Genomic DNA, 576,716 nt, shown 5'->3' with positions numbered 1-576,716 from the left:
TGACACCGTGGTCGATGGGATAGTCAGAGCTTGCGATTTTCTTTCCTTGTAAAACCAACCCAGTAGGGAACTAATAACGACAGCTCACATATGTAAATAAAGAGCCTTTCACACTGACGATTGGAATTGTCACTATATATCCCATTTCTTTGCATTTTACTTTCATTAGTGTGTTGTTTTCAGCGCCATGCTTGCTACATAGAAAACTGTGCATTTTCTACACTATGTATCTTTTGCGGGTGCACTCTGGAAGCTAAAGACTAAATCAATCCACATCAAAGGGTTCCTCCCTGTCCTGTTTACAGAACTGAAATTAAACTGTTTTCACAAAACATTTCGCACTTGCCTGGCTCAGTGTCGTTAGGGCTTGAGTGTGAAATTTCCCAGGGTCTCAGCTGTGGGAACACTTTGTCTCAAGCTGATGGCACTGTCTAGGAAGGTGGATTAATTTTTCAGGCTGTTCCCTAGCAGAAGTAGGTCACTGGGGCAGGAAGGAGGGAGCTGGCTGGTTGAGACCAAACTCTTGGCTGCCTGATCCACCCAAATATAAGCAGGACTCATGCAGGCTCTCAGTGACACAGATCAATACACTGTGGCCATGTGGTCATTGCCCCGACAGTCTGAACCCAATGACTGTGACTGTGTGCCCTAAACAAACCTCTATTCCTTCATATTGATTGTATCATGAGTTTTAATACGTTGACATAAAAATAATGTAAGTGTGCACCTGCATGTGTGAGTGTGTATGTGTGTTTGCATGTGTGTTTGAGAGAGAGAGACAGAGAGACAAGAGATAGAAAGAGACCGAAAGAGGGAGAGAGTGCATTATATTAAGTACATATAATTTGCTCCTTGAATCATAAGGCAGTCAATTGGTTTGATTTATGTTCAATATTTGAATTCTTTTGACACATACAGCCTTATATTATGTAGCTAAAGCGAATAGTCTAAAATTTCTATTAAATAATAAATTGTCTTTGTCCTTGAGTATTTCATACATGTATACAATGAAACATGGCCATAAACTCTTCCATTTCACCCTCTGCTCTGCCCAATTCCCTGCTAATAACCATCCCTCAAAATTCATATCCTATTTCCCAACCTATAACCACTAAGCCCAATTAGCATTGGTTATGTACTTATGGGTGTGTGACCATCTACAGGCATGTGGGAATTCTACCAGTGACCAAACCCTCAGAGAAGAATGATTCTTTTACCCCAGCAGCCCTCAGCACACGAAAACCTCCTCAGTAAGGGATTCTGTCTTGCTGGTGGTCCTTTATAGACCTCTGCAGGTGACCACAGCTGCTGTGAGCTCACGATTGCAGCAGCCATGTCCTGTCCTGAAGGCAGCAAACCACAGCCCTTCTTCCTACCCCCTGGCTCTTACACTCTTCCCACCTCCTTGTCCAAGATGCTTCCCGAGTCCCAGGAGTTTAAAGAGACTGAGTGCTCATCCATAAATGGGGCATCTTTATTGCTTCCCACGCTAAACTGCTCTCTTAACAAACTTTATTTTAGTGCTGGAGAGATGGCTCAGTAGTTAAGAGCACTGACTGCTCTTCCAAAGAGGCCTGAGTTCAATTCCCGGCAACCACATGGTGACTCACAACCATCTGTAATGGGATCTGATTCCCTCTTTTGCTGTGTCTGAAGACAGTGACAGTGTTCTCACATACATGGAATAAATGAATAAAGTTTTAAAAAAAATCTTTATTTTAAATGTGTACTGGAACCAGCAACTTTTTCTTTTTATTAACCTTTATAACATTTACACACACACACACACACACACAAACACACACACACACACACAAACACACAAACACAAAACACACAAACACACACACACAAACATACACACACAGAGAGAGAAAGAGAGAGAGAGAGAGAGAGAGAGAGAGAGAGAGAGAGAGAGAGAGAGAGAGAAAGAGAGAGATCTCTAAAGGACTAAAATATACTCCTAAGTCAAAGATAAAGCCCAGACACTTGTCAACAGGATGGTGCAGAGTTAAGGGTGGAATGACCGTGGAGCCTCCAGAAGGCAGGAACCAGAGACTGTGGCTCTCCCAGGGAGGGCGTCTACTGTTTTTCGATGCCTTCATGACCAGGATTGGTGAACTGCAGACCAGCCATGTGGGTGTCAGCCTGCAAAGTGCACTTTGTATGGAGACTGACGTGGGCTGCGCAGGCTGCCTTGGTGCCCTCTCACATCTAGGATTCCTAGGAGAGTAGGAAATGTTTCACCAGGTTCAGTGAAGCTTGTGAATCTGGAAGCTTGTGCTAAAACTGGACACTTAAAAGTTACTAGTTATTAGAAATTGTGTTTAAATTTAAAAACCATTTCCTCATTTGTGTGGGCTCACCCGAACCGTGTAGGCAGTGCTTACTGATCGATCATGGCGCCGTCCACTTCCGACCACACACAGACCCTGACGAGGATTACTTCTGGTGCTGTGTGACTTATTTCTTCGGCTTCCAATGAAGGTGCAGAATTGAGCCATTTCCGGTGTCAGCACTGAAATGACGTAGTTCCGGTTTCTCACAGGCTTTCGGCATCTAGGTTGAGTCCTTGACATGGGACATCCGGGACATGGCACAGCGTTCCGTCAGGCTGAGCAAGAGGGATCTCTGTTTTGGATTGTTGTCTCTGCCCAGAGCACATGGATTAAATTCGCAGATGCCATGAGTCTATAGTGGCTTCTGTGAACTCTGTGTGTTATTATCTTTTCAAATCCTCTTAGTTCTTGGCCGAGTCGCTGACAGCTGCCTCGCTCTGTGAATTGGCTGCCGTCGTTCTATTACAGCGATTTGATCGATGTGTCGCCTTCATTTGTCAGCTCTCGTAGCTCCATTTTCTGAGAAAGGCTACTTCCCTCTGTGTGCATGGCCTCAGGTGTTGGATGCTACCTCTTAGGAGGTCTCGGGCCCTTCCTTTGAGGCCCTGCATCCCTGCAGACAAGGAGCTAAAGTCTTTGAAACAAAATCCAGTAACTCCACGGTGGCTTTTTCATGCCTTTTGAGAAATCCGAGGACAAGTCTTTCCACTGGCAGCTGTTCACACACGTTACACTCTTTTTTTTTTTTTTTTTTGGTTCTTTTTTTCAGAGCTGGGCACCGAACCCAGGGCCTAGCGCTTCCTAGGCAAGCGCTCTAACCACTGCGCTAAATATCCAGCCCCACACGTTACACTCTTAAGTCGAGATATCCAACCTGCGTTTTAATCCTAATATCAACAAACACATGAGTTACCAGTAGATTTATTGAAAGAATCAAGTATGAGTTTGGACACTCCTTTGTCTCTCTCTCTCTCTCTCTCTCTCTGAAACACAATTTTTCCCCTTTGAAAGCTAAAATTTCTAATTTTATTCAAGTCCATTAAAAATCCACATCATTCTTAATTTTTTTGATGGGAATGTCTTTAGTTATCTACAGACTGACCGGCTCCACCCCTCTCCTTCCATGACTAAAAGGAAGGCTATTTTAAAAACAGTTCTGCCTAATGAAAACATAGTTTTTTCTCTTGTCATATCTTATATCTTAACCTCTGGAATTTCTTTTTTAATACCAATAAGGCACCAACTGTTCTCTAGATGTCTCCCCGCCACCATATTACTTTATTCTTTGGTAATCATGGGGTGAGCCCCCTCTATGCTCATTATAAAATGCTTCTGATTCGATTTGTCGACAAAAGCAACCCACCGTCTGTCTTTTTCTAGTCGTGTTCCTTTTCAGGGAAAGAGAAATACCAAAGCCTGCCTGAGAATTAGGATTTTTTAAATGTCTCATCTCATTGTGGATTCCAATTTCCAAAGCTGACATTCATTAAGGGGAATGGATATGAACTTCCCATCACGGTTTGGATGTGTATTATTATTTCTTGTTATATTTATTTTCCCTTTGTGACTTGAGATGTAAGCTACCCACAGACAAAAAGAGCTATCGAACCAAGTTCCCATCTTCCCCTCTCTGTAAGCTGAGATTTCTAAGGCTGAAGAGGAGAATAAAGCAAAATGAAGCGAATCTGCAGATGTTGTCCACGTACTTCCTAGAACAAGAAACAGAGAGAGACATGTTCCATGAACACGTGTATCCGATGGACCAACGAAACTGCAGGGGCCCTGGCTAGCTCTTAAATCCCTGTAAATGGTGTGTGTGTGTGTGTGTGTGTGTTTGTGTGTGTGTGTGTGTGTGTAAACCTAGGTGTATATGTATAGTATATATGTATGTATGTCTTAGTGTTTTACTGCTATGATAAGTGTGTGTAAACCTATATATATATATATATATATATATATATATATATATATATATATATATGTGTGTGTGTGTGTGTGTGTGTGTGTGTGTGTGTGTGTGTGTGTATGTATGTATGTATGTATGTATGTATGTATGTCTTAGGGTTTTACTGATATGAAAAGAAATCATGACCAATGCAAGTCTTACAAGGACATTTAGTTGGGGCTGGCTTAAAGGTTCATATGTTCAGTCTATTATCATCAAGGCAGGAGCATGGCAGCATCTAGGCAGGCATGTGCAGGAGGAGCTGAGCGTTCTACATCTTCCTCTGAAGGCTGCTAGAAGACTGGCTTCCAGGCAGCTAGGGTGAGGGTCTTACAGCCCATGCCCACAGTGACACGCCTACCCCAACAAGGCCACACCCACTCCAACAAGGCCAAACCCCCTAGCAGTGCATTCCTATTTGTCACTATTTGTCTTCAAACTTGAAACTTATTCATAAAACTGTTACCTGTTCAATGGACAACAGGTAACTTTAATGAAATAAATACAGTAGTATTAGAAAAATAAACAGGAAGATGTATGCATTAGTTACTGTTCTATTGCTGTGAAGAGACACCGTGACCAAACCAATTTATGAAAGGAAACATTTAATTTCGTTCTTACAGTTTCAGAGGGTGAGTCCATGGACCATCCTGGTAGACACCATGGCAGAAGGCTGGCAGGCAGGCAGGCCTGGCTGTGTAGATCCTGAAAGCTCACATCCTGCTCCACAGATGAGAGAGAGAGAGAGAGAAAGAGAGAGAGAGAGAGAGGCAGAGGGAGAGGGAGAGGGAGAGGGAGAGGGAGAGGGAGAGGGAGAGGGAGAGGGAGAGGGAGAGGGAGGGAATAAAGTATGTTTTGAAAAATCTAAGCCTACAGATAGATTCATGGGTTTTGAGACAGGGCTATGTCTCCTGCTGAGAGGAGATGATATGTAGGTTGTGACTTTTTGGTTCTGTGGTCTACTGTGACCCATGAAATGGCCAGTGACTGACAGTCTCCCAGTAAGTGCAGCACACACTGAAACGCTTTTGCTTGGCGTTGGGATCTGTAGAATGTATTCATTTCTTGTCACATATCCTCGAGTATTCATGTTGGTTACAGTAGTTACTCTTCAGTTCTGCCATACAGGGAAGTGGGTCTGTACATGAGAGAAGAGAGTGGCTGGTGGTGAGTATGTAACATGGAGTAAGAGAAACATTATGGTGCTGGGTCTCTCTCTCTCTCTCTCTCTCTCTCTCTCTCTCTCTCTCTCTCTCTTTTTCCCAATTTGACAATCTGGAGCCAACTAGAAGAGAGAACAATTCAAGAACTGCCTCCATTAGATTAGTCTTTAGGTAAGTCTATGGAACATTTTCTTGATTAATGATTGTTGTGGGAGGGCCCACCATTGTGGGCAAGTTCATCAGTAGTCATGTGTAAAAAGAACAGCCTTTTAGGCTGTAAGAAATAGTAAGGGAGCAGCCATGGGGAGTGTGGCGGTTTGAATAAGAAATGTTCCCACAGACATATATTTGAATATTCAGTTAACAGGGAGTGACAGTATTTTCAAGGATTAGAAAGATTAAGAGGTGTGGCCTCATTGGAGGAAGTGGGTGTGTCGTCAAGGGTGGGGTTTGAGTTTTCAAGAGTCCCATGCTTTCCCAGAGTTTCTCTCTCTCTCCCTCCCTCCCTCCCTCCCTTCCCCCCTCTCTCTCTCTGTCCCTCTCTCTCTCTCTGTCTTTCTCTGTCTCTCTCTCTCTGTCTCTCTATGTATCTCTCTCTGTCTCTCTCTGTTTCTCTCTGTCTCTCTCTGTCTCTCTGTCTCTCTATCTCTCTCTCTCTGTCTCTCTATCTCTGTCTCTCTCTCTGTCTCTCAATCTCCCTCTCTCTCTCTGTCTCTCTGTCTCTCTCTGTCTCTCTCTCTGTCTCTCTCTCTGTCTCTCTCCCTCTCTCTCTCTGTCTCTCTGTCTCTCTCTGTCTCTTTCTCTCTGTCTCTCAATCTCCCTCTCTCTCTCTGTCTCTCTGTCTCTCTCTGTCTCTCTATCTCTCTCTCTATCTCTCTCTTTCTCTCTGTTTCTCTCTCTGTCTCTCTCTCCCTCCCTCTCTCTCTCTCTGTCTCTCTCTGTCTCTCTCTGTCTCTCTCTCTGTCTCTCTGTCTCTGTCTCTCTCTCTCTCTCTCTCACTCTGTCTCGGTCTCTGTCTCTCTCTCTCTCTGCTTACAGAGCAGTAGCTCTCTATTGCTCCCGTGTTATGCTCCCTGCCATGATGATGGACCAGACGTCTGAAACTGTCAGGGATCCTCCAATTACATGCTTTCATTATAGTAGTTGCCTTGACCATGGTGTCTCTTCACAGCAATAGAACAATGACTGAGACAGTGAACAGGCCAACAAGCAGAGCTCCTTGTTACCGCTTCAAGCTCCTGTTCTGGATTCCCTCAGTGATGGTCTGTAACCTGTAAGGCAAGTAACCCTTTCCTCCTCAAGATAGTTTTGATCATGGAATTCATCATGACTAGAAGGAAGCAAACTAGAACGTCACAGGTCAGTACATGAGCAAGTCTTACCTTTAAATTAAAAAAAAGTGTCTATACATTTCTATTTGTGGTTATGATGTAAGTATCTGTGGCTCTACTAGACACACTGTTTCTATAAGACATTGTCTTACTTAGGGTTCCTATTGTTGTAAGGAAACACGGTGACCAAAGAGCAAGTTAGGGAGGAAAAGGTTTATTCAGCTTACACTTCTACATTGCTGCTCATCACCAAAGGAAGTTGGGACAGGAACTCAAACAGGACAGGATCCTGGAGGCAGGAACTGAGGCAGAGGCTATGGAGGGGCACTGCATACCGTCTTGCTCCTCATGTCTTGCTTAGCTTGCTTTCTTATAGAACCCAGGACCACCAGCCTAGGAATGGTGCCGCTCACAGTGGGCCAGGCCCTCCCCACCAATCACTAAGAAAATGCCCTACAGCTGGATCTTATGGACGCATGTTCTCAACTGAGGCGCCCTCTTCTCTGACGACTCTAGCTTGCGTCACGTTGGCATAAAATCAGGGCGGTGGTTAGAATGGGATTGTCCCATGGGAAGTGTGGCACAAGTAGTAGGTGTGGCCTTGTGGGAGTAGGTGTGGCCTTGTTGGAGGAAGCATATCACTGTGGGGGTGATGTGCTTCTTCTCTAACACCATGTCTGCCTAGACGCTTCCATGATTCCTGCCTTGATGAAAATAGACTGAACTTCTGAACCTGAAAGCCTGCACCAATTAAACGTTGTCCCTTGGGTTTGGGGATTTAGCTCAGTGGTAGAGCGGTTGCCTAGGAAGCGCAAGGCCCTGGGTTTGTTCCCCAGCTCCGAAAAAAAAAGAACCCCCCCAAAAATGTTGTCCCTTATAAGTTGCATTGGTCATGGTGTCTTTTCGCAGCAATGAAATCATCAGACAACCAGCCAGTATAAAAACTCACAAATAGCAGAATTAATCAACAATAAAAAATATTTTCAAGTCCTGCAGTGAGAAACTTAATCTTGAGAGAAGAAACAGCAATGAATGAGTCCAAGATAAGGTTGTCTCCAAAGACACTCTTGGAGTGTAGATGTGGCTCAGAGAGACCCCCTGGGGTGCACAGGGGCTTCTCCGGAGGAGAGAGCTACATGGTCAGGAACCGCAAAGCATTTTAAAGTCACGGCAAATGGCATAGAAAGAGCTCAGCACCTCTGCACTGGAGGCACCATCAAGAGTTTCTGAGGATGAGCTCACATGTGAGTAAAAGACGGGAACTTCCTGGGGCTAGATATGGTAACAGGGCCCACAGGTGTGTAGGAAGCCATCCAGTTGAAGGAGAGCCAGGCTGGACAAGCCAGTGCAGGAGCTCTTTGTGGTCATCAAGGGGCATTGAGAAGAGACCTCAAAAAATATTACAGGATGCAACAGAGTCTAACGTACTCAGGGAAGCTAAACACCGGATCCTTGTAACACCTGACAGAAGCTCACGGCATCCTCATCTTCCCTTTTGAATTACTTAAACAAATAGAAGAAAAAGTTGGGAAATTTACTGAACAGAACACCAATGACTTTGCTTCAAGATCGAGAACTGACAAATGGGACTTCATAAAGCTTTTGTAAGGCTTGGTCACTGGAATTTGGAAAAAGGTAAAATCATTAGGTTAAGAAAAGATCTTTACCAATCTTCCATCTGGTAGAGGGCTAAAATCAATGTATACAAAGACTCAAGGAGATAGACTTCAGAAAATCAAATAGTCCTTTCAAAAATGGTGAATAGCACTAAACAAAAGATTTCTCTACTGTGGAATATTAATATCCTTAGCCATCAGGTAAATGCAAATCAACAAATTCTAATGTAATACAGCACGCAACTCAGAATGGCTAAGTCAAGAAATTCACAACAGATTCTGGCAATTAGGTGGAGAAAGAGGAACTCTCCTCCATTGTTGGTCAGATTGCAAGCTGGTGTAACCATCTGGAAATCAGTCTGGAATTTTCTCACAAAGTTGTATATAGTACTACCTGAGGATACCACAATCCCATTTCTTTGATATATACGCAAAAGATGCTCCAACATATAAGAAGGACACATGATGCTACAGGTTGAGAGCAACCTTTCTTTTTTATAATAGCCAGAAGCTGAAAAGAAACCAGATGTCCCTCAACATAGTAATGGATAAATGAAATATAGTACATTTACACACCTGTGTTCTTCTAACCTATCAAAAACAATTTTTTCATTAAATTCTAGGATAGAGTAGAAATTATCATTTTGTTTAAGGTAACCCAGTCACAAAAGACCACAAATTGTATATATTTATTGGAAGTTTGTATCAGCCCAAAAGTATGGAAAACATAAGAAAGAATTCACAGGCCTTTTGAAGCCAGCAGGAAGAAGACCAAAATGCAGATGTTACAATCCTTCTTAGGAGGGATAAAAAATATTCATGGGAGGAAATTCAAGGATAAAGAGTCAAGCAGGGACTGAAGAAAGGGTCAACCAGAGACTGCCCCATGTGGGGATCTGTCCCATATGCAGTCACACAAACCAGTCACTATTGCTGATGCCACCAAGTCCTTGTTGACAGGAGACAGATATGGATGTCTCCTGAGAGACTCTGACAGAACCCTGCTGACACTGGTGGGGATGATTGTAGCTAAACATTGGATTGAACAAGGGGGTTCAATGAAGTTGTTAGAGAGTGTACTTAATGAGCTGAAGGGGTTTGCAAAACCCCAGGAAGAACAACAATATCAACCAACCAGACCTACCAGAAATTCGAGGGATTAAAACACCCACTAGTGAGTACAGATTGAGGGACCCATGACTCCAGCCACATAGGTGACAGAGGATTGCTCTAACATCATTGGAAGGAAAAGCCCTTAATCTTGTGAAGGCTTGTATCCCCGATGTAGGGTAATGCCACAGCATTGAGGTTGAAGTAGATTGGTGGGAATTGGAACATCCTCACAGAAGACGGTCAGGGATGTTATGGAAGAAAAGGGAAGGAAATAACATTTGAAATGTAAATACATAAAATATTCAGGAAAAATGATTAAATAAAAAAGTTATCTTGTCTCATTAAATTAATAATAAAGTAATTATCATTTGCCATTTCTGATATTGACAAAAATATTAGAGTTTGGTACTAATTTCCTTTGGTCTCTTTTGCTGTCTATATAATATTTCCCTTTAGGTTATGACTTATTTAAATAAAAATGTATTTTACAATTTAAGGGAATATAGAATGAAAAAATTATTGACAGAATTGGTGACTTCCCTTTATTAAAAGTTGAACAACTACTTGAAGAAACTTTAATGGTTAATATCAAAATAAGTTTATAGAGTTTGTATATCAAATATTTTTTGTTAATAGCCACAGTCAATAAATGCTTCTTATATTTATGCATTATGGCATTTGATTTTGGTAAAAAACTCAATGGTCTTAGATTTTATAATAATGTACATAAGTAATTTATTCTTAAAATTTGGTTACAGAAGGAAGTTATCAACGAATATATATATACAATGTAGCACACTTTTCTAATATAAATAGAGCATATTAAAGATATACATATATATTTTATGGTCCAAAGATGAACAATCATGTTTAAAAGGAAGATATAACATTGAGTGTACCTACATTTGAAGTTGAGATGATTCATGATTCCATGTATTTCTTTCTAGACACCTGAGAAGATAAAATTAGTGTTGGAAAAATCTAAAACTGCAATTAGAAGGCTTAATCTAGTATACATATCTAAACAGTGCTTTGAAGAAAATATACAGAACATATTTTCATATATATAGGTATACATGCATTATATATTATATAATATATATATATTATATATTATATCAAAAAAATTCTCAGTGCCCATAAATTATCATTATCACTAAAGCAATTTCCTGGTCATATTAGAGTTGAATTATCAAACACACACACACACACACACACACGCGCGCACACACACACACTCACACACACAGTTTCCTAAAATATAAACATATTAGCAAATAATATTCATTCAGATAAAACTAATGAAAACTGATGAATTAAATTTACAAAATAATGTTCTCCGAAAAGTATACTTTCTAGCATTTAAAATATTGCCTTATGATATGTGGCAAATCTTCACAAAGGAATACTACTCAGCTATCAAAAACAATGACTTTATGTAATTCATAGACAAATGGAGGGAACTGTAAAATATCATCCTGAGTGAGGTAACACAACCATAGAAAAACACACATGGTATGCTCTCATTGATAAGTTACTATTAGCCCAAATTACCCTAGATGCATAGAAAACATGAAAATCAAGACCGATGATCAAAATATGAATGACTGACTCATTCTTTAAAAAGGGAACAAGAATACTCTTGGCAGGAAATTGGGAAGCCAAGAATAAAACGGAGGCAGAAGAAAAACCCATTCAGAGCCTGCCCCACATGTTGCCCCATATACAGCGACCCAATTAGAGAAGACGGGTGAAGCAAAGAAATGCAGACTGACAGGAACTGGATGTAGATCTCTTGAGAGACACAGCCAGAATACAGCAAATACAGAGGCAAATGCCAGCAGAAACCACTGAACTGAGAATAGGACGCCCGTTGAAGGAATCAGAGAAAGAACTGGAAGAGCTTGAAGGGACTCGAGACCCCATATGTACAACAATGCCAAGCAACCAGAGCTTCCAGGGACTAAGTCACTACCTAAAGACTATACATGGACTGACCCTGGACTCTGACCTCATAGGTAGCAATGAATATCCTAGTAAGAGCACCAGTGGAAGGGGAAGCCCTGGGTCCTGCTAAAACTGAACCCCTAGTGTACGTGATTGTTAGGGGGAGGGTGGTAATGGGGGAAGGGTGGGGAGGGGAACACCCCCCCCAAAAAAAAAGAAAAAAAAAAGAAATACATTTAAATGAAAATTCTATACTTACAATTAAACAGAAAATCTTCAAGATTTTTATAAAAAACTAATGAACACTAAATATACTTACCAAAAAAAAAAAAAAAAAAAAAAAAAAAAAAGAAAAAAAGAAAAAAAAAAAAAAAAAAGAAAAAAAGAAATATGGGCAATTGCATTCTAAACACGAGTGTGCAATTGTACCTAAAACCAATGTACTTTTTGGATGCAGGAGAAATAAACCTGTTTTCTTAAACAAACTAATAGCCGGTATATTATTGGTGTGGGATACTTAATGCTTAGCGGTTTTTTTTTGTTTGTTTGTTTTGTTTTGTTTTGTTTTTGGAGCTGGGGACCGAACCTTGGGCCCTTGTACTTGCTAGACATACGCTCTACCACTGAGCTTAAGCCCCAACCCCTATGCTTAGCGTTATTAATGAGGAGTATTTATGGGTCTTTTTTATTTTGTTGTTGCCACATACTTTTTCCCTCTTCTGATGAATTACTACAGGGTTTTTTACCATTTCTGTCCTCTTGAGAATATCCCTTATTTTCAGAATGCGTTTTCCCACTTTTAGAGTAAGATTGCTGAAGAGACATGGCTTCCTGTTGATTATGCTGTGTAAAGTTTCTCCTCTTGTGTTGATGTGAAGGATACATTTGCTCGGTAATAAATTCTAGGCTAGTATCTGTATTCTTTGAAAACATGTTGAAAAGTGATCCAAGCCCATTTATATATTAGAATAACCATTGAAAATTCAGGTGTTAGTCTCATGTGATCAGCTTTATGTGTGACTTATTCTTTTTCCTTCACCATTTTTGTATTTCTATTTCTCTGTTCAGTTAGGCTTTGATGATGATGATGACGATTATGATGATTATTATTTTATTTTTAATATTATTTACTATTATAATTATTATATTTATTGTTATTATATCTTTTATTATAATATTATACTATATCAATATTAATATTTATTATTATTATTACTCTTAATATTATGTGCCTACTTCATATTTTCTATGATTCTAGTACTTTAACAGGTATCTCTTTGTGGTTTGGGGAATATTGTTCCCAGAAAATCACATACAAATAGTTATTGTAGTTGCTTTTATTCTCATGCTTCTCATAGTGTCCTGAACTTATGAATCAGGGACCCTGCCTCAGTTGGTTCTGATTGGTAAATAGAGATACTGATAGCCAGTGTCTAGGCAGGACAGACAGAGAAGGAGTTTCAGGACGCTTGGACAAAGGACCAGAGTGTAAGAAGACATGGAGATTCTCCAGGACAGACTTTCAGGACAGAGAAGCAGCTGACATAGAAGAGTATGAAAATAAGCAGACCCAGGAGATCTGCCCAATGGTGTCCAGGTCAAGAAAGATGGGATATAGATTTTAGCAAATAATAACGTGGGAATATCAGTGGGGGATAATTTAGCCACTCGGAGGTGAGGAAGTGGCCTTGCCATTGAGCTGTTAAAGGCATAAAAAAATATAAAGACTCCATGTGTGAGGCCTCCATCCATAAGCCCCCTATCCCTATCCTCTTCCGCTGCCCTGTCTTCTTCAAAGGCGTTTCCCCCTCCACAAAAAACATCGCCTTGCTGCCTCCCCAGCATGACATTCTATTTACTGGAAGGTCCAGCCTTGGCATGACCAAGGGCTCCTCCCATTGGTGCAGAGCATGGTCATGCATTGCTACATATGCACCTGGAGACGCCAGTCTGTCCATGTGCAGTCTTCAGGAAGTGCTTTAGTCCCGCGGAGATCTGGTTTGTGACCCCTGTTGTCCTTCCTGGGTTGCAAGGCACTTCCGCTCCTTTAATACTTTCTCTCTCTTCTCCAAAGGGGACCCTGTTCTCAGTGCAATGGTTGGCTGCAAGCATCAGCCTCGGGGTTTGTCATGATCTGGGAGAGCCTCTCAGGGGACAGCTCTATCAGGCTCCTGTGAGCATGCACTTGTTGGCCTCAGCAATGTTGTTCAGTTTTGGGGGCTGCATGCATGTGGGCTGCATCCCCAGGTGGTTTAGGCTCAGAATGGCTATTCCTTCAGTCTCTGCTCTAAACTTAATCTCCATATCATGTCCTATGAATATTTTTGTTTCCACTTTTAATACAGACAATCCTCATTTGGTTCATCTTTCTTCTTGAACTTAAAGCGGTATGTGAATTGTAAGTTGGGTAATTCAAGTTTGGGGTAGTTGTGTGTGTGCGTGTGTGTGTGTGTGTGTGTTTGTGTGTATTATTTTTGTATTTTGTGTGTGTGTTTGTGTGTTTTATTTTTGTTTTTTTGTGTGTGTGTTATTTGGTTGTGGTGTGTGAATTGTATGATGGGTAATTCAAGATTTTGGGGTATTTAGTGTGTGTGTGTGTTTGTGTGTTTTATTTTTGTATTTTGTGCGTGTGTGTGTGATTTGGTTGCGGTATGTGAATTGTATGTTGGGTAATTCAAGCTTTTGGGGTAGTGTGTGTATGTGTGTGTGTGTGTGTTTGTGTTTGTGTGTTTTATTTCTTTATTTTTGTGAGTGTGTGTGTGTGATTTGGTTGCCTCATTCAGGATGGTATTTTATAGTTTCATTCATTTGCTTATAATTTCACGATGTCATGGTATTTGATTACTGAGGGTCTCTCCATTATGTAGATGAACCACATTTTCTGTACACATTCCTGTGGTCAAATCATCTGGGTTCTTCCTAGCTTCTGACTATCATGAATACAGCTGCTGTAAACAGAGTACAACGTATGTCCTGGTTCTATGTTGGGGCATCATTTGGGAATATGCCCAGGAGTGGGGTAGCTAAGTCCTCAGCATATACTATGTCCAATGTTCTGAGGAAAGCCCAGAGTAATTTCCAGAATATTGTACCTCATTTAAATCCCACCAATCATGGAGGAGTCTTACCCTTTCTCCAAATGGTGACCAGCATCTGCTGTTAACTGAATGTTTGATCTTAGCCGTTCTGCCTGGTGTATCTTTTGATTTGCATTACGCTGATGAATAATGACGTTGAACATTTCTTTATGTATTTCCCAGCCATTCCAAATTCTTCTGCTGAAAATTATTTGTTTAGATCTGTACCCCATTTTTAATAGGGCTATTTGACTTTCTGGAGTATAACTTCTTGAGTTCTTTGTACATATTGAATATTAATTCTCTTTCAGAAATAGGAGGGCAAAGATCGTTTTTCAAGATATTAGTTTCCATTTTGTCATAATGACCGTGTTCCTTGCCTTACAGACACTTTGCATTATGTCAAGGTCCAATCTGTCAACTCTTCATTGTAAAGCATAAGCCAGTGGTTTGGTGTTCTGTTCAAGAAATTTTCCATTGTTATGATGTGTTCAAGCTTTTCCCCACTTTTTCTTCTATTGATTTGTGTTTATCTCTTTTTTCTCGATGCCCTTAATATGCTTGGAATTCAGGTTTGTACAGCGTGATAAGAATGGATGGATTTACATTAATTTACACGCTGACATCTAGATGAACCAACACAGCTGTTTACTTGCCTGTCTCTGTACCAATACCATATAATTTTTATCACTATTGCTGAGTATTCAGCTTGAGGTCAGGGATGTTGATTTCTACAGAATACCTTTTATTTTGAGAATAGTTTCCACTTCCTTGTTTTTACTTTTGTTTTTTCTTATTCTAAATGTATGAAGAATTTTGTTGAAATTTTCTTGGGCATTGCATTGAATCTGTACATTGCTTTTGGCAAAGGGCCATTTTTGCTATTTCAATACTGCCAATCCATGACCATGAAAGGTATTTCCATCTTCTGAGATTTTCTTCTTTTAGAGAAATTAAGTTCTTTTCATACGGCGCTTTTCCTTGCCTGGTTTGAGTTACACGGAAGTATTTTTTGTTATTTGTGATTATTCCTATTTGTGTCATTTTCCTAATTTCTTTCTTGGTCTGTTTATTCATGGAAGGTTACTGATCTGTTTGAGTTAATTCTATATCTAGGATATTGCTGAAGTTGTTTATGACGTGCAGTATTTCTCTGGTAGAAATAATGGAGTCACTTAAGTGTACTATCATATCACCTGCAAATAGTGATATATTGACCTCTTCCTTTCATATTTGTAGCCCTTTGTCCTCCTTTTGTTGTCTAGTTGGTCAGACTAGCACATTGAGTACCATATTGTATAAGTAGGGAGAGAATTAAGAGCATTGTCTAGTTCCTGATTTTAGAGGGAGAGCTTCAAGTTTCTCTTCTTTTAGTTTGATTTTCGGCTACTGGTTTGCTGTACATTACGTTACTGTTGTTGAGTATGGGCCTTGAATTCCTATCATTGCAAGGCTTTGGCAATGAAGGGATGTTTCATTTTGTCAAATGCTTTCACAGCATCTAGTGAGATGAAAATGTATTTTTTCTTTCAGTTTGATTATCTGGTGGATTATGTTGATGGAATTCCATACTGAAATATCCTTGCATTCCTTTTATGAAGTCTCCTTGATAGTGATGGATGACCATTTTGATGTGTTCATGGATTTGGTTTCCAATGATTTGATTGACTATTTTTTGTCAATATTCATAAGGGTAATTGGTCTGAAGTTCACTTTCTTTATTGAGTTTTTGTGTGCTTTAGGTATAAGCATAACTGCAGCTTCATCGATGGAATTGGGTAGTGTTCCTCTGTTTGTATTTTGTGGAATATTTTGTACAATAGTGGTATTTGGTTCTAGGAAGTGCGGATAGAATTTTCCATTAAAATCATCTGGCCCTGGGATCTTTTCCCAATTGGGAGCCTTTTAATAATTGTTTCTAATTTTTTAGGATTCATGGTACAGTTTAGATATTTTATCTGACCCTGACTTAATTTTGGTAACTGCTCTCTGTATAGAAAATTGATCATTTGTTCCAGATTTTCTACTTTTCTTGAATATAAATTTCAGTAATATGGTATGATGATGTTTTGAATTTCTGCAGATTCTGTTGTTTTGTTTCCCTCTCATTTCTGATTTTGTTACTTGGATACTTTCTCTGTGTCCTTTTGTTATTCTAGCTCAGATTTGTATATCATGTTGATTTAGCTTGGATCCAGCTCCTGGTTTTATTGATTATTTGTTGAGTTCTTTGTGTTTCTCCTTAGTTGATTTCAGACCTGAGTTTGATTATTTCCTGCCTTGTGCTCCTCTTTGGTGTATCTGCTTCCTTTTGTTTTTGAGCATTTTATTTGTTGTCAAGCTGCTAATGTATGCTCTCTCCAGTTTCACTTTGGATACTCTCAGAGCTTTGAGATTTCCTCTTAGCTATACGATCATTGTGTCCCATAAGTTTGAGTTTTTTGTGCCTTGCTTTTCCTTAAATTCTAAAACATTTTGAATTTTTTTCTTTAGTTCTTCCTCTACCAAGTTATCACTGAGTAAAATATTGGTCAACCTCTATGTGTATTTGGGCTTCCTGACATTTTTGTTGTTATTGTAGTCCAGCCTTAGGTCATGGTAATGTGAGAAAATGCATGGGATTATTTCACTCTTTTGTAGCTGTTGATGCCTATTTTATGACCAACTGTATGATCAGTTTTGGAGAATGTGCCATGAGTTCCTTAGAATAAGGTATATTCTTTTGTTCAAGGATGAAATATTCTATAGATATTTCTTAAATCCATTTCGTTCAAAAGCTGTTAATTTCTCTGTGTCTCCGGATTCCCATTCCATGATCTGGCCATTGCTGAGTGTGGGTTGTTGAAGTCTCCCACGACTATTTCGTTAGCCTGAGCTTCAGTAAGGGTTCCTTTATAAATTTAGGTGCCCTTGGATGTATCGTATAGATATTCAGGATAGAGATTGACCCTGGTGGAATTTTTTTCTTTGATGAAAATGGCATGTCCTTCCTTATTTTTCTTTTGATAATTTTTGTTTCAATTAGATACTGGAATGTATGTTCCAGGATGTTTCTACAGACCATTTTCTTGGAAAATTGTCTTCCAGGCTTTTATTCTGAGATACTAACTGTCTTTGTCTCTGAGCTGTGTTTCCTTTGTGCAACAAAATTCTAGTTCTTCTTTATGTATGCAGTCTGTTAGTCTATGTCTTTTTTATTGGATAATTGAGCATTGACGCTAAGAGATATTAAGGAATAGTTATTGTGGTTTTCTCTTATTTTGGGGTCAAGGTGGAATTATGTTTGTGTGACTCTCTTCTTTTGGGTTTGTTGAAAGAGGATTACTATCTTGCTTTTGATAGGGCGTAATTTTCCTCCTTGTGTTGGAGTTTCTCATCTATTATCATTTGTAGGGCAGGATTTGTTAAAATATACTGTATAAATTTAGTTTATCATAAAATATCTTGGTTTATCCAGCTGTGTTGATTGAAAGTTTTGCAGGGTATAGTATCCTGGGCTGCATTTCTTGTCTCATAGTGTTTTATACAATCCACTCTGGACCTGACTTTCATAGTCTCTGGTGAGAAGTTTGGTGTAATACTTATAGATATGCCTATATATGTTACCTGACTTTTTTGCTTACTGCCCTTAATATTCTTTCTTTGTTTTGTGCATTTGGTGTTTGACTCTTATGTGAAGGGAGAAAATTCTTTTTTTGTTCAATCTATTTGAAGAAATGTATGATTTTTTTATTATTATAGGCATTTCTCCCTTTATATTAGGGAACTTTTCTCCTATAACTTTTCATGATATTTACTGGCCCTTTTATATGTGAATCTTTGCTCTCTTTTATACTCATTAGCCTTTTGTTTGATCTTCTCATTGTGTCCTGGATTTCCTGGTTGTTTTCCATTAGGAGCTTTTTAGGTTTTACATTTTCTTTGATGGTTGTGTAAATGTTTTCTACAGTATCTTACGGCCGTAAGATACTTTTATAATTTATAATTTATCTCTTGTATTCTCTTTCTGCTGCTTCTCTCTATGACTTCTGATTTCTTCCCCATGTTTCCCACCTCCAGAGTTGTCTCTCTTTGTGCTTTCTTTATTGCTTCTATTTCCACTTATTGATTCTAGTATTTTTAAATTCCTTTATCCGTTTGACTGCATTTTACTGTAATTCTTGAAGGAATTTTGTGTTTCTCCTTTAAGGGCTTCTACTTATTTTCCTGTGTTGTCCTGTATTTCTTGAAGAGTTTTATTTGTTCCCTACTCAATGTCCTCTATCATCATCATGAAAAATGATTTTGAATCCACATCTTGCTTTTTCAGTTTGTTGGGATATCCAATATTTGCTTTCTTGGCATAAGGGAGCTCTGATGATGCCAAGTAGATTTGGTTTCTGTTGCTTAGGTTCCTGTGCTTGACTCTTGTCGTCAGGTTTTCTCTGGTGTTCCATGGTCTTGCTGTCTCTGATGGTGGCTTGACCATCCTGTAAAACTCTTTCTCACTGTTCCTATAGACTTCTTTTCTCTCACCAAGATGTGGGTACAGAGATATGTAGGACCAGATCAGCAATGGGTGCAGGTGGAAACAGGAAATGTCCTGTCCCAGACTGCTCTTGTTTCCTGTGTCCTGAGGCCTCCAGCCTGGTTGCTTGGAGCAGAAGGGTTGGTCTCTCCTGTGTTCTCAGTTGTGTTACTTTTCCTGGCCACTGGCTTTCATCTCTGGACACAGGTAGATACTGCAAGGATCCCCTCCCTTACTCTTCCAAGGTTCCTGTATCCATAGGGCTCTAAGCAGCTTCCTCTCAGCACAGGAATGTGAGCAGAGGTAATGGTTTCCCCTAAGTTCTCAGAATTGTCCATGATTCTGGGAGTCCAGCTTTCTCCCCCAACGAAATTGAGTACAGTGTGCTATTGTCCTATGTCATCTCTGGCAACAGCCAGAAACAGGAAGCTTGTATCTTCTTGATAGTATCTTCCTAATAAATGGAAATATCAGGATAGGCATTTCCTGTATATGAAATGTATATTGAGGGGATTGTCATGGGGAGGTGGATACAAATAGATACAAAATACACTTGAATAAGCGTGGTGTATTAAGATACATCCTGACTGGAATCTGTGGAGAAGAATGACAGAGTCTGTATTATGTAAAATGGATTATGAAATTGAGTGGAAAAATTCTTCTAATAAACATAATATAATTTTAAATTGAATCTTCTTCATCATTTATTTATATAACACTTCTTCAATAGGCATCTAGAATTTCATCGATTATGATACATTATTGATGCAAATAAGAAAAAAATGAATCTTCCATAAACAGGCATTTTAGATTTTTTGTTGCATGTCAACCAGAACCATGGATAATTCAGAGAACATAGGGGAAATCATTACCTCTGCTACCTTAATGTAAAGGGAGAGAAAGAACTTAGAGTGTTGTCAAACATGTGCTCACAGGTACTTACTTATATAATAGGTCCATGGTCTTTATTTTCAGTGAGCTTGGTTTTGGTGGGGGTAATCTGAGATTGAATTTTGTATTTTATTTCTGTGTTTTATAACTTATTTTCCTATATCATTTATCTTTTATAAAGATTTATATTTTATTCGGTTTGTTTATTTTATTTATATTTCATTTCAGCATTTCTGCTGAGATTAGATCTCCCCAAAGTAAATGAACTAAAGAAACCAATTTTGATATTTTACTAACATACCAGATTACCGCAGACGATGCGTCTATTTGATTATAGGAGAGCACTAACTATGCTTCCTTTGGTATAGAATATGAAGATGAAAGCAAAACACAAGTTAAATAATTCAAATAAGGTATTAGCTATAATGGTGAATTTTGTAATTGGATGGATTCAGTATCACTATAATTAGACCTGATATGATGTAGAGAATTACAAAGAGCTAATATGTGACTATTTCCATACAAACACCTATTATACAGTGACTAATTTCAGTTTCATTGACATTTTGGTTGGGTCACAAGCCTTTAACAGCTGAGGTATTTTTGTAGCCTCTTATGTGGAGTTCTCATGCACACTAAATATATTTACTCTCTAGTATGCAGCAGAGTTCGGAAAGCATATATAATATAATAAACACAAGAAAATAAAATTTTATAGCCATAATTATAGAAAGATTATTTGTCCTCAACATTTATGCTTGCATGTCAGAACAGGATTCAATGTACAATTGACTTAACACTCTTCCTGGCAAGCCACACATCCAGGGAGGCGCTGATGTGAGCGAATCCACACTGAGTTGTAGTGACCTAAATCTGAGCTGTTCTCGCCATACTGAACGTGTTACCTTTCATCCTCTGTGGCTGAGACCTTGCATGAACAACCCTAAGAAATCTAGGCTCTCCTGTTCTGTCTGCAACTCATTAAGTCTCTCAGAAACCACGTTCGGAACCCCAGTGTGTTCCGTTACCATAACCTTTCCCTGCCTGAGGCATCTCATCTGTAAAATAAGAATAAAAAGTCTCTTTGTTTAACAAACACTTAATGTGGCTGAGACCCTGGAGCTGTCCCAGGTGTTGAAAACAGAGTACAGCCAGACACAGGTTCAGTGCTCATGAGAGTTAAAAGCTGAGCTGGGAGAGATACATAATCAATACGATCATATATGTATATAATAAAGAACTTGGTAGTGGAAAAAGCTTGAAAGAAAGAAAAATAAAACAAGGAAAGAACAGAGAATCAAAACAGAAGGTAAAGTTGTGGTTAGCCTGGAAATCACGCCCACTGCAAAACAGGCAGGAAGGCATAAGTTCAATTCCGAAATAAATAACTCTAAAGTTCCAATTCTGTGCTCAGAAGAAAAAAAGTGCCTATTAAAGATAAAATTTTAATTTTTTTTTTTCCCAGACAACATCTAATGGAATTGCTTACCAACTGGACTAATTGAAGAAATGTTAAAAGGGTGCCACAGAGACGACATAGTAATTAAGAATGCAAACTGCTTTTACAGAAGATCTGAGTTTGGATTCAGGCTCCCGTGTCCTGTGACCCACAACCACTTGTTATTTCAGGTCCAGGGGATCTACCGCCCCCTGCTGGGTTTCTTGGACATCATGCTCATATGTGTATACACACACACACACACACACACACACACACAGACACACACACACACATATACACGTACACTTACAGAGATATTTAAAAATTAAAAAGTAGACTTTTGAAAAGGAATGTTACAGAAGATTCATTTAAGGAGACGAAATAAAGTGTCAGAAATTCATATCCATACACAGAACTCAGTGCATGAGGGACAGAGTAATTAAAACAGGAATAAAATTCACATTTTCAGTCATGATTGCTCTGTAACATGAAATAATAGCAATATATGTTCACATCTGAAGTAAATATAAAATAGACAGCAAGGTAGAGCAGATGGGAAGGAGTAATTGGGAATATAAGTTTCCACGGGCTGCGTATTAATACAACTAAAGAAGTATTTAACTAGGGATGAGTCTGGATTCTTTGACACATATTGTAAATACCAGGTGTGGTGGGAACACATGAAACAAGTGTTTTAATTTTTTAATACATCTCGATGCTGAGGACCCGGGATACCAGAACATCTGCTTACATCCTGCTACTAGAAAAAGCGTGGCCTCATCTTTAGTGCCGATTCTTTGGAAGGTGAAAAAAAAAAGCAGGGTTATGTCTACTGGGTTTGATGAACATGTGCACTGTGACGAGTTGGGAGCCAGAGGGCTTGCAACAACCACAAAACACAGTACTGGACAGAACAGTGAAAGATTCAAAGAAGATCACACTGTGCCTGGGCCTCCTTCTGCTGACTCTTCTACTGACAAACTTGGACAGGTAATTTCCCAACACATTCCAGGTTCACATAAACCTTCCTCTCTTGCCGTAGAGATCTCGGATCTTCCACTTTCCCAGGAGTTTCTGGAACTATCCAAATGTTTCCAAAGATCTATAGGTCATTCCACATTTGCCCAGGTGTCCAAAGTCTTCCAACAGATCCTGAAAAGAAATCATACATTCTCCTCTTCCAGAAGGAGTGATTTTTTTTCACCTTTATTAAATTGGGTATTTCTTATTTACATTTCAAATGTCATTCCCTTTCCTGGTTTCCAGGCTAACATCTCCTAGCACCTCCCACTCCCCTTCCATAGGGGTGTTCCTCTCCTGATGCACCCCCACATTCTGCCCTTTCCCAACAATCCCATTCACTGGGGAGTTCAGTCTTGGCAGGACCAGAGACTTCCCCTTCCACTGGTGCAGGACTCCCAGCAGCCGAGATGGTTCTTTTCTGCGCATGTGCACACACGTGTGCTGATGAGCCCGCAAACCCTCTATTCCTCTGGGAGAACGTTGCCCTAGAGATATAACAGCCAGAATATAGGCATCGAGGCCCTGACAGCCTGAGAGTCCTGCAGAGGCTGACAGTCTCCAATGCCCCTTCTGTGACAATCGGTGTTGAATGTCTGGGAATCCTGAAGTGGCTTTTGTTGTATCGACTGACTTGTTAGCAGAAATGTGAGAGCATCAGTAACCCAACAGACGTGGCTCATATCTCACAGGTGACAAGCGGGGCACTTGTGCTTGCCCAGATGCCCTTTTATGGTGTGCATGTGTTTCTCTCCCTCTCCAGGCAGGCTTCGGTGCAGGGAAAAACCCCGTCATCTCTCTCTCCATAAAAGGATATTCAGCTCCAGGTTGAAAGTCAAACCAACAGCCATGTGTGCCGTGGAACAGCAATGAGGACAGATTCCTTTACCTATGCAAATGTATTCTGAGTGGTACTTTGGATTTATAATTGTAAGATTATTACCAGCAGGTAATGAAATTAAGATTTAAATATCGTGCTCCATTTAAATGGCTGTTAAGCTTTTGCCTGGATCAGGAATCAGCACATTGTTGGGTAAATACTAATCGGGCTGTGATAACATCCCATAATAAGTTAGGGCTTGGAGGGAAAATAAGATTTCCTTTGGTACCTGCCATTTTAGCTCAAGGCAACTTTGAGGTTTCAGGGAGGAGGCTGTCAGTCTCAGAAGGGTTTCCATTAGAAGGAGGAGATGGTGGAAGCAGTTCTCCCAGCTCCGGGTGAGAGTCTAATTCTAGACCTGGGTAATTAGATCAACAGTTAGATCTTACTGCAGACAAACAATAGGATGCAGTTCAGGCTGATTAGCCACACAAAGACATTAGGTGGATCAATGAAAACTAAGCATTTCTTTTCCTGAGCAGAACAATCCGCACTGCAGCTGCGCGTGGGTGGCTGCAGGCTCGTGTCTCTACAGGTGCTCTCTGAGCCACCTGCAGGTATGGTATGGTGTACAGTCTTTGTCCCAAGCCTACAGTTAAGAGGTCCTCATCCTGTCTCCTGGCTAGAAGGAACTGAAGTTCAGAGATGTCTTTGTTCAGGTCCACACAGCAAAGGGCAGGGCAGAGAGAGATTCACTCTCGGTATGTCTGAGAATAGTGGCTACTGAGAATAGTGCCACAGTAAGCATGGTGTGCAGGTGTCCTCTGATGTGTTGCCTCTGAGTCCTATGGGCTTGGTGTCCAAATGCTCAGGGTGACTGCCATTCACCGAGAGGGTCTGAGCCTAAGCTGTGTGCTCTCTCTTTGGATGGAGGCTTTGCATGAGATGACTGTGTGTGCGTGTGTGTGTGTGTGTGTGTGTGTGTGTGTGTGTGTGTTCAGTGAATGACTGTGCACCCTTACATTGGGACTCTTCATGGAGTTTATGAAAGTGATAGCTGTGTTGTTGAGCATTGGAGATAGATGTTTACAGCACCCCATCCCTCTAACCCTCCTTAACCCTCTGCTTCCTTCTGCTCCTTCTCCCTTCCCCTTCTTCCTCCACTCCCCCTTTCAAGACAGTGTCTCACTATATAGCCTACACTGGCCTCATGCTTGCAACGATTCCCCTGCCTCACCCTTCCAAATACCAAGAAGTCCTTTCCTTGGAGGAAGAGAAAGACTTTCAGAGGTGCAGTTGTGGGCATGGGTTGCCAGGAGAGGAGTAGACACCAGACTGTCTGACTTTGTACAAGGAAACTAGGACCAAAGCAGATAGAATTGGGGACAGTGAGGTTGGCCACTGTGCCCACTCGCTGTTCCCTGCACCTAAAACCAGTGCTCTGGCAAGTCATGTTTTCTAAGGGATCAAGTCATGTCAGTGGTCAGATAGAACATGGTACAGGGATCCTTGGGAACATGTAAAGCAGAAATTATTACCTACAATTTCTAGTCTAGGAGAAGAAAGGGCACCCAGATTTTGTGTGTGTGTGTGTGTGTGTGTGTGTTCATGTGTTGGGTCATAGCAGGAAACAGGATGGATAGCTGGATTTCAAGATTCTCTGAAATTTGAGTATTTTCCTGAGCTTCTGGGTAGAGATATGGCTGTGTGGGTCTGTTTGGTATCTGATCTTTTAAATAGAGAAGGGCTTACATTGGGAGGGCCCATCCCAAGCAAAATGGACAAATACCACATGGTATCCCTCATTTTGGGGGCCGTAAAATTCTTTAAAGATTCATTGTGCTCATAGGAAATGGGAGAAGCAGGTCTGGGGCTGGAAGGGGGTTGAATAGACCTTGCTGGATGCAGAGGAAGAGGTGCTGCTCGTCTGTTAGCCAGAAGACTGGCCAGGACAGCATCAAGTGAACAGGTAAACCATGTTGTCATCATTTGGGGGAACCATGGTGAATTAGGATGAAAAGCATCTCTCCTGTCCCAAGCCAGATTCCCCAGGGCCTCTGGGCCATCTCAGACACTGACTAACAAAGGCATCAATATCAGAGCTGAGAGATCCACATCTGAAACTAGTCACATTCCTCAGTTTCCCCCTCTGGAAGAAACAGATCAATTACAGTCAGGACAAGCTTAGGCACAGCCTAAGTTCCAGCAGCCTTTTCCAGCGCCACCACCACCCTTGTTAATGAAGGTGATCTGGCACTGATGAGTGGGCTGCATTCTTGGGTTATGGTTATTCTAATACAATCAGTGTAGGAAACATTTGTTGCCGGACATAGCACCATAGGCATGGCCATGCCTGATTTGTTTCTCTTAATATCGTTCATGAATCACATGCTTAAGTGGATGGAGGGGTGAAAAGGGTTTGTGGCTGTGGGACCACTTCCCTACTGGGGACTTGGCAGGACTTGGTCTACCCAGGACTTTCTCCAGGATCCTCCCTTTATGCCCTTTCCAATTAAGGTTTTAAATAAGAGAGAGAATGGTTCCAGGTGGTATCCTGGAGACCGTGTCTCTGACAGCACGAAAACTTCGTGTGATCAGGCTGAATTAGCACAAACTGGATGATATCATGCTCTTCATCAAGCCCGTGGACCTGCACTGAACCCCATGATTATTGATTAGTGAGTGAATGTAAGACTGAAAGGGGGTGGGGCTGCAGTATTGACCTGTACAGGGCAGTCAGATGTCTTTCTGTTGGCAGAGCCCACATCGGAATGACTGTGGCTCCAGACAGAGTGCCCAGGCCTGAGAATTTAAATTCTGATCCTTGAATCCCTAAGGTAATGAGCCATCTCCCAACCCCTGTTGTTTTGTCTGATGAATCTGCAAGGTGCATGTTTAATATGTAAGGAATGGGAACCATGAGGAATGGGAAAAAGAGTGTTTGCCTCCAATGCCCACCCTCTCTGTTCCCAGGGAGATTGTGGCAATGGCAGGTTGCCCTCATCTTCTCAGTGAACTGGACTTAGTGGATGTTCCCAGGACCTTGGAGAGGGGCAGAGACGCTGCTTTGTTCTGCAGGATGTTTCTGACTCTTGAAGGTTCTGGATGAATTCCAGGTGAATGGATACCTTTACCTCACAGAGAGGGAAATCAGGAAGCTTGATTATTGCACCAGCATCTGGGGTCTGTGGGACCCGTGGGGAGGGCTCTGTCCTTTGTCAGCAGTGGTGGGGACACTGGATTCTGCAGTCAGAGCCTGAGCATTCCTGTCCCACTCAGGTACCTCCATTCAGGTAAATCTGGATCCCCTACCACACCACAGGGGGAAATCAGTGAGTTTATTACACAGAGAAGGTGACTGTCACTGTTTCTGATTTGAACATGGGCATTTAAAGAGAGCTTTATATACAATTCTGTGGCTTTTCAGGCACCATTGTTCAAAAGATATAATTTACAGCAAGGTTGAAGGACAAAGTGAAGTTTAAAAATTAGGTAAAATATCTCTTGGACATATACCCAAAAGATGCCCCAACATATAAAAAAGACACGTGCTCCACTATGTTCATTGCAGCCTTATTTATAATAGCCAGAAGCTGGAAAGAACCCAGATGCCCTTCAACAGAGGAATGGATACAGAAAATGTGGTACATCTACACAATGGAATATTACTCAGCTATCAAAAAGAACGACTTTATGAAATTCGTAGGCAAATGGTTGGAACTGGAAAACATCATCCTGAGTGAACTAACCCAATCACAGAAAGACATACGTGGTATGCACTCATTGATAAGTGGCTATTAGCCCAAATGCTTGAATTACCCTAGATGCCTAGAGCAAATGAAACTCAAGGCGGATGATCAAAATGTGAATGCTTCACTCCTTCTTTAAAAGGGGAACAAGAATACCCTTGGCAGGGAAGAGAGAGGCAAAGATTAAAACAGAGACTGAAGGACCACCCATTCAGAGTCTGCCCCACATGTGGCCCATACATATATAGCCACCCAATTAGACAAGATGGATGAAGCAAAGAAGTGCAGACCGACAGGAGCCGGATGTAGATCTCTCCTGATTGACACAGCCAGAATACAGCAAATACAGAGGCGAATGCCAGCAGCAAACCACTGAACTGAGAATAGGACCCCCGTTGAAGGAATCAGGGAAAGAACTGGAAGAGCTTGAAGGGGCTCGAGACTCCATATGTACAACAATGCCAAGCAACCAGAGCTTCCAGGGACTAAGCCCCTACCCAAAGACTATACATGGACTGACCCTGGACTCTGACCTCATAGGTAGCAATGCATATCCTAGTAAGAGCACCAGTGGAAGGGGAAGCCCTGGTTCCTGCTAAGACTGAACCCCCAGTGAACTAGACTGGTGGGGGGAGGGTGGCAATGGGGGGAGGGTTGGGAGGGGAACACCCATAAGGAAGGGGAGGGGGGAGGGGGATGTTTGCCCGGATACCGGGAAAGGGAATAACACTTGAAATGTATATAAGAAATACTCAAGTTAATAAAAAAAATATAGAAATAAACAAAAAAATAGGTAAAATATAGTAATTGAATATACTTGTTTTTATTTAAAGTTTTTTTTAGAATTATTTTGTTATTTTATATGTACTTGCACCTATGTGCATGTGCTATGTGCATACGTTACACTTAGGGATCAGAAGAAGATGTCTGATCCATTTGAACTGGACTTATGGATGGTTGTCAGCTGCCACGTGGGTGTTGGGAATGGAACTCGGGTCCTCTGCAAGAGCAGCCATTGCTCTTTAGGACTGACCCATCTCTCTAGCACGTGACTTGTTTCTATTATAGGATTTTCTTTTTGTATATAAAGTTCCAAGATGGTTTTATGAGTTACATCGTTTGGGTCTAGGGATGAGAGTGGATTAGTAACAGCGTGAAACCACAGGCAATACACTTCCTGACCCTCAGTAAGGGCAGTTTCAATTGTGTGTGTGTGTGCACAACCGCGCATGCACGTGCATGCATATTGTTGGCAGATTCCCTTGGAGGCCGGAAGAGGACCTCAGGTTCCCGGGAGCTGATTTACAGGCAGCTGTGAGTTGCTTAAGTGGATCCTAAGAACAGAATTTGGGTTCCCTGCGAGTTTGGAACATGCTCTTAACTGATGGGCTCTCTCTGCAGGCCCATGGGTTTCTCAGCCTCGACTGAGATATCTTTAGGAAAACGTGCACTATCTCTGCAGGCATCCTTGTCTGGGTCGGTTGCGTTGATGTTTCTGATGCTCAGCCATCAGGAGACAAAGGCTAGACCCCAGAAGATAGCTTCTCTCCATTTTAGCGTCAACCTTAACACTCCAGTTCCTCGATCCTTTCTTGTTCGAACCACAGGCACAATGCTGCTTCCTCCAGGACTCTGGAGGTGTGTTCTCGTCGGCTGAGCAAGGACGTGAGGCTAAGAATAAAGGTCAGCATGACTCAGTGCCTTTCCCTGTACTACGTATGAAATGTTTTGGCTGGAATTAGGGCCAGGACTGGTTCAGGTGTGTAAATTAGAGACAGCCTCAAAGTCTCTTGGGTTGAGCCTCTTTTATAACTTAGAGTCTCTCTGGGGAGCACGTCCCCAACCACACCAACTTTACCCCTGATCGGATGGCTGAACACAGGCTTTGGGGCCGAGATACTTCTGTAAGCTGTGAGACTGTGGAGTCAAACTGCTGTCGGGTCCTCAGCTTCCCAGCTTCTTTCACATGCAGCTCTTCAGCTTGACATCACAAACTGGAGGGGAAGAGAGCTGGGAGCTCATTACCATAGGTGTCTTGGAAAGTTTGGGGGCGAGTTCTGCATTAAGTAGTCCTCATTTGAATAATGAGCACATGCTATTCATTTTCTTGGAGAGCTGCTCTGACGGAAGCAGAGTGGCTTCTCCTACAAGAAGCCTGGTGGCCCGTGTGCCCACCGCCCATCACTTGGGAGAGGGAGGGGGAGGCAAGGGTGCTATTTTAAACTCTCTGTTATTGAAGGAAACACCCAAAACTGGAACATTGTGGGGCGATTGTCAGCTGTTTCTGTGAGAAAAGGCCTGGGATCAGCCAACGTCTTCTCCAGTACTTTCAACACTGCTCTCTGCCGTGCATAGGAGATGGTCTAAAATATGCCCATCTCATCTCCCCAAACCATGTGTTCTTCTTCATCTGTTATGGGGCTGAGCAGAATGGTGGTGAACTTGGGATCATGTGGCCACCTTAGTGGTCATGAGGGGGACTCCACAGGAAGAGAGGTGTTCTCACACCAAACACCCATTTATGCCTGATCTTCCACTGGGTGTTTAAAAAGGATGGCATCTCTGCACCAAAAAGCAATGGTTCCTCTGTACATATGGATATTTAAATCTGATCGGGGCTCATGATCTAGTCTAGGTAAAACAAGCATCCTACATGCCTTTTCTCTGTGATTTTTTTTCAATTGGCTGCGCAGAGTGACTTCATCTCTCATGTGGTGCAGGAAGAAACCAGCCAGATTCCTTCAGCTCTGTAATTAAATCACATACCTTCATGCTTTTGGCTGCACCCAGCAATCTTCCTTCCCGGAACTACTTGCCCATTAGTCTAGGCCAGAGTTCAGAGCCATAAACAAAAGTACAGAAGGCTCATGCCTGATTCTGTTGAGTGTGTGGCTCAAGAATTCACACATGCCGGCAACTAAAGGGTGCACACTGGAGCTGCACACACTTAACATTATGATATTGAAGAGGATGAGAGGGTCTGTGCACACATGCCAATTTCATACTTCAGGGAGATAGATGTGATTTTGGAGCCACCCAGACCCAATGTATGTTCTTCACATAAACATCAAGAGTCTTTAAGCAAGACTTTAAAACAATGGTGCAGTTATCATATATGTGAAGAGACCCTGTGGTGGTTTGAATGTGCACTGCCCAAGAAATGGCACTATGAGGAGGTTGGCCTTCTTGGAGGAGGGGTCTCCCTGTGGGGGTGAGTTCTTGAAATCCTTCTCCCAGCCATGTGGGAGACAGTCTGCTCCTGGATTCTTTTAGATGAAGATGTTGAAGTCTCAGCGCCTTCTCCAGCACCATGTCTGTCTGCACACTGCCATGCCCTCTGCCTTGATGATAATGGACTGACCCTCTAAACCTGTTAGCCAGCCACGATTATATGTTGTCCTTGGTCATGGTGTCTCTTCTCAACATTGGAAACCTAACTAAGATCCCAGACTGGATAGTTCATGGGATTGCTCAAATGTCCTTGGCACCATCACTCTTTTATCTTCTGCAATGGCCCAACCCAATCTCTCTCCAGTCCAGGGTGCTCCTCCAGTCTTGGTTCTCACAGGACTCCCCTATACAAGGCACTTTCCCTCAGTATCTCCTAGTGTCTACAATACCACCAGCCATGGCATCCTCTTCATTGATAGGGTGAAGTCTATTCTCAAGGACGGGCACCAAGTCTCCCATGTGGTTTTGTAGAGTAGCAAAGCATCTCCAGGGACAGGGTACAGATTCTGGGGTTTAGAGAGACGGCTCAGCCATGAAGAACACTTGTTACTCTTGCAGAGGACCCAGGTTCTATTCCCAGCATCCATATGATGGCTCACAGTTGAACTGTTAGCCAGTTTCAGGAGATCTAATGCCCTCTCTTAGCCTCTTCAGACATCAGGCAGGCACATGGTGCACACAGTTCCATGTAGCCAGAACATTCACACATTCGATAATGTAAACACATCTGATTTTTAAAAGGTATGAGCTTTGGGTTATGGGTGATGCTGAGCCAGGATCCCAACTGCTCTCTTTTAAGGGGAGGAGGGACACCAGGAGTTTGGAACCCGGTGGCTGTAGGTGAGGGAGCACCGTATGGTCATGTCAGTATAATGCCTCCTGGTTTGGAAGTGCTCATCTCACGGCTCTGATGGTGCCCATGAGGCAGAGGTCTCAGCACTGAGCTTGGGAACAGTCAGCACTGGGGGAAGGCGGCAGGTGAATGACTATGTCTTTCTTCAAATAAAATGAAAGAGGGTCTTTTCCCCGTGTTTTCTGTCATTATAGAGTTCTAAATACCCCTGTGGTTCAGATGAACTTAATTTGAAAGTCATTACAATGAAGATGGAGGGGGTGTGAGCTGACAGTTCATTAAGGATATATTTGATGAGCGAAGAAAAAAGTGCCAGAGTTAACATTATAAAAAGTATTAATGAGCAGGGTGGCTCCAAAAATTCATAAAAGAAAATAACAACACAACACACAGATCGTCCTCTCTGTTGACCGGACAGGCAGCTGACAATGTGTCCTGAATTGTTTGCATTAAATGGTTGAGGCTCTAGGCTTGCCCACATATCCGATATTGTCTCTCATCTAAACTTGACTGGAATAACTTTATGGTTTTTTGTACAAATTTACTGAAACGTCCTACCTGGCTTGTAGATCGTGCGTTAGCCTATATCTTCCTTGGCTGAGAAGGTCCAGCAAGCTCTCTGGGGTTCTTTTTAAACATAAGTGCACCAATAACACAGAGGAGGAGTCCGTCTTTATGACTGAAGTCACACCCTCCAAAGTGCTGCTTCCCAATGATATCATCTTTGGTGACATCTTCCTTGGGGGTGTGGTAGGGGAGACATTTAGATCACAGCAACCTCTACCGATGGAGATGGCTCTCCTCCAGCTTGCACCGGCATCATCAGGCTTCTGTGTGGAGGCAGCACAGGTAATGTAAGTCCCAGTCATGTCCCTGTTATGTCTCCTTGGCCCTAATGTCCCCTGTACCATGACCCTCACCCTGCAACAGCTGCCCTTGTGTGCATCAAAGCTCAGCTTCCCTGATTTCAGGCACCTGGGATCTACCTCTATCTCCTTTTAAACCCATTTGTTAGCTAAAGGATATGGGTCAGTAGGTAAACTGCTTGCTGTACATGCATGGAGACCTGAGCCTGGATCACCAGAGCCAACTTCCAAGTCTAAAGTGGTAGCATGCCCTCTGACCCCAGAATCAGGGAGACAGAGACCTGAGGACCTCTGAAGTTCACTGGCCACCCCATTGTCAATGTTTTACTTAGGGTTATACTGATATGAACGGACACCATAACCAAGGTAACTCTTATAAGGACAACATTTAATTGGAGTTGGCTTACAGGGTCAGAGGTTCAGTTAATTACCATCAAGGTGTGAACATGGCAGCATCCAGGCAGGCATAGTGCAGAGGACCTGAGATTTCTACATCTTCATCTGAAGGCTGCTAGGAGAATACTGGCTTTCAGGTATGAAGGATGAGGGTCTTAAAGCCCACATGCACAATAACACACTCACTCCAACAAGGCCACAGCCACTCCAACATGGCCATACACTCTAAAGCTGCCTGTCCTTGGACTGAACATACACACACACACACACACACACACACACACACACACACACACACGCAGGCACACAGGCATGCACGCACCCAAACCATCACAGGCATCAGTTCTCAGAACCCAGTGAGAAAAGCCTACCTCAAAAACCAAGAGAGGCACTGGCAAGATAGCTCAGCATGCAAGGGCACTTGCCATCAAGCCTGAGGATCTGAGTTCAATCCCCAAGACTCACCAAGACTCACTAGGTGGAAGATGGGACTGAATCCTACAACATGTCCCTTGGTCTCTACATATGTGTTGTAGCATGTATGTGTCTCCCCCAACTGAGTAAAACTATTACAAAGAGGAATGACACCCAAAATTGTCCTCTGACCTCTACATGCATGCACATACACAAGTCATGAGTGTACACACACACACACACACACACACACACACACACACACACCACTTGTCTTGGAGAACAGTCTCATGTAGATGTTTTTTAAGATAACACTGGTCTTAGTGCAATTCTTGTTCTATTGTCCAAAGAGAGAGACATCTCTAATAGGGCCGGTTATGCACAAGGTTTCCCATCTAACCAAACAGGAAATGGGAACGTTATATTTCCCAATTTCAGGATGAAAATCAATGCATTCTGCTCTGTGACCTTGCACATTCCTGCTTATCTTCAGAAGTGATAGCCAGACATTGCTGTCACCTGGTAAATTGGAAGTGCCAATATGACATTGGGGTGGGACAAGGATGAGAGACAATCTGGGCCTGGTCTACAAACAAACGTACAGCTGTAGGGAGCCCTTCCCTCCTTCATTTGACATAGTAGGGACATCATCAGAGGGAAAAGGGATTATGCCTCTTACATAAAAAACAAGCTTATGCAGTTTCATAGGAAATAAGCTGACACAAGCTTGGGTTTCTGTTGATTCTTGTCTTGAGTGAGTGAAGACACAGTTTTCAGCTTTTCCTAGTAGGCTCTGGGTTTCCTTTTAACATTCTAATCTCAATGCTCCGAATTCCCACTCTTTGTGTGTAATGCCCTTATGGTGCTTGAATCACTCTGGTCAGGCCATTGGTCCTAATAGTTATTTAATGTTTCCTTTTCAAACACACGGCTTGGGATGAGGGAGACAGCTTAGGGTGGAGCCTGAGGAACTGGACACAAGGTAAAAAACTAAGCATGGGTATAAGTTCTTGTACCAAGAGTTGGAGAATTCCTGGGATTTACTGCCAGCCCTTCTGATCTATACTGGTGAGATTCAGGCCACAGGTAGACCCTGGGTCTAAAACAAGGTAAATTGGTCCTATGGCCTGGATGTCACACACATGAGCACATACACGCATAGCACATATGCATATATGCATGCACACAAATGGGAAAACATGTTATTAAACATCCATGCATGTAACGATACTTCCTCAGAAAACCCCCAGACTACTTTCTTTAAAGAGGAGATAGTTGCAAAAACAGATGCAGGGGAAAGGAAGTTGTAATGGAAACGAGTCTGACACCCCTTTATTATATGGGGATTCATGTAGACTTAGATTTTTTTCAAACCTACTTTAATAAGGTTCTCAAATGCTTAGAGCCCCCTTCTAGCCCACTGTCCAAAGGTAGGGGAGAAAAGATGATAAATAGGGCAAGTGGATGTGGACCTGTGTAGAAGTAGTTCTTTGGGGCAAATCCCATCTGAGCTGTCAGGACACCAGCAGTCCAGTCCTGTAGTGTCATGATACCAATAGTCCAGTTGAAAAAAAATGTCACCAAACACAAGTCAGCACTGGTAGCACAATCTAGCAGATACAGTCAGGCCTCCACCAAACTGGCACTAGTCAGCAGGAGTGACCAGAACCAGCTGGAACAACAGGAGCTCTTTCCACACCTCAATAAAGTGAAGGTCAGTGAGAATCAAGACCAAGGAGGGATTGCAGGGCAAACAATGCAAGCACCCATTGAGTGTCTACTGAGTCATACTCGTAATCTCTCCCAATATCATGTGACTTTCCTTAACCAAACCCCACATGAGTCTGCATCACAGGACAGGCAGAAATTTCCACTTCACACACCAGAGTGTGAGGAATGAGAGAGAGACTGAGACATATGGAACAAACAGGGATATCCCCTTGAATTGTACCATGTCCCCAAATGACTGGGAAAGGAAGATACCTCTTTGCCGAGCTGCTAAATTCCATTTAAATCACAGTGACCTCCAACTGGCCGGTTTCCTAAAATTGTCTCTGTTGTTACCTGATACACACGCCTTATACTTTGTGGCTGATGATTGACCTTCATTCAATAGCTCTAGCTCTCCTTTTGCTACTTTGTAGGTTCTCCTTTCTTTCACATTCAACCCCCTAACACTAGACAGGAGAGAAAAGAGGAGAGAGGGAAAGGGGTTCTATCACCATTAGACGACCTCGTGTTGATTAGGGGCATCGAGTTCCTTGGGGGGCAAGTTTGATCTTCATTGTCAGGATGTTTAGTTTCTTCCTTGGGTGTGACTATTTATCAAACTGCAACCAACAGCAGCCCACCTGTGGGGCTCTAGCATTTATATGTTCTCTGAAAAGTCTCCAGCATCCAAAATGTTACACACATGCAAAATCTATCTGCTGCTGGCAAAATCACGCCCCTGCCAGAGCATGAGGCAAATCATAGTCAGCCACTGTTGACAATCGGAAGCAACCCCATGCCCCACAGCCTGGATTAAAACAAAACATACTCTTATAATATTTCTATGTTTTTAAATACACCAAAATTCTCACTGCAAATAGCCAGATTCATTTGGATATTAGTATGACTTTCTATCCTTTAATCCACGGAGGGCATCCTGATTAGCTTGAATCTGTCATGCTAGCTCTGTTCTGTGCATGTCACTGGTGTTGAGGTGCATCCGAATACTCACTGAGACACACCAAAAATCTTCTGAGGAAAGATTTTTTTCTGTCTGTCACAAATAAGGAGCTATCCAAGACAGTTTCATCTCTCTTCCTCTTCCTCCATCCAGGGTTGGAGTTCTGCTGTGGAGGAGTGTGATGTGTTCTCTGGGGATGCAGCCGCCATCTTGTGACTACATTATAGCCAATCATTGAGGGCAGTAAGATGAGAAAGATGGATGAGCCAAGAGTCCTGTGGGATGGCTGGGCTTTGAACTGATGCTGTGTGTGCTTTGGTGTTTCTTCCCAAGTCAATCACACCCTTGGGATTAATGGATACTGATTGGTTTTATATTTCTGTGACCAGACACATTCCCAGCAGATATATTTATTGTGTTTGCCCTTCTCAGGCCAGAATAATTGCCAGCCTCATTTGAACTCATCTTCTGTCCTATCGGAACCCCACATTGCCAGCCCCTCCCCAGGACCTCCTTAGAAATTAGCAACCACACACTCAAATAAGGGCCAATGTCCCAGGAGGTGGATGTGATACAACAATTAAAACACACTCAACAGGAAGGACAATGGAATATTATTTAAAATGTTTCTGCCCAAAGAAGAGTGAAGTCAGTATAATTTTAAAGATACATTCTTTTATCTCCCCCTGTCACCGTTATATGTTTGATAATTATCTGCTTAATATCTGACCTTTCTCAGGACCACACAACACAGATGATATCCACCCCTGCCTTCTCATGATTACTGTGGGCGTTAAGTTATACTTCATGGACTAAAGGTATTTCCTTTTTTTGTGGAGCATAAGGCAGATGAGGTTTCTTCCAGAAACTTCACATTTTACAAATGCAAAATGCCGCCCTATTGAGAAACAAAGCAAAATCCTTCATAGCTCACGTGGCTTCCTGTCTTCTGATTAGAAATTTAACCCACATGGCATTGTCATGGAAGGAACGTGTGCCTTAAAGAGAGACTGTGGTCTGACAGAGAAATGGCTTTACAAGGTCCTCAGGTGGGGTTCTCGGGCTAAGGAGCTGGCTTAGCCAGTAAAGTGTTTGCCATGAAAGTATGAGGCTCTGAGTTCGGTCCCTAGAACCCACGTTAAAAAATAAAAGTCAGACATGGTGGCCTGGAATCCTGCTACCAGAGAGGTGGACAGATGCATCCCCGAAGTTCTCTGGTCCACCAGCTCGACTGGTATGTTTGGGGTGTAAGTGTGAGACTTTGTTGCAAGAAAACAAAGCAAGACAGGGTGGAACTGTTACTTCTCTTTGCTCTGATGAAATTCTGTGTGAACTATCTCAGGGAGGAAAGGGTTGACTTCAGCTTGATCAGTGCCCATCAGGAAGAAAGTCAGGGCAGGAACTCAAGGCAGAGACTTGAGGGCAGCAGCTGAAGCAGAGGCCGTGGAGGAACAACCTCATACTGGTTTGTTGCTCATTGCTTGGTCACCGTGCTTTCTTCTGTAACCAGGACCGCCCACCCAGAGGAGGCGCCATCCACAGTGGGCCTCCACACACCAATCATTATCAAAAGGTGCCTCACAGATCTGTCCACAGGCAAATGCAATGGAGGCAAATCCTCAGCTGAGGTCCCTGTAGAAATAAAAAAAAATGTTTAATAAATCCCGATGCAGAATTACTCACCCCAATGGTTTCTGTACCCGAATAAAAGAAACACACCCAGCATCTATATCTAAAGCAGCCCATAGCTGGGCAGCTGCCTACCCTCCATCCTGTTAGAATCCACCTCCCAGCAATAACTCCAAGTTACTATTTACAAATTTCTATGCTTCATCTTGGCTGTTCTTGACCAAGGAGCAGCCCTCTGGGCCATGATTTTTAGCCCTTTTATACGGCAGCTCTGCCCTTCTGCATGTTATTTCCCTTCCATGGCAGCCTCTGTCTCCCCTCCTCCACACTCCACTAAGGCATGGGGACCTCTCTGTCCTGCTTGCTCCAGAACCCAAGCCCAGGAACCCTAAATCCTCTCTCTCTCTCTCTCTCTCTCTCTCTCTCTCTCTCTCTCTCTCTCTCTCTCTCTCTCCTTCCCAGCTATCGGCAGCTAGCATCTTTATTCACCAATCAGAATTAACTGCAGGCAGGTTCCCAAATGCTACGTGCAGACTTTCTCCTACAAACTTATTTGGGGAACCCAATTAGTATTAGAAAACAAGCAGCTACAATCTCCTCTTACCAGGTGTGTCAACTCGACCACTGAAGGGAGTTGAGCCAGAGACTGAGGATGACAGCTAAGGTTGACCTCTGACCTCCCGTGCTTATGCTTATGCAACCACACACACGTATGTATTCATTTATTTAATTCCAGAGCAGGATATTGGCGTAGAAGGCAGGGAGAGTGGATCTGGGGACAAGTAGATAAAAGAGAAACAGGTATTTGTAATCACCACAGAGAGCTCCCTTCTTTCCTCTCAGAACAAAGGAGACGACAGCCAGAGTGTCCACTGCCTGACTCTCTAGGGGATTCTCAAGGGCAAACCCCAAACCTGCAGCGTTTCCCCCCAAGTCTTTGTTCCATGATGCCGCAGTGTGCATTAGGCTGAAAACAAAAACAAAAACAAAACAACAAAACTCCCCCAAATAGGTCTAAAAGTACCAAGAAAGATTAAAACCATCTTGTTTAACAAGAGACAGCTGTTTATTCCTGTTTGATGAACGGGTGTTTCTCCAATAGTTAGGATTTTTTAAAATTATTATTAAACAAAATAGAAATAGAGTAGAAAGGATGTGAATGAGACAAGAAGCGGTTGCTGGTCCTCTGGGGAAACGCTGGGTAGAATCCGGCAAATTTTAATTTTGAGAAAGCTCAGGTTTGACAATACAGGCTGTGTGATATTTCATGGTTTCTCGTGAACTCATCTGAACATTGGTTTGGCATATGTGCACTGAGGCACCCTTCTGTCTTGGACCTGTGTGGTGTTTTGCATGCCCAGGGTGCCCTTCATTCCTCAGACAGATACACTCAGGATTCTGTCAGGTGCTAAGCACGGGTTGGTGATAGTCCCACATGGTCCTCACTTTGGTGAGCCTGAGAGAGAATGGGTCAGGGGTCAGCTAATAATGCAGACCTTTTCATGCAAGCGGCAGCTTTATAATGTTTTATTTATTAAAAAATGGTAATTTACTTTAATTAATTAGTTAGTTAATTAATTAGTTAATTAATTAGTGTTTGTGTGTGTGAGCTTGCCACTGCACGTGTGTGGACCTCAGGTCCTCAGGCCTGGCAGCAAGGGCCTTGACCTGCTGAGCATCTCACCAGCCTGGAGCAACATGCTGACCAAAGGAGGCAGTGGGCCTTGAAAGAAGTGTTTTCTTTTTCTTTTCTTTTTCTTTCAGAGCTGGAGATCGAACCCAGGACCTTGCACTTGCTAGGTAAAAGCTCTACCACTGAGCCCTATCCCCAACCCCAGGTGTTTTCTTTTTAATCTCTATAATTATTGTCTGAGAATTTATATAGATGCATGTAAGGCCTATTTGTTCAAATCCAGCCCTTCATTCCCTCCCTTCCATTCCCTTGTAGCAATGTCTGTGTTACAGGAACTCCTTCCTCTGCCGATGGTCTCTTCGTCTCCGATTTACAGGCTTCTGAATCAGAATCATACAGAATCTGTGTCATTATAGACGAGCCAATCGGTGCCATTCTGTTTGTCCATACAAGCATGAACATGCCTCAGAATTGTGAGCATCCAGGTCATATGGGAAAGCGAAGCTGGCAGAGAGGATTAGGTGTTAGTGCTGACTGAAGACAAGATGGGTTCAGGGTTAGCGTGTGTGCTCTTGGTGAAAGAAGCATCCCATAGGAAGAGTATAGATTGGAAAGGTGCAGCTTGGGAGGCACTCGGACATCTACTGTTGGCCTTGTGGGGATAAGGAGCCATTAGGGAAGGGGAAAGATCGCCAGGGATAGCTTCAGCCACTGCTTTTGTCTAGCAGACCTTTTTAGAATCCTCATCTTCGAGGATGTAAATGAAAACTGCCTGGAGTCAGTTGATCCATCAGTAACCATCAAGAGTGTGTCCACTATTCCAGAGGGACCCAGGAAAAAGCCTGATCGTGGAAGATCCTTTGCCTTCCAGAGATGGAGACTTCTCCCCGGCAACACTGGGCAACCCATCTAAGTTGGTAAGGGCCTCCCACTAAGTCCAGATCAGTGGTTCTTAACCCTTGGGTTGAAACACTTTGGGAGCACAAATGGCCCTTGCACAGGACTCACATATCATATATCCTGTATATCAGACATTACAATTCATAACTATAGCAAAATTAAAGTTATGAAGTAGCAATGAAATAATTTTACTTTTGTTGGAGCTGTATTAAAAGGTTAGGTTAGGAAGGTTGCGAACCACTTTTCCTGACCCCTCTAAGATATGCCTGTTGGTATGGACTGGAGGTATAATCACTTGTATTCAATCAGGCAAATCCAGAAAAACCAAAACACCAACAAAAGTTTATGAAGGATAAACAGCCACTGCACCCACAGTGTCAGGACTGCTGACATCTGAGACAAATGATGTCAAAATGGAAATCACGGCACACCATGACCATCCCCCTAAATGAAAAGCAGAGGAGAAAAACCAGTTCCCTGGTGGTTGCACCAAGAGAAAACCCTTGTCAGAATCATCAGCAAGGATTTTAAAGCCAGGATTCAAGTGTCGTCAATGAGAAACTTCCAAAACAAAAGGATACACATCATCTTGGTGAGGTAATAGAAGAAACAAGAGAAAATCGAATAGGAACTCACTAAATTAAAGCAAACACTAACAGTAGGAATTAAAGGCATGTCTGGGCAAGATGAAAAATGAAGTGGAGTTTAGAGCACGCAGAAGGGCCTGGGAAGACGGCTCACTGGTTATGAACACTGGATGCTCTTGCAGAGGATCAGGGTTCAGAGGTCTGATGGACTCTTTGGTCAAAACAAACACACACACACACAAACACACACACAAACACAAACACACACACACTCACATACTCACACACATACACACACAAACACAAACACACACACATACACACACATAAACACACACATACACATACACACACACAAACACACACAAAAACACACACACTCACATACACACACATACACACACACAAACAGAAACACACACACACTCACATAAACACACACACACACAAACACACACAAACACACACACACACACACACACCATAGAGATAAATTTTAAAAAAAATTGAAAAAAGAACGAGCCAGGTATGCCCTTTAATCCCAGCACTCAGAATCAAGCTGATCTCTGTGAGTTCAAGGCCGACCTGGTTTATACAGTGAGTTTCAGGCCAGCCCTACCTACATAATGAAACCCAGTGTCAAAATAAAACAGAGAAGAGTATTCTATTTATTTCTGATAATGTAGGCAACAGAGAACCTATTTCTACAGAGAAAGAACTTATTGTTGAGAGAATCAGTGGGTGGGAAGGAGACCCCAATTATTTGTGTCACTAACTCCATCATGGCCTCAGCAGGAAGCAAGAATGGGTACAGCTAAAAGGAAGCAGGGCGATCATGAGTAAAGCTGTGGACACGCATCAGCCCATCAGCAAAAGAAGCAGGCGGAAAACCAGCTGGGATGAGAAGGCGTCACCAGCCAATACCTCTGACTGACAGTCCCCAGTAGCACCAGGATGTTCTTTTCCTTCAAGTATCCTAGACTTTTCAGACACTCAGAAACCGCAGAACAAAGTGTGGCAAATGCCTAAGAAAGGATGTCTTGTGGGACATATTTGTTTATACAGGTTTCATGTAGCCCAGGCTGGCCTCAAACACACTATGCACCCGAGGATGATTTTGAACTCCTGGTTCTCCTCCTGGTAATGGGACTATGGGCATGGACCACCACACCAGGCTGATGAGGTGCTGTAGGTGGAGCCCAGAGCTGTGTGAGAGCCAAGTGAGCACTCTGTTCACTGAGCTGCATCTCCGCCCCTCGGGATGTGTTCTGCTAATACAACAAAATTAAAATAGACGTCTTCAATGAGAGACAACAGTAGTCTCCCAGTCCAGAAACATTAAATTACACATTCACAAGTAATACAGATGTCAAGAAATAATGAAACTATGTAACAGTAAGAAAAAAAGAAGAAAAGAAACATTCTATCAATATATGTGAGAAATAACTATGAAGGTGTTAAGAGGAAACTTTATTTACAACACTAATTCTTATATTAGAAACAAATACCAGCAACCTAATTTTTATCTACACAAGAAAATAAGAAAATAATTAATTCAATGAAAAAAATAATTGTTAAAATGAACGCCAAAACACTAAAAATAACAAATTAACAAAAAAAAAGACAATGAAACACAATTAGTTTTCTTTTTTAAAGCAAAGAATGGTATTTCATCATCTCAGTTAGACCTAGATAGAAAAATATAAGGTCCATACTCTTTGGTGATTTAAAAAAAAAAAAAAAGAAAGGAATTGCCGTGCTTAGAGTTTATGCAGAACACTGAACCTGGTACCACAGACAAAAATTGAAAAAAAATTATTCATCGTTTAAACCCTTTTTAATGACAGTGTTTATGCTCAACCTGTCTCTCCTATGATCTGTTTAATATCAGACAAGATTTCCAGGGTTGCCATATGGAGATTATGCAGTGATGAAATAGAAGCACAGCATTGTATTCCCAACACAGACTCTGGTTGAGAACATCATTGTTTTTCTCATGAGGAAACTAGCACAAGATCCAAGCCCAGTCTCCCGAGGCGTTGTCCCATCTTAGAGCCATTTCTTCAGACAGCACTTCCCATGTGTCATATTTTTCTGCAACAATCGAAACAGACTTGTTTGCTGCACTGTTTGGTTTGCCGTGCTACTTGGGAGATCCTGGACCATCAGACATGATGAAACTTCTCGCCCACACCCCCAAACTACAGCACTGGTATCAGTGTAGAGGAAATAGGAGAGACAGAAACCAAAAAGGAAAAAAAAAACCTGTTGTTGTTTGGAGAAGAGTCATGTAAGTAGGCCAAGCTGAACTTGGACTTTCTATGTAGTCCAGGCTGTCTTTGGACATACTTTGTAGCCCAGGCTGGCCTTGATTTACAATATAGCCCAGGCTGTCTTTGTACTTCCTATGTAGTCCAGGCTGGATTTGAACTTGTGATCTTCGTGATTATTGAGAATATAGGTATGTAGTACCACACTCAGCTTTGTATCTGTTATTATAAGTGACTCAGCTGTGGCCCCTCATTTGCCAGCCTCCCTCAACATCAACAACAACATCCACAATCACCCACTAGGATAATCCCATCCTCTAACTCATCTGTTAAGGTAAGACTTTACAGAACAGAGAGTCAGCAGGGTCCTCCTCCTTATTAGAACACATTTGTGTGGAGGGATTTGAGTGATTGTTTGAGTGAGCCAGTCATACCTTAACCTGGTTCTGATATTATGACCAAGACGGGAAAAAAAAGAATAAGAAAAGAAAAGTAAAGGAGATGGGTCCAACACCGGGTCTTGAACCTTAGCAGTTGAGGTGATGGCTCACATGTCTCAGGTAAATGATGGGTAGGCTTTGTGGCCCACACAGAATCCCAGTCCAGGGAGGTAGAGATAGGGCAGATCCCCAGGGCAAGACAGCTGTCAAGACTAGTCATATTGGTGAACTCTGGGTTTGACTGAGAAATGCTGCTTCAATGAATAAGGTAGAAAAGAAAATGGATTATTACCTACATTATAAACAGCACGTGCATGTATGTACACATACACACACACACACAAACACACACACACACACTCGTACACACACACACACACACACACACGAACAAAACAAGAAACGTTGGACTTAAGGCATTGCCTCCACTGTAGTAACACATAGTAGGAGGTGGGGATCTAAACAAGTGTTCCTTTCCACCCGAACAAAGACCAACATACTTATGAACACTCAGCCCTGGATCTGTACAATCTGCTGAGGACTCCCAGATGTTTAGTTTAGTCTCCTCGCTCTCTAACATATTCTGGTGTTCTGTTTCAGGAATCCTGAGCTGGGGCTCGGCTGACTTGAGCATCACTTTCAGTCTTGCATCCAAGACAACTTTCAGCTGCCATGTACTGATCCTTGGAATTCCCTGCCAAGGTACCCTGACTTACATTTCTCACGAGGCCACGCCATTTAGCCAGAGGAAGTGCAACTGTCTTACTCTGCCATTTAATAGCTTAGAGTATTGGGAAAGTGGTTCGAAATTAAAACCTCACTTACCTCATGTATAAATGGGCAGGCGAACAATTCCAGTTCTTCAGTTCTACATTAGGAGTGAGTTAGAAAAACACATCAAAACGATTAGTGCCAATGTGTTTTATATGATAAGCAGTATTATTTATATGATTTGTAACATTGGAAATTATGGTACCTGGAACGTAACGGTTTTCATTATCTTTGCACAGATGATGTAAGGAAAGCATCTAGGATGCAGAAATGCTTCATTTTTTGCTTTATTTCCAAGAAGCATTTCTTTCTGCTCCAATTATTTTTTTAAAACTTACTTTCCACTCCATCTCCCCTTAGCTGATTAGGTTAGAACGGGGTTTGGTGAGAGGGGTTATAAAACGTTGTGTTACAGAATATATCTACAAGATCAACTGTTGAGTTCAAATGGAGGCAGCCTCCATGGATAAGCCATGCTCCCCCTGAAGCTATTGATTTCTTTCCTTTTTTTTTTATTTTCATTGATTTCTTGTGATGACTAGTCTTGGAGGAAAGAACCTCCCTCGAGGAGCCTCCTCCATCAGATTGGCCTTGATTATGTCCAGGTGGCATTTCCTTGACTGTTCACAGATGTTGGAGAACCTGGTCTACTGTGGGCAGAACCGCCCTATGCAGGTGGGTCTGGACTCTGTAAAGGTAGCTGAATGTGAGCTTAGAGGCAAGCCAGTGAGCAGTCTCTGTAGTTTCTGTTTCACAATCCTGTCTTGGTTTTCCTTGATGATGGGCTGGAACAGATAAGATGAAATGAAGATTTCCCTTCCCAAGCTGGCTTTGGTGAGTGTATTCATCAGAGCAACAGAAAACCAAAATTAAGCAAAAATCACAGTGCCAGATGTGGGATGTCTTCCTGAAAGTTGCTGACCAGCGAGATTCCAAAAGCCCTCACAACTTTACAGGTTGTTGCCATTGTTCTTTGTAGCCCTCCAGAACTTGATGGTAAGACCCTATTGTGAGGTCACTGAATCCTTTTGGTCACAGGTCACAGAAGTGTCAATCTGAAGTTGAGGTGGAAGCATCCTCTATAATGTCGAGCCTTCATGGTTCAAGAAAGTGCTATGTAGGCTTCCAGGGGAGAAAATCATCTACAACCTTACTCGGGGAGAACCATTCAAGCTAAAATGTCAGGCAAGATGTGCCCCTAATGTGTTAGTGGCATTGCAGACATGGGAGTAACCTGTGGATTTCCAATTGGATACAAGGCATATTGCACACGAGGGAATACACACCAGGTTCTGCAACCTGGTCAAGAACCTATGGTTAGGGTGATATAGGCCCTATGAAAGAACCTAATTCTAAATACATTGTCGAACTTCCTTCCAAACATCCATATTTGTATCTATAGATCAACGCTGCACTCAGCTCTCATCAGACAAGAAGCCTCTGACTACCATGGGCAGAGACGTACAGCAGGACAAAGTGCTGGGAATCAGTGGTGTTGGACTGTTCAGGTGGAAATAGGACAGCTAAGTCTTCTCCTCCACAGCTCAGAGAACTTCATGAAAGAGTGGGTGGAAGGAATATAAGAACCAGAAGATGGGGAAGGGGACAGCAAAAGGATATCTTTTAGATTGGACCTAGTCCTTGAACTTTTAAACTGATGGCGGCTATGGTCATGGGCACAAGACTGGGCCCCTCAACACTTCATTACAGATGGGAGAGGCCATGAAGACCCTCCCCTCCCTTGGCAATCAACATTTATTGGAGGAGGGTTCTATCCTGCAGGCTTAGATTTTTCAAGACCTACTTTATTAAGAGTTCTTAAACCCTTTAACCTTCCACTAACCCACCACCCACCAGAGGTAGTGGGAAGGAAAGGACAATAAGGCAAAGAAAGGAAGATGTGGACCTGCTTAGAAATAGTTCTCAGGGGCGATTTCAATCTTCATCATCAGGATATCAGTTCAGTTGACATGAATCAGCTTAGGTAGGTCGATCTACTTGCAAACACCATTCACGAATCACCAAGGACAATTCAACCCAGAAGAAATTGCTGAGCTCTTCCAATTGGCCTGGGATCGAGGAGGCAAAAAGAAGCCACCGCAATGTCACCACAAGAAGTTCTCAGGTGCTTTTCTCTCTACAACGTCATGACAAACAATGGTCAGTGAGGAAGGAAAGGTGAACCAATGCCACAGAATGGTCCATGAAGACCAGTGTCATCAAAGTCCATTGAGCATCAGGGAAGAGTGGCAAGGCAAGCCAATGTCATGGTGTTGCCAACTGTTGTCCAGGGTTATAGTCGTACCCTTTCTAAACATCACATGCCCTTTTCCCAGGCAGCGACCAGAAACACCATGTGTTTGTTCTCAGCAAAACATCCTCCCCTAAGACAGTTACCAGAACAACATCCATGACACAGTTGAGTCTCCAAAGAAACCAGAAATTTCTGCTTCACTCCCTTCTTCATTCCTGTACCCATAGATAAGCTGATCTGTCGAATTCCTCTGTACTCATGTAAGTAATTAAACTTAGGGATTACACGCAGAAAGGAGACATGAAATAGGAGGGGGGACTTATTCAGAATATCGGTGTCAGTTGTAGAGGGAATGGCGTGAGAGAAGGGGTTGACCGAGGGGATCACGGAGGAGGATGAGGGAGGAAGCAAGTGAGAACTGAAGGATGGGATGGGAGAATGAGGGAGGGGAATGAAGGAGGGGAATTGGAAAAAGAAATACAGAAAGTAAATGACTAAAACTAATTATGTAAGTATATGACATTGTTAAACAAAAACATCAAAATCGTCTTTTTTTTTTTTTAAAGTTTAATGTTTCTCTTTATAGAGGGTCCATCGTTACAACTTAGGGCTATTTTGTTGGATCAATTTAGTCTTTAAGGTTTTTTAGTTCCTTGGAGCAAATTGTCAGATGTGAAGTTTTAGTTCCAGTCAGTGCCTTCCAGGGTTCTGTGTAACTGAAAAATCAAGTCAATAAACACTTTGTATTAATCGTCAAAATCCCAGTGAGTTCTCTCCAGTAATTTTCCTTTTATCACACTTCACCCACAGCCCTTCTCAAAATGCTCGCTGAATTAAGTACCTGCCACTGAATGGGACACAAGTTCAAACCAGTGGAAGTGGGAAAAAGCAACTAAAAGCAAACAAAGTAACAAACAGCAAAACTTCTTCCCTCTGCATCTGGGATTCCATTTTATGGTTTTGGAGAGTCTACTACACTGAACAAAATGAAAGAGTAGAGTCTGAGGTGGTGTTTAACTTAGTGAAGAAAGGCAGTCATAGCTGCAAATGGGGGGAGGCCGGGGTAGGCTGTCAGGGCGATTCCTCTCTTGATGATGTATGTAAACACCAAAGCTGAGAATGAAGAGAACCTCCAAGTGAAAACGGCGATGCCAAAATTTATGAATACCTTCCTGGTTGCTGCCGCTGCAGAGAGCCCCTGGGCAGCACCCCACGAGCGAACCTGAGCCTCGGGACCACAGGTAAGACCAAATTTTCTGCTGCAAGAAAGCTGCCTGGTGAGCTTGAGACACACGGAAGCAGAATTTCTCTAGGACCAGGCACGTTCTGTGTTTACCGGAAGTCCCACACCCGCGGATCCCGGCCCGCAGCAGCTCTCTGCTCCCAGACCCGGTGAGAGAGAGACCCAACCACCTGGTCAGGTGGGCACTCCTGAGGCTGCAGAGCAGAAGAGACCAACAACACTGCTCACATCTGCCCACATCCCTGGCCCAAGAGGAAACTGTATAAGGCCTCTGGGCTCCCGTGGGGGAGGGCCCAGGAGCAGCAGTACTCCTGCCTGAGACACCACCGGAACCGGAAAGAAACAGACCGGATAAACAGTTCTCTGCACCAATATCCCATGGGAGGGAGAGCTAAACCTTCAGAGAGGCAGACAAGCCTGGGAAACCAGAAGAGACTGCTCCTGCACACACATCTCGGACGCCAGAGGAAAAAGCCAAAGACCATCTGGAACCCTGGTGCACTGAAGCTCCCGGAAGGGGCGGCACAGGTCTTCCTGGTTGCTGCCGCTGCAGAGAGCCCCTGGGCAGCACCCCACGAGCGAACCTGAGCCTCGGGACCATAGGTAAGACCAAATTTTCTGCTGCAAGAAAGCTGCCTGGTGAACTCAAGACACAGGCCCACAGGAACAGCTGAAGACCTGTAGAGAGGAAAAACTACACGCCCGAAAGCAGAACACTCTGTCCCCGTAACTGACTGAAAGAGAGGAAAACAGGTCTACAGCACTCCTGACATACAGGCTTATAGGACAGTCTAGCCACTGTCAGAAATAGCAGAACAAAGTAACACTAGAGATAATCTGATGGCGAGAGGCAAGCGCAGGAACCCAAGCAACAGAAACCAAGACTACATGCCATCATCGGAGCCCAATTCTCCCACCAAAACAAACATGGAATATTCAAACACACCAGAAAAGCAAGATCTAGTTTCAAAATCATATTTGATCATGATGCTGGAGGACTTCATGAAAGACATGAACAAACTTAGGGAAACACAGGAAAACATTAATAAACAAGTAGAAGCCTACAGAGAGGAATCACAAAAATCCCTGAAAGAATTCCAGGAAAACACAATCAAACAGTTGAAGGAATTAAAAATGGAAATAGAAGCAATCAAGAAAGAACACATGGAAACAACCCTGGATATAGAAAACCAAAAGAAGAGACAAGGAGCTGTAGATACAAGCTTCACCAACAGAATACAAGAGATGGAAGAGAGAATCTCAGGAGCCGAAGATTCCATAGAAATCATTGACTCAACTGTCAAAGATAATGTAAAGCGGAAAAAGCTACTGGTCCAAAACATACAGGAAATCCAGGACTCAGTGAGAAGATCAAACCTAAGGATAATAGGTATAGAAGAGAGTGAAGACTCCCAGCTCAAAGGACCAGTAAATATCTTCAACAAAATCATAGAAGAAAACTTCCCTAACCTAAAAAAAGAGATACCCATAGGCATACAAGAAGCCTACAGAACTCCAAATAGATTGGACCAGAAAAGAAACACCTCCCGTCACATAATTGTCAAAACACCAAACGCACAAAATAAAGAAAGAATATTAAAAGCAGTAAGGCAAAAAGGTCAAGTAACATATAAAGGGAGACCTGACCTATCAGAATCACACCAGACTTCTCGCCAGAAACTATGAAGGCCAGAAGATCCTGGACTGATGTCATACAGACCCTAAGAGAACACAAATGCCAGCCCAGGTTACTGTATCCAGCAAAACTCTCAATTAACATTGATGGAGAAACCAAGATATTCCATGACAAAACCAAATTTACACAACATCTTTCTACAAATCCAGCACTACAAAGGATAATAAATGGTAAAGCCCAACATAAGGAGGCAAGCTATACCCTAGAAGAAGCAAGAAACTTATCGTCTTGGCAACAAAACAAAGAGAATGAAAGCACACAAACATAACCTCACATCCAAATATGAATATAAAGGGAAACAATAATCACTATTCCTTAATATCTCTCAATATCAATGGCCTCAACTCCCCAATAAAAAGACATAGATTAACAAACTGGATACGCAATGAGGACCCTGCATTCTGCTGCCTAAAGGAAACACACCTCAGAGACAAAGACAGACACGACCTCAGAGTGAAAGGCTGGAAAACAACTTTCCAAGCAAATGGTCAGAAGAAGCAAGCTGGAGTAGCCATTCTAATATCAAATAAAATCAATTTCCAACTAAAAGTCATCAAAAAAGATAAGGAAGGATACTTCATATTCATCAATGGAAAAATCCACCAAGATGAACTCTCTATCCTAAATATCTATGCCCCAAATACAAGGGCACCTACATACATAAAAGAAACCTTACTAAAGCTCAAAACACACATTGCACCTCACACAATAATAGTGGGAGATTTCAACACCCCACTCTCATCAATGGACAGATCATGGAAACAGAAATTAAACAGTGATATCGACAGACTAAGAGAAGTCATGAGCCAAATGGACCTAACTGATATTTATAGAACATTCTATCCTAAAGCAAAAGGATATACCTTCTTCTCAGCTCCTCATGGTACTTTCTCCAAAATTGACCATATAATTGGTCAAAAAATGGGCCTCAACAGGTACAGAAAGATAGAAATAATCCCATGCGTGCTATCGGACCACCACGGCCTAAAACTGGTCTTCAATAACAATAAGGGAAGAATGCCCACATATACGTGGAAATTGAACAATGCTCTACTCAATGATAACCTGGTCAAGGAAGAAATAAAGAAAGAAATTAAAAACTTTTTAGAATTTAATGAAAATGAAGATACAACATACCCAAACTTATGGGACACAATGAAAGCTGTGCTAAGAGAAAAACTCATAGGGCTGAGTGCCTGCAGAAAGAAACAGGAAAGAGCATATGTCAGCAGCTTGACAGCACACCTAAAAGCTCTAGAACAAAAAGAAGCAAATACACCCAGGAGGAGTAGAAGGCAGGAAATAATCAAACTCAGAGCTGAAATCAACCAAGTAGAAACAAAAAGGACCATAGAAAGAATCAACAGAACCAAAAGTTGGTTCTTTGAGAAAATCAACAAGATAGATAAACCCTTAGCCAGACTAACGAGAGGACACAGAGAGTGCATCCAAATTAACAAAATCAGAAATGAAAAGGGAGACATAACTACAGATTCAGAGGAAATTCAAAAAATCATCAGATCTTACTATAAAAACCTATATTCAACAAAATTTGAAAATCTTCAGGATATGGACAATTTCCTAGACAGATACCAGGTATCGAAGTTAAATCAGGAACAGATAAACCAGTTAAACAACCCCATAACACCTAAGGAAATAGAAGCAGTCATTAAAGGTCTCCCAACCAAAAAGGGCCCAGGTCCAGACGGGTATAGTGCAGAATTCTATCAAACCTTCATAGAAGACCTCATACCAATATTATCCAAACTATTCCACAAAATTGAAACAGATGGAGCCCTACCGAATTCCTTCTACGAAGCCACAATTACTCTTATACCTAAACCACACAAAGACACAACAAAGAAAGAGAACTTCAGACCAATTTCCCTTATGAATATCGACGCAAAAATACTCAATAAAATTCTGGCAAACCGAATTCAAGAGCACATCAAAACAATCATCCACCATGATCAAGTAGGCTTCATCCCAGGCATGCAGGGATGGCTTAATATACGGAAAACCATCAACGTGATCCATTTTATAAACAAACTGAAAGAACAGAACCACATGATCATTTCATTAGATGCTGAGAAAGCATTTGACAAAATTCAACACCCCTTCATGATAAAAGTCCTGGAAAGAATAGGAATTCAAGGCCCATACCTAAACATAGTAAAAGCCATATACAGCAAACCAGTTGCTAACATTAAACTAAATGGAGAGAAACTTGAAGCAATCCCACTAAAATCAGGGACTAGACAAGGCTGCCCACTCTCACCCTACTTATTTAATATAGTTCTTGAAGTTCTAGCCAGAGCAATCAGACAAAAAAAGGAGATCGAAGGGATACAGATCGGAAAAGAAGAGGTCAAAATATCACTATTTGCAGATGACATGATAGTATATTTAAGTGATCCCAAAAGTTCCACCAGAGAACTACTAAAGCTGATAAACAACTTCAGCAAAGTGGATGGGTATAAAATTAACTCAAATAAATCAGTTGCCTTCCTCTATACAAAAGAGAAACAAGCCGAGAAAGAAATTAGGGAAACGACACCCTTCATAATAGACCCAAATAATATAAAGTACCTCGGTGTGACTTTAACCAAGCAAGTAAAAGATCTGTACAATAAGAACTTCAAGACACTGAGGAAAGAAATTGAAGAAGACCTCAGAAGATGGAAAGATCTCCCATGCTCATGGATTGGCAGGATTAATATAGTAAAAATGGCCATTTTACCAAAAGCAATCTACAGATTCAATGCAATCCCCAACAAAATACCAATCCAATTCTTCAAAGAGTTAGACAGAACAATTTGTAAATTCATCTGGAATAACAAAAAACCCAGGATAGATAAAGCTATTCTCAACAATAAAAGGACTTCAGGGGGAATCACTATCCCTGAACTCAAGCAGTATTACAGAGCAATAGTGATAAAAACTGCATGGTATTGGTACAGGGACAGACAGATAGACCAATGGCATAGACTTGAAGACCCAGAAATGAACCCACACACCTATGGTCACTTGATTTTTGACAAAGGAGCCAAAACCATCCAATGGAAAAAAGATAGCATTTTCAGCAAATGGTGCTGGTTCAACTGGAGGGCAACATGTAGAAGAATGCAGATCGATCCATGCTTATCACCCTGTACAAAGCTTAAGTCCAAGTGGATCAAGGACCTCCACATCAAACCAGACACACTCAAACTAATAGAAGAAAAACTAGGGAAACATCTGGAACACATGGGCACTGGAAAAAATTTCCTGAACAAAACACCAATGGCTTATGCTCTAAGATCAAGAATCGACAAATGGGATCTCATAAAACTGCAAAGCTTCTGTAAGGCAAAGGACACTGTGGTTAGGACAAAACGGCAACCAACAGATTGGGAAAAGATCTTTACCAATCCTACAACAGATAGAGGCCTTATATCCAAAATATACAAAGAACTCAAGAAGTTTGACCGCAGGGAAACCAATAATCCTATTAAAAAATTTGGTTCAGAGCTAAACAAAGAATTCACACCTGAGGAGTGCCGAATGGCTGAGAAACACCTAAAGAAATGTTCAACATCTTTAGTCATAAGGGAAATGCAAATCAAAACAACCCTGAGATTTCACCTCACACCAGTGCGATTGGCTAAGATCAAAAACTCAGGTGACAGCAGATGCTGGCGAGGATGTAGAGAAAGAGGAACACTCCTCCATTGTTGGTGGGATTGCAGACTGGTAAAACCATTCTGGAAATCAGTCTGGAGGTTCCTCAGAAAATTGGACATTGAACTGCCTGAGGATCCAGCTATACCTCTCTTGGGCATATACCCAAAAGATGCCTCAACATATAAAAGAGACACGTGCTCCACTATGTTCATCGCAGCCTTATTTATAATAGCCAGAAAATGGAAAGAACCCAGATGCCCTTCAACAGAGGAATGGATACAGAAAATGTGGTACATCTACACAAAGGAATATTACTCAGCTATCAAAAACAACGAGTTTATGAAATTCGTAGGCAAATGGTTGGAACTGGAAAATATCATCCTGAGTGAGCTAACCCAATCACAGAAAGACATACATAGTATGCACTCATTGATAAGTGGCTATTAGCCCAAATGCTTGAATTACCCTAGATCCCTAGAACAAACAAAACTCAAGATGGATGATCAAAATGTGAATGCTTCACTCCTCCTTTAAATGAGGAAAAAGAATACCCTTGGCAGGGAAGGGAGAGGCAAAGATTAAAACAGAGACTGAAGGAACACCCATTCAGAGCCTGCCCCACAGGTGGCCCATACATATACAGCCACCCAATTAGACAAGATGGATGAAGGAAAGAAGTGCAGACCGACAGGAGCCGGATGTAGATTGCTCCTGAGAGACACAGCCAGAATACAGCAAATACAGAGGCGAATGCCAGCAGCAAACCACTGAACTGAGAATAGGTCCCCTATTGAAGGAATCAGAGAAAGAACTGGAAGAGCTAGAAGGGGCTCGAGACCCCAAAAGTACAACAATGCCAAGCAACCATAGCTTCCAGGGACTAAGCCACTACCTAAAGACTATACATGGACTGACCCTGGACTCTGACCTCATAGGTAGCAATGAATATCCTAGTAAGAGCACCAGTGGAAGGGGAAGCCCTGGGTCCTGCTAAGACTGAACCCCCAGTGAACTAGTCTATGGGGGGAGGGCGGCAATGGGGGGAGGGTTGGGAGGGGAACACCCATAAGGAAGGGGAAGGGGGAGGGGGATGTTTGCCCAGAAACCGGGAAAGGGAATAACACTCGAAATGTATATAAGAAATACTCAAGTTAATAAAAAAAAAAGAAAAAAAAATTATGAATACAACAGCGTTTGTATCACACTGACTGAACATTCACACAAATAAATCACACCGCACGTCTAGTATGCGTGTTTACACACATCAAGTGGTGCTGTGTTTGGGGGGCTGTATAAACAATGATTGTGTGTGACTGGAGAGGTGGCTTGGTAGTTGGGAACCGTTACTGCTCTTGCAGAGGACCAGAGTTCAGAGCCTGGCACCAACATGGTGGCTCACAAGCATTGATTACTCTTGTTCAGTTCTGTGCCCTGCTCCTGTCTCCTGTCTTGATGAATACACATGTGGTCGTGAGGGAAACCGACTTGAGCCCTGTGGCCTCCCAAGTCTTATTGACTGCTATACCTGCTTTTCTTCCCTAAGTTTCTTGTGGCTTCTGTATATGTATCTTTTATACAGATTCATAAAAGCAAGGGAAACACCCATATATGAAATTTAAAACAAGGAAAGAAAGAAAGAAAGAAAGAAAGAAAGAAAGAAAGAAAGAAAGAAAGAAAGAAAGAAAGAAAGAAAGAAAGAAAGAAAGAAAGCTGAACACCCTCCAGGTCTGCAATGTGACCATCACACTCGAGTTGCTATGCTTTCCCCATCATGATGGATGGTACCAACTCAAACAATGGGTCAAAATAAACACTTCCTATCTCTTTTTTTATTGGAATTTTATGTATTTAAATTTCAAATGTTATCCCCTTTCCTGGATCCCCTCTCTCCCATCCTCTCCCCCTGCTTCAGTCATGATGCTTTTCTTCCCACCCACTCCCGTCTCAACACCCTGGCATTCCCCCACTTTGGGGAAATGAGCCTTCAGAGGACCAAGGGCTTCTCCTGCTATTGATGATAGACGATGCCATCCTCTGCTATATATGTGGCTGGAGCCCTGGGACCCTCCACGTATACTCTTCGGTTGGTGGTTTAGTCTCTGGGAGCTCTGGGTGGGGGGTTCTGGTTGGTTGATATTGTTGCTCTTCCTATGGGGTTTTAACCCCCTTCAGCTCCTCCAGTCCATTCTTTAACTCCTCCTCCATTGGGGTCCGGGTGCTCAGTGGAATGATTAGCTGTAAGCATCCTCATCTGTATCAGTCAGGCTCTGGCGGAGCCTCTCAGGAGACATCCATATCAGACTCCTGTCGACAAGCACTCCTGTCTTCGCTAAGTTTTTGCTTTGTATTTTGTCATAGCAACAATAAGTAGAATCAATATGCACCCTCTTCATGTCAGGGCCATGTGACTTAGAGTCAGTGCTTCACTGAGCCCTGTAGGGTTCTCTTGGCTCCATCCACAGGGCCTGGAGAGGGCGTGGACCCTCACACGGACCTGGTGTGGCCATGGTCAGCATAGACGCTTGATGATCTATTCTCTTTGTGAGAAACAAAACTTCATGTCATTGATGAATACAATCAGGAGAGTGTCACATGCAGCTATCCTAGAGTCTATTTTTGTATACTTATTCTCAGCAGCCCTCGTTGGGAGTCAGGGACACTGTGAGGTACCGAGAACATCTCAGTTCTATGGACCACCTTCTGCATTCCGTGACATCATAGACCTCGGCCCTGGAATGCAAATTCTTAGCTCAAATATCTAGCTCTTCCTTCCAGGTGTAGCTGTGTCTTGGGTCTATGACTTCTAACACGAGTCAAAACCTATAGGTTTGGGAGAAAAATGGTCTCATGTTATTGGGAAATGTATCTGACATGCATGCCTTCGATATAGTTATCCAAGTGAAAGTTATGGAAGGAAAGGTGTGATCAGACACGCAAAACGAAACCTAAATCCTAAATTCAAATTCTTTGAGTGTTTGTCCTAATGCAGCTCTGTGTGTGTGTGTGTGTGTGTGTGTGTGTCTACACATATTTATGTGTATGTGCATGAAGAGAACAGAGAGAGACCCTGCACATCTCCTCATTCATCTTCCTCTTCTTTAGTTTTTGAGACAAAGTCTCTTACTGAACCCAAAACTCACTGTCCCTGGCTATCATAGGCATCCCACACATGTTATCCCCTTCCCTGGTTCTCCCCTTTCCCATTTCCCTCTCCACCTGCTTCTATGAGGATGCTCTTCCTCCCACCCACTCCCACCTCAAAACCCTGGCATCCCCCACACTGGGGAACTGACCCTTCACAGGACTAAGTGCTTCTCCTCCTATTGATGCAGACAATACCATCATCTGCTATATATGTGGCTGGAGCCCTGGGACCATCCATTGTCCTGTCATTATCACTCCAATCATGGGTTATGGGCTGTCATGCAGGTGCTGTTAATTTCACAGCAGGCACTTCTTCCCACAAAACTATCTCCCCAGCTTGCATTTTATCCCATGTTTCTGGCATGCTGGAGATCCTGTATTTTGTTTATTTGGCCCATAGCTAGATATTCTTTTTTGGACCATAAGTCAGTGATCTACCTTCCTAATGCTGCCCCCTTTAACACAGTTCCTATGTTGTTACGACCCTTGATGACACAATTATTCTTGTTGCTTCTTCATAGTTGTAATTTCACTTCTGTTATGAATCGTAGTCGGGAATCTTTTTGGAGACTGAAGTTTGTCAAAGGGATCGTGACCCACACGCAGGTTGTGAACCGCAGCTATAACCGGTTGGTGGCAAGATATACTTGAAGGACAACCTGGGGAAGACAACCACCAGCCCTGGGTCCTAAGGCCATCGTTTTATGGACCTAGCTCACCTCTTTACCTCCTTAAATATGGAGTCATGGGAGGAGCGTTTGTCACTTTGAATAAAACAAACCTTAACAGAGACACACGATGGATCGTTGTTGCTACTATGTTGTAATTTCCTTTTCCCAACCACCACATTTTAAACATCATCTAAAGCCAAGAAAATAGGCACAAAGATCTGTCTGTGTGAGGCACTGCCCACAATTCATTTTGTTCACCTGGGCCTCAGCTTTAGAAGACTGCAAGCATTAGCCATTTGAGACGTCCACTTCCTGCTCATGTTTTGTTGAAGAAAAAAAAAAAAACCAAGCTAAATAGAACAATAGAGATGGAGTGAACAGGATGGGTTGGGTGTTTAGAGCTCTTAAGGAAAGCTCGAACAAAGTGAGGTATGTCAACACACCTCAGCTGACTCAGAAGCAAACAGGTGAGGACCATAGGAAGCCTTGGGCATGAACAACAGGGATGAAGGTGTCTTTCCAAGGCAGCGAGACAGAGCAGAGCATCCTTCCTTGGTCTAGTTGAAGTGAGGAAGCTAGTGATTCTCCACCTAAGTCATCGCACACTGAGCCGACTCGTGAAGTTCTGGACTCTCCAGTGCCTGAGGTTGAAATGCCGCCGTCCTCCCCAACCCCCATAGGAAAAAGCACTTGTTCCAAGGAGAGGTGCTTGGAGACTCCATTCTTTGAAGCCATCTTCTCTGAAGGGCTGGTCTCCAATTCCTTAGCAAGAAAGGCATCATGTCTTCAACCTTGTCGTCTTTCCACATCTGCCATCTCTGTGAAGACCCATCTCGAAGGTCTTGGCCAGGGCTTCTGGCTTCCTGAACTGATGTCTCCAACAGGTTTCCTAAAGTCTCAGCTTAGCAGTTTTCGACGGATTACCTGTGCCTTATCTAGAGCGGAAACAGGGAATGAATTCTGGCTTATCTGAGTCCCTGGAAGTAGTAGATGCTTATAGAGAGCAGGTGAATGAATTATAGACATGAAAGTGCTAATCCATTCTTCGGGTGTGAACTTCTCTAATTTTTTATACATTTTTTATCATTTAATAAAGTAAGTCAATATCCCAGACAGGGTTAGTGTCTGGTTTATGCACCAGCCTCTATTTACACCCTAATTCCTGGCTTCTCAGGCAGTGATATCCATTGGAAGTAGAGTCATTGCAGATGTAAGTGGTTATAATGAAGGCCACCCTGGAGTGTGCTAGGCCCCTAATCCAATATGATCATCGACCCTATCAGAATAGAAGCGTTAGTGGGATGAATGGCAGGCAGGATGGATGGGACCCGATGACAGGTTGTGGTTGACTGGGAGCTGGATTTATTTCCCAACCAGGAGTTTGGGCTTTAGCCTGAGGTTCTAGGAAGCACTGGAGAAATTTTATCAGGGATTTCCCTTCAGAGATCCGTCAGGATGATCCCCTGGGGATGTACAGAGGAGGACCTAGAGGAAGCTGCAAGGGCTGTCAGCTCAGGCAACACGGAAAGCTGTTGGCTTCGCAGGAGGCACATGCTGCAGAGTGCAGGCCAGCAGAGACAGTCACTGAGCAGTAAGTGCAATGTCCCTCTTTGCATCAGAGCACACCCCCCACGCTATCCTTCTGCCATGCCGCTCGTACATGTTCAACAGACCGTCAAAAACCAGTCTGACTGAAGGGACACCATTCCACTAAGGAACGAACACTGCATAGTACAAGACACAATGGATGGTAAGATGTTTCACAAATGATGGGAAACTGAAATAATCTCAGGTAAGATGGTTTGCATTCCACTCAGAGGACCCGGGTTCAGTTCCCAGCAACTATATCAGATGGTGCCCAACTCTAGGGAGTCTGATGCCCTCCTCTGACCTCCGTGCATGACTGCACATGGGTGTACATACATACATACATACATACTACATATATACACACATATTACACATACATACTATACACATACTACATACATACGACATATATATTATGCCAGTGGGTTACTCAGTGATCTGCTATCCTTGGTCAGTGGATTACTCATGCCCTCAGGAACCCTCAGAGGAAGTCGAACTGTCCATTTCTTCTTCTCTGTCAGTTCATTTCAGGGGTCTAGGGCCCTCTTACTGACTGAAGCCTTTATATGATCTTTGAGTTTCTGAAGCATTTCTGTAACACGAGCATCAGGTTTTTGAATCTCTGGTCTTCATAGGGTTTTGAGCATCTGAACTTGTGCTGAGTCCGTCTAAGTAGTCCCGGAGGTGGAAAGTCGCTCGGGTCTCTGCTGTTCAAGTGCTTCCCCCGTTGGGGTAGGATGTTATAATCCGGTTGGGGGACCCTGAGGGCGGTCTCAGGGGGCGGAGGATGGGAACCCTTCAAGTTCTTCACCATTGGAGTCCGGTGTTATAATCCGCTTGGGGGACACTGAATGGGCTTCCAGGCTGTGGAGGCTGGGAATCCTTTCACTGATTCCCCTGCTGCACTCCGGGGTTATAATCATCTCGGGGGACTCTGAAGGGGTTCCCAGGCAATGGAGGCTGGGAAATCGCTGGTGCATTGTCAGAGGGTAAAGTCCGGGATGAGGCTCTCTGTCCTCTCTAAACACTACCACGTGAAGTGGCAGTGAAAGTGCTCGGCAAGGGTGAGTCATGGTGAGCATCAGTCGAGCTGTATCCTTTTAGTATTTCCCTCTCTCCCGAGAAGTGTGGACAAGTCCGGAAGGCAAAGCAGGGAAATCTCGAGTGACCATTGATCTCAGGGAACAACCAAAGCTCGAGAGGGGCTGTCCTCGAGTTTGCACGAGGCAGTAGCGAGGTCTGCATGGGGCAGTCGCGAGGTCTGCACGGGGCAGTCGCGAGGTCTGCACGGGGCAGTCTCGAGGTCTGCACGGGGCAGTCTCGAGGTCTGCACGGGGCAGTCGCCAGGTCTGCATGGGACAGTCGCCAGATCTGCACGGGGCAGTTGCGAGGTCTGCACGGGGCAGTCTCGAGGTCTGCACGGGGCAGTTGCGAGGTCTGAATGGGGCAGTCTCGAGGTCTGCACGGGGCAGCTGCGAGGTCTGAATGGGGCAGTCACGAGGTCTGCACAGGGCAGTCTCGAGGGCTGCACGGGGAAGTCGCGAGGTCTGCATGGGGCAATCTCGAGGTCTGCACGGGGCAGTCGCGAGGTCTGAATGGGACAGTCACGAGGTCTGCACGGGGCTCTCTCGAGGTCTGCACCGGGCAGTTGCGAGGTCTGCACGGGGCAGTGGCCAGGTCTGCACGGGGCAGTCGCCAGGTCTGAATGGGGCAGTCGTGAGGTCTGCACGGGGCAGTCCTAAGGTCTGCACGGCCCAGCCAGGAGCTGCCTCACTTGTCAGTTCTGCTTGTAGTAGCGGGCGATCATCCAAGCTTTCTGAATGAGGAGGAACCTGTCGACTCTCTTCCTTTGAGTCCAGAGTGCTACCTGTTTTGTGCACACTGTCAGGGGTCGTGACAAGTGACTCCTGAAGGAGCAACATGAATGGAAAGGGCAAAGGGCGCTTCGGAGACTATGCTGTCAAGTGCCTCTTACACCAGCTTTGGTGCAGGGATGTGTCTTGGAACCTCATAACCAAGTGGGAAAGGCTGATCCAGACCCTTGCTCCTCAGAGACTGCAGGGACTAGAAAATCACTGGTGGACTGTGTTAGGGAAAGAACATGTGATAGGATTTGAATAGAGCATAGAATGCATGGGATTGATATTAGAATTCCATGTGAGTTCCAGGTGTTACTGTGACGCTTCTACCTTGATGTCTCACTCATTATTTTTTGTCATAAAGCTTTTAATATTCATTCCGTGATGACATTTTTGAAATATTGAATATGATAAACATTGGAAAGTATTTTCTCTAGTCACATATATTAAAATTCTAAATGTCTCTTGACATCGTATGCAGTTGCCTGGCCAGAGGTCCTGGGATGATTTCAATACTGGTAAGTTGATTGAACACAAACTGTTTGCGTTACAAGCTTTGCTTGTAAATAATTCTTTTCATGACCTCCAATTAGATTGTACAAATGCCTCCTGCCGTTTACAGACATATCTACAATCACCTTTGCTTGGAGAAAGGAGTTAAGTGTTATGCCTTCTTTGAATGAAGAGGAAGATCTACGAGTACACTCCTCAGAGAAACAAGATATCAGGTACTGTAGGAAGAAATATGCATCTAGGCAACAATAAATGTTCCAAGCTAACCTGTGCATTAAAGTAATGTATGGAAAATACCACTCCTTTATTAGTTTTATTATTAAACGTTGTATTTGTATATATTTCAAATATTCCACCCCTTTCCATAAACACCACCTCCACATATTCCTCCACCTTGTCTCTAAGAGGGTGACTCCACAAGCCCCGTTCATTCTTTCCTCACCCTCTATAATCACTCTTCTCTGAATCACTCTTCTCTGGGACATCAAGCATCCAAAGGACCAAGTCCTTCCCCTTCCACTGATGTGAGATGAGGCCGTCCTCTGCTACATACGTAGGGTACCAGACCATGTATAATCTATGGTTGGTGGTTAGGTCCATGGGAGCCCTGAGGTGTCTGGTTAATGGATATTGTTGTTAATTGCAGTCTCCTTCAGCTCCCTCTGCCCTTCCCCTACATCGTCCATTGGGATCTCTAGGCTCAGTTCAATGGTTGGCTGTGAATATCTGCATCTGTGTCAGTCAGGTGCTGGCAGAGCCTCTCAGAGGACAGCCACACCAGACTCCTGTTTGCAAGCACATCTCAGCATCAGCAACAGTGTCCAGTTTGGTGTCTGCAGATCTCCTGATGGCCTTTCCTTCAGCCTCTGCTCCATATTTACCCTGCATTTCAATAGACACGGATAACTCTGATTTAATAAGAGATGGGTGAGTGTCCCATCCTTACACTGTGGTCGTGTCTATCTACTGCAGGGGATGTCTTCAGGTTCAATCTCACTGTTGTTGTGTGTGTTGGCCAATGTCATCAGTGTTGGGTCCAGGGAACCTGTCGCATCCCTAGTATCTGGGACATTCTAGAGGTTACACCGTCCTCCACTGTTCCTTCTTTCTATACTCATTCTCCTGGTCCTCTGTGCTTCTCTCCTGTCTCTTCCCACATCTGATCCTGCTCTCCTGTATTTCCATTTCACTCCCCTCTCCCACACAGGGTCCTTCCTCCATGTGCCTCCCATGATAATTTTCTTCCCCCTTCTAATTGGGATTGAAGCCGTCCCTCTTTGTCCTTTCTTGTTGAGCTGCAGAGTGTATATGAGTTTATTGTGGATATTCTGAGCTCTTGGGCTAATTTCCACTTACAATTGAAAGCATTCTATGTGTGTTTATTTGTGTTTGGGTTACTTCACTCAGGATGATATTTTCTAGTTTCATGCATTTGCCTATGAATTTCATGAAGTCATTCTATTTAATAGCTGAATCCCACACCATCGTGTAAATGGACCCCATTATATGAATCTGTGTCTCTTTTGAGGGACATCTGGGTTCTTTCCAGCTTCTGTCTGTTATAAATAAGGCTGCTGTGAACATAGAGGAGCACGTGTCCTTGTTGTAGGTTGCCGCAAGTTTTGGATATATGCCATCGAATGGTACAGCCGGGTACTCAGGTAGTAAATACTATGTTCAATTCTCTGAGGACCCTCCAGCCTGGTTTGCAGAGTTGTTTTAAGAGCTTGCAATTTCCACAGTGACAGAGTGTTCCTTTCTCTCCACACCCTTGCCAGAGTCTGTTGTCACCTGACTTTTTATCTTAGCCATTCTGACTGGTATGAGTTAGGATCGCAGGATTGTTTTGATTTGCATTTCCCCAATGACTAAGGATGTTGAACATTTCTTTAGGTGCTTCTCAGCCATTCAGTATTCATCAGCTGAGAATGTTTGTGTAGAACTGTAGCCCACTATTAAATAGTGTTATTTGAATCTCTGGAGGAGAGCTTATTGACTTTTTTGTATATATTGTATATTATTGCTCCATCGAATATAGGATTGGTAAAGATCTTTTCCCAATGTGTTAGTTGCTGTATGGAAGGAATGACAGTGTCCCTTGCCTTACAGAAACTTTGAAATTTTGTGAAGTTCCATTTTTCATTTTTTTGATCTTAGAACAAAAGCCTTTGGTGTTCTATTCAGGAAATTTTCCCAAGTACCAATGTGTTCGAGGCTTTTCCCTGGTTTTTCATCAGTTAGTTTCAGTGTATCTGGTTTTATTTGGAGGTATTTTTTTTATTTTTTTTATTTACTTGAGTATTTCTTATTTACATTTCGAGTGTTATTCCCTTTCCCGGTTTCTGGCCAAACATCCCCCTAGTCCCTCCCCCTCCCCTTCTTTATGGTGTGCACATCCCCACCCTCCCCCCATTGCCACCCTCCACCCAACAATCACGTTCACTGGGGGTTCAGTCATAGCAGGACCCAGGGCTTCCCCTTCCACTGGTGATCTTTATGTGGAGGACTTTAATCCACTTTTAGTTGAAATTTGGACAAGGAGATAGGAATGGATTGATTTGCATTCTTCTGCATTCAGCCCTTCAGGTGAAACAGCACAATTTTTTAAAAAATGCTATCTTTTTTTCCACGGGATGGTTTTACATTCTTTTTTTTTTTTGGTTCTTTTTTTCGGAGCTGGGGACCGAACCTGGGGTCCAGGGTCTTGTGCTCCCTAGGCAAGCGCTCTACCACTGAGCTAAATCCCCAACCCCCCGGTTGTAGATTCTTTATCAATTTTCAAGTGGCCATAGCTGTGTGGGTTCATTTGTACGTCTTCAATTCTATTCCATTGATCTACCTGCCTGACTCAATACCAATACAATACAGTTTTTCATCACCACTGCTCTGTAATACAACTTGAGCTCAGGGATGGTGATTTCCCAAAAATGCTTTTATTTTTCAGAATAGTTTTCTCTATCCTGGGATTTATTTTATTACAAATAAATTTGCAAACTGCCATTTCTATGACTGTGAAGAATTGAGTCAGAATATTGATGGGGATTGCATTGAATCTCTAGGTTGCATTTGACAAAATGGTCATTTTTACAATATTAATCCTGCCAATACACGAACATGGGAGATCTTTCTAATTTCTGAGATCTTCAATTTATTTCTTCAGAGATATGTGTCCTTGTCAAATATATATTTCACTTGCTTGGATAAAGTCACACTGAGGTATTTTATATGCTTTCTGACTATGGTCAAGGGTGTCATTTCTGTAATTTCTTTCTCAGCCTGTTTCTCTTTTGATAGAGGAAGGCTACTGATTTGTTTGAATCAATTTTATACTCTGCCACTTTGCTAAAGTTGTTTATCAGGCTTAGAAGTTCACTGGTGGAATTTGTGTGGTCACTTAAATATACTACCACATCATGTGCATATAGTGATATTTTGAATACTTCCTTAGCAATATGTATCCCTTTACCTCCATTTATTTTCTATCTACTCTGGCGATGACTTTGAACACTATATTGAAAAGGTAGGGAGAGAGTGGGTGTCCTTGTCTAGTTCCTGATTTTAGTGGGATTGCATTAAGTTTCTCTCAATTTAGTCTGATGTTGGCTACTGGTTTGCTGTATATTGCATTTACTGTGCTTCCGTATGGTCCTTGAATTTCTGATATTTCCAAGACTTTTAACATGAAGGGGCAGGTTCTGTAAAATGCTTTCTCAGCATCTAATGAGATGATTGCTTGTTTTGTTTTCATTGAATTTGTATTTATAGTGAGATTAGGTTTATTAGTGATCAGGTTCTGTATATTGAACCATCCCTGTATCTCCAGGATGAAGCCTTCTTGTCCATGATGGATTATTGTTTTGATGTGTTCTTGGATTTGGCTTTCAAGAAATTTATTGAGAATTCTTGCAGGGAAATTCATGAAAAAATTGGTCTGAAATTCTCTTTCTTTGTTGGGTCTTTGTTTGCTTTAGTTATCGGAGAAGGAACTGTGTAGTGTTCCTTCTATTTCTAGTTTGTGGAATAGTTTGGAGAATATTGGTATTAGGTATTCTATGAACGTCTGAGAGAATTCTTTACTAAACCTTTCTGGTCCTTGAATATTTTTAATTTGAATTTTTAATTTGATTTACCTATCTTCTGGATTTTTCAAAGAACCAGTCCCTGGTTTTGTTGATTCTTTATATAATTCCTTTTGTTTCTACTTGGTTGTTTTCAGTCCGGAGTTTGATTATTTCCTGCTGTCTAGTCCTCTTGGTGTATTGGGATTTTTATCGGTTCTGAGATTTCAGGTGTTCTGTCAAACTGCTAGTGTATCATAGCTCCTGCTTCTTTGTGGAGGCTCTCAGAGCTATGAGCTTTCCTCTTAGCATTGCTTTTTTGTGTTCCCAAGTTATGCCTTCATTTTCACTAAATTCAAAATGTCTTCAATTTTTTTCTTTATTTCTTCCTTGAACAAGTTCTCATTGAGTAAATCATTCCTCAGCTACCATATATATGTGGGTCTTTGGTTGTTCTTGTTGTTATTGAAGACCATTCTTAGTGTGTAGTGATCTCATAGGATGCATGGGATTAATTCAATCTTCTTGTATCTGTTGAGGCCTGTTTTGTGATGGATCATATTATCAGTTTTGGAGAAGGTACCACGTGGGACTGAGAAGAAAGTGTCAGGAGCCATAGCAGGACATGCTAATAACTAGCAGGTGCGCATCCTGTGATGGACAGCCTCGAATTATTTTATAATCCACAACTAGTTCGCCCTTATTAAGAAAGGCTGTGAGGGATTCATTTTGGGAAACTTTCCTGCTATTGAAATGCTATTCCTGTTGTTATTATTAGACATATATAACAATCATTGATTAATAGCTCACCCCTTTGGAGCAGATCTCTGCAGGCCTATGAAGTTGTACTGTCCCATAGTGATGCTATACAGACAAATAGATGAATTCTTTAGTCTTAATAATGATCCTACAATAATTCCTAAAATTATATCAATGGTTATCAAGCTCTTTTATAGTGGTACTGCTATAAGTCTCTTTCTATTAGTCAAAATTGCAATAACAACCCCGAAAGTCTCCCACGTGTCACCAGTTAATTGTTCTGAGATAGTAAACAGACTTTCTCCTACTCAGAACACATTCCAAGAGGTTGCAAAACAGTCATCAAGAGTCATAAAAAGAGAACAAATGATTTGTTACAGGTGCAAGGATGGATGATAAGATACTGACTGGGTTTATCTGTAAATAACGTCTCTATCAACTATGGTTTTAGGTTCAGTGAACCTGTAGAGCTGACCCTGGTGATGAATGTTTAGCCAGATAATTACTCCTGATGGATATTCATGTAAAAATTCTCAGTTGTAAATTATATTTCAATTTATACTTTGATTTTTCATATGAACTTGTGATGAAGATAGTAACACGGGATCATGTATTCTGAAATGTCTTTAATGCTGAGGAGAAAGAGAAGACACACAGAAGGACTGAGAGGGAAGGACTGAACGGGAAGGACAGAGACAGACGGACTGAGCTGGAGAGGGGCTGAGCTGAAAAGTCTGGTTTGAGCTAAGGAGAACTGAGCTTAGGAGAACTGAGCCAAAAAGATCTGGGCTGAGAAGAAATGTATAGAGGAATAACTTAGAGACTATATAGGTAACATAAGAAAGCAATCTGCAGAGGAGAAGAGGAAAACAGAAGAAGCTGGAAAGAACAGAAGGTGCAGGCGTGTTTCTCCTTACCGTGGACAGAACAGGTCATTTTTTTATTTTCTTTTTTTATTAACTTGAGTATTTCTTATTTACGTTTCGAGTGTTATTCCCTTTCCCGGTTTATGGGCCAACATCCCCCTAAACCCCTCCCACTTCTTTATGGGTGTTCCCCTCCTCATCCTCCCCTCATTGCCGCCCTCCCCCCAAAAATCACATTCACTGTGGGTTCAGTCGTAGCAGGACCCAGAGCATTTGATTACATAATGCAATATTCTGTCATTTGCTTTTTATTTAACAATGTGTCTTGAATAGATGTGCATGGGGAATCTTCATGGAATATCATGCATTTAATAAATGGTAGTATACTCATTTGCTTAAATAATGACATAATTGTGCCTTTCAGATTATTTTCATTTTCATTAGCTAAAGTTCGCTACAGAAAATCAGCATGGACACTGACTCAGGCACAGTACTCAGTGGTCATTATTTACATTATATTTTGTATAAATTACAAAACACATTATTGTAATGATATCAAGGCTGTTAAGTAATGTAATACTTGAATAAATACTGACAAATTTCCATCTCAGAAGACTATAATAAATATATATTGCCATCAATTTTACATGAGAACCCATATTATACCATTCAAAATTAAATGGTACATATATTTTAAAAAGGTATCAGTCTCTGACTTCTGTCAGTTCTTTAATTAGGGGAAGGATTAAAGAAGTTGAAGGGGACGGCACCCTCTATAGGAAGACCAGCAGTCGCAACTAATCCGGATCGCTGAGATCTCCCAGACACTGAGCCACCAACCAGGCAGCATACACAAGCTGGTGTGATGCCCTGACACATGGATAGCAGAGGACGGCCTGGTCTGGACTAATCCTTGAGAGACGTGAGGTCCCAGGGATTATGGTGCCTGGCAGGGTCTGGGGAGCATCCTCCTCGCGTCAGGGGAGGAAGAGGTGGAATGGGATGAGGAACTGTGGGAGGGGACATGGCACAATTGCAGGAATGTAAATAAATAAAATACATTTTAAAATACTTTCACTCATAAATTCAAATGCTAGTTACTATTTAACATCTATATTACAATTCAATCGTGAAGTTTAGCGTTTTTGCTTACTGAACTATGTAAGCATTAATCCTTAATTTACTCTTCATACTATTTGTGATTTTCTCTACTCTTATTACATTGCATCAATTGTGGTTGCATATGGAGAAGACTTAGTCTTCATAATATGTGCAGAAAATACATTCATGAATCTTTTTTATTTTAATGATCTGTTATGTGTGAACGTCTATGTATAGATTTCTGCACATGAACACAGGCACCTGGGGAGACCAGGAGACGTCAGATGCCCTGGAGCTGCTTTTACAGCTGGTTGCAAGTGGCTTCATGGGTGTTGGAAACTGAACGTGTTTGCTCTTAAGAGCAGTAAGTGTTCTTAACCACTAAGCTAATACTACAATACTTATTCCATAATAAACTCAACCTATTTATAATTTTCTCATGTATTTCAGGGTATCTTTGAACTTGAGACATCTTGCCACATTTTAGGTGCTGATACTACATTCAGGCATTATTTTTTTCCAGCTTTCTTTTCTTTATCATCATAAGATGTGTTGGATTAAATATGTTAATATTATGCAGTAAATCCTCCAAATGTTTACTTATAGAACCTTGGGTTAGTGTCTGTTTCTTTCCTCTGCAATGACTATATTAATTTTACAGTTTGCAGTTCTCTCATTCTTTACACAATTCATCTCATGTGTTTATGCTTTCATTTAGAATGAAGTAAAAGCCTTTTAGTTTTTCTCTGAATATTTAATGTACTAAGAAAAGTTGTTGAATTTCCTATTTTAAGGCCGATACAATACATTATTTCTTTAAAATGTTCCTAGAGTTTTGTTTTTACTTTTCTTATTATTATTGTTTTCATTAGTCTCATTATTAATATTCTGTGTAAGCTTTTATGTGTTCTGGTCATGTAGTGAATATAGAAATCTTCCAAACATATGTGTGTAGGTATCAAATTTAGGTTCTTGGTTTTTCATGGCATGAAATTTTATCTGCTAAACCACCTCACTGGAACACACTGTGACATTTTAAGGTGACATTTATCTCCAGGCTGGTTTTATATATAAAATGTTTTCATCATTTGGCTTTTAATAAATATTTTTTGATTAGTGTAATATATTTTTCCATGTCCACTTGGTAACTCTAGTATGCTATTATAAAATTTAATTATATAATATAATATTGAAGTAATAATTTAGTCATAATTATTATTAGCTAATTTGAAATTATATTAGATACAATTGAATACATGCAATTAGTTACCTAAAGCATGAAGTTTGATACAAAATTTTGTTCATTATTCCTATGCATTTGCATAAAACAGAGAATATTTCATCGTCACAATCCTGATGCCTATTTTACACAGTATCACAGCTACCAACTATCTGTTACTTTTAATCACTTAAAAGAAGTTAGAATTACATTGTTAAATGATATTTCCCCACCATCAAGTAAATAGATTTTATTTTGCTTCAATTAATTAAACATGCTGTAGCAGGAAAATTTTAATTTTCCTCTTTTTGGTTAAGACTAAATTTAACTTTTAAATCCTCCTGCCTATCAGAAAGTCAATATTCTTATACAGGAAGATGTGCCAGGCACAGATTGTATTTCTAGTATATCATGTATTTACAATCATCAGTCTTGTCAGTTTCAAGTGTTGTTCACCTCATGCCTGTAAAACACAATGATCAACATGGCAGGGTAACCATAAGGGCAGTGCAGTGGCATAAATAGCTTGGTGATAGCCAACAGCTCTCTAATTTTGCTTAAGTCCTGTTCAATGAACACGGATGGTGCTGGTAATTTAGCCACAAATATAAGGCTATTGAAGCTGTGGTTATGGGGGAGAATGGACAGCCTCTTACTTACTTAAGCCAGTATCTTACCTAACAACAATCAAAGCCATGTGTCCTTATATACAGAATTAATTACAGTCTCTGCTACAAACATCACAGTGAAAATCTGAGCCATTCAAAATGCAGGATAGAAATTTCACATCCAGACTCAATGCCTCTATCTACAAAACTTCACTCGATTCAATGCTGAGGAACATTACAGAAGAGGGGCAAGAAGATTGTAAGAGACTAAAGTTTACTATGAGATGGTGTCTCTCAGTAACACCAGAAATTACACTTATAACGTCTCACTAACACGACTGCCTCAACAACAGCTGAGGACGACAGGGAATGGGGAGAATGAAAGTTTAGTTTTCTTTCTGTTTCAACTCCCTCTTCTTCTTCTTTCTCCTTCTTTCTTCTTCTTCTTCTTCTTTCTTCTTCTTTCTTCTTCTTCTTCTTCTTCTCCTTCTTCTCCTTCTTCTCCTTCTTCTCCTTCTTCTTCTCCTCCTCCTCCTCCTCCTCCTCCTCCTCCTCCTCCTTCTTCTTCTTCTACTTCTCCTTCTTCTCCTTCTCCTTCTTCTCCTTCTTCTCCTTCTCCTTCTCCTTCTCCTTCTCCTTCTCCTTCTCCTTCTCCTTCTCCTTCTCCTTCTCCTTCTCCTTCTCCTTCTCCTTCTCCTTCTCCTTCTCCTTCTCCTTCTCCTTCTTCTTCTTCTTCTTCTTCTTCTTCTTCTTCTTCTTCTTCTTCTTCTTCTTCTTCTCTCTCTCTCTCTCTCTCTCTCTCTCTCTCTCTCTCTCTCATTTTTGGATATTTCCTGTATACATTTCGAATATTATTCCCTTTTCCAGGTTTCGAGTCCATAAGCCCCTTATCCCTTCCCCCTACCCTTCTATAAGGGAGTTCACATCCCCACACGGCCTCCCCAGCCCTCCCCACATTCCCCTACACTGGGGCTCCAACGTTGGTAGAAACAAGAGTTTCTCATTCCATTGTTCCCAGCATGGCCATCCTTTGCTCCATGCAGTAGGAACCATGAGTCAGTCCATGTACAGTCTTTCTGTTGTGGTTTGGTCCCTGGATGCTCTGGGTGGTTGGCATTGATATTATTATGGGGTTGCAAATACCTTCAGCTCTTTCAATCCTTTCTCTAATTCCTCCAACTGGGGTCTCATTCTTGATTCAGTGGTTTGCTGATGGCATTTGCCTCTGTATTTGACATACTCTGGCTGTGTCTCTCCGGATGGATCAATATCAAGTCATTGTCAGCCTGCACTTCTTAGCTTCATCCATCTTATCTAGTTTTGGTGTCTGTATATGTCTGGGATACATGTGGTCCAGGCTCTGGACGGCAGGTCCTTCAGTCTCTGCTATAAAGTTTGCCTCCTTATCCCCTTCTGTGGGTATTTTGTTCCCCTTTAAAGAAGGAGTGAAGCATCTGCATTTTACTCATCCTTCTTGAGTTTCATGTGGTCTGTGTATTGCATGATGGGTAATTCAAGCTTTTTGGATAATATCTGCTTATCCATGAATGGATACCGAGTGTGTTTTTCTGTGATTGAATAACCTCACTCAGGATGATATTTTCTAGTTCATTCTATTTGCCTAGAATTCCATGAAGTCATTGTTTTTACAGCTGAGTAATATTCTACTGTGTAGATGTACCACATTTCTGTATCCATTCCTCTGCTGAAGGGCATCTGGGTTCTTCCCAACTTCTGGCTATTATAAGTAAGGCTGCTATGTACACAGTCGAATATATTTCTCTGTTGTATGTTGGACTGTCTTTTGGGTATATGCCAAGAGAGTTATAGTAGGGTCCTAAGGTCATGGAATGTCCAAATTCAGAGGGACCTTCAGACTGTTTTTCACAAGGCATGTTCAAGTCTGCAATCCCACCAACGATGGAGGAGTGTTCCTCTTTCCCCACATCTTCGACAGCATCTGCTGTCACCCCGAGATGTATATTTTAGTCATTCTGACTGATGTGAGGTGGAATCAAGATTGTTTTGATTAGAATTTCCCTGATGACTAAGTATATTGAATATTTATTTAGGTGCAACTGTTGGTTGCAGTTTTGTCCAAATGACAGTATCATTTGCCTTACAGAAGCTTTTCCAATTCATGAGGTCCTATTTGTCAATTCTTGATCTTAGAGGATAAGTCATTGGTGTTTTGTTCAGGAAATTTTCTCCAGTGCCCATGTGTTCAAGACTCTTCACAACCTTTTCTTCTTTCGTTTGAGTGTATCAGGTTTGATGTGTAGGACCTTGATTAGCTTGGACTCAACCTTTGTACATGGTCATAAGTATGGGATAATTTGTCTTCTTCTACATGCTGGCTTCCAGTTGAACCAGCCATCTATTTGGAAAACGCTATGTTTCTTCCTTTGGATGGTTTTATCTCCTTTTCCAAAGATCAAGTTATAGGTGTGTGGGTTCATTTCTGGGTCTTCAATTCATTTCCACTTGTCAGTCTGTCTGACTCTGTACCAACACCATGCATTTTTTATCACTGTTGCTCTGTAATACTGCTTGAGTTCTGCGGTGATGATTCCCCCAGAGGTCCTTTTATTGTTGAGGATAGTTTTCACTATCCTGGATTTTTCTTAATCCAAATGAAGTTACACATTGCTCTTTCATCATCTATTAAAGAATTGAGCTGGAATTCTGATGGAGATTGCATTGAATGTGTGGATTGTTTTGGGCAAAATGGTCATCTTTACTATATTAATACTGTCAATCCATGAACACGTAAGCTCTATCTGTCTTCTGAGACCTTTTTCAATTTCTTTCTTCAGATTCTTGAACTTCTTGTCATTCAGATCATTCACTTCCTTTGTTAATCTAACACCAAGATAATATCTTTATTTGTGACTATTGTGAAATGTATGAATTCATTATTTTCTTTCTCAGCCTGTTCATTGATACATTGAGGAGAGGAAGGCTCCTGGTATATTTGAGTTAATTTTATACCCTGACATTTTTCTGAAGTTGTTTATCAGGTTAAGAAGTTCTCTGGTGTAACATTTGGGATCACTAAAGTATACTATCATATCATCTGCAAATAGTGATATTTTGATTTCTTCCCTGGCAATTTGTATCCCTTTGTCTTCCATTTGTTCTCTGATTGCTTCAGCTATGACATGGAGAACTGTATTGAATAACTAGGGAGAGAGTGGTCTGCCTAGTCTAGTCCCTGATTTTAGTGAGATTGCTTCAAGTTTCTCTCCATTTAGTTTGATCTTAGCTAGAGGTGTGCTGTATATTTCTGTCACTATGTTGAGATATAGGCCTTCAATTCCTGATCTATCCATGACTTTTTTCCTGAATCGTTGCTGAATTTTGTCAAATGCTTTCTCCGCATCTAATGAAATGATCATGTGTCCTTATCTTTGAGTTTGTTTGCATGTTGGATCACATTAATTGTATGTCTAAGTGGGCAATTATATCTAATCAACTGGATCAAAGATTATTGTGTTGTGTATTATTTATTTGAGGGTTTGTGTATAGGAAAGTGTGGTCGACACGAAACATTGGGTATCCGACGATTGGGTATGTGTTTCTGCCAATATATCTAGCAGAGAAATTCAGACACTTCAGTGCCAGAGTTAGTAGGGTAAAAGACAACTTTACTTTTTTATTTTTATATTTTTACAACGACAATTCACTTCTGTATTTGATATGCTCTAGCTGTGTCTCTCAGGAAATATCTATATCCTTGCTCCTGGCAGAATGCACTTCTTAGCTTCATCAATCTTATATAGTTTTGGTGAGTGATCTGTGTATGTGTGTGTATATATATATATATACATGGGTGGCTCCTACAGTTATGAGGATAGGTGGAATATTCACGTGGTTCCTGTGAAAGAAGTCAACAATGGAGAATCAACAAATGACAATGTCAAAGATTCCCTCCTGTTCTTATGAACATACTGAAGTTGAGGTTTCACTACACCTCAACTTCCTGCACCTCAACCATTCCTCTCCCTGCCCTTCCTCCTGTATCGTATTATTCCCCTAGAAAGAATCATGGTAAAACACCCAAAACCCTCATGTCTGGCCCTGGGAACACAGTGTGGTAGATAATGAAGAACTGATATCAAATGGGACTAGAGAACTGAATTCTATAGTCCATGTTGTCCTTTGGTTTACTGATGACTGGGAATTTTTACCTAAAATAAGTACTTGGGACTGTATCTTTTCAAGTAGGTACAGAATATTTACACTCTTATATTCACTCTATGGCTGGGCCACATTTGTTGCCAAAATCTTTGCAGAAAATGGAATTGGAAAACAGAATTTTTGAGTACTCATTCAGCAAGATTGATCATGTCCTGTACCGAGAAATTTACAATGAGAAAGTGAAATACAATATTCATTCAACTTAAGGTCTGAAGGGAAAATACTGGCCTTTGGGAAACAGAGAAAATCTAGAAAATTGAACTCTATTTCACGAAATGTACCTGAGAGTAAAATTATTATCCAGAAGAATCTCCTCCACTCCATGTTACAATATCTTTTCTACCCATTCCAAACTCTTGACTACATTTTTCAATTCACAGCATGTAACCACTAATGAAGCAAATTAAAGTCTGTAACTTTAGAGAGATGGAGTGTGTATCACAGGAGACACACCTGGAAAGTGCATCCTTGAATCTGGTCAATGTAAGGAAAGCTGTTTAGCTGGTAGGCCATGGCAAGTCTCAGTGACATCATCCTTAAGCCCTCTCTGAAAAATCTCATGTAACCCGGAGATTACTAGCTTCTTCTGTGATGTCACAAGTGTTGTTGTGACTGCAAATGCCTCTCAGATATTCCTTCTGCACCTCTAAGGTTTACTAATTGGCGTCTAATTCAGTGTAAACAGACATTTGGGAGGGAGAACAAAGAGGATTAACAGATCAGAGATGGGGATAAAGAAGCTGTCCTTCTGTATTGGTATAAAAAATGGAAGAAATACGTGGTCCTTGGGAAACCTCAGTGAGTTCTTGGTAGGGTTGAGTGGTATCGCTGAACAGATAGCACAGATCTGAGCCTTCCACATATGGGAATCAGGAGCTGGGAGCCTCTCAGAAGCATCTGGACTTCCCCGTTCTTATACTTCCTGGATATCAGAGAGTTTATATCATTCATTTCTTCATTCCAAAAGCCAAGTGTTGGGAAGGGCACAGTTGTTTTCCTGAGAGCACAAGGCCTTTATTCTTTTTGCAAGAAGAAAATGGACCTAAAGGAGACAGGAAGGACAAGTATTGGATCCCTAGCTCTGTGTAAACACCTCCATGCTTTGGATATCTATAGTGCAGTTTGTGTCTCACACTGATATTATGGAGAGAGAAGTGCTTCTAATTGAGATATCACCATCTCACTCTTTTAACTATTATTTCTCTGACTACCATTCCCTGAGAGTGACTCATTAGAATTCTGAGTCAATAGCTGTGATTAGCTGGTAGTTTTCTTTTCTTTTATTTCTTATATTTTTTAATTTTTTACAAATTGTATTTATTTTTAAAAAATGTATATTTATATATGTACATTTAAAATATTGTTTCCTTTAAGAATTTCCTAACATAATATCCCTAACAGGTCCCTCTCCAATTCTTCTATATCCCCCACCCTTACTTTCCCTTCACATTCCCTTTAAAAGCAACTCAAACCAAGAGAGGACCAAGGACTTCTCCTTCCATTGGTGCCCAACAAGGCCATCTTCTACTACATATGCAGTTGGAGCCATAGGTATTTCCATTTTCCATCTTTGAATATTGGTCGCGTACCAGAAAGCTCTGTTTCATTGGCATTGTTCTTATGGGTTGAAAGCGTTTTCAGCTCTTGTTATCCTTTCTCAGAATCTACCAACAAAAAGTCCATTTCCAGTTTACTTTTTAGTTTGACATGCTCTAGCTGTGTGTCTCAGGAAATATCTATATCCGTTTCCTGGCAGAATACACTTCTTAGATTCATCAATCTTATCCAGTTTTGGTGGTTGAATATATAAACATATATATATTTACAAATATATATATATATATATATATATATATATATATACACACTTTTGATGCTTCCTACACCTATTAGGTTACGTAGAATGTTTACATTGATTCTGTGCAACTAGGTCAAGAATGTAGAATTTACAAATGACAATATCAAATAGATTCCCTTCTCTACTTATGAAGGTATTGAAATTGAGGTTTCACTGTTCCTCAAGCCTTTCTTCTCCCTGCCCATCCTCCTGTTTCTTATATTTGGCCTTAAGAAAGAATCATGGTAAAACATATAAAGCCTATCAAGTCTGGCCATAGGAACACAGGAAGGTAGCCATATCTGGATTTCCCTCCTTCTAGTGGTTCCTGTAAGTCAGACAGTTTATATCATTAATATCTTCATCCTAAAAGCCAGGTGTTGGGAAAGACACTATTCTTTTCCTTAGAGCTGATGGCTCTTATTTTTTTGCCCAGGTCCTAAGGAAGAAGTGAAAGAAAAGTATTGTGTCCTCAGCTCAGAGTAAACTCCTCAATTATTTGGATACCTATAGTGCAGTTTGTGTCTGATACTGGTATTTGGGAAAGAGACGTAATTCTAGTTCATCATATCAGTCTTTCCACTAGTATTACTCTGACTCCCATTGCCTGATAGTTACCCTTTAGATTTCTCATTCGATATATCTGATTAGCTGGCAGTTTTCTTATTTTTAACTTATTATTTTTTTTATTTTTTAGCATTTTTTTTGCTTTTTTAATTTGATTTATCCATATTTACATTTCAAATATTTTGGCTTTTCTCTGTTTCCTGTCCATAAGATCGCTATCTGGTCTCCCTACACTTCTTGCATAATCCCCCTTACTGCCCTTTTACATTCCCTTCAATTGGTAATAAAATCTAGTTTACACCAAGGTCATCTCCTTCTATAGGTGCCCAACAAGGCCATTCTCTGCTACATATGCAGTTGGAGCCATAGGTTTACAATGTAAAATCTTTGAATATTTGTATAGGAAAAAAAACTCTGGTTTGCTTCTTATCGAATTGAAAGCTCTTTCAGCTCTTGTAATCCTTTCACAAAATCTACCAACAAGAGGTCTGTTTTCAGTACACTGCTTTGCCACTACCATTCACTTCTGTATTTGACATGCTCTAGCTGTGTCTCTCAGGAAAGAAATATATACGTTTCTTCTAATCATGCAATTCCAAGGTTCATCAATCTTATCTAGATTTGGTAGCTGATTATCTATCTATCTATCTATCTATCGCTATCTCTCTCTATATATATATATATACATATAGAGAGGTTATTTGGAATTTTAACAAGGATTCTGGGAAACATGGTCAAGAAAGTAGAATCCACAAATGGCAGTGCCACATAGACTCTCTCCTGTTCTTATGAAACTAATGAAGCTGAGGTTTCACTGGACCTCAAGCCATTCCTCATCCTGCACATCCTCCTGAAACCTATGTTTGGCCTGAAGAAAGAATCATGATAAAACATCCAATACCCTCAAGTTTCTTCCTGGGAACACATTAAGGTAGATAATGCAGAATTGATATCAAATGGGGCTGGAGAAATGAATTCTATAGTCCATATTTATTTTTGCTTTATGGATGTCTGGTAATTTTGGGATAAAATAAGGATTTGGGACTTTATCATTTCAAGTATGTTCACAATATGAACACTGTTATACTCATTCTATAGCCTGGCCACTTCTGTTACCAAAATCCTTGCAGAAAATGGAATTGAAAACAGAATTTTTGAGTACACATTCAGCAATATTTATTATTAAGTCCCATATCGAGGAATGTACAATAAGAAAGTGAAGTACAATATTCATTCCATTGAAGGTCTATAGGGAAAATACTGGCCTTTGGGAAACTGAGAAAAACTCCAAAATTGAACTATATTTCATGAAATTTCCCTGGTAATAAAATGAATATCCAGAAGAATCTCTTCCACTCCATGTTACAAGATCTTTTCTCCCCATTCAAGCCCTTGACTAACTTTCTCCATTCACAGCATGTAAAAACTAATAAAGGAAAGAGAAGTCTCTAGCTTTAGAGAGATTGAGTACACAAAGGTTTCACTGTATCACAGGACACATACCAGGAAAGAGCACCCTCAAATCTGGTCAAAATGTAAGGAAAGCTGCTTAGCAGGTAGGCCACGGTAGTTCTCAGTGACGTCCTCATCAGGCCCTTTCTGATCTCTTATAACCTTGATAGCTTTATCTCTGGGATGTCCCAAGTGTTGTTATGACTGCATCTGCCTCTCAGGTATTCCTTCAGTACCTCTAAGGTCTAGTAATTGGCATCTAATTCAGAGTAAACAGCAATTTGGGAGTGAGAACAATGAGGATGAAGAGATCAGAAAAGGGGAGAAGGAAGATGCCCTTCTGCCTTGGTCTAAAAAAACGAAGAAATATGTGTTCTTGGGAAAGCTCACTGACTCCTTGGTAGGGTTGAGTGGTATTACTCAACAGAAAGCCTTGATCTGAGCCTTCCACATATGGGAATCAGGAGCTGGGAGCCTCTCAGAAGCGTCTGGATTTCTCTGTTCTTATGGTTCCTGGAAATCAGAGAGCTTATACCATTCATTTCTTTACTCCAAAAGCTAAGTGGTAGAAGAAGGAGATTCTTGAGCATCTTGGGACAATATGGAATATCCAGCATGCCCTTGTAATGTTTGGCAACTTTCCACAAAGCCTTCGTCATTTTTGAAAGATTCCAAGGCCCTTTGTACAGATGGAGAAGGGGTGGGCCTCACCTGAGGAGTAGTTGCAGCTTTTCGTGTCTCTTTGGCAGCAGAAGATGGCACAAGGTCCCTCTTGGCAGAAGGGGGAATGTTGAAACTGTCTTCCTTAGAGGGGAAAATTCTCAAGACTCCATCAGAAGGATCAAATCTTAACCCTGTGTTTCTAGAAACTGGATGCCTGTGGTCCATTTTGGTAGAGGTACAATGTCAAAATTTCTCCCGAGAGTGGACATGTGAAATAAATCTACTTGGGTAGATGGGGATAGTTTTAAAGCATGCTGTTCAGATGCAGTAGATCCTAAGACATCCTTCAAAGATGAGGAAGGTCTTAATGTACCGTGTATATGTGTAGAAATCCTGACTATGACATCAGAATGGGGGAGTAGGCATTAGAGCTACCTCTGAAGATGTGACCTCTCCTAAAGCATCATGGACATATGTGAAAGGTCTGGGAGCCTCATGAGCAGATAAGGATGTTTCTAGATATCGTTGTATAATTGTGGAAGTTCAAAGAAAAATTTCTTCAGCTAGAGAAGTGGATACAGACTTTCGTATAGAAGTGTCAGGTTCCCTAGCCTGCTTGATAGGCAAAATGGCTTCCAAGGCCCCTTCAGAAGATAAGGTAAAATCCAGAGCTTTGAGGTATTTGGCAGATGTTCTGGGTCTGCTTGTGGGTATAAAGAAGGACTGGAAACCCTTTGTGCATATTTAGAAGAGTGTGTAGCATCTTCTGTATTTGGGGAAGATGGCTGATCTTGAGGAGATTAAGAAGTTGCTATACTCTCCTGTGAAGTTTGAGGAGGTCATATGCATTCTTTTGCACAAATGGAATCCATGGAATCCCTTTCCTCAGATGTCCAGGATGCTACAGACTCTGGTGTTTGCATATCATGTTCCCCTACTCCATGTTCACATATGGTTGGATCCATAACCTTCTCGACAGATGGAATATGTCCTAGAACATCTTTTGTACATGTGTCACATACACAAGCCATTTCTAAAGATGTGGCTTTCTAAAGGTAGAAATCCTTTTGTAGATGTTTCTCATCCAACAGTCTCTTTATGAGATAGAGTACTACTCAGGGAATCCTGCTTAGTTTTTGGAAATTCTAGCATCTCTGATGTACATGTGGAAAATTTTGGAGCCTCTCCTTTTGGACAGAATGACCTAGAGTCCCCTGGGTAGGTAGGGAATGTTTTACCTTCTCTGCACATTGTATATATATGGAGTTTGCATGGCTCATTGACTGTGTGTTGTGATAAACTTGGCTCTTTTGGGCCTGACGACAAGTCAGGAGGGTCCTTTTCAGTGGTAGATGATATTTGAATAATTCTCTGTTGTATCGGGACATTGGAAACACTGGGGGAGATGGTGAGGGTGCTAGATCATATTTTTTATGTGCAGAAGGCACAAGAGTCCCTTGGGAGGACTCAGAATTTTCTACCACATCTTGTGTTGGTGGGGAACTCTCAAGAGTCCCTTCTGAAACTGTTAATGGTCCTTTATCTAATGGTGTACATGAAGAAATGTTTGTCTCTGCTTGGGCTGGTATGTGGGTTATGAGGTTCACTTGGGGATTTGTGACTGTATTTTGTCCCCCTTGGACCATAATTGATGATTTAAGCCCATTTTTAATTGTGGAGGACGTTGAAGGTCCTCTTGGTTTAATAGGGAAGTTCTGAAATCCCCTTTGTCAGCAGAACCAGGTTTCAAACTCATTTTACCCGAAGCAGATTTCATAAGGGACTTTGGTGGAGATGGGGGACATCTTTGACTGACTTTATGAGTGGACATAGATCTCTATCAAGCATTGGCGTCTGGCGAAGGTATTAAAGTCTCATGTGGAGAGAGGGCAGGACTTAATTCATTTGTGGAATATGAGAAACCACTGAGATTACCTTTGAGAGAAGAAGTTTTGCATCCCTATTTGTCTGATGTGGCCTGTTGAACTTCCCCTTGACGAGAGGGGTCTTCTCCAACACACTTTGGAGGAGAAATGGAAAGATTAGAGACATGCAGGGAAGGGAATGGACATTTGAAACTCCTTTGGATACTCTCTGGAACAGAGAGCTGATCACCCAGAAGAGTGGGCAATACTGAGACCTCAGGGAAGGAGAGACTGCCACTTCTGCCCACCTGTGCCCACATCCCTAGACCAAGAGGAAACTGCAAAGTGCCTCTGGACACATGGATATAGGAGCAGTCAAGCTGCAGGAGCCCTAGAGTCCAAACTGCACCTGGATCTGAATTGGTCCAAAATGCATCCTACACCCAAATCTCGTGTGGGGTGGGTAAGTGTTAAACCCTCAGAGGGACGGAAACCCCTGAGAACTCTGCTCACATTCCTGACTCAAGAAAAAAAATCCCAAGGTCCATCTGGGACTACTGTGCATAGGGACCTAGGAGCAGTAGGGGCAGGACATTTCTGCTTGCGGCTCTTTTGGAAAGCGGAAAGTCAACCGGAGGAGTGACTTCAGGCCTGAGACCAGAGGTGAAACCAACTTTTCTGCTCCAAGTGTCCTGCCTGATGGACTCAGGAAAGGCAAAGTCAGAAATGCCATTGGGACAGGGCGCTTCCAGTTTCTAGTTTGCAACTGAATCTCGCTGATCCTGGCCCAGAACTCCCTGCTCCTAGATGCTGTGGGAGAGAGAGCTGATCATCCAGGAGTGTAGGGTAAACTGAGACTACAGGGCAGGAGAGACGGACACTTTTACCTACCATTTCCCACATCTCTGGCCCAAGACAAAACTGCTTAGTTCCTCTCGACACAGGAATATAGGAGGAGTAAAGCTGCAGGACCATCATGTTCCAGACTGTGCCTGGATCTGAACTGAACTGATCAAATAGCTCCCTGCACCCTAATGCTGAGGGTGGGGGAACTATAACTTCAGAGTAACAGGAACTCCTGGGAAACCAAAGGAGACTATTCTCTTCCCAGATTCCTGACTCAACAGGAAAACACCTTGTGCCATCTGTACCGCCCCCCCACAGAGGAACATAGGAGAAGTAGGTGCACGTCCTGCTGGTTCCTACCCACAAGGACAGCTGAAACCCAGTGAACAGGAGCAACTACATGCCTGAGAGCAGAATACTCTGTTCCCATAACTGGCATCTACATACATAAAAGAAACCTTACTAAATCTCAAAGCACACATAGCACCTCACACAATAAGAGTAGGAGATTGCAACACCCCACTCTCATCAATGGACAGGTCATGGAAAGTGAAATTAAACAGAGACATAGATAGAGTAAAAGAAGTCATGAACCAAATGGACTTAACAGATAAATATAGAAGATTCTATCCTAACGCAAAAGGATATACATTCTTCTCACCACCTCATGGCACTTTCTCCAAAATTGGCCAAATAATTGGTCATAAAACAGGCTTCAACAGACACAGAAAGATAGAAATAATCCCATGCATCCTATCAGATCACCACGGGCTAAAGCTGGTCTTCAATGACAATAAGGAAAGAACGCACACATATACGTGGAAGTTAAACAATGCTCTACTCAGTGATAACCTGGTCAAGGAAAAAATAAAGAAAGAAATTATAGACTTCTTAGAATTTAATGAAAATGAAGGTACAACATACCCAAACTTATGGGACACAATGAAATCTGTGCTAAGAGGAAAACTCATAGCGCTGAGTGTCTTCAGAAAGAAACAGGAAAGAGCATATGTCAGCATCTTGACAGCACATAAAAGCTCTACAACAAAAAGGAAGGAAATACATCCAGGAAGAGTAGAAGGCAAGAAATAATCAAACTCAGAGCTGAAATCAACCAAGTAGTACCAAAGAGGACCATAGAAAGAATCAACAGAACCAAAAGGTGGTTCTTTGAAAAATCAACAAGATAGATAAACCCTTAGCCAGACTAACGAGAGGACACAGAGAGTGTGTCCAAATTAACAAAGTCATAAATGAAAAGGGAGAGATAACTACAGAATCAGAGGAAATTAAAAAAAAACCATCAGATCCTACTACAAAAGCCTATATTCAAAAAAACTTAAAAATCTGCAGGAAATGGACAATTTCCTAGACAGATACCAGGTGCCAAAGTTAAATCTGGAACAGATAAACCATTTAAACAACCCCATAACTCCTAAGGAAATAGAAACAGTCATTAAAGGTCTCCCAACTGAAAAGAGTCCGGATCGAGATGTGTTTAGTGCAGAATTCCTTATTTATAATAGCCAGAAGCTGGAAAGAACCCAGATGCCCTTCAACAGAAGAATGGATACAGAAAATGTGGTACATCTACACAATGGAATATTACTCAGCTATCAAACACAATGACTTTATGAAGTTCATAAGCAAATGGATGGAATTGGAAAATATCATCCTGAATGAGGTAACCCAATCACAGAAAAACATACATGGTATGCACTCAGTGTTAAGTGGCTATTAGCAGAAATGCTTGAATTACCCTAGATGCCTAGAACACGTGAAACTCAATACGGATGATCAAAATGTGAATGCTTCACTCCTTCTTTAAAAGGGGAACAAGAATACCCTTGGCAGGGAAGGGAGAGACAAAGATCAAAACAGAGACAGAAGGAACACCCATTCGGAGCTTGCCCCACATGTAGCCCATACATATACAGCCACCCAATTAGACAAGATGGATGAAGCAAAGAAGTGCAGACCGACAGGAACCGGATGTAGATCTCTCCTGAGAGACACAGCCAGAATACAGCAAATACAGAGGTGAATGCCAGCAGCAAACCACTGAACTGACAATAGGACCCCCGTTGAAGGAATCAGAGAAAGAACTGGAAGAGCTTGAAGGGGCTCGAGACCCCATATGAACAACAATGTCAAGCAGCCAGAGCTTCCAGGGACTAAGCCACTACCTAAAGACTATACATGGACTGACCCTGGACTCTGACCTCATAGGTAGCAATGAATATCCTAGTAAGAGCACCAGTGGAAGGGGAAGCCCTTGGTCCTGCCAAGACTGAATCCGCAGTGAACGTGATTGTTGGGGGGAGGGTGGTAATGGGGGAAGGATGGGGAGGGGAACACCCCCCAAAAAAAAGAAAAAAAAGAAAAAGAAAAACAATAAATGAAAATTCTACACTTAGCACTAAAAAGAAAATCTGCTAGATTTTTATAAAAAGCTAATGAACAATAAATATACTTACAAAAAAAAAGAAAAGAAAAAGTAAAAGAATTATGGGCAATTGTATCTTAAACACGAGTATGCAATTGTATCTAAAACAAATGTACTTTTTGGATGTAGGAGAAATAAACCTGTTTTCCTATACTAACTGATAGCCTGTATATTATTGGTGTGGGACAGATAATGCTTAGCATTTTTTTTTCGGAGCTGGGGACCGAACCCAGGGCCTTGCGCTTGCGAGGCAAGCGCTCTAACCACTGAGCTAAATCCCCAACCCCTATGCTTAGCGTTATTAATGAGGAGTATTTATGAGTCTTTTTTATTTTGTTGTTGCAACATACTTTTTCCCACTTCTGATGAATTACTACAGGGTTATTTACCATTTCTGTCCTCCTGAGAATATCCCTTATTTTCAGAATGCAGTTTCCCATTTTTAGACTAAGGTTGCTGAAGAGACATGGCTTCCTGGTGATTATGCTGTGTAAAGTTTCTCCTCTCGGGTTGATGTGAACGATACTTTTGCTCAGTAATAAATTCGTGGCTGGTATCTGTATTCTCTGACAATGTGTTGAAAGGTGATCCAAGCCCATTTATATTATAGATTATCCATTGAAAATTCAGGTGTTAGTCTAATGTGATCAGCTTTATGTGTGACTTGGTCTTTTTCCTTCACAGTTTTTGTATATTTATTTCTCTGTTCACTTAGGCTTTGATGATGATTATGATGATGATTATTTTATTTTTATTATTATAATTATTATATTCATTATTCTTTTTATTATCATTATATTATATTATTATATTTATTATTCCTTTTATTATCATTTTATTATATTATATTATTATATTTATTATTCTTTTTATTATCATTTTATTATATTAATTATATTATTATTATATTTATTATTATTTTTAATATCACTTTTATTATATTATATTATATTATTATTGTTATTATTGTTATTATGTGTCTACTTTGTATTTTCTATGATTCTAGTACTTTAACAGAATATTAAAATTTGGGGAATATTGTTCTCAGAAAATCACATACAAATAGTTATTGTAGTTGATTTTATTCTCATGCTTATCATAGTGTCCTGAACTTATGAATCAGGGACCCTGCCTCAGTTGGTTCTGATTGGAAAATAGAGATAATGATAGCCAGTGTCTAGGCAGGGCAGACAGAGCAGGAGTCTCAGGACTCTTGGACAAAGGTCCAGAGAGGAAGAGGGCATGGAGATTCTCCAGGACAGACTTTCAGGACAGAGAAGCAGCTGACATAGAAGAGCATGAGAATAAGCAGACCCAGGAGAGCAGCCCAATGGTGTCCAGGGCAAGAAAGATGTGATATAGATTTTAGCAAATAATAACGTGGGAATATCAGTGGGGGATAGTTTAGCCAATCGGAGGTTAGGAAGTGGCCTTGCCATTGAGCTGTTAAATGCATAGAAAATATAAAGACTCCATGTGTGAGGCCTCCATCCATAAGCCCCCTATCCCTATCCTTTTCTGCTGCCCTGTCTTCTTCAAAGGTGTTTTCTCCTCCGCAAAAACATCCCCTTGCTGCCTCCCCAGCATGACATTCTATTTCCGGAAGGCCCAGCCTTGGCACGACCAAGGGCTCCTCCCATCGGTGCAGAGCACGTTCATGCTCTGCAACATATACAGCTGGAGACGCCAGTCTGTCCATGTGCAGTCTTCAGGAAGTGCTTTAGTCCCGCGGAGCTCTGGTTCGTGACCCCTGTTGTCCTTCCTGGGTTGTAAGGCACTTCCGCTCCTTTAATACTTTCTCTCTCTTCTCCAAAGGGGACCGTGTTCTCAGTGCAATGGTTGGCTGCAAGCATCAGCCTCTGTATTTGTCATGATCTGGGAGAGCCTCTCAGGGGACAGCTCTATCAGGCTCCTGTGAACATGCACTTGTTGGCCTCAGCAATGTTGTTTAGGTTTGGGGGCTGCATGCATGTGGGCTGCATCCCCAGGTGGTTTAGGCTCAGAATGGCTATTCCTTCAGTCTCTGCTCTAAACTTAATCTCCATATCATGTCCTATGAATATTTTTGTTTCCCCTTAAGACAGACCATCCTCATTTGGTTCATCTTTCTTCTTGAACTTAAAGCGGTATGTGAATTGTAAGTTGGGTAATTCAAGTTTGGGGTAGTGTGTGTGTATGTGTGCTTGTGTGTGTGTGTGTGTGTGTGTGTGTGTGTGTGTGTGTTTATGTGTTTTATTTTTGTATTGTGTGTGTGTGCTTGTGTGTTTTATTTTTGTTTGTGTGTGTATGTGTTATTTGGTTGTGGTGTGTGACTTGTGTGATGGGTAATTCAAATTATTGGGGTATTTTGTGTGTGTGTGTGTGTGTTTTATTTTTGTATTTTTTTTGTGTGTGTGATTTGGTTGCAGTATGTGAACTGTATGTTGGGTAATTCAAGCTTTTGGAGTAATGTGTGTGTGTGTGTGTGTTTGTGTGTTTTATTTTTGTTTTTTTGTGAGTGTGTGTGATTTGATTGCGGTATGTGAACTGTATGTTGGGTAATTCAAGCTTTTGGGGTATTGATTGTGTGTGTGTGTGTTTGTGTGTTTTATTTTTGTTTTTTTGTGAGTGTGTGTGATTTGATTGCGGTATGTGAACTGTATGTTGGGTAATTCAAGCTTTTGGGGTATTGATTGTGTGTGTGTGTGTGTGTGTGTGTGTGTGTGTGTGTGTATGTTTTATTTTTGTTTTTGTTTTTTTTGTGTGTGTGATTTGGTCGCCTCATTCAGGATGGTATTTCATAGTTTCATTCATTTGTTATGAATTTCACGATGTCATGGTATTTGATTACTGAGGGGCTCTCCATTATGTAGATGAACCACATTTTCTGTACCCATTCCTGTGGTCAAATCATCTGGGTTCTTCCTAGCTTCTTTTTTTTTTTTTTTTTTTTTTTTTTTTTTTTTTTTTTCCATTTTTTTTTTTTATTAACTTGAGTATTTCTTATATACATTTCGAGTGTTATTCCCTTTCCCGGTTTCCGGGCAAACATCCCCCTCCCCCCTCCCCTTCCTTATGGGTGTTCCCCTCCCAACCCTCCCCCCATTGCCGCCCTCCCCCCATAGACTAGTTCACTGTGGGTTCAGTCTTAGCAGGACCCAGGGCTTCCCCTTCCACTGGTGCTCTTACTAGGATATTCATTGCTACCTATGGGGTCAGAGTCCAGGGTCAGTCCATGTATAGTCTTTAGGTAGTGGCTTAGTCCCTGGAAGCTCTGGTTACTTGGCATTGTTGTACTTTTGGGGTCTCGAGCCCCTTCAAGCTCTTCCAGTTCTTTCTCTGATTCCTTCAATAGGGGACCTATTCTCAGTTCAGTGGTTTGCTGCTGGCATTCGCCTCTATATTTGCTGTATTCTGGCTGTGTCTCTCAGGAGCGATCTACATCCGGCTCCTGTCGGTCTGCACTTCTTTGCTTCATCCATCTTGTCTAATTGGGTGGCTGTATATGTATGGGCCACATGTGGGGCAGGCTCTGAATGGGTGTTCCTTCAGTCTCTGTTTTAATCTTTGCCTCTCCCTTCCCTGCCAAGGGTATTCTTTTTCCTCATTTAAAGAAGGAGTGAAGCATTCACATTTTGATCATCCGTCTTGAGTTTCGTTTGTTCTAGGGATCTAGGGTAATTCAAGCATTTGGGCTAATAGCCACTTATCAATGAGTGCATACCATGTATGTCTTTCTGTGATTGGGTTAGCTCACTCAGGATGATATTTTCCAGTTCCAACCATTTGCCTACGAATTTCATAAACTCGTTGTTTTTGATAGCTGAGTAATATTCCATTGTGTAGATGTACCACATTTTCTGTATCCATTCCTCTGTTGAAGGGCATCTGGGTTCTTTCCAGCTTCTGGCTATTATAAATAAGGCTGCGATGAACATAGTGGAGCACGTGTCTCTTTTATATGTTGAGGCATCTTTTGGGTATATGCCCAAGAGAGGTATAGCTGGATCCTCAGGCAGTTCAATGTCCAATTTTCTGAGGAACCTCCAGACTGATTTCCAGAATGGTTTTACCAGTCTGCAATCCCACCAACAATGGAGGAGTGTTCCTCTTTCTCCACATCCTCGCCAGCATCTGCTGTCACCTGAGTTTTTGATCTTAGCCAATCGCACTGGTGTGAGGTGAAATCTCAGGGTTGTTTTGATTTGCATTTCCCTTATGACTAAAGATGTTGAACATTTCTTTAGGTGTTTCTCAGCCATTCGGCATTCCTCAGCTGTGAATTCTTTGTTTAGCTCTGAACCCCATTTTTTAATAGGGTTATTTGTTTCCCTGCGGTCTAACTTCTTGAGTTCTTTGTATATTTTGGAAATAAGGCCTCTATCTGTTGTAGGATTGGTAAAGATCTTTTCCCAATCTGTTGGTTGCCGTTTTGTCCTAACCACAGTGTCCTTTGCCTTACAGAAGCTTTGCAGTTTTATGAGATCCCATTTGTCGATTCTTGATCTTAGAGCATAAGCCATTGGTGTTTTGTTCAGGAAATTTTTTCCAGTGCCCATGTGTTCCAGATGCTTCCCTAGTTTTTCTTCTATTAGTTTGAGTGTGTCTGGTTTGATGTGGAGGTCCTTGATCCACTTGGACTTAAGCTTTGTACAGGGTGATAAGGATGGATCGATCTGCATTCTTCTACATGTTGCCCTCCAGTTGAACCAGCACCATTTGCTGAAAATACTATCTTTTTTCCATTGAATGGTTTTGGCTCCTTTGTCAAAAATCAAGTGACCATAGGTGTGTGGGTTCATTTCTGGGTCTTCAATTCTATTCCATTGGTCTATCTGTCTGTCTCTGTACCAATACCATGCAGTTTTTATCACTATTGCTCTGTAATACTGCTTGAGTTCAGGGATAGTGATTCCCCCTGAAGTCCTTTTATTGTTGAGGATAGCTTTAGCTATCCTAGGTTTTTTGTTATTCCAGATGAATTTGCAAATTGTTCTGTCTAACTCTTTGAAGAATTGGATTGGTATTTTGATGGGGATTGCATTGAATCTGTAGATTGCTTTTGGTAAAATGGCCATTTTTACCATATTAATCCTGCCAATCCATGAGCATGGGAGATCTTTCCATCTTCTGAGGTCTTCTTCAATTTCTTTCCTCAGTGTCTTGAAGTTCTTATTGTACAGATCTTTTACTTGCTTGGTTAAAGTCACACCGAGGTACTTTATATTATTTGGGTCTATTATGAAGGGTGTCGTTTCCCTAATTTCTTTCTCGGCTTGTTTCTCTTTTGTATAGAGGAAGGCAACTGATTTATTTGAGTTAATTTTATACCCAGCCACTTTGCTGAAGTTGTTTATCAGCTTTAGTAGTTCTCTGGTGGAACTTTTGGGATCACTTAAATATACTATCATGTCATCTGCAAATAGTGATATTTTGACCTCTTCTTTTCCGATCTGTATCCCTTTGATCTCCTTTTGTTGTCTGATTGCTCTGGCTAGAACTTCAAGAACTATATTGAATAAGTAGGGAGAGAGTGGGCAGCCTTGTCTAGTCCCTGATTTTAGTGGGATTGCTTCAAGTTTCTCTCCATTTAGTTTAATGTTAGCAACTGGTTTGCTGTATATGGCTTTTACTATGTTTAGGTATGGGCCTTGAATTCCTATTCTTTCCAGGACTTTTATCATGAAGGGGTGTTGAATTTTGTCAAATGCTTTCTCAGCATCTAATGAAATGATCATGTGGTTCTGTTCTTTCAGTTTGTTTATATAATGGATCACGTTGATGGTTTTCCGTATATTAAACCATCCCTGCATGCCTGGGATGAAGCCTACTTGATCATGGTGGATGATTGTTTTGATGTGCTCTTGAATTCGGTTTGCCAGAATTTTATTGAGTATTTTTGCGTCGATATTCATAAGGGAAATTGGTCTGAAGTTCTCTTTCTTTGTTGTGTCTTTGTGTGGTTTAGGTATAAGAGTAATTGTGGCTTCATAGAAGGAATTCGGTAGGGCTCCATCTGTTTCAATTTTGTGGAATAGTTTGGATAATATTGGTATGAGGTCTTCTATGAAGGTTTGATAGAATTCTGCACTAAACCCGTCTGGACCTGGGCTCTTTTTGGTTGGGAGACCTTTAATGACTGCTTCTATTTCCTTAGGAGTTATGGGGTTGTTTAACTGGTTTATCTGTTCCTGATTTAACTTCGATACCTGGTATCTGTCTAGGAAATTGTCCATTTCCTGAAGATTTTCAAATTTTGTTGAATATAGGTTTTTATAGTAAGATCTGATGATTTTTTGAATTTCCTCCGAATCTGTAGTTATGTCTCCCTTTTCATTTCTGATTTTGTTAATTTGGACACACTCTCTGTGTCCTCTCGTTAGTCTGGCTAAGGGTTTATCTATCTTGTTGATTTTCTCAAAGAACCAACTTTTGGTTCTGTTGATTCTTTCTATGGTCCTTTTTGTTTCTACTTGGTTGATTTCAGCTCTGAGTTTGATTATTTCCTGCCTTCTACTCCTCCTGGGTGTATTTGCTTCTTTTTGTTCTAGAGCTTTTAGGTGTGCTGTCAAGCTGCTGACATATGCTCTTTCCTGTTTCTTTCTGCAGGCACTCAGCGCTATGAGTTTTCCTCTTAGCACAGCTTTCATTGTGTCCCATAAGTTTGAGTATGTTGTATCTTCATTTTCATTAAATTCTAAAAAGTTTTTAATTTCTTTCTTTATTTCTTCCTTGACCAGGTTATCATTGAGTAGAGCATTGTTCAATTTCCACGTATATGTGGGCATTCTTCCCTTATTGTTATTGAAGACCAGTTTTAGGCCGTGGTGGTCCGATAGCACGCATGGGATTATTTCTATCTTTCTGTACCTGTTGAGGCCCGTTTTTTGACCAATTATATGGTCAATTTTTGAGAAAGTACCATGAGGAGCTGAGAAGAAGGTATATCCTTTTGCTTTAGGATAGAATGTTCTATAAATATCCGTTAAGTCCATTTGGCTCATGACTTCTCTTAGTCTGTCTACATCACTGTTTAATTTCTGTTTCCATGATCTGTCCATTGATGAGAGTGGGGTGTTGAAATCTCCCACTATTATTGTGTGAGGTGCAATGTGTGTTTTGAGCTTTAGTAAGGTTTCTTTTACATATGTAGGTGCCCTTGTATTTGGGGCATAGATATTTAGGATTGAGAGTTCATCTTGGTTGATTTTTCCTTTGATGAATATGAAGTGTCCTTCCTTATCTTTTTTGATGACTTTTAGTTGGAAATTGATTTTATTTGATATTAGAATGGCTACTCCAGCTTGCTTCTTCTGACCATTTGCTTGGAAAGTTGTTTTCCAGCCTTTCACTCTGAGGTAGTGTCTGTCTTTGTCTCTGAGGTGTGTTTCCTGTAGGCAGCAGAATGCAGGGTCCTCGTTGCGTATCCAGTTTGTTAATCTATGTCTTTTTATTGGGGAGTTGAGGCCATTGATATTGAGAGATATTAAGGAATAGTGATTATTGCTTCCCGTTATATTCATATTTGATGTGAGGTTATGTTTGTGTGCTTTCATTCTCTTTGTTTTGTTGCCAAGACGATTAGTTTCTTGCTTCTTCTAGGGTATAGCTTGCCTCCTTATGTTGGGCTTTACCATTTATTATCCTTTGTAGTGCTGGATTTGTAGAAAGATATTGTGTAAATTTGGTTTTGTCATGGAATATCTTGGTTTCTCCATCAATGTTAATTGAGAGTTTTGCTGGATACAGTAATCTGGGCTGGCATTTGTGTTCTCTTAGGGTCTGTATAACATCAGTCCAGGATCTTCTGGCCTTCATAGTTTCTGGCGAGAAGTCTGGTGTGATTCTGATAGGTCTCCCTTTATATGTTACTTGACCTTTTTCCCTTACTGCTTTTAATATTCTTTCTTTATTTTGTGCGTTTGGTGTTTTGACAATTATGTGACGGGAGGTGTTTCTTTTCTGGTCCAATCTATTTGGAGTTCTGTAGGCTTCCTGTATGTCTATGGGTATCTCTTTTTTTAGGTTAGGGAAGTTTTCTTCTATGATTTTGTTGAAGATATTTACTGGTCCTTTGAGCTGGGAGTCTTCACTCTCTTCTATACCTATTATCCTTAGGTTTGATCTTCTCATTGAGTCCTGGATTTCCTGTATGTTTTGGACCAGTAGCTTTTTCCGCTTTACATTATCTTTGACAGTTGAGTCAATGATTTCTATGGAATCTTCTGCTCCTGAGATTCTCTCTTCCATCTCTTGTATTCTGTTGGTGAAGCTTGTATCTACAGCTCCTTGTCTCTTCTTTTGGTTTTCTATATCCAGGGTTGTTTCCATGTGTTCTTTCTTGATTGCTTCTATTTCCATTTTTAATTCCTTCAACTCTTTGATTGTGTTTTCCTGGAATTCTTTCAGGGATTTTTGCGATTCCTCTCTGTAGGCTTTTACTTGTTTATTAATGTTTTCCTGTGCTTCCCTAAGTGTGTTCAGGTCTTTCCTGAAGTCCTCCAGCATCATGATCAAATATGATTTTGAAACTAGATCTTGCTTTTCTGGTGTGTTTGGATATTCCATGTTTGTTTTGGTGGGAGAATTGGGCTCCGATGATGGCATGTAGTCTTGGTTTCTGTTGCTTGGGTTCCTGCGCTTGCCTCTCGCCATCAGATTATCTCTAGTGTTACTTTGTTCTGCTATTTCTGACAGTGGCTAGACTGTCCTATAAGCCTGTGTGTCAGGAGTGCTGTAGACCTGTTTTCCTCTCTTTCAGTCAGTTATGGGGACAGAGTGTTCTGCTTTCGGGCGTGTAGTTTTTCCTCTCTACAGGTCTTCAGCTGTTCCTGTGGGCCTGTGTCTTGAGTTCACCAGGCAGCTTTCTTGCAGCAGAAAATTTGGTCTTACCTGTGGTCTCGAGGCTCAAGTTCGCTCGTGGGGTGCTGTCCAGGGGCTCTCTGCAGCGGCAGCAACCAGGAAGACCTGTGCCGCCGTTTCCGGGAGCTTCAGTGCACCAGGGTTCCAGATGGTCTTTGGCTTTTTCCTCTGGCGTCCGAGATGTGTGTGTAGAGAGCAGTCTCTTCTGGTTTCCCAGGCTTGTCTGCCTCTCTGAAGGTTCAGCTCTCCCTCCCACGGGATTTGGGTGCAGAGAACTGTTTATCCGGTCTGTTTCCTTCTGGTTCTGGTGGTGTCTTAGGCACAGGGGTCCTGCCGCTCCTGGGCCCTCCCCCACGGGAGCCCAGAGGCCTTATACAGTTTCCTCTTGGGCCAGGGATGTGGGCAGGGGTGAGCAGTGTTGGTGGTCTCTTCCGCTCTGCAGCCTCAGGAGTGCCCACCTGACCAGGCGGTTGGGTCTCTCTCTCACCGGGTCTGGGAGCAGAGAGCTGCTGCGGGCCGGGATCCGCGGGTGTGGGACTTCCGGTAAACACAGAATGTGCCCGGTTCTAGAGAAATTCTGCTTCCGTGTGTCCCAAGCTCACCAGGCAGCTTTCTTGCAGCAGAAAATTTGGTCTTACCTGTGGTCTCGAGGCTCAAGTTCGCTCGTGGGGTGCTGCCCAGGGGCTCTCTGCAGCGGCAGCAACCAGGAAGACCTGTGCCGCCCCTTCCGGGAGCTTCAGTGCACCAGGGTTCCAGATGGTCTTTGGCTTTTTCCTCTGGCGTCCGAGATGTGTGTGCAGGGAGCAGTCTCTTCTGGTTTCCCAGGCCTGTCTGCCTCTCTGAAGGTTTAGCTCTCCCTCCCACGGGATTTGGGTGCAGAGAACTGTTTATCCGGTCTGTTTCCTTCAGGGTCCGGCGGTGTCTGTGGCAGGGGTCCTGCCGCTCCTGGGCCCTCCCCCACGGGAGCCCAGAGGCCTTATACAGTTTCCTCTTGGGCCAGGGATGTGGGCAGGGGTGAGCAGTGTTGGTGGTCTCTTCCGCTCTGCAGCCTCAGGAGTGCCCACCTGACCAGGCGGTTGGGTCTCTCTCTCACCGGGTCTGGGAGCAGAGAGCTGCTGCGGGCCGGGATCCGCGGGTGTGTCTTCCTAGCTTCTGACTATCATGACTACAGCTGCTGTAAACAGAGTACAACGTGTGTCCTGGTTCTATGGTGGGGCATCATTTGGAAATATGCCCAGGAGTGGGATAGCTAAGTCCTCAGCATATACCATGTCCAATGTTCTGAGGAAAGCCCAGAGTAATTCCTGGAATATTGTACCTCATTTCGATCCCACCAATAATGGAGGAGTCTTACCCTTTCTCCACATGGTGACCAGCATCTGCTGTTAACTGAATGTTTGATCTTAGCCATTCTGACTGGTGTATCCTTTGATTTGCATTACCCTGATGAATAATGATATTGATCTTTTCTTTATGTATTTCTCAGCCTTTCAAAATTCTTCTGCTGAAAATTATTTGATTAGATCTGTACCCCATTTATAATAGTGTTATTTGACTTTCTGGAGCATAACTTCTTGAGTTCTTTGTACATATTGAATATTAATTCTCTTTCAGATATAGGAGGGCAAAGACTTTTTTCAATGTATTAGTGGCCATTTTGTCATAATGACAGCGTTCTTTGCCTTGAACGCACTTTGCAATTTTACAAGGTCCAATCTCTCAACCCCCTCATCGTAGAGTATAAGCCACTTGTTTGGGGTTCTGTTCAAGAAATTTTCCATAGTCATCACGTGTTCAAGCTTTTCCCCACTTTTTCTTCTTTTATTTTTTTTCTTTTTTTCAGAGCTGGGGACCGAACCCCAGGCCTTGCGCTCGCTAGGTGAGCGCTCTACCACTGAGCCAAATCCCCAACCCCGCCCCCACTTTTTCTTCTATTAGATTGTGTATATCTCTTTTTTCTCCATGCCCTTAGTCCACTTGGACTTCAGCTTCGTACAGCGTGATAAGAATGGATGGATTTACTTTAATTTACATGCTGCCATCTATGTGAACCAACACAGGTGTTTACTTGCCTGTCTCTGTACCAGTACCATATAATTTTTATCACTATTGATGGGTATTCAGCTTGAGCTTAGGGATGTTGATTTCCCCAGAATTTCTTTTATTTTGAGAATAGTTTTCACTTCCTAGTTTTTTTCTTATTCTAAATGAACTTGCATATTTCTCCTTCTAACTGTATGAATAATTTTGTTCAGATTTTCTTGGGGATTGCCTTGAATCTGGAGATTGATTTTGGCAAAGGGCCATTTTTAGTATATCAATACTGCCAATCCATGACCATGAAAGGTCTTTCCATTTTCTCAAATTTTCTTCTATTAGAGACATTAAGTTCTCGTCATAAGGCGCTTTCACTTGCCTGGTTTGAGTTGCACGGAGGTATTTTTTGTTATTTGTGATTATTGTGAAGAGTGTCATTTCCCTAATTTCTTTCTCGGTCTGTTTATTCATGGAAGGTCACTGATCTGTTTGAGTTAATTCTATATCCAGGATTTTACTGAAGCTGTTTTTCACGTGCAGTATTTTTCTGGTGGAAATAATGGAGTCACTTAGGTATACTATCATATCACCTGCAAATAGTGATATATTGGCCTCTTCCTTTCATATTTGTATCCCTTTGTCCTTCTTTTGTTGTTTGATTGGTCAGGCTAGCACATTGAGTACTCTATTGAATAAGTAGGAAGAGAATGTATAGCCTTGTCTAGTCCCTGATTTTAGAGGAAGAGCTTCAAGTTTCTCTTCATTTAGTTTGATTTTTGGCTACTGGTTTGCTGTCCATTACGTTACTGTTGTTGAGTATGGGCCTTGAATTCCTATCATTGCAAGGCTTTGGCTATGAATGTGCGTTTTATTTTGTCAAATGCTTTCGCAGCATCTAATGAGATGAAAATGTCATTTTTTTTTCTTTCAGTTTGATTATCTGGTGGATTATGTTGATGGAATTCCATATTGAACTATTCTTGCATTCCTGTTTTGAAGTCTCCTTGATCGTGATGGATAACCATTTTGATGTGTTCATGGGTTTCGTTTGCAATGATGTGATTGAATATTTTTGTCAATATTCATAAGGGAAATTGGTCTGAAGTTCACTTTCTTTATTGGGTCTTTGTGTGCTTTAGATATAAGCGTAACTGTGGCTTCATCAATGGAGTTGGGTAGTTTCCTCTGTTTGTATTTTGTGGAAAATTTTGGACAATATTTGGTTCTAGGAAGTGCGGATTGAATTTTCCACTAAAATCATCTGGTCCTGGGATCTTTTCCCAATTGGGAGCCTTTTAATAATTGTTTCTAATTTTTTAGGATTCATGGTACAGTTTAGATATTTTTTCTGACCCTGACTTAACTTTGGTAACTGCTCCCTGTATAGAAAATTGATCATTTGGTCCAGATTTTCTACTTTTCTTGAATATAAACTTCAGTAATACAGTATGATGATGTTTTGAATTTGTGCAGATTCTGTTGTTTTGTCTCCCTCTCCTTTCTTATTTTGTTATTTGGATACTTTCTCTGTGCCCTTTTGTCATTCATATCAGGTTTATCTACCATGTTGATTTACCCTTGGATCCAGCTCCTGGTTTTATTGATACTTTGTCGAGTTCTTTGTGTTTCTACTTAGTTGATTTCAGACCTGAGTTTGATTATTTCCTGCCTTCTGCTCCTCTCGGGCGAATCTGCTTCTTTTTGCTTTTGAGCTTTTATATTTGTTGTCAAGCTGCTAATGTACGCTCTCTCCAGTTTCCCTTTGGATGCTCTCAGAGCTTTGAGTTTTCCTCTTAGCTCTCCTTTCATTGTGTCCCAAAAGTTTTAGTTTGTTGTGCATTACATTTCCTAAAATTTTAAAACATTTTTAATTTTTTAATTTTTTTCTTTAGTTCTTCCTCTACCAAGTTATCACTAAGTAAAATATTGGTCAACCTCTATGAGTATTTGGGCTTCCTGACATTTTTGTTTATATTGAAGTCCAGCCTTAGGTCATGGTAGTGTGAGAAAATGCATGGGATTATTTCACTCTTTTGTAGCTGTTGATGCCTCTTTTATGACCAACTGTATGATCAGTTTTGGAGAATGTGCCATGAGTTCCTGAGAATAAGGTGTATTCTTTTGTTCAAGGGTGAAATATTCTATAGATATTCCTTAAATCCATTTGGTTCAAAAGCTGTTAATTTCTCTGTGTCTCCGGTTTCCCATTCCATGATCTGGCCATTGCTGAGTGTGGGTTGTTGAAGTCTCCCACTACTATTTCGTTAGCCTGAGTTTTAGTTCGGTTTCCTTTATAAATTTAGGTGCGGTTGGATGTAGATTATAGATTTTCAGGATAGAGAATTGACCTTGGTGGAATTTTTTTCTCTGTTGAAAATGAAGTGTCCTTCCTTATCATTTTTTTGATAACTTTTGATTGGGTTAGATACTGGAATGTGTGCTCCAGGATGTTTCTACAGACCATTTTCTTGGAAAATTGTTTTCCAGCCTGTTATTCTGAGATACTGTCTGTCTTTGTCACTGAGCTGTTTTTCCTTTATGCAACAAAATTCTAGTTCTTCTTTATGTATGTGGTCTGTTAGTCTATGTCTTTTTATTGGATAATTGAACATTGATGCTAAGAGATATTAAGGAATAGTTATTGAGGTTTTCTGGTATTATTTTTTGGTAGAGGTGGAATTATGTTTGTGAGACTCTCTTCTTTTGGGTTTGTTGCAAGAGGATTACTTTCTTGCTTTTTATAGGGTGTAATTCCCCTCCTTGTGTTGGATTGTCCCATCTATTTTCTTTTGTAGGGCAGGATTTGTGAAAATATAGTGTGTAAATGTAGTTTATCATAAAATATCTTGGAATCTCCAGCTGTGTTGATTGAAAGTTTTGCAGGGGATAGTAGCCTGGGATGTCACTTATTTTCTCTTAGTGTTTTATAAAATCCACTCTGGATCTGACTTTCATAGTCTCTGGTGAGAAGTCTGGTGTAATACTTATAGGTATGCCTATATATGTTACCTGACTTTTTTGCTACTAGCTTTAAGATTCTTTCTTTGTTTTGTGCATTTGGTGTTTGGACGGTTATGTGAAGGGAGAAATTTCTTTTTGGTCCAATCTATTTGGATAAATGTATGGCACTTTTATTATTATAGGCATTTCTCCCTTTATGTTAGGGAAGTTTTCTCCTTAATTTTTGATGATATTTACTGGCCCTTCTTTATGAGAATCTTTGCTCTCTTTTATACCCATTATCCTTTGGTTTGATCATATCATTGTGTCCTGGATTTCCTGATTGTTTTCCATTAGTAGGTTTTTGAGTTTTACATTTTCTTTTATGGTTGTGTAAATGTTTTCTACAGTATCTTCTGCCCCTGAGATTTTTATCTTTTATCTCTTATATTCTCTTTCTGATGCTTCTGTCTATGACTTCTGCTTTCTTTATTGCTTCTATTTCCAGTTACTGATCCTAGATTTTTTAAATTCCTTCATCTATTTGACTGTATTTTCCTGTAATTCTTGAAGGTATTTTGTGTTTCCCCTTTAAGGGCTTCTACTTTTTTACCCGTGTTGTCCTGTATTCCTTGAAGACTTTTATGTGCTCCCTACTCAATGTCCTCTACCATCATCATGAAAAATGATATTGAATCTACATATTGCTTTTTCAGTTTGTTGGGATATCCAACATTTGCTTTCTTGGAATAAGGAAGCTCTGATGATGCCAAGTCGGTTTGCTTTCTGTTGCTTAGGTTCCTGTGCTTGACCCTTGTCATCAGGTTCTCTCTGGTGTTTTGTGGTCTCGCTGTTTCTGACAGTGGCTGGACCATCTTTTAAAATTCTGTCACTGTTCCTATAGACTTCTTTTCTCCCACCAAGATGTGGGTACAGATATATGTAGGACCAGATCAGCAATGGGTGCAGCCAGAAACAGGAAGTGTCCTGTCCCAGACAGCTCTTCTTTTCTGTGTCCTGAGGCCTCCAGCCTGGTTGCTTGGGGCACAAGGTTTGGTCTTGCCTGTTTTCTCAGTTGTGTTCCTTTTCCTGGCCACTGGCTTCCATCTCTGGACACAAGTAGATACTGGAAGGATCCCTTCCCTTACTCTCCCAAGGTTCCTGTATCCATAGGGCTCTAAGCAGCTTCCTCTCAGCACAGGAATGTGAGCAGAGGTAATGGTTTCCCCTAAGTTCTCAGAATTGTCCATGATTCTGGGAGTCCAGCTTTCTCCCCCAATGAATTTGGGTACAGTGAGCTATTGTAGTATGTCATCTCTGGGCGCAGCCACAAATAGGAAGCTTCTATGTTCTTGATAGTATCATCCTAATAAATGGAAATATCAGGATAGGCATTTCCTGTATATGAAATATATATTGAGCTGGTTGTCATGGGGAGGTGGATACAAATAGAAACAAAATACACTTGAATAAGCGAGGTGTATTAAGATACATCCTGACTGGAATCTGTGGAGAAGAATGACATAGTCTGTATTATATAAAATGGATTATGAAATTGAGTGGAAAAATTCTTCTAATAAACATAATATAATTTTAAATTGAATCTTCTTCATCATTTATTTATATAACACATCTTCACTAGGCATCAAGAATTTCATCGATTATGATACATTAAGGATGCTAATAAGAAAAAAAAACTCATCTTCCATAAACAGGCATTTTATATTTTTCGTTGCATCTTAACCAGAACCATGGATAATTCTGAGAACTTAGGGAAAACCGTAACCTCTGCTCCCTTAATGTAAAGGGAGAGAAAGAATAAAGAGTGCTGTCAAGCATGTGCTCACAGGTACTTACTTATATAATGGGTTCATGGTCTTTATTATCAGTGAGCTGGGTGTTTGTTGGGTGTAATCTGAGTTTGAATTCTGTGATTAATTTCTGTGTTTTATAACTTATTTTACTATCATTTATCTTTATAAAGATTTATATTTTATTCAGTGACTTTATTTAATTTATATTTCATTTCAGCATTTATGCTGAGATTAGATCTCTCCAAAGTAAATGAACTAAAGAAACCGATTTTGATATTTTACTAATATACCAGATTACCATAGACGATGTGGCTATTTGATTATAGGAGAGCACTAACTATGCTTCCTTTGGTATAGAATATGAAGATGAACCAAAACACATGTTAAATAACTCAAATAGGTATTGGATATAATGGTGAATTTTGTAATTGGATGGATTCACTATCTTTATAATTAGACCTGATATGATGTAGAGAATTACAAAGAGGTAATATGTGACTATTTCAATACAAACACATACAGTGACTAATTACAGTTTCATTGACGTTTTGTTTGGGTCACAAACCTTTAACACCTGAGGTATTTTTGTAGCCTCTTATGTGGAGTTCTCATTCACACTAAATATGTTTACTCTATAGGATGCATGAGAGTTCAGTAAGCACATGGCTAAAGTATTACATCTTGGTATTATAAGCATAGAAAAACTACTGTACTAAAATAATTTTACTTAATTTGCTAATTAATTCTTTAGGTAAGTAAGAGTAAATACTAGGATGAGAGAGGCTTCTTTGTATCTTACTATGATCATAAGTGATAGATAAAAAGAATATAGGTAGTCAATTTTTTAAACACTGATTGACTTTTACTTCACTAGAGATTACTTTCCGCTTCACCATAAATAGTATAGTCAAATCACCAGACAAAAATATACAGTATTAATGTAAATAAATGAATGTTTGGTGTTTGTGTCCTCAATGAAATAATACCAGGGAAATAACTATCATCCAAAGAGCCAAAACAAAAGGGTCTCCATGATGTGCATCAAAAATATAAATTAAAGAGTAATCAGTATGCCAAAACAGTGAGCATAAAATGATGTAGAGACATAGCCATCAACATAAGGAAGCTTTATAATATTATCAGCAAAGGTTGTGCTTGTTGGCTAAGCAGGGTTTTTTAAAACACATATACAAATGTAATGAGTAGTGCATAAAATAGAAGAGTGGGTAGCATTATATCACTGTGGCTATAATGTACAAAATTACTTCCCACATAATCACTTTCCACTAAAATAATCTAGTTATTAATTCTGAAGTCATAGAAATGCTCTCAGATAGTATTAGGAAATATTAAATTTGGGGATTGCATAAAAGTTCCCTGGCTAAGGGTGGTTGTTTGCCAAACTGAGCATGAACTGCTGAGATAAATCCCTGTGACCAACATGGCAGAAGCTAATAAGTCATTTCTGAAAATTGTCCTCTCAACTAAATAAAATACTGTAGCATTTGAGCACACAACTAATGAATAAACAAATGTAAGGGGAGAAGAAAAGTAAATGAGTGAATACTATCACTGTGGGGAAAGGAGAAGGGAGATGTGGGAGCAGTGACAGAGAGCATGGCAAATCTCGTTATTTCAACTTCATCAATACATGAGACCTTTTGCAGAAATATGTTCACAATATACATTTTTCTTATGCTTGTTATTCTCTATAAATTGTTTATTTTAATCATTCCAGAAAAACTAAAAAATGAAAAGGTAAAGATAACATGTTATTCTAGAAGTTATGATCTCTGCAAATTTCATAAATACCAAAAACTAGAATCTCTACCCTTAGACATTGAAAACTAATAACTCTATAGAAAAGCTCATACACGAGAAACAGTGATGAGCAATACCCAGGCTCAATGCCGGTGGAAGAGCCATGGGTTTACAGAAGACTAAAAGGAGGAAAAGTCAAAATAAGAAGAGAAAAGTTTGCAGGCATAACAATGAAGGAATTGTAGAATGAGTACAATATAATACTCAACCAAACAAAAGTCAGGCATGATAAATAAAAAGAAATCTGAACCCAGGTGATCAAACTGAACCCGGCAAACAGTAGAAACACAGTTCCTAGAAGCATCTAGAAAAGAAACAGAAATTCCCACGAAAGAGGGATAGCAATTGACATAAATGACAGAATAGTCTTCAAAAACATCCTCCAAAAATGAAAGAATGAAGCTATCTAATGAAAACTCCATGAATTATGGAAACTATCTTTCAAGAATGTGTTTAGGGAACATGTATGGCTTCACATTGGAGAAGACTGTCGACACTATTGTAATCCACACTCAGTCTTAGCCACACCTCAGCAACAGCTCACCTGAAAGAGGAATGATAAATTGTGTGAACGAACCAGTGAAGGTCAGACCCAAAGGTTCTAAGTCTGTATCCCCTAATATTACAAGGAGGTAATCTTTAAATCCCAGGAACACTATAATGCTATAAAAAAAACATTTAAAATGAAAATATACGACATATAAGGCCAGATATATTGAAAGTTCCTATGCTTTTTCTGGTTTAGAAAGTCAGAGATAAAGGTTAGAGTTTAGGAGATTTACATTTGAACACAAAACTAATTCTAAAAATTAATCACAAATTGGTTATTTGAAAATCATTCAATAGAGAAGTACCTGAAATTTTAATGAAAAAATTCAGTTGTGAAGATCAAAGCCATAACCTACTGTGTGCCAGGCAGGCCCTGATCTATATTTCAAGCTCTTAGGATTTTGAGAAAAGTTCTCACGTTTTTCATATTAATCTTGTACTAACTCCTATGAAGCTCTTGCCCTCCTCTTGTCAGCCCCTTCTCAGATTTTATGGTATAATTAAAGGCATGAGTCACTATTAGTAAACGAAAGCGATGAAAAGCAAAAAAAAAAAAAAAAAAAAAAAAAAACAAAAAACAAAAAACAAAGAACAAAAACAAAAAAAAAAAACAAAGCCACCTTTGAAAGTATATGTTTTCTGTAGTGTGTGTGCCTTCATGTATGAATGTGTGTGCATCTCTATGTTTATTTGCATATATGTCTGCACATGTATATGTCACACTTCACAGGTGGATAACTAGAGTCCAACTTTCCAGCATCGAGTCATGGACCCAATGATGTCATGAAACTTGCAGAGTAGTTACTCTTATCCTAAATCCATTTTGAACTCCCTTCCAACATTTCTTTAAAAGCAAATTAATTTACCACTAAAGAAATGATGTGAAGTTTAAATGTGTCAGTATATTTTTCCAGGATGTCTTCATAGTTTATATTAAAAAATATATATTAATTTGAGACACTAATTTCACTTTTTTTTCATTTCCCTACATGAAAAATCTAGCAATGGTGTCTATAAATCAGACCTACACATGAGAAAGGATGATGATGCATCTTTGTTCAGAGGAGATACTCAAGCTTAGTTTGCCTTTCACAGTAAGGTAAGTTCTTGTCCCAACTTTATATTTATAACAGACTTAATTTCTAATCAACATACAGACACAATAATTTTACCTATGAGCTATTTTATTCCTCATGAAAATGTAGAATATTCAGGGTTATGTATGAGAAGGTAAGTTATTTTATTTCCTTGGAATTAAAGAATAATGCATTCTATTTCTGATTCCACATAATCAGAAACTAAAACATGGCATAAAATATTGAGAAATAAATAAAAATAAATATTTGATATAAAAATTGTGGTGATCATTTCAGGACATATCAGAGCTAAGTTGAATGGTTAGAAATAGTTCTGTCTCTTTTTCAATATGTATATTTTTAAGTTTGTTGTTTTCTTAGTTACCAAATGCTAACATCCCCTGCCCTTCTGTTTCTTTGCTATAAAGGTTATATTTTAAAATGCTGAAATGTTCAAGATGACTTCAGTAAATATGTGGCCTATAATAAATTTTTATTTGAAAAATAGAACAGAATATTTGATAGTGATAAACTCAGGGAGAGGGGATGGGGATTATTTTGTGCTTGGAAATGCAACAGTGTGAATTTCTATAGGACTGGACTATTGTGAACCCTCTGTCCAGGTGCAATGCAGTATGGGACACTGAGGCAACACAATCACAGTGAAATTCATGTCTATATCAGTTAGATGGAACAGAAATTCTTGTTATGAATGATCAAAATAATAAAAGGCTCATTGGCTTCCTTAACCCAATTCATGTTTTAGGGTAAGATTTGGAAGTTCCTGATGTTATAGTTGACATAAAAGACTTTCTGAGACATAGACAGAAACATACCTTATAAATCTAAAATCTTGTCCCGAGTATAATGGCAGAATAAATAAAGTCCTGAAATGTAGTTACACTGCTGGCCATTTGTATAAAAATTAATTCCACACTCGAAACTGCATTGGAAGTGCCGAGACGACATGCTAGATGAGGAATGGTTTACTGTAGCTTGTCAACCCAAGTCACAGTGACACTCTTTGGAAATGGCTCACTGCACATCACACGTCAGAGGAGGTGCAATATCTAAACATCATAGGGCAACTGCCTTCCTGAAATGCAGAAAAATAAGTGAGAGAGGTTCCAACTGCACAGGACATACTCTGGTAAGAGACAGCAGAACAGTATGTCACAGATCAAAAAATTTCCTCCAATTATCAGTTTCCCTAGTCTATGTCACAGATGAGAAAATGTCCTCAATTATCAGTGTACATAGTCTATGTCACAGATCAGAAAATGTCCTTCAATTATCAGTGTACCTAGTGTATGTCACAGATGAGATAATATCCACAATTACCAAGGTACCTCGTCTATGTCACAGATGAGAAAATGTCCTCAATTCACAGTGCACCTAGTCTAATCAAGCCCACCTTTGTAGAATCATAGAAACACAGTAACTATGTGTGAATGCGTAATGGAACACATGCAATCGAACCTCATCTTAGCCTAGGCCTGCATCTCAGTGAGTCTCCTTTGTTGGGTAATGAAGCTTTCTCAAAACCCATTCCATGAATATTTTCTTTGTAAGAAGAGAGTAAGGATGCAAATCATCATTGTTCTGTTTCGGGAAAGATTCTAGATGATCTCCAACTTTTTGGTTTTAAAATTTCTAGAAGTACATTAAGACTGTTGTAGGTGTGATCTATTTCTCCATCTTCAATATATACTTGAGATGAATTACTTCAAAAACTTTGGTATGTAGATTCATTAAAGTGTCTCTTTCAATACCCCATCTGCATTCCATTGTTCTGCCAATGTAATTTCTAAAACAAGCTGAGAACTGACAAAATCAATTCTCTCCTTTTTTTTTTTTTGAGTACCCACCACTTTCCATTATCCTCTGCCTGTATCCATTGGCTCAGTGCTGAAGTTAGACGCCCTCTATTATTGTCAAGCTCTGTCATAATATCTCTTAATAGACTACTAATTTATTTTAATTTAAATAAGGAGAAGTCCAACCCTTTTGTTTTAACACAGTTGCAGACACATTCATCAGAAAGAAAACACCCCATAACCTGATCCCACTAAAATTCACTAACCCTCGAGTGCAGAATGAATGATATGCATAATTCTGTTAATATTTTTTCCGTTTATTCTTTATTAACTTGAGTATTTCTCATTTACATTTCAATTGTTATACTCTTTCCTGGTTTGCCAGCCTATATAACTCTAGCCCCTACCCCTCCCCTTCTATATGGGTGTTTCCCTCAACATCCTCACCCATTAACGCCCCCCTACCAACAATCACATTCACTGGGGTTCAGTCTTACCAGGATCAAGGGCTTCCCCTTCCACTGGGGATCTTACTATGGTATTCATTGCTACCTATTATGTCAGAGTCCAGGGTCAGTCCACGTATAGTCTTTAGGTAGCGGCTTAGTCCCTGGAAGCTCTGGTTGCTTGGCATTGTTGTTCATACGGGGTCTCGAGCCCATTCAAGCTCTTCCAGTTCTTCTCTGATTCCTTCAACAGGCGTCCTATTATCAGTTCAGTGGTTTGCTGCTGACATTCGCCTCTGTATTCTGGCAGTGTCCCTCAGGAGAGATCTACATCTGGCTCCTCTCAGCTTGCACTTCATTGTTTCATCCATCTTGTCTAATTTGGTTGCTGTATATGTATGGGCCACATGTAGGGCAGACTCTGAATGGGTGTTCATTCTGTCCTGTTTTAATCTTTGCTTCTCTATTCCCTGCCAAGGGTATTCTTGTTCCCCCTTTTAAAAAAGGAGTGAAGCATTCACATTTTGATCATCCGTCTTGAGTTTCATGTGTTCAATGCATCAGGAGTAATTCAAGCATTTGGGCTAATAGCCGCTTATCAATGAGTGCATACCATGTGTGTTTTTCTGTAGTTGTGCTACCTCACTCAGGGTGATATTTTCCAGTAACAAATATTTGTCTATGAATTTCATAGAGGCATTGTTTTTGAAAGCTGAGTAATATTCCATTGTGTAGATGTACCACATTTTCTGTATCCATTCCTCTTTTGAAGGACATCTGGGTTCTTTCCAGCTTCTGGCTATTATAAATAAGGCTACTATGTACATGGTGGAGAACGTGTCTTTTTTATATGTTGGAGCATTTGTGCGTATATGCCCAAGAGAGTTATAGCTGGATCCTCAGTTATTTCAATGTCCAATTTTCTGCGGAAGCTCAGGACTGATTTCCAGAATAGTTTTACCATTCTTCAATCCCACCAACAATGGAGGAGTGTTCCTCTTTCTGCACATCCTCGCCAGCATTTGTTTTCATCTGAGTTTTTGATCTTAGCCATTCTCACTGGTGTGAGGTGAAATCTCAGGGTTGTTTTGATTTGCATTTGTTTTTCTTCTAGTAGTTTGAATGTATCTGGTTTGATGTGGAGGTCCTTGATCCACTTGGACTTCAGCTTTGTACAGTGTGATAACCATGGATCGATCTGCATTCTTCTACATGTTGACCTCCAGTTGAACCAGCACCATTTGCTGAAAATGCTATGTTTTTTTCATTGAATGGTTTTGGATCCTTTGTCAAAAATAAGGTACCCATAGGTGTGTGGTTTCATTTCTGGGTCTTCAATTCTGTTCCAAATGGAACATGGTCTGTCTCTGTATTAATACCATGCAGGTTTTATCACTATTGCTCTGTAATATTGCTTGAGATCAGGGATAGTGATTCCCCCTGAAGTCCTTTTATTGTTGAGAATACTTTTAGCTATCCTGGGTAATTTTTATTTGAGATGAATTTGCAAATTGTTTTGTCTAACTCTTTGAAGAATAGGATTGGTATTTTCATGGGGATTGAATTGAATCTATAGATCACTTTTGTTAAAATTCCCATTTTTACTATATTAATCCTGCCAATCCATGAGCATGAGGGATCTTTCCATCTTCTGAAGTCTTCTTCAATTTCTTTCTTCAGAGTCTTGAAGTTCTTATTGTACAGATCTTTTACTTACTTGGTTAAAGTCATACCGAGGTACATTATATTATTTGGGTCTATTATGAAGGGTGTCCTTTCCGTAATTTCTTTCTCGGCTTGTTTCTCTTTTGTGTTGAAGAAGGCTACTGAGTTATTTGAATTAATTTTATACCCAGCCAATATGCTGATGTAGTTGTCTGGTGGATCTTTTGGGATCACTTAAATATACTATCATATCATCTGCAAATAGTGATATTTTGTCTTCTTCTTTACCAATCTGTATTTCCTTGATTTCCTTTTGTGGTCTGATTGCTCTGGCTAGAATTTCAAGAAGAATATTGAACAAGTAGGGAGAGAGTCAGCAGCCTTTTTTAGCCCCTGATTTTAGTGGGATTGCTTCAAGTATCTCTCCATATAGTTTAATGTTAGCAACTGGTTTGCTGTATATGGCTTTTACTATGGTTAGGTATGGGCCTTGAATTCCGATTCTTTCCAGGACTTTTATCATGAAGGGGTGTTGAATTTTGTCAAATGCTTTCTAACCATCTAAGGAAATGATCATGTGGATTTGTTCTTTCAGTTTGTTTATATAATGGATCATGTTGATGGTTTTCCGTATGTTAAACCATCCCTGCATGCCTGGGATGAAGCCTACTTGATATTGGTGGATGATTGTTTTGATGTGATTTTGGATTCAGTTTACCAGAATTTTATTGAGTATTTTTGCATCGATATTCATAAGGGAAGTTGGTCTGAAGTTCGATTTCTTTGTTGGGTCTTTGTGTGTTTTAGGTATAAGAGTAATTTTGGCTTCATAGAAGGAATTTGGTAGTGCTCCATCTGTTTCAATTTTAGAAGAGTTTGGATAGTATTGGTATGAGGTTCTATGGAGGTCTGATAGAATTCTGCACTAAACCTGTCTGGACCTGGGTACTTTTTGGTTGGGAGACCTTTAATTACTGCTTCCATTGCCTTAGGAGTTATGGGTTTGTTTACCTGGTTTATCTGTTCCTGATTTAATTTCAGCGCCTGGTATCTGTCTAGGAAATTGTTCATTATTAATCTGTAAGTGCGCCAACACATACACAAACACACACACACACACACACAAACACACACACACACACACACACACAGAGGACAAAGGACAACTTGTGAGGGTCAGCTCTCTCCTTACACCATGTGGGTCCTGGGTATCAAATTTAGGTTGTCATGCTTGGGACAAGCCTGGGTCAAGCATATTCAAACCATGATGATGCCTTTATCACTATAGCCTAGTTTTTGCTTCCTGGAATATACAGATTGATTCAGGATACAAGCTCTTGTCCCTACTCTCTTCTTTCAAGATTTCAAGTTTAGTCCTTGCTTACACCTGGCTGTACGGTGGCTATGAGCTCTCTTTTGGCTCCTTCCAGGCAGAGTCATAGAGCAGGATCAATAACAGTTAACCAGTATTTTCCACACATTACTGTACTAACATGGGTCCCCAGGGCAAGGTCCATCAAGGCAGGGCAATAACCAGGCTAACTTTTACTTGTTCCCAAGAATGTTTTTAAAAATTCTCTTCTAATCAGCCTGGTCTACAAAACAATTTCCAGGGCAGCAAAAGCTACCTTGTAAGATCCTGTTTCAAACATAAAGTGCAACAAAATGCAGTAAATACAATAAAATATAATAAACACAAGACAAATAAAATTTTATAGCTATAATCATAGAAAGATTATTTGTCCTTAACATTTATGCTTGCATGCCAGAACAGGATTCAATGTACAATTGTCTTAACACTCTTCCAGGCAAGCCACACATCCAGGGAGGGGCTGATGTGAGCAGATCCACACTGAGTTGCAGTGACCTAAATCTCAGCTGTTCTCGCCATACTGAACGTGTTACCTTTCATCCTTTGTGGCTGTGACCTCGTATGAACATCCCTAAGAAACCTAGACTCTCCTGTTCTGTCTGCAACTCATTAAGTCTCTCAGAAACCACGTTAGGAATTCCAGTGTGTTCCATTACCACAACCTTTCTCTGCCTGAGGCATCTCATCTGTAAAATAAGAATAAAAAGCCCCTTTGTTTAACAAACTCTTAATGTTGCTGACACCCGGGAGCTATCCTACGTGCTGAACACAGAGTACAGCCAGACACAGTATTCAGTGCTCCTGAGAGTTAAATGCTGTGGTGGGAGATATAAATAAATAATATGAATATATATATTTATATAATAAAGAACTTGGTAGTGGAAAAATCTTGAAATAAAAAAAAAGAAAACAAGGAAAAGAACATAGAATCAAAACAGAAGGTACAGTTGTTGTTAGACAGTAATTCATGCCCACTGCAAAACAGGCAGGATGGTACAAGGTCACTTTTGAAATAAATAACTCTAAAGTTCCAATTCTGTGCTCAGAAGAAAAAAAGTGCCTATTAAATATAAAACTTTTAAAAAGTTTTGTTTTTTCCCAGACAACATCTAGTGGAATTGCTAACCCACTGGACTAATTGAAGAAATGTTAAAAGGATGCCACAGACACGACATAGTAATTAAGAATGCAAACTGCTTTTACAGAAGATCTGAGTTTGGATTCAGGCTCCCGAGTCCTGTGACCCACAACCACTTGTTATTTCAGCTCCAGGGGATCTACCGCCCCCTACTGGCTTTCTTGGACATCATGCTCATATGTGCGCACACACACACACACACACACACACACACACACACACACACACACACACGGACACACACAGAGATAATTAAAAATTAAAAAGTAGACTTTGAAAAAGAATGTTACAGAAGAATCATTTAAGGAGACAAATAATGAGTCAGAAATTCATATCCATACACAGAACTCAGTGCATGAGGAACAGGGTAATTAAAACGGGACTAAAATTAACATTTTCAGTCATGATTGCTCTGTAACATAAAACAATAGAAATATATTTTCACATCTGAAGTAAATATATGACAGACAGGAAGCTAGAGCAGATGGGAAGGAGTAATTGGAAATATAAGATTCCACAGGCTGCGTATTAATACAACTAAAGAAGCATTTAACTAGGGGTGAGTCTGGATTCTTTGACACATATTGTAAGTACCAGGTGTGGTGGGAACACATAAAACAAGTGTTTTAAATTTTCTAATACATCTAGATACTGAGGACCAGGGATACCAGAACATCTGCTTACATCCTGCTACTAGAAAAAGAGTGGCCTCATCTTTAGTCCCCATTCTTGGGAAGGTGAATAAAAAAGCCAGATTATGTGTGAGCTTGACACTGCATATGTGTGGACCTCAGGTATTCAGACCTGGCAACAAAGGTCTTGACCTGCTGAGCATCTCACCAGCCTGGAGCAAAATGCTGAGCAAGGAGGCTGTGGGCCTTGAATGCAGTGTTTTCTTTTTCTTTTCCTTTTTTTTTTTCGGAGCTGGGGATCGAACCCAGGACCTTGCACTTGCTAGGCAAGCGCTGTACCACTGAGCCAAATCCCCAATCCCAGGTGTTTTCTTTTTAATCTCTTTTATTATTGTTTGAGAATTTATATAGATGCATGTAAGGCATATTTGTTCAAATCCATCCCTTATTCCCTCCCTTCCAATTCCCTTGTTGCCACATCTGTGTTACAGGAAATGTCTAGAGAAGTGTGGATTTTTGGAAGCCCTGGGTCACGTCTGAGCTGCTCACATGGGCCCTTCAGGGAGACCTGGTGATTAGTGGGACCATTAGCCACAAAGTGCGTGGGAAATGCCCCATTATTTCCATTTTAAATGTCTAACTAGGCCCAGTATGTGGCAGATTCTTATCACTTCAGAAAAGCCTTCAGTCACATTGACAACAGTCCCCAGCCCAGTGTCAAACTTAGAGGGCTCTTGTGTTTGGTGAGGATTGTCCTGGTGTGCTCTGGGATATCTGCATTTGCTCGAGGACTCTGAATGTTGGTGTGACTCAGACAGTACAGGGCTCCTGGCTTCTCTGGATTTCCATGAGAGAACTCCAGTCCTATGCAGACTTGATTGACAGGGTGTCGGTACTGCTATTGGCATTCCCATTAGAGGCTGATTACTACTCTGGTTCATTACCCTCTCACTGGAGTCTGGCCTCCAAGGTTTGCCCTTCAGACTCTTTGTCTTTACTTCAGGGATGGAGCATAGGGCAGGTCTTAACAGAAAAGATGCTGAGCTTCTGAGTCGAGGGAGAGTGTGAACTTGGGACAACTGCAGCTTTGTCTGATGTTTGATGTCTGGATTTGCCTTCCCTGAGATTTTTGCCCACCACCACATCCCTGCTACTTCCTTTCTTTGCCCTCCCTTCCTGTCCTCCATCCTTAACCATTTCTTTTCCATGGTGAAGATCATTGATTCCTAAAATCTTATTATTAGACATAACAGAGGCAAAGACATTGGAATTTATAGTCACATGACTTCACACAGGATACAAAGATACTCAACATTCCTGGCTGAAGAGGTTGGTCCCTCCTTCCTTCTGGTGCACCTCCTTCCTTTCTCGGATAGTTTGAATGTGAAATACTCTTCAGAGACTGTAAATGCAGAAACACAGCTCTCACCTTAAGTAACTAAGGATGACTTATTCTGGAGCCATGTAGAGTGATCTTGTCCAGGAACAAAAATTTAGGTCACCCCTTATCCCAGTGTGGACACAGTTTCTCGAAGTTTCATAGTTTTACAGAAAAAAGAATGATATACTGCAAGGCAAATGCAAAATACGTTTTTGTGGGCACCCAAGCAAGGCAGTTAAAGCAAATTGGGGGAATGTTTTATATGGCCCCACGATGCTATCTGATGACATTCTTAGCTTTTGGATTGATGGTAGCTAGGGGTTTACTAAGTTAATAGATTCCAAAAAGTTTTTTTTTTTAAATCTATGACATAGATTAGTTTTGACAAAGAGGTTGGCAAAGAATTCTGGGGGCTAAAACTATCAGGTAAGTAGCCTCTGGATCAGCAACATTCCAAAATCTCCTCACCACTGCAGTTCTATCCAGCCAGTCAGCTTTCGCAGACAGCTTCTTCATAGAAATTCTCGTTTAAAGGGCACACATGTTTACACAGTCGGACCTAAGATGCTGGCAACATTTTGCGAAGGGATTGTGGAACATCTTAGACAGGGGGACAAGCTGGCAGCCATAGAGCCACAGAGGCAGACTGCGAGGTTCCATGGCCTGACTCTCCCTGACTCCAGCCTGGTTCTCTATATCATGGGATCTCAGTGTACAGTGGCAGCCTCTTTTTTCTTCTGTCAGGTACTTTGTTACAACAGTAAGGGAACTGATTAGCGCAATTAATAGCAGTTCCACTAACTAGAAGCAGTCTTGAGAGCCAAGGGTACCGTTCAGGGTTTGCGCTGGGTGAAGAGTTGGTGAAGATGCTGTTGTCTCCTTTCAGAATGATGAGTTGACATCTTTACATGCAAATGTCTGTGTGTGTCATTGATTGGAAGGCAGGGCCTTACCCATTGTAGCCGAGTAAGGCTGATCACATATGGACTGGAGTTGGTTCCCACTCCATTGCTGTTGACTTCTGAGCCCATGAGAAGAATGGGAAGCAGAGGACGTCACTATCTGAAAATAAGGCAGGGATGGACCATGTGTCCATAAGCCAAAGGGTGGTTGCATCCTGCAGAAACAAGGGTAGGGGCAGGGAGCTCTCTCTCTCTCTCTCTCTCTCTCTCTCTCTCTCTCTCTCTCTCTCTCTCTCTCTCTGTGTGTGTGTGTGTGTGTGTGTGTGTGTCTGTGTGTGTGTGTGTGTGTGTGTGTGTGTGTTTGTGTGCACTTGCCTGTGAACGCCCAGCCCTCCTGACACTTAGGCTCTAGACACTCACCTTCCAGAATGCTGAGAGAATGAGCATCTGTTGTGATATCCCCCACGTATGGACATGTGTTGTAGCCACTTTAGGGCATCACACTGAATCCCTTGCTGCTCTCAATGTGGCCCAAGCCCAGTGGGGATGAAATGGGCACACAGACAGGGAGATGCTTGCCCTGAGATAACCCCTGTAGATCCTGTCATAGTTCTCAGTTCTCTGGGTTGAGTGGTTGTATATCCCAGGGCCCATTTGTAGTCAGGACCCTGTTCCTAAGCAAGTGCTATTCTTGATAGGATGAGCAGCCGACTCTTAGTGGGATGTCCGCTGCTGGAGCCACTGCTGGAGCATCTCTTGGGACAGTGGCACTGAATGTGTGGGACTATTCCTCTCTTAGTGCTAGACACCAGGTAAATCTGCTCAGCTCCAGGACTGCTCAGTGTGCATCTCCTTCCTCCCCTTCTGTTTATCTCCATCTGAGAATTCAGGATGGGTCTTTATGTGCAGAGCTGTGAGGACTGTTCTCTGCCAGGCGAGCCTCTCTTCTCTCCAGTTCCCCCAGCTTCATGTCTCATTCATGTCAGCATAGAGGAGACACGGCTGATGGTGTGGGACGTCCTTCTTAACTCCCCTGGGAGCTTGTCATAGCTGCTTAGAGGGGTAGAACTTGTGGATTTCTGCCTGCAAAGGCAGGTCCACTCTGTGGAGAAGGGAGGGGGCGACAGCCTGAGGGGTAGAACGGAGTCCAGCCTGCTGCGGGCTCCCTTGTGTTTCCTGTGCATCCTCATTGCACAGTTTTGTTTGAAGAACACAGTTTTCAGTATCATCACTCTTGTCCCCTTTACTTGTGGTTTGAAATTCTGAGCTAATGCTAAAGTAACCTCTGGAAAGGGGTGGAGCTGAGATGTAGTTTCTTCTTGTAGAGGGCCGCAATAACATTCGCCACCACAAGAAGGCACTGGCTTCCACTCTGCCCCACATGGAAGGCCGAGATAGTTTCGCCATTACAAGATGGCGCTGACCTCTGCCACGCCACCCGACATACTTTAAGGAAGTTAACTGTTTGAGCATGTGCAAGAGTGCCTTCCTGCCAGGTCTTTGCCCATTCCGGGGCGTTCCTAATGAGACCATGGGTAAGCAACCAATCAGGTGTGGATGCACCGCGCTAGGGTGTATATAAGCCGCGCCATGCTGGCGTCCCAGGTGCCCTCTCTATTATTAATAAAGAATGAACATTTTGGCTCCAGAAGGATTCATGTGTTCCCGCGTATTTTTGCTGGCGAGAAGTCGCGCGGGACATCTTCTGTTCAACTAAATCACAAATTTGTAAGCAGCGGGCGAGGTTGTTGCAAGTTAACTATTTTCCTCTCTGGGTTTCTTGTATCATCTTCTTTGAGGCCAGGGAGTTGGGCAGGGATCCTGGCTGTTTCTCACTGCACACCTTAGGTCTTAGGATGTGCTGCTGGGGAAACAACAGCCACTCTCTACAGCACTCCCCCCCTTAGCACGGGACCTTGTGAGACGTTTGGTATCCAAAGGACAGCACTCAGCAAGAACGTTCTTTGCTCTGGCTTTAGTTACATTGATTGAATGAATGTCGTTTCGGGACCTCTGGTTTATTTACTCATGAGTTGTGTTGGGAATCCATTGGAATTGAAACATTCCCTTCTGGAGGGAAGAAGGAAGCTCAGAAGATTCAGGAAGCTTAAGAAACCTTTAAGGCTTAGGAATCTCGAAGGATATGACGATCAGGTCCTGTTCCAAAGAGCAATCAGATGAGAACAATTGCCCCGGGGGTCGGGGGCAGCCATGATGAAGGGGGCTTCTTGGGTGGAGCTGCCTGGTAGTTGGGCTGATATCTACAGGATGTAGCTATTTTGAGTGTCATCCATGCTGGAGTAGGTTTTCAACTAATAGAGTTTTCTGAGCCACTAGTCTGCTCCTGAATAGCCATGATAAGGTTCACCTGGCTGGAATTTTTTGTAGTTAGAGGCCTACATGAGTTTTACACACATTGTTCAGGTCTACCTAGGATAGGTCACATAACATAAGCTGCTAGACATTCATGTAGGTTAAAAAGTGCAGAATTCACCCTATGTTAACTTAACCAGAACTAGGTAGCTAGGGGTGCAAAGCTAATGCTCGGTATTGGGCACAGGTTCTAGAGGACCAGGGGAGGAAGGATGTTCATCATCCTCGCCCCTCATCCCTGCACCTCTGTGCTGGTCCAGATACCACCAGGCAGGACGCCATCCTACAATCCACATCTACACTGGTTTACTTCCCAGATCCAAAACTTCAGGAACCTACAGCACTACAATGACCTCACGGGCTGCAGGGAGGACACAGCCAGTACAGAAGTTGCTTAAAGTTAAAGGAGAACTATCACTCGTGTAGGGAGAGGACCTTTTCACTCTCCAGGAGCCTTGCGTGAGAGCTCGGGCCTCCTGGGACCCACAGTTCTTACTTCAGGGCTCAGCAAACTCGGGTCAAATGTAGTCATTGGTCGGAGCTGTCTTCCTTGATAACTGAGGTGCCGTTCTTTTTTTTTTTTTGCCACAACGAAATTAGCGCTTACTTACGGTGGCATGTTTTTCATCTTGTGATACACAGTGCTGACCCACGAAGGCACAGGGAAAACATTAACATCTGTTTCCTCCTCTCTGTTGGAATAGGATGCTTGTTTCCTGCGGGGAAGTTGTGAGTTCCCCTGTAACACAGGTTATGTTCTGAAAGGGAAGGAGGGGGGGCTCCAATCTGTTCTGTAGTAGTTGAATTCAAATACAATGCTGTCTATTTATATTATCTGTCTGTCTGCCTGGCTGTCTATCTTATCTATCTAATCTATCATTTGTCTATCATCTATCATGTATTTATCCATCCATCCCTCCATCTACATACTATCTATCTATCTATCTACCTATCTATCTGTCTATTATCTATCATTTGTCTATCTATCTATAATTTGTCTTTTTACCATCTATCTAACATTTGTTTATCTAATATCTATCCTCTATTTATCTAAGGTGTGTGCATGGGTGTGTGTAGATGCATATGTGTGCAGATGTGTGTACATGTCTCCACATTCATGTAGAATTAGAGAACAACCTCAGGCCTCATCCTCAGGCTTGGTCTGTGTTTTTGAGACGGGGTCTCTAATTGGCCAGGAGCTTACCCATCATGCCAGCTGTGGTGGTCAGCAGATCCTGGGGATCCTGTCCTTGTTTCCCCAACTGGCATTAGAAGCTTTCTCCACTCACATTTTGATGTGGGTTCTGGGAATCAAACACAGGTCTTCATGCTTACAAGGTGTCCTGGTTAGTTTTCACTGACATATTGACATAACTTAGAAGAGACTTGACATCGAGTCTCCTGGGAAGAGAGAACCTCAACTGAAGAGCTGCCTCCATCAGATTGGCTTGTGGCCTAATGTGTGAGAGACTGTCTCGACTGACAGGTGATGAAGCTGGGCCCACACACTGTGGGTGTCATCATTCCTAGGCCAGGGTGTCTCGGATTCATGTGAACGTGAACTAAGTAAGCATGGGCTAGTGAGTAAGGCCGTGAACAATATTCCTTTGTAATTCTCTCCTCGAGTTCCTGTCTGACTGCCCACAAAATCTGGTAAGCCAAGGTGCAAGCCAAAGAAATGTTTTCCTTCTTCAAGTTGTTTTTGGCTAGAGTGTATTATCACAGCTGTAGAGAGACAGACTAATATGTGAGGCAGACACTTAACTGACCTAGTGACCTGCTTATTTGCAGTCATGTATTTTAAAAGAAAAAGCTTTAGGAATGGGCAACAAACGGCTGACTCTTTCTATGGTGAATACAGAAATCAGATACCACAAAAGTAGGATATATATATATATATATATATATATATATATATATATATATACATGTGTGTTGTATATATAGTGTGTGTATGTATTGTATATATATAGTATATTGCATATATACAGTATAAAGCTATCACATGTGTGAAACTAAGTGCACAAACACTAATATGTATATGTGTATTTATAAAATTATCAGTGCGTTCCATGTATGTATGCTTATGTGTGCATGCATGCATGTGTGCACATGTTCTTGGCGTGCATATGCATGTGGATATATGTGTCATGCATGTCTGTGTGCATGTAAGTGTATGTCTGTTTTGATTCCACCTTGTCTTGTCCTCCACGCCGTAACCGGCCTGCATCTCAGTGGTCTTTAGATGGAACTGGGTGTCTTCTCCTTCCAGTAGGAAATTGTGGACCGAAAGTGAATATTATCATAGATTGGAGACCCCAGCACAGTTCATACACACATGGTGGGAGTGGCTCTGTAATCAGTTAGAAGCAGGTACTCAGGTCTCTGACCTCTTGTCTATGAGCCAGAGAAGGACACCTTTCATCTCTTCTCTCTTTCCCTGGTTTACATGAAGTGTCCTCGTGCTGCTCCTCAGAGTTGCTGGTAGGACACTCCCTGCCTGTTGCCAAAAAAGACAGACTTGCACCCTGAGAAGCCCAAATGGGCACAGCGGGTATCTGCTGGTCCCGAAATCCAGGTTAACTCCAGCACTCCTGCTGATCATGTAACACAGCTGTGCTGTCAGTTGTGGTGGTATAATTGATCGTTCCCACCTGCCTTGTAAACCTTGGGCCATTATCTTTCTGGTCCAGGCTTCAGATAATGGCCATACAGTGAGTTTTGCTACTACCTTGCCCTGCTAGAGAGCAAAAAAAAATTTAATAGATATTATTAAAAGGGTTATAATATATCATGAACACATAACCAGCTGAAATGGACTGAAAGTTCCATTGTGACTGAATGGAGGATGTGTGAGGCATCTTTATCTAATAGCCACCATTTGCCATAATAAATATTTCAAATCAAAGGCGATGAGTCAAGTTCTTTTCTTTAAATCTGCTTCTGCCAATAGCCATACACATCCGTAACCCATTTTACTGCCATCTCTTCTACTGAGAGCAGAGGCAAAGGCTTTCTATTCTCCCCAATGTCCCCACAGACTCAGTACTGATTCCTTTGGGCTCTCCGTGGAAGGTACTTTTAAGCCTAAACCCGCAGGAACCGTTTGGTGGGGGGGTGTGGGTTTCAATGTCCCCATTTGTGTGTCCAGCTTGCGCTCAGTTCTCACATCACGTTCTCTTATCCGCATGCTCGCCCACCCCGAATCATTTCAGACAAGGTTGTACCCGCTTTCTTTTCCCAGGTGGGGCTTCTGTTCTCTTCTTGTCTCTTGGGCTTCACGGAAAGGGTCTCACCCACAAGCCCCCTGAAATAATTGACAAGTTAAAGCACATCGTTGGGTGACCAGCAGGGGTTTTCAGAGCTAACAGGCACAGCGGAAGAAATATTGGTAAGATTTATTAAGTCATGAAGTAATCCCACGACTAAAAATATATGAAAATAATAGAATGAAACCCAGTTTAAATAACAATGCATGCGCACGCACAAACACACAGACACACAGTCCTTCTACACTAGCATGCACATGCATTCAGGAGTTCACAGTTCACAGACAGGTGTCATCTTCTTCTGTGTTCTGACTGTGTTCACAGCTGTCTGAACTTACTGTGGTAAAGACCGCCACCTATTTGATTATTAACCCTGCCTTTCCTCCTGGGCATCCAGCTCAGTGATATTGCCTGGCATCCGTGGACTGAGTGCCAATGCAATGGTCTGTATATATGACTGGATTACGGGCAGCCTCCTCTCCAGCCCTTCGTGTCCTTTCTCCCCTCCTTTCCTGGCTAGCTCTTTGGGGTCTCAGGCTCAAAGTAGGGCAGAGCTATGGGGAAGGGGAAACCTGGGTCCCAGGAGACAATGTGGAGCCATGTTAAGAAGGTAATTGCAGCCAGAGAGGAGGTCTGGGCCCTGGGTTGGCAGCTGATATCTCAAAGGCTCTTGTCTGAGTCATTTATTGACTTCCTCTTCACAGATAACTATATTTGGAGAAGCAATCCTCTCTATACGCCACCACCTGGGAAGGAGCTTTCTTTATTGAATTTCCACATTTCATTTTTCATTTTTGTAATGTATGCATCACGTGTACTCACGGTCGTGTGCACATGTTTGTGGAGGCTGAAAGACTGGTGTCAGTCTCGGGAACACCACCCACATCATCTGAAACAAGGTCTCCCATTGTCCTGGATCTCACCAGTTAGGCTAGATAGGCTGGCCCCCCAAGCCCCAGGATCCACCTGTCTCTACACATCACCACTGGATTAATAATATACAGTGTGCACATACACTCCCAGCATTTCCTTCAAACTAAGAGCTCGGACTTATGGACTACAAGGTTAAAATAATCAAGGGACTGGATAGATAGCTCAATATTTAAGAGCACTGACTGCTCTTCCTAGATGTCCTGAGTTCAAATCCCAGAAACCACATTGTGGCTCACAACCATCTGTAATGGGATCTGATACCCTCTTCTGTTGTGTCTGAAGGTGTCTACAGTGTATTCATAAATAAAGTAAATAAATAAAAAAAATGAATTCAGTGTTTTTGTGGCTTTCATAGGGCTGCCTCCTTCTCTTCTCTTTCTTCTTCTTTTCCTTTTCCTCCTTGTCTTCTAAGGCTTACATATATATAGTGTAGGGCTGTTTTATTTGCATGCATGTATATGTACCTGGGCATGCCTGGAGCTCAGGGAAGCCAGCAGAAGGTCTTCCCTGAACCCAGATTTACAGATATGTGGGGGCTGCCATGTGGGTGCAGGACATCAAACCTGAGTCCCCTGCAAGAGCAGCCAGTGCTTTTAGCTGCTGAGCCATCTCTCCAGCCCACAGTGGGGTCTGATCCTTAATGGCAGAAGGGATCGTGTTCAGTCTTTCTGATCTGGTAGGAGGTGGATGCCAGAGTGATCATGAGAACTCCTGAATGAGAAAGGAAGGATGGGATAGAAGGCTCGTTTCCTACATCCTGCAAGGAAAAGGCATCTAGGTTTATAGTTACTGGAGAAACAGGGACAGACTCATGCATACATCAGTCACCTATTAGAGTAAAGTTCGACTGGATTGTCCTCTTCTCTGCTTAACAACACTAAAGTAAATGGCTCATAAAGTAGAATTATGTCCCCACACCCCTTTAACAGAAAGAACTTAGACGTGCAAATGTTTTGACAATTAAAGGGTAGGTCATGAGAGACACATGATGCCTGTTTTGACTGAAGGTTGACAAGGCTTCTGTAAGCATTTGAGTTGGGAACTGCAGTGGATGTTTGGGTTTGTTACCTCTGTCCTCTGTCTGGTGGCTTGCACTGCTTGAGTGCCATCAGCCTTATGAAGATCAGAGTGTGTTGTGGTTAAGGTGGGATAACAGGAGCTTAAAAATTTGTTAATGACTAGAAATTGGAGAAGGGGGGAAGGTGGCCGCTATCTGTTTAATGAGATCTGGAATTTTCCTTGAGTTCTGTTACAGCAAGATGCTGAGTTTTGTGCAGCAGGCTCAATGCTGTGCTGTAGGTAATACTGTAGCCCTCTCTGTCAGTTAGAAAACGAAAAAACCGAGAAAACACCATGTGAGCAGCAGACACGCTCCAAGACTGGGTCTTTTTATATAGCTCAGAATCCACCTGTCTAGGGAATGGTTCCGCCCACAATGGGCTTGACCCTCCTAATCAGGGAACAATCAAAGCAGTTCCTTATAGACATGTCCACAGACTCACAAACCTCTGGGCAGTGCCGCTGAGGCAGGGGCATTATTGAGATACTTGTGTTTCTTTCATCTTGTGACTCTCTTCTTTCTTTCTTGACTTAGAACCTTTTGTTTGGTTACTAGGTGGGGGAAGGGAGCACACACAGGAAATGTACTACAGAATCCAGCTTCACCTCTGACTCAGGTCCTCTCGTTGGCCCTGTGGGAAGCGTTAAGTTCCCCCTCTCTTTCTGTTCCCACTGCTAAACGTTATAACCGCTGGGTCATCAGCACTCTTTCTTGTCCATGGAATAAGGACAGAAGTGACTGTGTCATCTCCTCGGTAATGCCGACTGTCCTGCCTTCTCTTGAGCCTGCCCAGGTCACTGTGGCTTACAGTGATAGAAGAGCCAGAAGCTGCAAGCACAGGCTCCTGGGAATCTGTGAGGCCTCAGTCCTCCCTGCTGCCCCATGGAGTCTGTTCCAGTTTCCTTTCTGTGGCTGTGATAAAACGCTTGGATGGAAAGTAGTGTAGGGGAGGAAAATGTTTTGACTTCAACTTTCTGTTCATGGAGGGGAGTCAGAGTAGGAACTACAACAAGGTCTTGAGGATGATGCCACCAAGGGACTCTGCTTGTTGGCTTGCTCCAGCTCAACTAGCTTTCTTATACAACTCAGAACGACCTGCCTAGGGAATGGTGCTGCCCACGGTGGGCTTGGTCCTCCTAAGTCAGTCAACAATCAAGGCAATTCCTCATAGGCCTGCCCATAGACTAACACAATAACACAATAAGACATTTGCTAAGCCCCCCCTCACATGTGTGTGTCTGTCTGTCTGTCTTTCTCTCTCTTCAAGTGATGCTGATTTGATCAGAGGTTATAGTTAACCAGTTCATGCTAGCTGCAGCATGCGTCTTGCTTTCTTGATTCTGTAGACTCATAAACGGTGCAGAGATGTGCCCCATGGTGAATCATACCCGAGTCTCTCCAGGAACTGATTTAGATGAGATTTTTGGTTCAGGAGTGAGTCTGCACTCTGAAGTACTTGGCTATGAAAATGACAAGCGTTTTGGATGCCAGAGGGTAGAATTGGATTGAGTTGTGTTCTCTGTAAAAAGATACGCTGACATCTGTGATGTCAGTGGCATGGTGGGTTCCATGGGGAGGAAGAGGAGACAAATTACTCTTTAGAAAGATCTTTATGAGGAAAAGGTCAGCACCACAGACAGCCATCACAGCCATGATCAGGCCCTGAAGCAGCAGTGAGAAACCTCTGGCCCTGATGGGGAACTTCCTTAGGAGAGATGGTCACCAAAGGGAGCTGTTTTGTCCTCACTCTTTCACTTCAGTGTCTCACCATGGGCAGCAACAGCATTTGTTCTGGGAAAAGTGAGGTCTGACAGAGTCTGTGAAGGGGCCCTCCTGGTTCTTACACCCTCTGGAAGACCAGTCTTGCAGCTGTTCCTAGTTGGGCTCTGCTCCCTGCTGGGGACAGAGTCTACTGAGTGAGGCCCAAGACGTGGGATCTAATCCCCCATCAATTGTTTTAGACGTGTTTACTTTTTCTCCTGCATCTCTTTAGAACAGGCCTGTTTATCAAGGACCACTGGTCCGTGTAATTCATCAGCTAAGGAAAATGCTCAAATGGCTTTCTTTCAGACTAGCAGGATTTTAAAAGGTGGTATTTAATTACAGGCTACTCCTGAGTGGGACACCTAAGCCTAGTAGAGCATTTTATTTAGTGGGGCAATGACACCTGAGCACAGCAGACACGTGTGTGTGTCTCTGTGTGTGTGTGTGTATGTGTGTGTCTCTGTGTGTGTGTGTGTCTGTGTCTGTGTCTGTGTGTGTGTCTCTGTGCATGTGTGTGTGTGTCTCTGTGTGTGTGTGTCTGTGTGTGTGTCTGTGTGTGTGTGTGTCTGTGTGTATGTCTCTGTGTGTCTGTGTGTGTGTCTGTGTGTGTGTGTCTGTATGTGTGTATGTGTGTGTGTGTGTGTGTGTGTGTGTGTGTGTGTGTCTGTTTGGTGACAGCAGTGACACTGTCAATTTCTCCCTGTCTACTCTTCAGGTTTGATGCTAACTTGGAACTTTTAATGTGACTTCAAACTCTCCCCTACACCTTTGCCTCCTTCTCTTTCCTGCATCCTTCTGTCCTTTTCTCCATCCTCCAGGGAGGGACACCAGCTTTCAGTTTACAGGGTAAGAAAGCCCAAGTCTTGAAGATGCAGGCAGTCTTCTCTGTACCTCACAGGCTGCAATCAGAACATGTCCTCCTCTGAATTAGTTCTCCTGATAAAAGAGACACTCTGTTCTGGGTGTAAGCTCAGAGGCATGTGGGGGTGAAACCGTTTATGTGAGAGAATATCCCTTTGGACACTGAGTCACACACACAGCAGAAGGCAGGGCATGATGGTTGTGATAGACCATATCCTGATGGAGACTGGGGAGATAGCTCAGTGGGCAAGAGCCTTTGCTCTGCAAGCCCAAAGAGTTCAAATTCTCTCTGCACCTTTGTAAAACTCCAGGCAGGGCTAATCATGTCTGCAACATTGTAGGGTGGAGGCAGTTGGATTTCCAAGAGGATCCTTGGCAGACACACTAGTCAAAATGGTGGGCTGTGGTTCACTGAGAGACCGAGAGTAGTGAGGAAGAGAATGCACATTCTATTCAATTCTGCACGTATGTACACACGTATGTGCCGTCGCACTTGGGAACAGGCACTCAACTCATACACACACATGAATCAACCAACCACACCCCTGTGGAACCCTGAGTTCAGCCGCTCTCTAACATATGTGACTAAGTATTCTAGCAACACAAAATTTTACATTCTCCTTGTCTTGTAAATCCCATTTTCTGTTCAGTTTACAAACACAAGAAACTAAACTTATGATTTCCCAGGCCCGGGATGGTGTGTCATAGCTTTTGGTCTTTCTGGAACAGCATCAGTCTATCACCAGAGGGACTTCAACAGAGGGGCTTTCCAACTTACCCTCAGTGACATGGAGCCATTTGAGGGTTTTAACCGGTGACTGCCGTGCTCATTTTTCCTTTTGAGAAGTACATTGGACAGAATGTTCAACATCACTCGGTTACGGGATGTACAACACATCAGAGCCTGGGAATAGTGAAATGATTGTCACTGGGGTTTTGTGTATGTGGAGTATGTTAAGACAGTGGATCTGAGAGAGAGAGAGAGAGAGAGAGAGAGAGAGAGAGAGAGAGAGAATGAGCTTGATCTTAAAATATCTGTTCAATGTATAATGTGATCAGAATACTACACCTCATACTTCAAACGTATACAGTCTCCATTTGTCAAGCATACTCAATAAATATAAAAAAAAAGGTAAAGAGGAGTTGGGACAGAAAGTTCTGGAAGGGGCTAGGGAGAGAGTCTAACAGTTAAGCTCTCGCTCCCCAGAAACTTACATAGATGCCCCGTGGATGTGGAGACCATCCTATAAGTCCACCTTGGAAGGCAGAGGCAGGATGCCCAGAGCACACTGTCTGGAAAGGTGTCCGATACCAAAAGGAGCTTTGCCTGTGAGTGAGAGTTGCTGCCACAGTGAACAAGACAGACAAGACATTAAGGATATTTCCTGAATGTACCTTGTTCTTCCACATTGTGTGCATGCACATGTGTTAACTGGGTGACTAATTCTCTCTCTCTCTCTCTCTCTCTCTCTCTCTCTCTCTCTCTCTCTCTGTCATACACACAGAGTCTCTCTTACACACACACACACACACACACACACACACACACACAGACACACACACACACTGAACAAAAAAGTTAAGATCAGGAAGAGGGATAACCAGACTGGATGGATAAAGTCAGAAATAACAAATTGCGTTGGAACTCGCTGTGAAGGAAGAGGGGGACCAGAGGGAGAGTTGTGAGTGTGGCTGTCTGCTTGTGCCAAAGTGTAAGGCCATATAAACCCAGTGTCACCTCCTCCAGGATCTCAAAGTCACAGCTCTAGCTGAGGTATAGTTAGTCAGTGATGCCCGTTATGTGTGTGTGTGTGTGTGTGTGTGTGTGTGTGTGTGTGTGTGTGTGGTCACTTTTGGAGGTGAATGCGACCACAAGCCCATGCTCATCAGTTCGAGATCCCGAAAGTGCTTTGGCCCCATCTTAAGTCATCACAGCTCTCAGTGCCTGAGGTTAACTGACTTCCAGAAAGCATCTTAGTGGGGCTGACAAATGTTTCTTTACGTCACAAGGACATTTTCTACTGTAGAGAAAATAAACACATATATTTTAGAATAGACAGAGACTTGAAAAATGGAAGTGGAAGAAATATCACTACCGACTTTGCATTAAAAAACACATTTATTTAGAATTCTCCAGGATAGTTGCAATTTCCCATATAACCTACACATGATTTCCATATATTAGCGTCTTACATAATCATATGAAAATAATTAGGAGAAATTAACCTTTGGAAAAAAAAGTACTTTTTTCCTTCCCAGCTCCCGCTCCCACAATGACAACTCTGAAACTGATTATTTATTAACAAATTCCTGAGCCACAAACTTTGGCTCATTCCCGGACTAACTTATTTAACCCATTCAAACTATTCTGTGTCTTCTACATGATTATTTACTGTTCTTTCATACCCTTTCTTAGCATCTTCCTCAACATCTCCTTTAGCATCTGCCGCAGCGTCCCTCCCTGGGTCTCCTTTTATAACTATGTCCCAGAAATCTCTCTTCCTGCCAGTTTCCCGCCTTCTATTTCCTGCCTCAGCTCATAGGTCATAGACTTTTTTTTAAATGACAGGTGATGCTTAGAAGAGATTCTCTCTACAAACCTCGGTGCATTAACATCAACTAAATGACTCATTTTAAGTTCTCGTTTCTACTTTTGTTCGTGGGTCTTTTTTGTGTTATGTCATGTAGCTGTAGAACCTGCAAAGGCCAGAAGAGGGAGGCAGATCTCCAGAGCCGGAGTCAGTTGTGAGGATGCTAAGGGTTCTGAGTAGCTGAGCCATCTCTCCAGACCCTAAATGACACAATTTTGTCACAGCAAGGGGAAAGCTGGACACTACTACTCCTATGCCTTTTCACACTGTAGATTACAGTCCACACTGTATTTAGAAGCTAAGTGTCCTGTAAATGTATTAAAGGTTTTTTATTCCCACTTCGGGGGGTACCTATCCCTGCGTTTCCCCTAGACTTTGAAGGTTGTCAGGGTATGAATGGCCCGTTTTCCAGGCTCTTTGCTTATGATCCACCTGTCTGGTCTACTGAGCCTCCGTACCCGATCCTGCAGGTCCTCGATCTCTGATGACCCCCTCATCCTTGTGGATTCCTGCTTTTGAACCCTGATTTCCAATTTTTCTTGTGCAGCCGTAGGGAGGTTTGGCACCAACTGATTTCGTTCAGCATGTGCTATTTAACAGATAAAGATCCGCTGAACTTTAAAATATTCATTTGAATAATTTAATGTTATATAGAGAGTATTATGATCTGGTGTGGATTTCAAATATTTCACCACCAAGGAACTGAATTTAGTACATTGTCTAACCTTTTAAAAACCATTCTCTGGTTTTAAATTTTGGTGTGTGTGTGTGTGTGTCTGTGTCTCTGTGTGTGTGTGTGTGTGTGTGTGTGTGTGTTCATGTGTTTCACAGTGTCCAGTATCCCATCTACAAAATCTTCACAGATAAATCCCAGAATAGACGGGTGGAGACTCTGAAGCTCCTCTACCCCAACTGAGGAACTACTGGGAACTGATGACTACAGGGCAGAGGGCCCGCTTTCTTCATGGATTTGGCCCCTGACGGCTGTCCATGCTCCCCTGGATGTTTGTACTCACCCCCACACATCTAGTCAGCACTAAATGGACTAAGCAGTTTCTATTAAAATGCAGATGGAAATTAGGAGGGAGGAAAGGGGAGGGATCTGAGGGGAGGGGATGGGGATGGATTCACTCAAACACATTATGTGTATGTACCAAGTTCTTAAGGAAAAACATTAAAACAAAGTAAATAAATAAATAAATAAATCTGCTCATGTGTGCACATATGCATGGGTTTATGTATGTGTGTGGGGGGGTTGCAGCACCCTGCTACAAGAGGATACCATGCAGTATCTTTCTCTATGTCTCTCTGCCATTTTCTTTTGATGCACTGTGGTGGTTTGAACACTCTTGGCCCATGGGAAGTGCCACTAGTAGGAGGTGTGGCCTTGTTGGAGAAAGTGTGTCACTGTGTAGGCCGGCTCTGAGGGTTCCTAGTGTTCAAGCTCTGCCCAGTGAGGAAGATGGATGCTCTTCCTGGCTGCCTGTGGCTGCAAGTCTCTTTCTGGGCTGCCTTCAGATTTAGATATAGAACACTCTACAGCACCATGTCTACCTGGACTCTGCCGTGCTTCCCACCATGATAATAATGGACTGAAACTCTTAAACTGTAAGCCAGCCCCAATTAAATGTTTCCTTTATTAAGAGTTGCCTTGGTCGTGGTGTCTCGTCACAGCAGTGGAGCCCTAACTAAGACAGGTGGTGTCTTTGCCTGATCCCAAACTCTCATATTTTCATCCGGGCTGGAAGCCAGCAGACCTTAGTGATTCTGTTCCCCCTTCCTGTCCCTGCGGTTACAGGTTTCCCCTGCCTGTTTCATGATGACTGGGATCTGAGTACAGGTCTGCTTAGGCAGTAAGCGGATTCACCCACCAAATGTCCTCAGACCCATCATGTGGTTTTTATGGCTTACCAGATGATTACGGTCAACATGCAAACACAAATTAGAGATGGCAAGTGCATCTTGACTTTACCTTGTTTCGGTATATTTTAGTTGCTTCAGTGTCTTAATTTTACATTGTTTCGGTATATTTGAGTTGTTTCAGTGTATTTGAATGATAGCTGAATTGGGAGACTTAGCGAGAGATGGGCAGGAGAAAGTGAGGATGCAAAGATCTATCGGATTCCTGCCACTTGCCCTTGCATTCAACATTTCATATTTAAAAGCACAACAACCACCACCAACCACAATAGTCAACAACAAGGCATGCATGTAAAAGACTGGCAGAGAAGACACTAAAGGGCATTACATACTTGTAACCTCACTTTCTCCACTAAAGCCTCATGTATTGAGCCGATGGATTTTGTTGTTAAACCCTGATGATTAATCCCTAGATCGGAGCCCTGTAACACTGTGATGAATGACACCGTGGTTGTTGTGATAGTCAGAGCTTGTGATTTTCTTTCCTTGTAAAATCAACCCAGTAGGGAACTAATAATGACAGCTCACATATATAAATAAAGAGCTTTTCACACTGACGATTGGAATTGTTACTATATATCCCAGTTCTTTGAATGTTATTTTCATTAGTGTGTTGTTTTTAGCACCATTCTTGATACATAGAAAACTGTGCATTTTCTATACTATGTATCTTTTTGGGGTGCCCTCTGTAAGCTAAATACTAAATCAATCCATATCAAAGGGTTCCTCCCTGTCCTGTTTACAGAACTGAAATTAAACTGTTTTCACAAAACATTTCGCACATTTCATTAGGGCTTGAGTGTGAAATTTCCCCATGGTCTCAGCTGTGGGAACACTTTGTCTCAAGCTGATGGCACTGTCTAGGAAGGTTGTGGAACCATTCAGATTGTGCCCTAAGAGAAGTAGGTCACTGGGGCAGGAAGGAGGGAGCTGGCTGGTTCGGACAGAACTCTTGACTGCCTGATCCACGCAAATATGAGCAGGGGTCATGAAGGCTCTCAGTGTCCCAGATCAATACAATGTAGCCATGTGGTTATTGCCACTACAGTCTAAACCCAATGATTGTGACTGTGCACCCTCAACAAACCTCTATTCCTTCATCTTGATTGTGTCATGAATTTTAACAACTTGACATAAAAATGATGTAAGTGTATATCTGTGTGTGTGTGTGTGTGTGTGTGTGTGTGTGTTTGAGAGAGAGGGAGAGACAGTCCTTCAACACATTGACCTGGTAAGATGTCGCTGTCAACGTCTGACTTCACCTCTGCTGGAGTAGATTCTGGAATGATACGGAGGTTACCTTCTGCGTAATCATCCAGGAGCTGATAGATGTATAGGATGGATCTTTCTCGTATGTGATGTAAAACCAGTCCTTCATGAATGGCACCTGGTCTAGGACCACCCCCCTCCAGTTGTCCTTACAGCCATGTTTGACATCAAATTTGTGCTCCACAGCTCGGCCAACCATGGCACTTGTGAGATGGGCATCTTTCACTTGAGGAAACACTACTTTGTGAGGCAAGACCTTAAGCTTTAAAATCCTCTCATCGCTGTGAAGTCCCAGTCCACAGACACAGTCAATTACATCATACTTGACCAGATAGAGAGAGGGATTTGTTGGCAGTTGATCTAGAACAATGGCCTTCCACTGGGTGACGGGCTCATCACCTTCCTTCCATCCGTGAGAAATTCTGCAGCCCACAATGTTCTCCAGGGCCTGGGAAGAAGGCCTCCTCCTCCTCCACTTCTGGAAGGATGGTGTGTTCATCCTCCTCAGAGACATCCTCTTCTTCTTGGCTGTAGACCTAGTGTGGTAGGCCACGGCATCCTGGTCCACTGTCTTGTGGCTATCGTTCTGTGTTCAGGCTTCATACTTGCCCGTGGCCTGGGTTTGAAGAGCTTGCCTGCTTAAACCAGACACAATGCTGTTGCCGCTGTCGTATGAGGGCCTGCAAGGACAATGGGGGTGGGGTGGGGAGGGCGCTGGACCAAGGCTCTTGTCTAAGAGAACTTTGGAGCAGGTGAGGAAGGCGATGGTAAACAGGGTTGAGCATCGGAATCTAATTCTGTCGTAATCAGAAGTTCATAGGAGGGCTGAGCAATGGTGGAGCACACCTTTAATTCCAGCATTCAAGAGGCAGAGGGAGGCAGACCTCTGTGAGATCAAGGCCAGGTTGGTCTACAGAGTTAGTTCCAGGATAGCCAAAGCTACCCACAGAAAAACCATGTCTCAAAAATCAAAATCTAAAGTTCAAAGGATAAAGAACAAATGCTTCTCTACAGCTCAGAATAACATATTCAGACACATTTCTTCAGCCCGTGGCACTTTGCCTCTCCTGAGGAACCTCTCCTTTAATGGCTAGGTAAGTGTGGGTTTAAGTATCCCTGACCCCACTGTAAGCAAGCAGAACAGAGAAAGGATAGCAAAGGAGCCAGAAGATTGGCCACACCCCTCTTCTACCCTCTAACTATGAGCTCTGTGGCAACATCCACAAGTATCTGCCCAGAGACACAGCACACCAGTTCACTGGCTTTCTGTATAGTGCATCCTGAACCAGCCCCAGGTTTATTCCATGAAGCTGTTGCATATTCAAACGCATCAAGGTTCTTTTGTGTAGGCAACAACAGCCATTTAGAAATAATATCTCCTGGAGTTGGGATTTAACTCAGTGGTAGAGCAATTGCCTAGCAAGCACAAGGCCCTGGGTTCGGTCCACAGCTTCGGAAAAAAAAAATAACAACAAAAAAACAACAACAACAACAACATCAAAAAGAAATATTATCTCCTAAAATGCACAGGCACAGAGAGGAGCTTTGGCACTTTAGTAGAATTATGAATTAGATATTGTTAATAAAGTATAATAAACTCTTAGACTGACTAGCCTAGACCAGCCGCCGAGCTCTCAAACGTGGAAGACATCAGAACATACGGTTACTCGCTGTACGAGGGGAAACTTTTAGCTTTCTGGGCTAAATGGGTCCCCATTATCTTCATAAACGTATTTACCGAAAGAAAATGTCCTAGTCGTCCAGATTCTGTCTTCGGAAACCGGTCAGGCACCAAAAGGCTGCTGAACAATTGTGGGGTTCAGGAGCTGAACTGGCTTTCACACCCCGCTGCGAAGATAGTGAACCCACCTTCAGGGGAGTCTAGCGCCCGCAAGTGGAAGAGAAGCGCAACCTCCGCCCAGTGCTCTGTGACATCATCCAGGCTCTGCTTACGTCATAGAAGCCCTCTCAGGCCAGTTCCTTCCCTAGTTACGCTTAGAAACGTCCAGCATCTAGGTTTTAGCTTCACATGTAGCCTCCTGGAGACCCAAAATAAAGTCCCCACCCAAATATTCTGATGACTCGGGTCACAGTCTGCCCAAGTAGCTCTTTTCATGCATTTTTTTTTCTGAAAAAGTCTTTGGTTTCTGAGTCACCAACATCCTTGGTGGTTATTTTCCCAGCTCCTATCTTTCCTTTGGTTATCTTTAAGCCACTCTCCATATCAGAAATATTGGTAGTGTCTGTCTCAGAGGCAGCACACTGGATAGCACACTAAAATTAGCTTTATCAAAACCCACAATTAGAGGAGGGCCATTTTTATTCACACAAAGCTGGAATTTGCCAGGATTAAATACCTTGTATTGAAGTCAATGGCAGTCATGAATTACGGATTCTTTGCAAATAGCGAGGAAAAATTATCTCCTAGGCCTGCTTCCAAAGTCGGGATAAACGTGAAAAACCGGATGTGGACCAGTCATATTTTAAATGTTTTTAAAATTTACCAGCACTTCTGGTTACAAGGAATTTATTAAATCAAGTGCAGCAAAACAGGATGAAATAGATGAGGTAATTTTATTTTTGAAATATGGGTAGACAGAATACTGGATGCAGGTAAGGGTGGAATTTACCTGTAAATTACAGGGCACTTTAATTGTTTGTGTCACATAGTTCTTCATATCTTCAAAAGGATTCTTTTCAGAACCCCCCCCCGTCCCCACCACACTCTGACCCTTCCTTCCCTCTCCCCAGTAATTCCCTTCTACTTTAACATTATAATTTCTTTTAAATGTACTTAGAGATTAACAACTTATGGCAGCTTTTTAAAATCTGTCCACTTTTCTAAGTGCACCGTCTTCTTTTTCTCCATTCTATCTTAGTTTTAACCACATTTTCCTTCACACTTTGAGTTCTACTCTCTCTCTGCTCTTATGACTCCTCTGCCATTATCTGACTGTTGGTCCACTATGTGGCTGACCTCAATGTGGGGTTAACTTAAAGGACATGATTCCTCCCCCTTTTCTCCCCTTCATCTCCCTTCTCTAGGCACCTGCTGAGATTTACAGCCTTGGGGAATTTTTTTAAGCCTGGAAAGCACACACACACACACACACACACACACACACACAAACACACAAACACACACATATATACACACAGAAACACTCATACATAAACAAACAAACACACACATACATACACACACAAACACACATACATGCACACACAAACACACACAAATACACATATACAAACACAAACACACAAATACAGAGAGACAGAGACAGAGAAGAGAGAGACACAGAGAGAGACAGAGAGCCCACGATAAAACATGTAATATCATCTTTCTAAGAACAATAAACAGAGAAAACTTTCAAAAAAGGGAAGAACAAGTAGGCAACAAGAAGAACAATCTCATCATAGTCGTCAACTTGAGGAGGAAAGAGTTTGTCTCACTCTATCTTCTAGGTTCCCGTCTGTTACTGAGCGACGTAGGGGCAGGAACTCAGGCAGGACTCTAGAGGCAGGAAAGGAAGCAGAGACAACATAGAAATGCTGGGTACTGTATTGCTATCCATGACCTACTCAGCTTTCTCTCCTTCTCATACAACCCAGGGCCATCTTCATAGGGGATGACACTCCCCATAGTGGGCTACACCCTTCCACATCAACCATCAAAAAAAAATTCCTTACAGATGTGGACAAAGGCCAATCTGATGGAGGCAATTCCTCAGCTCAGGCTCCTTCTTCACAGGTTTAGTCAAACTGACAATAAAAACTAACCAGGACCCTGCACATCCATTCTGATTGCCACACTGTGTGCAATAGATAAGCCATTGGAATAACCTTAGCTGTTGATCACTGGATGAATGGCTTAAAAAATGTGATATACATTGATGTGATTCTCATCTATGTGTAAGAGCAAAGGGTTTCGTTCTCAGAAAAATGGAAGTGAGTGTAAAATACAATATGTTAAGTGAAACAAGCCAGACTCAAACAGACGATTGCGGAATTTAGATTTTAATAAGGGATATTAAGTGAAAGGGGGCATTTAGGAAGAGGAAGGGGAGCAGCAGGGTGTGTGTGTGTGTGTGAGTGTGTGTGTGTGTGAGTGTGTGTGTGCTTGTGTGTGTGCAGGTGGAAATGGAGGTGAGTTGTGAGGATGAAGATGGCTAATGTACAGTATAAACCTGTACAAGGAGTCAACAGCAAGCCCACTGACTTCTACATTTAAAGAACATCGATATAAGAGAACTGAGTCTAAAACAATGTTTTGATTAAATTGGGGTTTAGAGTTTAGAGATACCGTAAAGTTTATTCATATTTTCCTTCCCACAGGTGGCTCTTGCTGTTTCGAGCTTGATACTGGTGACAGGATATGGCAATGAGCTTTGGTGTCTGTACCTCATTAATCACCCCGAATTCACCTCATTCAGTGAGGCTACCGTGGGGAAGGAGGTAGTTAGAGATCTTACAGGTACACCACGTGGGAAGAATAAAGCCCACCCACACTATAGATTTCCAAATATTCACCGTCATCTCTGGTTTGAATGTGATCGCCCAAAAGTTATTTTCTGAAGATTAATCCCCAGTTGGAATGTAGTTGTGAAGAATTGATTAGGTCAAGAGGGATGCGACCTACAAATAAAGATCCATTAATGATGCTATTGTGGAAAAGGTTAAATTATGAAAGGGAGTTTGGCTCCCTCTCTTGTCTTCCGAGCCCATTGGATCCCTTCTGTGGTGACAACATCCCACAAGAACTCCTTCCTCGGCCGATGGTCTCTTCATCTCCGATTTACAGGCTTCTGAATCAAAATTATACAGAATCTGCCTCATTATAGACTAGCCAATCGGTGCCATTCTGTTTGTCCATAACAGCATGAACATGCCTCCAAATTGTGAGCATCTGGGCCATATGGGAAAGCGAAGCTGGCAGAGTGGACTAGGTGGTTAGTGCTGACAGAGGACAAGGTGGGTTCAGGGTTAGCGTGTGTGCTCTTCGTGAAAGAAACAGCACAGAGGAAGAGTGTAGGTTGGAAAGGTGCAGCTTGGGAGGCATTCAGACATCTACTGTTGGCCTTGTGGGGACAAGGAGCCATTAGGGAAGGGGAAAGATCGCCAGGGATAGCTTCAGCCACTGCTTTTGGCTAGCAGAACCCTGTTTAGAATCCTCATCTTCGAGGATGTAAATGAAAACTGCCTGGAGTCAGTAGATCCATCAGTAGCCATCAAGAGTGTGTCCACTATTACAGAGGGACCTAGGAAAAAGCCTGATCGTGGAAGATCCTTTGCCTTCCAGAGTTGGAGACTTCTCCCCGGCAACACTGGGCATCCCATCTACGTCGGTAAGGGCCTCCCACTAAGTCCAGATCAGTGGTCCTTAACCCTTGGATTGAGACCCCTTTGGGAGCTCAAATGGCCCTTGCACAGGAGTCACATATCATATATCCTGTACATCAGACATTTACATTACAATTCATAACTATAGCAAAATTAAAGTTATGAAGTAGCAATGAAACAATTTTATAATTGGTGGAACTGTATTAAAAGTTTAGGTTAGGAAGGTTGAGAACCACTCTTCTTGACTCCTCTAAAACATGCCTGTTGGTATGTACTGGAGGTATAATCCCTTTTATTCAATCAGGCAAATCCAGAAAAACCAAAACACCTCCAAAAGTTTATGAAGGATAAAGAGCCACTGCACCCACAGTGTCAGGACCGCTGACATCTTAGACAAATGATGTCAAAATGGAAACCCCATCACACCATGACCATCCCCCTAGATGAAAAGCAGAGGAGAAAAACCAGTTACCTGGTGGTGGCACCAAGAGAAAACCCTTTTCAGAATCATCAGCAAGGATTTTAAAGCCAGGATTCAAGCGTCGTCAATGAGAAACTTCCAAAACAAAAGGATACACGTCATCTTGGTGATGTAATAGAAGAAACAATAAAAAATCGAATAGGAACTCACTGAATTAAAGCAAACACTATGAGTAGGAATAAAGACATGTCTGGGCAGGATGAACAATGAAGTGGAGTTTAGAGCAGGCAGAAGGGGCTGGGGAGACGGCTCACTGCTTAGGAACACTGGTTGCTCTTGCAGAGGGGGTGCAGAGGATCGGATGGAGTCTTTGGTCAAAACACACACACACACACACACACACACACATACACACACACAAACACAAACACACACACACCCACTCACACACACACACACACATACACACACAAACACACACAACCCACTCACATACACACACACATACACACACAAACGCACAAACATACACACACATACACTCACATACACACACATACACACACAAACACACAGATACACTCACACACACTCACATACACACATACACACACAAACGCACAAACATACACACACATACACTCACATACACACACATACACACACAAACACACACAAACACACACACTCACATACACACACATACACAAAAACACACACACTCACATAAACACACACACATACACACACAAACACACACACACTCACTCAAACCCCAAAGAGATAAATTTTAAAAAATTTAAAAAAAGAAGGAGCCAGGTATGCCCCTTTAATCCCAGCACTCAGAAGCAAGCTGATCTCTGTGAGTTCAATGCCTACCTGGTTTATACAGTGAGTTTCAGGCCAGCCCTACCTACATAATGAAACCCAGTGTCAAAATAAAACAGAAAAGAGTGTTATATTTATTTCTGATAATGTAGGCAACAGAGAAATTATTTCTACTGAGAAAGAACTTATTGTTGAGAGAATCAGTGGGCTGGAAAGAGACCCCAATTCTTTGTGTCACTAACTCCATCATGGCCTCAGCAGGAAGTAAGAATGGGTACAGCTAAAAGGAAGCAGGCGATCATGAGTAAAGCTGTGGACACGGATCAGCCCATCAGCAACAGAAGCAGGCGGAAAACCAGCTCGGATGAGAAGGCGTCACCAGCCAATACCTCTGACTGACAGTCCCTAGTAGCACCAGGATGTTCTTTTCCTTCAAGTACACTGGACTTTTCAGACACTCAGAAACCACAGAACAAAGTGTGGCAAGTGCCTAAGAAAAGATGTCTTGTGGGACATATTTGTTTATACAGGTTTCATGTAGCCCAGGCTGGCCTCAAACACTCTATGCACCTGAGGATGATTTTGAACTCCTGGTTCTCCTCCTGTTAATGGGCCTATGGGCATGTACCACCACACCAGGCTGATGAGGTACTGTAGGTGGAGCCCAGAGCTGTGTGAGAGCCAAGTGAGCACTCTGTCCACTGAGCTGCATATCCAGCCCCTCGGGATGTGTTCTGCTAATACAACAAAACTAAAATAGACGTCTTCAATGAGAGACAACAGAAGTCTCCCAGTCTAGAAACATTAAATCACACATTCACAAGTAATACAGATGTCAAGAAATAATGAAACTATGTAACAGTAAGAAAAAAAGAAGCTAGGAAATATACTATCAAAATGTGTGAGACAGAACTATGACGTTGCTAAGAGGAAACTTTATTTACAACACTAATTCTTACATTAGAAACAAAGACCAGCAACCTAAATTTTTATCTACACTGGAAAATATGAAAATAATTAATTCAATGAAAAAATAACTGACAAAATGTACCCCAAAACACTAAAAATAAGAAATTAACAAAAAAAAAGCCAATGAAACACAATTAGTTTTCTTTTTTAAACCAAAGAATGGTATTTTGTCATCTCAATTAGACCTAGATAGCAAAATATAAGGTTCATTCTGTATGGCGATTTAAAAAAAAAAGATATTGCCGTTCTTTAGAGTTTATGCAGAACACTGAAGCTGGTATCGCAGACAAAAATTTAAAAAAAAATTCGTTTAAACCCTTTTTAATGACAGTGTTTATACTCAACTTGTCTCTCCTATAATCTGTTTAATATCAGAAAAGATTTCCAGGGTTGCCATATGGAGATTATGCAGTGTTGAAATGGAAGCACAGCATTGTATTCCCAACACAGACTCTGGTTGAGAACATCATTGTTTTTATCACGAGGAAACTAGCACAAGATCCAAGCCCAGTCTCCCAAGGCGTTGTGCCATCTTAGAGCCATTTCTTCAGACAGCACTTCCCATGTGTCATATTTTTCTTCAAAAATCGAAACAGACTTGTTTGCTGCACTGTTTGGTATTCCATGCTGCTCTGGAGATCCTGGACCATCACACATGATGAAACTTCTCGCCCACACCCCCAAACTACAGCACTGGTATCAGTGTAGAGGAAATAGGAGAGACAGAAACCAAAAAGGAAAAAAAAAACCTGTTGTTGTTTGGAGAAGAGTCATGTAAGTAGGCCAAGCTGACCTTGGACTTTCTATGTATCCCAGATTGGCCTTGGACTTACTATGTAGCCCACGCTGGCCATGGACTTACTCTGTAGCCCAGGCTGGCCTTAATTTACGATGTAGCACATTCTGTCTTTGGACTTACTCTATAGCCCAGGCTGGATTTGAACTTGTGATCTCCGCGAGTATTGAGAATATAGGTATGCAATACCACACTTAGATTTGTATGTGTTATTATGAGTGACTCAGCTGTGGCCCCTCACTTGCCAGCCTCCCTCAATATCAACAACAGCATCCACAATCACCCACTAGGATAATCCCATCCATTAACTCATCTGTTAAGGTCAGACTTTACAGGACAGAGAGTCAGCAGGGTCCTACTCCTTATTAGAACACATTTGTGTGGAGGGATTTGAGTGATTGCTTGAGTGAGCCAGTCATACCTTAACCTGGTTCTGATATTATGACCAAGACAGAAAAAAAAAAAAGAAGAAGAAGAAAACAAAAGTAAAGGAGATGGGTCCAACACCGAGACTTGAACCTTAGCAGGTGAGGAGATGGCTCACAGGTCTCAGGTAAATGATGGGTAGGCTTTGTGGCCCACACAGAATCCCAGTCCAGGGAGGTAGAGATAGGGCAGATCAGCAGGGCAAGATAGCTGTCAAGACTAGTCATATTGGTGAACTCTGGGTTTGACTGAGAAATGCTGCTTCAATGAATAAGGTAGAAGAGAAAATGGATTAGTCCCTACATTATACACTGCATGTGCATGTATGTACACACACACACACACACACACACACACACACACACACATACACACAGGAACAAAACAAAAAATCTTGGACTTAAGGCATTGCCTCCACTGTAGTAGCACATAGTAGGAGGTGGGGATCTAAACAAGTGTTCCTTTCCACCCCCACAAAGACCAACAAACTTATGAACCCTCAGCCCTGGATCTGTACAATCTGCTGAGGACTCCCAGATGTTTAGTTTAGTCTCCTCACTCTCTAACATATTCTGGTGTTCTGTTTCAGGAATCCTGAGCTGGGGCTCGGCTGACTTGAGCATCACTTTCAGTCTTGCATCCAAGACAACTTTCAGCTGCCATGTACTGATCCTTGGAATTCCCTGCCAAGGTACCCTGACTTACATTTCTCACAAGGCCACGCCATTTAGCCAGAGGAAGTGCAACTGTCTTACTCTGCCATTTAATAGCTTAGAGTATTGGGAAAGTGGTTCGAAATTAAAACCTCACTTACCTCATGTATAAATGGGCAGGCGAACAATTCCAGTTCTTCAGTTCTACATTAGGAGTGAGTTAGAAAAACACATCAAAACGATTAGTGCCAATGTGTTTTATATGATAAGCAGTATTATTTATATGATTTGTAACATTGGAAATTATGGTACCTGGAACGTAACGGTTTTCATTATCTTTGCACAGATGATGTAAGGAAAGCATCTAGGATGCAGAAATGCTTCATTTTTTGCTTTATTTCCAAGAAGCATTTCTTTCTGCTCCAATTATTTTTTTAAAACTTACTTTCCACTCCATCTCCCCTTAGCTGATTAGGTTAGAACGGGGTTTGGTGAGAGGGGTTATAAAACGTTGTGTTACAGAATATATCTACAAGATCAACTGTTGAGTTCAAATGGAGGCAGCCTCCATGGATAAGCCATGCTCCCCCTGAAGCTATTGATTTCTTTCCTTTTTTTTTATTTTCATTGATTTCTTGTGATGACTAGTCTTGGAGGAAAGAACCTCCCTCGAGGAGCCTCCTCCATCAGATTGGCCTTGATTATGTCCAGGTGGCATTTCCTTGACTGTTCACAGATGTTGGAGAACCTGGTCTACTGTGGGCAGAACCGCCCTATGCAGGTGGGTCTGGACTCTGTAAAGGTAGCTGAATGTGAGCTTAGAGGCAAGCCAGTGAGCAGTCTCTGTAGTTTCTGTTTCACAATCCTGTCTTGGTTTTCCTTGATGATGGGCTGGAACAGATAAGATGAAATGAAGATTTCCCTTCCCAAGCTGGCTTTGGTGAGTGTATTCATCAGAGCAACAGAAAACCAAAATTAAGCAAAAATCACAGTGCCAGATGTGGGATGTCTTCCTGAAAGTTGCTGACCAGCGAGATTCCAAAAGCCCTCACAACTTTACAGGTTGTTGCCATTGTTCTTTGTAGCCCTCCAGAAATTGATGGTAAGACCCTATTGCTGAGGACACTGAATCCTTTTGGTCACAGGTCACAGAAGGGTCAATCTCAAGTTGAGGTGGAAGCATCCTCTATAATGGCTTAGCCTTCCTGGTTCAAGAAAGTGTTATGTAGGCTTCCAGGGGAGAAAATCATCTACAACCGTACTCGGGGGTGCACCATTCAAGCTAAAATGTCAGGCAAGATAAGCCCGTAATGTGTAGTGGCATCGCAGTCATGGGAGTAACCTGTGGATTTCCAATTGGATACAAGGCATATTGCACACTAGGGAATACACACCAGGTTCTTTAACCTGGTCAAGAACCTATGATTAGGGTGATATAGGCCCTATGAAAGAACCTAATGCTAAATACATTGTCGATCTTCCTTTCAAACATCCATATTTGTATCTACAGATCAGCGTTGCACTCAGCTCTCATCAGAGAAGAAGCCTCTGACTACCATGGGCAGAGACGTACAGCTGGACAAAGTGCTGGGAATCAGTGGTGTTGGACTGTTCAGGTGGAAATAGGACAGCTACGTCTTCTCGTCCACAGCTCAGAGAACATCATGAAAGAGTGGGTTGAAGGAATATAAAAACCAGAAGATAGGGAAGGGGACAGCAAAAGGATATCTTTTAGATAGGACCTTGTCATTGTACTCTTAAACTGATGGCGGCTATGGTCACGGGCACAAGACTGGGCCCCTCAACACTTCATTACAGATGGGAGAGGCCATGAAGACCCTCCCCTCCTGGCAATCAACATTTACTGGAGGAGGGTTCTATCCTGCAGGCTTAGATTTTTCAAGACCTACTTTAGTAAGAGTTTTTAAACCCTTTAACCTTCCTCTAGCCCACCACCCACCAGAGGTAGTGGAAAGGAAAGGACAATAGGGCAAACAAAGGACGACGTGGACCTGCTTAGAAATAGTTCTCTGGGGCGATTTCAATCTTCATCATAAGTATATCATTTTAGTTGACATGAATCAGCAGAGGTAGGTCCATCTACTTGCAAACACCATTCACGAATCACCAAGGACATTTCAACACAGAAGAAATTGCTGAGCTCTTCCAATTGGCCTGGGTTCGAGGAGGCAGCGAGAAGCCACCGCATTGTCACCACAAGAAGTTCTCTGGGGCTTTTCTCTCTACAAAGTAATTACAAACAATGGTCAGTGAGGAAGGAAAGGTGAACCAATGCAACAGCATGGTCAATGAAGACCAGTGTCATCAAAGTCCATTGAGCATCAACGAAGAGTGTCAAGGCAAGCCAATGCCGTGGGTTGCCCACTGCTGTCCAGGGTTATACTCGTACCCTTTCTAAACATCACACACCCTTTTCCAAGGAAACTACCAGAAACACCATGTGTTTGTTCTCAGCAAAACATCCTCCCCTAAGACAGTTTCCAGTACAACATCCATGACACAGTTGGGTCTCCAAAGAAACCAGAAATTTCTGCTTCACTACCTTCTTCATTCCTGTACCAATAGATATGTGCTTCTATCGAATTCCTCTGTACTCTAGCAATTAATTAAACTTAGGGATTACACGCAGAAAGGAGACATGAAATATGATGGGAACTTATTCAGAATATCAGTGCCAATTGTAGAGGAAATGGCATGAGAGAAGGGATTGACCAAGGGGATGATGGAGCAGGAAGAGGGAGGAAACAAAGGAGAACTGTAGTAGGGGATGAGAGAATGAGGGAGGGGAATGAGGGAGGGGAATTGGGGAGGGAAATAGAGAAAGGAAATGACTAATACTCCTTATATAAGTATATGAAGTTGTTAAACAAAAACATCAAAATTGTTTTAAAAAAAACTTTAATGCTATCTTTATAGAGGCTCAATCATTACAACTTAGGGCTTATTTTGTTGGATCAATTTTGTCTCAAAGGCTTTTTTTTTCCTTCGTGCAAATTGTCAGATGTGAAGTTTTAGTTACAGTCAGTGCCGTCCAGGGTTTTGTGTAACTGAAAAATCAAGTCAATAAACATTTTGTATTAATTGTCCAAATCCCAGTGAGTTCTCTCCAGTAATTTTCCTTTTATCACACTCCACCCACAGCCCTTCTCAAAATGCTGTCTGAATTAAGTACCTGCCACTGAACGCAAAACAAGTTCAAACCAGTGGAAGTGGGAAAAAGCAACTAAAAGCAAACAAAGTAACAAACAGCAAAACTTCTTCCCTCTGCATCTGGGATTCCATTTTATGGTTTTGGAGAGTCTACTACACTGAACAAAATGAAAGAGGAGAGTCTGAGGTGGTGTTTCACTTAGTGAAGAAAGGCAGGCATAGCTGCAAATGGGGGGGAGGAGGGGTAGGCTGACAGGGCGGTTCCTCTGTTGATGATGTATGTAAACACCAAAGCTGACAATGAAGAGAACCTCCAAGTGAAAACGGCGATGCCAAAATTTATGATCACAAGAGCGTTTGTATCACACTGACTGAACGTTCATACAAATAAATCACACTGCACGTCTAGTATGCGTGTTTACACACATCAAGTTGTGCTGTGTTTGGGGGTTGTATAAACAATGATTGTGTGTGACTGGAGAGGTGTCTTGGTAGTTGGGAACCGTTACTGCTCTTGCAGAGGACCTGAGTTCAGACCCTGGCAATAACATGGTGGTTCACAAGCATTGATTACTCATTTTCAGTTCTGTGCCCTGTACCTGTCTCCTGTATTGATGAATACACATGTGTTCCTGAGGGAAACCGACTTGAGCCCTGTGGCCTTCCATGTCTTATTGACAGCTATACCTGCTTTTCTTCCCTAAGTTTCTTGTGGCTTTTGTATATGTATCCTTTATACAGATACATAAAAGCAAGGGAAAAAACTATATATGGAATTTAAAACAAGAAAACAAAAGAAAGAAAGAAAGAAAGAAAGAAAGAAAGAAAGAAAGAAAAAAGAAACCAAGGAACAAAGAAACAAAGAGACAAAGAAAGAAAGAAAGAAACAAAGAAAGAAAGCTGAACACCCTCCAGGTCTGCAATGTGACCATCACACTCCAGTTGCTCAGCTTTCCCCATCATGATAGATGTTACCAGCTCAAACAATGGGTCAAAATAAACACTTCCTGTCTCTTTTTTATTGGAATTTTATGTATTTAAATTTCAAATGTTACCCCCTTTCCTGGATCCCCTCTCTCCCATTCTCTCTCCCCCTGCTTCAGTGATGATGCTTTTCTTGCCACCCACTCCCATCTCAACACCCTGGCATCCCCCACTTTGGGGAAATGAGCCTTCAGAGGACCAATGGCTTCTCCTCCTACTGATGACAGACATGCCATCCTCTGCTATATATGTGGCTGGAGCCAGGGACCCTCCATGTGTACTCTTCGGTTGGTGGTTTAGTCTCTGGGAGCTCTTGGGGGTATCTGGTTGGTTGATATTGTTGCACTTCCTATGGGGTTGCAACCCCCTTCTGCTCCTCCAGTCCATTCTCTAACTCCTCCTCCATTGGGGTCCAGGTGCTCAGTCTAATGATTAGCTGTAATCATCCTCATCTGTATCAGTCAGGCTCTGGCTGAGCCTCTCAGGAGACATCCATATAAGACTCCTGCCGACAAGCACTCCTGTCTTTGTTAAGTTTTTGCTTTGTATTTTGTCATAACAACAACAAGAAGAATCAATATGCGCCCTCTTCATGTCAGGGCCATGTGAGTTAGAGTCAGTGCTTCACCGAGCCCTGTAGGGTTCTCTTGGCTCCATCCACAGAGCCTGGAGAGGGCGTGGACCCTCACACGGACCTGGTGTGGCCATGGTCAGCATAGACGCTTGGTGATCTATTCTCTTTGTGAGAAACAAAACTTCATGTCATTGATGAATACAGTCAAGGAGAGTATCACATGCAGCTATCCTAGAGTCCATTTTTGTTCTTTTTTTTTTTTTTTTTTTCGGAGCTGGGGAGTGAACCCAGGGCCTTGCGCTTCCTAGGCAAGCGCTCTACCACTGAGCTAAATCCCCAACCCCTAGAGTCTATTTTTGTATACTTACTCTCAGCAGCCCTAGTTGGGAGTCAGGGACACTGCGAGGCAGCGAGAACATCTCAGTTCTATGGACCACCTTCTGCATTCCGTGACATCATAGACCTTGGCCCTGGAATGCAAATTCTTAGCTCAAATATCTAGCTCTTCCTTCCAGGTGTAGCTGTGTCTTGGGTCTATGACTTCTAACACGAATCAAAACCTATAGGTTTGGGAGAAAAATGGTCTCATGATAATGGGAAATGTATCTGACGTGCATGCCTTCGATATAGTTATCCAAGTGAAAGTTATGGAAGGAAAGGTGAGATTAGACACCCAAAAGACAACCTAAATCCTAAAATCAAATTCTTTGAGTGTTTGTCCTAGTGCAGCTGTGTGTGTGTCTACACATATTTCTGTGTATGTGCATGAGCAGAACAGAGGGAGACCCAGCACATCTCTTCATTCATCTTCCTCTTTTTTGTTTTTGAGACAAAGTCGCTTACTGAACCCAAAACTCACTGTTCCTGGCTATCATAGGCATCCCACACATGTTATCCCCTTTACTGGTTCTCCCCGTTCCCATTTCCCTGTCCCCCTGCTTCTATGAGGATGCTCTTCCTCCCACCCACTCCCACCTCAACACCCTGGCATCCCCCACACTGGGGAACTGACCCTTCACAGGACCAAGGTATTCTCCTCCTATTGATGCAGACAATGCCATCATCTACTATATATGTGGCTGGAGCCGTGGGACCCTCCATTTGTCCTGTCATCATCCCTCCAATCATGGGTTATGGGCTGTCATGCAGGTGCTGGTAATTTCACAGCAGGCACTTCTTCCCACAAAACTATCTCCCCAGCTTGCACTTTATCCATGTCCCTGGCATGCAGGAGATCCTGTATTTTGTTTATTTGGCACATAGTTAGACGCTCTTTCTTGGACTATAAGTCAGTGATCTACCTTCCTAATGCTGCCCCTTTAAGACAGTTCCTATGTGGTTACGACCCTTGATGACACAATTATTCTTGTTGCTTCTTCATAGATGTAATTTTCCTTCTGTTATGAATATTAGTCGGTAATCATTTTGGAGACTGAACTTTGTCAAAGGGATGGTGACCCACACACAGGTTGTGAACCGCAGCTATAACATAGTAACACGGGATCATGTATTCTGAAATATGTTTAATGCTGAGGAGAAAGAGAAGACACACAGGAGGACTGAGAGAGAAGGACTGAACTGGACGGACAGAGACAGACGGACTGAGCTGGAGAGGGGCTGAGCTGAAAAGTCCGGTTTGAGCTAAGGAGAACTGAGCTTAGGAGAACTGAGCCAAAAAGATCTGGGCTGAGAAGAAATGTATAGAGGAATAACTTAGAGACTATAGGTAACATGAGAGAGCAATCTGCAGAGGAGAAGAGGAAAAGAGAAGAAGCTGGAAAGAACAGAAGGTACAGGCAGGTTTCTCCTTACCGTGGGACAGAACAGGCCATTTCTTAATAGCAACTCATGCTTACTCTCATTATTAGGAGCAAGCCTTTTCTCTTGCACACTTTGGTTTAATTCACTTAGCATTAAAAGGGTAGAAGCGATTTCTTTCTCTATATAATAAAGGTTGGAGCTCATCTTTCTGCCTTGGTGCTGGGTCTTTTGGTCCATATGCATATGTAAGTAAGGATGTCTGTGTAAGTGTGTAATTACAAGAATGTATGCATGTGTCTGTGTGTGTGTGTGTGTGTGTGTGTGTGTGTGTGTGTAAGAGTGTAATTGTGAGAATCCGTGTAAGCTGGACCCAACTGATTTGAGTGGAAGTGTATCAATGCACGTTTATGGAATCCAGGTGTAAAATTACATGTTTATGCATATTTGGCTATGTAAAATACTGACATGTTTTGTGATTCAAAGATACTAACAATTTGAGGACAACTACCATTATTAATAGTGAAACTAGTCCTTCAAGAAATTTTAATGGATAATATCAAAATATGTTTATAGGAATGGTACATCAAATACTTCTGTTAATAGTTAAAATCAGGAAATGCTTCTGATATTTATGCATTTTGGTATTGGATTATGGAAGAAACTGAATGATCTTAGATTTTGTAATAATGTTTATAAATCATTTATTCTTAATGTTTGTTGACAGAAGGAAGTTATCAATGAATACATATATACAATATGCCACGCATTTCTAATATATATAGAGCAAATTAAATATATTGTTTATTAATTAAAGGTGAGCAATCATGTACAAAAGCAAAATATATCATTGAGTCTACCTACATTTGGGGTTGAGAGATGATTCTTGCTTCCGTGTATTTCTTTCTAGACATTTAATGAGATAAAATTAGTGTGGAAAAGCTAAAACTGCAATTAGTATGCTAAATCTAGTGTACATATTTACACATTGCTTTTGAAAAAATATACAGTACATATTTTCCCGGTTATATATACTGCATATACAAAAATTCACTTTGTCCATAAATTATCAATAACAATCAAGCAACTTTCTCAGGTCATATTAGATTTGAATTATCAAATATACATATGTATGTATGTATGTATTTATGTATGTATGTATGTATGTATGTACGTATACACACACAGGCACACACACACACAACCACATAATACTTCTAAAAATTTAAAACAAATTATTAAATAATAAAATCATTCAGACAAAACTAATGAAAAGGAATGAACTAAATTTCCAGTAAAATGTCCTCCCAAAAGTATACTTTCTAGCATGTAAAACTTTGCCTCATGATTTTTAGAAAAATAAGTATGGGGCCAATATATGTAATCAGATCCCAGTTGGACTTATCTCTCAGAATTAGAGTAGAAATTAAAAAGCAGTGGGAAAAATATTAAATAACAGGCTTTAGCTATACTTTTTCAATTATACAAAAAAAAATCTGAGAAACAGTGAAATAACACAACATGTAAAATTGCTTTCCATTAAGCATTGATATCTAAGTTTAGTCTTCATAGTCTATATAATACACAGAGAGAACTTAATCTCACAAGTTGTTTCCTGATTTAAATACAATTTTCTTGGCTTGTGAATATACCCAAGACCAATCAATACAATGAAAATGAATGAAAGTGGATAGATGCTGTGTTACAAATAGTAAAAGACATTTTGTTTATTTATTAGGCATGAATTTATTTTTGTAGCATTTCTTCCCAGGTTTCTGTTGGATATTTTATAAATCCTCACTTTGGTGTGGTCGGTGCTCAAATTTAACTGAACATGGCTGAATATGTCAATATAATAGAAATGGATTCTTGGGGCAGAGAACACCTTTGGGTTCAACCTGGTTATAATGAAATGGTGGTCACAGTGTGCACAACCAAACACAAGGTAAGAAACTGTGGCTTTGGGTACAGGAGTCATTATAAGATTTCACTTTGTAATGTTGGAAAATTGTGCCATGATATCATGAGATTGTGCAGTGAGAAGGTCTTTTCTTTATTCCTGTAATGAAAGCAAATATTTGTTGTTTTCAGTTCCCTCAGAGAGCTCGCTAGGTGACTAGATCAATCAGGAACTCGGGAAGAGGGACTTATATGTGCAAAACATATTTTTGGTATTGGATTTCTTCTAGGTACTTCTAGGGAAGTGACTTCATAAGATTAAGAATATAATCAAATAAGACCTTGTTAAAGATGTAGGATGCACTGGGTGTCATGGCACAGGCCTTTACCCTTAGCACTGGGGAGGCAGAAGCAGGCAGAAGAACTCTAAGTTCAAGGCCAGCTTGGTCTACAGAGAAAGAAAGAGAGAGGAATCTGGTCCTGCCAGGGATAGAAAAGAAACACTGTCTCGAAAAAAGTTCAATTATAAGTTCTATAGTATACAAAGAAAAAAATCTCATTTTATTTTAGTAAGATGTTAATAGTTTTATCTTGAGTCTAATGCAATATCTTAGCTATAAAATAATGTGAAGGCGCCGAAAATGTATGAAAAGATGTTTTCCATCACTATTCTCCTTAAACTACAAGCTGAATTTTTATTTAATAAACCTATGTTAATATAATTTGAAGGCTTTTCTGTGACTATCTAAAGCCTTTTACATTGTTAATTAAGAATGATGGATTTCAGGCCAATCTTGAAAGGTCATGACTAAGGTATAGATGTATATTAAGCATCAAAATCTAATCTAAAATGTTGCACAGTAAAGAATGAGAACCATTAATTGGTTTTCCTCTAAAGTATACAGCTTCTTTTTGTTGGAGTGAAGATCTGATGATTTGAACAAATTTTGTGAGAAATACAACCTGCTCTGAGAAGATAAGAAACAGAGAAAGATAAGGAAAAAAGACTGCCAAGGGACAACGAACTGGGAGAGAGTATTCTATGGAATATATAGGACAATAATTTTGACCCCTCTGGTATTGGTTAGCTGGGGACTTCATTATGCATATCTATGTACTTAGGAAATTTTCCTTTTTCATCGTAAGATTTTATGGTTGCTCTGAAACCTCTGGCTTTTGTATTAAAGTCTTAGCATGTTTACATGATAGTTTTGAAATATTAGTGTTATTATCAAAAGTCATACTTTGTACATACTTTTTAAGCAACAAATTAGATATGTGTCTGCTTGGGTTTATAAAGAAAGTAAGAATGTTAAATATGAATTTATATTTCTCATACATACATTCTCTTCATGTTCCATGCTTGTTGATGAAACCTTAGCAGATAGGAATGCATAGTAACCATCTTGCTAGAGTTTCAGGATTTTATTGTATCTTGTTGCACACATGCATTTCTCTTAAAATGCTACCTCCTTTCTAAGTCTCTTAATTTAACTAGAGAGGTTTTCAATAACTCCTAGTCTGCTGTTTATTCATATAACAGGTCTTTGGTTTTGTTATTAAATTTTATTCCAGTAACTTCTTAATGTGCTTTATTTTGAAGGGAAATTACATATATATATATATATATATATATATATATATTATAAAAAGATTAAAATTTTAGTGGAAATATCACTTAGTGATGGACACTTTTACAAACATTCTCTAAATTATTGGATATTCTCCATTTTTAATTAGTATGAAATATTATGAATACAACAACCTTTATTAACATACACATCTCTAGTTAATATAGCCACAAATATGTTATTATTTTTATCTTTGAAAATTTTTTTCTTAGTTTGTCAGTAATAAATCTTGACTTCTGTATCTGAGCTTTCTCATCGTTATTCATAAAGTAATCTATTGCTTTTTTATTGAGAATAGTAAGGAATGTTCATTGACAGGTAGATAGGCAAGATTAACACAATATACACAACGGTATTTCATTCACCTCTAGGAAAACTAAACTATGATGGTTTCAGGAAAATAGATGTAACTGGAAAATATACCAAGTAAGTAACAAAGACTCAGAAAGGCAAATACCATGTGTTCTTTCTCATGTAGATAATAGAATCTCATTTTCATATACTTGTATTTATGTGAAGCTGTGAGTGGTTTGAGTTCATTACACTGGAATTGTTCTCATGAGATTAGAAAGAAGGCTTTAAACATTATGGGTTGGACGTTATTGAACATGTGGTATATGAATGTAGAAGTAAGAATAACACAGACATAATAGAGAAAGTGTTAGGGACATAGTGGGGGTGGGGAAAAAGAACTGAGGAAGGAAGGATGAAGTTGAATGTCTGCACACATGACATAAGGCAGCCTGTTACTTTATAGGTTAGGTCAAAATAAATATTAAAATTTAAAACTGATACCTTATTTTTTTTCCCTTCTTATCTTTCGGAGCTGGGATAATACCTTAATGTTTAAAGGAATATACATCATGTTTGAGGACAAATGCCAGCAAGTGATATCAAAATAATATATTTATCTTATTTGATCTTAGTCATATTATCCATAATTATTTGCTAAAAACATCATTTACCTGCCAAATTTGGTATCATTTAAAAAAATCACCTGTGATGTAATAATTACTTATGGTAGTGGAGTATTATTATTATAAGAATATCAACTGGTAAAATCTGTGATTTGATCTGTTTTAAGTCGCTTTTTGCTTAATTTTTGCCCCTCCTGAAATTCACTCATACTGAACTATAAATTTCAATGTTGAATACTACAATAGAAATATAATACTCCAGGGTTGTTGAAGTTGCTCAATTACAAGTTAATATTATCCATAAACTATACGGCACCCTCCACAAAGCTCATAGATACAAAGAAGATAAACAGGAAGGAAGGCCCAAGTGCAGATGCTTGACTCTCATGTGAATGGGGAATAAAATAGTCTTGGAGGCAGATTGAGGGAAGGAACTGGATGGGAGAAGGAAGGGAGAGGAGAATGGATCCTGTGTGGGAAGGGACAGGAGATATGACCCGATAGTCAGGAGAAGGAAAGGAAATCTTGAACTTTTAGAGCTGAGGAGGTGGGAGAAACCTTCAGGAAGAGAACGAGACCTGGATAAGGGAGGTACCCATGAATCAATGGGGTGACCTAAGATGTACTTACGTTGGTGATATGGAACATGAAGAGGCCAACTCCTGTAGCCATGAAGGACACCAGTGGAGGGATAAAGACAAAAATAAAACCACAAAAATTTCTACGCAAAATTTTTGAAGCCTAAAAGAAATTCAGAACCGCATTCTAGGCTCCATGTTATCCTTTGCTTTACTGATGGCTGGTAATTTTTGTATAAAATAAGGATTTGGGAGATTATCATTTGAAGTAGGTATACAATATTTAATACTGTTATATTCACGCTTTAGCTGGGCCCACTTTATTGCCAATATCATTGCAAAAAATAAAATTGGAAAACAGAATGTTGGAGTACACCTTCAGGAATATATATAAAGTCCTTTTTCAAAGAATGTACAATAAGAAAATGTAATACAATATTCATTCAACTAAACGTCTGGAGGGAAAATATTGGACTTTGGGAAACAGAGAAAACCCAGGAACTTGAACTGTCTGTCACAGGAATGGACCTGGGAGTGGAATTATTATCCAGAAGAATCTCCTCCACCCCATGTTCCTAGATCTTTTTTATACATACCGAGCCCCTGACCAACACTGTCTATTCCGATCATGTAAGTGCTAATGAAGCAAAGAGAGGTCTCTAGCTTTAGAGATATATAGTATGTAAAGGTTTCCACTGTGTCACAGGAGAGTCTCCTGGAAAGGGCACCCTCAAATCTGGTCAATGTAAGGAAAGCAGTTTAGAGGGAGGACATGGCAGTTTTCAGTGATATCAACATTAGGCCCTCCATGAAAACTCTCTTGTATCCTGCAGAACCCTAACTCCTTCTGTGATGTCACAGTGTTGTTGTGACTGCAACTGCCTCTGAGATATTCCTTCAGTACCTTTAGGGTTTACTAATAGGCCTCTACTTCAGAGCAAATTTGGGAGTGATAACAAAGAGGATGAAGAGAACAGAAATGGGGAGAAAGAAGCTGGTCTTCTGTCTTTGTATAAAAAACAAGGAAGAAATATGTGGTACTTTGGAAAGCTCAGTGAGTCCTTTGTAGGGGTTGAGTGGTATCACTGAAGACATAGCCTTGATCTGACCCTTCCACCAGAGGGTATTAGGAGCTGGGAGACTCTCTGAAGCATCTGCACTTCTCTGTTCTTATCTGGACTTCTCTGTCCTTATGGTTCCTTGAAGACAGAGAGTTTATATCATTAATTTCTTGATACCAAAAGCCAAGTGTTGTGAAGGGCATAGTTATTTTCCTGGGACGTCATGACCTTTACTCTTTTTGTCAAGTAGAAAAGGTCCTAAAAAAGAAGGGAAAGACAAGTATTGTCTCCTCAGCTCAGTGTAAACTCCTCCATGCTTTGGATTCCTATAGTGCTGTTTGTGTCTGACACTGATATCTGGGTTATAGAAGTGCTTCTACTTGAGACTTCATCATCTCAGTCTTTCCCCTAGTATTACTCTGAATAACACTTCAGATTTCTGTGTCAATATGTGTGTTTACTTGGCAGCTTTTTTTCTCTTACATCATTCTTTTTTTTATTTTTTAGCAAAATTTATTGATTTTTTAACTGGATGTTTCTATATTTACTTTGAAAATATTATTTCCTTTCCAGTTTCCTGCCCATAAGTTTCCTACCCGTTCCTTCTTTTCAAACCAGTGCATTTCCCTGCCGCAATGCATTCACTTGAACTGGGAGACAAAGTAGGGTATACAAGGACTTCTCTTTCCAATGTTGACCAAAAAGGCCATCTTCTGCCACATATACATTTGGAGCCATAGGTTAGTCCATGTACTTTCTTTGTATATAGGTCTATTATGAGAAAGCACTGGTTCACTGGCATTGTTGTTCTTCTCGGGTTGAAAGCACCTTCAGCTCTTCGAGTTGGTAAAATTTTTCAAAATTTACCAACAAGAGGTCTGTTTTCAGTTCACTGGTTTGCTACTTGCATTCTCTTCTGTATTTCACATGCTGTATCTGTGTCTCTCAGGAAGTATCTAAATCCAGGTCCTGGCAGAATGCACTTCTTCCTTCATCAATCTTACCTAGTTTTCTTGGCTAATGTGTACAAATATAGTTCTGGTGGCTCTTACACCTATTTTGTCAAGTGGAATGTTCACATGGATTTTGCCCAACTATGTCAAGAATGTAGAATTAATAAATGACAATTTCTAAAAGACTCCTTCCTGTTTTTATGAACCTATTGAAGTAGACGTATAACTGGTCCTCAAGCCATTCTTCCTCCTGCCCATCATCTGGTATCTTACGTTTGGTTTTAAGAAAGAATCATGGTAAAACATACTAAACCCTCAAGTCTGGTCATGGGAACACTGGAAGATAGATAGTGTAGTCCTGATATCAAGTAGGACTAGATAACCAAATCCAATAGTCCATGTTGTCCTTTGCTTTCCTGATGTCCGGTAATTTTTGGTTAAAATAAGGATTTGGGAGTTTATCATTTGAAGGAGGTACACAGTATTCACACTGTTATACTCACTCTATAGCTGGGCCCCCTCTGTGACCAAAATCATTGCAGAAAATGAAATTGGAAAACAGAATTATTGAGTACACATTGAGGAATATTTACAAAATCCCCTATCAAATAATTAACAATAAGTAATTGAAATACAATATTCATTAAATTAAAGGTCTGTAGGGAAAATACTTTCCTTTGTCAAACAGAGAAAACAGAGAAAATTGAACTGTATATCAATGGAATGAAACTGGGAATAAAAATATTATCTAGAATTATCTCCTACACTCCATGTTCCTAAATCTTTTCTAACCTGTCTAATTTTCTCCATTCAGAACATGTAACCACTAGTGAAGCAGAGAGAAGTCTCTAGCTTTTGAGAGATGGGTTATGTATAGGTTTCTACTGTGTAACAGGAGACATACCAGGAAAGTGCGAACTATAACCTGGTCAATGTAAGGAAAGGTGTTCAGCAGGAAGGCCATGGCAGTTCTCTGTGACATCACCATTAGGCATTCCCTGTAGACTCTCTTGTAACCTGGAGAGCACTAGATTCTTCTGTGATGTCACAACTATTGTCATGAATTCAACTGCCTGTCAGATATTCCTTCAGTACCAATAGGTTTTACTAATATTTTCTAATTCAGAGCAAATTGGGAGTGATAATAAAGAGGATGAAGAGATTGGAAATGGGGAGAAGGAAGCTGACCTTCTGTCTTGGTATAAAAAATAAGGAAGAAATACGTGGTCCTTTGGAAAGTTCAGTGAGTCCTTTGTAGGGCTTGAGTAATATCGCTGAGGAGATAGCCTTGATCTGCGCCTTATACATAAGGGAATCATGAGCTTGGAGACTCTCAGAAGCATCTGGACTTCCCTGTTCTTATGGTTCCTGAGGGATTATATCCTTCATTTCTTTATTCCAAAAGCCAAGTGTTGTGAAAGGCACAGTTGTTTTCCTGAGAGCTCATGACCTTTACTCTTTTTGTCAAGAAGAAAAGGTCCTGAGGAAGAAGGGAAAAACAAGTATTATGTCCCTAACTCAAGGTAATCTCCTCCGTGCTTTGGACACCTATAGTGCAGTTTGTGTGTGACACTGATATTTGGGAGAGAATGTTCTCCTAGTTGAGATTTCATTATCTCAGTCTTTCCACTTGTGTTACTATGACTACGACTTTAAATTTGTGAGTCAATAATTGCGATGACTTTCACATTCATTTTCTTTTATATCATTCATTTTTTTTATTTTAGCATAATTAATTCCTTTTAACTAGACATTGCTATATATAAATTTAAAATACTATTTCCTTTCCAGTTTCCTGACCATAAGTTCCCTACCTATTCCATTTCCTTCTTCTCTAACCAGCCTTTCTGTCTTGTGACATTCCCTTGAACTGGAAGAAAAACTAGGGAGGACAAGTGCCTCTGTTTTCAATGTTGCCCAAAAAGGACATGCTCAGCCACTTATGCATTTGGAGCCATAGATCAGTCCACATACTTTCTTTTCATATTGGTCTAGTACAAAAAATTCTGGTTCATTAGCATAGTTTTTCTTATGGGGTTGAAAGCACCCTGAACTCTTCAAATCCTTTTTCAGAATTTACCAACAAGAGGTCCGTTTACAGTGCACTGGTTTGCTACCAGCATTCACTTCTTGATTTGACATGCTGCATCTGTGTCTCTCAGTAAATATCTATATCTGGTGCCTGGCAGAATGCATTTCTTACCTTCATCAATTTTATCTAGCTTTGTTGGCTGATATATACATATATACATTTGGTGGCTCCTACACCTAAGTGTTTAAGTGGAAAGTTAACATGAATTCTGCCAACTATGTCAAGAATGTAGAATTCACAAATGACAATGCAAATAGACTTTCTCCTGTTTTTATGAACCTATTGAAGTAGATGGTTAACTGGTCCTCAAGCCATTTTTCTCCCTGCCCCTTCTCCAGTATCTTACGTTTGGCCTTAAGAAAGAAGCATGGTAAATCATCCTACCCTCAAGTCTGGGCATGCAAACACTGGAAACTGGATAGAGTGTATAGATATCAAATGGGACTAGAGAACTGAATTCAATAGTCCATGTTGTGTTTTGCTTTCCTGATGTCTTGTAATTTTTCGACAAAATAAGGATTTGGGAGTATCTCTTTGAAGTAGGTATACAGTTTTACGCTGTTATAATCACACTATATCTGGGCCCAGTTTTTAACCAAAATCATTGGAAAAAATGGAATTGGAAAACAGAATATTTGAGTACACAATGAGGAATATTTACACACCCCCTTAACAAGCAAATTATAATAAGCAATTGAAATACAATATTCATTCAATTAAAGGTCAGTAGGGAAAATACTGGCCTTTGGGAAACATAGAAAACCTAGAAAATTTAATTGTATATCAAAGCAATGAAGCTGGGAATAAAAATATTATCTAGAAGAAATTCCTACACTCCATGCTCATAAATATTTTCTAGCCATGCCAAACCCTGACCAACTTTCTCCATTCAGAGCATGTAACTACTAATGAAGCAGAGAGAAGTCTCTAGCTTTAGAGAGATGGAGTATGTAAAGGTTTCCACTGTGTCACAGGAGACTCTCCTGGAAAAGGCACCCTAGAATCTGGTCAATATAAGGAAAGCTGTTTAGCAGGTAGGACATGGCAGTTCTCAGTGACATCATCATTAGGCCCTCCATGAAAAATGTCTTTTAACCTGGAGAGCCCTAGCTTATTCTGTGATGTCAAAATGTTGTGATGACTGAAACTGACTCTCAGAAATCCTTCCGGACTTCTAGTGTTTACTAATTGGCCTCTAATTCAGAGGAAATTGGGGAGTGAGAACAAAGAGGATGAAGAGATTGGAAATGGGGAGAAGGAAGCTGCCCTTCTGTCTTGGTATAAAAAACAAGGAAGAAATATGTGTTTTTTCGGGAAAGCTCAGTGAGTCCTTCTTAGGTGTTGAGTGGTATCTCTGAAGAGATAGCCTTGACTTGAGCCTTCCAAATATGGGAATCAGGAGCCGGGAGCCTCTCAGAAGGATCTGGACTTCCCTGTTCTTTTGCTTCCTGGAAGTCAGAGAGTTTATATCATTCATTTCTTTATTCCAAAAGCCAAGTATTGTGAAGGGCACAGTTGTATCCTTGACAGATCATGGACTTTATACTTTTTGTCAAAAAGAGAAAGTAACTAAGGAAGATGGGATGGACAAGTATTGTGTCCTCAGCTCAGAGTAAACTCTTCAATGTTTTGCATTCCTATATTGCAGTTTCTGTCTGACATTTCTATCAGGGAGAGAGAAGTTGTCTAGTTCAGACTTCATCATCTCATTCTTTCCAATAGTATTACTTTGACTATTATTTTAGATTTCCAAGTCAATAGGTTTGATTAGTTGGCAGTTTTCTTTCTTTTATATATTTCATTTTTTTATCAAATTTTATTTCTTTTCTTAACTGGATGTTTTTATATTTACATTTAAATTGTTATTTCCTTGCCCAGTTTCCTGCCCATAAGATCCCTAACTTGTCCATCTCCCTTTCTTCTATAACCCTCTTTACTACCCCTTGACATTACTTGAACTTGGTGTCAACCCTAGGGAGGACCAAGGTCTTCTTCAATGGGTGATCACCAAGTCCATCCTCTTCCACATATGCAGTAGGAGCCATAGGTCTGTTCAGGTACATTCTTTGAATATTGGCCTACACCAGAAAGCTCTGTTTCATTAGCGTTGTTGTTCCTATGGGGTTGAATGCACCTTCACCTCTTCTAATCCTTTCTCAAAATCGACCAATAAGAAGTCCGTTTTCAGTTCACTGGTTTGCCACTAGGGTTCATGTTGTGGTTTGCCCTGAAGTTATCTGTGTTTGATGCTAATTCCACTGCCCCAAGGTCAGCTGCATTGTCCTGTGCTCAGAACTCAGGTTACTTCAGCAGAACCATCTCCCCATTGAATTTGTAAAGTATATGTGAGTGGCAGGAACAGGATAGAAGGAGGGTTATCATGGGAGGAGAACGAAGAATGGGCGGGAGAGAAGTTCGAAGGAAAAGGAGGAGACTAGAGGAAAAAAAAGAGAGAAAGGAAGATGACAGAGTGAGAAGCCATGGTAGGTGAATTTAAGATTCTGCTCTGTGTATTTACAGGTCGTTATTAATGTCCCTAAGGGATGGATGGTTACCAGCTTTGAATTTTTAAGTGGGCAATTATATCTAATCAACTGGATCAAAGATTATTATGTTGTGTGTTTTTTTATGTGAGGGTTTGAGTATAGGAAAGTGTGTGGATTCATGAAACATTGCGCAGCAGGAGAGAGATTGTGTTTCTGCCAAGATATCTAGAGGAGAATTTCAGACACTTTGGTGCCAGAGTTAGCAGGGTAAAAGAAAATTTTATTTTTTATTTTTATATTTTTACATGAACTCATTCACTTGTATATAATATGCTCTAGCTCTGTCTCTCAGAAAGTATCTATATCTGGCTTCTGGAAGAATGCACTCATTAGCTTCATCAATCTTATCTAGTTTTGGTGATTTATAGATATAGATATAGATATAGATATAGATATAGATATAGATATAGATATATAATCTCCTTTGTGTGGCTCCTAACGCTATGGGAAGAGGTAGAATTTTCACATAGATTCTGTGCAACTAAGTCAAGAATGTAGAATACACAAAGGACAATTCAAAATAGACTCCCTCCGGTTCTAATGAACATATTGAGTTGAGGTTTCACTGGACCTCAAGCCATTTCTCTCCCTGTTTTTCCTCTTGTATCTTATTCTTCCTGAAGAATAATCATGGTAAAATATCCACAACACTTAAGTCTGGCCACGGGAACACAGTAAGGTTGATAATGCAGAATTGATGTCAAATGGGAATAGAGAACCCAAATTCTATAGTCCATGTTGTCCTTTGCTTTACTGATGTCTGGTGATTTGGGGATAAAATAAGGATTTGGGAGTTTATCATTTGAAGTAGATCCACAATATTTACACTGTTATACTCATTTTATAGCCGGGCCACATTTGTTGCCAAAATCATTGCAGAAAATGGAATTGGAAAACAAGTCCTGTACACAATTAAGACAATGAAAAAGGGAAGATCCCAGCAGGCAGTACTCAGTGAACCAATGAATTATAAACAAAATAAAACAGGAAAATATAAAGGACATGAAGCTGGAAAAGGGAATGAATCCAGAGGGAGTAGAACAAAGTTTAGGATCGGTGTGATCAAAGTACATTGTAAACATGTGTTAAGAATAAATAAAAGTTCTAAAATAAGAAAAAAGATCTGAAAATATATTAAGGATTTTTATATCCTATGGAAGTCATTTTTCCCTAAAAGTAGAATAGAGTATCCTAACTTTTGTTAAGTTGCAGAAAAGTCTTTGAAAAAACATAGTTACATTGGTACAGTGCATGCTCTCTGCTTCATAAAAATATCAAACTGAGGCTCCTTAATCTGTACAGTTATCTTATATCACCTGTTCAAATAAAATAAAATGAAACACTGTATGATGATCCTCCAAAACCGAACTTCACACTAGAGATTTAAATGCAAACCGAAAAATGCCCTGTTCTTAAACTGAACCATTTTACTCTTTGAAACTCTGAATACATATGAATATAAAAGTTCTAACCTGATACACAGCATATATTATGGTGTCTTTGTGACTTATATGGTAAGAGTTTTAGGGTAGCACATCACTTATGACATTCATTTTTAAAATCCTAGGACAATAGGATCTAAAATCCATGGGCATTGGACCTGACAGCCAGGGATTGCATTCTGTACATGATCACTTTATATTAATTAGCTAAACTCTGAAAGGCAACTTGCTGCCTCACAAAACTAAATTGATTCATTGCTATGGTTATGATAAGGATTTCTTGTGAGAATATATATATATTTCTCATGACAAATTTTGCTTTCTCTTCTGGTGTTTTGTGGGCTTTTGAGGAGCTTATACCTCTCCTTCCCAACATAGCACTGACAATAGATTATTTCTCACTGTCGATCCTAGACACACTAAGGAAAGGAAAAACACTGAAGATAGTATGTTCTTTGTTCTCTGTCCAAAAGATCGTTTTTTACTTCTTCATCATCTTCACCACTACCAACACCACCTCCACCACCACCATCACTACCATCATCAACATCATCATCACCTTCATCATATAATTTACATGAAATTGAATTTGTAATTTTGATACAACAAAGAATGAAATGAGAAAAATTGTGCTTGAAGAAGAGATATTAATGAATACTAAGTCCTGTACAGTCATTTTAATGTTATAAAGATATTGCAAAACTTGCTTCAGATGATTGATTGAAATGCTAGTGCCCTATACAACAGGGTTTGAGAGTCCCTTAGTGAGAGAATGGTCTTTTACAGCAAGGCCTTCATTATCAGACTTTGATTTAACCCATCTACCAACGAAGTGAAATTGTCCCAGAAATAGAACAGTGCCTCTCCAGAAACAGCTTTTATCCACTGATACACATTTACTTCTGTTTCTTAATTGTCATGTTGATATGGGCTTAGGATACAATATGTTCTGATTTATTAATGATATTTTAGTATTACTTGGTTTAATTTTGAAAATTTCAAAGGAACATACCTATGCCATGATTGTATCCCATACAACATTTAATTTGATCTTGAAGTGTTTCATGAAAACTGAAGTTTCGAAAATGTATATCTTCCCATTGAAAATTTGTAACATACATCATGTGAAGCTCCCACTGAACCTCAGTGGATTGATGTCTCTGAAAGCATTTAAAGACTCTCCTGCTGCATTAGTGCAACTCTACAGAAGCTACACTCTCATAGTGGCAGTTCCAGATTGGCTGTAAACAAATCATTTTCTGTGCCTTCGAAATGGTTTAAAATATTTTCATTAACTTATGATATGAAGCTAGTTTGGACTTTGAGAAAAGGGGTAGACAGGCCCTAGAAAGTATTTTTTTAAAATTCTTTTCTTAGAATTAGACTTTCTTGTGCAATATATTTGAATTATGATTTCCCTTCCCTCTATTACCCCATTCTTCTATGTCTCTCTAGTCATCTGTATCTACATTCTTCTGACTCTCACTAGAAAACAGTCATCTAAGGGATAAAAATCAAATGAAAGTTAATGAACTGGAGTAGAACAAACAAGCAGATAGAAAAGAGCCAATGCAGGCTACAAGAATCAGATACAGACACTGAGACCCAGACTTCCATTCACACACTCAGGAATTCCATGGAAACATAAAACCAGGAAAAAATATATACACAAAACATACCGAGTAAAAATTAATAGATAAATAATCAAATAACAAAAGGAAGTAGAAATTATGAAGAAAAAGTCCTGACACCTCATGAGACAAGGATTCTCCAAAGATGGTGTTCAATTCCCTTAGTGCTTTATACACAGTCTACTCTTAAAATTAGTTTGTGTACCCAGTGAGAGTCCCTTGGAGAAAATTAAGTTTTCATTTTCAAATGATTACCCATTGGAGATAACTTCCAGTTTAGAGATAGGGTGATGTGAAGATCTTGACTTCTTTCAAGGCCTAATGAATAGGAAAGGAGATCTGTGAGGTGCTGTCCTCTGAGCATGATACAGCTGTGGCACTGAGGAACTCACAATAGTTACATCTATCTGACAGACCCTATACAATATTGATCCTGCCTATTCAAAGGAACTAGCGCAGTGCTGGAGAATAGAAAGTGATGTAGCCACGGGTGTCTTATCAGTTGTTACGTGTGTAGCTTCATGCCCATGTTCACAGAAGAGGCTCAGGTTAAATCCAGGGGATCATGAAGCAAAAAGATAAAAGACATCCACATGCTATGGGGATATGGTCCAAAGAGGATATGTTGTTTGGGGCAGATAAGAGATTGGGACTGTAGAGGGCTTCCATACATGTGTTATGCATGTATGGAATTGTCAAAGAATATCTTGCTTTCTTAAAACTTCCAAATGTAACCACTAAGAACGGTTTGGCAGACATTCTTTCAAATCTGCTCTATTTCCTTTTAAAATTGGGTCTCACTGTGGAGCTCAAATTGACCTAGAACTCGCAGTGTTCTGTCTCCTGCCTCCCCTGCTCTTGTAGCAGGTTTACTCAACATTGACAAAATTATAGAATATGTGTAAATCTTCTGTTTATAAAGTTTGATTACATAATGCATTATTCTGTCATTTGTTTTTCAATTAACAATATATCTTGAATACATGTGCTTGGGGAATTTCTTCATGGAATATCATGCAATTAATAAATAGTAGTACACTCATTTTTTAAAATAATAATCTAATTGTGCCTTTCAGATTATTTTCATTTTCATTAACTAAAGTTCGCTACAAGGAATCAGCACTGACTCAGGCACAGTACTCAGTGGTGATTATTAACATTATATTTTGTGTTAATTACAAAACACATTGTTGGAATTATGTCAAGGCTGTTAAGTAATGTAATACTTGTATAAATATTGCAAAATTTCCATCTCAGAAGATTCTAATAAATATAGATTGCCATCAATTTTACATGAGAACCCATACTATACCATTCAAAATTAAATAGTACACATATTTTAAAACGGTATCAGTCTCTGACTTCTGTCAGTTCTTTAATTAGGGGAAGGATTGAAGAAGTTGAAGGGGACGTCAACCTCTATAGGAAGACCAGCAGTCGCAACTAATCCGGATCGCTGAGATCTCCCAGACACTGAGCCACCAACCAGGCAGGACACACAAGCTGGTGTGATGCCCTGACACATGTATAACAGAGGACGGCCTGGTCTGGACTGATCCTTGACAGACGTGAGGTCCCAGGTGTTATGGTGCCTGGCAGGATCTGGGGAGCATCCTCCTCGTGTCAGGGGAGGAAGAGGTGGAATGGGATGAGGAACTGTGGGAGGGGACCAGGAGAGTGTACAATGGAAGGAATGTAAATAAATAAATTAATTTATAAATAGTTTCACTCATTAATTCAAATGCTAGATTCTTTTTAACATCTACATTGCAATTCTATCGTGAAGTTTAGCGTTTTTGCTTACTGAACTGTGTAAGCATTAATCCTTAATTTACTCTTCATACTATTTGCAAATTGTCTCCTTTCTTATTACATTGCATCAATTGTGTTTGCATATGTAGAAGGCTTACTATTCATAATATGTGCAGAAAATACATTCATGATTCTTTTTTATTTTAATGATCTGTTATGTGTTAATGTCTATGTATAGATTTGGGCACATGAACACAGGCACTTGCGAAGACCAGGAGATGTCAGATCCCTTGCAGTTGCTTTACAGCTGGTTGCAAGTGGCTTCATGGGTGTTGGAAAGTGAACGTGTTTGCTCTTAAGAGTAGTTAACTGTTAAACTAATTCTACAATACTTATTCCATAATAAAATCAACCAATTTATCATTTTCTCATGTATTTCAGGGTATCTTTGAATTTGAGACATCTTGGTTCTGAGACTACATTCAGGCTTTATTTTTTCCAGTTTTCTTTCCTTTATCATCGTAAGATGTGTTGGATTAAATATGTTAATATTATGCAGTAAATCCTCTAAATGTTTACTTATAGAACCTTGGGATATTGTCTGTTTCTTTCCTCTGCAAAGACTATATTAATTTTACAGTTTGCAGTTCTCTCTTTCTTTACACAATCCATCTCATGTGTTTTTGCTTTCATATAGAATGAAGGAAAAGCCTTTTAGTTTTTCTTTGAATAGTTAATGTACTAAGAAAATGTGTTGAATTTTCTATTTTAAGGCCAATACATTATTTCTTTAAAATGTTCCGAGAGTTTTGTTTTTTTTCTTTTTCTTATTATTATTGTTCTCATTAATCTCATTATTAATATTCTGCGTAAGCTTTTATGTGTTCTGGTCATGTAGTGAATATGGAAATCTTACAAACATATATGTGTAGGTATCAAATTTAGGTACTTGGTATTTCATGGCATGAAATTTTATCTGCCGTCCACCCTATTGGAGCACACTATATAACTTTAAGGTGACATATAGCTCCAGGCTGCTTTTATATAGATGATATACTCATCAGTTTGCTTTTAATAAATATTTTTGGATATTCTAATATATTTTATTTTTCATGTATACTTGGTAACCCAAGTATGCTTATTTTAATATTTAATTAATAATTTAATCAAAATTATTATGCCCTTGAAACCTAGCTAATATGAAATAATCTTAGATACAATTCAATACATGCACTTATTTACCTAAAGCATGAAGCTTGGTACAAAATTTTGTTCATTATTCCTATGCATTTGCATAAAGCAGAGAATATTTCATTGTTACAATCCTGATGCCAATTTTACACAGTATGACAGCTACCAACTACATGTGACTTTTAATCACATAAAAGGAGTTAGGATTATCTTATTAAATTATATTTCCCCAACCTCAATTAAATAGATTTATTTCACTTCAGTTAAATAAACCTGCTATAGCAGGAAAAAGATTAATTTCCTTTTGTTAGGTTAAGACTAAATTTAACTTTTACATCCTCCTGCCTATCATAAAGTCAATATTCTTATACAGGGAGATGTGCCAGGCACAGGTCGAATTTCTAGTATAACATGTAATTACAATCAACAGTCTTGTCAGGTTCAAGTGATTGTTCACATCATGCCTGTAAAACCCAATTATCAAAATGGCAGGGTAACCATAAGGGCAGTGCAGTGGCATAAATATCTTGGTGATAGCCAACACCTCTCTAACTTTGCTTAAGTCCTGTTCAATGAACATGGATGGTCCTGGTAATTTACCCACGTTTATAAGGCTATTGAAGCTGTGGTTATGGGGGACAATGTACAGCCCCTTACGTACTTAAGCCAGTATCATACCTAACAACAATCAAAGCCATGTGTCCTTATATACAGAATTAATTACAGTCTCTGCAACAAACATCACAGTGAAAATCCCAGCCATTCAAAATGCAAGATAGAAACTTCAAGTCCAGTCTCGATGGCTCTATCTACAAAACGTCACTTGATTCAAGGCTGAGGAACATTACAGAAGAGGGGCAAGAAGATTGTAAGAGACTAAAGTTTACTATGAGATGGTGTCTCAAAGTAACACCAGAAATTACACTCATAACGTCTCACTAACACGACTGCCTAAACAACAGCTGAGGACGACAGGGAATGGGGAGAATGAAAGTTTAGATTTCTTTCTGTTTCAATTCCCTCTTCTTCTTCTTCTTCTTCTTCTTCTTCTTCTTCTTCTTCTTCTTCTTCTTCTTCTTCTTCTTCTTCTTCTTCTTCTTCTTCTTCTTCTTCCTCTTCTTCTTCTTCTTCTTCTTCTTCTTCTTCTTCTTCTTCTTCTTCTTCTTCTTCTTCTTCTTCTTCTTCTTCTTCTTCTTCTTCTTCTCCTTCTTCTCCGTCTTCTCCTTCTTCTCCGTCTTCTCCTTCTTCTCCTTCTTCTTCTTCTTCTTCTTCTTCTTCTTCTTCTTCTTCTTCTTCTTCTTCTTCTTCTTCTTCTTCTTCTTCTTCTTCTTCTTCTTCCTCTCTCTCTCTCTCTCTCTCTCTCTCTCTCTCTCTCTCTCTCTCTCTCTCTCTCTCTCTCCTTGTTGGCTATTTCCTATTTACATTTCGAATGTTATTCCCTTTCCAGGTTTCCAGTCCATAAGCCCCTTAACCCTTCCCCCTACCCTTCTATAAGGGAGTTCACATCCCCACACGGCCACCCCACTCCTCCCCACATTCCCCTACACTGGGGGACAAACCATGTCAGAAAAAATTGTTTCTCATTCCATTGTTTTCAGCAAGGCCATCCTTTGCTCCATGCAGTAGGAACCATGCGTCAGTCCATGTACAGTCTTTCTGTTGTGATTTGGTCCCTGGACGCTCTGGGTGGTGGACATTGTTACTATTATGGGGTTACAAATCCCTTCAGCTCTTTCAATCCTTTCTCTAATTCCTCCAACTGGGATCTGGTTCTTGGTTCAGTGGTTTGCTGATGGCGTTTGCCTCTGTATTTGACTTACTCTGGCTGTGTCTCTCAGGAGGGATCAATATCCAGTCATCGTCAGCCTGCACTTCTTAGCTTCATCCATCTTATCTAGTTTTGGTGTCTGTATATGTCTGGGCTACATGTGGTCCAGGCTCTGGACGGCAGGTCCTTCAGTCTCTGCTATAAAGTTTGCCTCCTTATCCCCTTCTGTGGGTATTTTGTTCCCCTTTAAAGAAGGAGTGAAGCATCTGCATTTTACTCATCCTTCTTGAGTTTCATGTGGTCTGTGTATTGCATGATGGGTAATTCAAGCTTTTTGGATAATATCTGCTTATCAATGAATGGATACCGAGTGTGTTTTTCTGTGATTGAATAACCTCACTCAGGATGATATTTTCTAGTTCATTCTATTTGCCTAGAATTTCAGGAAGTCATTGTTTTTGATTGCTGAGTAATATTCCATTTTGTAGATGTACCACATTTCTGTATCCATTCCTCTGTTGAAGGGCATCTGGGTTCTTTCCAGCTTCTGGCTATTATAAATAAGGCTGCTGTGATCAGAGTAGAATATATTTCTCTGTTGTATGTTGGACCATCTTTTGGGTATATGCTCAAGAGAGGTAGAGCTGGGTCCTCAGGTCATGGAATGTCCAATTTTCTGAGGAAACTCCAGACTGATTTCCAGAATGGTTGTACAGTCTGCAATCCCACCAACAATGGAGGAGTGTTCCTCTTTCTTCACATCCTCGCCAGCATCTGCTGTCACCTGAGATTTTTATCTTAGCCATTCTCACTGGTATGATGCACAAATTCAGATTTGCTTTAATTTTAATTTCCTTGGCGACTAAGGATGTTGAACATTTATTTAGGTTTTTTTTGCCCATTTGATAACCTTCAGCTGAGAATGTTTTGTAATTCACTGTACCCAATTTTATTAGTATATTTTTTGCTTTCTAGAGTCTAACTTCTTAAGTTCTTTGTATATTTTGGATATTACCCACTATCAGATATAGGATTGGTAAAAATGTTTTCCCAATCTGTTGGTTGTAGTTTAGCCCTAATGACAATGTCTTTTACCTTACAGAACGTTGCTGTTTTATGAGGTCCTATTTGTCAATTCTTGATCTTAGAGCATAAGTCATTGGTGTTTTGTTCAGGAAATTTTCTCCGGTACTCATGTGTTCAAGACTCTTCCCCACCTTTTCTTCTATTAGTTTGAGAGTATCTGGCTTGATGTGTAGGTCGTTGATTCACTTGTACTTAAGCTTTGTACATGGTTATAAAAATGATATAATTTGCATTCATCTGCATGCTGACTTCCTGTTGAACCAGCACTATTTTTGGAAAATTCTATGTTTCTTCATTTGGATAGTTTTATGTATTTTGCCAAATATCAAGTGGTAGGTGTGTGGGTTCATTTCAGGGTCTTCAATTCTATTCCACTGGTATATCCATCTGTCTCTGTATGAATACCATGCAGTTTTATCACTATTGCTCTGTAATTCTGCTTGAGTTCAGGGGTGATGATTCCCCCAGAAGTTCTTTTATTGTTGAGGATAGTTTTAGCTATCCTGGCTTTTTCTTATTCCAAATGAATTTGCAAATTGCTCTTTCTATCTCTATTAAAGAAGTGAGTAGGAATTTTGATGGATATTGCAATGAACGTGTACATTGCTTTTGGCAAAATGGTCATCTTGACTATATTAATCCTGTCAATCCATGAGCATGGAAGCTCTTTCTATCTTCTGAGATCGTCCTCAATTTCTTTTTTCAGATACTTGAACTTCTTGTCATACAGATCATTCACCTACTTGGTTAATCTCCCACCAAGATATTTTATATTATTTGGGACTATTTTGAAGTGTGTGATTTCATATTTTTCTTTCTCAGCCTGTTTATCCATTGAGGAGAGGAAGGCTCCTGGTATGTTTGAGTTAATTTCATACACTGACACTTTGCTGAAGTTGTTTATCAGGTTAAGAAGTTCTCTGGTGGAACTTTTGGGGTCACTTAAGTATATACTATCATATCATCTGCAAATGGTGATATTTTGATATCTTCCCTTCCAATTTGTATTCTTTTGACCCTCTTTTCCTGTCTGGTTTCTCTGGCTATGACATGGAGTCCTGTTTTGAATAATTAGTGAGAGAGTTGGGCAGCCTTGTCTAGTGACTGATTTTAGTGGGGTTGCTTCAAGTTTCTTTGCATTTAGTTTGATGTTAGCTACAGATTTGCTGCATATTTCTTACACTATGTTTTGATATGAGCCTTCAATTCATGATTTTTTCCAAGACATTTTATCCACAAGGGTTGTTGAATTTTGTCAAATGCTTTCTCACCATCTAATGAAATGCTTGTGCTCCTTATCTTAGAGTTTGTTTACATGATGGATTTCATTTATGAATTTTCCTGTATTAAACCATCCTTCCACCCTGGGTTCAAGTCTACCTGATCATGATGGATGATGTTTTTGATTTATTCTTAGATTCGGTTTTTCAAGAATTTTATTAATTATTTTTTCGTCAATATTCATAAGGGAAATTGGTCTGAAGTTCTCTTTCTGTGCTGAGTCCTTGTGTGGTTTAGGTATAAGAGTAATTGTGGATTCATATAAGGAATGCGCCAGTGCTCCGTCTCTCCAATTTTGTGGAAGAGTTTGGACAATATTAGTGTGAGTTCTTCTAAGAAGGTCTGATAGAATTCTGCAATGAACCCATCTCGACCTGGACTCTGTTTGGTTGGGAGTCTTTTAATATCTGCTTCTATTTCTTTAGGAGTTATCGGGTTGTTTAAATAGTTTATTTGTTCCTGATTTAACTTTGCTACCTGTTATCTGTCTACAAAATTGTACATTTCCTCCAGATTTTGCAGTTTTCTTGAATATAGTCTTTGATAGAACAAGCTGATGATTTTTTTTTTAATTTCTTCAGATTCTGTTGTTATGTCTCCCTTTCATTCCTGATATTGTTAATTTGAATACAGTCTCTCTGACCTCTCGTTAGTTTGGCAAAGGGTTTATCTATCTTATTGTTTTTCTCGAAGAAACAGCTACTGGTTTTGTTGATTCTTTGTATTGTCCTTTTCGTTTCTACTTCGTTGATTTCAGCTCTGAGTTTGATAATTTCCTGCTTTCTACCCCCCTTGGGTTTTCTTATTTCTATTTGTTCCAGACATTTTACATGTTCTATCAAGCTCCTGACATATGCTCTCTCCTGTTTCTTTTCCCAAGCACTCAGAGCTATAAGTTTTCCTCTTAGCTCTTCTTTCTATCGATCACATATGTTTGGGAATGTTGTATCTTCATTTTCATTAAGTTCTAAGAAGTCTTTAATTTCTTTATTTCTTCCTTCACCAAGTTGTCATGGAGTAAAGCATTTTTCAACTTCCATGTATATGAGGGCTTTCTGTCATTATTGTAATTGTTGAAGACCAGTCTTAGTGTGTGGTGATCTGAGAGAATGCATGGGATTATTTCTATCTCCCTGTATCTATTAAGGTCTGTTGAGGGATCGATTATGTGGTCAATTTTGAAGAAGGTTTCCGATATCATGAGAAGAAGGTATATCCTTATTTTTTAGAATGGAATGTTCTATAAATATCTGCTAAATCCATTTGGTTCATAACTTCTATTACTTTCTCTACATCTCTGTTTAATTTCTGTTTCCAAGATCTCTCCAGTGATGAGGGTGGGGTGTTGAAATCTCCTACTATTATCATGTCAGGTGCAATGTGTGCTTTTAGCTTTAGTAAGGTTTCTTTTATGAAAGCTCAGGATTTCTCGTGGATGATTTTTATTGCACAAATTCAAATGTAAGTATAACATTCTGGTTCTTGAGTTGATATTCTGGAAATTTAACTGGGAGAGGCAAGACCTCACTCTCTAACTAGAGAGCTACATATACAAATGAAGAAACTACTAATGAAAAGGAAGTTGCTTTAAAAATATTTCAAATTTAGAAAAGTATTCATTTTCTGTTTTGTCTGTGGGAAGGTTGTTTACTTGTTTTTTGTTTGTTTCTTTTAATATGAAGAAATACTTACAGTACATCAAAATAAGTGTGAAATGAATCACAATAGAATCCTCTTCATTCCAGCAATTTTTCGACAAGAGCAGAGTCCACTGAATGGTCAAGTATGTACAACAGGACTCCTGCTTCCTAATTGTCAGAGCTTTAAGACTGTCCAATGTTCTCTACACTTAGATTTTTATAAGTTTTTCATGAATGGGTGCAGATCTAATCTAATAGATCTAATAAGCTAGTATACCTGACTATGTCGTCTGCTCCCATGAGAAAAGTTTGTATTGTTTTTCTTTTTTGTTGTTGTTATTTGGGTATCTGTGTTTTTCATTATCCCCAATAGAAAATGAATCTAGTGATCAATTAGTGAATAGAAACAAAAATTATGTGTTGTGATGAGAAACTCCCCAAAATAGAGTGTACACAAAGGTAAATCTGAAATGTTTGTGTGCAGACATGCACTCATGCTCATGACCCATGTAGCTGACAAGCATTCAACACCAGATCAACTTAAGTGATTTGGGAAATTAACTTAATTCACACAGAAGCAAACTCATGGGGAATACATTTTTTTTCTTCGCTGTATTTAAAAGTGACCAAATGGTGAAAAAGTATGTAAAGAAATACTGTTACCCTTCATTGTTGTTTATACTAACATTTTAATTCATGTACAATCTCCATGTCCTCTTTCTCTATTGTGTTTCTCTGTGTCTGTGTTTCTGCATGATTATATAAGCAGACATGTGTATGTGGCATACATGTGAGTATGTGTTCATATGTGTGTGTTATGTGAGTGTGTGTGTCTTATATGGTATTTGTAAACATAGGTAACATGTTTATTTATAATTTGGAAATACTGAAAATCACATTTGATTTGTGGATCAACCATGTGCTGATCTACTCACATACGTCTGACATTTCATTATATCAAGAGAATAGAGACAGAGCCTAACAGGCTGGTGATATCTCCTTCTCTACTCTTGTCAGGAAAAAGTGGTGTATTTTTGGAAAGAAAACCCAAACTTCAGAAAATGCATATAAAACCAACAAAACAGGAGACGACATCTCCTTTGAAGGGAAAAGATATCAGACTGGGAGAAAAATGAGTTTGCCACGTTCCAATATTTAAGGGACATGAGACTGAACTTGAGAAGATATAATGGGAAGGGACAGGCAGAATCCCCAAGTAACCAAAGTAAGCTAAACCCTGGAGCTTCTCATTACACGAGAGCTCATGGATTGGTGAGGATGGTGAACATAATGAGAAGAACTTTGCAGTCCATACTCAGTCTCCATATAAGGCTACAATGTGAGCAAGATGAGAAGGAGTCAGCACCACAGAGCTAACAGCTACTTTAGCAGTAACAGTGTGAAAAACAGAGTGTATCTATAGACAGAAGAGAAGGATGATATCTGAAAACAGACAAGGCTGTGCTGGAACTGAAGAGTTTTCCATTTAAGTAACCAAGCAAGCACACAGCAGGTGCCATATGCAAAAGTGAGCAAAGAGGAATGAACTGTGTAGATACTATGTGTACAGAAATACAGGTTGTTTGCTAAGAATTCTAAGATGTTGAGATGGGAGGATAGGAAGGAATTTCTATCAAGCCAGACACCATGTCTTGCTCTTAGAATACTCACATTTAAGAGACTGAGGGAGAGAAATTAGGAATTCCAGGTTAGCCTGGACTACATATCCAGACAATACATCTTTTATTCTTGTTTTCTTTATTTAAATCAATAGTCCGATTGATAGAATATCATGAACAATATTAAGAAAACAGACATATAATGCCCACGCAGTGATACTCCTACTAAGAAAACATGTTCTGTAAAGAGACAGTAATTATTAAGTTACAAATGCCAGCTGTCATATTGAAGGTTCTGGCATGAAGGGGTCTGGTGTTGTTTGGTTGATCCTTCTTCACTTTCATGGCTCACTGTACACATTTTAAAAATCTTCTCTGACGACCTCGTTACTGTGCAGACATCGAGATGTGCCTTGCTTAATTCTATGTATTAAAACCAGTAATCATTTATTTATCAAATGAATATGTGATTTTACTTTATCTTCAAAAATAGTGAGTCTTGAGGAAATGATACGTTTATTGTGTGGGTTTGAATATTCATAATAGCAATCAGAGGATAATCGGGGCCCAACACACACACAGGGTGGTTGGAGAGACTATACCTCTGTCATCAGGAAAGCATAGAGATGAGTGGAATGATCAGTTTTTCTGTATAACATTGATAACTAGTTAATGATAAGAATGTAAGAAATTTAGATACAGTCAAGGTTTTCTTTTCCTTAATTTGAATGACTGCTTATGCAGCATGTGAAACTGAACACAGACTCATGGTAAACCTTCTGCCTGAGCTTTAATAGTGCCAGGACTACAAGTTTTCACCATCTTTGTAAATATGTGTACACTTAGCTCAATGCTTAGCACACTTTTGAAAATCCCCTGGTGTTAAGAGAGAAAGTATTAGATATGAAATTATGTGAGAATAAGTCAGTTCTAAGTTTTGATTTTTGTGACTGCAGACAAAGACTTTGACTCTGATATAACTGAGCCTCTAAAATACTAAAAAAATTAATATCTCTCATCTGCAGGAATCCTACTAATTGCTTACTGCTCTGTGTTTCTGGAGATGAGTGTCAAGTGTGTCAATTGCTCTTTTTGGCAGGAAAAGGGCTTGTCTGTCAAATGCTTTGCAATTGCCAAGAACTGTGAGGTCCCTGGAGAATGCTTCCTCTGTTCACCCTCATCCTGCTCTCATAGCCTTTGCTGTCTGCACCCGTCCATCTCTACACACCCCCATGTACTTCTTTCTGGGGAACTTATGTATCCTGGAAATTGGTCACACTGGCTCTGTCATACCCAAGATATGGAGAGCCATGTAAGTGAGATCTGAGGAGTCTCTCAGGAGGGATTTGCCCCACAGATGTTGTTCTTCACACTTTTTGGTATAACTGAGTGTTTCCTATTGGCAGTCATGGCCTTTGGCCACCGTATGGCCCAGCTTCACTATGCAACCCAAATGAGTCGTGATGTATGTGCCCATTTGGCAATTGTTTCATGAGGAATAGGTTGCCATGTAGGGTTGGGACAAAACTACTTGAGGCCCAAATCTAACCACCCACAAGGAGTTGATAAATTCTTGGTCATCTTCCATACCACAGTGACATCCATGCTGAACCCCATCATCTATAGCTTAATGAACCAAGAAGTCACTGCAGCACTGAGAACAACTCTGGGTCAGAAGAAAGTTCTGATAATAAATAGGTAATTAAGGATCCCAAAGTGCTCTTTCAAAAAGGTGCAAAGTCTGTGAAAGAACGAAAACAAAACCACTGTGCTCTTTCTTGCTGTCTTGAAACAAACTTTAAAAAACATTACTTTGTTTTACAGTGTTCTCTTTATTCCCCACCATGTTTAATCGCAAATAATTGAAATGTGTGATTGCTACTAAATTATATTAGTAGATTTGTCCAATACTTAAATGTTTTAATTGGGCAGAGTTTAAACCACATGCTAATGTCTCAGGGGCCTTGAAAATTCTCTGTATCCATTCTTAGCTATTTGGAAATCTTCCAGAAATTGTTTGTAAATGATCTCAGCTCGTTATGCTACAATTCCATATTCCTCAGTACGTGTACATTCATTGCGTTGGACTGGAACTGCTAAGTAGTTCTCAGGACAGTGAATTATTAGCCTCTGCTTTGTGTACCATTTGGTCAGTCCATACGTCAGTTCTGGGCACCCAGGGCCTATGATTTTGGAACAGGAGTCGTCTCTCCTCCACTTTATGATTTCTAGTAGTGTGGTGGAAAAGAATTTCAGCCAGATGATTCTCAACATCAATATCATAGTTTTAGATAACAACACACACACACACACACACTCACACACAAGCACACACGCATACATACACACATGCACAAACACACACACACGCACACACACACACACACGTACAAACACACACACACACACTCACACACATGCATGCACACATTATACAGGAATTGATGTGGATTTACAAGTGACAGAATACAAATATAAAAGTCAGCTAGTGTCAGATAATTAGATTCAGGTTGCTATTCAACAAGAAAATAAAATAACTTAAAATTAGAATCTTGAGTCTTTGTGAGTATAATGAAACAAAAATAAAATTCCATTTAAGTGTGCTGAAAATATGGAAGATATTAAAAAAAATTACCATGACACTAAAACTACAGTAATGTTTTAGGCATGAGGAACCCAAAGAGAAAGACAATAATTATATTCTCCTCGGACTCATTGTTGTGACTCTACTGATATGCAGTAAGGACCATTCAGGTCAAAATTTTGATAAAAAAATGACCGAGATGCTGTAAACAAATCCTACAGTTTTGAAGAGACATGCAGTCTTTCCTTAGGCATTATGTAATTCTCCTATAACTTCTGTTACTTTAAAAGGAAATACAAAAGAAAAATATATTAAAATAGTTTAACTATGAAAGGAAAATAATTTAAAATAATTTCCTTACTCCATAATTGTGTGTTGTTAAGATGACAGTCGTCCTCCTAATGTTTAACTGCGATAAGCAAAGCAAGAAACACTTTTAGGTATCTGTGTCAAGTACGTATAATCTCAACCTAAAAGAGAAAACTGAGTAAATCCAAATTCAGAGACATTATAGCAAAGTAATTATTAATCTTCAAAGGTGTTATCACAGAAGATAAAAATACTAATGAATTGTCACAGAATAGAATGATATAAGACATGTAATAACTAAATATCCACTTGATTTCTGGATTGGATACAGGCATAGAAAGTGTACAGTTCTAGAAACATTGTTGTTATGATTTGGTAAACCTACTGTGTTACTTGTAACATATTTTTTTAATTTTTCTGATTTTTGAGAATTAGTCATTAGATTGATTAAAGTATATAAATTTAAGGAATTAGGTTACGATATAAAACCATACTGTTTCCTATCAATTAAATCTGATTTTCCTGTATAGTTTGACTTCTGCTTTATTTTTTGTATTTATTTATTTTATTAATTTATTTATGTTTGTTTTCCCCCACAGAATCCCTTACTCTAAACACCATCCCTTTCTGACTTCTTCTTTAAAAAGACAAACAACAGTAGTTATAAGGCATGTTCAGTCCCTGAATAGCTGTTCATTTGTCCGTGCATTTGCAAATCGACAACACTGATAGTGCAGACATCAGGAAATAGCTTCAAAAATGATCTTCAAAAATTAAATATTCTCCAGTTATCAGCAATCAGCTATCAGCTTGACAAAACTGGAGGAATCCAAGAACAAAATTATCCTTGTAATGTACGTAGAGAAAATTGATCAGACAAGAAGGAAAACAGATGGCAACCTTCCTGGATTCAACACAGGAGGGCCTACGTGCCTGTAGTGTATTCTGCATGAGTTTATTGAGTTTATGGGCTAATACCTGGAATGAAATCCTACAAAAACCAACAGCAAACTAACCACAAACTGCAATTTTTATAAAAGCCAAACAAATATGTGGAAAGTATTATTTTCAGCTCTATATGAGAATATTAATGTTTATTAATTTGTATATTGATAAAATTTTAATTTGATGACTGCAAATTTTTATTGCAAATTTTTATATAAATAGATTTTAAGTGACCCATGTGATCATTAACTTTAGAGGCTTTGATTGAATTATAGATCAATAAAGTCTTTATTTGACTGTGATCATCACTATGAATATTCATGAAAATCAAATCATGTCAACCAGGGACTTCTCTTTTGTTTTTATACTTTTTGTTGTACCTATGTAAGAGTTTCACGTGCTTGTTCACTTTTGCAGCACATCCATGCCTAGTGTCCAGGAGGTTGAAGAGGGTGTGAGATTCTGTGATGCTGAAATTACAGCCACTTGTAAGCTGTCACTCGGGAGCTGGGGAATGGCCCCGGGTCCTCTGGAAGAACAGATAGTGCTATTAATCACCGAATCATTTCTTTATCTTCCACAAATGCCATTTTTTTGTAAATATAGTGCCTAAGCTGTCCTGTCTTCTGCATAGACCATGATTTTCTCAAATGTGATAATTTAATATTAAACACACACCCACCAGCTTCTTACCTTCATATATATATATATATATATATATATATATATATATATATATATATGCATATATATACATAGACACACACACACATACACACACACAGACAAATGCATGACTGCTCTTACCTTCAAGTTTACTTACACACACACACACACCTGCTTCTTACCTTCAAATTCACTTAGTTACACACACACACACACACACACACACACACACACACACACCTGCTTCTTACCTTCAAGTAGACTTAGTTATTTCCATAGTTATTTGTTTATTTATGCACTTTATATGCTGCACACTGCCCCCCTCCAGTTCACCCTCTCACAATCCTTCCCCCAGCCCTTTCTCCTCTGAGCAGGAGGGGAACCCACGGGTATCTCCTCACCCTGAATATCCAGTCTCTGTGATCACACCCTCTGCTACTGAGGCCAGACACAGCAGCCTAGATGGATGGGGTGGGGAGGTAGAGGTCACATCCAGAAAGAGGCAGAGAGCTGGGGTAAGAGATGCCCATGAATCATGGGTGTTTCCTTAGCTGAGACTCACAGCCTCAGTGATATGGACCTGAAGAAGCCGTCTCCTGGAGCCAGAGAGCAACCCAAATGGAATGATAGAGACACCAACTTTAGACCCAAAATTTATTCTGACCACAGGACATGCAGGGGCCGTGCATAGAGCAGCGAGTGAGGAATGATCCACCAATGGTTAGTGCAGATTGAGACCCACCCCATGGATGAGCACCAATCCCTGACACTATTAATGATGCTCTGTTATGCTTGCAGACAGGAGTCTATCATGGCTTCCCTCTGAGAGACTCCACTAAGCTGCTGACTCAGACAGAAGCAGAAACCCACTATCCAAACCACGGGTGGAGCTTGGGGCTGTGATGGAAGAACAGAATGAAAGGGATTATGGCCTCTAAGGGCATAGGCCCTCCACAGGCTTTGTCTTCATGTGGGTACCGAACAACTAGAAATGGGCTTTCCCAAAACATGTTGTCTATAGATGGGGCATCTGTGTCTTTAAAATTCATTTATTTTTTTTTACTCACTTTTCATCCCAATATCGGTCTCCATCTTCAGGATAGGCCAACACCCATTTCGGGGGAACCCGTAAAAAAAAAAAGACAAAGCTACACATTTCCTACCTATGTACTGGGGGCTCAGGTTCAGTCCATGTTCACTCTCTGGTTGGTGGTTCACTCTTTGGCAAAACCCAAGAGTCCCTGTGAGTTGACTCTCTTCGTCTTCCTGTGGAGTCCCTCATACCATCTGGGCCTCGATTCTTCACCTGTTTTTTTTTTTTTTTTTTTTTTTCAAAAGACTCCCCAAGCTCCAGCTAATGTTTGGTGGTGAATCTTTTCACTTGTTTCTCTCAGCTGTTGGGTGGAGTCACTCAGAGGACAGTTATGCTAGGAATCTGTCTGCAAGCACGATAGAGTATCTTTAATAGTGACAGGGATCAGTGATTGCCCACGGGTGTAGAGGGCCGCAATAAGATTTGCCACCACTAGATGGCGCTGGCTTCCACTGCACCCCACGTGGAAGGCCAGGATCGCCTCCGCCATTACAAGATGGCTCCAGCCTTTGCTGCGCCAGCCGGCCCCCTTTCAGGAAGTTAACTGTGTGCGCATGTGTAAGAGTGCCTTCGTGCCAGGTCTTTGCCCACTCCGGGGCATGCCTATTGAGATCATGGGTAAACATTACCAATCAGGTGTGGGTGCGCCGCACTAGGGTGTTTATAAGCGCGCCATGTTGGCGCGGTGGGTGCTTCTCTTTAAGATTAAAATACAGTTTGGTCATAGCAAGGATTTCTAAATGTCCACGTGTTTCTTGCCAGCGGAAAGTCACACGCGGGACACTCGGGGTAGGTCTCAATCTGCGCTAACCATTGGTTGGACGTTCCTTCCATGTCTGCTCTATCTATCTTTGTCTCTGAAGGTCTTGTAGTCTGTGTCCATTTTGAATTGAAGGTTTTGTGGGTGGGTTTTTTCCTTGTGACATCACTGGGAGTCATGCCTGGCTACAGAAGTGGCCAATTAAGGATGTGTATCCCCACTGCTAGAGTCACCCCAATAGACACCCTGGGGAGTCGCCTTTCCCAGGTCTCAGGCACTTCCTAGAAATGCGCACCCCACACTTGTGATTTCCATCCCCTTTTCCCTGCATTCACTATACCTAATTCCTCCAAACCCACTCTACCTAATTCCTCCAAACCCACTCTACCTAATTCCTCCTACCCACTCCCTTCTCTACCTTCCCTCCCATTCAGTTTCCTCCCTCCCTCCATCCTCCTCAATATATATTCTGCTAAATGCATTTTAAAGTCAATATTTAGGAAAAAACACTGAGTAAGTATAGGAAGTATCCCATAAGTAATTGTGATGGATGTTTAGGATGAACATATTAAATTTTATAGAGGCCAGAATTACAACATATATTGTTAGAAGAGACACTGTCTTCATGACATTCAATATGAAGGAAAACCATTTATATATTCTATTAAGTTATACAAGAGAATCTATTAAATGGGTTACACACATCACACAACTTTATCACTTTGAAAGCTCTCTTTATTGCAAATATTTACACAATGAAAAGTACAAAGGTTTAAACTCATGTGAGTGTACTTTGTTGTAAAGTTAAAGTTTATATACAGGTTGATGACAACAGTCATCTCAGATTCACAGGGATAAATACATCAGGGAGTCATCTATTACCTTATCTGTCTTCTTCCCTTTATTCCTGATGAAGACTCATCTCACTTGCAGCCCCTGCTGTGAGGGATGGATCAGAAAATGCCTGAGAGTCTACAACCCAGAATCCATCTATAGGAAAGAAGAAAGACAACATCTCCAAATAGTACACGCAGTCAAAACTTTTTTGTAGATCTTGAAACAAAATGCAAAGGACAAACCCACATCCTAGAATATTACAATATACATGAAATGGTAGCTGTAGGAAGCTTTCTCAGGGGATTTTAAAATTCTGCACCTGAGACCAAAACTGCCTCCGGGAACATGAAGATTTATTCCTTTGGTAAGAAAGTCAGTCTGTCTCTTGACAGTCGTGTCGTCTGTCCATCACTAGAGCGACTGCCATGCTTTAGGAATGTGAACAGATAAACACATACAGGTTTTCACGTCTTCAAAGAATTTCAAGAAGAACCTGAAAGAGAATATATAATGTTCTAGAGATGAAATACGGGAATTTAAATTAGCCAGCACACATATGTTGTTAAAATTTTCTGCCTACTATTATTTAATAATATTGACTTTTCCTGCTATGAATGAAAAGATGGTTATGTAATGTCTATCAATCCCCAAAGCCCGAAACATTGTGAAAAACTGTCTTATTTCTCCCTAACTTGGGTCTTTGGTCACCAACCTTTTCATTGCTCGTCTAAATTCTGTTTCTCAAATAGATCAGAGGACTACGTGAGGGTGTCAATGTCGTGTAGAAGACCAAGGAACTTTCTGTCCTTGCATGTATTTGCTCTTGAGAACATGTAAATAAAAATTTCAGTTTCAAGAACCAAAACATGGCGGTCCAATGGGACCCACATGAACCAAAATCTTCCTGCCATCAGTGAATATTAGCACACTGGTAACAGCGCAAAAATAATATAATGGAATAATCTTGGAATAATAATAATAATATATGATGATGATGATGATAATAGTAATAATAATAATAATAATAATAATAATAATAATAATAATAATAATAATAATGGAATAATCTTCTCAAGGGATCACGGACTAAGGAAAGTAAATGTTGAGATGTGTTTTTCAAGGTTTATTGTATCCATGAAAGCAATTATCACAAGGACAGACTCCTCACACATGAAAATCACTCAACCTGTCATGTCTTCACAGAGAGAGTTGAGAACCAGGGTGGTCTTTTCTTATGCCAAGAGAAAGATTCGCCAACTTTCCAAAAGAAAAGCAATCCAGACACTCTGTGTGTCAGGATGGTTAGCTTATGGATGATTAACACACACACACACACACACACACACACACACATGCACACACACACACACATACACACACACATACACATATGCACACACATATGCACACAGACACACACAGATACACAGAAACACACACAAAGAGACCTAGACAGTTAGACAAACAGACATACACACAGAGAGACACAGACAGAGAGACACAAACACGCAGACACAGACACACATACACAAACACACAGACACACACACGTATACACACACACAGAGACACATAAACACATACAGACACACAGACAGAAACACTCACACACACACATACACACACATATACACAAACACAGACACACAGATGATAACCAATATACAGATACACACAGACAAAGACACAGACACACACACACTCACACATGCACACAAACATACACAGACACACACACATAGAAAAAGACACACAGAGAGACACAGACAGACAGACCCACACACAGAGACACACAGACAGAGACACACACATACACACATACACAAACACACATACACACAGAGAGACACACACAGACACACACACATACAAACATTCACACACATAAAAATACACACACACAGACACACATAGAGACACACACATACACACATACACACACACACATAAACACACAGAGACACACACAGACACACACACATACAAACACTCACACACATAAAAATGCACACAGAGACACACACAGACACACACACACACACACACACATCTCTGATGTCTGCTTCCTAGAGTGTCCAGGTGCAAAAGGATGAAGTGGACTCAGGAACTAGTCGGTCAACAGAATCTTGTTCTGCCTGCAAGTGTGTTGGGGTTTGCTCCAAGGATGTCCGTGTCACAGCTCTGTTAGAAGGTGTTCAGGGACGCGCTGTGTGCATATATTTTACTCAGGGTGAACGAGGGCTACACAAACCTTGGAGAGCGGGAAGGGGTTTTCGGGTGCATTTACATCGATGGAGGCTTAAGTACCAGGAAGGTCTCATTTGCTATATCTTTATAATATTTGTCCCAGCCTCCGTCTGCTGTTCAGGGATCTCCATGTGACCTCCTCAGAAACTGACTCCACTGAATGTTCCCCATCCCCACCCTGAGGTCCCACTTGCTCGATTTCAAAGGATTGAAGGTTCGGACTCTGCGTTCTCTATCAGATTAAATCCTCCGGAGTTTGCCCTCTAGACACCATGAATTAACCAGTGCATCCATCGAGTTTCTGCATTAACCCGTGTGTCCCCTAATTCTGGCCGGTTCTCTCTGCACCGCGCTCTCCCTCCATCGTCCCCACCGACCCTCCGCTCCTGTCCTCAGTCATCCTCACTCACCCACAGAATCTGTTCCAGTTTTCCTTTCAGAGAGGTCGGTGCTTTCCCCCTCACGGGCCTTCTCCTTTCCTGTGTCCTCTCTGCTTGTGTGGATTGTAGATAGAATAAGATTTATCTCACAGCCGATACCATCCATAGGTAAACGCCGCCATGTTTGTGTCTCTAGGTCTCAGCTACCTCTCGGGCTGATTTCTTTCTTTTAGTTTCATCTATTTTCTCTTAAGATTCATGATGTCATGCCCCCATCCCTATGATATCATTCCCCCAGCGATATGATGTCATGTCCCACCCAATGATGTCAAATCCCGCCCTCATGGTGTGATGTCCCCGCCCCCGGGTTGTCATGCCCCACCACCATGATGTCATGCCCCACCCCAATGATGTCACACCCCCGTCCTTGTGATGTCATGCCCCACCACATGATGTCATGACCCACCCCAATGATGTCACACCCCTGTCCTTGTGATGTCATGTCCCGGGCCCCCTCCTTGCCTGAATGTTTGCATCTATTCACCAGGTAACACTGTGAATGCGGCCCTGTCACCACACCCCTCCAGGCTCCCACCATTTACAGTCCCTCCTCCTATCCTCCCCCTTCTTCTCTGAGAGAGTGGAGGACCCCTCTGGGTGCACCCCCTCCCCTGGCAAATCAAGTCTCTGCAGGACGAGATTCATCGTCTCCCACCAGGTCCTGAAAACGCAGCCGGGTAGTAGAACAGGATCCACAGACAGGCGACGGGTGAGTGACCCCACGTGAAGACCATTGTGCTCCTCTGCCTCTCTCAGTCCTTCCCTCACCTCCTCAGTGAGACTCACTGAGCTCCATCCGATATTTGTCCGTGTGTCTGTGCTTGTGTGTCAGTCGGCTGCTCGGTGGAGCCTGCAGAGGACAATAACGCTATCCTCCCGTCTGCAAACACAAGAAGGACCATCAATAATGTCAGGGTTTGGGGCTGGGGATTTAGCTCATTGGTTATAGCGCTTACCTAGGAAGCGCAAGGTCCTGGGTTCGGTCCCCAGCTCTGAAAAAAAAAAAAAACCTTAGCACATAGGAATGCATAGTAACCATCTTAGTAGAGTTTCGGGATTTTATTGTATCTTGTTTGACATGTGCACTTCTACTAAAATGCTATCTCTTTTCTGAGTCTCTTAATTTAACTGGAGAGGTTTTCAATAACTTCTAGTCCGTTGTTAATTCATATATCCGGTCTTTGGTGTTGTTATTGAATTTTATGACAGTAACTTCTTAATGTTCTTATTTTGAATATATATATATATATATATATATATATATATATATCCAAATATTTTATAAAAAGATTAAAATTTTAGTGAAAATGTAACTTAGTGATGGACAATTTTATAAGCATTCTCTAAAGTATTGAATATTCTACAATTTTAATTAGTATTAAAACATTATAAATACCACATCCTTTATTAATGTTAAAATACACTGATCTATTAACATAGACACAAATTTTTATCTTTGAAAATTTTTTCTTAGTTTGTCAGTAATTAATCTTGACTTCTCTATCTGAGCTTTCTCATCATTTTTCACAAAGAAATCTATTGCTGTTTTATTGAGAATAGTAAGGAATGCTCATTGATACGTAGATACATAAGAATGTGACAATATACACAATGGTATTTCATTCAGCCCAGGAAAACTAAACTATGATGGTTTCAGGAAAATAGATGTAACTAGAAAATATACCGAGGAAGTAACAAAGACTCAGAAAGGCAAATACCATGTGTTCTTTCTCATGTATATAATAGAATCTCCTTTTCATATACTTGTATTTATGTGAAGCTGTGGGTGGTTTGAGTTCATTTAACTGGTATAGGTCACAGAGATTAGAGAGTAGGGTTTTAAAGAGTGTGGTATGGAAGATATTGAACATGTGGGATATGAATGTAGAAGTAAGAATAATGAACAGAGACTAGTATAAGTGGGGAGGGTCATAGGGCAGGAGGGAACAAAGAACTGAGGAAGCGAGGATGAGGTTGAATGTCTGCAAAAATAACATAAGGCAGCCTGTTACTTTATAGGTTAGGTTAAAATAAATATTAAAATTTAAAACTAATACCATAATGTTTAATGCTATATTATATATCATGTTTGAGGAAAAATTCCAGCAAGTGATATCAAAATGAAAACAATATATTTATCTTATTTGATCTTAGTCATATTTCCATAATTATTTGGTGAAAACATCACTTGCCTGCCAAATTTTGGTATCATTTAAAAAAATCACCTGTGAGACAATAATTACTCATGGTAGTAGAGTATTATTATTATTATAAGAATGTCAACTGGTAAAATCTGTGTTTTGATTTATGTTTTAAGTTGCTTTTTACTTAAATTTGCTCATCCTGACATTCACTCACACTAAATTATAATTTTCAATGTTGACATGCTACTATAAAAATATGATCCAGCAGGGCTGTTGAAATTGCTCAATTATAAGTAATATTATCCATAAACTACAGGACGTCCTCCACAAAGCTCATAGATACAAAGAAGATAAACAAGAAGGAAGGCCCAAGTGCAGATGATTGACTCTCATGTGAATGGGGAATAAAATAGTCCTGCAGGCAGATTGAGGGAAGGAACTAGGTGGGAGAAGGAAGGAAGAGGAGAATGGATCACGTGTGGGAAGGGACAGGAGATACGACCCGATAGTCAGGAGAAGGAAAGGAAATCTTGAATTTTTAGAGATGAGGAGGTGGGTGAAACCTCCAGGAAGAGAAAGAGACCTGGGATAACAGAGGTACCCACAAATCAATGGGGTGACCTAAGATGTGACTTACATTGGTGATATGGAACATGAGGAGGTCAACTCCTGTAGCCAGGAAGGACCACCAGTGGACTGATAAAGACACAAATACACCCACAAAACTTTCTAAGCAAAATTTTTCAAGACTAAAAGAAATTCAGAACCACATTCTAGGGTCCATGTTATCCTTTGCTTTACTGATGGCTGGTGATTTTTGTATAAAATAAGGATTTGGGAGATTATCATTTGAAGTAGGTATACAATATTTATACTGTTATATTCATGCTTTAGCTGGGCCCACTTTGTAAAAAATAAAATTGGAAAACAGAATTTTTGAGTTCACATTCAGGAATATATATAAAGTCCTCTTTCAAAGAATGTACAATAAGAAAATATAATACAATATTCATTCAACTAAACGTCTGGAGGGAAAATATTGGACTTTGGGAAACAGAGAAAACCTAGAAACTTGAACTGGCTGTCACAGGAATGGACTTGGGAGTGGAATTACTATCCAGAAGAATCTCCTCCACCCCATGTTCCTAGATCTTTTTTACCCATGCCAAGCCCCTGACCAACACTCTCTATTCCAAACATGTAAGTGCTAATGAAGCAAAGAGAGGTCTCTAGCTTTAAAGATATATAGTATGTAAAGGATTCCACTGTGTCACAGGAGACACTCCTGGAAAGGGCACCCTCAAATCTTGTCAATGTAAGGAAAGCTGTTCAGCAGGTAGGCCATGGCGGTTCTCAGTGACATCATCATTAGGCCCTCCATGAAAAATCTCTTATATCCTGGAGAGCCCGAGCTTTTCTGTGATATCACAAGTGTCATGGTGACAGCAACCACCTCTTGGATATTCTTTGAGGACCTCTAGGGTTAACTCATTGACCTCTTACTCCCGCTAAACAGCAATTTGGGAGGGAGATAAAAGAGAAGGAAGCTGGACTTCTGTCTTTGTATAAAAAAAGGAAGAAATAAGTGGTCCATGGGAAAGCTCTGTGTGTCTTGGGTACGGATTGAGTGGGTTCGCTGAAGAAACAGCCTTGATCTGAGCCTTCCACACTTGGGAATGAGGAGCTGCGATCCTCTCAGAATCATCTGGACTTCCCTGCTTGATGTGGTTCCTGGAAGTCATAGAGTTCATATAATCAGTTTCTTCATTCCAAAAGCCAGTTGTTGGGAAGGGCACAGCTGTTCCCCTTAGAGCTCATGGCTTTTACTCTTTTTGCCCTGAAGAAAAAGGTCCAAAGAAACAAAGCAAAGACAAGTATTGTCTCCTCAGCTCAGTGTAAACGCCTCCATGCTTTGGATTCCTATAGTGCAGTTTGTGTCTGACACTGATATCTGGGAGAGAGAAGTGCTTCTAGTTGAGACTTCATCATCTCAGTCTTTCCACTAGTTTACCATGACTACCACTTCAGATTCACGAGTTAATATGTGTGATTACTTGGCAGCTTTTTTCTTTCTTTTATAACATTCATTTTTTTTTATTTTTTTAGCAAATTTTATTGCCTTTTTTTAACTGGATGTTTCTATATTTACATTTCAAATATAATTTCCTTTCCCAGTTTCCTGCCCATAAGATCCTTACCCATTCACATTTTCCTTCTTCTTTAACCAGCCTTTCTCCAGTTTGACATTCCCTTGAACTGAAAGATGTACAAGGAAGGACAAGAGCTTCTCTTTCCAATGTTGCCCAAAAAGGTCATAGTCAGCCACATGTGCATTTGGAGCCATAGCTCAGTCCATGTCCTTTCTCTGTATATTGGTATAGTATGAGAAACTCTGGTTCATTTGCATTGCTGTTCTAATGGGGTTGAAAGTACCTTCAGCTCTTCTAATCCTTTTACAAAATCTACCAACAAGAGTTCCGTTTTCAGTTCACTGGTTTGCTACTAGAATTCACTTCTGTATTTGACATGCTGTATCTGTGTCTCTCAGGAAATAACTTTTTCAGGTTCCTGGCAGAATGCACTTCTTACCTTCATCAATCTTACCTAGTTTGGTTGGCTGATGTATACTGACCCACGTGCCACCTCGCCAGCAAGAAAACACGTGTGGACATAGGAATCCTAGCTGCGACCAAACTTGATATACACCCTAGCGAGGCACATCCACACCTGATTGGTCGCTTACTCATGATCTCATCAGGCACGCCCCGGAGTGGGGAAAGACCTGGCACGAAGGCACTCTTGCACATGCGCACACAGTTAACTTCCTGAAAGGAAGTCGGCTGGTGCCGCGAAGTCCGGCGCCATCTTGTCTAGCTCGGCCTTCCTCGTGGGGCGCAGTGGAAGCCAGCGCCATCTAGTGGTGGCGAATGTTATTGCAGCCCTCTATAGTATACATATGATTTTGGTGGCTCCTACACCTACGTGGTTAAGTGGAATGTTAACATGGATTCTGCCCAACTATGTCAAGAATGTATAATTCACAAATGACAATTTCAAATAAACTCCCTCCTGTTTTTGTGAACCTATTGAAGTAGATATTTAACTTCTCCTCAAGCCACGTTTCTCCCTGCACATCATCCAGCATCTTAGGATTGGCCTGAACAAAGAATCATGGTAAAACATCCTAAACCCCCAACTCTGGCCGTGGGAACACTGGAAGCTACATAGTGTAGTACTGATATCAAATGGGATAAGAAACCTAACTCAATAGTCCATGTTGTCCTTTGCTTTCCTGATGTCTGGTAATTTTTCGATAAAATAAGGATTTGGGAGTTTATCATTTGAAGTAGCTACATAGTATTTACACTGTTATACTCACTCTATAGCTGGACCCACTTGTGACCGAAATCATTGCAGAATATGGAATTGGAAAACAAAATTTTGAGTTCACGTTGAGGAATATTTACAAAGTCCCTTATCAAGGAACTTACAATAAGAAATCGAAATACAATATTCATTCTATTCAAGGTCAGTAGGGAAAATACTGACCTTTGAGAAACAGGGAAACCCTAGAAGGACAGCAAAGAGTGTTTTGGATAATGATTATCTACCCCTCCATGGAATCCACAGCATAATATAGCCCAAGCATCCACAGTGCCACACAAGATCTTCATCTGCTGACCTGTATAAGGCACTATGATGGAGGTTGGGGAAACACCAAAAAATTGTATGCACTGCTTGATCCCATTCAGGGCTAAGCGTGCAACTGCTGTAGGATAATACTCTACTGATCTAGCTGGAGAAGCCTTGGGATAAACACAAAGCAGAGGGCCATCTTGTCACAACAATCCTGTGGGCTGCATGTAGGTGTCTGGAATCCATAGCACAATGTCTGCACCCTCCTTCCATCGATGTAAAATTGCGCCCTGTAATACTTTTTCAACCTTCTTTAAAGCTTCCCTTGCTTCATCAGTCAATTTTCTAGGAAAACCCAAGGCCGAATCCCCAACTAAAGTATTATACAATGGTTTTAATTAATAATTTGGTAATTTTAAATAATATATGACCCAATTAATATCACCTAGTGATTTTTGAAAATCATTAAGAGTCTTAAGATTATCTTTCCTCAATTCAACCTTCTGGGGGATAATGATATAAGGACTTACTTTTGCTCTTAAATAATTTACAAGATTGCCCTTTTGTACCTTTTCCGGGGCAATAATCAATCCCCTACCTTCTAGCAAATTAACTAAATTTCCATATGCTAAATCTAAAATCTCTTCATTCTTTGCACTTAAAAGGATATCAACAGTAAAATGGAGGCATTTCAGCGCAGAAAACCTCTGTCTTCTGGCGCAATGGCGTTGCCCACAAAAAGTTGACACATAGATGGGCTATTGGCCATACCCTGTGGTAAAACTACCCATTCATATCGTTGCTCAGGTTCTTCATGATTGCATGATGGAACAGTAAAAGCAAACCTTTCACTATCCCTTGGACAAAGAGGTATGGAGAAAAAAGCAATATTTTATATCAATCACTACAACAGGTCAACAGTCTGGCAGAGAGGATAAAAGAGGAAGCCCTCATTGCACTGAGCCCATGATTTGCATCTGTTGATTAATAACTCATAAATCATGCAACAGTCTCCATTTCCCTGACTTCTTTTTAATCACACATATTGGGGTATTCCAAGGTAATACTGGTGGTTTTATATGCTTTGTAGCCAGCTTTAGCTATGGCAAGCTTCTCAGAAGAAAGCAGCCACTGAGGAACCCACACCGGCTCCTCTGTTTTCCAGGTAATGGGAACCCTTCCTCAGCAGCCCCAAGGAAAACCCAGGTCCTGATTCCTTTCTCTCTGTTGGGCAGTTATAGGGCTAGTCCTTCCCTGCAGGTGTTTCCCTATTCCTTTACTGGGAAAGTAGCCCACATGTTTCATAATCTTTAGTGAAGTTTCAGAATACTCAGTGGTGAATTTGTAACCCATATCTTTCCGCAAATCTCTCCCCCAAGGGGAAATGGGCAAATCCAACACATAGGGTTGCATAACTCCTGAATGCCCTTCCTGATCTCTCCAACTCAGTTGTCTTGCACTCCGACAGGAGCTCTTGCATAACCGAGACCTTGTAATGTTTGAGATGAGGCCTGTACTGGTCATCCAGAGAGCTAATCTTTCTTATCTATTATACTTCTATCGGCCCCTGTATCCAACAGTCCTAGGATCCTTTTACCATCTACCCTTAGCTTCATTACTGGGCATTGGTTTAAACCCAAGGCCAAAAATGTAAGGTCGGAACCTGTGGGAACAAAGCCATTCTCTCCCCTCTCTCTAGAATGGGCTACAACTCTTTCATGAAGGCTAGGCAAAGTAATAGTTGGGCTATTCTGTCCCCAGGGCAAATGGCAGTAATCCCTTTCGGTGATTCTACCATGATCTTGACTACCCTGGTATAATCTGGCTCAATAACTCTGGATGGATGTGTAGTCCTTTTAAAGCTGTAGATGATCTCCCTGTAAGTAACCCTAATGTGCCAGGTTCAAGGGGTCCTTTAAAATCAGTTTCTATCAACTGGACCCCCATCCAAGGAGTTCGTACGAGTCTGGCGGTGGAGCAGAGGTCCAGTCCTGCGGAGCCCTTAGTGACTCTCCTTGGCCCCTCGGATAGCGAAGGGATGGCCATCTCTTGTGACACTGTTCTACATCCTGATTCTCGACTGGCCCATATATTTGTGGGCCCTGGGGTCGTGGACCCGGCTGTCCATTTTTTTGACCTTGTCCACCAAAACCGGAGCTTAGAGGCTGCCCATTGATGTCTTTTACCAAGTAGCACTCATGAGCCCAATGGTTCCCCTTTTTGCACTTGGGGCACAGCCCTTGTTGCCTTGGGCATTGGCCACTTCCTGTACTGAATAGACTTCTCCTTTCTGGACATTGCCTTTTTAGGTGCCCCTGTTGACCACACTTAACACACACTCCTGAGCTTCCTCCTTTTCTCTGTGTCATCTGCATAAGTGCAACCACAAGTCCAGCATTAGTCAAAGGTCCCCCTATTTCTCTACAGACCTTCATCCAAGCTTCAAGTCCCTTGTTCTTGTAAGGAGTGATAGCGGCTCGACATTCCTTTGTGACTGTTCATAGGCCAACTGTTTAATCAAGGGCATAGCAGTATCGGGGTCGGCAAAGACACTCCCTGCTGCTTCCACTAATCAGGCTACAAGTCAGAGAATGGCTCCATAGGTCTTTGAAGGATCTTGATGAGGTTTCCACTCCCTTCTCCCTTATTAGGTAAGGATTTCCATGCCTTTGTTTCAATTTCATTAATCTGCTGGGAAACCTGTCCTGGATACCCTGTCTGAGCATTGCCAAAGCGTCCCTGACCCAGCAGCATATCTCTATCCCAGGCATCTGGCCGCCCCTCCCCCCTCACTATCAAGTTAGCTGCAGCCTGTTCATTGGCAAACTCAATAAGAAAAGCTCTCCAGTCCAAATACTGTACCAGACTAAGACAGGCCCGAGCAAGTTTAATCCAATCACTAGGAGTCATGCAAAATCTTTGTAAGACCTCAACCTGAGGTATGGTAAATGAGGCCATAATTCCATATGTCCTACTGATTCCATCAGGGACTTGATCACCTTAAAGTCTAAAGGCTCATGATACCTTTGTTGATCAGCATCCACATAAACAGGATAGGCCAGATGCAGTTCTGTGCAGACTGGCTTCCACACTTCTTGGCAGAATGTACTACCCATTTGTCGCACGCCCAATGTCTCGCCAGCAAGAACAACGCGCGGCAACAGGATTCTTTTGCGAACAAGCCTTTCCTGTACAGCTCTCTTGAACAGGGACAGGGGGACCTCAAGCAGCAAGAGGGCTCGCCTTATATAGACAGCAGCTGAGGCTATGCTGATTGTCCTTCAGGGATTGGTGGAGCATGAATTACCTCATTAGCATGGTGCTGCTCCCTCATTAGCATATTATCAGCAAACTGATACCAGGTACAAAGCCTGCGCATGCTCAGCACTGTTGTTCACCACAGGAGGGCGCCCTGCACCCAAAACTCTACTTCTTCCTTTACAACATTGCAGGGAGGAGGAGCTGAGAGGAACCACCCAGGAAGTTCCTCCACCATTTTAGGCTTTTTCCTTTTCTTCTTCTGTCTATTCCTTAGAGAATGTTTCCGCATTTGATCTATCAACTCTTGTAACTCTTCTTCTGAATCTGTTTCGTCTGTTTCTTCCTCTGCATCTGTCTTTTCTGAGTCTGTCTCCTTTGTGCTTCCCTGCTTTTCTGACCTCTCCTCTTGAAGCATTTCTAGGGCAGCTTGCCCCTTCTCTATATTTGCCTGAAAACATTTTTGATCCTCAAGGCAACTACGCACTAAGCACCACACTGGATGGACCCCAGGTCTTAGAGTCCCCTGTTCCCAGGCAAAATCATGGTCTTTCCCTAGTTTTTCCCAACTTGCCACAGTAAGATTATCCGAGACTGTGAACCGGGGGCAATGACTTTGCATTCACTCAAAAAACTCTCTAAGGTGCTCCTTTTTATTTTTAGTTTCTTATGCTCAAACAGCTCTTGAAGAGCCAGAAAAATTGGATGAGATTGTGAGGTCCCCATGACAAAACCTTTCTACGCTTTTATGGCTAAATTCACCAGGCGTCTTCCTAATTTCGGTTCGCTGATACTGAGAACTTTCTTGTTAACTACCCTGAGAATTTATAGCCACTTATTTCCCACGGTTCTTATGGTCCCACATTAACTTGGGAATGTTCTAGAGATGCCCTGACTGCAAGAAGTTCTGATTTCAGGAGGTCCCTATATGGGCCATCACTTGCCAAGCCCAACCACAACCAGCAAGGAAGCCATGAATAGTGAAGATCTTCTTCAAGCAGTTTTACTCAGGAACCTTGATACAATCTTCTGACCCCAGGGAACCCTCACACCACACTTAAAAAGCTAGTGCTGGCCAATTCTATCAAGCCATGTGGGTCATGCAGATACGCTGTCACTATGTGGAAGCCAGCAGGCCAGGCAGGCATAGCCAAATAAGGACTAGTTTACTACAAGGAGAGCTCACCATTGGGAGGGTGGAAGGCAGAAACCAGCACCAACTTTGAGGCCTTGCACGTCGCAGCTTCCTAAAGTCACTTTTCAAGGAATTTACAATAAGAAATGGAAATACAATATTCATTAAATTAAAGGTCTGTAGGGAAAATACTAGACTTTGGGAAACAGAGAAAGCCTAGAAAATTGAACTGTATGTCACAGGAAAAAACCTGTGACATACATAATAATAATATTCTCTAGAAGAATCTCCTAAACTCCATGTTCCTAAATCTTTACTACCCATGCCAAGCGCATGAATAACTTTCTCCATTCACAGCATGTAACCACTAGTGAAGCAGAGAGAAGTCTCTAGCTTTAGAGAGATGGAGTACATAAAGGTTTCCACTGTGTCACAGGAGACAATCCTGGGAATTGTTTACTATTTGGCCTCTAATTCAGAGAAATTTGGGTGTGATAACAAAGAGTATGAAGAGATTGGAAATGGGTAGAAGGATGCTGGCCTTCTCTCTTGGTATAAAAACAAAGAAGAAATATGTGGTCCTTGGGAAAGCTCAGAGAGTCCTTGGTAGGGGTGAGTGGGATCGCTGAAGAGATAGCCTTGATCTGAGCCTTCCACATGAGGGAATAAAGAACTGTGAGGCTCTTAGAAGCATCTGGACTTCCCTGTTCTTATGGTTCATGGAAGTCAAAGGGTTTATATCATTCATTTCTTTATTCCAAAAGCCAAGTGTTGTGAAGGGCACAGTTGTTTTTCTGAGAGGTCGTGACTTTTACTCTTTTTCTCATGAAGAAAAGGCACTAAGGAAGGAGGGAAAAACAAGTATTGTGTCACTAACTAAAGGTAAACACATACATGATTTGGATACCTATAGTGCAGTTTGTGTCTGACACTGATATTTGGGAGAGAGAAGTGCTTCTAGTTGAGACTTCAATAACTCAGTCATTCCACTAGTATTAATCTATCACTTTTGATTTCCAAGTCAATATTTATGATGACTTTGCAGCTTTCTTTTCTTTTATATCATTCATTTTTTATGTTTAAACAAACATAACAAACATAGGGAGGACAAGGGCTTCTCTTTCCAATGTTGCCCAAAAAGGCCACCCTCTGTAACATATTCATTTGTAGCCATAGGTCAGTCCATGTACTTTCTCTGTATATTGGTCTACTTTTAAAAAGCTCTGGTCCATTGGCATCGTTGTTCTTATGGGGTTTAAAGCACCTTCAGCTCTTCTAATTCTTTTTCAAAATTTAACCACATGTCTGTTTTCAGTTCACTGGTGTGCTACTAGCATTCACTTCTGTATTTTACATGCTGTATCTGTGTCTCTCAGTAAATATCTATATCCAGTTCCTTGCAGAATGAACTTCCTAACTTCATCAATCTTATCTAGGGTTTTCTTTCTTTTTTTTTTTTGTCTGATGTATACATATATACTTTTGGTTGCTCTTACACCTATGAAGTTAATTGGAAAGTTAGCATGGATTCTGACCAACTATGTCAAGAATACAGAATTCAAAAATGACAATTTCAAAGAGACTTCCCCTGTTCCTATGAACCTATTGATGTAGACTTTATTTTTTCTCTTTTATTCAGAACTGGGGACCAAACCCAGGGCCTTGCGCTTGCTAGGCAAGCGCTCTCCATTGAGGTAAATCCCCAAACCTGAAGTAAACGTTTAACTGGTCCTCAAGTCATTCTTGTCTCTGCACGTCATCCAGTATCTTACATTTGGCCTGAAGAAAGAATCATTGTAAATCATCCTAAACCCTCAATTCTGGCCATGGGAACACTGGAAGCTAGATAGTGTAGTACTGATACCAAATGGGACAAGGAACAGAATTCAGTAGTGCATGTTGTCCTTTGCTCTCCTGATGTCTGGTAATTTTTCGATAAAATAAGAATTTGGGAGATTACCATTTGAAGTAGGTACACAGAATTTACACTACTATACTTACTCTATATCTGGGCCCCATTTGTGACAATATCATTGCAGTAAATGGTATTTGAAAACAGAATTTTTGAGTACATTGAGAAATATTTACAAAGTCCTCTAACAACGAATTTACAATAAGAAATTGAAAACCTAGAAAATTGAACTGTGTGTCACAGGAATGAACCTAGAATAAAAGTATTATCTAGGAGAATCTCCTACACTCCATGTTCCTAAATCTTTTTCACCCATGCCAAGCCTCACAGCATGTAACCACTAGTGAAGCACAGAGAAGTCTCTAGCTTTAGAGAGAAGGAGTATATAAAGGTTTCCACTGTGTCACAGGAGACATACCTGGAAAGTGCAAACTTGAATCTGGTCAATGTAAGGAAAGCTGTTCAGCAGGTAGGCCATGGCAGTTTTCAGTGATATCATCATTAGGCCCTCCCTGAAAACTCTCTTGTAACCTGGAGAGCACTAGCTTCTTCTGTGATGTCACAGTGTTGTTGTGACTGCAACTGTCTCTCAGATATTCTTTCAGTAATTTTAGGGTTTACTAATAGGCATCTTTTTCAGAGCAAATTTGGGAGTGAAAACAATTAGGATGAAGAGAACAGTAATGGGGAGACAGAAGCTGGTCTTCTTTCTTGGTATAAAAAACAAGGAAGAAATATGTGGTCCTTTGGAAAGCTCAGTGAGTCCTTTGTAGGGGTTGAGTGGTATCGCTGAAGACATAGCCTTGATCTGACCCTTCCACCAGAGGGAATCAGGAGCTGGGAGACTCTCCGAAGCATCTGCACTTCTCTGTTCTTATCTGGACTTCTCTGTTCTTATGGTTACTTGAAATAAGAGAGTTTATATGATTAACTTCTTTATCCCAAAAGCCAAGTCTTGTGAATGGCACAGTTGTTTTCCTGAGAACTCATGACCTTTACTCTTTTTGTAAAGAAGAAAAGGTCCTAAGGAAGAAGGCAAAGACAAGTATTGTGTCCTCTGCTCAGTGTAAACTCCTCCAGGCTTTGGATTCCTATAGTGCAGTTTGTGTCTGATATACTGATATCTGGGATAGAGAAGTGCTTCTAGTTGAGACTTCATCATCTCAGTCTTTCCACTAGTATTACTCTGAATAACACTTCAGATTTCTGCATCAATATGTCTTTTTCCTTGGCAGGTTTCTTTCTTTTATATCATTCTTTTTTATTTTTTACCAAAATTGATTGATTTTATAACTGAATGTTTCTATATTTACTTTTAAAATATTATTTCATTTGCCAGTTTCCTGCCCATAAGATTCCTACTCGTTCCATTTCCTTCTTTTCAAACCAGCCTTTCTGCCATAATGCATTCCTTGAACTGTGAGACAAAGAAGGGAATACAAGGGCTTCTCTTTCCAATGTTGCCCAAAAAGGCCATTTTATGTCACCTATCCATTTGAAGCCATAAGTTAGTCCATGTACTTTCTTTGTATATCGGTCTATTATGAGAAAGCGCTGGTCACTGGCATTGTTGTTCTTCTCGGGTTGAAAGCACCTTCAGCTCTTCGAATCCTTTTTCAAAATTTACCAACAAGAGGTCTGTTTTCAGTTCACTGGTTTGGTCTCAGCATTCACTTCTGTATTTGACAGAATACAGTAAATATTTATATCTGGTGTCTCTCAGTAAATATTTATATCTGGTTCCTGGCAGAATGCACTTCTTACCTTCATCAATCTTATCCGTTTGGTTGCCTGATGAATACAAATAGAGTTTTGGTGGCTCTTACACTTATTTTGTCAAGTGGAATGTTTACATGGATTTTGCCCAACTATGTCAAGAATGTAGAATTAATAAATGACAATGCGAATAGACTCCGTCCTGTTTTTATGAACCTATTGAAGTAGACATATAACTTGTCCTCAAGCCATTCTTCTTCCTGCCCATCATCTGGTATCTTTCTTTTGGTTTTAAGAAAGAATCATGGTAAAACATACTAAACCCTCAAGACTGGTCATGGGAACACTGGAAGATAGATAGTGTAGTCCTGATATCAAACAGGACTAGATAACCAAATCCAATAGTCCATGTTGTCCTTTGCTTTCCTGATGTCTGGTAATTGTTTGTTAAAATAAGGATTTGGGAGTTTATCATTTTATGTAGGTATACAGTATTCACGCTGTTATACTCACTCTATAGCTGGGCCCCCTCTGTGACCAAAATCATTGCAGAAAATGGAATTGGAAAACAGAATTATTGAGTACACATTGAGGAATATTTACAAAATCCCCTAACAAATAATTAACAATAAGGAATTGAAATACAATATTCATTAAATTAAGGGTCTGCAGGGAAAATACTTTCCTTTGTCAAACAGAGAAAACAGAGAAAATTGAACTGTATATCAATGGAATGAAACTGGGAATAAAAATATTATCTAGAATTATCTCCTACACTCCATGTTCCTAAATCTTTTCTACCCTGTCTAATTTTCTCCATTCAGAACATGTAACCACTAGTGAAGCAGAGAGAAGTCTCTAGCTTTTGAGAGATGGGTTATGTATAGGTTTCTACTGTGTAACAGGAGACATACCAGGAAAGTGCGAACTATAATCTGGTCAATGTAAGGAAAGGTGTTCAGCAGGAAGGCCATGGCAGTTCTCTGTGACATCACCATTAGGCATTCCCTGTAAACTCTCTTGTAACCTGGAGAGCACTAGATTCTTCTGTGATGTCACAACTATTGTCATGAATGCAATTGCCTGTCAGATATTCCTTCAGTACCAATAGGTTTTACTAATATTCTCTAATTCAGAGCAAATTGGGAGTGATAATAAAGAGGATGAAGAGATTGGAAATGGGGAGAAGGAAGCTGACCTTCTGTCTTGGTATAAAAAATAAGGAAGAAATACGTGGTCCTTTGGAAAGTTCAGTGAGTCCTTTGTAGGGCTTGAGTAATATCGCTGAAGAGATAACCTTGATCTGCGCCTTATACATAAGGGAATCATGAGCTTGGAGACTCTCAGAAGCATCTGGACTTCCCTGTTCTTATGGTTCCTGAGGGATTATATCCTTCATTTCTTTATTCCAAAAGCCAAGTGTTGTGAAACGCACAGTTGTTTTCCTGAAAGCTCATGACCTTTACTCTTTTTGTCAAGAAGAAAAGGTCCTAAGGAAGGAGGGAAAAACAAGTATTATGTCCCTAACTCAAGGTAATCTCCTCCGTGCTTTGGACACCTATAGTGCAGTTTGTGTCTGACACTGATATTTTGGAGAGAATGTTCTTCTAGTTGAGATTTCATTATCTCAGTCTTTCCACTTGTGTTACTATGACTACGACTTTAAATTTCTGAGTCAATAATTGCGATGACTTTCACATTCATTTTCTTTTATACCATTCATTTTTTTATTTTAGCATAATTAATTCCTTTTAACTAGACATTGCTATATATAAATTTAAAATACTATTTCCTTTCCAGTTTCCTGACCATAAGTTCCCTACCTATTCTATTTCCTTCTTCTCTAACCAGCCTTTCTGTCTTGTGACATTCCCTTGAACTGGAAGAAAAACTAGGGAGGACAAGTGACTCTCTTTTCAATGTTGCCCAAAAAGGACATGCTCAGCCACTTATGCATTTGGAGCCATAGATCAGTCCACATACTTTCTTCTCATATTGGTCTAGTACAAAAAAACTCTGGTTCATTGGCATAGTTTTTCTTATGGGGTTGAAAGCACCCTCAACTCTTCTAATCCTTTTTCAGAATTTACGAACAAGAGGTCCGTTTACAGTACACTGGTTTGCTACCAGCATTTACTTCTTGATTTGACATGCTGCATCTGTGTCTCTCAGTAAATATCTATATCTGGTGCCTGGCAGAATGCATTTCTTACCTTCATCAATTTTATCTAGCTTTGTTGGCTGATATATACATATATACATTTGGTGGCTCCTACACCTAAGTGTTTAAGTGGAAAGTTAACATGAATTCTGGCAACTATGTCAAGAATGTAGAATTCACAAATGACAATGCAAATAGACTTTCTCCTGTTTATGAACCTATTGAAGTAGATGGTTAACTGGTCCTCAAGCCATTTTTCTCCCTGCCCCTCCTCCAGTATCTTACGTTTGGCCTTAAGAAAGAAGCATGGTAAATCATCCTACCCTCAAGTCTGGGCATGCAAACACTGGAAACTGGATAGAGTGTCTAGATATCAAATGGGACTAGAGAACTGAATTCAATAGTCCATGTTGTCTTTTGCTTTCCTGATGTCTTGTAATTTTTCGAGAAAATAAGGATTTGGGAGTATCTCTTTGAAGTAGGTATACAGTTTTACGCTGTTATAATCACACTATATCTGGGCCCACTTTGTGACTAAAATCATTGGAGAAAATGGAATTGGATAACAGAATATTTGAGTACACAATGAGGAATATTTACACACCCCCGTAACAAGCAAATTATAATAAGCAATTGAAATACAATATTCATTCAATTAAAGGTCAGTAGGGAAAATACTGGCCTTTGGGAAACATAGAAAACCTAGAAAATTTAATTGTATATCAAAGCAATGAAGCTGGGAATAAAAATATTATCTAGAAGAACTTCCTACACTCCATGCTCATAAATATTTTCTACCCATGCCAAACCCTGACCAACTTTCTCCATTCAGAGCATGTAACTACTAATATAGCAGAGAGAAGTCTCTAGCTTTAGAGAGATGGAGTACGTAAAGATTTCCACTGTGTCACAGGAGACTCTCCTGGAAAAGGCACCCTAGATTCTGGTCAATGTAAGGAAAGCTGTTTAACAGGTAGGACATGGCGGTTCTCAGTGACATCATCATTAGGCCCTCCATGAAAAATGTCTTTTAACCTGCAGAGCCCGAGCTTATTCTGTGATGTCAAAACTGTTGTGATGACTGAAACTGACTCTCAGAAATCCTTCAGGACTTCTAGTGTTTACTAATTGGCCTCTAATTCAGAGGAAATTGGGGAGTGAGAACAAAGAGGATGAAGAGATTGGAAATGGGGAGAAGGAAGCTGCCCTTCTGTCTTGGTATAAAAAACAAGGAAGAAATATGTGTTTTTTCGGGAAAGCTCAGTGAGTCCTTCTTAGGTGTTGAGTGGTATCTCTGAAGAGATAGCCTTGACTTGAGCCTTCCAAATATGGGAATCAGGAGCCGGGAGCCTCTCAGAAGGATCTGGACTTCCCTGTTCTTTTGCTTCCTGGAAGTCAGAGAGTTTATATCATTCATTTCTTTATTCCAAAAGCCAAGTGTTGTGAAGGGCACAGTTGTATCCTTGACAGATCATGGACTTTATACTTTTTGTCAAAAAGAGAAAGTAACTAAGGAAGATGGGATGGACAAGTATTCTGTCCTCAGCTCAGAGTAAACTCTTCAATGTTTTGCATTCCTATATTGCAGTTTCTGTCTGACACTTCTATCAGGGAGAGAGAAGTGGTCTACTTCAGACTTCATCATCTCATTCTTTCCAATAGTATTACTTTGACTATTATTTTAGATTTCCAAGTCAATAGGTTTGATTAGTTGGCAGTTTCCTTTCTTTTATATATTTCATTTTTTTATCAAATTTTATTTCTTTTCTTAACTGGATGTTTTTATATTTACATTTAAATTGTTATTTCCTTGCCCAGTTTCCTGCCCATAAGATCCCTAACTTGTCCATCTCCCTTTCTTCTATAACCCTCTTTACTACCCCTTGACATTACTTGAACTTGGTGTCAACCCTAGGGAGGACCAACGTCTTCTTCAATTGGTGCTCACCAAGTCCATCCTCTTCCACATATGCAGTAGGAGCCATAGGTCTGTTCATGTACATTCTTTGAATATTGGCCTACACCTGAAAACTCTGTTTCATTGGCGTTGTTGATCCTATGGGGTTGAATGCACCTTCACCTCTTCTAATCCTTTCTCAAAATCGACCAACAAGAAGTCCATTTTCAGTTCACTGGTTTTCCGCTAGGGTTCATGTTGTGGTTTGCCGTGAAGTTATCTGTGTTTGATGCTAATTTCACTGCCCCAAGGTCAGCTGCATAGTCCTGTGCTCAGAACTCAGGTTACTTCAGCAGAACCACCTCCCCATTGAATTTGTAAAGTATATGTGAGTGGCAGGAACAGGATAGAAGGAGGGTTATCATGGGAGGAGAAGAAGAATGGGTGGGAGAGAAGTTTGAAGGAAGAGGAGGAGACTAGAGGAAAAAAGAGAGAAAGGAAGATGACAGAGTGAGAAGCCATGGTAGGTGAATTTAAGATTCTGCTCTGTGTATTTACAGGTCGTTATTAATGTCCCTAAGGGATGGATGGTTCCCAGCTTTGAATTTTTAAGTGGGCAATTATATCTAATCAACTGGATCAAAGATTATTATGTTGTGTGTTTTTTTATGTGAGGGTTTGAGTATAGGAAAGTGTGTGGATTCATGAAACATTGTGCAGCAGGAGAGAGATTGTGTTTCTGCCAAGATATCTAGAGGAGAATTTCAGACACTTTGGTGCCAGAGTTAGCAGGGTAAAAGAAAATTTTATTTTTTATTTTTATATTTTTACATGAACTCATTCACTTGTATATAATATGCTCTAGCTCTGTCTCTCAGAAAGTATCTATATCTGGCTTCTGGAAGAATGCACTCATTAGCTTCATCAATCTTATCTAGTTTTGGTGATTTATAGATATAGATATAGATATAGATATAGATATAGATATATAATCTCCTTTGTGTGGCTCCTAACGCTATGGGAAGAGGTAGAATTTTCACATAGATTCTGTGCAACTAAGTCAAGAATGTAGAATACACAAAGGACAATTCAAAATAGACTCCCTCCTGTTCTAATGAACATATTGAGTTGAGGTTTCACTGGACCTCAAGCCATTTCTCTCCCTGTTTTTCCTCTTGTATCTCATTCTTCCTGAAGAATAATCATGGTAAAATATCCACAACACTCAAGTCTGGCCACGGGAACACAGTAAGGTTGATAATGCTGAATTGATGTCAAATGGGAATAGAGAACCCAAATTCTATAGTCCATGTTGTCCTTTGCTTTACTGATGTCTGGTGATTTGGGGATAAAATAAGGATTTGGGAGTTTATCATTTGAAGTAGATCCACAATATTTACACTGTTATACTCATTCTATAGCCGGGCCACATTTGTTGCCAAAATCATTGCAGAAAATGGAATTGGAAAACAAGTCCTGTACACAATTAAGACAATGAATAAGGGAAGATCCCAGCAGGCAGTACTCAGTGAACCAATGAATTATAAACAAAATAAAACAGGAAAATATAAAGGACATGAAGCTGGAAAAGGGAATGAATCCAGAGGGAGTAGAACAAAGTTTAGGATCGGTGTGATCAAAGTACATTGTAAACATGTGTTAAGAATAAATAAAAGTTCTAAAATAAGAAAAAAAGATCTGAAATATATTAAGGATTTTTATATCCTATGGAAGTCATTTTTCCCTAAAAGTAGAATAGAGTATCCTAACTTTTGTTAAGTTGCAGAAAAGTCATTGAAAAAACATAGTTACATTGGTTCAGTGCATGCTCTCTGCTTCATAAAAATATCAAACTGAGGCTCATTAATCTGTACAGTTATCTTATATCACCTGTTCAAATAAAATAAAATGAAACACTGTATGATGATCCTACAAAACCAAACTTCACACTAGAGATTTAAATGCAAACCGAAAAATGCCCTGTTCTTAAACTGAACCATTTTACTCTTTGAAACTCTGAATACATATGAATATAAAAGTTCTAACCTGATACACAGCATATATTATGGTGTCTTTGTGACTTATATGGTAAGAGTTTTAGGGTAGCACATCACTTATGACATTCATTTTTAAAATCCTAGGACAATAGGATCTAAAATCCATGGGCTTAGGTCCTGACAGCCAGGGATTGCATTCTGTACATGATCACTTTATATTAATTAGCTAAACTCTGAAAGGCAATTTTCTGCCTCACAAAACTAAATTGATTCATTGCTATGGTTATGATAAGGATTTCTTGTGAGAATATATATAAATTTCTCATGACAAATTTTGCTTTCTCTTCTGGTGTTTTGTGGGCTTTTGAGGAGCTTAAACCTCTCCTTCCCAACATAGCACTGACAATCGATTATTTCTCACTGTCGATCCTAGACACACTAAAGAAAGGAAATACACTGAAGATAGTATGGGCTTTGTTCTCTGTCCAAAAGATCGTTTTTGACTTCTTCATCATCTTCACCACTACCACCACCACCACCACCACCACCACCACCATCATCAACATCATCATCACCTTCATCATATAATTTACATGAAATTGAATGTGTAATTTTGATACACCAAAGAATGAAATGAGAAATATTGTGCTTCAAGAAGAGATATTAATGAATACTAAGTCCTGTACAGTCATTTTAATGTTATAAAGATATTGCGAAACTTGCTTCAGATGATTGATTGAAATGCTAGTGCCCTATACAACAGGGTTTGAGAGTCCCTTAGTGAGAGAATGGTCTTTTACAGCAAGGCCTTCATCATCAGACTTTGATTTAACCCATCTACCAACGAAGTGAAATTGTCCCAGAAATAGAACAGTGCCTCTCCAGAAACAGCTTTTATCCACTGATACACATTTACTTCTGTTTCTTAATTGTCATGTTGATATGGGCTTAGGATACAATATGTTCTGATTTATTAATGATATTTTAGTATTACTTGGTTTAATTTTGAAAATTTCAAAGGAACATACCTATGCCATGATTGTATCCCATACAACATTTAATTTGATCTTGAAGTGTTTCATGAAAACTGAAGTATCGAAAATGTATATCTTCCCATTCAAAACTTGTAACATCCATCATGTGAAGCTCCCACTGAACCTCAGTGGATTGATCTCTCTGAAAGCATTTAAAGACTCTCCTGCTGCATTAGTGCAACTCTACAGAAGCTACACTCTCATAGTAGCAGTTCCAGATTGGCTGTAAACAAATCATTTCCTGTGCCTTCGAAATGGTTAAAATATTTTCATTAACTTTTGATATGAAGCTAGTTTGGACTTTGAGAAAAGGGGTAGACAGGCCCTAGAAAGTATATTTTTAAAATTATTTTCTTAGAATTAGACTTTCTTGTGCAATATATTTGAATTATGATTTCCCTTCCCTCTATTACCCCATTCTTCTATGCCTCTCTAGTCATCTGTATCTACATTCTTCTGACTCTCACTAGAAAACAGTCATCTAAGGGATAAAAATCAAATGAAAATTAATGAACTGGAGTAGAACAAACAAGCAGATAGAAAAGAGCCAATGCAGGCTACAAGAATTAGATACAGACACTGAGACCCAGACTTCCATTCACACAATCAGGAATTCCATGGAAACATAAAACCAGGAAAAAATATATACACAAAACATATCGAGTAAAAATTAATAGATAAATAATCAAATAACAAAAGGAAGTAGAAATTATGAAGAGAAAGTCCGGACACCTCATGAGACAAGGATTCTCCAAAGATGATGTTCAATTCCCTTAGTGCTTTATACACAGTCTACTCTTAAAATTAGTTTGTGTACCCAGTGAGATTCCCTTGGAGAAAATTAAGTTTCCATTTTCAAATGATTACCCATTGGAGATAACTTCCAGTTTAGGGATAAGGTGATGTGCAGGTCTTGACTTCGTTCAAGGTCTAATGAATAGGTAAGGAGATCTGTGAGATGCTGTCCTGTGAGCATGATACAGCTGTGGGACTAAGGAACTCACAATAGTTACATCTATCTGAACAGACTCTATATAATATTGATCCTGCCGATTCAAAGGAACTAAGCGCTGTGCTGGAGAATAGAAAGTGATATAGCCACGGGTGTCTTGCCAGTTGTTAAATGTATAGCTGCATGCCCATGTTCACAGAAGAGGCTCAGGTTAAATCCAGGGGATCATGAAGCAAAAAGATAAAAGACATCCACATGCTATGGGGATATGGTCCAAAGAGGATATGTTGTTTGGGGCAGATACGAGATTGGGACTGTAGAGGGCTTCCATACATGTTTTGTGCATGTATGGAATTGTCAAAGAATAACTTGCTTTCTTAAAACTTCCAAATGTAACCACTAAGAACGGTTTGGCAGACAGTCTTTCAAATCTGCTCTATTTGTTTTTAAAATTGGGTCTCATTGTGTAGCTCAAATTGACCTAGAACTTCCAGTGTTCTGTCTACTGCCTCCCCTGCTCTTGTATCAGGTTTACTCTTCATTGACAAAATTATAGAATATGTGTAAGTCTTCTGTTTATGAAGTTTGATTACATAATGCAATATTCTGTCATTTGTTTTTCATTTAACAATATATCTTTAATACATGTGCTTGGGGAAATTCTTCATGTAACATCATGCAATTAAGAAATAGTAATATACTCTTTTGTTTAAATAATAGCCTACCTGTGTAATTCAGATTATTTATATTTTCATTAACTAAAGTTCATTACTGAAAATCAGCATGAACACTGACTCATGCACTGTACTCAATGGTGATTATTTATATTATATTTTGTATAAATTACAAAACACATTGTTGGAAGGATGTCAAGGCTCTTAAATAATGTAATACTTGTATAAATACTGCCAAATTTTCATCTCAGAATACTCTAAAAAATACATATTGCCATCAATTTTACATGAGAACCCATATTATATGATTCAAAATTAAATGGTACACATATTTTAAAAGGATATCAGTCTCTGACTTCTGTCAGTTCTTTAATTAGGGGAAGGAATGAAGAAGTTGAAGGGGACTGCACCCTCTATAGGAAGACCAGCAGTCGCAACTAATCCGGATCACTGAGATCTCCCAGACACTGAGACACCAACCAGGCAGGACACACAAGTTGGTGTGATGCCCTGACACATGTACAGCAGAGGACGGCCTGGTCTGGACTGATCCTTGACAGACTTGAGGTCCCACGGGTTATGGTGCCTGGCAGGGTCTGGGGAGCATCCTCCTCGAGTCAGGTGAGGAAGAGATGGAATGGGATGAGGAACTGTGGAGGGGACCAGGAGAGTGCACAATGGCAGGAATGTAAATAAATATAATAATTTATAAATAGTTTCACTCATAAATTCAAATGCTAGATGCTTTTTAACATCTACATTGCAATTCAGTCGTGAAGTTTAGCGTTTTTGCTTACTGAACGGTGTAAGCATTAATCCTTAATTTACTCTTCATACTATTTGCAAATTGTCTCCTTTCCTATTACTTTGCATCAATTGTGGTTGCATATGTAGAATGCTTACTATTCATATTATGTGCAGAAAATACATTCATGAATCTTTTTATTTTAATGATCTATAATGTGTGAACGTCTATGTATAGATTTGTGCACATGAACACAGGCACCTGGGGAGACCAGGAGATGTCAGATCCCCTGGAGCTGCTTTATAGCTGGTTGCAAGTGGCTTCATGGATGTTGGAAAGTGAACATGTTTGCTCTTAAGAGCAGTAAGTGCTCTTAACCACTAAGCTGATACAACAATACTTATTCCATAATAAACTCAACCTATTTATAATTTTCTCATGTATTTCAGGGTATCTTTGAACTTGAGACATCTTGCCACATTCTAGGTGCTGAGACCACATTCAGGCATTTTTTTTCCAGTTTTCTTTCCTTTATCATAGTAAGATGTGTTGAATTAAATATGTTAGTATTATGCAGTAAATCCTCCAAATGTTTACTTATAGAACCTTGGCTTAGTGTCTGTTTTTTTCCTCTGCAATGACTATATTAATTTTACAGTTTGCAGTTCTCTCTTTCTTTACACAATCCATCTCATGTGTTTTTGCTTTCACATACAATGAAGTAAAAGCCTTTTAGTTTTTCTTTGAATAGTTAATCTACTAAGAAAAGGTGTAGAATTTCCTATTTTAAGGCCGATACAATACACTGTTTCTTTAACATGTTCCAAGAGTTTTGTTTTTTCTTTTTCTTATTATCATTGTTCTCATTAGTCTCATTATTAATATTCTGTGTAAGCTTTTATGTGTTCTGGTCATGTAGTGAATATAGAAGTCTTCCAAACATATATGTGTAGGTATCAAATTTAGGTTCTTGGTTTTTCATGGCATGAAATTTTATCTGCTACACCAGCTCACTGGAGCACACTATGACATTTTAAGGTGACATTTATCTCCAGGCTGGTTTTATATATAAAATGTTTTCATCATTTGGCTTTTAATAAATATTTTTGAATATTCTAATATATTTTATTTTCCATGTCCACTTGGTAACTCTAGTATGCTTATTTTAATATTTAATTAATAATTTAATCAAAATTATTATGCCCTTGAAACCTAGCTAATATGAAATTATACTAGATACAATTGAATACATGCAATTAGTTAACTAAAGCATGAAGTTTGGTACAAAATTTTGTTCATTATTCCTATGCATTTGCATAAAACAGAGAATATTTCATCGTCACAATCCTGATGCCTATTTTACACAGTATCACAGCTACCAACTATCTGTGACTTTTAATCACATAAAAGGAGTTAGGATTATATTGTTAAATGAAATTTCCCCACCATCAAGTAAATAGATTTATTTTACTTCAATTAAATAAACGTGCTATAGAAGGAAAAAGATTAATTTCCTTTTGTTAGGTTAAGACTAAATTTAACTTCTACATCCTCCTGTCTATCATAAAGTCAATATTCTTATACAAGAAGATGTGCCAGGCACAGGTCTAATTTCTAGTATAACCTGTAATTACAATCATCAGTCTTGTCAGTTTCAAGTGATTGTTCACCTCATGCCTGTAAAACACAAAGATCAACATGGCAGGATAACCATAAGGGCAGTGCAGTGGCATAAATAGCTTGGTGATAGCCAACTGCTCTCTAACTTGACTTAAGTCCTGTTCAATGAAGATGGATGGTGCCGGTAATTTACCCACGTATATAAGGCTATTGAAGCTGTGGTTATGGGGGACAATGTACAGCCTCTTACTTACTTAAGCCAGTATCATTCCTAACAACAATCATAGCCATGTGTCCTTATATACAGAATTATTAATTACAGTCTCTGCAACAAACATCACAGTGAAAATCCCAGCCATTCAAAATGCAGGATATAAACTACAAGTCCAGTCTCGATGGCTCTATCTACAAAACGTCACTTGATTCAAGGCTGAGGAACATTACAGAAGAGGAGCAAGAAGATTGTAAGAGACTAAAGTTTACTATGAGATGGTGTCTCAAAGTAACACCAGAAATTACACTCATAACATCTCACTAACATGACTGCCTCAACAACAGCTGAGGACGACAGGGAATGGGGAGAATGAAAGTTTAGTTTCCTTTCTGTTTCAACTTCTTCCTCTTTCTTTTCTTCTTCATCATCTTCTTCTTCTTCTTCTTCTTCTTCTTCTTCTTCTTCTTCTTCTTCTTCTTCTTCTTCTTCCTTCTTCTTCTTCTTCCTTCTTCTTCTTCTTCTTCTTCTTCTTCTTCTTCTTCTTCTTCTTCTTCTTCTTCTTCTTCTACTTCTTCTTCTTCTTCTTCTTCTTCTTCTTCTTCTTCTTCTTCTTCTTCTTCTTCTTCTCTCTCTCTCTCTCTCTCTCTCTCTCTCTCTCTCTCTCTCTCTCTCTCTCTCTCTCTCTGAATCTCTCTGTCTCATTGTTCGGTATTTCCTCTTTACATTTCGAATGTTATTCCCTTTTCCAAGTTTCCAGTCCATAAGCCCATTAACTCTTCCCCCTACCCTTCTATAAGGGAGTTCACATCCCTACATGACCACCCCACCCCTCCACACATTCCCCTACACTTGGGACAAACATGTCAGAAAAAATTGTTTCTCATTGTATTGTTCCCAGCAAGGCCACCCTTTGCTCCATGGAGTAGGAACCATGAGTCAGTCCATGTACAGTCTTTCTGTTGTGGTTTGGTCCCTGGACGCTCTGGGTGGTTGACATTGTTATTATTATGTGGTTGAAAATCCCTTCAGCTCTTTCAATCCTTTCTCTAATTCCTCCAACTGGGGTCTGGTTCTTGGTTCAGTGGTTTGCTGATGGCGTTTGCCTCTGTATTTGATATACTCTGGCTGTGTCTCTCAGGAGGGATCAATTTCCAGTCATCGTCAGCCTGCACTTCTTAGCTTCATCCATCTTATCTAGTTTTGGTGTCTGTATATGTCTGGGCTACATGTGGTCCAGGCTCTGGACGGCAGGTCCTTCAGTCTCTGCTATAAAGTTTGCCTCCTTATCCCCTCCTGTGGGTATTTTGTTCCCCTTTTAAAGAAGGAGTGAAGCATCTGCATTTTGGTCATCCTTCCTGAGTTTCATGTGGTCTGTGTATTGCATGATGGGTAATTCAAGGTTTTTGGCTAATATCTGCTTATCAATGAATGCATATCAAGTGTGCTTTTCTGTGATTTAGTAACCTCACTCAGGATGATATTTTCTAGTTCATTCCATTTGCCTATGAATTTCATAAAGTCATTGTTTTTTACAGCTGAGTAATATTCCATAGTGTAGATGGACCACATTTCTGTATCCATTCCTTTGTTGAAGGGCATCTGGGTTCTTTCCAGCTTCTGGCTATTGTAAATAAGACTGCTATGATCAGGTTTGAATATATTTCTCTGTTGTATGTTGGACCATATTTTGGGTATATGCCCAAGAGAGGTATAGCTGGGTCCTCAGGTCATGGAATGTCCAATTTTCTGAGGAACCTCCAGACTGATTTCCAGAATGGTTGTACAGTCTGCAATCCCACCAACAATGGAGGAGTGTTTGTCTTTCTCCACATCCTCGCCAGTATCTGCCGTCACCTGAGACTTATATCTTAGCCATTATCACTGGTGTGAGGTGGAATCTCAGATTTATTTTGATTTTAATTTCCCTGATGACTAAGGATGTTGAACATTTAGGTGTTTTTTGGCCATTTGATAACCTTCAGCTGACAATGTTTTGTAACTCACTGTACACAATTTTTAATAGGGAATTTTTTGCTTTCTAGGGTCTAACTTCTTAAGTTCTTTGTATATCCTGGATATTACCCTCTATCAGATATAAGATTGGTAAAAATGTTTTCCCAATCAGTTGGTTGCAGTTTTGTCCTAATGACAGTGTGTTTTTCCTTACAGAACGTTGCTGTTTCATGAGGTCCTATTTGTCAATTCTTGATCTTAGAGCATAAGTCATTGGTGTTTTGTTCAGGAAATTTTCTCCAGTGCCCATGTGTTCAAGACTCTTTCCGACCTTTTCTTCTATTAGTTTGAGTGTATCTGGTTTGATGTGTAGGTCTTTGATTCACTTGTACTTAAGCTTTGTTCATTGTCATAAAAATGGTATAATTTGCATTCATCTACATGCTGACTTCCTGTTGAACCAGCGCTATTTTTGGAAAATGGTATGTTTCTTCTTTTGGATGGTTTTATCTCCCTTGCCAAATATCAAATGATAGGTGTGTGGGCTCATTTCTGGGTCTTCAATTCTATTCCACTGGTCTATCCATCTGTCTCTGTATGAATACCATGCAGTTTTATCACTATTGCTCTGTAATTCTGCTTGAGTTCAGGGGTGAGGATTCCCCCAGAAGTTCTTTTATTGTTGAGGATAGTTTTAGCTATCCTGGCTTTTTCTTATTCCAAATGAATTTGCAAATTGCTCTTTCTATCTCTATTAAAGAAGTGAGTCATAATTTTGATGGATATTGAATATGTAGATTGCTTTTGGCAAAATGTTTATCTTGACTATATTAATCCTGTCAATCCATGAGCATGGAAGCTCTTTCTGTCTTCTGAGATCTTCCTCAATTTCTTTCATCAGATACTTGATCTTCTTGTCATACAGACCATTCACCTGCTTGGTTAATCTCACACCAAGATATTTCATATTATTTGGGAGTATTGTGAAGTGTGTGATTTCATTATTTTCTTTCTCAGCCTGTTAATCCATTGAGGAGAGGGAAGCTCCTGGTATGTTTGAGTTAATTTCATACCCTGACACTTTGCTGAAGTGGTTTATCAGGTTAAGAAGTTCTCTGGTGGAACTTTTGGGTCACTTAAGTATATACTATCATATCATCTGCAAATAGTGATATTTTGATATGTTCCCCTCCAATTTGAATCCCTTTGACCCCCTTTTACTGTCTGGTTTCTCTGGCTATCACATGGAGTCCTGTTTTGAATAAGTAGGGAGAGAGGGGGCAGCCTTGTCTAGTGCCTAATTTTAGTGGGATTGCTTTAAGTTTCTTTGCATTTAGTTTGATGTTAGCTACAGGTTTGCTGCATATTTCTTACACTATGTTTTGATATGAGCCTTCAATTCATGATTTTTTCCAGGACATTTTATCCACAAGGGTTGTTGAATTTTGTCAAATGCTTTCTTACCATCTAATGAAATGACCTTGTGCTCCTTATCTTTGAGTTTGTTTACATGATGGATTTCATTTATGAATTTTTCTATATTAAACCATCATTCCATCCCTGGGTTCAAGTATACTTGATCATGATGGATGATTTTTTTATGTGTTCTTAGATTACGTTTGCAAGAATTTTATTGAGTATTTTTCATCAATATTCATAAGGGAAATTGGTCTGAAGTTCTCTTTGTGTGCTGAGTCTTTGTGTGGGTTAGGTATAAGAGTAATTGTGGATTCATATAAGGAATGCGCTAGTGCTCCATCTGTTTAAATTTTGTGGAAGAGTTTTGACAATATTAGTATGAGGTCTTCTAAGAAGGTCTGATAGAATTCTGCACTGAACCCATCTCGACCTGGACTCTGTTTGGTTGGGAGTCTTTTAATATCTGCTTCTATTTATTTAGGAATTATGGGGTTGTTTAGATAGATTATTTGTTCCTGATTTAACTTTGCTACCTGTTATCTGTGTACAAAATTGTCCATTTCCTCCAGATTTTGCGGTTTTGTTGAATATAGGCTTTTATAGTACAAGCTGATGATTTTTTTTAATTTCGTCAGATTCTGTTATTATGTCTCCCTTTTCATTTCTGATTTTGTTAATTTGGATACAGTCTCTTTGACCTCTGGTTAGTTTGGCTAAGGGTTTATCTATCTTATTGCTTTTCTCAAAGAAACAGCTCCTGGTTTTGTTGATTCTTTGTATCGTCCTTTTTATTTCTACTTCATTGATTTCAGCTCTTTGTTTGATAATTTCCTGCGTTCTACCCCCTTGTGTTTACTTAGTTCTTTTTGTTCTAGAGCTTTTACATGGGCTATCAAGCTCCTGACATATGTTCTCTCCTGTTTCTTTTCCCAAGCACTCAGAGCTATAAGTTTTCCTCTTAGCTCTTCTTTCAATCGATCACATATGTTTGGGAATATTGTATCTTCATTTTCATTAAGTTCTAAGAAGTCTTTAATTTCTTTCTTTATTTCTTCCTTGACCAATTTGTCATGGAGTAAAGCATTTTTCAACTTCCATGTATATGAGGGCTTTCTGTCATTATTGTTATTGTTGAAGACCAGTCTTAGTGTGTGGTGATCTGAGAGAATGCATGGGATTATTTCTATCTTCCTGCATCTGTTAAGGTCTGTTGAGGGATCAATTATGTGGTCAATTTTGAAGAAGGTTCCCGAGATCATGAGAAGAAGGTATATCCTTATGTTTTAGAATGGAATGTTCTATAAATATCTGCTAAATCCATTTGGTTCATAACTTCTATTGCTATCTCTACATCTCTGTTTAATTTCTGTTTCCATGATCTCTCCAGTGATGAGGGTGGGGTGTTTAAATCTCCTACTATTATCATGTCAGGTGCAATGTGTGCTTTTAGCTTTAGTAAGGTTTCTTTTATGAAACCTCAGGATTTCTCGTGAATCATTTTTATTGCATAAATTCAAATGTAAGTATAACATTCTGGTTCTTGAGTTGATATTCTGGAAATTTAACTGGGAGAGGCAAGGCCTCACTCTCTAACTAGAGAGCTACATATACAAATACAAAAACTACTAATGAAAACAAAGTTGCTTTAAAAATATTTCAAATTTAGAAAAGTATTCATTTTCTGTTTTGTCTGTGGGAAGGTTGTTTACTTGGTTTTTTTTTGTTTGTTTTAATATGAAGAAATATTTACAGTACATCAAAATAAGTGTGAAGTGCATCACAATAGAATCCTCTTCATTCCAGCAAATTTTCTACAAGAGCAAAGTCTACTGAGTGGTCTGTAAAACAGACCTCCTGCTTCCTAACTGTCAGAGCTTTAAGACTGTCCTGTGTTCTCTACACGTAGATTTTTATAAGATTTTCATGAATGGGTGCAGATCTAATCTAATAGATATAATAAGCTAGTATACCTGACTATGCCGTCTGCTCCTATGAGAAAACTTTGTATTGTTTTGCTTTTGTTGTTGTTGTTGTTGTTGTTGTTGTTTGGGGAGCTGTGTTTTTGATTATCCCCAATAGAAAATTAATCCAGTGATCAATTAGTAAATAGAAACGAAAATTATGTATTGTGGTGAGAAACTCCCCAAAATAGAGTTTACACAAAGGTAAATCTAAAATGTTTGTGTGTAGACATGCACTCATGCTCATGTCCCATGTAGCTGACAAGCATTCAACACCAGATCAACTTAAGTAATTTGGGAAATTAACTTAATTCACACAGAAGCAAACTCATAGGGAATACATTTTTTTTCTTCGCTGAATTTAAAAGTGACCAAATGATGAAAAAGGATGTAAAGAAATACTGTTACCCTGCATTGTTGTTTATACTAACATTTTAATTCATGTACAATCTCCATGTCCTCTTTCTATATTGTGTTTCTCTGTGTCTGTGTTTCTGCATCAATATATAAGCAGACATGTGTATGTGGCATTCGTATGAGTGTGTGTGCATATGTGTGTGTGTATGTGTGTTTGTCTTATAAGGTATTTGTAAACATAGGTAACATGTTTATTTATAATTTGGAAATACTGAAAATCACATTTGATTTGTGAATCAACCATGTGGTGATCTACTCACATACCTCTGACATTTCATTATCTCAAGTGAATAGAGACAGAGCCTAACAGGCTGGTGATATCTCCTATTCTACACTTGTCAGGAAAAAGTGATGTATTTTTGGCAAGAAAACCCAAACTTCAGAAAATGCATATACAACCAACAAAACAGGAGACAAAATCTCCTTTGAAGGGAAAAGTTATCAGACTGGGAGAAAAATGAGTTTGCCTCATTCCAATATTTGAGGGACATGAGACTGAACTTCAGAAGTTATAATGGGAAGGGACAGGCAGAATCCCCAAGGAGCCAAAGTAAGCTAAACCGTGGAGCTTCTCATTACATGAGAGCTCAGAGATTGGTGAGGATGGTGAACATAATGATAAGAACTTTGCAGTCCATACTCAGTCTCCATATAAGGCTACAATGTGAACAAGATGAGAAGGAGTCACCACCACAGAGCTAACAGCTACTTTAGCAGTCACAGTGTGATAAACAGAGTGTAACTATAGACAGAAGAGAAGGATGATATCTGAAAACAGACAAGGCTGTGCTGGAACTGAACAGTTTTCCATGTAAGTAACCAAACATGCACACTGCAGGTGCCATATGCAAAAGTGAGCAAAGAGGAATGAACTGTGTAGATACTATGTGTACAGAAATACAGGTTGTTTGGTGGAATTCTACGATGTTGAGATGAGAGGATAGGAAGAAATTTCTATCAAGCCAGGCGCCATGTCTTGCACTTAGAATACTCACATTCAAGAGACTGAGGGAGATAAATTAGGAATTTCAGGTTAGTCTGGACTACATATCCAGAAAATACATCTTTTATTCTTGTTTTCTTTATTTAAATCAATAGTCCGATTGATAGAATATCATGAACAATATTAAGAAAACAGAAATTTAATGCCTACACAGTGATATGTCTGCTAAGAAAACATGTTCTATAAAGAGACAGGAACTATTAAGTTACAAATGCCAGCTGTCATATTGAAGGTTGTGGCATGAAGGGGTCTGGTGTTTTTGGTTGATCCTTCTTCACTTTCATGGCTCACATTACACATCTTAAAAATCTTATCTGACGACATCGTTACTGTGCAGACATGGAGATGTGTCTTGCCTTAATTCTATGTATTAAAACTAGTAATCATTTATTTATCAAATGACTATTTGATTTTACTTAATCTTCAAAAATAATGAGTCTTGAGGAAATGATACCTTTATTGTGTGGGTTTGAATATTCATAATAGCAATCAGAGGATAATTGGGGCCCAACACACACACAGGGTTGTTGGAGAGACTATACCTGTGTCATCAGGAAAGCATAGAGATGAGTGGATTGATCAGTTTTTCTGTATAACATTGATAACTAGTTAATGATAAGAATGGGTAAAAAATTGAGATACACTCAAGGTTTTCTTTTTCTTCGTTTGAATGATTGCTTATACAGCATGTGAAACTGAACTTAAACCCAAGTTAAACCTTCTGCCTGAGCATCATTAGTGCCAGGACTACATGTTTCCACCTTCTATTGTAAGTATTTGGGCACTTGGCTCAATGCTTAGCACACTTTGAAAAATCCCCTGGAGTTAAGAGAGAAAGTATTAGCTATGAAATTATGAGAGAAAAAATCTTTTCTAAGCTTTGATTTTTGTGACTGCAGACAAAGACTTTGACTCTGATGTAACTGAGCCTCTAAAATACTAAAAAAATTAATATCTCTCATTTGCAAGAATCCTACTAATTGCTTACTGCTCTGTGTTTCTGGAGATGAGTGTCAATTGTGTCAATTGCTCTTTGTGGCAGGAAAAGGGATTGTCTGTCAAATGCATTGCAATTGCCAAGAACTGTGAGGTCCCTGGAGAATGCTCCCTCTGTTCACCCTCATTCTGCTCTCATAGCCTTTGCTATATGCACCCGTCCATCTCTACACACCCCCATGCACTTCTTTCTGGGGAACTTATGTATCCTGGAAATTGGTCACACTGGCTCTGTCATACCCAAGATATGGAGAGCCGTGTAGGTTTGATCTGAGGAGTCTCTCAGGAGGGATGTGCCCCACAGATGTTGTTCTTCACACTTTTTGGTATACCTGAGTGTTTCCTATTGGCAGTCATGGCCTTTGGCCACCGTATGGCCCCGCTTTACTATGCAACCCAAATGAGTCGTGAGGTATGTGCCCATTTGGCAATTGTTTCATGGGGAATAGGTTGCCTTGTAGGGTTGGGACAAAACTACTTGAGGCCCAAATCTAACCACCCACAAGAAGTTGATAAACACTTGGTCATCTTCCATACCGCAGTGACATCCATGCTGAACCCCATCATCTATAGCTTAAGGAACCAAGAAGTCAAGGCAGCACTGAGAAGGACTCCGGGTCAGAAGAAAGTTCTGATAATAATTAGGTAATTAAGGATCGAAAGTGCTCTTTCAAAAAGGTGCAAAGTCTGTGAAAGAAAGAAAACAAAACCAATATGCTCTTTCTTGGTGTCTTGAAACAAACTTTAAGAAACATAACTTTGATTTAGTGTATTCCCTTTATTCCCCACCATGTTTAATTGCAATCAATTGTAAAGTTTGCTTGCTACTAAATTACTTTAGTAGATCAGTCCAGTACTTAAACATTTTCATCTGGACAGAGTTTAAACCACATGCTAATGTCTCAGGGCCCTGAAAATTCTCTGTATCCATTCTTAGCTATTTGGAAATCTACCAGAAATTGTTTGTAAATGATCGCAGCTCGTTATGCTACAATTCCATATTCATCAGTACATGTAAATTCATTGCATTGGACTGGAACTGCTAAGTAGCTCTCAGGACAGTGAATTGCTAACCTCTGCTTTGTGTACCATTTGGTCAGTCCATACTTCAGTTCTGGGCACCCAGGGCCTATGATTTTGGAACAGGAGTCGTCTTTACTCCACTGTTTGATTTCTATAGGGTGTAGGAAAAGAATTTCAGCCAGGTGATTCTCAACATCAATATCATAGTTTCAGATAAACACACACACACACACACACACACACACATGCATGCACACATTATACAGGAATTGAAGTGGATTTACACGTGACAGAATGCAAATATAAAAGTCAGCTGGTGTCAGATAATTACTTTCAGGTTGCTATTCAACAAGAAAATAAAATAACATAAAATTAGAATCTTGACTCTTTATGAGTATAATGAAACAAAAATAAAATTCCATTTATGTGTGCTGAAAATATGGAAGACATTAAAAAAAAATACCATGACACGTTTTTTTTAGGCGTGACTAACCAAAACAGAAAGACAATAATTATATTCTCCTCGGACTCATGGTTCTGAGTCTACTTACATGCAGTAAGGACCATTCAGTTCAAAATGTTGGTATAAAAATGACCGAGATGCTGAAAACAAATACTAAAGTTTTGAAGAGACACACAGTCTTTCCATAGGCTTTAAGTAATTTTCCTATTACTTCTATTACTTTAAAAGAAAATAGAAAAGAAAAATACATTAAAATATTTTTATCTATGAAAGGAAAATAATTTAAAATAATTTCATTGCTCAGTAATTGGTTGTTGTTAAGATGACAGGCATCCTCCTAATGCTTAACTGCGATAAGCAAAGCAAGAAACCCTTTTTGGTATCTGTGTCAAGTACGTATAATCTCAACCTAAAAGAGAAAAATCACTGTGCAAATCCTAATTCAGAGACATTCTAGCAAAGTTATTATTTATCTTCAAAGGTGTGGTCACAGAATATAAAAATAGTAATGAATTATCACAGAATACTATGACTTAAGACATGCAATAACTAAATGTCAACTGGATTTCTGGATTGGATACGGGCATAGAAAGTGTACAGTACTAGAAATATTGTTGTTATTATTTGGTCAACCTACTGTGTTACTTGTAACATATTTTTTTCACTTTTTTGATTTCTGAGAATTAGACATTAGATTGATTAAAGTATATAAAATTCAGGAATTATGATACAATATAAAACCATACTGTTTCCTATCATTTAAATCTGATTTTCCTGTATAGTTTGACTTCTGCTTTATTTTTTGTATTTATTTATTTTGCTAATTTGTTTATGTCTCAAATGCTGTCCTCCTTCCTATTTTCCCCCACAGAGTCCCTTACTCCAAACACCCTCCCTTTCTGACTTCTTCTTTAAAAAAGTCAAAACATCAGTATGTATAAGGCATGTTTAGTCCCTGAATAGCTGTTCATTTGGCCGTGCATTTGAAAATCGACAACATTGATAGTGCAGACATCAGGAAATAGCTTCAAAAATGACATTCAAAAATTAAATATTCTCCAGTTATCAGCTCTCAGCTATCAGCTTGACAAAACTGGAGGAATCCAAGAACAAAATTATCCTTGAAATGTACGTAGAGAAAATTGATCGGACAAGAAGGAAAACAGATAGCAACCTTCCTGGATTCAACACAAGAGAGCATAAGTTCCTGTAGTGTATTCTGCCTGAGTTTATAGAGGTTATGGGTTAATACCTGGAAATGAACTCCTACAAAAACCAACAACAAACTAACCACAAGCTGCAATATTCATGGAAGCCAAACAAATATGTGGAAAGTATTATTTCCAGCTCTATATGAGAATATTAATGTTTATTAATTTGTTTATTAATAAAATTTTAATTTGATGACTGCAAATTTTTATTGCAAATAAATAGATTTTAAGAGACCCATGTGATCATTAACTTTTAGTGGCTTTGATTGCATTATAGATCAATAAAGTGTTTATATGACTGTGATCATCACTATGAATATTCACGAAAAATGAATTATGTCAACCAGGAACTGCTCTTCTGTTTTTATACATTTTGTTGTACATATGTAAGTGTTTTACCTGCTTGTTCACGTGTGCAGCACATTCATGCCTAGTTTCCAGGAGGTTGAAGAGGGTGTGAGATACTGTGATGCTGAAATTACAGCCACTTGTGAGCTGTCACTCGGGAGCTGGGGATCGGCCCCGGGTCCAATGGAAGAACAGATAGTGCTATTAATCTCCGTATCATTTCTTCATATTCAGCAAATGCCATTTTTTGTAAATATATTGCCTAAGCTGTCCTGTCTTCTACATAGACAACTGTTTTCCCAAATGTGATAATTTAATATTCAACACACACCCACCTGCTTCTTACCTTCATATATATATATATATATATATATATATATATATATATTCACACAAACACACATACACACAGAAACACACACATGCACACACAGAGACACATGCACAACTGCTCTTACCTTCAAGTTTACTTACTTACTTACTTACACACACATACACACACACACCTGCTTCTTACCTTCAAGTAGACTTAGTTATTTCCATAGTTATTTGTTTATTTATGCACTTTTCATGCTCAAACTGCCCCCCTCCAGTTCACCCTCTCACAATCCTTCCCCCAGCCCTTTCTCCTCTGAGCAGGAGGGGACCCCACGGGTATCTCCTCACCTTGCATATCCAGTCTCTGTGATCACATCCTCTGCTACTGAGGTCAGACACATCAGCCTAGATGGATGGGGGTGGGAAGGTAGAGGTCATATCCAGAAAGAGGCAGAGAGCTGGGGTAAGAGATGCCCATGAATCATGGGTGTTTCCTTAGCTGAGACTCACAGACTCAGTGATATGGACCTGAAGAAGCCATCTCCTGTAGCCAGAGAGCAACACAAATGGAGAGATAGAGACACCAACTTTAGACCCAAAATTTATTCTGACCACAGGACATGCAGGGGCCGAGCATAGAGCAGAGAGTGAGGAATGGTCAACCAATGGTTAGTGCAGATTGAGACCCACCCCATGGATGAGCACCGATCCCTGACACTATTAATGACGCTCTGTTATGCTTGCAGACAGGAGTCTATCATGGCTTCCCTCTGAGAGACTCCACTAAGCCGCTGACTCAGACAGAAGCAGAAACCCACTATCCAAACCACGGGTGGAGCTTGGGGACTCTGATGGAAGAACAGAATGAAAGGGATTATGGCCTCTAAGGACATAGGCACTCCACAGGCTTTGTCTTCATGTGGGTGTCGAACAACTAGAATTGGACTTTCCCAAAACATGTTGTCTGTAGATGGGACATCTATTTCTTTAAAATTCATTTACTTTTTTACTCACTTTTCATCCCAATATTGGTCTCCATCTTCAAGGTACGCCAACACCCGTTGTCGGGGGAACCCGTAAAAAGACAAAGCTACACATTTCCTACCTATGCACTGGGGGCTCAGGTTCAGTCCATGTTCACTCTCTGGTTGGTGGTTCAGTCTTTGGCAAACCCCAAGAGTCCCCGTGAGTTGACTCTATTGGTCTTCCTGTGGAGTCCCTCATACCATCTGGGCCTCGATTCTTCACCTGTTTTTTTTTTTAAGACACCCCAAACTCCAGCTAATGTTTGAGGGTGAATCTTTTCACTTGTTTCTCTCAGCTGTTGGGTGGAGTCACTCAGAGGACAGTTATGCTACCATTCTGTCTGCAAGCACGATAGAGAATCTTTAATAGTGTCAGAGATTGGTGTTTGCCCTCGGGGTAGGTCTCCATCTGCACTAACCATTGGTTGGACGTTCCTTCCATGTCTGCTCTATCTATCTTTGTCTCTGAAGGTCTTGTAGGCTGTGTACACTTTAATACTGTCAGGGATCAATGATTGCCCTCGGGGTAGGTCTCCATCTGCGCTAACCATTGGTTGGACGTTCCTTCCATGTCTGCTCTATCTATCTTTGTCTCTGAAGATCATGTAGTCTGTGTTCATGTTGGACTAAAGGTGTTGTGGGTGGGTTTTGTCCTTGTCACATCACTGGGAGTCATGCCTGTCTACAGAAGTGGACAATTAAGGATCTATATCCCCACTGGTAGAGTCACCCCAATAGACACCCTGGGGATTCGCCTTTTCCAGGTCTCTGGCACTTCCTAGAGATGCTCACCCCACACTTGTGATTTCCATTCCCTTTTCGCTGCATTCACTATACCTAATTCCTCCAAACCCACTCTACCTAATTCCTCCTACCCACTCCCTTCTCTACCTTCCCTCCCATTCAGTTTCCTCCCTCCCTCCATCCTCCTCAATATCTATTCTGCTAAATGCATTTTAAAGTCAATATTTAGGAAAAAACACTGAGTAAGTATAGGAAGTATCCTATAAGTAATTGTGGTGGATGTTTAGGCAAGATATGCACATATTCAATTTTATAGAGGCCAGAATTACAACATATATTGTTAGAAGAGACACTGTCTTCATTACATTCAACATGAAGGAAAACCATTTATATATTCTTTTAAGTTATACAAGAGAATCTATTAAATGAGTTACACACATCACACAACTTTATCACTTTGAAAGCTCTCTTTATTGCAAATATTTACACAATGAAAAGTACAAAGGTTTAAACTCATGTGAGTGTACTGTGTTGTAAAGGTAAAGTTTGTATATACAGGTTGATGAGAACAGTCATCTCAGATTCTCAGGGATAAATACATCAGGGAGTCATCTATTACCTTATCTGTCTTCTTCCCTTTATTCCTGATGAAGACTCATCTCACTTGCAGCCCTTACTGTGAGGGATGGATCAGAAAATGCCTGAGAGGCTACAACCCAGAATCCATCGATAGAAAAGATAAAAGACAACATCTCCAAATAGTATACACAATAGAAACTTTCTTGTAGATCTTGAAACAAAATGCAAAGAGAAAACCCACATCCTACCATATTACCACATATAGGAAACGGTAGCTGTAGGAAGCTTTCTCAGGGGATTTTAAACTTCTGCACCTAAGAATGAAACTGCCTCCGGGAACATGAAGATTTATTCCTTTGGTAAGAAAGTCAGTCTGTCTCTTGACAGTCGTGTCATCTGTCCATCACTAGAGTGATGCCATGCTTTATGAATGTGAACAGATAAACACATACAGGTTTTCACGTGTTAAAAGAATTTCAAGAAGAACCTGAAAGAGAATATAAAATGTTTTAGAGAATACGGGAATTTAAATTAGCCAGCACACATATGTTGTTAAAATTTTCTGCCTACTATTATTTAATAATTTTGACTATTCCTGGTATGAATGAAAAGATGGTTACGTAATGTCTATCAATCCCCAAAGCCCGAAACATTGTGAAAAACTGTCTTATGTCTCCCTAACTTGGTCTTTGGTCACCAACCTTTTCATTGCTCGTCTAAATTCTGTTTCTTAAGTAGATCAGAGGACTACGTGAGGGTGTCACTCTCATGTAGAAGACCGAGGAACTTTCTGTACTTGCATGTACTTGCTCTTGGGAGCATGTAAATAAATCTTTCAGTTCCAAGAACAAAGACATGGCCGTCCAATGGGACCCACATGAAACAAAATCTTTCTTCCTGCCTTCAGTGAACTTTAGCACACTGGTAACAATGGAGATAACAATATAATGGAATAATCCTGTAATAATAATAATAATAATAATAATAATAATAATAATAATAATAATAATGGAGTAATCCCCTCAAGGGATCACAGACTAAGGAAAGTAAATGTTGAGATGTGTTTTTCAAGGTTTATTGTATCAAGGAAAGAAATTTTCACAAGGACAGACTCCTCACACATGAAAATCACTCAAACTGTCATGACTTCACAGAGTGAGTTGAGAACAAGAGTGGTTTTTTATGACAAGAGAAAGATTCGCCAACCTTCCAAAAAGAAAAGCAATCCACTCTCTGCTCCCAAACCCCGTGGGAGAGAGACCTCACCGCCTGATCAGGTGGGCACTCCTGAGGCTGCAGAGCGGAGGAGACCACCAACACTGCCCACCCCTGCCCACATCCCTGGCCCAAGAGGCAACTGTATAAGGCCTCTGGGTTCCCATAGGGGAGGGCCCGGGAGCGGCAGGACCCCTGCGTCTGAGACACTGCCGGAACCTGAAGGAAACAGACCGGATAAACAGTTCTCTGCAACCAAATCCCGTGGGAGGGAGAGCTGAAACTTCAGACAGGCGGACACGCCTGGGAAACCAGAAGAGACTGCACTCTGTGCACATCCAGGCGCCAGAGGAAAACACCAAACGTCATCTGAAACCATGGTGCACGGAGGCTCCCGGAAGGAGCGGCACAGATTTTCCCGGTTGCTGCCACAGCGGAGAGGACTTAGGCAGTACCCCACGAGCAAACTTGAGCCTTGGAACCACAGGTAGGACCAACTTTTCCCCTGCAAGAAACCTGCCTGGTGAACTCAAGACACAGGCCCACAGGAACAGCTGAAGACCTGTAGAGAGGAAAAACTACACGCCCGAAAGCAGAACACTCTGTCCCCATAACTGGCTGAAAGAAAACAGGAAAACAGGTCTACAGCACTCCTGACACACAGGTTATAGGACAGTCTAGCCACTGTCAGAAATAGCAGAACAAAGTAACACTAGAGATAATCTGATGGCGAGAGGCAAGCGCAGGAACCCAAGCAACAGAAACCAAGACTACATGGCATCATCGGAGCCCAATTCTCCCACCAAAGCAAACACAGAATATCCAAACACACCAGAAAAGCAAGACCTAGTTTCAAAATCATATTTGATCATGATGCTGGAGGACTTCAAGAAAGACATAAAGAACTCCCTTAGAGAACAAGTAGAAGCCTACAGAGAGGAATCGCAAAAATCCCTGAAAGAATTCCAGGAAAACACAATCAAACAGTTGAAGGAATTAAAAATGGAAATAGAAGCAATCAAGAAAGAACACATGGAAACAACCCTGGACATAGAAAATCAAAAGAAAAGACAAGGAGCTGTAGATACAAGCTTCACCAACAGAATTCAAGAGATGGAAGAGAGAATCTCGGGAGCAGAAGATTCCATAGAAATCATTGACTCAACTGTCAAAGATAATGTAAAGCGGAAAAAGCTACTGGTCCAAAACATACAGGAAATCCAGGACTCAATGAGAAGATCAAACCTAAGGATAATAGGTATAGAAGAGAGTGAAGACTCCCAGCTCAAAGGACCAGTAAATATCTTCAACAAAATCATAGAAGAAAACTTCCCTAACCTAAAAAAAGAGATACCCATAGGCATACAAGAAGCCTACAGAACTCCAAATAGATTGGACCAGAAAAGAAACACCTCCCGTCACATAATTGTCAAAACACCAAACGCACAAAATAAAGAAAGAATATTAAAAGCAGTAAGGGAAAAAGGTCAAGTAACATATAAAGGCAGACCTATCAGAATCACACCAGACTTTTCGCCAGAAACTATGAAGGCCAGAAGATCCTGGACAGATGTCATACAGACCCTAAGAGAACACAAATGCCAGCCCAGGTTACTGTATCCTGCAAAACTCTCAATTAACATAGATGGAGAAACCAAGATATTCCATGACAAAACCAAATTTACACAATATCTTTCTACAAGGCCAGCACTACAAAGGATAATAAAGGGTAAAGCCCAACATAAGGAGGCAAGCTATACCCTAGAATCAAGAAACTAATCATCTTGGCAACAAAACAAAGAGAATGAAAGCACACAAACATAACCTCACTTCCAAATATGAATATAACGGGAAGCAATAATCACTATTCCTTAATATCTCTCAATATCAATGGCCTCAACTCCCCAATAAAAAGACATAGATTAACAAACTGGATACGCAACGAGGACCCTGCATTCTGCTGCCTACAGGAAACACACCTCAGAGACAAAGACAGACATTACCTCAGAGTGAAAGGCTGGAAAACAATTTTCCAAGCAAATGGTCAGAAGAAGCAAGCTGGAGTAGCCATTCTAATATCAAATAAAATCAATTTTCAACTAAAAGTCATCAAAAAAGATAAGGAAGGACACTTCATATTCATCAAAGGAAAAATCCACCAAGATGAACTCTCAATCCTAAATATCTATGCCCCAAATACAAGGGCAACTACATATGTAAAAGAAACCTTACTAAAGCTCAAAACACACATTGCACCTCACACAATAATAGTGGGAGATTTCAAGACCCCACTCTCATCAATGGACAGATCATGGAAACAGAAATTAAACAGAGATGTATACAGACTAAGAGAAGTCATGAGCCAAATGGACTTAACGGATATTTATAGAACAATCTATCCTAAAGCAAAAGGATATACCTTCTTCTCAACTCCTCATGGTACTTTCTTCAAAATTGACCATATAATTGGTCAAAAAACGGGCCTCAACAGGTACAGAAAGATAGAAATAATCCCATGCGTGCTATCGGACCACCACGGCCTAAAACTGGTCTTCAATAACAATAAGGGAAGAATGCCCACATATAAGTGGAAATTGAACAATGCTCTACTCAATGATAACCTGGTCAAGGAAGAAATAAAGAAAGTAATTAAAAACTTTTTAGAATTTAATGAAAATGAAGGTACAACATACCCAAACTTATGGGACACAATGAAAGCTGTGCTAAGAGGAAAACTCATATCGCTGAGTGCCTGCAGAAAGAAACAGGAAAGAGCATATGTCAGCAGCTTGACAGCACACCTAAAAGCTCTAGAACAAAAAGAAGCAAATACACCCAGGAGGAGTAGAAGGCAGGAAATAATCAAACTCAGAGCTGAAATCAACCAAGTAGAAACAAAAAGGACCATAGAAAGAATCAACAGAACCAAAAGTTGGTTCTTTGAGAAAATCAACAAGATAGATAAACCCTTAGCCAGACTAACGAGAGGACACAGAGAGTGCGTCCAAATTAACAAAATCAGAAATGAAAAGGGAGACATAACTACAGATTCAGAGGAAATTCAAAAAATCATCAGATCTTACTATAAAAACCTATATTCAACAAAACTTGAAAATCTTCAGGAAATGGACAATTTCCTAGACAGATACCAGGTATCGAAGTTAAATCAGGAACAGATAAACCAGTTAAACAACCCCATAACTCCTAAGGAAATAGAAGCAGTCATTAAAGGTCTCCCAACCAAAAAGAGCCCAGGTCCAGACGGGTTTAGTGCAGAATTTTATCAAACCTTCATAGAAGACCTTATACCAATATTATCCAAACTATTCCACAAAATTGAAACAGATGGAGACCTACCGAATTCCTTCTATGAAGCCACAATTACTCTTATACCTAAACCACACAAAGACCCAACAAAGAAAGAGAACTTCAGACCAATTTCCCTTATGAATATCGACACAAAAATACTCAATAAAATTCTGGCAAACCGAATTCAAGAGCACATCAAAACAATCATCCACCATGATCAAGTAGGCTTCATCCCAGGCATGCAGGGATGGTTTAATATAAGGAAAACCATCAACGTGATCCATCATATAAACAAACTGAAAGAACAGAACCACATGATCATTTCATTAGATGCTGAGAAAGCATTTGACAAAATTCAACACCCCTTCATGATAAAAGTCCTGGAAAGAATAGGTATTCAAGGCCCATACCTAAACATAGTAAAAGCCATATACAGCAAACCAGTTGCTAACATTAAACTAAATGGAGAGAAACTTGAAGCAATCCCACTAAAATCAGGGACTAGATAAGGCTGCCCACTCTCTCCCTACTTATTCAATATAGTTCTTGAAGTTCTAGCCAGAGCAATCAGACAACAAAAGGAGATCAAGGGGATACAGATCGGAAAAGAAGAGGTCAAAATATCACTATTTGCAGACGACATGATAGTATATTTAAGTGATCCCAAAAGTTCCACCAGAGAACTACTAAAGCTGATAAACAACTTCAGCAAAGTGGCTGGGTATAAAATTAACTCAAATAAATCAGTTGCCTTCCTCTATACAAAAGAGAAACAAGCCGAAAAAGAAATTAGGGAAACGACACCCTTCATAATAGACCCAAATAATATAAAGTACCTCGGTGTGACTTTAACCAAGCAAGTAAAAGATCTGTACAATAAGAACTTCAAGACACTGAGGAAAGAAATTGAAGAAGACCTCAGAAGATGGAAAGATCTCCCATGCTCATGGATTGGCAGGATTAATATAGTAAAAATGGCCATTTTACCAAAAGCAATCTAAGATTCAATGCAATCCCCATCAAAATACCAATCCAATTCTTCAAAGAGTTAGACAGAACAATTTGCAAATTCATCTGGAATAACAAAAAACCCAGGATAGCTAAAGCTATCCTCAACAATAAGAGGACTTCAGGGGGAATCACTATCCCTGAACTCAAGCAGTATTACAGAGCAATAGTGATAAAAACTGCATGGTATTGGTACAGAGACAGACAGATAGACAAATGGAATAGAATTGAAGACCCAGAAATGAACCCACACACCTATGGTCACTTGATTTTTGACAAAGGAGTCAAAACCATCCAATGGAAAAAAGATAGCATTTTCAGCAAATGGTGCTGGTTCAACTGGAGGGCAACATGTAGAAGAATGCAGATCGATCCATGCTTATCACCCTGTACAAAGCTTAAGTCCAAGTGGATCAAGGACCTCCACATCAAACCAGACACACTCAAACTAATAGAAGAAAAACTAGGGAGGCATCTGGAACACATGGGCACTGGAAAAAATTTCCTGAACAAAACACCAATGGCTTATGCTCTAAGATCAAGAATCGACAAATGGGATCTCATAAAACTGCAAAGCTTCTGTAAGGCAAAGGACACTGTGGTTAGGACAAAACGACAACCAACAGATTGGGAAAAGATCTTTACCAATCCTACAACAGATAGAGGCCTTATATCCAAAATATACAAAGAACTCAAGAAGTTAGACCGCAGGGAAACAAATAACCCTATTAAAAAATGGGGTTCAGAGCTGAACAAAGAATTCACAGCTGAGGAATGCCGAATGGCTGAGAAACACCTAAAGAAATGTTCAACATCTTTAGTCATAAGGGAAATGCAAATCAAAACAACCCTGAGATTTCACCTCACACCAGTGAGAATGGCTAAGATCAAAAACTCAGGTGACAGCAGATGCTGGCGAGGATGTGGAGAAAGAGGAACACTCCACCATTGTTGGTGGGATTGCAGACTGGTAAAACCATTCTGGAAATCAGTCTGGAGGTTCCTCAGAAAATTGGACATTGAACTGCCTGAGGATCCAGCCATACCTCTCTTGGGCATATACCCAAAAGATGCCTCAACATATAAAAGAGACACGTGCTCCACTATGTTCATCGCAGCCTTATTTATAATAGCCAGAAACTGGAAAGAACCCAGATGCCCTTCAACAGAGGAATGGATACAGAAAATGTGGTACATCTACACAATGGAATATTACTCAGCTATCAAAAACAACGAGTTTATGAAATTCGTAGGCAAGTGGTTGGAACTGGAAAATATCATCCTGAGTGAGCTAACCCACTCACAGAAAGACATACATGGTATGCACTCATTGATAAGTGGCTATTAGCCCAAATGCTTGAATTACCCTAGATCCCTAGAACAAAGGAAACTCAAGACGGATGATCAAAATGTGAATGCTTCACTCCTTCTTTAAATGAGGAAAAAGAATACCCTTGGCAGGGAAGGGAGAGGCAAAGATTAAAACAGAGACTGAAGGAACACCCATTCAGAGCCTGCCCCACAGGTGGCCCATACATATACAGCCACCCAATTAGACAAGATGGATGAAGCAAAGAAGTGCAGACCGACAGGAGCCGGATGTAGATCGCTCCTGAGAGACACAGCCAGAATACAGCAAATACAGGGGCGAATGCCAGCAGCAAACCACTGAACTGAGAATAGGTCCCCCGTTGAAGGAATCAGAGAAAGAACTGGAAGAGCTTGAAGGTGCTCGAGACCCCAAAAGTACAACAATGTCAAGCAACCAGAGCTTCCAGGGACTAAGCCACTACCTAAAGACTATACATGGACTGACCCTGGACTCTGTCCCCATAGGTAGCAATGAATATCCTAGTAAGAGCACCAGTGGAAGGGGAAGCCCTGGGTCCTGCTAAGACTGAACCCCCAGTGAACTAGACTATGCGGGGAGTGTGGCAATGGGGGGAGGTTTGGGAGGGGAACACCCACAAGGAAGGGGAGGGGGGAGGGTGATGTCTGTCCGGAAACCGGGAAAGGGAATAACACTTGAAATGTATATAAGAAATACTCAAGATAATAAAAAAAATAAAATAAAATAAAAAACAAACAAACAAACAAAAAAAAAAAAAAAGAAAAGCAATCCAGACAGTCTGTGTGAGGATAGTTAGCTTGTGCATGATTAACACACACACACACACACACACACACATACATACACACACACATGCACACACCCCCCCACACACACATGCACACAAACACATACAAAAAGACACACACAGAGAGACACAGACAGACAAACAGACAGACACGCAGAGACACACACACAGAGACACACAAATACACACATATACACACACACATACACGGAGAGGTTCACACACAGACACACACATACAAATATTCACTCACTTAAAAATACACACGCAGAGACACACACACAGACACAAACATACACACACATACACACAGAGAGACACACAAAGACACACACACATAAACACTCACACACATAATAATACACACACACACACACACACACACACACACACACACACACACACACACATATCTGTGATGTCTGCTTCCTATAGTGTCCATGTGCAAGGCGATGAAGTGGCCTCAGGAAGTAGTCGGTCAACAGAATCTTGTTCTGCCTGCAAGTGAGTTGGGGTTTGCTCCAAGGATTTCCGTGTCACAGCTCTGTTAGAAGGTGTTCAGGGACGCGCTGTGTGCATATATTTTACTCAGGGTGAACGAGGGCTACACAAACCTTGGAGAGCGGGAAGGGGTTTTCGGGTGCATTTACATCGATGGAGGCTTAAGTACCAAGAAGGTCTCATTTGCTATATCTTTATAATATTTGTCCCAGCCTCGGTCTGCTCTTCAGGGATCTCCATGTGACCTCCTCAGACACCGACTCCACTGAGTGTGACCCATCCCCACCCTGAGGTCCCACTTGCTCGATTTCAAAGGATTGCAGGTTCGGACTCTGCGTTCTCTGTCAGATTAAATCCTCCGGAGTTTGCCCTCTAGACACCATGAATTAACCAGCGCATCCATCGAGTTTCTGCATTAACCCGTGTGTCCCTTAATTCTGGCCGGTTCTCTCTGCACCGCGCTCTCCCTCCATCGTCCCCACCGACCTTCCGCTCCTGTCCTCAGTCGCCCTCACTCACCCACAGAATCTGTTCCAGTTTTCCTTTCAGAGAGGTCGGTGCTTTCCCCCTCACGGGCCTTCTCCTTTCCTGTGTCTTCTCTGCATGTGTGGATCGTAGATAGAATAAGATTTATCTTACAGCCAATACCATCCGTAGGTAAACGCCGCCATGTTTGCGTCTCTAGGGCTCAGCTCCCTCTCGGGCTGGTTTCTTTCTTTTAGTTTATTCTATTTTCTCTTAAGATTCATGATGTCATGCCCCCATCCCTATGATATCATTCCCCCACCGATATGATGTCATGTCCCACCAATGATGTCAAATCCCGCCCTCATGATGTGATGTCCCCGCCCCCGCGATGTCATGCCCCACCACATGATGTCATGCCCCACCCCAATGATGTCACACCCCTGTTCTTGTGATGTCATGTCCACGGCCCCCTCCTTGCCAGAATGGTTGTATGTATTCATCAGGTAACACTCTGAATGCGGCCCTGTCACCACACCCCTCCAAGCTCCCACCATTTACGGTCCCTCCTCCTACCCTCCCCGCTTCTTCTCTGAGAGAGTGGAGGATCCCTCTTGGTGCACCCTCTCCCCTGGCACATCAAGTCTCTGAAGGACGAGATTCATCGTCTCCCACCAGGTCCTGAAAACGCAGCCGGGTAGGAGAGCAGGATCCACAGACAGGCGACTGGTTAGTGACCCCACGTGAGGACCATTGTGCTCCTCTGCATCTCTCTGTCCTTCCCTCATCTCCTCAGTGAGACTCACTGAGCTCCATCCGATATTTGTCCGTGTGTCTGTGCTTCTGTGTCAGTTGGCTGCTCGGTGGAGCCTGCAGAGGACAATAACTAAACCCTCGCTTCTGCAGACACAATAAGGACCATCAATAATGTCAGGGTTTGCCGTCTGCCCATAGGGTAAGTCTCACATCCGGTCACGTATCCTGTCAACATTCCCTCATCCTCTTCCATCTCTGTCCCTGTGTCTCTTATAGAAAAGGCAATATCTGGGTCAAAATTTTAGGGGTGGGTTTGTGTCCTTATACTTCCACCTGGGGTCCTCCGTGGATACAGAAAGTGACCATTTCAGTCTCCGTATCCCCACTGCACCGAGTCTCAGCTAAAGTCACCCTCATGGACGCCAGGGCAGCCTCACCCATCGCAGACTGCAGGATAATCATAGAGATAGCACCCGCCCTGGACAGTCACTGACTCAGTCTATTCTCCTGCCCTCTGTCCCTGTTGCTCGTCTCTCCCAAGAAATGATTCTCACACCCCATTTCCCTTCCCATCCCCTCAGCCACCCAATCCTTTCCTTCCATCTGCCTCCTCTCATTAGTTTATTCCTCCTTCTGGGTGAAATTCAAGCATTTTCTTGGGTCTTTCTTCATGTTTAGCCTCTTTGGTTCTGTAGATCGTAGTGTGTGAATTCTGTACTTTACGGCTAATACCCTCTTTTAAGTGAGTATGTACATGTTATTTTGGGTCTCAGATACCTCATCCAGAACAATACTTTCTCATTCCATCTACTTGACCACAGCTTCTCAATGTCCTTATTTTTCATAGCTGCGTAGTACTCCAAAGTGTAAATGAACCACATTGTCTGTAGCCATTCTTTGGTTGAGGGGCATCTGGGTTATTTCTATTTTCTTCTCATTTTGAAGGAAGCAGTTAGGAACCTTATGGAGCACATGTCCTTTCGGTATGGCAGGTCTTTTCAGATATAAGGCCAGGAGTAGTATAGCTGGGTCTTTAGGAAGAATATTCCCCATTTTCTCAGAATCATTCGATAGATATGAAAAGTCATTATACGGATTTGATCTTACCTCAGGAAATGGTATTTGTATCCTGATATTTATCTGCTCCCTCAAAGGAGGTTGCCCTGACTAGACCTCTATCATGGACTCAGGGGATTGCATATAAATCTTCTCCCCATTTTAAATGTTTAGTAAATGCTAGAGCCTATGACAGGTAGCCAGAGGGGAAAGTTGGTACTGGAGGTTTGAGAGAGGGGTTAGATAGAAGTCAGAAGAGGGTAAGAGAGGTATAGGATTATTACTATATAATAATTTAATATACTAACATAATATATTATTATTTATTATATTTTATCATGATATCAATATATAATAATTTAATATATTAATTATATATTATCAAAATGTTGATATATAACAGTTTAATATGTTAATGTAATATATTAATATTAATTAGATTATTATAATGTTAGTATATGGTAATTTAATATATTAATTTATCATAATAATATTTTATATAAGTATATACACACATATATATATATGTGTATATATATATGTATATATATTACATTATATGCAAATTCAACAAAGTTAACTGCAAGTGGAGCTCACAAGTTAATGTGAAATTCTGAGGGCAGAATATTTTTTTACAGTTCAGTTTGCTTATATGGTGGATCACTTTGATGGATTTGCATAGACTAAACCATTCCTGCAGCCTCAGGCCCTCCTGAGATGAGCCTACTAGATGGCGTTGGATGGCGGATTTATATGTCATTGGATTTTGTTTTCTTGCATTTTATCTACTATTTTTTCCACCAATGTTCTTAAGGGAAATTCATCTGAAATTCTTTCTTTGTTGAGTCATTTTCTGATTTAGGTGTAAGGGCAACTGTGCTGTCATGGAATCAGTTTGGTGTTTTCCTCCTGTTTCTGTGTTTTGGAGAAGGTTGAGAATTCTTTTAAAATCTGGTAGGAGTCTGTGCTCAAACAATCTGGCACTCGGGCTCTTTCAGTGGTGAAGTTTTAATTACGGTTTGTGTCTCTTTAGGTGTTTTAGAGCTATTTACATAGTTTATCTTACCTCAGTTTACCTGTGGTCAGTGTTATTCATCTACACAATCATCCATATCATTCAGAGCTTCTAATTTTGTAGACAGCAGGTTTTTGAAGTGAGTCCTAACGATTCTGTGAATTTCATCAGTGTCCATCGATGCGGCTCCCTGTTCATTTCTGATTTTGTTATTTGGATGCTGTCTCTCCAACTATTACATTATCTGTCTGAGGGTTTGTCTGTCTCCTTGATTTTCCCAAGGAACCAGCTATTGTTTTTGTTGATCTTTGGATTCACTTTGTTTCTGATGGATCACTCTCGCCCCGAGTCTGATCATTTCTCTCTGTCTCCTCCTTTAATATGTATTTGCTTCTTTTTATTCTAAAGCTTTCAGGTGTGCTGGGAAGTTTTAGTGTCGGGTCTCTCTGGTTTCTTTATGAAATCACTCTGTGCTGTTCCTGTGCACGTTCCTCTTAGCACTGCTTTCCTTAAGTCCCTTAAGTTTGGAGAAGCTGGGCCTTCATTTTCATTAAATTCTAGGAACACTTTTTTTTCAAGTCTTCTCTGAACTGGTGGTTCTTCCGTTGCGAGCTATTGAATTTCAATGAGTTTATAGACTTTTTCTTATTGTTGAAGTCCAGTTTTAATACATGGTATTCTGAGAAGATCCAATGGTTAGCACAGTCTTTCTGTATCTGCTGTGGCTTGCTTAGTGATGGAGAACATAGTAGTATAGGATAAGTTTCCATGAGGTACTGAAAAGAGTGTACTTTTGGGTTCCTGTGAAATATTCTGTAGATGTCAGTGAGGTCAATTTATTTGAAACGAGTGTTAGTTACAACATTTTTATTTATTTATTTATTTATTTATTTATTTATTTATTTATTTTTAGTTTCTGTCTCAATGATCTGCCCTTGGTGAGAGTGGGACATTGATGTTCCCCACTATTAATATTTGAGGTTCGATGTAATATTTAAGCTTCAGCAATATTTCTCTCAACATTGTTACTGCTTTTGTCTTTGGCATATAGACATCCAGAATCGAGATGTCATTTTGGTGGATTTTTCCTCTGATCCATATGAAGTGTCCTAGTGTCCTTCTCCATCTCTTTTCATTACTTTTGGTTGAAAGTCTGATTTGCTGGATATAAGAATGGCTACACCATCTTGTTTCTTGTGTCCATTTGCTTGGAAATCCTTTTTCAATCACTTAGTCTGAAGTTGTGTCCATCTTGGTTGCTAGATTGTGTTTTTTTCTTTTTTCTTTTTTCTTTTTTTCGGAGCTGGGGACCGAACCCAGGGCACTCGCTAGACAAGCACTTTACCGCTGAGCTAAATCCCCAACCCCTGTGTTTTTTGAGTGCAACAGAAGGATGGATCCTGTTTTTAAATTCATTGTGTTAACCTGTGTCCTTTAACTGTTGAGTAGAGGCCATTAATGCTTAAAGGTATTAATGAGAAGTGATCTTTAGTTCATGCAATTTTGATGTTGCAGGAGCAGGGTTTTTTTGCTTGCATGTTTTCTGGTTTTTGTTTTTTTGATTGGGATGTTTGAGTGTGTATGTGAGTATTAGGTCTGTTCTGTAGGGTGCATGGTTTTTTGGTTTGCATGTTTTTGTTTTTGTTTTTTTTGGGGGAGCTGTTAGAGTATGCATGTGGATATGAGTTCCCTTCTGTAGGTTATGCTGTGCAATTATTAATATCTTGTGGGAGGGAGGGATGGTTCAATTGCTGAAAATCCATCAATATAATTCACTATATAATGAAACTGAAAGAGAAAAATCACATGATAATCTCATTAGATGCTGAAAAAACCTGCAAAAATATTCCAACCCCCCTTCATGTTAAAAGCATGAGCGCGATCAAGGATACCAGTCCTATGCAGAAACATAATAGAAGCCATGGACAGCAGGCCAGTATTCAACTTCAACCTAAATGGAAAGAAACGTAAAGCAATTCCATTAAAGTCAAGGACATTGTAATCCTGCCCATACTCCTTACTCAGTATAGTATTTGAAATTTTATCCAGGGTAAAAGCATGGTTCAAATTTGGTTCTCACATGGGGTATGGCCAATGCCTGTGAAGGAGGAATAGCACAGAGCTTTAGAACTCCTGGGGTAGGGGCTGGGGATTTAGCTCAGTGGTAGAGCGCTTACCTAGGAAGCGCAAGGCCCTGGGTTCGGTCCCCAGCTCCGAAAAAAGAACAACAACAAAAAAAAAGAACTCCTGGTGTATGGCCCACTCTTCAGCACAGCCTTCTTGGACAGGGAGATTCACAAACCCAACGAGGACTTCTTGCAGAATGTCTCTCAGTTATTGCATTCATATCTCTCTTAATCTAAGAAGTTCATGAAAATCCTCATGGAGCTTCCCACCACTCAGAGGGAAGTGCCATTGGCATTTGCAATAACAGTGGTCCAGGTCTTTTAGCAATTGCCTCTGGGGCAGATCAGTGCTTCTATCGTTGCCCGAGGAAATGTAGATGGTCAGCGCCAACCACCACACTTAAAAAGCATTGGAAAAATAAAATTTTCGTGAAGTTGGCTAAGATGTTTTCCCTACTGACTCTGATGTAAAAAACAATTTATGGAACAATTTTAAATTCAGAATAGCTGGCACCTTTTAAGGTCAGGGATCAAGAACAATGGCGGCACAGGCTAGTGGTGTGACTGCCACATGCAGTTAGAGCCATAGCTCTGTCCGTGTACATTCATTGAATATTGGTCTAGTTTTAGAAAGCTCTGGTTCATTGACATTGTTGATCTTTTGGGATTGAAAGCTCCTTCAGCTCTTGTAATCCTTTCTCAAAATCTGCCAACAAGAGGTCTATTTAACTTCACTGGTTTGCCACTAGCATTCACTTCTGTAGTTGACATGATCTAACTATGTCTCTCAGGAAATATCTATATACGGTTGCTGGCAGAATGCACTTTTTAGCTACATCAATCTTATCTAGTTTTGGTGGCTGATATATATATATATATATATATATATATATATATATATATATATATATATATTTCTTGGCTCATACAGCTATGTGTTTAGGGGGAATTGTAACATGGATTCTGAGCAACTAGGTCAAGAATGTAGAGTTCAGAAATGACAATGTCAAATAGACTCCCTCCTGTTCTTATGAACGTATTGAAGTTGAGGTTTCACTGGTCCTCAAGCCTTTCTTCGCCCTGCCCATCCTCCGGTATCTTATGTTTGGCCTTCAGAGAGAATCATGGTCAAACATCTGACCCTCAAGTCTAGCAATGGGAACACAGGAAGGTAGATAGTGTAGTACTGATAACAAATCGTACTAGAGAACTGAATTCTATAGTTAATTTGTCCTTTGCTTTGCTGAAAATGGAATTGGAAACAGAAATTTTGAGTACACATACAGGAATATTAATAAAGTCTCTTATCAAGGAATGTACAATGAGAAAGTTAAATACAATATTCATTCAATTAAGGTCTGTAGGCAAAATACTGGCCTTTGGGAAATAGAGAAATCCTGGAATATTGAACTGTGTGTCACAGGAATGAATCTGGGAATAAAATTTTATCTAGAAGAATCTCCTCCATTCTATGTTCCTAAATCTTTTCTAGGCATGCTTAGTCGCTGACTAACTTTTTCCATTCAGAGCATGTAACCTCTAATGAAGCAAAGAGAAGTCTCTAGAGAGATGTAGCATGTAAAGGTTTCCACTGTGTCACAGGAGACACTCCTGGAAAGGGCACCCTCAAATCTGGTCAATGTAAGGAAAGCTGTTCAACAATTAGGCCATGGCAGTTCTCAGTGACATCATCATTAGGTCATCCCTGAAAATTTTCTTGTATCCTGGAGAGCCCTAGCTTTTCTGTGATGTCATAGTGTTGTCCTGACTGCAACTGCCTCTCAGATATTCCTTCAGTACTTCTAGGGTTTACTAATTGGCCTCTAATTTGCTGAAAACTGCCTTTTGGGAGGGAAAACACAGAGGATGAAGTGATCAGACATGGGGTTTGGGAAGCTGGCCTTTTTTCTTGGTATAAAAACGAAGAAATATGTGGTCAATGGGAAAGCTCCTTGAGTCTTGGTGAGGGGTTGAGTACATTCTCTGAACACATAGCCTTGATCTGAGCTTTCCACATATGGGAATCAGGTACTGGGAGCCTCTCAGAAACATCTGGACTTACCTGCTTGTCATTTTTCTTGGAAGTCAGATAGTTTATATAATTCATTTCTTTATGCCAAAAGCCAGGTGTTGGGAAGGGGACTATAGTTATTCCTGAGAGCTCATAGCTTTTATCCTTTTGCCAAGAAGGAAAAGATCCTAAGAAAGAAAAGTAAGTCAAGTATTGTGTCCTCAGCACAGAGTAAGCTCCTCAATGCATTGGATTCTAATAATGCAGTTTGTGTCTGGCACTGATATCTGGGAGGGAGAAGTGCTTCTAGATGAGACTTCATTATATCAGTCTTTCCACTAGTATTACTATGACTACTGTTCCCTGACAGTGACCCCTTAAAATTCTGAGTCAATAGGTGTGATTAGCAGGCAGATTTCTTTTCTTTTATTTATTTCATTTTTTTTAATTTTTAAACAAATTTTATTGCTTTTTAAATTGGAAATTTCTAAATTTACATTTAAAATATTATTTCCCTTCCCAGTTTACTGACTATAAGATCCATTATCAGTCCCCTTACCCTTCTCCTATAAACCCCCTTAATGACCCTGGACATTCACACATTCTTAGGCAAAATCTGTTCTGTCAAAGCGGGAAAAGCTTGTAAGAAGTTGACTTTCAAGATAAACACACAGCTAGTGTTTTGCAAAGTGAAATGCTGTTACTTGGCCAATAAGTTTAATTTTAAGTGTTTCTAGACGGTAAGAAGCATAGTCTTCTATATAGACAAAACATGCATTTCCCAGTCTGAATCACACATTCATAGGTAAATTCTGTTTGGTCAAAGCAGGAAAGAACTTGCCTTTGAACATAAACACACAGCTAGTAATTTGCAAATTGAAATGCTGTCACTTGGCCAATAAGTTTTATTTTAAGTGTTTCTAGACAGTAAGAAGCATACTTTTCTATAGAGACAAAACATGCGTTTGCCAGTCAGAATCACACATTCTTAAGTGAATTCTATTCGTTCCAAGCCGGAAAAGTTTATAGGAAGTTGACTTTCAGAATAAACACACAGCTAGTGTTTTGCAAAGTGAATTGCTGTTACTTGTCGAATAAGCTTAGGTGTAAGTGGTTGTAGACCATAAAAAGCATAGTTTTCTATATAGGCAAAACATGGGTTTCCCAGTCTGAATCATACATTCTTAGGTGAATCGTGTTTGTTCCAAGCGGGAAAAGATTGTAGGAAGTTGACTTTGAAGCTAAAAAAAAAAAAAAAAAAAAAAAAAAAAAATCTACTGTTTTGCATACTGAATTGCTGTTTCTTGGCCAATAAGATTAGTTTTAAGTGGTCCCAGAAGGTAAAAAGCTTCCTTTTCTATATAGACAAAACCCTGTTTCCCAGTCTATATCAAACATTCTTAGGCGAATCGTGTTTGTTCCAAGAGAGAAAAGTTTGTAGGAAGCTGACTTTGAGATAAAAAAAAACAGCTAGTGTTTTACAAAGTGAATTGTTCTTACTTGGCGATTAAGCTTAGTTTTAAGTAGTTCCAAACGTTAAAAAGCATACTTTTCTATATAGACTAAAAAAGCTTTTGCCAATCTCAATCTCTCGTTCTTCGGCGAATTCTGTTCCTTCCAAGGGGGAAAAGCGTATAGGAACTTGACTTTGAGATAAACACAAAGCTAGTGATTTGCCAAGTGAATCGTGTTACTTGGCGAATAAATTTAGTTTTAAGTGGTTCTAGAGGGTAAAAAGCAGACTTTTCTATAGAGACAAAACATGCGTTTCCCAGTCTGAATCAAACATTCTTAGGCAAACCGGGTTGGTTCCAAGCAGGTAAAGTGTATAGGATGTTTACCTTGAAGATAAAAACACAGCTAGTGTTTTACAGAGTGAATTGTTCTTACTTGGCAATTAAGCTTAGTTTTAAGTAGTTGTAGATGGTAAAAAGCATGCTTATCTACAAGAAAAAGAAAGCTTTTTCCAGTCTAAATCTCTCACTCTTTGGCGAATTCTGTTCCTTCCAATCGGGAAAAGCTTGTAGAAAGTTGACTTTGAAGATAAACACACAGTGAGTGTTTTGCAAAGTGAATTTCTCTTACTAGGCAAATATTCTTAGATTTAAGTGGTTCTAGTGGGAAGAAAGCAGACTTTTCAATATAGACAAAACATGGTTTGCCCAGTCGGAATTTCATTCTTTCGGGAATTTTGTCCGTTCCAAGCAGGAAAAGTTTGTATGAAGGTGACTTTGAAGATAAACACACAGCTAGTGTTTTACAAAGTTATTGTTCTTACTTGGCAATTAAGCGTAGTTTTAAGTAGTTCTCTATGGAAAAAAGCATACTTATCTATACACACTAAAAAAGGTTTTCCCAGTCTCAATCTCTCACTCTTTGGCGAATTCTGTTCGTTGCAAGCGGGAAAAGCTTCTAGGAAGTTGACTTTCATGATAAACACAGCTAGTGTTTTGCAAAGTGAATTTCTGTTACTAGGCGAATAAGCTTAGTTTTAAGTGGTTCTAGATGTTAAAAAGCATAATATCATGTATAGACAAACCTTGCCTTTCCCAGTCTGAATCACAGAATCTTAAGGGAATTCTGTGCGTTCCAAGGGGGAAAAGCTTCCAGGAAGTTGACTTTGAAGATAAACACACAGCTAATTATTAGTAAAGTGAATTTCTGTTACTAGGTGAATAAGCTTACTTTTAAGTGGTTCAAGAGGCTAAAAAGAAGACTTTTCAATATAGACAAACATGGGTTTCCCAGTCTGAATCTCTCATTCTTTGGCGAATTCTGTTCCTTCCAATTGGGAAAAGCTTGTAGGAATTTGACATTGAAGATAAACACACAGCTAGTGTTTTGTAAAGTGAATTGCTGTTACTTGGCCAATGTGCTTAATTTTAAGTGGTTCTAGATGGTAAAAAGCACACTTTTCTATAGGGACAAAAAATGGGTTTCCGTTCCCAGTCTGAATCGAACATTCTTTGGCAAATTCTGTTCGTTCCAAGCGGGAAAATTTTGTAGGAAGTTGACTTTGAAGATAAACACACAGTTAGTGTTTTGCAAAGTGACTTGCTGTTACTAGGGGAATAAGCTTAGTTTTAAGTGGTTCTAGAGGGTAAAAATCAGAATTTCAATATAGCCAAAACATGGATTTCCCAGTCTGAATCTCTAATTCTTTGGCGAATTCTATTCTCTCCAAGTGGGAAAAGCCTGTAGGAAGATGACTTTCAAGATAAACACACAGCTAGTGTTTTGCAAAGTGAATTGCTGATACTTGGCCAATAAGCTTAGTTTTACATGGTTCTAGACAGTAAAAAGCAGACTTATTTATGTAGACTAAAAAAGCTTTTCCCAGTCTCAATCTCTCATTTCTTATCGAATTCTGTTCGTTCCAAGAGGGAAAAGCTTGTAGGAAATTGAATTTAAGATAAACACAGAGCTAATGATCTGCAAAGTGAATTGCTCTTACTTGGCCTATAAGCTTTGTTTTAAGTGGTCATAGACAGTAAAAAGCAGACTTTTCTATGTAGACAAAACTTGCATTTCCCAGTCTGAATCAGACATTCTTAGGTGAATTCTGTTCTCTCCAAGGGGGAAAAGCTGAGACGAAGTTGACTTTGAAATAAACACACAGCTAGTGTTTTGCAAAGTGAACTGCTGTTACTTGGCCAATAAACTAAGTTTTCAGTGGTTCTAGAGGGTAAAAAGCAGACTTTTCATATAGCCAAAACATGGGTTTCCCAATCTGAATCGAACATTCGTGGTGAATCTGTTCTTTCCAAGCGGGAAAAGATTGTATGGAGGTGACTTTGAAGATAAACACACAGCTAATGTTTTACAAAGTGAATTGTTCTTACTGGGCGATTAAGCTTAGTTTTAAGTAGTTCTAGATGGTAAAAAGCATACTTTTCTATATAGAATAAAAAAGCTTTTCCCACTCTCAATCTCTCATTCTTTGACGAATTCTGTTCGTCCCAAGCGGGAAAAGTTTGTAGGAACTTGCCTTTGATGCTGAACACAAAGCTACTGATTTGCAAAGTGAATGGCTGTTACTTGGCGAATAAGCTTAGTTTTAAGTGGTTCTAGAGGGTAAAAAGCACACTTTTCAATAAGACATAACATGGGTTTCCCAGTCTGAATCGAACCTTCTTTGGCGAATTCTGTTCGTTCCAGCAGGAAAAGCTTGTAGGAAGTTGTCTTTGAAGATAAACACACAGCTAGTGTTTTGCAAAGTGAATTGCTGTTACTTGGCCAATAAGCTTAGTTTTAAGTGGTCCTAGACAGTAAAATGCAGACTTTTCTATGTAGACCAAAAATGCATTTCCCAGTCTGAATCAGACATTCTTAGATGAATTCTGTTTTCTCCAAGGGGGTAAAGCTTAGAGGAAGATGACTTTGAAATAAACACACAGCTAGTGTTTTGCAAAGTGAATTGATGTTACTTGGCCAATAAGCGTAGTTTTAAGTGGTTCTAGATGGTGAAAAGCATACTTTTTTTTTTTGGACAAAACATGGGTTTCCTTTCCCATTCTGAATTGAACATTTTTTCGCGATACGTGTTCGTTCCAAGTGGGAAACTCTTCTAGGAAGTTGACTTTGAAGATAAACACACAGCTAGTGTTTTGCAAAGTGAATTGCTGTTACTTGGCCAATAAACTTAATTTTAAGTGGTTCTAGAGGGTAAAAAGCATACTTTTCTATATAGACAAAACATGCCTTTCGTAGTCTGACTCACACATTCTTAGGCAAATTCTGTTCCATCCAAGTGGGAAAAGCTTGTAGGAATTTGACTTTGAAGATAAACACAGAGCTAATGATCAGCAAAGTGAATTGCTCTTACTTGGCCTATAAGCTTAGTTTTAAGTGGTCATAGACAGTAAAAAGCAGACTTTTCTATGTAGACAAAGTTGACTTTGAAATAAACACACAGCTAGTGTTTTCCAAAATGAATTGCTGTTACATGGCCAATAAGCTTAGTTTTAAGTGGTTCTAGACAGTAAAAAGCAGACTTTTCTATATGGACAAAACATGGGTTTCCTTTCCCTGTCTGAATCGAACATTCTTTGTTGAATTCTGTTCGTTCCAAGCAGGAAAAGCTTGTAGGAATTTGACTTTCAAGATAAAGACACAAAAAGTGATTTGCCAAGTAAATTGCTCTTACTAGGCTAATAAGCTTAGTTTTAAATGGTTCTAGATGGTAAAGAGCAGACTTTTCAATATAGACAAAACGTGGTTTGCCCAGTCTGAATCTCTCATTCTTTGGCGAAATCTGTTCGTTCGAAGCGGGGAAAAGCTTGTAGAAGGTGACTTTGAAGATAAACACACAGCTAGTGTTTCGCAAAGTGAATTGCTGTTACTTGGTCAATAAACTAAGTTTTCAGTGGTTCTAGAGTGTAAAAAGCAGACTTTTCATAAAGCCAAAATATGGGTTTCCCAGTCTGAATCGAACATTCTTGGTGAATCTCCTCGTTCCAAGTGGGAAAAGTTTGTATGGAGGTGACTATGAAGAAAAACACACAGCTAGTGTTTTGCAAAGTGAATTGTTCTTATTTGGCAATTAAGCTTAGTTTTAAGTAGTTCTGGATGGAAAAAGCATACTTTTCAATATAGTGTATAAAAACTTTTCCCAGTCTCATTCTCACATTCTTAGGCGAATTCTGTTCCTTCCAAGCGGGAGAAGCTTCTAGGAAATTGACATTGAAGATAAACACACAGCTAGTGTTTTGCAAAGTGAATTGCTCTTACAAGGCAAATAAGCTTAGTTTTAAGTGGTTCTAGAGGGTAAGAAGCAGAATTTCAGTATAGCCAAAACATGGGTTTCCCAGTCTTAATTTCTCATTCTTTGGCCAATTCTGTACTTTCCAAGGGGGTAAAGGCTGTAGGAAATTGACTTTGAAGATAAAGACACAGCTAGAGTTTTACAATGTGAATTGTTCTTACTTGGAGATTAAGCTTAGTTTTAAGTGGTCCTAGAAGCTAAAAAGCATATTTTTTTTTCTACAGAGACGAAACCTGCCTTTTCCAGTCTGAATCACACATTCTTAGGCGAAATCTTTTCAGTCCAGTGGGAAAAGCTTTTAAGAAGTTGACTTTGAATATAAACACACAGCTAGTGTTATGCAAAGTGAAATACTGTTACTTGGCCAATAAGTTTAATTTTAGTGTTTCTAGATGGTAAGAAACGTACTCTTCTATATGGACAAAACCTGTGTTTCCCAGTCTGAATCACACATTCTTAGGCAAATGGTGTTCCTTCCAACCGGGAAAAGTCTGTAGGAAGTTGACTTGAAGATAAAAACACAGCTAGTGTTTTACAATGTGAATTGTTCTTACTTGGAGATTAAGCTTAGTTTTAAGTGGTTTTAGATGATAAAAAGCATACTTTTCCATATAGACTAAAAAAGCTTTTCCCTGTCTCAATCTCTAATTCTTTGGCGAATTCTGTTCGTTCCATACGAGAAAAGCTTGCAGGAAAATGACGTTGAAGATAAACACACAGCTAGTGGTTTGCAAAGTGAATGGCTGTTATTTGGTGAATAAGATTAGTTTTAAGTGGTTCTAGAGGGTAAAAAGCACACTTTTCAATATCGACAGACATGGTTTTCCCAGTCTGAATCTTTCATTCTTTGGAGAATTCTGACCTTTCCAAGCGGGAAAAGCTTGTAGGAAGTTGACGTTCAATATAAACGTACAGTTAGTGTTTTGCAAAGTGAATTTCTGTTACTTAGCAAGTAAGCTTAGTTTGAAGTGGTTCTAGAGGGGAAAAAGCATACTTTTCTATATGTACAAAACATACGTTTCCCAGTCTGCATCTCTCATTCTTTGGCGTTTTTCGATCGTTCCAAGCGGGAAAAGCTTGTAGGAAGTTGACTTTGAAGTTAAACACACAGCTAGTGTTTTGCAAAGTGAATTGCTATTACTTGTCGAATAAGCTTAGTTTTAAGTGGTTGTAGACCATAAAAAGCATACTTTTCTATATAGGCAGAACATGCGTTTCCCAGTCTGAATCACACATTCTTAGGCAAATTCTGTTCTTTCCAAGGGGGAAAACCTTGTAGGAAGTTGATGTTCAAGATAAACACACAGCTAGTGTTTTGCAAAGTGAATTGCTGTTATTAAGCGAATAAGCTTAGTTTTAACTGGTTCTACCAGGTTGAAAGAAGACTATACAATATAGACAAAACATAGTTTCCCAGTCTGAATCTATCATTCCATGGCGATTTCTGTTCCTTCCAAGCAGGAAAAGCCTTTTGGAAGTTCACTGTGAGGATAAACACACATCTAGTGTTTTTCAAAGTGAATTGCTGTTACTTGGCCAATAATCTTTTTTTAAGTGGTCCTAGAAGCTAAAAAGCATATTTTTTTTTTCTACAGAGACAAAACATGCGTTTCCCAGTCTGAATCACACATTCTTAGGCGAATCGTGTTCGTTCCAAGCAGGTAAAATTTGTAGGACGTTTACTTTGAAGATCAAAACACAGCTTCTTTTTACAGAGTGAATTGTTCTTACGTGGCGATTAAGGTTAGTTTTAAGTAGTCCTGGATGGTATAAAGGAAACCTTTCTGTATAGACTAAAAAAGGTTTTCTGAGACTCAATCTCTCATTTTTTTGCGAATTCTGTTCTTTCAAAGTGGGGAGAGCTTGCAGAACTTGGCTTTGAAGATAAACACACAGCTAGTGATTTGCAAAATGAATGGCTGTTACTTGGCGAATAAGTTTAGTTTTAAGTGGTTCTAGAGGGTAAAAAGCACACTCTTCAATATTGACAAAACCAGGTTTTCCTAGTCGGAATCTCTCATTCTTTGGCGAATTCTGTTTCTTCCAAGGGGGAAAAGCATATAGGAAGTTGACTTTCAAGTTAAACACACAGCTAGTGTTTTGCATAGATAATTCCTGTTACTTGGCCAATAAACTTAATTTTAAGACGTTCTAGTCGGTAAAAAGCAGTCTTTTCTGTATAGACAAAACTTGCCTTTCCCAGTCTGAATCACACATTCTAAGGTTAATTCTGTTCTTTCCAAGTGGGAAAAGCTTGTAAGAAGTTCACTTTGAAAACAAACACACAGCTAGTGATTTGCAAAGTGAATAGCTGTTGCTTGTCCAATTAGCTTAGTTTTAAGAGGTTCTAGACCCTAAAAAGCATACTATTCTATATAGACAAAACATGCCTTTCCCAGTCTGAATCACATATTCTTACATGAATTCTGTTCATTCCATGTGGGAAAAGCTTGTAGGAATTTGACTTTGAAGATAAACACACAGCTAGTGTTTTGCAAAGTGAATTGCTGTTACTTAGCAATAAGCTTAGTTTTAAGTGGTTCTAGAGGGTAAAAAGCATACTTTTCTATATGGACAAAACATGCATTTCCCAGTCTGAATCTATCATTCTGTGGCGATTTCTGATCGTTCCATGCGGGAAAAGCTTGTAGGAAGTTGACCCCGAAGATAAACACACAGCTAGTGATTTGCAAAGTGAATTGCTGCTACTTGTCGAATAAGCTTAGGTTTAAGTGATTGTAGAACATAAAAAGCATACTTTTCTATATAGACAAAACATGCGTTTCCCAGTCTGAATCACACATTCTTAGTCAAATCGTGTTCGTTCCAAGCGGGTAAAATTTGTAGGATGTTGACTTTGAAGATAAAAACACAGCTAGTGTATTACAGAGTGAATTGTTCCTACTTGGCGATTAAGCATAGTTTTAAGTAGTTCTGGATGGTAAAAAGTATACTTTTCTATATAGACTAAAAAAGCTTTTCCCAGGCTCCATCTCTCAATCTTTTGTGAATTCTGTTCATTCAAAGCGGGAAAAGCCTTCAGGAACTTGATTTTGAAGATAAACACACACCTAGTGATTTGTAAAGTGAATTGCTGTTACTTGAGGAATAAGCTTAGTTTTAAGTGGTTCTAGACGGTAAAAAGCAAAATTTTCTACATAGACAAAACATGCCTTTTCCAGTCTGAATCACACATTCTTAGGTGTATTCTGTTTGTTCCAAGCGGGAAAAGCTTGTAGGAAGTTGACTTTGAAGATAAACACACACCTAGTGATTTGCAAAGGAATTGCTGTTACTTGTCGAATAAGCTTAGTTTTAAGTGGTTGTAGACCATAAAATGCATACTTTTCTATATAGACAAAACATGCGTTTCCTAGTCTGAATCACACATTCTTAGGCGAATTCTCTGCTTTCCAAGTGGGAAAAGCTTGTAAGAAGTTGCCTTTGAAGATAAACACACAGCTAGTCTTTTGCAAAGTGAATTCAAGTTACTTGTCCAATAAGCTTAGTTTAAGTTGTCCTAGAATGTAAAAAGAAGACTTTTCATTATAGACAAAACATGCATTTCCCAGTGTGAATTACACATTCTTAGGGGAATTCTGTTCGTACCAAGCGGGAAAAGCTTTTAGGAAGTTGACTCTCAAGATGAAAACACAGGTAGTGTTTTGCAAATGGAATGGCTGTTACTAAGCCAATAAGTTTAATATTAAGTGGTTCTAGACATTAAGAAGCATACTATTCTATATAGACAAAACATGTGTTTCCCAGTCTGAATCACACATTCTTAGGCAAATTCTGTTGGGTCAAAGCAGGAAAAGCTTATAAGAAATTGACTTTGAACATAAACACACAGCTAGTGATTTGCAAATTGAAATGCTTATACTTGGCCTATAAGTTTAATTTTAAGTGTTTCTAGACGGTAAGAAGCATACTTTTCTATATGGAGAAAACATGCGTTTCCCAGTCTGAATCACACATTCTTAGGCCAAATCTTTTCAGTCCAAGTGGGAAAATCTTGCAAGAAGTTGACTTTGAAGACAACAGAGCTAGTGTTATGCAAAGTGAATTGCTGTTACTTGGCCAATAAGCTTAATTTTAAGTGGTTCTAGACCTTAAATAGCAGACTTTTCTATATGGAAAAAACATGGGTATCCCAGTCTGAATCGAACATTCTTTAGTGAATGTGTTCGTTCCAAGTGGGAAAAGCTTGTAGGAAGTTGACTTTCAAGATAAACACACAGCAACTATTTCCAAAGTAAATTGCACTTACTAGGCAAATATGCTTAGTTTTAAATGGTTCTAGATGGCAAAAAGCAGACTTTTCAATATAGACAAAACATGGTTTCCCCATTCTGAATCTCTCATTCTTTGGCCAAATCTCTTCGTTCGAAGCGGAAAAAGCTTGTAGGAAGTTGACTTTGAAGATAAACACACAGCTAGTGTTTTGCAATGTGAATTGCTGTTACTTGGCCAATAAGCTTAGTTTTCAGTGGTTCTAGAGGGTAAAAAGCAGAATTTTCAATGTAGACAAACATGGGTTTCCCAGTCTGAATCGAACATTCTTTCGTAAATCTGTTCGTTCCAACCTGGAAAAGCTTGTAGGAATTTGAATTTGAAGATAACCACACAGCTAGTATTTTGCAAAGTGAATTGCTGTTACTTGGCCAATAAGCTTAGTTTTCAGTGGTTCTAGAGGAGAAAAAGCAGACTTTTTTGTACAGACAAAACATGGGTTTCCCAGTCTCAATCACACATTCTTAGGCAAATTCTGTTCCATCCAAGTGGGAAAAGCTTGTAGGAAGTTGACTTTGAAGATAAACACACAGCTAGTGTTTTGCAAAGTGAATTGCTGTTAATTGGCCAATAAGCTTAATTTTCAGTGGTTCTGGGGGAGAAAAAGCAGACTTTTATGTATAGACATAACATGCATTTCCGAGTCTGAAACACACATTCTTAGGCGAATGGTGTTCGTTCCAAGCGGGAAATGTTTGTATGAAGGTGACTTTGAAGATAAACACACAGCTAGTGTTGTACAAATTGAATTGTTCTTACTTGGCAATTAAGCTTAGTTTTAAGTAGTTCTAGATGGAAAAAGCATACTTTTCTACATAGACTATATAAACTTTTCCCAGTCTCAATCTCCCATCCTTTGGCTAATTCTGTTCCTTCCTAGCTGGAAAAGCTTGTAGGAAATTGACATTGAAGAAAAACACACAGCTAGTGTTTTGCAAAGTGAGTTGCTGTTACTAAGCCAATAAGTTTAAGTTTAAGTGGTTCTGTACTCTTCTATGTAGACAAAACATGCGTTTCCCATTCTGAATCACACATTATTAGGGAAATCCTGTTTGGTCAAAGAGGGAAAAGCTAGTTACAAGTTGACTTTGAACATAAACCCAAGCTAGTAATTTGCAAAGTGAAATGCTATTACTTGGCCAATAAGTTTAATTTTAAGTGTTTCTAGACGGTAAAAAGCATACTCTTCTATATGGACAAAACCTGCATTTCCCAGTCTGAATCACACATTCTTAGGCGAAATCTTTTCAGTCCAGTGGGAAAAGCTTTTAAGAAGTTGACTTTGAATATAAACACACAGCTAGTGTTATGCAAAGTGAAATACTGTTACTTGGCCAATAAGTTTAATTTTAGTGTTTCTAGACGGTAAGAAACGTACTCTTCTATATGGACAAAACCTGTGTTTCCCAGTCTGAATCACACATTCTTAGGCAAATGGTGTTCCTTCCAACCGGGAAAAGTCTGTAGGAAGTTGACTTGAAGATAAAAACACAGCTAGTGTTTTACAATGTGAATTGTTCTTACTTGGAGATTAAGCTTAGTTTTAAGTGGTTTTAGATGATAAAAAGCATACTTTTCAATATAGACTAAAAAAGCTTTTCCCTGTCTCAATCTCTAATTCTTTGGCGAATTCTGTTCGTTCCATACGAGAAAAGCTTGCAGGAAAATGACGTTGAAGATAAACACACAGCTAGTGATTTGCAAAGTGAATGGCTGTTATTTGGTGAATAAGATTAGTTTTAAGTGGTTCTAGAGAGTAAAAAGCACACTTTTCAATATCGACAGACATGGTTTTCCCAGTCTGAATCTTTCATTCTTTGGAGAATTCTGACCTTTCCAAGCGGGAAAAGCTTGTAGGAAGTTGACGTTCAATATAAACGTACAGTTAGTGTTTTGCAAAGTGAATTTCTGTTACTTAGCAAGTAAGCTTAGTTTGAAGTGGTTCTAGAGGGGAAAAAGCATACTTTTTTATATGTACAAAACATACGTTTCCCAGTCTGCATCTCTCATTCTTTGGCGTTTTTCGATCGTTCCAAGCGGGAAAAGCTTGTAGGAAGTTGACTTTGAAGTTAAACACACAGCTAGTGTTTTGCAAAGTGAATTGCTATTACTTGTCGAATAAGCTTAGTTTTAAGTGGTTGTAGACCATAAAAAGCATACTTTTCTATATAGGCAGAACATGCGTTTCCCAGTCTGAATCACACATTCTTAGGTGAATTCTGTTCTTTCCAAGGGGGAAAACCTTGTAGGAAGTTGATGTTCAAGATAAACACACAGCTAGTGTTTTGCAAAGTGAATTGCTGTTATTAAGCGAATAAGCTTAGTTTTAATGGTTCTACCAGTTTGAAAGAAGACTATACAATATAGACAAAACATAGTTTCCCAGTCTGAATCTATCATTCCTTGGCGATTTCTGTTCCTTCCAAGCAGGAAAAGCTTTTTGGAAGTTCACTGTGAGGATAAACACACAGCTAGTGTTTTTCAAAGTGAATTGCTGTTACTTGGCCAATAATCTTTTTTTAAGTGGTCCTAGAAGCTAAAAAGCATATTTTTTTTCTACAGAGACAAAACATGCGTTTCCCAGTCTGAATCACACATTCTTAGGCGAATCGTGTTCGTTCCAAGCAGGTAAAATTTGTAGGACGTTTACTTTGAAGATCAAAACACAGCTACTTTTTACAGAGTGAATTGTTCTTACGTGGCGATTAAGGTTAGTTTTAAGTAGTCCTGGATGGTATAAAGGAAACCTTTCTGTATAGACTAAAAAAGGTTTTCTGAGACTCAATCTCTCATTCTTTTGCGAATTCTGTTCTTTCAAAGTGGGGAGAGCTTGCAGAACTTGGCTTTGAAGATAAACACACAGCTAGTGATTTGCAAAATGAATGGCTGTTACTTGGCGAATAAGTTTAGTTTTAAGTGGTTCTAGAGGGTAAAAAGCACACTCTTCAATATTGACAAAACCAGGTTTTCCTAGTCGGAATCTCTCATTCTTTGGCGAATTCTGTTTCTTCCAAGGGGGAAAAGCATATAGGAAGTTGACTTTCAAGTTAAACACACAGCTAGTGTTTTGCATAGATAATTCCTGTTACTTGGCCAATAAACTTAATTTTAAGACGTTCTAGTCGGTAAAAAGCAGTCTTTTCTGTATAGACAAAACTTGCCTTTCCCAGTCTGAATCACACATTCTAAGGTTAATTCTGTTCTTTCCAAGTGGGAAAAGCTTGTAAGAAGTTCACTTTGAAAACAAACACACAGCTAGTGATTTGCAAAGTGAATAGCTGTTGCTTGTCCAATTAGCTTAGTTTTAAGAGGTTCTAGACCCTAAGAAGCATACTATTCTATATAGACAAAACATGCCTTTCCCAGTCTGAATCACCTATTCTTACGTGAATTCTCTTCATTCCATTAGTGAAAAGCTTGTAGGAACTTGACTTTGAGGATAAACACACAGGTAGTGATTTGCAAAGTGAATTGCTGTTACTTTCCAATAAGCATAGTTTTAAGTGGTTCTAGAAGTTAAAAAGCTTACTTTTCTATAGAGACCAAAAAAGGGTTTCCCAGTCTAAATCACACTTTCTTAACCAAATCGTGTTCGTTCCAAGCGGGTAAAATTTGTAGGATGTTGACTTTGAAGATAAAAACACAGCTAGTGTATTACATAGTGAATTGTTCTTACTTGCGACTAAGCATAATTTTAAGTAGTTCTGGATGGTAAAAAGGATACTTTTCTATATAGACTACAAAAGCTTTTCCCAGGCTCCATCTCTCAATCTTTTGTGAATTCTGTTCATTCAAAGTGGGAAATGCCTTCAGGAACTTGACTTTGAACATAAACACACACGTAGTGATTTGTAAAGTGAATTGCTCTTACTTGAGGAACAAGTTTAGTTTTAAGTGGTTCTAGACGGTAAAAAGCAAAATTTTCTACATAGACAAAACATGCCTTTTCCAGTCTGAATCACACATTCTTAGGTGTATTCTGTTTGTTCCAAGCGGGAAAAGCTTGTAGGAAGTTGACGTTGAAGATAAACACACACCTAGTTATTTGCAAAGGAATTGCTGTTACTTGTCGAATAAGCTTAGTTTTAAGTGGTTGTAGACCATAAAAAGCATACTTTTCTATATAGACAAAACATGCGTTTCCTAGTCTGAATCACACATTCTTAGGCGAATAATCTGCTATCCAAGTGGGAAAAGCTTGTAAGAAGTTGCCTTTGAAGATAAACACACAGCTAGTCTTTTGCAAAGTGAATTCAAGTTACTTGTCCAATAAGCTTAGTTTAAGTTGTCCTAGAATGTAAAAAGAAGACTTTTCATTATAGACAAAACATGCATTTCCCAGTGTGAATTACACATTCTTAGGGGAATTCTGTTCGTACCAAGCAGGAAAAGCTTTTAGGAAGTTGACTTTCAAGATGAAAACACAGGTAGTGTTCTGCAAATGGAATGGCTGTTACTAAGCCAATAAGTTTAATATTAAGTGGTTCTAGACATTAAGAAGCATACTATTCTATATAGACAAAACATGCGTTTCCCAGTCTGAATCACACATTCTTAGGCAAATTCTGTTGGGTCAAAGCAGGAAAAGCTTATTAGAAATTGACTTTGAACATAAACACACAGCTAGTGATTTGCAAATTGAAATGCTTATACTTGGCCTATAAGTTTAATTTTAAGTGTTTCTAGATGGTAAGAAGCATAATTTTCTATATGGAGAAAACATGCGTTTCCCAGTCTGAATCACACATTCTTAGGCCAAATCTGTTCAGTCCAAGTGGGAAAAACTTGCAAGAAGTTGACTTTGAAGACAACAGAGCTAGTGTTTTGCAAAGTGAAATGCTGTTACGTGGCCAATAAGCTTAATTTTAAGTGGTTCTAGACGGTAAAAAGCATACTTTTCTATATAGATAAAAGATGAATTCTCCAGTGTGAATTACACATTCTTAGGCGAATTCTGTTCTTTCCAAAAGGGAAAACCTTGTAGGAAGTTGATGTTCAAGATAAACACACAGCTAGTGTTTTGCAAAGTGAATTGCTGTTATTAAGCGAATAAGCTTAGTTTTAAGTGGTTCTCCAGGTTGAAAGAAGACTATACAATATAGACAAAACATAGTTTCCCAGTCTGAATCTATCATTCCTTGGCGATTTCTGTTCCTTCCAAGCAGGAAAAGCTTTTTGGAAGTTCACTGTGAGGATAAAAACACAGCTAGTGTTTTTCGAAGTGAATTGCTGTTACTTGGCCAATAATCTTTGTTTTAAGTGGTCCTAGAAGATAAAAAGCATATTGTTTTTTCTACAGAGACAAAACATGGGTTTCCCAGTCTGAATCGAACATTCTTTGGTGAATCTGTTCGTTCCAAGCGGGAAAAGCTTGTAGGAATTTGACCTTCAAGGTAAACACACAGCAATTGATTTGCAAAGTAAATTGCTCTTACTAGGCAAATAGGCTTAGTTTTGAATGGTTCTAGATGGTAAAAAGCAGCCTTTTCAATATAGACAAACCATGGTTTTCCCAGTCTGAATCTCTCATTCTTTGGTGAAATCTGTTCGTTCGAAGCGGGAAAAGCTTGTAGGAAGTTGACTTTGAAGATAAACACACAGCTAGTGTTTTGCAAAGTGAATTGCTGTTACTTGGCCAATAAGCTTATTTTCAGTGGTTCTAGAGGGTAAAAAGCAGACTTTTCAATATAGACAAAACATGGGTTTCCCAGTCTGAATCGAACATTCTTTGGTGAATCTGTTTGTTCCAAGTGGGAAAAGCTTGTAGGAAGTTGACTTTTAAGATAAACGCACAGCTAGTGTTTTGCAAAGTGAATTGATGTTACTTGGCCAAAAAGCTTAGTTTTAAGTGTTTCAAGACAGGAAAAAGCATCCTTTTCTATATGGACTAAACATGGGTTTCCTTTCCAGTCTGACTCGAACATTCTTTGGCGAATTCTGTTCCTTCCAAGCGCGAAAAGTTTGTAGGAAGTTGACCTTCAAGATAAACACACAGCAACTGATTTGCAAAGTAAATTGCTATTACTAGGCAAATAGGCTTAGTTTTAAATGGTTCTAGATGGTAAAAAGCAGACTTTTCAATATAGACAAAACATGGTTTTCCCAGTCTAAATCTCTCACTCTTTGGCGAATTCTGATCCTTCCAATCGGGAAAAGCTTGTAGAAAGTTGACTTTGAAGAAAAACACACAGCTAGTGTTTTGCAAAGTGAATGGTGTTACATGGCGAACATGCTTAGTTTTAAGTGGTTCTAGAGGGTAAGAAGCATAATTTTCAATATAGTCTAAAAACTTTTCCCAGTTTCATTCTCTCATTCTTTGGCGAATTCTGTTTCTTCCAAGCGGGAAAAGCTTGTAGGAAATTGACTTTGAAGATAAAGACACAACTAGAGTTTTGCAAAGTGAATTGCTGTTACTTGGCAAATAAGCTTAATTTTCAGTGGTTCTACACCGAAAATAGCATCCTTTTCTATATGGACAAAACATGGCTTTCATTTCCCAGTCTGACTCGAACATTCTTTGGCGAATTCTGTTCCTTCCAAGCGCGAAACGTTTGTAGGAAGTTGACGTTCAAGATAAACACACAGCAACTGATTTGCAAAGTAAATTGCTCTTACTAGGCAAATACGCTTAGTTTTAAATGGTTGTAGATTGTAAAAAGCAGACTTTTCAATATAGACAATACATGGTTTTCCCAGTCTAAATCTCTCACTCTTTGGGATATTCGGTTCCTTCCAATCGGGAAAAGCTTGTAGAAAGTTGACTTTGAAGAAAAACACACAGCTAGTGTTTTGCAAAGTGAATGGTGTTACATGCGAACATATTTAGTTTTAAGTGGTTCCAGAGGGTAAAAAGCAAACATTTCAATATAGTCTAAAAACTTTTCCCAGTTTCATTCTCTCATTCTTTGGCGAATTCTGTTTCTTCCAAGCGGGAAAACCTTGTAGGAAATTGACTTTGAAGATAAAGACACAACTAGAGTTTTGCAAAGTGAATTGCTGTTACTTGGCAAATAAGCTTAATTTTCAGTGGTTCTAGACCGTAAATAGCACATTTTTCTATATGGACAAAACATGGGTTTCCTTTCCCAGACTGAATTGAACATTTTTTCGCGAATCCTGTTCGTTCCACGTGGGAAAAGCTTGTAGGTAGATGACTTTTAAGATAAACTCACAGCTAGTGTTTTGAACAGTGAATTGATGTTACTTGGCCAAAAAGCTTAGATTTAAGTGGTTATAGACATTAAAAAGCAAACTTTTATATATGAAGAAAATATGGGTTTCCTTTCCCAGTCTGACTCGAACATACTTTGGCGGAGTCTGTTCGTTCGTTCCAAGTGGGAAAAGCTTGTGGGATTTTGACCTTCAAGGTAAACACACAGCAACTGATTTGCAAAGTAAATTGCTCTTAGTAGGCAAATACGCTTAGTTTTGAATGGTTCTACATGGTAAAAAGCAGCCTTTTCAATATAGACAAAACATGGTTTTCCCAGTCTGAATCTCTCACTCTTTGGCGAATTCTGTTCCTTCCAATCGGTAAAGCTTGTAGAAAGTTGACTTTGAAGAAAAACACACAGCTAGTGTTTTGCAAAGTGAATGGTGTTACATGGCGAATATGCTTAGTTTTAAGTGGTTCTAGAGGGTAAAAAGAATACTTTTCAATATAGTTTAAAAACTTTTCCCAGTCTCATTCTCTCATTCTTTAGCGAATTTTGATCCTTCCAAGTGGGAAAAGCTTGTAGGAAATTGACTTTGAAGATAAAGACACAGCTAGTATTTTGCAAAGTGAATTGATGTTACTTGGCAAATAAGCTTAATTTTCAGTGGTTCTAGACCGGAAATAGCATACTTTTCTATGTGGACAAAACATGGGTTTTCTTTCCCAGTGTGACTTGAACATTTTTTGGCGAATTCTGTTCATTCCAAGCGGGAAAAGTTTGTAGGAAGTTGACCTTCAAGACAAACACACAGCAACTGATTTGCAAAGTAAATTGCTCTTACTAGACAAATAGGCTTAGTTTTAAATGGTTGTAGATGGTAAAAAGCAGACTTTTCAATATAGACAAAACATGGTTTTCCCAGTCTAAATCTATCACTCTTTGGCGAATTCTGTTCCTTCCAATCGGGAAAAGCTTGTAGAAAATTGACTTTGAAGATAAACACACAGCTAGTGTTTCGCAAAGTGAATTGCTGTTACTTGGCCAATAAGCTTATTTTCAGTGGTTCTAGACCGTATATAGCATACTTTTCTATGTGGACAAAACATGGGTTTTCTTTCCCAGTGTGACTTGAACATTTTTTGGCGAATTCTGTTCGTTCCAAGCGGGAAAAGTTTGTAGGAAGTTGACCTTCAAGATAAACACACAGCAACTGATTTGCAAAGTAAATTGCTCTTACTAGGCAAATACGCTTAGTTTTAAATGGTTGTAGATGGTAAAAAGCAGACTTTTCAATATAGACAAAAGATGGTTTTCCCAGTCTAAATCTCTCACTCTTTGGCGAATTCTGTTCCTTCCAATCGGGAAAAGCTTGGAGAAAGTTGACTTTGAAGAAAAACACACAGCTAGTGTTTTGCAAAGTGAATGGTGTTACATGGCGAACATGCTTAGTTTAAGTGGTTCTAGAGGGTAAGAAGCATACTTTTCAATATAGTCTAAAAACTTTTCCCAGTTTCATTCTCTCATTCTTTGGCGAATTCTGTTTCTTCCAAGCAGGAAAATCTTGAAGGAAGTTGACTTTGAAGATAAACACATAGCTAGTGTTTTGCAAAGTGAATGGTGTTACATGCGAACATGCTTAGTTTTAAGTGGTTCCAGAGGGTAAAAAGCATACTTTTCAATATAGTCTAAAAACTTTTCCCAGTTTCATTCTCTCATTCTTTGGCGAATTCTGTTTCTTCCAAGCGGGAGAAGCTTGTAGGAAATTGACTTTGAAGATAAAGACACAACTAGAGTTTTGCAAAGAGAATTGCTGTTACTTGGCAAATAAGCTTAATTTTCAGTGGTTCTAGATCCTAAATAGCATACTTTTCTATATGGACAAAACATGGGTTTCCTTTCGCAGTCTGACTCGAACATTCTTTGTCGAATTCTGTTCGTTCCAAGCGAGAAACGTTTGTAGGAAGTTGACCTTCAAGATAAACACACAACAACTGACTTGCAAAGTAAATTGCTCTTACTAGGCAAATACGCTTAGTTTTAAATGGTTCTAGATGGTAAAAAGCAGACTTTTCAATATAGACAAAACATGGTTTTCCCAGTCTAAATCTCTCACTCTTTTGGATATTCGGTTCCTTCCAATCGGGAAAAGCTTGTAGAAAGTTGACTTTGAAGAAAAACACACAGCTAGTGTTTTGCAAAGTGAATGGTGTTACATGCGAACATGCTTAGTTTTAAGTGGTTCCAGAGGGTAAAAAGCAGAATTTCAATATAGACAAAACATGGGTTTCCCAGTCTGAATCGAACTATCTTGGTGAATCTGTTTGTTCCAAGTGGGAAAAGCTTGTAGGATGTTGACTTTTAGATAAACGCACAGGTAGTGTTTTGCATAGTGAATTGATGTTACTTGGCCAAAAAGCTTAGTTTTAAGTGTTTCTAGACGGAAAAAAGCATTCTCTTCTATATGGACAAAACATGGGTTTCCTTTCCCAGTTTGACTAGAACATTCTTTGGCGAATTCTGTTCCTTCCAAGCGCGAATAGTTTGTAGGAAGTTGACCTTCAAGATAAACACACAGCAACTGATTTGCAAAGTAAATTGCTCTTACTAGGCAAATACGCTTAGTTTTAAATGGTTCTAGATGGTAAAAAGCAGACTTTTCAATATAGACAAAACATGGTTTTCCCAGTCTAAATCTCTCACTCTTTGGCGAATTCTGATCCTTCCAATCGGGAAAAGCTTGTAGAAAGTTGACTTTGAAGAAAAACACACAGCTACTGTTTTGCAAAGTAAATGGTGTTACATGGCGAACATGCTTAGTTTTAAGGGGTTCTAGAGGGTAAGAAGCATATTTTTCAATATAGTCTAAAAACTTTTCCCAGTTTCATTCTCTCATTCTTTGGCGAATTCTGTTTCTTCCAAGCGGGAAAAGCTTGTAGGAAATTGACTTTGAAGATAAAGACACAACTAGAGTTTTGCAAAGTGAATTGCTGTTACTTGGCAAATAAGCTTAATTTACAGTGGTTCTAGACCGTAATTAGCATACTTTTCTGTATGGACAAAACATGGGTTTCTTTTCCCAGTCTGACTCGAACATTCTTTGGCGAATTCTCTTCGTTCCAAGCGAGAAACGTTTGTAGGAAGTTTACCTTCAAGATAAACACACAACAACTGACTTGCAAAGTAAATTGCTCTTACTAGGCAAATACGCTTAGTTTAAAATGGTTCTAGATGGTAAAAAGCAGACTTTTCAATATAGACAAAACATGGTTTTCCCAGTCTAAATCTCTCACTCTTTTTCGAATTCTGTTCCTTCCAATCAGGAAAACCTTGTAGAAAGTTGACTTTGAAGAAAAACACACAGCTACTGTTTTGCAAAGTGAATGGTGTTACATGGCGAACATGCTTAGTTTTAAGGGGTTCTAGAGGGTAAAAAGCATACTTTTCAATATAGTCTAAAAACTTTTCCCAGTTTCATTCTCTCATTCTTTGGCGAATTCTGTTTCTTCCAAGCGGGAAAAGCTGGTAGGAAATTGACTTTGAAGATAAAGACACAACTAGAGTTTTGCAAAGTGAATTGCTGTTACTTGGCAAATAAGCTGAATTTTCAGTGGTTCTAGACCGTAAATAGCATACTTTTCTATATGGACAAAACATGGGTTTCTTTTCCCAGTCTGAATCGAACATTCTTTGGCGAATTCTGTTCGTTCCAAGCGAGAAACGTTTGTAGGAAGTTGACCTTCAAGATAAACACACAACAACTGACTTGCAAAGTAAATTGCTCTTACTAGGCAAATATGCTTAGTTTTAAATGGTTCTAGATGGCAAAACAGCAGACTTTTCAATATAGACAAAACATGGTTTTCCCAGTCTAAATCTCTCACTCTTTTTCGAATTCTGTTCCTTCCAATCGGGAAAACCTTGTAGAAAGTTGACTTTGAAGAAAAACACACAGCTAGTGTTTTGCAAAGTGAATGGTGTTACATGGCGAACATGCTTAGTTTTAAGTGGTTCTAGAGGGTAAAAAGCATACTTTTCAATATAGTCTAAAAACTTTTCCCAGTTTCATTCTCTCATTCTTTGGCGAATTCTGTTTCTTCCAAGCGGGAAAAGCTTGTAGAATGTTGAATTTGAAGAAAAACACACAGCTAGTGTTTTGCAAAGTGAATGGTGTTACATGGCGAATATGCTTAGTTTTAAGTGGTTCTAGAGGGTAAAAAGCATACTTTTCAATATAGTCTAAAAACTTTTCCCAGTTTCATTCTCTCATTCTTTGGCGAATTCTGTTTCTTCCAAGCGGGAGAAGCTTGTAGGAAATTGACTTTGAAGATAAAGACACAACTAGAGTTTTGCAAAGAGAATTGCTGTTACTTGGCAAATAAGCTTAATTTTCAGTGGTTCTAGATCCTAAATAGCATACTTTTCTATATGGACAAAACATGGGTTTCCTTTCGCAGTCTGACTCGAACATTCTTTGTCGAATTCTGTTCGTTCCAAGCGAGAAACGTTTGTAGGAAGTTGACCTTCAAGATAAACACACAACAACTGACTTGCAAAGTAAATTGCTCTTACTAGGCAAATACGCTTAGTTTTAAATGGTTCTAGATGGTAAAAAGCAGACTTTTCAATATAGACAAAACATGGTTTTCCCAGTCTAAATCTCTCACTCTTTTGGATATTCGGTTCCTTCCAATCGGGAAAAGCTTGTAGAAAGTTGACTTTGAAGAAAAACACACAGCTAGTGTTTTGCAAAGTGAATGGTGTTACATGCGAACATGCTTAGTTTTAAGTGGTTCCAGAGGGTAAAAAGCAGAATTTCAATATAGACAAAACATGGGTTTCCCAGTCTGAATCGAACATTCTTGGTGAATCTGTTTGTTCCAAGTGGGAAAAGCTTGTAGGAAGTTGACTTTTAGATAAACGCACAGCTATTGTTTTGCAAAGTGAATTGATGTTACTTGGCCAAAAAGCTTAGTTTTAAGTGTTTCTAGACGGAAAAAAGCATTCTCTTCTATATGGACAAAACATGGGTTTCCTTTCCCAGTTTGACTAGAACATTCTTTGGCGAATTCTGTTCCTTCCAAGCGCGAATAGTTTGTAGGAAGTTGACCTTCAAGATAAACACACAGCAACTGATTTGCAAAGTAAATTGCTCTTACTAGGCAAATACGCTTAGTTTTAAATGGTTCTAGATGGTAAAAAGCAGACTTTTCAATATAGACAAAACATGGTTTTCCCAGTCTAAATCTCTCACTCTTTGGCGAATTCTGTTGCTTTCAATCGGAAAAAGCTTGTAGAAAGTTGACTTTGAAGAAAAACACACAGCTACTGTTTTGCAAAGTGAATGGTGTTACATGGCGAACATGCTTAGTTTTAAGGGGTTTTAGAGGGTAAGAAGCATACTTTTCAATATAGTCTAAAAACTTTTCCCTGTTTCATTCTCTCATTCTTTGGCGAATTCTGTTTCTTCCAAGCGGGAAAAGCTTGTAGGAAATTGACTTTGAAGATAAAGACACAACTAGAGTTTTGCAAAGTGAATTGCTGTTACTTGGCAAATAAGCTTAATTTACAGTGGTTCTAGACCGTAAATAGCATACTTTTCTATATGGACAAAACATGGGTTTCTTTTCCCAGTCTGACTCGAACATTCTTTGGCGAATTCTGTTCGTTCCAAGCGAGAAACGTTTGTAGGAAGTTTACCTTCAAGATAAACACACAACAACTGACTTGCAAAGTAAATTGCTCTTACTAGACAAATACGCTTAGTATAAAATGGTTCTAGATGGTAAAAAGCAGACTTTTCAATATAGACAAAACATGGTTTTCCCAGTCTAAATCTCTCACTCTTTTTCGAATTCTGTTCCTTCCAATCGGGAAAAGCTTGTAGAAAGTTGACTTTGAAGAAAAACACAAAGCTAGTGTTTTGCAAAGTGAATGGTGTTACATGGCGAACATGCTTAGTTTTAAGTGGTTCTAGAGGGTAAAAAGCATACTTTTCAATATAGTCTAAAAACTTTTCCCAGTTTCATTCTCTCATTCTTTGGCAAATTCTGTTTCTTCCAAGCGGGAAAAGCTTGTAGAATGTTGAATATGAAGAAAAACACACAGCTAGTGTTTTGCAAAGTGAATGGTGTTACATGGCGAATATGCTTAGTTTTAAGTGGTTCTAGAGGGTAAAATTCATACTTTTCAATATAGTCTAAAAACTTTTCCCAGTTTCATTCTCTCATTCTTTGGCGAATTCTGTTTCTTCCAAGTGGGAGAAGCTTGTAGGAAATTGACTTTGAAGATAAAGACACAACTAGAGTTTTGCAAAGAGAATTGCTGTTACTTGGCAAATAAGCTTAATTTTCAGTGGTTCTAGAATCTAAATAGCATACTTTTCTATATGGACAAAACATGGGTTTCCTTTCCCAGTCTGACTCGAACATTCTTTGGCGAATTCTGTTCGTTCCAAGCGAGAAACGTTTGTAGGAAGTTGACCTTCAAGATAAACACACAACAACTGACTTGCAAAGTAAATTGCTCTTACTAGGCAAATACGCTTAGTTTTAAATGGTTCTAGATGGTAAAAAGCAGACTTTTCAATATAGAGAAAACATGGTTTTCCCAGTCTAAATCTCTCACTCTTTTGGATATTCGGTTCCTTCCAATCGGGAAAAGCTTGTAGAAAGTTGACTTTGAAGAAAAACACACAGCTAGTGTTTTGCAAAGTGAATGGTGTTACATGCGAACATGCTTAGTTTTAAGTGGTTCCAGAGGGTAAAAAGCAGAATTTCAATATAGACAAAACATGGGTTTCCCAGTCTGAATCGAACATTCTTGGTGAATCTGTTTGTTCCAAGTGGGAAAAGCTTGTAGGAAGTTGACTTTTAGATAAACGCACAGCTAGTGTTTTGCAAAGTGAATTGATGTTACTTGGCCAAAAAGCTTAGTTTTAAGTGTTTCTAGACGGAAAAAAGCATTCTCTTCTATATGGACAAAACATGGGTTTCCTTTCCCAGTTTGACTAGAACATTCTTTGGCGAATTCTGTTCGTTCCAAGCGCGAATAGTTTGTAGGAAGTTGACCTTCAAGATAAACACACAGCAAATGATTTGCAAAGTAAATTGCTCTTACTGGGCAAATACCCTTAGTTTTAAATGGTTCTAGATGGTAAAAAGCAGACTTTTCAATATAGACAAAACATGGTTTTCCCAGTCTAAATCTCTCACTCCTTGGCGAATTCTGTTCCTTCCAATCGGAAAAAGCTTGTAGAAAGTTGACTTTGAAGAAAAACACACAGCTACTGTTTTGCAAAGTGAATGGTGTTACATGGCGAACATGCTTAGTTTTAAGGGGTTCTAGAGGGTAAGAAGCATACTTTTCAATATAGTCTAAAAACTTTTCCCAGTTTCATTCTCTCATTCTTTGGCGAATTCTGTTTCTTCCAAGCGGGAAAAGCTTGTAGGAAATTGACTTTGAAGATAAAGACACAACTAGAGTTTTGCAAAGTGAATTGCTGTTACTTGGCAAATAAGCTTAATTTACAGTGGTTCTAGACCGTAAATAGCATACTTTTCTATATGGACAAAACATGGGTTTCTTTTCCCAGTCTCACTCGAACATTCTTTGGCGAATTCTGTTCGTTCCAAGCGAGAAACGTTTGTAGGAAGTTTACCTTCAAGATAAACACACAACAACTGACTTGCAAAGTAAATTGCTCTTACTAGGCAAATACGCTTAGTTTAAAATGGTTCTAGATGGTAAAAAGCAGACTTTTCAATATAGACAAAACAAGGTTTTCCCAGTCTAAATCTCTCACTCATTTTCGAATTCTGTTCCTTCCAATCGGGAAAAGCTTGTAGAAAGTTGACTTTGAAGAAAAACACACAGCTAGTGTTTTGCAAAGTGAATGGTGTTACATGGCGAACATGCTTAGTTTTAAGTGGTTCTAGAGGGTAAAAAGCATACTTTTCAATATAGTCTAAAAACTTTTCCCAGTTTCATTCTCTCATTCTTTGGCGAATTCTGTTTCTTCCAAGCGGGAAAAGCTTGTAGAATGTTGAATTTGAAGAAAAACACACAGCTAGTGTTTTGCAAAGTGAATGGTGTTACATGGCGAATATGCTTAGTTTTAAGTGGTTCTAGAGCGTAAAAAGCATACTTTTCAATATAGTCTAAAAACTTTTCCCAGTTTCATTCTCTCATTCTTCGGCGAATTCTGTTTCTTCCAAGCGGGAGAAGCTTGTAGGAAATTGACTTTGAAGATAAAGACACAACTAGAGTTTTGCAAAGAGAATTGCTGTTACTTGGCAAATAAGCTTAATTTTCAGTGGTTCTAGATCCTAAATAGCATACTTTTCTATATGGACAAAACATGGGTTTCCTTTCCCAGTCTGACTCGAATATTCTTTGTCGAATTCTGTTCGTTCCAAGCGAGAAACATTTGTAGGAAGTTGACCTTCAAGATAAACACACAACAACTGACTTGCAAAGTAAATTGCTCTTACTAGGCAAATACGCTTAGTTTTAAATGGTTCTAGATGGTAAAAAGCAGACTTTTCAATATAGACAAAACATGGTTTTCCCAGTCTAAATCTCTCACTCTTTTGGATATTCGGTTCCTTCCAATCGGGAAAAGCTTGTAGAAAGTTGACTTTGAAGAAAAACACACAGCTAGTGTTTTGCAAAGTGAATGGTGTTACATGCGAACATGCTTAGTTTTAAGTGGTTCCAGAGGGTAAAAAGCAGAATTTCAATATAGACAAAACATGGGTTTCCCAGTCTGAATCGAACATTCTTGGTGAATCTGTTTGTTCCAAGTGGGAAAAGCTTGTAGGAAGTTGACTTTTAGATAAACGCACAGCTAGTGTTTTGCAAAGTGAATTGATGTTACTTGGCCAAAAAGCTTAGTTTTAAGTGTTTCTAGATGGAAAAAAGCATTCTCTTTTATACGGACAAAACATGGGTTTCCTTTCCCAGTTTGACTAGAACATTCTTTGGCGAATTCTGTTCCTTCCAAGCGCAAATAGTTTGTAGGAAGTTGACCTTCAAGATAAACACACAGCAACTGATTTGCAAAGTAAATTGCTCTTACTAGGCAAATACGCTTAGTTTTAAATGGTTCTAGATGGTAAAAAGCAGACTATTCAATATAGACAAAACATGGTTTTCCCAGTCTAAATCTCTCACTCTTTGGCGAATTCTGATCCTTCCAATCGGGAAAAGCTTGTAGAAAGTTGACTTTGAAGAAAAACACACAGCTACTGTTTTGCAAAGTGAATGGTGTTACATGGCGAACATGCTTAGTTTTAAGGGGTTCTAGAGGGTAAGAAGCATACTTTTCAATATACTCTAAAAACTTTTCCCAGTTTCATTCTCTCATTCTTTGGCGAATTCTGTTTCTTCCAAGCGGGAAAAGCTTGTAGGAAATTGACTTTGAAGATAAAGACACAACTAGAGTTTTGCAAAGTGAATTGCTGTTACTTGGCAAATAAGCTTAATTTACAGTGGTTCTAGACCGTAAATAGCATACTTTTCTATATGGACAAAACATGGGTTTCTTTTCCCAGTCTGACTCGAACATTCTTTGGCGAATTCTCTTCGTTCCAAGCGAGAAACGTTTGTAGGAAGTTTACCTTCAAGATAAACACACAACAACTGACTTGCAAAGTAAATTGCTCTTACTAGGCAAATACGCTTAGTTTAAAATGGTTCTAGATGGTAAAAAGCAGACTTTTCAATATAGACAAAACATGGTTTTCCCAGTCTAAATCTCTCACTCTTTTTCGAATTCAGTTCCTTCCAATCAGGAAAAGCTTGTAGAAAGTTGACTTTGAAAAAAAACACACAGCTAGTGTTTTGCAAAGTGAATGGTGTTACATGGCGAACATGCTTAGTTTTAAGTGGTTCTAGAGGGTAAAAAGCATACTTTTCAATATAGTCTAAAAACTTTTCCCAGTTTCATTCTCTCATTCTTTGGCGAATTCTGTGTCTTCCAAGCGGGAAAAGCTGGTAGGAAATTGACTTTGAAGATAAGGACACAACTAGAGTTTTGCAAAGTGAATTGCTGTTACTTGGCAAATAAGCTGAATTTTCAGTAGTTCTAGATCGTAAATACCATATTTTTCTATATGGACAAAACATGGGTTTCCTTTCCCAGTCTGACTCGAACATTCTTTGGCGAATTCTATTCCTTCCAAGTGCGAAAAGTTTGTAGGAAGTTGACCTTCAAGATAAACACACAACAACTGACTTGCAAAGTAAATTGCTCTTACTAGGCAAATACGCTTAGTTTTAAATGGTTCTAATGGTAAAAAGCAGACTTTTCAATATAGACAAAACATGGTTTTCCCAGTCTAAATCTCTCATTCTTTGGCGAATTCTGTTCCTTCCAATCGGTAAAGCTTGTAGAAAGTTGACTTTGAAGAAAAACCCAGAGCTAGTGTTTTGCAAAGTGAATTGCTGTTTCTTGGCCAATAAGCTTATTTTCAGTGGTTCTAGAGGGTAAAAAGCAGCCTTTTCAATATAGACAAAACATGGTTTTCCCAGTCTGAATCTCTCATTCTTTGGTGAACTCTGTTCCTTTGAAGCGGGAAAAGCTTGTAGGAAGTTGACTTTGAAGATAAACACACAGCTAGTGTTTTGCAAAGTGAATTGCTGTTACTTGGCCAATAAGCTTATTTTCAGTGGTTCTAGAGGGTAAAAAGCAGACTTTTCAATATAGACAAAACATGGGTTTCCCAGTCTGAATCGAACATTCTTTGGTGAATCTGTTTGTTCCAAGTATGAAAAGCTTGTAGGAAGTTGACTTTTAAGATAAACGCACAGCTAGTGTTTTGCAAAGTGAATTGATGTTACTTGGCCAAAAAGCTTAGTTTTAAGTGTTTCTAGACGGGAAATATAGACAAAACATGGTTTTCCCAGTCTAAATCTCTCACTCTTTGGCGAATTCTGTTCCTTCCAATCGGTAAAGCTTGTAGAAAGTTGACTTTGAAGAAAAACCCACAGCTAGTGTTTTGCAAAGTGAATGGTGTTACATGGCGAATATGTTTAGTTTTAAGTGGTTCTAGAGGGTTAAAAGCATACTTTTCAATATAGTCTAAAAACTTTTCCCAGTTTCATTCTCTCATTCTTTGGCGAATTCTGTTTCTTCCAAGCGGGAGAAGCTTGTAGAAAATTGACTTTGAAGATAAAGACAAAACTAGAGTTTTGCAAAGTGAATTGCTGTTACTTGGCAAATAAGCTTAATTTTCAGTGGGTCTAGATCCTAAATAGCATACTTTTCTATATGGACAAAACATGGGTTTCCTTTCCCAGTCTGACTCGAACATTCTTTGTCGAATTCTGTTCGTTCCACGCGAGAAACGTTTGTAGGAAGTACCTTCAAGATAAACACACAACAACTGACTTGCAAAGTAAATTGCTCTTACTAGGCAAATACGCTTAGTTTTAAATGGTTCTAGATGGTAAAAAGCAGACTTTTCAATATAGACAAAACATGGTTTTCCCAGTCTAAATCTCTCACTCATTTTCGAATTCTGTTCCTTCCAATCGGGAAAAGCTTGTAGAAAGTTGACTTTGAAGAAAAACACACAGCTAGTGTTTTGCAAAGTGAATGGTGTTACATGGCGAACATGCTTAGTTTTAAGTGGTTCTAGAGGGTAAAAAGCATACTTTTCAATATAGTCTAAAAACTTTTCCCAGTTTCATTCTCTCATTCTTTGGCGAATTCTGTTTCTTCCAAGCGGGAAAAGCTTGTAGAATGTTGAATTTGAAGAAAAACACACAGCTAGTGTTTTGCAAAGTGAATGGTGTTACATGGCGAATATGCTTAGTTTTAAGTGGTTCTAGAGCGTAAAAAGCATACTTTTCAATATAGTCTAAAAACTTTTCCCAGTTTCATTCTCTCATTCTTCGGCGAATTCTGTTTCTTCCAAGCGGGAGAAGCTTGTAGGAAATTGACTTTGAAGATAAAGACACAACTAGAGTTTTGCAAAGAGAATTGCTGTTACTTGGCAAATAAGCTTAATTTTCAGTGGTTCTAGATCCTAAATAGCATACTTTTCTATATGGACAAAACATGGGTTTCCTTTCCCAGTCTGACTCGAATATTCTTTGTCGAATTCTGTTCGTTCCAAGCGAGAAACATTTGTAGGAAGTTGACCTTCAAGATAAACACACAACAACTGACTTGCAAAGTAAATTGCTCTTACTAGGCAAATACGCTTAGTTTTAAATGGTTCTAGATGGTAAAAAGCAGACTTTTCAATATAGACAAAACATGGTTTTCCCAGTCTAAATCTCTCACTCTTTTGGATATTCGGTTCCTTCCAATCGGGAAAAGCTTGTAGAAAGTTGACTTTGAAGAAAAACACACAGCTAGTGTTTTGCAAAGTGAATGGTGTTACATGCGAACATGCTTAGTTTTAAGTGGTTCCAGAGGGTAAAAAGCAGAATTTCAATATAGACAAAACATGGGTTTCCCAGTCTGAATCGAACATTCTTGGTGAATCTGTTTGTTCCAAGTGGGAAAAGCTTGTAGGAAGTTGACTTTTAGATAAACGCACAGCTAGTGTTTTGCAAAGTGAATTGATGTTACTTGGCCAAAAAGCTTAGTTTTAAGTGTTTCTAGATGGAAAAAAGCATTCTCTTTTATACGGACAAAACATGGGTTTCCTTTCCCAGTTTGACTAGAACATTCTTTGGCGAATTCTGTTCCTTCCAAGCGCAAATAGTTTGTAGGAAGTTGACCTTCAAGATAAACACACAGCAACTGATTTGCAAAGTAAATTGCTCTTACTAGGCAAATACGCTTAGTTTTAAATGGTTCTAGATGGTAAAAAGCAGACTATTCAATATAGACAAAACATGGTTTTCCCAGTCTAAATCTCTCACTCTTTGGCGAATTCTGATCCTTCCAATCGGGAAAAGCTTGTAGAAAGTTGACTTTGAAGAAAAACACACAGCTACTGTTTTGCAAAGTGAATGGTGTTACATGGCGAACATGCTTAGTTTTAAGGGGTTCTAGAGGGTAAGAAGCATACTTTTCAATATACTCTAAAAACTTTTCCCAGTTTCATTCTCTCATTCTTTGGCGAATTCTGTTTCTTCCAAGCGGGAAAAGCTTGTAGGAAATTGACTTTGAAGATAAAGACACAACTAGAGTTTTGCAAAGTGAATTGCTGTTACTTGGCAAATAAGCTTAATTTACAGTGGTTCTAGACCGTAAATAGCATACTTTTCTATATGGACAAAACATGGGTTTCTTTTCCCAGTCTGACTCGAACATTCTTTGGCGAATTCTCTTCGTTCCAAGCGAGAAACGTTTGTAGGAAGTTTACCTTCAAGATAAACACACAACAACTGACTTGCAAAGTAAATTGCTCTTACTAGGCAAATACGCTTAGTTTAAAATGGTTCTAGATGGTAAAAAGCAGACTTTTCAATATAGACAAAACATGGTTTTCCCAGTCTAAATCTCTCACTCTTTTTCGAATTCAGTTCCTTCCAATCAGGAAAAGCTTGTAGAAAGTTGACTTTGAAAAAAAACACACAGCTAGTGTTTTGCAAAGTGAATGGTGTTACATGGCGAACATGCTTAGTTTTAAGTGGTTCTAGAGGGTAAAAAGCATACTTTTCAATATAGTCTAAAAACTTTTCCCAGTTTCATTCTCTCATTCTTTGGCGAATTCTGTGTCTTCCAAGCGGGAAAAGCTGGTAGGAAATTGACTTTGAAGATAAGGACACAACTAGAGTTTTGCAAAGTGAATTGCTGTTACTTGGCAAATAAGCTGAATTTTCAGTAGTTCTAGATCGTAAATACCATATTTTTCTATATGGACAAAACATGGGTTTCCTTTCCCAGTCTGACTCGAACATTCTTTGGCGAATTCTATTCCTTCCAAGTGCGAAAAGTTTGTAGGAAGTTGACCTTCAAGATAAACACACAACAACTGACTTGCAAAGTAAATTGCTCTTACTAGGCAAATACGCTTAGTTTTAAATGGTTCTAATGGTAAAAAGCAGACTTTTCAATATAGACAAAACATGGTTTTCCCAGTCTAAATCTCTCATTCTTTGGCGAATTCTGTTCCTTCCAATCGGTAAAGCTTGTAGAAAGTTGACTTTGAAGAAAAACCCAGAGCTAGTGTTTTGCAAAGTGAATTGCTGTTTCTTGGCCAATAAGCTTATTTTCAGTGGTTCTAGAGGGTAAAAAGCAGCCTTTTCAATATAGACAAAACATGGTTTTCCCAGTCTGAATCTCTCATTCTTTGGTGAACTCTGTTCCTTTGAAGCGGGAAAAGCTTGTAGGAAGTTGACTTTGAAGATAAACACACAGCTAGTGTTTTGCAAAGTGAATTGCTGTTACTTGGCCAATAAGCTTATTTTCAGTGGTTCTAGAGGGTAAAAAGCAGACTTTTCAATATAGACAAAACATGGGTTTCCCAGTCTGAATCGAACATTCTTTGGTGAATCTGTTTGTTCCAAGTATGAAAAGCTTGTAGGAAGTTGACTTTTAAGATAAACGCACAGCTAGTGTTTTGCAAAGTGAATTGATGTTACTTGGCCAAAAAGCTTAGTTTTAAGTGTTTCTAGACGGGAAATATAGACAAAACATGGTTTTCCCAGTCTAAATCTCTCACTCTTTGGCGAATTCTGTTCCTTCCAATCGGTAAAGCTTGTAGAAAGTTGACTTTGAAGAAAAACCCACAGCTAGTGTTTTGCAAAGTGAATGGTGTTACATGGCGAATATGTTTAGTTTTAAGTGGTTCTAGAGGGTTAAAAGCATACTTTTCAATATAGTCTAAAAACTTTTCCCAGTTTCATTCTCTCATTCTTTGGCGAATTCTGTTTCTTCCAAGCGGGAGAAGCTTGTAGAAAATTGACTTTGAAGATAAAGACAAAACTAGAGTTTTGCAAAGTGAATTGCTGTTACTTGGCAAATAAGCTTAATTTTCAGTGGGTCTAGATCCTAAATAGCATACTTTTCTATATGGACAAAACATGGGTTTCCTTTCCCAGTCTGACTCGAACATTCTTTGTCGAATTCTGTTCGTTCCACGCGAGAAACGTTTGTAGGAAGTACCTTCAAGATAAACACACAACAACTGACTTGCAAAGTAAATTGCTCTTACTAGGCAAATACGCTTAGTTTTAAATGGTTCTAGATGGTAAAAAGCAGACTTTTCAATATAGACAAAACATGGTTTTCCCAGTCTAAATCTCTCACTCTTTTGGATATTCGGTTCCTTCCAATCGGGAAAAGCTTGTAGAAAGTTGACTTTGAAGAAAAACACACAGCTAGTGTTTTGCAAAGTGAATGGTGTTACATGCGAACATGCTTAGTTTTAAGTGGTTCCAGAGGGTAAAAAGCAGAATTTCAATATAGACAAAACATGGGTTTCCCAGTCTGAATCGAACATTCTTGGTGAATCTGTTTGTTCCAAGTGGGAAAAGCTTGTAGGAAGTTGACTTTTAGATAAACGCACAGGTAGTGTTTTGTAAAGTGAATTGATGTTACTTGGCCAAAAAGCTTAGTTTTAAGTGTTTCTAGACGGAAAAAAGCATTCTCTTCTATATGGACAAAACATGGGTTTCCTTTCCCAGTTTGACTAGAACATTCTTTGGCGAATTCTGTTCCTTCCAAGCGCGAATAGTTTGTAGGAAGTTGACCTTCAAGATAAACACACAGCAACTGATTTGCAAAGTAAATTGCACTTACTAGGCAAATATGCTTAGTTTTAAATGGTTCTAGATGGTAAAAAGCAGACTTTTCAATATAGACAAAACATGGTTTTCCCAGTCTAAATCTCTCACTCTTTGGCGAATTCTGATCCTTCCAATCGGGAAAAGCTTGTAGAAAGTTGACTTTGAAGAAAAACACACAGCTACTGTTTTGCAAAGTGAATGGTGTTACATGGCGAACATGCTTAGTTTTAAGTGGTTCTAGAGGGTAAGAAGCATACTTTTCAATATAGTCTAAAAACTTTTCCCAGTTTCATTCTCTCATTCTTTGGCGAATTCTGTTTCTTCCAAGCGGGAAAAGCTTGTAGGAAATTGACTTTGAAGATAAAGACACAACTAGAGTTTTGCAAAGTGAATTGCTGTTACTTGGCAAATAAGCTTAATTTTCTGTGGTTCTAGACCGTAAATAGCATACTTTTCTATATGGACAAAACATGGGTTTCTTTTCCCAGTCTGACTCGAACATTCTTTGGCGAATTCTGTTCGTTCCAAGCGAGAAACGTTTGTAGGAAGTTGACCTTCAAGATAAACACACAACAACTGACTTGCAAAGTAAATTGCTCTTACTAGGCAAATACGTTTAGTTTAAAATGGTTCTAGATGGTAAAAAGCAGACTTTTCAATATAGACAAAACAAGGTTTTCCAAGTCTAAATCTCTCACTCTTTTTCGAATTCTGTTCCTTCCAATCAGGAAAAGCTTGTAGAAAGTTGACTTTGAAGAAAAACACACAGCTAGTGTTTTGCAAAGTGAATGGTGTTACATGGCGAACATGCTTAGTTTTAAGGGGTTCTAGAAGGTAAGAAGCATACTTTTCAATATAGTCTAAAAACTTTTCCCAGTTTCATTCTCTCATTCTTTGGCGAATTCAGTTTCTTCCAAGCGGGAGAAGCTTGTAGGAAATTGACTTTGAAGATAAAGACACAACTAGAGTTTTGCAAAGTGAATTGCTGTTACTTGGCAAATAAGCTTAATTTTCAGTGGTTCTAGATCCTAAATAGCATACTTTTCTATATGGACAAAACTTGGGTTTCCTTTCCCAGTCTGACTCGAACATACTTTGTCGAATTCTGTTCGTTCCAAGCGAGAAACGTTTGTAGGAAGTTGACCTTCAAGATAAACACACAACAACTGACTTGCAAAGTAAATTGCTCTTACTAGGCAAATACGCTTAGTTTTAAATGGTTCTAGATGGTAAAAAGCAGACTTTTCAATATAGAGAAAACATGGTTTTCCCAGTCTAAATCTCTCACTCTTTTGGATATTCGGTTCCTTCCAATCGGGAAAAGCTTGTAGAAAGTTGACTTTGAAGAAAAACACACAGCTAGTGTTTTGCAAAGTGAATGGTGTTACATGCGAACATGCTTAGTTTTAAGGGGTTCCAGAGGGTAAAAAGCAGAATTTCAATATAGACAAAACATGGGTTTCCCAGTCTGAATCGAACATTCTTGGTGAATCTGTTTGTTCCAAGTGGGAAAAGCTTGTAGGAAGTTGACTTTTAGATAAACGCACAGGTAGTGTTTTGCAAAGTGAATTGATGTTACTTGCTCAAAAAGCTTAGTTTTAAGTGTTTCTAGACGGAAAAAAGCATTCTCTTCTATATGGACAAAACATGGGTTTCCTTTCCCAGTTTGACTAGAACATTCTTTGGCGAATTCTGTTCCTTCCAAGCGCGAATAGTTTGTAGGAAGTTGACCTTCAAGATAAACACACAGCAACTGATTTGCAAAGTAAATTGCTCTTACTAGGCAAATACGCTTAGTTTTAAATGGTTCTAGATGGTAAAAAGCAGACTTTTCAATATAGACAAAACATGGTTTTCCCAGTCTAAATCTCTCACTCTTTGGCGAATTCTGTTGCTTTCAATCGGAAAAAGCTTGTAGAAAGTTGACTTTGAAGAAAAACACACAGCTACTGTTTTGCAAAGTGAATGGTGTTACATGGCGAACATGCTTAGTTTTAAGGGGTTTTAGAGGGTAAGAAGCATACTTTTCAATATAGTCTAAAAACTTTTCCCTGTTTCATTCTCTCATTCTTTGGCGAATTCTGTTTCTTCCAAGCGGGAAAAGCTTGTAGGAAATTGACTTTGAAGATAAAGACACAACTAGAGTTTTGCAAAGTGAATTGCTGTTACTTGGCAAATAAGCTTAATTTACAGTGGTTCTAGACCGTAAATAGCATACTTTTCTATATGGACAAAACATGGGTTTCTTTTCCCAGTCTGACTCGAACATTCTTTGGCGAATTCTGTTCGTTCCAAGCGAGAAACGTTTGTAGGAAGTTGACCTTCAAGATAAACACACAACAACTGACTTGCAAAGTAAATTGCTCTTACTAGACAAATACGCTTAGTATAAAATGGTTCTAGATGGTAAAAAGCAGACTTTTCAATATAGACAAAACATGGTTTTCCCAGTCTAAATCTCTCACTCTTTTTCGAATTCTGTTCCTTCCAATCGGGAAAAGCTTGTAGAAAGTTGACTTTGAAGAAAAACACAAAGCTAGTGTTTTGCAAAGTGAATGGTGTTACATGGCGAACATGCTTAGTTTTAAGTGGTTCTAGAGGGTAAAAAGCATACTTTTCAATATAGTCTAAAAACTTTTCCCAGTTTCATTCTCTCATTCTTTGGCAAATTCTGTTTCTTCCAAGCGGGAAAAGCTTGTAGAATGTTGAATATGAAGAAAAACACACAGCTAGTGTTTTGCAAAGTGAATGGTGTTACATGGCGAATATGCTTAGTTTTAAGTGGTTCTAGAGGGTAAAATTCATACTTTTCAATATAGTCTAAAAACTTTTCCCAGTTTCATTCTCTCATTCTTTGGCGAATTCTGTTTCTTCCAAGTGGGAGAAGCTTGTAGGAAATTGACTTTGAAGATAAAGACACAACTAGAGTTTTGCAAAGAGAATTGCTGTTACTTGGCAAATAAGCTTAATTTTCAGTGGTTCTAGAATCTAAATAGCATACTTTTCTATATGGACAAAACATGGGTTTCCTTTCCCAGTCTGACTCGAACATTCTTTGGCGAATTCTGTTCGTTCCAAGCGAGAAACGTTTGTAGGAAGTTGACCTTCAAGATAAACACACAACAACTGACTTGCAAAGTAAATTGCTCTTACTAGGCAAATACGCTTAGTTTTAAATGGTTCTAGATGGTAAAAAGCAGACTTTTCAATATAGAGAAAACATGGTTTTCCCAGTCTAAATCTCTCACTCTTTTGGATATTCGGTTCCTTCCAATCGGGAAAAGCTTGTAGAAAGTTGACTTTGAAGAAAAACACACAGCTAGTGTTTTGCAAAGTGAATGGTGTTACATGCGAACATGCTTAGTTTTAAGTGGTTCCAGAGGGTAAAAAGCAGAATTTCAATATAGACAAAACATGGGTTTCCCAGTCTGAATCGAACATTCTTGGTGAATCTGTTTGTTCCAAGTGGGAAAAGCTTGTAGGAAGTTGACTTTTAGATAAACGCACAGCTATTGTTTTGCAAAGTGAATTGATGTTACTTGGCCAAAAAGCTTAGTTTTAAGTGTTTCTAGACGGAAAAAAGCATTCTCTTCTATATGGACAAAACATGGGTTTCCTTTCCCAGTTTGACTAGAACATTCTTTGGCGAATTCTGTTCCTTCCAAGCGCGAATAGTTTGTAGGAAGTTGACCTTCAAGATAAACACACAGCAACTGATTTGCAAAGTAAATTGCTCTTACTGGGCAAATACCCTTAGTTTTAAATGGTTCTAGATGGTAAAAAGCAGACTTTTCAATATAGACAAAACATGGTTTTCCCAGTCTAAATCTCTCACTCTTTGGCGAATTCTGTTCCTTCCAATCGGAAAAAGCTTGTAGAAAGTTGACTTTGAAGAAAAACACACAGCTACTGTTTTGCAAAGTGAATGGTGTTACATGGCGAACATGCTTAGTTTTAAGGGGTTCTAGAAGGTAAGAAGCATACTTTTCAATATAGTCTAAAAACTTTTCTCAGTTTCATTCTCTCATTCTTTGGCGAATTCTGTGTCTTCCAAGCGGGAAAAGCTGGTAGGAAATTGACTTTGAAGATAAAGACACAACTAGAGTTTTGCAAAGTGAATTGCTGTTACTTGGCAAATAAGCTTAATTTTCAGTGGTTCTAGACCGTAAATACCATATTTTTCTATATGGACAAAACAGGGGTTTCCTTTCCCAGACTGAATTGAACATTTTTTCGCGAATCCTGTTCGTTCCACGTGGGAAAAGCTTGTAGGTAGTTGACTTTTAAGATAAACTCACAGCTAGTGTTTTGAACAGTAAATTGATGTTACTTGGCAAAAATTTTAGATTTAAGTGGCTATAGACATTAAAAAGCATACTTTTATATATGAAGAAAATATGGGTTTCCTTTCCCAGTCTGACTCGAACATACTTTGGCGGAGTCTGTTCGTTCGTTCCAAGTGTGAAAAGCTTGTGGGAATTTGACCTTCAAGGTAAACACACAGCAATTGATTTGCAAAGTAAATTGCTCTTACTAGGCAAATACGCTTAGTTTTGAATGGTTCTACATGGTAAAAAGCAGCCTTTTCAATATAGGCAAAACATGGTTTTCCCAGTCTGAATCTCTCATTCCTTGGTGAACTCTGTTCCTTTGAAGCGGGAAAAGCTTGTAGGAAGTTGACTTTGAAGATAAACACACAGCTAGTGTTTTGCAAAGTGAATTGCTGTTACTTGGCCAATAAGCATATTTTCAGTGGTTCTAGAGGGTAAAAAGCAGACTTTTCAATATAGACAAAACATGGGTTTTCCAGTCTGAATCGAACATTCTTTGGTGAATCTGTTTGTTCCAAGTATGAAAAGCTTGTAGGAAGTTGACTTTTAAGATAAACGCACAGCTAGTGTTTTGCAAAGTGAATTGATGTTACTTGGCCAAAAAGCTTAGTTTTAAGTGTTTCTAGACGGGAAAAAGCATACCTTTCTATATGGACAAAACTTGGGTTTTTTTTCCCAGTATGACTAGAACATTCTTTGGCGAATTCTGTTCCTTCCAAGCGGGAAACGTTTGTAGGAAGTTGACCTTCAAGATAAACACACAGCAACTGATTTGCAAAGTAAATTGCTCTTACTAGGCAAATAGGCTTAGTTTTAAATGGTTCTAATGGTAAAAAGCAGACTTTTCAATATAGACAAAACATGGTTTTCCCAGTCTAAATCTCTCACTCTTTGGCGAATTCTGATCCTTCCAATCGGGAAAAGCTTGTAGAAAGTTGACTTTGAAGAAAAACACACAGCTAGTGTTTTGCAAAGTGAATGGTGTTACATGGCGAACATGCTTAGTTTTAAGGGGTTCTAGATGGTAAAAAGCATACTTTTCAATATAGTCTAAAAACTTTTCCCAGTTTCATTCTCTCATTCTTTGGCGAATTCTGTTTCTTCCAAGCGGGAAAAGCTTGTAGGAATTTGACTTTGAAGATAAAGACAAAACTAGAGTTTTGCAAAGTGAATTGCTGTTACTTGGCAAATAGTCTTAATTTACAGTGGTTCTAGACCGTAAATAGCATACTTTTCTATATGGACAAAACATGGGTTTCTTTTCCCAGTCTGACTCGAACATTCTTTGGCGAATTCTGTTCGTTCCAAGCGAGAAACGTTTGTAGGAAGTTTACCTTCAAGATAAACACACAACAACTGACTTGCAAAGTAAATTGCTCTTACTAGGCAAATACGCTTTGTTTAAAATGGTTCTAGATGGTAAAAAGCAGACTTTCAATATAGACAAAACATGGTTTTCCCAGTCTAAATCTCTCACTCTTTTTCGAATTCTGTTCCTTCCAATCGGGAAAAGCTTGTAGAAAGTTGACTTTGAAGAAAAACACAAAGCTAGTGTTTTGCAAAGTGAATGGTGTTACATGGCGAACATGCTTAGTTTTAAGTGGTTCTAGAGGGTAAAAAGCATACTTTTCAATATAGTCTAAAAACTTTTCCCAGTTTCATTCTCTCATTCTTTGGCGAATTCTGTTTCTTCCAAGCGGGAAAAGCTTGTAGAATGTTGAATATGAAGAAAAACACACAGCTAGTGTTTTGCAAAGTGAATGGTGTTACATGGCGAATATGCTTAGTTTTAAGTGGTTCTAGAGGGTAAAAAGCATACTTTTCAATATAGTCTAAAAACTTTTACCAGTTTCATTCTCTCATTCTTTGGCGAATTCTGTTTCTTCCAAGCGGGAGAAGCTTGTAGGAAATTGACTTTGAAGATAAAGACACAGCTAATGTTTTGCAAAGAGAATTGCTGTTACTTGGCAAATAAGCTTAATTTTCAGTGGTTCTAGATCCTAAATAGCATACTTTTCTATATGGACAAAACATGGGTTTCCTTTCCCAGTCTTACTCGAACATTCTTTGTCGAATTCTGTTCGTTCCAAGCGAGAAACGTTTGTAGGAAGTTGACCTTCAAGATAAACACACAACAACTGACTTGCAAAGTAAATTGCTCTTACTAGGCAAATACGCTTAGTTTTAAATGGTTCTAGATGGTAAAAAGCAGACTTTTCAATATAGACAAAACATGGTTTTCCCAGTCTAAATCTCTCACTCTTTGGCGAATTCTGATCCTTCCAATCGGGAAAAGCTTGTAGAAAGTTGACTTTGAAGAAAAACGCACAGCTACTGTTTTGTAAAGTGAATGGTGTTACATGGCGAACATGCTTAGTTTTAAGGGGTTCTAGAGGGTAAGAAGCATACTTTTCAATATAGTCTAAAAACTTTTCCCAGTTTCATTCTCCCATTCTTTGGCGAATTCTGTTTCTTCCAAGCGGGAAAAGCTTGTAGGAAATTGACTTTGAAGATAAAGACACAACTAGAGTTTTGCAAAGTGAATTGCTGTTACTTGGCAAATAAGCTTAATTTACAGTGGTTCTAGACCGTAAATAGCATACTTTTCTATATGGACAAAACATGGGTTTCCTTTCCCAGTCTGACTCGAACATTCTTTGGCGAATTCTGTTCGTTCCAAGCGAGAAACGTTTGTAGGAAGTTTACCTTCAAGATAAACACACAACAACTGACTTGCAAAGTAAATTGCTCTTACTAGGCAAATACGCTTAGTTTAAAATGGTTCTAGATGGTAAAAAGCAGACTTTTCAATATAGACAAAACATGGTTTTCCCAGTCTAAATCTCTCACTCTTTTTCGAATTCTGTTCCTTCCAATCGGGAAAAGCTTGTAGAAAGTTGACTTTGAAGAAAAACACACAGCTAGTGTTTTGCAAAGTGAATGGTGTTACATGGCAACATGCTTAGTTTTAAGTGGTTCTAGAGGGTAAAAAGCATACTTTTCAATATAGTCTAAAAACTTTTCCCAGTTTCATTCTCTCATTCTTTGGCGAATTCTGTTTCTTCCAAGCGGGAAAAGCTTGTAGAATGTTGAATTTGAAGAAAAACACACAGCTAGTGTTTTGCAAAGTGAATGGTGTTACATGGCGAATATGCTTAGTTTTAAGTGGTTCTAGAGGGTAAAAAGCATACTTTTCAATATAGTCTAAAAACTTTTCCCAGTTTCATTCTCTCATTCTTTGGCGAATTCTGTTTCTTCCAAGCGGGAGAAGCTTGTAGGAAATTGACTTTGAAGATAAAGACACAACTAGAGTTTTGCAAAGAGAATTGCTGTTACTTGGCAAATAAGCTTAATTTTCAGTGGTTCTAGATCCTAAATAGCATACTTTTCTATATGGACAAAACATGGGTTTCCTTTCGCAGTCTGACTCGAACATTCTTTGTCGAATTCTGTTCGTTCCAAGCGAGAAACGTTTGTAGGAAGTTGACCTTCAAGATAAACACACAACAACTGACTTGCAAAGTAAATTGCTCTTACTAGGCAAATACGCTTAGTTTTAAATGGTTCTAGATGGTAAAAAGCAGACTTTTCAATATAGACAAAACATGGTTTTCCCAGTCTAAATCTCTCACTCTTTTGGATATTCGGTTCCTTCCAATCGGGAAAAGCTTGTAGAAAGTTGACTTTGAAGAAAAACACACAGCTAGTGTTTTGCAAAGTGAATGGTGTTACATGCGAACATGCTTAGTTTTAAGTGGTTCCAGAGGGTAAAAAGCAGAATTTCAATATAGACAAAACATGGGTTTCCCAGTCTGAATCGAACTATCTTGGTGAATCTGTTTGTTCCAAGTGGGAAAAGCTTGTAGGATGTTGACTTTTAGATAAACGCACAGGTAGTGTTTTGCATAGTGAATTGATGTTACTTGGCCAAAAAGCTTAGTTTTAAGTGTTTCTAGACGGAAAAAAGCATTCTCTTCTATATGGACAAAACATGGGTTTCCTTTCCCAGTTTGACTAGAACATTCTTTGGCGAATTCTGTTCCTTCCAAGCGCGAATAGTTTGTAGGAAGTTGACCTTCAAGATAAACACACAGCAACTGATTTGCAAAGTAAATTGCTCTTACTAGGCAAATACGCTTAGTTTTAAATGGTTCTAGATGGTAAAAAGCAGACTTTTCAATATAGACAAAACATGGTTTTCCCAGTCTAAATCTCTCACTCTTTGGCGAATTCTGATCCTTCCAATCGGGAAAAGCTTGTAGAAAGTTGACTTTGAAGAAAAACACACAGCTACTGTTTTGCAAAGTAAATGGTGTTACATGGCGAACATGCTTAGTTTTAAGGGGTTCTAGAGGGTAAGAAGCATACTTTTCAATATAGTCTAAAAACTTTTCCCAGTTTCATTCTCTCATTCTTTGGCGAATTCTGTTTCTTCCAAGCGGGAAAAGCTTGTAGGAAATTGACTTTGAAGATAAAGACACAACTAGAGTTTTGCAAAGTGAATTGCTGTTACTTGGCAAATAAGCTTAATTTACAGTGGTTCTAGACCGTAATTAGCATACTTTTCTGTATGGACAAAACATGGGTTTCTTTTCCCAGTCTGACTCGAACATTCTTTGGCGAATTCTCTTCGTTCCAAGCGAGAAACGTTTGTAGGAAGTTTACCTTCAAGATAAACACACAACAACTGACTTGCAAAGTAAATTGCTCTTACTAGGCAAATACGCTTAGTTTAAAATGGTTCTAGATGGTAAAAAGCAGACTTTTCAATATAGACAAAACATGGTTTTCCCAGTCTAAATCTCTCACTCTTTTTCGAATTCTGTTCCTTCCAATCAGGAAAACCTTGTAGAAAGTTGACTTTGAAGAAAAACACACAGCTACTGTTTTGCAAAGTGAATGGTGTTACATGGCGAACATGCTTAGTTTTAAGGGGTTCTAGAGGGTAAAAAGCATACTTTTCAATATAGTCTAAAAACTTTTCCCAGTTTCATTCTCTCATTCTTTGGCGAATTCTGTTTCTTCCAAGCGGGAAAAGCTGGTAGGAAATTGACTTTGAAGATAAAGACACAACTAGAGTTTTGCAAAGTGAATTGCTGTTACTTGGCAAATAAGCTGAATTTTCAGTGGTTCTAGACCGTAAATAGCATACTTTTCTATATGGACAAAACATGGGTTTCTTTTCCCAGTCTGAATCGAACATTCTTTGGCGAATTCTGTTCGTTCCAAGCGAGAAACGTTTGTAGGAAGTTGACCTTCAAGATAAACACACAACAACTGACTTGCAAAGTAAATTGCTCTTACTAGGCAAATATGCTTAGTTTTAAATGGTTCTAGATGGCAAAACAGCAGACTTTTCAATATAGACAAAACATGGTTTTCCCAGTCTAAATCTCTCACTCTTTTTCGAATTCTGTTCCTTCCAATCGGGAAAACCTTGTAGAAAGTTGACTTTGAAGAAAAACACACAGCTAGTGTTTTGCAAAGTGAATGGTGTTACATGGCGAACATGCTTAGTTTTAAGTGGTTCTAGAGGGTAAAAAGCATACTTTTCAATATAGTCTAAAAACTTTTCCCAGTTTCATTCTCTCATTCTTTGGCGAATTCTGTTTCTTCCAAGCGGGAAAAGCTTGTAGAATGTTGAATTTGAAGAAAAACACACAGCTAGTGTTTTGCAAAGTGAATGGTGTTACATGGCGAATATGCTTAGTTTTAAGTGGTTCTAGAGGGTAAAAAGCATACTTTTCAATATAGTCTAAAAACTTTTCCCAGTTTCATTCTCTCATTCTTTGGCGAATTCTGTTTCTTCCAAGAGGGAGAAGCTTGTAGGAAATTGACTTTGAAGATAAAGACACAACTAGAGTTTTGCAAAGAGAATTGCTGTTACTTGGCAAATAAGCTTAATTTTCAGTGGTTCTAGATCCTAAATAGCATACTTTTCTATATGGACAAAACATGGGTTTCCTTTCGCAGTCTGACTCGAACATTCTTTGTCGAATTCTGTTCGTTCCAAGCGAGAAACGTTTGTAGGAAGTTGACCTTCAAGATAAACACACAACAACTGACTTGCAAAGTAAATTGCTCTTACTAGGCAAATACGCTTAGTTTTAAATGGTTCTAGATGGTAAAAAGCAGACTTTTCAATATAGACAAAACATGGTTTTCCCAGTCTAAATCTCTCACTCTTTTGGATATTCGGTTCCTTCCAATCGGGAAAAGCTTGTAGAAAGTTGACTTTGAAGAAAAACACACAGCTAGTGTTTTGCAAAGTGAATGGTGTTACATGCGAACATGCTTAGTTTTAAGTGGTTCCAGAGGGTAAAAAGCAGAATTTCAATATAGACAAAACATGGGTTTCCCAGTCTGAATCGAACATTCTTGGTGAATCTGTTTGTTCCAAGTGGGAAAAGCTTGTAGGAAGTTGACTTTTAGATAAACGCACAGGTAGTGTTTTGCAAAGTGAATTGATGTTACTTGCTCAAAAAGCTTAGTTTTAAGTGTTTCTAGACGGAAAAAAGCATTCTCTTCTATATGGACAAAACATGGGTTTCCTTTCCCAGTTTGACTAGAACATTCTTTGGCGAATTCTGTTCCTTCCAAGCGCGAATAGTTTGTAGGAAGTTGACCTTCAAGATAAACACACAGCAACTGATTTGCAAAGTAAATTGCTCTTACTAGGCAAATACGCTTAGTTTTAAATGGTTCTAGATGGTAAAAAGCAGACTTTTCAATATAGACAAAACATGGTTTTCCCAGTCTAAATCTCTCACTCTTTGGCGAATTCTGTTGCTTTCAATCGGAAAAAGCTTGTAGAAAGTTGACTTTGAAGAAAAACACACAGCTACTGTTTTGCAAAGTGAATGGTGTTACATGGCGAACATGCTTAGTTTTAAGGGGTTTTAGAGGGTAAGAAGCATACTTTTCAATATAGTCTAAAAACTTTTCCCTGTTTCATTCTCTCATTCTTTGGCGAATTCTGTTTCTTCCAAGCGGGAAAAGCTTGTAGGAAATTGACTTTGAAGATAAAGACACAACTAGAGTTTTGCAAAGTGAATTGCTGTTACTTGGCAAATAAGCTTAATTTACAGTGGTTCTAGACCGTAAATAGCATACTTTTCTATATGGACAAAACATGGGTTTCTTTTCCCAGTCTGACTCGAACATTCTTTGGCGAATTCTGTTCGTTCCAAGCGAGAAACGTTTGTAGGAAGTTTACCTTCAAGATAAACACACAACAACTGACTTGCAAAGTAAATTGCTCTTACTAGACAAATACGCTTAGTATAAAATGGTTCTAGATGGTAAAAAGCAGACTTTTCAATATAGACAAAACATGGTTTTCCCAGTCTAAATCTCTCACTCTTTTTCGAATTCTGTTCCTTCCAATCGGGAAAAGCTTGTAGAAAGTTGACTTTGAAGAAAAACACAAAGCTAGTGTTTTGCAAAGTGAATGGTGTTACATGGCGAACATGCTTAGTTTTAAGTGGTTCTAGAGGGTAAAAAGCATACTTTTCAATATAGTCTAAAAACTTTTCCCAGTTTCATTCTCTCATTCTTTGGCAAATTCTGTTTCTTCCAAGCGGGAAAAGCTTGTAGAATGTTGAATATGAAGAAAAACACACAGCTAGTGTTTTGCAAAGTGAATGGTGTTACATGGCGAATATGCTTAGTTTTAAGTGGTTCTAGAGGGTAAAATTCATACTTTTCAATATAGTCTAAAAACTTTTCCCAGTTTCATTCTCTCATTCTTTGGCGAATTCTGTTTCTTCCAAGTGGGAGAAGCTTGTAGGAAATTGACTTTGAAGATAAAGACACAACTAGAGTTTTGCAAAGAGAATTGCTGTTACTTGGCAAATAAGCTTAATTTTCAGTGGTTCTAGAATCTAAATAGCATACTTTTCTATATGGACAAAACATGGGTTTCCTTTCCCAGTCTGACTCGAACATTCTTTGGCGAATTCTGTTCGTTCCAAGCGAGAAACGTTTGTAGGAAGTTGACCTTCAAGATAAACACACAACAACTGACTTGCAAAGTAAATTGCTCTTACTAGGCAAATACGCTTAGTTTTAAATGGTTCTAGATGGTAAAAAGCAGACTTTTCAATATAGAGAAAACATGGTTTTCCCAGTCTAAATCTCTCACTCTTTTGGATATTCGGTTCCTTCCAATCGGGAAAAGCTTGTAGAAAGTTGACTTTGAAGAAAAACACACAGCTAGTGTTTTGCAAAGTGAATGGTGTTATATGCGAACATGCTTAGTTTTAAGTGGTTCCAGAGGGTAAAAAGCAGAATTTCAATATAGACAAAACATGGGTTTCCCAGTCTGAATCGAACATTCTTGGTGAATCTGTTTGTTCCAAGTGGGAAAAGCTTGTAGGAAGTTGACTTTTAGATAAACGCACAGCTAGTGTTTTGCAAAGTGAATTGATGTTACTTGGCCAAAAAGCTTAGTTTTAAGTGTTTCTAGACGGAAAAAAGCATTCTCTTCTATATGGACAAAACATGGGTTTCCTTTCCCAGTTTGACTAGAACATTCTTTGGCGAATTCTGTTCGTTCCAAGCGCGAATAGTTTGTAGGAAGTTGACCTTCAAGATAAACACACAGCAAATGATTTGCAAAGTAAATTGCTCTTACTGGGCAAATACCCTTAGTTTTAAATGGTTCTAGATGGTAAAAAGCAGACTTTTCAATATAGACAAAACATGGTTTTCCCAGTCTAAATCTCTCACTCTTTGGCGAATTCTGTTCCTTCCAATCGGAAAAAGCTTGTAGAAAGTTGACTTTGAAGAAAAACACACAGCTGCTGTTTTGCAAAGTGAATGGTGTTACATGGCGAACATGCTTAGTTTTAAGGGGTTCTAGAGGGTAAGAAGCATACTTTTCAATATAGTCTAAAAACTTTTCCCAGTTTCATTCTCTCATTCTTTGGCGAATTCTGTTTCTTCCAAGCGGGAAAAGCTTGTAGGAAATTGACTTTGAAGATAAAGACACAACTAGAGTTTTGCAAAGTGAATTGCTGTTACTTGGCAAATAAGCTTAATTTACAGTGGTTCTAGACCGTAAATAGCATACTTTTCTATATGGACAAAACATGGGTTTCTTTTCCCAGTCTCACTCGAACATTCTTTGGCGAATTCTGTTCGTTCCAAGCGAGAAACGTTTGTAGGAAGTTTACCTTCAAGATAAACACACAACAACTGACTTGCAAAGTAAATTGCTCTTACTAGGCAAATACGCTTAGTTTAAAATGGTTCTAGATGGTAAAAAGCAGACTTTTCAATATAGACAAAACAAGGTTTTCCCAGTCTAAATCTCTCACTCATTTTCGAATTCTGTTCCTTCCAATCGGGAAAAGCTTGTAGAAAGTTGACTTTGAAGAAAAACACACAGCTAGTGTTTTGCAAAGTGAATGGTGTTACATGGCGAACATGCTTAGTTTTAAGTGGTTCTAGAGGGTAAAAAGCATACTTTTCAATATAGTCTAAAAACTTTTCCCAGTTTCATTCTCTCATTCTTTGGCGAATTCTGTTTCTTCCAAGCGGGAAAAGCTTGTAGAATGTTGAATTTGAAGAAAAACACACAGCTAGTGTTTTGCAAAGTGAATGGTGTTACATGGCGAATATGCTTAGTTTTAAGTGGTTCTAGAGCGTAAAAAGCATACTTTTCAATATAGTCTAAAAACTTTTCCCAGTTTCATTCTCTCATTCTTCGGCGAATTCTGTTTCTTCCAAGCGGGAGAAGCTTGTAGGAAATTGACTTTGAAGATAAAGACACAACTAGAGTTTTGCAAAGAGAATTGCTGTTACTTGGCAAATAAGCTTAATTTTCAGTGGTTCTAGATCCTAAATAGCATACTTTTCTATATGGACAAAACATGGGTTTCCTTTCCCAGTCTGACTCGAATATTCTTTGTCGAATTCTGTTCGTTCCAAGCGAGAAACATTTGTAGGAAGTTGACCTTCAAGATAAACACACAACAACTGACTTGCAAAGTAAATTGCTCTTACTAGGCAAATACGCTTAGTTTTAAATGGTTCTAGATGGTAAAAAGCAGACTTTTCAATATAGACAAAACATGGTTTTCCCAGTCTAAATCTCTCACTCTTTTGGATATTCGGTTCCTTCCAATCGGGAAAAGCTTGTAGAAAGTTGACTTTGAAGAAAAACACACAGCTAGTGTTTTGCAAAGTGAATGGTGTTACATGCGAACATGCTTAGTTTTAAGTGGTTCCAGAGGGTAAAAAGCAGAATTTCAATATAGACAAAACATGGGTTTCCCAGTCTGAATCGAACATTCTTGGTGAATCTGTTTGTTCCAAGTGGGAAAAGCTTGTAGGAAGTTGACTTTTAGATAAACGCACAGCTAGTGTTTTGCAAAGTGAATTGATGTTACTTGGCCAAAAAGCTTAGTTTTAAGTGTTTCTAGATGGAAAAAAGCATTCTCTTTTATACGGACAAAACATGGGTTTCCTTTCCCAGTTTGACTAGAACATTCTTTGGCGAATTCTGTTCCTTCCAAGCGCAAATAGTTTGTAGGAAGTTGACCTTCAAGATAAACACACAGCAACTGATTTGCAAAGTAAATTGCTCTTACTAGGCAAATACGCTTAGTTTTAAATGGTTCTAGATGGTAAAAAGCAGACTATTCAATATAGACAAAACATGGTTTTCCCAGTCTAAATCTCTCACTCTTTGGCGAATTCTGATCCTTCCAATCGGGAAAAGCTTGTAGAAAGTTGACTTTGAAGAAAAACACACAGCTACTGTTTTGCAAAGTGAATGGTGTTACATGGCGAACATGCTTAGTTTTAAGGGGTTCTAGAGGGTAAGAAGCATACTTTTCAATATACTCTAAAAACTTTTCCCAGTTTCATTCTCTCATTCTTTGGCGAATTCTGTTTCTTCCAAGCGGGAAAAGCTTGTAGGAAATTGACTTTGAAGATAAAGACACAACTAGAGTTTTGCAAAGTGAATTGCTGTTACTTGGCAAATAAGCTTAATTTACAGTGGTTCTAGACCGTAAATAGCATACTTTTCTATATGGACAAAACATGGGTTTCTTTTCCCAGTCTGACTCGAACATTCTTTGGCGAATTCTCTTCGTTCCAAGCGAGAAACGTTTGTAGGAAGTTTACCTTCAAGATAAACACACAACAACTGACTTGCAAAGTAAATTGCTCTTACTAGGCAAATACGCTTAGTTTAAAATGGTTCTAGATGGTAAAAAGCAGACTTTTCAATATAGACAAAACATGGTTTTCCCAGTCTAAATCTCTCACTCTTTTTCGAATTCAGTTCCTTCCAATCAGGAAAAGCTTGTAGAAAGTTGACTTTGAAAAAAAACACACAGCTAGTGTTTTGCAAAGTGAATGGTGTTACATGGCGAACATGCTTAGTTTTAAGTGGTTCTAGAGGGTAAAAAGCATACTTTTCAATATAGTCTAAAAACTTTTCCCAGTTTCATTCTCTCATTCTTTGGCGAATTCTGTGTCTTCCAAGCGGGAAAAGCTGGTAGGAAATTGACTTTGAAGATAAGGACACAACTAGAGTTTTGCAAAGTGAATTGCTGTTACTTGGCAAATAAGCTGAATTTTCAGTAGTTCTAGATCGTAAATACCATATTTTTCTATATGGACAAAACATGGGTTTCCTTTCCCAGTCTGACTCGAACATTCTTTGGCGAATTCTATTCCTTCCAAGTGCGAAAAGTTTGTAGGAAGTTGACCTTCAAGATAAACACACAACAACTGACTTGCAAAGTAAATTGCTCTTACTAGGCAAATACGCTTAGTTTTAAATGGTTCTAATGGTAAAAAGCAGACTTTTCAATATAGACAAAACATGGTTTTCCCAGTCTAAATCTCTCATTCTTTGGCGAATTCTGTTCCTTCCAATCGGTAAAGCTTGTAGAAAGTTGACTTTGAAGAAAAACCCAGAGCTAGTGTTTTGCAAAGTGAATTGCTGTTTCTTGGCCAATAAGCTTATTTTCAGTGGTTCTAGAGGGTAAAAAGCAGCCTTTTCAATATAGACAAAACATGGTTTTCCCAGTCTGAATCTCTCATTCTTTGGTGAACTCTGTTCCTTTGAAGCGGGAAAAGCTTGTAGGAAGTTGACTTTGAAGATAAACACACAGCTAGTGTTTTGCAAAGTGAATTGCTGTTACTTGGCCAATAAGCTTATTTTCAGTGGTTCTAGAGGGTAAAAAGCAGACTTTTCAATATAGACAAAACATGGGTTTCCCAGTCTGAATCGAACATTCTTTGGTGAATCTGTTTGTTCCAAGTATGAAAAGCTTGTAGGAAGTTGACTTTTAAGATAAACGCACAGCTAGTGTTTTGCAAAGTGAATTGATGTTACTTGGCCAAAAAGCTTAGTTTTAAGTGTTTCTAGACGGGAAATATAGACAAAACATGGTTTTCCCAGTCTAAATCTCTCACTCTTTGGCGAATTCTGTTCCTTCCAATCGGTAAAGCTTGTAGAAAGTTGACTTTGAAGAAAAACCCACAGCTAGTGTTTTGCAAAGTGAATGGTGTTACATGGCGAATATGTTTAGTTTTAAGTGGTTCTAGAGGGTTAAAAGCATACTTTTCAATATAGTCTAAAAACTTTTCCCAGTTTCATTCTCTCATTCTTTGGCGAATTCTGTTTCTTCCAAGCGGGAGAAGCTTGTAGAAAATTGACTTTGAAGATAAAGACAAAACTAGAGTTTTGCAAAGTGAATTGCTGTTACTTGGCAAATAAGCTTAATTTTCAGTGGGTCTAGATCCTAAATAGCATACTTTTCTATATGGACAAAACATGGGTTTCCTTTCCCAGTCTGACTCGAACATTCTTTGTCGAATTCTGTTCGTTCCACGCGAGAAACGTTTGTAGGAAGTACCTTCAAGATAAACACACAACAACTGACTTGCAAAGTAAGTTGCTCTTACTAGGCAAATACGCTTAGTTTTAAATGGTTCTAGATGGTAAAAAGCAGACTTTTCAATATAGACAAAACATGGTTTTCCCAGTCTAAATCTCTCACTCTTTTGGATATTCGGTTCCTTCCAATCGGGAAAAGCTTGTAGAAAGTTGACTTTGAAGAAAAACACACAGCTAGTGTTTTGCAAAGTGAATGGTGTTACATGCGAACATGCTTTTTTTAAGTGGTTCCAGAGGGTAAAAAGCAGAATTTCAATATAGACAAAACATGGGTTTCCCAGTCTGAATCGAACATTCTTGGTGATTCTGTTTGTTCCAAGTGGGAAAAGCTTGTAGGAAGTTGACTTTTAGATAAACGCACAGGTAGTGTTTTGTAAAGTGAATTGATGTTACTTGGCCAAAAAGCTTAGTTTTAAGTGTTTCTAGACGGAAAAAAGCATTCTCTTCTATATGGACAAAACATGGGTTTCCTTTCCCAGTTTGACTAGAACATTCTTTGGCGAATTCTGTTCCTTCCAAGCGCGAATAGTTTGTAGGAAGTTGACCTTCAAGATAAACACACAGCAACTGATTTGCAAAGTAAATTGCACTTACTAGGCAAATACGCTTAGTTTTAAATGGTTCTAGATGGTAAAAAGCAGACTTTTCAATATAGACAAAACATGGTTTTCCCAGTCTAAATCTCTCACTCTTTGGCGAATTCTGATCCTTCCAATCGGGAAAAGCTTGTAGAAAGTTGACTTTGAAGAAAAACACACAGCTACTGTTTTGCAAAGTGAATGGTGTTACATGGCGAACATGCTTAGTTTTAAGTGGTTCTAGAGGGTAAGAAGCATACTTTTCAATATAGTCTAAAAACTTTTCCCAGTTTCATTCTCTCATTCTTTGGCGAATTCTGTTTCTTCCAAGCGGGAAAAGCTTGTAGGAAATTGACTTTGAAGATAAAGACACAACTAGAGTTTTGCAAAGTGAATTGCTGTTACTTGGCAAATAAGCTTAATTTTCTGTGGTTCTAGACCGTAAATAGCATACTTTTCTATATGGACAAAACATGGGTTTCTTTTCCCAGTCTGACTCGAACATTCTTTGGCGAATTCTGTTCGTTCCAAGCGAGAAACGTTTGTAGGAAGTTGACCTTCAAGATAAACACACAACAACTGACTTGCAAAGTAAATTGCTCTTACTAGGCAAATACGCTTAGTTTAAAATGGTTCTAGATGGTAAAAAGCAGACTTTTCAATATAGACAAAACAAGGTTTTCCAAGTCTAAATCTCTCACTCTTTTTCGAATTCTGTTCCTTCCAATCAGGAAAAGCTTGTAGAAAGTTGACTTTGAAGAAAAACACACAGCTAGTGTTTTGCAAAGTGAATGGTGTTACATGGCGAACATGCTTAGTTTTAAGGGGTTCTAGAAGGTAAGAAGCATACTTTTCAATATAGTCTAAAAACATTTCTCAGTTTCATTCTCTCATTCTTTGGCGAATTCTGTGTCTTCCAAGCGGGAAAAGCTGGTAGGAAATTGACTTTGAAGATAAAGACACAACTAGAGTTTTGCAAAGTGAATTGCTGTTACTTGGCAAATAAGCTTAATTTTCAGTGGTTCTAGACCGTAAATACCATATTTTTCTATATGGACAAAACAGGGGTTTCCTTTCCCAGACTGAATTGAACATTTTTTCGCGAATCCTGTTCGTTCCACGTGGGAAAAGCTTGTAGGTAGTTGACTTTTAAGATAAACTCACAGCTAGTGTTTTGAACAGTGAATTGATGTTACTTGGCAAAAATTTTAGATTTAAGTGGCTATAGACATTAAAAAGCATACTTTTATATATGAAGAAAATATGGGTTTCCTTTCCCAGTCTGACTCGAACATACTTTGGCGGAGTCTGTTCGTTCGTTCCAAGTGGGAAAAGCTTGTGGGAATTTGACCTTCAAGGTAAACACACAGCAATTGATTTGCAAAGTAAATTGCTCTTACTAGGCAAATACGCTTAGTTTTGAATGGTTCTACATGGTAAAAAGCAGCCTTTTCAATATAGGCAAAACATGGTTTTCCCAGTCTGAATCTCTCATTCCTTGGTGAACTCTGTTCCTTTGAAGCGGGAAAAGCTTGTAGGAAGTTGACTTTGAAGATAAACACACAGCTAGTGTTTTGCAAAGTGAATTACTGTTACTTGGCCAATAAGCTTATTTTCAGTGGTTCTAGAGGGTAAAAAGCAGACTTTTCAATATAGACAAAACATGGGTTTCCCAGTCTGAATCGAACATTCTTTGGTGAATCTGTTTGTTCCAAGTATGAAAAGCTTGTAGGAAGTTGACTTTTAAGATAAACGCACAGCTAGTGTTTTGCAAAGTGAATTGATGTTACTTGGCCAAAAAGCTTAGTTTTAAGTGTTTCTAGACGGGAAAAAGCATACCTTTCTATATGGACAAAACTTGGGTTTTTTTTCCCAGTATGACTAGAACATTCTTTGGCGAATTCTGTTCCTTCCAAGCGGGAAACGTTTGTAGGAAGTTGACCTTCAAGATAAACACACAGCAACTGATTTGCAAAGTAAATTGCTCTTACTAGGCATATAGGCTTAGTTTTAAATGGTTCTAATGGTAAAAAGCAGACTTTTCAATATAGACAAAACATGGTTTTCCCAGTCTAAATCTCTCACTCTTTGACGAATTCTGTTCCTTCCAATCGGTAAAGCTTGTAGAAAGTTGACTTTGAAGAAAAACACACAGCTAGTGTTTTGCAAAGTGAATGGTGTTACATGGCGAATATGCTTAGTTTTAAGTGGTTCTAGAGCGTAAAAAGCATACTTTTCAATATAGTCTAAAAACTTTTCCCAGTTTCATTCTCTCATTCTTTGGCGAATTCAGTTTCTTCCAAGCGGGAGAAGCTTGTAGGAAATTGACTTTGAAGATAAAGACACAACTAGAGTTTTGCAAAGTGAATTGCTGTTACTTGGCAAATAAGCTTAATTTTCAGTGGTTCTAGATCCTAAATAGCATACTTTTCTATATGGACAAAACTTGGGTTTCCTTTCCCAGTCTGACTCGAACATTCTTTGTCGAATTCTGTTCGTTCCAAGCGAGAAACGTTTGTAGGAAGTTGACCTTCAAGATAAACACACAACAACTGACTTGCAAAGTAAATTGCTCTTACTAGGCAAATACGCTTAGTTTTAAATGGTTCTAGATGGTAAAAAGCAGACTTTTCAATATAGAGAAAACATGGTTTTCCCAGTCTAAATCTCTCACTCTTTTGGATATTCGGTTCCTTCCAATCGGGAAAAGCTTGTAGAAAGTTGACTTTGAAGAAAAACACACAGCTAGTGTTTTGCAAAGTGAATGGTGTTACATGCGAACATGCTTAGTTTTAAGGGGTTCCAGAGGGTAAAAAGCAGAATTTCAATATAGACAAAACATGGGTTTCCCAGTCTGAATCGAACATTCTTGGTGAATCTGTTTGTTCCAAGTGGGAAAAGCTTGTAGGAAGTTGACTTTTAGATAAACGCACAGGTAGTGTTTTGCAAAGTGAATTGATGTTACTTGCTCAAAAAGCTTAGTTTTAAGTGTTTCTAGACGGAAAAAAGCATTCTCTTCTATATGGACAAAACATGGGTTTCCTTTCCCAGTTTGACTAGAACATTCTTTGGCGAATTCTGTTCCTTCCAAGCGCGAATAGTTTGTAGGAAGTTGACCTTCAAGATAAACACACAGCAACTGATTTGCAAAGTAAATTGCTCTTACTAGGCAAATACGCTTAGTTTTAAATGGTTCTAGATGGTAAAAAGCAGACTTTTCAATATAGACAAAACATGGTTTTCCCAGTCTAAATCTCTCACTCTTTGGCGAATTCTGTTGCTTTCAATCGGAAAAAGCTTGTAGAAAGTTGACTTTGAAGAAAAACACACAGCTACTGTTTTGCAAAGTGAATGGTGTTACATGGCGAACATGCTTAGTTTTAAGGGGTTTTAGAGGGTAAGAAGCATACTTTTCAATATAGTCTAAAAACTTTTCCCTGTTTCATTCTCTCATTCTTTGGCGAATTCTGTTTCTTCCAAGCGGGAAAAGCTTGTAGGAAATTGACTTTGAAGATAAAGACACAACTAGAGTTTTGCAAAGTGAATTGCTGTTACTTGGCAAATAAGCTTAATTTACAGTGGTTCTAGACCGTAAATAGCATACTTTTCTATATGGACAAAACATGGGTTTCTTTTCCCAGTCTGACTCGAACATTCTTTGGCGAATTCTGTTCGTTCCAAGCGAGAAACGTTTGTAGGAAGTTTACCTTCAAGATAAACACACAACAACTGACTTGCAAAGTAAATTGCTCTTACTAGACAAATACGCTTAGTATAAAATGGTTCTAGATGGTAAAAAGCAGACTTTTCAATATAGACAAAACATGGTTTTCCCAGTCTAAATCTCTCACTCTTTTTCGAATTCTGTTCCTTCCAATCGGGAAAAGCTTGTAGAAAGTTGACTTTGAAGAAAAACACAAAGCTAGTGTTTTGCAAAGTGAATGGTGTTACATGGCGAACATGCTTAGTTTTAAGTGGTTCTAGAGGGTAAAAAGCATACTTTTCAATATAGTCTAAAAACTTTTCCCAGTTTCATTCTCTCATTCTTTGGCAAATTCTGTTTCTTCCAAGCGGGAAAAGCTTGTAGAATGTTGAATATGAAGAAAAACACACAGCTAGTGTTTTGCAAAGTGAATGGTGTTACATGGCGAATATGCTTAGTTTTAAGTGGTTCTAGAGGGTAAAATTCATACTTTTCAATATAGTCTAAAAACTTTTCCCAGTTTCATTCTCTCATTCTTTGGCGAATTCTGTTTCTTCCAAGTGGGAGAAGCTTGTAGGAAATTGACTTTGAAGATAAAGACACAACTAGAGTTTTGCAAAGAGAATTGCTGTTACTTGGCAAATAAGCTTAATTTTCAGTGGTTCTAGAATCTAAATAGCATACTTTTCTATATGGACAAAACATGGGTTTCCTTTCCCAGTCTGACTCGAACATTCTTTGGCGAATTCTGTTCGTTCCAAGCGAGAAACGTTTGTAGGAAGTTGACCTTCAAGATAAACACACAACAACTGACTTGCAAAGTAAATTGCTCTTACTAGGCAAATACGCTTAGTTTTAAATGGTTCTAGATGGTAAAAAGCAGACTTTTCAATATAGAGAAAACATGGTTTTCCCAGTCTAAATCTCTCACTCTTTTGGATATTCGGTTCCTTCCAATCGGGAAAAGCTTGTAGAAAGTTGACTTTGAAGAAAAACACACAGCTAGTGTTTTGCAAAGTGAATGGTGTTACATGCGAACATGCTTAGTTTTAAGTGGTTCCAGAGGGTAAAAAGCAGAATTTCAATATAGACAAAACATGGGTTTCCCAGTCTGAATCGAACATTCTTGGTGAATCTGTTTGTTCCAAGTGGGAAAAGCTTGTAGGAAGTTGACTTTTAGATAAACGCACAGCTAGTGTTTTGCAAACTGAATTGATGTTACTTGGCCAAAAAGCTTAGTTTTAAGTGTTTCTAGACGGAAAAAAGCATTCTCTTCTATATGGACAAAACATGGGTTTCCTTTCCCAGTTTGACTAGAACATTCTTTGGCGAATTCTGTTCGTTCCAAGCGCGAATAGTTTGTAGGAAGTTGACCTTCAAGATAAACACACAGCAACTGATTTGCAAAGTAAATTGCTCTTACTGGGCAAATACCCTTAGTTTTAAATGGTTCTAGATGGTAAAAAGCAGACTTTTCAATATAGACAAAACATGGTTTTCCCAGTCTAAATCTCTCACTCTTTGGCGAATTCTGTTCCTTCCAATCGGAAAAAGCTTGTAGAAAGTTGACTTTGAAGAAAAACACACAGCTACTGTTTTGCAAAGTGAATGGTGTTACATGGCGAACATGCTTAGTTTTAAGGGGTTCTAGAGGGTAAGAAGCATACTTTTCAATATAGTCTAAAAACTTTTCCCAGTTTCATTCTCTCATTCTTTGGCGAATTCTGTTTCTTCCAAGCGGGAAAAGCTTGTAGGAAATTGACTTTGAAGATAAAGACACAACTAGAGTTTTGCAAAGTGAATTGCTGTTACTTGGCAAATAAGCTTAATTTACAGTGGTTCTAGACCGTAAATAGCATACTTTTCTATATGGACAAAACATGGGTTTCTTTTCCCAGTCTCACTCGAACATTCTTTGGCGAATTCTGTTCGTTCCAAGCGAGAAACGTTTGTAGGAAGTTTACCTTCAAGATAAACACACAACAACTGACTTGCAAAGTAAATTGCTCTTACTAGGCAAATACGCTTAGTTTAAAATGGTTCTAGATGGTAAAAAGCAGACTTTTCAATATAGACAAAACAAGGTTTTCCCAGTCTAAATCTCTCACTCATTTTCGAATTCTGTTCCTTCCAATCGGGAAAAGCTTGTAGAAAGTTGACTTTGAAGAAAAACACACAGCTAGTGTTTTGCAAAGTGAATGGTGTTACATGGCGAACATGCTTAGTTTTAAGTGGTTCTAGAGGGTAAAAAGCATACTTTTCAATATAGTCTAAAAACTTTTCCCAGTTTCATTCTCTCATTCTTTGGCGAATTCTGTTTCTTCCAAGCGGGAAAAGCTTGTAGAATGTTGAATTTGAAGAAAAACACACAGCTAGTGTTTTGCAAAGTGAATGGTGTTACATGGCGAATATGCTTAGTTTTAAGTGGTTCTAGAGCGTAAAAAGCATACTTTTCAATATAGTCTAAAAACTTTTCCCAGTTTCATTCTCTCATTCTTCGGCGAATTCTGTTTCTTCCAAGCGGGAGAAGCTTGTAGGAAATTGACTTTGAAGATAAAGACACAACTAGAGTTTTGCAAAGAGAATTGCTGTTACTTGGCAAATAAGCTTAATTTTCAGTGGTTCTAGATCCTAAATAGCATACTTTTCTATATGGACAAAACATGGGTTTCCTTTCCCAGTCTGACTCGAATATTCTTTGTCGAATTCTGTTCGTTCCAAGCGAGAAACATTTGTAGGAAGTTGACCTTCAAGATAAACACACAACAACTGACTTGCAAAGTAAATTGCTCTTACTAGGCAAATACGCTTAGTTTTAAATGGTTCTAGATGGTAAAAAGCAGACTTTTCAATATAGACAAAACATGGTTTTCCCAGTCTAAATCTCTCACTCTTTTGGATATTCGGTTCCTTCCAATCGGGAAAAGCTTGTAGAAAGTTGACTTTGAAGAAAAACACACAGCTAGTGTTTTGCAAAGTGAATGGTGTTACATGCGAACATGCTTAGTTTTAAGTGGTTCCAGAGGGTAAAAAGCAGAATTTCAATATAGACAAAACATGGGTTTCCCAGTCTGAATCGAACATTCTTGGTGAATCTGTTTGTTCCAAGTGGGAAAAGCTTGTAGGAAGTTGACTTTTAGATAAACGCACAGCTAGTGTTTTGCAAAGTGAATTGATGTTACTTGGCCAAAAAGCTTAGTTTTAAGTGTTTCTAGATGGAAAAAAGCATTCTCTTTTATATGGACAAAACATGGGTTTCCTTTCCCAGTTTGACTAGAACATTCTTTGGCGAATTCTGTTCCTTCCAAGCGCAAATAGTTTGTAGGAAGTTGACCTTCAAGATAAACACACAGCAACTGATTTGCAAAGTAAATTGCTCTTACTAGGCAAATACGCTTAGTTTTAAATGGTTCTAGATGGTAAAAAGCAGACTATTCAATATAGACAAAACATGGTTTTCCCAGTCTAAATCTCTCACTCTTTGGCGAATTCTGATCCTTCCAATCGGGAAAAGCTTGTAGAAAGTTGACTTTGAAGAAAAACACACAGCTACTGTTTTGCAAAGTGAATGGTGTTACATGGCGAACATGCTTAGTTTTAAGGGGTTCTAGAGGGTAAGAAGCATACTTTTCAATATACTCTAAAAACTTTTCCCAGTTTCATTCTCTCATTCTTTGGCGAATTCTGTTTCTTCCAAGCGGGAAAAGCTTGTAGGAAATTGACTTTGAAGATAAAGACACAACTAGAGTTTTGCAAAGTGAATTGCTGTTACTTGGCAAATAAGCTTAATTTACAGTGGTTCTAGACCGTAAATAGCATACTTTTCTATATGGACAAAACATGGGTTTCTTTTCCCAGTCTGACTCGAACATTCTTTGGCGAATTCTCTTCGTTCCAAGCGAGAAACGTTTGTAGGAAGTTTACCTTCAAGATAAACACACAACAACTGACTTGCAAAGTAAATTGCTCTTACTAGGCAAATACGCTTAGTTTAAAATGGTTCTAGATGGTAAAAAGCAGACTTTTCAATATAGACAAAACATGGTTTTCCCAGTCTAAATCTCTCACTCTTTTTCGAATTCAGTTCCTTCCAATCAGGAAAAGCTTGTAGAAAGTTGACTTTGAAAAAAAACACACAGCTAGTGTTTTGCAAAGTGAATGGTGTTACATGGCGAACATGCTTAGTTTTAAGTGGTTCTAGAGGGTAAAAAGCATACTTTTCAATATAGTCTAAAAACTTTTCCCAGTTTCATTCTCTCATTCTTTGGCGAATTCTGTGTCTTCCAAGCGGGAAAAGCTGGTAGGAAATTGACTTTGAAGATAAGGACACAACTAGAGTTTTGCAAAGTGAATTGCTGTTACTTGGCAAATAAGCTGAATTTTCAGTAGTTCTAGATCGTAAATACCATATTTTTCTATATGGACAAAACATGGGTTTCCTTTCCCAGTCTGACTCGAACATTCTTTGGCGAATTCTATTCCTTCCAAGTGCGAAAAGTTTGTAGGAAGTTGACCTTCAAGATAAACACACAACAACTGACTTGCAAAGTAAATTGCTCTTACTAGGCAAATACGCTTAGTTTTAAATGGTTCTAATGGTAAAAAGCAGACTTTTCAATATAGACAAAACATGGTTTTCCCAGTCTAAATCTCTCATTCTTTGGCGAATTCTGTTCCTTCCAATCGGTAAAGCTTGTAGAAAGTTGACTTTGAAGAAAAACCCAGAGCTAGTGTTTTGCAAAGTGAATTGCTGTTTCTTGGCCAATAAGCTTATTTTCAGTGGTTCTAGAGGGTAAAAAGCAGCCTTTTCAATATAGACAAAACATGGTTTTCCCAGTCTGAATCTCTCATTCTTTGGTGAACTCTGTTCCTTTGAAGCGGGAAAAGCTTGTAGGAAGTTGACTTTGAAGATAAACACACAGCTAGTGTTTTGCAAACTGAATTGCTGTTACTTGGCCAATAAGCTTATTTTCAGTGGTTCTAGAGGGTAAAAAGCAGACTTTTCAATATAGACAAAACATGGGTTTCCCAGTCTGAATCGAACATTCTTTGGTGAATCTGTTTGTTCCAAGTATGAAAAGCTTGTAGGAAGTTGACTTTTAAGATAAACGCACAGCTAGTGTTTTGCAAAGTGAATTGATGTTACTTGGCCAAAAAGCTTAGTTTTAAGTGTTTCTAGACGGGAAATATAGACAAAACATGGTTTTCCCAGTCTAAATCTCTCACTCTTTGGCGAATTCTGTTCCTTCCAATCGGTAAAGCTTGTAGAAAGTTGACTTTGAAGAAAAACCCACAGCTAGTGTTTTGCAAAGTGAATGGTGTTACATGGCGAATATGTTTAGTTTTAAGTGGTTCTAGAGGGTTAAAAGCATACTTTTCAATATAGTCTAAAAACTTTTCCCAGTTTCATTCTCTCATTCTTTGGCGTATTCTGTTTCTTCCAAGCGGGAGAAGCTTGTAGAAAATTGACTTTGAAGATAAAGACAAAACTAGAGTTTTGCAAAGTGAATTGCTGTTACTTGGCAAATAAGCTTAATTTTCAGTGGTTCTAGATCCTAAATAGCATACTTTTCTATATGGACAAAACATGGGTTTCCTTTCCCAGTCTGACTCGAACATTCTTTGTCGAATTCTGTTCGTTCCACGCGAGAAACGTTTGTAGGAAGTACCTTCAAGATAAACACACAACAACTGACTTGCAAAGTAAATTGCTCTTACTAGGCAAATACGCTTAGTTTTAAATGGTTCTAGATGGTAATAAGCAGACTTTTCAATATAGACAAAACATGGTTTTCCCAGTCTAAATCTCTCACTCTTTTGGATATTCGGTTCCTTCCAATCGGGAAAAGCTTGTAGAAAGTTGACTTTGAAGAAAAACACACAGCTAGTGTTTTGCAAAGTGAATGGTGTTACATGCGAACATGCTTAGTTTTAAGTGGTTCCAGAGGGTAAAAAGCAGAATTTCAATATAGACAAAACATGGGTTTCCCAGTCTGAATCGAACATTCTTGGTGAATCTGTTTGTTCCAAGTGGGAAAAGCTTGTAGGAAGTTGACTTTTAGATAAACGCACAGGTAGTGTTTTGTAAAGTGAATTGATGTTACTTGGCCAAAAAGCTTAGTTTTAAGTGTTTCTAGACGGAAAAAAGCATTCTCTTCTATATGGACAAAACATGGGTTTCCTTTCCCAGTTTGACTAGAACATTCTTTGGCGAATTCTGTTCCTTCCAAGCGCGAATAGTTTGTAGGAAGTTGACCTTCAAGATAAACACACAGCAACTGATTTGCAAAGTAAATTGCACTTACTAGGCAAATACGCTTAGTTTTAAATGGTTCTAGATGGTAAAAAGCAGACTTTTCAATATAGACAAAACATGGTTTTCCCAGTCTAAATCTCTCACTCTTTGGCGAATTCTGATCCTTCCAATCGGGAAAAGCTTGTAGAAAGTTGACTTTGAAGAAAAACACACAGCTACTGTTTTGCAAAGTGAATGGTGTTACATGGCGAACATGCTTAGTTTTAAGTGGTTCTAGAGGGTAAGAAGCATACTTTTCAATATAGTCTAAAAACTTTTCCCAGTTTCATTCTCTCATTCTTTGGCGAATTCTGTTTCTTCCAAGCGGGAAAAGCTTGTAGGAAATTGACTTTGAAGATAAAGACACAACTAGAGTTTTGCAAAGTGAATTGCTGTTACTTGGCAAATAAGCTTAATTTTCTGTGGTTCTAGACCGTAAATAGCATACTTTTCTATATGGACAAAACATGGGTTTCTTTTCCCAGTCTGACTCGAACCACTTTGGCGAATTCTGTTCGTTCCAAGCGAGAAACGTTTGTAGGAAGTTGACCTTCAAGATAAACACACAACAACTGACTTGCAAAGTAAATTGCTCTTACTAGGCAAATACGCTTAGTTTAAAATGGTTCTAGATGGTAAAAAGCAGCCTTTTCAATATAGACAAAACAAGGTTTTCCAAGTCTAAATCTCTCACTCTTTTTCGAATTCTGTTCCTTCCAATCAGGAAAAGCTTGTAGAAAGTTGACTTTGAAGAAAAACACACAGCTAGTGTTTTGCAAAGTGAATGGTGTTAAATGGCGAACATGCTTAGTTTTAAGGGGTTCTAGAAGGTAAGAAGCATACTTTTCAATATAGTCTAAAAACTTTTCTCAGTTTCATTCTCTCATTCTTTGGCGAATTCTGTGTCTTCCAAGCGGGAAAAGCTGGTAGGAAATTGACTTTGAAGATAAAGACACAACTAGAGTTTTGCAAAGTGAATTGCTGTTACTTGGCAAATAAGCTTAATTTTCAGTGGTTCTAGACCGTAAATACCATATTTTTCTATATGGACAAAACAGGGGTTTCCTTTCCCAGACTGAATTGAACATTTTTTCGCGAATCCTGTTCGTTCCACGTGGGAAAAGCTTGTAGGTAGTTGACTTTTAAGATAAACTCACAGCTAGTGTTTTGAACAGTGAATTGATGTTACTTGGCAAAAATTTTAGATTTAAGTGGCTATAGACATTAAAAAGCATACTTTTATATATGAAGAAAATATGGGTTTCCTTTCCCAGTCTGACTCGAACATACTTTGGCGGAGTCTGTTCGTTCGTTCCAAGTGGGAAAAGCTTGTGGGAATTTGACCTTCAAGGTAAACACACAGCAATTGATTTGCAAAGTAAATTGCTCTTACTAGGCAAATACGCTTAGTTTTGAATGGTTCTACATGGTAAAAAGCAGCCTTTTCAATATAGGCAAAACATGGTTTTCCCAGTCTGAATCTCTCATTCCTTGGTGAACTCTGTTCCTTTGAAGCGGGAAAAGCTTGTAGGAAGTTGACTTTGAAGATAAACACACAGCTAGTGTTTTGCAAAGTGAATTGCTGTTACTTGGCCAATAAGCTTATTTTCAGTGGTTCTAGAGGGTAAAAAGCAGACTTTTCAATATAGACAAAACATGGGTTTCCCAGTCTGAATCGAACATTCTTTGGTGAATCTGTTTGTTCCAAGTATGAAAAGCTTGTAGGAAGTTGACTTTTAAGATAAACGCACAGCTAGTGTTTTGCAAAGTGAATTGATGTTACTTGGCCAAAAAGCTTAGTTTTAAGTGTTTCTAGACGGGAAAAAGCATACCTTTCTATATGGACAAAACTTGGGTTTTTTTTCCCAGTATGACTAGAACATTCTTTGGCGAATTCTGTTCCTTCCAAGCGGGAAACGTTTGTAGGAAGTTTACCTTCAAGATAAACACACAGCAACTGATTTGCAAAGTAAATTGCTCTTACTAGGCATATAGGCTTAGTTTTAAATGGTTCTAATGGTAAAAAGCAGACTTTTCAATATAGACAAAACATGGTTTTCCCAGTCTAAATCTCTCACTCTTTGACGAATTCTGTTCCTTCCAATCGGTAAAGCTTGTAGAAAGTTGACTTTGAAGAAAAACACACAGCTAGTGTTTTGCAAAGTGAATGGTGTTACATGGCGAATATGCTTAGTTTTAAGTGGTTCTAGAGCGTAAAAAGCATACTTTTCAATATAGTCTAAAAACTTTTCCCAGTTTCATTCTCTCATTCTTTGGCGAATTCAGTTTCTTCCAAGCGGGAGAAGCTTGTAGGAAATTGACTTTGAAGATAAAGACACAACTAGAGTTTTGCAAAGTGAATTGCTGTTACTTGGCAAATAAGCTTAATTTTCAGTGGTTCTAGATCCTAAATAGCATACTTTTCTATATGGACAAAACTTGGGTTTCCTTTCCCAGTCTGACTCGAACATTCTTTGTCGAATTCTGTTCGTTCCAAGCGAGAAACGTTTGTAGGAAGTTGACCTTCAAGATAAACACACAACAACTGACTTGCAAAGTAAATTGCTCTTACTAGGCAAATACGCTTAGTTTTAAATGGTTCTAGATGGTAAAAAGCAGACTTTTCAATATAGAGAAAACATGGTTTTCCCAGTCTAAATCTCTCACTCTTTTGGATATTCGGTTCCTTCCAATCGGGAAAAGCTTGTAGAAAGTTGACTTTGAAGAAAAACACACAGCTAGTGTTTTGCAAAGTGAATGGTGTTACATGCGAACATGCTTAGTTTTAAGTGGTTCCAGAGGGTAAAAAGCAGAATTTCAATATAGACAAAACATGGGTTTCCCAGTCTGAATCGAACATTCTTGGTGAATCTGTTTGTTCCAAGTGGGAAAAGCTTGTAGGAAGTTGACTTTTAGATAAACGCACAGCTAGTGTTTTGCAAAGTGAATTGATGTTACTTGGCCAAAAAGCTTAGTTTTAAGTGTTTCTAGACGGAAAAAAGCATTCTCTTCTATATGGACAAAACATGGGTTTCCTTTCCCAGTTTGACTAGAACATTCTTTGGCGAATTCTGTTCCTTCCAAGCGCGAATAGTTTGTAGGAAGTTGACCTTCAAGATAAACACACAGCAACTGATTTGCAAAGTAAATTGCTCTTACTAGGCAAATACGCTTAGTTTTAAATGGTTCTAGATGGTAAAAAGCAGACTTTTCAATATAGACAAAACATGGTTTTCCCAGTCTAAATCTCTCACTCTTTGGCGAATTCTGATCCTTCCAATCGGGAAAAGCTTGTAGAAAGTTGACTTTGAAGAAAAACACACAGCTACTGTTTTGCAAAGTGAATGGTGTTACATGGCGAACATGCTTAGTTTTAAGGGGTTCTAGAGGGTAAGAAGCATACTTTTCAATATAGTCTAAAAACTTTTCCCAGTTTCATTCTCTCATTCTTTGGCGAATTCTGTTTCTTCCAAGCGGGAAAAGCTTGTAGGAAATTGACTTTGAAGATAAAGACACAACTAGAGTTTTGCAAAGTGAATTGCTGTTACTTGGCAAATAAGCTTAATTTAAAGTGGTTCTAGACGGTAATTAGCATACTTTTCTATATGGACAAAACATGGGTTTCTTTTCCCAGTCTGACTCGAACATTCTTTGGCGAATTCTGTTCGTTCCAAGCGAGAAACGTTTGTAGGAAGTTGACCTTCAAGATAAACACACAACAACTGACTTGCAAAGTAAATTGCTCTTACTAGGCAAATACGCTTAGTTTAAAATGGTTCTAGATGGTAAAAAGCAGACTTTTCAATATAGACAAAACATGGTTTTCCCAGTCTAAATCTCTCACTCTTTTTCGAATTCTGTTCCTTCCAATCAGGAAAAGCTTGTAGAAAGTTGACTTTGAAGAAAAACACACAGCTAGTGTTTTGCAAAGTGAATGGTGTTACATGGCGAACATGCTTAGTTTTAAGTGGTTCTAGAGGGTAAAAAGCATACTTTTCAATATAGTCTAAAAACTTTTCCCAGTTTCATTCTCTCATTCTTTGGCGAATTCTGTGTCTTCCAAGCGGGAAAAGCTTGTAGGAAATTGACTTTGAAGATAAAGACACAACTAGAGTTTTGCAAAGTGAATTGCTGTTACTTGGCAAATAAGCTTAATTTTCAGTGGTTCTAGACCGTAAATACCATATTTTTCTATATGGACAAAACATGGGTTTCCTTTCCCAGACGGAATTGAACATTTTTTCGCGAATCCTGTTCGTTCCACGTGGGAAAAGCTTGTAGGTAGTTGACTTTTAAGATAAACTCACAGCTAGTGTTTTGAACAGTGAATTGATGTTACTTGGCCAAAAAGCTTAGATTTAAGTGGTTATAGACATTAAAAAGCATACTTTTATATATGAAGAAAATATGGGTTTCCTTTCCCAGTCTGACTCGAACATACTTTGGCGGAGTCTGTTCGTTCGTTCCAAGTGGGAAAAGCTTGTGGGAATTTGACCTTCAAGGTAAACACACAGCAATTGATTTGCAAAGTAAATTGCTCTTACTAGGCAAATACGCTTAGTTTTGAATGGTTCTACATGGTAAAAAGCAGCCTTTTCAATATAGGCAAAACATGGTTTTCCCAGTCTGAATCTCTCATTCCTTGGTGAACTCTGTTCCTTTGAAGCGGGAAAAGCTTGTAGGAAGTTGACTTTGAAGATAAACACACAGCTAGTGTTTTGCAAAGTGAATTGCTGTTACTTGGCCAATAAGCTTATTTTCAGTGGTTCTAGAGGGTAAAAAGCAGACTTTTCAATATAGACAAAACATGGGTTTCCCAGTCTGAATCGAACATTCTTTGGTGAATCTGTTTGTTCCAAGTATGAAAAGCTTGTAGGAAGTTGACTTTTAAGATAAACGCACAGCTAGTGTTTTGCAAAGTGAATTGATGTTTCTTGGCCAAAAAGCTTAGTTTTAAGTGTTTCTAGACGGGAAAAAGCATACCTTTCTATATGGACAAAACTTGGGTTTTTTTTCCCAGTATGACTAGAACATTCTTTGGCGAATTCTGTTCCTTCCAAGCGGGAAACGTTTGTAGGAAGTTTACCTTCAAGATAAACACACAGCAACTGATTTGCAAAGTAAATTGCTCTTACTAGGCAAATACGCTTAGTTTTAAATGGTTCTAGATGGTAAAAAGCAGACTTTTCAATATAGACAAAACATGGTTTTCCCAGTCTAAATCTCTCACTCTTTTTCGAATTCTGTTCCTTCCAATCGGGAAAAGCTTGTAGAAAGTTGACTTTGAAGAAAAACACACAGCTAGTGTTTTGCAAAGTGAATGGTGTTACATGGCGAACATGCTTAGTTTTAAGTGGTTCTAGAGGGTAAAAAGCATACTTTTCAATATAGTCTAAAAACTTTTCCCAGTTTCATTCTCATTCTTTGGCGAATTCTGTTTCTTCCAAGCGGGAAAAGCTTGTAGAATGTTGAATTTGAAGAAAAACACAGAGCTAGTGTTTTGCAAAGTGAATGGTGTTACATGGCGAATATGCTTATTTTTAAGTGGTTCTAGAGGGTAAAAAGCATACTTTTCAATATAGTCTAAAAACTTTTCCCAGTTTCATTCTCTCATTCTTTGGCGAATTCTGTTTCTTTAAAGCGGGAGAAGATTGTAGGAAATTGACTTTGAAGATAAAGACACAACTAGAGTTTTGCAAAGTGAATTGCTGTTACTTGGCAAATAAGCTTAATTTACAGTGGTTCTAGACCGTAAATAGCATACTTTTCTATATGGACAAAACATGGGTTTCTTTTCCCAGTCTGACTCGAACATTCTTTGGCGAATTCTCTTCGTTCCAAGCGAGAAACGTTTGTAGGAAGTTTACCTTCAAGATAAACACACAACAACTGACTTGCAAAGTAAATTGCTCTTACTAGGCAAATACGCTTAGTTTAAAATGGTTCTAGATGGTAAAAAGCAGACTTTTCAATATAGACAAAACATGGTTTTCCCAGTCTAAATCTCTCACTCTTTTTCGAATTCAGTTCCTTCCAATCAGGAAAAGCTTGTAGAAAGTTGACTTTGAAAAAAAACACACAGCTAGTGTTTTGCAAAGTGAATGGTGTTACATGGCGAACATGCTTAGTTTTAAGTGGTACTAGAGGGTAAAAAGCATACTTTTCAATATAGTCTAAAAACTTTTCCCAGTTTCATTCTCTCATTCTTTGGCGAATTCTGTGTCTTCCAAGCGGGAAAAGCTGGTAGGAAATTGACTTTGAAGATAAGGACACAACTAGAGTTTTGCAAAGTGAATTGCTGTTACTTGGCAAATAAGCTGAATTTTCAGTAGTTCTAGATCGTAAATACCATATTTTTCTATATGGACAAAACATGGGTTTCCTTTCCCAGTCTGACTCGAACATTCTTTGGCGAATTCTGTTCCTTCCAAGTGCGAAAAGTTTGTAGGAAGTTGACCTTCAAGATAAACACACAACAACTGACTTGCAAAGTAAATTGCTCTTACTAGGCAAATACGCTTAGTTTTAAATGGTTCTAATGGTAAAAAGCAGACTTTTCAATATAGACAAAACATGGTTTTCCCAGTCTAAATCTCTCACTCTTTGGCGAATTCTGTTCCTTCCAATCGGTAAAGCTTGTAGAAAGTTGACTTTGAAGAAAAACCCAGAGCTAGTGTTTTGCAAAGTGAATTGCTGTTACTTGGCCAATAAGCTTATTTTCAGTGGTTCTAGAGGGTAAAAAGCAGCCTTTTCAATATAGACAAAACATGGTTTTCCCAGTCTGAATCTCTCATTCTTTGGTGAACTCTGTTCCTTTGAAGCGGGAAAAGCTTGTAGGAAGTTGACTTTGAAGATAAACACACAGCTAGTGTTTTGCAAAGTGAATTGCTGTTACTTGGCCAATAAGCTTATTTTCAGTGGTTCTAGAGGGTAAAAAGCAGACTTTTCAATATAGACAAAACATGGGTTTCCCAGTCTGAATCGAACATTCTTTGGTGAATCTGTTTGTTCTAAGTATGAAAAGCTTGTAGGAAGTTGACTTTTAAGATAAACGCACAGCTAGTGTTTTGCAAAGTGAATTGATGTTACTTGGCCAAAAACCTTAGTTTTAAGTGTTTCTAGACGGGAAATATAGACAAAACATGGTTTTCCCAGTCTAAATCTCTCACTCTTTGGCGAATTCTGTTCCTTCCAATCGGTAAAGCTTGTAGAAAGTTGACTTTGAAGAAAAACCCACAGCTAGTGTTTTGCAAAGTGAATGGTGTTACATGGCGAATATGTTTAGTTTTAAGTGGTTCTAGAGGGTTAAAAGCATACTTTTCAATATAGTCTAACAACTTTTCCCAGTTTCATTCTCTCATTCTTTGGCGAATTCTGTTTCTTCCAAGCGGGAGAAGCTTGTAGAAAATTGACTTTGAAGATAAAGACAAAACTAGAGTTTTGCAAAGTGAATTGCTGTTACTTGGCAAATAAGCTTAATTTTCAGTGGTTCTAGATCCTAAATAGCATACTTTTCTATATGGACAAAACATGGGTTTCCTTTCCCAGTCTGACTCGAACATTCTTTGTCGAATTCTGTTCGTTCCACGCGAGAAACGTTTGTAGGAAGTACCTTCAAGATAAACACACAACAACTGACTTGCAAAGTAAATTGCTCTTACTAGGCAAATACGCTTAGTTTTAAATGGTTCTAGATGGTAAAAAGCAGACTTTTCAATATAGACAAAACATGGTTTTCCCAGTCTAAATCTCTCACTCTTTTGGATATTCGGTTCCTTCCAATCGGGAAAAGCTTGTAGAAAGTTGACTTTGCAGAAAAACACACAGCTAGTGTTTTGCAAAGTGAATGGTGTTACATGCGAACATGCTTAGTTTTAAGTGGTTCCAGAGGGTAAAAAGCAGAATTTCAATATAGACAAAACATGGGTTTCCCAGTCTGAATCGAACATTCTTGGTGAATCTGTTTGTTCCAAGTGGGAAAAGCTTGTAGGAAGTTGACTTTTAGATAAACGCACAGGTAGTGTTTTGTAAAGTGAATTGATGTTACTTGGCCAAAAAGCTTAGTTTTAAGTGTTTCTAGACGGAAAAAAGCATTCTCTTCTATATGGACAAAACATGGGTTTCCTTTCCCAGTTTGACTAGAACATTCTTTGGCGAATTCTGTTCCTTCCAAGCGCGAATAGTTTGTAGGAAGTTGACCTTCAAGATAAACACACAGCAACTGATTTGCAAAGTAAATTGCACTTACTAGGCAAATACGCTTAGTTTTAAATGGTTCTAGATGGTAAAAAGCAGACTTTTCAATATAGACAAAACATGGTTTTCCCAGTCTAAATCTCTCACTCTTTGGCGAATTCTGATCCTTCCAATCGGGAAAAGCTTGTAGAAAGGTGACTTTGAAGAAAAACGCACAGCTACTGTTTTGCAAAGTGAATGGTGTTACATGGCGAATATGCTTATTTTTAAGTGGTTCTAGAGGGTAAAAAGCATACTTTTCAATATAGTCTAAAAACTTTTCCCAGTTTCATTCTCTCATTCTTTGGCGAATTCTGTTTCTTTAAAGCGGGAGAAGATTGTAGGAAATTGACTTTGAAGATAAAGACACAACTAGAGTTTTGCAAAGTGAATTGCTGTTACTTGGCAAATAAGCTTAATTTACAGTGGTTCTAGACCGTAAATAGCATACTTTTCTACATGGACAAAACATGGGTTTCTTTTCCCAGTCTGACTCGAACATTCTTTGGCGAATTCTGTTCGTTCCAAGCGAGAAACGTTTGTAGGAAGTTGACCTTCAAGATAAACACACAACAACTGACTTGCAAAGTAAATTGCTCTTACTAGGCAAATACGCTTAGTTTAAAATGGTTCTAGATGGTAAAAAGCAGACTTTTCAATATAGACAAAACAAGGTTTTCCAAGTCTAAATCTCTCACTCTTTTTCGAATTCTGTTCCTTCCAATCAGGAAAAGCTTGTAGGAAGATGAATTTGAAGAAAAACACACAGCTAGTGTTTTGCAAAGTGAATGGTGTTACATGGCGAACATGCTTAGTTTTAAGGGGTTCTAGAAGGTAAGAAGCATACTTTTCAATATAGTCTAAAAACTTTTCCCAGTTTCATTCTCTCATTCTTTGGCGAATTCTGTGTCTTCCAAGCGGGAAAAGCTGGTAGGAAATTGACTTTGAAGATAAAGACACAACTAGAGTTTTGCAAAGTGAATTGCTGTTACTTGGCAAATAAGCTTAATTTTCAGTGGTTCTAGACCGTAAATACCATATTTTTCTATATGGACAAAACAGGGGTTTCCTTTCCCAGACTGAATTGAACATTTTTTCGCGAATCCTGTTCATTCCACGTGGGAAAAGCTTGTAGGTAGTTGACTTTTAAGATAAACTCACAGCTAGTGTTTTGAACAGTGAATTGATGTTACTTGGCAAAAATTTTAGATTTAAGTGGCTATAGACATTAAAAAGCATACTTTTATATATGAAGAAAATATGGGTTTCCTTTCCCAGTCTGACTCGAACATACTTTGGCGGAGTCTGTTCGTTCGTTCCAAGTGGGAAAAGCTTGTGGGAATTTGACCTTCAAGGTAAACACACAGCAATTGATTTGCAAAGTAAATTGCTCTTACTAGGCAAATACGCTTAGTTTTGAATGGTTCTACATGGTAAAAAGCAGCCTTTTCAATATAGGCAAAACATGGTTTTCCCAGTCTGAATCTCTCATTCCTTGGTGAACTCTGTTCCTTTGAAGCGGGAAAAGCTTGTAGGAAGTTGACTTTGAAGATAAACACACAGCTAGTGTTTTGCAAAGTGAATTGCTGTTACTTGGCCAATAAGCTTATTTTCAGTGGTTCTAGAGGGTAAAAAGCAGACTTTTCAATATAGACAAAACATGGGTTTCCCAGTCTGAATCGAACATTCTTTGGTGAATCTGTTTGTTCCAAGTATGAAAAGCTTGTAGGAAGTTGAATTTTAAGATAAACGCACAGCTAGTGTTTTGCAAAGTGAATTGATGTTACTTGGCCAAAAAGCTTAGTTTTAAGTGTTTCTAGACGGGAAAAAGCATACCTTTCTATATGGACAAAACTTGGGTTTTTTTTCCCAGTATGACTAGAACATTCTTTGGCGAATTCTGTTCCTTCCAAGCGGGAAACGTTTGTAGGAAGTTGACCTTCAAGATAAACACACAGCAACTGATTTGCAAAGTAAATTGCTCTTACTAGGCATATAGGCTTAGTTTTAAATGGTTCTAATGGTAAAAAGCAGACTTTTCAATATAGACAAAACATGGTTTTCCCAGTCTAAATCTCTCACTCTTTGACGAATTCTGTTCCTTCCAATCGGTAAAGCTTGTAGAAAGTTGACTTTGAAGAAAAACACACAGCTAGTGTTTTGCAAAGTGAATGGTGTTACATGGCGAATATGCTTAGTTTTAAGTGGTTCTAGAGCGTAAAAAGCATACTTTTCAATATAGTCTAAAAACTTTTCCCAGTTTCATTCTCTCATTCTTTGGCGAATTCAGTTTCTTCCAAGCGGGAGAAGCTTGTAGGAAATTGACTTTGAAGATAAAGACACAACTAGAGTTTTGCAAAGTGAATTGCTGTTACTTGGCAAATAAGCTTAATTTTCAGTGGTTCTAGATCCTAAATAGCATACTTTTCTATATGGACAAAACTTGGGTTTCCTTTCCCAGTCTGACTCGAACATTCTTTGTCGAATTCTGTTCGTTCCAAGCGAGAAACGTTTGTAGGAAGTTGACCTTCAAGATAAACACACAACAACTGACTTGCAAAGTAAATTGCTCTTACTAGGCAAATACGCTTAGTTTAAAATGGTTCTAGATGGTAAAAAGCAGACTTTTCAATATAGAGAAAACATGGTTTTCCCAGTCTAAATCTCTCACTCTTTTGGATATTCGGTTCCTTCCAATCGGGAAAAGCTTGTAGAAAGTTGACTTTGAAGAAAAACACACAGCTAGTGTTTTGCAAAGTGAATGGTGTTACATGCGAACATGCTTAGTTTTAAGTGGTTCCAGAGGGTAAAAAGCAGAATTTCAATATAGACAAAACATGGGTTTCCCAGTCTGAATCGAACATTCTTGGTGAATCTGTTTGTTCCAAGTGGGAAAAGCTTGTAGGAAGTTGACTTTTAGATAAACGCACAGGTAGTGTTTTGCAAAGTGAATTGATGTTACTTGGCCAAAAAGCTTAGTTTTAAGTGTTTCTAGACGGAAAAAAGCATTCTCTTCTATATGGACAAAACATGGGTTTCCTTTCCCAGTTTGACTAGAACATTCTTTGGCGAATTCTGTTCCTTCCAAGCGCGAATAGTTTGTAGGAAGTTGACCTTCAAGATAAACACACAGCAACTGATTTGCAAAGTAAATTGCTCTTACTAGGCAAATACGCTTAGTTTTAAATGGTTCTAGATGGTAAAAAGCAGACTTTTCAATATAGACAAAACATGGTTTTCCCAGTCTAAATCTCTCACTCTTTGGCGAATTCTGATCCTTCCAATCGGGAAAAGCTTGTAGAAAGTTGACTTTGAAGAAAAACACACAGCTACTGTTTTGCAAAGTGAATGGTGTTACATGGCGAACATGCTTAGTTTTAAGGGGTTCTAGAGGGTAAGAAGCATACTTTTCAATATAGTCTAAAAACTTTTCCCAGTTTCATTCTCTCATTCTTTGGCGAATTCTGTTTCTTCCAAGCGGGAAAAGCTTGTAGGAAATTGACTTTGAAGATAAAGACACAACTAGAGTTTTGCAAAGTGAATTGCTGTTACTTGGCAAATAAGCTTAATTTAAAGTGGTTCTAGACGGTAATTAGCATACTTTTCTATATGGACAAAACATGGGTTTCTTTTCCCAGTCTGACTCGAACATTCTTTGGCGAATTCTGTTCGTTCCAAGCGAGAAACGTTTGTAGGAAGTTTACCTTCAAGATAAACACACAACAACTGACTTGCAAAGTAAATTGCTCTTACTAGGCAAATACGCTTAGTTTAAAATGGTTCTAGATGGTAAAAAGCAGACTTTTCAATATAGACAAAACATGGTTTTCCCAGTCTAAATCTCTCACTCTTTTTCGAATTCTGTTCCTTCCAATCAGGAAAAGCTTGTAGAAAGTTGACTTTGAAGAAAAACACACAGCTAGTGTTTTGCAAAGTGAATGGTGTTACATGGCGAACATGCTTAGTTTTAAGTGGTTCTAGAGGGTAAAAAGCATACTTTTCAATATAGTCTAAAAACTTTTCCCAGTTTCATTCTCTCATTCTTTGGCGAATTCTGTGTCTTCCAAGCGGGAAAAGCTTGTAGGAAATTGACTTTGAAGATAAAGACACAACTAGAGTTTTGCAAAGTGAATTGCTGTTACTTGGCAAATAAGCTTAATTTTCAGTGGTTCTAGACCGTAAATACCATATTTTTCTATATGGACAAAACATGGGTTTCCTTTCCCAGACGGAATTGAACATTTTTTCGCGAATCCTGTTCGTTCCACGTGGGAAAAGCTTGTAGGTAGTTGACTTTTAAGATAAACTCACAGCTAGTGTTTTGAACAGTGAATTGATGTTACTTGGCCAAAAAGCTTAGATTTAAGTGGTTATAGACATTAAAAAGCATACTTTTATATATGAAGAAAATATGGGTTTCCTTTCCCAGTCTGACTCGAACATACTTTGGCGGAGTCTGTTCGTTCATTCCAAGTGGGAAAAGCTTGTGGGAATTTGACCTTCAAGGTAAACACACAGCAATTGATTTGCAAAGTAAATTGCTCTTAGTAGGCAAATACGCTTAGTTTTGAATGGTTCTACATGGTAAAAAGCAGCCTTTTCAATATAGACAAAACATGGTTTTCCCAGTCTGAATCTCTCATTCTTTGGTGAACTCTGTTCCTTTGAAGCGGGAAAAGCTTGTAGGAAGTTGACTTTGAAGATAAACACACAGCTAGTGTTTTGCAAACTGAATTGCTGTTACTTGGCCAATAAGCTTATTTTCAGTGGTTCTAGAGGGTAAAAAGCAGACTTTTCAATATAGACAAAACATGGGTTTCCCAGTCTGAATCGAACATTCTTTGGTGAATCTGTTTGTTCCAAGTATGAAAAGCTTGTAGGAAGTTGACTTTTAAGATAAACGCACAGCTAGTGTTTTGCAAAGTGAATTGATGTTACTTGGCCAAAAAGCTTAGTTTTAAGTGTTTCTAGACAGAAAAAAGCATTCTCTTCTATATGGACAAAACATGGGTTTCCTTTCCCAGTCTGACTAGAACATTTTTCGCGAATTCTGTTCCTTCCAAGGGCGAATAGTTTGTAGGAAGTTGACCTTCAAGATAAACACACAGCAACTGATTTGCAAAGTAAATTGCTCTTACTAGGCAAATACGCTTAGTTTTAAATGGTTCTAGATGGTAAAAAGCAGACTTTTCAATATAGACAAAACATGGTTTTCCCAGTCTAAATCTCTCACTCTTTTTCGAATTCTGTTCCTTCCAATCGGGAAAAGCTTGTAGAAAGTTGACTTTGAAGAAAAACACACAGCTAGTGTTTTGCAAAGTGAATGGTGTTACATGGCGAACATGCTTAGTTTTAAGTGGTTCTAGAGGGTAAAAAGCATACTTTTCAATATAGTCTAAAAACTTTTCCCAGTTTCATTCTCTCATTCTTTGGCGAATTCTGTTTCTTCCAAGCGGGAAAAGCTTGTAGAATGTTGAATTTGAAGAAAAACACACAGCTAGTGTTTTGCAAAGTGAATGGTGTTACATGGCGAATATGCTTAGTTTTAAGTGGTTCTAGAGGGTAAAAAGCATACTTTTCAATATAGTCTAAAAACTTTTCCCAGTTTCATTCTCTCATTCTTTGGCGAATTCTGTTTCTTTAAAGCGGGAGAAGCTTGTAGGAAATTGACTTTGAAGATAAAGACACAACTAGAGTTTTGCAAAGTGAATTGCTGTTACTTGGCAAATAAGCTTAATTTTCAGTGGTTCTAGACCGTAAATACCATATTTTTCTATGTGGACAAAACATGGGTTTCCTTTCCCAGACTGAATTGAACATTTTTTCGCGAATCCTGTTCGTTCCACGTGGGAAAAGATTGTAGGTAGTTGACTTTTAAGATAACCTCACAGCTAGTGTTTTGAACAGTGAATTGATGTTACTTGGCCAAAAATTTTAGATTTAAGTGGTTATAGACATTAAAAAGCATACTTTTATATATGAAGAAAATATGGGTTTCCTTTCCCAGTCTGACTCGAACATACTGTGGCGGAGTCTGTTCGTTCGTTCCAAGTGGGAAAAGCTTGTGGGAATTTGACCTTCAAGGTAAACACACAGCAATTGATTTGCAAAGTAAATTGCTCTTAGTAGGCAAATACGCTTAGTTTTGAATGGTTCTACATGGTAAAAAGCAGCCTTTTCAATATAGACAAAACATGGTTTTCCCAGTCTGAATCTCTCATTCTTTGGTGAACTCTGTTCCTTTGAAGCGGGAAAAGCTTGTAGGAAGTTGACTTTGAAGATAAACACACAGCTAGTGTTTTGCAAACTGAATTGCTGTTACTTGGCCAATAAGCTTATTTTCAGTGGTTCTAGAGGGTAAAAAGCAGACTTATCAATATAGACAAAACATGGGTTTCCCAGTCTGAATCGAACATTCTTTGGTGAATCTGTTTGTTCCAAGTATGAAAAGCTTGTAGGAAGTTGACTTTTAAGATAAACGCACAGCTAGTGTTTTGCAAAGTGAATTGATGTTACTTGGCCAAAAAGCTTAGTTTTAAGTGTTTCTAGACGGAAAAAAGCATTCTCTTCTATATGGACAAAACATGGGTTTCCTTTCCCAGTCTGACTAGAACATTTTTCGCGAATTCTGTTCCTTCCAAGGGCGAATAGTTTGTAGGAAGTTGACCTTCAAGATAAACACACAGCAACTGATTTGCAAAGTAAATTGCTCTTACTAGGCAAATACGCTTAGTTTTAAATGGTTCTAGATGGTAAAAAGCAGACTTTTCAATATAGACAAAACATGGTTTTCCCAGTCTAAATCTCTCACTCTTTTTCGAATTCTGTTCCTTCCAATCGGGAAAAGCTTGTAGAAAGTTGACTTTGAAGAAAAACACACAGCTAGTGTTTTGCAAAGTGAATGGTGTTACATGGCGAACATGCTTAGTTTTAAGTGGTTCTAGAGGGTAAAAAGCATACTTTTCAATATAGTCTAAAAACTTTTCCCAGTTTCATTCTCTCATTCTTTGGCGAATTCTGTTTCTTCCAAGCGGGAAAAGCTTGTAGAATGTTGAATTTGAAGAAAAACACACAGCTAGTGTTTTGCAAAGTGAATGGTGTTACATGGCGAATATGCTTAGTTTTAAGTGGTTCTAGAGGGTAAAAAGCATACTTTTCAATATAGTCTAAAAACTTTTCCCAGTTTCATTCTCTCATTCTTTGGCGAATTCTGTTTCTTTAAAGCGGGAGAAGCTTGTAGGAAATTGACTTTGAAGATAAAGACACAACTAGAGTTTTGCAAAGTGAATTGCTGTTACTTGGCAAATAAGCTTAATTTTCAGTGGTTCTAGACCGTAAATACCATATTTTTCTATGTGGACAAAACATGGGTTTCCTTTCCCAGACTGAATTGAACATTTTTTCGCGAATCCTGTTCGTTCCACGTGGGAAAAGATTGTAGGTAGTTGACTTTTAAGATAACCTCACAGCTAGTGTTTTGAACAGTGAATTGATGTTACTTGGCCAAAAATTTTAGATTTAAGTGGTTATAGACATTAAAAAGCATACTTTTATATATGAAGAAAATATGGGTTTCCTTTCCCAGTCTGACTCGAACATACTGTGGCGGAGTCTGTTCGTTCGTTCCAAGTGGGAAAAGCTTGTGGGAATTTGACCTTCAAGGTAAACACACAGCAATTGATTTGCAAAGTAAATTGCTCTTAGTAGGCAAATACGCTTAGTTTTGAATGGTTCTACATGGTAAAAAGCAGCCTTTTCAATATAGACAAAACATGGTTTTCCCAGTCTGAATCTCTCATTCTTTGGTGAACTCTGTTCCTTTGAAGCGGGAAAAGCTTGTAGGAAGTTGACTTTGAAGATAAACACACAGCTAGTGTTTTGCAAACTGAATTGCTGTTACTTGGCCAATAAGCTTATTTTCAGTGGTTCTAGAGGGTAAAAAGCAGACTTATCAATATAGACAAAACATGGGTTTCCCAGTCTGAATCGAACATTCTTTGGTGAATCTGTTTGTTCCAAGTATGAAAAGCTTGTAGGAAGTTGACTTTGAATATAAACGCACAGCTAGTGTTTTGCAAAGTGAATTGATGTTACTTGGCCAAAAAGCTTAGTTTTAAGTGTTTCTAGACGGAAAAAAGCATTCTCTTCTATATGGACAAAACATGGGTTTCCTTTCCCAGTCTGACTAGAACATTTTTTGGCGAATTCTGTTCCTTCCAAGGGCGAATAGTTTGTAGGAAGTTGACCTTCAAGATAAACACACAGCAACTGATTTGCAAAGTAAATTGCTCTTACTAGGCAAATACGCTTAGTTTTAAATGGTTCTAGATGGTAAAAAGCAGACTTTTCAATATAGACAAAACATGGTTTTCCCAGTCTAAATCTCTCACTCTTTGGCGAATTCTGATCCTTCCAATCGGGAAAAGCTTGTAGAAAGTTGACTTTGAAGAAAAACACACAGCTACTGTTTTGCAAAGTGAATGGTGTTACATGGAGAACATGCTTAGTTTTAAGGGGTTCTAGAGGGTAAGAAGCATACTTTTCAATATAGTCTAAAAACTTTTCCCAGTTTCATTCTCTCATTCTTTGGCGAATTCTGTTTCTTCCAAGCGGGAAAAGCTTGTAGGAAATTGACTTTGAAGATAAAGACACAACTAGAGTTTTGCAAAGTGAATTGCTGTTACTTGGCAAATAAGCTTAATTTACAGTGGTTCTAGACCGTAAATAGCATACTTTTCTATATGGACAAAACATGGGTTTCTTTTCCCAGTCTGACTCGAACATTCTTTGTCGAATTCTGTTCGTTCCAAGCGAGAAACGTTTGTAGGAAGTTGACCTTCAAGATAAACACACAACAACTGACTTGCAAAGTAAATTGCTCTTACTAGGCAAATACGCTTAGTTTAATATGGTTCTAGATGGTAAAAAGCAGACTTTTCAATATAGACAAAACATGGTTTTCCCAGTCTAAATCTCTCACTCTTTTTCGAATTCTGTTCCTTCCAATCGGGAAAAGCTTGTAGAAAGTTGACTTTGAAGAAAAACACACAGCTAGTGTTTTGCAAAGTGAATGGTGTTACATGGCGAACATGCTTAGTTTTAAGTGGTTCTAGAGGGTAAAAAGCATACTTTTCAATATAGTCTAAAAACTTTTCCCAGTTTCATTCTCTCATTCTTTGGCGAATTCTGTTTCTTCCAAGCGGGAAAAGCTTGTAGAATGTTGAATTTGAAGAAAAACACACAGCTAGTGTTTTGCAAAGTGAATGGTGTTACATGGCGAATATGCTTAGTTTTAAGTGGTTCTAGAGGGTAAAAAGCATACTTTTCAATATAGTCTAAAAACTTTTCCCAGTTTCATTCTCTCATTCTTTGGCGAATTCTGTTTCTTTAAAGCGGGAGAAGCTTGTAGGAAATTGACTTTGAAGATAAAGACACAACTAGAGTTTTGCAAAGTGAATTGCTGTTACTTGGCAAATAAGCTTAATTTTCAGTGGTTCTAGACCGTAAATACCATATTTTTCTATGTGGACAAAACATGGGTTTCCTTTCCCAGACTGAATTGAACATTTTTTCGCGAATCCTGTTCGTTCCACGTGGGAAAAGATTGTAGGTAGTTGACTTTTAAGATAACCTCACAGCTAGTGTTTTGAACAGTGAATTGATGTTACTTGGCCAAAAATTTTAGATTTAAGTGGTTATAGACATTAAAAAGCATACTTTTATATATGAAGAAAATATGGGTTTCCTTTCCCAGTCTGACTCGAACATACTGTGGCGGAGTCTGTTCGTTCGTTCCAAGTGGGAAAAGCTTGTGGGAATTTGACCTTCAAGGTAAACACACAGCAATTGATTTGCAAAGTAAATTGCTCTTAGTAGGCAAATACGCTTAGTTTTGAATGGTTCTACATGGTAAAAAGCAGCCTTTTCAATATAGACAAAACATGGTTTTCCCAGTCTGAATCTCTCATTCTTTGGTGAACTCTGTTCCTTTGAAGCGGGAAAAGCTTGTAGGAAGTTGACTTTGAAGATAAACACACAGCTAGTGTTTTGCAAACTGAATTGCTGTTACTTGGCCAATAAGCTTATTTTCAGTGGTTCTAGAGGGTAAAAAGCAGACTTATCAATATAGACAAAACATGGGTTTCCCAGTCTGAATCGAACATTCTTTGGTGAATCTGTTTGTTCCAAGTATGAAAAGCTTGTAGGAAGTTGACTTTTAAGATAAACGCACAGCTAGTGTTTTGCAAAGTGAATTGATGTTACTTGGCCAAAAAGCTTAGTTTGAAGTGTTTCTAGACGGAAAAAAGCATTCTCTTCTATATGGACAAAACATGGGTTTCCTTTCCCAGTCTGACTAGAACATTTTTTGGCGAATTCTGTTCCTTCCAAGGGCGAATAGTTTGTAGGAAGTTGACCTTCAAGATAAACACACAGCAACTGATTTGCAAAGTAAATTGCTCTTACTAGGCAAATACGCTTAGTTTTAAATGGTTCTAGATGGTAAAAAGCAGACTTTTCAATATAGACAAAACATGGTTTTCCCAGTCTAAATCTCTCACTCTTTTTCGAATTCTGTTCCTTCCAATCGGGAAAAGCTTGTAGAAAGTTGACTTTGAAGAAAAACACACAGCTAGTGTTTTGCAAAGTGAATGGTGTTACATGGCGAACATGCTTAATTTTAAGTGGTTCTAGAGGGTAAAAAGCATACTTTTCAATATAGTCTAAAAACTTTTCCCAGTTTCATTCTCTCATTCTTTGGCGAATTCTGTTTCTTCCAAGCGGGAAAAGCTTGTAGAATGTTGAATTTGAAGAAAAACACACAGCTAGTGTTTTGCAAAGTGAATGGTGTTACATGCGAACATGCTTAGTTTTAAGTGGTTCCAGAGGGTAAAAAGCAGAATTTCAATATAGACAAAACATGGGTTTCCCAGTCTGAATCGAACATTCTTGGTGAATCTGTTTGTTCCAAGTGGGAAAAGCTTGTAGGAAGTTGACTTTTAGATAAACGCACAGGTAGTGTTTTGCAAAGTGAATTGATGTTACTTGGCCAAAAAGCTTAGTTTTAAGTGTTTCTAGACGGAAAAAAGCATTCTCTTCTATATGGACAAAACATGGGTTTCCTTTCCCAGTCTGACTAGAACATTTTTTGGCGAATTCTGTTCCTTCCAAGGGCGAATAGTTTGTAGGAAGTTGACCTTCAAGATAAACACACAGCAACTGATTTGCAAAGTAAATTGCTCTTACTAGGCAAATACGCTTAGTTTTAAATGGTTCTAGATGGTAAAAAGCAGACTTTTCAATATAGACAAAACATGGTTTTCCCAGTCTAAATCTCTCACTCTTTGGCGAATTCTGATCCTTCCAATCGGGAAAAGATTGTAGAAAGTTGACTTTGAAGAAAAACACACAGCTACTGTTTTGCAAAGTGAATGGTGTTACATGGCGAACATGCTTAGTTTTAAGTGGTTCTAGAGGGTAAAAAGCATACTTTTCAATATAGTCTAAAAACTTTTCCCAGTTTCATTCTCTCATTCTTTGGCGAATTCTGTTTCTTCCAAGCGGGAAAAGCTTGTAGGAAATTGACTTTGAAGATAAAGACACAACTAAAGTTTTGCAAAGTGAATTGCTGTTACTTGGCAAATAAGCTTAATTTACAGTGGTTCTAGACCGTAATTAGCATACTTTTCTATATGGACAAAACATGGGTTTCTTTTCCCAGTCTGACTCGAACATTCTTTGGCGAATTCTGTTCGTTCCAAGCGAGAAACGTTTGTATGAAGTTTACCTTCAAGAGAAACACACAAAAACTGACTTGCAAAGTAAATTGCTCTTACTAGGCAAATACGCTTAGTTTAAAATGGTTCTAGATGGTAAAAAGCAGACTTTTCAATATAGACAAAACATGGTTTTCCCAGTCTAAATCTCTCACTCTTTTTCGAATTCTGTTCCTTCCAATCGGGAAAAGCTTGTAGAAAGTTGACTTTGAAGAAAAACACACAGCTAGTGTTTTGCAAAGTGAATGGTGTTACATGGCGAACATGCTTAGTTTTAAGTGGTTCTAGAGGGTAAAAAGCATACTTTTCAATATAGTCTAAAAACTTTTCACAGTTTCATTCTCTCATTCTTTGGCGAATTCTGTTTCTTCCAAGCGGGAAAAGCTAGTAGGAAATTGACTTTGAAGATAAAGACACAACTAGAGTTTTGCAAAGTGAATTGCTGTTACTTGGCAAATAAGCTGAATTTTCAGTGGTTCTAGACCGTAAATAGCATACTTTTCTATATGGACAAAACATGGGTTTCTTTTCCCAGTCTGACTCGAACATTCTTTGGCGAATTCTGTTCGTTCCAAGCGAGAAACGTTTGTAGGAAGTTGACCTTCAAGATAAACACACAACAACTGACTTGCAAAGTAAATTGCTCTTACTAGGCAAATATGCTTAGTTTTAAATGGTTCTAGATGGCAAAACAGCAGACTTTTCAATATAGACAAAACATGGTTTTCCCAGTCTAAATCTCTCACTCTTTTTCGAATTCTGTTCCTTCCAATCGGGAAAAGCTTGTAGAAAGTTGACTTTGAAGAAAAACACACAGCTAGTGTTTTGCAAAGTGAATGGTGTTACATGGCGAACATGCTTAGTTTTAAGTGGTTCTAGAGGGTAAAAAGCATACTTTTCAATATAGTCTAAAAACTTTTCCCAGTTTCATTCTCTCATTCTTTGGCGAATTCTGTTTCTTCCAAGCGGGAAAAGCTTGTAGAATGTTGAATTTGAAGAAAAACACACAGCTAGTGTTTTGCAAAGTGAATGGTGTTACATGGCGAATATGCTTAGTTTTAAGTGGTTCTAGAGGGTAAAAAGCATACTTTTCAATATAGTCTAAAAACTTTTCCCAGTTTCATTCTCTCATTCTTTGGCGAATTCTGTTTCTTCCAAGCGGGAGAAGCTTGTAGGAAATTGACTTTGAAGATAAAGACACAACTAGAGTTTTGCAAAGAGAATTGCTGTTACTTGGCAAATAAGCTTAAGTTTCAATGGTTCTAGATCCTAAATAGCATACTTTTCTATATGGACAAAACATGGGTTTCCTTTCCCAGTCTGACTCGAACATTCTTTGTCGAATTCTGTTCGTTCGAAGCGAGAAACGTTTGTAGGAAGTTGACCTTCAAGATAAACACACAACAACTGACTTGCAAAGTAAATTGCTCTTACTAGGCAAATACGCTTAGTTTTAAATGGTTCTAGATGGTAAAAAGCAGACTTTTCAATATAGACAAAACATGGTTTTCCCAGTCTAAATCTCTCACTCTTTTTCGAATTCTGTTCCTTCCAATCGGGAAAAGCTTGTAGAAAGTTGACTTTGAAGAAAAACACACAGCTAGTGTTTTGCAAAGTGAATGGTGTTACATGCGAACATGCTTAGTTTTAAGTGGTTCCAGAGGGTAAAAAGCAGAATTTCAATATAGACAAAACATGGGTTTCCCAGTCTGAATCGAACATTCTTGGTGAATCTGTTTGTTCCAAGTGGGAAAAGCTTGTAGGAAGTTGACTTTTAGATAAACGCACAGCTAGTGTTTTGCAAAGTGAATTGATGTTACTTGGCCAAAAAGCTTAGTTTTAAGTGTTTCTAGACGGAAAAAAGCATTCTCTTCTATATGGACAAAACATGGGTTTCCTTTCCCAGTTTGACTAGAACATTCTTTGGCGAATTCTGTTCCTTCCAAGCGCGAATAGTTTGTAGGAAGTTGACCTTCAAGATAAACACACAGCAACTGATTTGCAAAGTAAATTGCTCTTACTAGGCAAATACGCTTAGTTTTAAATGGTTCTAGATGGTAAAAAGCAGACTTTTCAATATAGACAAAACATGGTTTTCCCAATCTAAATCTCTCACTCTTTGGCGAATTCTGATCCTTCCAATCGGGAAAAGCTTGTAGAAAGTTGACTTTGAAGAAAAACACACAGCTACTGTTTTGCAAAGTGAATGGTGTTACATGGCGAACATGCTTAGTTTTAAGGGGTTCTAGAGGGTAAGAAGCATACTTTTCAATATAGTCTAAAAACATTTCCCAGTTTCATTCTCTCATTCTTTGGCGAATTCTGTTTCTTCCAAGCGGGAGAAGCTTGTAGGAAATTGACTTTGAAGATAAAGACACAACTAGAGTTTTGCAAAGTGAATTGCTGTTACTTGGCAAATAAGCTTAATTTACAGTGGTTCTAGACCGTAAATAGCATACTTTCCTATATGGACAAAACATGGGTTTCTTTTCCCAGTCTGACTCGAACATTCTTTGGCGAATTCTGTTCGTTCCAAGCGAGAAACGTTTGTAGGAAGTTTACCTTCAAGATAAACACACAACAACTGACTTGCAAAGTAAATTGCTCTTACTAGGCAAATACGCTTAGTTTAAAATGGTTCTAGATGGTAAAAAGCAGACTTTTCAATATAGACAAAACATGGTTTTCCCAGTCTAAATCTCTCACTCTTTTTCGAATTCTGTTCCTCCCAATCAGGAAAAGCTTGTAGAAAGTTGACTTTGAAGAAAAACACACAGCTAGTGTTTTGCAAAGTGAATGGTGTTACATGGCCAACATGCTTAGTTTTAAGTGGTTCTAGAGGGTAAAAAGCATACTTTTCAATATAGTCTAAAAACTTTTCCCAGTTTCATTCTCTCATTCTTTGGCGAATTCTGTTTCTTCCAAGCGGGAAAAGCTGGTAGGAAATTGACTTTGAAGATAAAGACACAACTAGAGTTTTGCAAAGTGAATTGCTGTTACTTGGCAAATAAGCTGAAATTTCAGTGGTTCTAGACCGTAAATAGCATACTTTTCTATATGGACAAAACATGGGTTTCTTTTCCCAGTCTGACTCGAACATTCTTTGGCGACTTCTGTTCGTTCCAAGCGAGAAACGTTTGTAGGAAGTTGACCTTCAAGATAAACACACAACAACTGACTTGCAAAGTAAATTGCTCTTACTAGGCAAATATGCTTAGTTTTAAATGGTTCTAGATGGCAAAACAGCAGACTTTTCAATATAGACAAAACATGGTTTTCCCAGTCTAAATCTCTCACTCTTTTTCGAATTCTGTTCCTTCCAATCGGGAAAACCTTGTAGAAAGTTGACTTTGAAGAAAAACACACAGCTAGTGTTTTGCAAAGTGAATGGTGTTACATGGCGAACATGCTTAATTTTAAGTGGTTCTAGAGGGTAAAAAGCATACTTTTCAATATAGTCTAAAAACTTTTCCCAGTTTCATTCTCTCATTCTTTGGCGAATTCTGTTTCTTCCAAGCGGGAAAAGCTTGTAGAATGTTGAATTTGAAGAAAAACACACAGCTAGTGTTTTGCAAAGTGAATGGTGTTACATGGCGAATATGCTTAGTTTTAAGTGGTTCTAGAGGGTAAAAAGCATACTTTTCAATATAGTCTAAAAACTTTTCCCAGTTTCATTCTCTCATTCTTTGGCGAATTCTGTTTCTTCCAAGCGGGAGAAGCTTGTAGGAAATTGACTTTGAAGATAAAGACACAACTAGAGTTTTGCAAAGAGAATTGCTGTTACTTGGCAAATAAGCTTAATTTTCAGTGGTTCTAGATCCTAAATAGCATACTTTTCTATATGGACAAAACATGGGTTTCCTTTCCCAGTCTGACTCGAACATTCTTTGTCGAATTCTGTTCGTTCCAAGCGAGAAACGTTTGTAGGAAGTTGACCTTCAAGATAAACACACAACAACTGACTTGCAAAGTAAATTGCTCTTACTAGGCAAATACGCTTAGTTTTAAATGGTTCTAGATGGTAAAAAGCAGACTTTTCAATATAGACAAAACATGGTTTTCCCATTCTAAATCTCTCACTCTTTTGGATATTCGGTTCCTTCCAATCGGGAAAAGCTTGTACAAAGTTGACTTTGAAGAAAAACACACAGCTAGTGTTTTGCAAAGTGAATGGTGTTACATGCGAACATGCTTAGTTTTAAGTGGTTCCAGAGGGTAAAAAGCAGAATTTCAATATAGACAAAACATGGGTTTCCCAGTCTGAATCGAACATTCTTGGTGAATCTGTTTGTTCCAAGTGGGAAAAGCTTGTAGGAAGTTGACTTTTAGATAAACGCACAGCTAGTGTTTTGCAAAGTGAATTGATGTTACTTGGCCAAAAAGCTTAGTTTTAAGTGTTTCTAGACGGAAAAAAGCATTCTCTTCTATATGGACAAAACATGGGTTTCCTTTCCCAGTTTGACTAGAACATTCTTTGGCGAATTCTGTTCCTTCCAAGCGCGAATAGTTTGTAGGAAGTTGACCTTCAAGATAAACACACAGCAACTGATTTGCAAAGTAAATTGCTCTTACTAGGCAAATACGCTTAGTTTTAAATGGTTCTAGATGGTAAAACAGCAGACTTTTCAATATAGACAAAACATGGTTTTCCCAGTCTAAATCTCTCACTCTTTGGCGAATTCTGTTCCTTTCAATCGGAAAAAGCTTGTAGAAAGTTGACTTTGAAGAAAAACACACAACTACTGTTTTGCAAAGTGAATGGTGTTACATGGCGAACATGCTTAGTTTTAAGGGGTTCTAGAGGGTAAGAAGCATACTTTTCAATATAGTCTAAAAACTTTTCCCAGTTTCATTCTCTCATTCTTTGGCGAATTCTGTTTCTTCCAAGCGGGAAAAGCTTGTAGGAAATTGACTTTGAAGATAAAGACACAACTAGAGTTTTGCAAAGTGAATTGCTGTTACTTGGCAAATAAGCTTAATTTACAGTGGTTCTAGACCGTAAATAGCATACTTTTCTATATGGACAAAACATTGGTTTCTTTTCCCAGTCTGACTCGAACATTCTTTGGCGAATTCTGTTCGTTCCAAGCGAGAAACGTTTGTAGGAAGTTTACCTTCAAGATAAACACACAACAACTGACTTGCAAAGTAAATTGCTCTTACTAGGCAAATACGCTTAGTTTAAAATGGTTCTAGATGGTAAAAAGCAGACTTTTCAATATAGACAAAACATGGTTTTCCCAGTCTAAATCTCTCACTCTTTTTCGAATTCTGTTCCTTCCAATCGGGAAAAGCTTGTAGAAAGTTGACTTTGAAGAAAAACACAAAGCTAGTGTTTTGCAAAGTGAATGGTGTTACATGGCGAACATGCTTAGTTTTAAGTGGTTCTAGAGGGTAAAAAGCATACTTTTCAATATAGTCTAAAAACTTTTCCCAGTTTCATTCTCTCATTCTTTGGCGAATTCTGTTTCTTCCAAGCGGGAAAAGCTTGTAGAATGTTGAATTTGAAGAAAAACACACAGCTAGTGTTTTGCAAAGTGAATGGTGTTACATGGCGAATATGCTTAGTTTTAAGTGGTTCTAGAGGGTAAAAAGCATACTTTTCAATATAGTCTAAAAACTTTTCCCAGTTTCATTCTCTCATTCTTTGGCGAATTCTGTTTCTTCCAAGCGGGAGAAGCTTGTAGGAAATTGACTTTGAAGATAAAGACACAACTAGAGTTTTGCAAAGAGAATTGCTGTTACTTGGCAAATAAGCTTAATTTTCAGTGGTTCTAGATCCTAAATAGCATACTTTTCTATATGGACAAAACATGGGTTTCCTTTCCCAGTCTGACTCGAACATTCTTTGTCGAATTCTGTTCGTTCCAAGCGAGAAACTTTTGTAGGAAGTTGACCTTCAAGATAAACACACAACAACTGACTTGCAAAGTAAATTGCTCTTACTAGGCAAATACGCTTAGTTTTAAATGGTTCTAGATGGTAAAAAGCAGACTTTTCAATATAGACAAAACATGGTTTTCCCAGTCTAAATCTCTCACTCTTTTGGATATTCTGTTCCTTCCAATCGGGAAAAGCTTGTAGAAAGTTGACTTTGAAGAAAAACACACAGCTAGTGTTTTGCAAAGTGAATGGTGTTACATGCGAACATGCTTAGTTTTAAGTGGTTCCAGAGGGTAAAAAGCAGAATTTCAATATAGACAAAACATGGGTTTCCCAGTCTGAATCGAACATTCTTGGTGAATCTGTTTGTTCCAAGTGGGAAAAGCTTGTAGGAAGTTGACTTTTAGATAAACACACAGCTAGTGTTTTGCAAAGTGAATTGATGTTAGTTGGCCAAAAAGCTTAGTTTTAAGTGTTTCTAGACGGAAAAAAGCATTCTCTTCTATATGGACAAAACATGGGTTTCCTTTCCCAGTTTGACTAGAACATTCTTTGGCGAATTCTGTTCCTTCCAAGCGCGAATAGTTTGTAGGAAGTTGACCTTCAAGATAAACACACAGCAACTGATTTGCAAAGTAAATTGCTCTTACTAGGCAAATACGCTTAGTTTTAAATGGTTCTAGATGGTAAAAAGCAGACTTTTCAATATAGACAAAACATGGTTTTCCCAGTCTAAATCTCTCACTCTTTTTCGAATTCAGTTCCTTCCAATCAGGAAAAGCTTGTAGAAAGTTGACTTTGAAAAAAAACACACAGCTAGTGTTTTGCAAAGTGAATGGTGTTACATGGCGAACATGCTTAGTTTTAAGTGGTTCTAGAGGGTAAAAAGCATACTTTTCAATATAGTCTAAAAACTTTTCCCAGTTTCATTCTCTCATTCTTTGGCGAATTCTGTGTCTTCCAAGCGGGAAAAGCTGGTAGGAAATTGACTTTGAAGATAAAGACACAACTAGAGTTTTGCAAAGTGAATTGCTGTTACTTGGCCAATAAGCTGAATTTTCAGTGGTTCTAGACCGTAAATAGCATACTTTTCTATATGGACAAAACATTGGTTTCTTTTCCCAGTCTGACTCGAACATTCTTTGGCGAATTCTATTCGTTCCAAGGGAGAAACTTTTGTAGGAAGTTGACCTTCAAGATAAACACACAACAACTGACTTGCAAATTAAATTGCTCTTACTAGGCAAATATGCTTAGTTTTAAATGGTTCTAGATGGCAAAACAGCAGACTTTTCAATATAGACAAAACATGGTTTTCCCAGTCTAAATCTCTCACTCTTTTTCGAATTCTGTTCCTTCCAATCGGGAAAAGCTTGTAGAAAGTTGACTTTGAAGAAAAACACACGGCTACTGTTTTGCAAAGTGAATGGTGTTACATGCCGAACATGCTTAGTTTTAAGGGGTTCTAGAGGGTAAGAAACATACTTTTCAATATAGTCTAAAAACTTTTCCCAGTTTCATTCTCTCATTCTTTGGCGAATTCTGTTTCTTCCAAGCGGGAAAAGCTTGTAGGAAATTGACTTTGAAGATAAAGACACAACTAGAGTTTTGCAAAGTGAATTGCTGTTATTTGGCAAATAAGCTTAATTTACAGTGGTTCTAGACTGTAATTAGCATACTTTTCTATATGGACAAAACATGGGTTTCTTTTCCCAGTCTGACTCGAACATTCTTTGGCGAATTCTGTTCGTTCCAAGCGAGAAACGTTTGTAGGAAGTTTACCTTCAAGATAAACACACAAAAACTGACTTGCAAAGTAAATTGCTCTTACTAGGCAAATACGCTTAGTTTAAAATGGTTCTAGATGGTAAAAAGCAGACTTTTCAATATAGACAAAACATGGTTTTCCCAGTCTAAATCTCTCACTCTTTTTCGAATTCTGTTCCTTCCAATAGGGTAAAGCTTGTAGAAAGTTGACTTTGAAGAAAAACACACAGCTAGTGTTTTGCAAAGTGAATGGTGTTACATGGCGAACATGCTTAGTTTTAAGTGGTTCTAGAGGGTAAAAAGCATACTTTTCAATATAGTCTAAAAACTTTTCCCAGTTTCATTCTCTCATTCTTTGGCGAATTCTGTTTCTTCCAAGCGGGAAAAGCTTGTAGAATGTTGAATTTGAAGAAAAACACACAGCTAGTGTTTTGCAAAGTGAATGGTGTTACATGGCGAATATGCTTAGTTTTAAGTGGTTCTAGAGGGTAAAAAGCATACTTTTCAATATAGTCTAAAAACTTTTCCCAGTTTCATTCTCTCATTCTTTGGCGAATTCTGTTTCTTCCAAGCGGGAGAAGCTTGTAGGAAATTGACTTTGAAGATAAAGACACAACTAGAGTTTTGCAAAGAGAATTGCTGTTACTTGGCAAATAAGCTTAATTTTCAGTGGTTCTAGATCCTAAATAGCATACTTTTCTATATGGACAAAACATGGGTTTCCTTTCCCAGTCTGACTCGAACATTCTTTGTCGAATTCTGTTCGTTCCAAGCGAGAAACGTTTGTAGGAAGTTGACCTTCAAGATAAACACACAACAACTGACTTGCAAAGTAAATTGCTCTTACTAGGCAAATACGCTTAGTTTTAAATGGTTCTAGATGGTAAAAAGCAGACTTTTCAATATAGACAAAACATGGTTTTCCCAGTCTAAATCTCTCACTCTTTTGGATATTCGGTTCCTTCCAATCGGGAAAAGCTTGTACAAAGTTGACTTTGAAGAAAAACACACAGCTAGTGTTTTGCAAAGTGAATGGTGTTACATGCGAACATGCTTAGTTTTAAGTGGTTCCAGAGGGTAAAAAGCAGAATTTCAATATAGACAAAACATGGGTTTCCCAGTCTGAATCGAACATTCTTGGTGAATCTGTTTGTTCCAAGTGGGAAAAGCTTGTAGGAAGTTGACTTTTAGATAAACACACAGCTAGTGTTTTGCAAAGTGAATTGATGTTACTTGGCCAAAAAGCTTAGTTTTAAGTGTTTCTAGACGGAAAAAAGCATTCTCTTCTATATGGAAAAAACATGGGTTTCCTTTCCCAGTTTGACTAGAACATTCTTTGGCGAATTCTGTTCCTTCCAAGCGCGAATAGTTTGTAGGAAGTTGAACTTCAAGATAAACACACAGCAACTGATTTGCAAAGTAAATTGCTCTTACTAGGCAAATACGCTTAGTTTTAAATGGTTCTAGATGGTAAAAAGCAGACTTTTCAATATAGACAAAACATGGTTTTCCCAGTCTAAATCTCTCACTCTTTTTCGAATTCAGTTCCTTCCAATCAGGAAAAGCTTGTAGAAAGTTGACTTTGAAAAAAAACACACAGCTAGTGTTTTGCAAAGTGAATGGTGTTACATGGCGAACATGCTTAGTTTTAAGTGGTTCTAGAGGGTAAAAAGCATACTTTTCAATATAGTCTAAAAACTTTTCCCAGTTTCATTCTCTCATTCTTTGGCGAATTCTGTGTCTTCCAAGCGGGAAAAGCTGGTAGGAAATTGACTTTGAAGATAAAGACACAACTAGAGTTTTGCAAAGTGAATTGCTGTTACTTGGCAAATAAGCTGAATTTTCAGTAGTTCTAGACCGTAAATAGCATACTTTTCTATATGGACAAAACATTGGTTTCTTTTCCCAGTCTGACTCGAACATTCTTTGGCGAATTCTATTCGTTCCAAGCGAGAAACGTTTGTAGGAAGTTGACCTTCAAGATAAACACACAACAACTGACTTGCAAAGTAAATTGCTCTTACTAGGCAAATATGCTTAGTTTTAAATGGTTCTAGATGGCAAAACAGCAGACTTTTCAATATAGACAAAACATGGTTTTCCCAGTCTAAATCTCTCACTCTTTTTCGAATTCTGTTCCTTCCAATCGGGAAAAGCTTGTAGAAAGTTGACTTTGAAGAAAAACACACAGCTAGTGTTTTGCAAAGTGAATGGTGTTACATGGCGAACATGCTTAGTTTTAAGTGGTTCTAGAGGGTAAAAAGCATACTTTTCAATATAGTCTAAAAACTTTTCCCAGTTTCATTCTCTCATTCTTTGGCGAATTCTGTTTCTTCCAAGCGGGAAAAGCTTGTAGAATGTTGAATTTGAAGAAAAACACACAGCTAGTGTTTTGCAAAGTGAATGGTGTTACATGGCGAATATGCTTAGTTTTAAGTGGTTCTAGAGGGTAAAAAGCATACTTTTCAATATAGTCTAAAAACTTTTCCCAGTTTCATTCTCTCATTCTTTGGCGAATTCTGTTTCTTCCAAGCGGGAGAAGCTTGTAGGAAATTGACTTTGAAGATAAAGACACAACTAGAGTTTTGCAAAGAGAATTGCTGTTACTTGGCAAATAAGCTTAAGTTTCAATGGTTCTAGATCCTAAATAGCATACTTTTCTATATGGACAAAACATGGGTTTCCTTTCCCAGTCTGACTCGAACATTCTTTGTCGAATTCTGTTCGTTCCAAGCGAGAAACGTTTGTAGGAAGTTGACCTTCAAGATAAACACACAACAACTGACTTGCAAAGTAAATTGCTCTTACTAGGCAAATACGCTTAATTTTAAATGGTTCTAGATGGTAAAAAGCAGACTTTTCAATATAGACAAAACATGGTTTTCCCAGTCTAAATCTCTCACTCTTTTTCGAATTCTGTTCCTTCCAATCGGGAAAAGCTTGTAGAAAGTTGACTTTGAAGAAAAACACACAGCTAGTGTTTTGCAAAGTGAATGGTGTTACATGCGAACATGCTTAGTTTTAAGTGGTTCCAGAGGGTAAAAAGCAGAATTTCAATATAGACAAAACATGGGTTTCCCAGTCTGAATCGAACATTCTTGGTGAATCTGTTTGTTCCAAGTGGGAAAAGCTTGTAGGAAGTTGACTTTTAGATAAACGCACAGCTAGTGTTTTGCAAAGTGAATTGATGTTACTTGGCCAAAAAGCTTAGTTTTAAGTGTTTCTAGACGGAAAAAAGCATTCTCTTCTATATGGACAAAACATGGGTTTCCTTTCCCAGTTTGACTAGAACATTCTTTGGCGAATTCTGTTCCTTCCAAGCGCGAATAGTTTGTAGGAAGTTGACCTTCAAGATAAACACACAGCAACTGATTTGCAAAGTAAATTGCTCTTACTAGGCAAATACGCTTAGTTTTAAATGGTTCTAGATGGTAAAAAGCAGACTTTTCAATATAGACAAAACATGGTTTTCCCAATCTAAATCTCTCACTCTTTGGCGAATTCTGATCCTTCCAATCGGGAAAAGCTTGTAGAAAGTTGACTTTGAAGAAAAACACACAGCTACTGTTTTGCAAAGTGAATGGTGTTACATGGCGAACATGCTTAGTTTTAAGGGGTTCTAGAGGGTAAGAAGCATACTTTTCAATATAGTCTAAAAACTTTTCCCAGTTTCATTCTCTCATTCTTTGGCGAATTCTGTTTCTTCCAAGCGGGAGAAGCTTGTAGGAAATTGACTTTGAAGATAAAGACACAACTAGAGTTTTGCAAAGTGAATTGCTGTTACTTGGCAAATAAGCTTAATTTACAGTGGTTCTAGACCGTAAATAGCATACTTTCCTATATGGACAAAACATGGGTTTCTTTTCCCAGTCTGACTCGAACATTCTTTGGCGAATTCTGTTCGTTCCAAGCGAGAAACGTTTGTAGGAAGTTTACCTTCAAGATAAACACACAACAACTGACTTGCAAAGTAAATTGCTCTTACTAGGCAAATACGCTTAGTTTAAAATGGTTCTAGATGGTAAAAAGCAGACTTTTCAATATAGACAAAACATGGTTTTCCCAGTCTAAATCTCTCACTCTTTTTCGAATTCTGTTCCTCCCAATCAGGAAAAGCTTGTAGAAAGTTGACTTTGAAGAAAAACACACAGCTAGTGTTTTGCAAAGTGAATGGTGTTACATGGCGAACATGCTTAGTTTTAAGTGGTTCTAGAGGGTAAAAAGCATACTTTTCAATATAGTCTAAAAACTTTTCCCAGTTTCATTCTCTCATTCTTTGGCGAATTCTGTTTCTTCCAAGCGGGAAAAGCTGGTAGGAAATTGACTTTGAAGATAAAGACACAACTAGAGTTTTGCAAAGTGAATTGCTGTTACTTGGCAAATAAGCTGAAATTTCAGTGGTTCTAGACCGTAAATAGCATACTTTTCTATATGGACAAAACATGGGTTTCTTTTCCCAGTCTGACTCGAACATTCTTTGGCGAATTCTGTTCGTTCCAAGCGAGAAACGTTTGTAGGAAGTTGACCTTCAAGATAAACACACAACAACTGACTTGCAAAGTAAATTGCTCTTACTAGGCAAATATGCTTAGTTTTAAATGGTTCTAGATGGCAAAACAGCAGACTTTTCAATATAGACAAAACATGGTTTTCCCAGTCTAAATCTCTCACTCTTTTTCGAATTCTGTTCCTTCCAATCGGGAAAACCTTGTAGAAAGTTGACTTTGAAGAAAAACACACAGCTAGTGTTTTGCAAAGTGAATGGTGTTACATGGCGAACATGCTTAATTTTAAGTGGTTCTAGAGGGTAAAAAGCATACTTTTCAATATAGTCTAAAAACTTTTCCCAGTTTCATTCTCTCATTCTTTGGCGAATTCTGTTTCTTCCAAGCGGGAAAAGCTTGTAGAATGTTGAATATGAAGAAAAACACACAGCTAGTGTTTTGCAAAGTGAATGGTGTTACATGGCGAATATGCTTAGTTTTAAGTGGTTCTAGAGGGTAAAAAGCATACTTTTCAATATAGTCTAAAAACTTTTCCCAGTTTCATTCTCTCATTCTTTGGCGAATTCTGTTTCTTCCAAGCGGGAGAAGCTTGTAGGAAATTGACTTTGAAGATAAAGACACAACTAGAGTTTTGCAAAGAGAATTGCTGTTACTTGGCAAATAAGCTTAAGTTTCAATGGTTCTAGATCCTAAATAGCATACTTTTCTATATGGACAAAACATGGGTTTCCTTTCCCAGTCTGACTCGAACATTCTTTGTCGAATTCTGTTCGTTCCAAGCGAGAAACGTTTGTAGGAAGTTGACCTTCAAGATAAACACACAACAACTGACTTGCAAAGTAAATTGCTCTTACTAGGCAAATACGCTTAGTTTTAAATGGTTCTAGATGGTAAAAAGCAGACTTTTCAATATAGACAAAACATGGTTTTCCCATTCTAAATCTCTCACTCTTTTGGATATTCGGTTCCTTCCAATCGGGAAAAGCTTGTACAAAGTTGACTTTGAAGAAAAACACACAGCTAGTGTTTTGCAAAGTGAATGGTGTTACATGCGAACATGCTTAGTTTTAAGTGGTTCCAGAGGGTAAAAAGCAGAATTTCAATATAGACAAAACATGGGTTTCCCAGTCTGAATCGAACATTCTTGGTGAATCTGTTTGTTCCAAGTGGGAAAAGCTTGTAGGAAGTTGACTTTTAGATAAACGCACAGCTAGTGTTTTGCAAAGTGAATTGATGTTACTTGGCCAAAAAGCTTAGTTTTAAGTGTTTCTAGACGGAAAAAAGCATTCTCTTCTATATGGACAAAACATGGGTTTCCTTTCCCAGTTTGACTAGAACATTCTTTGGCGAATTCTGTTCCTTCCAAGCGCGAATAGTTTGTAGGAAGTTGACCTTCAAGATAAACACACAGCAACTGATTTGCAAAGTAAATTGCTCTTACTAGGCAAATACGCTTAGTTTTAAATGGTTCTAGATGGTAAAACAGCAGACTTTTCAATATAGACAAAACATGGTTTTCCCAGTCTAAATCTCTCACTCTTTGGCGAATTCTGTTCCTTTCAATCGGAAAAAGCTTGTAGAAAGTTGACTTTGAAGAAAAACACACAGCTACTGTTTTGCAAAGTGAATGGTGTTACATGGCGAACATGCTTAGTTTTAAGGGGTTCTAGAGGGTAAGAAGCATACTTTTCAATATAGTCTAAAAACTTTTCCCAGTTTCATTCTCTCATTCTTTGGCGAATTCTGTTTCTTCCAAGCGGGAAAAGCTTGTAGGAAATTGACTTTGAAGATAAAGACACAACTAGAGTTTTGCAAAGTGAATTGCTGTTACTTGGCAAATAAGCTTAATTTACAGTGGTTCTAGACCGTAAATAGCATACTTTTCTATATGGACAAAACATTGGTTTCTTTTCCCAGTCTGACTCGAACATTCTTTGGCGAATTCTGTTCGTTCCAAGCGAGAAACGTTTGTAGGAAGTTTACCTTCAAGATAAACACACAACAACTGACTTGCAAAGTAAATTGCTCTTACTAGGCAAATACGCTTAGTTTAAAATGGTTCTAGATGGTAAAAAGCAGACTTTTCAATATAGACAAAACATGGTTTTCCCAGTCTAAATCTCTCACTCTTTTTCGAATTCTGTTCCTTCCAATCGGGAAAAGCTTGTAGAAAGTTGACTTTGAAGAAAAACACAAAGCTAGTGTTTTGCAAAGTGAATGGTGTTACATGGCGAACATGCTTAGTTTTAAGTGGTTCTAGAGGGTAAAAAGCATACTTTTCAATATAGTCTAAAAACTTTTCCCAGTTTCATTCTCTCATTCTTTGGCGAATTCTGTTTCTTCCAAGCGGGAAAAGCTTGTAGAATGTTGAATTTGAAGAAAAACACACAGCTAGTGTTTTGCAAAGTGAATGGTGTTACATGGCGAATATGCTTAGTTTTAAGTGGTTCTAGAGGGTAAAAAGCATACTTTTCAATATAGTCTAAAAACTTTTCCCAGTTTCATTCTCTCATTTTTGGCGAATTCTGTTTCTTCCAAGCGGGAGAAGCTTGTAGGAAATTGACTTTGAAGATAAAGACACAACTAGAGTTTTGCAAAGAGAATTGCTGTTACTTGGCAAATAAGCTTAATTTTCAGTGGTTCTAGATCCTAAATAGCATACTTTTCTATATGGACAAAACATGGGTTTCCTTTCCCAGTCTGACTCGAACATTCTTTGTCGAATTCTGTTCGTTCCAAGCGAGAAACTTTTGTAGGAAGTTGACCTTCAAGATAAACACACAACAACTGACTTGCAAAGTAAATTGCTCTTACTAGGCAAATACGCTTAGTTTTAAATGGTTCTAGATGGTAAAAAGCAGACTTTTCAATATAGACAAAACATGGTTTTCCCAGTCTAAATCTCTCACTCTTTTGGATATTCTGTTCCTTCCAATCGGGAAAAGCTTGTAGAAAGTTGACTTTGAAGAAAAACACACAGCTAGTGTTTTGCAAAGTGAATGGTGTTACATGCGAACATGCTTAGTTTTAAGTGGTTCCAGAGGGTAAAAAGCAGAATTTCAATATAGACAAAACATGGGTTTCCCAGTCTGAATCGAACATTCTTGGTGAATCTGTTTGTTCCAAGTGGGAAAAGCTTGTAGGAAGTTGACTTTTAGATAAACACACAGCTAGTGTTTTGCAAAGTGAATTGATGTTAGTTGGCCAAAAAGCTTAGTTTTAAGTGTTTCTAGACGGAAAAAAGCATTCTCTTCTATATGGACAAAACATGGGTTTCCTTTCCCAGTTTGACTAGAACATTCTTTGGCGAATTCTGTTCCTTCCAAGCGCGAATAGTTTGTAGGAAGTTGACCTTCAAGATAAACACACAGCAACTGATTTGCAAAGTAAATTGCTCTTACTAGGCAAATACGCTTAGTTTTAAATGGTTCTAGATGGTAAAAAGCAGAATTTTCAATATAGACAAAACATGGTTTTCCCAGTCTAAATCTCTCACTCTTTTTCGAATTCAGTTCCTTCCAATCAGGAAAAGCTTGTAGAAAGTTGACTTTGAAAAAAAACACACAGCTAGTGTTTTGCAAAGTGAATGGTGTTACATGGCGAACATGCTTAGTTTTAAGTGGTTCTAGAGGGTAAAAAGCATACTTTTCAATATAGTCTAAAAACTTTTCCCAGTTTCATTCTCTCATTCTTTGGCGAATTCTGTGTCTACCAAGCGGGAAAAGCTGGTAGGAAATTGACTTTGAAGATAAAGACACAACTAGAGTTTTGCAAAGTGAATTGCTGTTACTTGGCAAATAAGCTGAATTTTCAGTGGTTCTAGACCGTAAATAGCATACTTTTCTATATGGACAAAACATTGGTTTCTTTTCCCAGTCTGACTCGAACATTCTTTGGCGAATTCTATTCGTTCCAAGCGAGAAACGTTTGTAGGAAGTTGACCTTCAAGATAAACACACAACAACTGACTTGCAAATTAAATTGCTCTTACTAGGCAAATATGCTTAGTTTTAAATGGTTCTAGATGGCAAAACAGCAGACTTTTCAATATAGACAAAACATGGTTTTCCCAGTCTAAATCTCTCACTCTTTTTCGAATTCTGTTCCTTCCAATCGGGAAAAGCTTGTAGAAAGTTGACTTTGAAGAAAAACACACGGCTACTGTTTTGCAAAGTGAATGGTGTTACATGGCGAACATGCTTAGTTTTAAGGGGTTCTAGAGGGTAAGAAGCATACTTTTCAATATAGTCTAAAAACTTTTCCCAGTTTCATTCTCTCATTCTTTGGCGAATTCTGTGTCTTCCAAGCGGGAAAAGCTTGTAGGAAATTGACTTTGAAGATAAAGACACAACTAGAGTTTTGCAAAGTGAATTGCTGTTACTTGGCAAATAAGCTGAATTTTCAGTAGTTCTAGACCGTAAATAGCATACTTTTCTATATGGACAAAACATTGGTTTCTTTTCCCAGTCTGACTCGAACATTCTTTGGCGAATTCTATTCGTTCCAAGCGAGAAACGTTTGTAGGAAGTTGACCTTCAAGATAAACACACAACAACTGACTTGCAAAGTAAATTGCTCTTACTAGGCAAATATGCTTAGTTTTAAATGGTTCTAGATGGCAAAACAGCAGACTTTTCAATATAGACAAAACATGGTTTTCCCAGTCTAAATCTCTCACTCTTTTTCGAATTCTGTTCCTTCCAATCGGGAAAAGCTTGTAGAAAGTTGACTTTGAAGAAAAACACACGGCTACTGTTTTGCAAAGTGAATGGTGTTACATGGCGAACATGCTTAGTTTTAAGGGGTTCTAGAGGGTAAGAAGCATACTTTTCAATATAGTCTAAAAACTTTTCCCAGTTTCATTCTCTCATTCTTTGGCGAATTCTGTTTCTTCCAAGCGGGAAAAGCTTGTAGGAAATTGACTTTGAAGATAAAGACACAACTAGAGTTTTGCAAAGTGAATTGCTGTTACTTGGCAAATAAGCTTAATTTACAGTGGTTCTAGACCGTAATTAGCATACTTTTCTATATTGACAAAACATGGGTTTCTTTTCCCAGTCTGACTCGAACATTCTTTGGCGAATTCTGTTCGTTCCAAGCGAGAAACGTTTGTAGGAAGTTTACCTTCAAGATAAACACACAAAAACTGACTTGCAAAGTAAATTGCTCTTACTAGGCAAATACGCTTAGTTTAAAATGGTTCTAGATGGTAAAAAGCAGACTTTTCAATATAGACAAAACATGGTTTTCCCAGTCTAAATCTCTCACTCTTTTTCGAATTCTGTTCCTTCCAATCGGGAAAAGCTTGTAGAAAGTTGACTTTGAAGAAAAACACACAGCTAGTGTTTTGCAAAGTGAATGGTGTTACATGGCGAACATGCTTAGTTTTAAGAGGTTCTAGAGGGTAAAAAGCATACTTTTCAATATAGTCTAAAAACTTTTCCCAGTTTCATTCTCTCATTCTTTGGCGAATTCTGTTTCTTCCAAGCGGGAAAAGCTTGTAGAATGTTGAATTTGAAGAAAAACACACAGCTAGTGTTTTGCAAAGTGAATGGTGTTACATGGCGAATATGCTTAGTTTTAAGTGGTTCTAGAGGGTAAAAAGCATACTTTTCAATATAGTCTAAAAACTTTTCCCAGTTTCATTCTCTCATTCTTTGGCGAATTCTGTTTCTTCCAAGCGGGAGAAGCTTGTAGGAAATTGACTTTGAAGATAAAGACACAACTAGAGTTTTGCAAAGAGTATTGCTGTTACTTGGCAAATAAGCTTAATTTTCAGTGGTTCTAGATCCTAAATAGCATACTTTTCTATATGGACAAAACATGGGTTTCCTTACCCAGTCTGACTCGAACATTCTTTGTCGAATTCTGTTCGTTCCAAGCGAGAAACGTTTGTAGGAAGTTGACCTTCAAGATAAACACACAACAACTGACTTGCAAAGTAAATTGCTCTTACTAGGCAAATACGCTTAGTTTTAAATGGTTCTAGATGGTAAAAAGCAGACTTTTCAATATAGACAAAACATGGTTTTCCCAGTCTAAATCTCTCATTCTTTTGGATATTCGGTTCCTTCCAATCGGGAAAAGCTTGTAGAAAGTTGACTTTGAAGAAAAACACACAGCTAGTGTTTTGCAAAGTGAATGGTGTTACATGCGAACATGCTTAGTTTTAAGTGGTTCCAGAGGGTAAAAAGCAGAATTTCAATATAGACAAAACACGGGTTTCCCAGTCTGAATCGAACATTCTTGGTGAATCTGTTTGTTCCAAGTGGGAAAAGCTTGTAGGAAGTTGACTTTTAGATAAACGCACAGGTAGTGTTTTGCAAAGTGAATTGATGTTACTTGGCCAAAAAGCTTAGTTTTAAGTGTTTCTAGACGGAAAAAAGCATTCTCTTCTATATGGACAAAACATGGGTTTCCTTTCCCAGTCTGACTAGAACATTCTTTGGCGAATTCTGTTCCTTCCAAGCGCGAATAGTTTGTAGGAAGTTGACCTTCAAGATAAACACACAGCAACTGATTTGCAAAGTAAATTGCTCTTACTAGGCAAATACGCTTAGTTTTAAATGGTTCTAGATGGTAAAAAGCAGACTTTTCAATATAGACAAAACATGGTTTTCCCAGTCTAAATCTCTCACTCTTTGGCGAATTCTGATCCTTCCAATCGGGAAAAGCTTGTAGAAAGTTGACTTTGAAGAAAAACACACAGCTAGTGTTTTGCAAAGTGAATGGTGTTACATGGCGAACATGCTTAATTTTAAGTGGTTCTAGAGGGTAAAAAGCATACTTTTCAATATAGTCTAAAAACTTTTCCCAGTTTCATTCTCTCATTCTTTGGCGAATTCTGTTTCTTCCAAGCGGGAAAAGCTTGTAGAATGTTGAATTTGAAGAAAAACACACAGCTAGTGTTTTGCAAAGTGAATGGTGTTACATGGCGAATATGCTTAGTTTTAAGTGGTTCTAGAGGGTAAAAAGCATACTTTTCAATATAGTCTAAAAACTTTTCCCAGTTTCATTCTCTCATTCTTTGGCGAATTCTGTTTCTTCCAAGCGGGAGAAGCTTGTAGGAAATTGACTTTGAAGATAAAGACACAACTAGAGTTTTGCAAAGAGAATTGCTGTTACTTGGCAAATAAGCTTAATTTTCAGTGGTTCTAGATCCTAAATAGCATACTTTTCTATATGGACAAAACATGGGTTTCCTTTCCCAGTCTGACTCGAACATTCTTTGTCGAATTCTGTTCGTTCCAAGCGAGAAACGTTTGTAGGAAGTTGACCTTCAAGATAAACACACAACAACTGACTTGCAAAGTAAATTGCTCTTACTAGGCAAATACGCTTAGTTTTAAATGGTTCTAGATGGTAAAAAGCAGACTTTTCAATATAGACAAAACATGGTTTTCCCAGTCTAAATCTCTCACTCTTTTGGATATTCGGTTCCTTCCAATCGGGAAAAGCTTGTACAAAGTTGACTTTGAAGAAAAACACACAGCTAGTGTTTTGCAAAGTGAATGGTGTTACATGCGAACATGCTTAGTTTTAAGTGGTTCCAGAGGGTAAAAAGCAGAATTTCAATATAGACAAAACATGGGTTTCCCAGTCTGAATCGAACATTCTTGGTGAATCTGTTTGTTCCAAGTGGGAAAAGCTTGTAGGAAGTTGACTTTTAGATAAACACACAGCTAGTGTTTTGCAAAGTGAATTGATGTTACTTGGCCAAAAAGCTTAGTTTTAAGTGTTTCTAGACGGAAAAAAGCATTCTCTTCTATATGGAAAAAACATGGGTTTCCTTTCCCAGTTTGACTAGAACATTCTTTGGCGAATTCTGTTCCTTCCAAGCGCGAATAGTTTGTAGGAAGTTGAACTTCAAGATAAACACACAGCAACTGATTTGCAAAGTAAATTGCTCTTACTAGGCAAATACGCTTAGTTTTAAATGGTTCTAGATGGTAAAAAGCAGACTTTTCAATATAGACAAAACATGGTTTTCCCAGTCTAAATCTCTCACTCTTTTTCGAATTCAGTTCCTTCCAATCAGGAAAAGCTTGTAGAAAGTTGACTTTGAAAAAAAACACACAGCTAGTGTTTTGCAAAGTGAATGGTGTTACATGGCGAACATGCTTAGTTTTAAGTGGTTCTAGAGGGTAAAAAGCATACTTTTCAATATAGTCTAAAAACTTTTCCCAGTTTCATTCTCTCATTCTTTGGCGAATTCTGTGTCTTCCAAGCGGGAAAAGCTGGTAGGAAATTGACTTTGAAGATAAAGACACAACTAGAGTTTTGCAAAGTGAATTGCTGTTACTTGGCAAATAAGCTGAATTTTCAGTAGTTCTAGACGTAAATAGCATACTTTTCTATATGGACAAAACATTGGTTTCTTTTCCCAGTCTGACTCGAACATTCTTTGGCGAATTCTATTCGTTCCAAGCGAGAAACGTTTGTAGGAAGTTGACCTTCAAGATAAACACACAACAACTGACTTGCAAAGTAAATTGCTCTTACTAGGCAAATATGCTTAGTTTTAAATGGTTCTAGATGGCAAAACAGCAGACTTTTCAATATAGACAAAACATGGTTTTCCCAGTCTAAATCTCTCACTCTTTTTCGAATTCTGTTCCTTCCAATCGGGAAAAGCTTGTAGAAAGTTGACTTTGAAGAAAAACACACAGCTAGTGTTTTGCAAAGTGAATGGTGTTACATGGCGAACATGCTTAGTTTTAAGTGGTTCTAGAGGGTAAAAAGCATACTTTTCAATATAGTCTAAAAACTTTTCCCAGTTTCATTCTCTCATTCTTTGGCGAATTCTGTTTCTTCCAAGCGGGAAAAGCTTGTAGAATGTTGAATTTGAAGAAAAACACACAGCTAGTGTTTTGCAAAGTGAATGGTGTTACTAGGCGAATATGCTTAGTTTTAAGTGGTTCTAGAGGGTAAAAAGCATACTTTTCAATATAGTCTAAAAACTTTTCCCAGTTTCATTCTCTCATTCTTTGGCGAATTCTGTTTCTTCCAAGCGGGAGAAGCTTGTAGGAAATTGACTTTGAAGATAAAGACACAACTAGAGTTTTGCAAAGAGAATTGCTGTTACTTGGCAAATAAGCTTAAGTTTCAATGGTTCTAGATCCTAAATAGCATACTTTTCTATATGGACAAAACATGGGTTTCCTTTCCCAGTCTGACTCGAACATTCTTTGTCGAATTCTGTTCGTTCCAAGCGAGAAACGTTTGTAGGAAGTTGACCTTCAAGATAAACACACAACAACTGACTTGCAAAGTAAATTGCTCTTACTAGGCAAATACGCTTAGTTTTAAATGGTTCTAGATGGTAAAAAGCAGACTTTTCAATATAGACAAAACATGGTTTTCCCAGTCTAAATCTCTCACTCTTTTTCGAATTCTGTTCCTTCCAATCGGGAAAAGCTTGTAGAAAGTTGACTTTGAAGAAAAACACACAGCTAGTGTTTTGCAAAGTGAATGGTGTTACATGCGAACATGCTTAGTTTTAAGTGGTTCCAGAGGGTAAAAAGCAGAATTTCAATATAGACAAAACATGGGTTTCCCAGTCTGAATCGAACATTCTTGGTGAATCTGTTTGTTCCAAGTGGGAAAAGCTTGTAGGAAGTTGACTTTTAGATAAACGCACAGCTAGTGTTTTGCAAAGTGAATTGATGTTACTTGGCCAAAAAGCTTAGTTTTAAGTGTTTCTAGACGGAAAAAAGCATTCTCTTCTATATGGACAAAACATGGGTTTCCTTTCCCAGTTTGACTAGAACATTCTTTGGCGAATTCTGTTCCTTCCAAGCGCGAATAGTTTGTAGGAAGTTGACCTTCAAGATAAACACACAGCAACTGATTTGCAAAGTAAATTGCTCTTACTAGGCAAATACGCTTAGTTTTAAATGGTTCTAGATGGTAAAAAGCAGACTTTTCAATATAGACAAAACATGGTTTTCCCAATCTAAATCTCTCACTCTTTGGCGAATTCTGATCCTTCCAATCGGGAAAAGCTTGTAGAAAGTTGACTTTGAAGAAAAACACACAGCTACTGTTTTGCAAAGTGAATGGTGTTACATGGCGAACATGCTTAGTTTTAAGGGGTTCTAGAGGGTAAGAAGCATACTTTTCAATATAGTCTAAAAACTTTTCCCAGTTTCATTCTCTCATTCTTTGGCGAATTCTGTTTCTTCCAAGCGGGAGAAGCTTGTAGGAAATTGACTTTGAAGATAAAGACACAACTAGAGTTTTGCAAAGTGAATTGCTGTTACTTGGCAAATAAGCTTAATTTACAGTGGTTCTAGACCGTAAATAGCATACTTTCCTATATGGACAAAACATGGGTTTCTTTTCCCAGTCTGACTCGAACATTCTTTGGCGAATTCTGTTCGTTCCAAGCGAGAAACGTTTGTAGGAAGTTTACCTTCAAGATAAACACACAACAACTGACTTGCAAAGTAAATTGCTCTTACTAGGCAAATACGCTTAGTTTAAAATGGTTCTAGATGGTAAAAAGCAGACTTTTCAATATAGACAAAACATGGTTTTCCCAGTCTAAATCTCTCACTCTTTTTCGAATTCTGTTCCTCCCAATCAGGAAAAGCTTGTAGAAAGTTGACTTTGAAGAAAAACACACAGCTAGTGTTTTGCAAAGTGAATGGTGTTACATGGCGAACATGCTTAGTTTTAAGTGGTTCTAGAGGGTAAAAAGCATACTTTTCAATACAGTCTAAAAACTTTTCCCAGTTTCATTCTCTCATTCTTTGGCGAATTCTGTTTCTTCCAAGCGGGAAAAGCTGGTAGGAAATTGACTTTGAAGATAAAGACACAACTAGAGTTTTGCAAAGTGAATTGCTGTTACTTGGCAAATAAGCTGAAATTTCAGTGGTTCTAGACCGTAAATAGCATACTTTTCTATATGGACAAAACATGGGTTTCTTTTCCCAGTCTGACTCGAACATTCTTTGGCGACTTCTGTTCGTTCCAAGCGAGAAACGTTTGTAGGAAGTTGACCTTCAAGATAAACACACAACAACTGACTTGCAAAGTAAATTGCTCTTACTAGGCAAATATGCTTAGTTTTAAATGGTTCTAGATGGCAAAACAGCAGACTTTTCAATATAGACAAAACATGGTTTTCCCAGTCTAAATCTCTCACTCTTTTTCGAATTCTGTTCCTTCCAATCGGGAAAACCTTGTAGAAAGTTGACTTTGAAGAAAAACACACAGCTAGTGTTTTGCAAAGTGAATGGTGTTACATGGCGAACATGCTTAATTTTAAGTGGTTCTAGAGGGTAAAAAGCATACTTTTCAATATAGTCTAAAAACTTTTCCCAGTTTCATTCTCTCATTCTTTGGCGAATTCTGTTTCTTCCAAGCGGGAAAAGCTTGTAGAATGTTGAATTTGAAGAAAAACACACAGCTAGTGTTTTGCAAAGTGAATGGTGTTACATGGCGAATATGCTTAGTTTTAAGTGGTTCTAGAGGGTAAAAAGCATACTTTTCAATATAGTCTAAAAACTTTTCCCAGTTTCATTCTCTCATTCTTTGGCGAATTCTGTTTCTTCCAAGCGGGAGAAGCTTGTAGGAAATTGACTTTGAAGATAAAGACACAACTAGAGTTTTGCAAAGAGAATTGCTGTTACTTGGCAAATAAGCTTAAGTTTCAATGGTTCTAGATCCTAAATAGCATACTTTTCTATATGGACAAAACATGGGTTTCCTTTCCCAGTCTGACTCGAACATTCTTTGTCGAATTCTGTTCGTTCCAAGCGAGAAACGTTTGTAGGAAGTTGACCTTCAAGATAAACACACAACAACTGACTTGCAAAGTAAATTGCTCTTACTAGGCAAATACGCTTAGTTTTAAATGGTTCTAGATGGTAAAAAGCAGACTTTTCAATATAGACAAAACATGGTTTTCCCATTCTAAATCTCTCACTCTTTTGGATATTCGGTTCCTTCCAATCGGGAAAAGCTTGTACAAAGTTGACTTTGAAGAAAAACACACAGCTAGTGTTTTGCAAAGTGAATGGTGTTACATGCGAACATGCTTAGTTTTAAGTGGTTCCAGAGGGTAAAAAGCAGAATTTCAATATAGACAAAACATGGGTTTCCCAGTCTGAATCGAACATTCTTGGTGAATCTGTTTGTTCCAAGTGGGAAAAGCTTGTAGGAAGTTGACTTTTAGATAAACGCACAGCTAGTGTTTTGCAAAGTGAATTGATGTTACTTGGCCAAAAAGCTTAGTTTTAAGTGTTTCTAGACGGAAAAAAGCATTCTCTTCTATATGGACAAAACATGGGTTTCCTTTCCCAGTTTGACTAGAACATTCTTTGGCGAATTCTGTTCCTTCCAAGCGCGAATAGTTTGTAGGAAGTTGACCTTCAAGATAAACACACAGCAACTGATTTGCAAAGTAAATTGCTCTTACTAGGCAAATACGCTTAGTTTTAAATGGTTCTAGATGGTAAAACAGCAGACTTTTCAATATAGACAAAACATGGTTTTCCCAGTCTAAATCTCTCACTCTTTGGCGAATTCTGTTCCTTTCAATCGGAAAAAGCTTGTAGAAAGTTGACTTTGAAGAAAAACACACAGCTACTGTTTTGCAAAGTGAATGGTGTTACATGGCGAACATGCTTAGTTTTAAGGGGTTCTAGAGGGTAAGAAGCATACTTTTCAATATAGTCTAAAAACTTTTCCCAGTTTCATTCTCTCATTCTTTGGCGAATTCTGTTTCTTCCAAGCGGGAAAAGCTTGTAGGAAATTGACTTTGAAGATAAAGACACAACTAGAGTTTTGCAAAGTGAATTGCTGTTACTTGGCAAATAAGCTTAATTTACAGTGGTTCTAGACCGTAAATAGCATACTTTTCTATATGGACAAAACATTGGTTTCTTTTCCCAGTCTGACTCGAACATTCTTTGGCGAATTCTGTTCGTTCCAAGCGAGAAACGTTTGTAGGAAGTTTACCTTCAAGATAAACACACAACAACTGACTTGCAAAGTAAATTGCTCTTACTAGGCAAATACGCTTAGTTTAAAATGGTTCTAGATGGTAAAAAGCAGACTTTTCAATATAGACAAAACATGGTTTTCCCAGTCTAAATCTCTCACTCTTTTTCGAATTCTGTTCCTTCCAATCGGGAAAAGCTTGTAGAAAGTTGACTTTGAAGAAAAACACAAAGCTAGTGTTTTGCAAAGTGAATGGTGTTACATGGCGAACATGCTTAGTTTTAAGTGGTTCTAGAGGGTAAAAAGCATACTTTTCAATATAGTCTAAAAACTTTTCCCAGTTTCATTCTCTCATTCTTTGGCGAATTCTGTTTCTTCCAAGCGGGAAAAGCTTGTAGAATGTTGAATTTGAAGAAAAACACACAGCTAGTGTTTTGCAAAGTGAATGGTGTTACATGGCGAATATGCTTAGTTTTAAGTGGTTCTAGAGGGTAAAAAGCATACTTTTCAATATAGTCTAAAAACTTTTCCCAGTTTCATTCTCTCATTCTTTGGCGAATTCTGTTTCTTCCAAGCGGGAGAAGCTTGTAGGAAATTGACTTTGAAGATAAAGACACAACTAGAGTTTTGCAAAGAGAATTGCTGTTACTTGGCAAATAAGCTTAATTTTCAGTGGTTCTAGATCCTAAATAGCATACTTTTCTATATGGACAAAACATGGGTTTCCTTTCCCAGTCTGACTCGAACATTCTTTGTCGAATTCTGTTCGTTCCAAGCGAGAAACTTTTGTAGGAAGTTGACCTTCAAGATAAACACACAACAACTGACTTGCAAAGTAAATTGCTCTTACTAGGCAAATACGCTTAGTTTTAAATGGTTCTAGATGGTAAAAAGCAGACTTTTCAATATAGACAAAACATGGTTTTCCCAGTCTAAATCTCTCACTCTTTTGGATATTCTGTTCCTTCCAATCGGGAAAAGCTTGTAGAAAGTTGACTTTGAAGAAAAACACACAGCTAGTGTTTTGCAAAGTGAATGGTGTTACATGCGAACATGCTTAGTTTTAAGTGGTTCCAGAGGGTAAAAAGCAGAATTTCAATATAGACAAAACATGGGTTTCCCAGTCTGAATCGAACATTCTTGGTGAATCTGTTTGTTCCAAGTGGGAAAAGCTTGTAGGAAGTTGACTTTTAGATAAACACACAGCTAGTGTTTTGCAAAGTGAATTGATGTTAGTTGGCCAAAAAGCTTAGTTTTAAGTGTTTCTAGACGGAAAAAAGCATTCTCTTCTATATGGACAAAACATGGGTTTCCTTTCCCAGTTTGACTAGAACATTCTTTGGCGAATTCTGTTCCTTCCAAGCGCGAATAGTTTGTAGGAAGTTGACCTTCAAGATAAACACACAGCAACTGATTTGCAAAGTAAATTGCTCTTACTAGGCAAATACGCTTAGTTTTAAATGGTTCTAGATGGTAAAAAGCAGACTTTTCAATATAGACAAAACATGGTTTTCCCAGTCTAAATCTCTCACTCTTTTTCGAATTCAGTTCCTTCCAATCAGGAAAAGCTTGTAGAAAGTTGACTTTGAAAAAAAACACACAGCTAGTGTTTTGCAAAGTGAATGGTGTTACATGGCGAACATGCTTAGTTTTAAGTGGTTCTAGAGGGTAAAAAGCATACTTTTCAATATAGTCTAAAAACTTTTCCCAGTTTCATTCTCTCATTCTTTGGCGAATTCTGTGTCTTCCAAGCGGGAAAAGCTGGTAGGAAATTGACTTTGAAGATAAAGACACAACTAGAGTTTTGCAAAGTGAATTGCTGTTACTTGGCAAATAAGCTGAATTTTCAGTGGTTCTAGACCGTAAATAGCATACTTTTCTATATGGACAAAACATTGGTTTCTTTTCCCAGTCTGACTCGAACATTCTTTGGCGAATTCTATTCGTTCCAAGCGAGAAACGTTTGTAGGAAGTTGACCTTCAAGATAAACACACAACAACTGACTTGCAAATTAAATTGCTCTTACTAGGCAAATATGCTTAGTTTTAAATGGTTCTAGATGGCAAAACAGCAGACTTTTCAATATAGACAAAACATGGTTTTCCCAGTCTAAATCTCTCACTCTTTTTCGAATTCTGTTCCTTCCAATCGGGAAAAGCTTGTAGAAAGTTGACTTTGAAGAAAAACACACGGCTACTGTTTTGCAAAGTGAATGGTGTTACATGGCGAACATGCTTAGTTTTAAGGGGTTCTAGAGGGTAAGAAGCATACTTTTCAATATAGTCTAAAAACTTTTCCCAGTTTCATTCTCTCATTCTTTGGCGAATTCTGTTTCTTCCAAGCGGGAAAAGCTTGTAGGAAATTGACTTTGAAGATAAAGACACAACTAGAGTTTTGCAAAGTGAATTGCTGTTATTTGGCAAATAAGCTTAATTTACAGTGGTTCTAGACCGTAATTAGCATACTTTTCTATATGGACAAAACATGGGTTTCTTTTCCCAGTCTGACTCGAACATTCTTTGGCGAATTCTGTTCGTTCCAAGCGAGAAACGTTTGTAGGAAGTTTACCTTCAAGATAAACACACAAAAACTGACTTGCAAAGTAAATTGCTCTTACTAGGCAAATACGCTTAGTTTAAAATGGTTCTAGATGGTAAAAAGCAGACTTTTCAATATAGACAAAACATGGTTTTCCCAGTCTAAATCTCTCACTCTTTTGGATATTCGGTTCCTTCCAATCGGGAAAAGCTTGTAGAAAGTTGACTTTGAAGAAAAACACACAGCTAGTGTTTTGCAAAGTGAATGGTGTTACATGCGAACATGCTTAGTTTTAAGTGGTTCCAGAGGGTAAAAAGCAGAATTTCAATATAGACAAAACATGGGTTTCCCAGTCTGAATCGAACATTCTTGGTGAATCTGTTTGTTCCAAGTGGGAAAAGCTTGTAGGAAGTTGACTTTTAGATAAACACACAGCTAGTGTTTCCAAAGTGAATTGATGTTACTTGGCCAAAAAGCTTAGTTTAAAGTGTTTCTAGACGGAAAAAAGCATTCTCTTCTATATGGACAAAACATGGGTTTCCTTTCCCAGTTTGACTAGAACATTCTTTGGCGAATTCTGTTCCTTCCAAGCGCGAATAGTTTGTAGGAAGTTGAACTTCAAGATAAACACACAGCAACTGATTTGCAAAGTAAATTGCTCTTACTAGGCAAATACGCTTAGTTTTAAATGGTTCTAGATGGTAAAAAGCAGACTTTTCAATATAGACAAAACATGGTTTTCCCAGTCTAAATCTCTCACTCTTTTTCGAATTCAGTTCCTTCCAATCAGGAAAAGCTTGTAGAAAGTTGACTTTGAAAAAAAACACACAGCTAGTGTTTTGCAAAGTGAATGGTGTTACATGGCGAACATGCTTAGTTTTAAGGGGTTCTAGAGGGTAAGAAGCATACTTTTCAATATAGTCTAAAAACTTTTCCCAGTTTCATTCTCTCATTCTTTGGCGAATTCTGTTTCTTCCAGGCGGGAAAAGCTTGTAGGAAATTGACTTTGAAGATGAAGACACAACTAGAGTTTTGCAAAGTGAATTGCTGTTACTTGGCAAATAAGCTTAATTTACAGTGGTTCTAGACCGTAATTAGCATACTTTTCTATATGGACAAAACATGGGTTTCTTTTCCCAGTCTGATCGAACATTCTTTGTCGAATTCTGTTCGTTCCAAGCGAGAAACGTTTGTAGGAAGTTTACCTTCAAGATAAACACACAAAAACTGACTTGCAAAGTAAATTGCTCTTACTAGGCAAATACGCTTAGTTTAAAATGGTTCTAGATGGAAAAAGCAGACTTTTCAATATAGACAAAACATGGTTTTCCCAGTCTAAATCTCTCACTCTTTTTCGAATTCTGTTCCTTCCAATCGGAAAAAGCTTGTAGAAAGTTGACTTTGAAGAAAAACACACAGCTACTGTTTTGCAAAGTGAATGGTGTTACATGGAGAACATGCTTAGTTTTAAGTGGTTCTAGAGGGTAAAAAGCATACTTTTCAATATAGTCTAAAAACTTTTCCCAGTTTCATTCTCTCATTCTTTGGCGAATTCTGTTTCTTCCAAGCGGGAAAAGCTGGTAGGAAATTGACTTTGAAGATAAAGACACAACTAGAGTTTTGCAAAGTGAATTGCTGTTACTTGGCAAATAAGCTGAATTTTCAGTGGTTCTAGACCGTAAATAGCATACTTTTCTATATGGACAAAACATGGGTTTCTTTTCCCAGTCTGACTCGAACATTCTTTGGCGAATTCTGTTCGTTCCAAGCGAGAAACGTTTGTAGGAAGTTGACCTTCAAGATAAACACACAACAACTGATTTGCAAAGTAAATTGCTCTTACTAGGCAAATATGCTTAGTTTTAAATGGTTCTAGATGGCAAAACAGCAGACTTTTCAATATAGACAAAACATGGTTTTCCCAGTCTAAATCTCTCACTCTTTTTCGAATTCTGTTCCTTCAAATCGGGAAAACCTTGTAGAAAGTTGACTTTGAAGAAAAACACACAGCTAGTGTTTTGCAAAGTGAATGGTGTTACATGGCGAACATGCTTAGTTTTAAGTGGTTCTAGAGGGTAAAAAGCATACTTTTCAATATAGTCTAAAAACTTTTCCCAGTTTCATTCTCTCATTCTTTGGCAAATTCTGTTTCTTCCAAGCGGGAAAAGCTTGTAGAATGTTAAATTTGAAGAAAAACACACAGCTAGTGTTTTGCAAAGTGAATGGTGTTACATGGCGAATATGCTTAGTTTTAAGTGGTTCTAGAGGGTAAAAAGCATACTTTTAATATATAGTCTAAAAACTTTTCCCAGTTTCATTCTCTCATTCTTTGGAGAATTCTGTTTCTTCCAAGCGGGAGAAGCTTGTAGGAAATTGATTTTGAAGATAAAGACACAACTAGAGTTTTGCAAAGAGAATTGCTGTTACTTGGCAAATAAGCTTAATTTTCAGTGGTTCTAGATCCTAATTAGCATACTTTTCTATATGGACAAAACATGGGTTTCCTTTCCCAGTCTGACTCGAACATTCTTTGTCGAATTCTGTTCGTTCCAAGCTAGAAACGTTTGTAGGAAGTTGACCTTCAAGATAAACACACAACAACTGACTTCAAAGTAAATTGCTCTTACTAGGCAAATACGCTTAGTTTTAAATGGTTCTAGATGGTAAAAAGCAGACTTTTCAATATAGACAAAGCATGGTTTTCCCAGTCTAAATCTCTCACTCTTTTGGATATTCGGTTCCTTCCAATCGGGAAAAGCTTGTAGAAAGTTGACTTTGAAGAAAAACACACAGCTAGTGTTTTGCAAAGTGAATGGTGTTACATGCGAACATGCTTAGTTTTAAGTGGTTCCAGAGGGTAAAAAGCAGAATTTCAATATAGACAAAACATGGGTTTCCCAGTCTGAATCGAACATTCTTGGTGAATCTGTTTGTTCCAAGTGGGAAAAGCTTGTAGGAAGTTGACTTTTAGATAAACGCACAGCTAGTGTTTTGCAAAGTGAATTGATGTTACTTGGCCAAAAAGCTTAGTTTTAAGTGTTTATAGACGGAAAAAAGCATTCTCTTCTATATGGACAAAACATGGGTTTCCTTTCCCAGTTTGACTAGAACATTCTTTGGCGAATTCTGTTCCTTCCAAGCGCGAATAGTTTGTAGGAAGTTGACCTTCAAGATAAACACACAGCAACTGATTTGCAAAGTAAATTGCTCTACTAGGCAAATACGCTTAGTTTTAAATGGTTCTAGATGGTAAAAAGCAGACTTTTCAATATAGACAAAACATGGTTTTCCCAGACTAAATCTCTCACTCTTTGGCGAATTCTGTTCCTTCCAATCGGAAAAAGCTTGTAGAAAGTTGACTTTGAAGAAAAACACACAGCTACTGTTTTGCAAAGTGAATGGTGTTACATGGAGAACATGCTTAGTTTTAAGGGGTTCTAGAGGGTAAGAAGCATACTTTTCAATATAGTCTAAAAACTTTTCCCAGTTACATTCTCTCATTCTTTGGCGAATTCTGTTTCTTCCAAGCGGGAAAAGCTTGTAGGAAATTGACTTTGAAGATAAAGACACAACTAGAGTTTTGCAAAGTGAATTGCTGTTACTTGGCAAATAAGCTTAATTTACAGTGGTTCTAGACCGTAAATAGCATACTTTTCTATATGGACAAAACATGGGTTTCTTTTCCCAGTCTGACTCGAACATTCTTTGGCGAATTCTGTTCGTTCCAAGCGAGAAACGTTTGTAGGAATTTACCTTCAAGATAAACACACAACAACTGACTTGCAAAGTAAATTGCTCTTACTAGGCAAATACGCTTAGTTTAACCTGGTTCTAGATGGTAAAAAGCAGACTTTTCAATATAGACAAAACATGGTTTTCCCAGTCTAAATCTCTCACTCTTTTTCGAATTCTGTTCCTTCCAATCGGGAAAAGCTTGTAGAAAGTTGACTTTGAAGAAAAACACAAAGCTAGAGTTTTGCAAAGTGAATGGTGTTACATGGCGAACATGCTTAGTTTTAAGTGGTTCTAGAGGGTAAAAAGCATACTTTTCAATATAGTCTAAAAACTTTTCCCAGTTTCATTCTCTCATTCTTTGGCGAATTCTGTTTCTTCCAAGCGGGAAAAGCTTGTAGAATGTTGAATATGAAGAAAAACACACAGCTAGTGTTTTGCAAAGTGAATGGTGTTACAATGCGAATATGGTTAGTTTTAAGTGGTTCTAGAGGGTAAAAAGCATACTTTTCAATATAGTCTAAAAACTTTTCCCAGTTTCATTCTCTCATTCTTTGGCGAATTCTGTTTCTTCCAAGCGGGAGAAGCTTGTAGGAAATTGACTTTGAAGATAAAGACACAACTAGAGTTTTGCAAAGAGAATTGCTGTTACTTGGCAAATAAGCTTAATTTTCAGTGGTTCTAGATCCTAAATAGCATACTTTTCTATATGGACAAAACATGGGTTTCCTTTCCCAGTCTGACTCGAACATTCTTTGTCGAATTCTGTTCGTTCCAAGCGAGAAACGTTTGTAGGAAGTTGACCTTCAAGATAAACACACAACAACTGACTTGCAAAGAAAATTGCTCTTACTAGGCAAATACGCTTAGTTTTAAAGGTTCTAGATGGTAAAAAGCAGACTTTTCAATATAGACAAAACATGGTTTTCCCAGTCTAAATCTCTCACTCTTTTGGATATTCGGTTCCTTCCAATCGGGAAAAGCTTGTAGAAAGTTGACTTTGAAGAAAAACACACAGCTAGTGTTTTGCAAAGTGAATGGTGTTACATGCGAACATGCTTAGTTTTAAGTGGTTCCAGAGGGTAAAAAGCAGAATTTCAATATAGACAAAACATGGGTTTCCCAGTCTGAATCGAACATTCTTGGTGAATCTGTTTGTTCAAAGTGGGAAAAGCATGTAGGAAGTTGACTTTTAGATAAACGCACAGGTAGTGTTTTGCAAAGTGAATTGATGTTACTTGGCCAAAAAGCTTAGTTTTAAGTGTTTCTAGACGGAAAAAAGCATTCTCTTCTATATGGACAAAACATGGGTTTCCTTTCCCAGTCTGACTAGAACATTCTTTGGCGAATTCTGTTCCTTCCAAGCGCGAATAGTTTGTAGGAAGTTGACCTTCAAGATAAACACACAGCAACTGATTTGCAAAGTAAATTGCTCTTACTAGGCAAATACGCTTAGTTTTAAATGGTTCTAGATGGTAAAAAGCAGACTTTTCAATATAGACAAAACATGGTTTTCCCAGTCTAAATCTCTCACTCTTTGGCGAATTCTGATCCTTCCAATCGGGAAAAGCTTGTAGAAAGTTGACTTTGAAGAAAAACACACAGCTAGTGTTTTGCAAAGTGAATGGTGTTACATGGCGAACATGCTTAGTTTTAAGGGGTTCTAGAGGGTAAGAAGCATACTTTTCAATATAGTCTAAAAACTTTTCCCAGTTTCATTCTCTCATTCTTTGGCGAATTCTGTTTCTTCCAAGCGGGAAAAGCTTGTAGGAAATTGACTTTGAAGATAAAGACACAACTAGAGTTTTGCAAAGTGAATTGCTGTTACTTGGCAAATAAGCTTAATTTACAGTGGTTCTAGACCGTAATTAGCATACTTTTCTATATGGACAAAACATGGGTTTCTTTTCCCAGTCTGACTCGAACATTCTTTGGCGAATTCTGTTCGTTCCAAGCGAGAAACGTTTGTAGGAAGTTTACCTTCAAGATAAACACACAACAACTGACTTGCAAAGTAAATTGCTCTTACTAGGCAAATACGCTTAGTTTAAAATGGTTCTAGATGGTAAAAAGCAGACTTTTCAATATAGACAAAACATGGTTTTCCCAGTCTAAATCTCTCACTCTTTTTCGAATTCAGTTCCTTCCAATCAGGAAAAGCTTGTAGAAAGTTGACTTTAAAAAAAAACACACAGCTAGTGTTTTGCAAAGTGAATGGTGTTACATGCGAACATGCTTAGTTTTAAGTGGTTCCAGAGGGTAAAAAGCAGAATTTCAATATAGACAAAACATGGGTTTCCCAGTCTGAATCGAACATTCTTGGTGAATCTGTTTGTTCCAAGTGTGAAAAGCTTGTAGGAAGTTGACTTTTAGATAAACGCACAGCTAGTGTTTTGCAAAGTGAATTGATGTTACTTGGCCAAAAAGCTTAGTTTTAAGTGTTTATAGACGGAAAAAAGCATTCTCTTCTATATGGACAAAACATGGGTTTCCTTTCCCAGTTTGACTAGAACATTCTTTGGCGAATTCTGTTCCTTCCAAGCGCGAATAGTTTGTAGGAAGTTGACCTTCAAGATAAACACACAGCAACTGATTTGCAAAGTAAATTGCTCTTACTAGGCAAATACGCTTAGTTTTAAATGGTTCTAGATGGTAAAAAGCAGACTTTTCAATATAGACAAAACATGGTTTTCCCAGACTAAATCTCTCACTCTTTGGCGAATTCTGTTCCTTCCAATCGGAAAAAGCTTGTAGAAAGTTGACTTTGAAGAAAAACACACAGCTACTGTTTTGCAAAGTGAATGGTGTTACATGGAGAACATGCTTAGTTTTAAGGGGTTCTAGAGGGTAAGAAGCATACTTTTCAATATAGTCTAAAAACTTTTCCCAGTTACATTCTCTCATTCTTTGGCGAATTCTGTTTCTTCCAAGCGGGAAAAGCTTGTAGAATGTTGAATATGAAGAAAAACACACAGCTACTGTTTTGCAAAGTGAATGGTGTTACATGGAGAACATGCTTAGTTTTAAGGGGTTCTAGAGGGTAAGAAGCATACTTTTCAATATAGTCTAAAAACTTTTCCCAGTTACATTCTCTCATTCTTTGGCGAATTCTGTTTCTTCCAAGCGGGAAAAGCTTGTAGAATGTTGAATATGAAGAAAAACACACAGCTAGTGTTTTGCAAAGTGAATGGTGTTACATGGCGAATATGCTTAGTTTTAAGTGGTTCTAGAGGGTTAAAAGCATACTTTTCAATATAGTCTAAAAACTTTTCCCAGTTTCATTCTCTCATTCTTTGGCGAATTCTGTTTCTTCCAAGCGGGAGAAGCTTGTAGGAAATTGACTTTGACGATAAAGACACAACTAGAGTTTTGCAAAGAGAATTGCTGTTACTTGGCAAATAAGCTTAATTTTCAGTGGTTCTAGATCCTAAATAGCATACTTTTCTATATGGACAAAACATGGGTTTCCTTTCCCAGTCTGACTAGAACATTCTTTGGCGAATTCTGTTCCTTCCAAGCGCGAAAAGTTTGTAGGAAGTTGACCTTCAAGATAAACACACAGCAACTGATTTGCAAAGTAAATTGCTCTTACTAGGCAAATACGCTTAGTTTTAAATGGTTCTAGATGGTAAAAAGCAGACTTTTCAATATAGACAAAACATGGTTTTCCCAGTCTAAGTCTCTCACTCTTTGGCGAATTCTGATCCTTCCAATCGGGAAAAGCTTGTAGAAAGTTGACTTTGAAGAAAAACACACAGCTAGTGTTTTGCAAAGTGAATGGTGTTACATGGCGAACATGCTTAGTTTTAAGGGGTTCTAGAGGGTAAGAAGCATACTTTTCAATATAGTCTAAAAACTTTTCCCAGTTTCATTCTCTCATTCTTTGGCGAATTCTGTTTCTTCCAAGCGGGAAAAGCTTGTAGGAATTTGACTTTGAAGATAAAGACACAACTAGAGTTTTGTAAAGTGAATTGCTGTTATTTGGCAAATAAGCTTAATTTACAGTGGTTCTAGACCGTAATTAGCATACTTTTCTATATGGACAAAACATGGGTTTCTTTTCCCAGTCTGACTCGAACATTCTTTGGCGAATTCTGTTCGTTCCAAGCAAGAAACGTTTGTAGGAAGTTGACCTTCAAGATAAACACACAACAACTGACTTGCAAAGTAAATTGCTCTTACTAGGCAAATACGCTTAGTTTAAAATGGTTCTAGATGGTAAAAAGCAGACTTTTCAATATAGACAAAACATGGTTTTCCCAGTCTAAATCTCTCACTCTTTTTCGAATTCTGTTCCTTCCAATCAGGAAAAGCTTGTAGAAAGTTGACTTTGAAGAAAGACACACAGCTAGTGTTTTGCAAAGTGAATGGTGTTACATGGCGAACATGCTTAGTTTTAAGTGGTTCTTGAGGGTAAAAAGCATACTTTTCAAAATAGTCTAAAAACTTTTCCCAGTTTCATTCTCTCATTCTTTGGCGAATTCTGTGTCTTGCAAGCGGGAAAAGCTTGTAGGAAATTGACTTTGAAGATAAAGACACAACTAGAGTTTTGCAAAGTGAATTGCTGTTACTTGGCAAATAAGCTTAATTTTCAGTGGTTCTAGACCGTAAATACCATATTTTTCTATATGGACAAAACATGGGTTTCCTTTCCCAGACGGAATTGAACATTTTTTCGCGAATCCTGTTCGTTCCACGTGGGAAAAGCTTGTAGGTAGTTGACTTTTAAGATAAACTCACAGCTAGTGTTTTGAACAGTGAATTGATGTTACTTGGCCAAAAATTTTAGATTTAAGTGGTTATAGACATTAAAAAGCATACTTTTATATATGAAGAAAATATGGGTTTCCTTTCCCAGTCTGACTCGAACATACTTTGGCGGAGTCTGTTCGTTCGTTCCAAGTGGGAAAAGCTTGTGGGAATTTGACCTTCAAGGTAAACACACAGCAATTGATTTGCAAAGTAAATTGCTCTTAGTAGGCAAATACGCTTAGTTTTGAATGGTTCTACATGGTAAAAAGCAGCCTTTTCAATATAGACAAAACATGGTTTTCCCAGTCTGAATCTCTCATTCTTTGGTGAACTCTGTTCCTTTGAAGCGGGAAAAGCTTGTAGGAAGTTGACTTTGAAGATAAACACACAGCTAGTGTTTTGCAAACTGAATTGCTGTTACTTGGCCAATAATCTTATTTTCAGTGGTTCTAGAGGGTAAAAAGCAGACTTTTCAATATAGACAAAACATGGGTTTCCCAGTCTGAATCGAACATTCTTTGGTGAATCTGTTTGTTCCAAGTATGAAAAGCTTGTAGGAAGTTGACTTTTAAGATAAACGCACAGCTAGTGTTTTGCAAAGTGAATTGATGTTACTTGGCCAAAAAGCTTAGTTTTAAGTGTTTCTAGACGGAAAAAAGCATTCTCTTCTATATGGACAAAACATGGGTTTCCTTTCCCAGTCTGACTAGAACTTTTTTTGGCGAATTCTGTTCCTTCCAAGGGCGAATAGTTTGTAGGAAGTTGACCTTCAAGATAAACACACAGCAATTGATTTGCAAAGTAAATTGCTCTTACTAGGCAAATACGCTTAGTTTTAAATGGTTCTAGATGGTAAAAGGCAGACTTTTCAATATAGACAAAACATGGTTTTCCCAGTCTAAATCTCTCACTCTTTTTCGAATTCTGTTCCTTCCAATCGGGAAAAGCTTGTAGAAAGTTGACTTTGAAGAAAAACACACAGCTAGTGTTTTGCAAAGTGAATGGTGTTACATGGCGAACATGCTTAGTTTTAAGTGGTTCTAGAGGGTAAAAAGCATACTTTTCAATATAGTCTAAAAACTTTTCCCAGTTTCATTCTCTCATTCTTTGGCGAATTCTGTTTCTTCCAAGCGGGAAAAGCTTGTAGAATGTTGAATTTGAAGAAAAACACACAGCTAGTGTTTTGCAAAGTGAATGGTGTTACATGGCGAATATGCTTAGTTTTAAGTGGTTCTAGAGGGTAAAAAGCATACTTTTCAATATAGTCTAAAAACTTTTCCCAGTTTCATTCTCTCATTCTTTGGCGAATTCTGTTTCTTTAAAGCGGGAGAAGCTTGTAGGAAATTGACTTTGAAGATGAAGACACAACTAGAGTTTTGCAAAGTGAATTGCTGTTACTTGGCAAATAAGCTTAATTTACAGTGGTTCTAGACCGTAATTAGCATACTTTTCTATATGGACAAAACATGGGTTTCTTTTCCCAGTCTGATCGAACATTCTTTGTCGAATTCTGTTCGTTCCAAGCGAGAAACGTTTGTAGGAAGTTTACCTTCAAGATAAACACACAAAAACTGACTTGCAAAGTAAATTGCTCTTACTAGGCAAATACGCTTAGTTTAAAATGGTTCTAGATGGAAAAAGCAGACTTTTCAATATAGACAAAACATGGTTTTCCCAGTCTAAATCTCTCACTCTTTTTCGAATTCTGTTCCTTCCAATCGGGAAAAGCTTGTAGAAAGTTGACTTTGAAGAAAAACACACAGCTAGTGTTTTGCAAAGTGAATGGTGTTACATGGCGAACATGCTTAGTTTTAAGTGGTTCTAGAGGGTAAAAAGCATACTTTTCAATATAGTCTAAAAACTTTTCCCAGTTTCATTCTCTCATTCTTTGGCGAATTCTGTTTCTTCCAAGCGGGAAAAGCTGGTAGGAAATTGACTTTGAAGATAAAGACACAACTAGAGTTTTGCAAAGTGAATTGCTGTTACTTGGCAAATAAGCTGAATTTTCAGTGGTTCTAGACCGTAAATAGCATACTTTTCTATATGGACAAAACATGGGTTTCTTTTCCCAGTCTGACTCGAACATTCTTTGGCGAATTCTGTTCGTTCCAAGCGAGAAACGTTTGTAGGAAGTTGACCTTCAAGATAAACACACAACAACTGATTTGCAAAGTAAATTGCTCTTACTAGGCAAATATGCTTAGTTTTAAATGGTTCTAGATGGCAAAACAGCAGACTTTTCAATATAGACAAAACATGGTTTTCCCAGTCTAAATCTCTCACTCTTTTTCGAATTCTGTTCCTTCAAATCGGGAAAACCTTGTAGAAAGTTGACTTTGAAGAAAAACACACAGCTAGTGTTTTGCAAAGTGAATGGTGTTACATGGCGAACATGCTTAGTTTTAAGTGGTTCTAGAGGGTAAAAAGCATACTTTTCAATATAGTCTAAAAACTTTTCCCAGTTTCATTCTCTCATTCTTTGGCAAATTCTGTTTCTTCCAAGCGGGAAAAGCTTGTAGAATGTTAAATTTGAAGAAAAACACACAGCTAGTGTTTTGCAAAGTGAATGGTGTTACATGGCGAATATGCTTAGTTTTAAGTGGTTCTAGAGGGTAAAAAGCATACTTTTAATATATAGTCTAAAAACTTTTCCCAGTTTCATTCTCTCATTCTTTGGAGAATTCTGTTTCTTCCAAGCGGGAGAAGCTTGTAGGAAATTGACTTTGAAGATAAAGACACAACTAGAGTTTTGCAAAGAGAATTGCTGTTACTTGGCAAATAAGCTTAATTTTCAGTGGTTCTAGATCCTAAATAGCATACTTTTCTATATGGACAAAACATGGGTTTCCTTTCCCAGTCTGACTCGAACATTCTTTGTCGAATTCTGTTCGTTCCAAGCGAGAACCGTTTGTAGGAAGTTGACCTTCAAGATAAACACACAACAACTGACTTGCAAAGTAAATTGCTCTTACTAGGCAAATACGCTTAGTTTTAAATGGTTCTAGATGGTAAAAAGCAGACTTTTCAATATAGACAAAACATGGTTTTCCCAGTCTAAATCTCTCACTCTTTTGGATATTCGGTTCCTTCCAATCAGGAAAAGCTTGTAGAAAGTTGACTTTGAAGAAAAACACACAGCTAGTGTTTTGCAAAGTGAATGGTGTTACATGCGAACATGCTTAGTTTTAAGTGGTTCCAGAGGGTAAAAAGCAGAATTTCAATATAGACAAAACATGGGTTTCCCAGTCTGAATCGAACATTCTTGGTGAATCTGTTTGTTCCAAGTGTGAAAAGCTTGTAGGAAGTTGACTTTTAGATAAACGCACAGCTAGTGTTTTGCAAAGTGAATTGATGTTACTTGGCCAAAAAGCTTAGTTTTAAGTGTTTCTAGACGGAAAAAAGCATTCTCTTCTATATGGACAAAACATGGGTTTCCTTTCCCAGTTTGACTAGAACATTCTTTGGCGAATTCTGTTCCTTCCAAGCGAGAAACGTTTGTAGGAAGTTGACCTTCAAGATAAACACACAGCAACTGATTTGCAAAGTAAATTGCTCTTACTAGGCAAATACGCTTAGTTTTAAATGGTTCTAGATGGTAAAAAGCAGACTTTTCAATATAGACAAAACATGGTTTTCCCAGTCTAAATCTCTCACTCTTTGGCGAATTCTGTTCCTTCCAATCGGAAAAAGCTTGTAGAAAGTTGACTTTGAAGAAAAACACACAGCTACTGTTTTGCAAAGTGAATGGTGTTACATGGAGAACATGCTTAGTTTTAAGGGGTTCTAGAGGGTAAGAAGCATACTTTTCAATATAGTCTAAAAACTTTTCCCAGTTACATTCTCTCATTCTTTGGCGAATTCTGTTTCTTCCAAGCGGGAAAAGCTTGTAGGAAATTGACTTTGAAGATAAAGACACAACTAGAGTTTTGCAAAGTGAATTGCTGTTACTTGGCAAATAAGCTTAATTTACAGTGGTTCTAGACCGTAAATAGCATACTTTTCTATATGGACAAAACATGGGTTTCTTTTCCCAGTCTGACTCGAACATTCTTTGGCGAATTCTGTTCGTTCCAAGCGAGAAACGTTTGTAGGAATTTACCTTCAAGATAAACACACAACAACTGACTTGCAAAGTAAATTGCTCTTACTAGGCAAATACGCTTAGTTTAAAATGGTTCTAGATGGTAAAAAGCAGACTTTTCAATATAGACAAAACATGGTTTTCCCAGTCTAAATCTCTCACTCTTTTTCGAATTCTGTTCCTTCCAATCGGGAAAAGCTTGTAGAAAATTGACTTTGAAGAAAAACACAAAGCTAGTGTTTTGCAAAGTGAATGGTGTTACATGGCGAACATGCTTAGTTTTAAGTGGTTCTAGAGGGTAAAAAGCATACTTTTCAATATAGTCTAAAAACTTTTCCCAGTTTCATTCTCTCATTCTTTGGCGAATTCTGTTTCTTCCAAGCGGGAAAAGCTTGTAGAATGTTGAATATGAAGAAAAACACACAGCTAGTGTTTTGCAAAGTGAATGGTGTTACATGGCGAATATGCTTAGTTTAAGTGGTTCTAGAGGGTAAAAAGCATACTTTTCAATATAGTCTAAAAACTTTTCCCAGTTTCATTCTCTCATTCTTTGGCGAATTCTGTTTCTTCCAAGCGGGAGAAGCTTGTAGGAAATTGACTTTGAAGATAAAGACACAACTAGAGTTTTGCAAAGAGAATTGCTGTTACTTGGCAAATAAGCTTAATTTTCAGTGGTTCTAGATCCTAAATAGCATACTTTTCTATATGGACAAAACATGGGTTTCCTTTCCCAGTCTGACTCGAACATTCTTTGTCGAATTCTGTTCGTTCCAAGCGAGAAACGTTTGTAGGAAGTTGACCTTCAAGATAAACACACAACAACTGACTTGCAAAGTAAATTGCTCTTACTAGGCAAATACGCTTAGTTTTAAATGGTTCTAGATGGTAAAAAGCAGACTTTTCAATATAGACAAAACATGGTTTTTCCAGTCTAAATCTCTCACTCTTTTGGATATTCGGTTCCTTCCAATCGGGAAAAGCTTGTAGAAAGTTGACTTTGAAGAAAAACACACAGCTAGTGTTTTGCAAAGTGAATGGTGTTACATGCGAACATGCTTAGTTTTAAGTGGTTCCAGAGGGTAAAAAGCAGAATTTCAATATAGACAAAACATGGGTTTCCCAGTCTAAATCGAACATTCTTGGTGAATCTCTTTGTTCCAAGTGTGAAAAGCTTGTAGGAAGTTGACTTTTAGATAAACGCACAGCTAGTGTTTTGCAAAGTGAATTGATGTTACTTGGCCAAAAAGCTTAGTTTTAAATGTTTCTAGACGGAAAAAAGCATTCTCTTCTATATGGACAAAACATGGGTTTCCTTTCCCAGTTTGACTAGAACATTCTTTGGCGAATTCTGTTCCTTCCAAGCGCGAATAGTTTGTAGGAAGTTGACCTTCAAGATAAACACACAGCAACTGACTTGCAAAGTAAATTGCTCTTACCAGGCAAATATGCTTAGTTTTAAATGGTTCTAGATGGCAAAACAGCAGACTTTTCAATATAGACAAAACATGGTTTTCCCAGTCTAAATCTCTCACTCTTTGGCGAATTCTGTTCCTTCCAATCGGGAAAAGCTTGTAGAAAGTTGACTTTGAAGAAAAACACACGGCTACTGTTTTGCAAAGTGAATGGTGTTACATGGCGAACATGCTTAGTTTTAAGGGGTTCTAGAGGGTAAGAAGCATACTTTTCAATATAGTCTAAAAACTTTTCCCAGTTACATTCTCTCATTCTTTGGCGAATTCTGTTTCTTCCAAGCGGGAAAAGCTTGTAGGAAATTGACTTTGAAGATAAAGACACAACTAGAGTTTTGCAAAGTGAATTGCTGTTACTTGGCAAATAAGCTTAATTTACAGTGGTTCTAGACCGTAAATAGCATACTTTTCTATATGGACAAAACATGGGTTTCTTTTCCCAGTCTGACTCGAACATTCTTTGGCGAATTCTGTTCGTTCCAAGCGAGAAACGTTTGTAGGAATTTACCTTCAAGATAAACACACAACAACTGACTTGCAAAGTAAATTGCTCTTACTAGGCAAATACGCTTAGTTTAAAATGGTTCTAGATGGTAAAAAGCAGACTTTTCAATATAGACAAAACATGGTTTTCCCAGTCTAAATCTCTCACTCTTTTTCGAATTCTGTTCCTTCCAATCGGGAAAAGCTTGTAGAAAGTTGACTTTGAAGAAAAACACAAAGCTAGTGTTTTGCAAAGTGAATGGTGTTACATGGCGAACATGCTTAGTTTTAAGTGGTTCTAGAGGGTAAAAAGCATACTTTTCAATATAGTCTAAAAACTTTTCCCAGTTTCATTCTCTCATTCTTTGGCGAATTCTGTTTCTTCCAAGCGGGAAAAGCTTGTAGAATGTTGAATATGAAGAAAAACACACAGCTAGTGTTTTGCAAAGTGAATGGTGTTACATGGCGAATATGGTTAGTTTTAAGTGGTTCTAGAGGGTAAAAAGCATACTTTTCAATATAGTCTAAAAACTTTTCCCAGTTTCATTCTCTCATTCTTTGGCGAATTCTGTTTCTTCCAAGCGGGAGAAGCTTGTAGGAAATTGACTTTGAAGATAAAGACACAACTAGAGTTTTGCAAAGAGAATTGCTGTTACTTGGCAAATAAGCTTAATTTTCAGTGGTTCTAGATCCTAAATAGCATACTTTTCTATATGGACAAAACATGGGTTTCCTTTCCCAGTCTGACTCGAACATTCTTTGTCGAATTCTGTTCGTTCCAAGCGAGAAACGTTTGTAGGAAGTTGACCTTCAAGATAAACACACAACAACTGACTTGCAAAGTAAATTGCTCTTACTAGGCAAATACGCTTAGTTTTAAATGGTTCTAGATGGTAAAAAGCAGACTTTTCAATATAGACAAAACATGGTTTTTCCAGTCTAAATCTCTCACTCTTTTGGATATTCGGTTCCTTCCAATCGGGAAAAGCTTGTAGAAAGTTGACTTTGAAGAAAAACACACAGCTAGTGTTTTGCAAAATGAATGGTGTTACATGCGAACATGCTTAGTTTTAATTGGTTCCAGAGGGTAAAAAGCAGAATTTCAATATAGACAAAACATGGGTTTCCCAGTCTGAATCGAACATTCTTGGTGAATCTGTTTGTTCCAAGTGGGAAAAGCTTGTAGGAAGTTGACTTTTAGATAAACGCACAGCTAGTGTTTTGCAAAGTGAATTGATGTTACTTGGCCAAAAAGCTTAGTTTTAAGTGTTTCTAGACGGAAAAAAGCATTCTCTTCTATATGGACAAAACATGGGTTTCCTTTCCCAGTCTGACTAGAACATTCTTTGGCGAATTCTGTTCCTTCCAAGCGCGAATAGTTTGTAGGAAGTTGACCTTCAAGATAAACACACAGCAACTGATTTGCAAAGTAAATTGCTCTTACTAGGCAAATACGCTTAGTTTTAAATGGTTCTAGATGGTAAAAAGCAGACTTTTCAATATAGACAAAACATGGTTTTCCCAGTCTAAATCTCTCACTCTTTGGCGAATTCTGATCCTTCCAATCGGGAAAAGCTTGTAGAAAGTTGACTTTGAAGAAAAACACACAGCTAGTGTTTTGCAAAGTGAATGGTGTTACATGGCGAACATGCTTAGTTTTAAGGGGTTCTAGAGGGTAAGAAGCATACTTTTCAATATAGTCTAAAAACTTTTCCCAGTTTCATTCTCTCATTCTTTGGCGAATTCTGTTTCTTCCAAGCGGGAAAAGCTTGTAGGAAATTGACTTTGAAGATAAAGACACAACTAGAGTTTTGCAAAGTGAATTGCTGTTACTTGGCAAATAAGCTTAATTTACAGTGGTTCTAGACCGTAATTAGCATACTTTTCTATATGGACAAAACATGGGTTTCTTTTCCCAGTCTGACTCGAACATTCTTTGGCGAATTCTGTTCGTTCCAAGCGAGAAACGTTTGTAGAAAGTTTACCTTCAAGATAAACACACAACAACTGACTTGCAAAGTAAATTGCTCTTACTAGGCAAATACGCTTAGTTTAAAATGGTTCTAGATGGTAAAAAGCAGACTTTTCAATATAGACAAAACATGGTTTTCCCAGTCTAAATCTCTCACTCTTTTTCGAATTCAGTTCCTTCCAATCAGGAAAAGCTTGTAGAAAGTTGACTTTAAAAAAAAACACACAGCTAGTGTTTTGCAAAGTGAATGGTGTTACATGGCGAACATGCTTAGTTTGAAGTGGCTCTAGAGGGTAAAAAGCATACTTTTCAATATAGTCTAAAAACTTTTCCCAGTTTCGTTCTCTCATTCTTTGGCGAATTCTGTGTCTTCCAAGCGGGAAAAGCTGGTAGGAAATTGACTTTGAAGATAAAGACACAACTAGAGTTTTGCAAAGTGAATTGCTGTTACTTGGCAAATAAGCTGAATTTTCAGTGGTTCTAGACCGTAAATAGCATACTTTTCTATATGGACAAAACATTGGTTTCTTTTCCCAGTCTGACTCGAACATTCTTTGGCGAATGCTATTCGTTCCAAGCGAGAAACCTTTGTAGGAAGTTGACCTTCAAGATAAACACACAACAACTGACTTGCAAAGTAAATTGCTCTTACTAGGCAAATATGCTTAGTTTTAAATGGTTCTAGATGGCAAAACAGCAGACTTTTCAATATAGACAAAACATGGTTTTCCCAGTCTAAATCTCTCACTCTTTTTCGAATTCTGTTCCTTCCAATCGGGAAAAGCTTGTAGAAAGTTGACTTTGAAGAAAAACACACGGCTACTGTTTTGCAAAGTGAATGGTGTTACATGGCGAACATGCTTAGTTTTAAGGGGTTCTAGAGGGTAAGAAGCATACTTTTCAATATAGTCTAAAAACTTTTCCCAGTTACATTCTCTCATTCATTGGCGAATTCTGTTTCTTCCAAGCGGGAAAAGCTTGTAGGAAATTGACTTTGAAGATAAAGACACAACTAGAGTTTTGCAAAGTGAATTGCTGTTACTTGGCAAATAAGCTTAATTTACAGTGGTTCAAGACCGTAATTAGCATACTTTTCTATATGGACAAAACATGGGTTTCTTTTCCCAGTCTGACTCGAACATTCTTTGGCGAATTCTGTTCGTTCCAAGCGAGAAACGTTTGTAGGAAGTTGACCTTCAAGATAAACACACAACAACTGACTTGCAAAGTAAATTGCTCTTACTAGGCAAATACGCTTAGTTTTAAATGGTTCTAGATGGTAAAAAGCAGACTTTTCAATATAGACAAAACATGGTTTTTCCAGTCTAAATCTCTCACTCTTTTGGATATTCGGTTCCTTCCAATCGGGAAAAGCTTGTAGAAAGTTGACTTTGAAGAAAAACACACAGCTAGTGTTTTGCAAAGTGAATGGTGTTACATGCGAACATGCTTAGTTTTAAGTGGTTCCAGAGGGTAAAAAGCAGAATTTCAATATAGACAAAACATGGGTTTCCCAGTCTAAATCGAACATTCTTGGTGAATCTCTTTGTTCCAAGTGTGAAAAGCTTGTAGGAAGTTGACTTTTAGATAAACGCACAGCTAGTGTTTTGCAAAGTGAATTGATGTTACTTGGCCAAAAAGCTTAGTTTTAAATGTTTCTAGACGGAAAAAAGCATTCTCTTCTATATGGACAAAACATGGGTTTCCTTTCCCAGTTTGACTAGAACATTCTTTGGCGAATTCTGTTCCTTCCAAGCGCGAATAGTTTGTAGGAAGTTGACCTTCAAGATAAACACACAGCAACTGACTTGCAAAGTAAATTGCTCTTACCAGGCAAATATGCTTAGTTTTAAATGGTTCTAGATGGCAAAACAGCAGACTTTTCAATATAGACAAAACATGGTTTTCCCAGTCTAAATCTCTCACTCTTTGGCGAATTCTGTTCCTTCCAATCGGGAAAAGCTTGTAGAAAGTTGACTTTGAAGAAAAACACACGGCTACTGTTTTGCAAAGTGAATGGTGTTACATGGCGAACATGCTTAGTTTTAAGGGGTTCTAGAGGGTAAGAAGCATACTTTTCAATATAGTCTAAAAACTTTTCCCAGTTACATTCTCTCATTCTTTGGCGAATTCTGTTTCTTCCAAGCGGGAAAAGCTTGTAGGAAATTGACTTTGAAGATAAAGACACAACTAGAGTTTTGCAAAGTGAATTGCTGTTACTTGGCAAATAAGCTTAATTTACAGTGGTTCTAGACCGTAAATAGCATACTTTTCTATATGGACAAAACATGGGTTTCTTTTCCCAGTCTGACTCGAACATTCTTTGGCGAATTCTGTTCGTTCCAAGCGAGAAACGTTTGTAGGAATTTACCTTCAAGATAAACACACAACAACTGACTTGCAAAGTAAATTGCTCTTACTAGGCAAATACGCTTAGTTTAAAATGGTTCTAGATGGTAAAAAGCAGACTTTTCAATATAGACAAAACATGGTTTTCCCAGTCTAAATCTCTCACTCTTTTTCGAATTCTGTTCCTTCCAATCGGGAAAAGCTTGTAGAAAGTTGACTTTGAAGAAAAACACAAAGCTAGTGTTTTGCAAAGTGAATGGTGTTACATGGCGAACATGCTTAGTTTTAAGTGGTTCTAGAGGGTAAAAAGCATACTTTTCAATATAGTCTAAAAACTTTTCCCAGTTTCATTCTCTCATTCTTTGGCGAATTCTGTTTCTTCCAAGCGGGAAAAGCTTGTAGAATGTTGAATATGAAGAAAAACACACAGCTAGTGTTTTGCAAAGTGAATGGTGTTACATGGCGAATATGGTTAGTTTTAAGTGGTTCTAGAGGGTAAAAAGCATACTTTTCAATATAGTCTAAAAACTTTTCCCAGTTTCATTCTCTCATTCTTTGGCGAATTCTGTTTCTTCCAAGCGGGAGAAGCTTGTAGGAAATTGACTTTGAAGATAAAGACACAACTAGAGTTTTGCAAAGAGAATTGCTGTTACTTGGCAAATAAGCTTAATTTTCAGTGGTTCTAGATCCTAAATAGCATACTTTTCTATATGGACAAAACATGGGTTTCCTTTCCCAGTCTGACTCGAACATTCTTTGTCGAATTCTGTTCGTTCCAAGCGAGAAACGTTTGTAGGAAGTTGACCTTCAAGATAAACACACAACAACTGACTTGCAAAGTAAATTGCTCTTACTAGGCAAATACGCTTAGTTTTAAATGGTTCTAGATGGTAAAAAGCAGACTTTTCAATATAGACAAAACATGGTTTTTCCAGTCTAAATCTCTCACTCTTTTGGATATTCGGTTCCTTCCAATCGGGAAAAGCTTGTAGAAAGTTGACTTTGAAGAAAAACACACAGCTAGTGTTTTGCAAAATGAATGGTGTTACATGCGAACATGCTTAGTTTTAATTGGTTCCAGAGGGTAAAAAGCAGAATTTCAATATAGACAAAACATGGGTTTCCCAGTCTGAATCGAACATTCTTGGTGAATCTGTTTGTTCCAAGTGGGAAAAGCTTGTAGGAAGTTGACTTTTAGATAAACGCACAGCTAGTGTTTTGCAAAGTGAATTGATGTTACTTGGCCAAAAAGCTTAGTTTTAAGTGTTTCTAGACGGAAAAAAGCATTCTCTTCTATATGGACAAAACATGGGTTTCCTTTCCCAGTCTGACTAGAACATTCTTTGGCGAATTCTGTTCCTTCCAAGCGCGAATAGTTTGTAGGAAGTTGACCTTCAAGATAAACACACAGCAACTGATTTGCAAAGTAAATTGCTCTTACTAGGCAAATACGCTTAGTTTTAAATGGTTCTAGATGGTAAAAAGCAGACTTTTCAATATAGACAAAACATGGTTTTCCCAGTCTAAATCTCTCACTCTTTGGCGAATTCTGATCCTTCCAATCGGGAAAAGCTTGTAGAAAGTTGACTTTGAAGAAAAACACACAGCTAGTGTTTTGCAAAGTGAATGGTGTTACATGGCGAACATGCTTAGTTTTAAGGGGTTCTAGAGGGTAAGAAGCATACTTTTCAATATAGTCTAAAAACTTTTCCCAGTTTCATTCTCTCATTCTTTGGCGAATTCTGTTTCTTCCAAGCGGGAAAAGCTTGTAGGAAATTGACTTTGAAGATAAAGACACAACTAGAGTTTTGCAAAGTGAATTGCTGTTACTTGGCAAATAAGCTTAATTTACAGTGGTTCTAGACCGTAATTAGCATACTTTTCTATATGGACAAAACATGGGTTTCTTTTCCCAGTCTGACTCGAACATTCTTTGGCGAATTCTGTTCGTTCCAAGCGAGAAACGTTTGTAGAAAGTTTACCTTCAAGATAAACACACAACAACTGACTTGCAAAGTAAATTGCTCTTACTAGGCAAATACGCTTAGTTTAAAATGGTTCTAGATGGTAAAAAGCAGACTTTTCAATATAGACAAAACATGGTTTTCCCAGTCTAAATCTCTCACTCTTTTTCGAATTCAGTTCCTTCCAATCAGGAAAAGCTTGTAGAAAGTTGACTTTAAAAAAAAACACACAGCTAGTGTTTTGCAAAGTGAATGGTGTTACATGGCGAACATGCTTAGTTTTAAGTGGTTCTAGAGGGTAAAAAGCATACTTTTCAATATAGTCTAAAAACTTTTCCCAGTTTCGTTCTCTCATTCTTTGGCGAATTCTGTGTCTTCCAAGCGGGAAAAGCTGGTAGGAAATTGACTTTGAAGATAAAGACACAACTAGAGTTTTGCAAAGTGAATTGCTGTTACTTGGCAAATAAGCTGAATTTTCAGTGGTTCTAGACCGTAAATAGCATACTTTTCTATATGGACAAAACATTGGTTTCTTTTCCCAGTCTGACTCGAACATTCTTTGGCGAATTCTATTCGTTCCAAGCGAGAAACCTTTGTAGGAAGTTGACCTTCAAGATAAACACACAACAACTGACTTGCAAAGTAAATTGCTCTTACTAGGCAAATATGCTTAGTTTTAAATGGTTCTAGATGGCAAAACAGCAGACTTTTCAATATAGACAAAACATGGTTTTCCCAGTCTAAATCTCTCACTCTTTTTCGAATTCTGTTCCTTCCAATCGGGAAAAGCTTGTAGAAAGTTGACTTTGAAGAAAAACACACGGCTACTGTTTTGCAAAGTGAATGGTGTTACATGGCGAACATGCTTAGTTTTAAGGGGTTCTAGAGGGTAAGAAGCATACTTTTCAATATAGTCTAAAAACTTTTCCCAGTTACATTCTCTCATTCATTGGCGAATTCTGTTTCTTCCAAGCGGGAAAAGCTTGTAGGAAATTGACTTTGAAGATAAAGACACAACTAGAGTTTTGCAAAGTGAATTGCTGTTACTTGGCAAATAAGCTTAATTTACAGTGGTTCAAGACCGTAATTAGCATACTTTTCTATATGGACAAAACATGGGTTTCTTTTCCCAGTCTGACTCGAACATTCTTTGGCGAATTCTGTTCGTTCCAAGCGAGAAACGTTTGTAGGAAGTTTACCTTCAAGATAAACACACAAAAACTGACTTGCAAAGTAAATTGCTCTTACTAGGCAAATACGCTTAGTTTAAAATGGTTCTAGATGGTAAAGGGCAGACTTTTCAATATAGACAAAACAAGGTTTTCCCAGTCTAAATCTCTCACTCTTTTTCGAATTCTGTTCCTTCCAATCGGGAAAAGCTTGTAGAAAGTTGACTTTGAAGAAAAACACACAGCTAGTGTTTTGCAAAGTGAATGGTGTTACATGGCGAACATGCTTAGTTTTAAGTGGTTCTAGAGGGTAAAAAGCATACTTTTCAATATAGTCTAAAAACTTTTCCCAGTTTCATTCTCTCATTCTTTGGCGAATTCTGTTTCTTCCAAGCGGGAAAAGCTTGTAGAATGTTGAATATGAAGAAAAACACACAGCTAGTGTTTTGCAAAGTGAATGGTGTTACATGGCGAATATGGTTAGTTTTAAGTGGTTCTAGAGGGTAAAAAGCATACTTTTCAATATAGTCTAAAAACTTTTCCCAGTTTCATTCTCTCATTCTTTGGCGAATTCTGTTTCTTCCAAGCGGGAGAAGCTTGTAGGAAATTGACTTTGAAGATAAAGACACAACTAGAGTTTTGCAAAGAGAATTGCTGTTACTTGGCAAATAAGCTTAATTTTCAGTGGTTCTAGATCCTAAATAGCATACTTTTCTATATGGACAAAACATGGGTTTCCTTTCCCAGTCTGACTCGAACATTCTTTGTCGAATTCTGTTCGTTCCAAGCGAGAAACGTTTGTAGGAAGTTGACCTTCAAGATAAACACACAACAACTGACTTGCAAAGTAGATTGCTCTTACTAGGCAAATACGCTTAGTTTTAAATGGTTCTAGATGGTAAAAAGCAGACTTTTCAATATAGACAAAACATGGTTTTTCCAGTCTAAATCTCTCACTCTTTTGGATATTCGGTTCCTTCCAATCGGGAAAAGCTTGTTGAAAGTTGACTTTGAAGAAAAACACACAGCTAGTGTTTTGCAAAATGAATGGTGTTACATGCGAACATGCTTAGTTTTAATTGGTTCCAGAGGGTAAAAAGCAGAATTTCAATATAGACAAAACATGGGTTTCCCAGTCTGAATCGAACATTCTTGGTGAATCTGTTTGTTCCAAGTGGGAAAAGCTTGTAGGAAGTTGACTTATAGATAAACGCACAGCTAGTGTTTTGCAAAGTGAATTGATGTTACTTGGCCAAAAAGCTTAGTTTTAAGTGTTTCTAGACGGAAAAAAGCATTCTCTTCTATATGGACAAAACATGGGTTTCCTTTCCCAGTCTGACTAGAACATTCTTTGGCGAATTCTGTTCCTTCCAAGCGCGAATAGTTTGTAGGAAGTTGACCTTCAAGATAAACACACAGCAACTGATTTGCAAAGTAAATTGCTCTTACTAGGCAAATACGCTTAGTTTTAAATGGTTCTAGATGGTAAAAAGCAGACTTTTCAATATAGACAAAACATCGTTTTCCCAGTCTAAATCTCTCACTCTTTGGCGAATTCTGATCCTTCCAATCGGGAAAAGCTTGTAGAAAGTTGACTTTGAAGAAAAACACACAGCTAGTGTTTTGCAAAGTGAATGGTGTTACATGGCGAACATGCTTAGTTTTAAGGGGTTCTAGAGGGTAAGAAGCATACTTTTCAATATAGTCTAAAAACTTTTCCCAGTTTCATTCTCTCATTCTTTGGCGAATTCTGTTTCTTCCAAGCGGGAAAAGCTTGTAGGAAATTGACTTTGAAGATAAAGACACAACTAGAGTTTTGCAAAGTGAATTGCTGTTACTTGGCAAATAAGCTTAATTTACAGTGGTTCTAGACCGTAATTAGCATACTTTTCTATATGGACAAAACATGGGTTTCTTTTCCCAGTCTGACTCGAACATTCTTTGGCGAATTCTGTTCGTTCCAAGCGAGAAACGTTTGTAGGAAGTTTACCTTCAAGATAAACACACAACAACTGACTTGCAAAGTAAATTGCTCTTACTAGGCAAATACACTTAGTTTAAAATGGTTCTAGATGGTAAAAAGCAGACTTTTCAATATAGACAAAACATGGTTTTCCCAGTCTAAATCTCTCACTCTTTTTCGAATTCAGTTCCTTCCAATCAGGAAAAGCTTGTAGAAAGTTGACTTTGAAAAAAAACACACAGCTAGTGTTTTGCAAAGTGAATGGTGTTACATGGCGAACATGCTTAGTTTTAAATGGTTCTAGAGGGTAAAAAGCATGCTTTTCAATATAGTCTAAAAACTTTTCCCAGTTTCATTCTCTCATTCTTTGGCTAATTCTGTGTCTTCCAAGCGGGAAAAGCTGGTAGGAAATTGACTTTGAAGATAAAGACACAACTAGAGTTTTGCAAAGTGAATTGCTGTTACTTGGCAAATAAGCTGAATTTTCAGTGGTTCTAGACCGTAAATAGCATACTTTTCTATATGGACAAAACATTGGTTTCTTTTCCCAGTCTGACTCGAACATTCTTTGGCGAATTCTATTCGTTCCAAGCGAGAAACGTTTGTAGGAAGTTGACCTTCAAGATAAACACACAACAACTGACTTGCAAAGTAAATTGCTCTTACTAGGCAAATATGCTTAGTTTTAAATGGTTCTAGATGGCAAAACAGCAGACTTTTCAATATAGACAAAACATGGTTTTCCCAGTCTAAATCTCTCACTCTTTTTCGAATTCTGTTCGTTCCAATCGGGAAAAGCTTGTAGAAAGTTGACTTTGAAGAAAAACACACGGCTACTGTTTTGCAAAGTGAATGGTGTTACATGGCGAACATGCTTAGTTTTAAGTGGTTCTAGAGGGTAAGAAGCATACTTTTCAATATAGTCTAAAAACTTTTCCCAGTTTCATTCTCTCATTCATTGGCGAATTCTGTTTCTTCCAAGCGGGAAAAGCTTGTAGGAAATTGACTTTGAAGATAAAGACACAACTAGAGTTTTGCAAAGTGAATTGCTGTTACTTGGCAAATAAGCTTAATTTACAGTGGTTCAAGACCGTAATTAGCATACTTTTCTATATGGACAAAACATGGGTTTCTTTTCCCAGTCTGACTCGAACATTCTTTGGCGAATTCTGTTCGTTCCAAGCGAGAAACGTTTGTAGGAAGTTTACCTTCAAGATAAACACACAAAAACTGACTTGCAAAGTAAATTGCTCTTACTAGGCAAATACGCTTAGTTTAAAATGGTTCTAGATGGTAAAAAGGAGACTTTTCAATATAGACAAAACATGGTTTTCCCAGTCTAAATCTCTCACTCTTTTTCGAATTCTGTTCCTTCCAATCGGGAAAAGCTTGTAGAAAGTTGACTTTGAAGAAAAACACACAGCTAGTGTTTTGCAAAGTGAATGGTGTTACATGGCGAACATGCTTAGTTTTAAGTGGTTCTAGAGGGTAAAAAGCATACTTTTCAATATAGTCTAAAAACTTTTCCCAGTTTCATTCTCTCATTCTTTGGCGAATTCTGTTTCTTCCAAGCGGGAGAAGCTTGTAGGAAATTGACTTTGAAGATAAAGACACAACTAGAGTTTTGCAAAGAGAATTGCTGTTACTTGGCAAATAAGCTTAATTTTCAGTGGTTCTAGATCCTAAATAGCATACTTTTCTATATGGACAAAACATGGGTTTCCTTTCCCAGTCTGACTCGAACATTCTTGTCGAATTCTGTTCATTCCAAGCGAGAAACGTTTGTAGGGAAGTTGACCTTCAAGATAAACACACAACAACTGACTTGCAAAGTAAATTGCTCTTACTAGGCAAATACGCTTAGTTTTAAATGGTTCTAGATGGTAAAAAGCAGACTTTTCAATATAGACAAAACATGGTTTTCCCAGTCTAAATCTCTCACTCTTTTGGATATTCGGTTCCTTCCAATCGGGAAAAGCTTGTAGAAAGTTGACTTTGAAGAAAAACACACAGCTAGTGTTTTGCAAAGTGAATGGTGTTACATGCGAACATGCTTAGTTTTAAGTGGTTCCAGAGGGTAAAAAGCAGAATTTCAATATAGACAAAACATGGGTTTCCCAGTCTGAATCGAACATTCTTGGTGAATCTGTTTGTTCCAAGTGGGAAAAGCTTGTAGGAAGTTGACTTTTAGATAAACGCCTAGCTAGTGTTTTGCAAAGTGAATTGATGTTACTTGGCCAAAAAGCTTAGTTTTAAGTGTTTCTAGACGGAAAAAAGCATTCTCTTCTATATGGACAAAACATGGGTTTCCTTTCCCAGTCTGACTAGAACATTCTTTGGCGAATTCTGTTCCTTCCAAGCGCGAATAGTTTGTAGGAAGTTGACCTTCAAGATAAACACACAGCAACTGATTTGCAAAGTAAATTGCTCTTACTAGGCAAATACGCTTAGTTTAAAATGGTTCTAGATGGTAAAAAGCAGACTTTTCAATATAGACAAAACATGGTTTTCCCAGTCTAAATCTCTCACTCTTTTTCGAATTCAGTTCCTTCCAATCAGGAAAAGCTTGTAAAAAGTTGACTTTGAAAAAAAACACACAGCTAGTGTTTTGCAAAGTGAATGGTGTTACATGGCGAACATGCTTAGTTTTAAGTGGTTCTAGAGGGTAAAAAGCATACTTTTCAATATAGTCTAAAAACTTTTCCCAGTTTCATTCTCTCATTCTTTGGCGAATTCTGTGTCTTCCAAGCGGGAAAAGCTGGTAGGAAATTGACTTTGAAGATAAAGACACAACTAGAGTTTTGCAAAGTGAATTGCTGTTCCTTGGCAAATAAGCTGAATTTTCAGTGGTTCTAGACCGTAAATAGCATACTTTTCTATATGGACAAAACATTGGTTTCTTTTCCCAGTCTGACTCGAACATTCTTTGGCGAATTCTGTTCGTTCCAAGCGAGAAACGTTTGTAGGAAGTTGACCTTCAAGATAAACACACAACAACTGACTTGCAAAGTAAATTGCTCTTACTAGGCAAATATGCTTAGTTTTAAATGGTTCTAGATGGCAAAACAGCAGACTTTTCAATATAGACAAAACATGGTTTTCCCAGTCTAAATCTCTCACTCTTTTTCGAATTCTGTTCCTTCCAATCGGGAAAAGCTTGTAGAAAGTTGACTTTGAAGAAAAACACACAGCTAGTGTTTTGCAAAGTGAATGGTGTTACATGCGAACATGCTTAGTTTTAAGTGGTTCCAGAGGGTAAAAAGCAGAATTTCAATATAGACAAAACATGGGTTTCCCAGTCAGAATCGAACATTCTTGGTGAATCTGTTTGTTCCAAGTGGGAAAAGCTTGTAGGAAGTTGACTTTTAGATAAACGCACAGCTAGTGTTTTGCAAAGTGAATTGATGTTACTTGGCCAAAAAGCTTAGTTTTAAGTGTTTCTAGACGGGAAAAAGCATACTTTTCTATATGGAAAAAACATGGGTTTCTTTTCCCAGTCTGACTCGAACATTCTTTGGTGAATTCTGTTCGTTCCAAGCGAGAAACGTTTGTAGGAAGTTTACCTTCAAGATAAACACACAACAACTGACTTGCAAAGTAAATTGCACTTACTAGGCAAATACGCTTACTTTTAAATGGTTCTAGATGGTAAAAAGCAGACTTTTCAATATAGACAAAACATGGTTTTCCCAGTCTAAATCTCTCACTCTTTTTCGAATTCTGTTCCTTCCTTCGTGAAAAGTTTGTAGAAAGTTGACTTTAAGAAAAACACAGCTAGTGTCTTGCAAAGTGAATGGTGTTACATGGCGAACATGCTTAGTTTTAAGGGGTTCTAGAGGGAAAAAAGCATACTTTTCAATATAGTCTAAAAACTTTTCCCAGTTTCATTCTCTCATTCTTTGGCGAATTCTGTGTCCTCCAAGCGGGAAAAGATTGTAGGAAATTGACTTTGAAGATAAAGACACAACTAGAGTTTTGCAAAGGGAATTGCTGTTACTTGGCAAATAAGCTTAATTTTCAGTGGTTCTAGACCGTAAATAGCATACTTTTCTCTATGGACAAAACATGGGTTTCCTTTCCCAGACTGAATTGAACATTTTTTCGCGAATCCTGTTCGTTCCACGAGGGAAAAGCTTGTAGGTAGTTGACTTTTAAGATAAACTCACAGCTAGTGTTTTGAACGGTGAATTGATGTTACTTGGCCAAAAATTTTAGATTTAAGTGGTTATAGACATTAAAAAGCATACTTTTATATATGAAGAAAATATGGGTTTCCTTTCCCAGTCTGACTAGAACATTCTTTGGCGAATTCTGTTCCTTCCAAGCGTGAAAAGTTTGTAGGAAGTTGACCTTCCAGATAAACACACAGCAACTGATTTGCAAAGTAAATTGCTCTTACTAGGCAAATACGCTTAGTTTTAAATGGTTCTAGATGGTAAAAAGCAGCCTTTTCAATATAGACAAAACATGGTTTTCCCAGTCTAAATCATTCACTCTTTTTCGAATTCTGTTCCTTCCAATCGGGAAAAGCTTGTAGAAAGTTGACTTTGAAGAAAAACACACAGCTAGTGTTTTGCAAAGTGAATGGTGTTACATGGCGAACATGCTTAGTTTTAAGTGGTTCTAGAGGGTAAAAAGCATACTTTTCAATATAGTCTAAAAACTTTTCCCAGTTTCATTCTCTCATTCTTTGGCGAATTCTGTTTCTTCCAAGCGGGAAAAGCTTGTAGAATGTTGAATTTGAAGAAAAACACACAGCTAGTGTTTTGCAAAGTGAATGGTGTTACATGGCGAATATGCTTAGTTTTAAGTGGTTCTAGAGGGTAAAAAGCATACTTTTCAATATAGTCTAAAAACTTTTCCCAGTTTCATTCTCTCATTCTTTGGCGAATTCTGTTTCTTCCAAGCGGGAGAAGCTTGTAGGAAATTGCCTTTGAAGATAAAGACACAACTAGAGTTTTGCAAAGAGAATTGCTGTTACTTGGCAAATAAGCTTAAATTTCAGTGGTTCTAGATCCTAAATAGCATACTTTTCTATATGGACAAAACATGGGTTTCCTTTCCCAGTCTGACTCGAACATTCTTTGGCGAATTCTGTTCGTTCCAAGCAAGAAACATTTGTAGGAAGTTGACCTTCAAGATAAACACACAACAACTGACTTGCAAAGTAAATTGCTCTTACTAGGCAAATACGCTTAGTTTTAAATGGTTCTAGATGGTAAAAAGCAGACTTTTCAATATAGAGAAAACATGGTTTTCCCAGTCTAAATCTCTCACTCTTTTGGATATTCGGTACCTTCCAATCGGGAAAAGCTTGTAGAAAGTTGACTTTGAAGAAAAACACACAGCTAGTGTTTTGCAAAGTGAATGGTGTTACATGCGAACATGCTTAGTTTTAAGTGGTTCCAGAGGGTAAAAAGCAGAATTTCAATATAGACAAAACATGGGTTTCCCAGTCTGAATCGAACATTCTTGGTGAATCTGTTTGTTCCAAGTGGGAAAAGCTTGTAGGAAGTTGACTTTTAGATAAACGCACAGGTAGTGTTTTGCAAATGAATTGATGTTTCTTGGCCAAAAAGCTTAGTTTTAAGTGTTTCTAGACGGAAAAAAGCATTACTTCTATATGGACAAAACATGGGTTTCCTTTCCCAGTTTGACTAGAACATTCTTTGGCGAATTCTGTTCCTTCCAAGCGCGAATAGTTTGTAGGAAGTTGACCTTCAAGATAAACACACAGCAACTGATTTGCAAAGTAAATTGCTCTTACTAGGCAAATACGCTTAGTTTTAAATGGTTCCAGATGGTAAAAAGCAGACTTTTCAATATAGACAAAACATGGTTTTCCCAGTCTAAATCTCTCACTCTTTGGCGAATTCTGATCCTTCCAATCGGTTAAAGCTTGTAGAAAGTTGACTTTGAAGAAAAACACACAGCTACTGTTTTGCAAAGTGAATGGTGTTACATGGCGAACATGCTTAGTTTTAAGGGGTTCTAGAGGGTAAGAAGCATACTTTTCAATATAGTCTAAAAACTTTTCCCAGTTTCATTCTCTCATTCTTTGGCGAATTCTGTTTCTTCCAAGCAGGAAAAGCTTGTAGGAAATTGACTTTGAAGATAAAGACACAACTAGAGTTTTGCAAAGTGAATTGCTGTTACTTGGCAAATAAGCTTAATTTACAGTGGTTCTAGACCGTAAATAGCATACTTTTCTATATGGACAAAACATGGGTTTCTTTTCCCAGTCTGACTCGAACATTCTTTGGCGAATTCTGTTCTTTCCAAGCGAGAAACGTTTGTAGGAAGTTTACCTTCAAGATAAACAAACAACAACTGACTTGCAAAGTAAATTGCTCTTACTAGGCAAATACGCTTAGTTTAAAATGGTTCTAGATGGTAAAAAGCAGACTTTTCAATATAGACAAAACATGGTTTTCCCAGTCTAAATCTCTCACTCTTTTTCGAATTCTGTTCCTTCCAATCGGGAAAAGCTTGTAGAAAGTTGACTTTGAAGAAAAACACACAGCTAGTGTTTTGCAAAGTGAATGGTGTTACATGGCGAACATGCTTAGTTTTAAGTGGTTCTAGAGGGTAAAAAGCATACTTTTCAATATAGTCTAAAAACTTTTCCCAGTTTCATTCTCTCATTCTTTGGCGAATTCTGTTTCTTCCAAGCAGGAAAAGCTTGTAGAATGTTGAATTTGAAGAAAAACACACAGCTAGTGTTTTGCAAAGTGAATGGTGTTTCATGGCGAATATGCTTAGTTTTAAGTGGTTCTAGAGGGTAAAAAGCATACTTTTCAATATAGTCTAAAAACTTTTCCCAGTTTCATTCTCTCATTCTTTGGCGAATTCTGTTTCTTCCAAGCGGGAGAAGCTTGTAGGAAATTGACTTTGAAGATAAAGACACAACTAGAGTTTTGCAAAGAGAATTGCTGTTACTTGGCAAATAAGCTTAATTTTCAGTGGTTCTAGATCCTAAATAGCATACTTTTCTATATGGACAAAACATGGGTTTCCTTTCCCAGTCTGACTCGAACATTCTTTGTCGAATTCTGTTCGTTCCAAGCGAGAAACGTTTGTCGGAAGTTGACCTTCAAGATAAACACACAACAACTGACTTGCAAAGTAAATTGCTCTTACTAGGCAAATACGCTTAGTTTTAAATGGTTCTAGATGGTAAAAAGCAGCCTTTTCAATATAGACAAAACATGGTTTTCCCAGTCTGAATCTCTCATTCTTTGGTGAACTCTGTTCCTTTGAAGCGGGAAAAGCTTGTAGGAAGTTGACTTTGAAGATAAACACACAGCTAGTGTTTTGCAAAGTGAATTGCTGTTACTTGGCCAATAAGCTTATTTTCAGTGGTTCTAGAGGGTAAAAAGCAGACTTTTCAATATAGACAAAACATGGGTTTCCCAGTCTGAATCGAACATTCTTTGGTGAATCTGTTTGTTCCAAGTATGAAAAGCTTGTAGGAAGTTGACTTTTAAGATAAACGCACAGCTAGTGTTTTGCAAAGTGAATTGATGTTACTTGGCCAAAAAGCTTAGTTTTAAGTGTTTCTAGACGGGAAAAAGCATACTTTTCTATATGGAAAAAACATGGGTTTCTTTTCCCAGTCTGACTCGAACATTCTTTGTTGAATTCTGTTCGTTCCAAGCGAGAAACGTTTGTAGGAAGTTGACCTTCAAGATAAACACACAACAACTGACTTGCAAAGTAAATTGCACTTACTAGGCAAATACGCTTACTTTTAAATGGTTCTAGATGGTAAAAAGCAGACTTTTCAATATAGACAAAACATTGTTTTCCCAGTCTAAATCTCTCACTCTTTTTCGAATTCTGTTCCTTCCAATCGGGAAAAGCTTGTAGAAAGTTGACTTTAAGAAAAACACAGCTAGTGTTTTGCAAAATGAATGGTGTTACATGGCGAATATGCTTAGTTTTAAGTGGTTCTAGAGGGTAAAAAGCATACTTTTCAATATAGTCTAAAAACTTTTCCCAGTTTCATTCTCTAATTCTTTGGCGAATTCTGTTTCTTCCAAGGGGGAGAAGCTTGTAGGAAATTGACTTTGAATATAAAGACACAACTAGAGTTTTGCAAAGTGAATTGCTGTTACTTGGCAAATAAGCTTAATTTTCAGTGGTTCTAGATCGTAAATAGCATATTTTTCTATATGGACAAAACATGGGTTTCCTTTCCCAGTCTGACTCGAACATTCTTTGTCGAATTCTGTTCGTTCCAAGCGAGAAACGTTTGTAGGAAGTTGACCTTCAAGATAAACACACAACAACTGACTTGCAAAGTAAATTGCTCTTACTAGGCAAATACGCTTAGTTTTAAATGGTTCTAGATGGTAAAAAGCAGACTTTTCAATATAGACAAAACATGGTTTTCCCAGTCTAAATCTCTCACTCTTTGGCGAATTCTGATCCTTCCAATCGGGAAAAGCTTGTAGAAAGTTGACTTTGAAGAAAAACACACAGCTACTGTTTTGCAAAGTGAATGGTGTTACATGGCGAACATGCTTAGTTTTAAGGGGTTCTAGAGGGTAAAAAGCATACTTTTCAATATAGTCTAAAAACTTTTCCCAGTTTCATTCTCTCATTCTTTGGCGAATTCTGTTTCTTCCTAGCGGGAAAAGCTTGTAGGAAATTGACTTTGAAGATAAAGACAAAACTAGAGTTTTGCAAAGTGAATTGCTGTTACTGGCAAATAAGCTTAATTTTCAGTGGTTCTAGACCGTAAATAGCATACTTTTCTATATGGACAAAACATGGGTTTCCTTTCCCAGACTGAATTGAACATTTTTTCGCGAATCCTGTTCGTTCCACGTGGGATAAGCTTGTAGGTAGTTGACTTTTAAGATAAACTCACAGCTAGTGTTTTGAACGGTGAATTGATGTTACTTGGCCAAAAATTTTAGATTTAAGTGGTTATAGACATTAAAAAGCATACTTTTATATATGAAGAAAATATGGGTTTCCTTTCCCAGTCTGACTCGAACATACTTTGGCGGAGTCTGTTCGTTCGTTCCAAGTGGGAAAAGCTTGTGGGAATTTGACCTTCAAGGTAAACACACAGCAATTGATTTGCAAAGTAAATTGCTCTTACTAGGCAAATATGCTTAGTTTTGAATGGTTCTACATGGTAAAAAGCAGCCTTTTCAATATAGACAAAACATGGTTTTCCCAGTCTGAATCTCTCATTCTTTGGTGAACTCTGTTCCTTTGAAGCGGGAAAAGCTTGTAGGAAGTTGACTTTGAAGATAAACACACAGCTAGTGTTTTGCAAAGTGAATTGCTGTTACTTGGCCAATAAGCTTATTTTCAGTGGTTCTAGAGGGTAAAAAGCAGACTTTTCAATATAGACAAAACATGGGTTTCCCAGTCTGAATCGAACATTCTTTGGTGAATCTGTTTGTTCCAAGTATGAAAAGCTTGTAGGAAGTTGACTTTTAAGATAAACGCACAGCTAGTGTTTTGCAAAGTGAATTGATGTTACTTGGCCAAAAAGCTTAGTTTTAAGTGTTCTAGACGGGAAAAAGCATACTTTTCTATATGGAAAAAACATGGGTTTCTTTTCACAGTCTGACTCGAACATTCTTTGTTGAATTCTGTTCGTTCCAAGCGAGAAACGTTTGTAGGAAGTTGACCTTCAAGATAAACACACAACAACTGACTTGCAAAGTAAATTGCACTTACTAGGCAAATACGCTTACTTTTAAATGGTTCTAGATGGTAAAAAGCAGACTTTTCAATATAGACAAAACATGGTTTTCCCAGTCTAAATCTCTCACTCTTTTTCGAATTCTGTTCCTTCCAATCGGGAAAAGCTTGTAGAAAGTTGACTTTAAGAAAAACACAGCTAGTGTCTTGCAAAGTGAATGGTGTAACATGGCGAACATGCTTAGTTTTAAGGGGTTCTAGAGGGAAAAAAGCATACTTTTCAATATAGTCTAAAAACTTTTCCCAGTTTCATTCTCTCATTCTTTGGCGAATTCTGTGTCCTCCAAGCGGGAAAAGCTTGTAGGAAATTGACTTTGAAGATAAAGACACAACTAGAGTTTTGCAAAGGGAATTGCTGTTACTTGGCAAATAAGCTTAATTTTCAGTGGTTCTAGACCGTAAATAGCATACTTTTCTATATGGACAAAACATGGGTTTCCTTTCCCAGACTGAATTGAACATTTTTTCGCGAATCCTGTTCGTTCCACGTGGGAAAAGCTTGTAGGTAGTTGACTTTTAAGATAAACTCACAGCTAGTGTTTTGAACGGTGAATTGATGTTACTTGGCCAAAAATTTTAGATTTAAGTGGTTATAGACATTAAAAAGCATACTTTTATATATGAAGAAAATATGGGTTTCCTTTCCCAGTCTGACTAGAACATTCTTTGGCGAATTCTGTTCCTTCCAAGCGTGAAAAGTTTGTAGGAAGTTGATCTTCAAGATAAACACACAGCAACTGATTTGCAAAGTAAATTGCTCTTACTAGGCAAATAGGCTTAGTTTTAAATGGTTCTAATGGTAAAAAGCAGACTTTTCAATATAGACAAAACATGGTTTTCCCAGTCTAAATCTCTCACTCTTTGGCGAATTCTGTTCCTTCCAATAGGTAAAGCTTGTAGAAAGTTGACTTTGAAGAAAAACACACAGCTAGTGTTTTGCAAAATGAATGGTGTTACATGGCGAATATGCTTAGTTTTAAGTGGTTCTAGAGGGTAAAAAGCATACTTTTCAATATAGTCTAAAAACTTTTCCCAGTTTCATTCTCTAATTCTTTGGCGAATTCTGTTTCTTCCAAGGGGGAGAAGCTTGTAGGAAATTGACTTTGAAGATAAAGACACAACTAGAGTTTTGCAAAGTGAATTGCTGTTACTTGGCAAATAAGCTTAATTTACCGTGGTTCTAGATCGTAAATAGCATACTTTTCTCTATGGACAAAACATGGGTTTCCTTTCCCAGTCTGACTCGAACATTCTTTGTCGAATTCTGTTCGTTCCAAGCGAGAAACGTTTGTAGGAAGTTGACCTTTAAGATAAACACACCACAACTGACTTGCAAAGTAAATTGCTCTTACTAGGCAAATACGCTTAGTTTTAAATGGTTCTAGATGGTAAAAAGCAGACTTTTCAATATAGACAAAACATGGTTTTCCCAGTCTAAATCTCTCACTCTTTTTCGAAAACTGTTCCTTCCAATCAGGAAAAGCTTGTAGAAAGTTGACTTTGAAGAAAAACACACAGTTAGTGTTCTGCAAAGTGAATGGTGTTACATGGCGAACATACTTAGTTTTAAGTGGTTCTAGAGGGTAAAAAGCATACTTTTCAATATAGTCTAAAAACTTTTCCCAGTTTCATTCTCTCATTCTTTGGCAAATTCTGTGTCTTCCAAGCGGGAAAAGCTTGTAGGAAATTGACTTTGAAGATAAAGACACAAGTAGAGTTTTGCAAAGTGAATTGCTGTTACTTGGCAAATAAGCTTAATTTTCAGTGGTTCTAGACCGTAAATACCATATTTTTCTATATGGACAAAACATGGGTTTCCTTTCCCAGACTGAATTGAACATTTTTTCGCGAATCCTGTTCCTTCCACGTGGGAAAAGCTTGTAGGTAGTTGACTTTTAAGATAAACTCACAGCTAGTGTTTTGAACAGTGAATTGATGTTAATTGGCCAAAAATTTTAGATTTAAGTGGTTATAGACATTAAAAAGCATACTTTTATATATGAAGAAAATATGGGTTTCCTTTCCCAGTCTGACTCGAACATACTTTGGCGGAGTCTGTTCGTTCGTTCCAAGTGGAAAAGCTTGTGGGAATTTGACCTTCAAGGTAAACACACAGCAATTGATTTGCAAAGTAAATTGCTCTTAGTAGGCAAATACGCTTAGTTTTGAATGGTTCTACATGGTAAAAAGCAGGCTTTTCAATATAGACAAAACATGGTTTTCCCAGTCTGAATCTCTCATTTTTTGGTGAACTCTGTTCCTTTGAAGCGGGAAAAGCTTGTAGGAAGTTGACTTTGAAGATAAACACACAGCTAGTGTTTTGCAAAGTGAATTGCTGTTACTTGGCCAATAAGCTTATTTTCAGTGGTTCTAGAGGGTAAAAAGCAGACTTTTCAATATAGACAAAACATGGGTTTCCCAGTCTGAATCGAAAATTCTTTGGTGAATCTGTTTGTTCCAAGTATGAAAAGCTTGTAGGAAGTTGACTTTTAAGATAAACGCACAGCTAGTGTTTTGCAAAGTGAATTGATGTTACTTGGCCAAAAAGCTTAGTTTTAAGTGTTTCTAGACGGGAAAAAGCATACTTTTCTATATGGACAAAACTTGGGTTTTTTTTCCCAGTCTGACTAGAACATTCTTTGGCGAATTCTGTTCCTTCCAAGGGCGAAAAGTATGTAGGAAGTTGACCTTCAAGATAAACACACAGCAACTGACTTGCAAAGTAAATTGCTATTACTAGGCAAAGAGGCTTAGTTTTAAATGGTTCTAATGGTAAAAAGCAGACTTTTCAATATAGACAAAACATGGTTTTCCAATCTAAATCTCTCACTCTTTGGCGAATTCTGTTCCTTCCAATCGGTAAAGCTTGTAGAAAGTTGACTTTGAAGAAAAACACACAGCTAGCGTTTTGCAAAGTGAATGGTGTTACATGGCGAATATGCTTAGTTTTAAGTGGTTCTAGAGGGTAAAAAGCATACTTTTCAATATAGTCTAAAAACTTTTCCCAGTTTCATTCTCTCATTCTTTGGCGAATTCTGTTTCTTCCAAGCGGGAGAAGCTTGTAGGAAATTGACTTTGAAGATAAAGACACAACTAGAGTTTTGCAAAGTGAATTGCTGTTACTTGGCAAATAAGCTTAATTTTCAGTGGTTCTAGATCCTAAATAGCATACTTTTCTATATGGACAAAACATGGGTTTCCTTTCCCAGTCTGACTCGAACATTCTTTGTCGAATTCTGTTCGTTCCAAGCGAGAAACGTTTGTAGGAAGTTGACCTTCAAGATAAACACACAACAACTGACTTGCAAAGTAAATTGCTCTTACTAGGCAAATACGCTTAGTTTTAAATGGTTCTAGATGGTAAAAAGCAGACTTTTCAATATAGAGAAAACATGGTTTTCCCAGTCTAAATCTCTCACTCTTTTGGATATTCGGTTCCTTCCAATCGGGAAAAGCTTGTAGAAAGTTGACTTTGAAGAAAAACACACAGCTAGTGTTTTGCAAAGTGAATGGTGTTACATGCGAACATGCTTAGTTTTAAGTGGTTCCAGAGGGTAAAAAGCAGAATTTCAATATAGACAAAACATGGGTTTCCCAGTCTGAATCGAACATTCTTGGTGAATCTGTTTGTTCCAAGTGGGAAAAGCTTGTAGGAAGTTGACTTTTAGATAAACGCACAGCTAGTGTTTTGCAAAGTGAATTGATGTTACTTGGCCAAAAAGCTTAGTTTTAAGTGTTTCTAGACGGAAAAAAGCATTCTCTTCTATATGGACAAAACATGGGTTTCCTTTCCCAGTTTGACTAGAACATTCTTTGGCGAATTCTGTTCGTTCCAAGCGAGAAACGTTTGTAGGAAGTTGACCTTCAAGATAAACACACAACAACTGACTTGCAAAGTAAATTGCTCTTACTAGGCAAATACGCTTAGTTTAAAATGGTTCTAGATGGTAAAAAGCAGACTTTTCAATATAGACAAAACATGGTTTTCCCAGTCTAAATCTCTCACTCTTTTTCGAATTCTGTTCCTTCCAATCGGGAAAAGCTTGTAGAAAGTTGACTTTGAAGAAAAACACAAAGCTAGTGTTTTGCAAAGTGAATGGTGTTACATGGCGAACATGCTTAGTTTTAAGTGGTTCTAGAGGGTAAAAAGCATACTTTTCAATATAGTCTAAAAACTTTTCCCAGTTTCATTCTCTCATTCTTTGGCGAATTCTGTTTCTTCCAAGCGGGAAAAGCTTGTAGAATGTTGAATTTGAAGAAAAACACACAGCTAGTGTTTGGCAAAGTGAATGGTGTTACATGGCGAATATGCTTAGTTTTAAGTGGTTCTAGAGGGTAAAAAGCATACTTTTCAATATAGTCTAAAAACTTTTCCCAGTTTCATTCTCTCATTCTTTGGCGAATTCTGTTTCTTCCAAGCGGGAGAAGCTTGTAGGAAATTGACTTTGAAGATAAAGACACAACTAGAGTTTTGCAAAGAGAATTGCTGTTACTTGGCAAATAAGCTTAATTTTCAGTGGTTCTAGATCCTAAATAGCATACTTTTCTATATGGACAAAACATGGGTTTCCTTTCCCAGTCTGACTCGAACATTCTTTGTCGAATTCTGTTCGTTCCAAGCAAGAAACGTTTGTAGGAAGTTGACCTTCAAGATAAACACACAACAACTGACTTGCAAAGTAAATTGCTCTTACTAGGCAAATACGCTTAGTTTTAAATGGTTCTAGACGGTAAAAAGCAGACTTTTAAATATAGACAAAACATGATTTTCCCAGTCTAAATCTCTCACTCTTTTTCGAATTCTGTTCCTTCCAATCGGGAAAAGCTTGTAGAAAGTTGACTTTGAAGAAAAACACACAGCTAGTGTTTTGCAAAGTGAATGGTGTTACATGCGAACATGCTTAGTTTTAAGTGGTTCCAGAGGGTAAAAAGTAGAATTTCAATATAGACAAAACATGGGTTTCCCAGTCTGAATCGAACATTCTTGGTGAATCTGTTTGTTCCAAGTGGGAAAAGCTGGTAGGAAGTTGACTTTTAGATAAACGCACAGCTAGTGTTTTGCAAAGTGAATTGATGTTACTTGGCCAAAAAGCTTAGTTTTAAGTGTTTCTAGACGGAAAAATGCATTCTCTTCTATATGGACAAAACATGGGTTTCCTTTCCCAGTTTGACTAGAACATTCTTTGGCGAATTCTGTTCCATCCAAGCGCGAATAGTTTGTAGGAAGTTGACCTTCAAGATAAACACACAGCAACTGATTTGCAAAGTAAATTGCTCTTACTAGGCAAATACGCTTAGTTTTAAATGGTTCCAGATGGTAAAAAGCAGACTTTTCAATATAGACAAAACATGGTTTTCCCAGTCTAAATCTCTCACTCTTTGGCGAATTCTGATCCTTCCAATCGGTTAAAGCTTGTAGAAAGTTGACTTTGAAGAAAAACACACAGCTACTGTTTTGCAAAGTGAATGGTGTTACATGGCGAACATGCTTAGTTTTAAGGGGTTCTAGAGGGTAAGAAGCATACTTTTCAATATAGTCTAAAAACTTTTCCCAGTTTCATTCTCTCATTCTTTGGCGAATTCTGTTTCTTCCAAGCAGGAAAAGCTTGTAGGAAATTGACTTTGAAGATAAAGACACAACTAGAGTTTTGCAAAGTGAATTGCTGTTACTTGGCAAATAAGCTTAATTTACAGTGGTTCTAGACCGTAAATAGCATACTTTTCTATATGGACAAAACATGGGTTTCTTTTCCCAGTCTGACTCGAACATTCTTTGGCGAATTCTGTTCTTTCCAAGCGAGAAACGTTTGTAGGAAGTTTACCTTCAAGATAAACAAACAACAACTGACTTGCAAAGTAAATTGCTCTTACTAGGCAAATACGCTTAGTTTAAAATGGTTCTAGATGGTAAAAAGCAGACTTTTCAATATAGACAAAACATGGTTTTCCCAGTCTAAATCTCTCACTCTTTTTCGAATTCTGTTCCTTCCAATCGGGAAAAGCTTGTAGAAAGTTGACTTTGAAGAAAAACACACAGCTAGTGTTTTGCAAAGTGAATGGTGTTACATGGCGAACATGCTTAGTTTTAAGTGGTTCTAGAGGGTAAAAAGCATACTTTTCAATATAGTCTAAAAACTTTTCCCAGTTTCATTCTCTCATTCTTTGGCGAATTCTGTTTCTTCCAAGCAGGAAAAGCTTGTAGAATGTTGAATTTGAAGAAAAACACACAGCTAGTGTTTTGCAAAGTGAATGGTGTTTCATGGCGAATATGCTTAGTTTTAAGTGGTTCTAGAGGGTAAAAAGCATACTTTTCAATATAGTCTAAAAACTTTTCCCAGTTTCATTCTCTCATTCTTTGGCGAATTCTGTTTCTTCCAAGCGGGAGAAGCTTGTAGGAAATTGACTTTGAAGATAAAGACACAACTAGAGTTTTGCAAAGAGAATTGCTGTTACTTGGCAAATAAGCTTAATTTTCAGTGGTTCTAGATCCTAAATAGCATACTTTTCTATATGGACAAAACATGGGTTTCCTTTCCCAGTCTGACTCGAACATTCTTTGTCGAATTCTGTTCGTTCCAAGCGAGAAACGTTTGTCGGAAGTTGACCTTCAAGATAAACACACAACAACTGACTTGCAAAGTAAATTGCTCTTACTAGGCAAATACGCTTAGTTTTAAATGGTTCTAGATGGTAAAAAGCAGCCTTTTCAATATAGACAAAACATGGTTTTCCCAGTCTGAATCTCTCATTCTTTGGTGAACTCTGTTCCTTTGAAGCGGGAAAAGCTTGTAGGAAGTTGACTTTGAAGATAAACACACAGCTAGTGTTTTGCAAAGTGAATTGCTGTTACTTGGCCAATAAGCTTATTTTCAGTGGTTCTAGAGGGTAAAAAGCAGACTTTTCAATATAGACAAAACATGGGTTTCCCAGTCTGAATCGAACATTCTTTGGTGAATCTGTTTGTTCCAAGTATGAAAAGCTTGTAGGAAGTTGACTTTTAAGATAAACGCACAGCTAGTGTTTTGCAAAGTGAATTGATGTTACTTGGCCAAAAAGCTTAGTTTTAAGTGTTTCTAGACGGGAAAAAGCATACTTTTCTATATGGAAAAAACATGGGTTTCTTTTCCCAGTCTGACTCGAACATTCTTTGTTGAATTCTGTTCGTTCCAAGCGAGAAACGTTTGTAGGAAGTTGACCTTCAAGATAAACACACAACAACTGACTTGCAAAGTAAATTGCACTTACTAGGCAAATACGCTTACTTTTAAATGGTTCTAGATGGTAAAAAGCAGACTTTTCAATATAGACAAAACATTGTTTTCCCAGTCTAAATCTCTCACTCTTTTTCGAATTCTGTTCCTTCCAATCGGGAAAAGCTTGTAGAAAGTTGACTTTAAGAAAAACACAGCTAGTGTTTTGCAAAATGAATGGTGTTACATGGCGAATATGCTTAGTTTTAAGTGGTTCTAGAGGGTAAAAAGCATACTTTTCAATATAGTCTAAAAACTTTTCCCAGTTTCATTCTCTAATTCTTTGGCGAATTCTGTTTCTTCCAAGGGGGAGAAGCTTGTAGGAAATTGACTTTGAATATAAAGACACAACTAGAGTTTTGCAAAGTGAATTGCTGTTACTTGGCAAATAAGCTTAATTTTCAGTGGTTCTAGATCGTAAATAGCATATTTTTCTATATGGACAAAACATGGGTTTCCTTTCCCAGTCTGACTCGAACATTCTTTGTCGAATTCTGTTCGTTCCAAGCGAGAAACGTTTGTAGGAAGTTGACCTTCAAGATAAACACACAACAACTGACTTGCAAAGTAAATTGCTCTTACTAGGCAAATACGCTTAGTTTTAAATGGTTCTAGATGGTAAAAAGCAGACTTTTCAATATAGACAAAACATGGTTTTCCCAGTCTAAATCTCTCACTCTTTGGCGAATTCTGATCCTTCCAATCGGGAAAAGCTTGTAGAAAGTTGACTTTGAAGAAAAACACACAGCTACTGTTTTGCAAAGTGAATGGTGTTACATGGCGAACATGCTTAGTTTTAAGGGGTTCTAGAGGGTAAAAAGCATACTTTTCAATATAGTCTAAAAACTTTTCCCAGTTTCATTCTCTCATTCTTTGGCGAATTCTGTTTCTTCCTAGCGGGAAAAGCTTGTAGGAAATTGACTTTGAAGATAAAGACAAAACTAGAGTTTTGCAAAGTGAATTGCTGTTACTGGCAAATAAGCTTAATTTTCAGTGGTTCTAGACCGTAAATAGCATACTTTTCTATATGGACAAAACATGGGTTTCCTTTCCCAGACTGAATTGAACATTTTTTCGCGAATCCTGTTCGTTCCACGTGGGATAAGCTTGTAGGTAGTTGACTTTTAAGATAAACTCACAGCTAGTGTTTTGAACGGTGAATTGATGTTACTTGGCCAAAAATTTTAGATTTAAGTGGTTATAGACATTAAAAAGCATACTTTTATATATGAAGAAAATATGGGTTTCCTTTCCCAGTCTGACTCGAACATACTTTGGCGGAGTCTGTTCGTTCGTTCCAAGTGGGAAAAGCTTGTGGGAATTTGACCTTCAAGGTAAACACACAGCAATTGATTTGCAAAGTAAATTGCTCTTACTAGGCAAATATGCTTAGTTTTGAATGGTTCTACATGGTAAAAAGCAGCCTTTTCAATATAGACAAAACATGGTTTTCCCAGTCTGAATCTCTCATTCTTTGGTGAACTCTGTTCCTTTGAAGCGGGAAAAGCTTGTAGGAAGTTGACTTTGAAGATAAACACACAGCTAGTGTTTTGCAAAGTGAATTGCTGTTACTTGGCCAATAAGCTTATTTTCAGTGGTTCTAGAGGGTAAAAAGCAGACTTTTCAATATAGACAAAACATGGGTTTCCCAGTCTGAATCGAACATTCTTTGGTGAATCTGTTTGTTCCAAGTATGAAAAGCTTGTAGGAAGTTGACTTTTAAGATAAACGCACAGCTAGTGTTTTGCAAAGTGAATTGATGTTACTTGGCCAAAAAGCTTAGTTTTAAGTGTTCTAGACGGGAAAAAGCATACTTTTCTATATGGAAAAAACATGGGTTTCTTTTCACAGTCTGACTCGAACATTCTTTGTTGAATTCTGTTCGTTCCAAGCGAGAAACGTTTGTAGGAAGTTGACCTTCAAGATAAACACACAACAACTGACTTGCAAAGTAAATTGCACTTACTAGGCAAATACGCTTACTTTTAAATGGTTCTAGATGGTAAAAAGCAGACTTTTCAATATAGACAAAACATGGTTTTCCCAGTCTAAATCTCTCACTCTTTTTCGAATTCTGTTCCTTCCAATCGGGAAAAGCTTGTAGAAAGTTGACTTTAAGAAAAACACAGCTAGTGTCTTGCAAAGTGAATGGTGTAACATGGCGAACATGCTTAGTTTTAAGGGGTTCTAGAGGGAAAAAAGCATACTTTTCAATATAGTCTAAAAACTTTTCCCAGTTTCATTCTCTCATTCTTTGGCGAATTCTGTGTCCTCCAAGCGGGAAAAGCTTGTAGGAAATTGACTTTGAAGATAAAGACACAACTAGAGTTTTGCAAAGGGAATTGCTGTTACTTGGCAAATAAGCTTAATTTTCAGTGGTTCTAGACCGTAAATAGCATACTTTTCTATATGGACAAAACATGGGTTTCCTTTCCCAGACTGAATTGAACATTTTTTCGCGAATCCTGTTCGTTCCACGTGGGAAAAGCTTGTAGGTAGTTGACTTTTAAGATAAACTCACAGCTAGTGTTTTGAACGGTGAATTGATGTTACTTGGCCAAAAATTTTAGATTTAAGTGGTTATAGACATTAAAAAGCATACTTTTATATATGAAGAAAATATGGGTTTCCTTTCCCAGTCTGACTAGAACATTCTTTGGCGAATTCTGTTCCTTCCAAGCGTGAAAAGTTTGTAGGAAGTTGATCTTCAAGATAAACACACAGCAACTGATTTGCAAAGTAAATTGCTCTTACTAGGCAAATAGGCTTAGTTTTAAATGGTTCTAATGGTAAAAAGCAGACTTTTCAATATAGACAAAACATGGTTTTCCCAGTCTAAATCTCTCACTCTTTGGCGAATTCTGTTCCTTCCAATAGGTAAAGCTTGTAGAAAGTTGACTTTGAAGAAAAACACACAGCTAGTGTTTTGCAAAATGAATGGTGTTACATGGCGAATATGCTTAGTTTTAAGTGGTTCTAGAGGGTAAAAAGCATACTTTTCAATATAGTCTAAAAACTTTTCCCAGTTTCATTCTCTAATTCTTTGGCGAATTCTGTTTCTTCCAAGGGGGAGAAGCTTGTAGGAAATTGACTTTGAAGATAAAGACACAACTAGAGTTTTGCAAAGTGAATTGCTGTTACTTGGCAAATAAGCTTAATTTACCGTGGTTCTAGATCGTAAATAGCATACTTTTCTCTATGGACAAAACATGGGTTTCCTTTCCCAGTCTGACTCGAACATTCTTTGTCGAATTCTGTTCGTTCCAAGCGAGAAACGTTTGTAGGAAGTTGACCTTTAAGATAAACACACCACAACTGACTTGCAAAGTAAATTGCTCTTACTAGGCAAATACGCTTAGTTTTAAATGGTTCTAGATGGTAAAAAGCAGACTTTTCAATATAGACAAAACATGGTTTTCCCAGTCTAAATCTCTCACTCTTTTTCGAAAACTGTTCCTTCCAATCAGGAAAAGCTTGTAGAAAGTTGACTTTGAAGAAAAACACACAGTTAGTGTTCTGCAAAGTGAATGGTGTTACATGGCGAACATACTTAGTTTTAAGTGGTTCTAGAGGGTAAAAAGCATACTTTTCAATATAGTCTAAAAACTTTTCCCAGTTTCATTCTCTCATTCTTTGGCAAATTCTGTGTCTTCCAAGCGGGAAAAGCTTGTAGGAAATTGACTTTGAAGATAAAGACACAAGTAGAGTTTTGCAAAGTGAATTGCTGTTACTTGGCAAATAAGCTTAATTTTCAGTGGTTCTAGACCGTAAATACCATATTTTTCTATATGGACAAAACATGGGTTTCCTTTCCCAGACTGAATTGAACATTTTTTCGCGAATCCTGTTCCTTCCACGTGGGAAAAGCTTGTAGGTAGTTGACTTTTAAGATAAACTCACAGCTAGTGTTTTGAACAGTGAATTGATGTTAATTGGCCAAAAATTTTAGATTTAAGTGGTTATAGACATTAAAAAGCATACTTTTATATATGAAGAAAATATGGGTTTCCTTTCCCAGTCTGACTCGAACATACTTTGGCGGAGTCTGTTCGTTCGTTCCAAGTGGAAAAGCTTGTGGGAATTTGACCTTCAAGGTAAACACACAGCAATTGATTTGCAAAGTAAATTGCTCTTAGTAGGCAAATACGCTTAGTTTTGAATGGTTCTACATGGTAAAAAGCAGGCTTTTCAATATAGACAAAACATGGTTTTCCCAGTCTGAATCTCTCATTTTTTGGTGAACTCTGTTCCTTTGAAGCGGGAAAAGCTTGTAGGAAGTTGACTTTGAAGATAAACACACAGCTAGTGTTTTGCAAAGTGAATTGCTGTTACTTGGCCAATAAGCTTATTTTCAGTGGTTCTAGAGGGTAAAAAGCAGACTTTTCAATATAGACAAAACATGGGTTTCCCAGTCTGAATCGAAAATTCTTTGGTGAATCTGTTTGTTCCAAGTATGAAAAGCTTGTAGGAAGTTGACTTTTAAGATAAACGCACAGCTAGTGTTTTGCAAAGTGAATTGATGTTACTTGGCCAAAAAGCTTAGTTTTAAGTGTTTCTAGACGGGAAAAAGCATACTTTTCTATATGGACAAAACTTGGGTTTTTTTTCCCAGTCTGACTAGAACATTCTTTGGCGAATTCTGTTCCTTCCAAGGGCGAAAAGTATGTAGGAAGTTGACCTTCAAGATAAACACACAGCAACTGACTTGCAAAGTAAATTGCTATTACTAGGCAAAGAGGCTTAGTTTTAAATGGTTCTAATGGTAAAAAGCAGACTTTTCAATATAGACAAAACATGGTTTTCCAATCTAAATCTCTCACTCTTTGGCGAATTCTGTTCCTTCCAATCGGTAAAGCTTGTAGAAAGTTGACTTTGAAGAAAAACACACAGCTAGCGTTTTGCAAAGTGAATGGTGTTACATGGCGAATATGCTTAGTTTTAAGTGGTTCTAGAGGGTAAAAAGCATACTTTTCAATATAGTCTAAAAACTTTTCCCAGTTTCATTCTCTCATTCTTTGGCGAATTCTGTTTCTTCCAAGCGGGAGAAGCTTGTAGGAAATTGACTTTGAAGATAAAGACACAACTAGAGTTTTGCAAAGTGAATTGCTGTTACTTGGCAAATAAGCTTAATTTTCAGTGGTTCTAGATCCTAAATAGCATACTTTTCTATATGGACAAAACATGGGTTTCCTTTCCCAGTCTGACTCGAACATTCTTTGTCGAATTCTGTTCGTTCCAAGCGAGAAACGTTTGTAGGAAGTTGACCTTCAAGATAAACACACAACAACTGACTTGCAAAGTAAATTGCTCTTACTAGGCAAATACGCTTAGTTTTAAATGGTTCTAGATGGTAAAAAGCAGACTTTTCAATATAGAGAAAACATGGTTTTCCCAGTCTAAATCTCTCACTCTTTTGGATATTCGGTTCCTTCCAATCGGGAAAAGCTTGTAGAAAGTTGACTTTGAAGAAAAACACACAGCTAGTGTTTTGCAAAGTGAATGGTGTTACATGCGAACATGCTTAGTTTTAAGTGGTTCCAGAGGGTAAAAAGCAGAATTTCAATATAGACAAAACATGGGTTTCCCAGTCTGAATCGAACATTCTTGGTGAATCTGTTTGTTCCAAGTGGGAAAAGCTTGTAGGAAGTTGACTTTTAGATAAACGCACAGCTAGTGTTTTGCAAAGTGAATTGATGTTACTTGGCCAAAAAGCTTAGTTTTAAGTGTTTCTAGACGGAAAAAAGCATTCTCTTCTATATGGACAAAACATGGGTTTCCTTTCCCAGTTTGACTAGAACATTCTTTGGCGAATTCTGTTCGTTCCAAGCGAGAAACGTTTGTAGGAAGTTGACCTTCAAGATAAACACACAACAACTGACTTGCAAAGTAAATTGCTCTTACTAGGCAAATACGCTTAGTTTAAAATGGTTCTAGATGGTAAAAAGCAGACTTTTCAATATAGACAAAACATGGTTTTCCCAGTCTAAATCTCTCACTCTTTTTCGAATTCTGTTCCTTCCAATCGGGAAAAGCTTGTAGAAAGTTGACTTTGAAGAAAAACACAAAGCTAGTGTTTTGCAAAGTGAATGGTGTTACATGGCGAACATGCTTAGTTTTAAGTGGTTCTAGAGGGTAAAAAGCATACTTTTCAATATAGTCTAAAAACTTTTCCCAGTTTCATTCTCTCATTCTTTGGCGAATTCTGTTTCTTCCAAGCGGGAAAAGCTTGTAGAATGTTGAATTTGAAGAAAAACACACAGCTAGTGTTTGGCAAAGTGAATGGTGTTACATGGCGAATATGCTTAGTTTTAAGTGGTTCTAGAGGGTAAAAAGCATACTTTTCAATATAGTCTAAAAACTTTTCCCAGTTTCATTCTCTCATTCTTTGGCGAATTCTGTTTCTTCCAAGCGGGAGAAGCTTGTAGGAAATTGACTTTGAAGATAAAGACACAACTAGAGTTTTGCAAAGAGAATTGCTGTTACTTGGCAAATAAGCTTAATTTTCAGTGGTTCTAGATCCTAAATAGCATACTTTTCTATATGGACAAAACATGGGTTTCCTTTCCCAGTCTGACTCGAACATTCTTTGTCGAATTCTGTTCGTTCCAAGCAAGAAACGTTTGTAGGAAGTTGACCTTCAAGATAAACACACAACAACTGACTTGCAAAGTAAATTGCTCTTACTAGGCAAATACGCTTAGTTTTAAATGGTTCTAGACGGTAAAAAGCAGACTTTTAAATATAGACAAAACATGATTTTCCCAGTCTAAATCTCTCACTCTTTTTCGAATTCTGTTCCTTCCAATCGGGAAAAGCTTGTAGAAAGTTGACTTTGAAGAAAAACACACAGCTAGTGTTTTGCAAAGTGAATGGTGTTACATGCGAACATGCTTAGTTTTAAGTGGTTCCAGAGGGTAAAAAGTAGAATTTCAATATAGACAAAACATGGGTTTCCCAGTCTGAATCGAACATTCTTGGTGAATCTGTTTGTTCCAAGTGGGAAAAGCTGGTAGGAAGTTGACTTTTAGATAAACGCACAGCTAGTGTTTTGCAAAGTGAATTGATGTTACTTGGCCAAAAAGCTTAGTTTTAAGTGTTTCTAGACGGAAAAATGCATTCTCTTCTATATGGACAAAACATGGGTTTCCTTTCCCAGTTTGACTAGAACATTCTTTGGCGAATTCTGTTCCATCCAAGCGCGAATAGTTTGTAGGAAGTTGACCTTCAAGATAAACACACAGCAACTGATTTGCAAAGTAAATTGCTCTTACTAGGCAAATACGCTTAGTTTTAAATGGTTCTAGATGGTAAAAAGCAGACTTTTCAATATAGACAAAACATGGTTTTCCCAGTCTAAATCTCTCACTCTTTGGCGAATTCTGATCCTTCCAATCGGGAAAAGCTTGTAGAAAGTTGACTTTGAAGAAAAACACACAGCTACTGTTTTGCAAAGTGAATGGTGTTACATGGCGAACGTGCTTAGTTTTAAGGGGTTCTAGAGGGTAAGAAGCATACTTTTCAATATAGTCTAAATACTTTTCCCAGTTTCATTCTCTCATTCTTTGGCGAATTCTGTTTCTTCCAAGCGGGAAAAGCTTGTAGGAATTTGACTTTGAAGATAAAGACACAACTAGAGTTTTGCAAAGTGAATTGCTGTTACTTGGCAATTAAGCTTAATTTACAGTGGTTCTAGACCATAAATAGCATACTTTTCTATATGGACAAAACATGGGTTTCTTTTCCCAGTCTGACTCGAACATTCTTTGGCGAATTCTGTTCGTTCCAAGCGAGAAACGTTTGTAGGAAGTTTACCTTCAAGATAAACACACAACAACTGACTTGCAAAGTAAATTGCTCTTACTAGGCAAATACGCTTAGTTTAAAATGGTTCTAAATGGTAAAAAGCAGACTTTTCAATATAGACAAAACATGGTTTTCCCAGTCTAAATCTCTCACTCTTTTTCGAATTCTGTTCCTTCCAATCGGGAAAAGCTTGTAGAAAGTTGACTTTGAAGAAAAACACACAGCTAGTGTTTTGCAAAGTGAATGGTGTTACATGGCGAACATGCTTAGTTTTAAGTGGTTCTAGAGGGTAAAAAGCATACTTTTCAATATAGTCTAAAAACTTTTCCCAGTTTCATTCTCTCATTCTTTGGCGAATTCTGTTTCTTCCAAGCAGGAAAAGCTTGTAGAATGTTGAATTTGAAGAAAAACACACAGCTAGTGTTTGGCAAAGTGAATGGTGTTACATGGCGAATATGCTTAGTTTTAAGTGGTTCTAGAGGGTAAAAAGCATACTTTTCAATATAGTCTAAAAACTTTTCCCAGTTTCATTCTCTCATTCTTTGGCGAATTCTGTTTCTTCCAAGCGGGAGAAGCTTGTAGGAAATTGACTTTGAAGATAAAGACACAACTAGAGTTTTGCAAAGAGAATTGCTGTTACTTGGCAAATAAGCTTAATTTTCAGTGGTTCTAGATCCTAAATAGCATACTTTTCTATATGGACAAAACATGGGTTTCCTTTCCCAGTCTGACTCGAACATTCTTTGTCGAATTCTGTTCGTTCCAAGCGAGAAACGTTTGTAGGAAGTTGACCTTCAAGATAAACACACAACAACTGACTTGCAAAGTAAATTGCTCTTACTAGGCAAATACGCTTAGTTTTAAATGGTTCTAGATGGTAAAAAGCAGACTTTTCAATATAGACAAAACATGGTTTTCCCAGTCTAAATCTCTCACTCTTTTGGATATTCGGTTCCTTCCAATCGGGAAAAGCTTGTAGAAAGTTGACTTTGAAGAAAAACACACAGCTAGTGTTTTGCAAAGTGAATGGTGTTACATGCGAACATGCTTAGTTTTAAGTGGTTCCAGAGGGTAAAAAGCAGAATTTCAATATAGACAAAACATGGGTTTCCCAGTCTAAATCGAACATTCTTGGTGAATCTGTTTGTTCCAAGTGGGAAAAGCTTGTAGGAAGTTGACTTTTAGATAAACGCACAGCTAGTGTTTTGCAAAGTGAATTGATGTTACTTGGCCAAAAAGCTTAGTTTTAAGTGTTTCTAGACGGAAAAAAGCATTCTCTTCTATATGGACAAATCATGGGTTTCCTTTCCCAGTTTGACTAGAACATTCTTTGGCGAATTCTGTTCCTTCCAAGCGCGAATAGTTTGTAGGAAGTTGACCTTCAAGATAAACACACAGCAACTGATTTGCAAAGTAAATTGCTCTTACTAGGCAAATACGCTTAGTTTTAAATGGTTCTAGATGGTAAAAAGCAGACTTTTCAATATAGACAAAACATGGTTTTCCCAGTCTAAATCTCTCACTCTTTGGCGAATTCTGATCCTTCCAATCGGGAAAAGCTTGTAGAAAGTTGACTTTGAAGAAAAACACACAGCTAGTGTTTTGCAAAGTGAATGGTGTTACATGCGAACATGCTTAGTTTTAAGTGGTTCCAGAGGGTAAAAAGCTGAATTTCAATATAGACAAAACATGGGTTTCCCACTCTGAATCGAACATTCTTGGTGAATCTGTTTGTTCCAAGAGGGAAAAGCTTGTAGGAAGTTGACTTTTAGATAAACGCACAGCTAGTGTTTTGCAAAGTGAATTGATGTTACTTGGCCAAAAAGCTTAGTTTTAAGTGGTTCTAGAGGGTAAAAAGCAGACTTTTCAATATAGACAAAACATGGGTTTCCCAGTCTGAATCGAACATTCTTTGGTGAATCTGTTTGTTCCAAGTATGAAAAGCTTGTAGGAAGTTGACTTTTAAGATAAACGCACAGCTAGTGTTTTGCAAAGTGAATTGATGTTACTTGGCCAAAAAGCTTAGTTTTAAGTGTTTCTAGACGGGAAAAAGCATACTTTTCTATATGGAAAAAACATGGGTTTCTTTTCCCAGTCTGACTCGAACATTCTTTGGTGAATTCTGTTCGTTCCAAGCGAGAAACGTTTGTAGGAAGTTGACCTTCAAGATAAACACACAACAACTGACTTGCAAAGTAAATTGCACTTACTAGGCAAATACGCTTACTTTTAAATGGTTCTAGATGGTAAAAAGCAGACTTTTCAATATAGACAAAACATTGTTTTCCCAGTCTAAATCTCTCACTCTTTTTCGAATTCTGTTCCTTCCAATCGGGAAAAGCTTGTAGAAAGTTGACTTTAAGAAAAACACAGCTAGTGTTTTGCAAAATGAATGGTGTTACATGGCGAATATGCTTAGTTTTAAGTGGTTCTAGAGGGTAAAAAGCATACTTTTCAATATAGTCTAAAAACTTTTCCCAGTTTCATTCTCTAATTCTTTGGAGAATTCTGTTTCTTCCAAGGGGGAGAAGCTTGTAGGAAATTGACTTTGAATATAAAGACACAACTAGAGTTTTGCAAAGTGAATTGCTGTTACTTAGCAAATAAGCTTAATTTTCAGTGGTTCTAGATCGTAAATAGCATATTTTTCTATATGGACAAAACATGGGTTTCCTTTCCCAGTCTGACTCGAACATTCTTTGTCGAATTCTGTTCGTTCCAAGCGAGAAACGTTTGTAGGAAGTTGACCTTCAAGATAAACACACAACAACTGACTTGCAAAGTAAATTGCTCTTACTAGGCAAATACCCTTAGTTTTAAATGGTTCTAGATGGTAAAAAGCAGACTTTTCAATATAGACAAAACATGGTTTTCCCAGTCTAAATCTCTCACTCTTTGGCGAATTCTGATCCTTCCAATCGGGAAAAGCTTGTAGAAAGTTGACTTTGAAGAAAAACACACAGCTACTGTTTTGCAAAGTGAATGGTGTTACATGGCGAACATGCTTAGTTTTAAGGGGTTCTAGAGGGTAAAAAGCATACTTTTCAATATAGTCTAAAAACTTTTCCCAGTTTCATTCTCTCATTCTTTGGCGAATTCTGTTTCTTCCTAGCGGGAAAAGCTTGTAGGAAATTGACTTTGAAGATAAAGACAAAACTAGAGTTTTGCAAAGTGAATTGCTGTTACTGGCAAATAAGCTTAATTTTCAGTGGTTCTAGACCGTAAATAGCATACTTTTCTATATGGACAAAACATGGGTTTCCTTTCCCAGACTGAATTGAACATTTTTTCGCGAATCCTGTTCGTTCCACGTGGGATAAGCTTGTAGGTAGTTGACTTTTAAGATAAACTCACAGCTAGTGTTTTGAACGGTGAATTGATGTTACTTGGCCAAAAATTTTAGATTTAAGTGGTTATAGACATTAAAAAGCATACTTTTATATATGAAGAAAATATGGGTTTCCTTTCCCAGTCTGACTCGAACATACTTTGGCGGAGTCTGTTCGTTCGTTCCAAGTGGGAAAAGCTTGTGGGAATTTGACCTTCAAGGTAAACACACAGCAATTGATTTGCAAAGTAAATTGCTCTTACTAGGCAAATATGCTTAGTTTTGAATGGTTCTACATGGTAAAAAGCAGCCTTTTCAATATAGACAAAACATGGTTTTCCCAGTCTGAATCTCTCATTCTTTGGTGAACTCTGTTCCTTTGAAGCGGGAAAAGCTTGTAGGAAGTTGACTTTGAAGATAAACACACAGCTAGTGTTTTGCAAAGTGAATTGCTGTTACTTGGCCAATAAGCTTATTTTCAGTGGTTCTAGAGGGTAAAAAGCAGACTTTTCAATATAGACAAAACATGGGTTTCCTAGTCTGAATCGCACATTCTTTGGTGAATCTGTTTGTTCCAAGTATGAAAAGCTTGTAGGAAGTTGACTTTTAAGATAAACGCACAGCTAGTGTTTTGCAAAGTGAATTGATGTTACTTGGCCAAAAAGCTTAGTTTTAAGTGTTCTAGACGGGAAAAAGCATACTTTTCTATATGGAAAAAACATGGGTTTCTTTTCCCAGTCTGACTCGAACATTCTTTGTTGAATTCTGTTCGTTCCAAGCGAGAAACGTTTGTAGGAAGTTGACCTTCAAGATAAACACACAACAACTGACTTGCAAAGTAAATTGCACTTACTAGGCAAATACGCTTACTTTTAAATGGTTCTAGATGGTAAAAAGCAGACTTTTCAATATAGACAAAACATGGTTTTCCCAGTCTAAATCTCTCACTCTTTTTCGAATTCTGTTCCTTCCAATCGGGAAAAGCTTGTAGAAAGTTGACTTTAAGAAAAACACAGCTAGTGTCTTGCAAAGTGAATGGTGTTACATGGCGAACATGCTTAGTTTTAAGGGGTTCTAGAGGGAAAAAAGCATACTTTTCAATATAGTCTAAAAACTTTTCCCAGTTTCATTCTCTCATTCTTTGGCGAATTCTGTGTCCTCCAAGCGGGAAAAGCTTGTAGGAAATTGACTTTGAAGATAAAGACACAACTAGAGTTTTGCAAAGGGAATTGCTGTTACTTGGCAAATAAGCTTAATTTTCAGTGGTTCTAGACCGTAAATAGCATACTTTTCTATATGGACAAAACATGGGTTTCCTTTCCCAGACTGAATTGAACATTTTTTCGCGAATCCTGTTCGTTCCACGTGGGAAAAGCTTGTAGGTAGTTGACTTTTAAGATAAACTCACAGCTAGTGTTTTGAACGGTGAATTGATGTTACTTGGCCAAAAATTTTAGATTTAAGTGGTTATAGACATTAAAAAGCATACTTTTATATATGAAGAAAATATGGGTTTCCTTTCCCAGTCTGACTAGAACATTCTTTGGCGAATTCTGTTCCTTCCAAGCGTGAAAAGTTTGTAGGAAGTTGATCTTCAAGATAAACACACAGCAACTGATTTGCAAAGTAAATTGCTCTTACTAGGCAAATAGGCTTAGTTTTAAATGGTTCTAATGGTAAAAAGCAGACTTTTCAATATAGACAAAACATGGTTTTCCCAGTCTAAATCTCTCACTCTTTGGCGAATTCTGTTCCTTCCAATAGGTAAAGCTTGTAGAAAGTTGACTTTGAAGAAAAACACACAGCTAGTGTTTTGCAAAATGAATGGTGTTACATGGCGAATATGCTTAGTTTTAAGTGGTTCTAGAGGGTAAAAAGCATACTTTTCAATATAGTCTAAAAACTTTTCCCAGTTTCATTCTCTAATTCTTTGGCGAATTCTGTTTCTTCCAAGGGGGAGAAGCTTGTAGGAAATTGACTTTGAAGATAAAGACACAACTAGAGTTTTGCAAAGTGAATTGCTGTTACTTGGCAAATAAGCTTAATTTACCGTGGTTCTAGATCGTAAATAGCATACTTTTCTCTATGGACAAAACATGGGTTTCCTTTCCCAGTCTGACTCGAACATTCTTTGTCGAATTCTGTTCGTTCCAAGCGAGAAACGTTTGTAGGAAGTTGACCTTTAAGATAAACACACCACAACTGACTTGCAAAGTAAATTGCTCTTACTAGGCAAATACGCTTAGTTTTAAATGGTTCTAGATGGTAAAAAGCAGACTTTTCAATATAGACAAAACATGGTTTTCCCAGTCTAAATCTCTCACTCTTTTTCGAAAACTGTTCCTTCCAATCAGGAAAAGCTTGTAGAAAGTTGACTTTGAAGAAAAACACACAGTTAGTGTTCTGCAAAGTGAATGGTGTTACATGGCGAACATACTTAGTTTTAAGTGGTTCTAGAGGGTAAAAAGCATACTTTTCAATATAGTCTAAAAACTTTTCCCAGTTTCATTCTCTCATTCTTTGGCAAATTCTGTGTCTTCCAAGCGGGAAAAGCTTGTAGGAAATTGACTTTGAAGATAAAGACACAAGTAGAGTTTTGCAAAGTGAATTGCTGTTACTTGGCAAATAAGCTTAATTTTCAGTGGTTCTAGACCGTAAATACCATATTTTTCTATATGGACAAAACATGGGTTTCCTTTCCCAGACTGAATTGAACATTTTTTCGCGAATCCTGTTCCTTCCACGTGGGAAAAGCTTGTAGGTAGTTGACTTTTAAGATAAACTCACAGCTAGTGTTTTGAACAGTGAATTGATGTTACTTGGCCAAAAATTTTAGATTTAAGTGGTTATAGACATTAAAAAGCATACTTTTATATATGAAGAAAATATGGGTTTCCTTTCCCAGTCTGACTCGAACATACTTTGGCGGAGTCTGTTCGTTCGTTCCAAGTGGAAAAGCTTGTGGGAATTTGACCTTCAAGGTAAACACACAGCAATTGATTTGCAAAGTAAATTGCTCTTAGTAGGCAAATACGCTTAGTTTTGAATGGTTCTACATGGTAAAAAGCAGGCTTTTCAATATAGACAAAACATGGTTTTCCCAGTCTGAATCTCTCATTCTTTGGTGAACTCTGTTCCTTTGAAGCGGGAAAAGCTTGTAGGAAGTTGACTTTGAAGATAAACACACAGCTAGTGTTTTGCAAAGTGAATTGCTGTTACTTGGCCAATAAGCTTATTTTCAGTGGTTCTAGAGGGTAAAAAGCAGACTTTTCAATATAGACAAAACATGGGTTTCCCAGTCTGAATCGAAAATTCTTTGGTGAATCTGTTTGTTCCAAGTATGAAAAGCTTGTAGGAAGTTGACTTTTAAGATAAACGCACAGCTAGTGTTTTGCAAAGTGAATTGATGTTACTTGGCCAAAAAGCTTAGTTTTAAGTGTTTCTAGACGGGAAAAAGCATACTTTTCTATATGGACAAAACTTGGGTTTTTTTTCCCAGTCTGACTAGAACATTCTTTGGCGAATTCTGTTCCTTCCAAGGGCGAAAAGTTTGTAGGAAGTTGACCTTCAAGATAAACACACAGCAACTGATTTGCAAAGTAAATTGCTATTACTAGGCAAAGAGGCTTAGTTTTAAATGGTTCTAATGGTAAAAAGCAGACTTTTCAATATAGACAAAACATGGTTTTCCAATCTAAATCTCTCACTCTTTGGCGAATTCTGTTCCTTCCAATCGGGAAAAGCTTGTAGAAAGTTGACTTTGAAGAAAAACACAAAGCTAGTGTTTTGCAAAGTGAATGGTGTTACATGCGAACATGCTTAGTTTTAAGTGGTTCCAGAGGGTAAAAAGCAGAATTTCAATATAGACAAAACATGGGTTTCCCAGTCTGAATCGAACATTCTTGGTGAATCTGTTTGTTCCAAGTGGGAAAAGCTTGTAGGAAGTTGACTTTTAGATAAACGCACAGCTAGTGTTTTGCAAAGAGAATTGATGTTACTTGGCCAAAAAGCTTAGTTTTAAGTGTTTCTAGACGGAAAAAAGCATTCTCTTCTATATGGACAAAACATGGGTTTCCCAGTTTCATTCTCTCATTCTTTGGCGAATTCTGTTTCTTCCAAGCGGGAGAAGCTTGTAGGAAATTGACTTTGAAGATAAAGACACAACTAGAGTTTTGCAAAGTGAATTGCTGTTACTTGGCAAATAAGCTTAATTTTCAGTGGTTCTAGATCCTAAATAGCATACTTTTCTATATGGACAAAACATGGGTTTCCTTTCCCAGTCTGACTCGAACATTCTTTGTCGAATTCTGTTCGTTCCAAGCGAGAAACGTTTGTAGGAAGTTGACCTTCAAGATAAACACACAACAACTGACTTGCAAAGTAAATTGCTCTTACTAGGCAAATACGCTTAGTTTTAAATGGTTCTAGATGGTAAAAAGCAGACTTTTCAATATAGAGAAAACATGGTTTTCCCAGTCTAAATCTCTCACTCTTTTGGATATTCGGTTCCTTCCAATCGGGAAAAGCTTGTACAAAGTTGACTTTGAAGAAAAACACACAGCTAGTGTTTTGCAAAGTGAATGGTGTTACATGCGAACATGCTTAGTTTTAAGTGGTTCCAGAGGGTAAAAAGCAGAATTTCAATATAGACAAAACATGGGTTTCCCAGTCTGAATCGAACATTCTTGGTGAATCTGTTTGTTCCAAGTGGGAAAAGCTTGTAGGAAGTTGACTTTTAGATAAACGCACAGCTAGTGTTTTGCAAAGTGAATTGATGTTACTTGGCCAAAAAGCTTAGTTTTAAGTGTTTCTAGACGGAAAAAAGCATTCTCTTCTATATGGACAAAACATGGGTTTCCTTTCCCAGTTTGACTAGAACATTCTTTGGCGAATTCTGTTCCTTCCAAGCGCGAATAGTTTGTAGGAAGTTGACCTTCAAGATAAACACACAGCAACTGATTTGCAAAGTAAATTGCTCTTACTAGGCAAATATGCTTAGTTTTATATGGTTCTAGATGGTAAAAAGCAGACTTTTCAATATAGACAAAACATGGTTTTCCCAGTCTAAATCTCTCACTCTTTGGCGAATTCTGATCCTTCCAATCGGGAAAAGCTTGTAGAAAGTTGACTTTGAAGAAAAACACACAGCTACTGTTTTGCAAAGTGAATGGTGTTACATGGCGAACATGCTTAGTTGTAAGGGGTTCTAGAGGGTAAGAAGCATACTTTTCAATATAGTCTAAAAACTTTTCCCAGTTTCATTCTCTCATTCTTTGGCGAATTCTGTTTCTTCCAAGCGGGAAAAGCTTGTAGGAAATTGACTTTGAAGATAAAGACACAAGTAGAGTTTTGCAAAGTGAATTGCTGTTACTTGGCAAATAAGCTTAATTTACAGTGGTTCTAGACCTTAAATAGCATACTTTTCTATATGGACAAAACATGGGTTTCTTTTCCCAGTCTGACTCGAACATTCTTTGGCGAATTCTGTTCGTTCCAAGCGAGAAACGTTTGTAGGAAGTTTACCTTCAAGATAAACACACAACAACTGACTTGCAAAGTAAATTGCTCTTACTAGGCAAATACGCTTAGTTTAAAATGGTTCTAGATGGTAAAAAGCAGACTTTTCAATATAGACAAAACATGGTTTTCCCAGTCTAAATCTCTCACTCTTTTTCGAATTCTGTTCCTTCCAATCGGGAAAAGCTTGTAGAAAGTTGACTTTGAAGAAAAACACAAAGCTAGTGTTTTGCAAAGTGAATGGTGTTACATGGCGAACATGCTTAGTTTTAAGTGGTTCTAGAGGGTAAAAAGCATACTTTTCAATATAGTCTAAAAACTTTTCCCAGTTTCATTCTCTCATTCTTTGGCGAATTCTGTTTCTTCCAAGCGGGAAAAGCTTGTAGAATGTTGAATTTGAAGAAAAACACACAGCTAGTGTTTGGCAAAGTGAATGGTGTTACATGGCGAATATGCTTAGTTTTAAGTGGTTCTAGAGGGTAAAAAGCATACTTTTCAATATAGTCTAAAAACTTTTCCCAGTTTCATTCTCTCATTCTTTGGCGAATTCTGTTTCTTCCAAACGGGAGAAGCTTGTAGGAAATTGACTTTGAAGATAAAGACACAACTAGAGTTTTGCAAAGAGAATTGCTGTTACTTGGCAAATAAGCTTAATTTTCAGTGGTTCTAGATCCTAAATAGCATACTTTTCTATATGGACAAAACATGGGTTTCCTTTCCCAGTCTGACTCGAACATTCTTTGTCGAATTCTGTTCGTTCCAAGCAAGAAACGTTTGTAGGAAGTTGACCTTCAAGATAAACACACAACAACTGACTTGCAAAGTAACTTGCTCTTATTAGGCAAATACGCTTAGTTTTAAATGGTTCTAGACGGTAAAAAGCAGACTTTTCAATATAGACAAAACATGGTTTTCCCAGTCTAAATCTCTCACTCTTTTGGATATTCGGTTCCTTCCAATCGGGAAAAGCTTGTAGAAAGTTGACTTTGAAGAAAAACACACAGCTAGTGTTTTGCAAAGTGAATGGTGTTACATGCGAACATGCTTAGTTTTAAGTGGTTCCAGAGGGTAAAAAGCAGAATTTCAATATAGACAAAACATGGGTTTCCCAGTCTGAATCGAACATTCTTGGTGAATCTGTTTGTTCCAAGTGGGAAAAGCTTGTAGGAAGTTGACTTTTAGATAAACGCACAGCTAGTGTTTTGCAAAGTGAATTGATGTTACTTGGCCAAAAAGCTTAGTTTTAAGTGTTTCTAGACGGAAAAAAGCATTCTCTTCTATATGGACAAATCATGGGTTTCCTTTCCCAGTTTGACTAGAACATTCTTTGGCGAATTCTGTTCCTTCCAAGCGCGAATAGTTTGTAGGAAGTTGACCTTCAAGATAAACACACAGCAACTGACTTGCAAAATAAATTGCTCTACCTAGGCAAATACGCTTAGTTTAAAATGGTTCTAGATGGTAAAAAGCAGACTTTTCAATATAGACAAAACATGGTTTTCCCAGTCTAAATCTCTCACTCTTTTTCGAATTCTGTTCCTTCCAATCGGGAAAAGCTTGTAGAAAGTTGACTTTGAAGAAAAACACACAGCTAGTGTTTTGCAAAGTGAATGGTGTTACATGCGAACATGCTTAGTTTTAAGTGGTTCCAGAGGGTAAAAAGCAGAATTTCAATATAGACAAAACATGGGTTTCCCAGTCTGAATCGAACATTCTTGGTGAATCTGTTTGTTCCAAGTGGGAAAAGCTTGTAGGAAGTTGACTTTTAGATAAACGCACAGCTAGTGTTTTGCAAAGTGAATTGATGTTACTTGGCCAAAAAGCTTAGTTTTAAGTGTTTCTAGACGGAAAAAAGCATTCTCTTCTATATGGACAAAACATGGGTTTCCTTTCCCAGTTTGACTAGAACATTCTTTGGCGAATTCTGTTCCTTCCAAGCGCGAATAGTTTGTAGGAAGTTGACCTTCAAGATAAACACACAGCAACTGATTTGCAAAGTAAATTGCTCTTACTAGGCAAATAGGCTTAGTTTTAAATGGTTCTAGATGGTAAAAAGCAGACTTTTCAATATAGACAAAACATGGTTTTCCCAGTCTAAATCTCTCACTCTTTGGCGAATTCTGATCCTTCCAATCGGGAAAAGCTTGTAGAAAGTTGACTTTGAAGAAAAACACACAGCTACTGTTTTGCAAAGTGAATGGTGTTACATGGCGAACATGCTTAATTTTAAGGGGTTCTAGAGGGTAAGAAGCATACTTTTCTATATAGTCTAAAAACTTTTCCCAGTTTCATTCTCTCATTCTTTGGCGAATTCTGTTTCTTCCAAGCGGGAAAAGCTTGTAGGAAATTGACTTTGAAGATAAAGACACAACTAGAGTTTTGCAAAGTGAATTGCTGTTACTTGGCAAATAAGCTTAATTTACAGTGGTTCTAGACCGTAAATAGCATACTTTTCTATATGGACAAAACATGGGTTTCTTTTCCCAGTCTGACTCGAACATTCTTTGGCGAATTCTGTTCGTTCCAAGCGAGAAACGTTTGTAGGAAGTTTACCTTCAAGATAAACACACAACAACTGACTTGCAAAGTAAATTGCTCTTACTAGGCAAATACGCTTAGTTTAAAATGGTTCTAGATGGTAAAAAGCAGACTTTTCAATATAGACAAAACATGGTTTTCCAAGTCTAAATCTCTCACTCTTTTTCGAATTCTGTTCCTTCCAATCGGGAAAAGCTTGTAGAAAGTTGACTTTGAAGAAAAACACACAGCTAGTGTTTTGCAAAGTGAATGGTGTTACATGGCGAACATGCTTAGTTTTAAGTGGTTCTAGAGGGTAAAAAGCATACTTTTCAATATAGTCTAAAAACTTTTCCCAGTTTCATTCTCTCATTCTTTGGCGAATTCTGTTTCTTCCAAGCGGGAAAAGCTTGTAGAATGTTGAATTTGAAGAAAAACTCACAGCTAGTGTTTTGCAAAGTGAATGGTGTTACATGGCGAATATGCTTAGTTTTAAGTGGTTCTAGAGGGTAAAAAGCATACTTTTCAATATAGTCTAAAAACTTTTCCCAGTTTCATTCTCTCATTCTTTGGCGAATTCTGTTTCTTCCAAGCGGGAGAAGCTTGTAGGAAATTGACTTTGAAGATAAAGACACAACTAGAGTTTTGCAAAGAGAATTGCTGTTACTTGGCAAATAAGCTTAATTTTCAGTGGTTCTAGATCCTAAATAGCATACTTTTCTATATGGACAAAACATGGGTTTCCTTTCCCAGTCTGACTCGAACATTCTTTGTCGAATTCTGTTCGTTCCAAGCGAGAAACGTTTGTAGGAAGTTGACCTTCAAGATAAACACACAACAACTGACTTGCAAAGTAAATTGCTCTTACTAGGCAAATACGCTTAGTTTTAAATGGTTCTAGATGGTAAAAAGCAGACTTTTCAATATAGACAAAACATGGTTTTCCCAGTCTAAATCTCTCACTCTTTTGGATATTCGGTTCCTTCCAATCGGGAAAAGCTTGTAGAAAGTTGACTTTGAAGAAAAACACACAGCTAGTGTTTTGCAAAGTGAATGGTGTTACATGCGAACATGCTTAGTTTTAAGTGGTTCCAGAGGGTAAAAAGCAGAATTTCAATATAGACAAAACATGGGTTTCCCAGTCTGAATCGAACATTCTTGGTGAATCTGTTTGTTCCAAGTGGGAAAAGCTTGTAGGAAGTTGACTTTTAGATAAACGCACAGCTAGTGTTTTACAAAGTGAATTGATGTTACTTGGCCAAAAAGCTTAGTTTTAAGTGTTTCTAGACGGAAAAAAGCATTCTCTTCTACATGGACAAAACATGGGTTTCCTTTCCCAGTTTGACTAGAACATTCTTTGGCGAATTCTGTTCCTTCCAAGCGCGAATAGTTTGTAGGAAGTTGACCTTCAAGATAAACACACAGCAACTGATTTGCAAAGTAAATTGCTCTTACTAGGCAAATACGCTTAGTTTTAAATGGTTCTAGATGGTAAAAAGCAGACTTTTCAATATAGACAAAACATGGTTTTCCCAGTCTAAATCTCTCACTCTTTGGCGAATTCTGATCCTTCCAATCGGGAAAAGCTTGTAGAAAGTTGACTTTGAAGAAAAACACACAGCTACTGTTTTGCAAAGTGAATGGTGTTACATGGCGAACATGCTTAGTTTTAAGGGGTTCTAGAGGGTAAGAAGCATACTTTTCTATATAGTCTAAAAACTTTTCCAAGTTTCATTCTCTCATTCTTTGGCGAATTCTGTTTCTTCCAAGCGGGAAAAGCTTGTAGGAAATTGACTTTGAAGATAAAGACACAACTAGAGTTTTGCAAAGTGAATTGCTGTTACTTGGCAAATAAGCTTAATTTACAGTGGTTCTAGACCGTAAATAGCATACTTTTCTATATGGACAAAACATGGGTTTCTTTTCCCAGTCTGACTCGAACATTCTTTGGCGAATTCTGTTCGTTCCAAGCGAGAAACGTTTGTAGGAAGTTTACCTTCAAGATAAACACACAACAACTGACTTGCAAAGTAAATTGCTCTTACTAGGCAAATACGCTTAGTTTAAAATGGTTCTAGATGGTAAAAAGCAGACTTTTCAATATAGACAAAACATGGTTTTCCAAGTCTAAATCTCTCACTCTTTTTCGAATTCTGTTCCTTCCAATCGGGAAAAGCTTGTAGAAAGTTGACTTTGAAGAAAAACACACAGCTAGTGTTTTGCAAAGTGAATGGTGTTACATGGCGAACATGCTTAGTTTTAAGTGGTTCTAGAGGGTAAAAAGCATACTTTTCAATATAGTCTAAAAACTTTTCCCAGTTTCATTCTCTCATTCTTTGGCGAATTCTGTTTCTTCCAAGCGGGAAAAGCTTGTAGAATGTTGAATTTGAAGAAAAACTCACAGCTAGTGTTTTGCAAAGTGAATGGTGTTACATGGCGAATATGCTTAGTTTTAAGTGGTTCTAGAGGGTAAAAAGCATACTTTTCAATATAGTCTAAAAACTTTTCCCAGTTTCATTCTCTCATTCTTTGGCGAATTCTGTTTCTTCCAAGCGGGAGAAGCTTGTAGGAAATTGACTTTGAAGATAAAGACACAACTAGAGTTTTGCAAAGAGAATTGCTGTTACTTGGCAAATAAGCTTAATTTTCAGTGGTTCTAGATCCTAAATAGCATACTTTTCTATATGGACAAAACATGGGTTTCCTTTCCCAGTCTGACTCGAACATTCTTTGTCGAATTCTGTTCGTTCCAAGCGAGAAACGTTTGTAGGAAGTTGACCTTCAAGATAAACACACAACAACTGACTTGCAAAGTAAATTGCTCTTACTAGGCAAATACGCTTAGTTTTAAATGGTTCTAGATGGTAAAAAGCAGACTTTTCAATATAGACAAAACATGGTTTTCCCAGTCTAAATCTCTCACTCTTTTGGATATTCGGTTCCTTCCAATCGGGAAAAGCTTGTAGAAAGTTGACTTTGAAGAAAAACACACAGCTAGTGTTTTGCAAAGTGAATGGTGTTACATGCGAACATGCTTAGTTTTAAGTGGTTCCAGAGGGTAAAAAGCAGAATTTCAATATAGACAAAACATGGGTTTCCCAGTCTGAATCGAACATTCTTGGTGAATCTGTTTGTTCCAAGTGGGAAAAGCTTGTAGGAAGTTGACTTTTAGATAAACGCACAGCTAGTGTTTTGCAAAGTGAATTGATGTTACTTGGCCAAAAAGCTTAGTTTTAAGTGTTTCTAGACGGAAAAAAGCATTCTCTTCTACATGGACAAAACATGGGTTTCCTTTCCCAGTTTGACTAGAACATTCTTTGGCGAATTCTGTTCCTTCCAAGCGCGAATAGTTTGTAGGAAGTTGACCTTCAAGATAAACACACAGCAACTGATTTGCAAAGTAAATTGCTCTTACTAGGCAAATACGCTTAGTTTTAAATGGTTCTAGATGGTAAAAAGCAGACTTTTCAATATAGACAAAACATGGTTTTCCCAGTCTAAATCTCTCACTCTTTGGCGAATTCTGATCCTTCCAATCGGGTAAAGCTTGTAGAAAGTTGACTTTGAAGAAAAACACACAGCTACTGTTTTGCAAAGTGAATGGTGTTACATGGCGAACATGCTGTGTTTTAAGGGGTTCTAGAGGGTAAGAAGCATACTTTTCAATATAGTCTAAAAACTTTTCCCAGTTTCATTCTCTCATTCTTTGGCGAATTCTTTTTCTTCCAAGCGGGAAAAGCTTGTAGGAAATTGACTTTGAAGATAAAGACACAACTAGAGTTTTGCAAATTGAATTGCTGTTACTTGGCAAATAAGCTTAATTTTCAGTGGTTCTAGACCGTAAATAGCATACTTTTCTATATGGACAAAACATGGGTTTCTTTTCCCAGTCTGACTCGAACATTCTTTGGCGAATTCTGTTCGTTCCAAGCAAGAAACGTTTGTAGGAAGTTTACCTTCAAGATAAACACACAACAACTGACTTGCAAAGTAAATTGCTCTTACTAGGCAAATACGCTTAGTTTAAAATGGTTCTAGATGGTAAAAAGCAGACTTTTCAATATAGACAAAACATGGTTTTCCCAGTCTAAATCATTCACTCTTTTTCGAATTCTGTTCCTTCCAATCGGGAAAAGCTTGTAGAAAGTTGACTTTGAAGAAAAACACACAGCTAGTGTTTTGCAAAGTGAATGGTTTTACATGGCGAACATGCTTAGTTTTAAGTTGTTCTAGAGGGTAAAAAGCATACTTTTCAATATAGTCTAAAAACTTTTCCCAGTTTCATTCTCTCATTCTTTGGCGAATTCTGTTTCTTCCAAGCGGGAAAAGCTTGTAGAATGTTGAATTTGAAGAAAAACACACAGCTAGTGTTTTGCAAAGTGAATGGTGTTACATGGCGAATATGCTTAGTTTTAAGTGGTTCTAGAGGGTAAAAAGCATATTTTTCAATATAGTCTAAAAACTTTTCCCAGTTTCATTCTCTCATTCTTTGGCGAATTCTGTTTCTTCCAAGCGGGAGAAGCTTGTAGGAAATTGACTTTGAACATAAAGACACAACTAGAGTTTTGCAAAGAGAATTGCTGTTACTTGGCAAATAAGCTTAATTTTCAGTGGTTCTAGACTGTAAATAGCATACTTCTCTATATGGACAAAACATGGGTTTCTTTTCCCAGTCTGACTCGAACATTCTTTGGCGAATTCTGTTCGTTCCAAGCGAGAAACGTTTGTAGGAAGTTTACCTTCAAGATAAACACACAACAACTGACTTGCAAAGTAAATTGCTCTTACTAGGCAAATACGCTTAGTTTAAAATGGTTCTAGATGGTAAAAAGCAGACTTTTCAATATAGACAAAACATGGTTTTCCCAGTCTAAATCTCTCACTCTTTTTCGAATTCTGTTCCTTCCAATCGGGAAAAGCTTGTAGAAAGTTGACTTTGAAGAAAAACACACAGCTAGTGTTTAGCAAAGTGAATGGTGTTACATGGCGAACATGCTTAGTTTTAAGTGGTTCTAGAGGGTAAAAAGCATACTTTTCAATATAGTCTAAAAACTTTTCCCAGTTTCATTCTCTCATTCTTTGGCGAATTCTGTTTCTTCCAAGCGGGAAAAGCTTGTAGAATGTTGAATTTGAAGAAAAACACACAGCTAGTGTTTTGCAAAGTGAATGGTGTTACATGGCGAATAAGCTTAATTTTCAGTGGTTCTAGACCGTAAATACCATATTTTTCTATATGGACAAAACATGGGTTTCCTTTCCCAGACTGAATTGAACATTTTTTCGCGAATCCTGTTCGTTCCACGTGGGAAAAGCTTGTAGGTAGTTGACTTTTAAGATAAACTCACAGCTAGTGTTTTGAACAGTGAATTGATGTTACTTGGCCAAAAATTTTAGATTTAAGTGGTTATAAACATTAAAAAGCATACTTTTATATATGAAGAAAATATGGGTTTCCTTTCCCAGTCTGACTCGAACATACTTTGGCGGAGTCTGTTCATTCGTTCCAAGTGGGAAAAGCTTGTGGGAATTTGACCTTCAAGGTAAACACACAGCAATTGATTTGCAAAGTAAATTGCTCTTAGTAGGCAAATACGCTTAGTTTTGAATGGTTCTACATGGTAAAAAGCAGCCTTTTCAATATAGACAAAACATGGTTTCCCAGTCTAAATCTCTCACTCTTTGGCGAATTCTGTTCCTTCCAATCGGTAAAGCTTGTAGAAAGTTGACTTTGAAGAAAAACACACAGCTAGCGTTTTGCAAAGTGAATGATGTTACATGGCGAATATGCTTAGTTTTAAGTGGTTCTAGAGGGTAAAAAGCATACTTTTCAATATAGTCTAAAAACTTTTCCCAGTTTCATTCTCTCATTCTTTGGCGAATTCTGTTTCTTCCAAGCGGGAGAAGCTTGTAGGAAATTGACTTTGAAGATAAAGACACAACTAGAGTTTTGCAAAGAGAATTGCTGTTACTTGGCAAATAAGCTTAATTTTCAGTGGTTCTAGATCCTAAATAGCATACTTTTCTATATAGACAAAACATGGGTTTCCTTACCCAGTCTGACTCGAACATTCTTTGGCGAATTCTGTTCGTTCCAAGCGAGAAACGTTTGTAGGAAGTTGACCTTCAAAATAAACACACAACAACTGACTTGCAAAGTAAATTGCTCTTACTAGGCAAATACGCTTAGTTTAAAATGGTTCTAGATGGTAAAAAGCAGACTTTTCAATATAGACAAAACATGGTTTTCCCAGTCTAAATCTCTCACACTTTTTCGAATTCTGTTCCTTCCAATCGGGAAAAGCTTGTAGAAAGTTGACTTTGAAGAAAAACACACAGCTAGTGTTTTGCAAAGTGAATGGTGTTACATGCGAACATGCTTAGTTTTAAGTGGTTCCAGAGGGTAAAAAGCAGAATTTCAATATAGACAAAACATGGGTTTCCCAGTCTGAATCGAACATTCTTGGTGAATCTGTTTGTTCCAAGTGGGAAAAGCTTGTAGGAAGTTGACTTTTAAATAAACGCACAGGTAGTGTTTTGCAAAGTGAATTGATGTTACTTGGCCAAAAAGCTTAGTTTTAAGTGTTTCTAGACGGAAAAAAGCATTCTCTTCTATATGGACAAAACATGGGTTTCCTTTCCCAGTTTGACTAGAACATTCTTTGGCGAATTCTGTTCCTTCCAAGCGCGAATAGTTTGTAGGAAGTTGACCTTCAAGATAAACACACAGCAACTGATTTGCAAAGTAAATTGCTCTTACTAGGCAAATACGCTTAGTTTTAAATGGTTCTAGATGGTAAAAAGCAGACTTTTCAATATAGACAAAACATGGTTTTCCCAGTCTAAATCTCTCACTCTTTGGCGAATTCTGATCCTTCCAATCGGGAAAAGCTTGTAGAAAGTTGACTTTGAAGAAAAACACACAGCTACAGTTTTGCAAAGTGAATGGTGTTACATGGCGAACATGCTTAGTTTTAAGGGGTTCTAGAGGGTAAGAAGCATACTTTTCAATATAGTCTAAAAACTTTTCCCAGTTTCATTCTCTCATTCTTTGGCGAATTCTGTTTCTTCCAAGCGGGAAAAGCTTGTAGGAAATTGACTTTGAAGATAAAGACACAACTAGAGTTTTGCAAAGTGAATTGCTGTTACTTGGCAAATAAGCTTAATTTACAGTGGTTCTAGACCGTAAATAGCATACTTTTCTATATGGACAAAACATGGCTTTCTTTTCCCAGTCTGACTCGAACATTCTTTGGCGAATTCTGTTCGTTCCAAGCGAGAAACGTTTGTAGGAAGTTTACCTTCAAGATAAACACACAACAACTGACTTGCAAAGTAAATTGCTCTTACTAGGCAAATACGCTTAGTTTAAAATAGTTCTAGATGGTAAAAAGCAGACTTTTCAATATAGACAAAACATGGTTTTCCCAGTCTAAATCTCTCACTCTTTTTCGAATTCTGTTCCTTCCAATCTGGAAAAGCTTGTAGAAAGTTGACTTTGAAGAAAAACACACAGCTAGTGTTTTGCAAAGTGAATGGTGTTACATGGCGAACATGCTTAGTTTTAAGTGGTTCTAGAGGGTAAAAAGCATACTTTTCAATATAGACTAAAAACTTTTCCCAGTTTCATTCTCTCATTCTTTGGCGAATTCTGTTTCTTCCAAGCGGGAAAAGCTTGTAGAATGTTGAATTTGAAGAAAAACACACAGCTAGTGTTTTGCAAAGTGAATGGTGTTACATGGCGAATATACTTAGTTTTAAGTGGTTCTAGAGGGTAAAAAGCATACTTTTCAATATAGTCTAAAAACTTTTCCCAGTTTCATTCTCTCATTCTTTGGCGAATTCTGTTTCTTCCAAGCGGGAGAAGCTTGTAGGAAATTGACTTTGAAGATAAAGACACAACTAGAGTTTTGCAAAGAGAATTGCTGTTACTTGGCAAATAAGCTTAATTTTCAGTGGTTCTAGATCCTAAATAGCATACTTTTCTATATAGACAAAACATGGGTTTCCTTACCCAGTCTGACTCGAACATTCTTTGGCGAATTCTGTTCGTTCCAAGCGAGAAACGTTTGTAGGAAGTTGACCTTCAAAATAAACACACAACAACTGACTTGCAAAGTAAATTGCTCTTACTAGGCAAATACGCTTAGTTTAAAATGGTTCTAGATGGTAAAAAGCAGACTTTTCAATATAGACAAAACATGGTTTTCCCAGTCTAAATCTCTCACACTTTTTCGAATTCTGTTCCTTCCAATCGGAAAAAGCTTGTAGAAAGTTGACTTTGAAGAAAAACACACAGCTAGTGTTTTGCAAAGTGAATGGTGTTACATGCGAACATGCTTAGTTTTAAGTGGTTCCAGAGGGTAAAAAGCAGAATTTCAATATAGACAAAACATGGGTTTCCCAGTCTGAATCGAACATTCTTGGTGAATCTGTTTGTTCCAAGTGGGAAAAGCTTGTAGGAAGTTGACTTTTAAATAAACGCACAGGTAGTGTTTTGCAAAGTGAATTGATGTTACTTGGCCAAAAAGCTTAGTTTTAAGTGTTTCTAGACGGAAAAAAGCATTCTCTTCTATATGGACAAAACATGGGTTTCCTTTCCCAGTTTGACTAGAACATTCTTTGGCGAATTCTGTTCCTTCCAAGCGCGAATAGTTTGTAGGAAGTTGACCTTCAAGATAAACACACAGCAACTGATTTGCAAAGTAAATTGCTCTTACTAGGCAAATACGCTTAGTTTTAAATGGTTCTAGATGGTAAAAAGCAGACTTTTCAATATAGACAAAACATGGTTTTCCCAGTCTAAATCTCTCACTCTTTGGCGAATTCTGATCCTTCCAATCGGGAAAAGCTTGTAGAAAGTTGACTTTGAAGAAAAACACACAGCTAGTGTTTTGCAAAGTGAATGGTGTTACATGGCGAACATGCTTAGTTTTAAGGGGTTCTAGAGGGTAAGAAGCATACTTTTCAATATAGTCTAAAAACTTTTCCCAGTTTCATTCTCTCATTCTTTGGCGAATTCTGTTTCTTCCAAGCGGGAAAAGCTTGTAGGAAATTGACTTTGAAGATAAAGACACAACTAGAGTTTTGCAAAGTGAATTGCTGTTACTTGGCAAATAAGCTTAATTTACAGTGGTTCTAGACCGTAAATAGCATACTTTTCTATATGGACAAAACATGGGTTTCTTTTCCCAGTCTGACTCGAACATTCTTTGGCGAATTCTGTTCGTTCCAAGCGAGAAACGTTTGTAGGAAGTTTACCTTCAAGATAAACACACAACAACTGACTTGCAAAGTAAATTGCTCTTACTAGGCAAATACGCTTAGTTTAAAATAGTTCTAGATGGTAAAAAGCAGACTTTTAAATATAGACAAAACATGGTTTTCCCAGTCTAAATCTCTCACTCTTTTTCGAATTCTGTTCCTTCCAATCGGGAAAAGCTTGTAGAAAGTTGACTTTGAAGAAAAACACACAGCTAGTGTTTTGCAAAGTGAATGGTGTTACATGGCGAACATGCTTAGTTTTAAGTGGTTCTAGAGGGTAAAAAGCATACTTTTCAATATAGTCTAAAAACTTTTCCCAGTTTCATTCTCTCATTCTTTGGCGAATTCTGTTTCTTCCAAGCGGGAATAGCTTGTAGAATGTTGAATTTGAAGAAAAACACACAGCTAGTGTTTTGCAAAGTGAATGGTGTTACATGGCGAATATGCTTAGTTTTAAGTGGTTCTAGAGGGTAAAAAGCATACTTTTCAATATAGTCTAAAAACTTTTCCCAGTTTCATTCTCTCATTCTTTGGCGAATTCTGTTTCTTCCAAGCGGGAGAAGCTTGTAGGAAATTGACTTTGAAGATAAAGACACAACTAGAGTTTTGCAAAGTGAATTGCTGTTACTTGGCAAATAAGCTTAATTTTCAGTGGTTCTAGATCCTAAATAGCATACTTTTCTATATGGACAAAACATGGGTTTCCTTTCCCAGTCTGACTCGAACATTCTTTGTCGAATTCTGTTCGTTACAAGCGAGAAACGTTTGTAGGAAGTTGACCTTCAAGATAAACACACAACAACTGACTTGTAAAGTAAATTGCTCTTACTAGGCAAATACGCTTAGTTTTAAATGGTTCTAGATGGTAAAAAGCAGACTTTTCAATATAGACAAAACATGGTTTTCCCAGTCTAAATCTCTCACTCTTTTGGATATTCGGTTCCTTCCAATCGGGAAAAGCTTGTAGAAAGTTGACTTTGAAGAAAAACACACAGCTAGTGTTTTGCAAAGTGAATGGTGTTACATGCGAACATGCTTAGTTTTAAGTGGTTCCAGAGGGTAAAAAGCAGAATTTCAATATAGACAAAACATGGGTTTCCCAGTCTGAATCGAACTTTCTTGGTGAATCTGTTTGTTCCAAGTGGGAAAAGCTTGTAGGAAGTTGACTTTTAGATAAACGCACAGCTAGTGTTTTGCAAAGTGAATTGATGTTACTTGGCCAAAAAGCTTAGTTTTAAGTGTTTCTAGACGGAATAAAGCATTCTCTTCTATATGGACAAAACATGGGTTTCCTTTCCAGGTTTGACTAGAACATTCTTTGGCGAATTCTGTTCCTTCCAAGCGCGAATAGTTTGTAGGAAGTTGACCTTCAAGATAAACACACAGCAACTGATTTGCAAAGTAAATTGCTCTTACTAGGCAAATACGCTTAGTTTTATATGGTTCTAGATGGTAAAAAGCAGACTTTTCAATATAGACAAAACATAGTTTTCCCAGTCTAAATCTCTCACTCTTTGGCGAATTCTGATCCTTCCAATCGGGAAAAGCTTGTAGAAAGTTGACTTTGAAGAAAAACACACAGCTACAGTTTTGCAAAGTGAATGGTGTTACATGGCGAACATGCTTAGTTTTAAGGGGTTCTAGAGGGTAAGAAGCATACTTTTCAATATAGTCTAAAAACTTTTCCCAGTTTCATTCTCTCATTCTTTGGCGAATTCTGTTTCTTCCAAGCGGGAAAAGCTTGTAGGAAATTGACTTTGAAGATAAAGACACAACTAGAGTTTTGCAAAGTGAATTGCTGTTACTTGGCAAATAAGCTTAATTTACAGTGGTTCTAGACCGTAAATAGCATACTTTTCTATATGGACAAAACATGGGTTTCTTTTCCCAGTCTGACTCGAACATTCTTTGGCGAATTCTGTTTGTTCCAAGCGAGAAACGTTTGTAGGAAGTTTACCTTCAAGATAAACACACAACAACTGACTTGCAAAGTAAATTGCTCTTACTAGGCAAATACGCTTAGTTTAAAATGGTTCTAGATGGTAAAAAGCAGACTTTTCAATATAGACAAAACATGGTTTTCCCAGTCTAAATCTCTCACACTTTTTCGAATTCTGTTCCTTCCAATCGGGAAAAGCTTGTAGAAAGTTGACTTTGAAGAAAAACACACAGCTAGTGTTTTGCAAAGTGAATGGTGTTACATGCGAACATGCTTAGTTTTAAGTGGTTCCAGAGGGTAAAAAGCAGAATTTCAATATAGACAAAACATGGGTTTCCCAGTCTGAATCGAACATTCTTGGTGAATCTGTTTGTTCCAAGTGGGAAAAGCTTGTAGGAAGTTGACTTTTAAATAAACGCACAGGTAGTGTTTTGCAAAGTGAATTGATGTTACTTGGCCAAAAAGCTTAGTTTTAAGTGTTTCTAGACGGAAAAAAGCATTCTCTTCTATATGGACAAAACATGGGTTTCCTTTCCCAGTTTGACTAGAACATTCTTTGGCGAATTCTGTTCCTTCCAAGCGCGAATAGTTTGTAGGAAGTTGACCTTCAAGATAAACACACAGCAACTGATTTGCAAAGTAAATTGCTCTTACTAGGCAAATACGCTTAGTTTTAAATGGTTCTAGATGGTAAAAAGCAGACTTTTCAATATAGACAAAACATGGTTTTCCCAGTCTAAATCTCTCACTCTTTGGCGAATTCTGATCCTTCCAATCGGGAAAAGTTGTAGAAAGTTGACTTTGAAGAAAAACACACAGCTACAGTTTTGCAAAGTGAATGGTGTTACATGGCGAACATGCTTAGTTTTAAGGGGTTCTAGATGGTAAGAAGCATACTTTTCAATATAGTCTAAAAACTTTTCCCAGTTTCATTCTCTCATTCTTTGGCGAATTCTGTTTCTTCCAAGCGGGAAAAGCTTGTAGGAAATTGACTTTGAAGATAAAGACACAACTAGAGTTTTGCAAAGTGAATTGCTGTTACTTGGCAAATAAGCTTAATTTACAGTGGTTCTAGACCGTAAATAGCATACTTTTCTATATGGACAAAACATGGCTTTCTTTTCCCAGTCTGACTCGAACATTCTTTGGCGAATTCTGTTCGTTCCAAGCGAGAAACGTTTGTAGGAAGTTTACCTTCAAGATAAACACACAACAACTGACTTGCAAAGTAAATTGCTCTTACTAGGCAAATACGCTTAGTTTAAAATAGTTCTAGATGGTAAAAAGCACACTTTTCAATATAGACAAAACATGGTTTTCCCAGTCTAAATCTCTCACTCTTTTTCGAATTCTGTTCCTTCCAATCTGGAAAAGCTTGTAGAAAGTTGACTTTGAAGAAAAACACACAGCTAGTGTTTTGCAAAGTGAATGGTGTTACATGGCGAACATGCTTAGTTTTAAGTGGTTCTAGAGGGTAAAAAGCATACTTTTCAATATAGTCTAAAAACTTTTCCCAGTTTCATTCTCTCATTCTTTGGCGAATTCTGTTTCTTCCAAGCGGGAATAGCTTGTAGAATGTTGAATTTGAAGAAAAACACACAGCTAGTGTTTTGCAAAGTGAATGGTGTTACATGGCGAATATGCTTAGTTTTAAGTGGTTCTAGAGGGTAAAAAGCATACTTTTCAATATAGTCTAAAAACTTTTCCCAGTTTCATTCTCTCATTCTTTGGCGAATTCTGTTTCTTCCAAGCGGGAGAAGCTTGTAGGAAATTGACTTTGAAGATAAAGACACAACTAGAGTTTTGCAAAGAGAATTGCTGTTACTTGGCAAATAAGCTTAATTTTCAGTGGTTCTAGATCCTAAATAGCATACTTTTCTATATGGACAAAACATGGGTTTCCTTTCCCAGTCTGACTCGAACATTCTTTGTCGAATTCTGTTCGTTACAAGCGAGAAACGTTTGTAGGAAGTTGACCTTCAAGATAAACACACAACAACTGACTTGTAAAGTAAATTGCTCTTACTAGGCAAATACGCTTAGTTTTAAATGGTTCTAGATGGTAAAAAGCAGACTTTTCAATATAGACAAAACATGGTTTTCCCAGTCTAAATCTCTCACCCTTTTGGATATTCGGTTCCTTCCAATCGGGAAAAGCTTGTAGAAAGTTGACTTTGAAGAAAAACACACAGCTAGTGTTTTGCAAAGTGAATGGTGTTACATGCGAACATGCTTAGTTTTAAGTGGTTCCAGAGGGTAAAAAGCAGAATTTCAATATAGACAAAACATGGGTTTCCCAGTCTGAATCGAACTTTCTTGGTGAATCTGTTTGTTCCAAGTGGGAAAAGCTTGTAGGAAGTTGACTTTTAGATAAACGCACAGCTAGTGTTTTGCAAAGTGAATTGATGTTACTTGGCCAAAAAGCTTAGTTTTAAGTGTTTCTAGACGGAATAAAGCATTCTCTTCTATATGGACAAAACATGGGTTTCCTTTCCAGGTTTGACTAGAACATTCTTTGGCGAATTCTGTTCCTTCCAAGCGCGAATAGTTTGTAGGAAGTTGACCTTCAAGATAAACACACAGCAACTGATTTGCAAAGTAAATTGCTCTTACTAGGCAAATACGCTTAGTTTTAAATGGTTCTAGATGGTAAAAAGCAGACTTTTCAATATAGACAAAACATAGTTTTCCCAGTCTAAATCTCTCACTCTTTGGCGAATTCTGATCCTTCCAATCGGGAAAAGCTTGTAGAAAGTTGACTTTGAAGAAAAACACACAGCTACAGTTTTGCAAAGTGAATGGTGTTACATGGCGAACATGCTTAGTTTTAAGGGGTTCTAGAGGGTAAGAAGCATACTTTTCAATATAGTCTAAAAACTTTTCCCAGTTTCATTCTCTCATTCTTTGGCGAATTCTGTTTCTTCCAAGCGGGAAAAGCTTGTAGGAAATTGACTTTGAAGATAAAGACACAACTAGAGTTTTGCAAAGTGAATTGCTGTTACTTGGCAAATAAGCTTAATTTACAGTGGTTCTAGACCGTAAATAGCATACTTTTCTATATGGACAAAACATGGGTTTCTTTTCCCAGTCTGACTCGAACATTCTTTGGCGAATTCTGTTCGTTCCAAGCGAGAAACGTTTGTAGGAAGTTTACCTTCAAGATAAACACACAACAACTGACTTGCAAAGTAAATTGCTCTTACTAGGCAAATACGCTTAGTTTAAAATGGTTCTAGATGGTAAAAAGCAGACTTTTCAATAAAGACAAAACATGGTTTTCCCAGTCTAAATCTCTCACTCTTTTTCGAATTCTGTTCCTTCCAATCGGGAAAAGCTTGTAGTAAGTTGACTTTGAAGAAAAACACACAGCTAGTGTTTTGCAAAGTGAATGGTGTTACATGGCGAACATGCTTAGTTTTAAGTGGTTCTAGAGGGTAAAAAGCATACTTTTCAATATAGTCTAAAAACTTTTCCCAGTTTCATTCTCTCATTCTTTGGCGAATTCTGTTTCTTCCAAGCGGGAAAAGCTTGTAGAATGTTGAATTTGAAGAAAAACACACAGCTAGTGTTTTGCAAAGTGAATGGTGTTACATGGCGAATATGCTTAGTTTTAAGTGGTTCTAGAGGGTAAAAAGCATACTTTTCAATATAGTCTAAAAACTTTTCCCAGTTTCATTCTCTCATTCTTTGGCGAATTCTGTTTCTTCCAAGCGGGAGAAGCTTGTAGGAAATTGACTTTGAAGATAAAGACACAACTAGAGTTTTGCAAAGAGAATTGCTGTTACTTGGCAAATAAGCTTAATTTTCAGTGGTTCTAGATCCTAAATAGCATACTTTTCTATATGGACAAAACATGGGTTTCCTTTCCCAGTCTGACTCGAACATTCTTTGTCGAATTCTGTTCGTTCCAAGCGAGAAACTTTTGTAGGAAGTTGACCTTCAAGATAAACACACAACAACTGACTTGCAAAGTAAATTGCTCTTACTAGGCAAATACGCTTAGTTTTAAATGGTTCTAGATGGTAAAAAGCAGACTTTTCAATATAGACAAAACATGGTTTTCCCAGTCTAAATCTCTCACTCTTTGGCGAATTCTGATCCTTCCAATCGGGAAAAGCTTGTAGAAAGTTGACTTTGAAGAAAAACACACAGCTAGTGTTTTGCAAAGTGAATGGTGTTACATGCGAACATGCTTAGTTTTAAGTGGTTCCAGAGGGTAAAAAGCAGAATTTCAATATAGACAAAACATGGGTTTCCCAGTCTGAATCGAACTTTCTTGGTGAATCTGTTTGTTCCAAGTGGGAAAAGCTTGTAGGAAGTTGACTTTTAGATAAACGCACAGCTAGTGTTTTGCAAAGTGAATTGATGTTACTTGGCCAAAAAGCTTAGTTTTAAGTGTTTCTAGACGGAATAAAGCATTCTCTTCTATATGGACAAAACATGGGTTTCCTTTCCAGGTTTGACTAGAACATTCTTTGGCGAATTCTGTTCCTTCCAAGCGCGAATAGTTTGTAGGAAGTTGACCTTCAAGATAAACACACAGCAACTGATTTGCAAAGTAAATTGCTCTTACTAGGCAAATACGCTTAGTTTTATATGGTTCTAGATGGTAAAAAGCAGACTTTTCAATATAGACAAAACATAGTTTTCCCAGTCTAAATCTCTCACTCTTTGGCGAATTCTGATCCTTCCAATCGGGAAAAGCTTGTAGAAAGTTGACTTTGAAGAAAAACACACAGCTACAGTTTTGCAAAGTGAATGGTGTTACATGGCGAACATGCTTAGTTTTAAGGGGTTCTAGAGGGTAAGAAGCATACTTTTCAATATAGTCTAAAAACTTTTCCCAGTTTCATTCTCTCATTCTTTGGCGAATTCTGTTTCTTCCAAGCGGGAAAAGCTTGTAGGAAATTGACTTTGAAGATAAAGACACAACTAGAGTTTTGCAAAGTGAATTGCTGTTACTTGGCAAATAAGCTTAATTTACAGTGGTTCTAGACCGTAAATAGCATACTTTTCTATATGGACAAAACATGGGTTTCTTTTCCCAGTCTGACTCGAACATTCTTTGGCGAATTCTGTTCGTTCCAAGCGAGAAACGTTTGTAGGAAGTTTACCTTCAAGATAAACACACAACAACTGACTTGCAAAGTAAATTGCTCTTACTAGGCAAATACGCTTAGTTTAAAATGGTTCTAGATGGTAAAAAGCAGACTTTTCAATATAGACAAAACATGGTTTTCCCAGTCTAAATCTCTCACACTTTTTCGAATTCTGTTCCTTCCAATCGGGAAAAGCTTGTAGAAAGTTGACTTTGAAGAAAAACACACAGCTAGTGTTTTGCAAAGTGAATGGTGTTACATGCGAACATGCTTAGTTTTAAGTGGTTCCAGAGGGTAAAAAGCAGAATTTCAATATAGACAAAACATGGGTTTCCCAGTCTGAATCGAACATTCTTGGTGAATCTGTTTGTTCCAAGTGGGAAAAGCTTGTAGGAAGTTGACTTTTAAATAAACGCACAGGTAGTGTTTTGCAAAGTGAATTGATGTTACTTGGCCAAAAAGCTTAGTTTTAAGTGTTTCTAGACGGAAAAAAGCATTCTCTTCTATATGGACAAAACATGGGTTTCCTTTCCCAGTTTGACTAGAACATTCTTTGGCGAATTCTGTTCCTTCCAAGCGCGAATAGTTTGTAGGAAGTTGACCTTCAAGATAAACACACAGCAACTGATTTGCAAAGTAAATTGCTCTTACTAGGCAAATACGCTTAGTTTTAAATGGTTCTAGATGGTAAAAAGCAGACTTTTCAATATAGACAAAACATGGTTTTCCCAGTCTAAATCTCTCACTCTTTGGCGAATTCTGATCCTTCCAATCGGGAAAAGCTTGTAGAAAGTTGACTTTGAAGAAAAACACACAGCTACAGTTTTGCAAAGTGAATGGTGTTACATGGCGAACATGCTTAGTTTTAAGGGGTTCTAGAGGGTAAGAAGCATACTTTTCAATATAGTCTAAAAACTTTTTCCAGTTTCATTCTCTCATTCTTTGGCGAATTCTGTTTCTTCCAAGCGGGAAAAGCTTGTAGGAAATTGACTTTGAAGATAAAGACACAACTAGAGTTTTGCAAAGTGAATTGCTGTTACTTGGCAAATAAGCTTAATTTACAGTGGTTCTAGACCGTAAATAGCATACTTTTCTATATGGACAAAACATGGCTTTCTTTTCCCAGTCTGACTCGAACATTCTTTGGCGAATTCTGTTCGTTCCAAGCGAGAAACGTTTGTAGGAAGTTTACCTTCAAGATAAACACACAACAACTGACTTGCAAAGTAAATTGCTCTTACTAGGCAAATACGCTTAGTTTAAAATAGTTCTAGATGGTAAAAAGCAGACTTTTCAATATAGACAAAACATGGTTTTCCCAGTCTAAATCTCTCACTCTTTTTCGAATTCTGTTCCTTCCAATCGGGAAAAGCTTGTAGAAAGTTGACTTTGAAGAAAAACACACAGCTAGTGTTTTGCAAAGTGAATGGTGTTACATGGCGAACATGCTTAGTTTTAAGTGGTTCTAGAGGGTAAAAAGCATACTTTTCAATATAGTCTAAAAACTTTTCCCAGTTTCATTCTCTCATTCTTTGGCGAATTCTGTTTCTTCCAAGCGGGAATAGCTTGTAGAATGTTGAATTTGAAGAAAAACACACAGCTAGTGTTTTGCAAAGTGAATGGTGTTACATGGCGAATATGCTTAGTTTTAAGTGGTTCTAGAGGGTAAAAAGCATACTTTTCAATATAGTCTAAAAACTTTTCCCAGTTTCATTCTCTCATTCTTTGGCGAATTCTGTTTCTTCCAAGCGGGAGAAGCTTGTAGGAAATTGACTTTGAAGATAAAGACACAACTAGAGTTTTGCAAAGAGAATTGCTGTTACTTGGCAAATAAGCTTAATTTTCAGTGGTTCTAGATCCTAAATAGCATACTTTTCTATATGGACAAAACATGGGTTTCCTTTCCCAGTCTGACTCGAACATTCTTTGTCGAATTCTGTTCGTTACAAGCGAGAAACGTTTGTAGGAAGTTGACCTTCAAGATAAACACACAACAACTGACTTGTAAAGTAAATTGCTCTTACTAGGCAAATACGCTTAGTTTTAAATGGTTCTAGATGGTAAAAAGCAGACTTTTCAATATAGACAAAACATGGTTTTCCCAGTCTAAATCTCTCACCCTTTTGGATATTCGGTTCCTTCCAATCGGGAAAAGCTTGTAGAAAGTTGACTTTGAAGAAAAACACACAGCTAGTGTTTTGCAAAGTGAATGGTGTTACATGCGAACATGCTTAGTTTTAAGTGGTTCCAGAGGGTAAAAAGCAGAATTTCAATATAGACAAAACATGGGTTTCCCAGTCTGAATCGAACTTTCTTGGTGAATCTGTTTGTTCCAAGTGGGAAAAGCTTGTAGGAAGTTGACTTTTAGATAAACGCACAGCTAGTGTTTTGCAAAGTGAATTGATGTTACTTGGCCAAAAAGCTTAGTTTTAAGTGTTTCTAGACGGAATAAAGCATTCTCTTCTATATGGACAAAACATGGGTTTCCTTTCCAGGTTTGACTAGAACATTCTTTGGCGAATTCTGTTCCTTCCAAGCGCGAATAGTTTGTAGGAAGTTGACCTTCAAGATAAACACACAGCAACTGATTTGCAAAGTAAATTGCTCTTACTAGGCAAATACGCTTAGTTTTAAATGGTTCTAGATGGTAAAAAGCAGACTTTTCAATATAGACAAAACATAGTTTTCCCAGTCTAAATCTCTCACTCTTTGGCGAATTCTGATCCTTCCAATCGGGAAAAGCTTGTAGAAAGTTGACTTTGAAGAAAAACACACAGCTACAGTTTTGCAAAGTGAATGGTGTTACATGGCGAACATGCTTAGTTTTAAGGGGTTCTAGAGGGTAAGAAGCATACTTTTCAATATAGTCTAAAAACTTTTCCCAGTTTCATTCTCTCATTCTTTGGCGAATTCTGTTTCTTCCAAGCGGGAAAAGCTTGTAGGAAATTGACTTTGAAGATAAAGACACAACTAGAGTTTTGCAAAGTGAATTGCTGTTACTTGGCAAATAAGCTTAATTTACAGTGGTTCTAGACCGTAAATAGCATACTTTTCTATATGGACAAAACATGGGTTTCTTTTCCCAGTCTGACTCGAACATTCTTTGGCGAATTCTGTTCGTTCCAAGCGAGAAACGTTTGTAGGAAGTTTACCTTCAAGATAAACACACAACAACTGACTTGCAAAGTAAATTGCTCTTACTAGGCAAATACGCTTAGTTTAAAATGGTTCTAGATGGTAAAAAGCAGACTTTTCAATAAAGACAAAACATGGTTTTCCCAGTCTAAATCTCTCACTCTTTTTCGAATTCTGTTCCTTCCAATCGGGAAAAGCTTGTAGTAAGTTGACTTTGAAGAAAAACACACAGCTAGTGTTTTGCAAAGTGAATGGTGTTACATGGCGAACATGCTTAGTTTTAAGAGGTTCTAGAGGGTAAAAAGCATACTTTTCAATATAGTCTAAAAACTTTTCCCAGTTTCATTCTCTCATTCTTTGGCGAATTCTGTTTCTTCCAAGCGGGAAAAGCTTGTAGAATGTTGAATTTGAAGAAAAACACACAGCTAGTGTTTTGCAAAGTGAATGGTGTTACATGGCGAATATGCTTAGTTTTAAGTGGTTCTAGAGGGTAAAAAGCATACTTTTCAATATAGTCTAAAAACTTTTCCCAGTTTCATTCTCTCATTCTTTGGCGAATTCTGTTTCTTCCAAGCGGGAGAAGCTTGTAGGAAATTGACTTTGAAGATAAAGACACAACTAGAGTTTTGCAAAGAGAATTGCTGTTACTTGGCAAATAAGCTTAATTTTCAGTGGTTCTAGATCCTAAATAGCATACTTTTCTATATGGACAAAACATGGGTTTCCTTTCCCAGTCTGACTCGAACATTCTTTGTCGAATTCTGTTCGTTCCAAGCGAGAAACTTTTGTAGGAAGTTGACCTTCAAGATAAACACACAACAACTGACTTGCAAAGTAAATTGCTCTTACTAGGCAAATACGCTTAGTTTTAAATGGTTCTAGATGGTAAAAAGCAGACTTTTCAATATAGACAAAACATGGTTTTCCCAGTCTAAATCTCTCACTCTTTTGGATATTCGGTTCCTTCCAATCGGGAAAAGCTTGTAGAAAGTTGACTTTGAAGAAAAACACACAGCTAGTGTTTTGCAAAGTGAATGGTGTTACATGGCGAACATGCTTAGTTTTAAGTGGTTCTAGAGGGTAAAAAGCATACTTTTCAATATAGTCTAAAAACTTTTCCCAGTTTCATTCTCTCATTCTTTGGCGAATTCTGTTTCTTCCAAGCGGGAAAAGCTTGTAGAATGTTGAATTTGAAGAAAAACACACAGCTAGTGTTTTGCAAAGTGAATGGTGTTACTTGGCCAATAGGCTTAGTTTTAAGTGGTTCTAGAGGGTAAAAAGCATACTTTTCAATATAGTCTAAAAACTTTTCCCAGTTTCATTCTCTCATTCTTTGGCGAATTCTGTTTCTTCCAAGCGGGAGAAGCTTGTAGGAAATTGACTTTGAAGATAAAGACACAACTAGAGTTTTGCAAAGAGAATTGCTGTTACTTGGCAAATAAGCTTAATTTTCAGTGGTTCTAGATCCTAAATAGCATACTTTTCTATATGGACAAAACATGGGTTTCCTTTCCCAGTCTGACTCGAACATTCTTTGTCGAATTCTGTTCGTTCCAAGCGAGAAACTTTTGTAGGAAGTTGACCTTCAAGATAAACACACAACAACTGACTTGCAAAGTAAATTGCTCTTACTAGGCAAATACGCTTAGTTTTAAATGGTTCTAGATGGTAAAAAGCAGACTTTTCAATATAGACAAAACATGGTTTTCCCAGTCTAAATCTCTCACTCTTTTGGATATTCGGTTCCTTCCAATCGGGAAAAGCTTGTAGAAAGTTGACTTTGAAGAAAAACACACAGCTAGTGTTTTGCAAAGTGAATGGTGTTACATGCGAACATGCTTAGTTTTAAGTGGTTCCAGAGGGTAAAAAGCAGAATTTCAATATAGACAAAACATGGGTTTCCCAGTCTGAATCGAACATTCTTGGTGAATCTGTTTGTTCCAAGTGGGAAAAGCTTGTAGGAAGTTGACTTTTAGATAAACGCACAGCTAGTGTTTTGCAAAGTGAATTGATGTTACTTGGCCAAAAAGCTTAGTTTTAAGTGTTTCTAGACGGTAAAAAGCATACCTTTCTATATGGACAAAACATGGGTTTCCTTTCCCAGTTTGACTAGAACATTCTTTGGCGAATTCTGTTCCTTCCAAGCGCGAATAGTTTGTAGGAAGTTGACCTTCAAGATAAACACACAACAACTGATTTGCAAAGTAAATTGCTCTTACTAGGCAAATACGCTTAGTTTTAAATGGTTCTAGATGGTAAAAAGCAGGCTTTTCAATATAGACAAAACATGGTTTTCCCAGTCTAAATCTCTCACTCTTTGGCAAATTCTGATCCTTCCAATCGGGAAATGCTTGTAGAAAGTTGACTTTGAAGAAAAACACACAGCTACTGTTTTGCAAAGTGAATGGTGTTACATGGCGAACATGCTTAGTTTTAAGGGGTTCTAGAGGGTAAGAAGCATACTTTTCAATATAGTCTAAAAACTTTTCCCAGTTTCATTCTCTCATTCTTTGGCGAATTCTGTTTCTTCCAAGCGGGAAAAGCTTGTAGGAAATTGACTTTGAAGATAAAGACACAACTAGAGTTTTGCAAAGAGAATTGCTGTTACTTGGCAAATAAGCTTAATTTTCAGTGGTTCTAGATCCTAAATAGCATACTTTTCTATATGGACAAAACATGGGTTTCCTTTCCCAGTCTGACTCGAACATTCTTTGTCGAATTCTGTTCGTTCCAAGCGAGAAACTTTTGTAGGAAGTTGACCTTCAAGATAAACACACAACAACTGACTTGCAAAGTAAATTGCTCTTACTAGGCAAATACGCTTAGTTTTAAATGGTTCTAGATGGTAAAAAGCAGCCTTTTCAATATAGACAAAACATGGTTTTCCCAGTCTGAATCTCTCATTCTTTGGTGAAATCTGTTTGTTCGAAGAGGGAAAAGCTTATAGGAAGTTGACTTTGAAGATAAACACACAGCTAGTGTTTTCAAAACTGAATTGCTGTTACTTGGCCAATAAGCTTATTTTCAGTGGTTCTAGAGGGTAAAAAGCAGACTTTTCAATATAGACAAAACATGGGTTTCCCAGTCTGAATCGAACATTCTTTTGTGAATCTGTTTGTTCGGAGTGGGAAAAGCTTGTAGGAAGTTGACTTTTAAAATAAACGCACAGCTAGTGTTTTGCAAAGTGAATTGATGTTACTTGGCCAAAAAGCTTAGTTTTAAGTGTTTCTAGACGGAAAAAAGCATTCTTTCTATATGGACAAAACATGGGTTTCCCAGTCTGAATCGAACATTCTTTGGTGAATCTGTTTGTTCCAAGTGGGAAAAGCTTGTAGGAAGTTGACTTTTAAGATAAACGCACAGCTAGTGTTTTGCAAAGTGAATTGATGTTACTTGGCCAAAAAGCTTAGATTTAAGTGGTTATAGACATTAAAAAGCATACTTTTATATATGAAGAAAATATGGGTTTCCTTTCCCAGTCTGACTGGAACATACTTTGGCGAATTCTGTTCGTTCGTTCCAAGGGGGAAAAGCTTGTAGGAATTTGACCTTCAAAGTAAACACACAGCATGGATTTGCAAAGTAAATTGCTCTTACTAGGCAAATATGCTTAGTTTTGAATGGTTCTAGATGGTAAAAAGCAGCCTTTTCAATATAGACAAAACATTGTTTTCCCAGTCTGAATCTCTCATTCTTTGGTGAAATCTGTTTGTTCGAAGCGGGAAAAGCTTGTAGGAAGTTGACTTTGAAGATAAACACACAGCTAGTGTTTTGCAAAGTGAATTGCTGTTACTTGGCCAATAAGCTTATTTTCAGTGGTTCTAGAGGGTTAAAAGCAGACTTTTCAATATAGACAAAACATGGGTTTCCCAGTCTGAATCGAACATTCTTTGGTGAATCTGTTTGATCCAAGTGGGAAAAGCTTGTAGGAAGTTGACTTTTAAGATAAACGCACAGCTAGTGTTTTGCAAAGTGAATTGATGTTACTTGGCCAAAAAGCTTAGTTTTAAGTGTTTCTAGACCGGAAAAAACATACTTTTCTATATGGACAAAACATGGGTTTCCTTTCCCAGTCTGACTAGAACATTCTTTGGCCAATTCTGTTCCTTCCAAGTGCGAAAAGTTTGTAGGAAGTTGACCTTCCAGATTAACACACAGCAACTGATTTGCAAAGTAAATTGCTCTTACTAGGCAGATATGCTTAGTTTTAAATGGTTGTAGATAGTAAAAAGCAGACTTTTCAATATAGACAAAAAATGGTTTTCCCAGTCTAAATCTCTCACTCTTAGGCGATTCTGTTCCTTCCAATCGGGAAAAGCTTGTAGAAAGTTGACTTTGAAGATAAACACACAGCTAGTGTTTTGCAAAGTAAATTGCTGTTACTTGGCAAATAAGCTTATTTTCAGTGGTTCTAGAGGGTAAAAAGCAGAATTTCAATATAGACAAAACATGTGTTTCCCAGTCTGAATCGAACATTCTTTGGTGAATCTGTTTGTTCCAAGTGGGAAAAGCTGGTAGGAAGTTGACTTTTAAGATAAACACACAGCTAGTGTTTTCAAAACTGAATTGCTGTTACTTGGCCAATAAGCTTATTTTCAGTGGTTCTAGAGGGTAAAAAGCAGACTTTTCAATATAGACAAAACATGGTTTTCCCAGTTTAAATCTCTCACTCTTTGGGATATTCGGTTCCTTCCAATCGGGAAAAGCTTGTAGAAAGTTGACTTTGAAGAAAAACACACAGCTAGTGTTTTGCAAAGTGAATGGTGTTACATGCGAACATGCTTAGTTTTAAGTGGTTCCAGAGTGTAAAAAGCAGAATTTCAATATAGACAAAACATGCGTTTCCCAGTCTGAATCGAACATTCTTGGTGAATCTGTTTGTTCCAAGTGGGAAATTTGACCCTTTGACTTTTAAGATAAACGCACAGCTAGTTTTTTGCAAAGTGAATTGATGTTACTTGGTCAAAAAGCTTAGATTTAAGTGGTTATAGACATTAAAAAGCATACTTTTATATATGAAGAAAATATGGGTTTCCTTTCCCAGTCTGACTGGAACATAATTTGGCGAATTCTCTTCCTTCCTTCCAAGCGGGAAAAGCTTGTAGGAATTTGACCTTCAAGGTAAACACACAGCATGGATTTGCAAAGTAAATTGCTCTTACTAGGCAAATATGCTTAGTTTTGAATGGTTCTAGATGGTAAAAAGCAGCCTTTTCAATATAGACAAAACATTGTTTTCCCAGTCTGAATCTCTCATTCTTTGGTGAAATCTGTTTGTTCGAAGCGGGAAAAGCTTGTAGGAAGTTGACTTTGAAGATAAACACACAGCTAGTGTTTTGCAAAGTGAATTGCTGTTACTTGGCCAATAAGCTTATTTTCAGTGGTTCTAGAGGGTTAAAAGCAGACTTTTCAATATAGACAAAACATGGGTTTCCCAGTCTGAATCGAACATTCTTTGGTGAATCTGTTTTTTCCAAGTGGGAAAAGCTTGTAGGAAGTTGACTTTTAAGATAAACGCACAGCTAGTGTTTTGCAAAGTGAATTGATGTTACTTGGCCAAAAAGCTTAGATTTAAGTGTTTATAGACATTAAAAAGCATACTTTTATATATGAAGAAAATATGGGTTTCCTTTCCCAGTCTGACTCGAACATGCTTTGGCGAATTCTGTTCGTTCGTTCCAAGCGGGAAAAGCTTGTAGGAATTTGACCTTCAAGGTAAACACACAGCAATTGATTTGCAAAGTAAATTGCTCTTACTGGGCAAATATGCTTAGTTTTGAATGGTTCTAGATGGTAAAAAGCAGCCTTTTCAATATAGACAAAACATGGTTTTCCCAGTCTAAATCTCTCACTCTTTTGCGAATTCTGTTCCTTCCAATCGGGAAAAGCTTGTAGAAAGTTGACTTTGAAGAAAAACACACAGCTAGTGTTTTGCAAAGTGAATGGTGTTACATGGCGAACATGCTTAGTTTTAAGGGGTTCTAGAGGGTAAGAAGCATACTTTTCAATATAGTCTAAAAACTTTTCCCAGTTTCATTCTCTCATTCTTTGGCGAATTCTGTTTCTTCCAAGCGGGAAAAGCTTGTAGGAAATTGACTTTGAAGATAAAGACACAACTAGAGTTTTGCAAAGTGAATTGCTGTTACTTGGCAAATAAGCTTAATTTTCAGTGGTTCTAGACTGTAAATAGCATACTTTTCTATATGGACAAAACATGGGTTTCCTTTCCCAGTCTGACTCGAACATGCTTTGGCGAATTCTGTTCGTTCGTTCCAAGCAGGAAAAGCTGTAGGAATTTGACCTTCAAGGTAAACACACAGCAATTGATTTGCAAAGTAAATTGCTCTTACTGGGCAAATACGCTTAGTTTTGAATGGTTCTAGATGGTAAAAAGCAGCCTTTTCAATATAGACAAAACATTGTTTTCCCAGTCTGAATCTCTCATTCTTTGGTGAAATCTGTTCCTGCGAAGCGGGAAAAGCTTGTAGGAAGTTGACTTTGAAGATAAACACACAGCTAGTGTTTTGCAAAGTGAATTGCTGTTACTTGGCCAATAAGCTTATTTTCAGTGGTTCTAGAGGGTTAAAAGCAGACTTTTCAATATAGACAAAACATGTGTTTCCCAGTCTGAATCGAACATTCTTTGGTGAATCTGTTTGTTCCAAGTGGGAAAAGCTTGTAGGAAGTTGACTTTTAAGATAAACGCACAGCTAGTGTTTTGCAAAGTGAATTGATGTTACTTGCCCAAAAAGCTTAGTTTTAAGTGTCTCTAGACGGGAAAAAACATACTTTTCTATATGGACAAAACATGGGTTTCCTTTCCCAGTCTGACTAGAACATTCTTTGGCGAATTCTGTTCCTTCCAAGCGCGAAAAGTTTGTAGGAAGTTGACCTTCAAGATTAACACACAGCAACTGATTTGCAAAGTAAATTGCTCTTACTAGGCAAATACGCATAGTTTTAAATGGTTCTAGATTGTAAAGAGCAGACTTTTCAATATAGACAAAACACGGTTTTCCCAGTTTAAATCTCTCACTCTTTGGGATATTCGGTTCCTTCCAATCGGGAAAAGCTTGTAGAAAGTTGACTTTGAAGAAAAACACACAGATAGTGTTTTGAAAAGTGAATGGTGTTACATGTGAACATGCTTAGTTTTAAGTGGTTCCAGAGGGTAAAAAGCAGAATTTCAATATAGAAAAAACATGGGTTTCCCAGTCTGAATCGAACATTCTTGGTGAATCTGTTTGTTCCAAGTGGGAAAAGCTTGTAGGAAGTTGACTTTTAATATAAACGCACAGCTAGTGTTTTGCAAAGTGAATTTATGTTACTAGGCCAATAAGCGTAGTTTTAAATGGTTATAGACATTAAAAAGCATACTTTTATATATGAAGAAAATATGGGTTTCCTTTCCCAGTCTGACTCGAACATACTTTGGCGAATTCTGTTCGTTCGTTCCAAGCGGGAAAAGCTTGTAGGAATTTGACCTTCAAGGTAAACACACAGCAATTGATTTGCAAAGTAAATTGCTCTTACTAGGCAAATATGCTTAGTTTTGAATGGTTCTACATGGTAAAAAGCAGCCTTTTCAATATAGACAAAACATTGTTTTCCCAGTCTGAATCTCTCATTCTTTGGTGAAATCTGTTCCTGCGAAGCGGGAAAAGCTTGTAGGAAGTTGACTTTGAAGATAAACACACAGCTAGTGTTTTGCAAAGTGAATTGCTGTTACTTGGCCAATAAGCTTATTTACAGTGGTTCTAGAGGGTTAAAAGCAGAATTTTCAATATAGACAAAACATGTGTTTCCCAGTCTGAATCGAACATTCTTGGTGAATCTGTTTGCTCCAAGTGGAAAAAGCTTGTAGGAAGTTGACTTTTAAGATAAACGCACAGCTAGTGTTTTGCAAAGTGAATTGATGTTACTTGGCCAAAAAGCTTAGTTTTAAGTGTTTCTAGACGGAAAAAAGCATTCTTTTCTATATGGACAAAACATGGGTTTCCTTTCCCAGTCTGACTAGAACATTCTTTGGCGAATTATGTTCCTTCCAAGCGAGAAACGTTTGTAGGAAGTTGACCTTCAAGATAAACACACAGCAACTGACTTGCAAAGTAAATTGCTCTTACTAGGCAAATACGCTTAGTTTTAAATGGTTCTAGATGGTAAAAAGCAGACTTTTAAATATAGACAAAACATGGTTTTCCCAGTCTAAATCTCTCACTCTTTGGCGAATTCTGTTCCTTCAATCGGGAAAAGCTTGTAGAAAGTTGACTTTGAAAAAAAAAACACACAGCTACTCTTTTGCAAAGTGAATGGTGTTACATGGCGAACATGCTTAGTTTTAAGGGGTTCTATAGGGTAAGAAGCATACTTTTCAATATAGTCTAAAAACTTTTCCCAGTTTCATTCACTCATTCTTTGGCGAATTCTGTTTCTTCCAAGCGGGAAAAGCTTGTAGGAAATTGACTTTGAAGATAAAGACACAACTAGAGTTTTGCAAAGTGAATTGCTGTTACTTGGCAAATAAGCTTAATTTTCAGTGGTTCTAGACCGTAAATAGCATACTTTTCTATATGGACAAAACATGGGTTTCCTTTCCCAGTCTGACTCGAACAACTTTGGCGAATTCTGTTCGTTCCAAGCAGGAAACGTTTGTAGGAAGTTGACCTTCAAGATAAACACACAGCAACTGATTTGCAAAGTAAATTGCTCTTACTAGGCAAATACGCTTAGTTTTAAATGGTTGTATATTGTAAAAAGCAGACTTTTCAATATAGACAAAACATGGTTTTCCCAGTCTAAATCTCTCACTCTTTGGGATATTAGGTTCCTTCCAATCGGGAAAAGCTTGTAGAAAGTTGACTTTAAAGAAAAACACACAGCTAGTGTTTTGCAAAGTGAATGGTGTTACATGCGAACTTGCTTAGTTTTAAGTGGTTCCAGAGGGTAAAAAGCAAACTTTTCAATATAGTCTAAAAACTTTTCCCAGTTTCATTCTCTCATTCTTTGGCGAATTCTGTTTCTTCCAAGCGGGAAAAGCTTGTAGGAAATTGACTTTGAAGATAAAGACACAACTAGAGTTTTGCAAAGTGAATTGCTGTTACTTGGCAAATAAGCTTAATTTTCAGTGGTTCTAGACCATAAATACCATATTTTTCTATATGGACAAAACATGGGTTTCCTTTCCCAGACTGAATTGAACATTTTTTCGCGAATCCTGTTCGTTCCACGTGGGAAAAGCTTGTAGGTAGTTGACTTTTAAGATAAACTCACAGCTAGTGTTTTGAACAGTGAATTGATGTTACTTGGCCAAAAATTTTAGATTTAAGTGGTTATAGACATTAAAAAGCATACTTTTATATATGAAGAAAATATGGGTTTCCTTTCCCAGTCTGACTCGAACATACTTTGGCGGAGTCTGTTCGTTCGTTCCAAGTGGGAAAAGCTTGTGGGAATTTGACCTTCATGGTAAACACACAGCAATTGATTTGCAAAGTAAATTGCTCTTACTAGGCAAATACGCTTAGTTTTGAATGGTTCTACATGGTAAAAAGCAGCCTTTTCAATATAGACAAAACATGGTTTTCCCAGTCTAAATCTCTCATTCTTTGGTGAACTCTGTTCCTTTTAAGCGGGAAAAGCTTGTAGGAAGTTGACTTTGAAGATAAACACACAGCTAGTGTTTTGCAAAGTGAACTGCTGTTACTTGGCCAATAAGCTTATTTTCAGTGGTTCTAGAGGGTAAAAAGCAGACTTTTCAATATAGACAAAACATGGGTTTCCCAGTCTGAATCGAACATTCTTTGGTGAATCTGTTTGTTCCAAGTATGAAAAGCTTGTAGGAAGTTGACTTTTAAGATAAACGCACAGCTAGTGTTTTGCAAAGTGAATTGATGTTACTTGGCCAAAAAGCTTAGTTTTAAGTGTTTCTAGAGGGAAAAAAGCATTCTTTTCTATATGGACAAAACATGGGTTTACTTTCCCAGTCTGACCAGAACATTCTTTGGCGAATTCTGTTCCTTCCAAGCGAGAAACATTTGTAGGAAGTTGACCTTCAAGATAAACACACAGCAACTGATTTGCAAAGTAAATTGCTCTTACTAGGCAAATACGCTTAGTTTTAAATGGTTCTAGATGGTAAAAAGCAGACTTTTCAATATAGACAAAACATGGTTTTCCCAGTCTAAATCTCTCACTCTTTGGCGAATTCTGGTCCTTCCAATCGGGAAAAGCTTGTAGAAAGTTGACTTTGAAGAAAAACACACAGCTACTGTTTTGCAAAGTGAATGGTGTTACATGGCGAACATGCTTAGTTTTAAGTGGTTCTAGAGGGTAAAAAGCATACTTTTCAATATAGTCTAAAAACTTTTCCCAGTTTCATTCTCTCATTCTTTGGCGAATTCTGTTTCTTCCAAGCGGGAAAAGCTTGTTTGAAATTGACTTTGAAGATAAAGACACAACTAGAGTTTTGCAAAGTGAATTGCAGTTACTTGGCAAATAAGCTTAATTTTCAGTGGTTCTAGACCGTAAATAGCATACTTTTCTATATGGACAAAATATGGGTTTCCTTTCCCAGTCTGACTCGAACATTCTTTGGCGAATTCTGTTCGTTCCAAGCGGGAAACGTTTGTAGGAAGTTGACCTTCAAGATAAACACACAGCAACTGATTTGCAAAGTAAATTGCTCTTACTAGGCAAATACGCTTAGTTTTAAATGGTTATAGATTGTAAAAAGCAGACTTTTCAATATAGACAAAAATGGTTTTCCCAGTTTAAGTCTCTCACTCTTTGGAATATTCAGTTCCTTCCAATCGGGAAAAGCTTGTAGAAAGTTGACTTTGAAGAAAAACACACAGCTAGTGTTTTGCAAAGTGAATGGTGTTACATGCGAACATGCTTAGTTTTAAGTGGTTCCAGAGGGTAAAAAGCAGAATTTCAATATAGAAAAAACATGGGTTTCCCAGTCTGAATAGAACATTCTTGGTGAATCTGTTTGTTCCAAGTGGGAAAAGCTTGTAGGAAGTTGACTTTTAAGATAAACGCACAGCTAGTGTTTTGCAAAGTGAATTGATGTTACTTGGCCAAAAAGCTTAGATTTAAGTGGTTATACACATTAAAAAGCATACTTTTATATATGAAGAAAATATGGGTTTCCTTTCCCAGTCTGACTCGAACATACTTTGGCGAATTCTGTTCGTTCGTTCCAAGCGGGAAAAGCTTGTAGGAATTTGACCTTCAAGGTAAACACACAGCAACTGATTTGCAAAGTCAATTGCTCTTACTAGGCATATACGCTTAGTTTTGAATGGTTCTAGATGGTAAAAAGCAGCCTTTTCAATATAGACAAAACATTGTTTTCCCAGTCTGAATCTCTCATTCTTTGGTGAAATCTGTTCCTGCGAAGCGGGAAAAGCTTGTAGGAAGTTGACTTTGAAGATAAACACACAGCTAGTGTTTTGCAAAGTGAATTGCTGTTACTTGGCCAATAAGCTTATTTTCAGTGGTTCTAGAGGGTTAAAAGCAGAATTTTCAATATAGACAAAACATGTGTTTCCCAGTCTGAATCGAACATTCTTTGGGAAATCTGTTTGCTCCAAGTGGGAAAAGCTTGTAGGAAGTTGACTTTTATGATAAATGCACAGCTAGTGTTTTGCAAAGTGAATTGATGTTACTTGGCCAAAAAGCTTAGTTTTAAGTGTTTCTAGTCAGAAAAAAGCATTCTTTTCTATATGGACAAAACATGGGTTTGCTTTCCCAGTCTGACCAGAACATTCTTTGGCGAATTCTGTTCCTTACAAGTGAGAAACGTTTGTAGGAAGTTGACCTTCAAGATAAACACACAGCAACTGATTTGCAAAGTAAATTGCTCTTACTAGGCAAATACGCTTAGTTTTAAATGGTTCTAGATGGTAAAAAGCAGACTTTTCAATATAGACAAAACATGGTTTTCCCAGTCTAAATCTCTCACTCTTTGGCAAATTCTGTTCCTTCCAATCATGAAAAGCTTGTAGAAAGTTGACTTTGAAGAAAAACACACAGCTACTGTTTTGCAAAGTGAATGGTGTTACATGGCGAACATGCTTAGTTTTAAGTGGTTCTAGAGGGTAAAAAGCATACTTTTCAATATAGTCTAAAAACTTTTCCCAGTTTCATTCTCTCATTCTTTGGCGAATTCTGTTTCTTCCAAGCGGGAAAAGCTTGTAGGAAATTGACTTTGAAGATAAAGACACAACTAGAGTTTTGCAAAGTGAATTGCAGTTACTTGGCAAATAAGCTTAATTTTCAGTGGTTCTAGACCGTAAATAGCATACTTTTCTATATGGACAAAATATGGGTTTCCTTTCCCAGTCTGACTCGAACATTCTTTGGCGAATTCTGTTCGTTCCAAGCGGGAAACGTTTGTAGGAAGTTGACCTTCAAGATAAACACACAGCAACTGATTTGCAAAGTAAATTGCTCTTACTAGGCAAATACGCTTAGTTTTAAATGGTTATAGATTGTAAAAAGCAGACTTTTCAATATAGACAAAAATGGTTTTCCCAGTTTAAGTCTCTCACTCTTTGGAATATTCAGTTCCTTCCAATCGGGAAAAGCTTGTAGAAAGTTGACTTTGAAGAAAAACACACAGCTAGTGTTTTGCAAAGTGAATGGTGTTACATGCGAACATGCTTAGTTTTAAGTGGTTCCAGAGGGTAAAAAGCAGAATTTCAATATAGAAAAAACATGGGTTTCCCAGTCTGAATAGAACATTCTTGGTGAATCTGTTTGTTCCAAGTGGGAAAAGCTTGTAGGAAGTTGACTTTTAAGATAAACGCACAGCTAGTGTTTTGCAAAGTGAATTGATGTTACTTGGCCAAAAAGCTTAGATTTAAGTGGTTATACACATTAAAAAGCATACTTTTATATATGAAGAAAATATGGGTTTCCTTTCCCAGTCTGACTCGAACATACTTTGGCGAATTCTGTTCGTTCGTTCCAAGCGGGAAAAGCTTGTAGGAAGTTGACCTTCAAGGTAAACACACAGCAATTGATTTGCAAAGTAAATTGCTCTTACTAGGCAAATATGCTTAGTTTTGAATGGTTCTAGATGGTAAAAAGCAGCCTTTTCAATATAGACAAAACATTGTTTTCCCAGTCTGAATCTCTCATTCTTTGGTGAAATCTGTTCCTGCGAAGCGGGAAAAGCTTGTAGGAAGTTGACTTTGAAGATAAACACACAGCTAGTGTTTTGCAAAGTGAATTGCTGTTACTTGGCCAATAAGCTTATTTTCAGTGGTTCTAGAGGGTTAAAAGCAGAATTTTCAATATAGACAAAACATGTGTTTCCCAGTCTGAATCGAACATTCTTTGGGAAATCTGTTTGCTCCAAGTGGGAAAAGCTTGTAGGAAGTTGACTTTTATGATAAATGCACAGCTAGTGTTTTGCAAAGTGAATTGATGTTACTTGGCCAAAAAGCTTAGTTTTAAGTGTTTCTAGTCAGAAAAAAGCATTCTTTTCTATATGGACAAAACATGGGTTTGCTTTCCCAGTCTGACCAGAACATTCTTTGGCGAATTCTGTTCCTTCCAAGTGAGAAACGTTTGTAGGAAGTTGACCTTCAAGATAAACACACAGCAACTGATTTGCAAAGTAAATTGCTCTTACTAGGCAAATACGCTTAGTTTTAAATGGTTCTAGATGGTAAAAAGCAGACTTTTCAATATAGACAAAACATGGTTTTCCCAGTATAAATCTATCACTCTTTGGCGAATTCTGTTCCTTCCAATCGGGAAAAGCTTGTAGAAAATTGACTTTGAAGAAAAACACACAGCTACTGTTTTGCAAAGTGAATGGTGTTACATGGCGAACATGCTTAGTTTTAAGGGGTTCTAGAGGGTAAGAAGCATACTTTTCAATATAGTCTAAAAACTTTTCCCAGTTTCATTCTCTCATTCTTTGGCGAATTCTGTTTCTTCCAAGCGGGAAAAGCTTGTAGGAAGTTGACTTTGAAGATAAACACACAGCTAGTGTTTTGCAAAGTGAACTGCTGTTACTTGGCCAATAAGCTTATTTTCAGTGGTTCTAGAGGGTAAAAAGCAGACTTTTCAATATAGACAAAACATGGGTTTCCCAGTCTGAATCGAACATTCTTTGGTGAATCTGTTTGTTCCAAGTATGAAAAGCTTGTAGGAAGTTGACTTTTAAGATAAACGCACAGCTAGTGTTTTGCAAAGTGAATTGATGTTACTTGGCCAAAAAGCTTAGTTTTAAGTGTTTCTAGAGGGAAAAAAGCATTCTTTTCTATATGGACAAAACATGGGTTTACTTTCCCAGTCTGACCAGAACATTCTTTGGCGAATTCTGTTCCTTCCAAGCGAGAAACATTTGTAGGAAGTTGACCTTCAAGATAAACACACAGCAACTGATTTGCAAAGTAAATTGCTCTTACTAGGCAAATACGCTTAGTTTTAAATGGTTCTAGATGGTAAAAAGCAGACTTTTCAATATAGACAAAACATGGTTTTCCCAGTCTAAATCTCTCACTCTTTGGCGAATTCTGGTCCTTCCAATCGGGAAAAGCTTGTAGAAAGTTGACTTTGAAGAAAAACACACAGCTACTGTTTTGCAAAGTGAATGGTGTTACATGGCGAACATGCTTAGTTTTAAGTGGTTCTAGAGGGTAAAAAGCATACTTTTCAATATAGTCTAAAAACTTTTCCCAGTTTCATTCTCTCATTCTTTGGCGAATTCTGTTTCTTCCAAGCGGGAAAAGCTTGTAGGAAATTGACTTTGAAGATAAAGACACAACTAGAGTTTTGCAAAGTGAATTGCAGTTACTTGGCAAATAAGCTTAATTTTCAGTGGTTCTAGACCGTAAATAGCATACTTTTCTATATGGACAAAATATGGGTTTCCTTTCCCAGTCTGACTCGAACATTCTTTGGCGAATTCTGTTCGTTCCAAGCGGGAAACGTTTGTAGGAAGTTGACCTTCAAGATAAACACACAGCAACTGATTTGCAAAGTAAATTGCTCTTACTAGGCAAATACGCTTAGTTTTAAATGGTTATAGATTGTAAAAAGCAGACTTTTCAATATAGACAAAAATGGTTTTCCCAGTTTAAGTCTCTCACTCTTTGGAATATTCAGTTCCTTCCAATCGGGAAAAGCTTGTAGAAAGTTGACTTTGAAGAAAAACACACAGCTAGTGTTTTTCAAAGTGAATGGTGTTACATGCGAACATGCTTAGTTTTAAGTGGTTCCAGAGGGTAAAAAGCAGAATTTCAATATAGAAAAAACATGGGTTTCCCAGTCTGAATAGAACATTCTTGGTGAATCTGTTTGTTCCAAGTGGGAAAAGCTTGTAGGAAGTTGACTTTTAAGATAAACGCACAGCTAGTGTTTTGCAAAGTGAATTGATGTTACTTGGCCAAAAAGCTTAGATTTAAGTGGTTATACACATTAAAAAGCATACTTTTATATATGAAGAAAATATGGGTTTCCTTTCCCAGTCTGACTCGAACATACTTTGGCGAATTCTGTTCGTTCGTTCCAAGCGGGAAAAGCTTGTAGGAAGTTGACCTTCAAGGTAAACACACAGCAATTGATTTGCAAAGTAAATTGCTCTTACTAGGCAAATATGCTTAGTTTTGAATGGTTCTAGATGGTAAAAAGCAGCCTTTTCAATATAGACAAAACATTGTTTTCCCAGTCTGAATCTCTCATTCTTTGGTGAAATCTGTTCCTGCGAAGCGGGAAAAGCTTGTAGGAAGTTGACTTTGAAGATAAACACACAGCTAGTGTTTTGCAAAGTGAATTGCTGTTACTTGGCCAATAAGCTTATTTTCAGTGGTTCTAGAGGGTTAAAAGCAGAATTTTCAATATAGACAAAACATGTGTTTCCCAGTCTGAATCGAACATTCTTTGGGAAATCTGTTTGCTCCAAGTGGGAAAAGCTTGTAGGAAGTTGACTTTTATGATAAATGCACAGCTAGTGTTTTGCAAAGTGAATTGATGTTACTTGGCCAAAAAGCTTAGTTTTAAGTGTTTCTAGTCAGAAAAAAGCATTCTTTTCTATATGGACAAAACATGGGTTTGCTTTCCCAGTCTGACCAGAACATTCTTTGGCGAATTCTGTTCCTTCCAAGTGAGAAACGTTTGTAGGAAGTTGACCTTCAAGATAAACACACAGCAACTGATTTGCAAAGTAAATTGCTCTTACTAGGCAAATACGCTTAGTTTTAAATGGTTCTAGATGGTAAAAAGCAGACTTTTCAATATAGACAAAACATGGTTTTCCCAGTATAAATCTATCACTCTTTGGCGAATTCTGTTCCTTCCAATCGGGAAAAGCTTGTAGAAAATTGACTTTGAAGAAAAACACACAGCTACTGTTTTGCAAAGTGAATGGTGTTACATGGCGAACATGCTTAGTTTTAAGGGGTTCTAGAGGGTAAGAAGCATACTTTTCAATATAGTCTAAAAACTTTTCCCAGTTTCATTCTCTCATTCTTTGGCGAATTCTGTTTCTTCCAAGCGGGAAAAGCTTGTAGGAAATTGACTTTGAAGATAAAGACACAACTAGAGTTTTGCAAAGTGAATTGCTGTTACTTGGCAAATAAGCTTAATTTTCTGTGGTTCTAGACCGTAAATAGCATACTTTTCTATATGGACAAAACATGGGTTTCTTTTCCCAGTCTGACTCGAACATTCTTTGGCGAATACTGTTCGTTCCAAGCGAGAAACTTTTGTAGGAAGTTGACCTTCAAGATAAACACACAACAACTGACTTGCAAAGTAAATTGCTCTTACTAGGCAAATACGCTTAGTTTTAAATGGTTCTAGATGGTAAAAAGCAGACTTTTCAATATAGACAAAACATGGTTTTCCCAGTCTAAATCTCTCACTCTTTTTCGAATTCTGTTCCTTCCAATCGGGAAAAGCTTGTAGAAAGTTGACTTTGAAGAAAAACACACAGCTAGTGTTTTGCAAAGTGAATGGTGTTACATGCGAACATGCTTAGTTTTAAGTGGTTCTAGAGGGTAAAAAGCATACTTTTCAATATAGTCTAAAAACTTTTCCCAGTTTCATTCTCTCATTCTTTGGCGAATTCTGTTTCTTCCAAGCGGGAAAAGCTTGTAGGAAATTGACTTTGAAGATAAAGACACAACTAGAGTTTTGCAAAGTGAATTGCTGTTACTTGGAAAATAAGCTGAATTTTCATGGTTCTAGACCGTAAATAGCATACTTTTCTATATGGACAAAACATGGGTTTCCTTTCCCAGTCTGACTCGAACATTCTTTGGCGAATTCTTTTCGTTCCAAGCGGGAAACGTTTGTAGGAAGTTGACCTTCAAGATAAACACACAGCAACCTATTTGCAATGTAAATTGCTCTTACTAGGCAAATACGCTTAGTTTTAAATGGTTGTAGATTGTAAAAAGCAGACTTTTCAATATAGACAAAACATGGTTTTCCCAGTTTAAATCTCTCACTCTTTGGAATATTCAGTTCCTTCCAATCGGGAAAAGCTTGTAGAAAGTTGACTTTGAAGAAAAACACACAGCTAGTGTTTTGCAAAGTGAATGGTGTTACATGCGAACATGCTTAGTTTTAAGTGGTTCCAGAGGGTACAAAGCAGAATTTCAATATAGACAAAACATGGGTTTCCCAGTCTGAATCGAACATTCTTGGTGAATCTGTTTGTTCCAAGTGGGAAAAGCTTGTAGGAAGTTGACTTTTAAGATAAACGCACAGCTAGTGTTTTGCAAAGTGAATTGATGTTACTTGGCCAAAAAGCTTAGTTTTAAGTGTTTCTAGACGGAAAAAAGCATTCTTTTCTATATGGACAAAACATGGGTTTCCTTTCCCAGTCTGACCAGAACATTCTTTGGCGAATTCTGTTCCTTCCAAGCGAGAAACCTTTGTAGGAAGTTGACCTTCAAGATAAACACACAGCAACTGATTTGCAAAGTAAATTGCTCTTACTAGGCAAATACGCTTAGTTTTAAATGGTTCTAGATGGTAAAAAGCAGACTTTTCAATATAGACAAAACATGGTTTTCCCAGTCTAAATCTCTCACTCTTTGGCAAATTCTGTTCCTTCCAATCAGGAAAAGCTTGTAGAAAGTTGACTTTGAAGAAAAACACACAGCTACTGTTTTGCAAAGTGAATGGTGTTACATGGCGAACATGCTTAGTTTTAAGGGGTTCTAGAGGGTAAGAAGCATACTTTTCAATATAGTCTAAAAACTTTTCCCAGTTTCATTCTCTCATTATTTGGCGAATTCTGTTTCTTCCAAGCGGGAAAAGCTTGTAGGAAATTGACTTTGAAGATAAAGACACAACTAGAGTTTTGCAAAGTGAATTGCTGTTACTTGGCAAATAAGCTTAATTTTCTGTGGTTCTAGACCGTAAATAGCATACTTTTCTATATGGACAAAACATGGGTTTCTTTTCCCAGTCTGACTCGAACATTCGTTGGCGAATACTGTTCGTTCCAAGCGAGAAACTTTTGTAGGAAGTTGACCTTCAAGATAAACACACAACAACTGACTTGCAAAGTAAATTGCTCTTACTAGGCAAATACGCTTAGTTTTAAATGGTTCTAGATGGTAAAAAGCAGACTTTTCAATATAGACAAAACATGGTTTTCCCAGTCTAAATCTCTCACTCTTTTTCGAATTCTGTTCCTTCCAATCGGTAAAGCTTTTAGAAAGTTGACTTTGAAGAAAAACACACAGCTAGTGTTTTGCAAAGTGAATGGTGTTACATGGCGAATATGCTTAGTTTTAAGTGGTTCTAGAGGGTAAAAAGCATACTTTTCAATATAGTCTAAAAACTTTTCCCAGTTTCATTCTCTCATTCTTTGGCGAATTCTGTTTCTTCCAAGCGGGAGAAGCTTGTAGGAAATTGACTTTGAAGATAAAGACACAACTAGAGTTTTGCAAAGTGAATTGCTGTTACTTGGCAAATAAGCTTAATTTTCAGTGGTTCTAGATCATAAATAGCATACTTTTCTACATGGACAAAACATGGGTTTCCTTTATCCAGTCTGACTCGAACATTCTTTGGCGAATTCTGTTCGTTCCAAGCGAGAAACGTTTGTAGGAAGTTGACCTTCAAGATAAACACACAACAACTGACTTGCAAAGTAAATTGCTCTTACTAGGCAAATATGCTTAGTTTTAAATGGTTCTAGATGGCAAAACAGCAGACTTTTCAATATAGACAAAACATGGTTTTCCCAGTCTAAATCTCTCACTCTTTTTCGAATTCTGTACCTTCCAATCAGGAAAAGCTTGTAGAAAGTTGACTTTGAAGAAAAACACACAGCTAGTGTTTTGCAAAGTGAATGGTGTTACATGGCGAACATGCTTAGTTTTAAGTGGTTCTAGAGGGTAAAAAGCATACTTTTCAATATAGTCTAAAAACTTTTCCCAGTTTCATTCTCTCATTCTTTGGCGAATTCTGTTTCTTCCAAGCGGGAAAAGCTTGTAGGAAATTGACTTTGAAGATAAAGACACAACTAGAGTTTTGCAAAGTGAATTGCTGTTACTTGGCAAATAAGCTGAATTTACAGTGGTTCTAGACCGTAAATAGCATAATTTTCTATATGGACAAAACATGGGTTTCTTTTCCCAGTCTGACTCGAACATTCTTTGGCCAATTCTGTTCGTTCCAAGCAGGAAACGTTTGTAGGAGGTTGACCTTCAAGATAAACACACAACAACTGACTTGCAAAGTAAATTGCTCTTACTAGGCAAATATGCTTAGTTTTAAATGGTTCTAGATGGCAAAACAGCAGACTTTTCAATATAGACAAAACATGGTTTTCCCAGTCTAAATCTCTCACTCTTTTTCGAATTCTGTTCCTTCCAATCGGGAAAAGCTTGTAGAAAGTTGACTTTGAAGAAAAACACACAGCTAGTGTTTTGCAAAGTGAATGGTGTTACATGGCGAACATGCTTAGTTTTAAGGGGTTCTAGAGGGTGAGAAGCATAGTTTTCAATATAGTCTAAAAACTTTTCCCAGTTTCACTCTCTCATTCTTTGGCGAATTCTGTTTCTTCCAAGCAGGAAAAGCTTGTAGGAAATTGACTTTGAAGATAAAGACACAACTAGAGTTTTGCAAAGTGAATTGCTGTTACTGGGCAAATAAGCTTAATTTTCTGTGGTTCTAGACCGTAAATAGCATACTTTTCTATATGGACAAAACATGGGTTTCTTTTCCCAGTCTGACTCGAACATTCGTTGGCGAATACTGTTCGTTCCAAGCGAGAAACTTTTGTAGGAAGTTGACCTTCAAGATAAACACACAACAACTGACTTGCAAAGTAAATTGCTCTTACTAGGCAAATACGCTTAGTTTTAAATGGTTCTAGATGGTAAAAAGCAGACTTTTCAATATAGACAAAACATGGTTTTCCCAGTCTAAATCTCTCACTCTTTTTCGAATTCTGTTCCTTCCAATCGGGAAAAGCTTGTAGAAAGTTGACTTTGAAGAAAAACACACAGCTAGTGTTTTGCAAAGTGAATGGTGTTACATGGGAACATGCTTAGTTTTAAGTGGTTCTAGAGGGTAAAAAGCAGACTTTTCAATATAGTCTAAAAACTTTTCCCAGTTTCATTCTCTCATTCTTTGGCGAATTCTGTTTCTTCCAAGCGGGAAAAGCTTGTAGGAAATTGACTTTGAAGATAAAGACACAACTAGAGTTTTGCAAAGTGAATTGCTGTTACTTGGAAAATAAGCTGAATTTTCATGGTTCTAGACGGTAAATAGCATACTTTTCTATATGGACAAAACATGGGTTTCCTTTCCCAGTCTGACTCGAACATTCTTTGGCGAATTCTGTTCGTTCCAAGCGGGAAACGTTTGTAGGAAGTTGACCTTCAAGATAAACACACAGCAACTGATTTGCAAAGTAAATTGCTCTTACTAGGCAAATACGCTTAGTTTTAAATGGTTGTAGATTGTAAAAAGCAGACTTTTCAATATAGACAAAACATGGTTTTCCCAGTTTAAATCTCTCACTCTTTGGAATATTCAGTTCCTTCTAATCGGGAAAAGCTTGTAGAAAGTTGACTTTGAAGAAAAACACACAGCTAGTGTTTTGCAAAGTGAATGGTGTTACATGCGAACATGCTTAGTTTTAAGTGGTTCCATAGGGTACAAAGCAGAATTTCAATATAGACAAAACATGGGTTTCCCAGTCTGAATCGAACATTCTTGGTGAATCTGTTTGTTCCAAGTGGGAAAAGCTTGAAGGAAGTTGACTTTTAAGATAAACGCACAGCTAGTGTTTTGCAAAGTGAATTGATGTTACTTGGCCAAAAAGCTTAGATTTAAGTGGTTATACACATTAAAAAGCATACTTTTATATATGAAGAAAATATGGTTTTCCTTTCCCAGTCTGACTCGAACATACTTTGGCGAATTCTGTTCGTTCGTTCCAAGCGGGAAAAGCTTGTAGGAATTTGACCTTCAAGGTAAACACACAGCAATTGATTTGCAAAGTAAATTGCTCTTACTAGGCAAATACGCTTAGTTTTGAATGGTTCTAGATGGTAAAAAGCAGCCTTTTCAATATAGACAAAACATTGCTTTCCCAGTCTGAATCTCTCATTCTTTGGTGAAATCTGTTCCTGCGAAGCGGGAAAAGCTTGTAGGAAGTTGACTTTGAAGATAAACACACAGATAGTGTTTTGCAAAGTGAATTGCTGTTACTTGGCCAATAAGCTTATTTTCAGTGGTTCTAGAGGGTTAAAAGCAGAATTTTCAATATAGACAAAACATGTGTTTCCCAGTCTGAATCGAACACTCTTTGGTGAATCTATTTGCTCCAAGTGGGAAAAGCTTGTAGGAAGTTGACTTTTATGAAAAACGCACAGCTAGTGTTTTGCAAAGTGAATTGATGTTACTTGGCCAAAAAGCTTAGTTTTAAGTGTTTCTAGACGGAAAAAAGCATTCTTTTCTATATGGACAAAACATGGGTTTCCTTTCCCGGTTTGACCAGAACATTCTTTGGCGAATTCTGTTCCTTCCAAGCGAGAAACCTTTGTAGTAAGTTGACCTTCAAGATAAACACACAGCAACTGATTTGCAAAGTAAATTGCTCTTACTAGGCAAATACGCTTAGTTTTAAATGGTTCTAGATGGTAAAAAGCAGACTTTTCAATATAGACAAAACATGGTTTTCCCAGTCTAAATCTCTCACTCTTTGGCGAATTCTGTTCCTTCCAATCGGGAAAAGCTTGTAGAAAGTTGACTTTGAAGAAAAACACACAGCTACTGTTTTGCAAAGTGAATGGTGTTACATGGCAAACATGCTTAGTTTTAAGGGGTTCTAGAGGGTAAGAAGCATACTTTTCAATATAGTCTAAAAACTTTTCCCAGTTTCATTCTCTCATTCTTTGGCGAATTCTGTTTCTTCCAAGCGGGAAAAGCTTGTAGGAAATTGACTTTGAAGATAAAGACACAACTAGAGTTTTGCAAAGTGAATTGCTGTTACTTGGCAAATAAGCTTAATTTTCTGTGGTTCTAGACCGTAAATAGCATACTTTTCTATATGGACAAAACATGGGTTTCTTTTCCCAGTCTGACTCGAACATTCTTTGGCGAATACTGTTCGTTCCAAGCGAGAAACTTTTGTAGGAAGTTGACCTTCAAGATAAACACACAACAACTGACTTGCAAAGTAAATTGCTCTTACTAGGCAAATACGCTTAGTATTAAATGGTTCTAGATGGTAAAAAGCAGACTTTTCAATATAGACAAAACATGGTTTTCCCAGTTTAAATCTCTCACTCTTTGGAATATTCAGTTCCTTCCAATCGGGAAAAGCTTGTACAAAGTTGACTTTGAAGAAAAACACACAGCTAGTGTTTTGCAAAGTGAATGGTGTTACATGGGAACATGCTTAGTTTTAAGTGGTTCCAGAGGGTAAAAAGCAGAATTTCAATATAGACAAAACATGGGTTTCCCAGTCTGAATCGAACATTCTTTGGTGAATCTGTTTGTTCCAAGTGGGAAAAGCTTGTAGGAAGTTGACTTTTAAGATAAACGCACAGCTAGTGTTTTGCAAAGTGAATTCATGTTACTCGGCCAAAAAGCTTAGATTTAAGTGGTTATAGACATTAAAAAGCATACTTTTATATATGAAGAAAATATGGGTTTCCTTTCCCAGTCTGACTCGAACATACTTTGGCAAATTCTGTTCGTTCCTTCCAAGCGGGAAAAGCTTGTAGGAATTTGACCTTCAAGGTAAACACACAGCAATTGATTTGCAAAGTAAATTGCTCTTACTAGGCAAATATGCTTAGTTTTGAATGGTTCTATATGGTAAAAAGCAGCCTTTTCAATATAGACAAAACATTGTTTTCCCAGTCTGAATCTCTCATTCTTTGGTGAAATCTGTTCCTGCGAAGCGGGAAAAGCTTGTAGGAAGTTGACTTTGAAGATAAACACACAGATAGTGTTTTGCAAAGTGAATGGTGTTACATGGCGAACATGCTTAGTTTTAAGGGGTTCTAGAGGGTAAGAAGCATACTTTTCAATATAGTCTAAAAACTTTTCCCAGTTTCATTCTCTCATTCTTTGGCGAATTCTGTTTCTTACAAGCGGGAAAAGCTTGTAGGAAATTGACTTTGAAGATAAAGACACAACTAGAGTTTTGCAAAGTGAATTACTGTTACTTGGCAAATAAGCTTAATTTACAGTGGTTCTAGACCGTAAATAGCATACTTTTCTATATGGACAAAACATGGGTTTCTTTTCACAGTCTGTCTTGAACATTCTTTGGCGAATTCTGTTCGTTCCAAGCGAGAAACGTTTGTAGGAAGTTGACCTTCAAGATAAACACACAACAACTGACTTGCAAAGTAAATTGCTCTTACTAGGCAAATACGCTTAGTTTAAAATGGTTCTAGATGGTAAAAAGCAGCCTTTTCAATATAGACAAAACATTGTTTTCCCAGTCTGAATCTCTCATTCTTTGGTGAAATCTGTTCCTGCGAAGCAGGAAAAGCTTGTAGGAAGTTGACTTTGAAGATAAACACACAGATAGTGTTTTGCAAAGTGAATTGCTGTTACTTGGCCAATAAGCTTATTTTCAGTGGTTCTAGAGGGTTAAAAGCAGAATTTTCAATATAGACAAACCATGTGTTTCCCAGTCTGAATCGAACATTCTTTGGTGAATCTGTTTGCTCCAAGTGGGAAAAGCTTGTAGGAAGTTGACTTTTATGATAAACGCACAGCTAGTGTTTTGCAAAGTGAATTGATGTTACTTGGCCAAAAAGCTTAGTTTTAAGTGTTTCTAGACGGACAAAAGCATTCTTTTCTATATGGACAAAACATGGGTTTCCTTTCCCGGTTTGACCAGAACATTCTTTGTCGAATTCTGTTCCTTCCAAGCGCAAAAAGTTTGTAGGAAGTTGACCTTCAAGATAAACACAGCAACTGATTTGCAAAGTAAATTGCTCTTACTAGGCAAATACGCTTTGTTTTAAATGGTTCTAGATGGTAAAAAACAGACTTTTCAATATAGACAAAACATGGTTTTCCCTGTCTAAATCTCTCACTCTTTGGCGAATTCTGTTCCTTCCAATCGGGAAAAGCTTGTAGAAAGTTGACTTTGAAGAAAAACACACAGCTACTGTTTTGCAAAGTGAATGGTGTTACATGGCAAACATGCTTAGTTTTAAGTGGTTCTAGAGGGTAAAATGCATACTTTTCAATATAGTCTAAAAACTTTTCCCAGTTTCATTCTCTCATTCTTTGGCGAATTCTGTTTCTTCCAAGCGGGAAAAGCTTGTAGGAAATTGACTTTGAAGATAAAGACACAACTAGAGTTTTGCAAAGTGAATTGCTGTTACTTGGCAAATAAGCTTAATTTACAGTGGTTCTAGACCGTAAATAGCATACTTTTCTATATGGACAAAACATGGGTTCCTTTTCCCAGTCTGACTCGAACATTCTTTGGCGAATTCTGTTCGTTCCAAGCGAGAAACGTTTGTAGGAAGTTGACCTTCAAGATAAACACACAACAACTGACTTGCAAAGTAAATTGCTCTTACTAGGCAAATACGCTTATTTAAAATGGTTCTAGATGGTAAAGAGCAGCCTTTTCAATATAGACAAAACATTGTTTTCCCAGTCTGAATCTCTCATTCTTTGGTGAAATCTGTTCCTGCGAAGCGGGAAAAGCTTGTAGGAAGTTGACTTTGAAGATAAACACACAGCTAGTGTTTTGCAAAGTGAATTGCTGTTACTTGGCCAATAAGCTTATTTTCAGTGGTTCTAGAGGGTAAAAAGCAGACTTTTCAATATAGACAAAACATGGGTTTCCCAGTCTGAATCGAACATTCTTTGGTGAATCTTTTGTTCCAAATGGGAAAAGCTTGTAGGAAGTTGACTTTTAAGATAAACGCACAGCTAGTGTTTTGCAAAGTGAATTGATGTTACTTGGCCAAAAAGCTTAGTTTTAAGTGTTTCTACACCGTAAAAAGCATACTTTTCTATATGGACAAAACATGGGTTTCCTTTCCCAGTATGAATTGAACATTTTTTCGCGAATCGTGTTCGTTCTAAATTGGAAAGGCTTGTAGCAAGTTGACTTTGAAGATAAATACACACCTAGTGTTTTGCAAAGTGAATTGCTATTACTTGGCCAGTAAGCTTAATTTTAAGTGGTTCTAGAGGGTTAAAAGCAGACTTTTCAATATAGACAAAACATGGGTTTCCCAGTCTGAATTGAACATTCTTTGGTGAATCTGTTTGTTCCAAGTGGGAAAAGCTTGTAGAAAGTTGACTTTGAAGAAAAACACACAGCTAGTGTTTTGCAAAGTGAATGGTGTTACATGGCGAACATGCTTAGTTTTAAGTGGTTCTAGAGGGTAAAAAGAATACTTTTCAATATAGTCTAAAAACTTTTCACAGTCTCATTCTCTCATTCTTTAGCGAATTCTGATCCTTCAAACGGGAAAAGCTTGTAGGAAATTGACTTTGAAGATAAAGACACAACTAGTGTTTTGCAAAGTGAATTGCTGTTACTTGGCAAATAAGCTTAATTTTCAGTGGTTCTAGACCGTAAATAGCATACTTTTCTATATGGACAAAACATGGGTTTCCTTTCCCAGTCTGACTCGAACATTCTTTGGCGAATTCTGTTTTTTCGAAGGGGGAAAACCTTGTAGGAAGTTGATGTTCAAGATAAACACACAGCTAGTGTTTTGCAAAGTGAATTGCTGTTATTAAGCAAATAAGCTTAGTTTTAAGTGGTTCTACCAGGTTGAAAGAAGACTATACAATATAGACAAAACATAGTTTCCCAGAGTGAATCTATCATTCCTTGGCGATTTCTGTTCCTTCCAAGCAGGAAAAGCTTTTTGGAAGTTCACTGTGAGGATAAACACACAGCTAGTGTTTTTCAAAGTGAATTGCTGTTACTTGGCCAATAATCTTTGTTTTAAGTGGTCCTAGAAGCTAAAAAGGCATATTTTTTTTCTACAGAGACAAAACATGCATTTCCCAGTCTGAATCACACATTCTTATGCGAATCGTGTTCGTTCCTAGAGGATAAAATTTGTAGGACGTTGACTTTGAAGATCAAAACACAGCTACTTTTTACAGAGTGAATTGTTCTTACGTGGCAATTAAGGTTAGTTTTAAGTAGTCCTGGACGGTATAAAGGAAACCTTTCTATATAGACTAAAAAAGGTTTTCTGAGTCTCAATCTCTCATTCTTTTGCGAATTCTGCTCTTTCAAAGTGGGAAGAGCTTGCAGAACATGGCTTTGAAGATAAACACACAGCTAGTGATTTGCAAAGTGAATGGTGTTACATGGCGAACATGCTTAGTTTTAAGTGGTTCTAGAGGGTAAAAAGCAGACTTTTCAATATAGACAAAACATGGTTTTCCCATTCTGAATCTCTCATTTTTTGGCCAAATTTCTTCGTTCGAAGCAGGAATGCTTGTAGGAAGTTGACATTGAAGATAAACACACAGCTAGTGTTTTGCAAAGTGAATTGCTGTTACTTGGCCAATAAGCTTATTTTCAGTGGTTCTAGAGGGTAAAAAGCAGACTTTTCAATATAGACAAAACATGGGTTTCCCATTCTGAATCGAACATTCTTTGGTGAATCTTTTGTTCCAAATGGGAAAAGCTTGTAGGAAGTTGACTTTTAAGATAAACGCACAGCTAGTGTTTTGCAAAGTGAATTGATGTTACTTGGCCAAAAAGCTTAGTTTTAAGTGTTTCTACACCGTAAAAAGCATACTTTTCTATATGGACAAAATATGGGTTTCCTTTCCCAGTATGAATTGAACATTTTTTTCGCGAATTGTGTTCGTTCTAAATTGGAAAGGCTTGTAGCAAGTTGACTTTGAAGATAAATACACACCTAGTGTTTTGCAAAGTGAATTGCTATTACTTGGCCAGTAAGCTTAATTTTAAGTGGTTCTAGAGGGTTAAAAGCAGACTTTTCAATATAGACAAAACATGGTTTTCCCATTCTGAATCTCTCATTTTTTGGCCAAATTTCTTCGTTCGAAGCAGGAAAGCTTGTAGGAAGTTGACTTTGAAGATAAACACACAGCTAGTGTTTTGCAAAGTGAATTGCTGTTACTTGGCCAATAAGCTCATTTTCAGTGGTTCTAGAGGGTAAAAAGCAGACTTTTCAATATAGACAAAACATGGGTTTCCCAGTCTGAATCGAACATTCTTTGGTGAATCTGTTTGTTCCAAATGGGAAAAGCTTGTAGGAAGTTGACTTTTAAGATAAACGCACAGCTAGTGTTTTGCAAAGTGAATTGATGTTACTTGGCCAAAAAGCTTAGTTTTAAGTGTTTCTACACCGTAAAAAGCATACTTTTCTATATGGACAAAACATGGGTTTCCTTTCCCAGTATGAATTGACCATTTTTTCGCGAATCGTGTTCGTTCTAAATTGGAAAGGCTTGTAGCAAGTTGACTTTGAAGATAAATACACACCTAGTGTTTTGCAAAGTGAATTGCTATTACTTGGCCAATAAGCTTAATTTTAAGTGGTTCTAGAGGGTTAAAAGCAGACTTTTCAATATAGACAAAACATGGGTTTCCCAGTCTGAATTGAACATTCTTTGGTGAATCTGTTTGTTCCAAGTGGGAAAAGCTTGTAGAAAGTTGACTTTGAAGAAAAACACACAGCTAGTGTTTTGCAAAGTGAATGGTGTTACATGGCGAACATGCTTAGTTTTAAGTGGTTCTAGAGGGTAAAAAGAATACTTTTCAATATAGTCTAAAAACTTTTCACAGTCTCATTCTCTCATTCTTTAGCGAATTCTGATCCTTCAAACGGGAAAAGCTTGTAGGAAATTGACTTTGAAGATAAAGACACAACTAGTTTTTTGCAAAGTGAATTGCTGTTACTTGGCAAATAAGCTTAATTTTCAGTGGTTCTAGACCGTAAATAGCATACTTTTCTATATGGACAAAACATGGGTTTCCTTTCCCAGTCTGACTCGAACATTCTTTGGCGAATTCTGTTTTTTCGAAAGGGGAAAACCTTGTAGGAAGTTGATGTTCAAGATAAACACACAGCTAGTGTTTTGCAAAGTGAATTGCTGTTATTAAGCAAATAAGCTTAGTTTTAAGTGGTTCTACCAGGTTGAAAGAAGACTATACAATATAGACAAAACATAGTTTCCCAGAGTGAATCTATCATTCCTTGGCGATTTCTGTTCCTTCCAAGCAGGAAAAGCTTTTTGGAAGTTCACTGTGAGGATAAACACACAGCTAGTGTTTTTCAAAGTGAATTGCTGTTACTTGGCCAATAATCTTTGTTTTAAGTTGTCCTAGAAGCTAAAAAGCATATTTTTTTTCTACAGAGACAAAACATGCATTTCCCAGTCTGAATCACACATTCTTATGCGAATCGTGTTCGTTCCTAGTGGGTAAAATTTGTAGGACGTTGACTTTGAAGATCAAAACACAGCTACTTTTTACAGAGTGAATTGTTCTTACGTGGCGATTAAGGTTAGTTTTAAGTAGTCCTGGACGGTATAAAGGAAACCTTTCTATATAGACTAAAAAAGGTTTTCTGAGTCTCAATCTCTCATTCTTTTGCGAATTCTGTTCTTTCAAAGTGGGAAGAGCTTGCAGAACTTGGCTTTGAAGATAAACACACAGCTAGTGATTTGCAAAGTGAATGGTGTTACATGGCGAACATGCTTAGTTTTAAGTGGTTCTAGAGGGTAAAAAGCAGACTTTTCAATATAGACAAAACATGGTTTTCCCATTCTGAATCTCTCATTTTTTGGCCAAATTTCTTCGTTCGAAGCAGGAAAGCTTGTAGGAAGTTGACATTGAAGATAAACACACAGCTAGTGTTTTGCAAAGTGAATTGCTGTTACTTGGCCAATAAGCTTATTTTCAGTGGTTCTAGAGGGTAAAAAGCAGACTTTTCAATATAGACAAAACATGGGTTTCCCAGTCTGAATCGAACATTCTTTGGTGAATCTGTTTGTTCCAAATGGGAAAAGCTTGTAGGAAATTGACTTTTAAGATAAACGCACAGCTAGTGTTTTGCAAAGTGAATTGATGTTACTTGGCCAAAAAGCTTAGTTTTAAGTGTTTCTACACCGTAAAAAGCATACTTTTCTATATGGACAAAACATGGGTTTCCTTTCCCAGTATGAATTGAACATTTTTTCGCGAATCGTGTTCGTTCTAAATTGGAAAGGCTTGTAGCAAGTTGACTTTGAAGATAAATACACACCTAGTGTTTTGCAAAGTGAATTGCTATTACTTGGCCAATAAGCTTAATTTTAAGTGTTTCTAGAGGGTTAAAAGCAGACTTTTCAATATAGACAAAACATGGGTTTCCCAGTCTGAATTGAACATTCTTTGGTGAATCTGTTTGTTCCAAGTGGGAAAAGCTTGTAGAAAGTTGACTTTGAAGAAAAACACACAGCTAGTGTTTTGCAAAGTGAATGGTGTTACATGGCGAACATGCTTAGTTTTAAGTGGTTCTAGAGGGTAAATAAATACTTTTCAATATAGTCTAAAAACTTTTCACAGTCTCATTCTCTCATTCTTTAGCGAATTCTGATCCTTCAAACGGGAAAAGCTTGTAGGAAATTGACTTTGAAGATAAAGACACAACTAGTGTTTTGCAAAGTGAATTGCTGTTACTTGGCAAATAAGCTTAATTTTCAGTGGTTCTAGACCGTAAATAGCATACTTTTCTATATGGACAAAACATGGGTTTCCTTTCCCAGTCTGACTCGAACATTCTTTGGCGAATTCTGTTTTTTCGAAGGGGGAAAACCTTGTAGGAAGTTGATGTTCAAGATAAACACACAGCTAGTGTTTTGCAAAGTGAATTGCTGTTATTAAGCAAATAAGCTTAGTTTTAAGTGGTTCTACCAGGTTGAAAGAAGACTATACAATATAGACAAAACATAGTTTCCCAGAGTGAATCTATCATTCCTTGGCGATTTCTGTTCCTTCCAAGCAGGAAAAGCTTTTTGGAAGTTCACTGTGAGGATAAACACACAGCTAGTGTTTTTCAAAGTGTATTGCTGTTACTTGGCCAATAATCTTTGTTTTAAGTGGTCCTAGAAGCTAAAAAGCATATTTTTTTTCTACAGAGACAAAACATGCATTTCCCAGTCTGAATCACACATTCTTATGCGAATCGTGTTCGTTCCTAGTGGGTAAACTTTGTAGGACGTTGACTTTGAAGATCAAAACACAGCTACTTTTTACAGAGTGAATTGTTCTTACGTGGCGATTAAGGTTAGTTTTAAGTAGTCCTGGACGGTATAAAGGAAACCTTTCTATATAGACTAAAAAAGGTTTTCTGAGTCTCAATCTCTCATTCTTTTGCGAATTCTGTTCTTTCAAAGTGGGAAGAGCTTGCAGAACTTGGCTTTGAAGATAAACACACAGCTAGTGATTTGCAAAGTGAATGGTGTTACATGGCGAACATGCTTAGTTTTAAGTGGTTCTAGAGGGTAAAAAGCAGACTTTTCAATATAGACAAAACATGGTTTTCCCATTCTGAATCTCTCATTTTTTGGCCAAATTTCTTCGTTCGAAGCAGGAAAGCTTGTAGGAAGTTGACTTTGAAGATAAACACACAGCTAGTGTTTTGCAAAGTGAATTGCTGTTACTTGGCCAATAAGCTTATTTTCAGTGGTTCTAGAGGGTAAAAAGCAGACTTTTCAATATAGACAAAACATGGGTTTCCCAGTCTGAATCGAACATTCTTTGGTGAATCTTTTGTTCCAAATGGGAAAAGCTTGTAGGAAGTTGACTTTTAAGATAAACGCACAGCTAGTGTTTTGCAAAGTGAATTGATGTTACTTGGCCAAAAAGCTTAGTTTTAAGTGTTTCTACACCGTAAAAAGCATACTTTTCTATATGGACAAAACATGGGTTTCCTTTCCCAGTATGAATTGAACATTTTTTCGCGAATCGTGTTCGTTCTAAATTGGAAAGGCTTGTAGCAAGTTGACTTTGAAGATAAATACACACCTAGTGTTTTGCAAAGTGAATTGCTATTACTTGGCCAATAAGCTTAATTTTAAGTGGTTCTAGAGGGTTAAAAGCAGACTTTTCAATATAGACAAAACATGGGTTTCCCAGTCTGAATTGAACATTCTTTGGTGAATCTGTTTGTTCCAAGTGGGAAAAGCTTGTAGAAAGTTGACTTTGAAGAAAAACACACAGCTAGTGTTTTGCAAAGTGAATGGTGTTACATGGCGAACATGCTTAGTTTTAAGTGGTTCTAGAGGGTAAAAAGAATACTTTTCAATATAGTCTAAAAACTTTTCACAGTCTCATTCTCTCATTCTTTAGCGAATTCTGATCCTTCAAACGGGAAAAGCTTGTAGGAAATTGACTTTGAAGATAAAGACACAACTAGTTTTTTGCAAAGTGAATTGCTGTTACTTGGCAAATAAGCTTAATTTTCAGTGGTTCTAGACCGTAAATAGCATACTTTTCTATATGGACAAAACATGGGTTTCCTTTCCCAGTCTGACTCGAACATTCTTTGGCGAATTCTGTTTTTTCGAAGGGGGAAAACCTTGTAGGAAGTTGATGTTCAAGATAAACACACAGCTAGTGTTTTGCAAAGTGAATTGCTGTTATTAAGCAAATAAGCTTAGTTTTAAGTGGTTCTACCAGGTTGAAAGAAGACTATACAATATAGACAAAACATAGTTTCCCAGAGTGAATCTATCATTCCTTGGCGATTTCTGTTCCTTCCAAGCAGGAAAAGCTTTTTGGAAGTTCACTGTGAGGATAAACACACAGCTAGTGTTTTTCAAAGTGAATTGATGTTACTTGGCCAATAATCTTTGTTTTAAGTGGTCCTAGAAGCTAAAAAGCATATTTTTTTTCTACAGAGACAAAACATGCATTTCCCAGTCTGAATCACACATTCTTATGCGAATCGTGTTCGTTCCTAGTGGGTAAAATTTGTAGGACGTTGACTTTGAAGATCAAAACACAGCTACTTTTTACAGAGTGAATTGTTCTTACGTGGTGATTAAGGTTAGTTTTAAGTAGTCCTGGACAGTATAAAGGAAACCTTTCTATATAGACTAAAAAAGGTTTTCTGAGTCTCAATCTCTCATTCTTTTGCGAATTCTGTTCTTTCAAAGTGGGAAGAGCTTGCAGAACTTGGCTTTGAAGATAAACACACAGCTAGTGATTTGCAAAGTGAATGGTGTTACATGGCGAACATGCTTAGTTTTAAGTGGTTCTAGAGGGTAAAAAGCAGACTTTTCAGTAAAGACAAAACATGGTTTTCCCATTCTGAATCTCTCATTTTTTGGCCAAATTTCTTCGTTCGAAGCAGGAAAGCTTGTAGGAAGTTGACTTTGAAGATAAACACACAGCTAGTGTTTTGCAAAGTGAATTGCTGTTACTTGGCCAATAAGCTTATTTTCAGTGGTTCTAGAGGGTTAAAAGCAGACTTTTCAATATAGACAAAACATGGGTTTCCCAGTCTGAATCGAACATTCTTTGGTGAATCTGTTTGTTCCAAATGGGAAAAGCTTGTAGGAAGTTGACTTTTAAGATAAACGCACAGCTAGTGTTTTGCAAAGTGAACTGATGGTACTTGGACAAAAAGCTTACTTTTAAGTGTTTCTAGACGGGAAAAAGCATACTTTTCTATATGGACAAAACATGGGTTTCCTTTCCCAGTCTGACTAGAACATTCTTTGGCGAATTCTGTTCGTTCCAAGCGGGAAAAGCTTGTAGGAATTTGACCTTCAAGGTAAACACACAGCAATTTATTTGCAAAGTAAATTGCTCTTACTAGGCAAATATGCTTAGTTTTGAATGGTTCTAGATGGTAAAAAGCAGCCTTTTCAATATAGACAAAACATGGTTTTCCCAGTCTGAATCTCTCATTCTTTGGTGAAATCTGTTCCTGCGAAGCGGGAAAAGCTTGTAGGAAGTTGACTTTGAAGATAAACACACAGCTAGTGTTTTGCAAGTGAATTGCTGTTACTTGGCCAATAAGCTTATTTTCAGTGGTTCTAGAGGGTAAAAAGCAGACTTTTCAATATAGACAAAACATGGGTTTCCCAGTCTGAATCGAACATTCTTTGGTGAATCTTTTGTTCCAAATGGGAAAAGCTTGTAGGAAGTTGACTTTTAAGATAAACGCACAGCTAGTGTTTTGCAAAGTGAATTGATGTTACTTGGCCAAAAAGCTTAGTTTTAAGTGTTTCTACACCGTAAAAAGCATACTTTTCTATATGGACAAAACATGGGTTTCCTTTCCCAGTATGAATTGAACATTTTTTTCGCAAATCGTGTTCGTTCTAAATTGGAAAGGCTTGTAGCAAGTTGACTTTGAAGATAAATACACACCTAGTGTTTTGCAAAGTGAATTGCTATTACTTGGCCAGTAAGCTTAATTTTAAGTGGTTCTAGAGGGTTAAAAGCAGACTTTTCAATATAGACAAAACATGGGTTTCCCAGTCTGAATTGAACATTCTTTGGTGAATCTGTTTGTTCCAAGTGGGAAAAGCTTGTAGAAAGTTGACTTTGAAGAAAAACACACAGCTAGTGTTTTGCAAAGTGAATGGTGTTACATGGCGAACATGCTTAGTTTTAAGTGGTTCTAGAGGGTAAAAAGAATACTTTTCAATATAGTCTAAAAACTTTTCACAGTCTCATTCTCTCATTCTTTAGCGAATTCTGATCCTTCAAACGGGAAAAGCTTGTAGGAAATTGACTTTGAAGATAAAGACACAACTAGTGTTTTGCATAGTGAATTGCTGTTACTTGGCAAATAAGCTTAATTATCAGTGGTTCTAGACCGTAAATAGCATACTTTTCTATATGGACAAAACATGGGTTTCCTTTCCCAGTCTGACTCGAACATTCTTTGGCGAATTCTGTTTTTTCGAAGGGGGAAAACCTTGTAGGAAGTTGATGTTCAAGATAAACACACAGCTAGTGTTTTCCAAAGTGAATTGCTGTTATTAAGCAAATAAGCTTAGTTTTAAGTGGTTCTACCAGGTTGAAAGAAGACTATACAATATAGACAAAACATAGTTTCCCAGAGTGAATCTATCATTCCTTGGCGATTTCTGTTCCTTCCAAGCAGGAAAAGCTTTTTGGAAGTTCACTGTGAGGATAAACACACAGCTAGTGTTTTTCAAAGTGAATTGCTGTTACTTGGCCAATAATCTTTGTTTTTAGTGGTCCTAGAAGCTAAAAAGCATATTTTTTTTCTACAGAGACAAAACATGCATTTCCCAGTCTGAATCACACATTCTTATGCGAATCGTGTTCGTTCCTAGTGGGTAAAATTTGTAGGACGTTGACTTTGAAGATCAAAACACAGCTACTTTTTACAGAGTGAATTGTTCTTACGTGGCGATTAAGGTTAGTTTTAAGTAGTCCTGGACGGTATAAAGGAAACCTTTCTATATAGACTAAAAAAGGTTTTCTGAGTCTCAATCTCTCATTCTTTTGCGAATTCTGTTCTTTCAAAGTGGGAAGAGCTTGCAGAACTTGGCTTTGAAGATAAACACACAGCTAGTGATTTGCAAAGTGAATGGTGTTACATGGCGAACATGCTTAGTTTTAAGTGGTTCTAGAGGGTAAAAAGCAGACTTTTCAATATAGACAAAACATGGTTTTCCCATTCTGAATCTCTCATTTTTTGGCCAAATTTCTTCGTTCGAAGCAGGAAAGCTTGTAGGAAGTTGACTTTGAAGATAAACACACAGCTAGTGTTTTGCAAAGTGAATTGCTGTTACTTGGCCAATAAGCTTATTTTCAGTGGTTCTAGAGGGTAAAAAGCAGACTTTTCAATATAGACAAAACATGGGTTTCCCAGTCTGAATCGAACATTCTTTGGTGAATCTGTTTGTTCCAAATGGGAAAAGCTTGTAGGAAGTTGACTTTTAAGATAAACGCACAGCTAGTGTTTTGCAAAGTGAACTGATGGTACTTGGCCAAAAAGCTTAGTTTTAAGTGTTTCTAGACGGGAAAAAGCATACTTTTCTATATGGACAAAACATGGGTTTCCTTTCCCAGTATGAATTGAACATTTTTTCGCGAATCGTGTTCGTTCTAAATTGGAAAGGCTTGTAGCAAGTTGACTTTGAAGATAAATACACACGTAGTGTTTTGCAAAGTGAATTGCTATTACTTGGCCAATAAGCTTAATTTTAAGTGGTTCTAGAGGGTTAAAAGCAGACTTTTCAATATAGACAAAACATGGGTTTCCCAGTCTGAATTGAACATTCTTTGGTGAATCTGTTTGTTCCAAGTGGGAAAAGCTTGTAGAAAGTTGACTTTGAAGAAAAACACACAGCTAGTGTTTTGCAAAGTGAATGGTGTTACATGGCGAACATGCTTAGTTTTAAGTGGTTCTAGAGGGTAAAAAGAATACTTTTCAATATAGTCTAAAAACTTTTCACAGTCTCATTCTCTCATTCTTTAGCGAATTCTGATCCTTCAAACGGGAAAAGCTTGTATGAAATTGACTTTGAAGATAAAAACACAACTAGTGTTTTGCAAAGTGAATTGCTGTTACTTGGCAAATAAGCTTAATTTTCAGTGGTTCTAGACCGTAAATAGCATACTTTTCTATATGGACAAAACATGGGTTTCCTTTCCCAGTCTGACTCGAAAATTCTTTGGCGAATACTGTTTTTTCGAAGGGGGAAAACCTTGTAGGAAGTTGATGTTCAAGATAAACACACAGCTAGTGTTTTGCAAAGTGAATTGCTGTTATTAAGCAAATAAGCTTAGTTTTAAGTGGTTCTACCAGGTTGAAAGAAGACTATACAATATAGACAAAACATAGTTTCCCAGAGTGAATCTATCATTCCTTGGCGATTTCTGTGCCTTCCAAGCAGGAAAAGCTTTTTGGAAGTTCACTGTGAGGATAAACACACAGCTAGTGTTTTTCAAAGTGAATTGCTGTTACTTGGCCAATAATCTTTGTTTTAAGTGGTCCTAGAAGCTAAAAAGCATATTTTTTTTCTACAGAGACAAAACATGCATTTCCCAGTCTGAATCACACATTCTTATGCGAATCGTGTTCGTTCCTAGTGGGTAAAATTTGTAGGACGTTGACTTTGAAGATCAAAACACAGCTACTTTTTACAGAGTGAATTGTTCTTACGTGGCGATTAAGGTTAGTTTTAAGTAGTCCTGGACGGTATAAAGGAAACCTTTCTATATAGACTAAAAAAGGTTTTCTGAGTCTCAATCTCTCATTCTTTTGCGAATTCTGTTCTTTCAAAGTGGGAAGAGCTTGCAGAACTTGGCTTTGAAGATAAACACACAGCTAGTGATTTGCAAAGTGAATGGTGTTACATGGCGAACATGCTTAGTTTTAAGTGGTTCTAGAGGGTAAAAAGCAGACTTTTCAATATAGACAAAACATGGTTTTCCCATTCTGAATCTCTCATTTTTTGGCCAAATTTCTTCGTTCGAAGCAGGAAAGCTTGTAGGAAGTTGACTTTGAAGATAAACACACAGCTAGTGTTTTGCAAAGTGAATTGCTGTTACTTGGCCAATAAGCTTATTTTCAGTGGTTCTAGAGGGTAAAAAGCAGACTTTTCAATATAGACAAAACATGGGTTTCCCAGTCTGAATCGAACATTCTTTGGTGAATCTGTTTGTTCCAAATGGGAAAAGCTTGTAGGAAGTTGACTTTTAAGATAAACGCACAGCTAGTGTTTTGCAAAGTGAACTGATGGTACTTGGCCAAAAAGCTTAGTTTTAAGTGTTTCTAGACGGGAAAAAGCATACTTTTCTATATGGACAAAACATGGGTTTCCTTTCCCAGTCTGACTAGAACATTCTTTGGCGAATTCTGTTCGTTCCAAGCGGGAAAAGCTTGTAGGAATTTGACCTTCAAGGTAAACACACAGCAATTTATTTGCAAAGTAAATTGCTCTTACTAGGCAAATATGCTTAGTTTTGAATGGTTCTAGATGGTAAAAAGCAGCCTTTTCAATATAGACAAAACATGGTTTTCCCAGTCTGAATCTCTCATTCTTTGGTGAAATCTGTTCCTGCGAAGCGGGAAAAGCTTGTAGGAAGTTGACTTTGAAGATAAACACACAGCTAGTGTTTTGCAAGTGAATTGCTGTTACTTGGCCAATAAGCTTATTTTCAGTGGTTCTAGAGGGTAAAAAGCAGACTTTTCAATATAGACAAAACATGGGTTTCCCAGTCTGAATCGAACATTCTTTGGTGAATCTTTTGTTCCAAATGGGAAAAGCTTGTAGGAAGTTGACTTTTAAGATAAACGCACAGCTAGTGTTTTGCAAAGTGAATTGATGTTACTTGGCCAAAAAGCTTAGTTTTAAGTGTTTCTACACCGTAAAAAGCATACTTTTCTATATGGACAAAACATGGGTTTCCTTTCCCAGTATGAATTGAACATTTTTTTCGCAAATCGTGTTCGTTCTAAATTGGAAAGGCTTGTAGCAAGTTGACTTTGAAGATAAATACACACCTAGTGTTTTGCAAAGTGAATTGCTATTACTTGGCCAGTAAGCTTAATTTTAAGTGGTTCTAGAGGGTTAAAAGCAGACTTTTCAATATAGACAAAACATGGGTTTCCCAGTCTGAATTGAACATTCTTTGGTGAATCTGTTTGTTCCAAGTGGGAAAAGCTTGTAGAAAGTTGACTTTGAAGAAAAACACACAGCTAGTGTTTTGCAAAGTGAATGGTGTTACATGGCGAACATGCTTAGTTTTAAGTGGTTCTAGAGGGTAATAAGAATACTTTTCAATATAGTCTAAAAACTTTTCACAGTCTCATTCTCTCATTCTTTAGCGAATTCTGATCCTTCAAACGGGAAAAGCTTGTAGGAAATTGACTTTGAAGATAAAGACACAACTAGTGTTTTGCATAGTGAATTGCTGTTACTTGGCAAATAAGCTTAATTATCAGTGGTTCTAGACCGTAAATAGCATACTTTTCTATATGGACAAAACATGGGTTTCCTTTCCCAGTCTGACTCGAACATTCTTTGGCGAATTCTGTTTTTTCGAAGGGGGAAAACCTTGTAGGAAGTTGATGTTCAAGATAAACACACAGCTAGTGTTTTGCAAAGTGAATTGCTGTTATTAAGCAAATAAGCTTAGTTTTAAGTGGTTCTACCAGGTTGAAAGAAGACTATACAATATAGACAAAACATAGTTTCCCAGAGTGAATCTATCATTCCTTGGCGATTTCTGTTCCTTCCAAGCAGGAAAAGCTTTTTGGAAGTTCACTGTGAGGATAAACACACAGCTAGTGTTTTTCAAAGTGAATTGCTGTTACTTGGCCAATAATCTTTGTTTTAAGTGGTCCTAGAAGCTAAAAAGCATATTTTTTTTCTACAGAGACAAAACATGCATTTCCCAGTCTGAATCACACATTCTTATGCGAATCGTGTTCGTTCCTAGTGGGTAAAATTTGTAGGACGTTGACTTTGAAGATCAAAACACAGCTACTTTTTACAGAGTGAATTGTTCTTACGTGGCGATTAAGGTTAGTTTTAAGTAGTCCTGGACGGTATAAAGGAAACCTTTCTATATAGACTAAAAAAGGTTTTCTGAGTCTCAATCTCTCATTCTTTTGCGAATTCTGTTCTTTCAAAGTGGGAAGAGCTTGCAGAACTTGGCTTTGAAGATAAACACACAGCTAGTGATTTGCAAAGTGAATGGTGTTACATGGCGAACATGCTTAGTTTTAAGTGGTTCTAGAGGGTAAAAAGCAGACTTTTCAATATAGACAAAACATGGTTTTCCCATTCTGAATCTCTCATTTTTTGGCCAAATTTCTTCGTTCGAAGCAGGAAAGCTTGTAGGAAGTTGACTTTGAAGATAAACACACAGCTAGTGTTTTGCAAAGTGAATTGCTGTTACTTGGCCAATAAGCTTATTTTCAGTGGTTCTAGAGGGTAAAAAGCAGACTTTTCAATATAGACAAAACATGGGTTTCCCAGTCTGAATCGAACATTCTTTGGTGAATCTGTTTGTTCCAAATGGGAAAAGCTTGTAGGAAGTTGACTTTTAAGATAAACGCACAGCTAGTGTTTTGCAAAGTGAATTGATGTTACTTGGCCAAAAAGCTTAGTTTTAAGTGTTTCTACACCGTAGAAAGCATACTTTTCTATATGGACAAAACATGGGTTTCCTTTCCCAGTATGAATTGAACATTTTTTCGCGAATCGTGTTCGTTCTAAATTGGAAAGGCTTGTAGCAAGTTGACTTTGAAGATAAATACACACCTAGTGTTTTGCAAAGTGAATTGCTATTACTTGGCCAATAAGCTTAATTTTAAGTGGTTCTAGAGGGTCAAAAGCAGACTTTTCAATATAGACAAAACATGGGTTTCCCAGTCTGAATTGAACATTCTTTGGTGAATCTGTTTGTTCCAAGTGGGAAAAGCTTGTAGAAAGTTGACTTTGAAGAAAAACACACAGCTAGTGTTTTGCAAAGTGAATGGTGTTACATGGCGAACATGCTTAGTTTTAAGTGGTTCTAGAGGGTAAAAAGAATACTTTTCAATATAGTCTAAAAACTTTTCACAGTCTCATTCTCTCATTCTTTAGCGAATTCTGATCCTTCAAACGGGAAAAGCTTGTAGGAAATTGACTTTGAAGATAAAGACACAACTAGTTTTTTGCAAAGTGAATTGCTGTTACTTGGCAAATAAGCTTAATTTTCAGTGGTTCTAGACCGTAAATAGCATACTTTTCTATATGGACAAAACATGGGTTTCCTTTCCCAGTCTGACTCGAACATTCTTTGGCGAATTCTGTTTTTTCGAAGGGGGAAAACCTTGTAGGAAGTTGATGTTCAAGATAAACACACAGCTAGTGTTTTGCAAAGTGAATTGCTGTTATTAAGCAAATAAGCTTAGTTTTAAGTGGTTCTACCAGGTTGAAAGAAGACTATACAATATAGACAAAACATAGTTTCCCAGAGTGAATCTATCATTCCTTGGCGATTTCTGTTCCTTCCAAGCAGGAAAAGCTTTTTGGAAGTTCACTGTGAGGATAAACACACAGCTAGTGTTTTTCAAAGTGAATTGCTGTTACTTGGCCAATAATCTTTGTTTTTAGTGGTCCTAGAAGCTAAAAAGCATATTTTTTTTCTACAGAGACAAAACATGCATTTCCCAGTCTGAATCACACATTCTTATGCGAATCGTGTTCGTTCCTAGTGGGTAAAATTTGTAGGACGTTGACTTTGAAGATCAAAACACAGCTACTTTTTACAGAGTGAATTGTTCTTACGTGGCGATTAAGGTTAGTTTTAAGTAGTCCTGGACGGTATAAAGGAAACCTTTCTATATAGACTAAAAAAGGTTTTCTGAGTCTCAATCTCTCATTCTTTTGCGAATTCTGTTCTTTCAAAGTGGGAAGAGCTTGCAGAACTTGGCTTTGAAGATAAACACACAGCTAGTGATTTGCAAAGTGAATGGTGTTACATGGCGAACATGCTTAGTTTTAAGTGGTTCTAGAGGGTAAAAAGCAGACTTTTCAATATAGACAAAACATGGTTTTCCCATTCTGAATCTCTCATTTTTTGGCCAAATTTCTTCGTTCGAAGCAGGAAAGCTTGTAGGAAGTTGACTTTGAAGATAAACACACAGCTAGTGTTTTGCAAAGTGAATTGCTGTTACTTGGCCAATAAGCTTATTTTCAGTGGTTCTAGAGGGTAAAAAGCAGACTTTTCAATATAGACAAAACATGGGTTTCCCAGTCTGAATCGAACATTCTTTGGTGAATCTGTTTGTTCCAAATGGGAAAAGCTTGTAGGAAGTTGACTTTTAAGATAAACGCACAGCTAGTGTTTTGCAAAGTGAACTGATGGTACTTGGCCAAAAAGCTTAGTTTTAAGTGTTTCTAGACGGGAAAAAGCATACTTTTCTATATGGACAAAACATGGGTTTCCTTTCCCAGTATGAATTGAACATTTTTTCGCGAATCGTGTTCGTTCTAAATTGGAAAGGCTTGTAGCAAGTTGACTTTGAAGATAAATACACACGTAGTGTTTTGCAAAGTGAATTGCTATTACTTGGCCAGTAAGCTTAATTTTAAGTGGTTCTAGAGGGTTAAAAGCAGACTTTTCAATATAGACAAAACATGGGTTTCCCAGTCTGAATTGAACATTCTTTGGTGAATCTGTTTGTTCCAAGTGGGAAAAGCTTGTAGAAAGTTGACTTTGAAGAAAAACACACAGCTAGTGTTTTGCAAAGTGAATGGTGTTACATGGCGAACATGCTTAGTTTTAAGTGGTTCTAGAGGGTAAAAAGAATACTTTTCAATATAGTCTAAAAACTTTTCACAGTCTCATTCTCTCATTCTTTAGCGAATTCTGATCCTTCAAACGGGAAAAGCTTGTAGGAAATTGACTTTGAAGATAAAGACACAACTAGTTTTTTGCAAAGTGAATTGCTGTTACTTGGCAAATAAGCTTAATTTTCAGTGGTTCTAGACCGTAAATAGCATACTTTTCTATATGGACAAAACATGGGTTTCCTTTCCCAGTCTGACTCGAACATTCTTTGGCGAATTCTGTTTTTTCGAAGGGGGAAAACCTTGTAGGAAGTTGATGTTCAAGATAAACACACAGCTAGTGTTTTGCAAAGTGAATTGCTGTTATTAAGCAAATAAGCTTAGTTTTAAGTGGTTCTACCAGGTTGAAAGAAGACTATACAATATAGACAAAACATAGTTTCCCAGAGTGAATCTATCATTCCTTGGCGATTTCTGTTCCTTCCAAGCAGGAAAAGCTTTTTGGAAGTTCACTGTGAGGATAAACACACAGCTAGTGTTTTTCAAAGTGAATTGCTGTTACTTGGCCAATAATCTTTGTTTTTAGTGGTCCTAGAAGCTAAAAAGCATATTTTTTTTCTACAGAGACAAAACATGCATTTCCCAGTCTGAATCACACATTCTTATGCGAATCGTGTTCGTTCCTAGTGGGTAAAATTTGTAGGACGTTGACTTTGAAGATCAAAACACAGCTACTTTTTACAGAGTGAATTGTTCTTACGTGGCGATTAAGGTTAGTTTTAAGTAGTCCTGGACGGTATAAAGGAAACCTTTCTATATAGACTAAAAAAGGTTTTCTGAGTCTCAATCTCTCATTCTTTTGCGAATTCTGTTCTTTCAAAGTGGGAAGAGCTTGCAGAACTTGGCTTTGAAGATAAACACACAGCTAGTGATTTGCAAAGTGAATGGTGTTACATGGCGAACATGCTTAGTTTTAAGTGGTTCTAGAGGGTAAAAAGCAGACTTTTCAATATAGACAAAACATGGTTTTCCCATTCTGAATCTCTCATTTTTTGGCCAAATTTCTTCGTTCGAAGCAGGAAAGCTTGTAGGAAGTTGACTTTGAAGATAAACACACAGCTAGTGTTTTGCAAAGTGAATTGCTGTTACTTGGCCAATAAGCTTATTTTCAGTGGTTCTAGAGGGTAAAAAGCAGACTTTTCAATATAGACAAAACATGGGTTTCCCAGTCTGAATCGAACATTCTTTGGTGAATCTGTTTGTTCCAAATGGGAAAAGCTTGTAGGAAGTTGACTTTTAAGATAAACGCACAGCTAGTGTTTTGCAAAGTGAACTGATGGTACTTGGCCAAAAAGCTTAGTTTTAAGTGTTTCTAGACGGGAAAAAGCATACTTTTCTATATGGACAAAACATGGGTTTCCTTTCCCAGTATGAATTGAACATTTTTTCGCGAATCGTGTTCGTTCTAAATTGGAAAGGCTTGTAGCAAGTTGACTTTGAAGATAAATACACACGTAGTGTTTTGCAAAGTGAATTGCTATTACTTGGCCAGTAAGCTTAATTTTAAGTGGTTCTAGAGGGTTAAAAGCAGACTTTTCAATATAGACAAAACATGGGTTTCCCAGTCTGAATTGAACATTCTTTGGTGAATCTGTTTGTTCCAAGTGGGAAAAGCTTGTAGAAAGTTGACTTTGAAGAAAAACACACAGCTAGTGTTTTGCAAAGTGAATGGTGTTACATGGCGAACATGCTTAGTTTTAAGTGGTTCTAGAGGGTAAAAAGAATACTTTTCAATATAGTCTAAAAACTTTTCACAGTCTCATTCTCTCATTCTTTAGCGAATTCTGATCCTTCAAACGGGAAAAGCTTGTAGGAAATTGACTTTGAAGATAAAGACACAACTAGTTTTTTGCAAAGTGAATTGCTGTTACTTGGCAAATAAGCTTAATTTTCAGTGGTTCTAGACCGTAAATAGCATACTTTTCTATATGGACAAAACATGGGTTTCCTTTCCCAGTCTGACTCGAACATTCTTTGGCGAATTCTGTTTTTTCGAAGGGGGAAAACCTTGTAGGAAGTTGATGTTCAAGATAAACACACAGCTAGTGTTTTGCAAAGTGAATTGCTGTTATTAAGCAAATAAGCTTAGTTTTAAGTGGTTCTACCAGGTTGAAAGAAGACTATACAATATAGACAAAACATAGTTTCCCAGAGTGAATCTATCATTCCTTGGCGATTTCTGTTCCTTCCAAGCAGGAAAAGCTTTTTGGAAGTTCACTGTGAGGATAAACACACAGCTAGTGTTTTTCAAAGTGAATTGATGTTACTTGGCCAATAATCTTTGTTTTAAGTGGTCCTAGAAGCTAAAAAGCATATTTTTTTTCTACAGAGACAAAACATGCATTTCCCAGTCTGAATCACACATTCTTATGCGAATCGTGTTCGTTCCTAGTGGGTAAAATTTGTAGGACGTTGACTTTGAAGATCAAAACACAGCTACTTTTTACAGAGTGAATTGTTCTTACGTGGTGATTAAGGTTAGTTTTAAGTAGTCCTGGACGGTATAAAGGAAACCTTTCTATATAGACTAAAAAAGGTTTTCTGAGTCTCAATCTCTCATTCTTTTGCGAATTCTGTTCTTTCAAAGTGGGAAGAGCTTGCAGAACTTGGCTTTGAAGATAAACACACAGCTAGTGATTTGCAAAGTGAATGGTGTTACATGGCGAACATGCTTAGTTTTAAGTGGTTCTAGAGGGTAAAAAGCAGACTTTTCAGTAAAGACAAAACATGGTTTTCCCATTCTGAATCTCTCATTTTTTGGCCAAATTTCTTCGTTCGAAGCAGGAAAGCTTGTAGGAAGTTGACTTTGAAGATAAACACACAGCTAGTGTTTTGCAAAGTGAATTGTTCTTACGTGGCCAATAAGCTTATTTTCAGTGGTTCTAGAGGGTAAAAAGCAGACTTTTCAATATAGACAAAACATGGGTTTCCCAGTCTGAATCGAACATTCTTTGGTGAATCTGTTTGTTCCAAATGGGAAAAGCTTGTAGGAAGTTGACTTTTAAGATAAACGCACAGCTAGTGTTTTGCAAAGTGAATGGTGTTACATGGCGAACATGCTTAGTTTTAAGTGGTTCTAGAGGGTAAAAAGAATACTTTTCAATATAGTCTAAAAACTTTTCACAGTCTCATTCTCTCATTCTTTAGCGAATTCTGATCCTTCAAACGGGAAAAGCTTGTAGGAAATTGACTTTGAAGATAAAGACACAACTAGTTTTTTGCAAAGTGAATTGCTGTTACTTGGCAAATAAGCTTAATTTTCAGTGGTTCTAGACCGTAAATAGCATACTTTTCTATATGGACAAAACATGGGTTTCCTTTCCCAGTCTGACTCGAACATTCTTTGGCGAATTCTGTTTTTTCGAAGGGGGAAAACCTTGTAGGAAGTTGATGTTCAAGATAAACACACAGCTAGTGTTTTGCAAAGTGAATTGCTGTTATTAAGCAAATAAGCTTAGTTTTAAGTGGTTCTACCAGGTTGAAAGAAGACTATACAATATAGACAAAACATAGTTTCCCAGAGTGAATCTATCATTCCTTGGCGATTTCTGTTCCTTCCAAGCAGGAAAAGCTTTTTGGAAGTTCACTGTGAGGATAAACACACAGCTAGTGTTTTTCAAAGTGTATTGCTGTTACTTGGCCAATAATCTTTGTTTTAAGTTGTCCTAGAAGCTAAAAAGCATATTTTTTTTCTACAGAGACAAAACATGCATTTCCCAGTCTGAATCACACATTCTTATGCGAATCGTGTTCGTTCCTAGTGGGTAAAATTTGTAGGACGTTGACTTTGAAGATCAAAACACAGCTACTTTTTACAGAGTGAATTGTTCTTACGTGGCGATTAAGGTTAGTTTTAAGTAGTCCTGGACGGTATAAAGGAAACCTTTCTATATAGACTAAAAAAGGTTTTCTGAGTCTCAATCTCTCATTCTTTTGCGAATTCTGTTCTTTCAAAGTGGGAAGAGCTTGCAGAACTTGGCTTTGAAGATAAACACACAGCTAGTGATTTGCAAAGTGAATGGTGTTACATGGCGAACATGCTTAGTTTTAAGTGGTTCTAGAGGGTAAAAAGCAGACTTTTCAATATAGACAAAACATGGTTTTCCCATTCTGAATCTCTCATTTTTTGGCCAAATTTCTTCGTTCGAAGCAGGAAAGCTTGTAGGAAGTTGACTTTGAAGATAAACACACAGCTAGTGTTTTGCAAAGTGAATTGCTGTTACTTGGCCAATAAGCTTATTTTCAGTGGTTCTAGAGGGTAAAAAGCAGACTTTTCAATATAGACAAAACATGGGTTTCCCAGTCTGAATCGAACATTCTTTGGTGAATCTGTTTGTTCCAAATGGGAAAAGCTTGTAGGAAGTTGACTTTTAAGATAAACGCACAGCTAGTGTTTTGCAAAGTGAATTGATGTTACTTGGCCAAAAAGCTTAGTTTTAAGTGTTTCTACACCGTAAAAAGCATACTTTTCTATATGGACAAAACATGGGTTTCCTTTCCCAGTATGAATTGAACATTTTTTCGCGAATCGTGTTCGTTCTAAATTGGAAAGGCTTGTAGCAAGTTGACTTTGAAGATAAATACACACGTAGTGTTTTGCAAAGTGAATTGCTATTACTTGGCCAGTAAGCTTAATTTTAAGTGGTTCTAGAGGGTTAAAAGCAGACTTTTCAATATAGACAAAACATGGGTTTCCCAGTCTGAATTGAACATTCTTTGGTGAATCTGTTTGTTCCAAGTGGGAAAAGCTTGTAGAAAGTTGACTTTGAAGAAAAACACACAGCTAGTGTTTTGCAAAGTGAATGGTGTTACATGGCGAACATGCTTAGTTTTAAGTGGTTCTAGAGGGTAAAAAGAATACTTTTCAATATAGTCTAAAAACTTTTCACAGTCTCATTCTCTCATTCTTTAGCGAATTCTGATCCTTCAAACGGGAAAAGCTTGTAGGAAATTGACTTTGAAGATAAAGACACAACTAGTTTTTTGCAAAGTGAATTGCTGTTACTTGGCAAATAAGCTTAATTTTCAGTGGTTCTAGACCGTAAATAGCATACTTTTCTATATGGACAAAACATGGGTTTCCTTTCCCAGTCTGACTCGAACATTCTTTGGCGAATTCTGTTTTTTCGAAGGGGGAAAACCTTGTAGGAAGTTGATGTTCAAGATAAACACACAGCTAGTGTTTTGCAAAGTGAATTGCTGTTATTAAGCAAATAAGCTTAGTTTTAAGTGGTTCTACCAGGTTGAAAGAAGACTATACAATATAGACAAAACATAGTTTCCCAGAGTGAATCTATCATTCCTTGGCGATTTCTGTTCCTTCCAAGCAGGAAAAGCTTTTTGGAAGTTCACTGTGAGGATAAACACACAGCTAGTGTTTTTCAAAGTGTATTGCTGTTACTTGGCCAATAATCTTTGTTTTAAGTGGTCCTAGAAGCTAAAAAGCATATTTTTTTTCTACAGAGACAAAACATGCATTTCCCAGTCTGAATCACACATTCTTATGCGAATCGTGTTCGTTCCTAGTGGGTAAAATTTGTAGGACGTTGACTTTGAAGATCAAAACACAGCTACTTTTTACAGAGTGAATTGTTCTTACGTGGCGATTAAGGTTAGTTTTAAGTAGTCCTGGACGGTATAAAGGAAACCTTTCTATATAGACTAAAAAAGGTTTTCTGAGTCTCAATCTCTCATTCTTTTGCGAATTCTGTTCTTTCAAAGTGGGAAGAGCTTGCAGAACTTGGCTTTGAAGATAAACACACAGCTAGTGATTTGCAAAGTGAATGGTGTTACATGGCGAACATGCTTAGTTTTAAGTGGTTCTAGAGGGTAAAAAGCAGACTTTTCAATATAGACAAAACATGGTTTTCCCATTCTGAATCTCTCATTTTTTGGCCAAATTTCTTCGTTCGAAGCAGGAAAGCTTGTAGGAAGTTGACTTTGAAGATAAACACACAGCTAGTGTTTTGCAAAGTGAATTGCTGTTACTTGGCCAATAAGCTTATTTTCAGTGGTTCTAGAGGGTAAAAAGCAGACTTTTCAATATAGACAAAACATGGGTTTCCCAGTCTGAATCGAAAATTCTTTGGTGAATCTTTTGTTCCAAATGGGAAAAGCTTGTAGGAAGTTGACTTTTAAGATAAACGCACAGCTAGTGTTTTGCAAAGTGAATTGATGTTACTTGGCCAAAAAGCTTAGTTTTAAATGTTTCTACACCGTAAAAAGCATACTTTTCTATATGGACAAAACATGGGTTTCCTTTCCCAGTATGAATTGAACATTTTTTCGCGAATCGTGTTCGTTCTAAATTGGAAAGGCTTGTAGCAAGTTGACTTTGAAGATAAATACACACCTAGTGTTTTGCAAAGTGAATTGCTATTACTTGGCCAATAAGCTTAATTTTAAGTGGTTCTAGAGGGTTAAAAGCAGACTTTTCAATATAGACAAAACATGGGTTTCCCAGTCTGAATTGAACATTCTTTGGTGAATCTGTTTGTTCCAAGTGGGAAAAGCTTGTAGAAAGTTGACTTTGAAGAAAAACACACAGCTAGTGTTTTGCAAAGTGAATGGTGTTACATGGCGAACATGCTTAGTTTTAAGTGGTTCTAGAGGGTAAAAAGAATACTTTTCAATATAGTCTAAAAACTTTTCACAGTCTCATTCTCTCATTCTTTAGCGAATTCTGATCCTTCAAACGGGAAAAGCTTGTAGGAAATTGACTTTGAAGATAAAGACACAACTAATTTTTTGCAAAGTGAATTGCTGTTACTTGGCAAATAAGCTTAATTTTCAGTGGTTCTAGACCGTAAATAGCATACTTTTCTATGTGGACAAAACATGGGTTTCCTTTCCCAGTCTGACTCGAACATTCTTTGGCGAATTCTGTTTTTTCGAAGGGGGAAAACCTTGTAGGAAGTTGATGTTCAAGATAAACACACAGCTAGTGTTTTGCAAAGTGAATTGCTGTTATTAAGCAAATAAGCTTAGTTTTAAGTGGTTCTACCAGGTTGAAAGAAGACTATACAATATAGACAAAACATAGTTTCCCAGAGTGAATCTATCATTCCTTGGCGATTTCTGTTCCTTCCAAGCAGGAAAAGCTTTTTGGAAGTTCACTGTGAGGATAAACACACAGCTAGTGTTTTTCAAAGTGTATTGCTGTTACTTGGCCAATAATCTTTGTTTTAAGTTGTCCTAGAAGCTAAAAAGCATATTTTTTTTCTACAGAGACAAAACATGCATTTCCCAGTCTGAATCACACATTCTTATGCGAATCGTGTTCGTTCCTAGTGGGTAAAATTTGTAGGACGTTGACTTTGAAGATCAAAACACAGCTACTTTTTACAGAGTGAATTGTTCTTACGTGGCGATTAAGGTTAGTTTTAAGTAGTCCTGGACGGTATAAAGGAAACCTTTCTATATAGACTAAAAAAGGTTTTCTGAGTCTCAATCTCTCATTCTTTTGCGAATTCTGTTCTTTCAAAGTGGGAAGAGCTTGCAGAACTTGGCTTTGAAGATAAACACACAGCTAGTGATTTGCAAAGTGAATGGTGCTACATGGCGAACATGCTTAGTTTTAAGTGGTTCTAGAGGGTAAAAAGCAGACTTTTCAATATAGACAAAACATGGTTTTCCCATTCTGAATCTCTCATTTTTTGGCCAAATTTCTTCGTTCGAAGCAGGAAAGCTTGTAGGAAGTTGACTTTGAAGATAAACACACAGCTAGTGTTTTGCAAAGTGAATTGCTGTTACTTGGCCAATAAGCTTATTTTCAGTGGTTCTAGAGGGTAAAAAGCAGACTTTTCAATATAGACAAAACATGGGTTTCCCAGTCTGAATCGAACATTCTTTGGTGAATCTTTTGTTCCAAATGGGAAAAGCTTGTAGGAAGTTGACTTTTAAGATAAACGCACAGCTAGTGTTTTGCAAAGTGAATTGATGTTACTTGGCCAAAAAGCTTAGTTTTAAGTGTTTCTACACCGTAAAAAGCATACTTTTCTATATGGACAAAATATGGGTTTCCTTTCCCAGTATGAATTGAACATTTTTTTCGCGAATTGTGTTCGTTCTAAATTGGAAAGGCTTGTAGCAAGTTGACTTTGAAGATAAATACACACCTAGTGTTTTACAAAGTGAATTGCTATTACTTGGCCAGTAAGCTTAATTTTAAGTGGTTCTAGAGGGTTAAAAGCAGACTTTTCAATATAGACAAAACATGGTTTTCCCATTCTGAATCTCTCATTTTTTGGCCAAATTTCTTCGTTCGAAGCAGGAAAGCTTGTAGGAAGTTGACTTTGAAGATAAACACACAGCTAGTGTTTTGCAAAGTGAATTGCTGTTACTTGGCCAATAAGCTTATTTTCAGTGGTTCTAGAGGGTAAAAAGCAGACTTTTCAATATAGACAAAACATGGGTTTCCCAGTCTGAATCGAACATTCTTTGGTGAATCTGTTTGTTCCAAATGGGAAAAGCTTGTAGGAAGTTGACTTTTAAGATAAATGCACAGCTAGTGTTTTGCAAAGTGAATTGATGTTACTTGGCCAAAAAGCTTAGTTTTAAGTGTTTCTACACCGTAAAAAGCATACTTTTCTATATGGACAAAACATGGGTTTCCTTTCCCAGTATGAATTGACCATTTTTTCGCGAATCGTGTTCGTTCTAAATTGGAAAGGCTTGTAGCAAGTTGACTTTGAAGATAAATACACACCTAGTGTTTTGCAAAGTGAATTGCTATTACTTGGCCAATAAGCTTAATTTTAAGTGGTTCTAGAGGGTTAAAAGCAGACTTTTCAATATAGACAAAACATGGGTTTCCCAGTCTGAATCACACATTCTTTGGTGAATCTGTTTGTTCCAAGTGGGAAAAGCTTGTAGAAAGTTGACTTTGAAGAAAAACACACAGCTAGTGTTTTGCAAAGTGAATGGTGTTACATGGCGAACATGCTTAGTTTTAAGTGGTTCTAGAGGGTAAAAAGAATACTTTCAATATAGTCTAAAAACTTTTCACAGTCTCATTCTCTCATTCTTTAGCGAATTCTGATCCTTCAAACGGGAAAAGCTTGTAGGAAATTGACTTTGAAGATAAAGACACAACTAGTTTTTTGCACAGTGAATTGCTGTTACTTGGCAAATAAGCTTAATTTTCAGTGGTTCTAGACCGTAAATAGCATACTTTTCTATATGGACAAAACATGGGTTTCCTTTCCCAGTCTGACTCGAACATTCTTTGGCGAATTCTGTTTTTTCGAAGGGGGAAAACCTTGTAGGAAGTTGATGTTCAAGATAAACACACAGCTAGTGTTTTGCAAAGTGAATTGCTGTTATTAAGCAAATAAGCTTAGTTTTAAGTGGTTCTACCAGGTTGAAAGAAGACTATACAATATAGACAAAACATAGTTTCCCAGAGTGAATCTATCATTCCTTGGCGATTTCTGTTCCTTCCAAGCAGGAAAAGCTTTTTGGAAGTTCACTGTGAGGATAAACACACAGCTAGTGTTTTTCAAAGTGTATTGCTGTTACTTGGCCAATAATATTTGTTTTAAGTGGTCCTAGAAGCTAAAAAGCATATTTTTTTTCTACAGAGACAAAACATGCATTTCCCAGTCTGAATCACACATTCTTATGCGAATCGTGTTCGTTCCTAGTGGGTAAAATTTGTAGGACGTTGACTTTGAAGATCAAAACACAGCTACTTTTTACAGAGTGAATTGTTCTTACGTGGCGATTAAGGTTAGTTTTAAGTAGTCCTGGACGGTATAAAGGAAACCTTTCTATATAGACTAAAAAAGGTTTTCTGAGTCTCAATCTCTCATTCTTTTGCGAATTCTGTTCTTTCAAAGTGGGAAGAGCTTGCAGAACTTGGCTTTGAAGATAAACACACAGCTAGTGATTTGCAAAGTGAATGGTGTTACATGGCGAACATGCTTAGTTTTAAGTGGTTCTAGAGGGTAAAAAGCAGACTTTTCAATATAGACAAAACATGGTTTTCCCATTCTGAATCTCTCATTTTTTGGCCAAATTTCTTCGTTCGAAGCAGGAAAGCTTGTAGGAAGTTGACTTTGAAGATAAACACACAGCTAGTGTTTTGCAAAGTGAATTGCTGTTACTTGGCCAATAAGCTTATTTTCAGTGGTTCTAGAGGGTAAAAAGCAGACTTTTCAATATAGACAAAACATGGGTTTCCCAGTCTGAATCGAACATTCTTTGGTGAATCTTTTGTTCCAAATGGGAAAAGCTTGTAGGAAGTTGACTTTTAAGATAAACGCACAGCTAGTGTTTTGCAAAGTGAATTGATGTTACTTGGCCAAAAAGCTTAGTTTTAAGTGTTTCTACACCGTAAAAAGCATACTTTTCTATATGGACAAAACATGGGTTTCCTTTCCCAGTATGAATTGAACATTTTTTCGCGAATCGTGTTCGTTCTAAATTGGAAAGGCTTGTAGCAAGTTGACTTTGAAGATAAATACACACCTAGTGTTTTGCAAAGTGAATTGCTATTACTTGGCCAATAAGCTTAATTTTAAGTGGTTCTAGAGGGTTAAAAGCAGACTTTTCAATATAGACAAAACATGGGTTTCCCAGTCTGAATTGAACATTCTTTGGTGAATCTGTTTGTTCCAAGTGGGAAAAGCTTGTAGAAAGTTGACTTTGAAGAAAAACACACAGCTAGTGTTTTGCAAAGTGAATGGTGTTACATGGCGAACATGCTTAGTTTTAAGTGGTTCTAGAGGGTAAAAAGAATACTTTTCAATATAGTCTAAAAACTTTTCACAGTCTCATTCTCTCATTCTTTAGCGAATTCTGATCCTTCAAACGGGAAAAGCTTGTAGGAAATTGACTTTGAAGATAAAGACACAACTAGTGTTTTGCAAAGTGAATTGCTGTTACTTGGCAAATAAGCTTAATTTTCAGTGGTTCTAGACCGTAAATAGCATACTTTTCTATATGGACAAAACATGGGTTTCCTTTCCCAGTCTGACTCGAACATTCTTTGGCGAATTCTGTTTTTTCGAAGGGGGAAAACCTTGTAGGAAGTTGATGTTCAAGATAAACACACAGCTAGTGTTTTGCAAAGTGAATTGCTGTTATTAAGCAAATAAGCTTAGTTTTAAGTGGTTCTACCAGGTTGAAAGAAGACTATACAATATAGACAAAACATAGTTTCCCAGAGTGAATCTATCATTCCTTGGCGATTTCTGTTCCTTCCAAGCAGGAAAAGCTTTTTGGAAGTTCACTGTGAGGATAAACACACAGCTAGTGTTTTTCAAAGTGAATTGCTGTTACTTGGCCAATAATCTTTGTTTTAAGTGGTCCTAGAAGCTAAAAAGCATATTTTTTTTCTACAGAGACAAAACATGCATTTCCCAGTCTGAATCACACATTCTTATGCGAATCGTGTTCGTTCCTAGTGGGTAAAATTTGTAGGACGTTGACTTTGAAGATCAAAACACAGCTACTTTTTACAGAGTGAATTGTTCTTACGTGGCGATTAAGGTTAGTTTTAAGTAGTCCTGGACGGTATAAAGGAAACCTTTCTATATAGACTAAAAAAGGTTTTCTGAGTCTCAATCTCTCATTCTTTTGCGAATTCTGTTCTTTCAAAGTGGGAAGAGCTTGCAGAACTTGGCTTTGAAGATAAACACACAGCTAGTGATTTGCAAAGTGAATGGTGTTACATGGCGAACATGCTTAGTTTTAAGTGGTTCTAGAGGGTAAAAAGCAGACTTTTCAATATAGACAAAACATGGTTTTCCCATTCTGAATCTCTCATTTTTTGGCCAAATTTCTTCGTTCGAAGCAGGAAAGCTTGTAGGAAGTTGACTTTGAAGATAAACACACAGCTAGTGTTTTGCAAAGTGAATTGCTGTTACTTGGCCAATAAGCTTATTTTCAGTGGTTCTAGAGGGTAAAAAGCAGACTTTTCAATATAGACAAAACATGGGTTTCCCAGTCTGAATCGAACATTCTTTGGTGAATCTGTTTGTTCCAAATGGGAAAAGCTTGTAGGAAGTTGACTTTTAAGATAAACGCACAGCTAGTGTTTTGCAAAGTGAACTGATGGTACTTGGCCAAAAAGCTTAGTTTTAAGTGTTTCTAGACGGGAAAAAGCATACTTTTCTATATGGACAAAACATGGGTTTCCTTTCCCAGTATGAATTGAACATTTTTTCGCGAATCGTGTTCGTTCTAAATTGGAAAGGCTTGTAGCAAGTTGACTTTGAAGATAAATACACACCTAGTGTTTTGCAAAGTGAATTGCTATTACTTGGCCAATAAGCTTAATTTTAAGTGGTTCTAGAGGGTTAAAAGCAGACTTTTCAATATAGACAAAACATGGGTTTCCCAGTCTGAATTGAACATTCTTTGGTGAATCTGTTTGTTCCAAGTGGGAAAAGCTTGTAGAAAGTTGACTTTGAAGAAAAACACACAGCTAGTGTTTTGCAAAGTGAATGGTGTTACATGGCGAACATGCTTAGTTTTAAGTGGTTCTAGAGGGTAAAAAGAATACTTTTCAATATAGTCTAAAAACTTTTCACAGTCTCATTCTCTCATTCTTTAGCGAATTCTGATCCTTCAAACGGGAAAAGCTTGTATGAAATTGACTTTGAAGATAAAAACACAACTAGTGTTTTGCAAAGTGAATTGCTGTTACTTGGCAAATAAGCTTAATTTTCAGTGGTTCTAGACCGTAAATAGCATACTTTTCTATATGGACAAAACATGGGTTTCCTTTCCCAGTCTGACTCGAAAATTCTTTGGCGAATACTGTTTTTTCGAAGGGGGAAAACCTTGTAGGAAGTTGATGTTCAAGATAAACACACAGCTAGTGTTTTGCAAAGTGAATTGCTGTTATTAAGCAAATAAGCTTAGTTTTAAGTGGTTCTACCAGGTTGAAAGAAGACTATACAATATAGACAAAACATAGTTTCCCAGAGTGAATCTATCATTCCTTGGCGATTTCTGTGCCTTCCAAGCAGGAAAAGCTTTTTGGAAGTTCACTGTGAGGATAAACACACAGCTAGTGTTTTTCAAAGTGAATTGCTGTTACTTGGCCAATAATCTTTGTTTTAAGTGGTCCTAGAAGCTAAAAAGCATATTTTTTTTCTACAGAGACAAAACATGCATTTCCCAGTCTGAATCACACATTCTTATGCGAATCGTGTTCGTTCCTAGTGGGTAAAATTTGTAGGACGTTGACTTTGAAGATCAAAACACAGCTACTTTTTACAGAGTGAATTGTTCTTACGTGGCGATTAAGGTTAGTTTTAAGTAGTCCTGGACGGTATAAAGGAAACCTTTCTATATAGACTAAAAAAGGTTTTCTGAGTCTCAATCTCTCATTCTTTTGCGAATTCTGTTCTTTCAAAGTGGGAAGAGCTTGCAGAACTTGGCTTTGAAGATAAACACACAGCTAGTGATTTGCAAAGTGAATGGTGTTACATGGCGAACATGCTTAGTTTTAAGTGGTTCTAGAGGGTAAAAAGCAGACTTTTCAGTAAAGACAAAACATGGTTTTCCCATTCTGAATCTCTCATTTTTTGGCCAAATTTCTTCGTTCGAAGCAGGAAAGCTTGTAGGAAGTTGACTTTGAAGATAAACACACAGCTAGTGTTTTGCAAAGTGAATTGCTGTTACTTGGCCAATAAGCTTATTTTCAGTGGTTCTAGAGGGTAAAAAGCAGACTTTTCAATATAGACAAAACATGGGTTTCCCAGTCTGAATCGAACATTCTTTGGTGAATCTGTTTGTTCCAAATGGGAAAAGCTTGTAGGAAGTTGACTTTTAAGATAAACGCACAGCTAGTGTTTTGCAAAGTGAATTGATGTTACTTGGCCAAAAAGCTTAGTTTTAAGTGTTTCTACACCGTAGAAAGCATACTTTTCTATATGGACAAAACATGGGTTTCCTTTCCCAGTATGAATTGAACATTTTTTCGCGAATCGTGTTCGTTCTAAATTGGAAAGGCTTGTAGCAAGTTGACTTTGAAGATAAATACACACCTAGTGTTTTGCAAAGTGAATTGCTATTACTTGGCCAATAAGCTTAATTTTAAGTGGTTCTAGAGGGTTAAAAGCAGACTTTTCAATATAGACAAAACATGGGTTTCCCAGTCTGAATTGAACATTCTTTGGTGAATCTGTTTGTTCCAAGTGGGAAAAGCTTGTAGAAAGTTGACTTTGAAGAAAAACACACAGCTAGTGTTTTGCAAAGTGAATGGTGTTACATGGCGAACATGCTTAGTTTTAAGTGGTTCTAGAGGGTAAAAAGAATACTTTTCAATATAGTCTAAAAACTTTTCACAGTCTCATTCTCTCATTCTTTAGCGAATTCTGATCCTTCAAACGGGAAAAGCTTGTAGGAAATTGACTTTGAAGATAAAGACACAACTAGTGTTTTGCAAAGTGAATTGCTGTTACTTGGCAAATAAGCTTAATTTTCAGTGGTTCTAGACCGTAAATAGCATACTTTTCTATATGGACAAAACATGGGTTTCCTTTCCCAGTCTGACTCGAACATTCTTTGGCGAATTCTGTTTTTTCGAAGGGGGAAAACCTTGTAGGAAGTTGATGTTCAAGATAAACACACAGCTAGTGTTTTGCAAAGTGAATTGCTGTTATTAAGCAAATAAGCTTAGTTTTAAGTGGTTCTACCAGGTTGAAAGAAGACTATACAATATAGACAAAACATAGTTTCCCAGAGTGAATCTATCATTCCTTGGCGATTTCTGTTCCTTCCAAGCAGGAAAAGCTTTTTGGAAGTTCACTGTGAGGATAAACACACAGCTAGTGTTTTTCAAAGTGAATTGCTGTTACTTGGCCAATAATCTTTGTTTTAAGTGGTCCTAGAAGCTAAAAAGCATATTTTTTTTCTACAGAGACAAAACATGCATTTCCCAGTCTGAATCACACATTCTTATGCGAATCGTGTTCGTTCCTAGTGGGTAAAATTTGTAGGAGGTTGACTTTGAAGATCAAAACACAGCCACTTTTTACAGAGTGAATTGTTCTTACGTGGCGATTAAGGTTAGTTTTAAGTAGTCCTGGACGGTATAAAGGAAACCTTTCTATATAGACTAAAAAAGGTTTTCTGAGTCTCAATCTCTCATTCTTTTGCGAATTCTGTTCTTTCAAAGTGGGAAGAGCTTGCAGAACTTGGCTTTGAAGATAAACACACAGCTAGTGATTTGCAAAGTGAATGGTGTTACATGGCGAACATGCTTAGTTTTAAGTGGTTCTAGAGGGTAAAAAGCAGACTTTTCAATATAGACAAAACATGGTTTTCCCATTCTGAATCTCTCATTTTTTGGCCAAATTTCTTCGTTCGAAGCAGGAAAGCTTGTAGGAAGTTGACTTTGAAGATAAACACACAGCTAGTGTTTTGCAAAGTGAATTGCTGTTACTTGGCCAATAAGCTTATTTTCAGTGGTTCTAGAGGGTAAAAAGCAGACTTTTCAATATAGACAAAACATGGGTTTCCCAGTCTGAATCGAACATTCTTTGGTGAATCTGTTTGTTCCAAATGGGAAAAGCTTGTAGGAAGTTGACTTTTAAGATAAACGCACAGCTAGTGTTTTGCAAAGTGAATTGATGTTACTTGGCCAAAAAGCTTAGTTTTAAGTGTTTCTAGACGGGAAAAAGCATACTTTTCTATATGGACAAAACATGGGTTTCCTTTCCCAGTCTGACTAGAACATTCTTTGGCGAATTCTGTTCGTTCCAAGCGGGAAAAGCTTGTAGGAATTTGACCTTCAAGGTAAACACACAGCAATTTATTTGCAAAGTAAATTGCTCTTACTAGGCAAATATGCTTAGTTTTGAATGGTTCTAGATGGTAAAAAGCAGCCTTTTCAATATAGACAAAACATGGTTTTCCCAGTCTGAATCTCTCATTCTTTGGTGAAATCTGTTCCTGCGAAGCGGGAAAAGCTTGTAGGAAGTTGACTTTGAAGATAAACACACAGCTAGTGTTTTGCAAGTGAATTGCTGTTACTTGGCCAATAAGCTTATTTTCAGTGGTTCTAGAGGGTAAAAAGCAGACTTTTCAATATAGACAAAACATGGGTTTCCCAGTCTGAATCGAACATTCTTTGGTGAATCTTTTGTTCCAAATGGGAAAAGCTTGTAGGAAGTTGACTTTTAAGATAAACGCACAGCTAGTGTTTTGCAAAGTGAATTGATGTTACTTGGCCAAAAAGCTTAGTTTTAAGTGTTTCTACACCGTAAAAAGCATACTTTTCTATATGGACAAAACATGGGTTTCCTTTCCCAGTATGAATTGAACATTTTTTTCGCAAATCGTGTTCGTTCTAAATTGGAAAGGCTTGTAGCAAGTTGACTTTGAAGATAAATACACACCTAGTGTTTTGCAAAGTGAATTGCTATTACTTGGCCAGTAAGCTTAATTTTAAGTGGTTCTAGAGGGTTAAAAGCAGACTTTTCAATATAGACAAAACATGGGTTTCCCAGTCTGAATTGAACATTCTTTGGTGAATCTGTTTGTTCCAAGTGGGAAAAGCTTGTAGAAAGTTGACTTTGAAGAAAAACACACAGCTAGTGTTTTGCAAAGTGAATGGTGTTACATGGCGAACATGCTTAGTTTTAAGTGGTTCTAGAGGGTAATAAGAATACTTTTCAATATAGTCTAAAAACTTTTCACAGTCTCATTCTCTCATTCTTTAGCGAATTCTGATCCTTCAAACGGGAAAAGCTTGTAGGAAATTGACTTTGAAGATAAAGACACAACTAGTGTTTTGCATAGTGAATTGCTGTTACTTGGCAAATAAGCTTAATTATCAGTGGTTCTAGACCGTAAATAGCATACTTTTCTATATGGACAAAACATGGGTTTCCTTTCCCAGTCTGACTCGAACATTCTTTGGCGAATTCTGTTTTTTCGAAGGGGGAAAACCTTGTAGGAAGTTGATGTTCAAGATAAACACACAGCTAGTGTTTTGCAAAGTGAATTGCTGTTATTAAGCAAATAAGCTTAGTTTTAAGTGGTTCTACCAGGTTGAAAGAAGACTATACAATATAGACAAAACATAGTTTCCCAGAGTGAATCTATCATTCCTTGGCGATTTCTGTTCCTTCCAAGCAGGAAAAGCTTTTTGGAAGTTCACTGTGAGGATAAACACACAGCTAGTGTTTTTCAAAGTGAATTGCTGTTACTTGGCCAATAATCTTTGTTTTAAGTGGTCCTAGAAGCTAAAAAGCATATTTTTTTTCTACAGAGACAAAACATGCATTTCCCAGTCTGAATCACACATTCTTATGCGAATCGTGTTCGTTCCTAGTGGGTAAAATTTGTAGGACGTTGACTTTGAAGATCAAAACACAGCTACTTTTTACAGAGTGAATTGTTCTTACGTGGCGATTAAGGTTAGTTTTAAGTAGTCCTGGACGGTATAAAGGAAACCTTTCTATATAGACTAAAAAAGGTTTTCTGAGTCTCAATCTCTCATTCTTTTGCGAATTCTGTTCTTTCAAAGTGGGAAGAGCTTGCAGAACTTGGCTTTGAAGATAAACACACAGCTAGTGATTTGCAAAGTGAATGGTGTTACATGGCGAACATGCTTAGTTTTAAGTGGTTCTAGAGGGTAAAAAGCAGACTTTTCAATATAGACAAAACATGGTTTTCCCATTCTGAATCTCTCATTTTTTGGCCAAATTTCTTCGTTCGAAGCAGGAAAGCTTGTAGGAAGTTGACTTTGAAGATAAACACACAGCTAGTGTTTTGCAAAGTGAATTGCTGTTACTTGGCCAATAAGCTTATTTTCAGTGGTTCTAGAGGGTAAAAAGCAGACTTTTCAATATAGACAAAACATGGGTTTCCCAGTCTGAATCGAACATTCTTTGGTGAATCTGTTTGTTCCAAATGGGAAAAGCTTGTAGGAAGTTGACTTTTAAGATAAACGCACAGCTAGTGTTTTGCAAAGTGAACTGATGGTACTTGGCCAAAAAGCTTAGTTTTAAGTGTTTCTAGACGGGAAAAAGCATACTTTTCTATATGGACAAAACATGGGTTTCCTTTCCCAGTATGAATTGAACATTTTTTCGCGAATCGTGTTCGTTCTAAATTGGAAAGGCTTGTAGCAAGTTGACTTTGAAGATAAATACACACCTAGTGTTTTGCAAAGTGAATTGCTATTACTTGGCCAATAAGCTTAATTTTAAGTGGTTCTAGAGGGTTAAAAGCAGACTTTTCAATATAGACAAAACATGGGTTTCCCAGTCTGAATTGAACATTCTTTGGTGAATCTGTTTGTTCCAAGTGGGAAAAGCTTGTAGAAAGTTGACTTTGAAGAAAAACACACAGCTAGTGTTTTGCAAAGTGAATGGTGTTACATGGCGAACATGCTTAGTTTTAAGTGGTTCTAGAGGGTAAAAAGAATACTTTTCAATATAGTCTAAAAACTTTTCACAGTCTCATTCTCTCATTCTTTAGCGAATTCTGATCCTTCAAACGGGAAAAGCTTGTATGAAATTGACTTTGAAGATAAAAACACAACTAGTGTTTTGCAAAGTGAATTGCTGTTACTTGGCAAATAAGCTTAATTTTCAGTGGTTCTAGACCGTAAATAGCATACTTTTCTATATGGACAAAACATGGGTTTCCTTTCCCAGTCTGACTCGAAAATTCTTTGGCGAATACTGTTTTTTCGAAGGGGGAAAACCTTGTAGGAAGTTGATGTTCAAGATAAACACACAGCTAGTGTTTTGCAAAGTGAATTGCTGTTATTAAGCAAATAAGCTTAGTTTTAAGTGGTTCTACCAGGTTGAAAGAAGACTATACAATATAGACAAAACATAGTTTCCCAGAGTGAATCTATCATTCCTTGGCGATTTCTGTGCCTTCCAAGCAGGAAAAGCTTTTTGGAAGTTCACTGTGAGGATAAACACACAGCTAGTGTTTTTCAAAGTGAATTGCTGTTACTTGGCCAATAATCTTTGTTTTAAGTGGTCCTAGAAGCTAAAAAGCATATTTTTTTTCTACAGAGACAAAACATGCATTTCCCAGTCTGAATCACACATTCTTATGCGAATCGTGTTCGTTCCTAGTGGGTAAAATTTGTAGGACGTTGACTTTGAAGATCAAAACACAGCTACTTTTTACAGAGTGAATTGTTCTTACGTGGCGATTAAGGTTAGTTTTAAGTAGTCCTGGACGGTATAAAGGAAACCTTTCTATATAGACTAAAAAAGGTTTTCTGAGTCTCAATCTCTCATTCTTTTGCGAATTCTGTTCTTTCAAAGTGGGAAGAGCTTGCAGAACTTGGCTTTGAAGATAAACACACAGCTAGTGATTTGCAAAGTGAATGGTGTTACATGGCGAACATGCTTAGTTTTAAGTGGTTCTAGAGGGTAAAAAGCAGACTTTTCAATATAGACAAAACATGGTTTTCCCATTCTGAATCTCTCATTTTTTGGCCAAATTTCTTCGTTCGAAGCAGGAAAGCTTGTAGGAAGTTGACTTTGAAGATAAACACACAGCTAGTGTTTTGCAAAGTGAATTGCTGTTACTTGGCCAATAAGCTTATTTTCAGTGGTTCTAGAGGGTAAAAAGCAGACTTTTCAATATAGACAAAACATGGGTTTCCCAGTCTGAATCGAACATTCTTTGGTGAATCTGTTTGTTCCAAATGGGAAAAGCTTGTAGGAAGTTGACTTTTAAGATAAACGCACAGCTAGTGTTTTGCAAAGTGAATTGATGTTACTTGGCCAAAAATCTTAGTTTTAAGTGTTTCTACACCGTAAAAAGCATACTTTTCTATATGGACAAAACATGGGTTTCCTTTCCCAGTATGAATTGAACATTTTTTCGCGAATCGTGTTCGTTCTAAATTGGAAAGGCTTGTAGCAAGTTGACTTTGAAGATAAATACACACCTAGTGTTTTGCAAAGTGAATTGCTATTACTTGGCCAATAAGCTTAATTTTAAGTTGTTCTAGAGGGTTAAAAGCAGACTTTTCAATATAGACAAAACATGGGTTTCCCAGTCTGAATTGAACATTCTTTGGTGAATCTGTTTGTTCCAAGTGGGAAATGCTTGTAGAAAGTTGACTTTGAAGAAAAACACACAGCTAGTGTTTTGCAAAGTGAATGGTGTTACATGGCGAACATGCTTAGTTTTAAGTGGTTCTAGAGGGTAAAAAGAATACTTTTCAATAAGGTCTAAAAACTTTTCACAGTCTCATTCTCTCATTCTTTAGCGAATTCTGATCCTTCAAACGGGAAAAGCTTGTAGGAAATTGACTTTGAAGATAAAGACACAACTAGTGTTTTGCAAAGTGAATTGCTGTTACTTGGCAAATAAGCTTAATTTTCAGTGGTTCTAGACCGTAAATAGCATACTTTTCTATATGGACAAAACATGGGTTTCCTTTCCCAGTCTGACTCGAACATTCTTTGGCGAATTCTGTTCTTTCGAAGGGGGAAAATCTTGTAGGAAGTTGATGTTCAAGATAAACACACAGCTAGTGTTTTGCAAAGTGAATTGCTGTTATTAAGCAAATAAGCTTAGTTTTAAGTGGTTCTACCAGGTTGAAAGAAGACTATACAATATAGACAAAACATAGTTTCCCAGAGTGAATCTATCATTCCTTGGCGATTTCTGTTCCTTCCAAGCAGGAAAAGCTTTTTGGAAGTTCACTGTGAGGATAAACACACAGCTAGTGTTTTTCAAAGTGAATTGCTGTTACTTGGCCAATAATCTTTGTTTTAAGTGGTCCTAGAAGCTAAAAAGCATATTTTTTTTCTACAGAGACAAAACATGCATTTCCCAGTCTGAATCACACATTCTTATGCGAATCGTGTTCGTTCCTAGTGGGTAAAATTTGTAGGACGTTGACTTTGAAGATCAAAACACAGCCACTTTTTACAGAGTGAATTGTTCTTACGTGGCGATTAAGGTTAGTTTTAAGTAGTCCTGGACGGTATAAAGGAAACCTTTCTATATAGACTAAAAAAGGTTTTCTGAGTCTCAATCTCTCATTCTTTTGCGAATTCTGTTCTTTCAAAGTGGGAAGAGCTTGCAGAACTTGGCTTTGAAGATAAACACACAGCTAGTGATTTGCAAAGTGAATGGTGTTACATGGCGAACATGCTTAGTTTTAAGTGGTTCTAGAGGGTAAAAAGCAGACTTTTCAATATAGACAAAACATGGTTTTCCCATTCTGAATCTCTCATTTTTTGGCCAAATTTCTTCGTTCGAAGCAGGAAAGCTTGTAGGAAGTTGACTTTGAAGATAAACACACAGCTAGTGTTTTGCAAAGTGAATTGCTGTTACTTGGCCAATAAGCTTATTTTCAGTGGTTCTAGAGGGTAAAAAGCAGACTTTTCAATATAGACAAAACATGGGTTTCCCAGTCTGAATCGAACATTCTTTGGTGAATCTGTTTGTTCCAAATGGGAAAAGCTTGTAGGAAGTTGACTTTTAAGATAAACGCACAGCTAGTGTTTTGCAAAGTGAATTGATGTTACTTGGCCAAAAAGCTTAGTTTTAAGTGTTTCTAGACGGGAAAAAGCATACTTTTCTATATGGACAAAACATGGGTTTCCTTTCCCAGTCTGACTAGAACATTCTTTGGCGAATTCTGTTCGTTCCAAGCGGGAAAAGCTTGTAGGAATTTGACCTTCAAGGTAAACACACAGCAATTTATTTGCAAAGTAAATTGCTCTTACTAGGCAAATATGCTTAGTTTTGAATGGTTCTAGATGGTTAAAAGCAGCCTTTTCAATATAGACAAAACATGGTTTTCCCAGTCTGAATCTCTCATTCTTTGGTGAAATCTGTTCCTGCGAAGCGGGAAAAGCTTGTAGGAAGTTGACTTTGAAGATAAACACACAGCTAGTGTTTTGCAAAGTGAATTGCTGTTACTTGGCCAATAAGCTTATTTTCAGTGGTTCTAGAGGGTAAAAAGCAGACTTTTCAATATAGACAAAACATGTTTTTCCCAGTCTGAATCTCTCATTCTTTGGTGAATCTTTTGTTCCAAATGGGAAAAGCTTGTAGGAAGTTGACTTTTAAGATAAACGCACAGCTAGTGTTTTGCAAAGTGAATTGATGTTACTTGGCCAAAAATCTTAGTTTTAAGTGTTTCTACACCGTAAAAAGCATACTTTTCTATATGGACAAAACATGGGTTTCCTTTCCCAGTATGAATTGAACATTTTTTCGCGAATCGTGTTCGTTCTAAATTGGAAAGGCTTGTAGCAAGTTGACTTTGAAGATAAATACACACCTAGTGTTTTGCAAAGTGAATTGCTATTACTTGGCCAGTAAGCTTAATTTTAAGTGGTTCTAGAGGGTTAAAAGCAGACTTTTCAATATAGACAAAACATGGGTTTCCCAGTCTGAATTGAACATTCTTTGGTGAATCTGTTTGTTCCAAGTGGGAAAAGCTTGTAGAAAGTTGACTTTGAAGAAAAACACACAGCTAGTGTTTTGCAAAGTGAATGGTGTTACATGGCGAACATGCTTAGTTTTAAGTGGTTCTAGAGGGTAAAAAGAATACTTTTCAATATAGTCTAAAAACTTTTCACAGTCTCATTCTCTCATTCTTTAGCGAATTCTGATCCTTCAAACGGGAAAAGCTTGTAGGAAATTGACTTTGAAGATAAAGACACAACTAGTGTTTTGCAAAGTGAATTGCTGTTACTTGGCAAATAAGCTTAATTTTCAGTGGTTCTAGACCGTAAAAAGCATACTTTTCTATATGGACAAAACATGGGTTTCCTTTCCCAGTCTGACTCGAACATTCTTTGGCGAATTCTGTTTTTTCGAAGGGGGCAAACATTGTAGGAAGTTGATGTTCAAGATAAACACACAGCTAGTGTTTTGCAAAGTGAATTGCTGTTATTAAGCAAATAAGCTTAGTTTTAAGTGGTTCTACCAGGTTGAAAGAAGACTATACAATATAGACAAAACATAGTTTCCCAGAGTGAATCTATCATTCCTTGGCGATTTCTGTTCCTTCCAAGCAGGAAAAGCTTTTTGGAAGTTCACTGTGAGGATAAACACACAGCTAGTGTTTTTCAAAGTGAATTGCTGTTACTTGGCCAATAATCTTTGTTTTAAGTGGTCCTAGAAGCTAAAAAGCATATTTTTTTTCTACAGAGACAAAACATGCATTTCCCAGTCTGAATCACACATTCTTATGCGAATCGTGTTCGTTCCTAGTGGGTAAAATTTGTAGGACGTTGACTTTGAAGATCAAAACACAGCTACTTTTTACAGAGTGAATTGTTCTTACGTGGTGATTAAGGTTAGTTTTAAGTAGTCCTGGACGGTATAAAGGAAACCTTTCTATATAGACTAAAAAAGGTTTTCTGAGTCTCAATCTCTCATTCTTTTGCGAATTCTGTTCTTTCAAAGTGGGAAGAGCTTGCAGAACTTGGCTTTGAAGATAAACACACAGCTAGTGATTTGCAAAGTGAATGGTGTTACATGGCGAACAAGCTTAGTTTTAAGTGGTTCTAGAGGGTAAAAAGCAGACTTTTCAATATAGACAAAACATGGTTTTCCCATTCTGAATCTCTCATTTTTTGGCCAAATTTCTTCGTTCGAAGCAGGAAAGCTTGTAGGAAGTTGACTTTGAAGATAAACACACAGCTAGTGTTTTGCAAAGTGAATTGCTGTTACTTGGCCAATAAGCTTATTTTCAGTGGTTCTAGAGGGTAAAAAGCAGACTTTTCAATATAGACAAAACATGGGTTTCCCAGTCTGAATCGAACATTCTTTGGTGAATCTGTTTGTTCCAAATGGGAAAAGCTTGTAGGAAGTTGACTTTTAAGATAAACGCACAGCTAGTGTTTTGCAAAGTGAACTGATGTTACTTGGCCAAAAAGCTTAGTTTTAAGTGTTTCTAGACGGGAAAAAGCATACTTTTCTATATGGACAAAACATGGGTTTCCTTTCCCAGTCTGACTAGAACATTCTTTGGCGAATTCTGTTCATTCCAAGCGGGAAAAGCTTGTAGGAATTTGACCTTCAAGGTAAACACACAGCAATTTATTTGCAAAGTAAATTGCTCTTACTAGGCAAATATGCTTAGTTTTGAATGGTTCTAGATGGTAAAAAGCAGCCTTTTCAATATAGACAAAACATGGTTTTCCCAGTCTGAATCTCTCATTCTTTGGTGAAATCTGTTCCTGCGAAGCGGGAAAAGCTTGTAGGAAGTTGACTTTGAAGATAAACACACAGCTAGTGTTTTGCAAAGTGAATTGCTGTTACTTGGCCAATAAGCTTATTTTCAGTGGTTCTAGAGGGTAAAAAGCAGACTTTTCAATATAGACAAAACATGGGTTTCCCAGTCTGAATCGAACATTCTTTGGTGAATCTTTTGTTCCAAATGGGAAAAGCTTGTAGGAAGTTGACTTTTAAGATAAACGCACAGCTAGTGTTTTGCAAAGTGAATTGATGTTACTTGGCCAAAAAGCTTAGTTTTAAGTGTTTCTACACCGTAAAAAGCATACTTTTCTATATGGACAAAACATGGGTTTCCTTTCCCAGTATGAATTTAACATTTTTTCGCGAATCGTGTTCGTTCTAAATTGGAAAGGCTTGTAGCAAGTTGACTTTGAAGATAAATACACACCTAGTGTTTTGCAAAGTGAATTGCTATTACTTGGCCAGTAAGCTTAATTTTAAGTGGTTCTAGAGGGTTAAAAGCAGACTTTTCAATATAGACAAAACATGGGTTTCCCAGTCTGAATTGAACATTCTTTGGTGAATCTGTTTGTTCCAAGTGGGAAAAGCTTGTAGAAAGTTGACTTTGAAGAAAAACACACTGCTAGTGTTTTGCAAAGTGAATGGTGTTACATGGCGAACATGCTTAGTTTTAAGTGGTTCTAGAGGGTAAAAAGAATACTTTTCAATATAGTCTAAAAACTTTTCACAGTCTCATTCTCTCATTCTTTAGCGAATTCTGATCCTTCAAACGGGAAAAGCTTGTAGGAAATTGACTTTGAAGATAAAGACACAACTAGTTTTTTGCAAAGTGAATTGCTGTTACTTGGCAAATAAGCTTAATTTTCAGTGGTTCTAGACCGTAAATAGCATACTTTTCTATATGGACAAAACATGGGTTTCCTTTCCCAGTCTGACTCGAACATTCTTTGGCGAATTCTGTTTTTTCGAAGGGGGAAAACCTTGTAGGAAGTTGATGTTCAAGATAAACACACAGCTAGTGTTTTGCAAAGTGAATTGCTGTTATTAAGCAAATAAGCTTAGTTTTAAGTGGTTCTACCAGGTTGAAAGAAGACTATACAATATAGACAAAACATAGTTTCCCAGAGTGAATCTATCATTCCTTGGCGATTTCTGTTCCTTCCAAGCAGGAAAAGCTTTTTGGAAGTTCACTGTGAGGATAAACACACAGCTAGTGTTTTTCGTAGTGAATTGCTGTTACTTGGCCAATAATCTTTGTTTTTAGTGGTCCTAGAAGCTAAAAAGCATATTTTTTTTCTACAGAGACAAAACATGCATTTCCCAGTCTGAATCACACATTCTTATGCTAATCGTGTTCGTTCCTAGTGGGTAAAATTTGTAGGACGTTGACTTTGAAGATCAAAACACAGCTACTTTTTACAGAGTGAATTGTTCTTACGTGGCGATTAAGGTTAGTTTTAAGTAGTCCTGGACGGTATAAAGGAAACCTTTCTATATAGACTAAAAAAGGTTTTCTGAGTCTCAATCTCTCATACTTTTGCGAATTCTGTTCTTTCAAAGTGGGAAGAGCTTGCAGAACTTGGCTTTGAAGATAAACACACAGCTAGTGATTTGCAAAGTGAATGGTGTTACATGGCGAACATGCTTAGTTTTAAGTGGTTCTAGAGGGTAAAAAGCAGACTTTTCAATATAGACAAAACATGGTTTTCCCATTCTGAATCTCTCATTTTTTGGCCAAATTTCTTCGTTCGAAGCAGGAAAGCTTGTAGGAAGTTGACTTTGAAGATAAACACACAGCTAGTGTTTTGCAAAGTGAATTGCTGTTACTTGGCCAATAAGCTTATTTTCAGTGGTTCTAGACGGTAAAAAGCAGACTTTTCAATATAGACAAAACATGGGTTTCCCAGTCTGAATCGAACATTCTTTGGTGAATCTTTTGTTCCAAATGGGAAAAGCTTGTAGGAAGTTGACTTTTAAGATAAACGCACAGCTAGTGTTTTGCAAAGTGAATTGATGTTACTTGGCCAAAAAGCTTAGTTTTAAGTGTTTCTACACCGTAAAAAGCATACTTTTCTATATGGACAAAACATGGGTTTCCTTTCCCAGTATGAATTGAACATTTTTTCGCGAATCGTGTTCGTTCTAAATTGGAAAGGCTTGTAGCAAGTTGACTTTGAAGATAAATACACACCTAGTGTTTTGCAAAGTGAATTGCTATTACTTGGCCAGTAAGCTTAATTTTAAGTGGTTCTAGAGGGTTAAAAGCAGACTTTTCAATATAGACAAAACATGGGTTTCCCAGTCTGAATTGAACATTCTTTGGTGAATCTGTTTGTTCCAAGTGGGAAAAGCTTGTAGAAAGTTGACTTTGAAGAAAAACACACTGCTAGTGTTTTGCAAAGTGAATGGTGTTACATGGCGAACATGCTTAGTTTTAAGTGGTTCTAGAGGGTAAAAAGAATACTTTTCAATATAGTCTAAAAACTTTTCACAGTCTCATTCTCTCATTCTTTAGCGAATTCTGATCCTTCAAACGGGAAAAGCTTGTAGGAAATTGACTTTGAAGATAAAGACACAACTAGTTTTTTGCAAAGTGAATTGCTGTTACTTGGCAAATAAGCTTAATTTTCAGTGGTTCTAGACCGTAAATAGCATACTTTTCTATATGGACAAAACATGGGTTTCCTTTCCCAGTCTGACTCGAACATTCTTTGGCGAATTCTGTTTTTTCGAAGGGGGAAAACCTTGTAGGAAGTTGATGTTCAAGATAAACACACAGCTAGTGTTTTGCAAAGTGAATTGCTGTTATTAAGCAAATAAGCTTAGTTTTAAGTGGTTCTACCAGGTTGAAAGAAGACTATACAATATAGACAAAACATAGTTTCCCAGAGTGAATCTATCATTCCTTGGCGATTTCTGTTCCTTCCAAGCAGGAAAAGCTTTTTGGAAGTTCACTGTGAGGATAAACACACAGCTAGTGTTTTTCAAAGTGAATTGCTGTTACTTGGCCAATAATCTTTGTTTTTAGTGGTCCTAGAAGCTAAAAAGCATATTTTTTTTCTACAGAGACAAAACATGCATTTCCCAGTCTGAATCACACATTCTTATGCGAATCGTGTTCGTTCCTAGTGGGTAAAATTTGTAGGACGTTGACTTTGAAGATCAAAACACAGCTACTTTTTACAGAGTGAATTGTTCTTACGTGGCGATTAAGGTTAGTTTTAAGTAGTCCTGGACGGTATAAAGGAAACCTTTCTATATAGACTAAAAAAGGTTTTCTGAGTCTCAATCTCTCATTCTTTTGCGAATTCTGTTCTTTCAAAGTGGGAAGAGCTTGCAGAACTTGGCTTTGAAGATAAACACACAGCTAGTGATTTGCAAAGTGAATGGTGTTACATGGCGAACATGCTTAGTTTTAAGTGGTTCTAGAGGGTAAAAAGCAGACTTTTCAATATAGACAAAACATGGTTTTCCCATTCTGAATCTCTCATTTTTTGGCCAAATTTCTTCGTTCGAAGCAGGAAAGCTTGTAGGAAGTTGACTTTGAAGATAAACACACAGCTAGTGTTTTGCAAAGTGAATTGCTGTTACTTGGCCAATAAGCTTATTTTCAGTGGTTCTAGAGGGTAAAAAGCAGACTTTTCAATATAGACAAAACATGGGTTTCCCAGTCTGAATCGAACATTCTTTGGTGAATCTGTTTGTTCCAAATGGGAAAAGCTTGTAGGAAGTTGACTTTTAAGATAAACGCACAGCTAGTGTTTTGCAAAGTGAACTGATGGTACTTGGCCAAAAAGCTTAGTTTTAAGTGTTTCTAGACGGGAAAAAGCATACTTTTCTATATGGACAAAACATGGGTTTCCTTTCCCAGTATGAATTGAACATTTTTTCGCGAATCGTGTTCGTTCTAAATTGGAAAGGCTTGTAGCAAGTTGACTTTGAAGATAAATACACACCTAGTGTTTTGCAAAGTGAATTGCTATTACTTGGCCAATAAGCTTAATTTTAAGTGGTTCTAGAGGGTTAAAAGCAGACTTTTCAATATAGACAAAACATGGGTTTCCCAGTCTGAATTGAACATTCTTTGGTGAATCTGTTTGTTCCAAGTGGGAAAAGCTTGTAGAAAGTTGACTTTGAAGAAAAACACACAGCTAGTGTTTTGCAAAGTGAATGGTGTTACATGGCGAACATGCTTAGTTTTAAGTGGTTCTAGAGGGTAAAAAGAATACTTTTCAATATAGTCTAAAAACTTTTCACAGTCTCATTCTCTCATTCTTTAGCGAATTCTGATCCTTCAAACGGGAAAAGCTTGTAGGAAATTGACTTTGAAGATAAAGACACAACTAGTGTTTTGCAAAGTGAATTGCTGTTACTTGGCAAATAAGCTTAATTTTCAGTGGTTCTAGACCGTAAATAGCATACTTTTCTATATGGACAAAACATGGGTTTCCTTTCCCAGTCTGACTCGAACATTCATTGGCGAATTCTGTTTTTTCGAAGGGGGAAAACCTTGTAGGAAGTTGATGTTCAAGATAAACACACAGCTAGTGTTTTGCAAAGTGAATTGCTGTTATTAAGCAAATAAGCTTAGTTTTAAGTGGTTCTACCAGGTTGAAAGAAGACTATACAATATAGACAAAACATAGTTTCCCAGAGTGAATCTATCATTCCTTGGCGATTTCTGTTCCTTCCAAACAGGAAAAGCTTTTTGGAAGTTCACTGTGAGGATAAACACACAGCTAGTGTTTTTCAAAGTGAATTGCTGTTACTTGGCCAATAATCTTTGTTTTAAGTGGTCCTAGAAGCTAAAAAGCATATTTTTTTTCTACATAGACAAAACATGCATTTCCCAGTCTGAATCACACATTCTTATGCGAATCGTGTTCGTTCCTAGTGGGTAAAATTTGTAGGACGTTGACTTTGAAGATCAAAACACAGCTACTTTTTACAGAGTCAATTGTTCTTACGTGGCGATTAAGGTTAGTTTTAAGTAGTCCTGGACGGTATAAAGGAAACCTTTCTATATAGACTAAAAAAGGTTTTCTGAGTCTCAATCTCTCATTCTTTTGCGAATTCTGTTCTTTCAAAGTGGGAAGAGCTTGCAGAACTTGGCTTTGAAGATAAACACACAGCTAGTGATTTGCAAAGTGAATGGTGTTACATGGCGAACATGCTTAGTTTTAAGTGGTTCTAGAGGGTAAAAAGCAGACTTTTCAATATAGACAAAACATGGTTTTCCCATTCTGAATCTCTCATTTTTTGGCCAAATTTCTTCGTTCGAAGCAGGAAAGCTTGTAGGAAGTTGACTTTGAAGATAAACACACAGCTAGTGTTTTGCAAAGTGAATTGCTGTTACTTGGCCAATAAGCTTATTTTCAGTGGTTCTAGAGGGTAAAAAGCAGACTTTTCAATATAGACAAAACATGGGTTTCCCAGTCTGAATCGAACATTCTTTGGTGAATCTGTTTGTTCCAAATGGGAAAAGCTTGTAGGAAGTTGACTTTTAAGATAAACGCACAGCTAGTGTTTTGCAAAGTGAACTGATGTTACTTGGCCAAAAAGCTTAGTTTTAAGTGTTTCTAGACGGGAAAAAGCATACTTTTCTATATGGACAAAACATGGGTTTCCTTTCCCAGTCTGACTAGAACATTCTTTGGCGAATTCTGTTCGTTCCAAGCGGGAAAAGCTTGTAGGAATTTGACCTTCAAGGTAAACACACAGCAATTTATTTGCAAAGTAAATTGCTCTTACTAGGCAAATATGCTTAGTTTTGAATGGTTCTAGATGGTAAAAAGCAGCCTTTTCAATATAGACAAAACATGGTTTTCCCAGTCTGAATCTCTCATTCTTTGGTGAAATCTGTTCCTGCGAAGCGGGAAAAGCTTGTAGGAAGTTGACTTTGAAGATAAACACACAGCTAGTGTTTTGCAAAGTGAATTGCTATTACTTGGCCAGTAAGCTTAATTTTAAGTGGTTCTAGAGGGTTAAAAGCAGACTTTTCAATATAGACAAAACATGGGTTTCCCAGTCTGAATTGAACATTCTTTGGTGAATCTGTTTGTTCCAAGTGGGAAAAGCTTGTAGAAAGTTGACTTTGAAGAAAAACACACAGCTAGTGTTTTGCAAAGTGAATGGTGTTACATGGCGAACATGCTTAGTTTTAAGTGGTTCTAGAGGGTTTAAAAGAATACTTTTCAATATAGTCTAAAAACTTTTCACAGTCTCATTCTCTCATTCTTTAGCGAATTCTGATCCTTCAAACGGGAAAAGCTTGTAGGAAATTGACTTTGAAGATAAAGACACAACTAGTGTTTTGCATAGTGAATTGCTGTTACTTGGCAAATAAGCTTAATTATCAGTGGTTCTAGACCGTAAATAGCATACTTTTCTATATGGACAAAACATGGGTTTCCTTTCCCAGTCTGACTCGAACATTCATTGGCGAATTCTGTTTTTTCGAAGGGGGAAAACCTTGTAGGAAGTTGATGTTCAAGATAAACACACAGCTAGTGTTTTGCAAAGTGAATTGCTGTTATTAAGCAAATAAGCTTAGTTTTAAGTGGTTCTACCAGGTTGAAAGAAGACTATACAATATAGACAAAACATAGTTTCCCAGAGTGAATCTATCATTCCTTGGCGATTTCTGTTCCTTCCAAGCAGGAAAAGCTTTTTGGAAGTTCACTGTGAGGATAAACACACAGCTAGTGTTTTTCAAAGTGAATTGCTGTTACTTGGCCAGTAAGCTTAATTTTAAGTGGTTCTAGAGGGTTAAAAGCAGACTTTTCAATATAGACAAAACATGGGTTTCCCAGTCTGAATTGAACATTCTTTGGTGAATCTGTTTGTTCCAAGTGGGAAAAGCTTGTAGAAAGTTGACTTTGAAGAAAAACACACAGCTAGTGTTTTGCAAAGTGAATGGTGTTACATGGCGAACATGCTTAGTTTTAAGTGGTTCTAGAGGGTTTAAAAGAATACTTTTCAATATAGTCTAAAAACTTTTCACAGTCTCATTCTCTCATTCTTTAGCGAATTCTGATCCTTCAAACGGGAAAAGCTTGTAGGAAATTGACTTTGAAGATAAAGACACAACTAGTGTTTTGCATAGTGAATTGCTGTTACTTGGCAAATAAGCTTAATTATCAGTGGTTCTAGACCGTAAATAGCATACTTTTCTATATGGACAAAACATGGGTTTCCTTTCCCAGTCTGACTCGAACATTCATTGGCGAATTCTGTTTTTTCGAAGGGGGAAAACCTTGTAGGAAGTTGATGTTCAAGATAAACACACAGCTAGTGTTTTGCAAAGTGAATTGCTGTTATTAAGCAAATAAGCTTAGTTTTAAGTGGTTCTACCAGGTTGAAAGAAGACTATACAATATAGACAAAACATAGTTTCCCAGAGTGAATCTATCATTCCTTGGCGATTTCTGTTCCTTCCAAGCAGGAAAAGCTTTTTGGAAGTTCACTGTGAGGATAAACACACAGCTAGTGTTTTTCAAAGTGAATTGCTGTTACTTGGCCAATAATCTTTGTTTTTAGTGGTCCTAGAAGCTAAAAAGCATATTTTTTTTCTACAGAGACAAAACATGCATTTCCCAGTCTGAATCACACATTCTTATGCGAATCGTGTTCGTTCCTAGTGGGTAAAATTTGTAGGACGTTGACTTTGAAGATCAAAACACAGCTACTTTTTACAGAGTGAATTGTTCTTACGTGGCGATTAAGGTTAGTTTTAAGTAGTCCTGGACGGTATAAAGGAAACCTTTCTATATAGACTAAAAAAGGTTTTCTGAGTCTCAATCTCTCATTCTTTTGCGAATTCTGTTCTTTCAAAGTGGGAAGAGCTTGCAGAACTTGGCTTTGAAGATAAACACACAGCTAGTGATTTGCAAAGTGAATGGTGTTACATGGCGAACATGCTTAGTTTTAAGTGGTTCTAGAGGTTAAAAGCAGACTTTTCAATATAGACAAAACATGGTTTTCCCAGTCTGAATCTCTCATTCTTTGGCCAAATTTCTTCGTTCGAAGCAGGAAAGCTTGTAGGAAGTTGACTTTGAAGATAAACACACAGCTAGTGTTTTGCAAAGTGAATTGCTGTTACTTGGCCAATAAGCTTATTTTCAGTGGTTCTAGAGGGTAAAAAGCAGACTTTTCAATATAGACAAAACATGGGTTTCCCAGTCTGAATCGAACATTCTTTGGTGAATCTGTTTGTTCCAAATGGGAAAAGCTTGTAGGAAGTTGACTTTTAAGATAAACGCACAGCTAGTGTTTTGCAAAGTGAATTGATGTTACTTGGCCAAAAATCTTAGTTTTAAGTGTTTCTACACCGTAAAAAGCATACTTTTCTATATGGACAAAACATGGGTTTCCTTTCCCAGTATGAATTGAACATTTTTTCGCGAATCGTGTTCGTTCTAAATTGGAAAGGCTTGTAGCAAGTTGACTTTGAAGATAAATACACACCTAGTGTTTTGCAAAGTGAATTGCTATTACTTGGCCAATAAGCTTAATTTTAAGTGGTTCTAGAGGGTTAAAAGCAGACTTTTCAATATAGACAAAACATGGGTTTCCCAGTCTGAATTGAACATTCTTTGGTGAATCTGTTTGTTCCAAGTCAGAAAAGCTTGTAGAAAGTTGACTTTGAAGAAAAACACACAGCTAGTGTTTTGCAAAGTGAATGGTGTTACATGGCGAACATGCTTAGTTTTAAGTGGTTCTAGAGGGTAAAAAGAATACTTTTCAATATAGTCTAAAAACTTTTCACAGTCTCATTCTCTCATTCTTTAGCGAATTCTGATCCTTCAAACGGGAAAAGCTTGTAGGAAATTGACTTTGAAGATAAAGACACAACTAGTGTTTTGCAAAGTGAATTGCTGTTACTTGGCAAATAAGCTTAATTTTCAGTGGTTCTAGACCGTAAATAGCATACTTTTCTATATGGACAAAACATGGGTTTCCTTTCCCAGTCTGACTGGAACATTCTTTGGCGAATTCTGTTTTTTCGAAGGGGGAAAACCTTGTAGGAAGTTGATGTTCAAGATAAACACACAGCTAGTGTTTTGCAAAGTGAATTGCTGTTATTAAGCAAATAAGCTTAGTTTTAAGTGGTTCTACCAGGTTGAAAGAAGACTATACAATATAGACAAAACATAGTTTCCCAGAGTGAATCTATCATTCCTTGGCGATTTCTGTTCCTTCCAAGCAGGAAAAGCTTTTTGGGAGTTCACTGTGAGGATAAACACACAGCTAGTGTTTTTCAAAGTGAATTGCTGTTACTTGGCCAATAATCTTTGTTTTAAGTGGTCCTAGAAGCTAAAAAGCATATTTTTTTTCTACAGAGACAAAACATGCATTTCCCAGTCTGAATCACACATTCTTATGCGAATCGTGTTCGTTCCTAGTGGGTAAAATTTGTAGGACGTTGACTTTGAAGATCAAAACACAGCTACTTTTTACAGAGTGAATTGTTCTTACGTGGCGATTAAGGTTAGTTTTAAGTAGTCCTGGACGGTATAAAGGAAACCTTTCTATATAGACTAAAAAAGGTTTTCTGAGTCTCAATCTCTCATTCTTTTGCGAATTCTGTTCTTTCAACGTGGGAAGAGCTTGCAGAACTTGGCTTTGAAGATAAACACACAGCTAGTGATTTGCAAAGTGAATGGTGTTACATGGCGAACATGCTTAGTTTTAAGTGGTTCTAGAGGGTAAAAAGCAGACTTTTCAATATAGACAAAACATGGTTTTCCCAGTCTAAATCTCTCACTCTTTGGCGAATTCTGTTCCTTCCAATCGGGAAAAGCTTGTAGAAAGTTGACTTTGAAGAAAAACACACAGATAGTGTTTTGCAAAGTGAATGGTGTTACATGGCGAACATGCTTAGTTTTAAGGGGTTCTAGAGGGTAAGAAGCATACTTTTCAATATAGTCTAAAAACTTTTCCCAGTCTCATTCTCTCATTCTTTGGCGAATTCTGTTTCTTCCAAGCGGGAAAAGCTTGTAAGAAATTGACTTTGAAGATAAAGACACAACTAGAGTTTTGCAAAGTGAATTGCTGTTACTTGGCAAATAAGCTTAATTTTCAGTGGTTCTAGACCGTAAATAGCATACTTTTCTATATGGACAAAACATGGGTTTCCTTTCCCAGACTGAATTGAACATTTTTTCGCGAATCCTGTTCGTTCCAAGTGGGAAAAGCTTGTAGGTAGTTGACTTTTAAGATAAACTCACAGCTAGTGTTTTGAACAGTGAATTGATGTTACTTGGCCAAAAATCTTAGATTTAAGTGGTTATAAACATTAAAAAGCATACTTTTATATATGAAGAAAATATGGGTTTCCTTTCCCAGTCTGACTCGAACATACTTTGGCGAATTCTGTTCGTTCCAAGCGGGAAAAGCTTGTAGGAATTTGACCTTCATGGTATACACACAGCAATTGATATGCAAAGTAAATTGCTCTTACTAGGCAAATATGCTTAGTTTTGAATGGTTCTAGATGGTAAAAAACAGCCTTTTCAATATAGATAAAACATGGATTTCCCAGTCTGAATCTCTCATTCTTTGGTGAAATCTGTTCGTTCGAAGCGGGAAAAGCTTGTAGGAAGTTGACTTTGAAGATAAACACACAGCTAGTGTTTTGCAAAGTGAATTGCTGATACTTGGCCAATAAGCTTATTTTCAGTGGTTCTAGAGGGTAAAAAGCAGACTTTTCAGTATAGACAAAACATGGGTTTCCCAGTCTGAATCGAACATTCTTTGGTGAATCTTTTGTTCCAAATGGGAAAAGCTTGTAGGAAGTTGACTTTTAAGATAAACGCACAGCTAGTGTTTTGCAAAGTGAATTGATGTTACTTGGCCAAAAAGCTTAGTTTTAAGTGTTTCTACACCGTAAAAAGCATACTTTTCTATATGGACAAAACATGGGTTTCCTTTCCCAGTATGAATTGAACATTTTTTCGCGAATCGTGTTCGTTCTAAATTGGAAAGGCTTGTAGCAAGTTGACTTTGAAGATAAATACACACCTAGTGTTTTGCAAAGTGAATTGCTATTACTTGGCCAATAAGCTTAATTTTAAGTGGTTCTAGAGGGTTAAAAGCAGACTTTTCAATATAGACAAAACATGGGTTTCCCAGTCTGAATTGAACATTCTTTGGTGAATCTGTTTGTTCCAAGTGGGAAAAGCTTGTAGAAAGTTGACTTTGAAGAAAAACACACAGCTAGTGTTTTGCAAAGTGAATGGTGTTACATGGCGAACATGCTTAGTTTTAAGTGGTTCTAGAGGGTAAAAAGAATACTTTTCAATATAGTCTAAAAACTTTTCACAGTCTCATTCTCTCATTCTTTAGCGAATTCTGATCCTTCAAACGGGAAAAGCTTGTAGGAAATTGACTTTGAAGATAAAGACACAACTAGTTTTTTGCAAAGTGAATTGCTGTTACTTGGCAAATAAGCTTAATTTTCAGTGGTTCTAGACCGTAAATAGCATACTTTTCTATATGGACAAAACATGGGTTTCCTTTCCCAGTCTGACTGGAACATTCTTTGGCGAATTCTGTTTTTTCGAAGGGGGAAAACCTTGTAGGAAGTTGATGTTCAAGATAAACACACAGCTAGTGTTTTGCAAAGTGAATTGCTGTTATTAAGCAAATAAGCTTAGTTTTAAGTGGTTCTACCAGGTTGAAAGAAGACTATACAATATAGACAAAACATAGTTTCCCAGAGTGAATCTATCATTCCTTGGCGATTTCTGTTCCTTCCAAGCAGGAAAAGCTTTTTGGAAGTTCACTGTGAGGATAAACACACAGCTAGTGTTTTTCAAAGTGAATTGCTGTTACTTGGCCAATAATCTTTGTTTTTAGTGGTCCTAGAAGCTAAAAAGCATATTTTTTTTCTACAGAGACAAAACATGCATTTCCCAGTCTGAATCACACATTCTTATGCGAATCGTGTTCGTTCCTAGTGGGTAAAATTTGTAGGACGTTGACTTTGAAGATCAAAACACAGCTACTTTTTACAGAGTGAATTGTTCTTACGTGGCGATTAAGGTTAGTTTTAAGTAGTCCTGGACGGTATAAAGGAAACCTTTCTATATAGACTAAAAAAGGTTTTCTGAGTCTCAATCTCTCATTCTTTTGCGAATTCTGTTCTTTCAAAGTGGGAAGAGCTTGCAGAACTTGGCTTTGAAGATAAACACACAGCTAGTGATTTGCAAAGTGAATGGTGTTACATGGCGAACATGCTTAGTTTTAAGTGGTTCTAGAGGGTAAAAAGCAGACTTTTCAATATAGACAAAACATGGTTTTCCCATTCTGAATCTCTCATTTTTTGGCCAAATTTCTTCGTTCGAAGCAGGAAAGCTTGTAGGAAGTTGACTTTGAAGATAAACACACAGCTAGTGTTTTGCAAAGTGAATTGCTGTTACTTGGCCAATAAGCTTATTTTCAGTGGTTCTAGAGGGTAAAAAGCAGACTTTTCAATATAGACAAAACATGGGTTTCCCAGTCTGAATCGAACATTCTTTGGTGAATCTGTTTGTTCCAAATGGGAAAAGCTTGTAGGAAGTTGACTTTTAAGATAAACGCACAGCTAGTGTTTTGCAAAGTGAACTGATGGTACTTGGCCAAAAAGCTTAGTTTTAAGTGTTTCTAGACGGGAAAAAGCATACTTTTCTATATGGACAAAACATGGGTTTCCTTTCCCAGTATGAATTGAACATTTTTTCGCGAATCGTGTTCGTTCTAAATTGGAAAGGCTTGTAGCATGTTGACTTTGAAGATAAATACACACCTAGTGTTTTGCAAAGTGAATTGCTATTACTTGGCCAATAAGCTTAATTTTAAGTGGTTCTAGAGGGTTAAAAGCAGACTTTTCAATATAGACAAAACATGGGTTTCCCAGTCTGAATTGAACATTCTTTGGTGAATCTGTTTGTTCCAAGTGGGAAAAGCTTGTAGAAAGTTGACTTTGAAGAAAAACACACAGCTAGTGTTTTGCAAAGTGAATGGTGTTACATGGCGAACATGCTTAGTTTTAAGTGGTTCTAGAGGGTAAAAAGAATACTTTTCAATATAGTCTAAAAACTTTTCACAGTCTCATTCTCTCATTCTTTAGCGAATTCTGATCCTTCAAACGGGAAAAGCTTGTAGGAAATTGACTTTGAAGATAAAGACACAACTAGTGTTTTGCAAAGTGAATTGCTGTTACTTGGCAAATAAGCTTAATTTTCAGTGGTTCTAGACCGTAAATAGCATACTTTTCTATATGGACAAAACATGGGTTTCCTTTCCCAGTCTGACTCGAACATTCATTGGCGAATTCTGTTTTTTCGAAGGGGGAAAACCTTGTAGGAAGTTGATGTTCAAGATAAACACACAGCTAGTGTTTTGCAAAGTGAATTGCTGTTATTAAGCAAATAAGCTTAGTTTTAAGTGGTTCTACCAGGTTGAAAGAAGACTATACAATATAGACAAAACATAGTTTCCCAGAGTGAATCTATCATTCCTTGGCGATTTCTGTTCCTTCCAAACAGGAAAAGCTTTTTGGAAGTTCACTGTGAGGATAAACACACAGCTAGTGTTTTTCAAAGTGAATTGCTGTTACTTGGCCAATAATCTTTGTTTTAAGTGGTCCTAGAAGCTAAAAAGCATATTTTTTTTCTACATAGACAAAACATGCATTTCCCAGTCTGAATCACACATTCTTATGCGAATCGTGTTCGTTCCTAGTGGGTAAAATTTGTAGGACGTTGACTTTGAAGATCAAAACACAGCTACTTTTTACAGAGTCAATTGTTCTTACGTGGCGATTAAGGTTAGTTTTAAGTAGTCCTGGACGGTATAAAGGAAACCTTTCTATATAGACTAAAAAAGGTTTTCTGAGTCTCAATCTCTCATTCTTTTGCGAATTCTGTTCTTTCAAAGTGGGAAGAGCTTGCAGAACTTGGCTTTGAAGATAAACACACAGCTAGTGATTTGCAAAGTGAATGGTGTTACATGGCGAACATGCTTAGTTTTAAGTGGTTCTAGAGGGTAAAAAGCAGACTTTTCAATATAGACAAAACATGGTTTTCCCATTCTGAATCTCTCATTTTTTGGCCAAATTTCTTCGTTCGAAGCAGGAAAGCTTGTAGGAAGTTGACTTTGAAGATAAACACACAGCTAGTGTTTTGCAAAGTGAATTGCTGTTACTTGGCCAATAAGCTTATTTTCAGTGGTTCTAGAGGGTAAAAAGCAGACTTTTCAATATAGACAAAACATGGGTTTCCCAGTCTGAATCGAACATTCTTTGGTGAATCTGTTTGTTCCAAATGGGAAAAGCTTGTAGGAAGTTGACTTTTAAGATAAACGCACAGCTAGTGTTTTGCAAAGTGAACTGATGTTACTTGGCCAAAAAGCTTAGTTTTAAGTGTTTCTAGACGGGAAAAAGCATACTTTTCTATATGGACAAAACATGGGTTTCCTTTCCCAGTCTGACTAGAACATTCTTTGGCGAATTCTGTTCGTTCCAAGCGGGAAAAGCTTGTAGGAATTTGACCTTCAAGGTAAACACACAGCAATTTATTTGCAAAGTAAATTGCTCTTACTAGGCAAATATGCTTAGTTTTGAATGGTTCTAGATGGTAAAAAGCAGCCTTTTCAATATAGACAAAACATGGTTTTCCCAGTCTGAATCTCTCATTCTTTGGTGAAATCTGTTCCTGCGAAGCGGGAAAAGCTTGTAGGAAGTTGACTTTGAAGATAAACACACAGCTAGTGTTTTGCAAAGTGAATTGCTATTACTTGGCCAGTAAGCTTAATTTTAAGTGGTTCTAGAGGGTTAAAAGCAGACTTTTCAATATAGACAAAACATGGGTTTCCCAGTCTGAATTGAACATTCTTTGGTGAATCTGTTTGTTCCAAGTGGGAAAAGCTTGTAGAAAGTTGACTTTGAAGAAAAACACACAGCTAGTGTTTTGCAAAGTGAATGGTGTTACATGGCGAACATGCTTAGTTTTAAGTGGTTCTAGAGGGTTAAAAAGAATACTTTTCAATATAGTCTAAAAACTTTTCACAGTCTCATTCTCTCATTCTTTAGCGAATTCTGATCCTTCAAACGGGAAAAGCTTGTAGGAAATTGACTTTGAAGATAAAGACACAACTAGTGTTTTGCATAGTGAATTGCTGTTACTTGGCAAATAAGCTTAATTATCAGTGGTTCTAGACCGTAAATAGCATACTTTTCTATATGGACAAAACATGGGTTTCCTTTCCCAGTCTGACTCGAACATTCTTTGGCGAATTCTGTTTTTTCGAAGGGGGAAAACCTTGTAGGAAGTTGATGTTCAAGATAAACACACAGCTAGTGTTTTGCAAAGTGAATTGCTGTTATTAAGCAAATAAGCTTAGTTTTAAGTGGTTCTACCAGGTTGAAAGAAGACTATACAATATAGACAAAACATAGTTTCCCAGAGTGAATCTATCATTCCTTGGCGATTTCTGTTCCTTCCAAGCAGGAAAAGCTTTTTGGAAGTTCACTGTGAGGATAAACACAGCTAGTGTTTTTCAAAGTGAATTGCTGTTACTTGGCCAATAATCTTTGTTTTTAGTGGTCCTAGAAGCTAAAAAGCATATTTTTTTTCTACAGAGACAAAACATGCATTTCCCAGTCTGAATCACACATTCTTATGCGAATCGTGTTCGTTCCTAGTGGGTAAAATTTGTAGGACGTTGACTTTGAAGATCAAAACACAGCTACTTTTTACAGAGTGAATTGTTCTTACGTGGCGATTAAGGTTAGTTTTAAGTAGTCCTGGACGGTATAAAGGAAACCTTTCTATATAGACTAAAAAAGGTTTTCTGAGTCTCAATCTCTCATTCTTTTGCGAATTCTGTTCTTTCAAAGTGGGAAGAGCTTGCAGAACTTGGCTTTGAAGATAAACACACAGCTAGTGATTTGCAAAGTGAATGGTGTTACATGGCGAACATGCTTAGTTTTAAGTGGTTCTAGAGGTTAAAAGCAGACTTTTCAATATAGACAAAACATGGTTTTCCCAGTCTGAATCTCTCATTCTTTGGCCAAATTTCTTCGTTCGAAGCAGGAAAGCTTGTAGGAAGTTGACTTTGAAGATAAACACACAGCTAGTGTTTTGCAAAGTGAATTGCTGTTACTTGGCCAATAAGCTTATTTTCAGTGGTTCTAGAGGGTAAAAAGCAGACTTTTCAATATAGACAAAACATGGGTTTCCCAGTCTGAATCGAACATTCTTTGGTGAATCTGTTTGTTCCAAATGGGAAAAGCTTGTAGGAAGTTGACTTTTAAGATAAACGCACAGCTAGTGTTTTGCAAAGTGAATTGATGTTACTTGGCCAAAAATCTTAGTTTTAAGTGTTTCTACACCGTAAAAAGCATACTTTTCTATATGGACAAAACATGGGTTTCCTTTCCCAGTATGAATTGAACATTTTTTCGCGAATCGTGTTCGTTCTAAATTGGAAAGGCTTGTAGCAAGTTGACTTTGAAGATAAATACACACCTAGTGTTTTGCAAAGTGAATTGCTATTACTTGGCCAATAAGCTTAATTTTAAGTGGTTCTAGAGGGTTAAAAGCAGACTTTTCAATATAGACAAAACATGGGTTTCCCAGTCTGAATTGAACATTCTTTGGTGAATCTGTTTGTTCCAAGTCAGAAAAGCTTGTAGAAAGTTGACTTTGAAGAAAAACACACAGCTAGTGTTTTGCAAAGTGAATGGTGTTACATGGCGAACATGCTTAGTTTTAAGTGGTTCTAGAGGGTAAAAAGAATACTTTTCAATATAGTCTAAAAACTTTTCACAGTCTCATTCTCTCATTCTTTAGCGAATTCTGATCCTTCAAACGGGAAAAGCTTGTAGGAAATTGACTTTGAAGATAAAGACACAACTAGTGTTTTGCAAAGTGAATTGCTGTTACTTGGCAAATAAGCTTAATTTTCAGTGGTTCTAGACCGTAAATAGCATACTTTTCTATATGGACAAAACATGGGTTTCCTTTCCCAGTCTGACTGGAACATTCTTTGGCGAATTCTGTTTTTTCGAAGGGGGAAAACCTTGTAGGAAGTTGATGTTCAAGATAAACACACAGCTAGTGTTTTGCAAAGTGAATTGCTGTTATTAAGCAAATAAGCTTAGTTTTAAGTGGTTCTACCAGGTTGAAAGAAGACTATACAATATAGACAAAACATAGTTTCCCAGAGTGAATCTATCATTCCTTGGCGATTTCTGTTCCTTCCAAGCAGGAAAAGCTTTTTGGGAGTTCACTGTGAGGATAAACACACAGCTAGTGTTTTTCAAAGTGAATTGCTGTTACTTGGCCAATAATCTTTGTTTTAAGTGGTCCTAGAAGCTAAAAAGCATATTTTTTTTCTACAGAGACAAAACATGCATTTCCCAGTCTGAATCACACATTCTTATGCGAATCGTGTTCGTTCCTAGTGGGTAAAATTTGTAGGACGTTGACTTTGAAGATCAAAACACAGCTACTTTTTACAGAGTGAATTGTTCTTACGTGGCGATTAAGGTTAGTTTTAAGTAGTCCTGGACGGTATAAAGGAAACCTTTCTATATAGACTAAAAAAGGTTTTCTGAGTCTCAATCTCTCATTCTTTTGCGAATTCTGTTCTTTCAACGTGGGAAGAGCTTGCAGAACTTGGCTTTGAAGATAAACACACAGCTAGTGATTTGCAAAGTGAATGGTGTTACATGGCGAACATGCTTAGTTTTAAGTGGTTCTAGAGGGTAAAAAGCAGACTTTTCAATATAGACAAAACATGGTTTTCCCAGTCTAAATCTCTCACTCTTTGGCGAATTCTGTTCCTTCCAATCGGGAAAAGCTTGTAGAAAGTTGACTTTGAAGAAAAACACACAGCTAGTGTTTTGCAAAGTGAATGGTGTTACATGGCGAACATGCTTATTTTTAAGGGGTTCTAGAGGGTAAGAAGCATACTTTTCAATATAGTCTAAAAACTTTTCCCAGTCTCATTCTCTCATTCTTTGGCGAATTCTGTTTCTTCCAAGCGGGAAAAGCTTGTAAGAAATTGACTTTGAAGATAAAGACACAACTAGAGTTTTGCAAAGTGAATTGCTGTTACTTGGCAAATAAGCTTAATTTTCAGTGGTTCTAGACCGTAAATAGCATACTTTTCTATATGGACAAAACATGGGTTTCCTTTCCCAGACTGAATTGAACATTTTTTCGCGAATCCTGTTCGTTCCAAGTGGGAAAAGCTTGTAGGTAGTTGACTTTTAAGATAAACTCACAGCTAGTGTTTTGAACAGTGAATTGATGTTACTTGGCCAAAAATCTTAGATTTAAGTGGTTATAAACATTAAAAAGCATACTTTTATATATGAAGAAAATATGGGTTTCCTTTCCCAGTCTGACTCGAACATACTTTGGCGAATTCTGTTCGTTCCAAGCGGGAAAAGCTTGTAGGAATTTGACCTTCATGGTATACACACAGCAATTGATATGCAAAGTAAATTGCTCTTACTAGGCAAATATGCTTAGTTTTGAATGGTTCTAGATGGTAAAAAACAGCCTTTTCAATATAGATAAAACATGGATTTCCCAGTCTGAATCTCTCATTCTTTGGTGAAATCTGTTCGTTCGAAGCGGGAAAAGCTTGTAGGAAGTTGACTTTGAAGATAAACACACACCTAGTGTTTTGCAAAGTGAATTGCTGATACTTGGCCAATAAGCTTATTTTCAGTGGTTCTAGAGGGTAAAAAGCAGACTTTTCAGTATAGACAAAACATGGGTTTCCCAGTCTGAATCGAACATTCTTTGGTGAATCTTTTGTTCCAAATGGGAAAAGCTTGTAGGAAGTTGACTTTTAAGATAAACGCACAGCTAGTGTTTTGCAAAGTGAATTGATGTTACTTGGCCAAAAAGCTTAGTTTTAAGTGTTTCTACACCGTAAAAAGCATACTTTTCTATATGGACAAAACATGGGTTTCCTTTCCCAGTATGAATTGAACATTTTTTCGCGAATCGTGTTCGTTCTAAATTGGAAAGGCTTGTAGCAAGTTGACTTTGAAGATAAATACACACCTAGTGTTTTGCAAAGTGAATTGCTATTACTTGGCCAATAAGCTTAATTTTAAGTGGTTCTAGAGGGTTAAAATCAGACTTTTCAATATAGACAAAACATGGGTTTCCCAGTCTGAATTGAACATTCTTTGGTGAATCTGTTTGTTCCAAGTGGGAAAAGCTTGTAGAAAGTTGACTTTGAAGAAAAACACACAGCTAGTGTTTTGCAAAGTGAATGGTGTTACATGGCGAACATGCTTAGTTTTAAGTGGTTCTAGAGGGTAAAAAGAATACTTTTCAATATAGTCTAAAAACTTTTCACAGTCTCATTCTCTCATTCTTTAGCGAATTCTGATCCTTCAAACGGGAAAAGCTTGTAGGAAATTGACTTTGAAGATAAAGACACAACAAGTGTTTTGCAAAGTGAATTGCTGTTACTTGGCAAATAAGCTTAATTTTCAGTGGTTCTAGAGCGTAAATAGCATACTTTTCTATATGGACAAAACATGGGTTTCCTTTCCCAGTCTGACTCGAACATTCTTTGGCGAATTCTGTTTTTTCGAAGGGGGAAAACCTTGTAGGAAGTTGATGTTCAAGATAAACAAACAGCTAGTGTTTTGCAAAGTGAATTGCTGTTATTAAGCAAATAAGCTTAGTTTTAAGTGGTTCTACCAGGTTGAAAGAAGACTATACAATATAGACAAAACATAGTTTCCCAGAGTGAATCTATCATTCCTTGGCGATTTCTGTTCCTTCCAAGCAGGAAAAGCTTTTTGGGAGTTCACTGTGAGGATAAACACACAGCTAGTGTTTTTCAAAGTGAATTGCTGTTACTTGGCCAATAATCTTTGTTTTAAGTGGTCCTAGAAGCTAAAAAGCATATTTTTTTTCTACAGAGACAAAACATGCATTTCCCAGTCTGAATCACACATTCTTATGCGAATCGTGTTCGTTCCTAGTGGGTAAAATTTGTAGGACGTTGACTTTGAAGATCAAAACACAGCTACTTTTTACAGAGTGAATTGTTCTTACGTGGCGATTAAGGTTAGTTTTAAGTAGTCCTGGACGGTATAAAGGAAACCTTTCTATATAGACTAAAAAAGGTTTTCTGAGTCTCAATCTCTCATTCTTTTGCGAATTCTGTTCTTTCAAAGTGGGAAGAGCTTGCAGAACTTGGCTTTGAAGATAAACACACAGCTAGTGATTTGCAAAGTGAATGGTGTTACATGGCGAACATGCTTAGTTTTAAGTGGTTCTAGAGGGTAAAAAGCAGACTTTTCAATATAGACAAAACATGGTTTTCCCAGTCTAAATCTCTCACTCTTTGGCGAATTCTGTTCCTTCCAATCGGGAAAAGCTTGTAGAAAGTTGACTTTGAAGAAAAACACACAGCTAGTATTTTGCAAAGTGAATGGTGTTACATGGCGAACATGCTTAGTTTTAAGGGGTTCTAGAGGGTAAGAAGCATACTTTTCAATATAGTCTAAAAACTTTTCCCAGTCTCATTCTCTCATTCTTTGGCGAATTCTGTTTCTTCCAAGCGGGAAAAGCTTGTAGGAAATTGACTTTGAAGATAAAGACACAACTAGAGTTTTGCAAAGTGAATTGCTGTTACTTGGCAAATAAGCTTAATTTTCAGTGGTTCTAGACTGTAAATAGCATACTTTTCTATATGGACAAAACATGCGTTTCCTTTCCCAGACTGAATTGAACATTTTTTCGCGAATCCTGTTCGTTCCAAGTGGGAAAAGCTTGTAGGTAGTTGACTTTTAAGATAAACTCACAGCTAGTGTTTTGAACAGTGAATTGATGTTACTTGGCCAAAAATTTTAGATTTAAGTGGTTATAAACATTAAAAAGCATACTTTTATATATGAAGAAAATATGGGTTTCCTTTCCCAGTCTGACTCGAACATACTTTGGCGAATTCTGTTCGTTCCAAGCGGGAAAAGCTTGTAGGAATTTGACCTTCATGGTAAACACACAGCAATTGATATGCAAAGTAAATTGCTCTTACTAGGCAAATATGCTTAGTTTTGAATGGTTCTAGATGGTAAAAAACAGCCTTTTCAATATAGATAAAACATGGTTTTCCCAGTCTGAATCTCTCATTCTTTGGTGAAATCTGTTCGTTCGAAGCGGGAAAAGCTTGTAGGAAGTTGACTTTGAAGATAAACACACAGCTAGTGTTTTGCAAAGTGAATTGCTGTTACTTGGCCAATAAGCTTATTTTCAGTGGTTCTAGAGGGTAAAAAGCAGACTTTTCAGTATAGACAAAACATGGGTTTCCCAGTCTGAATCGAACATTCTTTGGTGAATCTTTTGTTCCAAATGGGAAAAGCTTGTAGGAAGTTGACTTTTAAGATAAACGCACAGCTAGTGTTTTGCAAAGTGAATTGATGTTACTTGGCCAAAAAGCTTAGTTTTAAGTGATTCTACACCGTAAAAAGCATACTTTTCTATATGGACAAAACATGGGTTTCCTTTCCCAGTATGAATTGAACATTTTTTCGCGAATCGTGTTCAATCTAAATTGGAAAGGCTTGTAGCAAGTTGACTTTGAAGATAAATACACACCTAGTGTTTTGCAAAGTGAATTGCTATTACTTGGCCAATAAGCTTAATTTTAAGTGGTTCTAGAGGGTTAAAATCAGACTTTTCAATATAGACAAAACATGGGTTTCCCAGTCTGTATTGAACATTCTTTGGTGAATCTGTTTGTTCCAAGTGGGAAAAGCTTGTAGAAAGTTGACTTTGAAGAAAAACACACAGCTAGTGTTTTGCAAAGTGAATGGTGTTACATGGCGAACATGCTTAGTTTTAAGTGGTTCTAGAGGGTAAAAAGAATACTTTTCAATATAGTCTAAAAACTTTTCACAGTCTCATTCTCTCATTCTTTAGCGAATTCTGATCCTTCAAACGGGAAAAGCTTGTAGGAAATTGACTTTGAAGATAAAGACACAACTAGTGTTTTGCAAAGTGAATTGCTGTTACTTGGCAAATAAGCTTAATTTTCAGTGGTTCTAGACCGTAAATAGCATACTTTTCTATAAGGACAAAACATGGGTTTCCTTTCCCAGTCTGACTCGAACATTCTTTGGCGAATTCTGTTTTTTCGAAGGGGGAAAACATTGTAGGAAGTTGATGTTCAAGATAAACAAACAGCTAGTGTTTTGCAAAGTGAATTGCTGTTATTAAGCAAATAAGCTTAGTTTTAAGTGGTTCTACCAGGTTGAAAGAAGACTATACAATATAGACAAAACATAGTTTCCCAGAGTGAATCTATCATTCCTTGGCGATTTCTGTTCCTTCCAAGCAGTAAAAGTTTTTGGAAGTTCACTGTGAGGATAAACACACAGCTAGTGTTTTTCAAAGTGAATTGCTGTTACTTGGCCAATAATCTTTGTTTTAAGTGGTCCTAGAAGCTAAAAAGCATATTTTTTTTCTACACAGACAAAACATGCATTTCCCAGTCTGAATCACACATTCTTATGCGAATCGTGTTCATTCCTAGTGGGTAAAATTTGTAGGACGTTGACTTTGAAGATCAAAACACAGCTACTTTTTACAGAGTGAATTGTTCTTACGTGGCGATTAAGGTTAGTTTTAAGTAGTCCTGGACGGTATAAAGGAAACCTTTCTATATAGACTAAAAAAGGTTTTCTGAGTCTCAATCTCTCATTCTTTTGCGAATTCTGTTCTTTCAAAGTGGGAAGAGCTTGCAGAACTTGGCTTTGAAGATAAACACACAGCTAGTGATTTGCAAAGTGAATGGTGTTACATGGCGAACATGCTTAGTTTTAAGTGGTTCTAGAGGGTAAAAAGCAGACTTTTCAATATAGACAAAACATGGTTTTCCCATTCTGAATCTCTCATTTTTTGGCCAAATTTCTTCGTTCGAAGCAGGAAAGCTTGTAGGAAGTTGACTTTGAAGATAAACACACAGCTAGTGTTTTGCAAAGTGAATTGCTGTTACTTGGCCAATAAGCTTATTTTCAGTGGTTCTAGAGGGTAAAAAGCAGACTTTTCAATATAGACAAAACATGGGTTTCCCAGTCTGAATCGAACATTCTTTGGTGAATCTGTTTGTTCCAAATGGGAAAAGCTTGTAGGAAGTTGACTTTTAAGATAAACGCACAGCTAGTGTTTTGCAAAGTGAATTGATGTTACTTGGCCAAAAAGCTTAGTTTTAAGTGTTTCTACACCGTAAAAAGCATACTTTTCTATATGGACAAAACATGGGTTTCCTTTCCCAGTATGAATTGAACATTTTTTCTCGAATCGTGTTCGTTCTAAACTGGAAAGGCTTGTAGCAAGTTGACTTTGAAGATAAATACACACCTAGTGTTTTGCAAAGTGAATTGCTATTACTTGGCCAGTAAGCTTAATTTTAAGTGGTTCTAGAGGGTTAAAAGCAGACTTTTCAATATAGACAAAACATGGGTTTCCCAGTCTGAATTGAACATTCTTTGGTGAATCTGTTTGTTCCAAGTGGGAAAAGCTTGTAGAAAGTTGACTTTGAAGAAAAACACACAGCTAGTGTTTTGCAAAGTGAATGGTGTTACATGGCGAACATGCTTAGTTTTAAGTGGTTCTAGAGGGTAAAAAGAATACTTTTCAATATAGTCTAAAAACTTTTCACAGTCTCATTCTCTCATTCTTTAGCGAATTCTGATCCTTCAAACGGGAAAAGCTTGTAGGAAATTGACTTTGAAGATAAAGACACAACTAGTGTTTTGCAAAGTGAATTGCTGTTACTTGGCAAATAAGCTTAATTTTCAGTGGTTCTAGACCGTAAATAGCATACTTTTCTATATGGACAAAACATGGGTTTCCTTTCCCAGTCTGACTCGAACATTCTTTGGCGAATTCTGTTTTTTCGAAGGGGGACAACCTTGTAGGAAGATGATGTTCAAGATAAACACACAGCTAGTGTTTTGCAAAGTGAATTGCTGTTATTAAGCAAATAAGCTTAGTTTTAAGTGGTTCTACCAGGTTGAAAGAAGACTATACAATATAGACAAAACATAGTTTCCCAGAGTGAATCTATCATTCCTTGGCGATTTCTGTTCCTTCCAAGCAGGAAAAGCTTTTTGGAAGTTCACTGTGAGGATAAACACACAGCTAGTGTTTTTCAAAGTGAATTGCTGTTACTTGGCCAATAATCTTTGTTTTAAGTGGTCCTAGAAGCTAAAAAGCATATTTTTTTTCTACAGAGACAAAACATGCATTTCCCAGTCTGAATCACACATTCTTATGCGAATCGTGTTCGTTCCTAGTGGGTAAAATTTGTAGGACGTTGACTTTGAAGATCAAAACACAGCTACATTTTACAGAGTGAATTGTTCTTACGTGGCGATTAAGGTTAGTTTTAAGTAGTCCTGGACGGTATAAAGGAAACCTTTCTATATAGACTAAAAAAGGTTTTCTGAGTCTCAATCTCTCATTCTTTTGCGAATTCTGTTCTTTCAAAGTGGGAAGAGCTTGCAGAAATTGGCTTTGAAGATAAACACACAGCTAGTGATTTGCAAAGTGAATGTTGTTACATGGCGAACATGCTTAGTTTTAAGTGGTTCTAGAGGGTAAAAAGCAGACTTTTCAATATAGACAAAACATGGTTTTCCCAGTCTAAATCTCTCACTCTTTGGCGAATTCTGTTCCTTCCAATCGGGAAAAGCTTGTAGAAAGTTGACTTTGAAGAAAAACACACAGCTAGTGTTTTGCAAAGTGAATGGTGTTACATGGCGAACATGCTTAGTTTTAAGTGGTTCTAGAGGGTAAGAAGCATACTTTTCAATATAGTCTAAAAACTTTTCCCAGTCTCATTCTCTCATTCTTTGGCGAATTCTGTTTCTTCCAAGCGGGAAAAGCTTGTAGGAAATTGACTTTGAAGATAAAGACACAACTAGAGTTTTGCAAAGTGAATTGCTGTTACTTGGCAAATAAGCTTAATTTTCAGTGGTTCTAGACCGTAAATAGCATACTTTTCTATATGGACAAAACATGGGTTTCCTTTCCCAGACTGAATTGAACATTTTTTCGCGAATCCTGTTCGTTCCAAGTGGGAAAAGCTTGTAGGTAGTTGACTTTTAAGATAAACTCACAGCTAGTGTTTTGAACAGTGAATTGATGTTACTTGGCCAAAAATCTTAGATTTAAGTGGTTATAAACATTAAAAAGCATACTTTTATATATGAAGAAAATATGGGTTTCCTTTCCCAGTCTGACTCGAACATACTTTGGCAAATTCTGTTCGTTCCAAGCGGGAAAAGCTTGTAGGAATTTGACCTTCATGGTAAACACACAGCAATTGATATGCAAAGTAAATTGCTCTTACTAGGCAAATATGCTTAGTTTTGAATGGTTCTAGATTGTAAAAAACAGCCTTTTCAATATAGATAAAACATGGTTTTCCCAGTCTGAATCTCTCATTCTTTGGTGAAATCTGTTCGTTCGAAGCGGGAAAAGCTTGTAGGAAGTTGACTTTGAAGATAAACACACACCTAGTGTTTTGCAAAGTGAATTGCTGTTACTTGGCCAATAAGCTTATTTTCAGTGGTTCTAGAGGGTAAAAAGCAGACTTTTCAGTATAGACAAAACATGGGTTTCCCAGTCTGAATCGCCCATTCTTTGGTGAATCTTTTGTTCCAAATGGGAAAAGCTTGTAGGAAGTTGACTTTTAAGATAAACGCACAGCTAGTGTTTTGCAAAGTGAATTGATGTTACTTGGCCAAAAAGCTTAGTTTTAAGTGTTTCTACACCGTAAAAAGCATACTTTTCTATATGGACAAAACATGGGTTTCCTTTCCCAGTATGAATTGAACATTTTTTCGCGAATCGTGTTCGTTCTAAATTGGAAAGGCTTGTAGCAAGTTGACTTTGAAGATAAATACACACCTAGTGTTTTGCAAAGTGAATTGCTATTACTTGGCCAATAAGCTTAATATTAAGTGGTTCTAGAGGGTTAAAAGCAGACTTTTCAATATAGACAAAACATGGGTTTCCCAGTCTGTATTGAACATTCTTTGGTGAATCTGTTTGTTCCAAGTGGGAAAAGCTTGTAGAAAGTTGACTTTGAAGAAAAACACACAGCTAGTGTTTTGCAAAGTGAATGGTGTTACATGGCGAACATGCTTAGTTTTAAGTGGTTCTAGAGGGTAAAAAGAATACTTTTCAATATAGTCTAAAAACGTTTCACAGTCTCATTCTCTCATTCTTTAGCGAATTCTGATCCTTCAAACGGGAAAAGCTTGTAGGAAATTGACTTTGAAGATAAAGACACAACTAGTGTTTTGCAAAGTGAATTGCTGTTACTTGGCAAATAAGCTTAATTTTCAGTGGTTCTAGAGCGTAAATAGCATACTTTTCTATATGGACAAAACATGGGTTTCCTTTCCCAGTCTGACTCGAACATTCTTTGGCGAATACTGTTTTTTCGAAGGGGGAAAACCTTGTAGGAAGTTGATGTTCAAGATAAACACACAGCTAGTGTTTTGCAAAGTGAATTGCTGTTATTAAGCAAATAAGCTTAGTTTTAAGTGGTTCTACCAGGTTGAAAGAAGACTATACAATATAGACAAAACATAGTTTCCCAGAGTGAATCTATCATTCCTTGGCGATTTCTGTGCCTTCCAAGCAGGAAAAGCTTTTTGGAAGTTCACTGTGAGGATAAACACACAGCTAGTGTTTTTCAAAGTGAATTGCTGTTACTTGGCCAATAATCTTTGTTTTAAGTGGTCCTAGAAGCTAAAAAGCATATTTTTTTTCTACAGAGACAAAACATGCATTTCCCAGTCTGAAAATCACACATTCTTATGCGAATCGTGTTCGTTCCTAGTGGGTAAAATTTGTAGGACGTTGACTTTGAAGATCAAAACACAGCTACTTTTTACAGAGTGAATTGTTCTTACGTGGCGATTAAGGTTAGTTTTAAGTAGTCCTGGACGGTATAAAGGAAACCTTTCTATATAGACTAAAAAAGGTTTTCTGAGTCTCAATCTCTCATTCTTTTGCGAATTCTGTTCTTTCAAAGTGGGAAGAGCTTGCAGAACTTGGCTTTGAAGATAAACACACAGCTAGTGATTTGTAAAGTGAATGGTGTTACATGGCGAACATGCTTAGTTTTAAGTGGTTCTAGAGGGTAAAAAGCAGACTTTTCAATATAGACAAAACATGGTTTTCCCATTCTGAATCTCTCATTTTTTGGCCAAATTTCTTCGTTCGAAGCAGGAAAGCTTGTAGGAAGTTGACTTTGAAGATAAACACACAGCTAGTGTTTTGCAAAGTGAATTGCTGTTACTTGGCCAATAAGCTTATTTTCAGTGGTTCTAGAGGGTAAAAAGCAGACTTTTCAATATAGACAAAACATGGGTTTCCCAGTCTGAATCGAACATTCTTTGGTGAATCTGTTTGTTCCAAATGGGAAAAGCTTGTAGGAAGTTGACTTTTAAGATAAACGCACAGCTAGTGTTTTGCAAAGTGAATTGATGTTACTTGGCCAAAAAGCTTAGTTTTAAGTGTTTCTACACCGTAAAAAGCATACTTTTCTATATGGACAAAACATGGGTTTCCTTCCCAGTATGAATTGAACATTTTTTCTCGAATCGTGTTCGTTCTAAATTGGAAAGGCTAGTAGCAAGTTGACTTTAAAGATAAATACACACCTAGTGTTTTGCAAAGTGAATTGCTATTACTTGGCCAGTAAGCTTAATTTTAAGTGGTTCTAGAGGGTTAAAAGCAGACTTTTCAATATAGACAAAACATGGGTTTCCCAGTCTGAATTGAACATTCTTTGGTGAATCTGTTTGTTCCAAGTGGGAAAAGCTTGTAGAAAGTTGACTTTGAAGAAAAACACACAGCTAGTGTTTTGCAAAGTGAATGGTGTTACATGGCGAACATGCTTAGTTTTAAGTGGTTCTAGCGCGTAAAAAGAATACTTTTCAATATAGTCTAAAAACTTTTCACAGTCTCATTCTCTCATTCTTTAGCGAATTCTGATCCTTCAAACGGGAAAAGCTTGTAGGAAATTGACTTTGAATATAGAGACACAACTAGTGTTTTGCAAAGTGAATTGCTGTTACTTGGCAAATAAGCTTAATTTTCAGTGGTTCTAGACCGTAAATAGCATACTTTTCTATATGGACAAAACATGGGTTTCCTTACCCAGTCTGACTCGAACATTCTTTGGCGAATTCTGTTTTTTCGAAGGGGGAAAACCTTGTAGGAAGATGATGTTCAAGATAAACACACAGCTAGTGTTTTGCAAAGTGAATTGCTGTTATTAAGCAAATAAGCTTAGTTTTAAGTGGTTCTACCAGGTTGAAAGAAGACTATACAATATAGACAAAACATAGTTTCCCAGAGTGAATCTATCATTCCTTGGCGATTTCTGTTCCTTCCAAGCAGGAAAAGCTTTTTGGAAGTTCACTGTGAGGATAAACACACAGCTAGTGTTTTTCAAAGTGAATTGCTGTTACTTGGCCAATAATCTTTGTTTTAAGTGGTCCTAGAAGCTAAAAAGCATATTTTTTTTCTACAGAGACAAAACATGCATTTCCCAGTCTGAATCACACATTCTTATGCGAATCGTGTTCGTTCCTAGTGGGTAAAATTTGTAGGACGTTGACTTTGAAGATCAAAACACAGCTACTTTTTACAGAGTGAATTGTTCTTACGTGGCGATTAAGGTTAGTTTTAAGTAGTCCTGGACGGTATAAAGGAAACCTTTCTATATAGACTAAAAAAGGATTTCTGAGTCTCAATCTCTCATTCTTTTGCGAATTCTGTTCTTTCAAAGTGGGAAGAGCTTGCAGAACTTGGCTTTGAAGATAAACACACAGCTAGTGATTTGCAAAGTGAATGGTGTTACATGGCGAACATGCTTAGTTTTAAGTGGTTCTAGAGGGTAAAAAGCAGACTTTTCAATATAGACAAAACATGGTTTTCCCATTCTGAATCTCTCATTTTTTGGCCAAATTTCTTCGTTCGAAGCAGGAAAGCTTGTAGGAAGTTGACTTTGAAGATAAACACACAGCTAGTGTTTTGCAAAGTGAATTGCTGTTACTTGGCCAATAAGCTTATTTTCAGTGGTTCTAGAGGGTAAAAAGCAGACTTTTCAATATAGACAAAACATGGGTTTCCCAGTCTGAATCGAACATTCTTTGGTGAATCTGTTTGTTCCAAATGGGAAAAGCTTGTAGGAAGTTGACTTTTAAGATAAACGTACAGCTAGTGTTTTGCAAAGTGAACTGATGTTACTTGGCCAAAAAGCTTAGTTTTAAGTGTTTCTAGACGGGAAAAAGCATACTTTTCTATATGGACAAAACATGGGTTTCCTTTCCCAGTCTGACTAGAACATTCTTTGGCGAATTCTGTTCCTTCCAAGCGCGAAAAGTTTGTAGGAAGTTGACCTTCAAGATAAACACACAGCAACTGATTTGCAAAGTAAATTGCTCTTACTAGGCAAATACGCTTAGTTTTAAATGGTTCTAGATGGTAAAAAGCAGACTTTTCAATATAGACAAAACATGGTTTTCCCAGTCTAAATCTCTCACTCTTTTTCGAATTCTGTTCCTTCCAATCGGGAAAAGCTTGTAGAAAGTTGACTTTGAAGAAAAACACACAGCTAGTGTTTTGCAAAGTGAATGGTGTTACATGGCGAACATGCTTAGTTTTAAGGGGTTCTAGAGGGTAAGAAGCATACTTTTCAATATAGTTAAAAACTTTTCCCAGTCTCATTCTCTCATTCTTTGGCGAATTCTGTTTCTTCCAAGCGGGAAAAGCTTGTAGGAAATTGACTTTGAAGATAAAGACACAACTAGAGTTTTGCAAAGTGAATTGCTGTTACTTGGCAAATAAGCTTAATTTTCAGTGGTTCTAGACCGTAAATAGCATACTTTTCTATATGGACAAAACATGCGTTTCCTTTCCCAGACTGAATTGAACATTTTTTCGCGAATCCTGTTCGTTCCAAGTGGGAAAAGCTTGTAGGTAGTTGACTTTTAAGATAAACTCACAGCTAGTGTTTTGAACAGTGAATTGATGTTACTTGGCCAAAAATCTTAGATTTAAGTGGTTATAAACATTAAAAAGCATACTTTTATATATGAAGAAAATATGGGTTTCCTTTCCCAGTCTGACTCGAACATACTTTGGCGAATTCTGTTCGTTCCAAGCGGGAAAAGCTTGTAGGAATTTGACCTTCATGGTAAACACACAGCAATTGATTTGCAAAGTAAATTACTCTTACAAGGCAAATATGCTTAGTTTTGAATGGTTCTAGATGGTAAAAAACAGCCTTTTCAATATAGAAAAAACATGGTTTTCCCAGTCTGAATCTCTCATTCTTTGGTGAAATCTGTTCGTTCGAAGCGGGAAAAGCTTGTAGGAAGTTGACTTTGAAGATAAACACACAGCTTGTGTTTTGCAAAGTGAATTGCTGTTACTTGGCCAATAAGCTTATTTTCAGTGGTTCTAGAGGGTAAAAAGCAGACTTTTCAATATAGACAAAACATGGGTTTCCCAGTCTGAATCGAACATTCTTTGGTGAATCTTTTGTTCCAAATGGGAAAAGCTTGTAGGAAGTTGACTTTTAAGATAAACGCACAGCTAGTGTTTTGCAAAGTGAATTGATGTTACTTGGCCAAAAATCTTAGTTTAAGTGATTCTACACCGTAAAAAGCATACTTTTCTATATGGACAAAACATGGGTTTCCTTTCCCAGTATGAATTGAACATTTTTTCGCGAATCGTGTTCGTTCTAAATTGGAAAGGCTTGTAGCAAGTTGACTTTGAAGATAAATACACACCTAGTGTTTTGCAAAGTGAATTGCTATTACTTGGCCAATAAGCTTAATTTTAAGTGGTTCTAGAGGGTTAAAAGCAGACTTTTCAATATAGACAAAACATGGGTTTCCCAGTCTGAATTGAACATTCTTTGGTGAATCTGTTTGTTCCAAGTGGGAAAAGCTTGTAGAAAGTTGACTTTGAAGAAAAACACACAGCTAGTGTTTTGCAAAGTGAATGTTGTTACATGGCGAACATGCTTAGTTTTAAGTGGTTCTAGAGGGTAAAAAGAATACTTTTCAATATAGTCTAAAAACTTTTCACAGTCTCATTCTCTCATTCTTTAGCGAATTCTGATCCTTCAAACGGGAAAAGCTTGTAGGAAATTGACTTTGAAGATAAAGACACAACTAGTGTTTTGCAAAGTGAATTGCTGTTACTTGGCAAATAAGCTTAATTTTCAGTGGTTCTAGACCGTAAATAGCATACTTTTCTATATGGACAAAACATGGGTTTCCTTTCCCAGTCTGACTCGAACATTCTTTGGCGAATTCTGTTTTTTCGAAGGGGGAAAACCTTGTAGGAAGTTGATGTTCAAGATAAACACACAGCTAGTGTTTTGCAAAGTGAATTGCTGTTATTAAGCAAATAAGCTTAGTTTTAAGTGGTTCTACCAGGTTGAAAGAAGACTATACAATATAGACAAAACATAGTTTCCCAGAGTGAATCTATCATTCCTTGCCGATTTCTGTTCCTTCCAAGCAGGAAAAGCTTTTTGGAAGTTCACTGTGAGGATAAACACACAGCTAGTGTTTTTCAAAGTGAATTGCTGTTACTTGGCCAATAATCTTTGTTTTAAGTGGTCCTAGAAGCTAAAAAGCATATTTTTTTTCTACAGAGACAAAACATGCATTTCCCAGTCTGAATCACACATTCTTATGCGAATCGTGTTCGTTCCTAGTGGGTAAAATTTGTAGGACGTTGACTTTGAAGATCAAAACACAGCTACATTTTACAGAGTGAATTGTTCTTACGTGGCGATTAAGGTTAGTTTTAAGTAGTCCTGGACGGTATAAAGGAAACCTTTCTATATAGACTAAAAAAGGTTTTCTGAGTCTCAATCTCTCATTCTTTTGCGAATTCTGTTCTTTCAAAGTGGGAAGAGCTTGCAGAACTTGGCTTTGAAGATAAACACACAGCTAGTGATTTGCAAAGTGAATGGTGTTACATGGCGAACATGCTTAGTTTTAAGTGGTTCTAGAGGGTAAAAAGCAGACTTTTCAATATAGACAAAACATGGTTTTCCCATTCTGAATCTCTCATTTTTTGGCCAAATTTCTTCGTTCGAAGCAGGAAAGCTTGTAGGAAGTTGACTTTGAAGATAAACACACAGCTAGTGTTTTGCAAAGTGAATTGCTGTTACTTGGCCAATAAGCTTATTTTCAGTGGTTCTAGAGGGTAAAAAGCAGACTTTTCAATATAGACAAAACATGGGTTTCCCAGTCTGAATCGAACATTCTTTGGTGAATCTGTTTGTTCCAAGTGGGAAAAGCTTGTAGGAAGTTGACTTTTAAGATACACGCACAGCTAGTGTTTTGCAAAGTGAACTGATGTTACTTGGCCAAAAAGCTTAGTTTTAAGTGTGTCTAGACGGGAAAAAGCATACTTTTCTATATGGACAAAACATGGGTTTCCTTTCCCAGTCTGACTAGAACATTCTTTGGCGAATTCTGTTCCTTCCATGCGCGAAAAGTTTGTAGGAAGTTGACCTTCAAGATAAACACACAGCAACTGATTTGCAAAGTAAATTGCTCTTACTAGGCAAATACGCTTAGTTTTAAATGGTTCTAGATGGTAAAAAGCAGACTTTTCAATATAGACAAAACATGGTTTTCCCAGTCTAAATCTCTCACTCTTTTTCGAATTCTGTTCCTTCCAATCGGGAAAAACTTGTAGAAAGTTGACTTTGAAGAAAAACACACAGCTAGTGTTTTGCAAAGTGAATGGTGTTACATGGCGAACATGCTTAGTTTTAAGGGGTTCTAGAGGGTAAGAAGCATACTTTTCAATATAGTCTAAAAACTTTTCCCAGTTTCATTCTCTCATTCTTTGGCGAATTCTGTTTCTTCCAAGCGGGAAAAGCTTGTAGGAAATTGACTTTGAAGATAAAGACACAACTAGAGTTTGCAAAGTGAATTGCTGTTATTTGGCAAATAAGCTTAATTTTCAGTGGTTCTAGACCGTAAATAGCATACTTTTCTATATGGACAAAACATGGGTTTCCTTTCCCGGTATGAATTGAACATTTTTTCGCGAATCGTGTTCGTTCTAAATTGGAAAGGCTTGTAGCAAGTTGACTTTGAAGATAAATACACACCTAGTGTTTTGCAAAGTGAATTGCTATTACTTGGCCAATAAGCTTAATTTTAAGTGGTTCTAGAGGGTTAAAAGCAGACTTTTCAATATAGAGAAAACATGGGTTTCCCAGTCTGAATTGAACATTCTTTGGTGAATCTGTTTGTTCCAAGTGGGAAAAGCTTTTAGGAAGTTGACTTTTAAGATAAACGCACAGCTAGTGTTTTGAAAAGTGTATTGATGTTACTTGGCCAAAAGGCTTAGTTTTAAGTGTTTCTAGACGGGAAAAAGCATACTTTTCCATATGGAGAAAACATGCGTTTTCTTTCCCAGTCTGACTAGAACATTCTTTGGCGAATTCTGTTCCTTCCAAGCGCGAAAAGTTTGTAGGAAGTTGACCTTCAAGATAAACACACAGCAACTGATTTGCAAAGTAAATTGCTCTTACTAGGCAAATACGCTTAGTTTTAAATGGTTCTAGATGGTAAAAAGCAGACTTTTCAATATAGACAAAACATGGTTTTCCCAGTCTAAATCTCTCACTCTTTGGCGAATTCTGTTCCTTCTGATCGGGAAAAGCTTGTAGGAAGTTGACTTTCAAGATAAACACACAGGTAGTGTTTTGCAAAGTGAATGGTGTTACATGTCGAACATGCTTAGTTTTAAGTGGTTCTAGAGGGTAAAAAGAATACTTTTCAATATAGTCTAAAAACTTTTCACAGTCTCATTCTCTCATTCTTTAGCGAATTCTGATCCTTCAAACGGGAAAAGCTTGTAGGAAATTGACTTTGAAGATAAAGACACAACTAGTGTTTTGAAAGTGAATTGCTGTTACTTGGCAAATAAGCTTAATTTTCGGTGGTTCTAGACCGTAAATAGCATACTTTTCTATATGGACAAAACATGGGTTTCCTTTCCCAGTCTGACTCGAACATTCTTTGGCGAATTCTGTTCTTTCGAAGGGGGAAAACCTTGTAGGAAGTTGATGTTCAAGATAAACACACAGCTAGTGTTTTGCAAAGTGAATTGCTGTTATTAAGCAAATAAGCTTAGTTTTAAGTGGTTCTACCAGGTTGAAAGAAGACTATACAATATAGACAAAACATAGTTTCCCAGTCTGAATCTATCATTCCTTGGCGATTTCTGTTCCTTCCAAGCAGGAAAAGCTTTTTGGAAGTTCACTGTGAGGATAAACACACAGCTAGTGTTTTTCAAAGTGAATTGCTGTTACTTGGCCAATAATCTTTGTTTTAAGTGGTCCTAGAAGCTAAAAAGCATATTTTTTTCTACAGACACAAAACATGCTTTTTTCAGTCTGAATCACACATTCTTAGGCGAATCGTGTTGGTTCCAAGCGGGTAAAATTTGTAGGACGTTGACTTTGAAGATCAAAACACAGCTACTTTTTACAGAGTGAATTGTTATTACGTGGCGATTAAGGTTAGTATTAAGTAGTCCTGGACTGTATAAAGGAAACCTTTCTATATAGACTAAAAAAGGTTTTCTGAGTCTCAATCTCTCATTCTTTTGCGAATTCTGTTCTTTCAAAGTGGGAAGAGCTTGCAGAACTTGGCTTTGAAGATAAACACACAGCTAGTGATTTGCAAAATGAATGGCTGTTACTTGGCGAATAAGTTTAGTTTAAGTGGTTCTAGAGGGTAAAAAGCACACTTTTCAATATTGACAAAACCAGTTTTTCCCAGTCGGAATCTCTCATTCTTTGGCCAATTCTGTTCCTTCCAAGGGGGAAAAGCATATAGGAAGTTGACTTTCAAGTTAAACACACAGCTAGTGTTTTGCATAGATAATTCCTGTTACTTGACCAATAAACTTAATTTTAAGACATTCTAGAGGGTAAAAAGCAGTCTTTTCTGTATAGACAAAACTTGCCTTTCCCAGTCTGAATTACACATTCTAAGGTTAATTCTGTTCTTTCCAAGTGGGAAAAGCTTGTAAGAAGTTCACTTTGAAAACAAACACACAGCTAGTGATTTGCAAAGTGAATAGCTGTTACTTGTCCAATTAGCTTAGTTTTAAGAGGTTCTAGACAGTAAAAAGCATTCTTTTCCATATAGACAAAACATGCCTTTCCCTGTCTGAATCACATATTCTTACATGAACTCTGTTCATTCCATGTGGGAAAAGCTTGTAGGAAGTTGACTTTGAAGATAAACACACAGCTAGTGTTTTGCAAAGTGAATTGCTGTTCTTAGGCATATAAGCTTAGTTTTAAGTGGTTCTTGTGAGTAAGAAGCATACTTTTCAATATAGTCTAAAAACTTTTCACAGTCTCATTCTCTCATTCTTTAGCGAATTCTGATCCTTCAAACGGGAAAAGCTTGTAGGAAATTGACTTTGAAGATAAAGACACAACTAGTGTTTTGCAAAGTGAATTGCTGTTACTTGGCCAATAAGCTTATTTTCAGTGGTTCTAGAGGGTAAAAAGCAGACTTTTCAATATAGACAAAACATGGGTTTCCCAGTCTGAATGGAACATTCTTTGGTGAATCTGTTTGTTCCAAGTGGGAAAAGCTTGTAGGAAGTTGACTTTTAAGATAAACGCACAGCTAGTGTTTTGCAAAGTGAACTGATGTTACTTGGCCAAAAAGCTTAGTTTTAAGTGTTTCTAGACGGGAAAAAGCATACTTTTCTATATGGACAAAACATGGGTTTCCTTTCCCAGTCTGACTAGAACATTCTTTGGCGAATTCTGTTCCTTCCATGCGCGAAAAGTTTGTAGGAAGTTGACCTTCAAGATAAACACACAGCAACTGATTTGCAAAGTAAATTGCTCTTACTAGGCAAATACGCTTAGTTTTAAATGGTTCTAGATGGTAAAAAGCAGACTTTTCAATATAGACAAAACATGGTTTTCCCAGTCTAAATCTCTCACTCTTTTTCGAATTCTGTTCCTTCCAATCGGGAAAAACTTGTAGAAAGTTGACTTTGAAGAAAAACACACAGCTAGTGTTTTGCAAAGTGAATGGTGTTACATGGCGAACATGCTTAGTTTTAAGGGGTTCTAGAGGGTAAGAAGCATACTTTTCAATATAGTCTAAAAACTTTTCCCAGTTTCATTCTCTCATTCTTTGGCGAATTCTGTTTCTTCCAAGCGGGAAAAGCTTGTAGGAAATTGACTTTGAAGATAAAGACACAACTAGAGTTTGCAAAGTGAATTGCTGTTATTTGGCAAATAAGCTTAATTTTCAGTGGTTCTAGACCGTAAATAGCATACTTTTCTATATGGACAAAACATGCGTTTCCTTTCCCAGACTGAATTGAACATTTTTTCGCGAATCCTGTTCGTTCCAAGTGGGAAAAGCTTGTAGGTAGTTGACTTTTAAGATAAACTCACAGCTAGTGTTTTGAACAGTGAATTGATGTTACTTGGCCAAAAATCTTAGATTTAAGTGGTTATAAACATTAAAAAGCATACTTTTATATATGAAGAAAATATGGGTTTCCTTTCCCAGTCTGACTCGAACATACTTTGGCGAATTCTGTTCGTTCCAAGCGGGAAAAGCTTGTAGGAATTTGACCTTCATGGTAAACACACAGCAATTGATTTGCAAAGTAAATTACTCTTACAAGGCAAATATGCTTAGTTTTGAATGGTTCTAGATGGTAAAAAACAGCCTTTTCAATATAGAAAAAACATGGTTTTCCCAGTCTGAATCTCTCATTCTTTGGTGAAATCTGTTCGTTCGAAGCGGGAAAAGCTTGTAGGAAGTTGACTTTGAAGATAAACACACAGCTTGTGTTTTGCAAAGTGAATTGCTGTTACTTGGCCAATAAGCTTATTTTCAGTGGTTCTAGAGGGTAAAAAGCAGACTTTTCAATATAGACAAAACATGGGTTTCCCAGTCTGAATCGAACATTCTTTGGTGAATCTTTTGTTCCAAATGGGAAAAGCTTGTAGGAAGTTGACTTTTAAGATAAACGCACAGCTAGTGTTTTGCAAAGTGAATTGATGTTACTTGGCCAAAAAGCTTAGTTTTAAGTGATTCTACACCGTAAAAAGCATACTTTTCTATATGGACAAAACATGGGTTTCCTTTCCCAGTATGAATTGAACATTTTTTCGCGAATCGTGTTCGTTCTAAATTGGAAAGGCTTGTAGCAAGTTGACTTTGAAGATAAATACACACCTAGTGTTTTGCAAAGTGAATTGCTATTACTTGGCCAATAAGCTTAATTTTAAGTGGTTCTAGAGGGTTAAAAGCAGACTTTTCAATATAGACAAAACATGGGTTTCCCAGACTGAATTGAACATTCTTTGGTGAATCTGTTTGTTCCAAGTGGGAAAAGCTTGTAGAAAGTTGACTTTGAAGAAAAACACACAGCTAGTGTTTTGCAAAGTGAATGTTGTTACATGGCGAACATGCTTAGTTTTAAGTGGTTCTAGAGGGTAAAAAGAATACTTTTCAATATAGTCTAAAAACTTTTCACAGTCTCATTCTCTCATTCTTTAGCGAATTCTGATCCTTCAAACGGGAAAAGCTTGTAGGAAATTGACTTTGAAGATAAAGACACAACTAGTGTTTTGCAAAGTGAATTGCTGTTACTTGGCAAATAAGCTTAATTTTCAGTGGTTCTAGACCGTAAATAGCATACTTTTCTATATGGACAAAACATGGGTTTCCTTTCCCAGTCTGACTCGAACATTCTTTGGCGAATTCTGTTTTTTCGAAGGGGGAAAACCTTGTAGGAAGTTGATGTTCAAGATAAACACACAGCTAGTGTTTTGCAAAGTGAATTGCTGTTATTAAGCAAATAAGCTTAGTTTTAAGTGGTTCTACCAGGTTGAAAGAAGACTATACAATATAGACAAAACATAGTTTCCCAGAGTGAATCTATCATTCCTTGCCGATTTCTGTTCCTTCCAAGCAGGAAAAGCTTTTTGGAAGTTCACTGTGAGGATAAACACACAGCTAGTGTTTTTCAAAGTGAATTGCTGTTACTTGGCCAATAATCTTTGTTTTAAGTGGTCCTAGAAGCTAAAAAGCATATTTTTTTTCTACAGAGACAAAACATGCATTTCCCAGTCTGAATCACACATTCTTATGCGAATCGTGTTCGTTCCTAGTGGGTAAAATTTGTAGGACGTTGACTTTGAAGATCAAAACACAGCTACATTTTACAGAGTGAATTGTTCTGACGTGGCGATTAAGGTTAGTTTTAAGTAGTCCTGGACGGTATAAAGGAAACCTTTCTATATAGACTAAAAAAGGTTTTCTGAGTCTCAATCTCTCATTCTTTTGCGAATTCTGTTCTTTCAAAGTGGGAAGAGCTTGCAGAACTTGGCTTTGAAGATAAACACACAGCTAGTGATTTGCAAAGTGAATGGTGTTACATGGCGAACATGCTTAGTTTTAAGTGGTTCTAGAGGGTAAAAAGCAGACTTTTCAATATAGACAAAACATGGTTTTCCCATTCTGAATCTCTCATTTTTTGGCCAAATTTCTTCGTTCGAAGCAGGAAAGCTTGTAGGAAGTTGACTTTGAAGATAAACACACAGCTAGTGTTTTGCAAAGTGAATTGCTGTTACTTGGCCAATAAGCTTATTTTCAGTGGTTCTAGAGGGTAAAAAGCAGACTTTTCAATATAGACAAAACATGGGTTTCCCAGTCTGAATCGAACATTCTTTGGTGAATCTGTTTGTTCCAAGTGGGAAAAGCTTGTAGGAAGTTGACTTTTAAGATAAACGCACAGCTAGTGTTTTGCAAAGTGAACTGATGTTACTTGGCCAAAAAGCTTAGTTTTAAGTGTGTCTAGACGGGAAAAAGCATACTTTTCTATATGGACAAAACATGGGTTTCCTTTCCCAGTCTGACTAGAACATTCTTTGGCGAATTCTGTTCCTTCCATGCGCGAAAAGTTTGTAGGAAGTTGACCTTCAAGATAAACACACAGCAACTGATTTGCAAAGTAAATTGCTCTTACTAGGCAAATACGCTTAGTTTTAAATGGTTCTAGATGGTAAAAAGCAGACTTTTCAATATAGACAAAACATGGTTTTCCCAGTCTAAATCTCTCACTCTTTTTCGAATTCTGTTCCTTCCAATCGGGAAAAACTTGTAGAAAGTTGACTTTGAAGAAAAACACACAGCTAGTGTTTTGCAAAGTGAATGGTGTTACATGGCGAACATGCTTAGTTTTAAGGGGTTCTAGAGGGTAAGAAGCATACTTTTCAATATAGTCTAAAAACTTTTCCCAGTTTCATTCTCTCATTCTTTGGCGAATTCTGTTTCTTCCAAGCGGGAAAAGCTTGTAGGAAATTGACTTTGAAGATAAAGACACAACTAGAGTTTGCAAAGTGAATTGCTGTTATTTGGCAAATAAGCTTAATTTTCAGTGGTTCTAGACCGTAAATAGCATACTTTTCTATATGGACAAAACATGGGTTTCCTTTCCCGGTATGAATTGAACATTTTTTCGCGAATCGTGTTCGTTCTAAATTGGAAAGGCTTGTAGCAAGTTGACTTTGAAGATAAATACACACCTAGTGTTTTGCAAAGTGAATTGCTATTACTTGGCCAATAAGCTTAATTTTAAGTGGTTCTAGAGGGTTAAAAGCAGACTTTTCAATATAGAGAAAACATGGGTTTCCCAGTCTGAATTGAACATTCTTTGGTGAATCTGTTTGTTCCAAGTGGGAAAAGCTTTTAGGAAGTTGACTTTTAAGATAAACGCACAGCTAGTGTTTTGAAAAGTGTATTGATGTTACTTGGCCAAAAGGCTTAGTTTTAAGTGTTTCTAGACGGGAAAAAGCATACTTTTCCATATGGAGAAAACATGCGTTTTCTTTCCCAGTCTGACTAGAACATTCTTTGGCGAATTCTGTTCCTTCCAAGCGCGAAAAGTTTGTAGGAAGTTGACCTTCAAGATAAACACACAGCAACTGATTTGCAAAGTAAATTGCTCTTACTAGGCAAATACGCTTAGTTTTAAATGGTTGTAGATGGTAAAAAGCAGACTTTTCAATATAGACAAAACATGGTTTTCCCAGTCTAAATCTCTCACTCTTTGGCGAATTCTGTTCCTTCTGATCGGGAAAAGCTTGTAGAAAGTTGACTTTGAAGAAAAACACACAGCTAATGTTTTGCAAAGTGAATGGTGTTACATGTCGAACATGCTTAGTTTTAAGTGGTTCTAGAGGGTAAAAAGAATACTTTTCAATATAGTCTAAAAACTTTTCACAGTCTCATTCTCTCATTCTTTAGCGAATTCTGATCCTTCAAACGGGAAAAGCTTGTAGGAAATTGACTTTGAAGATAAAGACACAACTAGTGTTTTGAAAGTGAATTGCTGTTACTTGGCAAATAAGCTTAATTTTCGGTGGTTCTAGACCGTAAATAGCATACTTTTCTATATGGACAAAACATGGGTTTCCTTTCCCAGTCTGACTCGAACATTCTTTGGCGAATTCTGTTCTTTCGAAGGGGGAAAACCTTGTAGGAAGTTGATGTTCAAGATAAACACACAGCTAGTGTTTTGCAAAGTGAATTGCTGTTATTAAGCAAATAAGCTTAGTTTTAAGTGGTTCTACCAGGTTGAAAGAAGACTATACAATATAGACAAAACATAGTTTCCCAGTCTGAATCTATCATTCCTTGGCGATTTCTGTTCCTTCCAAGCAGGAAAAGCTTTTTGGAAGTTCACTGTGAGGATAAACACACAGCTAGTGTTTTTCAAAGTGAATTGCTGTTACTTGGCCAATAATCTTTGTTTTAAGTGGTCCTAGAAGCTAAAAAGCATATTTTTTTTCTACAGACACAAAACATGCTTTTTTCAGTCTGAATCACACATTCTTAGGCGAATCGTGTTGGTTCCAAGCGGGTAAAATTTGTAGGACGTTGACTTTGAAGATCAAAACACAGCTACTTTTTACAGAGTGAATTGTTATTACGTGGCGATTAAGGTTAGTATTAAGTAGTCCTGGACTGTATAAAGGAAACCTTTCTATATAGACTAAAAAAGGTTTTCTGAGTCTCAATCTCTCATTCTTTTGCGAATTCTGTTCTTTCAAAGTGGGAAGAGCTTGCAGAACTTGGCTTTGAAGATAAACACACAGCTAGTGATTTGCAAAATGAATGGCTGTTACTTGGCGAATAAGTTTAGTTTAAGTGGTTCTAGAGGGTAAAAAGCACACTTTTCAATATTGACAAAACCAGTTTTTCCCAGTCGGAATCTCTCATTCTTTGGCCAATTCTGTTCCTTCCAAGGGGGAAAAGCATATAGGAAGTTGACTTTCAAGTTAAACACACAGCTAGTGTTTTGCATAGATAATTCCTGTTACTTGACCAATAAACTTAATTTTAAGACATTCTAGAGGGTAAAAAGCAGTCTTTTCTGTATAGACAAAACTTGCCTTTCCCAGTCTGAATTACACATTCTAAGGTTAATTCTGTTCTTTCCAAGTGGGAAAAGCTTGTAAGAAGTTCACTTTGAAAACAAACACACAGCTAGTGATTTGCAAAGTGAATAGCTGTTACTTGTCCAATTAGCTTAGTTTTAAGAGGTTCTAGACAGTAAAAAGCATTCTTTTCCATATAGACAAAACATGCCTTTCCCTGTCTGAATCACATATTCTTACATGAACTCTGTTCATTCCATGTGGGAAAAGCTTGTAGGAAGTTGACTTTGAAGATAAACACACAGCTAGTGTTTTGCAAAGTGAATTGCTGTTCTTAGGCATATAAGCTTAGTTTTAAGTGGTTCTTGTGAGTAAGAAGCATACTTTTCAATATAGTCTAAAAACTTTTCACAGTCTCATTCTCTCATTCTTTAGCGAATTCTGATCCTTCAAACGGGAAAAGCTTGTAGGAAATTGACTTTGAAGATAAAGACACAACTAGTGTTTTGCAAAGTGAATTGCTGTTACTTGGCCAATAAGCTTATTTTCAGTGGTTCTAGAGGGTAAAAAGCAGACTTTTCAATATAGACAAAACATGGGTTTCCCAGTCTGAATGGAACATTCTTTGGTGAATCTGTTTGTTCCAAGTGGGAAAAGCTTGTAGGAAGTTGACTTTGAAGATAAACACACAGCTAGTGTTTTGCAAAGTGAACTGATGTTACTTGGCCAAAAAGCTTAGTTTTAAGTGTTTCTAGACGGGAAAAAGCATACTTTTCTATATGGACAAAACATGGGTTTCCTTTCCCAGTCTGACTAGAACATTCTTTGGCGAATTCTGTTCCTTCCAAGCGCGAAAAGTTTGTAGGAAGTTGACCTTCAAGATAAACACACAGCAACTGATTTGCAAAGTAAATTGCTCTTACTAGGCAAATACGCTTAGTTTTAAATGGTTCTAGATGGTAAAAAGCAGACTTTTCAATATAGACAAAACATGGTTTTCCCAGTCTAAATCTCTCACTCTTTTTCGAATTCTGTTCCTTCCAATCGGGAAAAACTTGTAGAAAGTTGACTTTGAAGAAAAACACACAGCTAGTGTTTTGCAAAGTGAATGGTGTTACATGGCGAACATGCTTAGTTTTAAGGGGTTCTAGAGGGTAAGAAGCATACTTTTCAATATAGTCTAAAAACTTTTCCCAGTTTCATTCTCTCATTCTTTGGCGAATTCTGTTTCTTCCAAGCGGGAAAAGCTTGTAGGAAATTGACTTTGAAGATAAAGACACAACTAGAGTTTGCAAAGTGAATTGCTGTTATTTGGCAAATAAGCTTAATTTTCAGTGGTTCTAGACCGTAAATAGCATACTTTTCTATATGGACAAAACATGCGTTTCCTTTCCCAGACTGAATTGAACATTTTTTCGCGAATCCTGTTCGTTCCAAGTGGGAAAAGCTTGTAGGTAGTTGACTTTTAAGATAAACTCACAGCTAGTGTTTTGAACAGTGAATTGATGTTACTTGGCCAAAAATCTTAGATTTAAGTGGTTATAAACATTAAAAAGCATACTTTTATATATGAAGAAAATATGGGTTTCCTTTCCCAGTCTGACTCGAACATACTTTGGCGAATTCTGTTCGTTCCAAGCGGGAAAAGCTTGTAAGAATTTGACCTTCATGGTAAACACACAGCAATTGATTTGCAAAGTAAATTACTCTTACAAGGCAAATATGCTTAGTTTTGAATGGTTCTAGATGGTAAAAAACAGCCTTTTCAATATAGAAAAAACATGGTTTTCCCAGTCTGAATCTCTCATTCTTTGGTGAAATCTGTTCGTTCGAAGCGGGAAAAGCTTGTAGGAAGTTGACTTTGAAGATAAACACACAGCTTGTGTTTTGCAAAGTGAATTGCTGTTACTTGGCCAATAAGCTTATTTTCAGTGGTTCTAGAGGGTAAAAAGCAGACTTTTCAATATAGACAAAACATGGGTTTCCCAGTCTGAATCGAACATTCTTTGGTGAATCTTTTGTTCCAAATGGGAAAAGCTTGTAGGAAGTTGACTTTTAAGATAAACGCACAGCTAGTGTTTTGCAAAGTGAATTGATGTTACTTGGCCAAAAAGCTTAGTTTTAAGTGATTCTACACCGTAAAAAGCATACTTTTCTATATGGACAAAACATGGGTTTCCTTTCCCAGTATGAATTGAACATTTTTTCGCGAATCGTGTTCGTTCTAAATTGGAAAGGCTTGTAGCAAGTTGACTTTGAAGATAAATACACACCTAGTGTTTTGCAAAGTGAATTGCTATTACTTGGCCAATAAGCTTAATTTTAAGTGGTTCTAGAGGGTTAAAAGCAGACTTTTCAATATAGACAAAACATGGGTTTCCCAGTCTGAATTGAACATTCTTTGGTGAATCTGTTTGTTCCAAGTGGGAAAAGCTTGTAGAAAGTTGACTTTGAAGAAAAACACACAGCTAGTGTTTTGCAAAGTGAATGTTGTTACATGGCGAACATGCTTAGTTTTAAGTGGTTCTAGAGGGTAAAAAGAATACTTTTCAATATAGTCTAAAAACTTTTCACAGTCTCATTCTCTCATTCTTTAGCGAATTCTGATCCTTCAAACGGGAAAAGCTTGTAGGAAATTGACTTTGAAGATAAAGACACAACTAGTGTTTTGCAAAGTGAATTGCTGTTACTTGGCAAATAAGCTTAATTTTCAGTGGTTCTAGACCGTAAATAGCATACTTTTCTATATGGACAAAACATGGGTTTCCTTTCCCTGTCTGACTCGAACATTCTTTGGCGAATTCTGTTTTTTCGAAGGGGGAAAACCTTGTAGGAAGTTGATGTTCAAGATAAACACACAGCTAGTGTTTTGCAAAGTGAATTGCTGTTATTAAGCAAATAAGCTTAGTTTTAAGTGGTTCTACCAGGTTGAAAGAAGACTATACAATATAGACAAAACATAGTTTCCCAGAGTGAATCTATCATTCCTTGGCGATTTCTGTTCCTTCCAAGCAGGAAAAGCTTTTTGGAAGTTCACTGTGAGGATAAACACACAGCTAGTGTTTTTCAAAGTGAATTGCTGTTACTTGGCCAATAATCTTTGTTTTAAGTGGTCCTAGAAGCTAAAAAGCATATTTTTTTTCTACAGAGACAAAACATGCATTTCCCAGTCTGAATCACACATTCTTATGCGAATCGTGTTCGTTCCTAGTGGGTAAAATTTGTAGGACGTTGACTTTGAAGATCAAAACACAGCTACTTTTTACAGAGTGAATTGTTCTTACGTGGCGATTAAGGTTAGTTTTAAGTAGTCCTGGACGGTATAAAGGAAACCTTTCTATATAGACTAAAAAAGGTTTTCTGAGTCTCAATCTCTCATTCTTTTGCGAATTCTGTTCTTTCAAAGTGGGAAGAGCTTGCAGAACTTGGCTTTGAAGATAAACACACAGCTAGTGATTTGCAAAGTGAATGGTGTTACATGGCGAACATGCTTAGTTTTAAGTGGTTCTAGAGGGTAAAAAGCAGACTTTTCAATATAGACAAAACATGGTTTTCCCATTCTGAATCTCTCATTTTTTGGCCAAATTTCTTCGTTCGAAGCAGGAAAGCTTGTAGGAAGTTGACTTTGAAGATAAACACACAGCTAGTGTTTTGCAAAGTGAATTGCTGTTACTTGGCCAATAAGCTTATTTTCAGTGGTTCTAGAGGGTAAAAAGCAGACTTTTCAATATAGACAAAACATGGGTTTCCCAGTCTGAATCGAACATTCTTTGGTGAATCTGTTTGTTCCAAATGGGAAAAGCTTGTAGGAAGTTGACTTTTAAGATAAACGCACAGCTAGTGTTTTGCAAAGTGAACTGATGGTACTTGGCCAAAAAGCTTAGTTTTAAGTGTTTCTAGACGGGAAAAAGCATACTTTTCTATATGGACAAAACATGGGTTTCCTTTCCCAGTCTGACTAGAACATTCTTTGGCGAATTCTGTTCCTTCCAAGCGCGAAAAGTTTGTAGGAAGTTGACCTTCAAGATAAACACACAGCAACTGATTTGCAAAGTAAATTGCTCTTACTAGGCAAATACGCTTAGTTTTAAATGGTTCTAGATGGTAAAAAGCAGACTTTTCAATATAGACAAAACATGGTTTTCCCAGTCTAAATCTCTCACTCTTTTTCGAATTCTGTTCCTTCCAATCGGGAAAAACTTGTAGAAAGTTGACTTTGAAGAAAAACACACAGCTAGTGTTTTGCAAAGTGAATGGTGTTACATGGCGAACATGCTTAGTTTTAAGGGGTTCTAGAGGGTAAGAAGCATACTTTTCAATATAGTCTAAAAACTTTTCCCAGTTTCATTCTCTCATTCTTTGGCGAATTCTGTTTCTTCCAAGCGGGAAAAGCTTGTAGGAAATTGACTTTGAAGATAAAGACACAACTAGAGTTTGCAAAGTGAATTGCTGTTATTTGGCAAATAAGCTTAATTTTCAGTGGTTCTAGACCGTAAATAGCATACTTTTCTATATGGACAAAACATGGGTTTCCTTTCCCGGTATGAATTGAACATTTTTTCGCGAATCGTGTTCGTTCTAAATTGGAAAGGCTTGTAGCAAGTTGACTTTGAAGATAAATACACACCTAGTGTTTTGCAAAGTGAATTGCTATTACTTGGCCAATAAGCTTAATTTTAAGTGGTTCTAGAGGGTTGAAAGCAGACTTTTCAATATAGAGAAAACATGGGTTTCCCAGTCTGAATTGAACATTCTTTGGTGAATCTGTTTGTTCAAAGTGGGAAAAGCTTTTAGGAAGTTGACTTTTAAGATAAACGCACAGCTAGTGTTTTGAAAAGTGTATTGATGTTACTTGGCCAAAAGGCTTAGTTTTAAGTGTTTCTAGACGGGAAAAAGCATACTTTTCCATATGGAGAAAACATGCGTTTTCTTTCCCAGTCTGACTAGAACATTCTTTGGCGAATTCTGTTCCTTCCAAGCGCGAAAAGTTTGTAGGAAGTTGACCTTCAAGATAAACACACAGCAACTGATTTGCAAAGTAAATTGCTCTTACTAGGCAAATACGCTTAGTTTTAAATGGTTGTAGATGGTAAAAAGCAGACTTTTCAATATAGACAAAACATGGTTTTCCCAGTCTAAATCTCTCACTCTTTGGCGAATTCTGTTCCTTCTGATCGGGAAAAGCTTGTAGAAAGTTGACTTTGAAGAAAAACACACAGCTAATGTTTTGCAAAGTGAATGGTGTTACATGTCGAACATGCTTAGTTTTAAGTGGTTCTAGAGGGTAAAAAGAATACTTTTCAATATAGTCTAAAAACTTTTCACAGTCTCATTCTCTCATTCTTTAGCGAATTCTGATCCTTCAAACGGGAAAAGCTTGTAGGAAATTGACTTTGAAGATAAAGACACAACTAGTGTTTTGCAAAGTGAATTGCTGTTACTTGGCCAATAAGCTTATTTTCAGTGGTTCTAGAGGGTAAAAAGCAGACTTTTCAATATAGACAAAACATGGGTTTCCCAGTCTGAATCGAACATTCTTTGGTGAATCTGTTTGTTCCAAGTGGGAAAAGCATGTAGGAAGTTGACTTTTAAGATAAACGCACAGCTAGTGTTTTGCAAAGTGAACTGATGTTACTTGGCCAAAAAGCTTAGTTTTAAGTGTTTCTAGACGGGAAAAAGCATACTTTTCTATATGGACAAAACATGGGTTTCCTTTCCCAGTCTGACTAGAACATTCTTTGGCGAATTCTGTTCCTTCCAAGCGCGAAAAGTTTGTAGGAAGTTGACCTTCAAGATAAACACACAGCAACTGATTTGCAAAGTAAATTGCTCTTACTAGGCAAATACGCTTAGTTTTAAATGGTTCTAGATGGTAAAAAGCAGACTTTTCAATATAGACAAAACATGGTTTTCCCAGTCTAAATCTCTCACTCTTTTTCGAATTCTGTTCCTTCCAATCGGGAAAAACTTGTAGAAAGTTGACTTTGAAGAAAAACACACAGCTAGTGTTTTGCAAAGTGAATGGTGTTACATGGCGAACATGCTTAGTTTTAAGGGGTTCTAGAGGGTAAGAAGCATACTTTTCAATATAGTCTAAAAACTTTTCCCAGTTTCATTCTCTCATTCTTTGGCGAATTCTGTTTCTTCCAAGCGGGAAAAGCTTGTAGGAAATTGACTTTGAAGATAAAGACACAACTAGAGTTTGCAAAGTGAATTGCTGTTATTTGGCAAATAAGCTTAATTTTCAGTGGTTCTAGACCGTAAATAGCATACTTTTCTATATGGACAAAACATGGGTTTCCTTTCCCGGTATGAATTGAACATTTTTTCGCGAATCGTGTTCGTTCTAAATTGGAAAGGCTTGTAGCAAGTTGACTTTGAAGATAAATACACACCTAGTGTTTTGCAAAGTGAATTGCTATTACTTGGCCAATAAGCTTAATTTTAAGTGGTTCTAGAGGGTTAAAAGCAGACTTTTCAATATAGAGAAAACATGGGTTTCCCAGTCTGAATTGAACATTCTTTGGTGAATCTGTTTGTTCCAAGTGGGAAAAGCTTTTAGGAAGTTGACTTTTAAGATAAACGCACAGCTAGTGTTTTGAAAAGTGTATTGATGTTACTTGGCCAAAAGGCTTAGTTTTAAGTGTTTCTAGACGGGAAAAAGCATACTTTTCCATATGGAGAAAACATGCGTTTTCTTTCCCAGTCTGACTAGAACATTCTTTGGCGAATTCTGTTCCTTCCAAGCGCGAAAAGTTTGTAGGAAGTTGACCTTCAAGATAAACACACAGCAACTGATTTGCAAAGTAAATTGCTCTTACTAGGCAAATACGCTTAGTTTTAAATGGTTGTAGATGGTAAAAAGCAGACTTTTCAATATAGACAAAACATGGTTTTCCCAGTCTAAATCTCTCACTCTTTGGCGAATTCTGTTCCTTCTGATCGGGAAAAGCTTGTAGAAAGTTGACTTTGAAGAAAAACACACAGCTAATGTTTTGCAAAGTGAATGGTGTTACATGTCGAACATGCTTAGTTTTAAGTGGTTCTAGAGGGTAAAAAGAATACTTTTCAATATAGTCTAAAAACTTTTCACAGTCTCATTCTCTCATTCTTTAGCGAATTCTGATCCTTGAAACGGGAAAAGCTTGTAGGAAATTGACTTTGAAGATAAAGACACAACTAGTGTTTTGAAAGTGAATTGCTGTTACTTGGCAAATAAGCTTAATTTTCGGTGGTTCTAGACCGTAAATAGCATACTTTTCTATATGGACAAAACATGGGTTTCCTTTCCCAGTCTGACTCGAACATTCTTTGGCGAATTCTGTTCTTTCGAAGGGGGAAAACCTTGTAGGAAGTTGATGTTCAAGATAAACACACAGCTAATGTTTTGCAAAGTGAATTGCTGTTATTAAGCAAATAAGCTTAGTTTTAAGTGGTTCTACCAGGTTGAAAGAAGACTATACAATATAGACAAAACATAGTTTCCCAGTCTGAATCTATCATTCCTTGGCGATTTCTGTTCCTTCCAAGCAGGAAAAGCTTTTTGGAAGTTCACTGTGAGGATAAACACACAGCTAGTGTTTTTCAAAGTGAATTGCTGTTACTTGGCCAATAATCTTTGTTTTAAGTGGTCCTAGAAGCTAAAAAGCATATTTTTTTTCTACAGACACAAAACATGCTTTTTTCAGTCTGAATCACACATTCTTAGGCGAATCGTGTTGGTTCCAAGCGGGTAAAATTTGTAGGACGTTGACTTTGAAGATCAAAACACAGCTACTTTTTACAGAGTGAATTTTTATTACGTGGCGATTAAGGTTAGTATTAAGTAGTCCTGGACTGTATAAAGGAAACCTTTCTATATAGACTAAAAAAGGTTTTCTGAGTCTCAATCTCTCATTCTTTTGCGAATTCTGTTCTTTCAAAGTGGGAAGAGCTTGCAGAACTTGGCTTTGAAGATAAACACACAGCTAGTGATTTGCAAAATGAATGGCTGTTACTTGGCGAATAAGTTTAGTTTAAGTGGTTCTAGAGGGTAAAAAGCACACTTTTCAATATTGACAAAACCAGGTTTTCCCAGTCGGAATCTCTCATTCTTTGGCCAATTCTGTTCCTTCCAAGGGGGAAAAGCATATAGGAAGTTGACTTTCAAGTTAAACACACAGCTAGTGTTTTGCATAGATAATTCCTGTTACTTGACCAATAAACTTAATTTTAAGACATTCTAGAGGGTAAAAAGCAGTCTTTTCTGTATAGACAAAACTTGCCTTTCCCAGTCTGAATTACACATTCTAAGGTTAATTCTGTTCTTTCCAAGTGGGAAAAGCTTGTAAGAAGTTCACTTTGAAAACAAACACACAGCTAGTGATTTGCAAAGTGAATAGCTGTTACTTGTCCAATTAGCTTAGTTTTAAGAGGTTCTAGACAGTAAAAAGCATTCTTTTCCATATAGACAAAACATGCCTTTCCCTGTCTGAATCACATATTCTTACATGAACTCTGTTCATTCCATGTGGGAAAAGCTTGTAGGAAGTTGACTTTGAAGATAAACACACAGCTAGTGTTTTGCAAAGTGAATTGCTGTTCTTAGGCATATAAGCTTAGTTTTAAGTGGTTCTTGTGAGTAAGAAGCATACTTTTCAATATAGTCTAAAAACTTTTCCCAGTTTCATTCTCTCATTCTTTGGCGAATTCTGTTTCTTCCAAGCGGGAAAAGCTTGTAGGAAATTGACTTTGAAGATAAAGACACAACTAGAGTTTTGCAAAGTGAATTGATGTTACTTGGCAAATAAGCTTAATTTTCAGTGGTTCTAGACCGTAAATAGCATACTTTTCTATATGGACAAAACATGGGTTTCCTTTCCCAGACTGAATTGAACATTTTTTCGCGAATCCTGTTCGTTCCAAGTGGGAAAAGCTTGTAGGTAGTTGACTTTTAAGATAAACTCACAGCTAGTGTTTTGAACAGTGAATTGATGTTACTTGGCCAAAAATCTTAGATTTAAGCGGTTATAGACATTAAAAAGCATACTTTTATATATGAAGAAAATATGGGTTTCCTTTTCCAGTCTGACTCGAACATACTTTGGCGAATTCTGTTCGTTCCAAGCGGGAAAAGCTTGTAGGAATTTGACCTTCAAGGTAAACACACAGCAATTTATTTGCAAAGTAAATTGCTCTTACTAGGCAAATATGCTTAGTTTTGAATGGTTCTAGATGGTAAAAAGCAGCCTTTTCAATATAGACAAAACATGGTTTTCCCAGTCTGAATCTCTCATTCTTTGGTGAAATCTGTTCCTGCGAAGCGGGAAAAGCTTGTAGGAAGTTGACTTTGAAGATAAACACACAGCTAGTGTTTTGCAAAGGGAATTGCTGTTACTTGGCCAATAAGCTTATTTTCAGTGGTTCTAGAGGGTAAAAAGCAGACTTTTCAATATAGACAAAACATGGGTTTCCCAGTCTGAATCGAACATTCTTTGGTGAATCTGTTTGTTCCAAATGGGAAAAGCTTGTAGGAAGTTGACTTTTAAGATAAACGCACAGCTAGTGTTTTGCAAAGTGAACTGATGTTACTTGGCCAAAAAGCTTAGTTTTAAGTGTTTCTAGACGGGAAAAAGCATACTTTTCTATATGGACAAAACATGGGTTTCCTTTCCCAGTCTGACTAGAACATTCTTTGGCGAATTCTGTTCCTTCCAAGCTCGAAAAGTTTGTCGGAAGTTGACCTTCAAGATAAACACACAGCAACTGATTTGCAAAGTAAATTGCACTTACTAGGCAAATACGCTTAGTTTTAAATGGTTCTAGATGGTAAAAAGCAGACTTTTCAATAATGACAAAACATGGTTTTCCCAGTCTAAATCTCTCACTCTTTGGCGAATTCTGTTCCTTCCAATCGGGAAAAGCTTGTAGAAAGTTGACTTTGAAGAAAAACAGACAGCTAGTGTTTTGCAAAGTGAATGGTGTTACATGGCGAACATGCTTAGTTTTAAGTGGTTCTAGAGCGTAAATAGCATACTTTTCTATATGGACAAAACATGGGTTTCCTTTCCCAGTCTGACTCGAACATTCTTCGTCGAATTCTGTTCGTTCCAAGCGCGAAAAGCTTGTAAGAAGTTGACCTTCAAGATAAACACACAGCAACTGATTTGCCAAGTAAATTGCCCTTACTAGGCAAGTAGGCTTAGTTTAAATTGTTCTAGATGGTCAAAAGCAGACTATTCAATATAGACAAAACATGGTTTTCCCATTCTGAATCTCTCATTTTTTGGCCAAACTTCTTCGTTCGAAGCGGGAAAGCTTGTAGGAAGTTGACTTTGAAGGTAGACACACAGCTAGTGTTTTACAAAGTGAATTGCTGTTACTTGGCCAATAAGCTTTGTTTTAAATGGTCCTAGAAGGTAAAAAGCATACTTTTCTATATAGAAAAAAAGTTCGTTTCCCTGTCTGAATCACACATTCTCAGGCGAATTCTGTTCGTTCCAAGCGGGAAAAGCTATTAGGAACTTGACTTTGAAGATAAACACACAGCTAGTGATTTGCAAAGTGAAAGGTGTTACTTGGTGAATAAGATTAGTTTTACATGGTTCTAGAGAGTAAAAAGCAGACTTTTCAGGATAGACAAAACATGGTTTTCCCAGTCTGAATCGAACATTCTTTGGGGAATTCTGTTGGTTCCTAGCGGGAAAAGCTTATAGGAAGTTGACTTTGAATATAAAAAAAACAGCCTTTTTTTTCATTTTACAAAGTGAATTGTTCTTACTTGACGATTAAGCTTAGTTTTAAGTAGTTCTAGATGGTAAAAAGCATACTTTTCTATATAGACTAAAAATCCTTTCTTCAGTCTCAATCTCTCATTCTTTTGCAAATTCTGTTCCTTCCAAGCGGGAAAAGCTTGTAGGAACTTGACTTTGAAGCTGAACACAAAGCTAGTGATTTGCAAAGTGAATGGCTGTTACTTGGCCAATAAGCTTAGTTTTAAGTGGTTCTAGAGGTTAGAAAGCACACTTTTCAATATAGACAAACCATGGGTTTCCCAGTCTGAATCTAACATTCAATGGAGAATTCTGTTGGTTCCAGCAGTAAAAGCTTGTAGGAAGTTGACTTTGAAGACAAACACACAGCTAGTGTTTTGCAAAGTGAATTGCTGTTACTTGGCCAATAAGCTTAATTTTAAGTGGTTCTAGAGGGTAAAAAGCATACTTTTCTATATAGACAAAACATGCCTTTCGAAGTCTGAATCAAACATTCTTAGGCGAATTCTGTTCCATCCAAGTGGGAAAAGCTTGTAGGAATTTGACTTTGAAGATAAACAGAGAGCTATTGATTGGCAAATTGAATCGTGTTATTTGGCGAATATGCTTAGTTTTCAGTTGTTCTAGAGGGTAAAAAGCAGCCTTTTCAATATAGACATTACCTGGTTTTCCCAGTCAGAATCTCTCATTCTTTGGCGAATCATGTTCATTCCAAGAGGGAAAAGTTTGCAGGAAGTTGACTTTGAAGATAAACACACAGATAGTGTTTTACATAGTGAATTGTTCTTACTTGGCGATTAAGCTTAGTATTGAGTGGTCCTAGAAGGTAAAAATCATACCTTTCTATATAGACAAAACATGGTTTTCCCATTCTGAATCTCTCACACTTTGGCCAAATTTCTTCCTTCAAAGCGGGAAAAGCTTGTAGGAACTTGACTTTGAAGCTGAACACAAAGCTAGTGATTTGCAAAGTGAATGGCTGTTACTTGGCGAATAAGCTTAATTTTAAGTGGTTCTAGAGGGAAAAAAGCAGACTTTTCAATATAGTCAAACATGGGTTTCCCAGTCTGAGTCTCTCATTCTTTGGCGAACTCTGTTCTTTCCAAGGGGGTAAAACTTGTAGGAAGTTGACTTTCAAGATAAACACACAGCTAGTGTTTTGCAAAGTGAAGTGCTGTTACTTGAAAAATAAGCTTAGTTTTCAGTGGTTCAAGAGGAGAAAAAGCAGAATATTATATGTACAGAAAACGTGTTTTTCCCAGTCTGAATCACACATTGTTGGAGGAATCGTGTTTGTTCCAATCGGGAAAAGTTTGGAGGAAATTGACATTGAAGATAAAAACAAAGCAAGTGGTTTGTAAAGTGAATTGCTGTTACTTGGCCAATGTGCTTAGTTTTAAGTGGCTTTATAGGGTAAAGAGCAGACTTTTCAATATAGACAAAACATGGTTTTCCTGCCTGAATCTCTCATTCTTTGGCAAATTCTGTTCATTCCAAGGGGGAAAAGCTCATAGGAAGTTGACTTTCAAGATAAAAACACAGGTAGTGTTTTGCAAAGTGAATTGATGTTACTAAGCCAATAAGTTTAATTTAAAGTGGTTTTAGATGGTAAGAAGCATACTCTTCTATATGGACAAAACCTGCATTTCCCAGTCTGAATCACACATTCTTAGGCGAAATCTGTTCGGTCCAGTGGGAACAGCTATTAAGAAGTTGACTTAAAGGTAAACACACAGCTAGTGCTTTGCAAAGTGAAATGCTGTTACTTGGCCAATAAGTTTAATTTTAAGTGGTTCTAGACGGTAAGAAGCATACTTTTCTATATAGACAAAACATGCATTTCCAAGTCTGAATCACACATTTAAAGTGGTTCTAGATGTTAAAAAGCATACTTCTGTATAAAGACTAAAAAAGCTTTTCCCAGTCTCAATCTCTCATTCTTTGTCGATTTCTGTTCGTTCCAAGCGGGAAAAGCTTGTCGGAATTTGACTTTGAAGATAAACACACAACCAGTGATTTGCAAAGTGAATGGTGTTACTTGGCAAATATGCTTAGTTTTAAGTGGCTTTATAGGGTAAAAAGCAGACTTTTCAATATAGCAAAACATGGTTTTCCCTGCTTAAATCTCTCATTCTTTGGCAAATTCTGTTCATTCCAAAAGGGAAAAGTTCATAGGAAGTTGACTTTGAACATAAACAAAAGCTAGTAATTTGCAATGTGAAATGCTATTACTTGGCCAATAAGTTTAATTTTAAGTGTTTCTATACGGTAAGAAGCAAACTCTTCTATATGGACAAAACCTGCGTTTCCCAGTATGAATCACACATCCTTAGGCAAATGTTGTTCATTCCTACCGGGAAAAGTCTGTAGGAAGTTGACTTGAAGATAAAAAGAAAGCTAGTGTTTTACAAAGTGAATTGTTCTTACTTGGAGATTAAGCTTAGTTTAAAGTGGTTTCAGATGGTAAAAAGCATACTTCTGTATAAAGACTAAAAAAGCTTTTCCCAGTCTCAATCTCTGATTCTTTGTCGATTTCTGTTCGTTCCAAGCGGGAAAAGCTTTTAGGAATTTGACTTTGAAGATAAACACAGAGCAAAGTGCAAAGTGAATTGTTCTTACTTGGCATTTAAGCTTAATTTTAAGTAGTTCTAGATGGTAAAAAGCATACTTTTCTATATAGACTATAAAAACAATCCCAGTTTCAGTCTCTAATTCTTGGAGAATTCTGTTCCTGCCAATTGGGAAAAGCTTGTAGGAAATTGACATTGAAGATAAACACACAGCTAGTGTTTTGTAAAGTGAGTTGCTGTTACTTGGCCAATGTGCTTAATTTTAAGTGGTTGTAGATGGTAAAAAGCATACTTTTCTATATTGACAAAAAATGGGTTTCTGTTCAATGTCTGAATCACACATTCCTTGGCAAATTCTGTTCATTCCAAGTGGGCAAAGCTTGTAGGAATTTGACTTTGAAGGTAAACACAGAGCTAGTGATTTGCAAATTGAATGGTGTTACTTGGCGAATATGCTTAGTTTCTGGTGGCTCTAGAGGGTAAAAAGCAGACTTTTCAATATAGACATAACCTGGTTTTCCCAGGCTGAATCTCTCATTCTTTGGCGAAATCTGTTCATTCGAAGAGGGAAAAACTTATAGGAAGTTGACTTTGAATATAAACACACAGCTAGGTGTTTTGCAAAGTGAATTTCTGCTACTAGGCGAATAAGCTTACTTTTAAGTGGTTCTAGAGGGTAAAAAGCAGAATTTCAATATAGCCAATACATGTGTTTCCCAGTCTGAATCTCTAATTCTTTGGCGAATTCTGTTGTCTCTAAGTGGGAAGAGCCTGTAGGAAGTTGACTTTCAAGCTAAACACACAGCTAATATTTTGCAAAGTGAAGTGCTGTTACTTGGTCAATAAGCTTAATTTTAAGTGGTTCTAGATGGTAAAATCAGACTTATTTATGTAGACTAAAAAAGCTTTTCCCAGTCTCAATCTCTCATTCTTTATCGAATTCTGTTCATTCCAAGAGGGAAAAGCTTGTAGGAATTTGACTTTCAAGATAAACACACAACTAGTTTTTAGCAAATTGAATGGTGTTACTTGGCCAATAAGCTTAGTTGTCAGTGGTTCTAGAGGCTAAAAAGCAGACTTTAATGTATAGACAAAACATGCATTTCCCAGTCTGAACCACATGTTCTTTGGCGTATCGTGTTCGTTCCAAGCAGGAAAGGTTTGCAGGAAGGTGACTTTGAAGAAAAACACACAGCTAGTGTTTTACAAAGTGAATTGTTCTTACGTTGCGATTAAGCTTAGTATTGAGTGGTCCTAGAAGGCAAAAAGCATACTTTTCTATATAGACAAAATATGCGTTTCCAAGACCGAATGACACATTCTTAGGTGAATCGTGTTTGGTCCAAGCGGAAAAAGTTTGTAGGAAGTTGACTTTGAATATAAACACACAGCTAGTGTTTTACAAAGTGAATTGTTCTTACTTGGGGACTAAGCTTAGTTTTAAGTAGTTCTAGATGGTAAAAAGCATACTTATCTATATACTCTAAAAAAGCTTTTCCCAGTCTCAATCTCTCACTTTTGGCGAATTCTGTTCATTCCAAGCGGGAAAAGCTTGTAGGAACTTGACATTGAAGATAAACACACTGGTAGTGTTTTGCAAAGTGAATTGCTGTTAGTAGGCGAATAAGCTTAGTTTTAAGTGGTTCTAGAGGGTAAGAAGCAGAATTTCAATATATCCAAAACATGGGTTTCCCAGTCTTAATCTTTCATTCTTTGGGGAATTCTGTTCCTTCCAATTGGGTAAAGCTTGTAGGAAGTTGACTTTGAAGATAAACGCACAGCTAGTGTTTTGCAAAGTGAATTGCTGTTACTTTGCCAATAAGCTTAAAAAAGCAGACTTTTTAATATAGACATTACCTGCTTTTCCCAGTCAGAATCTCTCATTCTTTGGCGAATCGTGTTCGTTCCAAGCGGGAAAAGTTTGCAGGAAGTTGACTTTGAAGATAAACACACAGATAGTGTTTTACACAGTGAATTGTTCTTACTTGGCGATTAAGCTTAGTATTGAGTGGCCCTAGAAGGTAAAAAGCATACTTTTCTATATAGACAAAACATGCGTTTCCCAGTCTGAATCACACATTCTTAGGCGAATCGTGCTTGTTTCAAGCGGAAAAATTTTGTAGGAAGTTGGCTTTGAACATAAAAACACATCTAATGTTTTAAAAAGTGAATTGTTCTTACTTGGCGATTAAGCTTAGTTTTAAGTAATTCTAGATGATAAAAAGCGTACTTTTTTATATAGAGTAAAAAAGCTTTTCCCAGTCTCAATATCTTATTCTTTGGCGAATTCTGTTCCTTCCAAGCGGGAAAAGCTTGTAGGAACTTGACTTTGAAGCTGAACACAAAGCTAGTGATTTGCAAAGTGAATGGCTGTTACTTGGGAATAAACTTAGTTTTAAGTGGTTCTTGAGGGAAAAAAGGACACTTTTCAATATTGACAAAACATGGGTTTCCCAGTGTGAATCGAACATTCTTTGGAGAATTCTGTTCCTTCCATCAGGAAAAGCTTGTAGGAAGTTGACTTTGAAGATAAACACACAGCGAGTGTTTTGCAAAGTGAATTGTTCTTACTTGGTGATTAAGTTTAGTTTTAAGTAGTTCTAGATGGTAAAAAGCATTCTATTCTATATAGACTAAAAAAGGTTTTCCCAGTCTCAATCTCTAATTCTTTGGTGAATTCTGTTCCAAACAAGCAGGAAAAGCTAGTAGGAACTTGACTTTGAAGATAAACACACAATTAGTGATTTGCAAAGTGAATTGCTGTTACGTGGTGAATAAGCTTAGTTTTAAGTGGCTCTAGAGGGTAAAAAGCAGACCTTTCATTAAAGACAAAACATGGTTTTCCCAGTCTGAATCTCTCATTCTTTGGCGAATTCTGTTCATCCAAGGCAGGAAAAGCTTGTAGGAAGGTGACTTTGAAGATAGACACACAGCTAGTGTTTTGCAAAGTGAATTGCTGTTACTTGGCCAATAAGCTTAATTTTAAGTGGTTCTAGAGGGTAAAAAGCATAATTTTCTATATAAACAAAACATGCCTTTCACAGTCTGAATAACACATTCTTTGGCGAATTCTGTTCCATCCAAATGGGAAAAGCTTGTAGGAATTTGACTTTGAAAGTAAACACAGAGCTAGTGATTTGCAAATTGAATGGTGTTACTTGGCAAATATGCTTAGTCTCTATTGGCTCTAGAGGGTAAAAAGCAGACTTTTCAATATAGACATAACCTGGTTTTCCAAGTCTGAATCTCTCATTCTTTGGCAAAATCTGTTCATTCGAAACGGGAAAAAGTTATAGGAAGTTGACTTTGAACATAAACACACGCTAGTGTTTTGCAAAGTGAATTGCTGTTACTTGGCCAATAAGCTTAGTTTTTAGTGGTTCTAGAGGCGAAAAAGCAGTCTTTAATGTATAGACAAAACATGCATTTCCCAGTCTGCACCACACATTCTCTGGCGAATCGTGTTCAATCCAAGCGGGAAAAGATTGTAGGAAGGTGACTTTGAAAAAAACACACAGCTAGTGTTTTACAAAGTGAATTGTCCTTACATGGCAATTAAACTTTGTATTGAGTGGTCCTAGAAGGCAAAAATCATACTTTTCTATATGGACAAAACATGCGTTTCCAAGACTGAATCACACATTCGTAGGCGAATCATGTTTGTTCCAAGCAGAAAAAGTTTGTAGGAAGTTGACTTTGAAGATAAACACACAGCTAGTGTTTTACAAAGTGAATTGTTCTTACTTGGGGATTAATCTTAGTTTTAAGTAGTTCTAGATGGTAAAAAGCATACTTATCTATATAGACTAAAAAAGCTTTTTCCAGTCTCTATCTCTCACTCTTTGGCGAATTCTGTTCTTTCCAAGAGGGAAAAGCTTGTAGGAAGTTGACTTTCAAGATAAACACACTGCTAGTGTTTGGCAAATTGAATGTTGTTACTTGGCCAATAAGCTAAGTTTTAAGTGGTTCTAACGGGAAAAAAGCAGAGTTTTCAATATAGACAAAACATGGTTTTCCCAGTCTGGATCTCATTCTTTGGGGAATTCTGTTCAATCCAAGCGAGAAAATCTTGTAGGAATTTGACGTTGAAGATAAACACACAGCTGGTGTTTTGGAAAGTGAATTGTTGTTACTTGGCCAATACATTTAGTTTTCAGTGGTGCTAGACGGTAAAAAGCAGACTTTTCAGTATAGACAAAACATGGTTTTCCCAGTCTGTATCTCTCATTCATGGGCGAATTCTGTTCATCCAAGCAGGAAAAGCTTGTAGGAAGTTGACATTGAAGATAGACACACAGCTAGTGTTTTGCAAAGTGAATTGCTGTTACTTGGCCAATAAGCTTTGTTTTAAAAGGTCCTAGAAGGTAAAAAGCATACTTTTCTATATAGAAAAAAAGTGCATTTCCCTGTCTAACTCACACATTCTCAGGCGAATTCTGTTCGTTCCAAGCGGGAAAAGCTTGTAGGAAATTGACTTTGAAGATAAACACACAGCTAGTGATTTGCAAAGTGAAAGGTGTTACTTGGCGAATAAGATTAGTTTTAAGTGGTTCTAGAGAGTAAAAAGCAGACTATTCAAGATAGACAAAACATGGTTTTCCCAGTCTGAATCGAACATTCTTTGGTGAATTCTATTCGTTCCTAGCGGGAAAAGCTTGTAAGAAGTTGACTTTGAATATAAAAAAAACAGCCTTTTTTTTGTTTTACGAAGTGAATTGTTCTTACTTGGTGATTAAGCTTAGTTTTAAGTCGTTCTAGATGGTAGAAAGCATACTTTTCTATATAGACTAAAAATCCTTTTCCCAGTCTCAATCTCATTCTTGATGAATTCTGTTCCTTTTAAGCAGGAAAAGCTTGTAGGAATTTGACTTTGAAGCTGAATAAAAAGCTAGTGATTTGCAAAGTGAATGGCTGTTACTTGGTGAATAAGCTTAGTTTTAAGTGGTTCTACAGAGTAAAAAGCACACTTTTCAATATAGACAATACATGGGTTTCCCAGTCTGAATCGAACATTCTTTGTAGAATTCTGTTGGTTCCAGCAGGAAAAGGTTGTAGGAAGTTGACTTTGAAGATAAACACACAGCTAGTGTTTTGCAAAGTGAAGTGCTGTTACTTGGCCAATAAGCTTAGTTTTAAGTGGTTCTAGACCGTAAAAAGCATACATTTCTATATTGACAAAACATGCATTTCCCAGTGTGAATTTCACATTCTTAGGCAAATTCAGTTCATACCAAGCAGGAAAAGCTTTTAGGAATTTAACTTTCAAGATAAATACGGCTAGTGTTTTGCTAATTGAATGGCTGTTACTAAGCCAATAAGTTTAATTTTAAGTGGTTCTATACTCTTCTATATAGAGGAAACATTCATTTCCCATTCTGAATCACACATTATTATGCAAATTCTGTTTGGTCAAAGAGGGAAAAGCTAGTAACAAGTTGACTTTGAACATAAACACAAGCTAGTAATTTGCAAAGTGAAATGCTATTACTTGGCCAATAAGTTTATTTATAAGTGTTTCTAGACGGTAAGAAGCATAAACTTCTATATGGACAAAACCTGTGTTTCCCAGTCTGAATCACACATTCTTAGGTGAAATCTTTTCGGTCCAGTGGGAAAAGCTTTTAAGAAGTTGACTTTGAATATAAACACACAGCTAGTGTTATCCAAAGTGAAATGCTGTTACTTTGCTAATAAGTTTAATTTTAAGTGTTTCTAGATGGTAAGAAGCAGACTCTTCTATATGGACAAAACCTGGTTTTCCCAGTCTGAATCACACATTTTTAGGAAAATGGTGTTCCTTCCAACCGGGAAAAGTCTGTAGGACGTTGATTTGACGATAAAAACACAGCTTGTGTTTTACAAAGTGACTTGTTCTTACTTGGAGATTAAGCTTAGTTTAAAGTGGTTCTAGATGGTAAAAAGCATACTTTTGAATATAGACTAAAAAAGCTTTTCCCAGTCTCAATCTCTCATTCTTTGGAGATTTCTGTTCGTTCCAAACGGAAAAAGCTTGTAGGAATTTGACTTTGAAGACAAACACACAACCAGTGATTTGCAAAGTGAATGGTGTTACTTGGCAAATATTTTAGTTTTAAGTGGATTTATAGGGTAAAAAGCAGACTTTTCAATATAGACAAAACATGGTTTTCCCTGCCTGAATCTCTCATTCTTTGGCAAATTCTGTTCATTCCAAGGGGGGAAAGCTCATAGGAAGTTGACTTTGAAGATAAAAACACAGGTAGTGTTTTGCAAAGTGAATTGCTGTTACTAAGCCAATAAGTTTAATTTTAAGTGGTTTTAGATGGTAAGAATCATACTCTTCTATATGGACAAAACCTGCGTTTCCCAGTCTGAATCACACATTCTTAGGCAAATTCTGTTCGGTCAAAGGGGGAAAAGCTTGTAAGAAGTTGACTTTGAACATAAACACACAGCTAGTAATTTGCAAAGTGAAATGCTGTTACTTGGCCAGTAAGTTTAATTTTAGGTGTTTCTAGATGGTAAGATGCATACTCTTCTATATGGACAAAACCTGCGTTTCCCAGTCTGAATCACACATTCTTAGGCGAAATCTATTCAGTCCAAGTCGGAATAGCTTGTAAGAAATTGACTGTGAAGGTAACACAGCTAGTGTTATGCAAAGGGAAATGCTGTTACTTGGCCAATAAGCTTAATTTTAAGTGGTTCTAGATGGTAAAAAGCATAGTTTTCAATATAGACAAACATGCATTTCCCAGTGTGTATTACACATTCTTAGGCGAATTGTGTTCGTACCAAGCGGGAAAAGCTTTTAGGAATTTGACTTTCAAGATAAACACAGCTAGTGTTTTGCTTATTGATTAGCTGTTACTAAGTCAATAAGTTTAATTTTAAGTGGTTTTGTACTCTTCTATGTAGACAAAACATGTGTTTCGCATTCTGAATCACACATTATTAGGAAAATTCTCTTTGGTCAAAGAGGGAAAAGCTAGTAACAAGTTGACTTTGAACATAAACACAAGCTGTCACGAGCCTAATGTCCCACCAGCAAGAACGACGCGCGGCAACAGGTTTCTTCTGCGAACAAGCCTTTACTGTGTTACAGCTCTTCTTAGTGTTACAGCTCTTCTCAGTGTTACAGCTCTCTTGAACAGGGACCCCGAGCATCAAAGTCGCTCGGCTTATACAGACAACAGTATGCTAATTATCTCTCAGGGATTGGTGGGGCATGGATCACCCCACTACTTCTCCTCCAGGGATTGGCGGAGAATGAATCACCTCATTAGCATATTAACGGTCAACTGACACCTGGTGCATAAACCGCACATGTGCAGTACCGCTGTTCACCACTAGAGGGAGCCCTAGCAAGGGAACAAGCCTGCACATGTGCAGTAAGTCGCTTATATCCAGACAAGGCTGGATGTCGGCGCCATCTTTGTTTCGCCGCGCTGCTCTCTAAATCTCCCCATTTTTTGTTTAATAAAATGACTGGTCTAGATCTGGGTGTCACGTCAATCTTGTCATTGTTCCTGTCTTAGGTCGTTCTCATCCAAACTCGGCCTTACCCGTCATAGAGTTACCCTATCGCCACCAGGCCCCGTGTCTTAGGTTGGTCCGATTTTGAGGAATGTTGCCCGTCCCTGGATACAATGACTCCACATGACTGTGACAAAAATGATCAAGGGCAAACTCTTGATCTTTCAAAGAGGCCAGCCATATGTTGGGAGAAGCACCCTTTTTAATGGTGGTCATAGCCTGGTAAACAACCACTTTGTGTCTGGCATGTTCTCTTTTTAAACGGCCAATAAGCCAGAGACCTACTCCGCATCCCAGGAGGACAATAGCTCCCCGAGACAAACATACCCTCCCACTCCTTGAAAAGGGAGAAAGCATTGGTAATCCATGAGGTAAAGTCTTCAACTGTGATGGGGTCCAGCCTAGTGCTGTTGAGGACAGCAATCTGCATCAGCAATTATCTTGATAGTTGCTATGCTTTCATGGACCAGTTTCCTTTTAGATAATTCGAGATTTCTTTGCTCTGTTGAGAATGCTGAGAAAAGTTAGTTCGCAAAGGAGTAATGCATAAACCTCTAAGGGAGGAAACACAAGACAGCTGTGTCATATGATACAGTGCTTCAATTTGTTCTTGAACTAAATCTATCCTTTGATTGGCTAATAGAAGAACAGATGCCAAATGGGTATTAAATTCTTCTTGTATCTCTAGCGCCACTGCAGTTCTTTCTACAATCTGATTGACAGTCTCAGCCATCTCTATTTGATTGGTCATAGCGATTGCAGCTGTGGTAGCTGCGGCAGCAGACAGCACAATGGCTGAAATTATGGCTGCCGTAATTCCAAAATCTCTTTTGGCTCTCAGCAAATTAAGAATAGGAAAGCTATCTGGCTTTGCCTCCACTGGGATTGGCACAAAGGAGGGAATCTTAACCATCACTGCGGTGTCATTAGTGCCATCCCAGCATTCAGCTAAATAGCAGACTACATCAGAGCTATTACAATTTAAAGCACCACTGCTTACATTAGTGCTTATCAGAAAAAAGGTGATCTAGCACATACTGAAGTACTAGTGGCAGTATTACTTACCAAGAGGTTATTATATTGAATATTGATCAACCTGGTATCACCTTTTTCTGGTAGCTGAAACATTATACAGCACGAAGTTCTCTCCCATCAACCTAGCAAAGGGGGTCAAGGATGTATATGCCCCTTGCTCATTGGACAGCACCCACTGAAACCAAGGCCAGAGATTATGCCTGCCAGTCTTATTCTCAAAACAGTAGAATTGCTATGAACTGGCACGGGTACTGGCCAGGATCTGGCAATAGCCCACAGGGTGAGCGAATTAACCTGTATTACCATTCCCAGTAGTAATAGTAGGGTTAAGAAATTTAGAGTAAAAAGAGCTAAAGAAAGCTGTTCTTTTGGTGTTTGGCTGCTGGCAATTCCCTCTTTTTGTGTTTGTATAAGCTCTTTTAAGGTACGACGTACCCTTTCCACAATTCCTTGACCTTGGGGATTGTATGGCAATCCTGTTGTATGTTTGACCTGCATTGTCTGGCAAAATGCCTGAAAGGACTTTGCAGTATAGGCAGGCCTGTTGTCTGTCTTGAGACTATCAGGTTTTCCCCAGGCTGCCCATGCCTCTAAGCAATGGCTAATGGCATTACAAGCCTTTTCACCAGTCATCAGAGTAGCGTGTAGAATACCGGAACAGGTATCAACAGAAACATGAGCATATTTTAAATTTCCAAATTGAGATATGTGTGTGTGACATCCATCTGCCAAAGTTTTAGCGGGATCAGACCATGAGGGTTAATCCCCACATGAGGAGGGTGGTGAAACTGACCTTTTTTTAAACCATATCCAATAACTTAAAAGCCAATAGTCCATAACCAAGGCATGTAGAGAATATTTATACATTTAAAACCAATCAGAAAACAAAATTGAAGTGGCTACACATATCTTAGCTACAGGTGCAAGGCTCCAAGGGTTGATTGAAACTGCTTTTTTTAAGAGAAGCACCTTGTCACTTACTAATTCTCCTTGAGACCAGGAATCCAAGTAGGCACACTCAAGTTTATCTTTTTGTTTGATTCTCCTGAATAAATTTTCAGGTGGTATACCTCTATCAAATCTGATCAGTATGACTCTGTGAGGTTTCCAGAGCCTAATCACATACCTAGCAATAGCCTCAACTTGAGCCACAACAAAAGCTGTACTGACCCCATTTTTTCTGCCTTCTCTCTGTTCCTTTTATCTCCTTTTCTTTTCTTTTTTTCTTTCGAGACCTTTTATCCCTCTGACATACTTTCTTGTTGCTCTGCAAGGACCCTCTGACCTGTCCTAACGGCTCTAAGGGCTTCCTCACATCGTTTATCCTCTAAGCAGGCAGGGACCATTTACCAAAGAGGTTTTGGTCCGGGCTTAAGCTTGCCGTCAGTGGCTTCTCATTCCCACACAAAGAAAAAAAAGGAAACAAAATTACCAGCCTTGCCCACAAAGGACCCATAACTTTAGGTTTCTTCACAGTGGCTCTCCACCTAGGCCCATATCTTTCTTCCTCTTATATGGCTCCCTCTTCCTCTAATTCCTCCTCCTCAGACTCTGACAACTCTTGCTCAGAGTCACTGCCAGCCAGTTCTAAGGCTTCTAATTCTTTTAATGGATACAAAGTATCCTCTCCGGATGACTTGTACTTCGTCCTCCGGGGTACGCCTATTTTTTCCTCCAGCGGCATTTCTTCAGCTTTTTGTATCTCTTTCACTTCTGTTTTAGTAACCTTTTTCTTTTTGCGCGCTCCTAATTTCTCACTCTGCTCCGTTTCTGACATTCTCTCTTGAATGTTCTGTCCTGCCTTGACTATGTCCTCACATTTTAACACAACTAGAAAGAAGACAACAGTCACTATAAAAACGAGCAACAATCCCTCCATGGCAAGACTAAATCCAAAAAGGGGCATGCCTCTCGGAGCTTGCCTTTTAATTTACCTTCTCGAAGTTCTGAATCCTCTTCAGCACACTGAAGGGTTCCCTCGGCACCGGCGATGTTGGTTCCCGGGTTTCAGCACCACTTGTCGCGCGCCTAATGTCCCACCAGCAAGAACCCACGGCAATAGGATTCTTCTGCGAACATGCCTTTACTGTGTTACATCTCTTCTCTGTGTTACAGCTCTTCTCCGTGTTACAGCTCTCTTGAACAGGGACCCTGAACAGCAAAATCGCTCAGCTTATATAGACAATAGTTTGGTAATTATCTCTCAGGGATTGGTGGGGCATGGATCACCCCACTACTTGTCCTCCAGGGATTGGCGGAGAATGAATCACCTCATTAGCATATTAACGGTCAACTGACACCTGGTGCATAAACCGCACATGTGCAGTACCGCTGTTCACCACTAGAGGAAGCCCTAGCAAGGGGAAAAGCCTGCACATGCGCAGTAAGTCATTTATATCTAGACAAGGCTGGATGTCGGCGCCATCTTTTTTTCTCCACGCCGCTCTCTACAACAAGCTAGTAATTTGCAAAGTGAAATGCTATTACTTGGCCAATAAGATTAATTTTAAGTGTTTCTAGACTGTAAGAAGCATACTCTTCTATATGGAAAAAACATGCGTTTCCCAGTCTGAATCACACATTCTTAGGCGAAATCTGTTCAGTCCAGTGGTAAAAGCTTTTAAGAAGTTGACTTTAAAGATAAACGCACAGCTAGTGCTTTGCAAAATGAAATGCTGTTACTTGGCCAATAAGTTTAATTTTAAGTGGTTCTAGACGGTAAGAAGCATACTTTTCTATATAGACAAAACATGAGTTTCCCAGTCTGAGTCACACATTCTTAGGCAAATTCTGTTCGGTCAAAGGGGGAAAAGCTTGTAAGAAGTTGACTTTGAACATAAACACACAGCTAGTGATTTGCAAAGTGAAATGCTGTTACTTGGCCAATAAGTTTAATTTCAAGTGTTTCTAGATGGTAAGAAGCATACTCTTCTATATGGACAAAACCTGTGTTTCCCAATCTGAATCACACATTCTTAGGCGAAATCTGCTCAGTCCAAGAGGGAAAAGCTTGTAAGAAATTGACTGTGAAGGTAACACAGCTAGTGTTATGCAAAGTGAAATGCTGTTACTTGGCCAGTAAGTTTAATTTTAAGTGGTTCTAGACGGTAAAAAGCATACTTTTCAATATAGACAAAAAATGCATTTCCCAGTGTGAATTACACATTCTTAGGCGAAATCTGCTCGTACCAAGCGGGAAAAGCTTTTCGGAAGTTGACTTTTAAGATAAACACAGCTAGTGTTTTGCAAACTGAAATGCTGTTACTTGGCCAATAAGTTTAATTTTAAGTGGTTCTAGACGGTAAAAAGCATACTCTTCTATATGGACAAACCTGCATTTCCCAGTCTGAATCACACATTCTTAGGTTCAGTCTATTATCATCAAGGCACAACATGGCAGCATCTAGGCAGGCATGGTGCAGGAGGAGCTGAGCATTCTACATCTTCCTCTGAAGGCTGCTAGAAGACTGGCTTCCAGGCAGCTAGGGTTAGGGTCTTAAAGCCCACGCCCCACAGTGACACACCTACTCCAACAAGGCCACACCCACTCCAACAAGGCCACACCCCCTAGCAGTGCCACTCCCATTTGTCACTATTTCTCTTTGAACTTGTAAATTATTCATAAAACTGTTCAATGGACAACAGGTAACATTAATGAAATAAATATAGAAGTATTAGAAAAATACACAGGAAGATGTGTGCCTTAGTTACTGTTCTATTGCTGTGAAGAGACACCGTGACCAAATCAATGTATGACAGGAAACATTTAATTGCCATCTTACAGTTTCAGAGGGTGAGTCCGTGGACCATCGTGGTAGACACCATGACAGCAGGCTGGCAGGCAGGCAGGCCTGGCTGGAGTAGATCCTGAGAGCTCACATCCTGCTCCCCAGATGAGAGAGAGAGAGAGAGAGAGACAGACAGACAGACAGACAGACAGACAGACAGACAGACAGACAGAGAGGAAGAGAGACAGAGACAGAGACAAAGAGAGAGGGAGAGAGGGAGGGAGAGGGAGGGTGGGAGAGAGAGGGAGAGGGAGAGAGAAGGAGAGGGAGAGAGAGGGAGAGGGAGAGAGAGGGAGAGGGAGGGATGGAGGGAGGGATGGAGGGAGGGAGAGAGAGAGAAGCCTGTTGGGCTTTTGAAATCTCAAGGCCCCCACCTCCCATTGACACATCTCTTTTAACTAAAACACAACTCCCAATCCTTTCTAAACAATCCACCAACTGGAAACCAAACACATTCAAGTATTTGAACCTCTGACGGTCACACTTATTCAAAATCCTAAAGTATGTTTTCTTTTTTTCTTTTAAAAGAAATCAAGTAATGAGTGTCCATCCCATTTGGAAGTATATTTTATCATTACATATCATTTCTCAGAGGATAGGGTTATTTGTATAACAAGTTTAAAATCAAGCCATCACTCCCTCATAAGACAAAGGCATTATACCCCCCCTTTCTACTTTATTATCCACATAGGGGTTACTTATTTGTACGGAAACAAATCCCTTCAACCTGATTTAGTTCAAAGAATTGGGAGCTATTAATGTGCAATTAATTGCTATTCATAATGGGATAAAACAGAAGCCAACATGATTGAGTCTATTGTTGTTGGGAGCTGAAGATTTCCCTTCCATTTAATAAATCGTGATAAATATGATTTTAACGCAAGCCTAGAAACCCCAATGAACCCTTGAGTTTATATTTGTTTTCAGTATTTCCAGATAATTCTCTGTGATACTCAGGAACCTAAAGGAGGAGAACTGTGTGGACTTACTGACAAACACTCAAAAAGGTTTCGTTTGCACAATACGGAGATATATCGTGACCGCTGAGAGTTGGCCCCAAGACTCCCAATGATCTAAAAGTCCTCAGGTTCCTTGTCTAAAACGACATTGTATTTGCATATAACCTATGCAAGCATCTTATATACTCTAGTCATATTTATGTGTGTGTGTGTGTGTGTGTGTGTGTGTGTGTGTGTGTGTGTGTGTGCGTGTGTGCATAGAGACATGTAAGTGCAGAGGCTTGGGGAGGGTGGAGCGTGTCCTGCTCTTTCACTACCTACTGTATTCCCTTATCACAGGGTCCCTTGCTGAACCTGAGGTGAGGCTCACTGTCAGGAAGCCCCGGTCATCCTCCTGTTCCCATACCAAGCACTGGTGTTTGCATGTGTGACCACACACTTGGCTTTACCCCTCTGCCATCTCCCCAGACCCTCCTACATTTTAAATAATCTCTGAATTACTTTTATACTTAATGAAATGAAATCATGAGGGGCTGTTATTTAGGAGATGACAAGAAAAATGGTTTGTACGTGTTCAGTACAGATATGGTACTTTAAAAACCACTTTTATTAGTTCCTTGAGAACTTTGTATATTATATAATGATAGAATTTACTTCTCATGTCTCTTGCTAACTCCTCCCAGATCCATCTACACCTAATCCCCTTTTCCAAATTCAAGCTCCCTTTCTGCCCTCTGTAATAACCCACTCAAGTCATTTATGCTGCCCATAAATTCATGGGCCTTGGGCAAGCCCCTAGATCCTGGCCAGCTTATCACCAGCTATATCTTTGTAGGAAACTGACTCTCCCTTTCCTGTCAGCTAGGGCTGAGGGATAGTGGTCCTGTCATGTATAGAAGACACTGATTTGTTCTGGTTCTCGCTGACATCTGTATCTTGTATTTCCACTACCTCTTCTTTGAGGGTTCCTAAGACTCAACTCCTTCCCTTTTGGCCTCTCTCTGTGAGTCTGTGTATATGCGTGTGTGTCTATATTATAGATGTCCCATTTTACATTCAAGCACACACATGGTGGGGGGCGTCTTTACACTTGACTGCTGACGGTATCTCACCCCAGACAAAATGCTGCAATGCAGACATGGTGTAGCTCAGTCCCAGAAAGAAATAGGGGATGTTGAGAAACCTACCCAGCTGTTTCTAGTGTGAGGTGACGTTTAGACCTCTGACACAACCTTCTGGCCTACCCTATGGGTTTAAGATACACATTGTCCCAGTACATTGTTCAAAGGTGGGACTACGAAAATCGATTGGACCCTGTCGGCTGTAATCCATGAGTTCATCTGTTGATGGATGTGTATGAAGGTGGCAGGAAACGAGGAGATAGGAAATTAAGGGACTTGGTCATTTGGGACATGTCTTGGAGGGTGTTTTTTTGTACTTGGTCTCTTCCTGTGTTGGTGCTTCTTGGATGACAGTGAGGTTAGCAGTTGAGCTCTATCGTGACCCTTTCATGGTTATGTGACCATGGACCAAAAGCTATGAAATCATAAACCAAAATAAGTTTGTTTACTATGTGAGTTGCTAGGCAACTTGTAAGAGTGATGAATGTGATTAACATGAAAGTGGCCAAAAGTGATGCTGTCCATACCAGGTCAGGTACGGATTTGATGTAGGTGGACCCATGACTAAATCCTTTAAACTCTTTGTCTGGAGGCTGCATGCTAAGAGAAGACCCAATGTTTCCAAGTGGTTTTATCCAGAAGATTCTGCCAATGTATCTGTCGTCTTAGCAAATCAAGAACCTCCTGCTTTCCGCTCTGGTCCTTCTCCTGACTTCACTTCTGTGTTTTTAATAGACTTCGATATCATATGAACTAGTGGGAAATGAGTATTAAAAAAGGGAAGGAAGCTATAATTTTTTCTTTAAAATCATTAAATTACACACTTAAAATAAATGGATTTTTTAAGTATGTAAATTATACTTCAATAAAGCTGCAGAAAAGGCTTGGCCAACTGTGATGCTTGTCCTGTGATTTGCTATTTGTCATAGTTCCTGTGACTGTGATCTTAATAGTAGTGGGTTTTATTACAGATGACTCAGACACCAGTGTAACCATGCAGGGAGAACACTTATTTCTGTCAGGGAAAAAAAAAATCAAGTCAAATTCATTGGCTTTCTTTTTTCTTTTTTTTTTTTCTATATTTTTTTTTTATTAACTTGAGTATTTCTTATATACATTGCAAGTGTTATTCCCTTTCCCGGTATCTGAGCAAACATCCTCCTCCCCCCTCCCCTTCCTTATGGGTGTTCCCCTCCCAACCTCCCCCCATTGCCGCCCTCCCCCCACCAGTCTAGTTCACTGGGGGTCCAGTCTTAGCAGGACCCAGGGCTTCCCCTTCCACTGGTGCTCTTACTAGGATATGCATTGCTACCTATGAGGTCAGAGTCCAGGGTCAGTCCATGTATAGTCTTTGGTTAGGGGCTTAGTCCCTGGAAGCTCTGGTTGCTTGGCATTGTTGTACATATGGAGTCTCGAGCCCCTTCAAGCTCTTCCAGTTCTTTCTCTGATTCCTTCAACGGGGGTCCTATTCTCAGTTCAGTGGTTTGCTGCTGGCATTCGCCTCTGTATTTGCTGTATTCTGGCTGTGTCTCTTAGGAGCGAATTACATCCGGCTCCTGTCGGTCTGCACTTCTTTGCTTCATCCATCTTGTCTAATTGGGTGGCTGTATATGTATGGGCCACATGTGGGGCAGACTCTGAATGGGTGTTCCTTCAGTCTCTGTTTTAATCTTTGCCTCTCTCTTCCCTGCCAAGGGTATTGTTGTTCCCCTTTTAAAGAAGGAGTGAAGCATTCACATTTTGATCATCCGTCTTGAGTTTCATTTGCTCTAGACATCTAGGGTAATCAAGCATTTGGGCTAATAGCCACTTATCAATGAGTGCATACCATGTATGTCTTTCTGTGATTGGGTTAGCTCACTCAGGATGATGTTTTCCAGTTCCAACCATTTGCCTACGAATTTCATAAAGTCGTTGTTTTTGATAGCTGAGTAATATTCCATTGTGTAGCTGTACCACATTTTCTGTATCCATTCCTCTGTTGAAGGGCATCTGGGTTCTTTCCAGCTTCTGGCTATTATAAATAAGGCTGCAATGAACATAGTGGAGCACGTGTCTTTTTTATATGTTGGGGCATCTTTTGGGTATATGCCCAAGAGAGGTATAGCTGGATCCTCAGGCAGTTCAATGTCCAATTTTCTGAGGATTCTCCAGACTGATTTCCAGAATGGTTGTACCAGTTTGCAATCCCACCAACAATGGAGGAGTGTTCCTCTTCCTCCACATCCTCGCCAGCATCTGTTGTCTCCTGAGTTTTTGATCTTAGCCATTCTCACTGGTGTGAGGTGAAATCTCAGTGTTGTTTTGATTTGCATTTCCCTTATGACTAAAGATGTTGAACATTTCTTTAGGTGTTTCTCAGCCATTCGGCATTCCTCAGCTGTGAATTCTTTGTTTAGCTCTGAAACCCATTTTTTAATAGGGTTATTTGTTTCCCTATTTTGCGGTCTAACTTCTTGTGTTCTTTGTATATTTTGGATATAAGGCCTCTATCTGTTGTAGGATTGGTAAAGATCTTTTCCCAATCTGTTGGTTGCTGTTTTGTCCTGACCACCATGTACTTTGCCTTACAGAAGCTTTGTAGTTTTATGAGATCCCATTTGTCGATTCTTGATCTTAGAGCGTAAGCCATTGGTGTTTTGTTTAAGAATTTTTTTCCAGTGCCCATGTGTTCCAGATGCTTCCCTAGTTTTTCTTCTACTAGTTTGAGTGTGTCTGGTTTGATGTGGAGGTCCTTGATCCACTTGGACTTAAGCTTTGTACAGGGTGATAAGCATGGATCGATCTGCATTCTTCTACATGTTGCCCTCCAGTTGAACCAGCACCATTTGCTGAAAATGCTATCTTTTTTCCATTGGATGGTTTTGGCTCCTTTGTCAAAAATCAAGTGATCATAGGTGTGTGGGTTCATTTCTGGGTCTTCAATTCTATTCCATTGGCCTATCTGTCTGTCTCTGTACCAATACCATGCAGTTTTTATCACTATTGCTCTGTAATACTGCTTGAGTTCAGGGATAGTGATTCCCCCTGAAGTCCTTTTATTGTTGAGGATAGCTTTAGCTATCCTGGGTTTTTTGTTATTCCAGATGAATTTGCAAATTGTTCTGTCTAACTCTTTGAAGAATTGGATTGGTATTTTGATGGGGATTGCATTGAATCTGTAGATTGCTTTTGGTAAAATGGCCATTTTTACTATATTAATCCTGCCAATCCATGAGCATGGGAGATCTTTCCATCTTCTGAGGTCTTCTTCAATTTCCTTCTTCAGAGTCTTGTAGTCCTTATTGTACAGATCTTTTACTTGCTTGGTTAAAGTCACACCGAGGTACTTTATATTATTTGGGTCTATTATGAAGGGTGTCGTTTCCCTAATTTCTTTCTTGGCTTGTTTCTCTTTTGTATAGAGGAAGGCTACTGATTTATTTGAGTTAATTTTATACCCAGCCACTTTGCTGAAGTTGTTTATCAGCTTTAGTAGTTCTCTGGTGGAACTTTTGGGATCACTTAAATACACTATCATATCATCTGCAAACAGTGATATTTTGACTTCTTCGTTTCCGATCTGTATCCCCTTGACCTCCTTTTGTTGTCTGATTGCTCTGGCTAGAACTTCAAGAACTATATTGAATGAGTAGGGAGAGAGTGGGCAGCCTTGTCTAGTCCCTGATTTTAGTGGGATTGCTTCGAGTTCCTCTCCATTTAGTTTAATGTTAGCAACTGGTTTGCTGTATATGGCTTTTAGTATGTTCAGGTATGGGCCTTGAATTCCTATTCTCTCCAGGACTTTTATCATGAAGGGTTGTTGAACTTTGTCAAATGCTTTCTCAGCGTCTAATGAAATGATCATGTGGTTTTGTTCTTTCAGTTTGTTTATATAATGGATCACGTTGATGGTTTTCCGTATATTAAACCATCCCTGCATGCCTGGGATGAATCCTACTTGGTCATGGTGGATGATTGTTTTGATGTGCTCTTGGATTCGGTTTGCCAGAATTTTGTTGAGTATTTTTGCATCGATATTCATAAGGGAAATTGGTCTGAAGTTCTCTTTCTTTGTTGTGTCTTTGTGTGGTTTAGGTATAAGACTAATTGTGGCTTCGTAGAAGGAATTCGGTAGTGCTCCATCTGTTTCAATTTTGTGGAATAGTTTGGATAATATTGGTATGAGGTCTTCTATGAAGGTTTGATAGAATTCTGCACTAAACCCGTCTGGACCTGGGCTCTTTTTGGTTGGGAGACCTTTAATGACTGCTTCTATTTCCTTAGGAGTTATGGGGTTGTTTAACTCGTTTATCTGTTCCTGATTTAACTTCGATACCTGGTATCTTTCTAGGAAATTGTCCATTTCCTGAAGATTTTCAAGTTTTGTTGAATATAGGTTTTTATAGTAAGATCTGATGATTTTTTGAATTTCCTCTGAATCTGTAGTTATGTCTCCCTTTTCATTTCTGATTTTGTTAATTTGGACGCACTCTCTGTGTCCTCTCATTAGTCTGGCTAAGGGTTTATCTATCTTGTTGATTTTCTCAAAGAACCAACTTTTGGTTCTGTTGATTCTTTCTATGGTCCTTTTTGTTTCTACTTGGTTGATTTCAGCTCTGAGTTTGATTATTTCCTGCCTTCTACTCCTCCTGGGTGTATGTGCTTCTTTTTGTTCTAGAGCTTTTAGGTGTGCTGTCAAGCTGCTGACATATGCTCTTTCCTGTTTCTTTCTGCAGGCACTCAGCGCTATGAGTTTTCCTCTTAGCACAGCTTTCATTGTGTTCCATAAGTTTGGGTATGTTGTACCTTCATTTTCATTAAATTCTAAAAAGTTTTTAATTTCTTTCTTTATTTCTTCCTTGACCAGGTTATCATTGAGTAGAGCATTGTTCAATTTCCACGTATATGTGGGCATTCTTCCCTTATTGTTATTGAAGACCAGTTTTAGGCCGTGGTGGTCCAGGCTATCTCTTTTCTAAGTCTCTTAATTTAACTGGAGAGGTTTTCAATAACTCCTAGTCCGTTTTTAATTCATATAACCGGTCTTTGGTGTTGTTATTGAATTTTATGACAGTAACTTCTTAATGTTCTTTATTTTCAATATATATGTATATGTATATATATATATACATGCATATATACATATATATATATATATATATATATAACCAAAATATTTTATAAAAAGATTAAATTTTTAGTGGAAATATCACTTAGTGATGGACAATTTTATAAGCATTCTCTAAAGTATTGAACATTCTACAATTTTAATTAGTATTAAAACATTATAAATACCACATCCTTTATTAACGTTAACAAACACTGATCTAGTTAACATAGCCACAAAATTTATCTGTGGAAATCTTTTCTTAGTTTGTCAGTAATTAATCTTGACTTCTCTATCTTCGGTTTCTCATCATTTTTCACAAAGAAATCTATTGCTGTTTTATTGAGAATAGTAAGGAATGTTCATTGATACCTAGATACATAAGAATGTGACAATGTACACAATCGTATTTCATTCAGCCCCAGGAAAACTAAACTATGATGGTTTCAGGAAAATAGATGTAACTAGAAAATATACTGAGTAAGGAAACAAAGACTCAGAAAGGCACATACCATGTGTTCTTTCTCATGTAGATAATAGCATCTCATTTTCATATACTTGTATTTATGTGAAGCTGTGGGTGGTTTGAGTTAACTTAGCGGGTATAGGTCGCAGAGATTAGAGAGTAGGGTTTTAAAGGGTGTGGTATGGAAGATATTGAACATGTGGGATATGAATGTAGAAGTAAGAATAATGAAGAGACACTAGTATAAGTGGTGAGGGTCCTAGGGCAGGGGGGAACAAAGAACTGAGGAAGCGAGGATGAGGTTGAATGTCTGCAAAAATAACATAAGGCAGCCTGTTACTTTATAGGTTAGGTTAAAATAAATATTAAAATTTAAAACGAATATACCATAATGTTTAATGCTATATTGTATATCATGTTTGAGGAAAAATGCCAGCAAGTGATATCAAAATGAAACAATATATTTATCTTATTTGATCTTAGTCATATTATCCATAATTATTTGATAAAACATCATTTGCCTGCCAAATATTGGTATCATTTAAAAAATCACCTGTGAGACAATAATTACTCATGGTAGTCGAGTATTATTTTTATAAGAATGTCAACTGGTAAAATCTGTGTTTTGATTTATGTTTTAAGTTGCTTTTTACTTAAATTTGCTCCTCCCAACATTCACTCATACTAAATTATAATTTTCAATGTTGACATGCTACTATAAAAATATGATCCAGCAGGGTTGTTGAAATTGCTCAATTATAAGTAATATTATCCATAAACTACTGGACGTCCTCCACAAAGCTCATAGATACAAAGAAGATAAACAAGAAGAAAGGCCCAAGTGCATATGATTGACTCTCATGTGAATGGGGAATAAAATAGTCCTGGAGGCAGATTGAGGGAAGGAACTAAATGGGAGAAGGAAGGGAGAGGAGAATGGATCCTGTGTGGGAAGGACAGGAGATACGACCCGATAGTCAGGAGAAGGAAAGGAAATCTTAAACTTTTAGAGATGAGGAGGTGGGAGAAACCTCCATGAAGAGAAAGAGACCTGGATAAGGGAGGGACCCACGAATCAATGGGGTGACCTAAGATGTGACTTACGTTGGTGATATGGAACATGAGGAGGCCAACTCCTGTAGCCCGGAAGGACACCAGTGGAGGGATAAAGACAGAAATACACCCACAAAACTTTCTACGCAAAATTTTTCAAGACGAAAAGAAATTCAGAACCGCATTCTAGGGTCCATGTTGTCCTTTGCTTTACTGATGGCTGGTGATTTTTGTATAAAATAAGGATTTGGGAGATTATCATTTGAAGTAGGTATACAATATTTATACTGTTATATTCACGCTTTAGCTGGGCCCACTTTATTGCCAATATCATTGCAAAAAATAAAATTGGAAAACAGAATTTTTGAGTTCACATTCAGGAATATATATAAAGTCCCCTTTCAAAGAAAGTACAATAAGAAAATGTAATACAATATTCATTCAACTAAACGTCTGGAGGGAAAATATTGGACTTTGGGAAACAGAGAAAACCCAGGAATTTGAACTGTCTGTCACAGGAATGGACCTGGGAGTGGAATTTTTATCCCGAAGAATCTCCTCCACCCCATGTTCCTAGATCTTTTTTATACATACCGAGCCCCTGACCAACACTCTCTATTCCGATCATGTAAGTACTAATGAAGCAAAGAGAGGTCTCTAGCTTTAGAGATATATAGTACGTAAAGGTTTCCACTGTGTCACAGGAGACACTCCTGGAAAGGGCACCCTCAAATCTGGTCAGTGTAAGGAAAGCTGTTCAGCAGGTAGGACATGGCGGTTCTCAGTGACATCATCATTAGGCCCTCCATGAAAAATCTCTTGTAACCTGGAGAGCCCTAGCTTTTCTGTGATGTCACAGTGTTGTCGTGACTGCATCTGCCTCTTGGATATTGTTTGAGGATCTCTAGGGTTAACTCATTGAACTCTTATTCCAGCTAAATAGCCATTTGGGAGGGAGATAAAAGAGAAGGAAGCTGGACTTCTGTCTTTCTATAAAAAAAGGAACAAATAAGTGGTCCATGGGAAAGCTCGGTGTGTCTTGGGTACGGATTGAGTGGGTTCGCTGAAGAAATAGCCTTGATCTGAGCCTTCCACACATGGTAATCAGGAGCTGCGATCCTCTCAGAATCATCTGGACTTCCCTGCTTGATGTGGTTCCTGGAAGTCAGAGAGTTTATATAATCAATTACTTCATTACAAAAGCCAGTTGTTGGGAAGGGCACAGCTGTTCCCCTCAGAGCTCATGGCTTTACTCTTTTTGCCCTGAAGAAAAAGGTCCAAAGAAACAAAGCAAAGACAAGTATTGTCTCCTCAGCTCAGTGTAAACTCCTCCATGCTTTGGATTCCTATAGTGCAGTTTGTCTCTGACACTGACATCTGGGAAAGAAGAGATTCTAGTTGAGACTTCACCATCTCAGTCTTTCCACTAGTTTACCCTGACTACCACTTCAAATTTACGAGTCAATATGTGTGATTACTTGGCAGCTTTTTCTTTCTTTTATAACATTCATTTTTTTTTATTTTTTAGCAAATTTTATTACGTTATTTAACTGGATGTTTCTATATTTACATTTCAAATGTAATTTCCTTTCCCAGTTTACTGCCCATAAGATCCTTACCCATTCACATTTTCCTTCTTCTCTAACCAGCCTTTCTCCCGCATGACATTCCCTTTAACTGAAAGATGTACAAGGGAGGACAAGGGCTTCTCTTTCCAATGTTGCCCAAAAAGGCTATAGTCGGCCACATGTGCATTTGGAGCCATAGCTCAGTCCATGTCCTTTCTCTGTATACTGGTATAGTATGAGAAACTCTGGTTCACTGGCATTGCTGTTCTAATGGGGTTGAAATTACCTTCAGCTCTTCTAATCCTTTTTCAAAATCTACCAAAAAGAGTTCCGTTTTCAGTTCACTGGTTTGCTACTAGAATTCACTTCTGTATTTGACATGCTGTATCTGTGTCTCTCAGGAAATAACTTTTTCAGGTTCCTGGCAGAATGCACTTCTTACCTTCATCAATCTTATCTAGTTTCGTTGGCTGATGTATACTGTCCCACATGCCACCTCGCCAGCAAGAAAACACGTGTGGATATAGGAATCCTAGCTGCGACCAAACTTTATTGATATCTTAAGGAGGAAGCCCCGCGCGCCAGCATGGCACGCTTATATACACCCTAGTGAGGCACATTCACACCTGATTGGTCGCCTACTCATGATCTCATCAGGCACGCCCCGGAGTGGGCAAAGACCTGGCACAAAGGCATTCTTGCACATGCCCACACAGTTAACTTCCTGAAAGGAAGTCGGCTGGCGCCGCGAAGTCCGGCGCCATCTTGTCTAGCTCGGCCTTCCTCATGGGGCGCAGAGGAAGCCAGTGCCATCTAGTGGTGGCGAATGTTATTGCGGCCCTCTACAGTATACATATGATTTTGGTGGCTCCTACACCTATGTGGTTAAGTGGAATGTTAACATGGATTCTGCCCAACTATGTCAAGAATGTAGAATTCACAAATGACAATTTCAAATAGACTCCCTCCTGTTTTTGTGAACCTATTGAAGTAGACATTTAACTGCTCCTCAAGCCACGTTTCTCCCTGTACATCATCCAGTATCTTAGGATTGGCCTGAACAAAGAATCATGGTAATACATCCTAAACCCTCAACTCTGGCTGTGGGAACACTGGAAGCTACATAGTGTAGTACTGATATCAAATGGGATAAGAAACCTAACTCAATAGTCCATGTTGTCCTTTGCTTTCCTGATGTCTGGTAATTTTTCGATAAAATAAGGATTTGGGAGTTTATCATTTGAAGTAGCTACACAGTATTTACACTGTTATACTCACTCTATAGCTGGACCCACTTGTGACCAAAATCATTGCAGAAAATGGAATTGGAAAACAAAATTTTTGAGTACACGTTGAGGAATATTTACAAAGTCCCTTATCAAGGAACTTACAATAAGAAATTGAAATACAAAATTCATTCTATTCAAGGTCAGTAGGGAAAATACTGACCTTTGAGAAACAGAAACCCTAGAAAATTGAATTGTATGTCACAAGAATGAACCTGTGACATATAGAATAAAAATATTATCTAGAGGAATCTCCTACACACCATGTTTCTAAATCTTTTCTACCCATGCCAAGACCCTAACTCGACCAGCAAGGAAGACAGGACCAACGAAGATCTTCCTCAAGCAGTTTTATTCAGGAACCTTGATACAATCTTCTGACCCCGGGGAAACCCCGGAGCACACTTAAATAGCTACTGCTGGTCAATCACAGCAAGCTATGTGCGTCATGAAGATCGGCTCTCACTATGCGGAAGCTGGGAGGCTAGGCAGGCATAGCCAAATAAGGACTTCCTTACTACAAGGAGCACGCACCATTGGGAGGGTGGAAGGCGGAAACCAGCACCATCTTTGAGGCGCACCATATCGCAACTGCCTATAGTTCCCCCTTATTGTTTAATTAATCAAGCAGGCAAAAGCACCCCTGAGCGTGGCGACCCATCCAACCGTCTTAGGATCATCTGTTCATTAAAGCAGTCTTAGGACACCTCGTCTCCCACAAGGTCCCATGCCTTAGGTAGAAGGGAGGTTGCCCGTCACTGGGCAGGGTCACTCATACATACTCAGGCGTGAGGTACAACAAGGACTTCTGAATGACCGTAAGCCAGGCTTGAGGGGACTGTCCTGATTTAATGGCTGCAAATACCTGTACCACCATAACCGCGTGCCGCCTCTGAACAAACCTCATTCAACAGAGACAACACAGGCGCACTAGGGAGACTAGGAGCAAGAGTCCAGCTAGGATTCCCATACCCGCACATTCCTCACATGATTCATAGCAGCCTCAATCCATATGACAATCCCGTAGCCAGTCTAGCATCTGCACATGTGGAGTTCACGGTCAGGATGGCTACATGTAGCTGATCCATTAAGAAATCGAATTCTCCTGTCCAATTACCTAGAAGATAACTTGACTACTTTTTAGACAAATTAGAGGAGTGGATTTAAAAGTCATGATGTATCGTCATGAGTCTCGGGAACACCGATAATATCCCCCAGAGGGGTTCCATTTGGACCAGCATTTGGGTCACCGAGAAGTGTGAGCAGCAGCAGGATCTTCATTCTTGTTGTACCTCCTGGTCAATATTTCAGGGACCCACAACAGATCTTGCTGGTCCTGAGGAAATACACAAACAGACCCTCTTGCCCATGCCAACACGGGATCTGGCCCATGCCACAAGCCAGTGATCATGTCTTTTCATTTCACATAACCTTTCTGTGTGCCCGCTCGACACTGATGTCGGTCAGTGGCAGAAAGGCCATCATCATCCAAAATAAAAAAAAAATAAGTGTAAAAAGGGCTAAGGATATTTGTTCCCTTTGGGTTCTACCATGGCCTATTCCCCCTTTTTGTTTAATTACGCATTCCTTCAGGTACGATGTGCTTGCTCAACAAAACCTTGACGTTGGGGATTATACGGCAGGCCATGGCTCAACTGCACATCCATCTGTTTATAAAAGGATTTGAAAGATTTGGCAGTTTATGCTGGGCCATTATCAGTTTTTAAATGTTGAGGCTTTCCCCAAGCAGCCCAGGCTTATAGGCAGTGTCCAATAACATTGCGTGCATTTTCTCCACTCATAGGGGTAGCATGAATGACTCCTCAACAAGTATCCACAGAAACATGAATGTATTTTAGAGTCCCAAATCCAGATATGTAAGTTACATCCATTTGCCAAATCTTTAGGGGCAAGAGGCCTCTAGGATTAACCCCGACACTAGGTCCATGGTGAAAAGTGATACACTGTTGACATCCTAAATCTATCTGTCGAGCATCTGCACAAGACAGATGAAACTTCTGCTCTAAGGTCTTAGTAGGCACATGATATTGTTGATGAGATTGTCGTGCTTGATCCAATGATGAGCTTAAGAAGATGAACTCCATTCGGGTACATCTATCCACAAGATCATTTCACTCACTGAGAGGAGCAGGCAAACCTTTATGAGCTCTAATATGTTGGACAAAAAACTTGTGACCTCTTTTCCAGATCAATTCCTGAAGTTTCCTCAGCAGCTGCCATACCGTGATGCTAATTTTAATAGGGCCAACCACTTCTAATATCTTAAATGCATTAACAAATACGTTGAATCAGAGAGCAAATTAAAGTCAAAGGAACAATTTTGAGTTCAGTTATTTGTGGAGAGCCGGGTTGATATTGATACAATATTGGCTCTTGATTGTTAATCACATAAACTCCACAGCCATTTTTGGATCCATCTGTAAAATATGTATGGCGCCCCCTGTATAGGAACACTGGAGGTAACCATAGAAAGATCACGGGATGTTCTTTAAAGAAGGACAGCAAAGACTGTTCTGGATAATGATTATCTATCTCTCCATGGAATCCACAGTGTAATATAGCCCATGCATCCACAGTGCAACACAAGATCTTCATCAGCTGACCTGTATAGGGCACTATGATCGAGGGTGGGGAAACACCAAAAAATTGTATGCACTGTTGGATCCCATTCAGGGCTAAACATGCAACTGCTGTAGGATAATTCTCTACTGATCTAGCTGGAGAAGCCTTGGGATAAACACAAAGCAGAGGGCCTTCTTGCCACAACAATCCTGTGGGCTCCATGTAGATGGCTAGAATGCATAGCACAATGTCTCCACCCTCCTTCCATCGATGTAAAATTGCGCCCTGTAATACTTTTTCAACCTCCTTTAAAGCTTCCCTTGCTTCATCAGTCAATTGTCTAGGAGAACCCAAGGCCGAATCCCCAACTAAAGTATTATACAATGGTTTTAATTAATAATTTGGTAATTTTAAATAACATATGGCCCAATTAATATCGCCTAGTAATTTTTGAAAATCATTAAGAGTCTTAAGATTATCTTTCCTCAATTCAACCTTCTGGGGGATAATGGTATAAGGACTTACTTTTGCTCTTAAATAATTTACAAGACTGCCCTTTTGTACCTTTTCCAGGGCAATAATCAATCCCCTACCTTCTAGCAATTTAACTAAATTTCCATATGCTAAATCTAAAATCTCTTCATTCATTGAAGTTAAAAGGATATCATCCATAAAATGGAGGCATTTCAGAGCAGGAAACCTCTGTCTTATTGGTGCAATGGCATTGCCCCCAAAAAGTTGACACATAGATGGGCTATTGGCCATACCCTGTGGTAAACTACCCATTCATATCGTTGCTCAGGTTCTTCATGATTGCATGATGGAACAGTAAAAGCAAACCTTTCACTATCCCTTGGACAAAGAGGTATGGAGGAAAATCAATCTTTCATATCAATCACTACAACAGGCCAACAGACTGGCAGAGGGGAAAAAAGAGGAAGCCTGGCTTGCACTGGGCCCATGATTTGCATCTGTTGATTTATACATTGTAAATCATGCAACAGTCTCCATTTTCCTGACTTCTTTTTAATCACAAATATTGGGGTCTTCCAAGGTAATAGTGATGTTTGTATATGCTTTGTAGCCAGCTTTAGCTGCGGGAAGCTTCTCAGAAGAAAGCAGCCACTGAGGAACCCAAACCGGCTCCTCTCTTTTCCAGGTAATGGGAACCCATCCTCAGCGGCCCCAAGGAAAACCCAGGTCCTGATTCCTTTCTCTCTGTTGGGCAGTTATAGGGCTAGTCCTACCCTGCAGGTGTTTCCCTATTCCTTTACTGGGTAAATAGCCCACATGTTTGATAATCTTTTGTGAAGTTTCAGAATACTCAGTGGTCAATTTGAAACCAATATCTTTCAGCAATTATCTCCCCCAAAGGGAAATGTGCAAATCCAACATACAGGATTGCATAACTCCTGAATGCCCTTCCTGATCTCTCCAACTCAGTTGTCTTGCACTCATATCAGGAGCTCTTGCATAACTGAGACCTTGTAATGTTTGAGATGAGGACTGTACCGGCTGTCCAGAAGGTCAATCTTTCTTAGTTATTATACTTCTATTGGCCGCTGTATTCAACAGTCCTAGGATGCGTTTACCATATCCCCGTAGCTCCAATATTGGGCGTTGGTTTCAACCCAAGCCTAAAAATGTAGGGTTGGAGTCTGTGGAACTGAAACCATTCTCTCCCCTCTTTCTAGACTGGGCTGCAAATCTTCCATGATGGCTAGGCAAAGTAATCGTTGCGCTATTCGGTCCCCAGGGGAAATGGCACTAATCCCTTTCAGTGATTCTAACATGATCTTGACAACCCCTGTATAATCTGGGTCAATAACTCCTGGATGGACATGTAGTCCTTTTAAAGCTGTAGATGATCTCCCTATAAGAAACCATAATGTGCCAAGTTCAGGGGGTCCTTTAAAATCAGTTTCTGTCAACTGGACCCCCATCCAAGGAGGTAGTATGAATCTGACAGTGGAGAAGAGTTCCAGTCCTGTGGAGCCCTTAGTGGCTCCCCTTGGCCCCTTGAATGGAGAAGGGACGGCGGTCTCTCATGACTCTGTTCTACATCCTGATTCTCGACTGCCCCATATATTTGTGGGCCCTGGGGTCGTGGACCCACCTGTCCATTTTTTTGACGTTGTTCACCAAAACCGGTGATTAGAGGCTGCCCATTGATGTCTTTTACCAAGTAGCACTCATGAGCCCAATGGTTCACCTCCTTGCACTTGGGGCACAGCCCTTGTTGCCTTGGGCATTGGCCACTTCCTGTACTGAATAGACTTCTCCTGTCTGGACATTGCCTTTTTAGGCGCCCCTGCTGACCACACTTAACACACACTCCTGAGCTACCTCCTTTTCTCTGCGTCATCTGCATAAGTGCAGCCGCGAGTCCAGCAATAGTCACAGGTCCCCCTATTTCTCTACAGACCTTCATCCAAGCCTCAAGTCCCTTATTCTTGTAAGGAGTGATAGCGGCTCGACATTCCTTTGTGACTGTTCATAGGCCAACTCTTTAATCAAGGGCCTAGCAGTATCGGGGTAGCCTAAGACTTTCCCCGCTGCTTCCACTAATCAGGCTACAAAGTCAGAGAATGGCTCCATAGGTCCTTGAAGGATCTTGATGAGGTTTGCACTCCCTTCTCCCTTATTAGGTAAGGATTTCCATGCCTTTGTTTCAACTTCATTAATCTGCTGGTAAACCTGTCCTGGATACCCTGTCTGAGCATTGGCAAAGCGTCCCTGACCCAGCAGCGTATCTCTATCCCAGGCAGCCTGGCAGCCCCCCCCCCTCGCTACCAAGTTAGCGGCAGCGTGTACATTGGCAAAGTCAATAAGAAAAGCTCTCCAGTCCAAATACTGTACCAGACTAAGACAGGCCCGAGCAAGTTTAATCCAATCACTAGGAGTCACGCAAAATCTGTATAAGACCTTAACCTGAGGTATAGTAAGTGAGGCCATAATGCCATATGTCCTACTGATACCATCAGGGACTTGATCACCTTAAGGTCTAAAGGCTCATGATACCTTTGTTGATTAGCATCCACATAAACAGGATAGGCCAGATGCAGTTCTGTGTGGACTGGCTTCCACACTTCTTGGCAGAATGTACTACCCGGTTGTCGCATGCCCAATGTCTCACCAGCAAGAACGACGCGTGGCAACAGGATTCTTCTGCGAACAAGCCTTTACTGTACAGCTCCCTTGAACAGGGACAGGGGGGCCTCAAGCAGCAAGAATGCTCGGCTTATATAGACAGCAGCTGAGGCTATGCTAAGTGTCCTTCAGGGATTGGTGGAGCATGAATTACCTTATTGGTATTGTGCTGCTCCCTCATTAGCATATTATCAGCCAACTGATACCAGGTGCAAAGCCTGCGCATGCTCAGTACCTTTGTTCACCACAGGAGGGCGCTCTGCACCCAAAACTCTACTCCCTTCCTCTACAACATTGCAGGGAGGAGGAGCTGAGAGGAACCACCCAGGAAGTTCCTCCACCATTTTAGGCTTTTTCCTTTTCTTCTTCTGAATATGTTTCGTCTCTTTCTTCCTCTGTATCTGTCTTTTCTGAGTCTGTCTCCTTTGTGCTTCACTGCTTTTCTGACCTCTCCTCTTGAAGCATTTCTAGGGCAGCTTGTCCCTTCTCTATATTTGCCTGAAAACATTTTTGATCCTCAAGGCAACTACACACTAAGCGCCACACTGGATGGACCCCAGTTCTTAGAGTCCCCTGTTCCCAGGCAAAATCAAGGTCTTTCCCTAGTTTTTCCCAACTTGCCACAGTAAGATTATCCGAGACTGCGAACCAGGGGGCAATGACTTTGCATTCGCTCAATAAACTCTCTAAGGTGCTCCTTTTTATTTTTAGTTTCTTATGCTCAAATAGCTCTTGAAGAGCCAGAAAAATTGGATGAGACTGTGAGTTCCTCATGACAAAAATTTTCTACGCTTCTACGGCTAAATTCACCAGGCCTCTTCCTAATTTCGGTTCGCTGCTACTGAGAACTTTCTTGTTAACTACCCTGAGAATTTATAGCCACTTATCTCCCAAGGTCCTTATGGTCCTATATTACCTTGGGAATGTTCCAGCGCTGCCCTGACTGCAAGAAGTTCTGATTTCAGGAGGTCCCTATATGGGCTACCACTTGCCAAGCCCAACCACGACCAGCAAGGAAGACACGAATAGTGAAGGTCTTCTTCAAGCAGTTTTACTCAGGAACCTTGATACAATCTTCTGACCCCAGGGAATCCCCCACCACACTTAAAAAGCTAGTGCTGGCCAATCCTATAAAGCCATGGGGGTCATGCAGATACGCTGTCACTATGCAGAAGCCAGCAGGCCAGGTAGGCATAGCCAAATAAGGACTAGTTTACTACAAGGAGAGCTCACCGTTGGGAGGGTGGAAGGCCGAAACCAGCACCAACTTTGAGGCCTGGCATGTCACAGCTGCCTACAGTCGCTTTGCAAGGAATTTACAATAAGAAATGGAAATACAATATTCATTAAATTAAAGGTCTGTAGGGAAAATACTATACTATGGGAAACAGAGAAAACCTAGAAAATTGAACTGTATGTCAGCAGGAAAAAACGTGTGACATACAGAATAAAAATATTCTCTAGAAGAATCTACTACACTCCATGTTCCTAAACCTTTTCTACCCATGCTAAGCCCATGAATAACTTTCTCCATTCAGAACATGTAACCACTAGTGAAGCAGAGAGAAGTCTCTAGATTTAGAGAGATGGAGTACATAAAGGTTTCCACTGTGTCACAGGAGACTCTCCTGGAAAAGGCACTCTCGAATCTGGTCAATGTAAGGAAAGCTGTTCAGCAGGTAGGCCATGGCGGTTCTCAGTGACATCATCATTAGGTCCTGCCTGAAAAATCTCTTGTAACCTGGAGAGCCCGAGCTTCTTCTGTGATGTCACTAGTGTCATGGTGACAGCAACTCCCTCTCAGATATTCCTTCAGTACCTCTAGAGTTTACTAATTGGCTCTAAATCAAAGTAAACAGCCATTTGGGAGTGAGAAGAAAGAGAGTAAAGAGAACAGTGATGGTGAGAAGGAAGCTGGCCTTCTGTATTTGTATAAAAAAGGAAGAAATACTTGGTCCATTGGAAAGCTTGGTGAGTCCTGGTTAGGGGTTGAGTGGGTTTGCTGAAGAGATAGCCTTTATCTGAGCCTTCAACATATGGGAATCAGGAACTGAGAGCCTCCCAGAAGCATCTGAACATCCCTGCTTGTTATGGTTTCTTGAAGTCGGAGAGTTTATATCATTAATTTCGTTATTCCAAAAGCCAGGTGTTGGAAAGGGCCCAGTTGATTCTTGAGAGCTCATGGCTTTTATATTTTTTCCCAGAAAGAAAGGTCCTAAGGAAGAAGGAAAAGACAAGTATTGTGTCCTCAGCTCAGTGTAAACTTCTCCTTGATTTGGATTCCTATAGTGCAGTTTGGGTCTGAGACTGATATCTGGGAGAGAGAAGTGCTTCTATTTGAAACTTCATAATATCAGTCTTTCCACTAGTATTACTATGACTACCATTCCCTGACAGTGACCCTTTAGATTTCTGAGCCAATAGGTGTGATTAGCTGGCAGTTAACTTTTCTTTTTTCTCCCATTTTTTTATTTTTTAGCAAATTTTATTGCTTTTTCTATTGAATATTTTTATATTTACATTTCAAATGTTATTTCCTTTCCAAGGTTCCTGTCCCTGAGATCCTTAAACAGTCCCACTAACCTTCTTCTATAACCCCCGTTACTGCACCGTGACATTCCCTTGAACTGGGAGGCAAACCTAGGGAGGAGCACGGGCTTCTCCTTCCATTGGGGCCCAACAAGGCCATCCTCTTCTACCAATGGAGTTGAAGCCATAGGCCTGTCCATACACAGTCTTTGAATATTGGTTTAGTACCAGAAAGCTCTGCTTAGATGAATTGCTGTTCTTATGGGGTTGAAAGTCCATTCAGCTCTTGTAATCTTTTCTAAACAATTACAAACATGAGGTCCATTTTCAGTTCCCTGGTTTGCCACTAGCATTCACTTCTGTATTTGACATGCTCTAGCTGTGTCTCTCATGAAAGATCTATGTCCAGTTCCTGGCAGCATGCTCTTCTTAGCTTCAACAATCCTATCTAGTTTTGGTGACTATATATATATATATATATATATATATATATATATATATATATATGCTTTTGGTGGCTCCTACTACTAAGAATTTTGATGGAATATTTACTAGGATTCTGTGTAACTAGGTCAAGAATATAGTATCCACAAATGACAATTCCAAATAGACTCCCTCCTTTTCTTATAACCTATGGATGTTGAGGTTTCACTGGACCTCAAGCCACTCTTGTTGCTGACCATCACCCAGAAACTGATGTTTGTCCTGAAGAAGGAATCATGGTAAAACATCCAAAAACCTCAAGTCTTTCCCTGGGATCACAGGAAGGTCGATATTAGAGAACTGATATCTAATAGAACTACAGAACCATATTTTATACTCCATGTTGTCCTTTGCTTAACTGATGTCTGCTACTTTATGGATAAAATGAGGATTTGGGAGTTTATCATTTGAAGGAGTTACACAATATTTACACTGTTATATTCGCTCTATATCTGGGCCCCGTTTGTAGCCATATTCATTGCAAAAAATGGAATTGGAAAAATGAAATTTTTTAGTACGCATGCAGGAACATATAAAATGTCCCCTGTGAATGAATGTACAATCAGAAAATGTAGCAAAATATTCACTCCATTAAAGGTCTGTAGAGAAAATACTGGCACCTGGGAAAATGAGAACACCTAGCGAATTGAACTTTATGTCACAGGATTGGACCTGGGAATAACATGAATCTTCAGAAGAATCTCCTTCTCTCCATGTTCCTAGATCTTTTCTACCTATGCCAAACCCCTGACTAACTTTCTCCATTCAGAGCATGTGACCACTAATGAAGCAGAGAGAAGTCTCTAGCTTTAGAGAGATGTAGTACGTAAAGTTTTCCACTGTGTCACAGGAGACACTCCTGGAAAGGGAACCCTTGAATCTGGTCAATGTAAGGAAAGCTGTTTAGAGGGAGGCCATGGCGGTTCTCAGTGACATCATCATTAGGCCCTCCATGAAAAGTCTCTTGTATCCTGGAGAGCCCTAGCTTCTTCTGTGAGGTAACAAGTGTTGTCCTGACTGCAACTGCCTCTCAGATATTCCTTCAGTACCACTAGGGTTTACTAATTGGCCTCTAATTCAGAGTAAAGAGCCATTTGGCAGGGAGAACAAATAGGATGAAGAGATCAGAGATGGGAAGAAGAAGCTGGACATCTGTCTTGGCATAAAAGAAAAGAAGAAATAATGTGGTTCTTGTGAAAACACCCTGGGCAGATGGCTTTAGTTCTTTTGTTCTCTAGGTTCACCGAGCTCTTGGAGAACTTGCTGAACATCCTAAAGACCTTTGGGCAAACGGTAAAGTTTCTAGATACAACTTTTTAGATTTCGATTGTCCTGTGTTTCCCAGGAAGAGTGCTAGAGCCAGATTGATTTTTATATGCTTTAGAAGACATGGAATTTTTCTGATATACTTGGACTAATGGCACAGGTCTAAATGATTTTTTTTTCGATGTGGACTATCCCTCAGACCTTTGGGAATATAAAAATTGTTTTGTATTTTTGAAGTCTAATTTTCACAATGACAAATCACTTTGAGCATGGAGAACACTTTCTGGAGCCCTAGAGAGGGGTGAAGAAATTCCCTGAAATCCTAGGGCAGATGGTGAACATGCCTTTTTGGTAGAAGGAGGAGTTACTTGAGCATCTTGGGACAATATGGAATGTGCAGCATGCCCCTGTAAGGATTGGCAACTTTCCACAATACCTTCTTCATTTTTGGAAAATTTCAATGCCCTTTGGACAGATGGAGAAGGTGTGGGACTCACCTGAGGAGTAATTGTAACTTTTGGTGTCTCTTTTGCAGAAGAATATGGCACAAGATCCCTTTGGGCAGAAGGTGGAAGGTTGAAACTGTCCTCCTTAGAGGAGAAACTTCTCAAGACACCATCAGAAGGATCAAATCTTAACCCTGTGTTTTTAGAAACTGGATGACTGTGGTATACTTTGGTAGAGGGAGAATGTCTACTATTTCTCCCCAGAGTGGACATGTGAAATAAATCTACTTGGGTAGATGTGGATAATTGTAAAGCATGCTGTTCAGATGCAGTAGATTCTAAGACATCCTTCTCAGATGAGGAAGGTCCTAATGTACCGTGTATATGTGTAGAAATCCTGGCTGTAATGTCAGAAACGGGAGTAGGTATTAGAGCTACCTCTGAAGATGTGACCTCTCCTAGAGCATCATGGAGTTATGTGAAAGGTCTGAGAGCCTCATGAGCACATAAGGATGTTTCTAGACATCGTTGTGTAATTGTGGAAGTTCCAAGAAAAATTTCTTCTGCTGGAGAAATTGAAAGAGACTTTCGTATAGAAGTGTCAGGTTCCCTAGCCTGCTTGATAGACAAAATGGCTTCCAAGGCCCCTTCAGGAGATAAGGTAAAATCCAGAGCCTTTGAGGTATTTGGCAGATGTTCTGGGTCTGCTTGTGGATATAAAGAAGGACTGGAAACACTTTGTGCATATTTGGAAGAGTGTGTAGCATCTTCTGTATTTGGGGAAGATGGCTGATCTTGAGGAGATTAAGAAATTCCTATAGCCTCCTGTGAATTTTGCGGAGGTCATATGCATTCTTTTGCACAAATGGAATCCAAGGAATCCCTTTCCTCAGATGTCGAGGATGCTACAGACACTGGTGTTTGCATTTCATGTTCCCCTACACCACGTTCACATATGGTTGGATCCATAACCTTCTCTACAGATGGAATATGTCCTAGAACATCTTTTGTACATGTGTCACATCCACAAGCCATTTCTAAAGATGTGGCTGTGGGTAAAACTCCTTTTGTAGATGTTTCTCGTCCAACAGTCTCTTTATGAGATAGAGCACTACTCAGAGAATCCTGCTCATTTTGGGAATTTCTAGCATCTCTGATGTATATGTGGAAAATTTTGGAGCCTCTCCTTACATGACAGAATGACCTAGAGTCCCCTGAGTAGGTAGGGGATGTTGTATCTTCTCTGCACTTTGTTCAAATATGAAGTCTGCATGGCTCATTGACTGTGTGTTGTGATAAACTTGCCTCTTTTGGGCCTGATGACAAGTCAGGAGGGTCCTTTTTGGTGGTAGAGAATATTTGAATAATTCTCTGTTGTATAGGGACATTGG

Source organism: Rattus norvegicus, chromosome Y, assembly GCF_021556685.1.
Source record: "Rattus norvegicus strain SHRSP/BbbUtx chromosome Y, alternate assembly SHRSP_T2T, whole genome shotgun sequence".
NCBI classification, from domain to species: Eukaryota; Metazoa; Chordata; class Mammalia; order Rodentia; family Muridae; genus Rattus; species Rattus norvegicus.
This window is presented reverse-complemented; position numbering follows the sequence as displayed.